Source organism: Daphnia pulicaria, chromosome 4 (genome assembly GCF_021234035.1).
Source record: "Daphnia pulicaria isolate SC F1-1A chromosome 4, SC_F0-13Bv2, whole genome shotgun sequence".
Lineage (NCBI taxonomy): Eukaryota > Metazoa > Arthropoda > Branchiopoda > Diplostraca > Daphniidae > Daphnia > Daphnia pulicaria.
The window spans coordinates 13,700,164-14,243,067 of record NC_060916.1 but is presented as its reverse complement, the minus strand read 5'-3'; the positions used below and the strand labels follow the sequence as shown (position 1 = coordinate 14,243,067).

Here is a 542,904-nt window from a genome sequence, read left to right as displayed (position 1 = left end):
CGCGGTGGTACTGTGCTGGCTGGCCCGCTGGCGGTTGGTTGGTGGTTGTCTAGCGTAACTTTTTGATTGTCTCGTCGGTTACGGAATGGGTTATAAATAACATTGTCGACCGCTAATTGAAATTCGTTGGGAGACGACGAGAGGGGCCAGTGCCAGTGTATAGACGGACCCGAGTTGTCGGTTGAGCTGCGCTGTCGCCACCGCGAAAGTTTTTCCCCGTCTATTCTTTCTCTCTATATACACAGCAGTACTACCACACACACACACACACGTCTATATGGATTGCATTTCCTTTTCTTATATATTCAAGTTCTGTATGCGTCTTTTTGGTTGTTTTAAAACACGCAAAATAGGAGAGACGACGACGCTGCGCCGAGTTAAATCTTTCAGCGCGACAATCATGTCACTCCATCCTTGCTGCCCTTTTTTTTTTCTTACCCTCCGATTTTGGGGAAATTATGAAATTTATGGCTCGGACTGGTGAGCTGTGGTGGTGGCCTTTTTATTTTATTATTTCCTTTTGGAAATGAAAGACTTTGAGGCTTTTGTCTTTTCGGGTTATTTTGCTGTTGTTGTTGTTGAGCAAAAAGGACGACCGTGGGCACATCTCTCCTGTCACTTTGCTATACCTTTTGGTGGGCCCTCCTGCCACTGGCAAGACCGAGGGCGTTACTGTAAAGTCTAAACAAGAATAAAGAAATGAACGAAACTGAGAGAAAAAGAAACAAAACCCAAAAAATTTAGAGAGAACCAGTATCTCCCCGCGCCCAATGTTGCTTTAGTCTTTTTGGGTCCTCTTGCTGGTCTCCACACACACACACACACACGGCTGCTGCTGGTTATTTATGTGCCTTCCGCGAGTGATGCCTTTTATATCCCGCCAAGTTCAAATTGTCGTTTTGGGCTCCAGCATTTTTATTCCCCGCTAGTAGTCTGGCGTGTTGTACCCCATTTTCAGCTTAGCTATGATGCTAGTCCCATTATTTTGCTATTTATTAGCGCCGCCTGGAAAAGTTACTTTTGACTTGCCATACTTTTCGGTGTGAATCCCTTTTCAGAAAAAAGAGTTCTAGGTATAAGCTATGCGGTATTATACCGGGCCGAAATCCAGCAGAGAGCAGCATAGTCATTTGCTTGTCAACAGCCCATATCTTCGTGGCGAGAAGACTGTGTCGATGACAAAACCTTTCGTTTCTCACGAAACGTTCCACTCTTTATTAGACAGTCAGGCTCTTCATTCTCTATTATATAATTCTATTTTCAATCGGGTTGATTCTCGTATTATATCTACTGTGTATAGTGTTAAAAAGAAACAAAACTTTCAAAACTGATTCAGCGGGGTCCTTTATCATCCCATTTCATTATTGTAATTTTTGTGATTTTCAATAAATCAGTGGAGCGCGGATCACTCGTAATCGGATTCTCTTGATTGGGGGGGCTATCGTTTCTGCATCTGGGCATTGTCGGGGCCACAGGGTGCGAACAGTCGGATCGAATTTCCTTTCTGTATTTTTATTTTTATTTTATTTCATCCAGACGAAAAGTATTTCATTTATTTTCTCGTTCCAGGATATCCAAGGTCGATGCGTGTCCAGTTGAAGAAGGAAAAAACAGACCAGTCGTTAAGAGCTGCTTCTTAAACTGTGTTGGCTGCTGGCCCTGTATTATGGACAAGGTCGTCGTGCGATTACCCGACTCGTACATCATGTGCTCATCGGAAGATGTGGCAACCAAATTCCTCCCAATCATAAAAAGAAAAGGAGAAAGAGAAGAAAAAGTTGTGATGGAAATTGTTCCAAAACAACGTCAAAAGAAGGAAAGCTATATAGGTTTTCTATGACGTCCTTAAAACGTCACCTCGGAAATGGACCATTGACAATATCCGTGCCCACTGTTGAAAGATGGCCTTTTTTTCTTCTTCTTTGGCTGGGAGGAGAAGAACAGGAGAAGCACCGGGCAGCAGCAGCAGTGCTCAGCTCTATAGAGATGCTGGCTGGGTAACAACAGAAGGAAATATTGTTTTATGGCACCTTGAACAACTGCGCTGGCTGAGACCCTTATGGCTGTTTTTTTTTCTCCGGAACCAAACCTATATACCCCCAAAAATCTGCTGCCGAAGATTTTGGTATGTGTTTTGTTGTGGAATATATAAGGGGGGAGATTTTTTCGGGCTTGACCAGCAGTGTTTGAGGATTGTCATAAGTCAAGTCAAATCTTCCGATGCAGCCCATCCGTCTTATTCTCCAACCATCGGCCGCTCTAAATGTGTAACAATGTGAAAAACACATTTGAACATTTTTCCTTTTTTGAGACTTTTTGAATTTCCCTCGCCATTCGTCTTACTCAGCTACGCGATGCTAAACGATCGGAAGTGATCGACATTTAGAGTTATAACATTAGAAAATAGCCGGGTGAGTCATGTATAGGGCAGACGCGCTGTTACCGGGCGACTACTGGCTGCTGTAATCATTTGAAATAGACACGGACAGCAGCAATCGTTATATATATATACCGATGCTGGACACACACGCATTGGACGCCATCGTCGATATGTTTGAACTTTCAACTTCTTAAACCATTAACAGATTTACGAACGGCAAGAGTCTAAAAGCCAACTGACGGGCTCCTCCCGTGGGTTCGATCGAATTGATGAGGCGATCACTCTCTAGAGGGTATGGCACGCAAGTCTATCTCTATCGACCTCCTACCCAACAACCCAAAAAATCCCACCCAAAAAAAATCTCCAACCCGAAATAAAAAAAAATAAAAATAAAAGCAATCATCGCTTGGACGAGCGCTCACGCTGGCCATGTATACTGATTGACGCGCCCGGCCATTTCGATGATGATGATGATGGTGGTAGTAGTACAAGAGTTTCTCTCGCTGCTACTGCTGCTGTCTGCTGGCAGACACATTTCCCACCACCCCTGCTCCCAGCAGACCCTCTTTTGTTGGGGGGCGTCCTTATGGCTTTGATTCAATGACCGTCATCATCCTGTTCAGGCCTTTCACTGGCCACACGCCGATCGATGGCGTTCGGTCATCAACCCACCCCCTGCTCCCAACGTGTACTGCAGTCGAGTAGGTGCTTCAATCAGCAGACACAGTTGCGCACGAGACCTCACAGTCTCTCACAGCAAACGAACAGTTATTAATGGAAAGAAGAGGATTGATGAGAGTGCTGGCGGGCTACTCAATATAGTCGCCAGCTCTTTCTTGATCATCTTTTTTTGGGGGGGTCTTGATGATGAGATCCCGTCGAATTTTATTCGATCGGCCCAAATGGCTCCACCATGCACTGCTGCTGCTCCTGTTTAATGCGTAGGACGGGGTTATTACTGCACTTGTATGTGTCTCAGTTGAAGACCATCAAGGTTGCGGCATCAGGATTTTTTATATTTTTTATTTTGAATTACGTGACCAGCCGCGGCCGGCGCGCTCTATTGTCCTCGCCCGTGCTAGCGTGTAGATGCACTGGGCGGCCAGCATCAGCCAGCCAGCCAGAGCGGCCCCTGCTGTATATACAGTCCACACAATGTATATTATAGACAGAAGGGAGAGAGAGAGAACATTGCTGGGCTCTGGCCAGCAGCAGCAGTGCGCTGTGCTGTGTGTATATACAGAGAACTATATGGTGTATATAAGCGCATTGCAGCAGAAAGGAGCGCGCAAAGGATCACGTTTGAACAATCATCTCTCTCTTCTTCTTCTTCTTATCCGTTCGATTTCCTCCTTCGACTTTGTATGTGCTGACCGTGCAGCAGGCCACTGCCGCCGCCCCGACTTTTCTATATACATGTCTATACCATTATACCTATTATTACACATAAAAGTAACTATATATATCTACCATTATATTCGCCTCCGTTTCTTGTGCTGTCGGATCCGTTAGATATAAGCACTGTGTGTGTGTGTGTGTGTGCACGGGTAAATCGAGTGAACAAGGCCGGCTCATTTGGGAAATAACTCCGGAGCTCTGCTATACCCTGCTGATGGCTAGTGAGGCTCATAATCAAACCCCCCCACACCAAATGATCTCTAGCTGCCAACATATAATCAGACTATTTCTGATGGCTAACTTCTGAACATCTAACCATCTAATAATCCCATTCAAAATGATATCGAACATTATTACATCCCTATTGCGCTGTTGGAAGTTTGAAAACACAGCCTGCAGCCTTCCGTTTCTTTTTAGTAGTTTCAAATATAACGATATAATCACTTTGAGAAAATCTTATCCTATGGTCGGTCGAGAGACATTTTACGTTACGACATGTTAGGGGTATTATGCAGACAGTGAAGTAGGTCGTTTCGTTACGGGGTCCGTTTTACTTTTTGTCTTTTCGTTTTGTTTTGTGGATGGCGCGTTCATTTTGAGACAGTATACTGGTGGCGCCCGTTTTCTGGGTGATAAATGGTCGTGAGATAAGTGACGGGAGCAAAGGAAACGAAGAAGGTGACACACAGCCTTCAGAAAACACTTTTTTTTTAAATATATAATGTCGAAAAAATAGTATAGTCGGTATAGAGTGCGCTATAAGCCGGGTTGTGTATAGTTACATCAAGAAAAGAGAAGGGATGAAGAGGGCCTGGTGTCGTGTCACAGTGACGCGGTCACGGTCCAGCAGAAATCCCCCCAAACAAAACAAAAATAGTCTATTCATTTTGGTTGTTGTCTGTTTTTTTATCATTATGATTTATTATAAATTCAGATTTTTTCAATTCTTTCTGTGGCCAAGTCGGATTGAAATCATTGTAATATTTGAATAGCGAAGGGAAATTGAAACTCTTGGGGTGTGACCGAAACTATATCGCATTGTACTAAATATATATCGTCGAATGGAAAATAACACCACCCACATCCATTAACGTTGTCATTATATCAAATGAAATATTTCTCCTTTCTCGCTTCGATGACAAACACGGCCTCCTAATCATTTTCGTTCCTGTTTAGCACAGATTGAAAAAAGTAAGGACATTTGAATAAAAACAACTCTCAATCAAAATTATGACTGTCTATACTATTATTTGTAGCCTTATTTCATTGACAAAACAAGTGTGATATAAAGGAAATGTCTGGCATTTCAATTTCTCTGAAAATGAAAAAAATAAATTGAAACAATTTTTCAATCGGAAAAATTCTTACAAGGCTCATTGTCTTGCTCCAGAGTCTATTACAACTTTGTGCACTTGCTGTAGTACCACCAATATTTTATATTACATCTATATAGCGTAAGTTCCACGTGCAACACAATCCCCCCAGTCGTAAAAATATTCAAAAAGAGAAATAACGCGCACTTTTGTGTATATGTACCATGTCTATTTTTATTATATTGTTGGACTAGTTGGTGTAATGTACTCGATGTCGTCTAACAACGTATTATAAACACGTTTATCATTTTCTTGGTACATGTATACTTGTGCCTGGCGGGCTTTTTAAAATGCGACGAAGGGCAGGAAGCTATTTTTTGAATTGGAAGAATGGAACCAGCCAGTATAGACTTTTTGGGGGTGGCAAAAGAGAGGGGGATATACATACTATATCTAAACCGTAGATATATATATATATATATGTGTGTGGATAAGAGACACACACTCTTACGCGGAGGTCTCCCATCTCTTTCGTTCGTCTCCTTTTTTTTTTAATGACACCAATAAAGCGATAAATTTTCAACCCCCAGTCAAAAAAAGAAGTGGCTTGACACAGTCAGACTATATAGGGCTACGCGACAGGTCTCAGGCCTCTCTTTCAGGGGGGAAAAAAAATAAAGGGGACCGGACCATCCAAAAAAAAAAAAAAAGCCAAAAAGGATGACATATAACCAAAAAACTCAATAGGACACGGAGGAAAAGGGAAGAATCTGAAAAAAAAAACATTCTCACATTTTGTCGGGTGGGGGGTTGCTGGTTTTTCAAGAATGAAAATTGTTTGAGAAGCTTTTTTTTTGGTATTTTCTGTGTGTTGACTGAAAAATATTTTTAATATGGACGTATAGAGAGGATATTGCCTCATTTCCCAATGATTGTTGTCCAGGAAGAAAAAAAACAGAGCAAAAAAAAAGGAGCTCCTTATTGCCTGTACACTTGCAGCTCCTTCCCAGCAGCAGCTAGCTGGGAATATAATATAATAAGAAGGAGAGAGAGGGTGTCGTATATCAGACTTTGGGAAAAGTGTTTCTAATCCCGTTGTCAGCGAGCCAACACAGCTCGTCTACATATACATTTATGCATGCCATCAGTCATAAATGGACGTGTGAACACTATACGAGCATAGAGAAGCACACAGAAAGAGTATAGGGGGGATTTGTTCATTCAAGATTTTTTTAGTAGCCCAAAAAAGGCCCTTTATTTATATGGAACAAACAAATTGGGACAACCTGCAGGCCCAATAACATGGAAATATACTCTGCTGCTCAGGTAGTATAATCATATAGACAAGGATAAATGCATAGAGAGTAAAAAAGTATGAAGTATATGTACAGACATCATAAAAAGAATGGATTGGGATCGGAATCCACATGTATAGTTCCATATCGTCACGCTTCAATGAATTGTGAACGTAACGTCTCAGAGTTTCTACAATTTCTTAGACCCTTTTCTTTTTCGTCTTCTTTTATTATTATTATGCAGCCATTGATTTTTAGTTTTTAGATTTTGCTGCCAAGCCTTTATCCGCTTCCGGAACGTAGGAAATTCTTCCGTCAATATTCTATAGTGACGTCAGCATTTGCATATCGAGAATGCGACGCGTCACAGGAACCTAATCGCGTTCAATCAACGTCAAATTTGATGGTGGGGGGTTAGAAAACACACAAAGTCCAGTCTCTCGAAGACAAGCGGAAACGGATGCGGACGCCAGTTGCTGACGTCATCCGCAGCATCACTCATCGGTTTGTATTGATTGGATTCCGTTCGAGCAGCTCGGCAGCAGCTCAGCAACCGAACCAGCTACATAGATAAGAGCCCAAGATAATAATATAAGAAACGAATATAATAATAATAATCGGAATATCATCAAAAGAATCGAATAAGGCGCGGCAAAGGGCGGAATGATTGAAAAGGGTTTTGTGTGTTTATATGTTTTTTCTTCTTTATCCAGCCGAAAATTTCTACACAAGAGAGAAATATATAAAAGGGATGTACACACACACACATATGACGAGGTGGGTGGCGATGGGTGGCGAGCCCTAAAAGGAAGATGGGGGGGAAAACAGGAGAGGGTGGGAGAAATATGGGGAGTTGATATGGTTGGTAGCCGGTGGGAGCGATGGCCAATCGGCGTTATCGGGAGGCGCGGCCTGAACGGGCGATGACGGCAGAAGAAGCCCAGAGAGCAGCGCCAGCGACTAAAGATGCGACGCCGCGTGTAATCATCCCCGCCGCCGACGTCCTCTCACACGTAAACAATCAGAAACCAACGTAAATTTTAAATTATTATAATCCAAATCAGAAATTATTATTAACTCAACGCAGTTTCCCGCGGGATTTTAAATTTAAAAAACGCGCTAATATCGCCCGGGGCGATCCGACCCGAAAAAAACCAACAATTGACGTCATTTTTTGGTTCGCCAGTTTCATTTGTTCTCTCTCCTTTCGTATATAGTTACAGAATTTGTTGTCACTTGACTCTGGGCATCTCTGGTGGCGCCTAGCAGCGGGCGGGCCTGTGTTATACACACGGAACGTTTTCTCCTTTTATTTTTTGTTCGATTCCGTGAGACTTCTCACGACAAAGACGCCCGCGGGCTCCTTCTTCGGCTCCTATCTTGTGCGGAGTAAAATAGAGAAAAAAGGGGGAAACTTTCAGCTCCTGCTCCTCCCTCTCTCTCTCTCTCTCTCTGGCTTGATGCCGCCTCCCATCTCGTCTCTCTTGTGTGTGTCCGTGTTCCGTCACACGGGCCAGCTTTCGACTGCTGTGGTACTACTAGCGCTACTACAAGAGAAGAGGAACTGTGGCTGCCAGGGGGGGAGGGAAGGGAGGGAGGAGACGGAGCACAGTAGAGGAGGAGAGGAGAAACTGAGAGAGAGAAAAAAGTTGTCCGAACGGCCACCCGTCAGCGCACAACTCGTCCGGCTTCCATGGGCAGCGCATCCAAAAATTTCCGGCGGGTGCGCGCTCTCAATGTGTTTTTCTCTGCCATCATTTTGACTGGACAAAACACAACCCTCATCGCCGTGCATTTATTTTGACTCATTTACGAGTGCGTGTTTTTTTTTTGAGTTTGTTTCTGATTCAACATCCAGCAGTTGTCGCGTTTTGTGCTTTCGTTCGTTCGTTCGTGTACCAGCAACGTGAAAATTTTAAGTGGTTAACTTTTTTTTCATTTCTGTGCGTGTGTGTGTGTGTTGTAGTTCGCCGAGTTTTATATTTGACAGCCGATCGTCGATGAAATTCGATCCCGACGTCAAGTGAAAGAGAATCGATTCACACGGAACGATGGAATACAGTTGATTGGAAGACAAAACCAAAATTTGAATAGCCAGAGACAAACTTTTGATGATTCAAAGTGTCGCATTTATTGGTTTTTGAATAAATTTCGAAACTTTAACGTGTGCGTGTTAACCTCCAAGTGCGTGAAATTAAACAAACAATTTCGATTGATTGGCTGGACATATCTATCCGTCGGCGGCCAATTTGTGTGTTTTGTTAGTTTTTTCGGGAATCCTATCGCCACCATTTCACATCAAAGCAGCAAAATGTCTCGCAGGAAACAAGCACGTCCCATACGACATTTGGATGACGAGGATGGCGGTGGTGGTGGTGGTGGACCGGACGGCGTTGCGTCGCTTCTCGACGGCCAAGAGGACGAAGCTTCAACCACCCACACCGGAGCCGGTAAGTTTCTATCCAACTTCCCATCGCGCAGTCTAAAATTGACGGTTCCCTCTGCTGATGGCTGATCGTTGTAGAGTTAAAACATATGGTTTTTAGTTACCCAGTTTTTAACAAGCAAAAGAAAAGAGTTGGGGCTCTTTTTTTTGTCTATTTGTCAGGGCACGTGGGGGCCTCGTAAGTCAATCGACGAACGCCGAGCTGCCGTCGCTCGAGCACACAGAGGGGACCCATTTAAGTTTTGCCTTAGCTATTCACCGAGTTGGCGATGACAAATGAATCATTCCCACGTCGCCAATCGAACCAACAGACAAAAAAGTGTCAAGTGTTTAATGGTCTCGGAGAAATCCAAAACTTTTGCGCGTCAATTCAAATGATTTGGCGGGAGGGAAAATACAACATCGAGTGGTGTGTATACATGTATACAGTAGCCCGAAACCGTTAGCGTGATATATACTGTATAAGTTTGTCGGCACACAAAAAAAAAAAAGGGTCGGGACTTCCCGCTGTGCGTGTTTTGCCTGGAACAAACTCTGCGGGATGGATGGAGCATCTGATCTCTCTCTCTGCGTCTGTTGTCTTTATAGTTGTCTGTTTGTTTTTCGGTATTTGCCATCTCCAGCACCGTCCTCCTATACATATGTGATAGCGTCTCTCTTTGACGTAACGACCGCTAGGAGCTAGCTAGCTGGAAGGAGGGAGAGGAGCCCGAGCGCTCCTTTTCGTGCTAGTCGACCGTATAATATCCCGCTGCGTTCTCTCGGTTGCGCGGATAACTGCCTTGCTTACCGGGCCATAAGCTTCTGTGCGCTCTCACTCGTCGTTCAATTTGTAAATAATTCCATTAGGTTTGTGATGTACGACCCTATTGAATGTGTTCGACTACGAGACGGCCAGCAGAGCGCCGGGCTATATATTATATAGGCCGTAGAATATCTTTAGACAAGAGAAAAATTGAAGCCCATGGTCGTGTCAGTGTGACTGTGCTGGACTCTGCTGGGCGACTTTTGATACAAACCGCCGTGTGTTGTGTAAAACGAGTGCGGAGGTGGTGGTCATATCAATGAACGTTTCGGAATTCCTTTTACCCGAGAGATGTGATGTCTAACACAAATGACACACACACACACACAATAACCGGTCCGTCGTTGTTTTTTCCTTCTTCGAACGATGGAGAGAAAAGACAAAACAAAAAGGCCGTGTCACTCGGCGAGATCGTCCGGCTGTGACGGAATGCGTCTCAAAAGAAAATGCCACCAAAGGCAAAACACACACACAATAGTAGTAGTAATAGTTATAGTTTTTACGTTCACCAATTTGGTATGCATCTCAGACGGACAAAGTTGAATTACCTTTTTTCTTTCTTTCTCTCAAAACTGTCGGGAGTTGTGAACAACTTCTGGCCAGTTTTGTGTTGCCAAATGATCAACGATTTGCCCCACCCATATTACTTGTCCACAAGTCTCTCTAGACTTGTCCAGATGGAGAGAACAAATTTTGTTTATAAAACGAAAAATATTCATTTACTATTTTATCCAGCAACGTTGAATCAAAAAGAAGAAATAAAAAAAGATGAAGTCAACTTTGGTCTATCTGGGGGCTGGAGGGACACACACACACACTGGCTGCAACTGGACAAATGAAATATTAAGCCAGCCCAAATGAGAATGAAAGAAGAAGAAGAAAACCAAAAGGGATAAAAGAAAATAGAGAGAAAATAAAAAGGGGCAGCAGCAATCATATATTATTCAAGAGTAGACGAGAGAGTCTGGAAACAAAGAAATCCAGTTCCTGTTGCTTGCTTGCTGGCTGCTGGCTGCTATATGCGCGACACGAATATGACATTGATGATTTTCCTGGGAGGTATTATCTGCATATACATATATGTAAGAGCTCTCCGGCCCTTATAAGAGAATAGCTCGTATATTAAACACAAAGGTGCTAGTTGACGGCTCGTTGAGGGGAACAAAAAATCAAAAAAGAAAAAAGAAAATGACATGGAAAACTGGATGACGCTACTACGCGGGTTGTGTGTGTATAGGCGATGTGTGTCTTCGCTTCAACCCATTCGTCAAAGTCGTCCGTGTGGAGCACTCTCTCCGATCTGGGCTGGCTTTTTCTCTCTAGCTGCTCTCTCTCATGTCGATTTCTTCCCTTTTTGTTTCACTATTTTTTAATTGACAGGTTTCAGTTTTATTTGTTTGGCTCCTCTTGGCTGTGCTGCTGGGCGGATGGATATATAGAGAGAGGGCGAATAATAATACATAGAACCTTTAAGGGCAACGGACCCAGCCAGGAGATGGGAGAAAACTATATGAACACCCGTCATAACTCCGCTGTCACCAGCAGCACAATTCTCCATATAAAAAAAAAAAAGTCTCTCCCAGCTTTTGTTTAAAATTTTCTTAAAAACTTGAATGAAAAATTATCGAGTCATAATGAGAATCGAAAAAAAAAGAAAAGAAATAGCCGGTTTTTTTCTTGTATGAATTTTCTATTTCGCCTTATCTATGAAATAGATATACGAACCATGTCCCCTCCCCCTTGAAAAATCAAACTCTCTCTTCGATAGTTGTTTGTGTGTGTATAGGCCTACCTAAAACCCCCCGAAAAACAACAACAACAACACCAACCGAAAATCTGTTCAAAAAATTTATAAAAGAAAAAAGATGCGACGACGACGACCTGTTTCCTATCATCATCGGACCCTGTCGATCCTTCTGGCTGGTGTAAATCTTCGAAAAACGACACCCCACCAAAAATATAAAAAAAGGCCAAAAGGCCGCTCGCCGATCACACATATATATATATATGCCCAGCACACAGCACACATCTCGATATGAGAAGAAGTGAAGAAGAAAACTTTATCGCTACAGCAGCTTCTTCTTGTGCCCAGCACTTTATAATGCCTATACACACATCGACCTTTTTTCTTTCCTGTTGTCCTTCGCCGGTCCCTTGTTGTCTTTTATCTCGAAGAGGATGAAGGAATAAAGAACATGTACGTGTGTGATACACACAAACGAGAAAGAAAAAAAAAAGAGTATAGTGTGTCTATATAGTATTAGAGAGAGAGAGAAGAAAGACTTAAAGGCCTATCTGGCCATCTAAGAAAAAAAAAGGAAAAATGAAAATTAATGTCTTACGTACCTGGAAGGTTTTTTGGGAAATGGAGAGAGAGAGAGAGAAGTCTCTCTTGAGGCGGTCATAGTCCATGTGTCACCAACTGGCTGTCGGCCATCATTATTATGATTTAGAACCTATTCAAAATGTCGTTTTTTCTCTCTCTCTCTATTGCATTGTGGTGCGTATGACTTTCAACTGGGTTTTTTCTACCTTTCTTTTGTCTTAGTGGCTGGATCAAAACTCTGCGACACTCGTCGGAGTTGGTACATAATTTATAATAAGGTTTTCTGGCTGCTGGAGCCCGGCCATATTGCAGACATCTCTCCCTGCGCCATTAGTGTCAGGCCAGCTGAGAGCGCGGCGGTTATGACTGTTGTACACATAGAAACTGTGGAGACTTAAAAAGGGACAGAAAACTTGAAGAAAAATGGGGAAACATTAGAGCGCGGCTTATCGCGATCAATCGAGATCGTCGCGCTCGTTAGCTTTTCTCTCAGCAGCAGCAGAGTCTCTTCTTTTTTTGACAAGTCCCGACAGCTTTTTATTTACCCAATATCGGCACACCACGCAGTTCCTTTTTCATCTCGAGAAAAATTTTGTCTTTTTTATTTTACGACTTGGCCTTTCTTGTATATATTCTCCGCGTGTGTTCATATCGTTGATCAAATTTCATCACGCTCCGCTCGCCGCTTGTCTCTCCTTCTTCCGCGAAAAGACAATGAAGACTAAAGGCAAATAAGTGTTACCATTTTATACTGTTGCGTATTATCGGCCAGGCGAGGAATGCGCAACTCGTAAAAAAACTCTAGAATATTTGTACAAGGATCGTAATCATAAGGAAAGCCATGAAAAACAAAAGGCCACGCAAAAATGTCGCCTTTTGTTTTTCGTTCAAGTTGATGACCATATCCCGCCCCACCGCGTGATTCAAGTCAAAAATGGCGCAGGCGTTACATTCAATAATGTTTGTGTGCTGTGCACTAAATAGTTAAACCGGGGGGGAAAAGATAGTAATAAGAAAAACCTGGCGGCCAATCTCATTTCGTGTCATAACTCACGTCGCTTAGCAACTGGGTGACACGATCGAGAGGCTCTCGACGACTTGCATACCTAATACACATCCACCCCCCTACGCGATGTTCTTTTGTTTGTTTTTTTTGAAAGAAGAAATAGATATACTAAATCTATAATACACAGTGTGGGTCGTCGTGATGATATTAATTTCGGTCGCGGGAGAGACGGGACGCATCCCTTACATGGTCGAAGGCAGACGACGACAAGGCGGCCAACGTAACGGCCGATGATCAACTGATCCTGTCCCCGCGCCCCCTTCTTCCATTTCTTTTTTCTCAAACAAGAAAAGAAGAAGAAGAAGAAAAAAAAAGCTCATCATTGATTTATCTATTTTTGGGGCGTTTGTCTTTTTCTTATTTTTCTTTTTTGGGGGGAAAATTTAAATTTTTTTTCCCCTACCCGTCAGACTAATATCCTTTTACCCCCCTATCTCTCAACTGGTCTCATTATATCGTCTAGTATATACCCGGTGTCACAAATCACCCAGAAAGAAGAAAAAAAATCCATCCATCCAGGTGAGTGGTGAAAAGGTTTCAATCAACTGGCGTTTCAAATAATTCGAGCGATATCTTGGACAATGTGCCAAAATTGTGAGAATTCAAACCAGTTTATACATCCGCCCGCCCTTTTTCTCTCTCTGGTGAAATGTTACAAGTTTACCAAAAAAAGAAAAAAAAAAGGTCGTCAATCCAGCAGAGATGTTGACGACATGCGTTGCGCAAGTTAGATACACAGACGCACGCGCGCAATCAACCAAGCGCAGCAGCCGAGCCCCATTTGAAAAACCATAGGCCTATTCTTATATATATTTGGCTTGTCCAGCGCAATATATATATATCGCAACAACACCCGCCCATCTTTCAAGGGGGAAAAAAAAGGGCTGGTGTGTGTGCCAACGGAAGAGATGGAACCACCGTTTTCATTCACCTCCAAAAATCCAGGCCCACCTTTTTTTTTTTCTCTTCCGCCACCCCGTCGAGCTCCTTCCAGCGGGGGAGCTATGATTATTATATAAGAGAAATGTCCCTTTTTCGGTGGTGGTGGTCACACAGTCCAGTTTTTATTCCTTTTGGCCATTCATTGACGATTTCTTCTATACTTTTGGCTGACCAGTTCTTATATAGTTCTTTTTTGGCTGTCCGAGATACATACATTTTGAGAAATATGCGTTTCTATTTGCGGACAAAAGGTGAGTGGTCGCCCCCCGCCTTTTGTATTTGGCGCGCGTGGGTGTGATGCAACTTCATCTGCCACACACAATAGTATTATCCATTGAATTGTGGATATATCTTTTTTTTTGGCACGGCCCGGAATAATGTAAGCAACGAGTTCATATCTTTCACATCAATCCCACATGTACGTAATTTATATTGTCGCACGGGGGTGTATATATACTATACATGGCAGACGCGCGCTCTTGTGTTCAAAACCCAACAATCTAAAACAGCGCGGGGTCAATATTCTACAATTTTTATTTTCAATAGAAACTTTTTGGCTTTTCCCTTTTTGATCAGCTTTACAGATATAATGCGCAATAACCAACAGCGGGCGCGACCTCCCACTGCGGGGGGGAGTTCTTTATATTGCTCCCAAAAAGAACCTCTCAGCTGTTTTTGTTACACACACTATATAAACGGGTTTTTCCTTGGTTGATTTTTATGGTTAACAGACTTGTATCTTTAATCCCATTGAACTCGAAACGAAATCAGAGTATATTATGTCCACCCATTCTTGCGTGTGTATTACGTCATTTGTAATTAAATATGAAACACAAAAAATGATCATATTTGGGCCCGTATAAATCTGTACTAAACTAGACACAGAGGCAACTACTTAGCGACACTATTTACTATAATAATGCTTGTCTCTTCTCGGGATCGTTGTGATCAATTGACCGTGAGTGATTGAATCAGGACGGCGCGGTATAGAAAGAAAAAAAAATAAAAACCCGGTCAATCAATCGATAAAAGCGGGTGCGCCGCTCCGAGTCTTGATTGAATCACACAATCGAGTGGAGCAAAGCAGCATAGCTCACCAATAAGTTGGGAGGTTTTTTTTTACTTTTTGTCCAATCTCATCATCCTGATGCAACTGTACTGCTGGTTACATTCACGAGGGTGTGCTGCGGGAGATATAGAAGGGAAAAAAAATCATTTGATGTTGAATCCATGAGGGATTGAGTCATTGATGAGGGCCGTAAGATGTCCGGATCCCGTTTATAATATATATTTATTTTCCCGAAGAAAATATATAAGAATCTATCCATTTTTGTGTGTGTTATATATGTGTGTATTGTACGGCTCCTGTAGGGTGTGTGATGTGTGTGGCTGCACACACTCTGCGCTGTGTGAGATATGGTCGAGTGGCGGCCACGGCGGATGAATAGAAAGGTCAACATTGTTGGCGGCACAGAGGAGCTGACCTTTTTGCACTGCACCATAGAGAACCGGGGGGAGTGGGAGGGGGGGGTCAATTGGCGTTACGACGCGTGCCATATCTCTAAATATATAGACGACGACGACGCTCGCCCCTCTTATTCATTTTTCTCCCCCTCTCACTCTCGACAGTTGAGCCGATTCAACAGCTGTGTCCACCACTTCAGAAAAAACCTTTTCCTAGTCCTATATATGTACATGTACGCCTTTTTCCAAACTGCATTCGATTTCTTTTTAATAGACTTGCGCTTCAGAAAATCTATTGGCGCGGGGTTCCTGTCCGCACGCCCTGTACTAAATTATAGACTCGATTGTTAAAGATCTGTTTTTATATATATTTTAAACCTATACAGCCTACTGGTGATACCATAGCTATAATGACGAGGGGGCTCGAAAGGAAACAATAATTTAATTTGTTTTAAATATGATGTATACCTAGTCATTTTCGTCAATAATATGCCGGAATAAATTATACATAGTATATATCCTGTAAGTGTAGGTTATTTGACACATTTACCGGGAGGGGGGTTTGTCAATATATAATATTATATACCGCGGTGGCGCTTCAAAGCTGATTGAATTTCCAGTTAATGAGCTTGTTTGAATCCGCTTGGGCTGCTGTAAGCGCGTTCGTGTGTAGTTTCGGTGGCAGCCAGGGGGGTGAAAAATAAGCGGACTGGGGTTGATGTTGTTGGTGTTTCCTGTCGAGCGAATGCTAATGAAGCAGAAGGCCATTCAATAAGTGCGACTGATGTAACCAAAGAACACGACAGAGTCTCTATGCTACTTCCGCCTATTGATCGAATTGACTCCGTCCACTTTGACGGCTAATACTAAAACAAACGCGCTGATTTCATTCTTATTCAGAGGTGCGGCCTATAAGGTTCTCCCGCTTGTTTCGGGTGTAATGCCCTGTTAAACTCAATCGAGTATTATATGGAAATATCGCTCTGAACTAAATGGCAAAAAAAGTAACCCCCCTTCGAGAAAAAACGAAATAAGATAAAATGGCGCCAGAGTCAAACCAACCGGGTTACATTAGGTACAGAGAAAATGAGGGTACTAGTATATATATTGTATATATATATGTAATAATTGGTATATATATAATATGGGTCGGTCTACAATCAGTTTTAATTTTTTCGCTATACTCAATAACCCTATGTAGCGGTAATTGAGGCTATATACTGGCGGGCGGCTTAGGGGGCTTGTTTTTTCGGATATTGCAGACACAAAAGATATCCGGCAGCAGCCCAAAAAAAAAGGTTTTTTTTTTTTCTTTTTGTATAGATTTTGTTTTACGACCCCCGAAGAGTGGGAGGAGTTTCAGACCATCCGTTTGTATGTCCGAAAGGGCTCAAGAATTATTCAAGTACTCGGTGGTGCAATCATTATACCAAGTGCATCAGTTAACATATGTTCATGCGCACACAATTCGAACTGGAACATGAAGAGAAACAGTTGGACAAGTAGGCCTAAATATAATATCTGGCGATGGAATCGGACTCGCTCAAATGCGCTGTTATAGAATGAGAGAGGGGGGAACATTGTCAAACAGAAACGCGACAGGGACTATAGATCCCAGGAGGAACGGTGTCCACCCAGACACGCTATTATAACACAGATCTACTATCTCTCTACTCTACTCTAGTATATATGCCAGCAGACTAGATTGTTGCGTGATCCATTCCCTTGTATACTTATGTTTGAGACACAAGTTTTTGGTCAAAGCGTTTCCGTGCCATCTATCACATCTGAGCGACACAAAAACAAAAAGATATCAGCTTTTTGTGTCCACAATCTATTGAATCAGATATATAATGCACCCCAGCGGGTTATCTCTTATATAATATATACACACCACCGCTCACCCCTTGAAAAAACGATCGCTTGTGTATAAATCCGCTCGTCCCCAAAAAGACAACAAGTTCCGATTGGCGCCAGAATCGACACTTTTCCACAGGGCCACCAGTCGATTTCAGATTTATTGGAGGCTATATATTATACCTACAATGAGGGTAACGCCTTTCTTTTTTCTTCTTATACCTTTTGGTGGGGGGCTGCTAAACCTTTTTTATTTTCTCCCCTTTTGTTTTTAATTTTGTAAATTTTTCTTTTGTCTCACCGATAACTCCGTAACACTCATCTACCGCCAGCGGCTTTTTATTTTTAGTTTCATTTTCGTATAGAGGAGTTAATTAAGGTCGATATTTTCTTACCTTCATTTTTGAATGTATACCTACACTTTAGTCTAGTCTAAATAATAAAGCTTCGAAATCTAAATACGTTTAACGAGATCGCCTTCGTGTCGCGACACAGACCGACCTCATTAACTGTATTACAGCGTCATTTCTCTGTACATGTTGGTAGGGCAAAAACAATCAGGAAATCGATCAGGTCGTAAACGGCACGTTTTCAAATTGGTGATTAGGCCGTTGAGGGGGGCCCGCACCAGCTGTGCATTGGGCCTATATACTACGCATAATAATGTTTGAATCTTTTATGCAGCACGCGCTATATGTATGTGTATACACTCCCATGCCCAGCTTCCTGTTTTTCTATTGTCGTCTCATTTGTTGTTTTTTTAAATTTCCCAATGTTAAATGAACACGAATTGATTCCTGGTCATTTGAATGTGAGTATCCGTCCGGTGGAAATTACACATACACACAACGCCCTCACAAATATATAGATCTAATTGCTATTATACGTTTACACAATGCAGGACTACTAGGATAATAGAGAGACGCCGCTTGCGTCATATTCTCCTAACGAGTCTGAGCGCGCAGAGTCCATTAGTGAACTGGAATCGAGTGCGCTATTATTATAATTCGCTCTCAGCATTTCGTGATTACATACAAAGTCACAAAAACTGGATATTTTAGATAACGCTAGACCAAAAACAAAAAAAAACTTGACTTTTGGATTTTTTAATCAATTATTATATAACGAAATACGAATGTTGCAAATGCCACCCATGGCGATGGGCTTTTTTTCGTGGTGTGTGTTTCTTCTCTACTCTCATTTTTGATTGCGTGCGGACATGAGTTTATCAATCGCATTAGGCCACTTTTCTTTCATTCCCGTTGTCTGACTCTCTTGTCGTCGTTGTCTTTTTCGTTGTTGTTGCTGTTGCTCGTCTCGACAGAAAATTCTATTTTTCTTTTATTTCCTTTTGGTTTGAGACTCTGGGATCGAATTGACATGCGCGACGCATGCGTGGATGGCTCATCCAGCCCACTTGCAACTGCCTCAACTGGTTTTTGACGAGTTGATTGGCAGGGCAGGGCAACGCTTGTCTACCCAAGTAGATGAGGCGCCAAAAATAATTCAAAATCCCAAAAATTGTATTTCTTTTTTTTTTCAAAAGTGGCGCGCAAGTCTCGTCTCATTTCTTTTGGTTTTTTCTTCGCTCGATTTGGGCCTTGCGCAAGAACAAACAACAAGAGGGGGAGGAAAAGAAAGAAGAAGATATTTTTAGCTCCTTCAAAATGCTTTGTGTGGCGTGAATGTGTCCTGTATGCGGTCGTCCCCCCCCCCCCCCACCGAAATAAAAACGGAAAGAACAAAAAGTCCGCACCGCGCTATGATGTTTGTCGATTTAGTTCGAACGCAGTTTGAACTTTACCAACTTTCAGAGTTTTTATTTTTTTGTGGCGCATAAAAACGACGGGCATAGATAGAGAGCGGCCACGCCCCGACACTCAAACTCTTAGTCGACAAAGCTGCTGCTGCTGGGCCGCTGGCTGGCCGCTGCTGCTGTGGCCAGCCAAAGGGGGCGGCAAAACTAATAAAGCGTTGGCCCGACAACGACGACGACGCGGTGCGCAATAATAAGAACCCAAAACCGGCGCTCAAACATCAACAATCAGCCCCGCACAAAAGGGTCAGGCGTCGCGTCCGTGCAGGTTACGATAACATCGCGGCTTCTATATATGCTCGCACATTTTAACATTCTCTCACCCGACATACTCTGCCATCACCAGTTGTGCCCCACATTTGTCCAAATATATCGGAGATATGGACGATAGACAGGCACATTTTTTTCCCAACCGGTAAAACCGTTCACTTAAAGTGCTGGTAGCATATTAAAATCCGATAGTATGGAAAAATAGCCCATTTTCTATTGGGTAGGGGGGTGAAAGTTGTTGTATAAGAATCTATCGAAAAGCTTCTTCTTCTTCTTGTTGTTTTGGGTCGCGCTGGACGACATTGACAAAATCAAAAGAAACGTCGACATGGTTCATCCGTAGGAGGCCTATTGATGAATGTGACGAGAAAAAGTGGACACACGGGGCAACGGACGTGGGTCGAATGGACATGAGTCGACTCGCGTCTCATCTCCGATGGACGGGAAAATTGGGGCTCTCCTGGGCTAGTCAGTCAGTCAGAGAGAGGGACCAGAAAGAACTATAAGAAGTCGAAGAATCTACGGAGGAGACGAAGTGGTCGTTGATGGATCGTCATCTGAATATAAATCAAGGCGCGCGGATGTATAGCTGGCAGCACATTTTGATATGGGGCTACCTTACAAGGCCAGTATCAACATGGAATAAGGGGGGGGAGGTGGGATGGTCAATATAAGAAGGAGGGAAATAGAAGAAGAAAACCCGAATATACATATAAACACTAGACTCTGCTTGCTGCTGCTGCTGAATGATGCGAGTCTGATTGTGTTATGCTGTGTGGATCCCAACTTGCCCGTTTTTTTTTTCTCTTTTCTAATGGACTTGTATAACCAAAGGAGAGATGAGGAATGCGAGACTCTTGTCGTGTTTGATAATGGAGCCCAGCGTGCCATCTCTCGTACACACATACACACCATTTTCTATTTTTCTTTTTCATTCTTTTTTTCATTCTTTTTTGGGTTTTCTTCTTCTTGTGTCCCGGGCGCTTGTATAAATATATAAAAGGTGATACAGGGGAATGTGGGCCTGTCAACGTGATTCATGCCACCAGAGGCGCAACTGTCATTGCTTAGACTGTCTCTCCAGTGTCTCACAAGCCCTTATTTATATATATACAGGATATAATTGATCGACCAATCAGACAGCAGAGAGGCTCTCCTATAGACTTTCTTTCCCTCCTTCTTTATGTGTGTAGATTTTTGTTGTGTTTTTTTTTGTCTTTTTTAACATTTTTTAGTCTATCCACCATTTTTGTCCGCCCGCTTTTAGAGTCGATGTTAGAGCCTGATGTGTTCGAGTGTCGCCCAGTCGATCCATCAATCGCATTAAATGTAATCCCAACGTACTCTCCGGTCCACTATATATATTTATATAGATAGTAGTAGCCCGGTATTATACATGTACAAAAGGGCAATAAAAAGGCGCAGCACAAGAGGCTAGAAAAAAGATAGAAAAAAGAGGATATCCGGACACGGGAAGATGAGATCCGTGTATATATATAGGATAGCTAGCTGCTGGGCTGGTATAGCTTGATTGAATGTTGAACATGAGGGGGAGGGGGCAAGGCCAGCATCATAGTGATGGTCAATAGGTTTTGAAACATGCCCAACAAACGTCTCAAGTACTACGCGCGGGCCATCCAGCCAAAGAAAAGATAAAGACGGACACAAAATAAAATATATAAAAAAGTCGATATAATAATGCCCAGGCTTTTTCGCGGCACACACGCCGACTGTGCTGCTGGACCGGACCTATTGATCACTGAGGAGGAGCCGAGAAAGAGTATAGTATAAATACATCTTGTATAGAAAGTCTAATGCATCGAGAGAAAAACTGGGAAGAAGAAGAAAAAGAATTGTTCGCAGTAGTATAGAGCCAAACCGGGGGTTTTCTTAACGGTTATGGCGCCGGCTTAATTGCTTTTTCCTTCTCTCAGACTCCATCCAGCATATACGAGCGGTTCATGAGGGTTCAAAACCCGGGGTAAAAGTGTGAGCGCGGGCAATATGTCCAGCCGTTCCGTTTTTACAGTAGTATAGTTCTGACTTCCCTGACACAATGGCTAATAATTCTCCTTGGCCTTTTAGCTAGCCTTCTACCGTGTGTTATTCCCTTTTTTATTCTTCTCCAAAACACAACTAGAAGAAGAAAAGGTGTACACATATAGTACACAAATAAATCAAATCAAAATAGCTAGAGAAAGTATCAACCATTGAAAGACTCAAAAATTGGTTGTCCATATGGCTCGGCCTAATGTGCTTGTTATTCGCTTGCCAAAACTATTGAGATAAACTGAACTATATCGCGTATCTAAACAACGTTTTTCTTTTCTTTTCTCAAAGCCCAGGTGAAGGCCTTTTTTTTACAGCACGTTAAACTAAATATAAGAAGAAGAAACGACATTTTGGAAAAATAACTTTTGCTATCCATCACATTTTATTGGCTTGTTGTTGCAATTAAAGTGAAATCCCCCCCATCGCTTACGGCATGCGGTAATGGCCAATATGGACACACTCACTTCCTGTGCTGTGCCAAACGATTTCTTCGTCTGAACATTTTTGAAAGAAAAAAGAAATCGGATGAAAAATCAAAATCAAATAAATGAAGGGGAAAGAATATTCAACTCTTTTACAGCAGTGCACGATCCCATTATGACGGATAGGTGCTTAATGAATTGTCCATGATTTGTAGGCCAATAAAATGACGCCGGGAAAAGAGAGACTCTCTGTGGGTGGGTCGGTTGGTGGCGGTGATGGGGTGAGGGTTGGAAATGACTCAATAGGGCACGTGGGCGATCATGTTTGATGATTTATACATATACAGGCGACGATGACAAGTTGGCGTGCATCGTGTCATATATAGTTTTGTCTCTTTATGTCTATGTACACGGCAATATGCTTTGAAAAATAAAAACGACCTAGAGAGTCGACTCAAATGTGTACCTCACTGGCGGACATGTATACAATATTCGTCAAACAGACAGGAAGCCATAACCTCATTAGTCCGGTTTTTTTTTCCCCAATTTTATGGGAGTGCTGCTGCTGCTGCTGTGTGTGCTCATCATCAAGCATGTGCTGCAATCATATCATAAAAAAAAGGCAGTTCCCTATCGCGCGATCACTCGCCCATGTATACATGTACATAGAAAGAGAGACAAATAACTCTCAGGGTCTCTCTCTGATGTTCGTTTCACCACCCAAATCTTATGATCCTTGATTTCTCTCCCTTGTTTATTCACAATTTCTATTATGAGCGCAGCGCACACAATAAATATCTCGTCGAAATGGGACGTGCATGGCGTGTGTGTGTGTGGCTTTGGGCCCGTTATTAGGGTCTCTTTTTCATTAACCGACAGGTATATTATAGATTGAGTTATAGGCACTATATAGTATAGTATATGTCTGCGGTGGTACAGTAGTTTCCATTTCCTGTCGCGCCAAATTTGAACGCATCAATTGGTGGAGGGGAAACCGCGCCGGATTCAATTTCTGTCATTTCATTTTATTTGATGGGATATTATGAAGTCTCATATTTGGCGTCGACTTTTATTATACACCACCTTGTAATAATAAAATATAGCGACGAGACTCTCTTATTCAATCATGACGGTTGCGTTGCTTTTCTTTTATCTCCCCCAATTATTTGTATGTGTGCTGGGAATAATAATAACGTGTGGGTTTGTGTGTGTGTGTGTCTATTTTGCCTTTTTGATTGGCAGCGGGAAAAAGATGGCGGACATTCGGTCGCCAGCAAATTGGGAAATTTCAATAGACTTTGAAAGGATAGAAAGGGGGGAGAAATAAAAAATATATCAATGACTATAGTCGTCGCCATCCAGGCGTCCACCAACCTGATTACATCGAACCCCCCCGCTATACTGCTGCAATCAAGTTTTTTTTTTTTTCTTTTTCTTGACAACTCTTTTAAAAAGTCTATTTTGTATAATATACTGCTGGGTCTTTGTTCAAATATTTTAAAGAAACGAGAAAAAATAAAATCGTGACACTTGATGGATTCATATTTGATTGCGTATCAAACACGGGCGAATATAATGCGACGGGGAAAAATGTCAAAAATCGTCTCTCTCTCGCCAACGGGTTCAGAGAAATCTAATGACGTCCATTTTATACATGTATAAAAAAAGTTACCAAAGCGACAAGGGTGGCCAACATCAGTTAACCGGTTTTTCGATCGGTTATTTCACATTTTGTAACATATCGACAAAATATAATACTTAAAAGCTTTTATTTTTCGAGCTTATAATTTTATTTTTAGCCAGAAATCGACCGAGTTTTCTTATTCGTTTTGGGCTTTTGTGAACTGGACCAATTGGGATCGACTGGATGGGCAGGCGCATTTATAATAATATACAAAAAAAAAAGACCCTGAAGCGCTCATCTCTCCAGCAGTAGCAGGCAGCCCTCCCCATTTAAGAATCTAAGAGAAAATCCAAAAGATGAGAGAATAAGAACCACGGGCGTCTGGTTTTTATTTCCTTGTGTGCGTGCTGTGTGTCGTTAGACTCGTTAGCTCCCGGAATCTGTTTGTCCTCAAAACTTGTGTATAAATGCAATGGACAGATGTTTTTGGCCTCTTGTAACATTTCTCTCTCTCTCGGCATCTACACAACAAAAACACAAAGATCCATCCAAAACTTTTAGGCCATAAAACTTGTCCGACGACAAATAATAACCACCACTACTGGCTGCTGGGAGATTTTGTATAGCCCGAAAAACGCGTAAGACTCTCCTAATCTCCGCTGGACGGACAACTATACCACCACCAATAGACACAGAGACTTATAGACATTCTTATATACATAGACAAACAGGAGCAGCAGCAAGAGAGGGTCTTATGCACGGTCTGCCGCGCTGAGACCCTCTCTTGACAGTCTCCCCTGAATGGTACATATCCCTCTCTACATCATATTTCACACCTGAACAGGCACAGGTATAGACTAGACCCAGCAGGGGATTCTCCTTATATATTTTTTGAGCCCATTTCAAATGGAGACTTGAGCGAGTCTATGGCTGTTCTATTTTTCACTTGACATGGAAACTGCTGCCCTCCTGCCGAGTTATAGTTCTAATTTGAAAAGGGAGAAAAAAAAAACTACCAGGTAATATCTATAAAATCGGCAGAATGGTTTAGTTGTGAGCTTCCTCAAAAGAGAATGGGGGCCGGAAATAGGCAGGACACATTCCGAATTCCGGCATATAATGTTAACTGGCGCAAAAAGATAAGAAGAAGAATATATCCAGCAGGACTTGTGGCATTGTAAAAACACGTGAAAAGGGTGTACACAATACAACACAACCCAATATCTGTGCGTCAAAGTCTAAAAAGACATAAAACTGTGCGCGGGGGTGACATACCAGCAGCAATGACTAGATTGGGAGGGAAAATTTGTAATAGGAAAAGTAGTGGCCATCAGCAAGCGATCAGAGGCCGTCCACAAGAGATGCGTCCAGCACAAACAATAACATGAGGGGTTGAGGGGGGAACGACCACACCCTCTTTGATAACATTTCTCATATATAGACACGTACACACATGTGTGTGTGTCTATGGCTTTAGGATTTGGGATGTGTACAGGCCAGCAGCAGCAGCAGCCGCATATCCCTGGCCCGCTAATATCGACAGCATTGACGATGACCAGTCGTCCAAGAACCCGCGCAGAGTACAATAGATATATAGGAAAAGCCCGGCCTTCGTTGCTGCTGCTGTTGTTGTGTGTGTAGGGTAGACGACGGGCCGTGGCGACGGACGCGCGTCGCTGCCTCAATTTGATTATAAGTCGCCCTTCCCCTTTTTTGTTCCACTTTGCCTTGAGCTTCTATCGCGGTATTTATTTATTTATTTATCGATATTAGTTCGGCACCCCCATATGCACATTCTCTTTGCTGCTGGACACACAGTATAATTTTCCCCCGTTTTATAATGCCGGCCAGGCCAGCACTGGCCATCACTCGAGATTTAAAAGGAGAGGATTTGGGGTGGTTGATGGGGAGGAAGTATGTATGTATATATGTCTAAACATATATACACAGCACAGGAGCTGTGCTGGACGTTGCTGGAGTCGTCCTGGAATATAAATGGTTGGCCGACACGCAATATGCCGACCCGCGACGGCCTCGGCATGTATATAGAATTAGGCACGCGACCCGCATTGATATTTACAAGTCGACGTCTACACCCACGCAAACAAGCGGTTGCGTATACGTATATACGCATTCCCAATTGGTTCTGGGAATTTTAGATTTATTTGTCTCGAATCTAAAAAAAACCCACGACGAATGGAATAAAGTTCATGTGTTTTTATATAATATTGAATTCCCCCTCCCCAGCTGTCAGCAATTGTTATTAGCGGTCTAACACGAATGGACAAGTATTTTTCCGGTGGTCAGCTATATTGCTGTGTAACCACCTTATATATAAATGGCTAGCGCGAGGGTCGAAAAGAAATCTGAGAACTTTAGATACACGGCAGCAGTTTATATAGTACATACCGTGCTGGCCAGCCATTGGCCAGAATATATTTGAGTAGACATTCAAACCAGAAAAAAAGTACTGCCGGGAAAATAAATATATAAATCAGAACTCGGGATCAATGCATCTATCTAGAGCCTTTGAGTTGAGCTGCGCTTGGAAGGAGCCCGCGTGATTATAGGCCTCTCATCCTCACGCGGGAGAATAATAATAATAATATATAAGAAGTGGGCTATTTTTTTTTTTTGCTTCACACACTCCCACAGCAGCAAGCACGTTGTATACTAGCCTGTGTATCTCTAATAGCCCCCCCCCCCCCCCCTGAGCTCTCCTCCTTCTTTCGGGACTTGCGTTGTTTACTCATCAATAAAAAGAAAACGCCGAGACGTGTGTGCTGTAATAAAGCTGGGTGAGGTACGGCCAAGAGCACAGGCCCTCCTAATATTTTTTAAATTTTACTCGTCGATGTGTTTCACTAATTCTCTCGAGTTATATCGAGTTTTGAGCCGTCAGGCCTTATTACATGTATAGTTGGCTGCCACCATCCATAACGATATAGCTGGCGCTCTTATATTTCCTTCTCGTGTTTTACATATTATATGCGAAGAATATTTAGACATGTCTCTACTTATATTTATATATACGTGGGCGAGAAAAATAGGCGAGAGCATTTGTTGGTGTTGATGGTGAGGAGGAGGATGAAGAAGCCTATAGCTGCTGCTGTCTTTTTGGGACTGTGTATAACGGCGATTGTTTATTTAGTCATCAAGCCCAGCAGCAGCAGCCAGAGAGAAGCCCAAAGGCGAACCAAAAGGGGGGGAGCAGGTCTTCCGTTTAATTACAGCCACTCGTGTGTGTGGGTCCAGAAGTTCCTCCTGGAGACAAAAACAAAACGAACGTAGATGGAAAAAATAAAAAAAGAAGAAGCCAACGCAAAAAGAATAAGAAAAAAAAGAGACAAGAACTGGCAGCTGTGCTGGACAGGTCCAGCATCACAGCAAAGACCTCCCCCCCTCGACAGTCGAAATGAACAATCAACTCTTTTGGGGCGAAGCGCTCGGCTGACCTTTAACTTCCGTTCGAGCCTCTCTTGTCGATCTTGCCCGGTTGTTTTCTCTTCTAGACTTTTTAATATATTTAGGAGGGTCTTTATTAGCCTTTTTCCTATCTCATCAGAGGCGCGTGGGATGTGGTTATATTATCCAAACATAGGGAAGAAATATATAAGAAAAAAAGAAACCCTATTGATATTGATACACACACACACACACAAGCAAAAGGCCACGAGCATATAGTACTAGTATATATTTAGCTTGTTCCAGCTGTCTGGGCTCGGCTTTTTCATTAATCACACGGGCGGGCGGCCCGTTCGCAATACAAGACATTTGCCTCAGTCTTGTGTAATTGCATACTTTGTCCACCCGGGAAAGGAACGGGAAATATTTCCGACCCGCGCGTCGTGTGCGTTTCTAATTGAATTCCCAGAAGATAAAAAACAAAATAATTTCGATTATCTTTTTTTTTTCTTTTTACCCCCCATTTCCTCTTCAGTTGGATGGGTGTGTCAAATAGACACGGATAAAACTTTTGTTCAATTTGATTCGAGAGGAAAAGGAAAATCTGTTTGTAAAAATGTAGTACAGATTGTTACATTGAAAATCCGATTCGGTTTTTATCTTTCTATATGTAGACTCATCACACAGGCAATGTAATAACAGTATGTACACAGAGCGATAGGAAAGAGTATTGATAATCGATCCGAGCCCTTGTGATTTTTGAGGGGAGTGGTGACACACTGAACAATAAGCAAACAGACACAATAACATCACAGCGAGACTAGATACACACACAGACGTATAGGGAAAATTGGTATGTCATTGGTTGAGTTATTGTTGAATAGAATTTGTATATGTACACGCCGGGATATATAATATAGTGGCTGGTGGCTGGTAATATAGTGATGCTCTTGTATTTTGATATAACAGACGCGCAGATTCTTCAGTGCTGGACAGCTGAATCTGTTTTGGGGGTATTATGCGAGGGACGGTGGTGAGTCGGACGACATGAGGATTCACAGATGGCTCATCGTCATTTAAAAACTCGATAGGGCCAGCAGCTAGGGAGAAAAAGAATATATCTTTCTGTGAAGGGGTTCAGCTGGACCGGCTGGAGGGTGGTGGCCAAAGTGGATAGACACAGTAGAGATGGGCAGAAATATAAAGGTTCCATCAAGCAACGGCACCAAACAAAAGAGCTACCACCATCACCCTCCTACCCCCGACCAAAAAGGATTAGTATTCGGATCTTTATAGACGGACACCCCTTTGATTTCCTCTCTCTCTCTCTATACGAGTGACTGTCCATACGGAGGAGAGAGTTATATATGTGTACACGCACGAAAGCCCATTGACTGGGTCTATATATTTATAGTCGCCGATGCTGTGGGGGTACCGGGGGATGAAGGGAGACAATGGCCTTTTTTGGCCGGCAACGAATATTGTGTCAGTTTGTCCAATAACAAATAAGGTGACACACTATACGGCCGGTCAAAAAGTACGTACGTACATACCTACTACTCTATACTGTACATGTGCCCTATATAAAGCTGAGATTCTAACAGATAGATAGATAGATATAAATAGAGCCCCGGCTTCTTTCTTAATTGGAAATTCCGTACCAGTCCGGGATTGGTTTTCTTTGTCCTGGACGTCATCCGATATATCTAGTAGTACTATAGAGAGCTGCCCAGCAGCTAGGCTACTACTATATAGCGGGCGGCCAATAATGAAACGGAAACGTTCTTGATAGATCTTTATTATTGCGCTCAACGTGGGTAGGAGGGAGGAGGAGCTGGACGAGTAGAAATGAGACTCTCTTCTCTCTTGTCTTTCCGGCTTTAGTCTCTCTTTTAGCCTATCCGGTGAGGAGCCGGGCGATTCCAATTCGTCATCACAAACAATCATTAGATATATATATCTAGCTATATATCTTAGACTTCGGGAAATAACAGCTGAGAGTGGCCCACACACTTTGCGGGGGTTTGTCATATATATATATATACGCACACGGAAAAGTGATCCGGAATTTTGTTACCAAATTCCTTGCCCGTCTCTCGATTGTTTTTCCTTTTTTTTTCACAACTGGAAACGGGCGGTGTCCTTTTTCTCTCTCTCGTTCTGGGTTGTGTGTGTGTGTCTCTCCTATCCGGGCGATGGTTCCAGCTGTCGAGAAGATCATTAGGATTATTAGTGCAAGGAGTATAGCCCAGCAACAGCAGCAGCTCTATAGCACAGCCGGGCGGGAGGCAAAAGATATGAGCGGGCGAAAAATCAGTGATTGAAAGAGACTAAAAACCTGGACTCTCACACATTTTTTTTTTCCAGCATTTCCCTGGGCCCACACAGCAGCAGCATAGCTCGTTACGGCTTAGCAAATGAGTGCAGCAGGCCGGAGAGAGATATGTATGTTCGCCCGTCCATTTCTCTCTTTTTTTTTCTGCCCAGCTATAGAGAGTAGAGCTAGACAGACGACTTGAATGTGTGTACATATGCTCGATCATTTCGAGAAACTATTTCGGTGTGTGGGACACACAAAATAGACGGGCGGCTGATGCCGCATGGCGCAACACAATTCATCAACTCAACTTGAGATTATTCCTTGCTGGATGGATGGATTTTTTTACTTCCTCCACTTTTGATATTTTTTCAACGGCCAATTGGCTCGCCGACTGACGGGCCCCCACCGTTTTTTTTTCTTCTCCCACTCCATCATTCTTAACGGATAGTCAGAGAAGAACTCAACTGCTGTCGCCCAGCTCAACCCGCGCCGCCTGTGTGTTTGGGGCTAAAAGCTGCCGGGCTAATCAGTTCATCATTATCGACGTGTCACGCCCGGCAGCCCACAGCAGCTAGTTTCAAATGATCCTCTTCCTCTCTCCTGGCCGGCATTTATTTTTAAAAAACAAAATTCAAAAACAAAACAAAAGCGCGCGCTGTTTTCCAGCAGACAACCGTGACGGCCAAAGAGTGCAGAAAGCGCATATGATGCATGGGCCGTTCCGCGTTCCATAACTCTCGTCTCCGACCCTTTTAATTCTCTCGGCCCAGCTGGAACAAAAAAATTAAAAATAAAAGAACAATCAGATTTGATGTGTTTAGAGTAAAAGACAATCGATGTGTGAAATTTAGTTATTTTTCGTTATTTATTTGGCTGCTGGTTGTTTGTTGTGTGGGTGACGACGTCGTAGGCGTTTAGATTATTCCGGACGGATGGAGAGAAATGAAATCGTTTGAGTCGAACCATATGCCACGTCAGACTCCCACACAGAGTCGTGGGTGCGTGTGCGTGTGCTGTGCTGGCACACGTCGTGTGTGCGCTCATCTCTCACTTTGTATCTTATCGGGCGTCGTGTAATTATGCTTATTTACTGACACACGCGCGCTCTCCCAGCAGCAGTCTAGCTCCCGTTAGACACATCTCTGCTCGCATCTATGGGGAGAGCTGTATACTATACGGTAGGCCTATATATACGCCCCCACCCCCAAAAGACACACATCTAGATAGGGGGATGATGATGCAAAATAGGCTATTATGAATGTATATATAAACACACACAAACATAGATATCTAGCGTCTATTTACGCATTCAAAATCCGTGACGATCTGTGGCCCGGCCAATATCGCTCAATTTCCCCCTCCACCCCAACCATTTTCCGGCCGGATTATTTTGACTTTTTAGACATTTTTTCCCGGGGTTTTTTTGTCTAGTGATGTCATTTGCGATTGCGTCAGTCAAGAGCCCACGCATATAAATTTTTCTATCTCAAGTCCAATCATCTGCAATTTTCTTCTTGATTTTTTGATTTATTTCGATGTATAAATCGAAGGATTTCGTTGGTCAGCCGGGACGACGGTTTTTTAAAGCGCCGAGAGTCGAAAAGTTCTAGAAAATGTCGGAAAGAAATAAATAGAAATCAGACAGTTGACGAGGAAGAAGGCAACTGGCGAAACATTCTTGTGAGCAATGCTATAGCTGTGCTGCTGCTGTGTATAGAGACACGGCCGACTAAATATAGAATGGGCCCTGGGTGTATAGGCCATCAAGGATGGATGAATGTCTGTGTCTTAAAAGGAACGCCGAGGATGTTAGGAAGAAGAAGAAGAAAAGAAAGACAATCTTTGACATCTCTCGGGGAAGAAAAACCGTTTGTTATGATTGGCTAGTCATGCGGAAAAGTGCCGGCGGATGCCTTTGACTTGCTGCTGCGCATCCCCCCCCCCCCCCAGCACATATATCCACATATGAAACATTTTGAACAGCAATCAAAACTATAAAAGACGCTTTTCAAAATATAATGCGCCACATTTAAACCATTAATAATGGGGGCGGCTTATATTATATAACAAGTCCAGCAGGCACTTATAATGGACAGCATCGAATGTCATCAATCCCACCCCCCAGCAGTGTCAAACGGTTTTTCCCTCCGCTGGACACACAACACAACCATTTGTTACATAACAATGTTCAATAAGAATTGTACAAATGATTGCACTTTGAAAAGGAAAGTTGAGATCGGAAGTTCCGTAAACCACACGGAATTCTAGACGGACAAATTTTTTGAAGGGAGGAGGGGGGGGGGTCAGTCCGCTTACATGTCTGCTGACGTTTGTGTGTACTATTGCTGGCCAGCGCGGTGCTGCGTTGTGTATACACAACACAACAGAAACACGGAAAATAACTGGCACATACACAGCAGCAGCAGCAGCGGCGTTATGAATGTTTACATATATAAATGTACATCTCTATAGAGAGAGATGTACGATAAACAGATTATGAACTAGCTCTCCTGCCCGGCTGTTTACACATACATACACACCAGCAGACCCGCTGGCGATGTGATATGGCCGTCTCCAAAGAAAGAAAGAAAAGTACAGAGAGACTAGATCTTAAAATAGAACCGAAATGATTTCTTCTCATTTTTATTTTGTGTCCGGTATACAATCCCATGTCCGTCTGTCCGTCTGGCCATAAATGTATAACTTGGAACGTTTTTAAAACCCCCCCCTAACAGGGAATGTGATATCTATTTATATGTACAGATGATATAAGGCAAACAATTTTCAAATGGAGCTGCTGGACATGACGGACATATTATCTAGGCCTAAGATATCTTTTTTCACCATCCCGGCCTTTTTCCGGTTGTTTTTTCCACCCTTCGTCTAAATTTCTATTGAGACGGACCCAACATTTCCGCCCACATATCCTGTTAGATTGGCCGTCTCAATCGATCGATCGTTGATTGTTACACAATCTCTATCAAAAGAAATAAATGTCCAAATTGAACCATCAGCATTTTATACGGTTGACATTTAATATATTTTGAAATTTGATTTGTTTTGCCCGGCAGACGATGGAGGAGCGGACGATCGGGTCAACAACAATAACGAAAAAAGAGGCAGACGGAGAAAGAGGGACGAAGATGAGGAGGAATTGATGGCCAGCGAAGACGGAGACGACCAGGAGGCCGGCAGTGACGTCGATGACGAAGAGGAAGATCAAGAGGATTTGCCGGCCCGGCTGAAGAAACAGGCTCGAGAGAGGGACGTCCTGCTGGCCACATCGGCTGCTCTCATGAACGAGGTGGCCATGACGGACAAAGCTTTGAGTCTACCCTTCGCAGTGGCCGGCCAAGGAGTGATGGCAGGCAGCGGTGGGTCGAGTGAAACGACGGCCGCCGCTGCTGGCCAGCTCCCGTTCCCTTATGCGGCCACACTGGCCAACGCCAATGTGACGCTGGACGCCCTGCAGAGCACCAAAATGGCCATCGCCCAGTTCGCCGCCACCGCCATGGCCAACAAAGATTCTCAGAGTCCAGCAGCCATCCAGGAGCTGGCCGTCCTCCAGTCAACTCTCTACGCTCTGCAGCAGCAGCAGATCATGCAGCTGCAACTGATCCAGCAGCTCCAGCAGCAATTGCAAATCAACAACCAAACGGACCAAGGAGCGGCCGTCGCAGTGCCGGGCGTGCCCAGCAGCGTCACCGGCCCAGTTGGCGCCATCATTAGCCAGCTGGCCGCTTCAGGTAGGGAAGGTGGAATGGCCAATTTGATGGGATTCGTGGCCAGTCACCAGCACGGCAGCAGCAGTGCCGGACTGCTGGAAACTCACGAAACGGAAATTCCAGCAACAACTATCAGAGCGTCCAGCAGCAGTGAAAACAGTTCGCGGACTTCGACTCCTGCCGCCCGACCTCTGGCGCCCAGTCAGTCGGAGCATCACAGCAGCCGGACGGCCGGCCCTCAGTCGCCGAGAGTCAAAGAAGCGCCTCGCCGGCCAAGACCAGACGACCACATGTCCGGCCTGGTGGCGGCCAAAGTCATGCCGACCCAGTCATCCTCCTCATCGGCCACCAATACGACGACGGCCACGCCAACAACAACAGCATCCGTGACGTCCAGCTGGTCCAGCTCGACTTACTCGCACAATTCATTCTCGACGGCCAGTCTCATGTCGCAGCTGCCGGGCGGCTCGCTGGCCGACACCATTCTGCAAACGTCCGAGCCGCCGACCAACCCGGAAGGGCCCAGCACGCTGGACCTACTCCAGCGGACGGCCCAGCAGGTTTTGAACAACGCCTCGCAGGGCTTGCTGGCCACCAACCTGGCCGACGAGCTGGGCTTCCGCAACGGAATGGGCGGATCCGGCGGTGGTGGCGGCCATTCGGGCAGCGGCTCGAGCGGCAACGGCGACTGCGGGACGGGCGGGTCCGGCTCTGGGAGCAAGAAAGATCAGCTGTTCAAGCACCGTTGCCGCTATTGCGGCAAAGTCTTTAGCAGCGACTCGGCCCTTCAGATCCACATCCGGTCGCACACGGGCGAGCGGCCGTTCAAGTGCAACATCTGCGGCAACCGGTTCACCACCAAGGGCAACCTCAAGGTCCATTTCCAGCGCCACGCCCAGCGCTTCCCGCACATCAAAATGAATCCGCACCCGGTGCCGGAGCACCTGGACAAGTTCCACCCGCCGCTGCTGGCCCAGATGGACATGGACGAGTCGAAAATGTCCCCACCGCCGCCACCACCTCCGCCGACGTCGACGGGCTCCGCCCATCACCATCACCACCACCACCACGGATTTCTTCCGCCGCCGCCGACGTCGTCGGCCGCCGGACACCACCACCACCACCATCCGCATCATCCGCATCCGGCCACGTCCAGCAGTCTTTTCCGCTCGGCTCCCGTCGTCCCAGTTTCCAGTTCGTTTCTGTTCCGGCCGCATTCGCTGGGCGATCTGATGCCGCCGGGCATCCGTCCCATGTTCCCACCTCTGATGGCCGTCCCGCCCATGCCCAGCAAGGAACTGACCTCAATGACAGTCACACCTCAAGAATCACCGGTCCAGAAATCTAATGCCGCCGGCCCGGAATCGACGGAGAAAACTGGGAAGAGTCAAGAGGAGACGGACAGCGGGGAGATGAAGGCGGACGCCGTTGTCAAAACGGAACGCCCAGACGAAGAAGAAGAAGAAGAGGAAAACGAAATGGACAATGAGATGGGCGAGCAGAGGGACGAGACGGACTCGCCCGTCGGAGAACGAGCGGCCAGCTCGGCCGGAACTCCGCAACCAACGGCTGAAGAGACGGGCAAAAGTGGAGAAGTGGCCGACGAAAGTGGCGGGCGAGATAGCCGGAACCACACGTACAATTCAGCCGACGATGTGTCGTCCAACCATTCGGCCAGCCAACCGGACGAAGTGATCCGCCCGTCGCTGGACGAGCGGACCAAATCGAAGCTCATCAGCCACAAGCCGTACGACGACCTGGACGACTTTGACGACAACCTGGACGAGGACGAGATGGACGACGAGCCCAGCACGGGCATCAACAAGGAGCAGTACAACAACCATTCGGACGGCCCGGAAAACCTGTCCGGCCGTCGCTCGGCTTCCCCTTTATCGGACGGAGTGGGTGGTACTCCTCCACCAGTGGGAAACGGATCGCTCCTTTTCCAGCCGCACTCGAGTAACAATTCAGAGCTGGGCGGCAGTCCAGCAGCCAATTCCGGATCGCTCCGCTTCGCTTCGTTTCCACCTCAACCGGCGCCCAACGGCGGCGGCGGCCAACCCGGACCGCCACCGGGTTTCATGATGATGCATCCGTCGGACGTCGACCCGGCCAAAGACCCGGCCATCTACACGAATTTGCTGCCCAGGCCGGGCTCGAACGACAACGCCTGGGAGAGTCTGATCGAAGTGACTCGGACGTCGGACACGGCCAAGCTCCAGCAGCTGGTGGACAACATCGAGAACAAGTTGGTGGACCCGAACCAGTGCGTCGTCTGCCACCGGGTCCTCTCGTGCAAGTCGGCCCTGCAGATGCACTACCGGACGCACACGGGCGAGCGGCCGTTCAAGTGCAAAATCTGCGGACGGGCCTTCACCACCAAAGGCAATCTCAAGACCCACATGGGCGTCCACCGGGCCAAACCTCCGGCCCGTCTCCTCCACATCTGTCCCGTTTGTCACAAGAAATTCACCAACGGGCTGGTCCTCCAGCAGCACATCCGGCTGCACACGGGCGAGCCCACCGATTTGACGCCGGAACAAATTTCGGCCGCCGAGCTGAGGGATCCGTTCCCCCATCCGGGATTTCCGTTCCTTCCGGCCGGATTTCATCCGTTTTTGCATCACCACCCCCAAGGGTCGCCGTTCCTTCACCATCACCACCACCACCCGGGCGCCGGATTCCCGGGTCTCCAACCCGGACCCGACGGCCTGCCCATCGGCTTTCCCTTCAGTGCCCGGACGCTGAGCGATGGTAAGGACGGAAATGGCGTCCTGCTGGGCGAGCACCGCGACCTGGGCGACAACGACGGCGACCTGGGCGGCGACGCCGAGATGGGCGGAAGTTCATCGGAGGCCCTTTCGCCGACTTCGTCGACGGCCTCGTCCAGTCAACAGCAGCACCACCACCACCCGGGTCTGCTGGGCCTCCACTTTCAGCACCAACTGCAGCAGAGGATGCAGGCGGCCGCGGCCGGCGGGCAAGTGTTGAGCGACGAGGAGCGCCATCAGCTGATCATGGCCCAGATCAGCCGGGCCAATGCGGAATTCTTCCGCAAATACCAACAGGATTTCGCCGATATGACCATGATGGACGATGAAGAGTTGGACGACGACGACGACGACGATGGAGATGACGAGGACGGAGAAGAGGACGGGGAAGAATCTTTGATGCACCAGGACGACGGGACGGGCGAACTGGACTCGGCCGGCCACCCGTCGCCCGGCACCGCCAAAATCATGCGCAATGAAATGATCAAAAATGAGAAAATGACGTCGCTGCTAAGCTCCGAAGAATCGCTGGCCGTCGAGCAGATGCGCCAGCAGCAGCTCCAGCGGTTGCGCCATTTTGAATTTTCGCCCAGTCGGGCCTCGACGCCCGGCGAAATCAATTCGACATCACGCCGGGAGCAGCAGCAGCAGCAGCCGGCCAAGAAAACAGCGGCCAGTCCGACGGTACTGACGTCTAGTAGGCCGTCGTCGGCCAACGTGTCGGTTCCGTTGCCTCCGCCGCCGCCGGCCACGGTCGCTAAACCCAATCTTCATCCGCCCATCTCGCCGCTGGACTTGACGGCCGCCCGCGGGGCACCCGCTTTGACTTCGACGCTCTTCAGCGGACCCCATCCGACGTCGACAACTTCCATCTCACCGGCCACTTTCGTTCCGGCCGCTTTCAGCATGTCGACGGGCGGTCCGGCCGCCACCGCCGTTTCCAACAGCGGCCACAACTCGATGACGTCGATTTCTTCGTCGATTTCTTCGATTTCTTCCGGCCCGGCCGCCGTCAGCACCACCAACAGTTCGCCGGCGTCGGCCCTGTCGTCGTTGACGTCGGCCGTCATGGCCTCACCTTCGTTCAATCCACTCAACCTGCCCATCAGCGCTCCAGGTAAATCCTAATAAATCCGCCGTAACTAACCAATAACAGACAAACACAAATTTTCCCACCGTTGACAAATTATTCAAAAATTGATTTTCCCCTTCATCACTCGATCGTATAATTATTTGATGCCATTTTCTAATTATTAGTTATTACACAATTTCTTGACGAGCCAAAAAATTACGTTTCACTTTATGTTATTTACCCGCACTCTCTTTCACACACGATTAGATTTAATATACAATTGGAGTAGACAAATGTCAGGGGATAATCAAAGTAGATAGTCGAGTTTGAATAGTCAATTGGCCGTTTGATTAGCAAATTTTTGTTGTTCTTGTTCGGATTGGGTTGGCGACCGTTTGCAGGGCGCGGCAACACGACGTGCAACATTTGCTTCAAGACGTTCGCCTGCCATTCGGCCCTCGAGATCCACTACCGCAGCCACACCAAAGAGCGGCCCTTCAAATGCGCCATCTGCGATCGCGGATTCTCCACAAAGGTAAAATCAATCAATTCCATCCAGGCCTATAAACGGTCCATTCAAATTCAAATTTGGCGCGGTTGTCTAACGTGAATCAATTCACGCAGGGCAATATGAAGCAGCACATGATGACGCACAAGAACCGCGACGGGACGCCCATCTCCGTTGAGCTGCTCAACAGCGTCAACGCCGATCGATCGCGCTCACGATCGTCGTCCTGTTCCGTCAAGGACTCATCCAACAAGAGCAACTCTTCCGACGATTTCAACCTTCTACACGGCCAGCAGCAGCAGCAGCACCACCTCCCTCCTCCGCCGCCGCCTCCCAGTGCCGGCCAGCTTAGCGAGGCCAGCCGACGGGCGTCGGCCAATAACCTGGCGGCCATGATGATGTTAAACAACCCAACGACGCCAGCCGCTCTCAAGGAGCACTGCCTCTCGCTGACCATCCAGCACAGTCACGACCGCAACGGAGCCGGCCCGCTCCAGCACCTCAACCACCACGACAGCCAGAACGGGCTGGCCCTCAAGGACGGACCCAACAATTCGGAGTTGCTGCTGGCCACGGCCCAGCAGCAGCAGCAACTGCTCCAGTTGCATCACCACCAGCGCTCGTCGTTATCCCATCGCGGACAAAATTCGTCGTCCGGCGTTCAGAGGAAACGCGACCCGTCGGCGACGTCCCAGCAGAGGCCGGCTGACGAGCAGAGACGACGCCGTCGTTCGTCCGGCAGCAGCGAGAGCGGCAGCAGCATCAGCCCGGCCAGTCAACTGGCCGTCGCCGTTGAGCAACGGGTTGCATCAGCTTTGGCGGCTGGAAACGCAGCGGCGGCCGCCGGATCGGCCGGATCGCAACACCAACAGCAATCCAGCCCGCCACCCTATCGCGTTCACGGCTCAGCCGCCCGTCGATCGGCTCTCCCCGTACCGCCGGGACCCCTACCTGAACGCTACTGATGACACTAATATGCAAATCAGGTATGTTTTGATTGTCTGTTTGATTTGATTTGATTGGGGTGTGACTTATTCGATTGATTTCTGACGAATTATTTGTGATTTGATTTGATTTGATTAGTCTGTTGGCCTTGGCCTTCGCCCCCTCCCTGCCGTGGATCTCATCGATGAACAAATGCGAGTTGATTGCGTCGTCTGCTGAAAATGGTTGATCAAAAGAAAATTCACATTTTTCTTGCTGGGACCCCCGCCGCCGCTAAAACGTTCTCCGTGGAATATTTCAAAAAAAAAACCTCTTAGGAAAAATCAAATGAAATGCATCAGTCTGCAGTATAAATATTATAAAAAAAAATAATCAAATGATGATCATCTTATCACCAATTTCACTTGACACTAACAAAAAGTAACAAGAAATCGTCACCCACCTCCCCATCACTCTCACAACACGACACATATCGCTGCGAACCCTTGAACTATATATTTCGCCCCAATTGAAATATTTGAATTAGAAATGTTTGTCTGTTTGTTTTTTTGGTTTTCGTGTCGATAATGTTCGTGTGTGTCTTTACTTTTCGTTTATTTTGACCTACAAACCAAAAAAGAAAAGAAGTGGAACGTCGATTTGAATATCCCCCCTCCAATTTCTCTCACTCTGCTTCACTCTGCTATATCGTCAATTAGTGTGTAATCTCTCTTTTTCTTTTTCTCCCTTTCTTCCTTTCTTCGACGAAAAGACAAAAAGAATATGTTCAAAAACTCTATCTATTTATATTCAGTAGAATTTTGTCGTTTTTCTTTTTTCAAAGATAAAAAACAAAAAGATAAAAAATATTGGAGCTGGGAAAAAGAACGACTGATGGTGTGTATGTGTGTGTGTGTCATTTGTTCATCTCTATATCGTATGTGTTTTTTAGTAAGTATATAAATATCATCTGGAGACACAGTATACTATGCTATTAAAGCTATGAGAGACCCCAGCCAGCCCCCCTATAAATATTAAATTATGTTCAGCAAGAAGAAAAAGTTGTTTCTTTTTTTTAATTTTCGGTCACTCTTATCACACAGGCCCCATTTTTGACGGTCGAAAATTTTCTTTTGTAATCAAATGATGTTGGAAGATCTTCATCAAAAGCCGCTATGTATAGAATTATTTTTTCGCTTTTTCACCTCTCGAATTTTCGTTTGAACTTTGAATTTCAAGGGCAACGCCCATAATGATTGGCCTAATATAAATTGGAAAAAAAATTATTAATTATAATTATAATTCACAGCCGAAAAAAAATGTGACACAACCAAAAGCGCCGGCACGTAGATTCAGCTCTTCCTTTTAATTCTCCACTAATTTATAATTTCCTTAAAAAAAAAAAATTTAAAAATTCACGAAAAAAAATGATAATAAAAAACCGCCGGTTGGAAAAACTATCTGATTGGATCTGTCGTATACATGTTCCTAACTAGATGCTAGTCGCCTCCCTCCGCCAGCCTATTTTATATACTACTCTAATTAATACAAAATCTCGCTTTCGTTTCCATTTTCTCTCTCCTCTGACGTTATATATAGTTGCGTATAAATGCTAATATGCCAGTGAAATTAAGATATTCCTGCTATAAATGTAGACACGCGACACTTTAATTTTTTTTTCGAGTGACCATTTTGATTTTCAACTTTTTGAATTTTGTCAAATACTTTCGTGAACATAAAAACCAACAAAAAAATCATCATCCAATGTGTAAATTGCGAGAATGTGCGTGTGTGTATGTCTCTGTCTCTGTTATACTATACAGCGTTTTAATTTCGCCCACCTGTTTGAAATTGTAATTTCCCTCCTTTTTTAATTTGTTTTTTAATTTAAATTTTTTTTCCCGTTTAATGTCCGTGTGTGCTGATGCGCGTTTGTTTTCACTGTCAACGTCTCTATACTTCTTTATACATTTAATTATGGTATACATATAAAACACTTGCCACCTCTCCACCCGATTCCCCTCTCCCCCTGCCCCCCTACTGTGCTCCACTATAATATACTTGTTCAGTTAATATTTGTTTTTTTTTATTGTTTTATTTTTCAATTTAAAATACCCACCGACTAGACATTTCGAAAGGGAATAAAATGTCATCACGATTGCGAATAAAAAGAAATCATACGAAAATTACCATTGACAATTGATGTCGGAATCGAATGCAATTGTGTCTACAGCAATGCGAATTAAGGGATGTTATATAAGGAGACCCCACGCACTTTCTAATCAGCGTAATATGTGTGTAGACACTCCAGACAGAAATATGTAGACTGGTGTACACATTGGCTGTTTATAATATCTATTTGAGGTATATATGTATACAAGCACAACATATAGAGACACGCTAAGTGATATGCTGGGTGGTTCCACGCCCCCGTTTCCATTAGCATCCGGTAGGTCATCATCGTTCGCCAAAATAAAGGGGGGGGGGTAATAAAAGGAAACAACGTGAATAGAAAATTGAATCACTGACTTTTAGATTATCGTGTGTGTAGTAGTAATACGCAATGGGAGAGACCACCAACAGTTGCAGAGCTCCTCCCCACAGTTTCCACATCCTTTGCACACATTTATTGCGGCACTATATAATTGATTTATGCGTGAAAAACTAATGGAGTTATTAAAACAACAGTCGAATCCAACCGATTAAAAATAATTAAAACAAAATGTGGAAATATACAGGACTGGTTTTCTGATATCGTCTGAAACTTACAAATAAAAAAGCTAAAATTAAGGGATATCCAATTCGATGGATCGAGGATGTTGCACCATAAAAACCATCACCTATTAAAAGGTTTATATAAATAGATCCAACAACCCCCCGAATGAATTAATTGTCGACGGCCACCGTGTGAATCCGATCTTCATTTCATTGATATATAGTTAATCTTCTACACAGCGTCTATTCTATCCTTTTCTTCTTACCAACCAGAAGGTTTTTTTTTTTAATTCAAATTTTTTTTACAAGAAAAAATTGAAAAGAACCGGTGAACTAATAGAATTTGACAAATAGAAAATGTTTTCTATTTTATTATTTTTTTATAAATGTATTATGTAATTTCTAGGAAAGAAGAAGGTTGTAGTGTAGAAAAGGAAGAATGACGACGAGAAGATATGTATACACAAGAAGAAGAAGAGAGAGTTTAGGTGGAGCTAGGGGGTTGATCGCTCGGTTGAACGCAGCTGAAACTCATTGGAGCGTCGCGACCCCACCAGAAGTTGAAGAAGAAGAAAAAGGGAAAAAATTTGAAAAAAAGAAAAAGTGTTTTATATGATTTAGTAACATAATAACGAGAGGAAAATCCGCGTGAAACCAGGTGATATATATTTGCCCATTCTATCTATTGAAAATCCGATACTATTTTAAAGACTATCGTTCCCTTTTTTTTTCTATGCCAGACAGAGTTTGAACTGCGTGTGTCAATCGAATCAAATTGAGATCGTCGCCATTTTCTCACGGGTATATTATACATAGAATTTAAAAAAAAGGGCAAAACAACAGGAGTTTGATGACTAAGGCGTTTTAGACCTGTCAAACGGCGTTAGGGTTCGTCTATTATATTTGATTAACCAGCACCAAAATGAAAAAAAAAACTATAAATGAAACGCTTTTGAATATTTTGAGTATTTTTGTTTTATTTTAAAATAAATTATAAACACACACCAGCACGCAACGCCTTTTATTCCTAATCAGTAATCTAGATTTCTAGTTTAGGGTCCGTTGGAAATATATAATCAAAAAGGGGGGAGAATTTGGGAAGGAAAAAAACAAAATCAAAGAAACCAAAATTGGTCATATAACAGAATGAGGAAATTTCGACAGAAAACAACTCAAAAACGGGAGCTGAAACACACAGGGCCATCAAGGGATCACGTCCCTCATTTGGTCATGTGTATACAATACATTTTATCGATTAGAAAAACCAGAGAGCTGCACTGCTGCTGCTGGCCAGCGCAGCTCATTCTATAATTTTAATAGAATTGACCAACAATTTGACTAATAAAGGGGGAGACGGACCGATCAATTTATTTTCATTTCTAATCAGCCCCTCAAAATAAAAAAAAATTGAAAACACCCCCAGCAAAGCTATAATTATAACGCATAAAATGCGAGAATAAGCACAATGTGTGTCCGGTAGCTGGCCAAAAAAAGGAAGGCGGGCGTCAAAGCTCCAAACAAGGGTAAAAACAATCGCCCTCATTTGGTCATCTATATCGATTGGAAAAAAATTTACTTTGTTGAAACTCGAGTCGGGTAACACGCTAACACGGGCAGGCAGGGCCAGCAGCACGAGCCACACGATATATAATTGAACAACTCTGGTCAAAAATATATTTATTTCTATATATAACGACCCCTGGCAAATAATCGTCTGTCCTTCCTAATGTTCCAGCTAGCTCTTTTTTTTATTTTATTTTTCCTGTTAATGTTTTTTTCTAATTTTTAATTCGCCATGTGTGGCGCCATCTGTATATTCCCCTCTCTCTCTCTCTCTATCCGATTCACGAATATATGTGATGTCATTTTCTAATTTGATATTCCCAACTGGTTTCAGCTAGGAGCGGACAGAAAAAAAAAACAGTTCTTTGTCTCCTGTCCCAACTGGACACGGATGATTGGTGATCTTACCCACCACCTTGTCCATTTGCTCGACTCCCCATCGCTCCATGTTTGAAAGAAAAGTCCCTTTTTGTGGTTGTTTCTTTTTGGAACACATTTTTGCATACACATAGAAGAAGAAGCCCAGCGAGAGACAAGTCCAGCGAAGGCATTTTTAATGGGGGGATTTAAAACAAAATAGCAAACGAAGGAAGCCGACAGGTATATATGAAAGCGACACCCAAAAGAAAAACAAAAAGGTGAATAATCTAAGGTCGTAGCGTTATATACTCTTTTGTCTAATCGACCGGACTTTTAGCGCTGCTGGCAACACTGCACACAGCTCAGTGGCTCTCCAATCCTATATAGCTGCAGCCTTCAGAAAATATCAGAATAATAAACCGATATTAGAGTGGAAATAAAGACTATAATATGAAGGACTCTGCTGTGGGGTTTTTGTTGGATATTCTCGTTGCCGGGGCACGTTCCAGCACGCGACGGACACACAAACACTTATCTGTCGCTCTCTTCTCTATAGAACCCACCACCACCACCACCACCATGTGCACCATGCACCCAGGAAACAAAAAAACCTTCCTCCTTCTTCTATAGACGAGAGAGTATATAAGGAAATATAACCGTAGGAATAACACGGAACTTTTTGTGAGGGAACGTGCCAAACATACGTAACCAAAACTTCTCCTCTATATGTTGCTAGCTGGCCTGATGTGATGTCTTCGCTCCCCTCTTCTCTTTATTTTTCGTTGTCTATTCTCTGAGCTGGGCCTGTCGCTTGATGTGTCCACTGCTGTCTTAGAGTCTCTCCTGCCCTTTTGTTTTATTTGTCAATTGATTTTTTGTTTCTTATTTCTTTCTTTTTTCTTGTGTTGATTCTTTATTATATAGTCGTCCTTCTCTCCATCCTTTTTTCTTTTTTTTTTGAAATCTAAAATTTTGTTGAATTTATTTTATTTGGTTTCGTCCCCCCTCTTTTATTTCGATATTTATACGACGACCCTGCGTGATAGCACGGGACTTGTCTCATATAGTACCCAAAGAGCCCGAGGCTGTGCATCTAGTGCCTTATGCCCGGCGCACACTCTAACCGACTGTTTGTTTGTCGCTGCTGCTGCCTTTTAACTCTTTTTTTAAGTTATTCCAAAGTCACTTCCAGCATCCTCCCCTGCTGGACTCGACTGACGTTGACTCGTTTCAATATTTCATCTTATAGCCCAAGTCCATTTTGTGACCAGGTGAAATAGACACGTCCGCCTGTCTCTCTGGAGCCCCACAAAGAAGAGAATAGAAAATAAAATAAACAATTGAAATTTCAACAAAAAAAGGGGGTCGAGTGAAATGTATTAAATGTTCATCTTTGAAAATGGCGCCTCTATATACTTTCCTCCCTATCCGATTGGCCAATAGAAGGGTTCCCCCCTGCAAAATAGACAAACAAAAAAAAAAAAATACCCAATGTTAAAATATTCAAAAAATGGGAAAAGGATAAAACGAAACTTCTACATGTCGTCGTCGTCGTCGTCTCCCTAGCTCCTGATGTACAACTGTGAGTGAAAGAGAGTGCTCGGTCAGCCAAGCTGATGCACGGAACGCACACAGCAAACACAAAAAAATATAAAATAGAAGGAAGAAGAATAAGTAGCGCGCGCGTGCAAAAGCTGCGCAATTATGAATTCCCTCCACGCGTGTGGCTCTTAAAAGAATCAAACAGATCGCCGCTCCACGAAACAACTTTTCGCCCCTTTTTTTATTTATTTTTTTTTTATTTTTTCTTCTTTTTGTCATTTCAAACGCCGCCGCCACCGCCGTCGCCGCCACACCGCCAACCGCTGTCGCCGCTCATTGGAGAATTTTTTGTTGTTTTTTTTTGCTTTGAAAGTTATTTGGCAATTCTCTCATTTTGGGCGTCATATATTTATTGGCTACTGCTGCGGCTGCAAACGTGTCCATTGGAAGGCTGCTGTATTCAAATGAGACCACTGTGTATGTACAAGGCGGAATCGAATTGGCCCGGGAGAAATTTCACGAACCACTTTTTTTGTCAAATAGATTCAGAATAAGAAAAGAATCAAAACGATAAATTGTTGAATCGAATTATTATATTACAAGGGCAGCGTAAGCTATATGTAACTATATACACCCTGTGCGCGATGTGGTCTATAAATGTCAGACGGACGCGAAGGTGACCACGAAAAGCCATTAGGCCTATAAAGTATTATAAAAAGGGCATTTCCATCTGTTTTGCCGATCAATCCATCTTATTATATAATTCTCTATCGCCGAGCGGTTTCTATCAAAGGTTTTTCTATTCTATATAACTACACAGATGAAGGAGTGCGGCGGCAGAACAGTCGGACATGATCCACTCGGCGCAAGTGTGATGGATCATCTGTATAGCACCCGGCACCCCAAACATCTTGACATCTAAATGTGGTTTTCCAATAGGCCTTATATATTTTTATTATAGCTTATAAGACGCCGGTGCCATACAAATGTGTATATCTCTATACACCAGGAGCCTATATATAGCCTCTCTCTATGCGGTTTGTATACACTATAGGCAATCTGCTGGCCTCCTGATATTATGATGATATTCCCCGCTCGTCGCTGTACCTCAATGGGAAAAATCTGTTCCAAAAAAATTGGAGAGGGGGAGCAAATATACACGGAGGGTGTGAGAGAAGAAAAGAAACATTAGACGCCGATTCGAATGTATAACAGAATCTAGGGGATATAATAATAATAATAATAATAGGGAGAGAGAAATAGAAAGAAAAGAGTATATTATATAGTGTGTGGTGCAAGTCTCTGCTGTGCTGCCATGACTGATAAGTCTCTGGTGGCTTGACGCAACACGCCATGTACATTTTCGATTTTCCTATTATACGAGGCCTCTTTCTATATTCTCCCGCCCCTCCCCTTAAAAAATAACATATCAATATGCTCGTATAATGCACACAGGGGGGAAGAAGGAAGGCAGGAAGGAAGAAGAATAAGAAGTGAAAAGAATAAATATAAAATCACTTTTCCCTTCAGGAAAATGGAGAGACGCATATATAAAACAGCACAGGTGACCTCAACTAAAAGCCATGGGCTGACCTCTTATATACGTCAACTCGATCCTGAGATGTTTATAAAGGCGCAGCACTGGGGGGTTTACATCACAATAAATTGAATCATTTCCATCACAAATTATTTCTGTGATTGAAATTCTTTCTCTCGTCTAGATTTATACGACTGGTGATATAGATTGGGACATGTCAAATCAGAGTTTCGGGATTACGGTGGCAGTTCACCCTAGAAATTACCAAATAAAAAGAGGGGGAATGTATAGAAGGAGATTTCGGTGGTCTAGAAAAACACAAGTTTACAACTGCGGCTGTCGTCGGACAGCGGATTTCAACCGGACAAACTGCGGACATTGACGACATCAAATATAGTCTAGCTGTACAAATAAATATATCTTGGGTTATATGTACACCATTCTACATATCTACATGACCAGCAACCAGCAAAACCAGCACATCTCGAGACCCTATATACATGTAGGAAAAAAACTCATTAACTCGACAACATAAAACAGAGATGAGAAACAGGGCCCGGCAGCATATAGCAGCAAATGTATATAACATCACGAAATGGACGGACGCTACTGCTGCTGCTACCGGCCCGGAATTACAGCCGTATCATAGTCAGATCCCTATATACAGCACACACATAAAGCTCTCTCTATTTCTACTCCTCTATATATATATATCCATAACGAAATAAAATACATATACACATATAATATCTAAAAATCCGGGAATGAAATTCCGCTGGGAATTGGCAGTTGAATCACTGCCGGAGCGCTCCCGCGGGATTCGCTCCTTGTACAACCCACACGCAGTAGTACTCTCTCTACTCTCCCCCTCTCTTCTTCTTCTTCTTCTCCTGGATGAAGTAACACAGATAGAGTACACACACACACATCTACATGCACTGATGCTAGTATATGGGGATAGGGCAGTTTTCGGCTGTCCAGCATCAGTAGCGTCGGGCCATTGAGTTTCTCCGTTCTGAAACACGGAGACCTGAAAGTTCCCCTCTTCTTTTTCCTTTTAACTTTTTGGTGTGTGTTTAGTATAGATTTTTTTCTTCTTCTGAGAGTGAGAGGGAGAAGAGTCTTCTGTGTGTTGAATTGCATACACATCACGTAGAGAGAGAGAGGGATATTTCCGAGCAGCACTGTCACACACACAAAAAGTCACAGGAGGTGAAGGGGATTGAATGATGACCGATCGCCTCAGACTGAACTTTGTGCAGCAGCAGACAACCCTGGATGAGAAAAAAGGGATAGATTATGTAGATGGATATATATGCACAGTTGGGAATTGCGTTATAATAGTTAGATAGTATGCCAATATGTCGGATTTATATGGAAAAAGAATTTTTCTGATATATCTAGCAGGATCTATATTTTTATACAGATAAGGATAGACTTTCCCAAGAGTCTTCTCCTGTAACTGATGCAAGGAGGTGTCATGGTCGTGTTGTACATCCAATGATATCTAGACGCGTTATATATATCCAGCAGCAGAGTCCATCAATTTATGAGGAAAAGTCGGCCGTGCTGGGCTGGAACAGCCGGACGTGTGTTTTTTTCCTTTTTCTTCCTTGATATGATTATTACTGGGCTGACTACTCTGTATGACTCTCCCGTGTTGGCCGGCCCATGAGTCTATATAGAAGACAAGACGAATTCCCAGAAGCTTAGATATGCTTCTACGCGTTCGCAGCAGAGTCGGGGATCTATGGACGGCCAGGGGAGTTGAAAAGAATATAAGAAGGGGAGAGAGGAAACATGGATTTCATCTATGACTCTCATCGGACGATGGCCATTTCATCGTTGCTCAACTACACCCGATAGACCGGCCCTCTCTTATATATATATATTTCCTCCTTGTGCTGCTGCTGGCTGGCTGGCCAGCTCTATTCTGTATATTTCCTTTCTGGTCCCGTGAACACTCGTCTGTGCACTCGCCTTTATTGCCCATTTCTCTCTTTCTCTCTCTAGGCCTATATACTCCAATCTAAACCGTGTGCCGGGTCCCGCTGACCATATGCGGCCCCTCTCATCATAGGCCAGTCAACGATGAATCAGCCCCGGCCAGCTAGCAACATTTTCCCATTTGTGCCAAACACTCTTCTTTTTCAGCTGTATATAGCCGAGTATTATATAAGATTTGATCTGCAAATGTATAATTATGTAATATCGACTGATTTGATTCATTCTGCCTTATACAACAACAACAAAAATGCTGGATATAAAAACAAAAGAGGATTACTGAGGATTAATCCTTTTCCACTGAAAGCTAAAAGTCTAATAGAAAAAATAAATTAAAAGAACAAAAAAAGGGGGGGAAAGAGAGGTGATGGAGCTTATTTGATGACTGTGGGAGTCGTAGGCTAATAACGCCGCTGGCGTTCTAATTTTATTCTGTGTTTGATATGTTACTGCTGCTGCTGCTGAGATGATCAGCTTTCCTGATGAGCGACCCAGCTCTCGCTCACTTCGTTCGACTCGAATATTCACATATAACTAAGACGCGAATAAGGCTCCCGATTTATTTGTCCCCCCAGACGCCTACCCCAGCACAGCAGTTCACTGCGTGTTTATTCAAGGGCTTAAAATAAGTATCAAACGAATGGATATTAGCTATAGCGACTTTTAATCGTCAAATGGCATGACTGACTCTTAAATCAAAAGAATTCAAACAAACTCTTCTACTTCGCTCTCATCTCAATAATTAAAAATTGCAAATGAGCGTCTACATAATGAACGGAAGGCTCATCAAGAGCAGCGCACGGCGAGAAAATTAAAAAAGGGATCATCATCATTATCATCATCGGGATGAGAGAACATTGGAAGGGAAACAATAGGGCGGTGGAGGAGCAGCAGCGATCTATATGGAGAGAAGAGAAACGATGAGTCGATGGATATATAGATGCTATAGTGTGTGTGTACTGTGCCGGCTGCTATTTTTCCCATCATTCCGGCCGACCTGGCTAATACATAAAGGTCCATTTGGAATAGACACACAGCAGCAGAGAATAAGCGAAGAGAGATACTATACTATGTATACATATATGTTGGGCGGCCTAATATAGTTTATATTATACACATGGCAGAGACTGGCAGAACACATATATAGACTCTCTATCTATATATGTGTGTGGGTGTTACACATACTATCATCAGCAGCCGTGCGTGTGCTGTGCTATATTCTCTGCGTGTGACTGGTGAGGCAGGGCGGGTTAATGAGCTCTCACCCTCTCCACCATCTTCTTCTTCTTCTTCTTCTACTTCTCCTGCTGGGGCTGTGATGCTCTTCTTTGTCTTACGGCTCCGCTCCGCTTAATGCGATTATCAACAGTAGAGTCGCCGCTCTCACATAAAGACTCTGACACAACAGACGGGAAAATAAATAAAAATAAGAGAAAAAGAAAAGAAGAAGAAGAACAAGTTAGGAGAGCTGCTTTCAAAGGTGCCTAGCCATCGGGACAGAGCACACAGGATAGCCGAGCCGTGGCTAATTGTAGAAAAGTAAAAAAGATCTACACACAAACACAGCATATAGGCAATGTATATAGAATCGAAGGTCTCTGCTGCTGCCGGAGACAGCACATAAGAGAATGAAGCGGAGGAGACTATAAGCTTAATAACATAAGAAAATAAAAGGGAAAAAAACAAACAAATGACACTGGTGTGCTCAGTCTGGCGTGAGCCGATGGTGTAAAATAAAATAAAAAAAGAAATTGTCTTTTTTTATTTTTATTTTTCTAAACAAGAAGAAAATATATAAAGTAGAGCGCGTTCGAATACATTAACGAAAAGCTCAGAGTCAACTGCTTTCAAAGTCTTCGGTATTAAAGCGCCCCCCCCCCTCCTTCACTACTACTATACTATATATATCTATCCCCCCCGTTTTAATGTATGCGAAACTGCCATATGGTCAGTCAGCCAAAGGGGGGACCTTCATCCGCGCCTATATTATGAAATGAAGTCATCAACGCCAAAAGAGTAGTCGTGTATATATATACGCGTTTCTAGCTGCTGCAAGCGCGCGGGATTGGCCTATATATATAAGCTTCTCCCTATATGCCCGTATACTACACACACTTATATAACAACGCAGGAGAGGAATATAATGACACGCTCCGCATCAGTTTCCGTTCACGCTTCACGGCTCTCCCTCTTCATCTCGTCTGTGTGTATAAACGTTAACGCGTCTAATACACAAACAGTTTCATTCTCTCTTCTCTCTCTCTTCTATGTATGCGTCGTCTCGCTTTTAATTTTTTTGAAATTCGCGCGCCTTTTCTCTGTTGGAAACGAGCGCGCGGGCAATTAGAAATTCAAACCGGGTGGGGGTGGGGTGTGGGGTGGGGGGAGGAGAATTTATAATCAACTCTCTTATCCCCCGTCATGATGGCGTCAAACAAACACACACACACACACACAGTGTCGCTTACATACATATAATAAGAAGCGATTTGAAAATTCTATTATATACAGCTCTCTTGTCAAAGTTGTTGTTACATAACACAATGCCATCGCGTGTTTGACAGCAGACGGGTCGAATTTTTTTTCGTATTTCAAATGTAATAATAAAAGGGACGTGTCACACCTCTCGTCGTCTCTTCGTGTCGCATTGAAACTTTGAAAATAAAATAAATAAGTCAATAAATAAATAAAAATTCGACACTGTGTCAACATTCAACAATCCGTATACAGGAGCCCATCAGCTATTATTATTGGTATAATTCACCCCTCTAGCGCTCTTTTGATATCCAACACCTACACACATATAATACAGGGATGAATGCGCGCTAGTTTATCCGCAAGTAATAACGTAGTCGGAGATCATGTGAATGTGCTGCTGTGAGATTTATTTGTAATGCGACACGAAAGTAAAAAAAAAAGAAAGAAAAAGAAGAAGAAGAGACTAGCTGTGACACCCCCAAAAGGTCAATAGAGCCATTTGAAATGCGCGCGGGCTGCTGCTGGTATAGCAAAAGCGTTCGTCGGCACAGTGCAGTTCATTATTGAATAGCGGAGAGAGAGAGGAGAAGGCCCATTCTTATGTGTCTGGTGGCACGTGCTATATACTGTCTAACCCCCCCGAAAAAAAAATGTATCTAACAAAAAAAGAAACCCCAAAAATGCGTTCAGTTGTGTGACGACAAACACAGGCCGAGAGCCGAGTATAGGAGAAGACAAAAAAGGATAGATAGTATATAAGATATACGCGTACATATTCCCGGACATCTTTTTGTTCTTCCCCCCCTCTCGCTCGTGCATTTCTTATAGACGCAGCGAAGACGGGCAGCAGCTAGCGGAGTGAGCGGAGAGAGAGAGAAAATGGAGGGCACTTATATATTTATAGTCGCGGTGCGAAAGGAAATAACCAAACGACCTAAAAACCAAGGGCCCCCCCCCCCAAACCAAACCCGAAAAAGTCTGAAGAATGACGACGCCCATCCGCGTCCCTCATCCGTTTTTGTGTTCCATCCTGTTGTTATTGTGGGGGGTAAAAAGAAGAAGAAGAAGAAGAAGACTATAGAGAGAGAATAGTTGGAAAAAGAGAAAAGAATCCAATGAGTCTTTGGGCGATATGCGACGGTCATTCACTTCCGCATGTATACGAGGAAAGAAGAAAATGGGGAAGAAGAAGAAAAGAAAAGAAAAAGGGGCGACTAATGAGCACATGCAACCAATTGTGTCCTCGTAAATTATGGATATTGGCAGGATTACTCTGGCAGCAGCAGCAGCTATAGGTCCTGGACCATTTGGAACGCATCTCCACAAGCAGAGAGAGCATATATACAGCTAGACAACGACAACAACAGAAATCCTTTAACTTAATATTATACAAAAGTATATAGAACAAATGTTTTGGCGCTTGGATTCATTTCTTTTGCATGTATAGTCCGGGGGCTTCATTGAATGACGTCCTACCTGCTTGTATAAAAATTAAGCCACTTCCCCCCCCCCCTTTTATTTAAATAATGAAACAGAAAAAAGTGCGTAATCCTGGGAAGGACACGGGAATATAACTTTTAAATTTGGCGGGCGCGCTTTTATTTTCAAAAAACTGCTGGAAAATATTTATTTCATCTGTTAGAGCTAGAAATGTAGTATATAAAACTTTGATGGTTTGACGAAAGGTGAAAGACAGTTTGTGACTTTGTGTCTCCCCCTCATCTTGGCAATTATTCAGCTGTTTTATAAGGGTGTACGTATAAGGTACATAGAAAGTGTTGCCTTTATTTCACTTGATATCTCGTCGCTGCTGTACATATTCGATCTATATTGTGTGTATACTGTATGGGGTCCCTGGGCGATTGATAGTTTGAATTAGCAAGTGGCTGATGAGCAAGTTTTACGGTTCCGTTATATGCATCACAGTCTCTTTTTGATCTGCTGGAGAAGAGACTCTGATTAGAGAAATGATTTATCACCTCCTCCCTCGCTCTTCGTTTGATTCGGCTAATTTAAAAGCTGTTGGAAATTTGTACATCACAGCAGAGAAAGAAATGAAGCCAATCGAGTGGATGGAAACTAATGTCATCGCTGGCCTAATATAATACTCTAGTCAAAATGTACAGATGGTTTTATAAGGGAATGACTGGCTCAAATCTCTGATCTACATAATCACATCCCTCCCTATTATTCACGTGACTCTCTTCTTTTTATTTATAAATACCTTCCGTATAGATTTTCTCTATCACTTCGTCATCTCCCCCCTTATTCAATCCGGATCCTCCCTCATCTCTTTCCTTTTTTATTTTTATCAACGAGACAAAATCGAATGGACATAACAGGGCGCACCGTCTATATAATAAAAAGTCGAATGCTTTTGATGGGGGGGGGGGGAGAGAGTTTGCTGCTGGAAATAAAAACTCGGAAGTGAATTTGATTAGCCATGTCATCGCGACTATTCCATTTCTATGGATGTGGGGGGGTGGCCGGGAAGACGGGCGCGTTTGGTGAGAGAGAGAGAGGGTGAGATGACGTATGGTGACATCACCGTCGATTTTATTATATCAAAACCCGGCGGATACTGTATAATATAAATACGACCTCTTCGCCGTATAGAGCGCGTCCGTATGTTTTTATGTGTACAATTCGATATTCTGTAATATGTTGTACTTTATGGAGAAAACACACCACCAAAAGTGGATTCCCTCCATCCACCCCTTCTATATATCCTCCGCCCCATCTGACTATATTATCTATACGTATAATAGAAAAGGACGGATATAAAATATGTGCAATCGCGACTATAACTTTGATAATCATTTCTATTGCGTAATTATATCCCCGAAACGTTGTTTGATGGCCGGATACATTTGCGCCAATCTTATCAAATTCCATTAGAATTAACGTATAAAATACAAAAGGAATTAAAGAAAAACTTTCTGTTATCGTGTGCGACAGAGATGAAAGGTTTAACTTTTGAAACACCATCAGATTCTGACTCTAATGACCAGCAAAACGAATAGGCCTATACTAAACAGCTCGAGGCTAAATATGCGCTTTTCCTGACTGATTTTGATACAAGATCTATAATAAAATATTTGACTCCGATTGTTCGATCGCCTTATTAGTTTTATTATATTATTATATAGACCCGAGGGTTGTATTATTGGCGGGAGTTGGCAACAGATGTAATCTCTCGCCAGGTGGAAAAATATCGAACGCCAAGCAATCGGGAAAACATCGCAAAGACAAGCGAAGCGAAACTATTGAAAGGCTGTCAATGAAAGAGAAAGAATCGAGAAATGTTTATCCTCTCGGAGAGAATCAGATTCCTTATAAGAAATAAAAGAAACTTAAAAAAAAGAACACACACGACAACAAACAACCCAAAAAACTAGACGTGCACAGCAGAGAGATATGTATGGCTATATATTTTTTTGGTTTCAGCTCTTTTGAAAAAAACATAAATAAATATATAAGAGGATCTCTCTGATGGCTGATGCTGCTGCTTGGTGCCATCACCATCAGCCAAAGACACGGCAGGTGATATGTGCTATGGCTATATGGCTTATATGATAATATATCCCGTGGTGCCATCACACCATCAGCAGCTCCTCTTCTTCTATTCTCTCGCTCCTTGTTTCAATTCTATCCCTTTTTCCTATATAAAGTTGTGCGCGTACGTAGAGCTCTTTTATAGATTGATTGCCATAAATTGTGTGGCTAGCCGATTGATTTTGGAGAGTTGCCGGGGCTTTATATATGCATAGACACCAAGAGTTCCCATCTAGGGAACTTCTTCTTTTTTTCTCGAATAAAAAAAGCGGCGTGATGCTGGGCTATATGCTGGCCCGTCAACATATCCAAAAGGTGCAGCAGCTCAGCCAGCAGGAGCAAAACCAAGCCAAAGGATTCGTATATGCACACAACCAATATATGTATATACAGTGTGTGTTGTTCGAGGATGGAAAAAAGAGTGATGAGTTTATGGACGGAGGGGACGACTCTCTGATATCGGATCAGATCAGATGGAAATCCTTTAAAAAAAAAAAAATAAATAAAAAAATAAAAACTTTTTTTTTTTTTAGTCCCTTCTCCATTCCTTTTGGGGTTTTCTCTCCATAGTTCGCCTTCATCAATATATCTATCCTTTTTTTTTCTTTTTAGGAAAAAAATATTTATTTGTATAAACACTCACACAACACTCCTTTAGCTATATATGCTCATCAATATCAAACTGAGAGAGAGCTGATGTTTGGATGCTGGTGGCGTTGGTGTCCTTATCAGCCGAATAATAATAATAAAAAAGAATGGTGGGGGGAATCAGGAAAAGAGAAGAAAAAAAAAACGATAGAAGCGGCTGCATAATTCGCCCATCAAAACGGCCATCCCTATTGAGGCATATTATATAAAGTCTCTTATCGGAAAAGATTTTTTCTTCTTCTTCTTCCTCCATACTTTTTTCTCATTCGTCGAGGGGAGTAAAAACCCTGTCCGTTCCGTTCCATTCATCATGAAATACAAAATGAAAAAAAAAGTGTATTATATAAAGAAAGGCGCAAATGGAATATATAAGAAAGGGGACGATGGCGAACCCACCCACTTGCGTTATATAATACACAACCCCGACCCAAAGAAAAAAAAAAGTTGGGGAATTGCATTAACATTACAATAGAGTCCAGCAGCACTCTCTCTCTTTGGCTGCACAGAGTACATTCATCGTCGATCGTAAATAGACTCAACTACCAGTTTTGAGCTACTGTGTACATCGGCCTATACAGCATTTATATTCCCTTTTGAAAGTGTCGAAAAATATCAGCGCCTCAACAGTCTCTCCATCAAAACTCGGACTCTTTTTTTCTTTTTCTTTAGAGTGTAGGTCCTATCTTACTATAAGGCCGGGCCGATTATCAATCAATCAGTCATCCCCTCCCTGATGTGTGCTATGCATAATGTCCTCCACGTCTATAAAAGTGTGTATATAAGCCTATGGTTCAAAAAACTATGTTTTTTCTTAGCTTCTTCTTAGGTTATTCTTCCTTTATTTTCTTCAAAGAGAGATTTATACTCGACGGGCAGAGGTGGCCGCCTAGAGGCGAAAATGTTTTAAGGAAGAAGAAAACAAAAAAACAAAACAAAAGAAGAAGGAGGAAGATGAGCCGGCGATTAGAAGATGAATTACCCGCTTTGGTATATTTTTTGGTTGTCTATTATAATATCCTGTGTGTGTGTGTGTGTTCCATAAATGGAGCTAGACGAATAAGAAAAAGTATTCGGTCGAGCACGCGAGCTGGACAACGGCTGCTGATGTTTCCACAGCCCCAGCTCCAGCCAAAGGATATAAGGTGATGGCTGGGCCAGCCAGCAGTCGAGAGCGGTGCCTTGTGTTAGAAAAGAGCCAGGACGAGAGAGTAGAGTAGAGGACAACTGGGTAAAAGATGTTTCAATGGGATAAAAGTCATAACCATTAGCCAAAATGAACCGCGCGCCGCCTTCTTCTTCTTCTTCTCTTCCTCCCCTTGTGTTGTTCCCAATGAGCGACGGTCACAATTCACCGGCCGATAAGTCGCCGTCCGTTGTCGGTCGTCTTCTTCTTCTTCTTCTTTTAAAATTTTTTATCCTTATCAGTTGGGCAACAGAAAAGGGGAGAAAAAGATTTCAAAAAAAGAAAATGTTTTCTTCTCTTTTTTCTTTCTCATTGCGGTAGAAGAGAAGAAGAGTTGCTGCCGTGACGTGAGCGTGCGCGCTGGCGGTATAATATGAAAACAGGAAAAAAAAGAAATAAAACAAAAACAAAACTAAACACACGCGACTCTTTTTTTTTGTAATATTAAAAGGGAAGGCGAATGGAATATATAAGATGGCGACCTGGACACAAATCTTTTGTAGCAGCCAGCCAACAATATCCTTGATATCGCAGCACTGGGGCCCGGCCCCCAAACGTGGAACACTATGCTGCTGCACACAAACAGCTGACCAAAGAAGAAGAGAGTTAGATCCATTAATTAAATCAACAACGATCGCAATTCAATCTGAACCCCATCAATGCCGATCGCGGCCCATCCGCGCTCTGTGCTCCCCCAACAGCCGAGCGTCACGTCGGCATCTGATCCAACGATCGGCTCGTAAATTGTTTCAAGTTCAAACATCGCGCCAGCATCCCATCAACCTCATCGTCTATATATCCTTTTTCTTTTTTTATCTTTCATCCCCTTTATTTTCTCAAATTGTCATTTTGGTTTTGTTGGAGTTTTTTTGTGGTCTGCTGTGCTGGGTCCGAATACTTTTGGTTTTCTAGAGATCTTTCCGTCTTATAAGAAGTTTCGATTGAAATTCTTATATTATTCTCGAGAGGAAAATTTAAATATTTATCTAAACATCACATATGCATATATTTATATATCCTACCGATTGGTTGTTTTACCAGCCGATATCGGACCTGATGGAAGGAACGGATAATACACAGTCAAAGTCCCTCGTCTGAAGAATTTAGGAGGGGGGAATATCTATAGTAATGTATACAATAAATTTATAGTCAAATATATAATGTTGCGACATTTTCATTCGTCCCGAATAACGGACCACCATAAGTTGCCTATAAATAAATACACTTCAATAGAAATTCAATTTAAAACAAAACAAACAAAAAATAAGGTCTGCTGACGCGCGGGAATTTTAAAAAGTAGAACAAAATCAATTATTTAAAAGAGCTCGGATGCAAACAAATAAAAAATAAAATTAATTAATAGCTGACTTTGCTTTTTACCCTGATGCTAATTTACACAAAACCACGCCCTTAAGCCAAACAGCTCGAATTATAATTCATTGCATAAGTACGCGCGCGGACCCAACAAGAAAATAAAACCATTTTCTGCGATTAAAACTCGGTGCTGCGGGGGAAATCGTTTTGCTTGCACAATTAATAATATATAATAGAGGACGAACGAAATTGCGACGCTCCCAAATTGATGCGGGGTTACAGAGTACAACCGGCAATAATATCTTGGTCGATACTATATACCAACAGCTGGGGGGAACAAAAAAGTTAAAAAACAACAACAGGGTGAAGCACATAGGCAGCCAAGGATAAATAAATAAAAAATAAAGAAGAAAAAGAAGAAGAAGCACGTTATTTGCTGGTCGTCTCGTTTAGTCGGCGACTGGTTTTGTCTCGTTGATTGGCTCCCGGGGAATAAAAACCAGCCGGCGCTCTTTGGTCTTTGCTGCTGGCCCATTATAGACGTCTATATAGCCCTATCTTTATATTTATATGTACTCTATTCTGTGTATATGTATGTATCCATACTATTTCTCAATGTTATTATATTTTTGTTTCACTCTCTCTCCCCCAGCGCATCAAACTAACGTTCGCATAGGACTTAAATACACAGCATACTGCTGTGCATAGTATATAGACGACAGTATAGCCGGGGCTATATTATTCTTTGTGTTGTGTATTTAATAGCACAGCATGGGTCCAACCGGACTCTCTCTCCACTCCCTCGGCCCTTTCCTATATTATTCCTATATCGTCTCGTTGCTAGCCCCTGTCAATAATAGCCGGACGAATATATATATATACATATAAACCCTGGGAGACGAGAGCGAGCGAGAATGTGATAATAGACTCGGCCCAGCTTGCAAGCAAATGTTCTTCTGTTCTATTTATATTTAGACACAAGGCCTACACACCACATACACTCTGCAGACAGTCATCACTCTAACCATCAAATGTTATTTGCTCAAAGTTTACAAGATATTTATACATGTATATAGCCTGCTGTATAATGTGTATAATGTAACCATTATACAATCAAAGCCTTGTGTATTAATCTTTGATGGAGTTTAACATAAATAGGCTGACTGTAATATCTGTAGTACATGGGCTCTATACATACGTAGTCAGCATTATAAATACATGTGTGATGGATGGTTTAGTTCCTATGCTTGCAGCGCTATATAGGATATATGCTATATAATAAGACACGGTTGACTGGCAGAGCTGGCGGCTCGCATGATGACATAATGATATAGCATTTGCTGGAGCCGCCCGGCGTGATGTGTGTGTGTGTGAGAGCCCAGCTATAGCAGCAGACCATCAGGGCGGCAGGAAAGGCCGACCGACCAGCACAGCGGAGAGATGAATGGCGCACTCAACTGCGAAATTATAATCGCCCTATCAAACGGTCTCGCGCATCGCAGAGCCTCATCGTCTATCCTATACTGCAGAGTATAAGAGGCAGCAGCATCAGCTCAGCAAAGGGGACACAGAGGGATTGGCTCCGATCCATTCTCTGGCCATTCAGATCCAATGCCGCGATATAAGGTATACACACACACAAATTTTTCAGCTTTTCTTTTCTTTTTTTTTTCCTTTTCTATATTATATTATAGACCATGATATTCCTTTATTGTGTATTATAGCATCACTTTATATTGTACATGTCGATGGGAGGGGTCGGTCGTCTCTCAAGCCCCTTTGGTTTTGCCATCGACAATACTCTATTACTGAACTGCGCTCTATGACGAAATAAAAAAATAAAAATAAAAACACACATAATAACATAGGAGCGATTCTTCTCTCTCTCTCTCCATTGCAACAACAAGGGGGAGGATGTTATAAGCATCAAATCCAATCCGGATTGAGAAAAAATGAAATGAAAAGGGACGACGTATAGACAAATATGGAACCCATACTACTGATGTGAATAGCATCTGCGCTATATAGAAAAACATGTCTTATCTGATGTCATACACATAGCACTTCATCGGCTGTGTGTAATGTATATACACCTCTCTCGTCAGTGTCGATGGGAATAGACCAAATAGAGGGAACCTGAACTGATGGGCGGTGAACTGGCGCTAATAAGAGGGTATAGACCGATCATCTTTTGTTATGTGCCTTATATATATTCTCCCCTTTTTTCTTTGATATATTTCCCATCTATACTTTAACGGGTGTATAACGATCGATGGCTCTGTAATCATACACGGCGCATGTCATAACAGAAAACGCGCATAACGGGTCTCTCATCTCCCGCCCGGCAGATGATATGCCGGACCCACTAGAAAAAGGGGAGAAAAAGATGAAAGGCCCACACGGAATAAATAGATGATAACCAAAAGGGGGGAAACCGGTGGTTGGCTGACACAGTCTCTCATACTCCCCTGGACTTGTTACATGTATGGTAGGCGTGGCCTTATGAATTTCATAGCGACCAATGTCGTGTGTGGCAAGAGAGGGGGAGAAGGCAAAGCGAGGGCGTCGCACATCATAACTTTCATAATATAAGGGGAGAAAAAAAGAGAAAAATATTCTTCTCTCCCCCATGTGGTGCTAGCAGCTATATAGCTGCGGTCGGGTGAAAAGACCCAACCCACCGGGTCGACCAATAGGAAGCCAAGCGCATATGAATCCATATTTCATTTCTCTTATACGCGCCGGGTCGGAGCGGTCGACCAATAGGATCAACGGTAAATATTATCAGCATATAGGAATAAAGAGACGAACTTTTGATTTGATTTTTCTCCAGCCCGTCGAATGAAATATGGAATATATATCCCCGGTGCATGCTGCATGCTGCTGACTCCTGAATAATCCATCGGGATTTTCTTTGTCATGCGACAGGATATAGAAGAAAAGCGGATCGATTTTTTTTTTTTTTTTTTTTCCTGGAAGAAAAAGGGGTCTATAGAGTATAGAGCCCAGTTGCTGGTTGTCGATGCAGCAGAAAAAGGAAATATATATTTATCTATAGGGGAATATATAAGGAAGAATACATAAGGGGGGAAAAAGTGTAGGCGGTATGGTGGATCAATAAAGTGACCGTTGGACGAAATATATAAGCGGAGAGCATACTATATGTATGCTGCTGCTTTCTATAGAGCTCTAGCTCTCCCAGCTGAATCGGCAGTTCACGTTCTGAGACATCACGAACATATAGCACAGCACACACAAATGCGCCAGGATCCATACAATATACAGATGACCTGCGCATAGCAATGACATTTCTTCTTCTTCTTTTTCCCCCATCGCTTCTTTCTTGATTCTTTCTGGATGCGACCGCCAGTAAATCGAATCAAGAGAGCCACCGCAGAAGTATAACAGTCCACTCTTTATATAAGGTATATAGGCCTTGGCCTTTTTGGACACACACACACACATAGGGACACCGTGATGTATGTACAGATGTAATAGCAAAGAATAATCTAAAGGAGAATATATAACAACAGGAAGAATAAGAAAATCAATCGCCAACTAACGAGACACTGATCAATCCCCATTGTTCAATACCAAACACCGCGCTATAAGGGCATAGTAGCAGCATAGCATTGATGGACCTGCGTCTTACGTGCTCGACCGGGCATAGCAGCAGCGGTTTCGGTCGTTACCGTTTACCAATGCAATCAATCATCTCATATTATATAGTAGACGGTCGTCGTCTCGACAAAGGCAAATAACAATGAGACAAATATCTGGACATGTTTAGGGTTTATATTTCTATCAAAAAGAAGTTTCATTCGAAAGAAATCTAATGACTATTATGTAACAAAATATCACAAAGAGAAATCAGCAGCTTATAAGCGCTCTATGGGTGCCAATAATATAACCGACTGGCTATATATAATATTGGATAACAGCAGCTGGGTCCGTCTCTATTATTTATGAAAGCCCGTTCATTGTTGCGCTTGTATACGGTGCTGTGCAGGAAGAGAATGCTGCCCATTTAGTCAAAAGAGAAAACGAGTTAAAAGAGCGAGCGAAGAAATAACTAAACGCCCATCAATCGCCGCAGAGCAACTTGATGGAAATGCGAGTTGAATAAGGTCGACACGTCTGCAGCAGCGCAGCATTCGCTCTTACGTCGATGAATTTACGCCGTCCGGTCTCCATGCCAGGTGTAGACAAAAGAAAAAAGGGGAAATATTTAAGCTGCTGCTGCTCCCTCCTTTGTCGTTTGACGCTCCTCTTTTTTTACTACTGTGCTCCAATATACATATGGATATATATCCTATACACATCGAGGAACAGCGGGGAGTTTGAAATGGTCCAACAGTGCATGGTCGGCGAAGAATGTCTATTACCAATGAAGTTAAATAGGCCATATATAGATTGGTATATGGCGTATAAATGTAGAAATAATATACGCGTCTCACATCATTTGAAAGGAGGCTGCCATGCCACACACACACATACATATGAGGAGCTGCTGGGAAACAAAATAACACAAAAGCTGCTGCCCGGCGAAAACAATAACAGAAAGGGACGCGGGCGACTGTGTTCCCATTCCGTCACGAGAAAAACGGGAGCATTATACGACGAAATCCATCTGAAAGCCGGAATAGGAAATGGTGGTGTATATATTCCTATAGCTAGCAGGAGCACAGCACATAGGGCGCGCATGAAAGGCAGCAAAGTTATATTGGAGGCTCTCTTTCTGATGGGTATATATAACAAATCTGCTCGTCTCAGTCTAAAGAAACACAGTGCCATTCTTCTCACTTCATTATTTTCCCTCCTAGGCGGCACAGGAGCGGGAGGAAGAAGGCCGAGCAGGAGCAGCTAGCAGCTAGCTAGCTCCTAGTGTTGGAAAAGACTCTCATTCCATCTAATCCTTCTCAATATCTCTATTTATTTCAGTCTTCCTTCTCCCGTCGTCTTCTTTGCAGCCCTCCCCCCCCCCCCCTTCTGTAGTATAGTTTGCTGGATGTTACAGACAAAGGAGAGCTGGAAATAAACCTGTCTTTCATTTCAAACTGCAATGTCGACTTCTTCTTCTTTTCTTATTTTCTTTCTTCTTCTTTTTCTCTCTTCTTCAAATGAAAATAAAACTTCAACGCCGTCGTAGTCGACAGCGTTGAATGAAAGAGCAGTAGACTCTCAGCTGCATAGATATATGTGCTGTGTGTAGCAGCAGGATCATATCATCCGCCTATTTTGCTGGGAAGGAGCGCAGAAGAGAGATGAAAAAGAAGAAGAAGCAAAAGAATGAATCTTTCACAGACTAATATCACAAATGGGAACTTGATTAGAGCAAATGGCCCGGATACCAGCTAGCAACATCGCTGCTGATGTTGGTCTATATAATAGACTCAAAAGGTGGATCCTGGTGGGCGGATCCTGCGCTTCTCTCCCTCCCACTGGATTGAAAAGGAAGAAAATGATGAGGAATTGAAAATAAAAGTCTCTACACAGCGACCTATAGCACAACCGGCATTGAATTCAGATGCGTATACATGATGTATGTACATATAAATATATAAGTCGGCTTATATGTTGAGCTCTCAAATAAGACAAATAGCCAAAAAATACGGCACACATGGGAGGCATTGCAGCACAAACATCCCCGGTGAACTCCCTATATATCCTTGCTGTGGCAAAAGAGCTTTTTTTTTCAATAGGTAGAGTACGGAATTGTTGTTCATCATCCAGCAGCGCGGAGAAGGATAAAGAAGCTATCCGGAATAAACTGTATGTATATGTATACACAAACTATTGGCGGGAGAAGGCGCAGGTCAAAGCGAAAAAGAACTATACGTGTATAATACATCTAAAAAGCTATATAATAGTATACATCAGCAGTAGTAGTGCGTTTGGGGTGAGTAAGTCCTACAACAGCAGCACATAGCGTTTGCGGCAGCTATTATTTTCTCTCTTAGAAGATAATGGAAAGGCAGCAGATGCATCGGCACGTTCCTTTATATACTTTTGCTGCTTCTGTAGAACGGCAGTTCTATATGCGCCCTCAAACAATATTCCAGGAAAAAGAAAAGTGTGCTGCTACACAACGCAGACACACTAACAGAAGAGCAGCAGCAGAGAGACCCAGCAAGAAGAAAAAAGAAGATATAAGAAACGTCGTCATGAGTTTGAGAGCTCCGGTCCGGCCCCCACCCCCCCTCACAGCACACGAACAGAGAGCTGCATGGCCCCGGCCTGTCATGATGGCAAACGATACGGCATCGCCCGTCACGACAGCACGCATCACGAATAGAGAGAGCGAGGGGAATATAACAGGAAAGAAAAAAAAGTTTTTTAAACTGAAAAAAGAGCTGATGCTGAAGAGTTTTTTCTTTTTTTTCACTTATATTTCCTTTCTTCTTTCCGTTTTTGTTTGTTTCCGACGGCGTATATGCGTGTGTGTCTGTCTGTCTGTCTGTCCTGCGTGCTGTATTTATTTTCAGAATCACACACAAGGAACGTGGGCGTCCCTTTTTTCTTTCCCTCTTGTGTTGCTCGTCGCTTTGCCGACTTTATGAGTCGAGGAATGCAAGCGCGTCTTCCAATCAACAATTTTCCCTTGGCCGCGCTGAAAAGCCTTAGCTGTCTATATAGCCGCTCCTGCTGTTTTTCTTGGACATCATGTACTATACGGGCAAGCGGCAAGCCGGAGTTAACGACTGGAACCGTTTTTGACCGCCGCCAAGTTGACTTGATTATACACAATTCTTTATACACTCTCTGAATTATTCGTTGAACTAGAGTTTGATTGGTTGATACCTAGACTTTCAATCTGTCATTGTGCACCACGAGGGAATTCGGAAGACTACACACATAATGGTTTTTTTAAAAAAAAGCTCGATAATTTTTACAGGATTTTTTCCACGGAAATCTTCCGTCATGCCATCTGGGAGCGATTTTTTGAACTACCTTAAAATTAATGGGTTGTCCGAAGTCCCTAGTTCACTTCATAGATGGTTTTCTCTCAGTTACTATTCAGAGAGGGTTGCACCAATTTTTTCTGTAAATTTCATTGATTGTAACAAAACAAATGGATAGTTTAGACTGTTTAGTTCGGCAGCACCTCTGCCGACCACCGCTCCGCACCGCTATCTCCAACAGTGCTAGCCGACCTCTCAATCCTTTTGGGTTGCGAGGTGTTCCCGTAGGAAATATGAAGGAAATATAAAGAAGAAAAATGAATTTTATGCCTTATGGTGAAATTTTATAAATTAGAGCGGTCATTCAACTAGATTCTAAAAAGGAAGATCTATGAATTCAAACTAGAAATCACAAAAACGTCTGTATTTAGATCCACGAATACATTGTAAAAAACAAATTTTCTGTATAAATGGTACGACTTTGGTGTGACGGAAGCTTCGCCTCGCCACCCCACGTCGCACATTGTTTTTACCTTAAAGTAATAGCAATATTAAATGTCAGAATAAAAAACCCTACAGGATCACTATGAGGAAATCTGTAGACGGTGGAATTATAGAAGAGTTAAAGATAAATCTCTTGAATGACGTTGAATGAATGTTCTTACAGTCAGTAGACCTACCACCGCTGGAAAAAGTGCTGACGACGATATCCACCAGCGGTCGATCTGCTTTCTCTATAGATTTCTAATTCTTTTAAGCGCGCAGTTCAAATTTTCTGCTTTCCAACGCCATCTATTGGGAAAACATCCAACAGAATAAAATAATTTAAGGCGCGCAGTTCAAATCTACTGCTTACGTTTTTCTCATACATCGTAATATTTCTCATGAATAATATGAAAAAAAAAAACCTGTAAAGAATCCCTACGGAATCCTACGAATCCTAGTCACATTTAAGAAAAAATTGTGTGGTACATTTGTTCATCCGCTGTACTACTCCCCATCTTTTTGCTGCAGTTATAGTTATAGTTATAGTTAAATCAAGTAATTAATTACACGCGTGGTAATAAGACCTTGGCGATAACAATTTGTTTATCCAACGTAATAATACTAATTAATTGCAACCTTAAAAAGTATACAATTTTGCACTAAACAACTGAATATGTGGTGTATTCTTAAACTATTCGTGCCCATTTTGTTTAGAATCAGCTTTATCAAGAAGCCAAAAAAATGTTTATTGTCATTTGTTACAGGATTCTAGGCCTATTTAAAGACGTCAACCAAGTTTTACATTGAAGAATGAACTACATACGACTACATACAAAAATGCAAACAAATACCGAATCACAAGGTTAATTCAAAAAATGAATTGAACAGTTTTGCCGTAGGCTTTATTAAGAATGCAAGTTTTCTTTTTTTTTTGTTCGGTCTCCACTTACGCTGCTGGGCAATGATTGAATCTCTCCGGTTCGACATCGGCAAAATCCCCAGCATCACCGGCGCACTTTCCATACAAGACATGCTTTAACAGATGTCTGTTGTCTCGGAGAAGCCAGGCGATATTGCAGTCACAGACAATCGGAGCTGGTAAAAATTCAAATATTTAATCACATAAATAGGCTACCTATCAATTTTCAAATACTAATAGCTTACTTTCTCCAAGCTCCAGACTGCCTTCACCAGCTATAACCATTCCTTCAAGCAGGGTTTGGAAGGCGTTGGAATCCAAGCGATTAAATTTGTTGAGGTTGAGACTGATCAATCCAAAAGTACCCAAGGTTCTTAGCGAACCAAACGCGCCTGGTCTTACGGATTTGATTTGATTTTTACCCAAACTGATGGAAATGGGACCTCTGAAGGCCAATGAGTTGGCAGACAGCGAGGTAATGGCGTTATTCTTCAAATGTAAGTCTGCAAGGTTTGGTATCGATAATAGAAAATCAGGGACTCGGGTCAGCTTGTTATCGTTCAATCTGAAGTCAGTCAAAGAGTTAACTGATGTTGTAGCCAAAGTTTTAATAAGCGCAGAAGCTTCACTATCAGTTAACTGATTATCATTGAGATACAAGGATTTCAATCCGGCTAATTCAACGGGAGTCGAATCTAGTGCAGCAAATCCACTGGATCCCGTAATGCTCAACATCTTAAAATTTGAATGAGAGGGCAGTCCTTTAAAACTTAAAAATTCACTTGATTGAAAAATAAAAAAGTCGCTCAGCTTTTTCATTTTGGACATGAATGCATAATTGAGCTTTTCTAAATTACAGCCTCTAATTGATACAGTAAGGATAGATTCCATGGATGCGCGAAATGCGTTTTCAGATACTTGTAAATAACTGTTTTCCGTACAAACTAAACTAACAGAACCATTAACGCGCGCGTAACCCAGAAAATCATCTGGAATCGGTTCTGTTTCAGTTGGCGATATCGTAATTTCGATTGAATTTAAATCGTGCCATGTCATAGTATTGAACATTCTTGCTATGTCGCAAACTGGTACTTGATTGCAATTAACGTTTTGTTCGGTACAACTACAGGGTGAGTAATCTTTCGAACAAATGCCGGCGGCTTTGGCCAAAGCCAGCCGCTTGCAAGGTGTATCTGCATCGACAGAAAAACCTGCAACAGACGTCACCAACAGCTAACAAAAAAAAAAAAAAAAAAAAAAAAAAACAATTGAAAATCAAGATTTTCCGAAACGAAATAATAATAATTAATGAAGAGACTTACCCATAGTCCGACAATGGAGAGCGGAATCAAATGTGCGCGGTTCATCTTATTAACGATTCTTCTGTTTTTACTCGCCCGTCAATCGTCTATTTATACGAAAATCTCCATGCGACTTAGTTTCAATAGTAAATTGCAGCGGCTTTTCACCTTGTTGTTAAGGGAATCATGTCGTGACGTGTACATTTCTGGTTTGCCATCATTGTCTGTGTCAATATTTGAAGGTTTTTCCCTGCGAGTTCCTTTTGGGAGGGGCTCTTGTATATAGAATAGCTGATTAGTAACTACCGCTTCATGTACATCAGCGCAGCAAGAGACAATTTAAGACAACAGTAAGATGGAATTTCCGCGATTAATTTGTACATTTTCTGCTTAAATTGGTTATCAATTTTCTATTGATTTCAATTTTTGTATTGGACTGCATTTCAGTGCCAATCTTTGCCGGCAGATGTTTGCCCTTGCTTCTTCTAAGGGAATCGCATTCAATTTTAAGCTTTGTCATCTACCCTTCGCTAATTAATGTATACCATATTGAAGGAGTAGTTTTCCTTGAGAGTTGCTTGGGAGTGGCCCTTGCGGAACAGCAGTTAGCAACCATCGATTCATCCACCACAAGAGCACACGTCTTGTGTGGAACGTCTTGTGTGGACTGTGCTCCGGGGGGGTTTCCCTACTCAGTGAATGCAAATGAGCGGCCAAAGATCCCTAAAATGGGGATCCTGGCCTTCGGCGATCGATCGCACTTTTTTATATTGTTACCTTGAGCCATTATATTGAACTACTACCGCAATTAATTTTATGAAAGTTCAAACATCGCATTAAAAAAATTAAACATAATAGTTATTTTTTTTAAAAGTAACTTTTATGTTTAGAAGTAATTTTTCTGAACCGTTTCATTCACTCCATACCAACATCACAATTATAGAGCTTATGGGGCTAAATGTTATACAACTATTTTCTTTGGTCCATCGTTAGTTTAAGTCGGTAGGTAACTATCTCATTTACCTAGCATCGTAGATTTAAACTGGTTTATACGTACTAAAAAAAAGACAGCGAACATCCATTTAGGACAAAAATTAACCTTGACAACACCCTTTTATTTTGTTTGTTTCATCCAAAATCAAGAACAGATTTTATTTTTTATTTTTTTTCGCGTGCAAATTACCTGTTTTGTCGGATCGTATACAGCATTTTTTTTCTTTTTCGCCGGCTGGATTCAAGTATATTAAATTTACATTTGATGTAGATCCGAATAAGGGCGTGTTCACGAGTAGTTAAATTTTTGAAAATTCTCAAATAATTCTCAATCATATACTGCATTTCAAAATATCTATAGTCGTTTCGGATAAAAGGGGAAAATGAAGCCCAGCACAGCCACACGCTAAAACATATAGAAAGAGTTGGCTACCCTCTCTGCTTGTCTAGGGCTAGGATCTAGGATGCCACACAGCAGTTTGTCAAATCTTGCAATCTAATCTTCCAATCTGTTTTGTTTTTTTTCCTGTATGGGATACCGTACCACGGCTACAATCGCTACAGCACATGTCTTAAATAAAGTTTAGAAAGTTACTCCCCTCTTACAACCCATAAAAAAACTATGTGGAAAACCTGGCTCTTTGATGCTTAGCTCTGGCGTGTGTGTTTTAGCTTCGCGGAAATACTTTAGCTACCTGCACAGGGTCTGTTTTAAACATATGCCAGAGTTGAAAAATAGTGAATTATTTAAAATAATTTGTTATTTGAAGATCGATTTTGATCGCCATTTAGAACTAAGAAAACACACTTTATTCTAAATTATGATTCTGAAAAGAATTCCTATGAGAGATAAATAGATACCGCTAGCAATTAAAATGTGTCAATAAACGACTTGTGTAAACCTCGCAACAGGGAACAAATGCAATAAATAAAGTTTCTATTACAAAACCAGTTCTTTCAAAGGAATGGATTTTATTTGATCTCATTTCAAACATTAAAAATAAAATAAAATATGACGAAGACGTACACACATTTGATTAAGAAAAATGAGTGATAATTTTCCTTCTGTATGAGAAGCGGTGCATGTTATACAGCAGGTGGCTTAGTGGCACCAGCAGGAAACAAATAGTATCGGGATCTCTACGTGAAGTTATAAATCCATAATTTCCGTTGTATTCGGCACCTTTTTTTATAGTTGCTGGAGGGATTTCTTAGAATTCCTCTTTCTGTGACCACGGGTGGGGCCTTTTCTAAACATATGAATTATTGAGAATTATCTCCTTAAATGATGTTACGCAAATTTAGTAAATTAGTATTACGAAGTACCCGAACTGGTAATTTATCCAGCATCCAGGATCAGCATGCCTACTATTCTGATGAACTTCCAAACCACGTTCTGTTTTGTATTCCTGATTTTTTTTTCATTTGGATTAAATTGTATGATTAATCGAAAATAGTAAATTTTCACTTTTTAGGTTATTACGAAAGTAATTGCTTGATTACCTTACGGCAAGTCCCGCATGTAAATACATTATTTTTGTCAGTTTTTTCTTTCCAGTCTAAAGTCTTATTAACTCCTATATTGCCTGCAACAGTTGGAAACAATTATTTTATAATCCGCATTCACTTCTAAAATTCTTTCTTGCATACCTCGATGATTTTCGGCAGCAATTAATTTCGTCCTCAAGTCTGTGATTTCTTTCCTCAGACAATTGATAGTGTTTACATTTTCAAGATTTTTTCTGTACCAGTAACAATCAACATCGGAAATAATTTCTTGATGGCTCCAGGTTCTCTCCTGCTTTACGGATCAATACATTAAAGTGAAATTATGACGTAATAGCGAGAATGATGGATGTGAATTTTTACCTTCAGCAGATCAACATGCTGGAACAATAAATCGGCAGGGATGTCTGCCACAGGAAAAAGTTGGTTTTCTGGAGGGTTTGGTCTTGTAGATTGGAAAAATTCCGATTTATTGATTTCCATTTGGGAATGCGTTGTAAACTGATTGGGATGTTTAAAATGGTAGTTGGACTGTTGTTGATGGTACTCGCCATTGCTTGAAGCATTTGTAGTCTTGAAACACTCGTGACTTGCACCATTAAAAAATTCGCCGAACTGCAATTCTACTCGATTAATAGGTTTACTCGCTGCAGAATTATTTGTTTCTCTGATGTAGCAGACGTTATTCGATCCGTTTATTGGAATTAGAGGAGGGGGGGACGATGATGCCATCTTCGTGTCTTGTTACAACAGACCTCACAGCTCACAGGGGAACCTAAAAAGGGTAGAAATGTTTTTTTTTCAAAGTGTCATGTTTTTCGAAGAGTCGTAAAAGGATAGACACATTTATGTGAGGGATGCAGGAAAAAAACCCTCCCACGTTATTTGTTATCTTAAACGTTTTAAGGTAAATTTTTTACGAATAGCATTTCTCCACCGTTTAACTTTCACATTGTGTAAGTTAAACATTAAGACAATAATTTTACAATTTATAAAAAAAATTAAGAAAATATATTTTCTCAATGAATAAAGCTTCAAATTTATTTAAACATTTTGGTTTAATTTATTTGTAAAATTATATTATCTAAAAGTAAATTTAGTCTACTTACAAATCCAGGCCTCAAGGATTTTTACAGGTTGTAACTGGTTGTACCGAGCGAATCACTAATCAATGAAAATAAATCACTGCTGGCTGATTTGATTTTGTTTTGTTTGTTTTCAATTGTTGCCGCTCAAAAGTGGCGCTGTTTTGACGTGGGAAATTCAAATGATGTGTTTGGCTGACTCCAGTTAAGAGCTTCCACTGTGATCTACGTAGCCCTACTGGAAACAGGAGCTGGAAAGTTGAGAGTCGATGACGCAAAAATAACAGTTCACAAGTTGACACTGAGATGCTGTTGAACCCGCTTTAGTATTGACACGCTAACCTTCGCGTCGTCCCTGCTTCTCTGACTACCAAAATGTGAGTGAACTTGACTCTTGGGGGGCTATAAGCTTAACCCAGACCGTACGGAATACGGGAATACTAAAAAAAAATAAAGGGCGTCAGGTTTCTCTCTCTCCCCTACTATTCGTCCGTTTTTACTACGCATATTTGAACCTCGGCAGTAGGACTGTGCTATAAAATAAATGGTTTAATATTTCAGCACAGAAATAGTTTTTAAGTTTTTTGGGAATATTTTTTTAAAACATTTTATTCGACAGTAGACGATACATTTTTCACTTCTTTTTTACGGTTTTCTTGATTTTGTAAACATATATTTGAAAACGACAAATGTTGCATTAGATCACTTAGAAATTTGCGCAGTTGAACGATTGGATTTGTTTTTCGGTGATGTCCTTTTTTCGGCAAGTTGAAGTCCGCTTACGATTAACTTTCTGCGTTTTAAAAATGTAAAATTTAATAAAAAATCCAAGTTATATTTATAGGAACAATAGAAAAGGACTGCTGTATAATTTACTTTCAAATTTGGTTGAAAATATTCAATCAAACGAATAATTGGATTAGGAGATTGACCAGATTCCGATTTATCACAACCGAGTGGAGCGATGAAACCGATGAGTTCCCAGCTGCGAAATACGAAATCATAGACTAATATTCCGTATCTTGATCTGTGGCTGAAGGTGAAAGATGAATTGAATAGTTCAATAACGACAGCCGGTGCCCTGTCCCAATCTGCCAATAGGGTTGAATAAGCGTCTCTGCTGCTGTTGACAAATGCTGCCACATTTTCTGGAGGTAGCACAAGAACCACTGGCCTTGACTTGGCGTCCACCACACGTAGATAGAGTCGATTAGCGTGATAGGAGAAAATGAGTCTTTGAAAATTGACGATTTGGTATCGCTCACTATGGGCAATGTCTTGATTAACTTGCAAATTTGGCGAACAAGTCAAGTCGAGGATTTCATTTAAAGGTTTACAATTTTCCTTGAAGGTGAGTTCTTGAATCTGCAAAGGATTATCGAATAAAAATTCCAATCGATCGGAGATGGACGGAATTTCCGCTGAGCGATAGGGATCGATCGTCCGCTCTTCTTCCATACTGGATCTCGTCTTTGAATCGAACTTGACGGAACGGAGGATTGTTTAGAAATGGGAAGACAACCTAGTATGGAGGTATACTTTAACAAGTGATACTGCCACATGCTGCCTTTTTCTGGGAGCGTCAAGTTCGGCGATGTGATTGGTGCTTTTTGAAGGCCTCTACCCTACCGCTTTATACCCGCTTGGTTTACAGGACTATATACTGTTAGCAATAATATTGTTTCCCTTGGGAACTGGTTTCGAAAAGGGTTTTCTCGGTTTTTCAGAGTTTTCAGTAATAAAAGCATGTGTTCATATGGTGAAGGCTATAAACTGTATGATGCTATCTGCATATGTTCTTTCATGAAACGGAAAATAAAACCTTAAGAGCTAGGGTTAAAAAGTAATACCGTAGCTTGTTTTTGGGACATATTTTTTTTAGGTTTATACATAATATTGGCAACAAATAGACACACTATTGAATCATTTTAAAATTATCGCATGAATTGGTTGGTATTTTAAAGGGCCATATGACCTAGCTCGACCCATCACGAGCCGTTAAAAAGAGCAAGGGAAAAGCATCGCGAAAAAAGAGCGAAAAAGACAAGAATTCAAACAGTGATGATTTCATTAAATAACAATAAGTCTTCCATTTGGTTTTCCCGGGTTTTCCCAAACGATGCGATGCACAGGAGGCGCGAAATCGGACGGTGTTTACACGAGAGTCAAAATCGTTTTGTCGTGGATTGAGATGACGAACTCGAAATAGGGCGGTCAACTTAAACTCAGCTTATATCATGCACACTCGCGTTCTTACAATTTATACGCAAATATATGCCCAATAAAATAATATAAATAAAGATTAAAGAGGAAAGTTTATTAGCACTACAGCTGCATATAGATAATAGTCGACAATAATTTACCCCCTCCTATGCCGTTATACCCAATAATTTTTGAATTACAACTTGATCCTTTTAAAAGTGAAATTTTATGGCTGGACGATAATTCATGGGTGATCCATGAAGTATTGTGTACTTATTCATTCACGATAATTTTGCCATTAAGTATAGGTATCGCCGGCTTCATGATTATTCTTCATTCTTTAAAAAATCCGATCAAATTTAATTTCAGGATAAAGACTAAAGACAGTTACAAACGGTTACAAAAGGAATGCACTAACATGCGAATGACGAGATTTCGATTGCCAGGTGTTGGGTTGCAGTTATGCTTATTAGCATATACATACTATACCAAAACCAAAACAAAATTCTTTATTAAAGCTTCTACAAACATGAAACCATCACATGTTATTAGACTGCAAACTGGTGGTGTAACTTAATACAGCTATTCACCGACACCACCTTCTCAGAAAAACAAAAATGGTCTACAACACTAAAACAACCGTCAGATGGGATTGACTGAACGATTTCACAAGTCAGTGAACACAAAAACGCAATAAAACGTTTACACGATGATTGCTTTTGTAGAGGCTACTTCGTTTTGCAAAGTTATTAGGAGGTTGACGCAACTTTGGAAATATGTCGGGTATTAGCCATTAGCCTGCACACTTGTGATAAGGACAGGGACGTGATACAATCGTTCCCCACAACAGCGATTCTATCAGTAGGATACGAAAATCGACGCAGATAAGTTAACCGAATCGCGCGGTGGTTGATCCGAATTTTTCAACAGCCAGTATTTCATTATAAGTGTGATGAACGTGCCATAGAGCTGTGGTGAAAAATCGTACGAAATCAAAAAGGTAAGAACAACTCGCACATCGTTTTAGTGACTTCATTTTAGTAATATTTGTAATAACGTCGTGAAGTGAAAGAGAGAGAGGGGGAATTCTAAACAAAAGCAGTTTTTTATCAAGAACACAAGTCACGGAATTGGTCAAGTATTGGAAAATATATAATGGCGCAGTCGGCAGTTCTCGCATTAACGATAAAAAAAGATAAATGTTAGAAATTTGAGTGTTGATAACCTTTTTTTTTGTTTGATCTTTCAAAGTCACCGGCTTTTCTTATCTGTTACATGAAAACGCAATATCGGTATACAATCAATCGTTCCATTTCCATATCACCCCAAACGATGATGTTGCTGATTTTATACAGAACAGTTGGGTGTTGTGTCATTAAAAAAAAAAAAAAAAAAAAATTCATGCTGTTAAATATGGTTAAATATGATTTTTAGTGAGAGTACCATGGAGAATCAATCAACGGGAAGAGGACGCGGCTCAACAGGAGCCAACCGTGTAGGAAGCGGACGTAGCTCGTCGAGACCTTACCAAGCAGGTAGTGGCCGGTTAGGTGCAATCCCAAAAACGGATGCTTGGTCATCAAGCCAGACTACATGGAGAGAACGCCCTTATTCATCTTCGGCCAACTCATTTCGAGGAATAAATCGCGGTCGATTCGGTCCCGGTCCAAACTTTTCACAACACCAAAGTCAGCCAAGGCAATCCAATTATATAAGGCAACTAGATTTTCAATATCTAGTGAGATTGACAAGTGAAGATGTAGAGCCATCTGAAGTGATCCGATGTCTGGAAGATGATGATTTAACGCAACATCTCAAGGAAAACTTGGGAAACGTCGAGTATTTGGAGCTCTTAATAGTTGCCCTTGGAGGATTCTGTAAGAAGAACGGAACCTCGCAGTTCAGAGAAAGCTTTGTCTCCATCGTGAAGATATTAGCGGCTCAGAATGTCTTCCCACACGTAACTTCAATCATAATCAACATTCCCATATCTCGTGCAGTCAATTTGCCCGGCAAGGAAGAGCGTTTGAAGCGGTTAACAGCTGCCGTCTTTTATCTGACAACAGAAATATTGGTGATGATGCCCAACTTGGGTTGTCAGTGTTTGGGACAAAATTTTTTCGTTGACATTATTTCTCTGAAAGATATGCCTTCCATTAAAAATTTGAATGCCAATGATGCTTTCGATATTTTTGAAGAAGGAATTATACAGTTGCAGGTAAGCATTAGCAACATAACGTTTATTTCTCCAATTAAGTTGGTTTGTAATAAGGTTTATTGATTTTAATAGACGGCATGGAGTCAACATATCCCCGTGGAAATAAAGAAAGACGATCGTCGTCTTCGTATGGAGGAATATAGAAACGATTTGGCTCTTCAAGATCCGCCAAATAATTTCCGGGAGCTGAATGTAATGCCTAACTGGGAGGACGTCTGTTTAGACGTGGAGCCTTTTCTTCGTCCAAATATCGTCAAGGGAGTGTATCCCGACGTAGCCACCTACCTAGACATTCAATTTCGTCTTCTTCGCGAAGATTTCTTTAATCCACTCCGTTGCGGCTTATTGGCGTACAAAATTGAATCGGATCGAAAACACTCAAGAATGCGAAATCCAGACAATATCCGGCTTTATTATGGAGTGCGAATTCTTGAATATGATATGCCCGGAGACTGTTACACCATGCAGTTCTCAAATGCGCATTTGAAAAAAATTAACTGGGAGACCAGCAAACGCTTTATGTTCGGTTCGCTCCTATGTTTATCGTCGGACAATTTTGCATCATTACATCTCTTCACTGTGGCTGATCGCAATCCTAAGCTTCTATATGACGGAAAAATTAAAGTCAAGTTTGAAGGAGGAATTTTATCAGCAGAACTAAAAAAGCAGACCTTCGTCATGGCGGAATCGACGGTGTTTTTCGAATCGTATCGTACAATTCTCACGGCATTACAGCGTATCAGCTTAACTGATTTCCCATTAGAGGAATACGTCTTAGGTCGGAAAATTTTACCAGAAATGCCCAGCTACTTGTTAGATAAAGAAATGGTAATGTTTTGGGGAAGTGTTTTTATTTTTTTATTACTTATGTTTTCTTTATTAGTTTATTACGTTGAAGCCTTATTAATAAAACTATTCATTTGAATATTCTAGCCCCTTTATGATTTGACATTCAGTTCTACTGATTGTCCAAGTGATGACGAAGAAGATGAAAACATGAGAATCGTAACTGAAATTAATAATTTTCTGGATACCGATGGTAAACTAATAAATCAAACTATTAATTTTTGTTGAAATGAATCGATAGGCAATTTTTTATCTAGGTGAAGCTGGCACACGAGTCCAGCAAGTTCCGATCTTGGAACCAAGAAGCCGTCTAGATGCAAAAGAGCTTGGGCTAGATCAGAGTCAGTGTGCTGCTCTGTACGCTGCTCTAACGCAAAAGATTACTGTGATTCAGGGTCCACCCGGGACTGGCAAAACTTATCTTGGCCTTCGTATCGTCCAAACTTTATTAAAAAACAAGCATATCTGGATCGACGGACGCGTGCGGTCATCGCCTATTCTCGTCATTTGCTACACCAATCACGCTTTGGACCAATTTTTGGAGGGAATTTCAAAATTCACTCAACAGATCGTACGGATTGGTGGCCAAAGCAAGTGTGCCGCACTAGAGCCATTTTCTTTAATGGCGTGGAAGAAGCGGCCAGGACATGGCGCCCAGCGGGATACCAGAAGATGGATTTTCGAAATTCACAATAAATTGCGTGAATACGAAAGGTTAAAATGACGAGATTTTAACATTAAAAATTTTTTGGATTCCTGTTTACAACTTTATAAACATTTGCAGAGAACGAGAAATCATCAGAGGTGTTACGATTGTTATTAGTTCCCGTGGTTTAATTCACGAAGATTCTCTACTGAACATGAAAATCATTCCACAATCGATGCACAATAAGTTTGGTGTTTTAATGAAGTCCCTTAGATATGGTGGTGATGTCCAATGGACAGCTATGGGACTTTGGTTACAAATTTACTGGAATGATGGACTAGGACAAATGGTTAGCCTTTTGGAACGAAATGATGTCACTAATAACAAGCATAACACTGTAAGATCCTCGAATGTAAGTGATACATTATTAGTGGAAGAAACGGCAGATGATGAATGGGATAAAGAACACATCGATGAAATTCAAGGTACAGATTATAAATTTAAAAAAAAAACTCGAACAGTTCTAACTTTCCTTAATTTTCATTTCTAGCCTTTCGTAAAGTGGAAGAAGAGGATTATTTAGCATCATTAAGAGCACAAAAGTTTTCCAGAAATAACGAATTTGAAAACGAAAACAATTTTCGTTTTCTTGTGAAATTTTGCAACAAATTCAGTGAAACCGAAACATTGATTAAGAAATTTCAATATTCATTAGACACCGTTGAAGGAGAAGATGCTGAATGGATGGCATTACAAATTCGAGAATTGCAAAATCAAATGTTTTTTCTGCGTCAGCTGCTCCAAGGCGTCCCTACACTCGACGAAAAACAGTTGAACGAGTTGTACCAATATGACCTAATGCAGATTCCGTTACTCCAGCGATGGATGATGTATAATTCTTGGAAAGTCAAAGCTCTTGAAATTCAAGAAGAGCGAGCTGCTCAACTTGAAAAGTTATACTTTGAAAATGCCAACCGGTTGAAAGACGTCCGAAATTTAGAATCGGCTGAGATATGCGAAAATGCTGATATTGTAGGATTAACTACCACGGGAGCAGCCAGACAAAGGGCTCTTTTGAATCACCTTAAACCTAAAATTGGTAAAATTTATTTTGCAACAATCAATTCAATACTTTATTCTTTATCACTCAAATTTTTATTCTCCCCCCCCCTTTATAGTTGTGGTCGAGGAAGCCGCAGAAGTGTTGGAGTCGCATGTAGTTTGCGCATTATCGACTTCATGTCAGCAACTGATTCTCATCGGTATGTCCATTTGCAAAAAAAACCATGGTAGGACTACAAATAATCTTATACACTTTTGAATCTGAACAGGAGACCATCAGCAACTGAGGCCACCTGTAACAGTATACCGATTAGCTAAAGACTACTTCCTTGACGTCTCTTTGTTCGAGAGGCTAATTAAGAATGGAATGGAGCCTTGCGTTTTGGGTGTGCAACATCGCATGCGTCCGGAAATAGCTCGACTGATTGTTCCCTCGATCTATCCGACATTGGAAAACCACTCGTCAGTTTTAGAATATCCTGGCGTACGAGGCATGGCGTCAAATGTGTTCTTCCTCACGCACACGGAACAAGAAGTCGAAGATAAAGAAGGAAAAAGTCATTTGAATCCGTATGAAGTGGATCTTTCCCTGGCCTTGGCCCGACAACTTATTATACAGGGATACAACCCAAATCAAATCACCATATTGACCACGTATTCCGGACAACTTCTCCATTTTTTTAAGATCCGCCGGAGTCATTCTGCTGTCCAGTCTGTCCGTATTTCCGTGGTTGATAATTTCCAAGGCGAAGAGAATGACATTATCATTCTGTCTCTTGTGCGGAGCAATGTTGACGAAAATATCGGATTTCTTCGCATCGAAAATCGAATCTGCGTCGCCCTGTCGAGAGCTAAACACGGTTTCTACATGATTGGGAATATGCAAAATCTCCAAGGAAAGAGTAAATTGTGGAAAGGGATAAGTCAGATTCTTGATTCCGATGGCCAACTAGGACCGGACTTCAGTTTGAAATGTGAAGTTCATGGCGTTGTTACTAAAGTAAGATACTAACACGGTCTTATTTATATATTTAAAACTAATTCCTATTGGGTTTTTTTTTCTAGGTTCGTCAAGTGACAGATTTCCCACCAGAAGGAGGGTGCATGAACAAGTGTTCCTTTAAAATGTCGTGCGGACATACATGTCCCAAGATTTGTCATGCGGATGATCGTGATCACGCCCTCGTCAAATGTAAAGAAAATTGCACTCGCTTTTGCTCTGTCGGACATCCTTGTCCAAAGAAGTGCTTTAAAGATTGCAACCCTTGTATGGAACGAGTGACTAAGATGCTTCCTTGTACACACGAGCAAATGGTGTTGTGTCACCAAGATCCGGCAAAAGTGTTTTGCCAGACGTCTGTTTGGAAGGTATTTCAAATATGATGAACCTACATACCAAATTTAATTAAAATATTATATCAAATTTGAAACAGATCCTGCCTGATTGCAGCCATGGCATGGATTTGCCCTGCGGTGCTTCTGTTTCTGAAGCTGTGTGTCCTGAAATGTGTGGCATGACTCTTGATTGTGGCCACATTTGCTCACTTCCTTGCCATAAAAGAAGTTCTCATGATGAAATACAGTGCCAACAGCCTTGCCAGCGTGTATGTTCTGATGAACATGGATGTGAGAAGAAATGCTTTGAAGACTGTGGCAATTGCCTCGCGAAAACGAAGAAACTTCTGCCGTGCGGCCATGAGGTAAAAAAACATATAGAAAATGTGTATTTCATCATTTGAATTCATTCACTATTTTCATTTACAGGGAGAAGTGGAGTGTAGCCAGAATTTAGCCGAAGTCAATTGTGCCATAAAGGTCATGAAAAATCTCACAAATTGTGAACATTTGGTTGAGATTGAATGCGGGAAATCAACGGATGGCTACAAATGTAAGAAGCCGTGCGAAAAGCTTTTGTGTGCCGATGGCCATATTTGCAAAAAACCCTGCTTTGAACCATGTGGAAATTGCACCGTCAGAATGAGTAGGGAACTCAATTGTGGGCACACAACGACATTTGAATGCTATGTGGATCTTTCGAACGTGAAATGTCGTGTCCCGAAGGAATGTGTCCTGCCCTTGTGTGGGCATTCAGCGACCATTCACTGTGGACAAGAGCCAACCGAAGCGAATTGTCCATTACCTTGCGATGTTCGACTTGAATGCGGCCACACTTGCACATTGAAATGCCACGTCAAAAAAGATCCTGATCATCAGGATTATCAGTGTAAGAAGGAATGCGGGAGGATGAAACAAGGCTGTAAAAAGGAGCACAGGTGTGGGAAGAAATGTTTCGAGGAATGTGTTCTTTGCACTGAAAAGTGGCAACGATCTTTGCCTTGTGGACACACCATTTTCACCGAGTGCCATCGCAACGACGACGAAATTTTTTGCTCGTAAGTATTATTATAAAATTTTTTTACTCGATTGTAGTCTCATTATTTTATTTTATTCTTTTAGGAAATCAATGACGAAGATAATTCCGGAATGCGGGCACGAAGTAGACTTACCTTGCTCCACTGAACCAATCCGAAATTTGTGCAAGAAAATGTGTGCTTCGGAGTTGCCTTGCGGCCATTTATGCAAGAAAAAATGCTGTGAACCTTGCAATCAGGCTGATTGTGAAGAACCCTTAACAACCACCAAAGTGAACATTTGCGGTCATCATGTCACTTTGAGTTGCAACGATTTTCACAAAGGTGAGTTCCCTGTATTGTCTACATTAAACAGTATTCATCATTAAACTAATTTAATTTTTCTATCGAGTAGTCGGTGGCGTCCCTACGGAGAAACAAATTCAATCCCATCTTACAACCTGCTTGAAACTGTGTAAAGCCACGCTTGATTGTGAACATCTTTGCAAAGGGACCTGTGGCGAATGTTTCAACGGACGAGTTCACCGTGCGTGTGATGAAAAGTGCGGCCGCTCTCTGGTTTGCGGTCACATTTGCAACGTCAACTGTGGCATTTCTTGCCCACCGTGTGTACTCAAGTGCCAGTATTCTTGCTCTCACAGTAAGTGTGGACACAAGTGCTGCGAACCGTGTACGCCATGCAAGGTAACTTAAATGATTTCTGCTTGTATATGTATACTGTATATGTATTTGATTTTTCATGTTATTGTAGGAGAAGTGTCCATGGAGCTGCGAGCACAAAACTTGTACGAAAAAATGTGGCGAGCCATGTAATCGTTCACGGTGCGATGAGCCGTGCAAGAAAACACTTCCGTGTTGCCACTCTTGTGCGGGACTGTGCGGTGAAATATGTCCACCTCTGTGCCGCATTTGCGACAAGGATAAACTGACGGAATTCACTTTGCTGGGAAATGAAGACGAGGAAGACGCCAAGTAAGTTCAATTGATCATCGGGGTTCATCTTTGAACGAAAATGTCTCAACGAATGTTTTTACACATGTAGGTTCGTTTTCTTGCCGGATTGTGGGCATTGCATTGAAGTGGAAGGAATGGACAAGTGGATGGATATAGACGGAGGCGGTCAAATCCAGCAAAAGTGCTGCCCCCGTTGCAAAACACCAATCAAGATCTGCATGCGATATGGTGACGTTATCAAGAACGTCTTCGACGATATAGCGAAAGCAAAAAAGAAAATCATCCAATCGAAAGGCAATCCGTTGGAATTTTTTACCCACTGTTCTGTCAAGTTGACAAGATGCAGAAACCTTGTAAGAAAATGTGAGGAGCTAGGGAGCTCGACAGTGGGAGAAATCGACAAGATTTTGGGCTTAATTGATCAGCAAGTAAAAACGAAGAAAAATGGCAAAGGGAAAAACGTCAATCCTTCACTGGGGTCGGATGTTCGTTTTCAAATTAAAGTAAATTTGGATGTTTTAGAGCGAGTTTTAGAAATGTTGGTAAAAATGACTACGCCAACTTCGCTCTCTCATCTGCTCACTCCATCTCCACCTGCTCAAAAAATGACTCCAGAATTTATGAACGAATTCTTCAACCTTGTTAAAAAACTGCTACGTTCAGTTGTGGAGAGAGTTCGAATTTCTACAAGAGAATACCAGGCAGCTTCTCGGGAATTGGATCGATTCGAATACGTTCGCGCGTATTTTGTTTTAAAGAGCACACCCAGTTTTCCTGTACTTGGCGCACCATCTCCTGAAAACGAATTGATTCAGCGTCTCTTGATGAAGAATATCCGCGTGCTTGAAGATGAACAAAAAGTTGAACTACGAGCTGCGATGGAAACCTTGGGAGTCAAGCTGAAAACAGGACTCGGAATAACCGACAGTGAGCGAAGAGAGATCGTTCAAGCATTGGGGATGAGACAAGGGCATTGGTTCAAATGCCCCAACGGCCACATCTACGTCATTGGGGATTGTGGAGGAGCCTCGGAGGAAAGTCGGTGTAACGAGTGTCATGCTCGTATTGGAGGAACTGGACATCGATTACTCGACGACAATAGGCTTGCGGGAGAGATGGACGGCGCAGTTGGTCCCGCTTGGCCTCAGTGAAATAGAGCCTTATTTTTAATTCGCACAGTTAAGCAAGCAACCCTATATTCCCCGCTTTTCCCTTACTTTTCTATCCTGTTTGATTACTGCTAAGACTATCAATTAAAACCTATTTTACCAATAGTTGAGTAAAATACATAATACCATGATATACTTTCCCATTCCACGTCTGTTCACAATAAAATTCAATTTCTACCCAAAAATTTCCCACAAAAAAAAATTATTTCGTTTTTATAATACTTTATTTGTCTTGATTAAATGCGACACTACTGGTGGTATTACTTCCGGTCTCGAATTTCGTGCTATCTACAGGTAATGGATTTTGTGGTAATTTCGAGGAACAATAACTGGAACTTTCTTGTTTTAACGATTCTGTCTCTGTTGTAGCTTTCGTGAAAAATCAAAACAAGTTAACATTCAGCTGAATCACGCTGAATCATCAGGGTTCATTCCGACTTGTCTAGGCCAGGGGATAGGCTTTGGACTCCGGGCGACTCATTTTGCGACGGACATTTTTTTAAAAAACCCGTGCACTGTACTGGTAGCTCAAAAGGTTTTTCCCCGCTCGTGAAGCTAGAAAGTACTTGACACTGACTAGTGACTAGTACGTCAGAGCTAGAAAAGAACCAGTTTTCCTCCACATTTGCATGGGTTGTAAGGAGAGCAACTTTCTAAACTTTAAGAGTATTAACATTATTTAGCGGTTGTAGCCGTATCCCATATAGAAAAAACGGAAAAGAAGATTATTAATAAACCGCTAGATTTGAGAACTGTTTTGTGTCGTCCTAAACCCGGGCAACAAACAATGTTGACCAATGTGAAACCTATGTTCATTTTGGATCGGTTTGCATTGGTTAATCTATATAAATAAATCGAAATTGGGCCATGGCTGGAAAAATATTAGAATTTCGTTTTCAAAAAGCCAAGTCAATATGAATATTGGGCCAAGTTTAGATAGTCAGTTTTAACCAATGTAAATACCCCGATCCCAATCCAATGTCTATGCAACTCTGAGTTTTCGATTTGTATACATCGCGTTTAACCAATATGCAACCAACATTTCATTTCTAATGAAAGAGTTCCAAGATTAGTACAAGTTTAAAAATTCAACACTTCAATTACAATTCTCTTAATGGTAAACCAACATTTCACTAACACTGATTTTCTCAGCTTAGCCCAAAACTAAAATCGAGAGGTTGGTACCGCATATGGTCAAGCTTGCCAATCCAATACGAAAAAACTAGTCGTTGCCAATATTCGGCCAACAATTTATTACTAAAAATTATGCAGTAGATTAATTCCAACATTTGTTTAGCATAGGGCGCAGCTTACGAATTCAATCGTAAAATATGATTCTTACATCGGTAAACCAACATTAGGTTAATACTGAATTTTCAACCGAAATTGATCAATCAAATGACGAGCTAAGTACAACATTGCGCTTAACTTTAAAATCCAACTGAGGAAATACAAGTGTACTATCGGGAAACCAACATTCTTCAAATATTGAATTTCTTTACGTTAATTCAATAGTTAAAAACGATCTGAAAACAGCATGGGGACAATATAGGAATTAGCCTGATGAAATCCAAGTTTCCATTCGGCCAACCGGCACTCTACCAACACCGAAATGTTATACGGATATCAATAAGTAATCACCAAGATTAAAACGATTTCAAATCACATCCCACAAAAACAAGACTACACATCCGATATGTAATAGCGATTACCATATAACCAACACACTTGAATCGGCTTTGAATTGTCAACCCAATAAACTGCCAATATTATTACATCCAGCAATGTCTGAATTCCAAATCCAGTGCAAAATAGGTAAAACGAGTTAATGCCAAATGATTGAGCCAGGATATTTCTAAACAACTTAAAATGTATTCAGTTGGAGCGATTTTGTGTGGAGTATCTAATGTTCAACCAGTCAAAGTTTGTTGAGATATTTTTACGAGAACGATATAATATTACATTGCCGACTACTGGGGACGAAAATATTTCAGAAGACAGGGTACTTTTTATACTATGGTCAATAAGGATAGCAAAAACTTGATAATTTGTATCAAGAAATGATCTAGTGGTTAGAGATTTCAGCTACGGTTTCACTGGTCAGTGGTTTTCTTTTTCAATTTAACCTTCTTAATTGGCTATTTAAAGGTGAATTTATGTCCGGTTGTAGGCATTTTATTATCCTTTTTTAGGCAGTTATTGTCCTAGAATTATTTTTTCCAAAAATATTTAAAATAATTTTCTCCAAATAACGGACACGTCATTGGAGTCCATGTGCAAGTTTCGGTTAAGTCAAAAATTTCTAGTGTATCGAAACTGCATTTTACCAATTCAAACGAAGACCAACTTAACCTTACAAATATAATTCATTACTCAAACCAAAATTTTTGCATTGGAACTGATTTGCAAGCTGAAGTGTCGATATGGCATCTCTTTATTGTGTCTGTAATGTAACATGAAGTGGCACAATGGTAAAGTGTTCATCTAGCAAGCGCATCCCAGGAAGGTTCATGGTTCAATTCCAGAATAAGGTAAAAAGGTAATAAATGGTTATAAATAAATATCTAAATCATCTTTCTTAAAAAATATTAAATTGGCTAACAGAATTAACGATTAACGCAACAAAGAATGGCATATATTCGAAAGCTACTCGATGTGTTGGATTTCCTACGATCATCAACAGTTAACCAGTTCTGGAATTCCGGTAGTCCCCGATACTTGGGAGAGAATCGGTACCTGCCACCTTTTTTTAACCCAGAATCATATGGTGGAGTATATTGGAATACCAGTACTGGCTAGATGTTGGTAACCTGTTACTGTGAATGTAATAGTGGACCAATGTTGTTTTCCTCCATTATTGGCTCCAGATCGGAGTCGCACATCGGCCCGGGCCTGTTCCAATATTTTAATTGTGTATACTGGTAGAACATTGGTACAATATTGGTGATCAATATTGTAATTATGAACTGGTAGAATATTGGTAGAATATTGCTGATCAATATTGGCTTCACTATTAAACCATGCCTGGTCCGCTGTGCGGCAACAATGTTGGACCAACCATTGCTTTTGGCTAGGCAGCAACATTGGACCAAGCGAAATTTTTTACCCGGGAAACAAGCAGAGGGTGATGTTTCCAATCCTACCAAGTCATCAACTTACTTTTCTCTATGTCATAGCATATGAATGGGTGTTTCATTTTCCGCGTTCATCCGGAATAACGACCAGATATTTTGAAACGTCAGTATAAAAATTGCGAATAATTTAAGAATCGGTATATGATATACCTACTTGTAAACACGCCCTTATTTGATACTTCAATAAATACATTCAGAAAAGAAAAATATGCTGAACGATTCGACAGAACAGGTAACTTAAGCGCTAAAATTATGTTCTTGATGATTTTGGATGAAACAAACAAAATAAATGGGTGTTGTCCTCATTCCTCAAATACGGTTGCCAAGTTTAGTTTTTTTCTAGGTGGATGATTGATGTCTTTTTTTTAGTGTATAAACAAGTTTCAATCTACAGTCCTGATGGTGTAAAAATTATGCGCAGAAGGGAAATTATTATCTACTGACTTAAACTGACGAAATATAGTTAGTTGTAACATTTAGACCTCATAAACTCTGTAATTGTGATGTTGGCATGGAGTGAATGCAACAGCCCATGCAGGAAAAAAATACAAATTATATTAACAACGGTAAAAAATTTGAATCAAGAAAACAATTTATTTAAACGTACGATCGATCGCCATGGCCAATAGATATTAAGGGATCTTTGACAGCATTTGCATTCACTGCTGCTTTGGGAAACCCCAGGACACGATCCACAAGTCCAAGGAACTAAACCAAGAAATTGCGCAAATTTCCGCAAATTTCATCCTGCTCTAAATTTTTCCTCGCAATGATGAACATGAACCGGTTGTGAGTAGTGGCTATTCTACAAGAGCCCCTCCAAAAGAGAAATCGCAGGGAAAAACCCGGAAAAACCCAAATATTGATACACACAATGGTAAAACCAAAAACAACAAACTTAAAACCCAGAGGCATGCACCCCAACGTGATTCCTTATAACAACAAAATGAAAAGCCGCTGCAATTTACTATTGAAACTAAGTCGCATGCAGATTTTCGTATAAATAGACGATTGACAGGCGAGTAAAAACAGAAGAATTGTTAACAACATGAACCGAGTACATTTGATTCCGCTCACAATTGTCGGACTATGGGTAAGTCTCCTCGTTAATTATAATTATTTCGTGTCGCAAAATTGTGATTTTCAATTGTTTTCTTGTTAGCTGTTGGTGACGTCTGTTGCAGGTTTGTCTGTTAATCTAGATAAACTTAGCAAGCGGGCTCTGGCCATCGGCACTTGTTCGAAAGATTACTCACCCTGTACTTGTACTGAACAAAACGTTAATTGCGATCAAGTACCAGTTCGCGATATAGCAAGAATGTTCAAGACTATGACACAGCACGATATAAAGTCAATCGAAATTACGACATCGCGAACCGAAAGGCAACCGATTCCAGATGATTTTCTGGGTAACGTGCGCGTTATCGGTTCTATCAATTTAGTTTGTACGGAAAACAATAATTTACAAGTCTCTAAAAACGCTTTCCGCGCATCCACGGAATCTAACCATGTTCTAACAATTAGTGGCTGCAATTTACATAAACTTAATTTTGCATTCATGTCCAACATGAAAGAGCTGAGCAACTTTTATATGGATAAATCAAGTGGATTTTCAAGTTTTCAAGGATTGCCTTCTCATTCAAATTTTAAGTTGATGAGCATTACGGAATCCAGTGGATTTTATTCCCTAGATGACACCCCCGTTAAATTAGCCGGATTAGACATCTTGTATCTCAATGACAATCAGCTAACTGATAGTGAAGCCGCTAAGCTCATTAAAGCCTTAGCTTCAACATCAGCTCACTCTTTGGTTGAATTCAGATTGTACAATAACAAGCTGACCCGAGTCCCTGATTTTCTATCATCACTACCAAACATTGCAGAATTGTCTTTGAACAATAATGCCATCACCTCGCTGTCTGCCAACTCATTGGCATTCAAGGGTCCCATTTCCATCACTTTGAATAACAATCAAATCAAAACTGTACAACCCGGTGCGTTTGGTTCGCTAAGAACCACGGGTAATTTTGTAATCATTATGCTCAACAGAAACAATTTTAATCAATTGGATTACAACGCCTTTCAAACCGTGCTTAAAGAAATGGCCCTAACTGGCCATGGCACTGTGGAGCTTGGCGAAGGTAAGCTATTAATCCCCTTTTGACATAAAATTGATAAAACATCGGTAAATTATTGTGATTAATTATTTGAAATTTTACCAGTTCCGATTATGTGTGATTGCAATCTCGCCTGGCTTCTTCGAGACAACAGACATCTGTTAGCACATGTCTCTTTTGGACAGTGCTCCGGTGAATCTGTAGATTTCGCCGATGTCGGCCCAGAGAGGTTCGATAGTTGCCCAGCAGCGTAAACTAAAACAGACGGAAACCGAAAAGGAAAAGAAGAAATTCTGCATTTTTAATGCGACGAAACAATTTATTTTATTTTAATGTATCTAATGATTTGATGTATGGTTACAATTGCAATGTGGTGCAATTTGAATAATGTTGGGTGACGTCTTACAATTATTATTCCCAATTAATGAACGAACCTACGTCAATAAAACTCAGCATTGTATTTCAAAAAGGCAGCAGAATATAACTCTAAACGCGTCTAAACGATATTTGCTCTAGGGTACAAGCTTTCTTGAACAAAGTCAAAAGAGGTCAATAGTTTAATTGTAATATGGCCCTCGGGTATTGATTAATAGACACGGATATTTGACATCATTAAAAAGGCGGAAGTTCACCAGAAATTTTGAATTAGAAAACAAAATCAACGATAATTGTTTGGTGAACTTTTGCTACCAATTCAGTGAAACGGAACTATTCCGGCGTAGTGAGGCATGTCATCTAATGTGTTTTTTCCTTAAAACAGGTTACTAAGACTCGTATACACACGAACAAATGGTATTATGTTACAAAAATCCAGCACGCGTGTTTTGCCAAACATATCTATGGAAGATACTTTTACTATTGTTACTGATTATGCGTTTAAAATTTTTTATCAAACGTACACTGCAAAAATATTTTAACAGACCCTTCCGGAGTGCGGCCATGGCATGGATTTGCCATGCGATTCTCTCCTTACTCGCTGTTATCGCCTGATGCTTATAATGCACCTATACAAGACCATCCATGACGCCAGTGAACCCGTTTTATTCTCCAACGAGTCCGTCATACAGTCGGCCAACTAGACCGAATTACACTCCGACCAGTTCGAGTTACCACCGACGTCACCAGGTTACAGTCCTAATTCTCCGACTCATCGCCGACTAGTCCCAGTTACTCGCTGACCAGTCCTACAGTTACCGCCGAGCTACAGCGTGAAATATCCGACTTATTTACCATCGAGTCCATCTTATAGTCCAAGCTCTATTCATCAACCAGTCCGGGCTATTCTCCAAAAAATCACAGTTACTCGCTGAGTTGGTGAGTTCTCTCAGCTAAATGCAGTAGGATCTATAAGCTAGTACAAGTTACTCGCCTAGTTCTTCATAATACACGCCACGCAGTTCGGCGTAGTCACCAAGCAGCCCGGAATATTTACTGGCATCGCCTTCTTATTTCCCCAAGTTCTCCACAATATGCGCCAGCGTCGCCCAAGGTTCGTCACCGACGTCACCAACTTATTCCCCAACTTCTCTAGTATATTCTTTTCAAGCAGTCCAAAGTATACTCACCCACGTCACCACGTTATATTCCGCCGGCCTCGCCCGGGAAGTATACTCGCCAACTTCACCGAGTTACAGTCCGGCCAGCCCACAGCATTGTTAATGTTTATGTTTAACCTGGATTTCTTGTTTCCATTGTAACTGGACATAAGGTGTTCCCATTGAGAAAATGAAAATTATTGGAACAACACTCAGTTGTTCGTATGAATGATAATTCTAAACTGAATAATAATTTATTTAATTTTATCATTAATATTACATTAACCGTATTACATAGCCTTTTATCATTAGATTTAGCTTTACTACGTCTGTTACCATTAGCTTCAGATTTACAGAGAAATGTGGCACGAACGGCTTGCCCTATTTGACTACAAACCTGATGGTGTAACTATGCTGTAACTTAACACAGCTATTAGCCTCGCTAATCACCAACACTGCCTTCTAAGAAACAAAATTGTCTTTTTGTCTTTTTCATCTACAAGACTACTCGATAAAATGGTTCATTTCGTATTACCCCAAACGAGGATAAAAGTATAAAATAATACTTGCTGGGGTTTCCATATTTAAAACCAATTGTTACTGCTATCAAATATTATTTTAGTGAGAGTATAGGCTACCACATGGAAAACAAATCAGCAGAATAAAGAGGGCATGCGGTTCGTCGGGAGCTTAGTTACCGAGCTGGGTAGTGGGCCATGGTCCATCAGTGGCTAAAGGCGGACGGGATTAAGATTTATTTTTAATATTTCATAGTGTAATGCAATAAAAAAAACCATTCCTACGAAAGGACCTGTTATGTGATTAAAAGTTTGCTGCATTTTTTCCCTGATGCGAAGTTTGCACATGTATTAACCCCTTTTTTATTTGTAGTATTTCTCACATGGGAATTTAATTAAGAATCATAATTTTAAAAAATATTTCTTCTGAGTTCTAACTGCCAATCAAAAATCGACCTTATTCTTATAAGAAATTATTTCCTCGTTAACCAATTTCTACCTTTTTCTATAGAAAAAAAACCCTGTGCACTGTACAGGTACGCTAAAAAGGTTTTTCCCCGCTCGCGAAGCTAGAAGGTGCCTGGTACCTGACACTGCTGAGTGCTGACTAGAGTAAGTCAGAGCTAGAAAAGAACCAGTTTTCCTCCAAATTTATTTGCATGGGGTGTAAGGAGGCCTTTCTATAAACTGTAAAAGAGTATTAACGTAATGTATAGCGGTTGTAGCCGTATCCCATATAGAAAAAACGGAAAAGGAAGATTAATAAACCGTTAGATTTGAGAAGTGCTATGTGGCATCATAGACAAGCAGAGAGGGTGATGTTTACATCCTACCTGGTCATCAACTTTTTTTCTCTATGTTATAGCATGTGAATGGGTGCTTCATTTTCCGCCTTCATTCGGAACGACCTGATATTTTGAAAAGTCAATGTAAAAATTGGGAATACTTTGAGAATCGGTATAATGATGTACCTACTTGTAAACACACCCTTATTTGATAATTCTATATGTATACATCGGGAAAAGAAAAATATGCTGAACGATGCGAGAGAAAAGGTAATTGCGCGCTAAAATTCAGTTCTTCATTTTGGATGAAAAATAAAATAAAAGGGTGTTGTCCTCAACGGTTGTCAAGGTAATTTTTTTTCCTACTTGCATGTTTGATGTCTTTTTTAGTGTATAAACCAGTTACAATCAACAATCCTGATGGCGTAAAAATTATGCGCATCAGAAGGAAAATTATTATCTACTGACTTATTAAGTGATTATGTCAGTTATTATGAACTGACGAAATATAGTTAGAACGTCTAACCTCATAATTGCTGCCTCTGTATAATTGCGATGTTGGTATAAGGAGTGAATTCTATTCAGGAAAAAAATTATATTAACAGCGGTAGTAGTTCAATGTAATATCTAAAGAACGCAATATAAAAAAGTGTGATTTTTTGGCTAAGATGCCGATTTAGCAAGTGATTTAGGGATCTTTGACAGCATTGGCATTCACTGCTTTGGGAAACCCTATATTAGGACACTCCCAAGTCCAAGAAACTCTCAAGAAAAACTACACATTTTTCTATGGAAAATTATATAACGCTTAAAAAACAAAGCTTAAAATTGTCAATGGAACACCGTTTTTTATAGAGAAATTGATGTAAAGAAAAAATTGATAGACCATTTGACATCAGAAACTGTAAAAATGAATCGCGCAAATTTCTTCGTGCTCTAGATTTTTACTCGCGCTAATGAACATGAACCGGTTGTGAGTAGCGGTTATTCTACAAGAGCTTCTCCAAAAGAGAAATCGCAGGGAAAAACCCGGAAAAAACCCAAATATTGATACACACAATGGTAAAACCAAAAACAACAAACTTAAAACCCAGAGGCATGCACGCGGCACGCTAAGTCCCCAACATGATTTATTTAACAACAAAATGAAAAGCCGCAGCAAGTTACTATTGAAACTAAGTCGCATGCAGATTTTCGTATAAATAGACGATTGATGGGCGAGTAAAAACAGAAGAATCGTTAATAGGATGAACCGAGTACATTTGATTCCGCTCTCAATTGTCTATGACTATGTTGACTATGGGATGGGTAAGTCTCTTTTTTAATTATAATTATTTTTTTTGTCGCAAAATTGTGATTTTCAATTGTTTTCTTGTTAGCTGTTGGTGACGTCTGTTGCAGGTTTGTCTGTTAATCTAGATAAACTTAGCAAGCGGGCTCTGGCCGTCGGAACTTGTTTGAAAGATTACTCACCCTGTACTTGTACCGAACAAAGAGTTGATTGCGATCAAGTACCAATTAGCAGTATAGCAACCATGTTCAAGACTATGACACAGCACGATATAAAGTCAATAAAAATTACGACATCGCAAGCCCGAGCAATACCTATTCCAGATGATTTTCTGGGTAACGTGCGCGTTACCGGTTCCATCAATTTAGCTTGCAATAAAAACTTTCCTTATTTACAAGTATCTGAAAACGCTTTCCGCGCATCCACGGAATCTAACCATGTTCTAACAATTAGTGGCTGCAATTTACATAAACTTAATTTTGCATTCATGTCCAACATGAAAGAGCTGAGCAACTTTTATATGGATAAATCAAGTGGATTTTCAAGTTTTCAAGGATTGCCTTCTCATTCAAATTTTAAGTTGATGAGCATTACGGAATCCAGTGGATTTTATTCCCTAGATGACACCCCCGTTAAATTAGCCGGATTAGACATCTTGTATCTCAATGACAATCAGCTAACTGATAGTGAAGCCGCTAAGCTCATTAAAGCCTTAGCTTCAACATCAGCTCACTCTTTGGTTGAATTCAGATTGTACAATAACAAGCTGACCCGAGTCCCTGATTTTCTATCATCACTACCAAACATTGCAGAATTGTCTTTGAACAATAATGCCATCACCTCGCTGTCTGCCAACTCATTGGCATTCAAGGGTCCCATTTCCATCACTTTGAATAACAATCAAATCAAAACTGTACAACCCGGTGCGTTTGGTTCGCTAAGAACCACGGGTAATTTTGTAATCATTATGCTCAACAGAAACAATTTTAATCAATTGGATTACAACGCCTTTCAAACCGTGCTTAAAGAAATGGCCCTAACTGGCCATGGCACTGTGGAGCTTGGCGAAGGTAAGCTATTAATCGGCTATTAATCCCGTTTTGACATAAAATTGATAAAACATCGGTAAATTATTGTGATTAATTATTTGAAATTTTACCAGTTCCGATTATGTGTGATTGCAATCTCGCCTGGCTTCTTCGAGACAATAGACATTTGTTAGCGCATGTCTCGTATGGACAGTGCTTTGGTGAATCTGTAGATTTCGCTGATGTCGGACCAGAGAGGTTCGATAGTTGCCCAGCAGCGTAAACGAAAACGTAAAGGAAAAGAAGAAGTTCTGCATTTTTATTAAGATGTTAATCTCATTTTAATGTATCTGATTATGATTCGATATTTGGTTGCAATTGTTATGTAGCTTAATTTGAATGTTGGGTGACGTCTTATTTAATACAATAATTATTCCCAGTTAGTGGACGTCAATAAAACTCAGCAGCATTGTATTTCAAAAACGCAGCAGAACTCTACACGATATTTGCTCTAGGCTACAAGTTTTCTTGACAAGGTCATAAAAGGTTAACGCAGTAATATGGCCCTAGGGTATTACGACACCCCGACATTTGGATGACGCAGAGACGGAGACGCCACGCAGTCATTGCTTGCACACACGAGTCAGATTCTCAGTAAGGAACAAAAGCTGGCACTGATCAGTTCGCCGAATCTCGGTAGTCGATGTGGTGAACGATTTCGTTCAACAGTTATTAAATTAAAAGTGTGATACAGTTGCGGTGAAAAACTTCGTAATTAATAAGGTAAGAATTCACAAATCGATTCAATGAATACTTGCAATAGTCATGAAGTAGAAAGGAAGAAAGCATAGAATTTTTGAACGAAGATAGCTAAGCATGCTTTTTATCGAGCAGAGAACAAGGTTTTTGGTAAATAGCCACTGGTTGCTCGACAGTTCTTGAAAGATGTAAAACGACAAAAGTTATCAATGTTTTAGCATTTTCATTGGCAGTATTAAAATTTGTGTCTTCTGTGTTTCCTTGTTCTAACGAAGAACTTTACCTTTTCCTCACACCATAAAAATTAATTTGTTGCATCTCTAATTTTAAAGTTGTTAGTCTTTAACATCTGCTACCTATAAGTACTCGATAAAATTATTCATTTCATATCACCCCAAACAAAGATATGGCTAATTCTATAAATTAATACATTTGGGGTGTCCGTGTTTGAAAACAATTGTTAATGCTTTCAAATATTATTTTAGGGAAAGTACCATGGATGACAATTTAACAATGCGTGAGGATGAGTTTGTGGCTGACGCCAATATTATATCCGTGTTGCAGCAGAGGTTGAAATGGTTGATATTCCTTCAATGCATTTTCTACCTTTTGTTGGCGGTGGTGGTGAAAGATATGATTTGGCCGTTCGCCAAGTATTGGTGGAATTTACTGAAGCTTAAATGTAAGTAGGCCTATCAGTCAAAGCAAGGTTTATTTAAATAAAATATATATATTTTGCTGTTTTTCTCAGGGAATGCTGCACCCCCTGTAGATTTGGAATCAGACCTTGGCAAGTGTGTAACCGATTTGGCCGACCTCATCCCCATTTTACGCCAAAGAGTAGATTTGGAATCAGACCTTGGCAAGTGTGTAACCGATTTGGCCGACCTCATCCCCAGTTTACGCCAAAGAGCCGGCCTTCCACCTCACACGCAGTTGGAGTTGTATGAGGAGGTAAAAGCAGTTGATTAACTTTGTTTGATTGGAACTTAGTTCGATTCTAAACCCGTAATATTAAATTTCTCTTTTGAAATACAGGTCAAACCCGGCATGATTGACACCATAGAACATATTGACAAACCACTGGAAACTAATTTGGAGGAACTTATGGATGGAGACATCATTTGTTACCAAAAGTATGATCCAGAAGTGATGGGTTCGCTGTTAGGCACGCTCAAGAAAAATTTCTATGACCTGCTTCACCGAATCGAAGTCACATTCTGTGACAAAACGAACCCGTTGGACGTGACAGGATTCACCCTCAGCATGTCGGAGGATTTGGGTTACGATCAAGTGGCTCGACTAGTCGGTGACAGAATCGGATACCCTCCTAACATGCTCCAGTTCTTCAAGAGTCAAGGGCAAGATTGTTGCATCTTAGAGCCCCATTGATTCTTATTGTACTAACTTTCCCTTGGAATATTCAGTTACAGAGAGGGCCCCGGTCCATCGATTCGCTATCACTGGGAAACATCACTGAAGGAGATGGTGACCTCGGCCAAAGTCAAGCAACCCAAAAAGCTATTTTACTTGAGGCTGACCATGCCCATCACCGAATTAGAGAGCAAGAGGCAATTCAAATGCACCTGGGTAAATTCCCGTCTCAAGGTAATTTGCTGCCATATTATGGAATCAAGTGTCATAAAATAAATTTGCTTTGCTTTTACGCTAGGATGAGAAAGAGTTGACATTGTATCCAGCAAAAACAGCAACAGTAGCGGAGTTGTTGGAAGAAGCCCGAAAGCACATGACTTTATCAGAAAATGGTTCTGGAAAACTTAGGTTAGTAAACCACTGTAATTCTATAAACTAAACGGAATAGGTTCTTAATTACCTTAAATCGTTCACAGATTATTGGAGATAGTGAGTTACAAGATTCAAAGTATTGTCTATGAGGAGATTCGACTCGATATGCTGAACACGAGCCCTCCACGATGGTTCCGAGTTGAGGAGATTCCAAAAGACGAGCTTGAAATAGGCGATGATGAACTCCTTATTCCAGTAGCTCATTTTTCCAAAGAAATCTATTCTGGATTTGGCATTCCCTTTCTCTTAAAAGTGAGGGAAGCTGAACCCTTTTCTCAAGTCAAAGGTATTGAACAATTTCGCGTCGAAGTGATTTACGTAGAGATAACTTTCTTAACGTTTCGCGAGTAGAGAGGATACAAAAAAGACTCGAGGTCCCGGATAAAGAGTTTGAAAAATATAAATTTGCTGTCGTAGTGATGACTCGCATTCGCAATCTAACGGAGACCCCTGAATTGACTCTCAACCTAGAAGATTTTAAGCCTCCACTCAATCAGCGTATGTTTCTTGCAACTTTTAATTTATTTATTCATCACAGGTCATTCAAGTTTATTAATTTGGATTTTCTGTTCAGAGCCTTTAGTGCAGATGCGACCTTGGTTAGGTATCGACCATGTGAACAAGGCACCTTAACGTACGCGCTACAGCTATTACGAAAAGGCCATCAAGATTTACAACTAACTCAAAAAGAAATAATGCAGTTTGATTCCTTAAATGGGGTATCTTAATTTCAATCGCTTAAAAAAGGAGGGAAGAAGTTGAAGGAGATGCGATTACAAGAAGCTCCCTGTAACAGGTTCAAATTGGATTCCCATTTTGTAAAGTCACTGAACCTCCATCCCCAATGTAACCCTCCACCAGCTCCTTTCAACTCGCTCATCTTGATATGACGGCTTTTCCAACACTTCGTCTCGATTGATGTCTTTCCTCTGTTCTGAAGCCATTAAATTATTTTTAAGTGAATGCTCCCCCCCCACCCCTATTTTCCACTCTTCACTTAATGATTTTTAATTTCTATTTTTCCCATTCGGAATTCTATCTTACTTGCTTCTTAAGGATTTCTGTAGGGGAAATCCTATGAAGATAAGGCGCAGACGAGGTCGAGATTGTTGGAAAGGTGACTGGATTCGTTTCTTTATTATTATTTTTTTTTTTTGAAACTTCAAAATGTTCTACCCCTCCTACTACCGCGGTTTGTGCCGCGAATGTTGATAATGTGCTAATAATTGAAGCTAGAGTGAGAAATTACAAATTTGAAAACACTGGTTTCTTTCTTGCGATTTTCTTGTTTTGGTTTTTCATATTTTCTTAACGGGTTTCGTTTTCTTTATAGGTTTCGTATCTTTTAGTTGTAGATTGTCTCACTAGATGGCCATCCAAGCGAAAACAATCCAAGAATTCTTTTTTTTAAATGATGTTACGTGATGTGTAAATGCGAACAGAACTACTTCGGTTCTGGAATGATCAATGGCAATTCAAATTCTTTGCGTCGTTGCTAATTGAAATTTTAATTTGACAGAATAGGTCGTCATAAAATAGTAGAAATGGATCCAAAAAAAGAACTCAAAAAGATAGGATGGTTGGTTAACAGTAGTTAGTTATTACGACTTCCATTTGATTCAAGAGTGCTATTTAATTACTTTGTCAATTTTTTTAAATGTTTCAGTCGAAATGTCATTCCCACTCAAGTGGTCAGACTGATGTGAGATCTATCTTCCTCTCTGTTAAATATACCCAGGAATCTTTCTTCACTAAAAACATGAACAGTTATTAAACAGTACATACAGAACTGGAAGACGGGCATACCAGCAGCAGCATAGTAGCGCATAGTAGCAGTACGGAGAGTTTGGGTATGTTCTACTTCTAAACATAGGCTTTGCAACAACACAATTTATATTATTGTAGCGTAAGTTACATTTTCATAAGAGACGATTTTTCTTTTCAACGCATTCGCATCAACGCATACAAAAATGTAATTAATTTAATCCCCTTTCCTCTTAAACTTTTAGAAATATCGTCGTATAGTATTTTGTTCATTTAAATTTCATAAAAAGAAATACACAAAAAATTTGTCTGAAAAAAGAACCCCGAAAACACCCAAAGCAAAAGTGCAAACGATTCAAAATAATGGAGCAGTTACACATCCTGCGTTGCCAGGTCTGGAAACAAATCAGCAGAATGAAGAGGACATGGACAATTGGACATGATGGTTCGTCGAGGGCTTAGTTACCGAGCTGGTAGTGAGTGGGCCATGGTCCATCAGGGGCTAAAGACGGACGGGATTAAGATTTATTTTTAATATTTCATAGTGTAATGCAATTAAAAAAAAAACATTCCTATAAAAGGACCTGTTATGTAATTTAAAGTTTGCTGCATTTTTTCCCTGTTGCGAGGTTTTTGCACATGTATTAACCCCTTTTTTCTTTGTGGTATTTCTCAAATGGGAATTTAATTAAGAATCATAATTTTAAAAAAATATTCCTTCTGAGTTCTTACTGCCAATCAAAAATCGACCTTATTCTTATAAGAAATTATTTCCTCGTTAACCAATTTCTACCTTGTTCTATAGAAAAAACCCTATGCACTGTACAGGTAGCTAAAAAGGTTTTTCCCCGCTCGCGAAGCTAGAAGGTACCTGGTACCTGACACTGCTGAGTGCTGACTAGAGTAAGTCAGAGCTATAAAAGAACCAGTGTTTTCTTCCAAATTTATTTGCATGGGGTGTAAGGAGGCCTTTCTATAAACTGTAAAAGAGTATTAACGTAATGTATAGCGGTTGTAGCCGTATCCCATATAGAAAAAACGGAAAAGGAAGATTAACAAACCGTTAGATTTGAGAAGTGCTATGTGGCACTGGCATCATAGACAAGCAGAGAGGGTGATGTTTGGCTGTGCTGTGTGGCATCCTAGATCCTAGCCCTAGACAAGCAGAGAGGGTAGCCAACTCTTTCGTATATGTTTTAGCGTGTGGCTGTGGGCTTCATTTTCCCCCTTTATCCGAATAACGACTAGAACGATATTTTGAAATGCAGAATATGATTGAGAATTATTTGAGAATTTTCAATAATTTAACTACTTGTGAACCCGCCCTTATTCGCATCTACATCAAATGTAAATTTAATATACTTGAATCCAGCCGGCGAAAAGAAAAAAAATGCTGTATACGATCCGACAAAACATGTAATTTGCACGCGAAAAAAAAAATAAAAATAAAATCTGTTCTTGATTTTGGATGAAACAAACAAAATAAAAGGGGTTGTCAAGGTTAATTTTTGTCCTAAATCGATGTTCGCTGTCTTTTTTTTTAGTGTATAAACCAGTTTCAATCTACGATGCTATAGGTAAATTATATACATTCCGACTTAAACTGACGATGGACAGCGATGGACCAAAGAAAATAGTTATATAACATTTAGCCCCATAAGCTCTACAATTGTGATGTTGTTATTGAGTGAATCAAACGGTCCAGAAAAAAACTTCTATAAAAATTACTTCTAAACATAGAAGTTACTTCTAAAAAAATTACTGTTATATTTAAATTTTTTTAATGCGATGTTTCAACTTTCATTAAATTAATTGCGGTATTAGTTCAATATAATTGCTAAAGGTCACAAAATAAAAAAGTGCGATCGATCGTTAAAGGCCAAGATCCCCAAATTTGCATTCACTGAGTAGGGAAACCCCCCTGGAGCACAGTCCACACAAGACGTTCGTGTGCTTTTTTGTGGTGGATGAATCGATGGTTGCTAACTGCTGTTTCGCAAGGGCCACTCCCAAGCAACTCTCAAGGAAAACTACTCCTTCAATATGGTATGCATTAATTAGCGAAGGGTAGATGACAAAGCTTACAACTGAATGCGATTCCCTGAGAAGGAGCAAGGGCAAAATCTGCCGGCAAAGATTAGCACTGAAATGCAGTCCTATACACGTATACAGATATTGAAATAAATAGAAAATTGATATCCAATTTAAGAAGAAAATGTACAAATTAATCGCAGAAATGATTCCATCTTACTGTTGTCTTAAATTGTCTCTTGCTGCGCTGATGTACATGAAGCGGTGTAGTTACTAATCAGCTATCATACAGGAGCCCCTCCCAAAAGGAACTCGCAGGGAAAAACCTTCAAATATTGACACAGACAATGATGGCAAACCAGAAGTGTATATACACGTCGACATGATTCCCTTAACAACAAGGTGAAAAGCCGCTGCAATTTACTATTGAAACTACGTCGCCTGCAGATTTTCGTATAAATAGACGATTGATGGGCGACTAAAAACAGAAGAATCGTTAACAAGATGAACCGCGCACATTTGATTCCGCTCTCCATTGTCGGACTATGGGTAAGTCTCTTCATTAATTATTATTATTTCGTTTCGGAAAATTGTGATTTTCAATCGTTTTTTTTTTTTGTTAGCTGTTGGTGACGTCTGTTGCAGGTTTTTCTGTCGATGCAGATACACCTTGCAAGCGGCTGGCTTTGGCCAAAGCCGCTGGCATTTGTTCGAAAGATTACTCACCCTGTAGTTGTACCGAACAAAACGTTAATTGCGATCAAGTACCAGTTAGCAGTATAGCAACCATGTTCAATACTATGACATGGCACGATTTAAATTCAATCGAAATTACGATATCGCCAACTGAAACAGAACCAATTCCAGATGATTTTCTGGGTTACGCGCGCGTTAATGGTTCTGTTAGTTTAGTTTGTACGGGAAATAGTTATTTTCAAGTATCTGAAAACGCTTTCCGCGCATCCATGGAATCTATCCTTAGTGTAACAATTAGAGGATGTAATTTAGAAAAACTCAATTATGCATTCATGTCCAAAATGAAAATGTTGAGCAACTTTTTTATTAGACAATCATGTGAATTTTCAAGTTTTAAAGGACTTCCTTCTCATTCAAATTTTAAGATGTTGAGCATTACGGAATCCAGTGGATTTTATTCCCTAGATGACACCCCCGTTAAATTAGCCGGATTAGACATCTTGTATCTCAATGACAATCAGCTAACTGATAGTGAAGCCGCTAAGCTCATTAAAGCCTTAGCTTCAACATCAGCTCACTCTTTGGTTGAATTCAGATTGTACAATAACAAGCTGACCCGAGTCCCTGATTTTCTATCATCACTACCAAACATTGCAGAATTGTCTTTGAACAATAATGCCATTACCTCGCTGTCTACCAACTCATTGGCATTCAAGGGTCCCATTTCCATCACTTTGAATAACAATCAAATCAAAACTGTTCAACCCGGTGCGTTTGGTTCGTCAAGAACCACGGGCAATTTTGTAATCATTCGTCTCAACAGAAACAATTTTAATCACTTGGATTACAACGCCTTTCAAACCGTGCTTAAAGAGATGGCTATAGCTGGTGAAGGCAGTCTGGAGCTTGGCGAAGGTAAGTTATTAATCCCGTTTTGACATAAAATTTATAAAACATCGGTAAATTATTGTGATTAATTATTTGAAATTTCACCAGTTCCGATTATGTGTGATTGCAATCTCGCCTGGCTTCTTCGAGACAACAGACATCTGTTAGCGCATGTCTCGTTTGGACAATGCTCCGGTGAATCTGTAGATTTTGCCGATGTCGGCCCAGAGAGGTTCGATAGTTGCCCTTGCTCAGCAGCGTAAACTAAAACAGGCGGAAACCGAAAAGGAAAAGAAGAAATTCTCAATTCTGCATTTTATTACGACGTTAATTTCATATTAATGTATCTTGTTATGATTCGATATTTGGTTCCAATTGTTATGTAGTTTAGTTTCAATGTTGGGTGACGTCTTACAATAATTATTCCCAGTTAGTGAACGTCAATAAAACTCAGCAGCATTGTATTTCAAAAACGCAGCAGAACTCTACACGATATTTGCTCTAGGCTACAAGTTTTCTTGACAAGGTCATAAAAGGTTAACGCAATTGTAATATGGCCCTAGGGTATTACGACACCGACATTTGGATGACGCAGAGACGGAGACGCCACGCAGTCATTGCTTGCACACACGAGTCAGATTCTCAGTAGGGAACAAAAGCTGGCACTGATCAGTTCGCCGAATCTCGGTAGTCGATGTGGTGAACGATTTTGTTCAACAGTTATTTTTAAAAGTGTGATACAGTTGCGGTGAAAAACTTCGTAATTATACTAATTAATAAGGTAAGAATTCACAAATCGATTCAATGAATACTTGCAATAGTCATGAAGTAGAAAGAAAGCATAGAATTTTTGAACGAAGATAGCTAAGCATGCTTTTTATCGAGCAGAAAACAATAGCTTTTGGAAAATAATGGCACTGGTTGCTCGACAGTTCTTGAAAGATGTAAAGTTATCAATGGTTTAGCATTTTCACTGGCAGTATTTACAATTTGTGTCTTCTGTGCTTCCTTGTTCTCGAAGAACTTTAAAATTTACTCACACCATATAAATGCATACACATTAATTTGTTGCATCTATTACTGTACGTATTTAAAAAGTTGTTAGTCTTTAACATCTGCTACCTATAAGTATTCGATAAAATTATTTGTTTCATACCACCCCAAACAAAAATGTTGCTAATTCTATAAATGATACATTTTGGGTTTCCGTGTTTGAAAACAATTATTAATTGTCAAATTTTATTTTAGTGACTATGGAAAACAAACCAACCGGTAGAGGGCGTGGCTCAACAGGAGCTAACCGGGCAGGACACAGAGGCAGTGGACGTGGCTGGGCCGGAGCTCAACGAGCTGGTAGCGGCTGTGGCCCATCAGGTGCCAACCCGGCAGGTAGCGGCCGACCCGGCCGTGGCTCATCGGGAGCCTACCGAGGAGACAGCAGTGGCCGGTTAGGTGCCATCCCCAAAACGTCTGCTTCATCAAGCCAGCCAACATCGAGAGAGCGCCCTTATTCATCTTCAGCAAACTCATTTCGAGGAATAAATCGGGGTCGCGGATTCGGTCCCGGTCCAAACTTTTCTCAACATCAAAGACAGCCAAGACAAGCCAATCATCGAAGACTTGATTTTCAATATCTAGTGAGATTAGCGAGTGAAAATGTCGAACCATCTGTAGTGATACGATGTCTCGGAGACCCCGAGAATGATTTAGCACAACATCTCAAAGAGAACGTCGGAAATTTCGATTACTTGGAGCTCGTAATAGTTGCTATTGGAGGATTCTGTAAGAATAATGGGACTTCCCAGTTCAGCGAAAGCTTTGTCTCCGTTGTGAAGATATTAGCTGCCCAAAACATCTTCAAGCACATTATTTCTATTATCGTCAACATTCCCATATCTCATGTAGCAAATTTGCCCATGAAGGAAGAGCGTTTAAAACGGCTAACAACTGCTATTTTCCATCTGGCGACAGAAATATTGGTGCTTATGCCCGCTTTTGGCTGCCAATGTTTGGGGCAGCATTTTTTTATCGACATAATTTCAATGAAAAATATGCCTTCCATTCAAAATTTGAATGTCGCTGATGCTTTCGATGTTTTTGAGGCTGGGATTCAACAGTTGCAGGTAAAGCTTATGCAATTCAAGATTTTCTAGTATAGTTGGTTGGTAAAATTTTATTGATTTAACAGAGGGCATGGAGTCAACATATTCCCGTGGAAATCAAGAAGGACGACCGTCGTCTTCGTATGGAGGAATATAGAAACGATTTGGCCCTTCAGGATCCGCCAGATGATTTCCGGACGCTGAATGTAATGCCTAACTGGGAGGATGTTTGTTTAGACGTGGAGCCTTTCCTTCGGCCAAGCATCGTCAAGGGAGAGTATCCTGACGTTACAACTTACTTGGATATTCAATTTCGTCTTCTTCGCGAGGATTTCTTTAATCCACTGCGTGTTGGCTTATTGGCGTACAAAATTCAATCGGATCGAAAACATTCAAGAATGCGAAATCCAGACAACATCCGGCTATACTATGGAGTGCAAATTCTGGAATACGATATGCACGGAGACTGTTACACCATTCAGTTCTCGAATGCGCATTTGAAAAAAATTAACTGGGAGAGCAGCAAACGTTTTCTCTTCGGTTCACTCCTTTGTTTATCGTCGGATAATTTTTCGTCATTTCATCTCTTCACGGTGGCGGATCGCAACCCGAGACTTTTATTGAACGGCAAAATCAAAGTCAAATTTGAAGGAGGAATGTTATCAACAGCTTTAAAAAAGCAGATCTTCGTCATGGCGGAATCGACTGTGTTTTTCGAATCGTATCGTACGATTCTCACAGCGTTACAGCGCATCAGCCCGGCTAATTTTCCATTAGAAGATTACATCTTAGGTCGTAAAAGTTCTACGGAAATGCCCGACTATCTGTTAAAGAAAGAAAAGGTAATAAGTGTTCAGCACAAACGCACTTATTTTTTTTTTAAAGCTGAGTAGGCCTAATTAATACTTACTACTTATTTTTTTATTCTTTTACACAGCCCATTTATGATATGACATGCAGTTCGGATTTGCCAAGTGATGACTATACTAGAAAAGATGAAGAACAGACTGATAGTTTTCTTAGGAAATTTCGGGATCCCGTTGGTAAATAAATAAACCAACTAATTTTGATTTAAATTCGACTTCCATTGATAATATAATTTTCGTCCACTTTTTTTGAGTAGGGGAGGTCGATGAACGATTACTAAGCATCCAGAAAGTTCCGATCCTCGACCCAAGTCGCCGTCCGGATGCAAAAGAGCTTGGGCTAGATCCTAGTCAGTGTGCTGCTCTGTACGCTGCTCTTACGCAAAAGATTTCCGTGATTCAGGGTCCACCCGGGACTGGCAAAACTTATCTGGGCCTTCGAATTGTCCAAACTCTATTAAAAAACAAGCATATCTGGATGGATGGAGGAGTGCGTCCATTGTCCAGTTATCGTCCATGTTACGGTGCCCAAACAAAAAACAAAAGTTACTGTATTGACAACCTGCAGTCATCGCCTATCCTCATCATTTGTTACACCAATCATGCTTTGGACCAGTTCCTTGAGGGGATTTCAAAATTCACTCAACAAATCGTACGGATTGGTAGCCAAAGCAAATGTGCCGCACTAGAGTCATTTTCCTTAATGGCGTGGAAGAAGCGGCCAGGACATGGCGCCCAGGGAGATACCAAAAGATGGATTTTCGAAATATACGATAAATTGCGTGAATATGATAAGTAAGCTTTTTTAAAAAACAATGCTTATATTTGTATGCTTACATATAAAAAAGTTGCTATATTACTTAAGCACTAATTACTAATGTCTTCCGTTTTACAACCAATTGCAGAGAGCGAGAGATCATCCGTGGTGTTATGATGGTTATTAATTCTCGTGGTTTAATTCACGAAGACTCTCTGCTGGACATGAAAATAATTCCAAAATCGATGCACAGGAAGTTTAGTGCCTTAAAGAATTCGTTCACGCATGTTGAATGGAAAGTTTTGGGATTTTGGCTACGAATTTACTGGAACGATGAACTTGGACAACTGGTTAGCTATAACAAACGAAATGTTACCACTAAGACTCAACAAACTGTGAGGTGTTCGAACGTAACTGATACATTAGGGAAGGAAACGATAGATGATGAATGGGATAAAGAACACATCGACGAAATTCAAGGTATTACAGACTCGTTCACGAGTACAGACACCTTATAAAAACTAGTACAGTTCTAACAATTTTTTATTTTCATTTCTAGCCTTTCGTAAAGTAGAAGTAGAGGATTATTTGGCGTCTTTAAAAGAACAACAGTTTTCCAGAAATTTAAAAGCAGAAAACGAAAACAGTAATCGCTTTTTTGTGAAGTTCTGCTACAAGTTCAGCGAAACCGATGCATCGATCAAGAAATGGAAAGATTCATTAGAAAGCGTTGAAGGAGAAGATGCTGAATGGATGAGATCAGAAATCCGTGGATTGCAAGACCGAATGTTTCTTCTGCGTCAGCTACTCCAGGGCGTTCCTACACTCGACGAAGAACAGTTAAACGAGTTGTACAACCGTGACCTAATGCAGATTCCGTTACACCAGCGATGGATGATGTATAATTCTTGGAAACTTAAAGCTCTTGAAATTGAAGAAGAGCGAGCTGCTCAACTTGAAAAGTTATACTTTGAAAATGCCAACAAGTTGAAAGACGTCCGGAATTTGGAATCTGCTGAGATATGCCAAAGAGCTGATATTGTAGGATTGACTACCACGGGAGCAGCCAGACAAAGGGCTCTTTTGAACCATCTAAAGCCGAAAATAGGTAATATTTTTTTTGCAACAATCAATTCAATACTTTATTCTTTATCACTAAAATTTCTATTCTCCCCCCTTTATAGTTGTGGTGGAGGAAGCCGCAGAGGTGTTGGAGTCCCATGTAGTTTGCGCATTATCGACTTCATGTCAGCAACTGATTCTCATCGGTATGTCCATTTGCAAAAAAACCATGGTACAAATAATCTTATACTCTTTTGAATCTGAACAGGAGACCATCAGCAACTGAGGCCACCTGTAACAGTATACAAATTAGCCAAAGATTACTTCCTTGACGTCTCTCTGTTCGAGAGGCTGATAAAAAATGGAATGGAGCCTTGCGTTTTGGGTGTGCAACATCGCATGCGTCCGGAAATAGCTCGACTGATTGTTCCCTCGATCTATCCTACATTGGAAAACCACTCGTCAGTTCTAGAGTATCCCGGCGTACGAGGAATGTCATCAAATGTTTTCTTCCTGGCGCACACGGAACAAGAAGTCGAAGATAACGAAGGAAAAAGTCACTTGAATCCTTATGAAGTGGATCTTTCCCTGGCCTTGGCGCGTCATTTGATCATGCAGGGATACACCCCAGAACAAATCACCATACTGACGACGTATTCCGGACAACTTCTTCATTTTTTCAAGATCCGCCGGAGTCATTCTGCTGTCCAGTCTGTCCGTATTTCCGTGGTGGACAATTTCCAAGGCGAAGAGAATGACATTATCATTCTGTCCCTTGTGAGGAGCAATGTTGATGAAAATATTGGATTTCTACGCATCGAGAATCGAATCTGTGTCGCTCTGTCGAGAGCTAAACACGGTTTCTACATGATTGGCAATATGCAAAATCTCCAAGGAAAGAGTAAATTGTGGAAAGGGATAAGTCAGATTCTTGATTCCAATGGCCAACTAGGAGCGGACTTTGGTTTGAGATGTGATATCCACGATGTTGTTACTCAAGTAAGTAGAGTTTGAAACTATGTCTTCCGTATATCTTTAAACTGAAATCTGTTGTACTGTTAGGCTCGTAAAGTGACAGATTTTCCACCGGAAGGAGGGTGCATGAATAAGTGTTCCTCTAAAATGCCGTGTGGGCATATTTGTCCCAAGATTTGTCATGCGGGTGATCGCGATCACGTCCTCTTCGAGTGCCAAGAAAATTGCATCCGCTTTTGCTCTGTCGGACATCCATGTCCAAAGAAGTGCTTTAAAGATTGCAACCCTTGTATGGAACGAGTGACTAAGATGCTTCCTTGTACACACGAGCAAATGGTGTTGTGTCACCAAGATCCTACCAAAGTGTTTTGCCAGACGTCTGTTTGGAAGGTATTTCAAATTAGTGATTGCATACCAAATTTTCTATTTAAAAAAAACAAAAAAAAACAAAAAAAAAAAAACAGATCCTTCCTGATTGCGGCCATGGCATGGATTCGTTATGCGGAGTATCTGTTTCTGACGCTGTGTGTCCTGAAATGTGTGGCATGACTCTTGATTGTGGCCATATTTGCCCACTTCTTTGCCATAAAAGAAGTTCTCATGATGAAATACAGTGCCAACAGCCTTGCCAGCGTGTATGTTCAGATCAACATGGATGTAAGAAGAAATGCTGTGAAGACTGTGGCGATTGCCTCACAAAAATGAAGAAACTTCTGCCCTGCGGCCATGAGGTGATAACCGTTGGAGACGTATTTTAACAGTTTTATTCATCTATGCTATTATTTTCAACTATAGGGAGAAGTGAAGTGTAGCCAGAATTTAGCCGAAGTCAATTGTGCCGTGAAAGTAATCAAAATCCTCACAAATTGTGGACACTCGGTTGAGATTGAATGTGGGAAAGCAACGGATGGCTACAAATGTGAAAACCCGTGCGAAAAGCTCTTGTGTGCCGATGGCCATATTTGCAAAAAAATCTGCTTTCTACCTTGTGGAAATTGCACCGTCAGAATGAGTAGAGAACTTAAATGTGGACACACCACGAAGATGGAATGTTTTGTGGATCCTTCGAACGTGAAATGTCGTGTCCCGAAAGAATCTGTCCTGCCCTTGTGTGGGCATTCAGCGACCATTCACTGCGGAGAAGAGCCAACCGAAGCGAATTGTCCATTACCTTGCGATGTTCGACTTGAATGCGGACACACTTGCACGTTGAAATGCCACGTCAAAAAAGATCCTGATCATCAGAATTATCAGTGTAAGAAGGAATGTGGAAGAATGAAGCAAGGCTGTAAAAAGGAGCACAGGTGCGGGAAGAAGTGTTTCGAGGAATGCGTTCTTTGCACTGAGAAATGGAAACGATCTTTGCCTTGTGGGCACACCATTTTTACCGAGTGCCATCGCAACGACGACGAAATCTTTTGCTCGTAAGTATTTTTTTTTTTCAAGTTGCAGGACTTCTTCTGATTTTTTAATTTCATTCTTTTAGGAAACGGACGAGGAAGATAGTTCCAGAATGTGGACACGAAGTAAACTTACCTTGCTCCACTGAACCAACCCGAGCCTTGTGTAAGAAAATGTGTGCTTCGGAGTTGCCTTGCGGCCATTTGTGCAAAAAAAAATGCTGTGAACCTTGCAATCAGGCTGATTGTGAAGAACCCTTAACAACCACCAAACTGAACATTTGTGGCCATCATGTCACTTTGAGTTGCAAAGATTTTCACAAAGGTGAGTTCCCTGTATTGTCTACATTAAACAGTATTCACCATTAAACTAATTTAATTTTTCTATCGAGTAGTCGGTGGCGTCCCTACGGAGAAACAAATTCAATCTCATCTCTCAACCTGCTTGAAACCATGTAAAGCCACGCTTAATTGTGGACATCTTTGCAAAGGGACCTGTGGCGAATGTTTCAACGGACGAGTTCACCGTGCGTGTGATGAAAAGTGCGGCCGCTCTCTGGTATGTGGTCACATATGCAACGTCAACTGTGGCATTTCTTGCCCACCGTGTGAACTAAAATGCCAATATTCCTGCTCGCACAGTAAGTGTGGGCGCAAGTGCTGCGAACCGTGTATGCCATGCAAGGTAACTTAATTGATTTTTGCTGGTATAAATTATATTTTTTAAATGACATTTTTTACGTTTGTAGGAGAATTGTCCGTGGAGCTGCGAGCACAAGACTTGCACGAAAAAATGTGGCGAGCCATGTAATCGTTCGCGGTGCGATGAGCCGTGCAAGAAAACACTTCCGTGTGGCCACTCCTGTGCGGGACTGTGCGGTGAAATATGTCCACCCCTGTGCCGCGTTTGCGATAAGGATAAATTGACGGAATTCACTTTGCTGGGAAATGAAGACGAGGAAGACGCCAAGTAAGTTCGATTGATGGTTCATCTTTGAATGAAAATGTCTCAACGGATACTTGTATACCTTGTAGGTTCGTTTTCTTGCCGGATTGTGGGCATTGTATTGAAGTGGAAGGAATGGATAAGTGGATGGATATAGATGGAGGCGGTCAAATCCAGCAAAAGTGCTGCCCCCGTTGCAAAACCCCAATTAAGATCTGCATGCGATATGGGGAAATTATTAAAAACACCTTCAATGATATAACAAAAGCAAAAGCGAAAATCTTCCAATTGAAAGGCAATCCGCTGGAATTTTTTAACCACTGTTCTGCCAAGTTGACAAGATGCAGAAACCTCGTCAGAAAATGTGAAGAACTAAGGAGTTTGACTTCGACAGTGGTAGTAATCGACAAGATTTTGGGCTCAATTGATCAACAAGTAAAATTGAAGAAAAATGGCAAAGGGAACAACGTCCATCCTCCTCTGGGTTCGGATGTTCGTTTTCAGATTGAAGTAAATTTGGATGTTTTGGAACGAGTTTTAGAAATGTTTGGAAAAATGACTTCGCCCAAGACTTCACTGACTTCACGCTCTCGTCTACTCACTCCACCGCCGCCACCTGCTCAAAAAATGACTCCAGAACTTATGAACGAATTCTTCAACCTTGTAAGAAAACTGCTACGTTCAGTTGTGGAGAGAGTTCGGATTTCTACAGGAGAATACCAGGCAGTCTCTCGAGAATTGGATCGATTCGAATACGTTCGGGCGTATTTTGTTTTACAGAGCACACCCAGTTTTCCTGTACTTGGCGCGTCATCTCCTGAAAATGTACTGATTCAGCGTCTCTTGATGAAGAACATCCGCGTGCTAGAAAATGAACAGAAAGTTGAACTACGAGCTGCCATGGAAAAATTGGGAGTCAAACTGAAAACGGGACTCGGAATAACTGACAACGAGCGGAAGGAGATCGTTCAAGCGATGGGAATGAGCAAAGGACATTGGTTCAAATGTCCCAACGGTCACATCTACGCCATTGGGGATTGTGGAGGAGCCTCGGTTGAAAGTCGGTGTAACGAGTGTCATGCTCGTATTGGAGGAACTGGACATCGATTACTCGGCGACAATAGGCTTGCGGGAGAGATGGACAGCGCAGTTGGTCCCGCTTGGCCTCAATGAAATGCAGCCTTTTTTTTTTAATTCGCACATTTAAGCAAGCAACCCTATATTCCCCGCTTTTCCCTTACTCCCGCTATCCTGTTTGATTGCTGCTAAGCTTATCAGTTGAAACCTAGTTTACCAATACGTGTTGTATAACACATATTACCATGATTATATACTCTCCCATTTAACTGTATGTTCGCAATAAAATTTGATTTCTACCAAGAGTAATACACAAAGAAAAGAAATTTATGTCGTTTTTGTATAATACCTTATTTGTCTTATAGGGTTTTACTCTACGTTTGTTCTGCTTTTCTTCCACAGACCACAGCGGCCTGTTATATCGCGCTATTAAAGTAAGTTGAATAATCCAAGAAAAATTCTTTTTCACGTTTATTTCTTATTAATTTATAACAGACAGTAATTAAAGTTAATTTTAAAACAAGGATTATGAAATGAAAAAACTTAAATGAAAACTGCGGTGTCAGAATGTAAGCTTAGGATTATTTTTTAAAATAATTGGTCAATCGGATGCCAGGACTTGAACTATTTCTTCTTGGATCAATACCGTTTCGGCCTGAGCAAAACTGATTCTTCGTTCAACACTATCAGGATTGTTTAGTGAATTCCTCGTCGACATTCTACTGGTTGGCGGCGAGTATGAGATTGAATCATTACTGAAAGTCTTAATTAAATGCGACACTCTACTGATGGTATTACTTCCGGTCTCCGATTTCACGCTGTCTGCGGGTAATTGATTTTGTGGTAATTCCGAGGAACAACTGGAATTTTCTTGCTTTAACGATTCCGTCTCTGTTGTAGCTATCGTGTCCTTTAAATCAAAACAAGGTAATTCAGCTGAATCTCCAGGGTTCACTCCGAATTGTATAGGACTAGGGATAGCAATTGGACTCGAACGAGGTATGTCATATCCGGGCGACGGACATTTTACTTTCGTTTTCATTGGCAACGATGGCCGGTGTTCCGCAACTTCCTTGTCTTCCTTGGTCATTACGTCAGAAATTTTTCTGGGCTTCTTATTAAGCATGGCATTTTCCAGCGAGGCTGTTGACAGGGTAGAATTCCGGGCTGATTTCGAGGACGAATCTGTACAGTCATTATCGCTTGATTGAGGGGGAACTTGATTTATTGCTTCCAGATTGGATGGGAGAGCGACCGGATCAGACGATTCGGGTTCCACAATCTCAATTATTTTCGCTTCATACTTGTAAGCATCTGTGGCAACAAAGGCCTCTTCTCTTACAGACTGGACACTCTCCGATATTTGAGAATCGGATCGGTGGAGAATTACAATCGAAGGAATTTCCAGAACTTGACTTTCTCTGGGAACCTGCTGTGTTGTTGTCTGCTTTTGTTCGAAAGTATTAAGGTCACGCTGAATATCCTGCTGTATGTCCGCTTCGACTATCAGCGACGTTCTGGCCGAATTCTTCTCTGACGTTACAACGCTGTCGTTATTGCTACTCGTCTTACGGCTGTGAGTATCATTCACCGAAAGTTTATCCTTGTCCGCTGCTTCGCCCTTTCGTTTCATTCCTATTTTGGCTGATTGGAAGAACTGTCTAATCATAGCCAAACCGGATTTACGGCGTGTAGAATCCTTAATTTTTTTCTTGTCTTTCTTCTTGTCGTCCGAAATCTCCGGGTCTCGCCCATCTTCGTCAGCGCAAGCAGAAGCTTCCTGCGGAGGAGATGTCATTTTGACGTCTGTTTCTTTCGATTCCGGTGATGGACAATCTGTTTGGTCCGGCATAACAGTTTTCTGACTTTCTTCCATTACGACGGGACTTTTGTAATTGACGCTGCTCGTATCGGAGGCTCTTTTGGAGAGGATGTCTTCACTTTTAGCGAAAAGGGCCGGTTGCTCTTCGGCGACTATCTCCACTTGAGAGCTGGATTTCTGTTGTTTGGTATCGGCAACAATCGCGACGTCCAGAAGACTAGTCATACTTTTACTATGTCGTCTAGATTTATTCGCCGGCCCAGGAGCAGTCGTTTGCAAGTTGGACAATAATTTCCCAACGCCAAAACTGGTTGGCAGTTTCGGAAGGTGGGATGAGACCTTCCTCTTCTTCTCAATTGTTCCAGCTTCGACCTCTACTTTTTTAGCAGGTTCTTTCTTAGTTTTAGTTGGTCCAGCTTCGACCTCCACTTTTTTAGCGGGTTCCTCCTTAGTTTCAGTCGTTCCAGCTTCGACCTCCATTGGTTTAACAGGTTCATCTTTGCTAGTTTCCGTCAAATTTTCAGAGCTTTGGCTGTTTAACAACAGGAAATTCGAGACGCTCTCACTGAGCGGACGGGGTCCCTTTACTGGTTTCTTTCTGAGTTTGGCGGCTGTGCCTGATAATGCGTTATCGTCACTCGGTTTGGGTTTTCCATCCCATTCTTCGTTCGGTGACTGTTCGACCCGAATCGAACGACTCCCGTCATACGTGCTGTATTTCTTCCCGTGTCCTGGTATGAAGCTGAGCGAAAAGCGTGAAAACGGATTGCCAATTTTCTTTTCGCTCGATTCAGTTTCATCGAAGGTGAGCCGTTGGTCGTTGATCGTCGATTTGGCTCTTTGATGTCGATTTGAAATCGGAGAGGTCTGCTCCGTGATTTGAGATGATCTCGTCGTTTTCGATTTCTTCAACGTCGATCCTTGTCGCCGTAACACGATCGATGCCTGCAGCGCTTCTAACCAAAGTTGAAACGATTTTTCGTCCGTGGTTCTCTACATTTTTAAAAATAACAATTCTAGACGTTAAAATACCGAGACTTAAAATTATAGAAGAAAATAGCTACCAGCCAATTGGGTCCGGTGTGTGTTGAGATTTGAATGCCGTTCTCAACGCCAAGAGCCGGTACTACATCGTAGACAAGACCCAAATCGATACGTTCGTGGAATTTTCCAAGGTTGAGGTAATCCGTTTCCGATCGGTAAAACAGAAGAATGCGACCGTTCAACACGCAATACCATCGGCGCCACATCGTTATAAGACGCTATATATATAATTCAGATAATGTTACTACCAATCACGTATTATTACCAACGAATAACAAAATGTGTTACCTTTTTCCCTTTGTGCTGTAGGTATCCGCATTGTTTAACGTTTGCTTCCTCGCCCGACATGACGAGATTTAAACGGAACGCAGCACGAATCGAATTGGGAACATGCAATGAAGTCTGAATTCCCTTGAAGAATGCTCTTTTATGATGAAAAATACCCGGGACTGGGGAAAAGAAATCTGAGAAATTGTCAAGTTCTTGTGGTTAACCGTTAACCCAACATGTTGCAAACGGACGTATACTTCCGGACGTTTTCATCTTGTAGGTTAAAAGATAAGGCGCTACAAATATGGACGTGCTTGCTGTGCTGTTGTGATGACGTATACGTTGCTATATAGGTTGATTGTGGTATTATTGCTGGTTTCACATTTTTACATCCTATTTTAATAATTCAAATATTAGGGCAAAAGGATTTCTAAGAATTACACAGATTTCAGTTTTGATTTGATTTCATGTATGAGCCTATTATACATGTTAGCTCATTCGTTTTAGGAAATGGCTAATATCCGGGATAAATTTATAACACAACCTGAAGGTTGTGTTTGAAAGGTTATCATTATTAAAAGGTTTGGTTTCTCGCGATTCTTCTTCACACGCGATATCTGTGCACGTTCAAACTCTGCATGACAGATTCTTCACAAGAGAAGAAATACAAGTTTCACATATGGATAGCTTAAAACATGCTGGGAGAAGGACTGTCGGCAGAGACAACCACCCGCAAGTGCGTTGGTCGTTAAGGGCAATTTTATGATGATTAAGCTAACTGGCTCAATTGATTACGATTGTGTTTAGTAAAACTGGATCTCGTGGCGCGGGCAAGACAACAAAAAAGGAAGTTTATGTCCAATGGGAATATTTGTTAGTGAAATTTAAAGTTCAATACTTTTAAATGAATATAACCTTATATTCTGTTTTGTAAATCTTAACCGTCTTGTTTCGAGATCTATATTTAACTTATAATAGAAATCTTATGTCTTTTTTGTTTTACTTCCGTACTGATAATGTTTCTAGGGTTCCCTTTATTGGCTTAAGGAATTCGGTAATGATGGAGGAAAAAAACTGGTACCAGAATTTTGATCCATCAGAACACAGTCGGATTTATGTGTATTTATACGGCCAATTTGTCTTCCAGTAAGTGCACCCTCTACGAAAACATAACTGTAGCGACAAATGGCGCGTGACGAATAGAAAGCCATTGTGTGTTACAATTTATATACATACAGCAGAGAGAGAGAGAGAGAGAGAGAAAGAGTAGTATGCACGTTGGATGGATGGATGAATGCGTTTTCAACGGAGATGAACGACGCCGACGACTCTACATATATGAAGTCGACTCGCTTCATGTTTCGTTTGGATCTTCGCCTCCTTTCTGTTTGTGTGTGTGTGTGTGCGCCAGAGTCTTTATGCCTTTTCTCTTTTTCTCTCATCTTCCGAAGCAGGCCGTCAGCGAGGGACGACAGAAAAGAAGATTGACAAGAGCCTAGAAACCGAAATTGAGACTTTGGGGGAAACTGATTGATCTGATGTTGGGTATTAATGCCTCCCCCCCCCCCTTTTGCTGTATATTGCGTCAACACATTGACACTGCGAAAAATATGTGGCAGCTATAGCAGCAGCAGCTTGTGACGTCACTAACCGCTTTACACCCAAATGCGCTGCGCTCGGCTTACAACCCACTGGCGTCGACTGGATAAACAACAAATAACACAGTTTTCGATTTCTCTCTCTCTCTTGTATTTATTTGATCGGGGAAATGTGAATGCCACGCATTAATATTAGCGTTGCAGGCAGCGGTGGACGTACGAGGGAACAAGTATTTTTTTTAAACCCGAAGAATCGGTGTAAACGATGTGGTGTGGTCGCGTCGTTTGATGCGATCGTCACGCCCCCCACTCAGACTCTCTTCCACATCTCTCTCTCGGTCAGTGGCCCTGCTGCTCTGCTCTCTCCTTTGACTTTGGTTGTTGTCAACCTTGGGACCCGCTGACCGCCATCAGTCTCCAATTGGCCGACGGTTAGACCGGTTTTGTCCAATCCTTTTCTGATTATTCAAAAGCGTCAAGTGCCGTGTTAACTCTGGTTTGACGACGATTGTTGTGCCAGTGCCGCAGCCGGAATCAGCCGCCTCTATCGATCAGGTGTTTATTATTGAGTCTCACTTTTATATTTTCAAATCAACTTGTCTGCCAATGTTATTGCATCGTTTTTTTGTTACTCGTTGGCCGACGTTGTGGTTGCTATACAACAACAACAACGTCCCGTGCCCGGTGTGTGTGTGTATGTGTCCCGCGATCCAACAGTTGGGTGTCGAGTGACTGTAACAAATCAGGAAAACCACAGGAACGAGACGGAGACTATTGTCTCTGATATTAGATCCTTTAGAACTTTTGTATTTTTTTTTTTGTTTTGTCCCGATATTGTCCACGCTCGTTCGGCTGGCACTTTTGAGGTTGTCGTTGTTGTGTGTTGGAACGTTTCATGACACTGCAAGCGGGAGCTCTATAGTGTACAGTCAGACAGGAAAGAATCAATAAATTCTATGGCAACGCCAGTCTCTCTCTCTCTCTCTCTCTATACATATGGATGTATAAGCGACGCACTTTTAGTCGAGGAATTGAAGCCGATCGAGCGTTCCGCCCCAGTTAATATCAAAGTGCGTTTTGTTTCCCATTTATCGAATGACGGCCACCCGTGAATGCGCAGAGTCCCAGTTGCGAAATCATATGCAACATGGCCGATAAGAGATGAACCACTCTCTTTAGTATTTAGCGTTGGGCAACGCTGCAGCTGGAATGTTGCCTCAACGACGCAGATACTTGAAGCGGTTGAAACAAAAACATAAATAAAACAACAGTGGGAAAAACACATCTCGAGATAGAGAATGGTGGCAGTGTCCATTTGCATACTTGTTTGGAATCGAAACCTTTAACCAGTTCCTTCTCTCTCTCTCATTGCTCATAAGGATCTCCCTGCGGATAATTTTGTATAGAGGCCTTGTTGATTGATGATTATGTTTCACGCTTTTATTGCTTGTTTTTGTTCAAAGGAAAAACAAATTTTTGTTTGGCTTTAGCGGGTCCATCGACCTCTTTCCTCACCCCCAGCGGCGTTTTGGCGACTGGCTCCCAACTAAAAATACCGGGCTCAGCAATCTGCATGGGGGAAGATGCAAACGTCATATTCCTCCCAAAACAGAAATAGGAAGGACTTTGCGTGAAATGGAAAGCGTCTCCAGTCAACGCAACCTCTCACTTGATGACACGAGCGTCTACACTACATTGTAGATATAATACTGAACAGCCCACAGCACTAGCGCCTATACTACAAACGACGAAATTGAAACTCGACGAAAAGAATAAAAATAGAAAAAAAAGCCGGCTTCTTTTTTTAATTTTGTCTATTTTTGAAAATATCTTTATGACATCACTGGATGAACCCATGTTCATTTTCATTTGACGAACGGTTGAGAAGATATAGAGGAGGAGGAGAGTCTAGATATATAGGCCACATCTATAACGAACTGTTGCTCAATTGGTGTCAATGATGTCGGTGCCCGCAAGAGGGAAGTGGATGCTTGGATGATCATTCCTTTCTCTCTCTCTCTTCTCTATGCGTTTATTTCTTTCTTTTATTTTCTCTTCTCGTGCGTTGTCCTTGATGATTCGTTTCTCTCCCGGAGTTCTTTCACTCTTCTTTCCATTCTTGTTCGCCTTGTGACGACGGCGGCAGGATATCACATGTACATCGCTCTTTCTCTGTCTCTCTCTATGTTCGTCGCAAAGGCAGCAGCAGCAGCAGCAGCATCCACAAACTATTTTTATAGCCTTTATATAGAGACGGGAGCTTTCCGTCGTTCCGCTTACAGTTGACGAATTGTGGGGCCATTAAAAATGCTCGTTGCTGCTGCTTCTCTTGTCCCTTCCCATTTCTTTTCTCTTCCTTTGGCTATCCGGCCTCCTCATTAATGGTAAACATCAACCAACGGGAGAGAGAAACGACTATTACGTAAATAGATGTTTGGTAAGGACAAAAAAAAAATACCCCCCAAAAAGGGAAAGAAAACTTAGGAAATTATTTTGTCATTTAATTCCTGGCCCGGCAGTGTGAATCTTTGATTGAATCAAATCATCGTTTCATTTTTCTTCTTTTAACTGCCTGATGATTTCCAAGTCGTTAAAAAAACCTTTTATTTAATGCGAGTATTACAATTAGACGCAGTGATGTATTTTGCGCAGTGTATTTTATGCGCGCTTTGAATGTCTTATATCATAGCCCACCCCTTTAGATTTACAATATCATCGGCTGCTCTCTCTCTCTCTCTCTCTCCATCCCTTATGGTCCCGAATCGTTGAATAATGGATTTTGACAAGCGAGAGAGAGAGAGACAGGTTCGTGATGGGTCTTTGTTGGTGGGGGAATTTTACCTTTTTTTTATTATTACTATTTCTTTCTTTATTCAATCTTATCTTTTATTTCCTGACGCGCGTTTTCTTTTTAAAAAAAAATTTGCTTTGAATAGAAAGAACTTTACCTTAAGGGGCGCGCTTCTAACCCATGTCGAAAGTATACACAAACAAGAACCACAACAACTGAATAATGGGGTAGCCAATCACGGGCATTGTCGGAAATACCGTGTATGTTTTTCTTTTTCATTCGCGTGACAGTGACTTTGTGGTTACTGAAAGGCAAGGCGTGTTGTCGGAAATAAATATCCGGTTTCCCGGTGAGAAAAGGTCGCCAAAATAGGTCCGATGTGTCTTTTATCGGATGGCGAAAAATCAATGCCCAAATAACAGTGTCTGTCATGTGTGAAAGAATTTCCTACGACGCAACAAAACGGTGAAATTGATTTCTCTTTTTTATCATTATTTGGAATTTTTGCAGGTCAGCCTAGTCGAAAGGTAGACGAGGTGAACAACGATCGCGATCCTCATCACCGGAGACGGGCGTCGGCTCCGGCACCAAAGGATCCAGCGCGACCAAAGGTCGTCCATTCGCCAAACCGATTTCGCGAGCACTCAACATGAGCGTGACGCAAAAAGTTCTCGGCTGCCTCAGGAGCAACGTCCTGACAATCCTCAACATCGCCGGCGTCTTCTCAGGCGTCGTCCTCGCCCTGGCACTCAGGTCGTCGCGCGAGGAGAAATGGACACAACGAGAAATTGTTTATGTTGGTTTTGTAGGTGAGTTACGACTTGGAACCTGTAATCACGGGGTAGAGATTCGTGTATTGAGCTCGGACATTTTCCAATCCAGTCTCATGTCTCTAGATGGCGCAAGGGTGAGCAAAATGAGAGCGAATGATCGGCTTACTCAGCCAGCATCAATTGGCTCTGGCAACCCGCTCTCATCAACGCCAACGAACCCGATGAAACCCAAAGCCTCTTATGTTTGTCTAGTGTCCTACACACCCATAAACTGCTTGTGCTTGTGTAGACAGACTGTGTGTGAGCGAAGCATTTCTTTTTTTTTTTTTGGTCAGGAAAAAAAAAAGAGTTGATGGGTCACGCTTGACGTTCAAATAAGAGCCGACTGCGTTCGCTAAAGCTGACAATTTCGCCAATTCTGAAACTCTTTCGAGCCTCCTCTTTCATAGGATGCATGTGTCGCTTCAGCGGAGATTCTCAGACTATAAGATTAAATGGCGACATTTCCATTTCAAAATTTGATTACAATTTTGAATTGATGCAACCGGATGCAACTCTGTTTTTTTGTTTTATGTTTGATTAGGTGATTTGTTTTTACGAATTCTTAAGTGTCTCATTCTGCCATTGATCGTCTCATCAATGACTTCAGCCATCGGCTCTCTGGACCTTTCCGTGTCGGGACGGATCGGTACGCGAGCCATCGTCTACTATATGACCACCACCGTCAGCGCTGTCATTCTGGGTATCATCCTCGTCCTGACTATCCATCCAGGCGAAGGATCCGATGAGGGAATCTTTCGCGGCGGTTCCGTCCGTCACGTCACCACGGCCGACATGCTCATGGATCTCATCAGGTAGATAAAACCGGCGTCGTTGGTATCGCTCACAGTATAACAATTCAAACTTGATTTCTTCCACATTTGGAGCGAGTGATGGATTTGCATTCAATAGTATTCCGTTATTCCTATTGTCCCCTTGGAAATTTTTTTGAAATATCCCCAGACACAAACAAGTCTTTTAAGAAAAAAATGTATTTACTTTTTCTGAAGGAAAGAATTGATTGAATTCGTTGATTTCTCATTCGTTTGCTTCTTTTTTGTTTCTTCTTTCCCTAGAAACCTGTTCCCACCGAATTTGGTCCAGGCTTGCATCGCTCAGGTTAGTAAAAACAAATCATTTTTGATTCGATTTAAATTCGTAACGGACCTGGAGGCTGCGCCAGCAATGAAATGGTACAAATAACGTTTATTACTATCACACTTTCATTGTTTGTTTTGTTTTTTTTTTGGGGGGGGGGGGTATTCGAGGGGTATTCGAACTAGTAGCGTTTTGACTTTTGCTACTTATAGTAGCGGAGGATATTCTATTAGTAGCATATCTGTTCTAGAATAGGGGTTCGAATATCCCCCGAATACCCCCTATTCCATGCCTATTTAGTTAATTTTTGTTAGCTAGTTTTAATTTTGACCGGAAACAAATTGCAACACGAATTTTTTTTATGAGCTTTGTTATTACTCTAATTTTATATTTGTTTTTAAAACCCTCCTCAGAAATAATAATTTTTACTATAAAAAAAAATAGAAAACAAAATATAAAAAATTAGAAAATGTATTAGAATTGTGATGAGAAATAAAAATAATTTTCTTTTGACAGCTAATTAATGTTCCCCGTCGTTTTATTGATCAGATTTCCAATTTTAAATGTTCTAGCTTTAACGATGTTTTAGTAATTAAATATACTGTGAGGGACTATGCCTCAAATTTTATGAAATCACCAAAAGGTGTTTACAAGGGACCTTATGGCGGATAGTTCCTCCGTAAACTCGTTATATCTAGTCATGTAGTGGTCCTAAAATTTTGATCTTTTGTAAAAAAATTAGTTAAGATATCAGTTTTCCTAAATTTAAAAGTCATTTCTAAAAATATTTAATAGCTCTTAAGTTATTCATTGTTAAAGTTCGCAGAAAACAATTTTTTTCCGCTCTGGTTCATAAAAATGCCGCCGCATACAGATGGCGTTTTTACGAAACGTGAAACGAAACGAAACGCCACCCGAGTCCTGACTGGTAGGGGATCTAATAGACTTGTAGTGTTTCTAATCTTATTTATTCATGCGCTGTCCGGAGTGTCCGCTGTAAAATATCGTTATCGCGTTTGTCAACTTTTTCCAGTAATAATATTACACATCCCAATAGGGTCTTATATGGGCTATTCTTTTATCTGTATTGTTAATTTTCTTTTTCTTTTATTTCTTTCTCTCGTTGAAACATGTTTTCAGTATAAGACTGTGTTGACACCACCTGCCGACTATTTGGAGTCTCTAGCCAATATGACCAACTCCAACGGAACCGACGCCGGTAACATGACCGCCGGAAAGCCAAGTATGAAAGAGGAAATGAGAAAAAAAAAAAATGAATTCGTTGCGTCGTCCAGCTCTGTGATTTATGTTTGCGTTTTGCTTCCCATCTTCCTTTTGCATAATTAATAATAATAACCAGAGAAAATCTACGACTGGAAGATGTCATCCGACTACGTGGACGCCACCAATATCCTCGGACTCATCGTCTTTTCCACCGTGTTGGGCATCACGCTCGGCCGGATGGGAGCCAAGGGCAAGCCGCTCCTCAACTTCTTCGTCTCCATGAGCGAAGCCGTCATGATGATCACCGGCTGGGTCGTTTGGTAATAGGATCTACCCGCCACTTTTTCTTTTTTAACACCGACCAAAAAAACATTTCAATTCACTAACGTAACTTACCTTTTTTACGGTATTATTAGGTTGTCACCGGTAGGTGTCATGTTTTTGGTGGCCTCCAAGATGTTGGAAATGGAGAGCTGGGAAGTCATGTTGGGACAACTTGGCATGTACTTTTTCACGGTGATGATTGGCCTCTTCATCCACGGTTTCGTCGTTCTCCAGCTAATCTACTTTATTGTGACGCGGAAATTGCCGTTCCGCTACGTCGGAAACCTCTCCGAAGCTCTGGCCACTGCTTTCGCCACTTCATCGAGGTCAGTTTATAATTCTTGGAATAAATCAGTTGAGAGTGAAAGAGAGAGAGGGAGAGAAAAGACTTTCTATTGGAATGGCGAAGATGACGGGGCAATGTGTTTCATATCTCTTTGACAGCTCGGCCACTCTACCCGTGGCGCTGAAATGCTTGGAGGAGAAAAACCAAGTGGATCCACGAGTGACCCGCTTCGTCATGCCAATTGGCGCCACCATTAACATGGACGGAACGGCCTTGTACGAAGCCGTCGCCGCCATCTTCATCTCGCAAGTGCGTGGTATTCATCTGACCATGGGCAACGTTGTGGCTGTCAGCATCACCGCCACAGCTGCTAGCATCGGCGCCCCTGGAATTCCTCAGGCCGGAATCGTCGCCATGGTGATGGTTCTCGCTACTCTTGGCCTGCCAGCCGAAGACGTCTCCCTCATCGTGGCTGTCGATTGGTTTTTGTAAGTCTGACTGGCAGCTTTCCTTGTTCGTATTTGTCTTATCTCTATTTCATCCGCTTTCTTATCGGCTAACCGCAACAGGGATCGCTTCCGGACGTTTACCAATGTGCTAGGAGATTCGTTGGGAGCCGGTATTGTGCACCATTTGAGCCGTCATGAGCTGGAAGAGATGCCGATCGAAACTGCCACTGGTCGAAGAGAGTCTGTTATTGAACTGGACGGCCCGCTAGCTGGTGTCGATCTAGAGAAGGGCGAGTCGAGCTACGGTGGCCCAAGCTCAGGAATCCCAATGTTACCTCCGGCGCCGTGGAAGTCGAATGGCAGTCGACGTCCATGTGAGTCTCGGCCCTGCCCTCGGAGACTTTGATCTAAACACCGCGCGCGCTGGCGACACAGCCGTTCTAGAGATGATGACGAGCTATCAATCGCCATTTCGCTTATTTCTTACGATTTCTTAGTTTAGACATTCACATTTTTTTTTGTTATTTAATTTTTAAATTTTATTCATTTTTTTTTTGTTTGTTTTTTTCAACGACCTTATTCTAGAAATTGATTTGTAATGAAACACTCCGGTGAATTTCATTCTCTGTATCCTTTTCCTAAATCATGCTTTTGGGCGCTTTTGGGTTTGGAACTTTTTGATACGTAGAGTTTAAGATCAACGTTGTACTGGTATCTATTGAAACGAAACTAAACTAAAAAAAGGAAAAAAAAGAGATAAAAACATTTTGTGCAACGGTACGCATTTGAAAAAAAAGTCCCTTCTTTTTTAAATGTACATCCAAAAACATATAATGACCCTTTTGCCCATGTGTTGCCTGCGTTTCTAAACGACTCTGTGAAGAGCGAAATTCCTTCTTCCTACATTATTATAACCTTAAATTTTTTCGTTCCGTTATATTTTATTCAATCATTACATTGAATAACACATCGTAGACAGGTGTTTGATATTAATTACAAATTTTAAGAGATTAAAGTAGCTACAATTTTCTAAGAAATGTTGATTAAAGAAGAGAGTAAAACGAAAATATCTCCAACAGCTAAGAGATGAGCAAACTTTTATTATTATTTTTTTTATCTGGAATTATTACAGCTATTATGTATCCGGGAATTTATTCGGACTGTCTATGTCTACTGTTTTTATACATACCGTGTATACACACATCCTAACGCGGGAATAAGTTAGTTTGGTAAGAAACAACATTATTTTGTTTTTGTTTGTTTTTATTTATTTTTTCAACAATTAACAATCGAAATAATTTCGTCAAAATTCTCTAATTCTCTTACCATTGTTTTATGCATGTGCACATAATAACAAAATGAATTTACAAGGCCAACCCAATAAAAAAAAGATTCGATTTGCGCGCAATAAGATAAAAGGTTAGACAAAAAAACGTTTATTTTTGTCGGAATTTTTTTGGAAATTACATTTTAAGTTCGTGGTCAACCGAAAGGGTGTGTCTTTTCAAACGCGAATACTGAGTCCAAAATTTAAGGGTTAAGCGTGATCTTTTTGTGACTTGTAAGCATCACAATACTAACGACCGTATCCTTTTCCCGCAGCTCCGCCGCCGTATCCTCCCATTGGCGCACTGTGACCGCCATAGCCTCCGCTAACGGGAGCTGCGTGACCGCCATAACCTCCGCTTACGGGAGCAGAGTGACCGCCATAACCGCCGCTTTCGGGAGCAGAGTGACCACCATGACCTCCGCTTACGGGAGCAGCGTGACCACCGTAACCTCCGCTTACGGGAGCTGCGTGACCGCCATAACCTCCGCTTACGGGAGCAGAGTGACCGCCATAACCGCCGCTTACGGGAGCAGAGTGACCACCATGACCTCCGCTTACGGGAGCAGAGTGACCTCCATAGCCTCCACTTATGGGAGCAGCGTGACCTCCATATCCGCTTACGGGAGCTGCGTGACCGCCATAACCTCCTTGCATCGGACCACCATATCCTCCTTTCTTAGGTTGCCGAGCTGCGGATCCACCATAACCTCCGCTTACGGGAGCAGCGTGACCGCCGTAGCCTCCGCCAACGGGAGCAGCGTGACCGACGCTATATCCGCTTACGGGAGCAGCGTGACCGCCATAGCCTTTTTGCATGGGTGCAGCGTGATTCCCGTATCCTCTTGCTGGTGAGGGATGACCACCTCCATAGCCCATTCTTTGTTGGCCACCTATTATTTTGGAATTTAATTCACTTGAATTGTGTTCTTAAATCCTTACAACAAATAATTGCGTTTTCGTTTTTAAAATGATTCAATTTCTACATAGATCGAGATATTACCATAGCCACCCCTTCCGCTGCCACCGCCTCTACCTGTATCAACAAGTAAATTAGATTACATTTACTGATTCATGAGCTTCTCTTAACTTTTCCAAAATTTTGAGATTTAAAAATGGTTTAATTTATTACCTTTTCTAGACGCGCTGGATGAGGTTGCAAGAGCGGCTGTTAGCACCACTGCCCACTGTACAAAAAGAAATAGTTTAAATTAAACAATTCGTTGGTTAACGTCGTTTAAAGATAAAATCTTGGATAAAATGAAACACACCAGAATCTTTGAGAATAGAAGCATTTTGAAAATTTACGCTTGAGACTCTTGTGTTTGCAATAACCGAACAGGTTTGCAAGTGAAGAGAAATAGATTTGCCATCGTCTTTTTATAGTAGGTGTGAGGGAAAAGACCTTCGGAAACGAGTGATTATTTTACCTGTTCGTGCAAGACTCCTCGTACTCGTCATCGTCTGGAATCGTTGGTAGAGTGCGCCTACTGCTTCTCTCGTGCCACCTTCAAGGAACGAACAATAGGACGTCATTATTAAAATGGAGACAAACATGTTCATGCGGAAAAAAAAAGATGTGAGTTCTTCACGGATATTTTTTTCGACCAACCTTCAGCCACTCTCTTTTTCGTATTTTCTTTTTTATTATTATTATTTATAGCATGGGATTTCCCAAGTAGGAATACCACACTGACCTTGAAAAGCTGCCACCAATATTCTCCGCTTTTGCGGCGCTGACCTCTCTTGTTTCGATTCTGTATACAGAACTTTTATATAATAGACAGCTACGGCATCAAAGTAACAAATAATGCCGTATTCTATATTTTTCATTAATCAAAATCTCCCGTAAAATCTATTGACAAATTTCGAAATGGGCAAAAATAAAAAATATTGCGCTAGTTTTTAAAATTAAATTTAATGGTTTAGATGACGTAACTTAAGCCTTCACACCAATGAATCTCACGACTCAGAAAACGGAAAGGGGCGATAGTAGCCTATATGCCATGCACGATTTCTTTTTGTATCCAATTTAATGTTATGAAAGAACAAGGCTCTGGAAAAATGGGCTTTTGACTCTGCTCAGTCCGGAGTTGAAATAAGGAGAGCGGTCAGGAGCTGATAAATATAACAAGAGTCAAATTATAGGCAACTCGCAGCTGACCTTAGTCTAAAAAAATGTTCGACATTTTACCGCATTATTAGTTTATGACGAAATATATGTCAACTACTACATGATCGCCGTCACCGTTTATACTTTTTATTTCTAGTGAAACGACAGCAATTTTCCGTCAAGTATTCTTATATTTATTTGGTCAGGATAAAAGCAAAAGGCTTTGTCCATTTTTCTGAAGTAATAGATGAACAATATTTTGAAAGTTATTCGTTTATTTTTATTCGTTTTTTGGTTTTTTTTTTTGAAAATTGCATTTTTAATTACGCCAACCGAAGGATATGTCTTCAAACGTGACACTCAATCAAAAATTCAAAATTGGGCAAGTCGAATAAGGCTTAAGCGTGATCTGTTGTGACTTATAAGCAACATACTAACGTCCGTATCCTTTTCCCGCAGCTGCGCCGCCATATCCTCCCATTGGCGCACTATGACCGCCATAGCCTCCGCTTACGGGAGCTGCGTGACCATAGCCTCCGTGCATCGGACTACCATTTCCTCCTTTCTTAGGTTGCCGAGCTGCAAATCCACCATAACCGCTGCTTACGGGAGCTGCGTGACCTCCATAACCGCCGCTTACGGGAGCAGAGTGACCTCCATAACCGCCGCTTACGGGAGCAGCGTGACCTCCATATCCGCTTACGGGAGCAGATTGACCGCCATAACCGCCGCTTACGGGAGCTGCGTGACCGCCATAACCGCCGCTTACGGGAGCAGCGTGACCTCCATATCCGCTTACGGGAGCAGATTGACCGCCATAACCGCCGCTTACGGGAGCAGCGTGACCTCCATATCCGTTTACGGGAGCAGCATGTCCCACGTAGCCTCCGCCAACGGGAGCAGCGTGACCTCCATATCCTCCTTTCTTAGGTTGCCGAGCTGCGTGACCCCCAGCATATCCGCTTACGGGAGCAGCGTGATTTCCGTATCCGCTTGCTTGTGCAGGGTGACCACCCCCATAGCCCATACTTTGTTGGCCTCCTAAATAATTTTGAAAATTCAGTAATGCGAATTGTGTTTGTTAATTCTTACGATAAAATCATTTTGTTTTCGTATTAATGATTAGATTCAGGATTTTTTTTACTTTAATGATTTTCAGATTTAAAAAAAATTATATTTGCTTTTACCTTTTCTAGAAGCGCTGGATGAGGATGCCAAAGCGGCAGTTAGCACCACTGCCCACTATGGCAAAAGAAAAAAAAATTTAGTTGACAACAATTCAGTTTTTAACGTCGTTTAAAGACAAAATGAAACACACCAGAATCTTTGAGAATAAAAGCATTTTGGAAATTTACGCTTGAGACTGTTGTGTTTGCAATAACCGAACAGGTTTGCAAGTGAAGAGCAATGAGTTCGCCATCGTCTTTTTATAGCAGGTGTGAAGGAAAAGACCTTCGGAAAACGAGAGTTAAAACGAAGATTGATTATTTTACCCACTCGTGCAAGACTCCTCGTACTATAGTCATCGTCTGGACTCGTGGTTTAGTGGCTTAGTGCGCCTATGTACTGCTTCCTCTCACGTCACCTTCAAGGAATGAACAATAGGACGTTATTATATATAATAAAAAGAAAACCCATTCATGCGGAAAAAAATAGATGTTAGTTCTTCATAAACATAATTATTTATTTAACATTCAATCGCTCCCTTTTTCGTATTTTCTTTTTTTTTATTATTTATAGCTCGGGAATTTCCGTGCAGGAATACCACAGTTACCACACTTACTTTGAAAAGCTGGCAACGATGTTCTCCGCTTTTGTGGCAATTACATCTCTTATTTAAATTTTGTATTATGCTTTTATAAAATGCTACGGCATCAAAGCAACAAATAATTATACCGTATTTTGTATTCTTCATAACTAAAATATTCAATTATTCATAAAGATCAAAAAAGAAAAAATATTTCGCTAGTTTTTTAATAAAATTTTATGGTCTGGGGATGACGTAACTTAAGCCTTCACACCAATGTATCTCAAGACTCGGATAAAACTTAAAGGGGGAGTATAATATGCCATGCCCGATTTCTTCCTGTATTCAATGTTAAGTTAAGAAGGCTCAGGATAAATGGCCTTGATTCTGCACAATCCGGAGTTGAAATAAGGACTGATGATTATCAGGATGGCCAAATTATGTTCGTCCTTAAAATACATTGAAAAGCGTCAAGAACGCCAAGAGCTGATAAATCTACAAATAGTCCGAATGGCTACTCGCTAGTGACGTAATCCCTAAACATTTTTCGACATTTAACCACATTATATGAGTTCACGACGAAATATATGTCAGCTAGTCTACAACATATGATCGCCGTCACCGTTTATACTTTTTATTTCTAGTGAAACGACAGCAATTTTTCCGTCAAGTATTCTTATATTTATTACGTCCCAATAAGGGCAGCAAAAATCTTTTTTCCATTTTTCTGAAGTAATTGATGAACAATATTTTAAAAGTTATTCATTTATTTTTATTCGTTTTTTGGTTTTTTTTTTGAAAATTGCATTTTTAATTACGCCAACCAAAGGATATGTCTTCAAACGTGACACTCAATCAAAAATTCCAAATTGGGAAAGTCGAATAAGGCTTATGTGTGATCTTGTTGGGGCTTGTAAGAATCAGAATACTAACGACCGTATCCTTTTCCCGCAGCTCCACCGCCGTATCCTCCCATTGGCGCACCATGACCACCATAATTTCCACTGCTTACGGGAGCAGCGTGACCACTATGACTGCTTACGGGAGCAGAGTGACCTCCATAGCCTCCGCTTACGGGAGCAGCTTGACCGCCATATCCTCCTTTCTTAGGTTGCCGAGCAGCGGGACTGCCGTGACCCCCATATCCGCTTACGGGTGCAGAGTAACCGCCATAACCGCCGCTTACGGGTGCAGAGTGTCCGCCATAGCCTCCGCTTACGGGAGCAGCGTGATTTCCGTATCCGCTTGCTGGTGCGGAATGACCACCCCCATATCCCATACTTTTTTGGCCCCCTAAATAATTTTGAAAATTCAGTAATGTGAATTGTGTTTGTAAATTCTTACGATAAAATCATTTCGTTTTCGTATTAACGTAATGATTAAATTTCCACATAGATCAAGATATTATTACCATAACCACTGCTTCTGCTGCCGCCACCTCTACCTGTATTAACAAGTATATTGATTAGATTCAGGAACTTCTCTTTACATAAATATGAATTTGGGAATTTAAAAAAAAAATCTGTTATTACCTTTTCTAGACGCGCTGGATGAGGATGCGAAAGCGGCTGTTAGCACCACTGCCCACTGTAACAAAAGAAGAACAAAATTAGTTTAAAACAAATAGCAGATAACGTCGTTTAAAGACAAAATTACACACCAGGATCTTTGAGAATAGAAGCATTTTGAAAATTTACGCTTGAGACTCTTGTGTTTGCAATAACCGAACAGGTTTGCAAGTGAAGAGAAATAGATTTGCCATCGTCTTTTTATAGTAGGTGTGAGGGAAAAGACCTTCGGAAACGAGTGATTATTTTACCTGTTCGTGCAAGACTCCTCGTACTCGTCATCGTCTGGAATCGTTGGTAGAGTGCGCCTACTGCTTCTCTCGTGCCACCTTCAAGGAACGAACAATAGGACGTCATTATTAAAATGGAGACAAACATGTTCATGCGGAAAAAAAAAGATGTGAGTTCTTCACGGATATTTTTTTCGACCAACCTTCAGCCACTCTCTTTTTCGTATTTTCTTTTTATTTTTGTAATTTATAGCATGGGATTTCCCGTGTAGGAATACCCCAAACTGACCTTGACAAGTTGCCACCAATATTCTCCGCTTTTGCGGCGCTGACCTCTTGTTTCGATTCTGTATATAGAACTTTTATATAATAGACAGCTACGGCATCAAAGTAACAAATAATGCCGTATTCTATATTTTTCATTATTTAAAATCAATTGACAAATTTCAAAATGGGCAAAAATAAAAAATATTGCGCTAGTTTTTTAAATTAATTTAATGGTCTAGATGACGTAACTTAAGCCTTCACACCCATGAATCTCACGACTCAGAAAACGGAAAGGGGCGATAGTATATGCCATGCACGATTTCTTCTTGTATCCAATTTAATGTTATGAAAGAACAAGGCTCTGGAAAAATGGGCTTTTGACTCTGTCTTGTCCGGAGTTGAAATAAGGACTGATAATTATCAGGATGGCCAATTTATGATTCTTACGTAAAATATATTTATGGAAAAGCGTATCAAGAGCGGTCAGGAGCTGATAAATATAATAATACTCAAATTATAGGCAACTCGCAGCTGAAAAAAATGTTCGACATTTTACCGCATTATTAGTTTATGACGAAATATATGTCAACTACAACATATGATCGCCGTCGCCGTTTAGACTTTTTATTTCTAGTGAAACGACAGCAATTTTCCGTCAAGTATTCTTATATTTATTTGGTCAGGATAAGAGCAAAAGGCTTTGTCCATTTTTCTGAAGTAATTGATGAACAATACATATTTATAGTTATATAGTTATTCGTTTATTTTTGTTCGTTTTTTTTGTTTTTTTTTTTTGAAAATTGCATTTTAAGTACGCCAACCGAAAGGGTATGTCTTCAAACGTGACACCCGATCAAAAATACAAAATTGGGCAAGTCAAATAAGGCTTAAGCGTGATCTTTTTGTGACTTATAAGCAGGATACTAACGACCGTATCCTTTTCCCGCAGCTCCGCCGCCGTGTCCTTGCATTGGCGCACTATGACCGCCATAGCCTCCGCTTACGGGAGCAGCGTGTCCTCCATATCCGCTTACGGGAGCTGCGTGACCGCCATAGCCTCCTTGCATCGGACCACCATATCCTCCTTTCTTAGGTTGCCGGGCTGCGGATCCACCATAACCACTGCTTACGGGAGCAGAGTGACCGCCATAACCGCCGCTTACGGGAGCTGCGTGACCACCGTAACCTCCGCTTACGGGAGCAGAGTGACCACCATATCCGTTTACGGGAGCAGCGTGACCTCCATATCCGCTTACGGGAGCAGCATGTCCACCGTAGCCTCCGCCAACGGGAGCAGCGTGACCTCCATATCCTCCTTTCTTAGGTTGCCGAGCTGCGTGACCCCCAGCATATCCGCTTACGGGAGCAGCGTGATTTCCGTATCCGCTTGCTTGTGCAGGGTGACCACCCCCATAGCCCATACTTTGTTGGCCTCCTAAATAATTTTGAAAATTCAGTAATGCGAATTGTGTTTGTTAATTCTTACGATAAAATCATTTTGTTTTCGTATTAATGATTAGATTCAGGATTTTTTTTACTTTAATGATTTTCAGATTTAAAAAAAATAATATTTGCTTTTACCTTTTCTAGAAGCGCTGGATGAGGAAGCCAAAGCGGCAGTTAGCACCACTGCCCACTGTAGCAAAAGAAAAAAACAAAAAACCAATTAGTTAACAACAATTCAGTGGTTAACGTCGTTTAAAGACAAAATGAAAAACACCAGAATCTTTGAGAATAGAAGCATTTTGGAAATTTACGCTTAAGACTGTGTGTTTGCAATAACCGAACAGGTTTGCAAGTGAAGAGCAATGAGTTCGCCATCGTCTTTTTATAGCAGGTGTGAAGGAAAAGACCTTCGGAGAACGAGAGTTAAAACGAAGATTGATTATTTTACCCACTCGTGCAAGACTCCTCGTACTAGTCATCGTCTGGACTCGTGGTTTAGTGGCTTAGTGCGCCTACGTCCTGTTTCCTCTCACGTCACCTTCAAGGAATGAACAATAGGACGTTATTACATAAAATAAAAAGAAAAACTATTCATGCGGAAAAAAATAGAATTTAGTTCTTCATAAATATAATTATTTATTTAACATTCAATCGCTGCTTTTTTCGTATTTTCTTTTTTATTATTATTTATAGCACCGGCAGAGCTCCGGAATTTCCGTACAGGAATACCACAGTTACCACACTGACTTTGAAAAGCTGGCAATGATGTTCTCCGCTTTTGTGGCAATTACACCCCTTTTTCAAATTCTGTATTATTATGCTTTTATAAAGTAGACATCTACGGCATTAAAGCTATGGCAATACTTTAGTGCCATTTTTCGGACATCATAAATTAAAACATTTTTCAAACATATTTTGTAAAGTAAAAACTAAAAGTAAAAACTTTTGTTAAATTTTTGTTAAATTTGTAAATGTAATTTTAAAAGAAAAAACTAAATGTAAAATCAAAAGTCTATTTTTAAAAGTTAATTTAAAAAGCAAAAGCTAAATGTTAAAGTAAAAATGAAATGTAAAAACCATTGGCTATTGTTAAAAGATAAATGTTAAACTAAAAACTAAACTTAAAAACTATCGAGTCCGCGAGCTATCCCGCCCCTCCAGTGCTGCCACCTAGCGACCGCTAGTGCAAACGCCCATACAGACCTAGAGATCGGCGTCTCTTGCTCCCCTCCCTATAGACCGTTGCGCCCTCTACATAAAGAGTGTGCGGATTCAAATTAAGATCTGATGCGTTATTTCAACTTTTTCCCCCATGTCATTTCAGATATTCATAATCAAGAAATACATAACTGTATCTTTTTTCAACAAGAAAAAAAGAAAGCAAATTAGAGCATTCCTTTGTATTCGGTTGTCTTTCATTAATAGATACATTGTTTTATACCACTTTAACTTAAATCCATGTTCAATTCGCTGGATACTCCTGCAGCATTTCCGTGATGTCCGGAGCTATCTTTCTGGATAGAGTCGAAAAGAATCTGAAAAATAATTGGTGTTAGCACATTCATTTCTAAGACGAAAAAATTGAAACAGTAGTTATTTTATTACCTGAAGATGAACGAATATGCAGAACGAACTCGTTAAGTTGTGGGTTGTTATCCGAATCAGGAATGACCAGCAATGCAGTCACAGCTCGAATGGATGAACGCTGTTCAAATCATTTTGTTGGAGACGCTAGTTTTTGATAATATAAAAATGATTCTAGGAAGCTGAACCCACATTCAGTTAATTTTGCATTTCATATTCTTGTTTAACAGCGTTCGCCTTGACTCTGGCGGTGCAAGTATTTCGTAGATGTTCGACAAATCGATCGAGTCGCTGAAGAACAGCCGTAGGACATAGATTGGCTAGACGGGCGACCGTTAAATACGTCAACATTTTAATATTGTTATGAGCTGCAAATAAATTTCAAAAGAACGTGAACATTGAGTTACGTTTTAAGTGCTTTTTGAAAGAAAACACAGCAAACCTTTCAATCCTAGTTCAACGTGATTCAAAAATTCGAAAACATCCAATCGATCAAGACACGAATCCAGAAGGTTGTACATGCATTCGAAAGCGGCCTTACCACGGTCTAGACCATCGTCAACCGTGTGCTTGAAGGGACCCATTTCAACTTCGCGGACTAACTCTTTCTGTGAATTAATTTTTTTTTGATTAATTAAGGATAATTCGATCGTCAAAAAAGACTCCAATCATTGAATACTTACTCTAACTTTAGTTTCATTATAAAGCTGAGGCAAAACGGAATCGAGCAAGTCTCTGACCAACGAAGGCTTGTTGTGTGCTGCCGAATTGAACGCAATGATTACCACTCGTCGCACATTCAAGTCGTCATCCTATTACAGATTCAATTTGACGTTCCGTTTATGTTAATCACGATGAAACCTTATTATTTACCTGTAAGGTTTGAAGAAAATTGCCGATGCATTGCTTCAGCAGAGGATCAATGGTTTGAACTTGATCGAAAATGCTGAATTTGGGTGCTGCTGTGACGATCGTACTTCTCATCAACGCAGAAGGGCAGTTCAGAGCAGCTCGAAGACGTGGAAGCAATCCCTCAGGATCTGTCAGCGTAAGCTTTCCCAAACACTCGGCTACAACATTGCATGTTCCTTCTTCATTACAATCGCAGTGACGGAAGAGAAGATCCCAAATTCGTGGGACAAATGGACGTAATTGTGCAATGGCCTCGATTCCAAGTGATAGCGAAGTAATCACTTCCTATAACGAGTGGAGCAGCAAATACTGGCGCCGCGATTGATTTTCAATCTGAGTAAGAATAAAGGGCAAGAAACCTGGAAGATTTCAAACTGTTACAGATCCGAGGGCGTGCGAAGTTGCAGATTTCACCTGTAGAAAACGGATATAGATTGATTCAGATAGTTGAGAAAGTAATAGACGTACTTCCTCATTTGGTGGGTCGAAAGAATCGCTGATTGCTTGTCCTAACCCTGGAACCTGGTTAAGATCAATTCGTTTGCCGATCTCTCCAATACAAAGGAGCGCAAAAATGTGTTGCCAATCAGAATGAGGTCTCTGAGCCTTCTGGAGGAAATTCTGCACCAATGTAAAAGCTTCAGAAACTGGTTGAGTTACAACCAATGAAGCAACAGTCTGAGCGACAGAATGATGAGCAGTATTGTGAAGACCAGGTTTCGACGCCAAATTCATCATAAACATCAACAGATCGCGGTAGCCAAGACAAGATCCTGGGTGGTAAATATTTGTTGCCATCAAAGGATTTCAGTTTAAACTAATGAAAAAGCATCACTAACCAGGTGCATTAAACTCGACCAATGCCTGTAGAAAATCGAGAAGGGAGCCCAAAGCCACACCTTGAAACAGAGGTGAACGCAAGATATTGAAAATTTCAGACAAAATGCCTCAAAATGTCTGTAAATGGCTCCGTGGATGATGAATGAGTAGCTGTAGGAATTCTCTCATCTGTAGCAAAAAAATTTGAAAAGCATTAGCCTGAAGGATTCTCCAGTTTATGGAGACAGAACTAAATGATATGTTTACCTAGATATTGTTTCACTTTCTTTACGTCCACATCTAATTTCTTTCTCCTTTGTACTTCAGAAACAGACCGCTCATTTAGAATTATGCTAGTGGGAAAATGAGTTTAGGATGTGAATTTATTCAATATATTATTATGATGTAAATTACCAATTGGACACATGGTTTTCCAATAGGGACAATTCTACTGAACATCCACATGTTAAGACAGTCCTCAAAAATGATGTCTCGAGACATAATGAGATAGAGATATTATGACAATGAAATGACAAACTCTATGGAATAAATAGAGCAAACTTTTGGTTGAAGAAGCCGTGAAATGTCAAGCAATTGAGTATGAAGTATTTGGACTTTTTGACATACGTGACTACGCCATCACAGACTGCGAGTTTGGCTAAACAGCACTATTCCGCACACTCTTTATGTAGAGGGCGCAACGGTCTATAGGGAGGGGAGCAAGAGACGCCGATCTCTAGGTCTGTATGGGCGTTTGCACTAGCGGTCGCTAGATGGCAGAACAGGAGGGGCGGGATAGCTCGCGGACTCGATAGTTTTTAAGTTTAGTTTTTAGTTTAACATTTATCTTTTAACAATAGCCAATGGTTTTTACATTTCATTTTTACTTTAACATTTAGCTTTTGCTTTTTAAATTAACTTTTAAAAATAGACTTTTGATTTTACATTTAGTTTTTTCTTTTAAAATTACATTTACAAATTTAAAAAAAATTTAACAAAAGTTTTTACTTTTAGTTTTTACTTTACAAAATATGTTTGAAAAATTGTTTAATTTATGATGTTCGAAAAATATGGGGTGCCGTTGTACCTTTTTACCAACAAAGAAATATTAAACAATAAATGAAACATTATAATAACTTAAATCAATCGTGACATTTTATTATAACAAAAAATCTAACATTCATTAAATAATTTAAACATTCATTTAACATTCATTAAATTTTAACATTCATTTAACATACATTAAACACTTAAAACGCCAAAGTAACACTTTGGTAATTCAAATAAAACATAAAAAATTAAATGTAAAATTAATCAAACGGCCTATCGACTAACATTCGAAAAAACAATCAATCTTTCGGGTAAGCTATTATTAAATAAACCATGTCTTGGCAAACTTAACATTATATCTAACATCATTCGCTATCTAACAGATTAATTAATCGCGAGAAATTAATAAATCATGTTATCAAACATTTTATTTAAAGAAAAATGTAAAGAAAACGGCTATAGTAAACATATACGTATAAAATGTATAATGAAATCAATATACATGCCGTATTAAAAGAACCAATACGGCAAAACCCAATGATGTCCATCACTATAATCCTATAAACTATGGAACGCAAAATGACCCCCTAAAATTGTAGCACTCGACTAGTGCTATTTATTTTTGAAATCACGGCAGAACGAATGGCTATATATCGATTGTTTGCATTTGCAATGCGTTGATATCGATTCATGATCTTTTCCACGAAAAATAGTGGAAAGTATTGCTGTGGAAAGACGAGAGAGGCGGCAGTGGCCGCTACCTTTCGCTATGACCGATCCATTTCATTCCGCCTCGTCCAGCCGGACCAACACCAGCGACTGGAAAAGTCAGCGGACGCTGTCACCCAGCCCGGAGTGTTCCGAAGACAAACGTACTCACAGAAATTCAGCTTTACGGCGCTGGCGACGCGAAAAATAATATTTTCAAATGCTTTGCGGTAGATCTATAGCGCTATCGAAGCGATCTAGTTTAAGTGATCGTAGCGCAATTTACTTCATTGCATTATTTACGAAACGCGCAAGCGCTTCGTTAATTTAAATAAAATGTTGCGAAAGGGAAAACGATTTCGGCGATTGGACGAGTAGCTCGCGCCCGTACATGATATTAGCGCTTGTCACGGGTCCGTTCGCTATCTTAGCGCTAATCGTCGCCCGTTAACTGTTTAGACGGCTCGCTGAGCCCGGCTGAGCCAAAAATGTCAAATTTTTCGCGCTGGATCTAGCGCTATCTAAAGCGCGCATTGCGCTAATAATTAATTTAAGATAACTTTCGCGCAATGCGGTAAATTTAGCCCAATTAAATTCATCACATATTAATTTACAAACGCGCACTGATGCTTGCTAAAATAAATATTTAGCGCTAGATCTAGCGCTTTGTAATCGCGTATGGCGCTAGTGATTTAGAATATGAATTTATAACACGCGGTGTTGCACGCAAACACGGTCGGACTTCATCCAAACGGATCACGAATTTAGGCGTCTAGCTCGACGTCGTTCAAGATGCTCATCGTCTCAATATAAACTTGCCAAATTCGAGTGCAACACCGATTATTCTAAAATCTATTCTTATTTATTATATATTATGAGAAGAACGCGAACATGAACTCTTACGCCTTAATTTAAATTTTATGTAATGCGCATTAAGTAGCGCTAAACATTAAATATTTTAGCGCTTGCGCGTTTCGTAAATTATGTTATAAAAGGAATTGCGCTAAATTAAGCGCAGGTAGTTTATCACAAGTAAATCACTAGCGCCATACGCGCTTGCAAAGCGCTAGATATATAGCGCAAAATATTTATTTTAGCAAGTTATTTGCGTTTGTAAATTATTTAATATAAACAGTGGAGGGGCGCGATGATTAGCGCTTACATAGCGCACGGACTCGCGACAAGCGTTAATATTATGAACGGATGAGCGCTACTCGTCCAGTCGCCACAATCGTTTTCCCTGTCGCATCAACCGTTTATTTAAATTAACGGAGCGCTTGCGCGTTTCTTAAATAATGCGAAGAATAAAGAAATGTGCTAAATAGGCCTATAGCGCATCGCGCGCAAGTTTATCGCAAACACATCGCTAGCGCCACGCGAGCTTAGATAGCGCTAGATCTAGCGCAAAACATTTGAATGAATTATATTTCGCGTATAATGAGCCGCCGAAACAGCGGACGGGCGACAGCTCTAAAATAGCGGACGGTCCAGCGATAAGCGCTGAAAAAACGGGCGGGCTCATCATGTTACTCGTCTGACCCAGTCGCCGCAGTCAGTCGCAGTCGTTTCCCTTCGCATTAAATAAATAAAAAATATTTTTGAGCGACGCGCATTCAGTAACATTATTTAAGCGCTTGTTAGTTTTTTAATTATGTGATTATAAATAAAACGGAATAAAACGCTCAAACATGCGCTTATCGTGTAAGAATCTCCCGTTTGTAGTAGGCTACTGGATACAAACTGGCTATAAAGGGGGTGAAGGTGAAGCATGCAGTTAGATTTTTTTACCGCCGGCTGCATTTTAAACAAATTTCCAGTTTTATATCATGAAGCTTACAGAAATAATTACAAATTAATCGACATTTCTGGCCGCCAGATGGATCTTAACAAATGGGGGAGGGGGCAAAAAAAATAGAACTTGGAATGGTTGCAATTTTTTTTTAAATTCAAATAATGAATGACAGATAGATGAAAAGTTTAACAACGAACACACTTTAAATTTAACATTTCATTTAATGTCACATTCGGTCACATTTTATTGTAGATTAAAATCGTCATTGATCTAATATCGGTGTTAGATGCTAAGTTACACCCGGTTACACCGTTACAGCACTCTTGATCATTTTTTTTATTTGTGTTTCATCTATTACTGTTTATTAGATGGAAGATTCATTTTAGATGACAGGTTTGATTGAAGATTCATGTTAGATTATAGGTTTGATTGAAGATTCATGTTAGATTATAGGTTTGTTGGTAAAAAGGTACAACGGCACCCCATAGAAAAATGGCACTAAAGTATTGCCATATAAAGCAACAAATAATATCGTATTCTGTATTCTTCATAACTAAAATGTTCAATTATTCATAAACATCAAAATAGGCAAAAATAAAAAATATTGCGCTAGTTTTTTAAATTAAATTAAATGGTCTAGATGACGTAACTTAAGCCTTCGCACCAATGTATCTCAAGACTCAGATAAAACTGAAAGGGGGAGTATAATATGCCATGCACGATTTCTTCCTGTATTCAATGTTAAGTTAAGAAGGCTCAGGATAAATGGCCTTGATTCTGCACAATCCGGAGTTGAAATAAGGACTGATGATTATCAGCTAGGATGGCCAAATTATGGTCGTCCCTAAAATACATTTATTGAAAAGCGTCAAGAACGCCAAGAGCTGATAAATCTAAAAATCGTCCAAATGGCTACTCGCTAGTGACGTAATCCCTAAAAAAATTTCGACAATAACCACATTATGTGTTCATGACGAAATATATGTCAGCTCGGCTACAACATATGATCGTTTATACTTTTTATTTCTTTTGAAACGACGCGACAGCAATTTTTCCGTCACTTATTCCTATATTTATTACGTCCCAATAAGGGCAGCAAAAATCTTTTTTCCATTTTTCTGAAGTAATTGATGAACAATATTTTGAAAGTTATTCGTTTATTTTTATTTGTTTTTTTTTTGTTTTTTTTTGAAAATTGCATTTTAAGTACGCCAACCGAAAGGGTATGTCTTCAAACGTGACACTCAATCAAAAATACAAAATTGGGCAAGTCGAATAAGGCTTAAGCATGAACTGTTGTGAATTGTCTAAGCAGAATACTAACGACCGTATCCTTTTCCCGCAGCTCCGCCGCCGTATCCTTGCATTGGCGCACTGTGTCCGCCATAGCCTCCGCTTACGGAAGCAGAGTGACCTCCATATCCGCTTACGGGAGCTGCGTGACCGCCATAGCCTCCTTGCATCGGACCTCCATATCCTCCCATTGGCGCACTGTGTCCGCCATAGCCTCCGCTTACGGGACTAGAGTGACCACCATAACCGCTGCTTATGGGAGCAGCGTGACCTCCATATCCGCTTACGGGAGCTGCGTGACCTCCATAGCCTCCTTGCATCGGACCTCCATATCCTCCTTTCTTAGGTTGCCGAGCTGCGTGACCCCCATATCCGCTTACGGGAGCAGAGTGACCGCCATAGCCTCTTTGCATGGGTGCAGCGTGATTCCCGTATCCTCTTGCTGGTGAGGGATGACCACCTCCATAGCCCATTCTTTGTTGGCCACCTATTATTTTGGAAGTTAATTAACTTGCATTGTATTCTTAACTTCTTACAACAAATAATTGCGTTTTCGTTTTTAAAATGTTTCAATTTCTACATAGATCGAAATATTATTACCATAACCGCCCATTCCGCTGCCACCGCCTTTACCTGTATCAACAAGTAAATTAGATTAGATTTACTGATTCAGGAGCTTCTCTTAACTTTTCCAAAATTTTGAGGATCAAAAATGGTTTTATTTATTACCTTTTCTAGACGCGCTGGATGAGGTTGCAAGAGCGGCTGTTAGAACCACTGCCCACTGTAGAAAAATAAATAGTTTAAATTTAAACAATTCGTTGGATAACGTCGGTTAAAGATAAAATGAAACACACCAGAATCTTTGAGAATAGAAGCATTTTGGAAAATTACGCTTAAGACTGTTGTGTTTGCAATAACCGAACAGGTTTGCAAGTGAAGAGAAATAGATTTGACGCCGTCTTTTTATAGCAGGTGTGAAGGAAAAGACCTTCGGAAATGACTACTAGATAAAAAGAAGATTGATTATATAAACTGCTCGTGCACGATGTACATCTCATCGTCTGGTCTTGTGGTTTAGTCACTTTAGTTTTGCGCCTACTGCCTCTTCTCGTGTCACCTTCAAGGTAACGAAGAATAGGTCGACGTTTGAAAAGGAGACAAACTATTCATGCGGGAAAAAAAGATGTTAGTTCTTCATGGACATTTTTGTGACTGACCTTCAGCCATTCTCTTTTCCATATTTACCCATTTTTCAGTATTAATGATAGCTCGGGAATTCCCTTACACACCACACTGGACACTGGCAATATCCATACCGCTCTTGCGGCTGACCTCTCTTGTTTCGATTCTTTATATTCAGAGTAGACTATGTATAGTATTAATATAACACCGCAAACGGCATAGGATATTCTTATCTAACAATTTTTAAAAAAGTTTGTCTGGAAAATAGCATAGTCCAGAGTTGAAATAAGGACTGATGATTATTAGGATTACCAGTACATTTTTATTTCTGTACCGACTGGCGAGAGCTGATAACCATACATAGTGTCCAAATTTGATGATGATCGTATCCGCATTTTGACGAACTGCATGTCAAAAATACAACATGATTGTCATCACCGTTTATAAATAGTACACTGATTTATTTCTAGCGAAACCTGAAACGACAGCATTTTCTTTATTTATGATGTTAGGACACGAACGAACAGTTTTTGGCCTTGAAGGAAGTCTTTTTACATTTTTGTGCTGATCCGCCACTCATGAAAGCAGGAGCAGGTGTGCGAACAACGAAGGAATAAAATTGATGAAACTCATTGCCAACCTTGTAATAACACAGAAAACTCGGAAAAACCACACGCTAATATAAATGTCCCCGAAAAACGCCGTCAATGACCGCAAAAATGTGTAGAAATTTGATATCATGGCCTAACATGATAGTTATAGCTATACTGATATCACACGACATGAAGGTAAAAATTATAATCGCATCTTTGAATTACTTCATATTTTGGGTCGTCGAATTGTTTCCTGGCAAATTTTTACGCAAAAGATGAAATATATTTGCCCTCTAAAATCGTATAAAGATGCTTAGTGGTTGCACGAATATGCGTTTTGAATAATCGCGCGCCCATGAGCCAACTTGCTTTGGAAATGTTACCCTGATTTAAGAACGAAGCCGGGGATAAAGTCTCATTTCTTTTGTAGTAAATAAAAATATAAACAAGCATATAGGCTAGTTAAAGGTTGACTTCAGTATATTATGTATTATGAAATATTGATGGATTTACCCCAGCAAAGCCTATGGTCGAGGCCGAATTGGGAATTACATAATGAAGGTATTTGGCAAGTCGGAGACGTAAAAAAAAAAATAAGTAAAAACAATTAGAATTAAAAAGCAATAAAACAGGGATTTTTTTCAATGTACCAGCATACACAAAGTAAATGAGTAATTAAACTTCGATTAGATTTTTGTTGGCCACTTGAAAGATAGTGGATTCCACTCTGCGTTTTATCTAGACAGCTATATATTTGTAGCGGGCTATCGGCAGTTGGTAAATCTCCTTTAATACCACGTATGCAACAAAAAAGAATAAAAGTATGCAACAAATTAATCGGGGTTGAATATTTTGGGATACGACTGGCGACATGAATTAATACCACCAGCGGTATTCAGGATCATCTTTGCAATAGTTATAAACGATAAAGCCATCCGTGTTTCCGACACCCAAGCAGTATCCATCATCGCTAGCGATTTGCCGTTTCTCGTTATAAGTCCACGTTTTAGCGCTGGCAGTATCCATGCAATCCACTTGGTTGACGTACCATCCCTTGCCTGTCAAACACTTGCCATTGCCGTTCCTCAATTGGCCATTGACAAACTCCCAATTCTGTCCCGGCTGATTGCTCCACGGTTCGTGCTTGGCCCACGATTCGTCCTTGTAGCCACTTAAATAGCTCTTGGAAAATTCGTTGCGTAGAGCTCGGCTCTCGTTGGCAGCAGCTGACAGAGTGATTATTGCTTCCCAGCAAACCGAGTCCCAATCGTACCACAAGAACGGCGGAGTGGAATCGCAAAGATCCTGAACAACATACATCAACTTCCCGTCTTTTTTACCCTCGTAAGATAAGCACATGTTGAAGCCGTTGACGATTTGGAAACCGTGGCGATACCATTTCTGCCCTGCCCAGTCAGAATGGCAATCGTATTGGTAAAGGTACCACGACTGTTCCTTCCAGGCCGTCAAGCATTTGCCGAAATCATTTTTCAATTGGTTGTCCACAAATCGCCATCTCTGCCCGGTGGAATTTTTCCATTCCGATTCCAAAATAATTGACGCGGCTTCTAGACTGGAGTCACCTTGCACCGACAGAAAGGCTTGACCGAACTCGTTCCGCAGAAGATTGCTCCGATTGTCGTCGGAGTCCGTTTCATTTAAATTGCACTGCCAGTCCAACCGTTCGGATGACGGCGAATCGGATATCGCTGCGGATGTGAGAGCATTTGTGATTATTAAGGTTGGTCTCAATGCAGGTACGACCAAAACCATGTGGTTAATGCAAGTGCCGTTATTAGTGAACTGCATATTTTCCGTGCTGTTGGAGGCCACTATGCTGACAAAATCTTTAATCTTTTCCATCGACGGTGTGCACGGGGTCTCGACGACTAGCGATTCGATGATGAGTTGACTGTTGGTTCTCAGCGGAGCCAAATGCCGGATGAGATGTTTGTGGACATCGTGAGCTTCTTTCTTCGGTCTCAGAGAATACCCTAGTTTAATGGGAAACCGATTCATGTTGCTAAACGTTTCCATCGGAAATTCAAAATTTTTCAAATGGGCGTCGATTTGGGTTGACATTTCGGGCGATAAGGTCTGCTCTAAAGATATGGCGGCCGCAAAGGTGCCATTAGCTGAAGCCGTGTGAAATCCGCCAGATTGAGCGGAATAAATTTGGTTTTTGCTTCCGGTTTGTGGTAGGATAACGACAATCCACTTTCGGGTGTCGTATTTGTCGACGAGAAAATCGAACAAAGTTTCGGCAACTTCTTTCCGATTGCTGGCCGACTTTGACTCGATGACGCGACGCATTTCTTCTTTAATGTTTCGTTCGTTTGTCCGACATTTGTGAACCTCACCTTGGAGTCTGTTGGATAACTTGTTGAACGATTCGCTTATTGATTTCTTGAACGAAGAACTGCGGGTAAGAAAATTTAAAATAATTTGTTTTATTAAGTCATTTAAAATTTTAGATGGTTACAGTTTTACCGCGATAAGTCGGAGATGTTCCTCATCTGATTGTATTTGACGTACACCCAAAGACCGGTTTGAACGATTCCCATCATTGAATTCATTTTCTGATTTAATTTCCGGCCGTGACACTGTAAAAAATTTGACACCAATAAACAAGCAGTCAGAATTAATTAATTACCGTTTATTTTTTTTAAAACTTACTTGAATAGCATCTCGCAAGGCGACCATAATGTCAACATTGAAGGCATTTTGACCCAACAGACCGTCGATTAATGCTTCAAGGTGTTTAGGAAGTGTGACGGCTTGTTTATAGAAAACATCTCGTGTGTGTTCATCGTCCGGATGTTCCAAATATTGGCGAAAAGTCGACAGACAGTATTTGATTTCGACTTCATGGACAGAATAACCGGCAGTCACGCCAAGTGTTTTGATTTCTCTGTGGATGGATTCAATGTCGTCTTTAAGTCCATCCAGCTGGCGTTCGATTCGCTCAAAATGGGCAATGAGTTCTTCACGGTCGTTATTGGTTTCCACGAAAATTTGGTTGACATTATCAGTGAAATCGAGAATACTGAGATTAGCTTTTTTGATCACTGACGAAGAATTAACAGTAGGAAATTCGGCGAGTCTTTTAGTTCTGTGATTTCTAATCAATTTTTCTGCTGTTAAAAAATGTAATACACTTATGAGGATAAACACTAGACGAAGAAATTGATTCATTCTTTCACCAAATCAGCATCCAACTCTGCGATCCATAAGACGTATACTGTTCTCGATTCTTTGAGAGATAACTATTCAATGTTTTTTGTTATGTTATTCACAGTAGAAATCACACCCACTGTGCTGCAGGCTATACGGAGTCGACTTCAAGATAACCCGGATGAAGTCTCAGAGTCCACCCAAATTACTCGAACCAGCAACATGTCCTGCGAATCGACTCCAGCAACTCGAATTCAAAAGAAAAAGAATAATGATGATTAACGAAGCAGCGTAACCATAGTCAGAATCTGTGTATTTGAGAGATATAAGTTTGGCAATTTTAATTGGAAAAATCTTCCGATCATGAAAAAGTATGCAAAAAATTAATCGGGGTTGAATAATTTGGGATACTACTGGCGACATGAATTAGTACCACCAACGATATTCAGGTTCATCTTTGCAATTATTGTTGAGTACATAACCATTTTTGTCGCCAACGCTCAAGCAGTAACCACTGGCACTAACGATTTGTCGTTTTTCGTTTAAGGTCCATTTTTTAGCGCTGGAAGGGCTGCTAGCATCGTCGCAATCGACTTGGTGAACATACCAACCTTTCCCTACCAAACATTTGTTACGTTCGTTTCTTAGTTGACCATCGATGAATTTCCACTTTTGTCCCGGCTGGTTACTCCACGGCTTGTGGAAAACATAAACGTCGTCTTCATAGACGCTCAAATATTCTCTGGAAAATTCATTGCGAAGTGGCCGGCGTTCGACGGAAGACGAGGGAATAACAATTGCGTCTTCGCAGGCCGTGTCCCAATTGTACCACAAGAAAGGCGGAGTTGAATCGCAAAGATCTTGAACGACGTACATCAGTCCACTTTTTGAACTCTTATAAGATAAGCACATGTTAAAGCCGTTGACGATTTGGAAACCGTGGCGATACCATTTCTGTCCAGCCCAGTCAGAATGGCAATCGTATTGATAAAGGTACAATGACCACGACTGTATATCCCAGGCCGTCAAGCATTTGCCAAAATCGTTCTTCAATTGGTTGTCCACAAATCGCCATCTCTGTCCTGTGGTATTTTGCCATTCCGATTTCAAAAAAATTGACGCGGCTTCTAGACTGGAGTCTCCCAGCACCGACAGATAGGCTTGACCGAACTCGTTCCGTAGAAGCCCGGTTTGATTGCTGGCGTTAAAGTCAACTTGGTTAACACAATCCTGATGGACGGATGGCTCAGCAATTAAGCTTGAATTAATATGGCTTGAATTCACTGGAACAATAAGAATGAAGTGACCAATACAGCCTCCGTGGTCATTAATAATTTGCGAGTTTTCTGTTCCATTTGAAGTTGCTACAGTAACGATTTTCTTCATTTCTTCTTCTGACGATTGACAAGGTGTTTGAATAACCAATGACTCGATGATAAATTGATTTCGTAGTGGTTTCAAATATAGACTCAGGTATTCGTGAACGTCACGGGCGGCTCTCTTTGGTTTCAAAGAAAATCCAATACCCGGAGGATTTTGAAAAATATTGTTCACTGTTTCGATCGGCAAACGGAATTCTTTCAAAGGAACCCAGTCCAAAATTAATGCTCGATCAACGGAGATGGCGATCGCAGACATGCCCTTTTCACTCACTGAGTGGAATCCTCCCGAAGTAGCAGAAAAAACATTGCTTTGAGATCCAGTTTCTGGAAGAACTATAACGATCCACTTCTTGGTTTCATACTTGTCTTCGAGAAATTGAAGCAGTGCGTCAGTCACAACTTCTCGCCCTTGAGTCCAATATTCTTTGATTACGTCACGCATTTCGTTGGGCACGTTGTCCTCATCCGGATGACAATTGAGCATTTCGGTCTCTAGTCTTTCAAGCAACAGACTGGAGGAATTGTGGATGGATTCTTTGAATGACGAACTATATTACGGCAATAAATGATTAAAATGAGTATAATTTTTTCGCTATCATCTAGATATGTATTTAGAAGAGTGGAAAATTTACCTGGTGCTCGACATCTTTTCATATTCGGCGCTTAACCATACTCCTGTCATTACAAGGCCCATTATGGCATTGATTTTAGTTTTCAAACGCATGCCGCACTAATAATATAAAGGAGACAAAAATTGTAAAGTAAAGGTAATTCAATTAATTATTACGCTCACACTTACTCCGGTAGCGTCACGCACGGTGGCAAAAATGTCTCCAGATGGACAGAACACATTAGTATTGCCTAGTAGACCGTCCATTAAGTGTTCAATATTTGTGTAAAGGTCGCTGGCTTCTTTGAAAAACAGTTGCAAATTTTCTTCGGTTGAATTTGCAAGAAATCCCTTGAAGAGTTTTTGGGTTTTTCCTATTTTTATTTCGTCAGGATAATAGCAAAGAGCTATGCCCATCTTCTCAAGTAATTTAATTATAGTTTGAAGTTCTTCCTTCAAATCACTCAACTGTTCTTCGACACTGGAAAAATGGCTTATGATTTCCACTTGATTGTTTTCGGCTTCCACTGCCTCGTAAATGTTGATGATGCTTTCGACAGTAAATTGAAGGATGTTGATAATGGGCAGTCCTATCAAAAGGTCATGATGAACGACATTAAGATTTTTCCATGATCCAATGTTTTTGTCCAGAGGTACAAAAACTCTGAACTTCATTCCCTTATTATTCAAAGTTGTTGACGACGATATTAACACAGTCAGTACTAAAACTAGACTGATATCCAAGTTGCTGTGTCTTTTTTTCATTTTTTGAATTCACTTATATTCCAGATGAGATGACTCTTGATGCACAGTTAATTTGTGTTGTATTAAATCAAGGTAGTTTTAAAATTTACCTGAATCATGCAAAATTAAAAAAATGCATAAGGTGAAGGCAGTTCTATTTCTAAAAAATTTGTATCACAATAGTTCCTTGAAAAATTGTGCAATAGATAAGGATAGGGTCTACTGTGTATAATTGCTATTGATATTGCAATACTGATAAATAGCGTATCAATTAAAAAGCCCACAAAAAATAATGGCGCTTAAAGATATCAGACTAAAAGATCAAGTCGTCATGAAGCATTATAAGATTAAGAATGCTACATTCTATACCTTGCAAACAGACAATGACGTTTGCTAAATACGTTTTTCTAATTACTTATCCGATTAAAGGTTTTTGAAAAATAAGTAATAAGAATAAGTAAAATCTGCATAAACAGACGTAAACTGGATAATAAAGTGGCACAATGGATAAAAGAACACTCACTCAGTCACAAATTTCCGCTGAAACAGACGACGTAAGCGTGCTGTGTGGTCAACTTGCAAAATGTCTTCCGCCCATCCTCTCCAAACTCCAAGATCAAAATGCACAATTACCCCATCTAGTGAAAAAATAATGTTTCCCACTCTCGCTTCCTGCTTGAGAAGTCTCCCGACCGATAAGAAAGTACAGATTTAAAAAAAAGGGTGGTTTGATGATAACTACCTCTTCAAATTAATAATGAACGAGCGGATGAATTTAAGTGCGTGTGCATACTTTGGAAACAAAGCTCTGGAAGAAAAGTTAAACGTTAAGTTATGTTTTCAATTCTTTGAGAGATAAATATTCAATGTTTTTTGTTATGTTATTCACAGTAGAAATCACACGCACTGCGCTGCAGGCTATACGGAGTCGACTTCAAGATAACCCGGATGAAGTCTCAGAGTCCACCCAAATTACTCGAACCAGCAACATGTCCTGCGAATCGACTCCAGCAACTCGAATTCAAAAGAAAAAGAATAATGATGATTAACGAAGCAGCGTAACCATAGTCAGAATCTGTGTATTTGAGAGATATAAGTTTGGCAATTTTAATTGGAAAAATCTTCCGATCATGAAAAAGTATGCAAAAAATTAATCGGGGTTGAATAATTTGGGATACTACTGGCGACATGAATTAGTACCACCAACGATATTCAGGTTCATCTTTGCAATTATTGTTGAGTACATAACCATTTTTGTCGCCAACGCTCAAGCAGTAACCACTGGCACTAACGATTTGTCGTTTTTCGTTTAAGGTCCATTTTTTAGCGCTGGAAGGGCTGCTAGCATCGTCGCAATCGACTTGGTGAACATACCAACCTTTCCCTACCAAACATTTGTTACGTTCGTTTCTTAGTTGACCATCGATGAATTTCCACTTTTGTCCCGGCTGGTTACTCCACGGCTTGTGGAAAACATAAACGTCGTCTTCATAGACGCTCAAATATTCTCTGGAAAATTCATTGCGAAGTGGCCGGCGTTCGACGGAAGACGAGGGAATAACAATTGCGTCTTCGCAGGCCGTGTCCCAATTGTACCACAAGAAAGGCGGAGTTGAATCGCAAAGATCTTGAACGACGTACATCAGTCCACTTTTTGAACTCTCGTAAGATAAGCACATGTTGAAGCCGTTGACGATTTGGAAACCGTGGCGATACCATTTCTGCCCAGCCCAGTCAGAATGGCAATCGTATTGGTAAAGATACCACGACTGTATTTTCCAGGCCGTCAAGCATTTGCCAAGTTCGTTTTTCAATTGGTTATCCACAAATCGCCATCTCTGTCCTGTGTAATTTTTCCATTCCGATTCCAAAATAATTGACGCGGCTTCTTGGCTGGAGTCTCCCTGCACCGACAGATAGGCTTGACCGAACTCGTTGCGTAGAAGCTCGGTTTGATTGGCGTTGGAGTCAACTTGGTTATCACAATCCTGATGAACGGATGGCTCAGCAATGGCAATTTGGCTGGAATTGCTTGGGCTTGAATTCACTGGAACAATAAGAATGAAGTGGCCAATACAGCTACCGTGATCATTAATAATTTGCGAATATTCTGTTCCATTGGAAATTACTACAGTAACGATTTTCTTCATTTCTTCCTCTGACGATTGACAAGGTGTTTGAATAACCAACGACTCGATGATAAATTGATTTCGTAGTGGTTTCAAATATAGACTCAGGTATTCGTGAACGTCACGGGCGGCTCTCTTTGGTTTCAAAGAAAATCCAATGCCCGGAGGAATTTGGTCAATATTGTTCACTGTTTCGATCGGCATCCGGAATTCTTTCAAAGGAACCCAGTCCAAAATTAATGCTCGATCAACGGAGATGGCGATCGCAGCCATGCCCTTTTCACTCACTGAGTGGAATCCTCCCGAAATAGCAGAATAAACATTGCTTTGAGATCCAGTTTCTGGAAAAACTATAACGATCCACTTCTTGGTTTCATACTTGTCTTCGAGAAATTGAAGCAGTGCGTCAGTCACAACTTCTCGCCCTTGAGTCCAATATTCTTTGATTACGTCACGCATTTCGTTGGGCACGTTGTCCTCATCCCGATGACAATTGAGCATTTCGGTCTCTAGTCTTCCAAGCAAAAGACTAGAGGAATTGCGGATGGATTCTTTGAATGACGAACTATATTACGGCAATAAATGATTAAAATGAGTATAATTTTTTCGCTATCATCTAGATATGTATTTAGAAGAGTGGAAAATTTACCTGGTGCTCGACATCTTTTCATATTCGGCGCTTAACCATACTCCTGTCATTACAAGGCCCATTATGGCATTGATTTTAGTTTTCAATCGCATGCCACACTAATAATATAAAAGATGAAAAAAAGTGGTAAAGAAAAAGTGATTCAATTAATTATTACGCTCACACTTACTCCGGTAGCGTCTCGCACGGTGGCAAAAATGTCTCCGAATGGACATAAACCTTTATAATTGCCTTGAAGCCCGTCCATTAAGTGTTCCGTGTATGTGTAAAGGTCGCTGGCTTCTTTGAAAAACAGTTGCAAATTTTTTTCGGTTGAATTGTCAAGATATTCCTTGAAGATTTTTTGGGTTTTCACTATTTTTGCTTCGTCGGGATAATAGCAAAGAGCTATGCCCATCTTCTCAAGTAATTTAATTATAGTTTGAAGTTCTTCCTTCAAATCGCTCAACTGTTCTTCGATACTGGAAAAATGGCTGATGATTTCCACTTGATTGTTTTCGGCTTCCACTGCCTCGTAAATGTTGATGATGCTTTCGACAGTAAATTGAAGGATGTCGATAATGGGCAGTTCTATCAAAAGGTCATGACGGACGACATCAAGATTTTTCCATGATCCAATGCTGTTGTCCAGAGGTACAAAAACTCTGTACTTCATTCCCTTATTGTGATTCAAAGTTGTCGACGTCGATATTAACACAGTCAGTACTAAAACTAGACTGATATCCAAGTTGCTGTGTCTTTTTTTTCATTTTTTGAATTCACTTAGTATTCCAGATGAGATGACTCTTGATGCACAGTTAATTTGTGTGGTATTAAATCAAGGTAGTTTAAAATTTATCTGAATCATGCAAAACAAAAAAAATGCATTAGTTGTTGAAGGCAGACTAAAAATTTTGTATCATAAAAAATTGTGGAATAGATAAAGATAAGGGACTGTTATTGATATTGGAATACTGATAAAAAGCATATCGATTAAAAGGCCCCCCTCCAAAAAAAAAATAAATAATAATAATGGCGCTGGGGCCAATATCAGACTATAAAAGATCGAGTCGTCTTATTGAAGCATTAAGATCAAGAATGTATATATTTACATTCTATACCCTGCAAGCAGCCAATGACGTTTGCTAAATACGAATTTCTAATTATGTATAAGGTAAAAGGTTTTTGACGAATACGTAATAAGCATACCGGTATGTGAAATCTGCATGTACAGATGTAAACTAGATAAAGTGGCACAATGGATAAAAGAACACTCATCACTCAGCTACAAATTTCCGGTCGCGTGCTGTGTGGTCAACTTTGACAAAATCTCCTTCCCCCATCCCCTCCGAAATCCAAAATCAAGTAAAAAATGCACAATTACCCCATCTAGTGAAAATAATGTTTCCCACTCTCGCTTTCTGCTCAAAAAGTAATTTTTTTTTTTGTTCGCTGCTACTAGTATGCGTAATCACACACCCGGCACAAGTGGTATATCGCCACCGCACTGGCACAACACAAAAAAACGAGGGAATAATAAGAACCAAACAATGAAAAAACTCTGAAATTGGGGTGGATCTGAATAATCTGGGTGAAGAAGGTCAACAACCAAACCCACGTTTGTGTAGTTTGGCAGGAGCTAACACCAAAGTGGATTCATGGAAAGACCTTGAACAAGTTACAAAGAAATATACACACACAAATACAAGGAATTTTTTGAACTATCTAAGAAAACACAAGGAAATCAAATCCGCGTTTTCTCATTTCCAACTGACATCTGTATATTTTTAATCAGACAATTCAATTCCAACTCTACAGACCGTTGTTAACCCAATTAATCTATTTTGTGAATTTCTTTATGATGTCCACAGCAAACAGAGGTTTCTGCTTATGTTACCCGAACAGACAATCGTCCCGCTTACAAGCCAAGCATGTGCTGCATAGCCCGACTAGCGACTTGTTACCCCAACGATGTCACAAATGGGCCCAAAATTAAAGCGCCAAAAATGTTCCCCTATTTTTTACATATTGCAATTTCCCAGTGACAACACTCGCAAAAACTTGTAGGCACGGGAAGGAGGAAATGAGGCAGTATGGAAAATTTGTTTTTTCCCTATTTTTCTTTCATGGAACGAGGGCAACATTTACAAAATTTGAACTGAAGTTTTTCTTTGTGGATTGGGACTATTGGGAGAGGGTAGAGACGGTGCCAAAAGAAAAACAGCAACATCCCGGTTGAGAAAGAAGAAGAAAAAAAAATTCAATGAGAATTTAAGTGCGTGTGCATACTTCGGAAAGAAAGCTCTGGAAGAAAAGTTTAACAACTGAAAGCGAAAAAAAAAACAAACAAAAAAAAACCAAAAAAAAAACAGAAAAAAGATTTTTTATATATAATATATAATCTGTTGGTTGCTTCCTTTTTGTAATATTTTTTATTTTTGTTTTAATCATTGTTTTTAGATTATGTATTTGCCCAACCTAATTATGTCCTTCTGTGTCGACCATTCCGGCTACTGTTGGTACTGGCAGCAGCAAAATCTAAAGCTGCAGACGCTGCTCCTGCTGGCACAGCCAAGCGGGCCTTAATGCGGAAGAGTTCTATATTGAGCGCTCCGCATATTTCCAGGCAGACGCGATGGCAGTAACGGTACAAGTCAATGGCTGCCCACAGCTGTTGAAAGAACGGTACAAAATAAGATTTACAGTAGCGTTCAGAAAATAACGAAATAATTGTTTACCAAACACAGCCACAGAACGTAATACTCCTGTATAAAGTTGTTGAAGTATTGGTTCAGGAAGAGAAGCGCTGGACCAATTAGCACTGAATCAAGGTAGTCCATCTCACTACGGGTCATGTGTGCAACCTTTACTTACGCACATCCACAAAAGCAAGGAAATTAGAAATTAATCATCTCACAGTCGGAAGGAAAAGTAATTACCACAAGTCGATTGGTGACTTTGGCAACGACCAATCCAAAGGCAATAATGTACAATGAAGGATGCTCCTCGAATATGTGTTCCTCGCTCTTGCAGGCAATAATGTAAGCCGGGACGATAACCAGACCTAGTGGAATGGCAGGAGATAGAACGCTAGTTCCCTGCTCGATCGAAGAAAGAATAATGAATGTCAACAAACAGCTCAATCAAACAAAAATGGCTAAAGCAAGTTAAAAGAACGGGAATCTAAGCGAGGGAAAACTTTGAAAACAAGACGTTATAAAAAGCACAAAGACGGAAGGAGGAAAAACATACAGCCACAGTGGATCCGTTTTTGCCAGCTCCTCCACGTAGGATGACTCTCATTGATGAAATTCCAATGATGGCGTAGATAGTTAGAGTCAGGGTTCCAGGTAACAGGACGCAAGAGCAATTCAACCAGCTCAACTACTCCAGTCACAGGGAACGTCACAGCACAAAGACACAAGCAAGACATGTGCGAACCAGCCACCAACAGACAAGTTTGGATTTTTGTCGCCATCCATAGTGGAAAAGGGAAAAAATGTCAAGGCTGACATTAGTTCAGACAGACAGTGCAGAAACTAGAATGATTAGTTAATAATCGCATTGAAAATGAACGAGGTGTATCGCGTCCATCACCAAAGAAACGTGAGGGTTGAGCAATGCCTTCAAGGAAAGCGCGCAGAGAATGAGCGTGGGCGTAGGCCAGATTTTGCAGGTCTACTTACGGCAATTGTCGATCCATTTTTCCCTGTTCCGCCACTCAAAATGCAGCCCAAGTACTCGGTGAAGAATGTGTACGACTGGGCAAGAAACACCGACACTACCACGGCGATATTCCACCCGAACCCCATCATTGGTAACTTATTTGAGAAATATGTTGATTGGGAATATATATACATGGAGGGACGGTATAGAACACAGTTGAAATCTAACCTAACCTCCCACAGCTAACGAATCCCATTACACTCTAAAATCGCTATACTAAAAAAAAACTATAACCAAAAATAAAAAATAAAATAAATGATATCAAAATATACTTACATTCTGTTGCCACATGTTACTGCCGAAGATAAAGGTCAATAAGTGCAATCCCATGATCCCATACTGGGCTTCGGTCACGTCAATTTTCCCGAATCTTAATGTACCTGTAGGGATTAATAATTTGATCGTTACATTTGTGACGATAAAACTCTGTCCAACCACCTCGATCCCATCCTTTATCATTCCGAAATTATGGATGAGGAATAAGTACTGACCTGAGACGTACGTCTGCCAGTGTGCGCAGTAAAAGAGGGCAAAGCCAGTGAAGCACTGAAAGAACATCCACCATGGATGCGTGCCTAGTCCAACAGTGACACATGCAGCCAAGGCAACAAAAACTATGGTAAAAGAATATGTTCATTAATAATTTGTAATTAAAATATTATATTTTAATGAAATTACCGGTGGACAACGAATCACATCCATGATCAAACAGTTCGCCCAAAGGCGAGGAAGAATTGGTCCGGCGAGCTTGTTTTCCATCTATCGCATCTAGAGTTTGGTAAATGAAAATTCCAGCAGCGCACATGAGAGCCGCCCATCTTGGGGACTGGTAATAAGAAAATCTTAATGAACTCTTTGCATCAGGAAATGAGCAAGACTCGCCATGCATAGCTAATCTAATCAATATGATTTATTTATTTTATTTGTACAAACAAATGACCTAAAATCTTTATAATGGATGAATGGAAAACATGTTTTCTTTGAGCTTTAAAACAAATACTAGGATAAGTAATCTAAAATGCAAAAAAATAAAATACATAAACTACTTGACATTACAAGGCAAATATGATTAAGCTGCTAAATACATTTGCAATCAGAGTAAGTACAGTACTATGTCTACAAACTAACTGATTCAATGGTAAACTTATTTGGCAATCCCATACCTCCCCTTAAAATTCAAATGGTCTTCTATCATGATAAATGTAGATTCAAAATTGTAATATATCATGTAGTCTAGTTGTACCTCTTCTTTCCCATCAGGATTATAGTAGACAAGCACCAGTGAAGTCAAAATGTTTACAAAGAGCCCTGTAATGGTAATTAAGTTGGGGGCTAGCCATAAAGGCAAACACTGCACTACCCAATTCCACCATGGCTGAAGAAATGGTTCAAGAATGCTCGAGCTGGTGCAACTGTATTTGTGTTCACTCAGGCGCTTCAGTTGTGTGTCGTCCAACACTGGTTTAAATTTCATTTTTGCAGTTATTCTGCAAAAAAAAGTGTGGATGAAAACAATGCCTTAATCAAGAAACGTGGTGGTTGCTCTTAATAAGAACGTAAGGGATTTACACTTACCAAACAATAAATAGCAAGTTATGTCACTAAGCATTATAAATCCCTCCCTCACTTGATTATGCAACAGTGTTTAACACTGCACAATAACAAGCTGCACAAGAAAATAAGATATGCTGTTGACGGAGCGTAGCGTGAGTAAAAAAAATTCGCAAAATATCTTGTTCAAGCCAGAAATAGAACTAAATTCTGCTGTACAGCTGTACACTGTACCGTCCCCCTTTTTTCCCTTCTTACGTGTTGCAATCCGCGCAGCGTAGACAACCACTTATGCGACTCCGCCGGACTCGAAGAAAACTTTTCGAACCATTTAAACAAAAATAAACTCTTTCAATACTTATCGAAAAATTAATTTGTAAATATAAATATAAAAAATTTACGTCGTAATCACGATATTTCGGCAATCCGTGATTCCGTGTCAATCAAATAATGTCCAACTGGGACAACTTGCATTTTTATTTGGAAGAGGCGTAAATTATAAATTATGCTGCAAAAATTTGTTCTTTTTTTAGATTAAGTGAGTTAATTATCAAATACTCACATTTACTACTTTTTAAATAGAAATTATGTTTTATTACATTTTAAACAACTAAGGTAAGTTAGGTAACTAAGGTTGTTTACTATTTGACCAATAGATGCCTAGCTATAGACTCAGTGAATAACCGGCAGAGGGCTATTGAGCGAGCCTACACTTGTCACCCCGGTTCATGATCTTCTGTGGTGTCTACGATTAATGGCGTCGGCTAAGATCTTTTAGTTAATGCACATGTGATTAAAAGAACAACGTAAGAGGATATAATCACGTGTGCTATAAGTACGGTGTCGTTTTTTACAGTTTGTTTGTGATTCTATAGGCTTTGAGGTATGTCATTGTCTCCGACGTCTTTCATCCATCACCAGAGAGCTCCAGTGTGAACACCAGCCGCAGACATTGGGCGCATCGCGAGTAAACACGCCAAAAATCGAGCGAAGTGTGCTGATTCACACACTGTTAAAGTTTTCGGACTGAATCAGCCATCAACAATGGCTACAGTCCAAGAGCCTCAGGGGGATGCCATCAGGACTGAAATGCAGGATCAAGAGATGGAGAGTCTGGATCCTAAAGAGGCTGACATAATGGAGGAGAGTCGGGATGATAGAGACTCCATTCAAGAAGAAATGATTACAGATTCACAGATCAGAGATGACACTTCAAAAGACGATTCAGGCTTGGAGGATGATGATTCTAGACCTGAAGCTACTTTTAGATATGAAGTTTCTCACATTAGTAAACTGAAGGAGACTGTGTTATCTCCCCCTTGCTACATTCGCAATTTGCCTTGGAAAATTATGGTAAAAGTTATTTGTTAATTGCAACTAAGTTGTAAACACTAATTTTTGTTTTTATTTTTCAGGTGATGCCACGAAACACCTCACCCCAGCAAGACAGGGCACCACAAAAGTTTCTCGGCTTCTTTCTCCAATGTAATGGGGAATCAGAATCCTCTTCGTGGTCATGTAATGCTGTTGCAGATCTGCGCTTGCTGTCCCAAAAAGAGGGAGTTGAGGATTTCTCAAGAAAGATCCAGCATCTGTTTTTTAGCAAAGAAAATGACTGGGGCTTCAGCCACTTTATGAATTGGACTGAAGTCCTTGATCCAGAAAGAGGTTATTGTAAGGACGACACAATAACGCTTGAAGTGCACGTCAATGCTGAAGCTCCGCATGGGGTTAGCTGGGATTCCAAGAAGCACACCGGTTTCGTCGGACTGAAAAACCAAGGAGCCACCTGCTACATGAATTCGTTGCTCCAGACACTCTTTTTTACCAATCAAGTAAGTTTACTTATTTATTCAGAAAATACTGTTGCTAATTATGATTATTTTCGAAATTCAGTTACGGAAGGCGGTTTATAAAATGCCCACAGAGAGTGATGACACCCAACGAAGCGTTGCCTTGGCGTTGCAGCGAGTCTTTTATGAACTTCAGTTTAGCGATCGCCCTGTCGGAACGAAGAAACTGACAAAGAGTTTTGGTTGGGAAACGCTTGATTCCTTCATGCAGCACGACGTCCAGGTAACTAAGCTCCAAAATCTTTCTTATCGTATCGGTCAGCTTTCTAACTGTGCTTGCAACGTGTAGGAATTCTTAAGAGTTCTGTTGGATAAGCTGGAAAGCAAAATGAAGGGAACGTGTGTTGAAGGCACAGTTCCTAGGCTTTTTGCGGGTAAAATGGTTTCGTTCATCAAATGTAAACACGTAGACTACACTTCATCACGAGCTGAAACATTCTACGATATTCAGTTGAGTGTCAAAGGGAAACGAAACATCTTGGAATCGTTCAAAGTAAGTGTTCTGTTTCTTTCTGCCTTAAGTATGTTAACTAATGTTTCGTCTTCTTTAGGATTACGTTGCCACCGAGACATTGGACGGAGATAACAAATACGACGCAGGAGAACATGGACATCAAGAGGCTGAGAAAGGTGTGATCTTCGCCAGCTTCCCTCCCGTACTTCATCTTCATCTAATGAGATTTCAATACGATCCGGTTACAGATTGTTCGATCAAATTCAACGACAGGTATTTATTTTAACTCAGTTGATCAAATCTTAATCTAAAATTTCTCGTGTGTTGTAGATTCGAATTTTACGACAAGCTGGATTTGAATCCGTATCTACAGGCGCCCGAGTCTTCTTCAGCCACTTATACTCTCCACGCCGTCTTGGTTCACAGTGGGGATAACCACGGTGGCCACTACGTTGTGTTTATTAATCCAAAAGGCGACGGAAGATGGTGCAAGTTTGATGATGATGTTGTTTCCCGCTGCACCAAGCAAGAGGCAATCGATTACAATTTTGGAGGAGCTGATGAAGAAGGTTAGTTATAATGCAACATTGTAGAATTGGAAGTAGTAAGGCTCAACTTTATTTTATTTCCTGTGCTAGGTTCACTCAACATTAAGCAGTGCACCAACGCTTACATGTTAGTGTATATCAGAGACTCGACACTACGATCGGTTCTGCAGGACACTACCGAACGCGATATTCCTCGCGAACTCGTAGCTAGACTCTCAGAAGAGCGTAGACTTGAGGCTCTCAAACGGAAGGAGCGCAACGAAGCTCATCTTTTCATGACAGTCCAGTTAGTGACAGAAGATAACTTCCAAGGTATGTATTAAAATAGACAAGTCCGTTGATTGCATCTTGTTGACCGATATCCAATTGATCAATGTTCTTAATTTAGGTCATCAAGGGTTTGATTTATATGACCCAGAACAGGGTGTATCGATAAACTTGAGAATTAGGAAACTAGCCACCTATCAAGAGCTAACGGAATTGATTGCCTCTACCACGCGTTACAATGTCGATCAGTTCCGAATTTGGCCAATGGCTGGGCGAACCAATAACACAATGCGTCCCAAAGCACTAGATTGGGAATCGGACCTTGGCAAGTGTGTAACCGATGTGGCTGACAACTGCAATCCTTGGACTTGTTTCCTGGAATTATTGCCGCCGGATTCGGGGCTCTCGGCCTTGCCTCCATTCCAACAGGATCGAATGGTCTTATTGTTTTTCAAGTACTACGATCCAACAACCCGCCAGATTCACTATGCTGGACATCATTATGCCTTGATCAAGCGGCCATTGGCCGACCTCGTCCCCATTTTACTCCAAAGAGCCGGCCTTCCACCTCACACACAGTTGGAGTTGTACGAGGAGGTAAAAGCAGTTGATTAACTTTGTTTGTTTGTTACCTAGTTCGATTCTAAACCAGTAATATTAAATTTCTCTTTTGAAATACAGGTCAAACCCGGCATGATTGACACCATAGAACATATTGACAAACCACTGGAAACTATTTTGGAGGAACTTATGGATGGAGACATCATTTGTTACCAAAAGTATGATCCAGAAGTGATGGGTTCGCAGTTAGGCACGGTCAAGAAATATTTCTATGACCTGCTTCACCGAATCGAAGTCACATTCTGTGACAAAACGAACCCGTTGGACGTGACAGGATTCACCCTCAGCATGTCGGAGGATTTGGGTTACGATCAAGTGGCTCGACTAGTCGGTGACAGAATCGGATACCCTCCTAACATGCTCCAGTTCTTCAAGAGTCAAGGGCAAGATTGTTGCATCTTAGAACCCCATTGATTTTTATTGTACTAACTTTCCCTTGGAATATTCAGTTACAGAGAGGGCCCCGGTCCATCGATTCGCTATCACTGGGAAACATCACTGAAGGAGATGGTGACCTCGGCCAAAGTCAAGCAACCCAAAAAGCTATTTTACTTGAGGCTGACCATGCCCATCACCGAATTAGAGAGCAAGAGGCAATTCAAATGCACCTGGGTAGATTCCCGTCTCAAGGTAATTTGCTGCCATATTATGGAATTAAGTGTCATAAAATAAATTTGCTTTGCTTTTACGCTAGGATGAGAAAGAGTTGACATTGTATCCAGCAAAAACAGCAACAGTAGCGGAGTTGTTGGAAGAAGCCCGAAAGCACATGACTTTATCAGAAAATGGTTCTGGAAAACTTAGGTTAGTAAACAACTGTAATTTTATAAACTAAACGGAATAGGTTCTTAATTACCTTAAATCGTCCCCAGATTATTGGAGATAGTGAGTTACAAGATTCAAAGTATTGTCTATGAGGAGATTCGACTCGATATGCTGAACACGAGCCCTCCACGATGGTTCCGAGTTGAGGAGATTCCAAAAGACGAGCTTGAAATAGGCGATGATGAACTCCTTATTCCAGTAGCTCATTTTTCCAAAGAAATCTATTCTGGGTTTGGCATTCCCTTTCTCTTAAAAGTGAGGGAAGCTGAACCCTTTTCTCAAGTCAAAGGTATTGAACAATTTCGCGTTGAAGTGATTTACGTAGATATAACTTTCTTAACGTTTCGCGAGTAGAGAGGATACAAAAAAGACTCGAGGTCCCGGATAAAGAGTTTGAAAAATATAAATTTGCTGTCGTAGTGATGACTCGCATTCGCAATCTAACGGAGACCCCTGAATTGACTCTCAACCTGGAAGATTTTAAGCCTCCACTCAATCAGCGTATGTTTCTTGCAACTTTTGATTGATTTATTCATCACAGGTCATTCTAGTTTATTAATTTGGATTTTCTGTTCAGAGCCTTTAGTGCAGATGCGACCTTGGTTAGGTATCGACCATGTGAACAAGGCACCTAAACGTACGCGCTACAGCTATTACGAAAAGGCCATCAAGATTTACAACTAACTCAAAAAGAAATAATGCAGTTTGATTCCTAAAATGGGGTATCTTAATTTCAATCGCTTAAAAAAGGAGGGAAGAAGTTGAAGGAGATGCGATTACAAGAAGCTCCCTGTAACAGGTTCAAATTGGATTCCCATTTTGTAAAGTCACTGAACCTCCATCCCCAATGTAACCCTCCACCAGCTCCTTTCAACTCGCTCATCTTGATATGACGGCTTTTCCAACACTTCGTCTCGATTGATGTCTTTCCTCTGTTCTGAAGCCATTAAATTATTTTTAAGTGAATGCTCCCCCCCCCCCTATTTTCCACTCTTCACTTAATGATTTTTAATTTCTATTTTTCCCATTCGGAATTCTTTCTTACTTCTTAAGGATTTTTGTAGGGGAAATCCTATGAAGATAAGGCGCAGACGAGGTCGAGATTGTTGGAAAGGTGACTGGATTCGTTTCTTTATTATTATTTTTTTTTTTCGAAACTTCAAAATGTTCTACCCCTCCTACTACCGCGGTTTGTGCCGCGAATGTTGATAATGTGCTAATAATTGAAGCTAGAGTGAGAAATTAAAAATTTGAAAACACTGGTTATTTCTTGCGATTTTCTTGTTTTGGTTTTTATATTTTCTGAACGGGTTTCGTTTTCTTTATAGGTTTCGTATCTTTTAGTTGTAGATTGTCTCACTAGATGGCCATCAAAGCGAAAACAACAAGAATTTTTTTTTTTTTTAAATGCTGTTACGTGACGTGTAAATGCGAACAGAACTACTTCGGTTCTGGAATGATCATTGGCAATTCAAATTCTTTGCGTCGTTGCTAGTTCAAATTTTAATTTGACAGAATAGGTCGTCATAAAATAGTAGAAATGGAATTTGATTCAAGAGTGCTACATTTAATTACTTTGTCAATTTTTTTTAATGTTTCAGTCGAAATGTCATTCCCACTCAAGTGGTCAGACTGATGTGAGATCTTCCTTTCTGTTAAATATACCCAGGAATCTTTCTTCACTAAAAACATGAACAGTTAACAGTACATACAGAACTGGAAGACGGGCATACCAGCAGCAGCATAGTAGCGCATAGTAGCAGTACGGAGAGTTTGGGTATGTTCTACTTCTAAACATAGGCTTTGCAACAACATACAATTTATATTATAAATTGCAACGTAAGTTACATTTTCATAAGAGGCGATCTTTCTTTTCAACGCATGTTATAATAGGAAAATGTAATTAATTAAATCCCCTTTACTCTTAAACTTTTATAAATATCGTCGCATAGTATTTTGTTCATTTAAATTTCATAAAAAGAAATACACAAAAAATTTGTCTGAAAAAAGAACCCCGAAAACAGCCAAAGCAAAAGTGCAAACGATTCAAAATAATAATTTAAAAAAAATACTTCCGGTTTCTAATTGGACTTTATCTTACCGTACCTCATTTTCCACTATCATAGTCATTTCCCGATATTCGCTGCAACTTCGCAAGTACTACAGTATCTTTGATCTATGGAAAGCCAAATTAGAAGCTTTTTATTTCGAAAAATAAATAGGAGCGATATCTAGAAGTAGCAAAAATGCTGTTAATTTTGACCCGCATTCGTTTAAATTTAGCCGTCCGTCCTAGTTTATGAAAAAATGTAATACATCAATGAATAATAGAGAAAAACTATTAAGTACGTATACGAAGAAGATTGAGGAACACTGACGAGCTTAGTTGTTTCCGGGAACGAAACTCTTTAATTAAAAATGGTTACATTATGTGCTTTACTACTAGTCTATCAGAAAGTTAAACAATCCCCGTTTCCTTGTTCGAAAGCGGACTTATTCTCCTTATCCTCACAGCAAACTAACTTTTGTCATTCACTTTTTTATGAAAGAAGAATAATAAATACATGATATTTTATTCTACGTGCATGTTCGATATCAAAATCCAAAGTTTGAGACAGTGACAAACTGAATAAAAGGGAACTTGTGTGGATTTTGTTCATTTGACAGTCCGAACCTTACATTAAGAAAAAAGAGCTTCATATTTCTTTTATATAACGCCAGATAATGTTGAAAGAAATTTATGAAATGCGTGACTGTCCAAGTATCACACACTCGTTTCACGGAAGATCAGAACTTTTATTGAAAGCGCAACCAATAAATTATTTTCAAACTAGAGTAACGCTCAAGCTCAACATGAGTTTTTAACATAGAAGTGGCCAAGTGGGTTCATACTGTACGAACCTACATGGCCACTTCGTACTTCGTACCAAAAAATATATTTTAATTCGTTTTTTTTTTAAATTCAAATTAAGTATTGTAACTTAGATGCAAAGAGAAGTGAGCAACTATAGCGGGAAGTGTTTAAATGGAAATTGTGGTAAAATTTTTGTATTTAAATTGAAGCACGGAAATGGAACAAAATAAACATATTATTAGCGCCACCCTGGATTTCAGATGGGGAAGTGAACAGTAGTGATGTGTTGATGAGCCATCAGATAGTCTTCTGCTCGTCTAACGAAAACATTACACATTGACAAGAAAATGGCTACGCCTTTAAAAGAAAATGGTGCATTTGAAGTGGCCCCATTAAGAAGTTTAGATGATTTTTTATTAGAATCAGCGAGATTTCAAGTGCCAAATTTCCGTGATATGGAAAAATGGGGGAAAAGAGTGTACAGCAACCTTATTTATTACCAATCAAACTACTTTCTACTGGCTCTAGCTCTCTTTGCTCTTGTTGGGTAACATTATTAAAATTTAAATGTTTAAATGTTATTAATAGTTAATATTCTTACAGGCTTATTCATCCCTTCAAGATGGTTTTGGGATTATTTGCTATTGGGTTGGCATGTGGACTCTTCGCTGCAGCTAGTAATGGTGGTCCTCAAGTTGCAAAATTCAAGCAGGAACACCCTGTAGTCAGCATAATTACCATTCTTCTTGGAGCTTATTTGATTATTTATCTTCTTGATGGAATTTTTGTATTTCTTTTGGGAATTTTGCTCCCATTTTCTGGTAAGTCTTCATGCCTATTGACAATTATTAAAATCAATTCAAAATTATGCTAAAACTCTTTGTTTGTTAGCCACATTTATACATTCGTCTCTGCGCCTTCGTAGTCTACGTAATAAAGTGACCAACAAAATGGAGCAGATAGGACTGAAGAAGTCCACACCCATGGGGATGCTTCTGGATGCATTGGGTTTTGAAGCTGGAATTGTTGATTGACTGAATTCTATTGCAAGCAAACTTGGCATTCGCTAGTCACCACAAGTTAGAATCATGTGTGATATAATTTCAGTTCAACTTGTGTTGAGTAGCTATTAATCTGGGGTTGTGTTCCTTTCTAATAATAATGCTTAGCCAAAGTGAGCACTCTATGACAAACCAACAATCTGGAATGTCATGTGAATAGGCAGTCACAGAATTCATTCAAGTAATTACCAAATTGATAATTGATTTTAAAATATTTCTTCACTTCAACAACTACCGTACAATTTCTCGGAATAGTTGGTTATATTTGTCAAATAGGCTTCTTGGTTTCTTTTCTTTTTTTTTTTGAATCTCTTAAGCATTAATGTGGACATTAAAAATAAATATCACTTTAATTGGAATAAAAACACTGGTCTGCTATACTTTGTTATTTTCCGATTCAAACTTTATTGCGCTTGCTTTAAAAATTGACATCAGGATTTATCGACTAATGGTAGTAGTTATAATATCACTCATAAAACCTCGAGGAAGTGCTCGCTTTAAAGTTCTTTGAAGTACTTCCGATTGTGCAGCGGTGCACAGAAAGGGCCTTCCGCATTCTCCAAAAGTACTCCATGTGGAGCACATAACCTTAGACAAAAAAAAATAAATAAATAATCTCACAAAATGTTTTATCACACAAGTCCTACTACCATGGATCGTAAGTAGATTTTTGCCACTGAAACAGCTTTTCCTTCAGTTCGAAGAACTTCTCCTAAATCAAGTCAAAGATTTCAAAAGTCGATTGAATAGCGAGAGGCTCTTTTATTCCTCCGACTTTGCATGTACCTCTTTTGTAACGTACCTTGTATTTCTTTTTGCGATGTACATTTACGCATTCTTTCGGGTCCGTTTTGAGATCAAACATTTCCCATTCCTCGCGAAAATAGTAATCTTTCAGTTCTTTGATCCAGCGTAGAGGGCGCCCATTCAGTGTTCGATTTAGCATGTCCTGAAAGAGTTTCTCGTTACTGAATAGTCAAATGTGGAAAAAGCTTTTTTGCACTACGCATTGACATTGTATACTACCAGGAAGGTTGGCGATAAGTAAAAATCCTGGTCGATGGGAAACGGAGTACCGGGCGCATTTAAATTGTGAATTAATTTGTAGCGCTCTTCTTGGATGATGGTTCTCATTGGGTAATTCATTGTTATCTCGTGCGTTACGTGACTGCCGTAGAATGTGTCGCTCTTTATACCGTTTTCGCCGCTCAAAAGTGGCAAAAGCGACTTTCCAGTAAGGCGGATCGGTTGATTTGGTTTCAGAATATGATATTTGGGATAATCGATGTCAAACCAGTTCAAAACGGTGGGTACTATATCCAGTAAATTGGCTTGGATGTCCGTCATTTCACCTCGTCTTGACTCGTCGTCTGGAGACTTGATGAACATTGGAACGGCCAATCCTAGAAAATGGAAATAAACGATGTCCTGAAGTAAAATAAAATCCATTTGACTTGAATTTATATACCCGGTTCATACATGTTAGTCCTGCCATTGGGAAATGAGATACCGTTATCCGACGAAAAGATGATCAAAGTGTCGTCAGCCTTGCCGGCTTTTCGGAGCTCTTCAAGCACCAGGCCGACACCTGTAAATATTAATGTCATCTCGTCGCTTCATTCATTTATACTTCTTCATTCATTAAAACCTTGATCAAGTCTCGAAATTGTGGTGTACTGCGACGCTATGTCCTAATTATTTTGTAATAAAATCAATTTAGCCTAATATTGAAACAAACTGAAGTCGATTAATTGAATTTCAGAATAATTAATCAACCTCTCGAGCCGCCGCAGTGTTAGGAACGAAATACGGCAGTAAGACATCTTCCGGTTTGTATCGAATCGGCTTCCAGTCTGCAATGTGACCGTAGCCAGGCTCTCCATTGCCAAACTTGTCGCAGAAATGGCCGTAAAATGGATTCTCGTGATCACACCTGTGAGGATCGTGGAAGGCCACATAGAGGAGGAAAGGCCTGCGCAGTAGAAAATGGCGTTAATAAATTACCAGATAAAACTTGAAGACTTGTAATAGGATCAGTCAGTTTGAATCAACCAATTAGAGCGAAGATTAAAACGAGAAGGGACAGATCGCGACTCACTGGGTCTCATTTTGCTGCTCGAGGAATTCCCTGACGAGCAACTTAATTCGGGTTATATTCCGTCCAACCTGCATGATGGAATTATTCTCTTCCGTCTGCTCGTAATCGAAAGTGTAGGCTGATCCGGGACCGACATGCTTCTTCCCTATAATGCCTGAATAATGTAGCGCAGCAGTTGAGTTGTCATGCAAACCCATAAAAGAAGATAAGACTTTTATTTTTCTTTCTAGCGGAATCTTTTCTTTGAAAAATTATGTTGTGTAGTGCTATGCAGTGGTATTAGTTATAGGATATACCAGTACGAACTCCGTTCTCCCGAAGGATTGTCGGAAGTGACCGAACATTCTCGAAAGAGTTGTAATGATGGACGTCGTGGTGCAGTCCGTATAATCCATTTTCATGACTCGGAAGTCCAGTCAACAAAGCAGCCCGACTGTTTCGCCCATTTTAGGTGTGTGTGTTGTTGTTGTGTAGATGGGATGTGGTGGAGTATATATACGAACGTTATTTTTATATGGGCGAAGAAAAGTCAGAAAAGTACTTTTTATAGATAACACACAGCACTGACCTGGGAGAGCAACTACTCACCGAAGTCCGTGCTCGGGAGAACACCAAACTTTGGGCGGCCAGCGCATCCAAATGGGGCGTTTGGCACCGGTTATTTCCATAAACGCCCATTTCAAATCCGCCATCATCAGCTTTTGGTTTTTCCACCCCACATTTTTTTTTTCAATATGGCGGATACAACAGAGATTAAGTACTGCTAAAGAAACAGTTACAAAGTCTCTTTTATTGTTATCAGTTACAACCCCACTCTTCATTTTCTATCCCCCACAAAAAACTTGACGAACCAAGGACGTGTAACAAGAACAAAGTTTGTTTTAGCGCTATAGATAATAACGAACACTTTCCTTGGTTCCTTGCAACCCGCCCCCCTTGAGAGATTATAGTTTGGAAGAAAAAGACCATTTCTACCGAATAGAAATGCTCTATGCGAGAAACCAGCAAGTTGTTTTTGTTGTAATTTTTACAAATAATGTGGGAAAAAGAATACACAAAATGTGCCAACACTTACCGATGATCAAAAGCACGTTACGCGCCTGCGATAAAGCAGCGGAGGCTCCAAGCTGACAGCTTAGCAGGGAAATAATTAGAAGTAACAACATCCAAGAAAAATAGAAGAAGCGATTAATTCCAGGCCAGTAGCAGAGACTGCCATCCATCATCATCATAAGACGGGCGGTTGGGATCTAACGTGCTTGGGCGCCAGACTTTTTGCCAACTGGTTTGACACTAATTCTAGTCGTCGGAGTCTAGGCTACATTTTTGAAATAGGGGGAGCGCTTGTCGCCACATCAATCCCGCCGACCCAAAGTAGAAAACAACCGACAACTCAGCGTGTACAAAATGAATATTCCATCGCGGCCTTGTATTTGATCCTATTTGCCGCGGGAAGTTTCAGCGATCAACACCAAGTGAAACTCATTCATTTCAATCACCCCCGATGATTTATTTATTGCACCCGGCGACACGTTCGTCGTCCACACAAACCAGACACCCCTAAGTCGTATAAGTTTAACTCTAACATTTTTGTTTTCGTCTCCTTCGAGCAGCAGCTATAGCTATATAGCCCAGTCGTCGCCATAAAAGCCTCTCGGGGTAATGTAATATAGCAATTCACATTCATTACACCCCGTGAGTCGGCGAGAGAAGTGGAGAGCGGCGGTTATTTTACCGCGTCCCAGCAGTTTGGTGGACTTTTCCCACTTACTTCCCACCCAAAAATAAAGTTTGGGTGTATTGCGGTCATTACGTGCCTTATATTTTATATTTCCCTTTTTTTTTGAGAAATCGATATTTGGTTCGTTAATTGTTTTTATTTTTGTTTTGTTTTCAACTGATTCTCCCGGTATTTTTGAACGCCATCTTGCGGTGACAACTTGAAGCCCATTCATTTGGGGTTGCAGCTGTCACTTTTTGGGGAAAAAATTGAACTGTCAGAAATTGTGTGTGTTTTGTTTGCCTGCTGGTATTATTTTTGGGTGGAGAACGTCAAGACATTGGCGTTCATTTATTGCATTTAATTGGATTTGGTGTGACTTACGCTAATTTGCAGAGAAATATGGCACTCTTAGAGTTTTTCGGCTGTGCGTTTCTCGCATTTGGCCCGCCACTAGCCATGTTCCTTCTAACGATTGCTAAGGACCCTATTCGAATCATCATTCTCATAGCCAGGTAAGGTTTATTATCAAACTTACAATAATGGTATGATGAAATTCTGATCAAATTGATGTTTTTCACCAGTGCATTCTTCTGGCTTCTGTCGCTGTTGACATCCTCGCTGCTATGGTTAGTGGCAGTCACGCTGCACAGTCCAATTGTTGTGGGTGTTATCTTCTCTGTTCTGTTTCAAGAACTCTTCCGGTATCTAATATACTTGCTGTTGCGCAAAGCTGAGGTTGGTTTGAAGAAACTCACAGAATCCGATACTGCCATCATAACCAACAAAAACATCTTAGCCTATGGTACTTGACTCAGAAGAGATTGACACAGATGTAGAAGTTGTTCTAATCTTCTTCTTTTTTAAATATTTTAGTTTCAGGTTTAGGCTTTGGCATCATCAGCGGAACTTTCTCCCTAGTCAATGTTCTGGCTGATGCCACTGGCCCTGGAACAGTCGGTCTGCATGGTGATTCCAACCTGTTTTTCCTCACTTCAGCCCTCCTAACGCTGTGCTTCATCCTCCTACACACAGCATGGGGAGTGTTATTCTTCCACGCATTAGACAAGAAAAAGTACTTGGCGTTGGTGTGGGTGGTGATGTCTCATCTACTCGTCTCACTCCTGGTAATTCATTATTTCTCGCTAGTCGATGTCAAAGTAAAGTCTCTCCCAAACAATGTTTCTAATTGCACCAAACTGATTTGTTTGAATCAACTAGTTTTGAGCGCTGTCAAAAAGTTTGGCTTGTCCCTTTTGTCACTGCTGCATTGCTCATTTTACGTTTTTGCTTTTCAGACTCTGATGAACTCGTCGCAGTTATACTTGGCCACGATCCTGCCCGCCTACGCAGTCCTGGTTGTCACGGGTCTGTGGGCTGCAGGAGCGGCGGGCGCCTCTTTCACTTCGCTCAAAAAGTGTTTAACTAGTCCGCCAACGACGGTCCAGGTACGCATCGAGGACTAAAATGGAAAAAAAAGCCGCCGGCATCTACCATTCCCCACACGTAAACTTTCATCAATACAAAAGCATCCGTGCGGATCTTTTCCGTAATAATCTCTGGCTAAACTTTTGTTTTTAACAAAAACTCGGAGCAGCGAGTCGACGTCCGCCCCGTTCTTAATTAATTAATGTAACCATAAATACACTTTGAATGATGACGACCAAAACTAGTGCGGTTTTTCCTATTTTTCTTTTTTTTTTTCTAACAATCTACTCTGAAGACGGTACGTTCAAAAGCCCCCCGGGTCTAACCTCCCTCACCCACATTTTTAATAGAATAGTTGCTGGCAGTTGAAAGTTTCGGGCCTTTAGAGAGTTGAAAACATAACACTCTGTTCTCTCTCTGTACGAGTAAATATGTCGAAAGTTGGTTTAGATTATTAACGCTCTCGTTCACCTGTGCACTTGCCGACAACTCTTATATATAGCAGTGGTATCTCTGTTGTCGGCAGATGAAATAATAAACGAAAAAATTACAAATAAAACACTTGGAAATCTTGTGCGTAGACTGGCAATGGCGATCAATAGCTCGCGAAAGCAAATCGTGGGGACGAAATACCGGTACCTAGTTTATATATGCAAGAGGCAACCAAGTCCACACGCTCCCATCGACTCGTTACGTACGAGCTAATGAGCCCTGAAAGTTCAATGGCATTTCAAGAAAGACTTGATTGACCCCCGTTACGTTGTCCCCCCTAGAAATAAAAAGACCTAGCCATTTTAGACATAGGAAACTAGTCAAGCGATCGTCATATTGTTCATGCGAATAGATAGAAACTAGCCCAGTGAAAAAAAGGACAAACAACAAGATGGTGTGTGTTAGATTGACTTGTTTTCCCCCCTTTCGCTTTCATCTCGTGTGCTGGCCTACGTGTTCAATCGACATTCATCTCGGGTCGACTTTTGGGCTTCTCACTGCACTTTGATGTCACTCGACTGTCCTTTCAACTTTCGGCATTTTTTTTCAACTATATTCACATCAGACGCGCCTTTCATTAGATGACGTCGTCACCTACAAGCCGTGTCGATCAATTCGATCACGTATTATTAAGTGGGGCGCTATACCTCTGCAGCTACAGAGTACACACCTTTTTTTGTCTTAAAATGTAATTTATCGCTTTTTTTATTCTCTTATTCGGTTGTTTTATTTTTAATTTTCTTACAGAGACAATTTATAAGCCACTTGATGTTGCGGACGTCTTGATGGATGCTTTTCTGTCTCTTTCGTCTCGATCGACCGGCGTGAGTTTATTTCTTTTCTCTCTTTCACAGCCGTGTGGGGCCAAAAATGCGGGAGTCACCCGTCTTCTCCTTCTGCGGGATACATATAATCTGCCCAAAGTGCACACGATGTGCCGGTTGCCGCGGAACGCCTCGCGTGTACAGGTGAAAAGACCTCTCTCGTTCATTAAATATTTAAGGTGGAAACAGTCGACTTACGATATGACGTTAACATTTTCCACTATATAACATCCACAGCATAGCACAGCACACACACACACCCCCACGCAATAATCGAATGGTTTCTACCGACCCGTCGAGTTTGCAGATATACAAGGAGATGATGACAGCAACCTGCGAGTATACGTCCGCATAATACATCTTTAACTATCTCAATTTTTATTTGGTTTCACGACCGAGTCACATGCGAGACCCAGACATGTCGCGGGGGTTAAAAACTATGTACTACCAGTTCAACGGGGGGAAAAAGGAATAAGTCAAGATGCTCTTAAAGTCTGAAACGCTAACCAAGTGGGAGGAGGATACATAAGTGAGACATCATTAAGCGGGGTCGAAAAAGAAATAAACTCGGCGAAAACTTTGACATTGTAATCTTGTTATACAGTCCCAACTATACATATGATACTAACTGTATATCTAACTATAGTATACGGTACTATCCATTTTATTATTTCCGTTGGTTGCTGCTGTCGACTTGCGCTGGCCTCTTTAGACCATCTGCAACTTGCGTTGTTTGGCTAACGAGAGAGTCCCGACGTGATACAATGACGTCCATCAGCGGCGCCCATCAAGTTTCTCCCCCCCTCCATCTGCAGGTATATGTATACATGTGTGTACAGTCTTCTTTTGTGTCTGTGTGTGTGTGCCGGGAGTATATCCCGCGTAGTCGGGTGGGGAGCTACACGGAAAAGTTTTCCAGCCAGCTTTTTTTCTCTCTAATTCGTTACGCAATCGATCCCTATCTCCCGTTGGAAAATGAGGATCTCTTAAGTTCATCATCAAAATGAAACCCCCCTTCCTTTTTGGCTGGCGCTCTCTCTCTCTCTCAATAGGCGTTGGGATCCCGAAGGATCTGGTCGCTACTGCGCTTGCCCCGACCATCCCCAATTTTCTCTGCTGGGCTACTAGTATGTAGGAATGGAGAAAGAAGCTGGCCCGCCGTCATAAAAAAAGTCGTCGGTATCCCCCGCACACAACACAACACACAACCAAACTGTTTCTGTCGATGTGTGTGTGTGTTGTACGCCCGTCTCTGCAGCCCCTCAGCCCGGCACTGGGATAGTCGTCGCCTCGTGCCGCCACCGCTTCTATATAAGAACCGTGGCAAGGAGCCCGAATGCTCTCAGTTGTGGACGGCCAGCGCGATTGGTAACAAAACGTCCATCCTCCTGTCCGGGTTTTATTTTCTCCCATTTTCTTCCTATCCGTCGGGCGTGTGTGCTGGGCAAAACATTCGGCCAAAAGAAAAAAGGAAACGGGCTGTCCCCTACTACTACTACTCCTACTCTATACTGATCCTCTTTACTGATCGTTTTTGTGGCTTTATGCCGGCCTGACTCTCAAAGTTTTATTGGTAGAACGTGATATCGTGACTCCCGAACTTTGCTTTCTTCTGACTATTTTTTGTTTTGTTTCGCTTTTTGCGTCCAGCTGGAGAGGAGGAGGAGGAGGTTCTCTCTCTCCGATGAGTGTGTGGTGTGTGTGTGTGCTGTGCTGTGTAGTCGTGTGATGGTGTGCTGTGCCTGTGTGCGTGTGCATAGTGCATAAGTGTGAGTGTGCCTCCTTTGGCTCTGTGGCCGCCACCGCCCCCACCAAAACCGGCGTCGTTATTCGCAACCCAGCTCGAATTGTTCACCGGTTATTATCAATTCCCTTCGCCCCAGCCCGGCCCTGGCCGGCACCTCTCTCTCTCTCTCGTCGTAGATGACTTCGTTTTGAAACGAACGAGCGGATCTCACACCCGCGCCGGATATCACCGACATTTTGATTGTACCGCTCGTTTCTTATATAAGATATTCGTGGGTTATCATCAGTGAGGTACCAGAGTGAGCAATATACTTGGCAGTCAGCTCATTATTAACCACACATCACATCCGAGCCAGGTATATATTATACTACTATATCTATACCGCTGTATCTCTGCATTTATATAACTATGACTTCCAAATGGTGAATCGTCTAATTAAAAAAAGGCTGGCAGCTTTTTGAAGGATAGCCTCGAGGGGTCAGCAGCAGTACGCGGGCTTATTAGCGAGATTTGGCCGGAACGAGCCAAACGAGCGTTGCATTGGGGTAGTAGAGAAAAGAGAAACGGACAGACGGACCGGGTGAAACACAGGACGTGCATGCTGGAATCGAATTTCAGGTTCGGTTGGCTTTCTCTCTCTCGTCGCTTCATTATAGCCACAGACGTACAATATGCATGTACATTTATACGTACACTCTTGTGGTTGCTGCTGGTGCTGCTGGAGTGTTTTGTTTGTTTGCTATAGTCTATAGATCCACACGACTTACACAAACAGAACTGGGCCAATAATAACAGCGGTGTGTGTTTGACCGAGCCTTTGCGGCGGCCCACCACCACTGGCAAACAAGTAAATAACAGCACACACACAAATCCGCGGTGTGCCTGCTGCTGCTATGGGCCAAACAGCACCTAAACTCATTCCTTTTCCACTCACGCACTTTTGGGGTATCTCTGTGTCAATTTTCCAATTTGCCCAGGGAAAAGAAAAAAGGAAAAAGGATTGGGGTTACTTTTATCTATCGACTTTGTGTCCGGTTCCGGTGATTAGCCAAGAGTCTGTGGTCAATCGGGATCAATGGACAGGCCCCTGGAAAACAATGTAGAGAACGACGGCCACATATAGGAAGAAAAACAAAAACAAAACCTATTAAAGCGCTTTGGGGATAGACTGAGGGATATTATAAGAAGACGCGGAAGGACTGGCCGGGCAGATTCATTTGTTGCGCTGCTATATCCTCGGCTCTGTCTTTCCCAGGGGGTCTACGGTCGGTCGCAAATTCCGCCCTTGCGGCTCTTGCTGAGGAGGAGACGGCCGGGCAAAAACTGGAAGCAGAGAAAGATCAAGAACAAAAAGGAGCGGGAATTATTTTTGACCTGCAGCACAGCACAGCACAGCAGTGAGGCGAGGCTCTGTGCCAAAAAAGGATAAAGAGGAAGGAGAACTCTTTCGCTATTTGGCCCGTCTAGCCGGCAGCCGCCCCAGCGAAAAATAATCACAAGAAAAAGAAATAAAAGATTTTTCTTATATAAAATCATTTTCTCTCTCTCATTCGTGTGTCTTGATGGAAACTAAAAAAAAATAAAATTCTTCTTCTTTTATAATGCCCACTTTCTTATTCTCTGATTTTCCTTTTTATTTTTTTTTATTTTTGAGAGACGCCGGCCCGTGATAGTTGTGGGGAGTTGCCTTTAGCTTTTTTTATTTGGGTTGTTTTATTCGTTTTTCCTTTTTTTCCTAGACGTTTGTGATGTGCCAGCGAGAGAGAGAGAAAGAAAAAGAAATAAAAGAGCATCGAGATTGAAATCACTTCGATCGATTGACATGATGGCGGATGCACCGTCGGAGAAAGCCTATATAGCCGAGCTTCTTTTTCTTTTTCTTTTTTTTTTCTCTATTGGTTGCATTCGCTCTATATATATATAGGGAGAGAGATCCTTATAACATGGCAAAGAAAATAGAGACTGGCTTTTTCTTGGGAGATGATATTTATTAGCGAATAAGAGGAGACAGAGAAAGAATGTTAGATAGGCAAAAAAGGAATAGAAGACATCAGTCATTAGGGTCAAGAAGTCATATATACTATACGTATAGGAGCCCGTGAGGCACAGGCGTAGGAGGCAGGAGAGCCAAAGTGCTCCGGACACTCGATCCAGCTTGATGTATATAATGCCATGATTCTTTTTATTTCTCTTATTCTATATCCTAAACGAAAATAATAATGTAAGTGATAGAAAATACTCCCACCACTGCGCAATCCTGCATCGGGCTCTTTTTCTTTATATGTGTGCTCTCCTTTATCCCTCGTTGCTCAAGTACCCGGCGGCTATGTGTGTGTAGACACAGCGAGTCTCAAATAAATTGAGATATGAGTGTGTGTGCGTAATGGTGGTAATACTAGGGGCGATTCGGAGAGATGATCAAACGATCCAGCGGACACACAGAGTGTTGATGTTCGCTGACGAATTGAATGGAATATAGATCTAGAAAGGAGGCCAGGGATTACAGACACTAGACTATATCTCTTAGAGATATATATATACAGGACGACGGCCTCGGTTCTATATTATGTTGTAGCTATATAGGTGAAAATGTACAACTCGGGTAGTATAAGAATGGCCTTTCTAACAAGATGACGCCGGACTCTCCGGCGTGTTTCCTTTTTCTTTCCTTCGGGACAAATGAATCACCATTCTTTTGATGCCTCGCAACACCACCACCAGCTCAACACCAGTGCACCACCCTTATATATAGATAGACTCTCTCAACCCACTCACGCCATTTTTTTTTGTATTTCCTCTTTTCGAGACTTTTTATTTATTTTTTTGTACACAGACAACATTTTGATTTGGCACAAAAAATAAACTGATTGGATTGAGTTCCTTGTTAAAATTAAATTAAAAATACAAAATAAGAAAACCTGCGCAATAAAAAAAAATGAGAGAGAAAATCTAACAAGTTTTTATTTAGTTTGATTTCTTTTCGCGCAGGTTATTTCAAAATCAATATTTATGATTAAAGGGCTCGGCAGGCTTCATCCCTCTTTTTTTTTGAACATTCTTCTGGCGTCTCACTTTGAATGGCTCGGTACATTCAATCTTTCATCGCTCTTGATGGTTAAACTATATCAATCATATACTATCCAGCGCAGAGAATCTCTCTCTCTTTTGGGGGGGGGGGGGGGTGGTGGGTTGGTGGGCGTGTACCCACACGCCCCGTGTACCGAGTTCAACCACCGTGCGGGATTCGGTCCCGCTACTTTTCTTTTTGATGTGCGCCAGCAGCACATTCAAATCAAATATTTTTTTTCTTCACTCTCTCTGTCGGTTAAATTCAGCTAATACATTATTTATTACGTCTCTCCCTCCGTGCGTGGCAACTATTCAACCGTGATCTAATAACGAGATATAATTGGCGGGAGGGAAAAAATATTCAAATTTTCGTAAAAGACCAAGAGATTCGACGTCTTTTTAGGTCGTGATGTTTCATCCATTATTTTGTCACGATCCAGGAAGCGCAAGAAAATGATTACGCAAGAGCCTTCAACTTTCAATGTCGGAATCTAAACGAAAAGGAACATTTCGAGAGCATCCGCGCGGTTGAATAGAAAATAAAAGAGGCCGGATAGAAACATTTTCAAAAGATGCCATTTTTCTTCTTTTCTTTTCTTTTTGACAATTTGTTTGAGTTAACCGAATCGTTACGTGTTTCCGATATATATAACGAATAATGCTGAAGAATTTATTGTGTAACCGACTTTCGAGTGCGGGATGGAGACGGCGGATGAATGCGGAGAAAACAAAACAACAAAAAAGTTGTTCTCTTTTATGACTATATTTCTTTTCAAAAAAGTTGAAACTCTTTGGCAACTTGAGACGTCGTCGCTTTTAGCCCCGAAATTTTTTTTCCGAAAAAAAGAAAAAAGGGAGAACGAGACATCAAAACAAGAGGGCGTTTCCCGTGGCAACCGAACAGCAGAGACTCTCGCTCTTGTTGTGTTGGCCTCGCTCGTGACATATCTGGCCCACTTGTACACAATTCTTCATAACTTCTTCTTCTTCTTTGGATTAGATTCTTTTTTGTTTTTCTACAAAAAGAGAAAGTCCTCAGGTGTGGATAAGATATAGTTGGTCGTCGTCTTTATATTCTTTCAAGTATAGTTCTTTAAACAAAACAGAAAAACAAGTCCTTCCGCGCTGATATTTCCACCCTGGAACGTGAGCGCCGTTGGGTTTGTTTCGCATAGCATCTCAACATATTTCATTTTTGCGCCGGGCATTACATTTATGTCACGCACCGATCCTCCGACTTTTATATCAAATAAAAAAAAAAACAAAAATCAAATAAAAAATAAGAACCTCTATAATTAACGTCGAATTTTTTGACATGTCAAGAGTATAAAGTACACGGCTCCTCCTACTCGTGTCACACATGTATATTCCGCAAGGTGCTGGGTCGCTCCCCGTGCCCCGCCCACCTCCCTTCCCATTGCACACACACACACACTAAGTCAACTAGACCCCAAGAAAGCGCGCTGTTGTGTATTATATCTAAATATATAATAATATCGGTTCGAAATGTCTATATAGCACCGCGGTATTTAGATGTATAGTAGTAATACATGGCATGTATATACGTAGTATAAGCGCGCGTGATGTCGCGTATGGAAGTCGCACACACACACTGTGTGTGTACTGTACACTGTAAACAGCGGAGCACACGGGTAGAAAGTTGTATCGATTCTCCGTGACTCGCTTGCGTTCATCATCAATGGAGGAGGGATGGAGAAGGAAGGGGGGGAGGAGGTTGTTCTGGTATATAAAGAAAAGAGGAAGAAACGGGTTTTATATTTATGTGGTACCTTCACAACTGACCGTCTAAACTGCTTGACGTGCTGGCCGGGTATAGACGTCGACTATATGTCCAGAGTGCGCGGTTTACCCGTTTGCATTATGGTACGTATATAACTATATATAAACCCCCCGCAGTTGCATACACGGTTTCGTGCTGTGAGACCCGCCGCTCTATGACGTCTAGACCCCCTCGTCTTTCCTGTGCAGTCTGTACCCAATAATTCTAGCTGCTGTTGCTTCATTATGAATGTTATTTATTCCGGACCAGCGCTGTATACTCGTGTACGTACGTCTAATCTTCGATCCATTAAATATCTCAGACTGCTGCGCGGATGTGTACATGTCAGATTTTCGTATGGATGCCGGGTTTTTTTTTAAAAGTCGTTTGAATAATGCATCGCAGGTGCATGCCGAAAAGACACGTCGGGGGAAATGAAATGCATAAAATGTTTTAGTTAATCACGTTGGGCGAAAATAAAATTCCATCCGGATGAAAATGTCATTTATTATAAATCAAAATCACGTTTCGTGATGATCTGATTGGATGAATTCATCGGATGGCATTTCCCACGAATCAGAAGGGGGGCAACCTATAGATGAATTGGCAACTTTTGAAAATGTCATCAATAATCAAGAAATAAATTTTAAAAATTGGAAAAAAATAAAATCCTGGGATCGACAAGGATGAGGATTCGCTCCGCCTATTCTGGCCGTCCTTCCGTCATCCTTCGCATCTATGGAGAGCAGAGAGTCTCTCCCCTTGTGCCTCTTTTTGATTTTTTGATTTATCCCGCATGGAACAACAACAACAGAAGAGAGCGGACGAGACAGTAGACAGTACACGACGACGTCAAACCATAAAAGAGAGCGACCTCGAGTAGACGAGCGCTCCGCATCTAATCTTGATTTCGCTTCTAGCTTCAATTCGATCAGCGGGAGGATGTGCGCGGGAGCCCAGCAGCGGCAGCAAAGTTTTTTTGGCCGCGTGTTCCGCTCCAGCTCAGCAGCTCTCGTACGTCCCTCTACCGCCACACCACCGTCCGACGACGGATATCTCTCATATATTTATACATGTAGTTTGCTGCTGCAGTATACTATATAACTACGTACAGTGTACAGTTTGTGTCTACACGCCATCTTTATTTTCTAAGTTTATTTTTTATTTTCTTTCTTTTATGTAACGGCAGACGCTCCCGGGGTTGTCCTTGGTCAGGCGGCGTGCGCGTTCCGGGACTTTTTTGAATAATTTAAAGCGACAACATGGGAGAAATATAGGAGGCGGGGAGGAACGGGGAGGAGACGGAACCATGTAACAATCATCGGGGACGAATAGGCCTATCTATAAAGATCTTGCGGCCGCGACTCTCGTGTGCGACTCACTGAACTTTTAGATTTTTCCATTTCACATTTTTTCCCTTTTCTTTTTTTGGCCCAGCCACTTTTCAAAAGGCAAAGGAAAAAGGAACAACATTCACTCGCTCACTTCTACACATTTTGCCGCCACGTCGGAATTTCCTTTTTACTTTTTTTTTTCTCCTGCCCGACAGGAGCCGCATGTTAAATAAATTGTTCCGTCGAGCGCCCAGGGAGGACCCAAAAAGAATCCCGAAACAAAAAAGAATAAATGATGATCGCATAGATGTAGAATTTAATATTGATCAAATTTGCCCACTTATATCAGCAACCGCAGTCTATATAAATAGACACACTTGATTAGATTATTACCGACATGGAATTATTTGAATAGATGATCAATCTGATGCGGGACTGGAGATTTATAGATGGCGGATGCGGATAGTTAGGGGAGGGGGGACTCAATGATGCGATCAGGCGAATCTTTTCAAAGTGAGCGCGCTCGCTCGCCGATCAACTGCAGCAGCCAATAAAAGGGAGGAAAATCACTGATAGTTTTTGCGGGGGGTCTCTGATCATGCGAGAAAGTAAGTAGCGCGCTATAAGACTATCCACACTCTGAGGGCTCAGCCGCGCGGACCATCTCCCAATGTATACACATCAAGAGAGCTCGGGAATCGTCGGATAGATCATAAATCCCGTGATCGAGAAGTCGACGACGTCCATCGTCCGAAAAAAAAAGAAAAATCGGTTTGTTTTGGTTATAGCGGGAAAGATGACAGCCATAAATTGGCTTTTTCGTCATTCTTCTTTTTTTTTCCTATTTTCTTTTATTCTTCCTATCTATATGCTCACGCAATCACTTAATCATTCAAAACGCTGCATTGCTGTGTGACCGGGACCGCCCCAGTCCCCCTTTACGAATGGAAAGAAACAACAGAAAAAGAATATAAGAGGAAAGGCACAAAATAGTATACTCACAATTTTCCGGATATCAATTTCCTTATTTTTTTGATCAGCAGACGACGGGAGAAGAAGAAAAAAAGATAAGAACAAAAAAGCACAAAGCGCAAATGTCACCGGGGGTTAGATTGTATCCTATACTATCTCTACACATGCTCTTTTATTCATGAATTCTATCTGATATCTCTCCGCCGTCTGCCGAGTTTTTCTCTTTTTGTGTGTGTATGTGTGTGTGTCTGTCTTCGTATGAATATTGCCGGACCGGGGTACTACTCTCTCGATCCATTCTGGATTTTTATTCATAAAAATATTACAAGTTATACGCAGTCGCAATGTCTTTCAATAAAAACTTTTTGCGATTTTTATTTTTCTTTTTTTCTTTATGCTGGGCGGGGATTATTTATTTGCGCCTGACTTGTTTCTCCTAGTATATACGCGGATGGATCCATCTTGATATATAAATCCAGGCGAATAATAAATAGACCGAGGGTGCGCAGCTTATAAAAGTGTCTATGGCGAGAAAGAATCTATAAGCAGCAGCAGAAGAGGGTGTATATACAACAGAGCGACGGATCCATCTTCATCCATGTCTAATGACTCGGTTGTCTTTTGAATGTTGTCGCAAAGGGACAACGAGCCATTGTTTAGTTGATATGCAGGCCCTGACGCCCCGCTATACATTTTTCTATTCCAGGATTTTTGTTTTTTTTATTATTTCCCTGACTTATTTGTATTGATTGAATTTTCCGCTTTTATATTTTCATTTTGTTTCAAAATTATTTATTTGATTCCAGGAACTGGTCGATACAATTAACGGCGACGAATTAACTTGACCGCCGACCGTAAAGGACCGACAGATGGGGCTGATTAGACGAGGCGTGGTCGAAATAAAGACTTGACTTATTGTGTGCCGTGGATGGATGGATTGAGAAAATCAAATCAAATAAAAAAATAAAAGGAAAAAAACCGTTCCCACTCCAGCGAGATCCTTCAAATATTGAACGAAACGCGCCAAGAAAAATCACCGCGAAAAATAAAAAGTGGGTCTGATTTTGAACACTTGATCGTCTCCGCTGGGCTGCTTCTCTCCTTCTCCAGCAGCATCAGCACCACATCCGGGCCGGAACTTTCCTTAATATATTTCGCATCTGGCCCTACTGGCTGCTGCTGTTATTCAAGAGTCAGCACACGCGTTCAAACGCCATGCATCAGCGACCGGGAGGACCTATCGCTCTAGTCCTCTACGCCGTCGCCATTGTCGGTGAGTCGTGAATAATTTTTAATTATTTTAGCTTCGCTCCGAGTAGTGTATAGTACATCAATTCCTTTCAGTTTTATTTCAATTAATTTTTCAATCGAGAGAAAGTAAAAATAACTTGGCGGCTTCAATTATTTCCCCTATATTTATATTTTATATTCCCACCGGAATTGCTGTGTGCGTGTGGAAAAACATTCTAGAAAAAAGAGTTAAATTGAAAAAGAGTTCTAATTGGTTCTGCGTCATTGTGCACGGTCGTCTGTTCAAAAAAGAAAACCACACTCGTCGCGTCGTCTTTATCTTTTTTCCAGGGGGCTAATAGTCCTTTTATGTCGACCTGATTATATTGATGCCAAAAAAAAGTCTTTCTGCCGTTGCCATGGCGATGCCCAATCCCGGCATTCGGCGGTAGATTTAATTGCGCAAAGGAACCGAGACCGACAGTTTATTTTTGTCGTTTCCAACGAATTGATTCAAACATTTGGGATGTGTGTATAAAGATGGTCGCAGAAGCGTTTTAATATAATAAACACGGCAGTTATACGGGGATAGAGCTTGTTTGAAACAAGTCGCAGGTCTTAGATATTAACGTAATCTCCTGCGCGTGTTCGCCATTCGACCTGTGTACACACAGCAGAAGCGCCGCAATGTGCCGATTGAGAATAAATCATCGACGTAAATGTATATAACCGCTTAAATAGGCTCTAGTGCCTCTAATACATTCTAATTCGACTTTGGCCCTTTTTAGAACGTATTATAAGGCGGGACTTTCGATCGTCACGTGGAGGGCTGAATAAAACATTGCCCAATACACACACACACACGCATAGCTTATGGAAATAGAGGAGGGGACTCCAATGTTTAAACAGGATCGAAGATTAAAGCGATGGGAGGGGGGATTTATGCACCGGCGTGCTGGATCGAGTCATCGAATTCGTGGAAGAGAATTTCTATCCACTAATAATATGCCGAGACGACGACGGCTTTGAATGTTGTGTATATCCATACTTTGCTGGGTAATTTGATGCTGAAGTATATTCAACGCCCCTCCACTCTCTCTATATATCTATGCGTTGGTTAAGGTCAGTTTTATGGTGTTAGACCGGACTTTGTGTCTATAGCAGCATCAAATTGGATTTGTATAATCATAAAAACACCCGGCTGTTTTGATATACACACAACACAAGAAAAAAAACCAAATATTTGACCTACTTTGTTTTTTCGAAGCTGTTTTGGAAGGAAATCAAATCACGACACATGCAGAGGACAGAAAATGGGATTCCAATCTTCAAGGGTTATTGGTTGGCATCGTCTATAGGGAGACTGCGTCTCTATTTTTCCTATCGTGTCGTATTCAGCTGCAAAAAGAAATAAAACTCAAAAAACCAAATAAAAGAATTTAATCCGACCGGTACATGTTTGAGACACACAAAATCCACAGTCGATCATGCACTTTTTTTTTTGTTTACTTTTGCCGTCAGTTTTATATGCGTCTATATACACTCTTCATTCTCTCAATATCTTTTTTGTTTTGTTTGAACCGAAATAAAAGCGCAACGACGTTTGTCATGTCACGCGTCTTTTTCTTTTTCTTTTTCCTCTATATTGTCTTTTTCCCGTCTCTCTCTCTTTTATGTAGGCGATAGACTTTATTTTTTCTTTGAGATATATATCTATCCTTTTTATTCCCCTTCTTTATATATAAGTCTACAATATTTGTAGTTGTTGGGTTTTCTTGTTGCCGGTTATTCGGTCGGCCGTCTTCTTCTTCTTCTTTTTTGGCAATGGATGCCGTCTATAGACCGACGGCCATCATGTTCAGCGTAGATTGTACAGTTGTGGGGGGTCATTGACGATGTATACATCTTCGGCGGTATATAGTATACATATAATCTAGTCAAGAGGACCAAAGGGAAGCGCCGGACAAAAGGGCGGAGGAATCAAACGAGAGACAAACACGGAAAATGATGGCAGCAGCAGCAGAGGGGCCGGGTGAAAAGAGTTGATGGTCTCTCTTTTTATATTCCTTTTTCTATTTCTTTCTTTCTCCTCCGCAAACAATCGCTTGTGTGTTGTTGTGCCGGAGAAAAGAGGAGCAAAACGACGTCGTCAATTGGCTGTTGTAAGGAGTTTGGTTTGGTTGTTGCCTTTGTCTCTCTTTTATTATTTTATTCTAGACGCAGGATGTATGTAATATAAAAGAAAAGGAAGAAGAAGAAGAAGAAGAAGAAGCTAGACTATATGCGCATTGACTTTCTTTAAAAGAGTTATATAGAGGACCGGTGCTGCTGCTGGGCTATATATGGGGCTGCTGTCGGGCTATATAGTCCCAGAAGAGATCCGCCGTATAGATCAGAGCCGATTCATTCGCTCGAGTGAAGCCTCTCCTGGCACAGCTCCGTCAGCCCTTTGCTCCGCATGACGGCAGACGATGGCCATTAGCTTACATCTCGTTTCCAACATGTATAGCCCGGAAAGTGGGTAGGATATATCCAAGTTTGTTTTTTGTTGTTGTCTCTTCCAGGGCGAAGAAGAAGAAAAAAAAAGAGATAAGATAGCGCGGGGAAATTGAATTTTCCCGCTCTTTTTTTTAAATTTCAAAATCTGATTTCTTCTTATATATATGTATAATCTCCATGTTGTATTGGATTGAGTCGCCGGCTACCAACAACGTACTATATACAAGTTCCCTTGTATTTGTCATTCAAATGAGATTGGTGCGCACAGTTGATCCGGTTGATGTATTCATCAGGGAGATCAAGATATATACAAGTCCTCCGCCCAGAAGTCTATATTTAAAAGAATGCCACTATGTCAAACTGTGTGTCTTCTGCTGTGTGTTGGTCTATTGAGGGCGCAAGTTCACGGGACAGCAGAGGGAGGAAAAGAAAAAAAAAGGAAGAAGAACTTTGACTCTTTTCTTTTTTTATTATAACGTTGTAGATATTTATAGCGGCGTCATCTCTATATATCCTTCCTCCATGTGCACACTGCAATGCGGATGGCGTGATAAATATGCTGCCGCTGTGTGGAGAGAGAACACTGTGCCAGAGTCTCAACTATATATCCGGATGTGTATAATATACTATATCTTTGAGCTGTGTATAAAATAAGCCTTTTTTTTTAAAACTGGGTTATACTTGCATAAGCAGCGCATAATGTGTTATACATAACTAGACATTATATTATACACAACGGGAGGGAGTGGGAAGATCAAGAATAATCAACGCGGATGACCGGCCCAGTTTTTGAATGGATCAAAGAAACATATCCTATACTCAACATGCTGTTGGTTTTATTAAAACAACAAATATGCGTGTGTTTTTAATTCATTAATTTCTGCGGCGGGAAAAATGACGTTTTCAAATTTACCGCAAAATCTTCATCGAGAACCCAACCATTTTCAAACACTTGTCGTCGCTCTTTATCTCATCTGGCGCTATCATTTTAAAAAAAAAGACAAATTCTTTCAATTCCTCCCACGGCACTGAACACGCGCCCGGTATGTTGTATTTACTTTTTAAAATTTTTCTATAAAAAAAAAGGAAATATTAAATAAGCCTATAGATGTAAACGACTATCGATTTGTCACGGCTCCTTTATCAAAGAAGATATGGAGAGATAGAGCAACTTCCAACTAGCACGGCCGTGTCGCTATTAACCCGGAGCGGAACCCCTCCGGTTTGACACAGACTGAGTGTCGTCGTCGTTGGGTTCGTCGCCGGGAATGTCTGATGATCCTAGCGTCGAGTTTGATGGATGGTGGGCGTCGTGCCTATAAAGAAAAAAAAGGGGCAGAAAAGGGGCCAATGACTATATCTTATAAATATCATGAAATCGAGTGCCCGCGTCCGCCTAATAAATAATAAAAGAAAACCACGACCTATTGTTATATTACATATACAGTTTCTAGCTCCGCAGCACTCCAGCGGCTCGAATTCCTCTGGACAAGAGTCGAAAGAGTTGCTCATCCATGCCGGGGCGACGTCATTGATGGATGATGCACTTTGACGTCGACAATAGTCATATATAGCTTTTATATTGCCAGGACATATCAGACAAAAAAGAAAGAAAGAAAGAAAGAAAGAAAGAGGAGAGAGCTATAGAGAGTGAAGAGTCCTGGTTCATTAATCAGGAGGCACTGCTGATAGTTCATTTCCCCGGGCGTCGCTTGATGCCTCGGCCAAACCCCCTTCCGCATTCCCAAAAAGTTATGAAACAAACATAAAAGCTGAGAGCATATTATACAGAAGAGTCTTATAGATTGTGGCAGTTATTTATTATATAAAGGCCTAGACTTTCTGCGTGAAAAGGCTTTCGCGAATTTTTTTTCTTTCTTTCTGTATATACAACCGCACCTTCTTCCGGAATAACAACAGAAAAAAATATATAATCCGCCAGCAGATCGATGGAGAAAAGAGAGACTCTGATTTCCTTCCGGTATACCCTGACGCCGGTTTCTTGCGAGAGCGCAACGGGGGGAAAATCTTGAAATCTTGTTACATTTTGATTGAATAGTAATATTATATTGCAACGTAATAATCATAATAATAGAACTATAGTCCTTTTTTTTTACACGCGCGTTTCCCATCTAAATTATACTGGGCCGCGTCATCTCGCGGGAGAAAATTTCTTCTTTATTTATTTTATTATATAGAACATTTCGTATGGCTTATAATAATAACACAGCAGCAGCAGCAGCCGGTAAGGGTTTGTATTATTATATAGGCTGCTGCGTGTTCAATCCGCCGAGAAAACGAATATGATGCTGTGCTGTGTATATACTCCGGGGAGACTTGCTGGCATATCCACTTGCCAATGTGCTCTCAGCAGCTGCTATAATATAGCTCGGTCTCGATAGAAAACTATATCTCCCTCTCTCCTGACTATATAACAGTGTCTGTGTCTGTATTACTGGATCTAATAGGAACAAAGAAAATGGATCTATCAAATGAGGTTAGATATCGTAACGTAGGTATAGTAGACGGATGCCTAACGGTGAGCTTTATAGAGGGCGTCGGCGGCCTGCCATATAATACGATATTATTATTATGTGCCCCCGCCGTGTTCTCTCTCTCTCTCTCATCCACCTATCATGGCTGGTGGGCTGCTTATTGATACACTTTGGGAAAGATGATTCCGTTGGGGGCCCGCATCACCGCTGTGGCACACCGCAAGTCTCTTATATTCTTGATTGGAATACTCTGATTGGATTTGGTTTCCAGTTTCTTGCTGCGCCGCATATCATCCACAAACTCGACACGGACTTTGATATCAAGACGACACGGCGCTAAATCAAAAGACTATTACATCTCTGCTCTCTCTCTATATATACACACAAAGTGGAGAGAAGAATAGAGAGACGAGTTATATAATTCGTATCTATACGGTGCTGCTGGTTAGATTTGAGTAATAGAAGCAGCAGCAGCAGCCAGAAAATCGAGATTTATTGTTGGCCCCCCGCCGCCAGCATCGTCTCGTCGCACTGTGTTTTATTTATAGAGGAAGTTGATCTCCTTTTGATATATATTTTTGTTTGAAATTTTCCTGGTTTTCCTTGTTTTTATTATCCATTCTTTTGTTTTTTGTTTTTTTTTTTTCAGTTCAGACTCCTTGTTTGATGATTGCATTTTGTGTTGTTCAACCAAGGAATACAAGGCGCAAGCGCCATTATTCTCCTTTTCTTTTCTTGGCCGGCTTTCAACATTTCCAAAACACCCAAACAGCAGCACACCGTTCTTTCGGTTCTTTCTACACTTATTAAAATTTCCGCTTATTTTATAGGCCAACATCCAGAAAAAAGGGGGGTAGGGTGGTATGGCTATAAGCAGCTGAGGTAACAAAAACCTCGGGGTAAAAAAAAAAAGAAATAAATGAAAGAAGCCAAAAAGAGAGTCAATGTTTGTTTTGGCTTGGTTCAACGGCTACTGGGCGTCCCAGTGTAGTATGTGTGTCTGGCTGCGTCTTTCTCCTTTTATACTTATAATCATTTTTTCCTCTTTTTTTTTAAAATTTATTTATTACTTTTTTTTTCTTTTGTTTATTGACCAAAACCTGTTGGTAGCTGCCACCTAGTGGCGACTCCCACAGGCAATAGCAGGCGGGAGTGATTTTTTTTTCAAAAAAGTAGCGTGATTGGTAATTCCCGACGCTAGATGGCCACCGCTGGCGTCTAGGCTTCGTGATAACAAAATCATTCTTTTCCTATACATCTTACATGCCCCGTGGAAATGTAATATTTCAAAAGATTTTATTTTTTACGGCGACGAAAATAAAAATTCATTTTTCGTGTTACAGCGTCTGATAAAAAATAAATTCCACTTCTGCGGTCATGGCAAACGCCAGTTTTTTCTTTTTTTACTTTTTAAAAAAAATTCACCGGGTCGTTGAGCCGAACCATAATGTTTTCTTATCATTTTATTTTTTTTCTGTGACCAAAAAGTCCCCAACGACGTCCGGCTCTTGTACATATATACATTTATAGAAGACCGCACAGGTTACAACACACACATATAAACGTAAACACAAAATATTAAGGATCTATAAAAGATCAGCCGCACCTATTCTATGCATTCGACCTTCTACTCTATACCGGCCAATGGCAATTCAAATATTGTTACAGGCCTCCGCGTATTACGAAAGGGGGGCGCCAGCAGTCGTATAATGTCGCTATAGACTATATCGTCGCGGTTCCTCAATTTGTTAGTTCGGTTATGAAATATTCAAGACTTTCTGTCTCGAGCTGCGTCCGCGAAGCGAGGACCTACTGCTGACGTTCCCAAGGACCCGAAGTAGGGGCCCTTTTTTTTAATTGTATCAAACGTAAATGCGCAGAGTGATGTACGGTGCAATGAGACGGTGAAGAAGTGTGTATGTATAATACGCGACGGTTGAATGTTGTTGATGTCGTCAAACTGCGCGGCGGTCGGTTTTCTTTTTTTAAATTGGTAAAGAGTTACTACGAAATTCCCGCCTGTCAAAATGAATATTCAGCCAACGTACATACATACATGCATAACATAACATATACATAACTCTCTCTCCCGTAGCCTCAACCCTTTTCATTCGACTAGGGTCTAAAAAAAGGAGCGAGAGAACGAGCGCACTTGTCCGTGTTTTCCTGCAGGTTCGCAAGCGCTCGCGTCATGTAATACATCAGACGTGCTAAAAAAGAGTAAATAAAAGACAAGACTTGATCGATATTATGCAGCCATATATGTATGTCTAAGCTCTCCAAGAACGAAAAGTTTTCACCAAAAAACAACCGGTGGAATTTTTGTCACATGATGTTTTATCGAGAGTTCTTATTTATGTAGGATCTTGATTAGACTTTCTGCTCTCTTTGGTATCATTGATACCAAATCAATAAGAGTTTGTTATTATGTAATCTTGTGTTTTGGTTACGTTATATTTGATGTGAAAACAAGTTAGACGTCTGGAAGTAGCTTTGCCAACGAATTCGGTTCGAAATTGGCTGGCGTTGTTATAATTTTGGAAATATTGTAATTTTAGGTTTGAACTTAGCTGAGGGGGGCTTCGTGAGCAGTACTAGTCTCGCGTAGAGCAATCATTTTAATGTTATAAGCTTTCCAACCTGATCTCTGAGTGAATAAATTTGGCAAGAAATGTGCTACAGTTTCGCCATTAAGGGCTACATCCTCTCCATGGTTATCTAGGAAATTTATATTGCATAGAATTACGGTAATTCAGATCAAGTGTCTATCAATTAAAAGAATAGTTCCACCCAGCAAATCGTATGATATAAGGCCAGATTATCTTTGATTGAGATTGCTTATCAGAATTTTTCCTACTTAAACTAAACGAAAAGAAATCTAGTATTATGATGTAAAGATCATTTTAAAGTGGGTCGGTGAATCTGTGTCTCATTACTCTAATAAGGTTATTGAATAAGTTACAATACATGTCGACTCTTTCATTCAGCTTATTGCAACATTGCAGAATAATAGAGTTCGTTAACAACCCGAAGGTAAATCAAATTGCTAACCTAGATAACAGTGAATCTGTGTAGAATTAGATAAGAAATTTCACTCTGAGGCATACTCTGCCGTCGTCTGCCTCTCTATGACAATCGTAGAATTCTTTTAAACCTAAAATCTAGTTTTTTTTATAAATGATTAAACCACGACAATTGGACTGGCGTGAAAGTGTTAAATTTCAGTTCGCTAGCGCTCGCGCCATGCAATACACTAATACATCAGACGTGCTAAAAAAGAGTAAATAAAAGACGAGACCGAACGAGACGTGATCGATATTATGCAGTCATATGTAGGCCTACATGTAAGCTCACCATGTAAAGATTTCACCAAAAACAGCCGACGCAGGATTTTTGTCAAATTTTTTTCGAGAGTTCTTATTTATGTAGGATCTTGTTTAGACTTTTATGCTTTCATTCGTTTTAATAAGGGATTATTATTATGTAATCTTGTATTTTGGTTATGATGTGTCTGTTGTGAAAACCAGTTAGACGATTGGGAGTAGCTTTGCCAACGAATTCGGTTCGAAATATGCTGCGATGTTAGTTGGAGGTGTGTTTTTGTTTTAAATTGCAATAAGATTTGAAATTAGTTCTTCGTGAGCAATGCTAGTCTCACGTAGATCGACGATTTGATTGTTACAAAAATATTAACATGACATCTGGATATTTATTCATAGCAAGAATAGTGATATCAACTTCACTAATCAATGTTATTTCTTCCCCATGCTTATATTTATTAATTTTATTAAACCAGATTAACGAAATGTTCTGAATAAAAAACAGTATTCAATCATCAACAAAATATCAATATTAACACATCTTTATTGATAAGTATTGAGAAATGATGTTGAATGATGAATCATGTTGATGATATCAAACATTCCCATATTTTAAATAAAACAATAGTGTTTATATTCTCAGATCGTTCGTAAACTTGATGAGTAATTCTATATCTCACAACTTCAATGTGATTATTGAATAAATTGCAATGCATGTCGACTCATTCAATCACCTTGTAGTAAGATTACAATATAAAAAAGTTCATTTACAACCCGAAAGGAAATCGAATTGCTAACCTATATTAATAATAGAAAATCGGTGTAGAAATTCAATTAGGAATTTCACTACCGTTCGCCGTCGTCTGTCTCCATGGCAATGGCAGCAAATGTAGTTTTTTTTATAAATAATTAACGACACGAAGAATGGACGGACGTGAAAGTGTTTAATTAATTAATACTAAATTAGAGTGGGAATAACACTATGTACACAACCTCTTTACCCGCAACCCTGTCGTGAACTTAATAGCTGAGCTAAATTAAAGAAACCGTGTGTGACTTAAGGATAGACTTTTAAGTGTTCCTTTCGTAGTCTTTATTGGTTCTACGTCTGTTGTGAAAACAAGTTAGAAAATTGGAAGTAGCTTTGCCAACGAATTAGGTTCAAAATTGGCTGGCGTTGTTATAATTTTGGAAATATTGTAATTTTAGGTTTGAACTTAGCTGAGGGGGGCTTCGTGAGCAGTACTAGTCTCGCGTAGAGCAATCATTTTAATGTTGTATTTTCTCTAACAAGATATCTTAATGAATAAATTTGGCAAGAAGTGTGCTTTCAGTTTCGCTATTAGGGGCTACAACCTCTCCATGTATATAACGGTGATTTTTATTAAATTTAATTATGGTAAATTCTGATCAAGGTCCTGTCTCTCCACTAATTGAAAGAGCAAAATACGTAAAGCTTTCCAGATTGCTCTAAACGTTTGATTGACAAGTTCTTGTCAGAATTTATCCTTCCTGAATGTTAAGAAATTAAATCTTGTATTATGATGTTAAGATCATTTTAAAGTGGGTCGGTGAATCTGTGTCTCATTACTCTAATAGGGTTATTGAATAAGTTACAAAGCATGTCGACTCTTTCAATCAGCTTGTTGTAACATTGTAGAATAATAGAGTTCGTTAACCCGAAGGTAAATCGAATTGCTAACCTAGATAACAGTAAATCTGTGTAGAATTAGATAAGAAATTTCACTCCGAGACATACGGCTGCCGTCGTCTGCCTCTATATGACAATAGTAGAATTCTTTTTTAAAAACCTAAAATCTTATTTTTTATAAATGATTAAACCACGACAATTGGACGGGCGTGAAAGTGTTAAATTTTTGAGTAAATCAGAGTGGAAGTAACACTATGTACACATAGCCTCTTTTACCCGCAACGATTTCGTGAACTTTAGGCCCGACTTTAGGTGAGCTAGATTTAAAGAAACCATGGGTGAGCTAAGGATAATTGTCCCCGATCGTCGACTCTCGGTCTCGGAGTCTTGGTTCTATATTTATTTACTACACCTTTGTTTTTTCGCTCTACTAAGTGTTTCTTTAAAAAAAATAATTAAGTACGTATATAAAATAAATAAGGGGACAAACAACTAGAACGAATCTCGGTAGAAATAGAGATTCCCATAGCGGGACATGCGCTTCGTTCTCATTAAGAGTTCCGTGATTCGGTGGCAATTGCGGGCGTCGTCTCCTACCGCTCTATCCGGCCGTCTGAGCCGATGTGGAGGGTAGTGTCTCTGTACCCCGAACGAGCCACTTGGCCAACCAGTATAAAAGCCGCTTAATCAATTTCACTAAGCGATTTCTGTTGTTTTATGTTTCCCACCTCCTGTAAGGGCAGGACGACTTAGTAGATTTGATTTACTTGAAAACGAACTTAGTCATTTAACTGAACGCCAAGTTAACACAATTGGTTCCGCCGTATAACTATCGAGTTGACTTCGTAATTTATTTCATTTCTTTCTAGTAGATTCGCGAATCCTATTGCACAGCTACCGTGGGTTTAAAACAGAGTTTTTATTACTAAAATCATTATAAGGAGAGGTGCACAATAAAGACAGGTCTGATATCTGTAAGGATTCACAACTATTTGTATTGGAATAATGAATTGTTATAACCCCGGGTATATAGTTGGAAACTTATCGGAAATCTTTCATGGATTCTTTTTTTAAAGAAAAAAACCTGCAATTATTCCCTACTAACTGATCGAATATAGAATGAGGTATTTGAAAATTACTCAACGAAGTAATATCATTGGTAAACATTACAACGATGTAGCTCGTCGTATTTAATATTTCCTTTCTTCGAAAAAAAAGTGGATAAATAAAATCGACAGTTTGCTGACCAGGGTGTGATGCTCTTTTATCAGAAATTAATTATTACGTTGCCAAACAGAGATCGAATAAATCCACAATTTTCATCTAGTGTAGGCTATAACTGAAAGGCCTTTTAAACAGGTTAGCCTCAGGGATATTTCTGTGGTGGGATCGCATATTTACCCTTCCCTGCACATGGTTGGCATCTTAAAAGCAAAGATACATAATAAAAAACGTCTTTTATTCTTAGTTAAACAGTTAGTTCTTAGTAGGTTTGTTTTACTTGATAACGAACTTAGTCATTTAACAGGACATCAAGTTAGTGCGTTTTGTTTCATCGTAATACCATCAAGTAGACTCTATTTCATTCTATTTCTTAACATAAATTTCGCCAATTTGTGTTTCAACCAACTGGCTTATAAAATGACAGGTTTAAATTTAATTATAATTTTTTATAAACTCACGGTGGAAACCAACGGGCCCGTGAAGAAAAAATAATTGAGTTCGACAATTTATTCCTCAGCTCTAGCTTCAGCTCCGATCTACAGATGTGATTGAAAATCACATTATTTCCGGTTGCTAGAAGGTTGCCCGTGACCATAAATTTTAAATAGAAATGACGATATTTGAAGTGTATTCAACGAAGAAAATAGAATCACAATTATGATTCCAATGAAGCTCGTCGCGACCATTGTTTCTATTATTCGAAAGAACACTAGATCAATAAAATCAAGGGTTCTGAGACCAATATGTGATGCTCATTAATCAGAATTTAATATTAAACAGTCGTCTGAACTGTGCGAACGAATCAAATCGCTAATTCCCATCCAGTGTCATAATAAATCGAGCGGCTTTTTTAACAGCAAGCCAGCTGTTTAGCAGATTGCCTCGGGCAAATATCTTCTGTCCGCCCGCCTTTTCCGAATGCGTTTGGCGTCTTAAAGGAAATAACCATAATAAAATAAGAATTCTTCAAAATTAAAAGCACCACCAACAGTGGATAATTCAATGACATTTAACCATGCAATTGCCGACGTCTCCTACCGCTCATTCGGCCGTCAGAGACGGCCGGGGAAAGCGTCCTGCGTCCTATACGGTCCTATTCTCCTATACCCCAAACGCGCCACTTTTGGCCACCCAGTAAAAGCCGCTTAATCAATTTTACTAAACGATAGCTGTTGTTTTATTTTCCTCCATCCAGTAAGAGGCAGAGAGCCAGACGACTTGGTAGATTTTTTTTATTTGATAACGAACATTGTCTATTAACTGGACACCAAGTCAGTGCTGTACGTTTCATTGCCCATACATCAAATTAATTCGATGTTACATTCAATTTCTTGACAGTTAATTTGTCATTCCAATTGTAGCAACCGACTTGTCCTTAAATGATAGTTTTACAATTATTATTTTCAAAGAACTATAAGAGTTACAAGCTTTGTCAGATAGGTGAACACATCGTCTAAATATGATCTGATCGCTCACCCTGAATTATCCATGGAGGAACCTTTAGTGAAGGGACTTTTGGTCTACTTAGGCGTGTTCGCAACAGTATCTTTGGACGATTAGAGAATCTCTTCTAACATCGTGTAACTCTTACTGATTGATGAAATAGAACTTGAAGGTAATTGAATATATCCGACGAAGAAATTATGTATGTAAACATTATATCGATGGAACCCTTCGCATTCATGACTTCGATTGCTCAAATGAAAATTTGATCATTAAAATAGATAGTTCTCTGACCAAAGTAAGATGCTCTTTTACCAATATTTAATATAACCTAGGCGTCTGAACCATCCTAACGAATTAAATCCACAATTCTCATCATTCTAGTGTGGGTGTATTGGGCGGCTTTTTAAACAGCAAGTAGAGCCTCAGGCAAATATCTTTTGTCCGCCGCCCTTTTCCGAATGCGTTTGGCGTCTTAAAGAAAAGAAACATAATAAAATAAGACGTCTTTAAAAAATAAAAGCGCCACCAACAGTGGGGGCTGCTAGCGGCTGAAATAACACTCCACGGCCGTCCCCGTATCAAAAGAAATAGGGCGGGCAAACACTCAATTCGAGTTTATTAGACTGGCGTGCGCCAGGTGTAGGTTTACAATATTGCCCAGATCCCCGCCAAGCGCATTTATATGCGTCAAAGAGAACCTCTGCTGTTTCTCTCAGTGAATAGACTGAAAGGAATGAAAGCGTTTCGATTTTTCATCCTATACAACTGCTGTATAGATACACCACACATGTAGTCGGCCGGCCTGTGGATATATAAGGTGTAGTGTATGTTGTATATGCGGATGTGCAGCTGTACGAGAAAAGAAAAAGTCGGTGCGGCTTCCAAGGAATAGACTCTACTACACCGGCGAGGGGCGAAACATTGTTGGGTGTCGACGGGTCTGTTTTCACAAGGATCTAGTAGATGGATGGTGTGTACACACACACACACACACACAGGACAGCGAATGAAAATATCCGCCGATTTTTTTTTTTTTCATTTTCTCTTTTCCGTCAGCCCGCCCTATTCCCAAAATGAAGTTGATGTTGGTGTGTAGTAGTAGTAGTACTACTATACTACTCTCTTTGCTCAATCCCACATAATCTGCCAGTATACAGGTCTATAAACCACACGGTATACACTGAAAAAAGTTCATTTTCGCCCTTCTTTTTTTTTACGTTGTAATATCAGTTTACGCACACAGACGAGGATCTCCATCATCTGTCCTACGGCTGCTGCTGCTGTGCCTTTGGGTGTATATAAAAAAGATATATCGATCGATGAAAATCTCTGCTCGAAAAATCTCTCACGTCTAAACGTTTAAAAAAAATCTGTTCTGCTTTGCCATTATGCAGGGCTCAAAAATAAAATGTTAGATTTATTCTTTTCCCCTCTATACACTTGGTTCTTTCTTTCAAGAAGACTTTTGAGCGTGAGCGAATCAACGGCAGGTTGCATACTACTCTCCTGCGCCGCTGTGTATTACCGGCCTAAGCGCTCCCCCGTGAGCCACGGCTGTCGTTCCAGCTCGTTTATACGCCGGGAGTCGTCGAGTATATAGTCACTTCAACTCAGATTGGTTCCACTTGGCTACATACTTACAGATATAGTCGCCTTCGCCTTTTTTTTACACACACACACGACGGCCATATCGCGCAGTAGTTTGGGACGTGCATTTATGCCCGCTCCGGTTCAATCATCGACCGAAGAATTTTTTCTCTGAGCAATTAAAAAAATAAAGAATAACGCCGGGCGATCCAACTTTATTCGCTCGGCAGTTGAAAAGAGCGCGAAATTTGAATGAAGGGGGAAAAAAAACCCGATTGAACTTTTTCTGGGAATTTTTTGTTTCGGGTAATAATCAGCGGAAAGGTCTTTGAACACGTACCGAATTTATTTCTTCCCGAGTTAACAGATTAGGCAGATATGAAGATAGTGTGTGTATGAAGATTTCGTCCTATCTATCTAGAAAATTCATAGCATATGCAAAAGGTTGCCAAGAGGACACGGGCACCTTATTTTCTTTTGATTTCTATTCAGGCAGGGAGGGGCGGCTGTCGCTTTAGCTGACGACGACCCCAAACGTCGATGAATAATGATTAACCCTCCCGCGGCCTTTATGGGCTGGCTTTCACATCAGTTTTCTATAAATATCAATGATTCTGCACACTATATAGTAGCTATATCTCTCTCTTGAGCCTCTTTACGAAAGTTCGATCGGCAGCTGTTTGATTTGGAACAGTTGCTGCTGGTATTATATAAATGTGTATTCGTGCAGTTTCAATTTGTGCACGCTCCGGTGTGTATATACTAGGCCTGTATGGATTTGGCGATAAATAGCCTAGATGCACCTGGATGCACCTGGGTATAGTACATTGATGGCCATCAATTACTCATCGTTTCATTGGAAATGAACTTGCAGCTCACGGTGCACAATTCTCATCTCGTTCTCCCATTTTTGCAATTTCATTTTTGAGGGAAAGAAAATTATCTCTTTTTTGAAGCAATCGATTTAATGGCCTGTATACATTATTGAAGGCAAATGGTCCCAACACTTTGACTGTTGATTATATACAGCAAAGAAAGTTACAACGCGGCAACAGTCTAAACTATTAATCAGGAAAGAAAGCGATTTGGGATTAGCTTCTAAGTTTACTTTTAGAATAAATAAGAATTTAGTATCTGTCACCGGGATACATTATTGCATCATACACAAAGCAGTGCGCCTGTATATTATTAATAGATCAACTTGATGAAAAAGATGAAACAGGTGGTCAACTGCCGTTCCGGTCACTAACAATGACCGAGCTGTCGCCAGAGTCATCATCATTCCGGTCTGCTTTGATAATAATGTACGCCTACTTGGCACCCGTGTCAACTCTATATATCCTACACACACACACACACATATATACGCTCCTGCAACACATCATTTCCAGCAGCAGCCACACAGCAGCAGGCATCGGCAGCATCATTCCTTTATTTATATATTAGATTATTCCTTTGATGATTTATAATACTGTTGTGGTGGAGAAGAAAGAAAAAAGGAAAAGAAAAGAATAATAATAACAACGACCATCTTTTTTTTTCTCATTATGATGTCGCTAAATAAATAACGAGCCCTGTGGTGGGGTGGGTGTTGGCGGGATGTTTCGGTGCGTGGGATATTACGTGTGAGAGATGAAAAAAAAAATATTGACACGACATCCGTGGTGCGGCCTTTTTCTTAGATTTAAAATTATTTTTAAAAAAGTGAAAAAATAAAAGAAAGTTAAAGCAGCTGAGAGATCAAATAGCTCGACGGATCGATGGGAAACTCGGAATAATTAAAACTATATAGCCTCTCCTGTATTAAATACGTAAAGATATATACCTACACATATACACGCCGCGAGAGATAGACGCGTGACGTGACGTGAAAGGTGAACTATATTAGTCGAACCGGAGAGAGCTAGAGAAAGAAATAACGAGGAAGAACTATATACAAGGATTACTTCTTTTTTCTTTCTTCATTCTGCGTAGGAAATTGAGAGGCTAGCATTATGCAAAGATTTCTCCTTTTTCTTTTTTTTATTTGAGATGAGACGTAAGAGCAGATATCCTAACGAGAAGAATTATAAAGAGGAAAACTACTTCTTCTTTTTCTTTTTCGAATTGGGTGGGGATTCCGGGTAAAAATGCGCAAAAGGCTTACCCAAATATCTAAGATCAACGAAAAGAATAATTCAATTAATGTAATTGAACCGTCGAAGCTCTCTCTTTTTTATTTAACAATAAGCTACAACACGGTGCGCAGTAATAACATATAATATTCTCTCCCGAAGCCTCGAAATCCGTCGAAATCATATATCATTCGGCGTGAGGATAAAGAGAAATCAAGAAAAGATGAACCTTCTTCTTCTTTTTCATTTTGAAATGATTTGCTTTATCAGTTCATGCTACATATAGGTAATATGTACAGTACACAGCATCATACAGCAGTACACCAAACAAACTGCGTGATATGTGTGGCGTAATATGCCTCGACTTTATTCGGGGGGAGGTTCGACGAGTCACAATATTATTCGATCCGTTTGCATACACACAGCGAAACTGTATATACGAGAGCAACAACACAAACCTGCACACACACACACACACACATATCGACTTGCACAAATATTATAACCATATCTTTTTTTCGCCGCCCCTCGGGGACCCTTTTCCATTTCCAGCTCTGTACTCTGTACGTACACCTATTTACATGTGTTTGTACCTATAGAACCATAAGCTTGTGTGCATAGGAGCTACTTGCTACTAGCTGTGCTCTCTAGCCTTATTTCGTGCCAGCTGGAGACGAGAGAGAAGAAAATAAAAAAGGGAAATTGTGGCTGGGCACAAGCGCAGTCTTCTCTCTGCTGTGTTCACTATAGTATATGTTGTATACGGACCGCCTATATAGGAAGCGGGACCACACAGCACAGCACACACGCTCGATCGTGATATATAACGTGTCGTGACGACTCGGGAAATCACCTCAGTCCGACTGCGACTCCAGTCCCGACCGGCAGCAGCAGCCAGCAGTGCGTCAAATCCTGTGTGTCGTCCTCGCGCTCCTATTATTATTTGTGTGTCGTGTCGTGTCTGATATTATATTTTCCCTTTCGGTTGGGAAATACGAAAGATAAAACTTGTGTGTTTCCGCGTCTCTCTCTCTCGTAGCGCAGCAGCGCACAGCTGTCGCCCGCTATTTTCCATTTTGGTGTTGTCCAGAACTGCTGCGCTGGGTTGTAGCATCTCCACCGACTTTCACGTCTGCCTGAGTGCCAGCCAGAGTGTGTCGAACAGGCCCCGTGTGACTCTCTTCTCTTCTCTTCTCTGCTGCCTGTTTGTTTGCCAATAGGACGACGAAACAAGAAAGGCCAAAAGATAAAAAGGATTTTTTGTTTCACCGGGCTGTTTGATTTTTGTTTTAAATTTCAAATCTGGCGCTCTTTTGGGATTTGCCTTTTCAATCTATAAGGCTCTCATCATCGCGAGAGAGAACTCGAAAGGGTTCAAGTAGATAGTTTTGCCTTCATCAGAAGGAATCTCGACATTCCAAAAGGAATTTTTTCCGGGTTTTTCTTTTTGTATGTGGACGCTCCCTGGTGGCAGTTGTGGCACCCTGTGGCTTTTTGGACCCAAGCGGATCGTGACATCTTACACAACTCTCCATCCTCGTTCCTTCGGTCTCTCCCGCGCTAGCAGTTGCGCCGATCCCCCGACCCTCGTTGAGTGGCCCCTTTTTCCCTTTTTATATGTTCGAAATGTTTTCTTCTTTCATCTCGTAGAGGGAATTCTTCTTAACGTTGACACGGCTGAGGTTAGGTCGACGAGTTTGCCAGCAGACGAAGGGGGGAGAAAAAAAAAGACAGTTATACATATTACATCATCAATCGTCCAATTTTCGTCTGCTGCTCTTGACCGAACGCAATATTAACTAGAACGACCTTCCCCAAGCAAAAATTCCCACCAAAAAAAAACAGAAATCGATTGGAAACGAAAAATAAGTTTTTTAACATTTTCTTTTTCCTCCTCTATCCTATACACGGGGTAGAACATAATTCTGGGCGGATCATTTGAGGTCGTCTATATTTTAACGAGTCGGCAGGCATTTCACCGCCCGACGACGTCGACTCTCTGCTCTGCTCTCTCCTCACTCGACTCGACGAGCGACGATCGATCAATCTGGAAAGCTCCAACATCCAAAACCCAAGTTGGCGTGTTTCTTTCTCTCCCTTCTCTCTCGGCGTGTTGTTTTTTTTTTTGCTTTCGTGAGAGCGTGCGAGATATATAACAGACAGCAGCAGCAGCACACGTGAGCGCTAGCTATATTATATGAAAAGAGCACCACACCAGCGCCAAAAGCCCAAAAGGTAAACTCGGCTGTGTGTATCATAACGACTTGCACTGTCTACCAGATATAATAACCTAACAAGAAAGAGAGAGAGAGAGAATCAAAAGTAAAAGAAAAGTCGTCGAAACACAGCAACTGGAAACTTTATTCATCGCTATAGATGAACATCTTTGATCTAGATCGCACACAAAAGCCAAGTTTTCAAGGGAACCGCCACAGAGTTTTCAGTTTATTCGGCCCCCCTCACCCAGCAATCTCTCACGCACCAAAAAATAATCTAACAACTGCAGCAGATATATTATACACACACGCATAACAAATGGATATGACTAAATACTCCCTCAGCCTATTATTACTCTGACAAAGAGAGAAGAAGAGGCTTCTTTTGTCTCGCGTATAATAGACGGAAAGTGATTGGATGTTATAACAATCGACAAAAGGAGAGGCTAGCTAGCTAGTGTCTATAGAGAGAAAGGATGACAGCGGCAGCTTTCTCCACCCAAAGGCTAATAGGCCTAAGACTGCTGGCCGGCCGAGCCCCTGCCACTTATTGGCCGTCGCTGGTTTTACCGCTGCTGGCCGTTTTGGTCCTGCTGCTGTGCTGGAAGCCGGCCGGCGCCAGTGAGTTCCCCGAGCGGGAATGCTGCGATGACTTGATCTTACTGCCGCCGGCCGTCGATGCCGGACCCGACATCCGGAAGACTGTGCCATTGGGCGGTAATGGCGGCGTCGGCGGGACGACGTCGTCCTCATTCTCGACGGAAGTGCCGCCACACTCGTCGTCCGAGCATCCGGACACGAGCAACTTCCTCTACCCGGAATTCATCCCCGAATTGAGCCTGGACTTGGGATACCCTCTGCCGCCTCCTCCGCTCCACCCCCATCATCAGCATCCGCATCCAGGAGCCCCGGATGGAAGCAATTACGTGCCGACGACGACCGGGACAGGTATTATGTAGAGTATTGATCCACATCACGTCTGTGCTGTCCAACCGCGTCAAACAGGTGAAAAGATCGAAGAAGAAGAAAGAAACTCGACAAATAAAACAAAAACCATCGGACGAGAGAGAAAAAGAGAAAAGTAAATGACGTCCCGCGTGATTGGAAATGCGTGTCGGACTTGTTTGTGCAGCAGTCGATTCCGCGTGAGCTATATAGTACACCTATATGGCTACCTTACGCGGGATTTTATGGGCTCGGCGCCGGACCATCAATATAAAAAGGTCCGGTCGGACTATGCATGTAAAAGATCGATAGGAGATCGTAAATAGTTAAATAGCATAGCAGCTATATCCCCCCTCCTCCCCCATCCCCTTTTCGTATATATATGTATATGTATATACCTGTATTTCCCGACTGTGCGCGTTTCGATCTTTGAATAAAAGAATAGACAGTTCCCAGTAAACTTGCACCTCGTCCTGGAGTTGGTCCCCCGCTCGCACAGCAGAGGATCCACACCGGACCATCCCCCTGCTGTCCCCTTGGCCAGCAGAGCCAATCTATGTGTGTGTGGCGGTAGCTATTATATTTGAGCTCCGCAATCTTTAATGGCGTTGTCTAAACCCATCGCTTGATGGTTGGTTCGTTCGTGGGTTCGTTGGTTCGTGAGACGATCAAACATATTCTTTGTGTCACTTTTCGTTCAACCTCCTCGAAACGCTATACGACCCTTCATGTATAAACCATCGGGTACTATGGGAATATAGGTACTATGTATACATTAGACTGTTGTATGATTACTTTTTCACGTTCCTCTGGAAACACTTGTGTATAGCAGTATATCTTAAGCCCCGGATATACATCAGAGATAAATCTAATTAGAGGATGATGGGGAGAATATGAGGCCGCTTGCTCCAACGCCGAGGATCCATTAATGATTTGTTTGGGTGATTGACACCGATGTTACGTCTATATAACCTCCGAAAACCGTGCAACGGCAATAACAAATTGATAAGGTGTACCGTAGCCTATATCATTTTAAAAAGGTCTGTATTATTCTTTACATAGCTGGTAGAATAACTTTAGAATTAAACCTACTATAGACCTATGTATAGACTGTACGGTGTACGCAAGATTTTGTATTTCTTCTTTATCTTTACACAAACAGCAGTCGTTCTGCACAGAGTGGGGAATTGGTTATATGCGTACGGCGTACTAGATTGAAAGCTTTTCGACTTTTGAACGTCTATTCCTCCCCGCTGTGGGCTGACGTTGGCTTAACACAAACACCCATGCAGCGCACCCACACCCGCCACCGTGATTGAATTCTTTTTTGCTTTCTATTTGATTTTTCCTTTTCCATATAAATCCTTTACCTTTTTTTTTATTTTTCTTAAAGCGATCGATACTTATTATTGACTCTACGAGAGTCCGTATGTGTCTGTGGGGAACCTCTTGATCATTTGATTTTTTGAAAACAGAGAAAATGGCGCCATGTATAAGAGAATAAGAGATATATAGGCCTGATAAATCAGAGTGGAATTGCTGTGGAATTCTTAAGTGGTGTAGTAGTAGTAGTATTGAACCAGTCATTTCAAGTTGCTAGTCTTTCCGGGAGACTCAAGTTTTTCATTATCTCCATCTTCTTTTGAGACATTCATGTCGCACGGTATAAGTGTGTGTGTGTATATCGCAAGGAAAAAAGGAAGAAGAGGAGCAGGAGAACGCAAGAGGAGAGAGAAAGGAGGGAGACACACATACCACTGCGGCTGTTGAGTGCTGCTAGACTGCGTCTTTCCCTTGAGGGAATATCCAAATGTCGTGCAGTGTAGGGGAACGTGATATTCCCGATGACAGCCGAGCCGAACAAAAAAAACTAACAAAAAAGTATAGGAAAATAGGTTTCGTAACAACAAAATAGGCACCTAATATACCGGCCGGGCGAGAAATATATTATAGGTGATATACGATGCCAGTCACAAAAAATAAAAAAATTGACATTTTCGTTATATGTGTATTGATTTTTATTTTTTTGTGGGGCAATAAAATAAGATAGAAGACGACGACTCTTTTCAGTACGCACACACACATATATATATAGGAAACTCTGGAAGGAATTATATTATCATACGAAAGTTGCGATTCCAAGAGAAACCACACAGAGACTCTGCCATATTATAGCGGTTGGACACACCGCTAGCAGTGCAAGAGGGAATTATATCTGTCAAAACAACCGCGACTCTCTATACACACACAGACAGAGAGAGAGAGAACAGGAGCATCATCAATGAATTAGTCGAAGTTTGTCGAGAAAGGCTGGCTGGCCTGGGTCGACCAGATTTCCGCTTTTGTCCGTGTGCTGTGCTGGCGGCCGCCCGCGCTCCTGTGTGTGTTGAAACTACGCGGGATGGCAACTCTTGATATTATTGAACGCCGGCAATATAATTTGATGCTCTTTATTTCTTCTCCTTACCGAAATAGTTAAGAGAGAACAAAAAAAAAAATAAAATAGACCAGGGATCAAGTGGTTGTGTGGAGGAAATTTAAGGAGAGCAATAATAGAAACGAGTATCAGAAGAAGGGGGGAGCAGCTATTATGTAGAGTGGCATTCGCTCTGATTTTCAAAGCTCTCCTTTCCAACATTAACTGTATATACACGGGAGAGAGAGAGTCTTTCTCGCAACTTGCTCGATGATTTCTTTGATTGTTCTCTCATCTCTACCGGGGCGCTTTTATAATACCTATAGAGAAAATGATGAGGAAATAGACCCTTGATGGAGCGAGCAGTCCAATCGCGCGTATATACAAGCCCAGCGAAAGCTCTCGATGTTTTATCAAACGAAAAAACACACACACCAATAAGTTCGGCGGTTTTTTTGTTTTTTTTTTATTATTATACACCAGTGGGGGAATCGCTGAAACGGAAAATGGGAAATAATCAACTGAAAAGCGCGGGAGAGAGAAACTAGATAGATGCTCTTATATGTTCCTCATTTCTTTTGTTCGACATGTCCGAATAATAGTCTCTCTTTCCCGATGAACAGTTATGTTATCAAGACAAAAGAAACTCTCTGCTGCTTGCAGAGTGGATGTCTAATATTTATTATCTGTGTATAGTGTATGTCGTCAGTCTGATGCTGTGCTGTACAGAGAAAGAGAATTTCAAGAAAAATGGAACAAAAGCCGATCACCCAATTTGACTTTTAAATTTTTCTTTTCTTTTGGGCCCCTCTGCTGTCGCGATTGAACGAGAGAGCCGAGGATTGGATAGGAAAATGAGAAACAACGTGGTGCTGGTATATATCTATGCATTTTACGTAAAAGAAAAAAGAAAAGAATAATGGGGGGGAAAAAACATATTCTTTCTTTTTTGGGGGTGTTTAAGTTCCCATCTAAAACAAAAGCAAAACCCCCCAAAAAAAGAGCCCCGCATGCGAACACACAACTGTGGCTGTTTGCTGGCAGCAGCAGCAGAGAAAGAGACATATTCTCTTCTTCTTCTTGCTTGTGTCTATCGATTTCTTCGCGCTCTACTAACCAAGGGGCAAAATGGAGAGAGCCAACGCCATATCCTATACTTGATGTTGTTGACGACGTGTTGCAGAGTCAAATGAGCCGCAACTTGTACACACACACACACGAATTTCTAAACAACGAATGTCTTTTTTTTCTTTTGGTTTGCTCCCAGGTTTACATCAAGGCCAACCAGCCAGCGCCATACTCAACTGTCTACTAGCCCATCAACTATGCGCCGAGGACCCGTCGTGCAAGTCCATCGAAACGGTGATTCAGCACATATGCGGCCCGGAAACAGGTACACATGTTTAAACAGCACACATCACAGCCACAATATAAAATGGCGAATTCGAGTAGTACTACTACACACTTTAAGAGTTTCTTTTATTTGTTGTAGTAGTCCCGTATGTAATGGGGGCAGAGCCAAGGAAAGAAAAGGAATAATATGTTTTCTTGGGGGGTTCTATTAGAAGAAGAACAGTCGGCTTTTTTCTCACGACCCACCAAATGTTTGTTTTAGTCTTTACTCAACCAGCAAAAGAAAAGAGCTACTGCTCCTACTGGGCGTCGTCAATAATTGATTTTCTTTTTATTTCCTTCCGGTTTTTTTGCGTTGTGGATAGTGTACAACCCCTTTGTCTCCCCAGTGTCCTCCAATTTTTCCTTGTTCCGGGTATGGGACCCCTTTTTTTTTAGCCGCTTAGCGCCGGCCCTTTAAGGCACGTCTCGTAATAGGTCGGCAGACGACAGGGGACCAGGCGCCAGCGTCACGTCACTCTCGGGCGTCTGTAAATTCCAGCTAAATCATGTGATGCAACTTGATGGGATCTAGTCTCTATATATTAAACTCGACACGCAAATAAAGTGGAGAGAGCCAGCTCCAGATTCGGACGTGATTATTTCATTAGAAAATATCTGAAGAGCAATGGTGAAGTGGCGCGGATAATTCGAGGGGCCGTGCTGGCCCCGCGTAGTGCAGAGTTTAGATCCTCCCTCGTGCTGTATAATATTCAGACATGGTCTTGTTATCAATGTAATAGTCAAGTGGGAGTATGCGTATATACACACACAAAGCGGGACGCTGGAGTGGGAAATATTTCATGAAAATGCCGAGTTTCCCTTTAGATGAGAATCTTGTCGAAGCGGAAAACCAAGTTCGGACTCGACAGGAAAGTTTATTTGGACAGATATCTCTTCTATTTACTTATTCCATTTTTTGTTTGGTCCACCCTCTGCTCTGCTCTCTCTCTACCGGACTAAATAAACTTCCGCCCGGCAGCTGGCTGAGATGCGGACGGCCGCGGAATTGTGCCGTCACTAGCACTCGGTCCGCAGCATCAAATGCAGCTGGGTTGTCGTCTATGATATTACAATCGAATCTAATTCAAATAATCCGTTTCTACACCCGCCAATATGTCATATCACGAAAAGTGAAATTTAAATTTCCCGCCGTCGAATTCAAATCTATGATACCAAATCCAGAAAATGGTTTTCATTTATAACCTCCGGGCGTCCGGGCCGTTTATATTGATGTCGATGCAAATTGAAAAATAAAAAAGATAAGAAAACAATATACCGACACGCCATGTTGTCCGTCGGAACATCTAGAATGTCGTCAGAGCGCCAAGTTTGATTCAAGTTCTCAAAGGTATATTCCATCATCAAAAAGGGAAGAAAATAGTCACGCTAACCGGTGTATATATCGATTATTGATTATCGCCCGCGTATATAAACAGCACCGCCGGTCTGTGCTGTATGTTTGTTTCTTATGGCCGTTCGTCGCGCTCCAGCAGCATATACACACATCCATTTCTCATTGGCTTTTGTGTGTGTGTTTTGTCTTTTCTTGTTTGCTGCTTTGCCAACGTCGCAATTGATCGACGACACGATCGACCTATACTACCGTCCTATACCCGCCTCGTCCGAATGTCCATATACTCTGTGATGGGCCGCCCTTTCTGAAACATTCAGTGGCGTGCTCGACGACGACGGTGACTAAATGTCAGGCCGGACTCAGGACCCTGCAAGCCTTTCCGGTCTTCCATCCGACCTGCCTCTGCCGAGAGCCGTCCGTCGACCCGGATTGCAACGCTTTTCGCGACTCCCTCTTCGACCACCCGTGCATGGTGGCCACCCAGAAAGGTAGGCTATATAATCTCTTCTTTTTGAACCCTCTATTATTATTATATACTGTAGAAATAAGAAATAAAATAAAATGGCGCAAGTCATATTTGTCCGTGCAGATCATCTTATTCCGTGTTGCACGTCGTCTATCAAACCCCACCCAGCAAAAAAAAAAAAAATTGACGATCGGAAAACAATGTCTAGACATATTATAGGTTTGCGCTCTAATATCTAAACTATATAGTTATATATTCGTGTGTGGGGAGGAATAAGCTACATTCTTTATAGATGTATACATGTGTGTGTTTCTTTCACTCGTGAATTATTGATTATGTAATAGTGTGTCTGCGCGAGCTGTACGGCTTATATATTATAATCTATCTTTATAGACCATCTTTTTTTCTTTTTGATTTTCTTTTTTATTTTGGCGGGCGTTTCGATTTGTCTTCCCAGCGGAGTTGCTGGCCTCCCCTACACACACACACTGTGCATACGGATGAACGTGACTTCCGTACGCCAGTCAACTAATTCAAAGGCTTTTTTTTTCTTCTTTTTCCCCATCCGCACGTTCACTGAAATGTTGGCAGAGAGACTGAAAATGCCAAAATGGACGGGGGGCGAGATGGGGGGGCTATAGGGACAACTTTTTTTGGAGGGGGGGAATAAGGAAGCCCGTAGGATTGGCTCAGTTCGGGAAACGTTTCACCAAGACTAAATAGAAAAGACAAGATAGAATATAACCAGCAGAGCTGCAATGGGGTTATTCGGCCTTTGAGCTCCACACTTGCGCAAGCTAATTAGATGAATGCCAAAGAAGAGAGACGAGAGGTCATGCTGGCGTCGTCTCAGACTTTCTTCTTTTCTCTTGATGAATTGTATACGAGATAGATACTACACACACAAGCCCGGCGCGCATATAGTTCACCATCTCTTGTACAACTGGCAGTCGCTCTTTTGTCAAGGAATAGAAGAGAGAGAAACGAACACGCTCACGATCTCTGCTGGAGATGATGGAATTGTTTCGCTGGATATAACGGAGAATAAGACGAGAGAGGCTATGCTGCTGTGTGCTCCTGTGTGTGTTATACACAATGAGGCAGCCAGCAGCCATCCAGCAGCTTCCAGTGTTTTTCTTTTTTTTCTCTTTTTCTGTTTTGTGGCTTGGTCAGCTCTCGTTCGGCTCCGTCGGGGTGGGTGCAGTCACGCTTCATCCGCCCCAGAAAATTCGATTACCCATGAAGTACATCAAGAAAAGAAAAGAAAAGAAAGAAAGAAGAAGAAGAAGAAGTGCAAGGTGATTGGATGTAACCCGCGTATATCAAAAGAGATAAGAAAAGGGCCGGCCAATTCAAGTGGAATATTAGAAATCAAAACAAACAAAAACATGACTTTGGTGCTGCTGTACTATAGTAGAAAAGAACCGGCCGCCGGCGGATAAGGTTTGTCTTCCATTTCTGTGTACCCTGCTGGATGCTGGCTCCTGCTGTTAAGGTCCGGCGTCCATCGTCCGCCGAAGAAGAATGAAAAAAAAAGATGATGGAAGGGCAAACAAAATGGAAACACTAGAGCGCGTCTCAGAGTCTCAAAAGGAGAAAGATAGACGATATATGTAGACGTCTAGGTCTTGTGTGTCTATTGTGTACACAGAGCACTCTGACTGGAGTGACTCAATACACACAAAAGACATCGATCCGCACCGGAGAGCAGCACACACACACATACACAGTCCTCTTCTATCCGCTTTTATTTTGTTTTGTTTTTTTGGCATCCGGTGACAGCACAGGCCGTCGCGATGCTATCACGGACACTTTTGACATTGCGGGCGTCTCTACTCTATACGTACACATGTGGACGACACAATCAAACAAGAAGATGACGATGATAAGACACGTAGAAATATCTCTAATAGTAGTCGAGGACTTTCTATATGATAGAAAATTGAGTTTTTGGCGTAGATTATTATTTCTTTCTTCATTTGATTTGACACACTTTACACACACACATATACAGAGCGGGACCTGTACCCGATCCACGCCCTGCCGACGTGCACTCACGCTCTCGACGTCTGCCAAAAGGATCTGTCGTGCACGAGACTCTACAACGACTTCCGCGAGCACTGCAAACTGCGCTCGGGCGTCTGCCGCGATAAGTAAATCATCATTTATATTCCTTACAGCTTATATATACGAAAAAACAATTACCATTTTCTTTTTTTTTTATATCGACTCTCATCCATCGCAATTCCCGTTGTCTTGCGCCTTTTTTATGTAATCTAGATCATTTGTTACACTACGATCGTTGATGATTATTTTTTTTGCGCAGGGAAACGTGTTACAATGCTTGGCGGGGATTGCGGATGACTCCGCTGTTCGGCTGCTTCTGTCCAGGAAACGACCAGAAGAAATGCGAGCGCATCTACTCGTTTATTTACAACAATACGTGCGTCGGTAAGTCGATTATTTTTATTTTTATTTGATCTTAGATTTGAGACATTTTTTGGGTTTGTTTTATTTCACTATATACTTTTTCACGGCAAGTTTCGATTGTTGGATTGTTTATTGTAGCTGTTGAGTGTCTCTATTCGTTTGATTGCCGGCTCTCACTATGTATATACACACTACGATTCGCTCTCACACTATCGTTCGAAATAAAACCAACAAACAATTGCTGGGTTGTTTGTTGGGCCGCAAGGGGAAAAAAAAAAGGGTGCGCACTTTCAAATCATTCTCTCACACTCTCTTGTCACGAATGATGCAACACTCTATCTTTTTACATTCACACTCTATATCTCTATTACGTGTTATACTACTACACACTCTATATCTATTATCTATCGGCACATTCGTGTTGAATGTCTTCATTTTTCGACTTTGGATTATTTGTTTTCAAAATTCGAATATATCGACGAGTCGAAATGATTTGGTATATAATTTTAATTCGAAGAGCTCATGCATTAGGTGAAAATTCAGTCCGAATTATACAAATCTGCACGTTTCTCATTATTTTATCAAAATTGCCACCGATTGAGTTTGTTATCATTGATTTCTTTATTTTTGATTGAGTTATTTTATTTTTATTCTTTTAATTATTTTTTTCCCCTCCCCCCCCCCCCCTATTTTTTCGGTTGGTTGATTGCATCCCGCCATGATTTTCTAGGTTACCCAACCCCAAGTGGGCATGTTATTCGTAATAGATCCGAGTCGTCGGTCACGGCGACTCCTTTGAGCGACTCGACGACGACGTCGAGGGTCTATGCTAGTCGTCGTATGCGTCGATATCTTGTTAGATATCTGCCCCATCACTTGACCCCGCCACCCGCCATCACCACCACCACCACCCACCTCCATAACCAATCCGCCCCGCAATCTTCTTCTTCTTCTCCTTCGTCAACTTCTTCCGTTGATGACGAAGATGATAACGAGCTAGCACTTGATACTACTACCAGCACTACTAACAGCCTCATCACTACTACTGATCCGCCCTCACTCCTCCCGACCTCGACCGATGTAATTAGCACGAGCACTCCCCCCATCACTACCACCACGCACGAGCACCACCTTGTCGGCACTACTTCTACCACCACCAGCACCACCGTAACTCCAGTACCTACCGCTCATCATCTTCTTCTGCGTGAAACGACATCATCGCTTGATCGTGCCGACGACGTTGCAGCCAGCTGGCACGACTCGCTGAATCGCCAGAGGGAGACGGACGGCAGGCAGATCGAGAGCCGGCTGATGGACAGTGTCCACCATCACCACCATCACGGGACGGCGGCCGAGGCCGGCTCCATTGACGTCGCCCGATTCAGCCATTTTCTGCAGAGCGCTTTGACCAGGACCAGGATCGGCTACCACTCGTCGTCGTCGTCCGTGTCGTCGATCCACGCCGCTTCGGCCGCCGCCGCCGCTTCCGGATCGGTTGCGGCCGGAGCCATCGGCAACGGCTCCGCCTCTTATTACAGCACCTCGTCGTCCTCCTCTTTCAACACCTCGGTCACGTCATCCAACCACAGTAGGTTTTGACTAAAAACCTAAACAAAACAATCACCGCACACACATGTATTATTCTCATCGCCACTATAATCAAAGGATCGTCGCCAAAAATCCTTTTCATACCCGCCCACTTCTTTATTTTGAAAAAAAATAAAATAAAATACCTTTGTCATAATAACAAATGAGAGAAAGAAAATCTTTCGACAAAAACCCACCTATATATTACTACTACACACCGTTATTCACATGAATATGTGCTGCTGCTGCTCCGATCCTGCGCTCTCCTCTTTCATCCTCTTCATCTAGTCGTTTCGCTTTCATATTATTCCTTTTTTATTATTATTATTATTATTTTGTGACTTCCTTTCTCTCTCATATATATATAAATAGGAACCCGAATTCTGGTTCGGATCATTTTTTTTTTTTCGATTCCCCGATGGTTTCCATTTTGATTATTATTATTATTATTTCCTTTTTTCTTTGTTTCGTTCCTAGTATATATTATATACTTTTTAGACTGCAATCTTCTATTTTATACGGTAATCGGTGCGGGGACGACCTACATGTTATTCGATTGTCGTATCCCATCCAAAAAGTGAAGAGGGGGCTTATGTTCGATTTTGATTCCTTCGGCAACATTGCCCAGCAGCACCCTATAGCCTATACCGCTGGGCTGAAATGTGTAGGGCCTCTTTTCCGTACCGCTCTACACACAACACACATGTCAAGGGGATATATCTGTTTTTGATAGCTGTACTACTACTATCCAAGATCCTTGACGTCAGGAAACTTTTTTGATTCTTCCGTCCGGAGGGGCTGCACTTTCTGACGGACTCTGGGCTGTTTGGTGGTGTGTGTGTGTGTTCTCCGGAATACATAAGAAGAAAATCGTGGTAGATATACCCTGGGCACACACAGCCAAAGCTATATATATATAGAGGGAGAATAGATCCTGCGTGCCACTAACTTATCGTTCCGTGATCATTCGATAGCGTGCCGAGATGACAAGACCTTTATACGTCTAGTCGTTATCGGTCGTTATAGACGTCGAATCGGGGAAAAAGGGAATGATCCGGGGCCGATCTTTTTTCCTTTTGTTTCAAACGACAAATAAGGAAAACGAAACGAAAATCGAATGTTGCATTTATATGTTCCCAAACTTCTTTCGATATGTCCGTCGTTGGTTCGACCGATTCAGCCCCTGCTGGAGATGACACACGCTATAAAAAGCCACTTGGCTATTATTACACGTATTATCTTTGATAGCAGTGGACCAAGGGGGGGAAATGCAATTGGATGTTGAAGGAAAGAAATGAAAGGAGAATATAAGAGTGTTCCGGGCCGAATATCACAATACAAAGAGCTTTTTATAGGGGGAGAGACCTTATATAACCCCGATGATGATTGGGCTATAGTGCTGCACCCGTGTGTGTGTGGGGGGTTCAATTCGCCAGCAGGGAGAGAGCCTTTTAGATCGGTCCAGTCGGCTGGATTGACTTGGAATTTTATTTAAAATAATAATAAAAAAAATATTCCGACCATTTTTAGACCGATCGGTAATGGCCGTCTTCCGGAGTTAGACAGGAGGCAACCTCATGCGTGAGAAGGACTTTGATTCCACACACACACACACCATTTTTGTTAGATTTTTTCTTTCTTCCTTCATTGTCGAGGATTATTGATGGCCGGACGCCATCCATCACAAAAACTCACGCCGACCCCTTTTTCACCCAACCGCCCATCATCACGGCTTTTTATTGTATTTTTATTTTTTATTTTTTTCTCTCCAATTGATTTGTAATTTCACTTTTATTCGGTGCTGGGCCAGCGCAATTTTTTTTTCTTTTTGGTTTTTTTCCTTTTGGTTTTATTTTATTTTATTTTTCTTGTTACCCATCAGCTGGCGGGGATGAAGTAATGGACGGAGGTGCCGGCCGAGTGGTGTCCATCTATCAGAGCACGTGCCACCGAGCGCTGACTCACTGCCAATCGGACCTCCAGTGCCGCAAGCACTTGGATCCGTTCCTGCGCTACTGCAATGGCGGCGGAGGCGTCAGCGGGATGGCCGGCGGGGCCGACACCTGCCACCGTGACCTCTGCATGCAGGCCCTCCAAGGATTCTACAAGGACGCGCCCCTCCAGTGGAGTCTAGAAGTGGCATTCTGCGTTTGCAAGTATGATTTTCATGATGATTATCTCTATACGCCACTGTGTGTGTGTCAATTAGACTTTTGTGTGTGTAATAATTATCAAGGATATAATCCTAGATAGGATATAGGCTTTGTTATAGTCGATGCTAAATGGGAATGATGATAACAGCAGAACAATAGAGACACACAAACTGCTGGACTGTGCTGGGGTATATATGTAGGTCAAGTTGGCCGTTTCTATCATCATCATAGACATCACACAAAAGCTGCCCGTGTTTCTTTTGTTGTTCCGGTCACTTGCTCAAATTCTGCTCAACTTCGCTAATGATTTTCTACGCATAATAATTCGCAACTCCGCACACCCGTCTAATTATATTATTATTTCACAATCCCTTTTGTGTTTCCCGGGACGGACTTTCTCATCTCGCCATCACTGTGAGAAACTCTACGGCTGTGCTGCTGCTGCTGCTGTGATCATTTCTCTACTAGATTTAGAACTGGCGAAGAAGAATAGAGAAATAAAGACAATAGGAAAAATAGATATAGACCACAGTCAACAAAGATGGCCGCTCGCGAGGGGGTATATCATCTTTCGCGAGTTATACCCACCGAGCACCCCATCACGGATGAGAGAGATGAGAGAGAGAGTCCCTCTCGCTCCTGTTTGTTGCCTTGTTAGATATTGTGTCGGATGCTCTGTGTCAAAGTCATCCATAAAATGAGACGAAGAAAATGAGGGACGGACAGGAGCCAGGAGGATAAAAGCCAGGGCATATCATCGACACATAAATATTGATGACAACAAAAAATAGGGGGGGGGGGGCGGCCAGGGCTCACAGCAAAAACCTTTCACGGAGAACAATGTCAGTGTATAGACGTCCGTCTCTTCTAGTTTTTTGTTTCGCTCCTATTGTCAATATAGGCAAAGAGAGCCTTAAGGCTCCCGTTTTTTTTCGATATAAGCATCGATCATCCGCCCACCGTTGATACTACCTTCAAGGGTTAAAAAATAAAGAAGAAAACAAGCTATATACGCGCCGGATACAAGATATAGTTGGCTGTGTGTGTGTGTATATTCCGGCGGTGCGTGCTGGAAGACTATCATGGCTGCGGCGAATCGATCCTTCATGAACTGGGACACATGAACCGGACCACCACCACCACTGTATATATAGCAACGCTGTAGATGTGTACGTATATACTACACAGCACTGTATGCTGGCCAGGATTACGTCTCACAGTCAATTAGCGCCCCGCCGCTCGATATTATTATTATTATAGAGAGATCCTTTTCTTTTTGTCTTTTTTCTTTTGTTATCATAATATTCCCGGCTATATACACACAGCTGCGTGCTCCATTTGATAGTGTATAGAGTAGACGTTGCTGGCAACCCAAGTGCTTCCTAACTGTCAAATCCCCCAACAACAACAGGAAAAGGCAATGTTGTTGTTGTTGTTGTTGCTATTAAACGCTGTCAAGATGATGGTGAACTTGAGACCTGGACAAATTGGACTCGGGCACGTCTTATAAGAGGACATTGCTGGGCGATGTAATGGTGTCGTCCTCTCTACTCGTACACCAATCTTCTGTCAGTTCTTTTCTTTTTTTAAAAAGACCCGCCAGAGTGTCGATCCGTGATCCAATCCAAAGATGTTGACAACCGACGACGACGATGAGAGAGAGTCTGCCCGTCTTGACATTTTGATGTTTCCCTTATTTCTCCATCGTCACGTTTTCCTTTTTGATTTATTTTTTCTGATTTCCTTTTTGGGTTTTTGTTTTTTGGTTTCTCGGTGCTGATGGGCGAAATTTTGTCGACAGGAAAAGCCAAAGCAGAAACGACGAGTGTCTAGTAGCGCAGGAGAGGCTCCATCCAGATTGCGCTAGACGGCCGGAACGCTACCACTTGCCACCGCCGCCGCTACCACCAGCGTCGTCCGGCGGAGGTGGCGGAGCGACGGCCATGGGCGGCAGTATGGCGTCATCGTCTCCGGCACTTGGGACTAACGAAGCCAGTCCACCTCATCACACGCCAGCCTGTCACCACTTGGCCGAGGAATGCAAAGCCCATCCGGATTGCAAGTAAAGATTTCAATCAATTGACAGTTTCAAACTTTGAACAAAAAATAAAAAAAAAGTCCTGACGCTATGCAAAGCCTATTTTGAATTTCCCGCCAGTTGTATACATATAACTGGCGGCCGTCAATCGTTGGAAAAAACACATAAACTATACACTAGTCTAGAGCACATCAGCCAAGAACAAAACAAAAAAGAATCTAAAAGAAAAGGAGTTATATGTTTCTTGCAAGTTATTTGATCAATAAGAAGTGCCGGCCCAGTTTGGGTCCGATGGGGCCTGTGCATGGGGGCAACTACTTTGACATGGACAGGGAGGGTGGGGGATAGAATAAGAAAACAAATCGACTTGGATATTTCTCTCACTCTCCCTGGCCGAAAAAAAATTCCCGAATAAAAGTTAAAACAATTCGTGTTTTTCTTTCATTTTTCATTTGTTTAGGCCGCGATTGGAATTTTACGTTCAAGCGTGCGCTGTCGACATCGTGACGAAAGGCTGCGCCGGTCCGCCGTCCATCTGTCGGCGAGCGGTTCTCGACATCCTGGGAACGGATTTGCGAACGACGTGCACCTGCCGGACGGCCCAGCATTTGGGCGACATGGCCGCCATGTACGACTGCACCGAATGGCAGCGACTCCTCTGGCTCAATCCCTGCGTCGGTAGGTGGTCGATACAATTGAATTGAATAAGGAAATAAAAAGAAATAGAAAAAAGAAAAAACAAGTTGGACAGTTAGAAATGTTCTATACTATTGTACATCATCATTCACGTCCGACTCGTTGAACTTCAATCGAGTTGAGAGCATTTCGCCAGTTCGATGATCCGAGCCGCACAAAAGACCCAACGCCGTCGCCGCCGTTGCCGTCTGCTGGTTCCTTTTATATATTTCTCATTTGTGTCCCGACTTGCTGCTGCTGGCCTGTCTCTCTAACAATTTCCTGGGCTCCAGCGCGTTTTCTTTTATTTGATCGACAGAGCAGCGCAGCGAATAATAGAAAAGCCTGGCCACTTTCATAATTGATTAAATTGCTTTCTCTTCTCTGTGTGTGTGTCTGGGTCGGTCCCATTTGATTTTCCTATTGCAGTGGAAGCGCAGAGAGACTTTCATAAAATCCAGGGCAACCTGAAAGTGGTCACCGTCCCGACGCCGACGCTGGCGCCCAGCACTGCTGGAGTCGACGGGAGCAGCGCCACCGTCAGAGGGAGGCAGACGTCGAGCGTCGAGGACGATCCGTTGCATCACCTTTTCACGATCGTTCCCAGGCGGACGCTGAGGCCTCAGGAAACGCAGCAGAGCCCCGGCGAAGGCGGCGGCCAACGATTTCCAATGACGTCGTCGACAGATGTGACCAGCGGCAGCAGCAGCACCGTCACTTGGACCACATTGACAGGGACCCGGTTCAGCACGGGCAGCAGCACAGCCTCCGGCGGACCCACCACAACCGAGATGATTACCCGGCCCACCATTCCAGCTAGTAAGGAATATGAAATGAACCTTTTTATCATGTTAATGTCCCCGCCCACTTTTCATCTATATTCTAAAGAAGAAAAAGAAGATGATTTATCACACGCACGACTAGTTCAATTTGAATGGCTCCCGATGCGCTGGTTAACGATTCCATATTGTGTGTTGGACATTTTTTTCTTCTAATTTTTTATTGATTTATATTTTTACCTTTTTTCAATCGATAGAATATTGCACGCTGGAACGGTCCAATGAGCGCGTCGTTCACTTCCCGGAAGGCACCATCAAACGAGTATGGCGCCAATTTAATTCAAATTCAAATTTTTTAAAATCACGCTCTTCTTTTTCTATAATATTAAATTTGAATTTGATTCATTCCCTCCCCCTCCACCTAATAATAAAAAGTTGTACGACGACGACGACCCGGACTGCTCGGAATTGTGCCGCTGCGGAGCCGGCCAAGTGGTGACCTGTTCCATCTCCGACTGCGCCGATCGGATCCCCTGCCAGACGTCGTCGGCCGTTTACGCTCACGCCGCCACGGCTTTCCAAGCCTACCGGGGCGAATGCCTCTGCTTCTCCGGAACATTAGTCTGCGCCAGACCCGATCCAGGTATCTATAATTAATTCTACTACCATCAAATAATAATAATAATTAAAAAAAGAAATCTAATGTCGGTCTCCGGACACCATGTCATTGATCTATAGATATTGTAGAGCATCCCGCTGATGCTTATTGCCCAGCACATATAGATGCAGTCGTGAATGTTGATCCAGCCAGGGTCAAAAAGAAATAAAAAAGATCGATAGAGTATAAATGTCACGGTTGTAGCAGATAACTTAGATATATATCAACTAAGACTCTTCAACTATATGCTACTATATCTTTTTTCTGCGGGTATAGAGAGCGAAACTGAATGATTCACTTTCTAATCTTTTATACCACGAGCCGGAGCTGGACTTGTATTAATATCTGTAGTGCTGGTTGACCATACCGAGTTTGCGGTCCGCCATCCGTCGAGCTGTTCCTGAATAATAAATGAGGAATCTTGTGAGTGAGACCGCATCGTAGATCACATGTCAATATCTTCGACTGTACCATCCCAACGACGACCTCATATAATGGACCGCAAAAACTTTCGGCTGCTCGTGGCAGTACCTCAGTTCAACGTCCCGAGTCCACCGTGATATGATCAAAGATTCATTCTATCGTTTGCGGCCGATTGCTCTGGTCGATCTCAACTTTACTTGTTCTATAATTCCATCAATTATTCGTCGAACTTGGACTTGTACATAGCGGAATTTCAACTTGTGCGCTGTATTCTATTCTATTATATATACCTAATACGACGACGTCCGTCTGGCATTTTTCCAACCCAACAGGTCAATATTCTTTGCCGCTGGGCGTTTTTCTCTTCGTCGGCTACTCGCGGGCCGACGAAAAGGCCATCTACCAGTTCACGCATACCAACGTGTCAAGGTCTTTGGTCACCGGACTCGACCGACTCATGTACATTTCACTGCCCGAAATGGTGAGTAATTTACGATGACGGCACGCCATCGTCCATTATATACGACACAGACAGCACACAGCACAGTATCTCGCTTCCGTTTTTTCATAATTTATTCGTTGGCTGGCTGTTTCGTTTTTCGTTTTTATGTGTATGCAAACGTGACGCTAATTTATGCGCTTTTTGTTTTATTTTCGATGCTAAAAAGGCGGAGAACGAATGCCGGATGTCCATACACGACGACAAACTGGAAGAGAATCTCATCTTCCAGATCCGATTGTCCAGTCTCGATGAGCAGAGAGTCAACAATTCCGTCACGCTCGAGATGCTCACTCACGAAAAGGTGATTTGATGTTTAAATGAATTTTTAAATAATAGTAATGTATAATTATTCTTTTTTTAAATAACAGAGCCAGTGTTTACCGGTGGCCAATCGACTGCGCCACATGATCAGCAAGAGATTGCCGGACATAAGGGAAGATGAAGCCTTGTCCATCATCAAAGTGGCAGACACGGCGACGGTTCTGCCAGAGCCCCGGCGATCAGCATCTGCCAATCGCCACCAAATGTGCTGGACGATCCTAGCGGCCGTCTGGTCGTCGTCCTTAATCTTGACTAACCGATTTTACAGTTAGAAGAATGAATATGACTATGACTAACAAAAACCAAAACAAATGAAGAGAGATGGATTATTTTGCTAATTCATTCGATTGAATTTTTCGACGTGTTTTTTTTCTATACAAACAAGCAAGAAAACCCAAATTGATAATTATAATTCATTTTGATAATATATATTTTCATCTCTAATAAATCTGCACTGACGGACCTCTCCCAGCAATAGACACCAATTTGTGTGAGCGTGTGTGTGTGTGTGTGAACAGATGTATATTTAAATTCCCTCCGCCCAATGACGTTTGAGTTCGCACTGCACAAAACCAAAAAAAAAAAAAAAATAACAAAAGCCGAAAAATCTATCCGCCATCACGTCTGTGTTACCTTCTCCTTTTTACTATACCACGCCCGAATGATTCTCTTATTTTCAACCCAAAAAAAAGCTAGAGAAGGAGATGAAACAACGGGAAACAATGTCCTTTTATTTTACTGTTCAAGAGGATTGATACAACAACAACAACAAAAAAATGAAACTTTTTCGTCAAATGAAATTTTTATAAAACAAAAGGAAAAAAAACCAAAAAACACAACTCGACAAAAGAAAATAAACGAAGCGCATCCCACACACACGAAGAAATATCAGCACAAAAATTGAAACCCAGAAATATATATATATATATATTTAACAAGGAATTCCAAATGGCAGAATAAAGAGGGGCGGCTACTGCTGTTGCTGGAAGCCGGCCAGCAGGATCTGATCCGGTTTTCCCACACAGTTGTGAAGAAGAACGTTAAACGTGTCTATCTATCTATATATATATACTCTCCCTCGCCGTGCTATACTATATGAAGAGAGAAACGAAAAGAGCCGAACGAATATCATCCAATAGCCATTGCTGTTGTTCTTTTGAAGGGGACACTGTGTGCCTTTCTTTCTTTTTTCTTTTACCCGTTAATATTATATCTAAGATTTCAGACTCTATACGATTGTCCATGTCTCTATCTGCTGCTGCTGTAGCCCCCGTCGATATATATCTGTGAGTGAGAGTGTGTGGGCTGCTGTGTTGTCTGTCGGGTGGGCGGGATTTTCAAAAATACATAAAGAATGACGAAATAATGGCGGCCCGATATATACGATGTGCAATTCGGGAAATGTTATGGCGAACAAAAAGTCGTAGAGACACACACAAAAGCGGTGCGGTGCTGAATGTTTGCTATTTTACAGCCCCATTGATGTGTATATATATATCCGTGTCATAACTACTGTACATGATTTTTTATTATTATTATTATTATTCAAATTTTTTAAAAGAAAAATGTTTTTTTTTCTCTCTCTCGTGGAAATACAATTTCAACATTTTGCACCATTTAAATCTTACAGCGCATATGGAATAATAAATAATCGTGTCGTCCGAATCATTAATAGGATGAATATTATGACGCATAGCGGCTTTAATTCGAAACGTTCGTGAAAGGCGTAGATGAGCGCAACGCCTTTTAAAGTCAAAAAGTTATCGGCGCCAACACGCTGGGAACAAAAAAATAAAAATAAAAATAAATAGAAATTATTTTCAAAAGGGGATGAGCTCCGAGAAGAAGAAAAGGAGGAACCCAAGCGAGCCGCAGAGGTCACGACAGTAGTGGTTGAACTGCGGGCTAACTGCGCGCGGGGCCCATTTATTGACATCCGACTTGGAACGAGATTAGATAAAAAAAGGAAAAAATAAAAAAACCACACGAAAGTAAATAACAAAATTCAAACTGGAGAGGTTGTGGAGCGGCCGAGGGAGAGGCAAAGAAGAAATGCCTCCGGTAATATTCCATATCCGTCGAAAGAATTACTGGCTGCGGCCCGTCACGTGCCAAATAAGGTGCGTATCGAAGTTTATTTTTCCGGGAGAAAAAAGAAAATCACGTTACTTGAAGGACACTCGGGTTAGGAGCTCGCAACTTGTCTTGGACGAACTTTTATTTTTTTCGAGTTTGATTTTTTGTTGACACGCGCGAACTTTGTGTTGGGTTTATTTATTTTATTTTATTACACATAGCAACGTCGCATAGGCTGTACACTCGACAAAAAAAAAAAGAAAACAACAAATTTGGCGCCACTCGCAAGATGGCGTTGGAAACTAATGGCGCAACATTTCCGTATTTTTATATTTGAATATTCTTATCAATGAAAAAACCAAGGAATCGTTAGAAAAACTGGTGAATCAAGTTGTTTTTTTTCTTCATTTCTGGTTTCTCTCCTGGTGTAATAATCCGGTTACGAGGTCAAATTGGATTTTTCTTTTTGTTGTTTCTGACTTTTTTTCGATTCTCGTTCGACGTTGCCAAGTCGTCTCTGCCACTTGGAATCGACTCCATCCAAATCGGTTGGTATTGTAATTTTTGAAGTTGCTGCGCAAGTCTCTCGTTAAAAAGTCCAACGGAAAAATTCTCTCACACGAAACACTGTCAGTCGAGAAGATCAGTTGGCAAATGTGCCAATTTACCAGAGTTGTTGCTAAATCTAGTCATTCTGATCATCCCTGGCAGCGAGAGAAACGATTGAAATATCTTTGAAACGTCAAATAATCACCACTCCCTTTTTTGGTTGTGAGTTGTCTGCGGGAGTTTCTTTCTTTTTTTGTACTGTTGCCCGTGTCTGTGTGTGTGTGTGTGTGTGTCTGTGTGTACGTGTGGGCACCTTGCATCTCTTGTTGACAAGCCCTGTTGGTCTATACACCTCTCTGCCAGGGGTTTGAGCCTCAGTTGGGTCTTTCATTTCTCATTGTGTTTACGTGTCTGGTTCGCGGTTCGCGCCAGCCGATGATGTGCAAACTGTTCAGTGATTATCAACCGAAAATCATTACCTGACTCTCCTGCCTTTGTGTGTCCATCATCTTAACTGTCATTTGAAATTTGATCCCATAACTTTTATCCTGTAAAATGAATACCGTACTTGACAAAGAAGACATTCTGGTGCACGCTGCAGAGTTTATCAAAGGTGGGTTAAAAATGATCCCTTTGACGATGAATTGAGTTTCAGCATCATCAGCTTTTTTTTTCTTCTTTGCAGATCAACTCTATTTCGCTACTCTGAAGGTGTCCATCAGACCAAAGTCCACGCCAGACACCCACTATTTCTGCATAGATGACCAGCTCGTGTACAGAAATTTTTATTCAGACTTTGGTCCACTGAACTTGGCTATGCTGTATCGCTACTGTCACAAACTCAATCGGAAACTCAAGGTAAAGAGGTCCACCCTTTTGTGCCACATCCCTGCGACTCAATCTCAATTGTAAATGATGCCCCTTTATTGCAACATGTGTTGTTGCGAAAATATCTTGGTTGTCATGAAGAGAATCTGAATGAAGGTGGAGGGCAGTGTGGATTGTGTACATGATTCAGCTGTTGTCGCTCCGTAATATGCATATTCATCTCTGATCCCCCGAGGGCTCCATTTAAATACCGTTTCGTTGCGCACGTCAATTGGACATGATTTTCGATTAGATTTTATGCCCTCAGCGTAGGGAGTCAAGGGCAGACGGAGGTGAAAACATCCGCGTCTCCGGCTACACAATAACAAGCCAGTTATTACAATGTATACCAGGCAGCAGGAGCAGCAGCAGCCAACCAGAGATTGCACGAGACCTGGCAAGCCATTCAAGGTTTTCCTCTTCTCGCCTGCTGGCACTTTGCAGATTGCTCATACGCATCTTCTTCTTCTTTTCCTTCTTCTTTTCATCAAAAGTTAAAAGAAAAAGGCAAAAGAGAAACGAGAGAAAAGGGCCCAAATTTACCGGATGGCCCTTTTCTTTTTTGTACTTTGCGCTACTCCTCCTCCTGCTGCTGCTGATGATGGGCTCTTCTTTTGTCTATATTCACAATTTCGGCTTTTTCCCGTTCCTCCCGAAAACTGCGTCGTTTCGTTTGTCTCGCGTATCGAACGCCCCCCGAGCGCTGGCGAATGAATGAACGGGAAGTCCTATTTAGTTGGCGGCAACGGTTGTACCTCCCATTTCACCTCTGCGCGCAATTATTTACGTTGGAACGATTGAGCTGACGGCCACGGGAAAGCAATAAAAAAGGCGCCAATTAAATGAAATAAAAAGGTTCGACATTAAAAAATAGAAAAGAAATATTCTCGTGTGCTCGTTTTCTCTTTCCTGTCGGAAACATTTCCCCTCGTTATCCAATCACTCTCGTTTGGTGTTTAACGCTCGAAAAGTCAACTCAAGACTGATGATGTTAATTTTTGTTTTCTTCTGAATTTCACATAGGCACCGAATCTGGCCAAGAAGTGCATCGTTCATTATACGACCGAAGACCAACACAAGAGGGCCAATGCGGCCATGCTAATCGGCTCCTACGCTGTAAGTCTGATGACGGGGGGTTCTTATAACATTTTTCTTATACGTGTATTTCTTTTTGTTTTTGTTTGCCCCGTCTATACTCTTCCGCATCAACGCTCCTTAAAGTAAACACTTTCTGGTGCGATGGTACGGTTCTCCGCCCTCTCTCTCTCTTAACACTCCCGCGTCCGCACGTTGAATGAACAATGTTGTCAGCCCCCAGGCCAAACGAGGCATGCACGCTTAATTCGGGAGATTTTCCTTTTTTGTTTTTGTTTTTCTCTTCGTTTCGTCTTCTTTTCCTTAATCTTATTTCTTCGGTTGTGTTTTTCTTTCTAGTTCGCAGTCTGACGTTTAGAAATTTACATTTCCATGTTCTCTCTCTTTCTCTCCCACGCAGGTGATTTATTTAAACAAGAGCCCAGAAGAGGCTTTTAGGTTACTGACGAGTGGAAACAGTCCAACATTTTTACCGTTTAGGTGAGTAACGAAATTTGTTTAATGAGTCTCTTCTCTCTTTCTCCGAAATGATCGAACAGTTCCGACTTAATTTATTCATCAATTCAACAGAGATGCTTCTTACGGCTGGGCCGAATATAGCATTTCCATCCTGGACTGCCTGCATGCCATCGAGAAGGCTATCAAGTTCAATTTTTTCGATTTTTCAGACTTTGACGTTGACGAGTACGAACATTATGAGGTGAGAATAATAACGAAACGTGGGACAAATTACGGACGCGTGAGCCTCCTGCCAACGGTTTTATGATTCGAAACTTTGTTTTTTTCTCACAGCGTGTGGAGAATGGCGACTTCAACTGGATCATCCCCGGCAAGTTTATTGCCTTTTGCGGGCCGCATTCGACCAAGAATGAGGAAGAAGGTGCGTTACTCTTGACACGTCCGCGTGACAATTCAAAACAAGACTCTGGAGTTGCACATTAACGACGCTGTGTTCTGCTCTTCTTTTTTTCTCCGTACCAGGCCAGCACACCCCCGAGTCTTATTTCAACTATTTCCGCGAGTACGACGTGACGACCATTGTTCGCCTGAATAAGCGCATCTACGACGCGGCCCGTTTCACTCGAGGGGGATTCCAACATCGAGATCTTTTCTTCACCGACGGCAGCACGCCAAGCGATCTGATCATGGAACGCTTCTTGAACATATGTGAAGCCACCAGCGGCGCTGTGGCAGTTCATTGTAAAGGTAACCACTCCCAGATGGACCGAATATCTTCTCTCTACTATAACGATAGCCGTTAAACACGTTCTCTAACCTTCAACTTATTTCACTTGTAGCTGGACTGGGGCGGACTGGCACGCTTATCGCCTGCTACATGATGAAGCACTACCGCATGACTGCACACGAATCTATTGCCTGGCTGAGAATCTGCCGGCCCGGCTGCGTCATTGGACACCAGCAAACCTGGGTCGAAAGGTTGGTTGGCAAATATTACATGGGAAATTCCAATATAATAGAGAGTGTGACAGTCTTGAGTAACGAGTTCTTTTGTCCCCCCTTTTTTCTTTTGTCCAGCAAACAATTGCAAATGTGGCTGCAGAAGGACGAGTACGACAATGCGCACAACGGCCAGTCTTTGGGGATCGTCTGCCCTTTCCCCGTTCACAGTTTGAAGCAGCGCAAGCACTTCGAGTCCAATTCAAACGCCAACTACAGCAGTCGTCACGTCGGAAAGGCAGCTGTGTACCTATCGGAGATCTGCGTCACGGGCAGCAGCTTGAACTCGGTGAAATGTCCCAAAGTGACGGACAATGGCAATCGAATCAACGACAATGCCGGTGCCAATTCCCTGGGTGAATCCAATTGCCGGTCGGTGATCTGCGTCAACAGCACGGCCGAAAAGGCCGAGCCGGACAGCGGAAGTGTTCGCAGTATCCTCAACATCCTGGACAGTTTTAAATTGGAAGACATGAAGGATGACAAGAACTCATCCGCCTCGGTCACCGCCGTCGTCAACAAACCCGGAATCTCGGTGGCAGACAGCGCATTGCTGGACGGCCCAGTCGACCCCAACGCCAACACCAAACCGGAGCCGCTCAAGGAGAAGAAAGGCAGCGTTTTCAACGAGGAGTGCCTCGTCAACGGCATGTCGCAGGGCGATCGCCTCCAGCAAATCAAATCTCTTCGGCGGCACGCCAGGGCAACTACAACCGGAGCTCTAAAGTAATTTTAATTTAAAACAAATTCCAATTTGCATATGAAAATTAACCCAATGATAAATTGTGTCGACGCAGGAACTGTGATGATATTGTCCTCCATAGGAGTAACAAGGCGACCACCAAAAGCTCTGATCTAAGGTGAATTCATTAGTTGAAATATTTCCTTCTTCGTTGTTTAATCATTCACGTTTGATTCCCCAAGATCGACTGACGAGGCCACACGCAACCGCAGCCGTACATCTCAGCGCTTACAGACAATCGGTCAGGGCGGAGTCCTTCTGCCATCTCCACTCAAATCGAACCGAGTGAGTTCGGCCCTGACTGTCAATGCGGCATCAGCTCTCAACTCGTCCCAGGGAAGCAACAGCAGCGGCGGAGGTGGTGGTGGCAGCAGCAGCAGATCGCCCAAAACTATCGACGACGGTAAAGTGAATGGCGAAAGCTCTTCGTCAGGCTACAAACGTGTTACCAGGTCGACGACGACGACTAAAAGGTGACTTTGAGATTTCCTCTGATATCGCTTTAATCCAAACACACACACACAATCACTGCAGATTGCCTTTTCTCGCTAGCTTTTGGGGTTGGTTGTTCCGTCATTCATTAACCGAGAGTGCTAACACATCAAACCGTGCTAGAGGCCAAATTAATCATGGGATATCACACCTGTCCAAATTTTATGTGTGTGTTTTTTTTAACTTCATCAAAGTGTGCCTTAAATTCCCCTTGAGACTAATTTCAATTTGACTACACTTCTGATACGAATCTTGGGAGGAAGTGCGTGAGGCTTTTTAATAAGAAAGGGGGAGGGAGTAGTGGGTGTAAATGTCGTGATTATTCGATATTCAATTCTCGATTTGAGTTGACATTTTTTCATCAACAAAAACCAATTTTTTTTTCTCTCTTTTTTATTTTTTATTTTATTTTTCTCTCGCCAGACACGCTTGGCTGCTGAGCTCGGGTTGTGGTGTTTATCATGGCCACGCAGGTTCCTCCTCTTCTCGTCTTTTACGATTGTCGCTGGGTGCGAGTAAGCGGGCGGCGGCGACGACGTCGTCGTCGACGACGTCGTCGTCGACGACGGGGGGACTACTGGGGCGCCCTACCCATCACCTGACATCCCCCCATTCCGCTTCAGTGGAAGTCCCTCCCGCTTCCTCCTCTCCCGCTTCTGCTAGCTTTTGCGACTTGAAGACCAAGAGGAAGATCAGAGACAAAGCCATAAAAACTAGCCGGTCAACTCCGTCCTCTGGCCCTTGCCCCGTCATGCCACGCGATCCCATGACGGACGGGCCGATCGGGAAGAATTCACGTACAATCTCTTCACGTCGGCCGTTGACTCGATCCGTCCTACGCGCTTCTCTCTCGCCGTTGGGGTCCGGCCCGGGAACTCCTTCCGGCAGCGGAGCAAGTAAAAAAGTCCTGGCCCACCACGGCTCGCCGTCGATTAAAGCATCGGGTATTGCTCACCCGCGTCGCCTTCTGGCCACTCACGCCCTCCTGCCAAAATAAAGAGAAATGAAAAGGAAAAATACAAAGAAAATGTGTACACACACCCCATCCCATCTCGTAAAGAATCGCTAATGACCGGTTCCGTCGTTCCCTGCTGCACTCTGTCGTCAATTTTGACCATTTTTACTATCTCATCCTTTTTACAATCAAGACTATTTTTCCCTTCCCTTTTTTAAAGTAATTAATGTGTTTCTTTTTATTTTCTTTGATGTCCTGAGTTCATTCGAATCCTTCCACGTATTGCCGAGCTCCTCTGTCGTCGGTTGTCGTGAGTTTGTGAGCTCTCCCTAAAGAAACAAAGAGAGAAAGTTTTTGACAAACGATCGATTTATCCGGGGTTCTTTTACTCCTGGCTCTGTATCGATCTCGTTTCCTGCCCTCCTTCATTTCTGTTTTATCGTCTCTCATTTGAACACCGAACACAGAAAGCTACTCGTCCTACCAAACCTGGGTGTTTATTGTCTCTGCTATAAAAACACGAAACGAAACTAAAAACGAGACAGTTTCGTGTCGTCATTGTCTTGTGTGGCTTTTTAATTGGTTTCGGTTGCAATAATTATTTTATTTTCTTAAAATATTTCCCCCATTTCTTTGTGTAGTTGTGTCAATATCCCCTTTTTCTAATTTAATGTTTGCTTTTAACACGCTTGCTTTAGTCGCTCTTTCTGTCAATCTTTTTAATTTTTTTTTCCTAAACATTTTTCGGTTGTATCCTATTTTTGTATCATCGATTCTTCTGTTTTGATATTTTTTTTTTAGCATAAAGACTTCGCTGCGGACCGTAAATCGACGATGAACGGATCGATGTATTTTTTTTCCCGAGCCAGTGCTCATCTCACTTGTCAGACTATGCCCTTACTGTAATTGCTTTGGGCGTTTTTAACTTTTGTACTTTTGTTTAATTTTTTTTTCTTTTAATATGGTGACCTGGTAGTGATGATTTTGACATTCTTTATGTTTCACACTCCCATTCTAAAATTTTCTTCGTTAGAAGCATAGCAACAGATGCCATTCTTAAATTGAAATGCCGCCTTTTTTTCTCTTCCGGGCTTTTTACTTGTGCCATTGTACGATTTCATTTTTCTATTTTTTTTCAAACAAAACAACAATACTGCTGCCATTTTACGCACGCTTTCCCTGTTTAATCCCCAAACACATTACCAACGCAGCGAGTCTATGCTTCGCCGACATTTTTTTAACACATAGATTTTGGTACTTAAGTGGTGAAACGGATTCTCTACTTTATTTCCCAACTCCTGCGACAATGTGACGCAATACGAGAAGAATAGTCTGGCCGGACGAAAATTGCAAGATCGTGCGAGGGAAGTTTAAAAATAAAAAAGACACTCATATTGTTCAAGTGTCGTGCGATTTTCTTTCGGGTTTCGTGTTCCTCATTCTCACAATATATGCCGTTTATGAAAACTGAGCACACATGAAAGAACGAAATATATCTTTATTAGTAATTGGAAATTCAAAAAATGTATGGTTTTACTTATTTAGTTATTTACTTATTTGTTTAAGTGGGATTTATGACATAAAAGAAATTGCCAGTTTACGTATTATCTCTTTTCGGAGACTCATAAAATTCGATAAAAGGTTCGCATTTGACCTATCTTATCAGAACTTTAAAAAAAATGAGACAAAAACACAAAAATCAAAAACAGTTTGCTAACGCAGGTATTACTAACAACGGTAAGCATTTTGAAGTTAAAATTCTTATCGCCAGATGGCGCTGAGCATCAAAACATCATATTGACCCAGGATCGGTTGAACGAATCTAAAAAAAAAAATGCGGATTCAATCTTGGAGTAAACTTTTAAAAAGAAAACCGCTTGCTGGAATTGTTGTGGTGTTTGTTATAATATCAGCAATTGTAACCGTGTTTCGTCTATCTTCTAGAACTAGAGATGAAATCATCTACTCGTCTTCATCACAAATGAGATCCACGTCACCAGTCGAACTAAGTTGGCCACTACCTCTTTCACAGAGTAAAGAATCTATAGCAATCGACACCTCTTTTAAAAGAGCTCCTGTTGGAGAGGAACAAATTAAGAAACTTAAGATGATTTATCCATTGTATGAACAAAGCTTATGCCTGAATCTTTAACAACATATCAATGATGATTTTTTAATTTTTAATTACAGGCTTGACACAAATGGTGATTCATATGTTAGCATAGATGAACTGCGTAATTGGATCATATCAAAAGTTAAAGAGCATTTGCAAGGAGCTCTCAGAGAAAATATTTTTCTTTTTACCGCTATTGATATGAATCCAAGAAATGGCCATGTTTCATGGCTGGAATATCACACTTGGTTTCTTAAAAAAAATGGGAATAACAATACTAAAACAGGAGATCATGATGAAATGCATCCTGAGTTGGAACGATCTATCAAAGGTATTCTTGTACATATTTAACCTACTTATTTTTATATATACTCCTATTTACAATGCCTTGATAGATTCTTTCTAAAAATAATCTGTGATAATTAATTTACTAGAAAAAATTGCCTGGGACAAGGCTGCTTGGTCAGAAGCTGCAAAAACCGACCCAGATTTCCTGAATCTCGGTATATAAAAGATTTGCCTTTCTATATTCATCTTCTTAATTTTTTTGTTTAAATCAATCAAACATTCTTGAAAATACAGATGAATTTCTAAGTTTTCGTCATCCGGAATCTAGCCACACTACTTTGCTTAGCAAAGCCGATGAGCTACTTGGCGAATATGGTGAGTTTTCGCTCCCAAACCCTTAAAAAAATACAACTTTTAATTAACTATTATAAAATGCATAAACAGATAAAGACGCCGATGAAACTCTAACGTGGGAGGAATACTCCTTAATACCGTCTGAAAGTTTACTTGTGCGATATAGTGAGAACAAAAGACAAGAAGAATTTAACAATTTTATTGATCGCAACAGAGACGGTAAACTTGATAAACGCGAAATATTGGTAAGTTTTATTAACAATCTATAACAAATTTATTCGGAAAAATGTCAATTAGTAATCACCGTCGTTTTATCAGTCATATTTAGATCCTCGAAATCCTCGCCATGCTCATTTGGAAGCCGTTTCTCTTATCCAGATATCCGATACAAATAAAGATCAGCAGCTATCTATGAAAGAAATACTTGCTTCAGCCGACATTTTTCTGGCTAGCAAAGTCATCGACACCGAAACTAATTTCCACGATGAATTCTAGAGAAAATTCCATTATTGCTAATGTTCATTTTCATTCCACGCCAAGAATAACAAATACTTCCATTTAAAAGTCTCAAAGCTGTATGCAAAACATTATACAAGATTTGTTGCCAATTTTGTAAGTCAATTGATATTATTCAGCATATCTTGGTATTTAATTAATCATATGATTTGTTAAAATACTCCAAAACTAAACTTTTTAATGTTTTCATTTCCTTGCGATATTTGTATTACCTTTTATTTGTGTAAACTGTAGGACCAGTTAAGTTCCATTATTTATTTCTGATTTTGTATTTTTTATGTGTTGAAAATGCATTTTACAAAGAAAAAGAACCATTTTGATTACTGAAATTATTTCTCAATTAAGTGGTTAGAGGAAAACGTTTTATCAATTCTAAGACAAGGTAAAAAAGATTATCTTTTTTGTTTTGCAGGTTAAAAACCAAGTAACAGATAAATTTCAATTTGGCGCGATCCAAAGGAGATAATTAGAGGAGAACCGATCGAGACCATATACGCTTTGACCGAAAACTCGCTAGGTGGCGTAGACGACGTAGTTTTGACGTTTGGTCCAAAAGCGTCTGGTAGGCCTTATTTTAATTACGGTAGAATTATTTGGTTTGGGATCCAGCTTGCATGTTTCTTGAGACAGTGTAAACGTGATGCAACATTAGTGTGAATATTACCGTGCCTTTTTTCAAATTTCTGAAGAGACAGCTTTAAAAAACAATGCAGCCTTAAACGTTGTAGTCTCCGAAAACATAAAAGAGGTTTTACGGTGCGGGTTTGATTTTGGTTCGTCCATCGGGAATGCCACCAGTGAGTCCACGGAAAATGCGATCTGTTTTCCTTGAAGAGGGTAAATTAGGTAATCCCCCTACAGCCGCTGGTAAATTACACAAAACAGATCATTTACAAATTCACCGAGAATTCTACATTGATGGCGGGGTACTTGTCTTTGCTTTATAAATAAATTTAAAAAAAAATTCTTATCAGTATTGCCTTTCAGACGGAAGTCCCTGTCATTAGTCAAGACAGTGTTTTAGTTCAGGTGAAGGCATGTGGCCTCACTAGACCAGCTTATAATGCCTTTCGGGAAGTTTCTCCTAGTTCAGACACCATGAAGACCAGGCTGCCTGTTGGGTGTGAGGTTTCAGGGATCATTCAGAGTTGTGGTACAGAAGTTACTACTCTTAGGCCAGGAGATACAGTTGTTGGAATAATCCCAATGGATTATGGTCAATCTGGTTGCTCAGAATATGTTGTTTTGAATGAATATGATGTTGGTATGTTTCATATCACTATTACTTGGAATAGTTCATCTATTTAACCTAGCATAATTTGTAGTAAAAAAACCAACAAGTGTTAGCTATGTGGAAGCAGCAGGATGTATTGGAGATGCTGTCAAGGCATACACTGCTCTTCACTATTTAGGTCGTATGTGTTCAGGAGAAACAGGTATGTTATATGTTTAACATTTGTTTGTTATGTGTAAATAATTTCTTTTGTCATTTTATTATAGTGTTAGTATTGAATGGTGCCTCTCCAGCTGGTAGTGTTGCAATCCAGCTTGCTATGATGGGTGGTGTTAAAGTCCTCACTACAGCTGCCTCAACTGAGGAGCTTCTATATCTCCAGAGTTTTCAACCAAGTATTGGTATGTACCAATACCTACTAATACTTCATGTATTCTTTTCAAAACATAACAAGTTTACTTTTTCAATGACAGGTCATATAATTGATATGACGACACGTAGCAGTGCCTTAAGGGCTTCCTGCTTGGAGGAAACAGCTGGCCATGGAGTTGATTTGATACTTGATCTTGGGTGCAGTCAATACCCAGTAGTAAGTTTTATCTTCTCAACAAATAAAAATTAAGTGCATGATATGTATAACTCTTGTTCATAGGATGGATACGTGGAAAATGATAGAATCCTACCCCCAAAGTATGACGTAATATCATGTTTGGCTGTCGGCGGTCGCTGGATCACATCACAGCCTGATTTACATGTAATTTTTGTAAAAATTTGATCGTCGGTTTCATAATTGATTTCCATATCCGTGTGTAGTTGGATCCGAACAACTCACGTCTTTTGTGGCTCAAGTGCGGCAGTGTTGGATACTTGAATGAACATTCCTGGGTTCTCTCTCCTGCTCAGGCTGGTCGCTACCAGCACATTCTTTTGGACATCATGGAAAAGTTGGCGGATAGATCATTAAGGTATTTAGCACGATAGTTTAATAGAAGTGACCGAATTGATTTCTTTTTGAATAATAGGCCAAATATTCATCACACCGTTATGCTGGACGGTGTGCCCGATGCAATGAAAACTCTGGATACCGTACGGGTTGGCAAAGTTGTCATGGCCTCATGAGCAATTTGAATAAACACATTCTGGTCTCGTTCATGCTGCCTTCTCCATTCTGCTAGAGGATCTGTTATTTATAGATTTTTCTTCTAATATTCAGAGGTAAACTAAAGTCGTCGTTGAGAGTACACAAAACAGATTTAGGATATATTTTTACGAAGGCTGTATTATTTTCATTTACTGTAAAATTTAATTCAAGGGAAAGGGGGAATAAATGAGGCACAAATACGCAGCTTTTTTTCTTATCAAATTTTGCGAGTTAGTGTGGATAAAACATCTTTAGCGGGACAACATACACGAATCCCGCCATATTCGCATGCAAACGAATCTTTTTCTAAAAAAATCGTAGTAGAGAAAATGGGAGGGGGGGGGGGGGTAAAGAATAGGATAGAACGAAAAACAACAAAGCCAAAGACGAAAAATGCTGACGATCTGGAAAATACAGATAAAGTATCATAAATGGTAGATGAAAAATGTAAGATTGAAAAAAAGGCAAATGATATAAAAACCGTTTTCTATCAAGACCGGAAAAAGATTTTTGACGACAACGGTATGCAAAGTGCCGGCGTGAAGGCGAGTGTTGTTAGGATGGAGACAAAGGCGTGTGATCATGATGATGGGTTCACCAAAAGAAAATGTGATATCTACTTTGTCCTGTGGCGATTCGACAATCTACCGATTCTTAGACTTCTTGTTTTTCTTCTTCTTCTGGCGTCCGTTGTTTGTTGATGTGGCCACGTTATCTGTTCCACCGAGACCGGCCTGATCGAGGTTATCGACATCCGCTTCGTCATCTTCATCTTCTTCTTCAATACCATCCTGAACGTTGTTTTCAGGATCCATCTTATCGATTAAAGGAAAATTAGTTTGAGCTGGCGGAACAAGCACCTTGCCATGTGAATCAATATCCCACCTGGTTATTATTCGTGTAATCCGGAATTGATCGATTATTGTTGCCGTTGTCATCACTGCCATCGAGCGGATTGGTTGCGTTACGTAACGATGCCGACAAAGATCCAGAGCTCGAATCAGCCGATTGGTTATATTCGCTCATTCTCTTAATGACCATCTCAGCCTGCATGGCGTCTTGCTCCAGTGATTTCAAACGAGCCTCCCTCCATGCCGCTCGTTTCTTAGCCTATATCAAACGTGCACAATTCCATCTCATTATTCACTGTATTAGTAGGTGTTAATTTACAATGCATACCTGTAAAGCTCTTTGCTCAGTTGGCGATAACATTTTCTCCTCTTCACTGAGTTCTAAACCCTGCGACAAATCAACGAGACGTTAAATTGGCTTAAACTAAATAAAATAATTCGGAAACTTACCTCGCGTGTTAGTTTATCCTTAAGACGTTTTTCTGCTTTGGCGGTACGAACGATGGAAGGATGCTGGGCTGTCGGGACGGTTGTGACCTGATAGTATCAAGTTGTTTTTAACATAAGTTGGTGTTTAGATCAGATGCTAAAAGTTTGCTAAATTACCGTGACGGCTACAGCGACGGGCTCAACATGGGGTTCATTTGCTTCATCTATTTCATCTTCATCCTCTTCATCAACGTCGTCTAAACGGCTCATGTTGAGCAGTTGCTCGCTAGTAAGATTGGCAATTTTCCTTTCTGAATATTCAAAATTATCAATTGAAATTAGTTGTATTTCGAAGACATTTTACTATGTAAAACTTGCCTTCTTCTTGTTTCAATTTGTTGACTTCATCCTCACTCAAAAAGCTGAATCTCTTTTCTGTAAGAATGCAACTGTTAGTCACTACTAATAACAAGTACACGTACATTTACGAATTTACCAGGTTTAGCTGCGGGTGTAATTGTCTCTTCAATCTCCTTCTCAAAGAATCGCTTCTTGGCACTAAAAGTCATCTTATCCGGGCTGGGACCAGTCAAACCAACTCCCTGCGGTGCCGTTTTCGGTACGGCGGGAGTGGCGGGAGGAGGCATGGCATCCTAACGGACAACAACGAGAAACGCGGAAGAGACAAACTCAAAAACAGTTAGTATAACTGATACAAAGAAACGAAATAAAACCAAAAAGTGAAAGAACGAGAGGGAAATTTTTGGCAACGATGAAAAGAATTGGCAGTGGCACAAAAGCGTCAAGACGTGTCATCGTATCGATTAGATCACCTGGATTATGGGAGGAATAGGGCTATTGCCACAGCTACTGCTGCTGCGATCCGATGGATGATCCGAACCGGCATGTCGCAAAGCCGTCGGAGTTAATCGCCCCGGAAGCGGGGAGGGTGCCGGCGAAATAGCATCGCCACCTTCTTCAGCAAGACCCGCCTCACCCAAATTAGCGCGAGGAGCTATGGGCTGTGGCAGGGTTATAAATTACCGTTCGGTTCACCGAACCAAAACACACGCACACATTCACACGCACACATAAAAAGCAAAACAAAAAATTAGTAACAAAAAGACGCAAGAACTGAAAAAAAAAAAAAACGAAGAGAGTGAAATAGAAAATGTGAAGGACTGATTCATCGATAGTGAATAATTGAAAGCAAGAAAATGTGAGAGAGCATGATTAGTTGCTGACTGTCCACGTTGGAAATCGAGTTCGATCGATTCAAATCATTCTGTCACTGTCACTTCTTTCGGCATCGCCCTTGTACACAACTTTTCCTCATTGGATTTTTGAAAATGGTTAGACGGGAAATTGTGAAAATGAAAGTGTATAATCAATCATTCTCTTTTCATATTTTTGTAGATTTTTCCTTGGTTGCGGTTAACATCACATATAGAAAAGTAAATTCATTTGGCGCCTCATACGCTCAATTTTGTCGGAGACCATAAAAATCGTCTTGGCGGGGGGGGAGAAGAGAAGGAAGAGTCAATGATAATGAGCGAGGGAATAATGGGAACACCTTTCGAATGTTTGGTATCCATCAAGGGCCACTTCGGTTTGTTTGTTTGTTTGTTTTAAATAGAAGGAAAGAAAAGGGAGGTAATAAGGGGGAGAGGAAATAACGGAGTCGAATCGGGTAATAATCCAAAACGTCAATAATTGATAACAACTTTGTGCGGATGAAAGAGGCGGTCCCGATCCATATTTTCCATAAATCGACGCATATAAAACTTTATTCTCAACACACAATTGGACCGCCGTTTCTCAGCAGCGTGGGGGAACACTTGATGTTGATGATCCGTCATCAATTGTTAAGTTTAGCAATCGACAGAATTCCTGCTATAAATCCGTCGGATTCTGCTCGTTAAAAAAAAGAAAAATGGAAAAAAATTGCTGTCATTTTATTGATCATGTTGAAGCGGGGGAGGCTTTTGGGAACTGCAGGACACGGGGCGAGCGGGTGGGCACTCGGAGCCTTTTGATCTCCTTGCCGGAGAGGTTGGACATCATGCTCTCTCCCATTCTCCTCATGCAGGGTGTTTCAGATGCCAGAACAACAATCTTTCTTGCATAACTATCATGCGCTCTGGCAACGACCAGAAATTTAAAAAAAAATTAAAAAAAAAAGAAAAACGAAGATTTGTTTTTCTATTAAAAACACGAGTCGGGTAAAAATTAACACTAACAAATTCCTTGCGGGCGGGGAATTCGGACAGCATTCTCGAAAAAGTTAGTATTTATAGCTTAAAACTACCCGTTGGTGATAGTTGGTTTAGAGGAGAAAAACACAATCATGCTGGAGTTATGTAGTGGTCTCGCAACAGCACACACTGAAAGTCAATACTTCAGTTGGATGTTAACAGTCAGAAGCGAGCGACAAGACAGGAAAGAGCCAGAGTGTGAGGACAGGATGAACAAATATAAATACCACTTACCGTGCTTGTTTGCGGAGCTAGTGTATGTTTTGACATGACAATCGTCGTCGTTTTCATGTCAACTCGATTTGGACCAGGCGATTTAGGCACCATGTTAGACACGAGCATTTCAGCGGCTCGCACAGCGTCCAACACCTGAAAACAAACACAAAGTAATCAAATAAAATCAAACAAAGCTCAATTAAATAAATGAATTGATTTACCTTCTCTGAAGTTTTGTCTCGATCACCCAACATCGGACTGACCGGCAAAGAAGAACCAGTGGTCTTGGCAATTTCTTCGGATTCTTCACGATCACAGCAACCGTCGTCTTGAGCCTCGTCTCCCTAAAAATGAGTACACGCGGTTATCGAAGAAAATTCCAGCAAATCAAAATATGAATTACCTTGATCATGTCGTGATTAGGCTCCTCGCCAATTCTATCAAGACTCGAAACACTTTCGGATGTTGATTTTGCTTCGCGAGTTAGTACGCCCTCTGATTGGAGTCGTTCTACTTCAGCAGCATCGTATCCATCGCAGATGAGCAAATGGATGACATCACCGGAAGTCCTTAAAGAGTTCACAGACTCCTGATGAGAGGCTCCCAGCAAGCTAATACCGTTCACCTCAAGCAAACGCATACCGACCTATTAGAGCGTTTCAAAACAAACAAGTCAAAATTTGTTCCCGGAAATAAATTGGAGAAAACAATAAATAATACCTTCAAACGGCCGTCTCGTCTAGCTGCACCGCCGTGATTGATTTTGGAGATGAAAACACCTTCGTCGTGTTTGTCGAGAGGATTACCCGGATGTCCACGCAAACCACCTTTAATGTTCATGCCGAGTTTCTCGCCTTCGTTCCTGTAAATTGTGAAATCCTGCAACCCTTTTGGTGGCGGATCGTGTTGAACGGTTAAGATGAGCTCCGCTGTGGGTTCCAACAGTGCTTGGACAGCATCCTGGTGGCTTGCCTTGGAAACATCCCTGCCGTTAACCTTGAGGATCCGATCACCGATCCGTAGTCGCATCGTTTTAGCAGCCACACCTTCCGGAATGACCTAAAAACACGTACAAAAGAGAGTGAGTACACAATTTTGTCGTCACCACCCCAAAATGAAATTAAATGCTCAAATACTTTCGATATGAAGACTCCCGGGTCGTCGGCACCAAATGGTACACACGAATGATCGTTCCCACCGACAATGCTAAGACCCAACGGACCGGCACCTTTCTGCAGAATCACATCCTGGCGTGAGATAAACAACAAAAAAGATTGTTAATGTCGGGTTCGTTGAAAATCATGAACACCGACAGATTCACCGTAAAATCGTCGAATATTTTTATTTTATTTTGTCAAAACTTTTCATATACCTCAATAATGATAGGAAGTGCACCGAGTTTATTGTTGGTGACGCGGGTGACGATGGTTTCCGTCAGTGTACTTTTTGTGATGGTTTCCGTGACTTTGCCCAACTGGGTGGGCACGGCAGGGAACTGAAATTCGCTCAGCGCCCCACCAACAGGATCTGGTTGCTTGACATTGATGACGATACTAGAACCGGGCTGCTGAGGCTCAGGTTGAACGAAATGAGCTGGTATCATGGCCTGGAATTGTTCATTGGTAACGTGCTTCGGCACTTCCTCTCCGGACGGCAAGGCCAAGGCGTTTTTCGCTGTCGGAAGCGGCGACGGCTCTACATTTCCGCTCTTTCTTTCAGGAGACGCGGCAAGGAATTGCTGCCGGGCTGATTGGTTGACGCTCGGTGAACTATTGACGCGACATTATTACATGGATGAAGGTCATGAAAGAAGGATGATCAACTTTCTACTACCTTGTAGTCAAAGGTGATGACATGGAACCAATCAAGGGCGACGTCGGCATGCTTGAAAGGCCAGCATAATTAGGCCGGTTGGCCATATAACTATTGGGGCTGTATAGGCTGGTGTAAGGTCGTGGAGTACCAAACATCTTTGGTGATTTTAAATGGCTAGGAGGAAGCCATGATTCACGCTCCACAACCAACCGGACGAAACGTTCCAAACCAGTCAGCATGGCAACAACTTGATCGTGCCGAGCACCTTCCACATCGACGCCATTGATCTGAAATTTAAAAAGGCAAAGGGTAATTTAAGCGGAAGTAAACAATAAAATGCAAATTTTGACTCACGGAAATGACGTGATCTCCGATTTTCAGTTTGCCGTCTTTTTCGGCAGGCCCTCCTTCCATAATGCGGGATACGTAGACGGACTGTAAACAAATAATCACAAACGTTTTAGTATTAAGAAAGAAAACAAGTGGCTTTTTAAGACTTACATCTGATCCATCTTTGTAAGGATTGCCTCCTTTGCCTCCTGAGATGCTGAAACCCAAACCTGTATGGTCTCGTAACAGCGTAATATACACACGCTCCTTTCTTAGCTCCAGACCATTTGGTTGTTTAGCACCCATTTCTGCGGGCATGGATTGCGACTGAGTCGGCGGTGGAGGAGGTTGCGAAGCCGGGCGAATAATTTGCGATGATAGGCTACTAGGGAAAGAAGTGAGCACCGGGGCAACAGACGTTGGGGCAACTGGAGAAACAGCGGATTTGTTGGGCACCACTGAACTAGGAGGTGGTGAATATGGGCGCTGATCCACAATAGCCGTCTCGGAATGGACTTGATTGGCTACCGCTGCTGCTGCTTGAGACTGGGTGAAACTAAGTCGGGGAGCAGGGTTTGGCACACCGTTGCTGATCGGCTTGTCCATCTCTCTAACAGCCTGTAGACTGGAACTCGAGCCGATAGACATTCTGGGAGCCGGTTTAGGTGCTGCAGGTACTGCAGAGGGCTCTGATATCAACGGCGAGGCGGGCTTTTCTGATTCTGGCTGTTCTTGTTGTCGCATCTGCTGCTCCTCCTCTTCGCCTGCAGGCGGAACAAGTCGGGTCACCTCTCTGATGAAGTGCACCACCAGACTAGGGCCGGCAGCTTTTAGAATGTCCACCGCTTCATAGTGATCAACGTCAATGCACGACATCCCATTGACGGCCACCAGTTTGTCACCCACTCGCAATCCTGCCATTTCGGCCGGCCCACCTTCGGTCACTCTAGATATGAAGATACCTTCGTCGTCACCACGATAAGGAGTGGACCCTTTCCCGCCGGCGATACTCAGTCCCAAGCCACTTGTTGTCCTTTCGATGTGAATCTCGTATTGAATCTCCAAGACTTCCACCTGCTGTTCGTTATCGACAGACTCATCCTGAAAATCAAATTATAAGGCTTAATCATTTGTTTTCAAAACTGCATAGTGATGATGGCTTACATCAGGAAGCGGAGGTGGCGTAGGAAGGCGATCTTCCTCATCTTCAGACTGGTTCGATGACGTAGACGGCTGCTGTGGCTGTTGCTGGGTCATCTCCTGTTTCTTGAGAGCGCTTGTAATCAATGCCATAGCCTTTTCCTTGTCCATTGGTTCGTGAATTCGTTTGTTTTTCAAATAGTGAGGTGTATCACGTCTTGACAGCTTAGACTTTTCATGAGGAACTCGTTCGTCTCCTCCATCGAAATCCTGACAATACCCCCCAAAAAAAATCGATAAGATTCCGGACAACTGTATAGGTAAAAAGGTAACAAAAGAAAAACAAACTAAATACCTCTTCATTTTCATCGGCTTCTTCTATGCTTCTATGTTCGTATTGGTCGACAAAGGCAACAGCTTTTTCATGAATCTCTGGTACAGGAGACGGCGAAGATGTTTGCCTCTGGTCTTCGTATTGCTGCTCTTTGGGATATATTGGTCCACTTCGGCCCGTGAATTCGTCATCTCTTCGGTCAGGCAAATCAATCAGTTGAAGTGGAGGCAAAGGAGACGATCGCCGATAAGGCAATTCTTGTGCAGTACGATCTGGTTTGAAAGCTTCGCCTTCTTTAAGTCCATCCTGTTCGTCATGATGGACGACTTTGCCATCGATTTTCTTGCCTTTGAAATGTTTCTGAGCCTTGGCTTTCAGGTCCTTGGGATGTGGCGTGTTGTGACGCACAAAAGGCGTCTCCTTGTCGTCATCTCCATCAGAATCCTCGGCAAATTTGACGAAAGAGGTCCGGTTGGGGTCAGCGGTGTCACTGTCTGCATCCGTCTGCGACATCATGGGCGGCGAAGACACTGAGGCCACTAAATGGTCAGAATCGGAGCCATCATCCAGCTGCTCTTGTTGTAGGTGCTGGTGAAGCTGCTCGCTCGAGAATCGTGTGCCAGACCGATAAAGACGGCCTTCGACCAACGAGTCTGATGAGCCAGGACCAGAACCAGGACGTGGGGTGCGGGTGCGGAATTAGAATGCACACAAATACAGACAAAACAAAAAGAAAACAACGTACACACAGCCCCCAAAGGTGGTGCGCAGGATCGGTGAGTGAGGGTTGGGATTCAGGTAGTGGGTTGGACGTAAGGACCAAGGGTAGGAGGTGCCGGTGCAGCTTGTTTTAATTAAAGCGTTCGCCATTTGCAGAGCACAACTATCACAACATCCACAAATAACATCCACCACCACCACCATCATTCCTCCCACTCCCACAACATAAGGAATTCCTGGAATCCCGCTTCAAGTTCTAATCGGATTAGTAGGGTTACCCAAAAATGTCTATAGCATGTTATGAGGAGGAATTTTCCAACATCACGCGAAGGTGATGGATTAGTGCAACTTTGGCCTGCGAAGAGGTTAAGCTAACGTGCAAAATGTACGATGCGAATAGGAAATGATCGTGTGTTCACGGTACCGAAGGTAACGTCATCTATGGAGAAACTAGAACCGAACAAAGGCGTATGGAACCAAGGAGAAACATTTGCCCGCCACCCGATAGGTCCATTGCCACCCCAGCGTCTTAGCAACGCAGGTGCTCCTTCCGTCACGACAACACCAAGGAGAAGAAAACAAAAAAGTACAGCCCACAGAAATAACAAATGAAACGTAGTAAATAAAAATAAGATGAAAGCAACAAGAAACGGCAGAGGACAATAAGGAAATACAAGGTGATAGACCCCCTTCAAAAGAAAAAGAAAAGAAAACCGGATGCCTTCATACCTTGTTGTTCGTTTTGGTACTCGAGTTGGGGAAGCAAAAAGCACGTGAGTACTTGTTCGCCAGTGTGCTCATCGATATCCGTCTGGAAAGTTAGCATGGGTTGGGCTTGATTTTCTGAAAGCCAAATAGCCTTCAGGTTTAAACCGGTCAGCGATAAGGGCAGGTATTGCAGTCTGAATAAAACAAATGAATATTAGTAGAGGGAACCAACAAATGGGCCACAACTTGGTTGAATCGTTTACCGGTTGCCGGACACGTCGAGTACGTGGAGTTCACTGCAGTCACCCAATTCATTGGGTAGGAAATGAAGTTTATTCTCACGCAGCGACAAAACGTTCAGGCAGACCAAATGGCCAACTTCGACCGGTAACTCGTGAAGGCGATTACGATCCACATTCAGATTAGTCAGCTTGGTCATATTTCCTATAGAAGTTGGCAACTCCGTCAGGAAGTTTTCCGTGAGGATAAGCTCTTGCAGGGCGACGCATCTAGTAAGTAAAGATCGGGGTGGTCATGAGGCGGGATCCTTAAAGCTTATTTATAACGATGGAAACTCACTTTCCGATGGCATAGTTGAGTGTCGTGAGCCGATTCTGGTCCACTTTTAAAATGGTTAGCTTAGAGAGGGCACCAATTCCGTCTGGAAGCGATTCGAGGAAGTTCTGTGAAAGATGCAGGTCCGTTAGAGAAATCAAGCCACCAATTTCTTCCGGCATGCTGTCTAAATGATTCTCGGAGACGTCCAAACAAGCCAGATTGGTCAACTGGCACAGCTCTTTGGGTAACTGGCCTAACTGATTGTGATCGAGCCAAAGTTCCGTCAAGGCGGGCAAACTTCCAATATGTGCGGGCTAATGCGCATTAAAAGAGAGATGTAAATTATCCGAATTCAACGGCATATGATCAAAGAAAGCTACGTATATGAAACAAAAACAATGAAGAAATGTGGTGGCATCTTACCAAGATTTCAATGTCATTGTCACCGAGGTCCAGCCTCTCGAGTTTGGTCAGTTGAGACATGGACTCGGGTAAAGTCCGCAACAAATTCTCTCGCAGCTCCACGCTTTGTAGATTACTCAGACTATGTCAAGCAGAGACAAAAAAAAAAGAGTGGCGTCATCAAATGAATACAAAATAAGGGATATCTGCTATTGACATTCATAGCGGCATCTTTGACAGTGACTCAAATAATTGAAAATGGAGAAGGACCGGACATGATAATATACAAGAGAACAAGTTATGCACGGTGCGTCAGTCTCAATATCAGATAAAATAGCTTCTTCCTGGCAAGAGTCAACTTTCCTTTTTGATTTCAAATAGGACAACCCGACAACCTACCTTCCAAAATCGAGTGGAAGTGAACTCAGGGACATATCATTCAATCCAAGGACGGTAAGGTTCTTCAACTGAACGAATCCGGCGGGTAATCTTGGTATAGGGTTGCTGCTGAAATCAGCCACTTGCAGAGCCTTGACATGTTTGATCGTTTCCGGAATGTCAGAGATATCTGCAGCGGAAAAAATAAATTGTTTAAAAATATATTTACACCCCACATATTTTTTAGTAACAGCCTCCCTCTACAGTTGTCAATAATGATGAGAGTCAGAGACACCGAGCTTTAAAAGATGTGGCTGATAACAAGTCATAAGACTGATAACAAGTCAAACAAAGCAAAAGCTCTCCCCCTCAGTTACAACGACAATAAAAGATGTTACGTAGCATGTAGAGTTTTAACTGATATGATGTATAGAAGATGTCTACAAAAGGTGAAAAGTCTCACCCTATGAAAAGCAAGCATCCAATTGGTAAAATGAAACAACCTATTTTTAATTCTTTGGATGTGCAACAAACAACACAGAGAGACAAATAAACAGAAAGCCATTGGCCATAGGCCATTGACACGACCACAGCCATGTTTCTGTTTATCAACAGAGTAACCATGATCATTTTAAAACTTCAAAACACAAAATGAAACCTTACCATTTCTAGAAACATCTAGCTCCACTAAGTTTTCAAAGTTTTGGATGTCTTGTGGAATCCTTTGAATCTCATTGTCACTGAGACTAAGCTTTCGCAACTTTGCCAGCCTGAAGAAATTCTGCAGAAAAAGAGAAAGGTTGATTAGTGCCACTATTCTTGCTCAAGATTTTCGCAAAGTTTTTCAACATGGTCAGGAATCTGCCAGCGTTGACCAACAGATAAACAGGATGTTTAAAAAGCTTACCTTGGGCAAGTCTCTAATATGATTGGCATCAAGCAGTAGCTCTTCTAGACTTCTTGAATAACGCCAGAGATCTTCGGGGACGCTAGGTAACGAACAGTGACGCTTATCCACATACTCAACCTGACGATTGCATCCTTTGAATATTTTGAACATTTTTGTCAGTTTCGGTGAGTCGTTCGGTGGTCAACGGCCTTGGGGGAAAAGTGAAGACCCCAGTCAAAGTTCCATCAGTTCGCAGAGGCACACAGTACTCGGATGAAAAATTGAACAGGCCGAATAAGATTCCCCCGTAGAGAGTAGAAAAAAATAACCCACACAAACTGTCTTTTAAAGTCGAGTTACGAGCAGAATTCGTTTTAAACGTCAAATATGGCCTAGCCAGATTTGTGTATGTGAAGTGTGCGTGCTAGACTGCTAGCGGGCTAGCGGCTAAAAGGTATACCCACCCAACAGAAGACCAAGTTGATCCGATAACCGCAAGTTGGCGCTTGCAGCGGTTGGGATGGGGAAAGGGATGGGCCGGACAGCGCAGTGTTTGAAAACCGCTAGAGGCGGTCTCTTCTCTATCTCCTTTTTTTCTTTTCTTTCTTTTTTTAACTTTTTATCACACTACAGACAAAAGATATGCAAGCGTGAAACGAACGGTCTTCTTCGTGAGCTGTTCCCGGCACCGGGACAACAATATATCGGGGTTTTTTTTTTTCACCCGCCAATCTATCATAAACTGAAGAAATCCGTTGGTCGTCAATCTGTTCGTGTGATACACGATGGCGGAAGCATGGCGGAAGTGCAGTTATTCGGATTGTTATTAATTGTTATGAGATGCCACCAAGGCAGCAGACGATTGATGTTCTCGGCTATTGAACTCGGCCAACTATTTTTCCGGTTCATCTGTTTTCCTCGGAGAACTGCTGCTGACAGAAAAATTCCAGTTATCTGCGAATATGGTCCGATAATATTCACGGGAACTTGTTATTTTCGCTCCGTGTTCTGTTGATGTCAATCTCTGCTTTCAAGAGACCGAAAGGTTGCTTTCATTCCCTTTTGGCACTAATTGCTCGTGAAGATGTTAACAAGTTCTAGGAACGGCGAGACATCATTAACGCGTAAAGTGTTTAATTCAATTACACTTGAGCGTTCCATGTGTGATGCCTCTATTTCATGCTTATTTGATGTCTTACATACATTGTGTTTCCAATGACGCACCACCTACTGAGCTTTGATTAAACTACGCGACGGAAATTAATGACAAGCGTTTCATTTTATGTCACTTCCGCTTTATATTGAAAAAAAGGTTTTTTTAAATTTATATTAAATTGAAATACGCAATCCACGTCATTTTTCTCTATTGCTACCACATTATAACCTGAAATCCCAGATTCCCCTAGCATAGTCTTTCGAATAAGATTGCATGAATGATGAATGAGCAGTCTTTATGCTCTATGGGGGTATTATTTCTGATCTAATGAAAATTCATACAACAGTTCTGAAACGTGAACATTTTCCGTTTAGAGCGTTCAAATCCTTTGTTCATCAAGAACACAAATGTTATAATTATGCTGAATATAATGAACGAGTTTCTTTCTCATTTGCGTGGTCATTAAATTGCGTTACATACTAGTGCAATCGTTCAAATGAGACTTTTGGAGAGAATCTTAAGCGTATCTCGCAGCACAAATAAATTTAGGGGGGAAATAGTAAAAATTCGATGATTGCTTCGAAAATTGATGAGACAGATGATTTATCAAAGGCTTCACTGCACTTTATTCGTAAATACACAAGGCAATTTGATAGAAGATGGATAAAGTTTTTCATGCGAAAATGTTGGTAAATGGAGTAGCTAGTGAATCCTATCTGTCACGCACCAATTACTTTCCTATGATGAAAGGGAAATGGCTGGGAAATGGCTGAACGTCATCCGCTAATGGTTCAGTCCCAGCTCTTCATACGTGGGACTTAAAAATAGTCAAATAAATCACCATAGAAGAATTATAAAATTAAATCATAATTTCAGCAAAGTATTCCGTGATGCGGAAATCAATCCGTCAAAGTGCCTATTGAGGACTCGAATCAAACTAATCCCAAACTGCTGCGGTATTATAATAACAGTAGAGGTGGAATATGCTGAAAGTGAATAGCGGTTCTGATTGGTGGAAGTCAAGTACTTGCAGTAAACGTCCGCTTTTGAAATCGACGACCGAAATACCCATCGGCTTCCCTTTTTAGCTCCCGAGGCCACTTATTCCAGTGACTGTGTTCAAATTCCAAATAGCATTGAAAAGGCGAAAGAAAGAATAAGAGCTTCTCGAACAAACCAGAAGCTCACGGGTTATTCACGCAAATAGACTACTTCTTCAACTTCGATTACCTACCGATTACGTCATTCCCTTTGCTCTGGCATGTTCAGGTTCAGCTGATACGATTACTCAAACTAGAGTGTCAAAGCTTACGGGATTGTCCATAAATTGGATGAAACGAATTATAAATTCCGGACTCTACAGTAGAGGCAACGAATTCAAATTGAAAAGTTCATTCACGAAAGCTCACGAAAATGAGTATCGAGGTGAAGACTTTCAATCGTCAGTTTGTCGTGTTGTGTGGTACCGAAGAAACGGCCAGCCTTGCGGTGTGATGGGATTAATCGGCTGCTGCTTCTTGGAGGACTTCAATCGAAAAGTAAAATTAGTTTTAAGGAAAAGCGGAGTAGATATAATCATACCTTGTATCAAGCAGAAAAATGGTTTATCCATGCCGGCAGCGCAGATGCGAAAAAGACAGCTCTGAGAAACCATAAATGTCAAGAAAGAAGATCAAAACGCTTTTCACCTTCAACTAACGATCAGAAGAGGACGTCACGGAGCCCAAAATGTCAAGGGGTCTGCAGTCGTAATCTCGAGATCAAGATGAATGGAACAGAAAATCACATGATGTTGTGGGATTCGCCATGCTCAATTACCGTTTTGCGTTTTGCTGTGGGTGGAAAATGTTTTTCTCCCAGATGATATAGCCCACCTATCATTCAAAATGAAATAAATAAAAACCAAATTGCATTTCACTATTTCAGTTATATATAAAAAAAAAAGTAAATTGAAGTAAATTTAATTCAATTGTAAATATTCGAGTAAATATTTAAATAACTGTTAGAAAAACCGATTGCCCATTTCAACTTAGCCTGCTATAGAATAAGTGTTTCACGTATAAATGTAGATTAGCCGGTAGAGCGAATTATATGAGTTCAATGTTGGTATAAGAACAAATGAACAATTCTCATCAATTATTACACCGTCTTAACTATTAATTAAAATAAGATTTTGTTTAAAAACTGATACACAGTAATTCGTAACAGCATATGATTATCACCAAGAAGAACTTCATATGGTAACTTCATATAATTTTCGTTAAAATTTTGTATTATTATCACTTTTCGATCTTACAGCCATTGAACCAATCGAAATGTAATTGTATATACTGATGCTTGAACAGGAATACTATTACTAATTCGCATTGGCCCTTATTCATTAAATTCAATGGCTCAAGATTACCTTAATAGACTGAAAATACCCAGAATAATAAATACTCTTTATCAATTAAATTAGCTATTGTGACTGTTCTCTTCTTCGACCATATGAATATCATCCATCATTAGATTTTTTTCAGTAATATTATTTGCCTCCAATAGCACACACACTGATAAATAATGTTCATAATTAAACCAATTCGTATTTAATAACCCAAACTAACCATAGTCATGAGTTCACGGCATTGCGAATTTCATGTCACGGATCGATGTGACACACTGGTTCGCATAGGCCCAAACTAGCCCGTAGTGCTCCTAGTACACGATCAAATAAATATATAAAATACACTCCCAGAATGAAAAAAATACGAAGCGACGATATTGTGTGTTGTGGTCGCGAGAAACATTGCCCATTTTAGCTTAAAAGAACTAGTGTCCGGAGCTTCGATGTCATCATTTCTTCAAAACGAAAAAAAAAATTCTATTATTCTACTAAATTTCATTTTAATTTGTTGAAATCGAGAATGTGAAAAATGAGCAACTTTTAACAATGCCTTTACTTCGACGAGTTAAAATTCATATTGTGTATTTACAAGTTGATAATTCAAGCAGATCGACATAAATAGTATATACTCCTCATTGAAAACTTAGGTGAATGAACATTTAAATAGACGCAATTAACGTTAATTTATAATATTTTATTTGACTTTTATTCCGTTAACAGCTGCGATCAGAAAAAGTTACATTCTCCACTTAATTAAATATAGACTGCGAAGTCCTTAATAATCAACGTTGAGCTGTGATAATTTTCTGCTCCTGCTGAAGTGATTGGAATCCTACACCGCAATTTATCTGAGTAATCAGAAATATTAAGTAAAAAATCAAACAACAGTTACACTGGTGAAGTGAGCGAACTTATAACTTTTGGAATTCTATGATAAATTCAACAACATCAGAAGGGAATTTTCACCAGCAACTCGGCTTAGTAATGAATACAGCTCATTAATGAAAAACTTGCAATATCAATATTTGATGATCCAAATATTGACTAAATTAACATTAGTCATGCTAACGCTGCCAACCATTTCGTGTCGGATAGTTTATGGCAAACGGGGCTGGTGCATTGGGCTCGTAAGTCGCATTGCCAAGATACTGTTATTCTATTCAATTGTGTTTAAATTTGTTGATATCGAGAATTTGAAAGAATGAGCATTATTCAACAATGCCCTTACTTCAACAATTTTAATACGTTATTGGGTACTTACAATTTCCTAATTCAAGCGAATTGACTTAAGAAGTCGATCATCCCCATAGATAATTGAGTTGAAACGTCATTTATAGTACTAGTACTTAAACTTCATTGATACCGTGCACCATCCCGCAATGATGGTGACTAATCTCCATTTGGTGAGCAGACATTAACACTCCGAATGTTCCCTTTATTGTCAAGAGCCTCGATATTAGAGAGCCTCTACAGCTCCGATGTTGGAGAGACGATAAACAACCAGAAGAATCTGGAATATAAAGTAATAGAATGAGAGAAAAACTACGCTGCTATAATTACCAAACTTAAATCGAATGGAACTTATTATAACAAATTTTTATAATTATAAAAAGCGGATTTCTCCTAGATACTCGGCACAATAATGAATAAGGCTCATTATTTAAAAACCTATGAAAATATTCGATAATCTAAATATTGTCTAAATAAACATTAGTCATGCTAACGCAGCCAACCATTTCGTGTCGGATAGTTTATGGCAAACGGGGCTGGTGCATTGGGCTCGTAAGTCGCATTGCCAAGATACTGTTATTCTATTCAAATGTGTTTAAATCTGTTGATAACGAGAATTTGAAAGAATGAGCATCATTGAACATTGCCCTTACTTCGACAATTTTAAATTTTTATTGGGAACTTACAAGTTTCTAATTCAAGAGAATTGAACCAAGTAGTCGATCGTCCTCATAGAGAACTGAGTTGAAATAACATTTATATTACCGATTTGTTTTATTTGTAGTTGTGCAATGCAACATCCCGCAATGATGTGCATCACGTCCTGCAAGCGACGAAACAGACCAATCCAACTTTCGATTAGTCTCTGATTCGGATGTCAGGAGTTGCGATAACTAACCAGAAGAATCTGGAAAACTAAATAATAGAATGATAGAATAACTACGTTGATATAAATACCAAACGTAAAACCAATGGAACTCTATGATATGTTGTAATGTTATGAAAAGCAGATATCTCTTAGATACTCGGCACAATAATGAATAAGGCTCATTATTTAACAATTTATGAAAATATTCGATAATCTAAATATTGTCTAAATAAACATTAGTCATGCTAACGCAGCCAACCATTTCGTGTCGGATAGTTTATGGCAAATCGCCAGCACTTGTCAACACTCATCAAAAATTTACACAGTTCGTGTTACACTCCTGCGATGAAAAAATTCCAAATACGCAATCCCATCGCAATTTAATAGTCGCCTTTATTACGGTACTTCAATTTGAATTTCAAATTCCATTCTCGTGTGATTTTCGGCCTTCCATTGTATTGTTATTTGTTTCCCTTTATTCTTTGGCCCGGAATGCCGTCATATATACCTGGCTGTGAAGAGATTCTCTTCAATAAGTTCCGTCATGCAAAAAATCTATTAGCTCTATCGGAGAGATATGTACAGAAATACAAAGGGGGCGGCTCGTCTCAATATAAAGAAGGACTGCATTTACGTTTCCAGGAGAAACCCGTATTGATTAAAGGTAAGCAGAGAAGAATTACAAGACCTAGAAAGTCCATCTGACATATTTCTCAGACTCAGTGGCCATGACGGAGAGTGGAATATACTAGAACGGCATCTCACCTTTCAGTCCGGCACTAGACACCCCGTTCCAGCCATCTATAGAGCTGAAATCACAACTGGTTGGTTCACACATAATACAAGTAGTACAACAAATTTCGACGCAAAAGAAAATACCTGCGGTTAAGAAAGAAAATAACTCTTTTTGATGAGACGAGTGTGTTCGTGACGCTCGCACTTTCTTCTAAGGCCATGCTCAATGGCCGCCATAAAATAGAGTAGCCTATATATATTCTCTTAGTCGTGTGACCGTGGAGAAAATTTCTAGTACAATCAACATTTTTTTTTTTAAATGGGAAAAGAAAAAAAACTGGCAGTCACCTTTATAGATTCGAATCAAAGTCATGTGCAACATCTCCAATCTTTTTGGCTTGATGTTTTGTCGTGACTGGTCCGTGGCAACCGTCTGGAAACTCTACGAAAGTGATGATTCCACACGACGAGCCACTCCCCAACATCCCAGTCTATTGCGTAACGTATCACATAGTACGTGGGAGTGTAAAAAGGTGAAATGTTGTTCTTATTCCTAGCGCTCCTTTTCCGACCGCGCGTCCCACCAACACCCTGGTGCTCTTGTACCGCGCGCGGCAGTGTAAACAACTGGAAGCCCGTTGTATATAACACCCTCCATTGAAGTGTATATGTATACAGCATCAAAGTACCACTGCAGTATAAAGGCTAACCTACACATATATATATATATATACGTTTTGATATGTATATGTATATATTTATATCTAAAAGCGAGGAGCAGCCGAGCTGCAACTTGATTTCCATCCTTCGTGAGAAATGGGAATTACACAGCCCAGCCAGTTTTCTTATTTTTTTTTTTCTCCAGGCTTCTAAAAGTCGAAAATAAAATCAATTTGGATGTATAGAAACTGTCGAACACGCGATTCCATTGAAAAACTTTTATTTCTTTTTTTCAATCTCGACCGGCGCAAAAGTTTAGAGACAACAAAAACCCCGTCCCGCAGAATCATTTTCTTCTCTGAAAGAAAAAGAATTGTTTGTCGACTAGGGGATTGTTGATATCGTTCATTTCCATCGACACTCGCGAAGGCTGTGAGAAACGCTGCCAAAAAATGTTCGTCTTCCGTCTGCCGCGGCGCGGCGCAATAAAAATCCTGCGATTGAGACTGCAGGTCGTTGGGGAGACAAGATCATTGTTTATACGCGATCCACACAAGAGAGAGAATGAAAGAACCTGCACTTTTGTTATGACGCATTTTGCGGGGAGACACAAAAGGACGAAAAACAGGGACGTTGTCGCCATCGACGAAAAAATCACCGAAAAACAAGATGAAAATTCAAGGCAAAACAAAATGACCGTACACACACAGCGATCGACATTCCATAAGAAATTGGAAGAAGCCCATCATTCCGGTTGGCGGAACTTTTCCCACCCTGGCCGCGAGCATCACCACTCCGCCAAAGGAAAACAAATGTGGGTCATTGGCGCGCGGCTTTCAAAAGTTTTCTCTTTTTTTGAACGAAAAACCGCCAATGTCGTATAGCTCCCTGGGAGGGAAAAACAAAATCATTTTCATTACTTCTTTAACGAAGTAGACGCAAACATCGTAAATTAGCCCGACAATGGATGTGGTGCGCGGTCAGGCCTGCCGTGAAAGAGAAATAAATAAGTGCGTCTCAGACGACCGATAGTACACCCAGGTTGTATACGTGTATACCGATTGATACAATTCCGCGCTGTAAAAATTCTACACATAATGATCATCCACGGGGGCTGTCATTTTATTTTCTATTCGTCCTGCTCCAAGTGCTCGGCGTGCGATTTCATCATAACTTTGTTCGTGAAATCGCCTTGGTGTAGGCGTAGTAGTATATGGCATTATGGCCGTTGCGTTTACTTTTCTTGTGAAAGGCCAGCAGAAAGAAGAAGAATCAACGAGGGGGAACAAACAAAAGTGTGTTAAAAAACGTAATAAGGATCGTCTTTGGTCATGCGTTCTTGGGTCCGGCGGAACGCTCACTCGGCGTTTCGGGTTTGTTAGTGTCTCCCTCCTTTCCTTTCCAATTCCGGCCCCCCGGACAGAGATGTTGTATACACAACGGGCACTCAACTCGAGTCCAGTAGCCGTTTGACCAGTCGGCCAGTTGCATCGTTCCAGAAAACGTTCCAAAATCCCATTTTTTGAAAACCAAGCGCATCTCAACTTGGGGACTTGCTGGGCATCGGATTCGATCCATCGACTTTCTGCCATGGATTTGAAAGGTGGAGGCGGAGGCGGCGGCATCAGGTCGGACAAGAAACGCGGACCGGTGACGGCTCTCTTGTCCAGGCAGAATTCCAAAACGGGCAGAGGATCGACTCCGCCGGTGAGCAATTCCGATCAGGATTCGCCGCCAGTTGTGCCAGACACAATCGACAGCCCGCTGCTGGGCAGAGCCAACAACAATGGCGCGGCTAATAGCATCAGCCGGACGTCTTCCATCCGGAGTAAACAGGGGGAGCCATCGGCGGATCGCAACACAAGTCCAATGCCGAAAAGCCGAGACCAGACACCGGAATCGGGAGATTCGATCCAGTCGACTGGCGATTCTTCCAGCCTCGGCAACAAAGTGGCCGGCAAGCGGATGATTGATTCAGCCAAGAAGAAGATTCTCTGGTTGGCGTCTAAAAACGAATGGGGCGGACTGGAACAAGCCATGAAAACGCTGGAACAAACAGTTGCGGCCAACAAAAATTCACCCGAATTACTTTCACCACTGGCCGACATCCAGGACGAGGTACTAAAAAATTCACCTCCTCCCCCCAAACTACCTGGATCCATTAAAAATATTATTTGATGATATAGTTCACTGGTTACACGCCGCTGATGTACGCCGTTAAGGACAACCGAATTTCTCTAATGGAACGGATGATGGAGCTCGGCTGCGACTTGACCACCGTTAACAAAGTACCTAAACTTGATTCATTTTTCTTTCTTTTTTTCCTGGGTTATTTTTTTGTTTCTGTCAAATTTGACGGTCTACACATCGGCGTGCTCTGTCTGCACGCCCGCAGTAGCACTCTTATTAACGATTCACGTCAACAGGTGATGATCATTTTTTATGGCGGTGGCTCTGACCTGTCATCTCTGAGCATATTATCGATCAAACAACCCAAGAAAATAAAGAGAGAAACTGCGTATACGAGAGCGCAAATCGGGTCAGCAAGTATAACAAAATATAACAAAAGGGCAAACACACGGAGAAGAAGTTGAGGAACGTGTAAACTGTTTACAGATAAATATAGTGATACATATATGCTAGTGTAAATATAACCCCTTGGGTTGGCATACATCTCTCGTTGGGAGAGCCACGACTTTTCATTTTAAATACATAAACCGTGCGGACGCGTGACACAATACAGTCATCTATTATCCCGAGCTTATACGCGGTGCTGACGGGAGTCCGCCACCGAAATAAAAAGACGCACGCGATCCTCAACACCCCCTAGCAGTCTGGTTCTTTATTCGCAGTTAGGGAAACTTTTTCCTTTTCTTTTTAGTGGGAATAGTGCGCGACTCTTCTCTCTCTCTAACCCCGGAATTTAACAATTTTGATGGATATGTGTACACAGGATAATTATAACACGTTCCACTTGGCCGTGTTGTATTCGAGAGAGGATGTCATCAAGAACTTGCTGGCACGGAAGGCTGACATTACCATTCTGGCCGGGGTAAATAATAAAAAGATGCGCACCAAGTAAACGGAGGATCTTTAACCTAATCATCGCCATTAATTCATTTTATTTTGTTTTTTCTGTTTGGAATATTTTTTTACTAAAAACGTTGGGGGATATTTAAAAAACAGCCTCGACTACAAAATGTCCTCCATTTAGTGGCGTCGAGAACGGGCGGATCGGGTGCTTCCGTCGCCAAATTGCTACTTGCTTCCGGAGCTAAAGACTTCCGCTTGGCCAGAGATCAGGTCTTATTCGACATTGCGTGACTCGGGTCTTGACTTAATAGTATCATTTCATTGTTTTCAATTGTGATTGATTATTAGGAGGGATATCTACCGCTGCACGTCGCCGTGGAAATAGGCAACATGCACGTGACTAAAGAGTTGCTCAATATGAACGGCGATGTCCAGGTGAAAGCCACTTTCGGACCCAAAATGGAGATCGCCTTTCACGCGGCCACCAGACGTCGGGACATTGAACTTTTGAGGATTTTGAACGACCAAGGAAGTCCCGTCGACGCCACCAACGTAACAAAAACAAAAATTATTTTCACTAATTAGCGTTGACGGTCAAATAACCGTTGGATCCATTTCAGGCCGAGGGGCAAACTGCTTTGCATATTGCGGCTGCCGACGGCGACGAGAACATTGTCAAATATCTTCACATGCTCCACGCCAATCCCAACATATCCGATAACGAAGGTAATAATCGATAAAAATTAATCAAGAAATTGATCTGACCTTATCTCACGTCCGAAAAATTCGTTGCAGATCGAACGCCGGTACTGCTGGCAGCTGAAAGAGGTCGGACGGCCGTCGTCGAGATCCTGACGGAAAAGTTCCGGGCATCCTGTTTGGAGCGCACCAAAGATGGCAGTACTTTGTTGCACGTCGCTTCACTCCACGGACACCCGGAGACGGCCCTGATGCTGCTCAAAAAGGGAGTCCCACTTCACATGCCTAACAAGGTAACACACAAATCTTTTGAAAGTTATAATCAATAGTGAGAATCCAATTCCCAATCGACTAACAACGTTGGGCTTGTTGAAATTGTAGAGTGGAGCCAGGAGTATTCACATCGCGGCACGAAAAGGCCACGTCGGAGTCATCCAGACTCTTTTGTTGAAGGGCGAACAAGTGGATGCCACTACAAATGTAGGAATGAACATAATCAACAGCAGATTAGGTTTTAAAAATCTCAATTTTAATTTGTTGGTTTTGTTTCGATAGGATAATTACACGGCACTTCATGTGGCTGTCCAGGCCGGAAAAGCTAATGTTGTAGAGACCCTGTTGGGATACGGAGCTCAAGTTCACATCCGAGGTATACATGGATTATTTTAAATTGATAAATGATTTAATTTAATTGATTTTAAATTTTCCTACATGGACAGCTGGACCCTTGCAAGAAACGCCTTTGCATATAGCGGCCAGGGTGACGGAAGGAGGTGAGAAATGTGTGCAAATGCTACTGAAATCCGGATGCGATGCCAACATCAATCGAGCCGATGGAGTTCGACCACTTCACGTGGCGGCCAGTGAGGGGCATTTCGGTGTAGTTCGACTCCTTCTTGCCGATGGAGCTGATCCTTTACTGGTGAACATCAACGGTGAAACGCCTCTCCAGGTGGCTTGCGGAACGTCACATCCAGGCACGCTTTCCGTCGTCCAGCTGTTACTGGAACACGTCCAAGCCGGATCGGGTTCAGCCGCTACCTACGTCAATACCCGCAACTCTATCGGTGAAACATCTTTACACGCGGCCAGCAACCAACCCCGAATTACCACAACCGTCAAAGGAAAATATCCCGATCGTGACATTGCCCAGTCTTTGCTCCAGGCCGGCGGAGATGTTAGTCTCGACACCTATCAAGTAAACAGTCTAATTTTAACTCCTGAAAAGATTAAAAATGTAATTACATTTCAATCATATTTTGGTTCAAGACGAAAGAGAATCCACTGCACTACTGCGCCTCCCAGGGTAACGTTCCTGTTCTGGTGGCCCTGCTGGCCAGCATTCGACCGACGGAATTACAGCGGGTGGTCAACAAACAGAATTTATTGGGTCGATCACCTTTGCAAGTGGCGGCTAAGAACGGCCATCTTCAGTGCGCTCTACTTTTACTTCAAAATCAGGTATTAAATAATTACCAAGGCCTATTTATAATGTTTTATTACGTAATTACTTTGCCTCCAGGCTCGAGTCGACGTCTTCGATAACGACGGAATGTCGGCCTTACATTTGGCGTCTGAATCGGGACACGGGGCCGTTAGCGACGCTCTTTTGGCTCACAACGCTTTTGTCAACAGCAAATCGCGTGTCGGACTGACTCCTATCCACTTGGCGGCCCTTAAAGGCTATACTGAACTGGTTCGGTCATTGGTGACTGTCCACGGAGCCACGATTGACGCACTAACTTTGGTAAAAAACAAAAAAAAAAACTTAAATGTTTTAAAGTTGAACGACCAATTGAATTTACCCTTTGATTTATTTCTAGCGGAAGGAAACGGCACTTCAATTGGCAGCCGGAGCCGGCCAGCTGGATGTGTGCAGTCTTTTAGTTGAGTTAGGAGCCGAAACGAGTGCAGCGGACGAGTTGGGTCGTAAAGCGATTCATTTGGCCGCCCAGCAGAACCACTCAGAAGTGGTGCGTTTGTTTCTGAAACACCAGCCGGCCCTTGTGTTGGCAGCCAATAAGGTATTATAAAGCCCTAGAAAGAAAAAAGAAACATTTCTTAATAAAAAGTGATTCATGGGATACGACAATGCCATCGGACAGGACGGTAATACCTGCGCCCATATTGCTGCGATGCAAGGATCGGTGGACGTGCTCCAGCAGTTGATGAAATTCGACCTATCGATCGTGACGGCCTCTCGCAACCGGACGAGCGAATCGACTCCTCTCCACCTAGCGGCTGAAGGTGGACATGCGGATGTGGTGAAAATGTTGCTGGAAGCCGGAGCACTTCCGCAGGATGAGAATAAAGTAATGTAGTCTGCTCACTTTTGTACATCACAGGAATTTGTGTTGTGTAAAAATTGGATTTGCTACCGTGACAGGCCGGATTCACAGCCATTCAATTGGCAGCCAAAAACGGGCACAATGTAGTCATCGACGTCTTACGCGACGCCAGTCCCGACACGCTCAGCTATGCGAGTCGTCGAACCGGATTGAATTCTTTACACGTCGCTGCTTGCTACGGCCAATCGGGTGAGAATTCCACCAGTTCCGTTGTACATTTGGAATGTCTTCCTTAATTGCCTGTCAATCAGAAATTGTTCGAGAAATGTTGGCTCACGTTCCGGCCGGTGTGCGATCAGAAGCGCCGACAAGTTTATCAGGAACGGGAGTTCTTCGTGAGTTGGACGGCGAGGCTGGGCTGACGCCATTACATTTAGCTGCATATTCTGGCGATGAGAATGTTGTCCGGCTCCTTCTCAACTCGGCCGGCGTCACGGTGGACCAGCCATCTGCCCAAAATGTACCGCACCGCATCTATTATAGATCGAACGTGATTAGAAATCATTTTTAAATCTGTTTGACTAGGGTTTTACCGCATTGCACTTGGCATGCCGAGGAGGCCACGGACCAGTGGCTGGCCTCTTACTTAGCCGCTCGACTGGACTCTTGACCACTCCAGACGGACACGGGCGATCACCACTTCATGTTGCCGCCGCTCACGGGCACGGACGATTAGTGGAGCTCCTTCTCGGTCAAGGAGCCGACATCAATGCTGCAGACAAAGTAGATTTTTGGCGGATTTATTTTTAAGTCGCCTCTATTTCATAGCTGGATTCTTCTTTTCAGGCTGGATGGACGGCCCTTCATCTAGCCGCTCGAGCCGGTCATCTGGCAATGGTCCAGTTATTGCTGGACAGTGGAGCCACGCCTCGCAGTTTCAACGATAATGGACGAATTCCGTTATGGTACGCAGCTTCAGAAGGTCACACTTCCGTCTTGACTTTACTTTTGAAACGGGAACATGATGCCTACGGTTTGATGGAAGATCGCAAAGTAAGATTTAATTCATGAATTAACACGAAGGAGTTTAGTAAATAAATTATCGCATCAACTAGTTTGTCTACAACCTGATGGTTTGTGGCAAAAATCACAACAACTTGCCACTGTGCGAATTCATTTTGGAATCGCCAGCGCCTGTGGACGTGGCCGCCAAATTATCGCACATCCTAGCCACTTTGTCCGTCAAGGTAAATTGATTTTCATGAAATTCATATTAAAATTACCTGATGTCATCCGTATTGCAGGAAAAAGAGAGGTCAAAGGATCTGCTGGAAGCTGCCAAACACTGCGAGTCGATGGCTACTGAATTGTTGGCCTTGGCTTCATCTTTGGAAGGAGCTGCCCGTCTTCTGACGGCCCAAGATCGGAGGCAGATGCCACTGTTAGACATCCTTGTGGAACAGGAACAGAAGGAAGTCATTTCCCATCCAGCTGTCCAGCGCTACCTTCAAGTCAGCTCAAAAGAAGGTTCATTTTGGTCGTTCCAGTCAATCAATAATTTTCTTTCTTCTTTCCAACACAATCAGGAAGTCTGGCTAGGAGGATTGCAATGGGCGCCGTGGAAACTTCTTTTACTGTTCCTGTGCTGCGTCGTATTGCCGCCCGTTTGGCTCTGCTTGTGTCTTCCACTCGGACATCGTTACGACAAAATCCCCGTCATTAGGTAAATTTTTTAAAGATGAATTACAGATAATCAGTACTATAAGGTAAAACGATACATTACAGGTTCATGGCTTACTTGACGTCTCACATCTATTTAATGACGCTCCTGATTTTGACGAGTACTTTGCCCATTTGTCCCGTTTTGCGGACGTCGTTGCTTCCTTGGTAATCTGCAATACGAGTTGTCATTAGTACAATTTGTTAATTCATCTCCTTTAAATTGAATTTTTTAGTTGGTACGAATGGTTGCTACTTATTTGGCTATCGGGCGTTTTACTGGCTGAACTTGCCACACCAAGAGACAGAGGCGGATTGGGTTGGCTCAGGATCGCTATCCTCTTCATCAGCGCGATTGCCATTTTGATCCACGCCGTAGCATTCCTCTTGAAACCGGAGCATTGGACCGTGGCTCTATTCTTCCGTAATCAACTGCTGGCCGTCGTCGTCCTACTGTGTTGCATGCTCCTCCTCGATTTCCTGTCCTTCCATTACCTGTTTGGTCCATGGGCAATAATAATCGGTTAGTTGTCTCAATCAAGTTTCAATGTTTCTTTTAATATCTAAATGAAATGTTTCAAGGGAACCTGATGGTCGACGCTTGCCGTTTCCTCATCATTTTGGCCATCTTCATGTTCGGATTTACGATGGTTGGTTTTGATTGATAAGCAAATTTCTCGTTGGGTTGTTCTAATGAAGGACATTTTGTCTGGTTACAGCATGTGGCTGCACTCAACCAACCGTTTTGGGCAAGGGATATCACACCCATCACGGCTAAAACCATAACAGGTGGTTTGAATTCAGGAGGTGATGCATTTAAATGTTTAAGATAATCTACCGTAAATGATTCATCACAGTGTGGTTGATCCTTTCACAGTTGTGGTGACACCGTTGGACACATTCCAATTGCTCTTCTTCGCGCTGTTTGGTCTGACGCAACCGGCCGATTTGCGAATGGAGACAGCTCAGCCCGAATGGACACTCTTTTTCTACAAAATAGTCTTCGGGTTCTACATGCTGGTGACCACCGTCGTGCTCATCAACATGCTTATTGCCATGATGAGTGACACCTACCAGAGAATACAGGTAAAATCATGTGTTATTATAAAGATTGAATTATTTGGATTCACACTGCAGTTTTGAAGGCTCAATCAGATGTGGAATGGAAGTTTGGACTGGCCAAATTGGTTCGGGCTATGCATCGTACGGCGGCCACTCCATCTCCACTCAATCTGTTTACTTCGTGGATTAGTTACCTGTGGCAACTATCTAGGAAACAAGGTAACATTCTTTTAAAAAACATCTTTTGTGTGAAGAAGCATGTCCAGTATGCTCGTATGCCACTAATGTATCTAACGCTTATTCATTACTACCTCAACCCTCAGTTGTCCATGAGAATGCGGATGATCATGCACGACTGGTTAGACAATGTGCCCCATCGGCAAGTGAGAACAACAAAGGATGGATGAGAAAGTTCCAGCACAAAACCAAAGTCGGTCATCGAGGTATTTGTCCTGCTAAACAAAACTAAATTTAAAGAATTTCCAACGGGTGTACAAATAATATAATACTAAACCTCAACAATTTTTTGGGGGTTGCAGAGTCCAATGCATTGGGGGTTGTCCGTCCGGCACCTCTTAGTTCACAAATGTCCATTATCGGCGATCGCAACAGCTTGGAACATGTCACTGATTGGCGCGTAGTCGTCAAGCAGTACATCAGCAACAACTTGTCGCAGTGCAATTAAATAGAAAAAAATTATGAATTATTTAATTATTAACATTTTTTGGATATTGAATTATAAATGATATGCAATGCTAACAGAACAGAATATAAAGTTGTTTTGACAAGTCATGTATTAAATCTAGCAGCACACTTTTAGGATTTTTTTTTGTACAAAAATTGAAACTTATGACAGTGATATGATTCACAGGATGAGGGAAAATTCGTAGCCATGACTACGATATGTTTTCTTATTTTTTTTTCAAATGTTTTTTGGTTTAAATTTTCACGACTTTTCGAAAAATAAAAAAATGTTAAAACGAGACAAATCGGAATGGCAGAAAGGGAAACAATCGAGATATCGATGTTATGTACAACGTCCTTTGTGGGAAATAGGGGAAAGAACACGTAAATTTCATATTATAAATATTCTTAGAAGGTCAGTGATTACTATCCATCGCTAAAACTGCGCCAATTCTAACGTAGAGATGGGCGGTGGAGTCGTCAGAGAAACAGCATGCCATCTAGAAATAAAAACGAACGTTACAAAATTGGTCACTAAATATTGCTAGGCAATAAAAACTTACTTTTCGGCCTTGTACTTCTCGCGGATAGCTTGTTGAGGGCTTGATGGGGCCTGAACCCACGTGGCGTGGAGATCCTTGATGCAAGGCATCAACTGCTCAAGGGAGTAACCGGATGATACCTGCACGTGTGACGGCCAGATTTCGTTTCCACAGGCGAGTCTTGCTAGTGCAACGGAAGAGGCGGCTACAACCGAGGACAGATGATGCAGGTATGGCTCAGTCTCCATCAATGTCAATTCACACAAATACTATTGAGGGCAAGGACAGCATTATCAAGCTATCAACACTTAAGTCACACAATCATAAAACATACCGATGCCAAGTGCAGACACGTCTCACTTGAACGAGACGTCTGGATGTAGCGTTGGAGAAAGTAATTCGTTGTTGGCACAGCCAATTCGAAAGCTAAAACTTTGAGGATTAAATGCTCCATGCGCAAGACTTGCTTCTTGGTGTATGTGTCGTCGGTGATGTAGACGAACTCGCCAACCTCAGGTGGGTAGATCTCTTCATATTTACTGAGGAATCAAAATCGAAATAAGTTTCTAACGAATAAAGACAATGAGACAAAGCTGGACTTACGCGGCAATGAACATGGCGGCAGTTCCAACCAATTGTAACTTTCCACGCAAAACAGACATGTGCGAAAGAAAGCGGTCAATAAAAGAAACGGCGAGGAATAATGTTTCGTTGTGGATTTTGTACTCTTCGGCAACTTCAACGAGCCAATCAATCAAAATGGCGCGCATGCCGTGAGTAATGTCAGATTGCTTACGCATGTAATGGGGCTTAGGTCTATGGCGTTCCTACAACACAATAATGCAATTTAGTTTACAGGTCTAAAAGGAAGAAGCACAAATCAACTTACTTCGCATTCCCTAAGGTACTTGTAAATGTCCTTGAGGTAAACTTCAGGTAAAGCAGATTCTAGATGGCGATTTAACTCAGCAAAGGTAGCACATGGCTTGCTTTCTTCAAGGCCTAATTCATCAATTACCATAGGGCTGAGATGATCCTACAAATGAATCACATTAGCCTACAGTTTTCGATCTAGTCAAACAGCAACTTACTTGAATCTTGAAGGATTCACGAGATTCCTCTTCTTTGTGCTGGAGAACATAGTCTAGTTGATGTAAACTTGTGTTCATGGACATAAAGCTGCAAGCTGAATCTTCAAGGCTCTGAGAAATTGGAGCCAAAGCTTGTCTGTGGGACTTGGATGCAACTTCATCTCTGTAGACAGCAAACCCCTGCTTCGGTTCAGCAAACGACTGTTGCTTCACATTGATGGGTGGGATTGGGTTCCAGTAATTCTGTCCCTTGTTGACTTTATCAGTGTTATCAGTAGCATTCTCATCAAACACTGCAAAGGCAGGAGCCTGAGCACAACCAAACAACATTTTCATTACAAGACACAGTACACACTCAAAACTAGAAAGGTTGCAATCATTACCTTCTTGCTCTGAAGCTGAGATGCCTTCTTTGAATTAGCAGCATTGGAGTTGACGATTGAAAGCCCCAATTTCGGTTGGCCGGCTTCTTTCCTCAAACCAAAGCGTGAAGAAGCAGCTTGCGTCGAAGGAAGTTGATTCTCTTGGTCGAAGTGAGAAGCCATGACGTCGTAGGTTTTACAAGACAATTCAATTCAAAACGTCCCTGGAATAAAAGTGAACAAAACGTGGCGGGACTAACAGGGAATGAAAGACCTCGTTGGAAGTCCGTTATTAAATCAGATGAATCTGTTCTTCATAAGAATCTTCCTCTCGACTCATCTAACCAAGACTGAATGTGCAGTAAGCAACGTTCTCGATTTTCGAAATTGTGACGGTTAGGGGGAGGAGGAGCCTCATTCGAACATCTCAAGATCGGCATTGCCAGATCGCTATGTACTGGAAGCTACATCAGGTTGTTGAATGGAATGCGGTACAAAATAGTCGTTTTCAATACACTATGAAATAGAATAGAATATTTAAAAGGTAAAAAATACTTTAAATTCAATAATTGGTTGAAATTCATTATTAAATTGTTGAGAAGAAGAAAGCACGAGCAGCCACCTGATGTCGTTTCATGTCGATCAACAATCACATCAACTAGCGCCAAACATCGAATTTGGCTATCATAAAAAAAATCTATAAATAATTTCGAAAACGGCTTTCATGGTTAAATCTAGCAACAAAAGAATGCGGCAAAATAAATAAATAAAGGGTTTTTGTTAGAAGGGTTTTATATGGTTTTACTGCTCTCAGAGCTGCAAATGATGGAATGGACTTCTTGTCGATATTTTTCAATGAATTGTTGATTATGACTGTTATATTGTGACAATTTTTTTGTTTCTAACCAATTTTCTTTCAAAAAATGACAGTTTTTGTCAACGGACGCCTCTTATCTTCAACAGTGAACCTTGTCTTTGGGAGGTTTACCTGACGCTTTTTCCCGCTTTCTCCCTGTTCCATCCCCCCCTGCGTGCTTTTGACGGTTATTTTTTTCCGTCTCCACAAGCTTTCTTCTCTTCACCATATCCTGTCCCGAATACCCTCTGCTGTGGCCGGTTTCCGGTTACTACAAGACTCTTGAGGATATTTCAAACCGTTGGTAAATGATAAAACATAGCAGAATAAATGCGTGTATTTTTATTTGAAAACTGCTTAAAACCTTGGCATTTTTTGACATCCCAAATCATTGGAGCGAAGCATTGTTCGATTTGATTTGCATAAGCATCGTCACAGCTGCAGTGGAGATGCCTATTGATCAATGGCCCCCCTCCCTTTTTGAGTGTGTCAATCAATTCGATGGCGTTGCCCATTCTCACACGAGAACACGCCCCATTTTTATTCGTGGAAATGTTCGATAATCGCGTAGTTAAAAATGATTCATCAAGTTAACCAACCCCAATAAAGGATTAAAAATAGAATTTCCTTGAGGTGAGATGACAGGTGTGTAACAACTGTTATACTACGTTTACGGTTAGGCATCAGTCAATCCTCATCTTGTATACAATGTGAAAGGAGTAAATGGCGCGAATGAAGGCCACACACAACAATCGATCATGAAACTTTATCCAAACTTTGCAGGTAGAGAGACCACAAGATGCACAAGGTTGAAGGCGGGTCAAGGACGCACCTCTCCTCAACCCACTCACCTTCCTTAAAATTCCAGACTACCTTGTATTAGTAGTACACCCCCGCATCAGGTATATACATAAGCCCTTTTGTATAAATCAACTCGAGCCTATTGAAAGATGGCAGACGACCGGTGGCGATCTAAAGGTAAAAAATAAGATATCGATCGGCGCTGGCTGGTGTCCCAAATACAATTATTGATCTGCGTCTCATGAATTTCATTTTTCCAAGAATTTGTCTTCTGTTATGTATTTGTTTTGAGAATGTATTTTTGTTTTTCCATGTGTCACACTATATGTTCCAATGAGATAGAAATGGCTATTCACATAAGATAATAGGTGTATTTTGTAACTATACGCTACGACAAGGGTGCGCCATATTCTTTCCTCATCATCATCCGCTGACTACATATGTCGTCCCTTGTGGTATCCGGAATCCGCACCAAATTTCTTCTTCATAAACGATTAGAAAGAGGTTTGAGTGAGGAGAGAGGAAAGGAGGAAAAGAAACAATTTTGTTTTTCGCGGACATAACCGATACCTGGCATACTCTAGTATATCGTACGTACACAAAGGACAGCATTCATACACGACATCATCAGAACGTGGAATTTCACTTTAATCATTAATCAAAAAAACGGTTCCGTAACGTCTTTACTTCGAATTTCGAGGGATTCAGGGTGAGGGGGAATTCGGGCAACTAGGTTATTGTGTAAGAAGATTCAAAAAAGGTGATAACAAGAGCAATCAAGTTTGAAGTCTTCAAAAGAAAAAGAAAAATGAATGGAAAACAAGATTAAACGAGGGGGGAAACATATTCCCCTAATTTTTGGAGGGGCACAAAAAATTACAAATTAAATCCTACATCGACATGTCGGCCACGATAACAGTGGGCGACGTAAGATGACGAGAATCATCACCGTTGGCCTGTTCCTTGTTGTCCCTGGAGGGAAAGAGCTTGACCACCGTCTTCTTCAAGTCGTCGTTGTTATCGGCGGCCGGGGAAACTCGTTGACCAGGTGACTGATGTCCGCCAGTTGCCGGACTTGTTGTTGTTGTTGATGGCGCCTGCACTGCAACAGGGACTTTCTGGACGACCACTTTCATATCTTTATACTGCTTGTTATTCTGAAAACACTCCTTCAAATTCTTGACCGTCAGAAACGTACCAGCAGTGGAAGGATTTTGTGAATTGGAAAGAGGTGGGCACGTCTTCAACAGTGATATGGGTCTCTTGATGGCGGCCGACTGATTAGTGCCGTGATTCTTATCGGCAAAAGGAACGATGACAAAGTTGGATACTCCTCCGGCTAGACATGGAACCTTGGGGGCGATGGGGACAAATTTGCCGACCTGTGAATTCATAGGAGCCGATGACGGTGGAGTTAAATTCTTCAATCCTTGATTTCCCATCGTTAACTTGGGCATGGCAGGCAGCGAAGTTGTGGCTGTTGAGGGAGACGACGCGTTATTAGGAGCGATGGCCAACTTGGGAGTCGTGATAGGAGACGAGAGTTTAGGTGCTGGAGCTATAACAACTGGCTTAGGAGGTACGACTGTCGTCACTGTTGAATTTGCGGATCCTGACCAATTGGATGATGCCACAGTCGCGTTCACAGACGGAAACGTGCGATAGAATTTGAAATGTGGAGCTCCCATCCAGCTGCCGCACTTCTCAATGCATCGACCCATCTCTTCTTTGTTGCCACTTTCGTCCGCTTTAGTTGCCGCTGGATTGGGCATCGTTTCTGCGTTTGACGGTCCTGCCTTGATAGGTGTTGTAGACGGACTGAAACCCTGGTGCGATAAACGAGGTCTCTTGATGGGTTTCGACGACGGTTTAATCTTCCTCTCTGGCGTAATACGAGGGCTGCTACCATTCTCCGTAGAAGTTTGAGACTGTATGATTTCGATATCACTTTCTACGATGGAAGCGCGAGGTGAAGAAAAAGACGGTGATCCATTAACAGCCGCCTTAGGGACACCGCCAGCTGCTGGGCTAGTTATGGAGTCTTTGGACGAAGGGAAAAATACTTTGAAATGAGGCACACCATCAACAACCGTGTAGGTGACGCAGGGTTCTAGAGCTCGACTTCCATTTTTGCTATTGGAATCCACAGTCTCTGATTTATTCGACGGACTCGAGGTGGACGTTGCAGTTTTACTTGACGGACTTGATTTGTTTTGTTGATTATTGTTATTGTTGTTAGTCTTGCTAGGTGTTGGAGGCGGCGCTTTCTTGGCTTTGGCACGAGACTTGGTACTTCTTAAGTGTTTGGTGTTTGAGCCGGAAGTGTAACTATCTTTGCCGTTGTGACTATCCGTCTGAGAGAAAATGGGAGATGAGGCTCGGGAAGAAGCCCGAGATGATCCTCGCGAGTCGTGATGACGAGTTTTAACTCCGCTGAATTCCATAGAATTTGTCGCCAAAACTGATCGTTTGGGATCTTTCTGCCTAATGGTTACGTGCAGGCCAGTTAAGTAGTTGCATCTCCGGTTAGAAACCTGGAATTTAAACAAATAAATCATGTTTTAATTCATTGAACAATGTTTTCTTCTTATAAAGAAGGGTTAATCAAATAGATGTTTACCTTGGTTGGAATATCAATGATTTGCCAAGGGCCAGTTGTAATAACTTTTTTACCCTGAACAGCCTTTGCTTTTCTCTGGTTCAATAGTTCCTCTGATTTCTTGTACTGACTTACATGGACCAATTCTAAAAGAAAAGAAAGATGAGCCAACTTCAATTCCAGTAAGTTACAAGTTAATAAATGAACTCACCAACAGCAGACATAAAGTCACGTTGAAGAACTTTTGACCCTACTTTCTCTACTTTCTGCAGCAGTCTGTCAGACTCTGACCATTGTTCTCTGGTCAAATCTTCCCAATCCATTGGTGTTTCTTCCAACGGTTGTTCAAGTTCTTCCTCAATCTCTTCAACAACAGCCATTTCATTAGGTTCTTTGAAGTTGTCAGCTGAAGCCAACGATGAGACAGGACTTGATGAAATGTCTTGACCAGTGTTTGTTAGTTCCTGAGGAGATGATGGGAATTCATCTTCGGTTTCGCTAAATTCCCCGGTTTGAGCAGGTAGTCCAGGTTCGCTCAATGTCTCAGAACGGAACAAATCATTCTGAATTTCTTGAGAGATGCATTTCAACTCGGCTTCTCTTACAAGGTTGAGCTCTTCGCGCTGAGACTTGTCGAGGATGGCTATTTCTTGTAATAATTCTTCAAGAATCGCTTCATCTTTATCTGGCCTTTCGTTCAATTCCTGTTTAACAAAACCAAATAAAAGAAAATTTTATTAAATTAGATCAAATTTTAAAAAATAAAACTATCTCGAGCGGAAGTCTTGGCCACCTGGCGGAAAAGCGCTAAAGCTGCAGCGAAAGTTTTATCTGACACTCAAGGAAACCGAACATTTGACGACTTTTCTCGCTTAATTTCATTTAATAGGATGCAAAAACCCAAAGAAAAGATGTTGAATAATGTCGAGCATGAATTGCGGTAGACGAAAACAACAACTTTTAGGGATGCGTTCGACTTTTAAGCAATGATAGATGAAGAAATACAGAGGTTTGATAGCGTGGGTTCCTGCTGGTTGAGGGTGGCAGCAACGATGACGAAAACAATCTTTCGCAGTTGTATCATCTTGTTTTCTATCCAGCCATTAGTTTCCACTGAGAAAACCGAGCCGAAATGACAGATCATGAATTGTGAAATACATTCAACAATATATCAGTCAAGTCTGGATGCTCATTGTTGTTCTTTAGACCTAATCTAGTTAGTTTTGCAATCTACCTCAAACACACACACCTTGGGGTGTTTTCGGATTCTTAGGTATACGTGTCCGTATACCCGGCGACTCTCAGTTTAACAATTGACACTTTAATATCGTATAATATAAGCAATCGACTGTGTGCTAGGTGATAAATAGCTGATATCTCTGAGAAATGTAAAGTAAATCTTCAAGGCTGAACTCACTATGAGTCAGTGAAAAATGTTGGGCAGAGCGCGGACGCTGTTTATTGTCATTTCAAGAAGCTCACATTGGTAAACAGTTGTTTACCGTGTTCATTCTTAATATGACTGTATAACGTCGATGAGAAATATAAGGAAAATAATGTGCTTGAGCACTGTTAAACATGACTAAACCAAAAGAGCAGATGTACACATAGGGAGAGAGGAGGGGAAAGAAAATACGTCGGACGGCCGAGTTGCACACACACACACGGCCACCCAACATAGTACATACATGCAGACCTGAGCACCGAAAGTAATTGAAATAAAAACAAATCAAAGATAAACTAACCTGATATCGCTGTACAGCTTCGACAAACTGTTTTTGCAAGCGAATAACTTTGGCGGTGTTAGGCGGGATTCTACGCAAGTTTTTCAAAACGATCGGTTGTCCCGAGAAAGACATTTTTTACCGTGCGGCCAACAGCCACGGAATAGCAGAAAGCGAGCCAGCCAGCGCAGAACACTGCACGCCTCCTAGCGGGTAGTATAGGTAACCATTCTTTTCTCTATGGCTCGTGCCTCCGGCTATGTATTCTCTCTCTTTCACTGGAAAAATACCGCCCTAATCATGTCGCCGGAACTCGTTTACCCAAAAAACTTATCGTTTGCTACGGTCTGCAAATTAACAGCCAATAGATGAAAAAAAATAATTTACAAAATATTACAAAGCTATTTGGAATGGGGGCTATTCGACAACTATTTCGTGGCAATCTCTAATCGGAAGTGAGGATTTTATCGAGCCGGGCGGAGGCTCCCATCAGAAAATCAAGGCTGAATAAGGCAACACTGCAATTCCCTCTGTTGCTCTCTTAACTGTATTTTCTCTTTTGATTTCATCAGTAATAAATATGAAGCAAAATTTATTACGTACAAGGTCACTTACGGCCAGCAAAAATTACCGTCATTCGACTTGTTAATCAATAGTTTTCTGTCATGTCAAAGTAAGGCATTCTCCAGTGGGATCAACAGCGCGCCGCGTCTTACTCGCCCTAGGTATAATAAACGAAGTTGAACGCACTAGCCATAGATAGCGTTGCCTCTTTCCCGTGCTTCATTATGATTAGAGAAGAACGTGAAATAATTCATTGCTGATCATAACAGTGATTTAAAAATTCATCAACTCGTTACTCAATATTTTCAATCGACACACTTATGGCCCGTGATGCTATTCTTATATTTATATGTCGTACTAACGTCTTGAAAAAGTAATGCAAGAATATGCGCAGTGTGCGGTGTCGTCGATACAAGCATACGACGCACAAACGTGTTTGATAATCCGGCATCTAATCGATACTTTCATGGAAGTACTGTACGTACTTGAAAGAATTAATAGACGGGAAATAAAATACTGCATTGAGAATTGAAATATCAAAATTTGATGATAGAATTTAGGAAATCTAATTTACGTTTGAACTAGAAAAGATGCGAAGCAAAATTTTTAAGTTGAATCAATAAATATCAATAATAAAATCCAAAATTCTTATAGATTCCATTTCAGATAGATAACATACAACGAATTAACCTATTTCAATTTTCCCCTTTAATCCATTTCACATTTCGTTTGGTGAGTATCGACCTGTGAAGTTCGGTAAATATTGATACAAAGCATAAAAACATTTGAGTGAATTCTAAGTATTTTATTGTTTCATAAATTGTTCTCAGAAGTTTGAATTACAAAAAAAAACCTATGGAATAGAAAAAAAAAGCAATAACTGAAGCTAAAAGCAAATTGCCACTATTCAAATTTAAGCCTAGAGAAACGATTAGTTGAAAATATTCAGCACGTTTAAAAATTAACTTGATAAGCACCGGTTTCCCCGCTATTTTTAGGTCCTGAATTGTCTTATTCACCACTACACTCTTTGATACTAGCTAGGAAAAAAGTTAGTTTCTAAAACAATTTGGGCTCTGCCGCTCTGGGAATATGTGCGGAAACTTTGCGTGCACTCAATAAAAACAAACATAAAGAAAAAGTTCTTATAGTTTGTGATAAGATTATGAAAATTAATTCCTTCAACAGGTAACCTAATAGATAGACTGTTTGAGGTTTCTGAACTGTCTCCAATAAAATTATTAGCTTGCAAGATACCTGGATTGGCTGGATAGAAACATTCCAAGTCTTTGGATCCTATATAATTTCATGCTGTCACTAATTTAAAAAAAAATCAGACTGAAATCTTCAAGATACCTGTTGACACTGAATTGGATAAAATTTTTGATTAAATTGGATTAAAAGAAACACAATTTCAGTTGACTAAACCACTTACGGAAGTGAATAAACAGAACCTTTAACAGATGTTTAGGCCTATTTCCTAATGTTTCAAGTGGGTAATGAGCCACTGCCATGAAGTTTTCATGACAACTCAAATCAAGTACCAAGTGAAGATAAGACATCTACCAACAATTTGATGGATAACTAGAAAATAAATAATCCAAAGACATATTTCAAAATGGTAAAAGGTGTACACCACAAAATTGGCCTTGTTCCTGTCAAATGGTCCTCATTAATCTGCAGTATGCTAATACAACAATTATCCTATTTTTGTTTTAATGTGGCCACAATGTACACATATACATGTATGAATTGCTTAAAAGGACACATTTACACATTATAAGCAATCTAGGTAGATGACTGATTGAGTCTAAAATTTTCCCATTTCGATGTGAATGATGCAACCAACATTAGAATGATTAAGATGATTAAACTGATAATAATAACAACAAATTTTATATTTCTATTTTTCAATTGATGAAAAATGACAGGACAACTTGTGAACCTGAGACAAGGTTACGACGAAAAAGATTGTCTGCTTTCTATCAGGAAATTTCATGCAGTGAAAACATAACGATAAAGAATTTGTGATAGCCTAGTTCCTATTTTGAGTATTAAAATATATTTATTTAATTAAATTAAATTGTAACCTATTAATTTCAATTAAAAAGAATTTCAATAATTTAAATTCAAATGAGAACCTAACAAGGCACCGGTGGAGTTACAGTCGACATTAAAACGGCAACATAGCAAGATCCACACACTGGCTCGAATCGTGTGAAAATCGTGTGAAACCGGAAATTGTAATTTACTTTCAGTTTTAAATTGTAAGACTCCGTTCAGTTGACTTATTAACCCTACAGGTAACTTCAAATGGCTAAGCGTACGGCGACTCGAGAATTAAATCACGACAACTGGAATGACGAAGAAGAGGAGGAGGAGGCGGGAAGCTTCCAACAGGCTTCGGACGAGGCATTAAAGGGCCGTGTGATTAGACAAGCAAAAAGAAGGATTGCAGGAAATGATGGAGAGGTAATTTTTTTGTGCTAAGTAACAATCTAGTCAATTGGTTAACTAGTATTTAAGTGTGTCAGTTGTTTTTCACTTATTTCTCAGGCTTTTTTGTAACCAGGTTTGAATGAATGACAGAACTACAATTGTGTTCCCAATTCCAGAATATTTGTTAACAGCGTGTTTTATTTGATTCCTTTACAGGCGAAGAAGGGTTTTTCTGGGTTTGCTGGTTTTGGAGTTCGCACAGGTTCTGAACCCAGTAAAGCATTCTCCAACTTTGCTATCAAAGTACCAACTACTGTAGAAACAGGCAAGACAGAAAATGGAGAAAAGACACCAACTGATAATGGGGCTAATGAAAAAGAGTACCTTGCCAACCTAAAGTCTCTGAATGAGACTGTTACAACATGGATTACAGACCATGTAAAAAAGAACCCATGCTGTGTACTCACTCCCATCTTTCGAGATTATGAAAAACATTTGAAAGATCTAGAATCCAAACGAGCTTCACCATCTTCAAAAGAAAACATGACTACTGAACCTGGCAAGATTGACAGTGAGAAGCCTGAAGACAAGAAATTTCAATTTGGTTCTGCATCAGCAGAAGCTCCAAAACCCTCTTTCAGTTTCTTCGGCAATGGGTCGACAGTTTCCACACCGGCCAAACCACCTTCAACGTTTTCATTCGCTAGCTCAACGCCGACAACAGCACCATCGATTTCAACTTTTTCCTTTGGCGCCCCTGCTAAAAGTGATCAAGAATCAAAGACTTCGTTATCGACATTTTCGTTCAAGGCATCCAGCACTAGTTCAACCACTAGTCCACCTTCTACCGGCGGGTTGTTTGCCTTTTCCGGCACTAAACCTGCTGCTACTACTACTACCGCACCAGCCTTTTCATTCGGGTTTTCTAGGTAGTAATCCAACAAATCAATTTTTCATATTAATGTCTACAATTCGTATTATTATCTTTGTGTTTCTAGTACTAAGCCGGCAACAGAAGTGAAAAAGGAAGAAGCGGAAGGTGATAAAGACGGCGAGGAAGGAGGAGATGAAGACGCTCCACCTAAAGTGGAAGTTAAAGAAGTCAAAGAGGAAGACGCCTTTTATTCTATTAGGTACAAATTTTACTTTTATTGGTTAATTTTTTGTGTTTTAACGTTATCATTTTTCCCGCTCAGATGTAAACTGTTTTACAAAAAGGATGCCAATTACACGGAAAAAGGTGTTGGCACAATGCATCTAAAGAAAGTCAAGGACGATAAAACGCAACTGGTGATCCGTGCCGATACCTCGTTGGGCAACATTCTTCTAAACATCATTTTAAACCCACAAATAACGACCCAGCGAATCGGCAAGAATAATGTCATGCTGGTTTGCATTCCCAACCCGCCTATTGATCCAAAAACGCCGCCTGTCCCGACACCCATGCTCCTTCGTGTGAAGACGGACACTGAAGCCGATGAACTCTTGGCCAAATTGAACGAAGCAAAAAAATGATCTACTTGGGTCAGTCATGCATAGTTTAAGTTCTTTTTGTTTCTTCCATTTTCTTGTGATCCTCCATTTCACTATTTTATTCATTCAATTATTTTTTTACGATTTGTACAATAACAATCCCCCGTTTGAGACGACGCGTGATTTCACGACAGGCAAATTTCAAATCAAATTCAATACAAGTAAGAACCTATATGTAGTTTCTTTTCTTTTTATTGGACGGTTGATTCAAAAGAGTGTGGAGTATGCCGTCATCACGAATCACGATGGAATGTCGTTTTTATTCCGGACTGACTGGATGGTAACATTCTTGGATGTGAGCCGTGAGCCGACCGAGATTTAATATGTGATCTGGTTTCAGCATTTAGAACTCGAAAGGAGATGACAGACGAGCTCTGCGGAATGGGAAACCATCACGTATTGAGTTATCATAATTTTTTCGTATCAATATTTTCCTGTCCAGGATGTCACTCATCGATCATTTCCAACTTTAGGAGGAAAAAATAGTCAAACCGACTACGCTACGGTTAAGCCCCTTTCACTTGGTATTTTTTTTATTTCTCAAGATTTTTTATGGCTTTACGTCATGGCGTATCAGCGTTCAACTACATGTCTTTATAATCGATTAGTCCCACGAGGGAGAAATAGTATCCCAACTGTTTTTGATGTCGTGTTAAGTAAGTCAGTGATGAAGCCACACATCACGGTAGAATCGGGTTGTAACCGTAGAGGTTAGTAAGCAAACATTGTTATAATCGGTTGATGACTTCTGAATTAATTGCTGATTGTTTTTATTTTGCATTTCTTATAAGAAACAGTATTATCAATCGGTTAAAAAAATAGCCTGGCTGCACTCGTTCCAAAGATTAGTGGTGTCTTACTCGTCGGTCTCTTTTAGACAACCGAACTTTTCTGATAAAAAATTTTTATGTTACATATCTGACGGTGTTGTTGCATACTAAACCTTTCTAAACCCCCAATAGTTCTTTTATCTCTTTTGAATATAAAGTACCGACGATACCGACTGCAATATTCTTGATTGGGAAATTGGATATTCCTGTATGCAAAAGCAATTATTGATAAGATTCATCTACCCTAAGACATCATGGCGCTGGTTTCTCGAATAAATTTGATAAAAATGCTTAGGGCGGACTTTTTGGTAACGTGATCGGCAAAAGTCTTTTGAATGAAAACAAAAATATGGAAAAGTGAACCGATAGGCGTAATTGACATAATGACGCACAACGGACTCGAAATGTCTATATTCACAAAAGAAAAAGTGGTAGAGCGAACGGGGCTTTATACTATTCAACTCGCGGATGAAAATGTCGGACCGTTATCTTTCTGACTCACTGCAAAGATGAAACATGAAAAGTCGTGATAGCTACAAGGAACTTTTTCCAGTTTCCTAAAACTTATTTCTCGAGAAAATTGGCGCAAATCAATTCGTTCGGAGCGAGTGAAGAAAAAATTCCCGCACTAAGTTAAGGTTTTTTTTTTGTATGTTACTTAAAGTCGGTCAAGAAAAGAAAAAATAATGATTTGGTCTAGTGCATATTTCAATTTAATCCGTCGCTCCCGCTGTTTACTCGAACGGAATCATGCATGAAAGACTGCGGAATACTTGTATACAAGATAATCATTAACCGCAGTGTACAAGGACACATTTTCTTGTAGAAACAGCGATGACTAGTTGGAGTCGGTTGTAGTATACGCAGTGACGAATCCAGCAGCTAGAGACAAAGATGTTACCTAATACGGTTTGTGTGTTGTGCTGTAGTTGTTATCTAGGTAATAAATTACCGGGCACTCGTCGTCGTTCTATTCATGAAGTCAAAAATATAAGCCCCAGAGAAATTTCAAGGCATTATAATAATCGTCTCGTTATGATATCTGCTCTTAGACGTCTCATCTCCAATTATCTCCAATACGATGCTGCAAATTTGATTTACTTGTTAACGAACTTGGTAATTTAACCGAACATCTAGTTAGCGCACTTGGTTTTACCGTAAATTTATCGAGTTGAATTAATAATTTATTTCATTTCTTATTAGTTGGTTCGCGAATCTGATTTCATTACTGCCGTATGTTAAAATAGTCTCTTATTTTCAATTTTAGTGCAAGGGTATATGAATAGCGGTTTCATCTACGTTGATCAATGACATACAACAGTATGTATGGTGAGGTATCGGAGAAAGTTTTTCCATGATTTCCTATCCTACCTTCATTGATCAGTGGTATATGAACTATTCATTCAATATGGTAAATGAAAATTAAGGTCTTTAAATATTAACTCAGCGAAGTAATCACACTCGTAAATGGTAAAACGATGTAGTTAGTTGCGTTTAATATCTCCATTGTTCGAAAGAAAAGGTGTTGAATAAAATCGACAGTTAACTGACCAAAGTATGATGCTCTTTGATCAGAATTTAATTATTACGTTGCCCTCCAAACTGAAATCGGGAAATCCACAATTTGCATCCAGTTTATATATAACTAAACGGCCCTGAGGCCACATGTTAGCCTCAGGGGAATATCTGTTGTATGCTCGCATATTTTCGAATTTTCCCTTGCCTGCTTTTACGTATGGTTGGCGTGCCCATACCATGCTTCATGTTTAGGGGCTTCAGCAGCGCACAAAGTTGCCCGTAGTCGCAACTTCCCCTCCCTCCAATGGGCATGAAGAATATTCACGAGCGACCAAGCGTCAGTCCAAACAAGTCGTCCGAGTAGTGCGGGCAAGTTTTTCTTTCCCTGTGCACCTCAGTGGATATATAACAAGTCCCTTCGACAGTATGGTGTGACTCTGTCGTCTCTCAACACACACACACAGCCAGCCCACCAGTTTATACAATAGCCATTTTCTTTACCGTGAGTACTACAAGGTTTCATATCCTTTACACCTGTTGACAGTTGTTTTCTTGTTGTGTCGTGAACCGTCACATGCTTTTTGTGCTGTTTAGCACACAGGTACCAAGTCTGAATGACACAGGTTCATGTGACGGGTTTTGTCATAAGTTTGAGTGTGTGTGCGATATCTTGAGTTGACTGGGGAGACGAGTAATAATTATGGCAGAGGGGGGAAAGTCACGCTCTGTTAGATGGAAGATGGTCTATGCCGTAGGCCTTTCCGCCCACCTGCCACACCACTCAGACTCGGTCAAGGGAGAAATAATTTGAGTTAAAAAAACAAGTAACAGGCAGAGAGAGAAGGGAGGAAGTGTAAGCCTACTATATATTGTCCAGGTATAATTAGTTATCCCCCGGTTTTGTTGTTGGTTACCATTTCCTGTGGAACCGCCAGTTGACAGAACATGAAAGCAGTTCTATGCTCGGTTAATTTTTACGCTGGCTACATGTATACCGTAATCCAGGCTGCTGGGATTACCAAAGTTTTTACGAGGAGGAAAATGTTGAAGTTGGAAGATTTCTCTTTGTTTGCATCCATTTCTTAATCTCAGAATAATGCCGAAACCAAAGTAATGCTGATCCAATTTGTCCAGAGTTAAGAGGGCGTAACTTTTCCTCCCGATAGGTATATTATACGCAACAAACAACATTTTGAGATCAGTCTCACAGCTTTAAAAAGTTGTTTACGAAAAGCTTAAAGTTAAAAGAACGAGCATATAAAAATATACGAAGCTCCAAAAAGATGACTATACTACTCTCACTCTCTTCTCTTCCCTTTCGGCTATTTCCAGTTTGGGAGTCACGCGGTACTCCCCGAGAAAAAAACAGTTAGACGAACGAACGAGCGGTTTATTTTGTTTTCACTTTCACTTCGCCTTTCGGTCTATTTGGTTTTAACTTCAACAGAAAAATATGAACACAACAAAAAAACGACATGAAATAGAACCAAAACTATACACAAGATTTGAAGAATGGGACTTTTCCATTTTTGTGTGTATGCCTTTCATTTTGTTGTCCATTAGTTAGGTTAACAATAGACAATCCATGTTGCAGTTGCTGCACAGCAGGTGAAAACACATACCCCGTTTTTTTTTTAAAGCCCCTCTCCAAATTTTTGTTCGAGCCATAGTTAAAAAGATAAAAATGAGCATCCACACAAGAGGGAGTTTTTTTTTTTCTCTTCTTTGTCGCTGTTTATCTTGTCTAAATTTAGTTCGAGTTATAGATAATAACCAACCAATGGAAACGCATCCATATGCCCTTTCATGGTTGTTTTTCAATGAACTGCTATGGGGACGAGAGAAGTGTAAGGGACTAATTTGTATGGATGAGATTGAGGAGAGAGAAAGAAACAGTTGGTCAAGTGGCGGGAATATTTCTGTTATCTTGATTTTTTGTTCCGTTTTCTCTTTTTTCCTATTTTAGGATTCACAGCAGGAGACATCGAAAAAACCAGAAAAAAGTCGTCTGCATTTGCATATTAGAGATATGGATGGAAACGACGACCGAGGAGCTGGTGAAGCCATGCTTAAAGGATCATCATCCAGGCGAGTCTCTAGCTCGTCTTCCGGATGGAGGAAGATGCTGATGTGTTGCTTGAAACCAGAAGAAGACGACGTTCAAGTCTTGGATTATGAGCATTCGAGCTTGAGCGATGTTCCAGCTGAAGTATTCAACCACGAAAGGACGTTGGAGATCCTTCGACTCGACTGCAATCAAATCGCTGATTTGCCCCGGCCACTTTTTCATTGCCATGGCCTCAAAGAGCTCTGGCTATCTGATAATGAGATTGCCCTTTTACCCCCCGCGTTGGCGTCTCTCATCCATTTACAGGTACGTAATTTTTTTAAATTTTCTATTCTCAAGGAAGAAAATCGGCCTAGCTAAACGAAAAAACGTTTTCTCTTTCTCAGGTGTTGGATATCTCGAAAAACTCCTTGACCGAAGTGCCCGACGCCATTAGCGGACTGAAAGCGCTGATTATTCTGGACCTCAGCGTCAATCCGCTCGGTATATACGTCAACTCGTTTACACAATGCCCCACTTTCCCTTTAGTCAATTGAGTTGGACTTGTCGTTGTTATACGTATATATATATGTGTGGTTCTATAACCTTATTTGGACAACAGGTAAACTGCCCGAAGGCGCAACTAAATTACTCTCCCTCGAGTCGCTCAACCTCTCCGACACGTTCCTCGAATTCCTCCCGGCCAACTTTGGTCGGCTGACCAAATTGCGACTCCTCGAACTGAGAGAAAATCAACTGGCCGCTCTTCCCAAATCCATGGCTCGTTTGACGGCATTGAAGCGACTCGACATGGGCCAAAACGACTTGTGTGACCTGCCCGAAGTCGTCGGAAGCATTCCGTCGCTCACTGAGCTCTGGGTCGATGGCAACAAGTTGGACGTGCTTCCTGAATTTGTGGGTCATTTGCAGGTGGGTTTTCAACTTGCTTTCTTGACCGCGCTTTCTTTTCCATCATGTCACATCATGCGTTAATATAATGATCTGAATATTTTTCTTGTTGACAGAATCTGGTTCATCTGGATGCATCGAGAAATTGTCTTCACGGAATAGCGCCAACTATCGGGTTGTGCAAGTAAGAAATGAAAACAAGGATTTCCCGATTTCTCTTGATTTTATTAACAACCTGTTTTATTTTAAATATTTAGATCGCTCACTGATTTGTCTTTGACGTCCAATAATTTGGCCAATTTACCGGAAGAAATTGGCGATTTGACTCTGTTGACTGTACTCCGCGTCGATGACAACCGTTTGACTTGCCTGCCGGACTCGGTTGGCCGTCTCTCCAATTTGGAAGAATTGCAAGCCGGTCAGAATCGATTGTCGAAACTTCCGGCCTCGATTGGATTACTTCGCAAACTGGAAACGCTGATGCTGAACGAGAATCTGCTGGAAGAATTACCGGTCGAGCTCGGCTCGTGCCAACGTCTGACCGTTTTGTCGCTGCGAAAGAATCGACTGGAACATCTTCCACCGGAGATGGGCCATCTTTCACGACTTCGTGTCGTCAATCTGAGCTGCAATCGCCTACTTCATTTGCCCGTCTCGTTTCTCAAGTTGCCTTCGTTATCGGCACTTTGGCTCTCCGAGGCTCAGACAAAACCGGTTGTGCCGCTGCAGACGGATGTCGATTCCGCCACTGGCCACAAAGTCCTGACTTGCTTCCTATTGCCACAGTCAACCGATCCGGAGCCTGAGGAGGAACAGACACCGACAGATAAGGGCAGCCCCAACGTCGTGACGGCCCGTTCGCCCACTCATATCAAATTTGCCTTTGACGGTGAAACCGATCCAAAGGCTGGAAAACTCATGAGGAATCCAACTCCTTATCCGAAAGAGTTGAAAGCCTTGGCCAAACACGCCCAACACATCCAGCAGCATCACCCGGTTTCTCCCACATCTCGCAACAGTGTGGAAGCAACCACTATTGCGGCTTCTTCGGCTACCACCCCAACAACAACAACAACACCTGCTGTCACTACTAGCAGCTCCCCGCCATCCAGCGAAATTAAGAAACAACCGGAACCCTCTCCAGTGGTTGTCGTGTCTACTCCGCTGGCGGCTCCCGTTCATATTCACGTTGAGCCGTTAGTGTCTGTCGTTACAAAATCTCCGAATGAATCCAGCAGCCCACCCACCCAGACTGAACCGAGAGCCGAGAGCATCAGCGTCTCGGTGCGTCCCAAATCGGAAATAATGTCGGAACCTCCGCAACTCCTTGCCACGCTCTCGAGCGAATCTCAGCCTCCTCAAGTTCCGCCATTATTGCCTCCGGCTGCTCATTCTGCCTCCCCATTGCCGCTCAAACGCAACGCCTCCACCGAAATTCTAGCCAATCCGGAAGCGGATCCGCCCAAGCAGAACGGCATTCCACCGGAGCTTTCGCCCAGATCGGCCGAAATCGAAATTAAAGAAGCCAGAGTGCTTCGACCCTTGATGTCTGCAACAGATGGAGCCCTGGACAAGGTGAAGAACCCCAACGCCGTTGATGTTGTTGACCACCGGTCCAGCCAACTGGATTTGACTGAGACAAAGCAACAGCAACAGCAGCAGCAGCAGCAACAACCTCCGCCTTATCACGTTGCGGCCGCTTACTCGAAACGGGCAGCCGAATTCAATCACGCGACTAGTCTACCGCGGACCCAGTCGACTGACAGTGGATTCACGGTTGACGGGACATCCGGCGAGAGGAGGGATAGCAGTCCGAGTCGTGACAGCGGGCGTGGGCCATCCATCGAACCTCTTGAAGACAATGGCCAACCATCTGGAAGCAGCCCCGTTCAGCCTGTCGTGGCGGCAGCCAAACGTCCAATCGATTTGCCCTTGAGTGGCAATCTTTTGGAAAAAGACAAGATGACACCGCTGGCCCTCAAGAGAGCCACTTACATTGTCGAAAACAGCAGTTTAAGTCCTGCCAACGATGCGGAAGAAGCGGAAGGAGACCTCCAATCAGTGGCAGCATTGAGACAAGCGGCACGCGAAGTCTTTCTGTCCGCGTCGCCCAGGGAAAGTCCTCTGCCGACTCACAAACCCACCTCTTGGGATGTTCCACTTTCCGTCCACACTTCAAATGGGCCATCAAGTAGTAGTCCTTTAAGCGCGGCTCATGTTGTCGGACTCCCGCCGCCTGCTGGCAACGCCGAGAATGGTGGCGGCCAGCAACAACAGGCGAGCAAAATTCAAGGCCGTCTTCCTCCGCCCAAATATCACGTCGCCAGCAATAATACTAACGGATTCCGTGATACGCCAACCGAGTTGAAATCGCCTCCGCCGGCCAATGCTTCCTCTCGCATTCCCCTGTCATCGCACAACCGCCTGCCCAGCGGACTTCCGCGTCAACTCTCCAACTTGTCCGTCAACGGGTCACAACTGGACGGGCCGATTGTAAATAAACCTGCGCCTCTCTTGCCACCCAAACAGCGGGACACTCCACCGACCCTTCAGCCGAAATTGTCCAGCTCTCGGATTCCTCCTCCTCAAGTTCACACGCCCGTCGTGGCCAGCACTCCGCTGGCACCTCTGACTCTCAAGACCAACTTCTCACCTTTGCCAGTTCACAGTGCCAGGATGGTCACGCCAACAACAACAACGCCAACGACCAACAACAACGACTTTGAAGCTAATCAGACCAATAAAAGCTCTTCCGGCCAGTCTTTGAGCACGCGCATTCCTCTGCCCAAATACTCTGTGACTGATTTGAAGAATGCCGGAATTTCACCTGGATCTCGAATTCCGACGCGGATGCCTACACCCACTTTGGCGGCTACATCCATTTCCAAGAGCAAGCTATCGGTGGAATTGTCGGCCAGCCCTTCGCTGGCAGCTTACACGCCACGCATCCAGTGAGCCGTTTGACGACGAGCAACTATAGAAATGAGTCAGTGAGTGAAGGAAATAATCGTTTAAAAGATAAGAGGTTGTAAACATATATATTTTTATTTTTTTTTGTTTTTTTCCAAACACAATTTGCTGCAATAGTTTATGTACAGTCGATATTCAAATCAAGTTGTGTATCCAAATTTATGCTGGAGTTTTTTTATTATTATTTGGATTTTTATCCCCCCCTCTCTTACAATATGTGCCCTTATATACATTCGTGTTGATGATATTCTCCGACCGATAGAACTTGAAAATTAATCGTATTGACTATATCAGAAGTAAAAAAAAAAAAACAACGAAAGTTTCGTGCTGGATCATTCATCAAGTGACCTGCCAAAATTTGCCTTTTCGTGTATTTCAGACAGAGAATCTTTTTTTATGTAAAAGGTCAACTTCATTTTGTTAACACAAAAAAAAGAAGAGTTTTAGTTTTATCATTTTCGAACCACCGATCTTATAATTCCGCTGTAATCTGATCTAAGAATTTTGACGAAATTATTTTTTTTTTTTTTGCTTCATATTGTCTCCCCTTTGAATTAGAAGAAGTAAGCTGTATAAATTTGCTATATAACGTTTACGGACTTTCTTGGGTTCTTTTCATATTTTTATGCAAGTGACAATAATACGTGTATAAAGGGAAGCGTGTGTTTTTTTTTTTTTTAGTTTACCATGAAACGAAAAATAGACCCGAATACACTGTTCTAAAAATCGAAAGTTTCGAATTTCAATATCGTTTTTGGGCGTGTTACTTTCAGTAATGAATGTAATTTATGTTTTATAAGAAAAAAAACACCGGGATTTATAGAGCGTGAGAAAAGCACTCCACCCAATTTCTTACTGCGTGCGGTCATTCGCGTGACGGTATAGATTTTCAGCCCAAACTCCCTTGAACAGTATTCTTGGTTAGAACTAAAGCTATGGAATGATCTCTTTGTTATGGAAATTTGATTTTTATGTTAGGTAGAACATTTAATGTTGCTTTGCTTTCTTATTTTTTTTACATCATTTTTATGGGGTTGCGATTACTTAGTGATTGCTTCGTAAAATAACGCAACAGCGGGTTATTTAAAGATCGTTTCAAGTCTATAGAAGTGGTAGACCCTGTATAGACTAAGTGGTCTAACGGAATTATTCACTGTTGTGTGATGTATTCAAATTATTATAGATTTGGTGTTGCTTAATATTCCTTGAAACGTCGTTCACTATTTGGACGAGGAACTTCCCGTCCCGAAATACATGCAGCGGAATTCAACATGGGTTAGTGTCTTGTGTCAAATATCCTTGAAAAATGTTTCTGCTTTTATCTCGTGTCTACGTTATCTGTTACGCTGAAGTATACTGTTGCTGCGGGAGTTACTAAATTTCATTCAACTCTATACAGCAGGGGTATTCGATTGCAACTCTATACAGCAGTGTCGAATAGACCATTATATTTCTATCCAGCTTGGGTGGTTCTCAATCAACGTTCAGATCAGATAACAATTTTTTTAAGTTTATCGAATTTGGATGTTGATTCACTGATAAACGATACACCGTGACCGGAAATTACGATTTTTTTTTCTTACTAATTTTACGTTTTTAATTTTACGTTTTTAAGAAAATGCGTTGTCCGAGCAATCATGCGTACGAAGCAAAAAATTAGATTTTGAACAAGAGATGGCACCAAAAAGTCGGTTTGCATTCTCTAACCTTTTTAGATTATATACAGGCTATAGATTAACGCTCCGGGAATTTCCGCAAAACCTCATAACTTTTGGGTTCGCTTCGGACTTGGTGCTCAGCTTTGCGAGCGTGAAAATGTCATAAATTCCAATTAAGATTTTTGTTATCGCTAACGGCTAAATACCGAAGGGCAAAAAACGAATTATTGAAGCGACTACTATATACAATCACAATGAAAAATATTTTTAAAAATACGATGACCGGTAATCCAGATATTAAATGTGATCCGCCCGTGCCCTTATTGGTTTGGTTAAAAACATACTCTAACATATGTCTCATGGGCCTACTAATTTTTATAAGACTCCTGACGCGACTCCTGAAATCATACGAGTGAGCACTTTGATGAGCAGCTTTTTACTTGGTCTATTATTAGACAGTTGGCATTGTATATAGACCTAATGGTCAGCAGAAGCCTGTTAAATGAAACCATACATCAGCAGTTTGACGAAAAGTTCACGTCAAACTGTAGCTTCATTGTCACCTTATACATTGTCACACTGTCTACATCTTTTTTTAGCTTTTGATTGAAGCGAACCAAATTCGTGTCGACGGCTGAATAAGGTTTCGCGTGATTTCTAGAATAACTGCCATTTAACTTCGCCGAACAAAAATCTGGCGTTACCAGCCAATGTTACATAACCTTCACGTTTCATTTCATTTGCTTCAATTTAGTCTGTCCCTGGGGAGGGAAAAAAATAAATAATTCGAAACAATTTCAACACTGCGATGGTTTCGCAGTTCCACTTGCAAAAATCTCAGCACAGCTGAATAATTCGTGTCACGGACCCTGCATTTAAAAAAATGCCAATTTTAGTTGGAAAGTCAAATGTAAAATAATATCATTTTTACCGGTGCAACAGTCCATAGAGCATTTGTAATCAACGAATGACCCTTAGATGAGAAAACTAAAAAAAAAAAGACGAGATAACTACCATGAGATAACAGCCATGGTTATAACGGGGATTACCAAACGAACCTAAATGAAATCGGAATAAAGTATCAGATTAACATGAAACCGACACATAAAATAATTTGCGCTAAAGAATGTGTCACACGAAAAAGGTCCATTAGCATTGGGTCTGGTATTGCGCAATATTCAACCAATAGCATAGCCAGAACGATGTATAAATATCCACACGGTGAAACTGATGAAATCGATTAATGTGGTCACATCATTTATTCATCATGATCACTATATGAAGGACATTATACACCCTAGATATGGCAAAAGAGCAATTGATTTATTCATTTATAATTATTAGTTTCAGTTGATTAAGTCAGACCGTGAATAGTGTAGTGCTGGAAACGGTGTTCTCCCACCGATGCAAAACATAACCTAGATTAAATTCGATTTTTAATTATAGGACGATGGTTTCCATTATATTTTTTAATGCCAGTGAAAAACCGGCCAACGCTCTTTGGTACTAGACACGCCCAGTTAGGTTACACGTTGACGGACAGGTAAACAACACGTCACTAATGAGAGACCCAAAATAATTGCTCTCGGCAAATTGACGTGAGTATCTTTCAACTCTTCATTGGTGTCAATCCTGCTGTGCTAAAGTTATCATTCTTGAGCCACAATCCACCGCGACGGAACTGAAATTCGTCGTGGAATCGGCAAATCCTTCGTCTAAATTACTCGTGGAAAGTTGAAATATTCCGCAGCCCATCATCAACACGATGGCTGTCAAGTCATTGTGAGCTCGAACGGTCCAGTCGACGCTAAAACAATTGAGGACTACTACGATTGCAAACCTGTAATTTAAATAACGGATGCGTTTTTAAATTAGCTGTTGGCGTTGTATAAGATCTAGAGACTCTGTGTATATAATTAAAGCCGTCACGTAGCCTAGCCAAGGTAAAAAGCAGAGCGGTTAATTTCAGCAGAATTTTCATTGCCGTTTGGGCAAAGGCCAAACGATTCCAAAATTGGGTAGATGGTGTTGTAACCGGAACAACTCAAACAACCGACGGCGATATGCTCGCCGAGTTCATCAAAAGGACACTGACCCACGATGAGTAAAAATGGAAGGCCGGCATCAATGGACCCCAGAACCGGTGTAAGGCATCGTCCCGGTCCGTCTAAAAGAAATATATAAGAATATATATTCACCACCCGATTTCGGTGTATGTGGGCTCCGAGTTTGGCGGACGATAATGCACCTGGACACAATAATTAGCCTACAATTGTTACAGAAATAATCACATATTCTGGGCTGGCAATTCGGGGGAGGTTTTTGTGCGACGGACCGAAAATGGAGAGGAGACCGCACGCGGCCCACATAATAATAAGTGCCGATCCCACTGAACCAGATCTCTGTTTAAAAACGCCACCGGGATTGATGAAGATACAGCTGATCCTCCACACCCAAATGAGATTTTTTTGATTAGAACACATATTATGCACGCACATTATAATTATTTACAAGGATGTAGGTTGAATAGCTGGAAGCGCACTTACCGAACCTAAGGCCAATTCTTTTGGCTTCAGTTTCAAGCTTAAGTGAATTTTCTTGGAAATCTATTGGAGTATATATTTAAAAATATGTAATTTATTTTCTAGGAATTTCTTTATCCATCATCTTGTTCCTCTGGTGCACTACCGTATGATTCCATAGACACGGAATGTTTCTTTGTGTTCTGTATTGCCTAGTCACGATTTTCAAGTGAACTAAACAGCACGCAACACAAATGCATCCGGCCCATTGTCTTTTTTTTAAATTATTGTTTTAAAAAAAAGACGAACACGCACTGCGCATCTCGATCGTGAATATAGAGTCTTGAAAATCTTACAATAACCAACTATTTATTGTTGATCGAGAGTGATTAGAATTTTCACGCCTTTTATTCATTTTGACATACAACGTAAATATCTCACAGTTTGGTTACAAAAATCGGTGTGAAACATTTTCGGGGGTTTTTCAGTTTCCATTTCCTTCTTAGATTAGTTTTTTTAAAAACTCAGATAATCCAACCAGCGTAAACAAAAACAAAAAACAAAATGTTGAAGTCATCAAATACGGTTTTTCAAAAAACACCAGACACTCGGAACCACAGGTAAACAAAGAGAGACGATGAGAGATATAACGGCCATGTATATAAATGTGGAGCAATGCGCGCGCTACCGTATCTTTGGATATTATAAAACCCAGCTGATTTTTTTGCGAGATAATGTAATATAAAAACACACTGATGACGAGGTTGACAGAGTGAGGTTTTCGTTTGATTATGTCATGAATTTCGGTCGTTTTTTCTTTGTATCCAGGTAATCATAATTATTTGCTACTATTATTTGTGAATCTAGATCGGGAACAAATGTACACCAGACAGTATATGTATATAACGGGTGTGGTTGATCGGCACGACGATAGCAATTGGACTGGAAAGCTAAATAAGCACCTGTTGCCATTGTCGCTGACCTTCGACATATGGTCCAAGCGTCTAAAATTAATCCGCGGAATATGTCACGCAAAAATGCGGAATGAGTAGAGTAAAAAAACAAACAAAAAAGATTTGTTCGTGAACAATTCATTATGTATATGGACAAAATCTCCTGTCAGTTTAATTCTTCAATTTACCTTTTTTTATCCAATAAGAATTTTCTAAACTGGAGAGGCAATTTGGAAAAAAAGGGAAATGAACAAATCACGCGAAAATGGGCGGGAGCAAATAATAATAATTCAAAAAAATTGTTGATGAGAAATGGAGCCTGGGGGGGGGGGAATGTTGTTCACGCTTCTGTTTCTTGATCCTCGTATTCGGCTGCCATTTGTTCGGGAGTGCGCAAATCGATGGCGATGCGTTTGTGCTTGGTCTTTTGGTTCTTGACCGTCTTGCTGAATTCCTGGAAGGCCGTGGCCAGGGCGATGGTCAACGTTCTGGCACTCTGGCGGCTGTCGCAGACGTAAGCGTAACACTCGAACGGAGCCGTCGAGTCGCCCATCAGGGCCGACGGAGTGATGGTCGTGTCACGAACGACAATCATCGAAAACACCCGCGTGTAGACGACATCCTGAGCGATTACAAATGATTATAAATTTGTTATGACAAAAAGGTTAAACAAATAATGATGGGCCAGCGTTATCTGATTTCGAAAACGATTTGTCTATTTTATTATAAGGACCTGAACGCCGTAGGAGATGATATCGACGGGATAGAAACCCGTTTCGAAATTGCGTGAGCGGTTGTCGGGCATTTCGCTGATTGTGACGCCCGTCGAGTCGACTTTGAAGTGAAGGTGAGGCAGCGAAGTGCCCGGTTTGAGGTTTTTAGCCAGGGCCACCATCTCGTCGACGGGTTTGCGGGTGTACTTGATGCCCCAAAGACCCCGAGCTTCCCGCTTGCCCAGGAACTTGACGCCGAAAGTGGCCGGAAGTCGAACCGTCTCTTGACCGCCTTCAATCGACATGGAGGTGGGCGAAGATCCTTCGTCGCCGATCTTGTTGGTATCTTCGTTCAACTATATTTGAAATTTAATTGCAATTAGTAACATAGTTAAAATTTCAAGGGAAAAATCTTTCGACTCCATTTAGAAAACCAAAAGGATTTCCGTTCAAATAAGTTCCGGGACATTAATTTTTTATGACCTATCGTTTCACACGGCAACTAAAAATACACAAAACTATCGGATAAATTTTTTCTCAACTTTCGTTTTATGTTACGCCAATATCGAAAGAAGAAGAAAAAGTAATAGTTTTGTTTATGGAATTGTTACTAGTGAATCAATTGATTAAAGCTTTTTGTATCCGATCGTTACCATTTATGTGGGTAGAAATTTTTTCTTGTTCAGGGAAAAATAATGATTATTCCCACGGCCAAAAAAGTCCCTGATATACACACTCCAACGTATGTACAAACGCCGGGGTCTGTTACACACTCACGCAGAGCGAAACGGGCAAACAAAATAAAAAGGAGAGACGGTCCCCGAAGCGGAACGGTACTGCTGGGGCAGATGGTAGAGCGCCGGAAGGGGCTATACACACACGGCACAGAAACACACACACGGGCGTCTATATTTATTGGTGGAAATGCAGAGACACGTCCAGCAAAACGGACGCACCTGAAACGCAGTAGATTCTCCGTCGACTAACAGACTCGTTCGTTTCTTTTTTCCAAAAGTCTTAAAGTCACGATAAAGAATTAGTAACTAGGAAGGAGGAGTTGACCGAGCTGTTATAAAACCAGGTACACACGCGCGTTCCTATCGGGCAAAACGAGTTAGATAATTTCGACAATCTCATTTTTCAAACTGTTTGTAACGTCATCACTTTAGACACACACACACACACACACCGGAGAGATAACGAATGAGTGTTGGAAACTGGGCCACCAAAACCAACTAACAAAAGCGGCTACGATAATAAGGAAAATAAAGAAATGTATGAGATTTAATAATACCTTTAAATTTAAATCGTTGTGAGGTAGCGTTAGAGGATCGTTGTTGATCCGTCCCTTGACGGGGGCTTTGTGTTGAACCGTGGACGCATCGAGCGACGTCGTTTCGTCACGTTTCCGGTCGTTGTTATCCATTTCGCTCAGTTGCTGATGATGCTCTTGCTGCCGCATTTTCTCTATCTGCGTCCCATCAAACAATTCCACCCCACTACTTCCGCACCCACTCCCCTGTCGTTATTATAGACCGACGAATGACCTTTGTTCACCAACACGTTGCCGGAAACGCGCACTGACTAGTAGAGAAAGCAGGTGTGACCTTTATTTTTTGTTTAGTCAAATTGTCAATCGATAGAAATCGAAGAGCCCAAAACACTGATGGAAAAAGTCAAACCGAAATAACCGACAGGTGAGAGAGAGAACGTCCAAACTCGACGGCAACCGACAACCGACTGGCCACAGTCAAAGAAGACGCTAAAGAACATATATAGGGAAACACTGGCTACTGCCAGATGTCACACATGGCTAGTAATAACACACAGTACACGCTATGTGTGTGCCCTGTAACTTCTTCCAGTTTACGGACACACACAAACGCCATTCATTTTTTTTTAAATCTTTTCTTAATGAAAAATTGATGATTTCATTCAACTTGAAGGGACTTGGAGAGTTCGTTTATTCTATTTGTCCTTTTACAGCAGACGCCAAGTCCATTAAAATTCTCAAAAGTTTTTATTATTGAGTGTATTCAATAGATGTATGTCAAACAGATGTTCTTCTAGCAAAGGAGTATGATACCCCAGAAGAATTCATATATCTATCTATCTATATATGTGTGTATGAGTCAGGTAGGTTTCGGTTGGAACAACTAACTGATCGAGGTTATTTATTTTTTTTTTTCATTTGATTTTCCTTGCGAAACGAGGCTGGTTGCTTGTGTACTGAATTAGTGTACCGTTACGCAAGGAAAATTGTTGGCCAAACCCAGCAGGTATAGGTTATTGCTCACACTATGTCTCGTCCCCCCCCCCCCTCCGGGAATTTGAGTGCTACAGGAAAAGTGAGTTGCGTTACACTTTCAAGTTCTAAATTATTTTCCCTAAGTCTATCTGTAATATAAACTGGATGCGCTCCAAATATCGATTATAATTTCTATAAGCCGCCCCTGCGTATCTGGTTACGTCAATTAGCAAGCTGCGTTTTATGAAAAGACGTCAAGGGGGGAGTGTGCAATGACCCCGCCCAGGGAGGGGTGGAAGTCGAAGAAAAGGAAATCCGTTTATTGAATTGAGGTAAGTATAATATAATAAATGTAGACCGAATTAGTTTGCGAGGGACGACAGAATAAAAATCAAAGAAAAAGGCTTAACTGGATTATTTCACGTGATATTTCCCCCCAGCTTTTTGCAGTGCTTCCTTACAAGTGAAAGGTTGGCTCTCCTAACAGAACAACGTCACGAAACGTGTTCCCCCCTCTTGCGTGTAGGGGAATTTCACGCGACGTTTTGCTGCTCATTCAAACACATTCGAAATTTCTTTTGTAGAAAAGGGGAAACACAAAATTCTATCGTCGACTATTTTTGTTTTTAAATAGGCTTTTGTAACAGGCGATCGGTAAGAAATATAAACACGGGATTTCTCTGTATAATTGGCTCGTTGACGCCAAAAAGCCCGCCCCCTATAACTATATATTCCGGCGTAAGAGGATTTAAAAACAAAAATAATGGTTCGCTGAATAGGAAAAGAAATAAATATTTTGTTTGGCGTCTTATTTATTTTTTTTTGTTTTTCATGACGATCAAATCCATCGGCAGTGTCGTTCCTCGTGCGGTTTCGCGTGTCTCAGAACATCAAAAACTCCTGAGAAGACGTAGACATTTTAGTCAGCAATCTCAGCATGTAGCACTATAGACAGACGAATAAACGAGTAGACGGATATAATCCAATAGTTTCAATCTGCCATCGGCTTCAGCGTTGGACCCACGTTCAATGCTATCTGAATAGACCTGGTAATGGGCCCTGTTCAAACCACAGAAACACGATCGATTATTTTTCTGAGTAAAAAATCGATTGAATTAATTACCCATGAAACCCAATGAGCATTTGTAAAAAACAAAGGGAATGTAAAATAGAACACCGATGAACAAGGCGCCCAAGACGTAAAGGTATTCAATGGCAGGGTCAGTCACGATCGGCGCCACCACAAGGTACGATCCAATAATGATCGTCAGAATCGGGACGAACAACGGAACCTATTAAATAAAAGATAAATTTAATTACTCTTTGAAATGATTAGCATTTCGAATTTTTGACTTTGTAGGGTCTGCGGGCATCGGGTCTTGTCTTGCGTAAAATGAGCAGGACGATCATAGTTAGGACGTAAAAGATCCAGACGGCGAACGTGAAAAAATCAATTAAACTGCTAACATTTTTAGAGATCACCAGAACGAGAGCGATAATTGCCTGTTGGTTAAAATTCAGTGAATTTCAGTTCAACATTTAAAATCAATTGAAATAGAATTTACAGTAAAAATGAGAGCTGGTGATGGAATCCGACTATCTACGTGAATATAAGACAATACGTCTACCATATGACCTTCTCTAGCTGTTGCGAAACACAACCTGCAAAATAAAATATTTGTAAAACGGAATTTTTAACGAGAGATGCAGATAAAAGATTAACCTTCCGGTGGCAAAGGCGCCGGATAACACTCCTCCGAAAGTGGACATGGCCACGGCTAAAGGTATGGTGAAGGCCAAAGGACCCAGGAGATAATTACCAATATCCTAGACAGAATATTAGATACCTAGGTCGAAGGATAAATGAATTAATTTAATGGCATACGAACCACAGCCACAGCATCGGAATTGATTAAGGCCTGGGGACTTAGCACGGTTAGGTAGGCAACGTTAACGGCCAGGTAGCAGACGGTCACCAAGGGGATGCCAATCATGATAGCTCGCGGTAGGTTGACGTAAGGATTTTTGATCTCCTCGGTGATGAAGTTGAGATTGTTCCTATTTTAGGAAGCGATTCATTCTCCGAAGACACGTGTCTATTTAAAGCGCCTCGATCTTGATACCATCCATCGTAAGACCACAATCCTCCGTAAAAGGCCGTAGCTATGGTTCCAAATTCCGTCGTCGATCCCTTGAATCCTTGAGCTAAATATTTGGTTTCTCCTATAATTGATAAAAAATTTTATTCTTATTCTTAATTTGAAAATAATGACACAATTCCGACTCACCATTAGACAGTTGATAGATCCCGCAACCGACCAGCACAGCGATGGCTGCAAGTTTGGCTACCGTGAAAAAATTCTGCACTCGAATCGTCCAATCAACGCTGTAGACGTTTAGCGCAGAAATCAAACCTGATTGGTAGAAAAATCAGATTATCTAAAAACTTCATTTCAAGTTTGATTCCCCTACCGATGTATAAGACGGCTGTCAATTTGATGAGCAATTCTTCTGTCTCAGTTTCCAGACATAAACCCATTGATGCCAGAATGGGGTAAACGGTGTAGCTGGCGCAACTCAAACAGCCTAAAATGCCCAGGCTTTAAATAAGCTTACATGGCGTGTTAACTTATTAAGCTATAGGGCGTATTATACCGACGGCGAACGTAGTAGGTCTAAGTAACAAGACACTAATCCATGAATAGAGGAAGGCCGGCAGTGGGCCCCAAAACGGATGTAAAGGCGTTAACCCGTCGAGGAGGTAGGAATATTCTCCACCCGATTTGGGGATTAAAGTGCCCAACTCCGCGTACGATAACGAACCTATTTTCGACCGATTACCATTTGAAATTGACTTTGACAAACGAGTTTAACACATTTTGTATTACCTAAGATGGCCAAAAGGCCGCAAGCCGCCCACATAACTAAAGACAATCCGACGGAACCAGAACGCTCCAACACTCCGCCGGGACTTATGAAGATTCCCGATCCTTATTCAAAAATATAAAATGGATTTTTATTCTAGAATTTGTATGATCTTATTTTTCTATTAATACCTATCATGTTGCCAACTATAAGTGCCACTCCACTGAACAGTCCTACTTTACGTTTCAATTCTAAACCTTCCTGCCCTTCCGGATTGGGCTTTCCTTCCACTGACAACTCGCCTACACACAATATAATTTTTAATCGGTATGAAAATCAATTGATAATTCCTAAATTGGATTTTCTAATATTGGTTTACCTTTACTATTAACCTCGCCAGCACAAGAATCGAACGCAGCATTTTCCATCTCAACTGAAAGCTACCCAGAACGTTTAGATTTCGGAAACCTACTGAATGCTTTTTCTCCATGGCTCGCTTTTCCTCTGTGGCTGTATATAGAACAAATTGATGTATTCCCGTCTGACCCTTGTGTTAACATTGAATTTTGATTATGATCCGTCACGGTTCATTTCTATAACGAATGCATGGACCATTGTATTTATTGAGTTCAAATTGTTTCCTGGATTTAGTTTGTCCTAAACAATTTTTGATAGAAAAACCTAGGCGTGATGACGGTAAGCACAGGTAATTGCAGTCGAGAATGTGCGTGCTGTATTGAAAGCTCTACAATTTTCCATGACACGGATAAAATCAAACAATGACCGAAAGGTCTTGACAATACTGTTGTGCTGCTTGTTACGATACGATACTGATTATTTATAGATTAACCACATTGATTGAGAAAGAAGTTGCGTAGCTTGCTTGGATAGTCAGTCATAATTCCATTGACTCCGGCATCAAGAGCCAATTGGAACTCACTTTCCGTGTTTAGCACCCAAGCGTAAGTCTATTTATAAGACAAAAACGTGACTTTCATTGGAAACCCATATAAAAGACAAAAGGATGAATTTAGATTACCGGAATTCCTCGCTTGTTCAGATGCCGAAAAAGTGCAGGTCGGATTATTAGGAACTTTGCAAGCCGCAGAATTAATTGTTGACGCCGAGACAAGTGACTAGTTTCTTTGGACGTGTAGAGAGGAATTTCAAGATGCGTTTCTTTCAGTGAAATAAATGGAAGAAGACCCGTAAAGAAGTACAAATAAAGTTTGAGAACTCCCGTCAACGAAAAATAGCGCCCGACTTCCGGATTCTGCGTCAAATTTGTTGCGTTATTAAACGTAAATGATGAAATTCACACCATTATTACGAAAACTTGCCTGATAGTAGCACTTTAGGCTAGATTCTTCTTTGAAGCTTCCCCATATGGTTGACTTTTCTCTGTTGTGCGCAGTAATGAGCTTGTCAATTTCTTCTATCAACTCATCACCGCCTTGTTTAACATCAATGTTCACTACCACACCGGGGAATGACTCAAAAACATGTTTCAAAAGCGGAATTTTGCGATGGGTTTCATCCTCTTCTCCAGTAAAATATTTGCCTGCAATAAGTGAAATCCTATGTTATGAATATTACCATTAAAAAACAAAGTTTGAATAAATAATTACCAGGTTCAAAATCAATATTCAGGCTTGTTTTAATGAGCGGAAGTTGATGATAATTAAGATCTTCAATAAGTGCATCAATTCCAGCAATTCTCAACAATGATGGATCATGAGCTACAACAACTTGCTTATCCTTTGTTATGTGGCAATCAAGTTCTAGCATGTCCGTTCCAAGTTTAACAGCACTGAAATGAAACATACACTGTCACAAAAGTATTTATTAAATGCAAATATAAAAGTTAATAAGTTACTGAGCAAAAGCGGTCAAGGTGTTCTCATAGTTTTCACCTGCACCCCCTCGGTGACTAATGTGTTTGATTTTTCTGGACGTTTTGGGCTTGTGAAGAAGTTGGGGGTAGTGAAGCAATACTAAAGACGTAATGGCGTAGGAACTAAAACTCGCAAGTAAAACGGAGAGAAACGCCATTATATGGGAATAACTTAAACAGGGGAATGATCCTTAGTTGGGGGACAGAATGCAAAGAACCATGCAAAGGTTGGACTTTGATATTTAATTTCCCATATCAAGAATGATACGACAAAATCGAGTATGCGCTATGAGAGCTGAAACATAGTAAAAAGATTTGCTGCAGTGTTATTTACCGCAAAATTCTAAACAAATCAATGCTGCAGTCTGCTGCACCAGAGGGTTGTCATTATACTTTAAAACATTTTCACATACAAAATATAATTATTAATCTATTTTCAAAAAACGAACTCATTAAATTCTAGTTGAAATTATACAACAATATGTGGTATTAAAATATAAAATTTTAATCAACTCCGAAGTTGCAGCTCAGCATTACAACCATGAACTGAAGCGCCCTCTCGTTTACTTAGGCTCTTTTTTACCAAACTACACTATCACCTATCTTCATTACAGCGGATAGCACGTTTCGTGTCTTCAAGACTTGTGAGTATTTTACGTCTTTAAGTAATGTTAGTGTTAAGTTCTAGTTATTTAGTTTTAAAAATTCTGTCAACAGTCACTAGAATAACGTAAAAATTTCGACATTTTGTGCATTTCCATTCAACTTCTGGCACACTGTCAATGAGTGAAAGGCGGCAAATGCCGGACTTGGGTAACTCATGAGTAGAGCTTTCATCTGTAAAAATCTCAAACATCCTAAAATATTAGACTTTGCGAACTGAAGCTAGTTGTTCTTTGCTTTCAAGTAATTCAAATTAGTTGTGCAGTCAACTCGTGACGATGATGAGAAAAAGTATTTCATCTGATTTTGATGATGAAAGACACGGATCCAATTCCTGAGTCACACTTTTGTACTGTATATGCTGTAGATTCTTGTTTAAGTTAGTAATAAGTAGTTGTTAAGATATTTCTTGTGTTAATTCATTTGTTTAATGATGATAGTATATGACTTGAGGATTACGATCCGGTGGAAGTTCATGTATTCGTACTGTCTGATGTGTCATTTAAGATTTAAGACATAGTTTTTGTTTTTACAGACTTGAATTTAATTGAGTTTATTTTCATACAGAAAATGCGTTACGTCGCCGCTTACCTACTTGCTGCTTTGGGAGGCAATGAAAACCCAAATGCTGAGAACATCGAGAAGATCTTGAGCTCTGTTGGTATCGAAGCTGAGTCCGACAAGCTCAGCAAAGTTATCGCCGAGCTCAAGGGCAAGAGCCTCCAGACTTTGATCGCTGAAGGTAATCACTACTAACACTTATGTCATATTTCACTGACTTAACATGTTTCTTGATTAGGACAAGCCAAACTTGCCTCCATGCCTGCTGGTGGTGGTGCTGCCCCTGTTGCTGCCGCTGCTGCTCCAGCTGGTGGAGCTGCCCCAGCCAAGGGTAAGGTTAAATTTTTCATATTTGATTAACAATTTTAACCATTTTGTAAATTATACAGCTGAGGAAAAGAAAAAGGAGGAGAAGAAGGAAGAATCCGAAGAGGAGGATGATGACATGGGTTTCGGTCTCTTTGACTAAACCCTTCATTTCAGTATTTCTGACTGTTGACAGCTGTGGGAAATACATTTTGAAATGTCAAATTGAATCTTATTTGTTGTTACTAGTTAGGTTTACTTTGAAGCTTAATGATTTTTAGGTCCGGTATGAGCAGACCTTGCCCTGGTGAAGAACACAGGTATGTCATGTTTTAATTTGCTTCTTTGATATTGTAATGATGAATCACTATTCACCATCTTTCGACTGAAACTTTGTGATGGTATATTTTTTTACCTGATGCATAATTTCAGTAAGAAAAATAGCGCCGCATAATTCGCTTCTCTAAGGATTACAACTTTTGTTTAGGTTTTCGGTCGCTGCGGTCATCGACTAGAAATGCTGTGCAATGCAGGTAACAATCAATTCATTTTTTACATGCTTTTTTTCACAATGATGAAACATTTTTCACCATCTTTCGACTGAGACTTTGTGATGCATTCCTTTTGCCTGATAAATAAAATTTTGGTTAAAATGCGATGTTATCTTCTTTCTTTAACGACTGTTCTTTCTGATAGGTTTTCCCGTTCGACGAGGTCAATGGGGAAGAAAGCTGTGAATTACAGGTAATTATTAAATAAATTTTATTTTACAGTTATTCAATGATGAAACATTTTTCACCATCTTTCGACTGATAGTAATGATCGATTATATTTTTACTGAAGTAAATTTACATCGCGTAGTCGATTATACAATGAATGTTACTAATTCTAAAATTTATTTTCAGGTATGCAAAAGTAGGAAAACACCGGGGACGTCATTTTCGTTTCAATTCTTACTACGAAGATATTGTTCATAAATTTTAGAAATTTGATGTGATGACAATAAATATGTTTTTTCATTTCAGTTCTTACTATGAAGATATTGTTCATTAAGTTTAGAAATTTGATGTGATAATAAATATGTTTTGAAAAAAAATCTCTACACATCTTTTAATTTTTTTTTAAATTAATAAAATGCTCCATCAATAATTTTTATTGCTAATTAAATCAAATTTTATCAATTATTCAACATTAGTGAAGCAAATTAATTTAATAAATTTGAATTAAAAAAAAATTAATACATAATTGAATGGTAATGTGTAATAAACACCAAATATCCAACAAGTTTCATTCCCAAACGCTCTGTACAAAGCACAGCACGAGAAAGGACTAGCATTGAAAGCGATAAAACAAATAGGTGCAATCAACTTGAGTCCATTTCCTCCTCGCTGTCATTTGCTGAATTTCGCTTCGCGTGCGTCTTGTGGACGGGTGCTGGGGAAGACTTTGTCAATGGAGGTCTTACATTATCAATCCACCGGCTATTTTGGTTCCGCTGAATATAGAACAAAACATAGGCAGCTTTCGTCTACAAAGAATAAAATATTTAACCCCGGCTGATAAATCATGGTATCAAAATATTGACTTACGCAGACGGAATCCTCGCTAGATTCAGAGACACTACTATCATCAAAGTAGTACCAACTTCCATCATCTTTGTTCTTAGCGTACGCAGTATCTGAAAAAAAGTTTAAAGGTGACATTCGTTGTTTGAATTAAAAACGTAATAATTCAAGAGGTTTCAACTTACAGTGACCGCCGCCCAGTCCTCCATAATGGTTACAGACTCCGATTAGATCGTAAACGGCATCCGTCGGGTTCGGATCGATAATATAAGGGGCCATATTCAATCCGCGAGTTGGAAATTCTACCAACGTATCCAATTTATCTCGCAGGGATCGCGTGTACGAAAAGCGTTTTAAATGAATGACAAGGACTTCGGGTAAAGACCACAAGTCAAATTTCTTAGTCGCTCGCACATGCTTTTTACAGGAAGGACAGTACCTATTGTTATGGGAAGATGAACAGATTTAGATCATTTACACATTTTAGGTTAAACGTACGAAGACATACCATGCATCATCAGCCCCAAGACGTTCAATAGAAGTAAAAACTTCAAGGCACTCCTTAAGCTGAAGGACTTGCTTTTTAACATTTACTCTTTGTTGTGAAGATGCATCTTCATTATAGTCTTCGGCAGATTCGGCGTCATAACTAGCTTCCTTAACAGCTGGTTCCCATTCGCAGGTTAAGAAGTTTTTGGCTGCAAAAATATCATTTGCTTTAATATTATTCAAGCAATATAAATTTAATTTAGCCAACTTACCAGCAAGAGAAATGGGTTTTCCATTTTGCTTCAGTTTGCCAAGGCTCGTATTCCCGCTTAAGTTGACCAAATCCATAGTGAAGATTCGCTTGGGTTGGGACTGATTTGCAACAGGCTCTATTCCATTGGTTTCCATGGGATGCGCTTCATTGCCGTTTTCGAGGGATAAGTCGGCTTCTTCAGTGTCCATCTCACTCTCACAAGAGTTCGGGATACTAGACGGCACATTCGTGACCGCATCAGCTGATGTTGGAGCTGCTGGATCTTCATCTACTGTTTTTAAGTAACGTTTCATCCGAGTAATTATCAGCCGGTACAGCTTATCGTAGTCCATTCCCTCACGAGGCACTTGAAGAATAAAGGGAACACCGAACATGCTGCCGTATCCGTAATTGTTCCTTGTTTTCACTTCTTTTAAATAGACACTCAGACAGCAAGTGCCAGGTGTACCCAGTTTTTCCGGCAATTCATACCTGTCAAAACATGCGCCAATGAGGCAATGATTAATCGATTATTCATTTAGTTATAAGAAGATTGACTAAAGCTTACGCATAGATGACATCACGCTCACTGATTTGAGAAATACTGCTTTCGTTTGTAAAGATCTGGTGGAATTTATGCTGATGGACATCAGCTACAATCATGTGATCAGCGGGAATTCCACAGAGCTTGGATAAGGCTTCAGTCAAATCTAATATTGTGCCCATTTTCGGCACAATCACTCGATAGCGCATAGCCTTCACCTCAGGGTCTAAGCGTGCCAAATATAATTCGACTGGTCTTTCCTTTTTCACTGGCATTGGTAAAGATAAATAACAAGTTGGGTCAAAGGTAACCGAGACTTTGTTGCACTCCGGGCAGACCAATGTTGATTTCAACAATCCATGGAAGAGGTCAACTATCACGGAATCGTTACGTTTTCGGTAGTTTTCCCAACCTTCACGAGCCACTTCCTAAAATAGAAATTCAAAAACATTCAAGATAACGAATAACATCGCAAGTGAAACAATAAACTACCTCGTCTGAACGCCCGTCAGCGTCCTTGAGTTCAATGTAAGGCTTCTTCAAAATCCGATTCAAATCTTCGTGTAAGCCATCCAGGAGAAAGGTTAGTAATTCCTGTGAGTCATGTTGCTGATACCCTGAAAACTGCGGAGCAAATCTACCGACTTGCAACTAATCCAATTAGAAGTTTATATTTAGATACCGGTTATGAAAGAAAAATTTTTTTAAACAAGTTTACAGAAATCATAATACCTTGAATGCTCTAGGTGGAAAGGAATGGTGTTGACCAGACCACATTGCTTTTAAAAGATCGGCAAATGCTTTCGCAATTTCGCCTTGATTGCCCAGAGGATTCTCCTTGTTTAATTCAGCCCAATGACGCTCCTCTAGAAAATAGCGTTGAATTGGCGGAGTGTTTGACATACACTAAAAAATTTGCCAATTATTAATACACTGAAATGATTCAAATAATACAATTTTTAAAATCTGATTCCTACTTGTAACACAGAATTCATAAAACAAGTGTTTCCCAGATTATTTAGCCCACAACGACCCGGTTGTACGGAACGGGAACTCGATGAATCTCCATCGCTGTAGCGACTAAAAAAATTTTAAGGGTAGAAAAGTTATAAATAAGCTGGAGAATTAGCTCACATGAGGCCTTACTTGGATGAATAAGCTACAACGGCGGTTGATCTGTAAAACGAAAGTATACAAATAACTTATCGAAATCTGCTTTTAAATTTAAAAGACCCATTTAAAGATTGAAACTTACCTTTTAGAATAAGAAGACTTTCGCGGCCAAGATCCATCCTCATTTTGCACTTCAGCCACTAAGGTTTGATTGCTCATTAGGCTTAGTTCTTGGATTGATTGCTTTTTCATGGGTAGTTCTTCATAAGTCTGATTGCTGGATTTTGTCCATAGATGAATATTTGTATTTTCAGGGATCTGGAATACCTCCCTAAGGACTTTTTCAACATTTTCTAAAAGAAAAATTATTGTGGTTAAATTTTGTGCTGCACCAATGAGTGTGAAAGTTAAATATTTGTACCAAGTGTGTCTCTTTTGCTGAATTTCTGTAGGTGTGTCTTCTCTACTTCAGGATATTTAGCTAATTTAAGCTCAGTTAAGTAGATTTCAACTCTCAAGTAACTTGTTAACATTCCATGATCTACCACCTAAAGAAATTAATTTTTAAACTAATTTTCAGTCAATTTTGTGGCACTATAATGTACCTTTCGTGCTATGGGTTCCTGCCCAGGAGCAAGCTGGTACCACTGAAAAAGCAACTTCCAAACTGGTTCAGGGACCAAAGCAAAATCAATATCTTCTGTTAAATGTTCTTTCAATTCCTTGGAGTTTTCTATAGAAAAATCATAAATACTTCAAATTTCAGCAGAACTTGTAAAAGAAAATAGATTATTTGTCGTTACCTTTCATGAGAACTGAATTATCAATATTTCCAGGATGGTTAGTAAGATCTCCAACATTGCTGGAATCCCACTTATCCCACCCGGCATATTTCTTCCACAAATTGAACCAATGAAGGTCAATCAGATACCTATAATGTAAGCATATGTGATATAACTGATGTAAAACACAACTTCCTACTTCTGTTGTTTTTTTTACCAAGTGTCACCATCACTTAAGGGTTGATCCATCAGATCTTTGACCTGACTGCATTCACTAGTAGTCTCGGACATTCCTGAAGCAGTAGTTCCTTCAGCCATGTCTGTTATGAAAGCAAAAATGAGCTTTAAAAATTGCAGAATCTATTTTAATCTAATCAATTTTAAAAATTCAGATGTCATCTACTCTTGGGCACCATGTGTAACATATCGTGTACAAATCCAATTTCGTGAACACGAGCACATTGAAATGTTAACAACAAAATACAGTAGCGACTACTTAATGACGGGCTCAATGCATTTCGGGACCGATTCTTCCGAGGCACTGATTTCCACACGTAATCTCTATGTGCCTAGTTACCTACCAACCAATTTCGTTGAGTAACACAGCTGAACGCTGAACGGTATCCAATCACAACCTTATAACAGATAACGCGATGTCAGAAACGTTGTTTCTTATGTGAATATAAGACTGTGTTAATTGACAAACTAACCACTAACCGGCGTTTAACCTTATTCTCGCCAGAAAAGAAATCCGTTATCACAGGCATAGTCATCGCCATCTATCAGGTTGTTCATTAAGTAGTTCGTACTCATCCAGTAGATGGCACCAACGGCAGAAGTTCCGTCTTTGATTTACAACGTGAAATTTTCTTTTCAAGCAAGAATTAAAAAAATCTTATATTAATCTTATAAATACCGTATGATATACGGTATTTGAATTTTAGTTTCTGTGTCTTTTTTTTAAATAGTGTTACCTTGTGCTTATCAATATTAAATTAGTAATATTTTTATTTCGGCAGCAACGAAACTATTTTTAAAAAATCTTTAATTTGGCGTAACTAACGAAGCAACTAAATGCGGAATAATTCAGGACAGTTTTTGTTTTATTGCCCAATCTCCCGAACTTTCACTAACTTACAAGAACTTGAAATACATAATACAAAAACTAACAAATGTGGAACGTCGTTCAACCTAGAAATTGTTTAGAATCCATTCCGAAAGACTATATTCATAATTTCCGTCGCCCCTTCGCCCTTCTCCATTCACTTTCACAAGAAGAAAATCCCCACCGAGCAGTGCGGCTCCACCCGATTCGCCCATGAATTTACACATGTCTGGCCTAGTCGACAGGAACGCTAGAGATTTTGGTATAAAACGCTTGAACGGCCAACAGAAATGCATCAGTTCTCTAGCTGCCTCAACCACCTCCTCACATCTCCAACATGAAGGTAAGAAAACAAAAAATGTTATTCAATCATCTTTAATAATTTTAATAGAAAAATTAATGTATACCTTTGTATTCTATTAGTTCTTCGTTCTCGCTGCCCTTTTCGCTGTTGCTGCCGCCAGCTCTTACAAGGCTGCCGAATACGCACCTAAATACGAAGCTAAATACGAGGAAGTCACTTATGTGAGTCTGCTGATGATCCAAAATAATTATCACATAAACTAAATCTTCAATTGGATTACGACATTTTCAGGCCCCTCAGCCCTACAGCTTCGAATACGACGTCCAGGATAAGGAATCTTACAACGACTTTGTCCACTCTGAGAAATCCGACTACAACGTCGTCACCGGATCTTACCGTGTTGCTCTTCCCGATGGCCGCACCCAGATCGTCACCTACAAGGCTGACGCTTCCGGATACAACGCCGATGTGAAATACGAAGGCGAAGCCCAGTACCCCGAAGAGCCCAAATACAAGGCTGCTTCCTACCCCGCCCCAGCCTACTCTGCCCCGGCCTACAAAGCCCCAGCTTACCCCGCTCCCACCTACAAGGCTCCCGAATACAAAGCCCCCGCCCCTGCCTACAAGGCTCCTGCTTACTCCGCTCCCGCATACAAAGCTCCCGTTTACACCGCTCCCGCCTACAAAGCCCCAGCCTACAAGCCCGCTCCTGCCTACCCTAAATACTAGGTTCACTTTATTCCTTCGAACAAATGTCAACATGATTAATTTAATGTAAAATTGGGAGTCAAAGATATATGAGGGCAACTATAGGTAATCTATAGAAGTCCAAATTATTTATCAAATAAAATTTTACAATAAAAAAATCATTCTTATTCTTGTTTTAATATACTAGTCTATTACTTCAACACATCAAAAAGCCCCCTAAATACTAGGTTCTCTTAATTCTCTCAAACATTTTCCAACATGAATAATTTAAATGCGGAACAATTCAGAACAATTTTTGTTTTATTGTGCATGAACCAATATTGATATTGAAATGAGAGAAAATACAATTGTTATTTTATACAGTTCAATTGGTTGCATTATCGCGATGGATCGAATGTGTCGGGTTGACGGAGAAATAGTTTTAAAGAAATCAATTGAAGAGAAACCAAATTCATTAAAATTTAATTGCCAAGTTAATGAAAAAAAATCCGAAATGTATATTTCAATTCACAGAAACTGCAAAATATGGGTTTTATTTTGACAGTGAGTTAGATTTCCATTTTTAGCAACTTGGAGATAACTTCTGAAACGAAATTTCTACTTTTCTCGGAAATTTCGTAGACAAACATGCTGTTATCAAAAAAAGATTTCATCTCCGAAGAGTTCATTGGGAACTGCTTCAATACACCGATAGCGTGTCGAATGGTATCTTTCGATTCCCAAGGTGGCGGGCTGTGGAAAACTAAATACTCAATCAAACAAGTCTTGATAGCGTAAGAAGACGGGCAAATCTTTCGCGGAATATCTAACTTTCTGTCTTGCTTGGTCTTATGGGCTTGAAGCGAAAATAAAAGCTTAAGGAGCTGATAGACCCTGGCCACACATTCTCCAGCGCTTAGTAACAAATCCCTCTCCACGGTTGGATAAGTTATCTGCCAATGGCTGCCTGCAGTGCGACGGTAAGGAACGAGAAAGGCGGGCACGTGACGAGGGATTGAGCACCATTTGGGAAATATGGCCGTTACATTATTGGATTGCTCTTTGCAGAAGTCGACGTCCACGGTGATATCGACGCTGGCTTTCATGGCTGGTGGATATCGACCTCTGTACAGAAAATGGATCGTCACGCAAGTTTCACCGTACCCGACTATTGGACCAAAGACGTGGACACTGGACACACTATCTTTAGCCGTGTCCACTAATTGGGTAAAGTGGCGAAGTAAACTACTGGAATTAATCGGTTCGTCAGCCTCTAGTGATGAATCCGCTTCACGACACGTTCCAGCGTAGACGACCTGTTTACAATTCGGGGCTGACTGGCGGAAATGTTTAAGAACGACAATTCAATTCACAATTCACAAGGCAGAAAGACGTCCGTCTTTTCAGAAGAACTTCCGCACATGTAGTACCGTTCGGTCTCGAAAAGTGGGTCAATTTCTTTAATTTTATGCAGGAGCCTAATCAGATAAGCGTCAACATCTCGGCTTACTTGACACCATTTACAAAAGTAATGGTTGTCGTAGCTCGGGTGAGAATGTTTGTCCAAGTAGTCGTTGATTTTCTTCATCGAGATGGTGTTGCTGTCGTGCCAAGCAGACAAGAGACTGAGCCACTTTTGGTAAGACGGAACCCAAATGTGCCTGGGTCGACTTTCGTACCGATAAGTGCAAATGTCGTTATAAGTGACTTTATTGTAAAAAATCTCTTTCTTCTTATGTGGCGATTGGACGAAAAACCGAGGCGCAAATTCTAACATGTCTCGAAGTTCGATTATACAATCTTGATTAAGATCCTCGTCGTCTTGGCAGCACTCTTTACATAGACTGAACGATTGGGTAGCTACTTCTTCCAGGTAATCCAATGGGGTTTTATAATTAACGTCAATGGGAACAGCTGGCAAATAGAGCATCAACTTTTTGACGGAATGAGGACAACCTAACAACGATGCATTCAGAATTATTCGTCCCATCGACTGCATGTCTAAACGTAAGCTGATACCGGCCGAGAGCTCGCCCAATAAAGAGTGGAGCCTCCCGCTCCAGTTTCGTGAAAATGCTTCCAACGTCGTAATTCCGCTTTTGGTTCTCCAGCCGATAATCTTTGCAGGGGAAGGAACGGCCGAGAGACAGCGAACGATTTCGATCACGTTTTCTCTGCAATAGTTTCTGCAGATGAATTGCAGGGCGTTCCAGCCCCCGCTGTCTGCACAATTGACGTCCGCTCCGTTCTCGATCAAGAGCCGGACGCAGTCGATGAGGTCTTGCGACCCACGAAAGCGGCACAGGATAATCAAGGGGGTGCGCATGTCGTTGTTTTTCGAATTGATATTGATTCCGTGGGAAATGAGCAAGCGGATAACGTCTGCTTCTCGTGACTGTAATAGCGGACCAATAAACTCAGAGAGTTGCTCCCGAAATCGGTCCGGCAGTTGACATCGAAATTGATACTATGCTGGAACAACAAGCTCAAGATTTCAAGTAAATTTTCGTTGTTGTAGTAGCGACTCACCCGGGCAACAAACAATGTTGACCAATGTGAAACCTATGTTCATTTTGGGTCGGTTTGCATTGGTTAATCTATATAAATAAATTGAAATTGGGCCACGGCTGGAAAAATAATGGAATTTCATTTTCAAAAAGCCAAGTCAATATGAATTTTGGGCCAAGTTTAGATAGTCAGTTTTAACCAATGTAAATACCCCGATCCCAATCCAATGTCTATGCAACTCTGAGTTTTCGATTTGTATGCATCGCGTTTAACCAATATGCAACCAACATTTCATTTCTAATGAAAGAGTTTCAAGATTAGTTAAGCATAGGGACAAGTTTAGAAATTCAACAGTTCAATTACAATTCTCTTAATGGGAAACCAACATTTCACTAACACTGATTTTCTCAGCTTAGCCCAAAACTAAAATGGAGAGGTTGGTACCGCATATGGTCAAGCTTGCCAATCCAATACGAAAAAACTAGTCGTTGCCAATATTCGACCAACAATTTATTACTAAAAATTATGCAGTAGATGAATTCCAACATTTGTTTAGCATAGGGCGCAGCTTACAAATTCAATCGTAAAATATGAGTCTTACATCGGTAAACCAACATTACGTTAATAATGAATTTTCAATCGAAATTTTTCAATCAAATGACGAGCTAAGTACAACATTGCGCTAAACTTAAAAATCCAACTGAGGAAATACAAGTGTACTATCGGGAAACCAACATTCTTCAAATATTGAATTTCTTTACGTTAATTCAATAGTTAAAGAACGATCTGAAAACAGCATGGGGACAAGGTTATGTAGGAATTAGCCTGATGAAATCCAAGTTTCCATTCGGCCAACCGGCACTCTACCAACACCGAAATGTTATACGGATATCAATAAGTAATCGCCAAGATTAAAACGGTTTCAAATCACATCCCACAAAAACAAGAAAACACACCCGATATGTAATAGCGATTACCATGTAACCAACACACTTGAATCGGCTTTGAATTGTCAACCCAATAAACTGCCAATATTATTAGCCTACATCCAGCAATGTCTGAATTCCAAATCTAGTGCAAAATAGGTAAAACAAGTTAATGCCAAATAATTGAGCCAGGATATTTCTAAACAACTGAAAATGTATTCGTTGGAGTGATTTTGTGTGGAGTATCTAATGTTCAACCACAGTCAAAGTTTGTTGAGATATTTTTACAGACGTGAGAACAATATAATATTACATTTCCGACTACTGGGGACGAAAAAATTTCAGAAGACAGGGTACTTTTTATACTAAGATTCAATGAAGATAGCAAAAACTTGATAATTTGTATCAAGAAATGGTCTAGTGGTTAGAGATTTCAGCTACAGTTTCACTGGTCAGTGGTTTTCTTTTTCAATTTAACCTTCTTAATTGCCTATCTAAAGGTGAATTTATGTCCGGTTGTAGGCATTTTATTATCCTTTTTTAGGCAGTTATTGTCCTAAAATTATTTTTTCCAAAAATATTTAAAATAATTTTCTCCAAATAACGGACACGTCATTGGAGTCCATGTGGAAGTTTCGGTTAAGTCAAAAATTTATAGTGTATCGAAACTGCATTTTATACCAATTCAAACGAAGACCAACTTCACCTTACAAATATAATTCATGACTCGAACCAAAATTTTTGCATTGGAACTGATATGCTAGCTGAAATGTCGATATGGAATCTCTTTATTGAATTATGTGTGACATCATTTGGCACAATGGTAAGGTGTTCATCTAGTGAGCGGATCTCAGGATGGTTCATGGTTCAATTCCAGAATTAGGTAAAAAGGTAATAAATGGTTATAAATAAATTTCTAAATCATCTTTCTTAAAAATTATTAAATAGGCAAACATAATTAACGATTAACGCAACAAAGAATGGCATATATTCGAAAGCTACTCGATATGTTGGATATCCTACGATCATCAACAGTTAACCAGTTCTGGAATTCCGGTAGTCCCCGATACTTGGGAGAGAATCGGTACCTGCCACCTTTTTTAAACCCAGAATCATATGGTGGAGTATATTGGAATACCAGTACTGGCTAGATGTTGGTAACCTGTTACTGTGAATGTAATAGTGGACCAATGTTGTTTTCCTCCATTATTGGCTCCAGATCGGAGTCGCACATCGGCCCGGGCCTGTTCCAATATTTTAATTGTGTATACTGGTAGAACATTGGTACAATATTGGTGATCAATATTGTAATTATGAACTGGTAGAATATTGGTAGAATATTGATGATCAATATTGGCTTCAATATTAAACCATGCCTGGTCCGCTGTGCGGCAACAATGTTGGACCAACCATTGCTTTTGGCTCGGCAGCAACATTGGACCAAGCGAAATTTTTTACCCGGGTCAGAAGCAACAAGGCATTGCATCCGTCGTCGTTCTTGGCATTTAAATCTATTCCGTGCTGAATCAACAAGCGGAATAGGTCAACAAGATTCTCGTCTGCGTGATAGCGACAGAGTAGCAAGAGAGCGTTCCATCCCTTCAGATTTCGATGGTTAATGTTGATTTGTCGTTGACACAATAATAGCAGAGACTGAATGCAAGGGAAAAGATCGCTGCATCGATTCGTCCGACATAGCAGGAGTAACGGATTGTTTCCATCGACGTCGACGCAGTTAATGTCGACGTCGAGGTCCTGGACAAGGTGAATCAGTCGCTCTATTCTGCCTTTGGTGGCTACTGGGTTGGCGCATAATGCCAATAGTTCTTCTTTTTTCTGAAAAATTTTATAATTACGCATCAGAGATCAGATATAAATACCAGTGAGAATGTTAGGTTAGAATTAGTGCTAAACTGTGATAACTTTAGCTACTATACCTTATTTTTAAAATATGGAAGCAGATGCACCGAGTTGGTGGTGATGCTTGGAAAAGCTACGAAGCTTATTTCCATGTTGGGTAACTTAGATTTTAACTTTTGTCCTGGGGAAGTGGATGAGTGTCGTTAACGTAGCCATTGTGTCAGAAACGCAGGAAACGAACTGCGCCAACCTAATTACCAACAATGTAATATATATCATACTAAAAATATTATCTTTTGGCGTGGGACCTTGATCACACCTTTATCACAATGAAGCCGTAGCATACAAGTTTAATATAAAAAAAAAAAAAAAAAAAAAAAAAAAACGCAGATAAAACCAGAACTTGCTACACATTTAAAATATTTCATGATTGATTTTCGTATTAGTCAGGTACGTGATGACGATTGAAGCTGACCAAAGATGAGATAATGATTTTTAAGTCAATTGTTGTCACAGATGATAACAAAAAATACCCCGGGGAAATTTATTAATTTGAAGAAAGAATGTTGAGTGAACCTATCAGCACGAGTTACGTGCGCACTCTCATTTCACAATTCAGCGTACAGGATAAAAGTTTGAAATTCTAAATCTAGTATTTATTTTTTTTTTTTTTTTAACATCTGTGCTCTTCTTAATCTGCTCTCTGCATTCTTCGATTTGAAGTCTAATGCTATATGTCGAGAGCAGTTTTCCCGTCAACGTCCATTTCATTGACGACATCAATAAATTTGTCAATAATAAAATCAAACAAATCGACTGGAATTTCTGGCCAAGAAGCGGCAATGAGGAGTTGTGTCTGGTTGCTTCTATTCCGGATGCGTACGTCAACAAAATCGTCACTCTCCTTTAGCAACTTTTTGGTTGCTATCTTTGATTTTGAATTCAGCGCACAGAATAGAGCAGTGCGATTGTGCTCATTGTCGCGTGATGTCTTATCTAGAATCAGATTGAATAGATCAACTGGTATATTTCCATTCGAGTCTTTTTGATTCAGGTTTGCACTCTTTTCCAAATACATTTTGATTTTAAATTTCGACGGTGATCTTTCGGATAGTGCCCAGTGTAAAGGAGTTGAACCGCACACATCCATAGATCAACTTCAATTTCTGAGTTTGCCTTACTTAGAAGTTTGTCAAATAGTTGATTTCGACATTTAAGTTTAGTAGCTAAATGAAGTGGGGTCTCACCAAGAGAATTGGTGGTATTGATGTCACCATCCCATTCATCTAGAATCTTTTCAACGACTGCCCATTTTTCTCCGTACAAAGCCAAATGCAGAACCGTGCCGTTCGTGTGATTCACCACACCGCCGCCATTACTTGTTCCACTAAAATCAAATTCTTCGTATGAATTTAGATACTGTAAAATTATGTAGAGAACATTATTCTGATCCGATGAATTATTACTGGTGGCATTTTTCTCCTCCGTCCATATCTTTTCTAGAAAAAGCTTGTACCCATTCCAGGAGGGTATAGCCTTGAGAGTCGGCACTGTTAATGTCTGTTGTAAATTTCTCCACTAGACGTGTAAATTCCGCGAAATCATTATCGATGATCGCTTTATAACAATCCATTTGATCACAATTTAGAATGTGACTGTAACTTGATTGCATCTGGGTCGAAGGCGGAGCCAGCAGCAGCTTTCTGGATGGTGTGTTGAAATCTATCAACTAGACCGCTTGTTACAGTCGATCACATTTTCCCTTCGCCATTAGCCCTTTCGAATACGAACGATGCGAAATTTTGACAGTTTGTAGTAAGGAGATTGTACGCTGTGCTCACTTGACTCGTATCCCATAGAGCCGCCAATAAAGTGGAGAGCGCTGCGTGATTGCCTACAGCACTTGCCAAGGCTTTCGTCGGCTCGAGTCTTAGCATGGGACCACATGAGACTTTTCTTTTGCACGTTGTAGGCTACCCATATTTAATCACTTCAGATCCTTCAGAGTCGGTAAATTTATTCAAAACATTCGATTCAGTCGGTTGTTTGGGCGACGATTGACGCAGAATAATGTAAATGCCGGTAAATGCCATTTTTTCGAGAGACCACCACGTACGCGGCTACCGTCAGTCGAGTTTTCCGTTCTGAAAATGACGAAAGCATGAATGAAGACGTTGTTTGATTGCACACTAGATGTAAGAGGATTGGAGTAGACCCAAACCCATCTAACAATGTCTTGCAACAAAGGTTTCAGAATTTGCACATTCGACTTTGAACTCTTTAAATACTGGGCAAAATTCAAATCATACACTTTTCTGTCGTCATCTTGGTGACCAAAATATTGAAGAAATAATTCCGGTATTTCACTGACGGTGTCGACTTCCGTACTCACATCCTGTACGTAGAGAAGTTTATTAATGAACTTTTTTCCTACGGCAAGGTCGGCTGAAGCAGAAGACATATTTTATTTCTTTGATTATTCTTATTGGTCGCTTTTCGATGTGATTTCATCAAATTGTGCGTTCGACGGAATGTGAGCCGCCCAACGGGGAAAACAATCTGATTTAGGAAATAATATGATTATTAGAATATGAAAGAAAAACACTTTTTGGGTCTCATTACCATTAGACATATTAAAGGACTAAATTGAAGACGCGCATAGATTGGTTATTATTGGGTATGCTATTTTTGCTATGCATATCTTACGCTTCTCAGAGATTAAGAGGGGTTGCTGAAAATATATAGAGCTATATCTGATTGCATCGTTTGATAAAGTATATGTGACAAGAAGCCAAAGTCGAAGTGAGTAAATCAATATGGGTATCAAGTACGATAGTTCCTCCGTCCAGTATAAGAAAAACCTTGAAAGCCTTCGGTTTGTACTTTTCCCTTAACGCTGTCCATTTTGATTTCCCGACACCATACAGAATGTCTCTCGATGAAGTAAGTAGCCTATTTTCCTGCGCATCAACATTTTCGAAAAGTAAACTGTTTTTAGTGCCGAGAATTTTACTTTTCTTCATTACAGAAATTCAACAAAGCTGCCGAGGATATTAAGTCTTTGAAAGCAACGCCAACGACCGACGAATTTAAAGAAATCTATGCCTTGTTTAAACAAGCCACTGTTGGAGATGTGAATGTCGGTTAGTAATACTATCATAATTTTTGAAACCTTCAGTTGTTAATTTCACAGACTTTATACCTATATGTGCAATCTCGATATTTGTTTTACAGCTCGTCCCGGCATGTTGGATTTAAAAGGTAAAGCTAAATGGGATTCTTGGGAATCGAAGAAAGGCATGTCCAGTGAAGCTGCCAAGGACGCCTATGTTGCTAAGGCTGCAGAGTTGGTGGCAAAGTATGGTGCATGATGAGAGGACAAGGACGTATGCTCTGTGCTATTCTGTAATTGGATCATATTACACGGTCGTGAACTCATGATATCTGTTTTTGGAGAAAAATGTAACGGAGGGGAAAATGGAGTTAAGCTCTTCTTCCACTTGCCCAATCTCCCGAACTTTCACTCTGTTCCATGTTGGGTGGTAACAAATAAATACAAGTTATAAGCCCCTGCTATGAAAGAAATTTGCGTCAAACCCACATTCAAAAGGTGAAGAAGACTGACATCACTTTTGAAAATTTATTTTGATTCTACATTATAAGAGCTTCCCCCTATCTTAATCCTTTCGTACTAAAAATAGGGGCTTAAAATTCAAAAGAGGTAGCTGATTAATATGAGATATGTTAAATATATAGAAAATCAAAATTAAACAAAGAAGAGTCGTTAGGTAAATAAAAAAATCCTATCTTTTTGAAGTCTTATAAAGTTGCTTTATTTCTGATTTACAAGACTAAATCACATGAACTTGAAATACATATAAAATACAAAAACTAAAAAAATGTGGAACAAGTCGTTCAACCTAGAAATTATTTAGGGTCCATTCCGAAAGACTATATTCGTAATAATATCCGTCGCCCCTTCGCCCTTCTCCATTCACTTTCACAAGAAGAAAATCCCCACCGAGCAGTGCGGCTCCACCCGATTCGCCCATGAATTTACACATGTCTGGCCTAGTCGACAGGAACGCTAGAGATTTTGGTATAAAACGCTTGAACGGCCAACAGAAATGCATCAGTTCTCTAGCTGCCTCAACCACCTCCTCACATCTCCAACATGAAGGTAAGAAAACAAAGAATGTTATTCAATCATCTTTAATAATTTTAATAGAAAAATAAATGTATACCTTTGTATTTTATTAGTTCTTCGTTCTCGCTGCCCTTTTCGCTGTTGCTGCCGCCAGCTCTTACAAGGCTGCCGAATACGCACCTAAATACGAAGCTAAATACGAGGAAGTCACTTATGTGAGTCTGCTGATGATGCAAGATAATTATAACATAAACTAAATCTTCAATTGGATTACGACATTTTCAGGCCCCCCAGCCCTACAGCTTCGAATACGACGTTCAGGATAAGGAATCTTACAACGACTTTGTCCACTCTGAGAAATCCGACTACAACGTCGTCACCGGATCTTACCGTGTTGCTCTTCCCGATGGCCGCACCCAAATCGTCTCCTACAAGGCTGACGCTTCCGGATACAACGCCGATGTGAAATACGAAGGCGAAGCCCAGTACCCCGAAGAGCCCAAATACAAGGCTGCTTCCTACCCCGCCCCAGCCTACTCTGCCCCGGCCTACAAAGCCCCAGCGTATCCTGCTGCCCCAGCTTACCCCGCCCCAGCTTACAAAGCCCCAGCCTACCCCGCTCCCGCCTACAAGGCTCCCGAATACAAAGCCCCCGCCCCTGCCTACAAGGCTCCCACTTACTCCGCTCCCGCATACAAAGCTCCTGTTTACTCCGCTTTCGCTTACAAAGCCCCCGCCTACAAGCCCGCTCCTGCCTACCCTAAATACTAGGTCCCCTTTATTCATTCAAACAATTGTCAACACGAATTTAATTTAATGTAAAATTGGGAGTCAAAGATATATGAGGGCAATTGTAGGTGATCTATAGAAGTCCAAATTATTTATCAAATAAAATTTTACAATAAAAAAATCATTCTTATTCTTGTTTTAATATACTAGTCCATTACTTCAACACATCAAAAAGCCCCCTAAATACTAGGTTCTCTTAATTCTCTCAAACATTTTCCAACATGAATAATTTAAATGCGGAACAATTCAGAACAATTTTTGTTTTATTGTGCATGAACCAATATTGATATTGAAATGAGAGAAAATACAATTGTTATTTTATACAGTTCAATTGGTTGCATCATCGCGATGGATCGCCTTGCGTCGGGTCGACGGAGAAATAGTTTTAAAGAAATCAATTGAAGAGAAACCAAATTCATTAAAATTTAATTGCCAAGTTAATGAAAAAAAATCCGAAATGTATATTTCAATTCACAGAAACTGCAAAATATGGGTTTTATTTTGACAGTGAGTTAAATTTCCATTTTTAGCAACTTGGAGATAACTTCCGAAACGAAATTTCTACTTTTCTCGGAAATTTCGTAGACAAACATGCTGTTATCAAAAAAAGATTTCATCTCCGAAGAGTTCATTGGGAACTGCTTCAATACACCGATAGCGTGTCGAATGGTATCTTTCGATTCCCAAGGTGGCGGGCTGTGGAAAACTAAATACTCAATCAAACAAGTCTTGATAGCGTAAGAAGACGGGCAAATCTTTCGCGGAATATCTAACTTTCTGTCTTGCTTGGTCTTATGGGCTTGAAGCGAAAATAAAAGCTTAAGGAGCTGATAGACCCTGGCCACACATTCTCCAGCGCTTAGTAACAAATCCCTCTCCACGGTTGGATAAGTTATCTGCCAATGGCTGCCTGCAGTGCGACGGTAAGGAACGAGAAAGGCGGGCACGTGACGAGGGATTGAGCACCATTTGGGAAATATGGCCGTTACAGTATTGGATTGCTCTTTGCAGAAGTCGACGGCCACGGTGATATCGACGCTGGCTTTCATGGCTGGTGGATATCGACCTCTGTACAGAAAATGGATAGTCACGCAGGTTTCACCGTACCCGACTATTGGACCAAAGACGTGGACACTGGACACACTATCTTTAGCCGTGTCCACTAATTGGGTAAAGTGGAGAAGTAAACTACTAGAATTAATCGATTCGTCAGCCTCTAGTAGTGATGAATCCGCTTCACGGCACGTCCCAGCGTAGATGACCTGTTTACAATTCGATGCCGACTGGCGGAAATGTTTAAGAACGACAACCTTATCAAATTCACAAGGCAGAAAGACGTCTGTCTTTTCAGAGGAACTTCCGTACAGGTTATACCGTTCAATCTCGAAAAGTGGGTCAATTTCTTTAATTTTATGCAGGAGCCGAATCAGATAGGCCTCAACATCTCGGCTTACTTGACACCATTTACAAAAGTAATGGTTGTCGTAGCTCGGGTGAGAATGTTTGTCCAGGTAGTCGTTGATTTTCTTCATCGAGATGGTGTTGCTGTCGTGCCAAGCAGACAAGAGACTGAGCCACTGTTGGAAAGACGGAACCAAAACGTGCCTGTCTCGACTGTCGTTCCGATAAGTGCAAATGTCGTTATAAGTGACTTTATTGTAAAAAATCTCTTTCTTCTTATGTGGCGATTGGACGGAAAACTGAGGCGCAAATTCAAATTGTTCTCGAAGTTCATCTACACTATCGTGGTTAAGATCCCGGTCATCTTGAGAGCACTCTTTGCATAGACTGAACGATTGAGTAGCTACTTCTTCCAGGTAATGCAATGGGGTTTTATAATTAACGTCAATGGGAACAGCTGGCAAATAGAGCATCAACTTTTTGACGGAATGAGGACAACCTAACAACGATGCATTCAGAATTATTCGTCCCATCGACTGCATGTCTAAACGTAAACGTATACCGGCTGAGAGCTCGCCTAGTAACGAGTGGAGTCTTCCACTCCAGTTTCTAGAAAATGCTTCTAATGCGGTAATTCCGTTTTTGGTTCTCCAGCCGATAATCTTTGCAGGAGAAGGAACGGCCGAGAGACAGCGAACGATTTCGATCACGTTTGCTCTGCAATAGTTTCTGCAGATGAATTGCAGGGCGTTCCAGCCCCCGCTGTCTGCACAATTGACGTCCGCTCCGTTCTCGATCAAGAGCCGGACGCAGTCGATGACGTCTTGCGACCCACGAAAGCGGCACAGGATAATCAAGGGGGTGCGCATGTCGTTGTTTTTCGAATTGATATTGATTCCGTGGGAAATTATTAAGCGCATAACGTCTGGTAGATTCTCGCGACTGTAATAGCGGACCAATAAACTCAGAGAGTTGCTTCCGAAAGCGGTCCGGCAGTTGACATCGAAATTGATACTATGCTGGAACAACAAGCTCAAGATTTCAAGTAAATTCTCGTTGTTGTAGTAGCGACTCAGAAGCAACAAGGCATTGCATCCGTCGTCGTTCTTGACACTCAAATCTATTCCGTGCTGAATCAACAAGCGGAATAGGTCAACAAGATTCTCGTCGGCGTGATAGCGACAGAGTAGCAAGAGAGCGTTCCATCCCTTCAGATTTCGGTGGTTAATGTTGATTTGTCGTTGACACAATAATAGCAGAGACTGAATGCAAGGGAAAAGATCGCTGCATCGATTCGTCCGACATAGCAGGAGTAACGGATTGTTTCCATCGACGTCGACGCAGTTAATGTCGACGTCGAGGTCCTGGACAAGGTGAATCAGTCGCTCTATTCTGCCTCTGGTGGCTACTGGGTTGGCGCATAATGCCAATAGTTCTTCTTCTTTCTGAAATTTTATTACGTTTCAGATATGTGAGAATGTATAGGTTAGAATTAAAGCGATATTGTGAACTTTAGCTAAAGCACTATACCTTATTTTTAAAATATGATAGATGCACTGAGTTGGTGGTGATGCTTGCAAACATGTTGGGTATAACTTATATTTGACTTTTGTTTTGGGGAAGTGGATGAGTGTCGTTAACGTAGCAATGCTTTGCGTCAGAAAATCAGTAAACGAACTGACGCCAACCTTTTTACCAACAATGTGATATGTTATATTAAAAATATTATCTTTCGGCGTGGGACCTTGATCACTCCTTTATCGCAATGAAGCCTCGAATGGAGCCAACAAGTTTAATATTTAAACAAAAAAAAAGCAGATAAAACCAGAACTTGCTACATACCTTTTAAAATATTTTATGATTGATTTTCGTATTAGTCGGGATGGTAGGTACAGTGCTGGTCCACTTATCAGACCGCCTGCCCATACGACCAATCCAGGTATACGACCACCCTTTTGCTTGCACCACTTTCTGGCGCGAGATTCCCCTAGTTCAAATTTTTCTGTCGATAAACATGCCGCGACTTGAATTATTGTAATCCACTTCAAGGTATTTTGTTTTTAAATCATCTTTGACCTTCATTATTGAAAAAGGGTTGGACTTTTTCGAACAAAGATGAATTTCGTCAGTCGTAACAATTTGTTTTCCTTAAGCAAAGTGTTACTAAGATTCAGTCATCACCTTCTACATACTACTAATTCATTTGGTCGGTTATGCGACCATCCAATTATACGACCGCTGCACAAAGTGGTCGCATAAGTGGACCGGCACTGTACGTGATGACGATTGAAGGACCAAAGATGAGATAATGATTTTTAAATCAATTGTTGTCACAGATGATAACAGAAAATACCCGTCGGGCTAATTTATTAATTTGAAGAAAGAATGTTGAGTGAACCTATCAGCACGAGTTACGTGCGCACTCTCATTTCACAATTCAGCGTACAGGATAAAAGTTTGAAATTCTAAATCTAGTATTTATTTTTTTTTTTTTAACATCTGTGCTCTTCTTAATCTGCTCTCTGCATTCTTCGATTTGAAGTCTAATGCTATATGTCGAGAGCAGTTTTCCCGTCAACGTCCATTTCATTGACGACATCAATAAATTTGTCAATAATAAAATCAAACAAATCGATTGGAATTTCTGGCCAAGAAGCAGTTGTCTCTAATTGCTTCTATTCCGGATGCGCGTACGTCAACAAAATCGTCACTCTCCTTTATAGCCCTTTAGCAACTTTTTGGTTGCTATCTTTGATTTTGAATTCAGCGCACAGAATAGAGCAGTGCGATTGTCCTCATTGTCGCGTGATGTCTTATCTATAGAATCAGATTGAATAGATCAACTGGTATATTTCCATTCGAGTCTTTTTGATTCAGGTTTGCACTCTTTTCCAAATACATTTTGATTTTAAATTTCGACGGTGATCTTTCGGATAGTGCCCAGTGTAAAGGAGTTGAACCGCACACATCCATAGATCAACTTCAATTTCTGAGTTTGCCTTACTTAGAAGTTTGTCAAATAGTTGATTTCGACATTTAAGTTTAGTAGCTAAATGAAGTGGGGTCTCACCAAGAGAATTGGTGGTATTGATGTCACCATCCCATTCATCTAGAATCTTTTCAACGACTGCCCATTTTTCTCCGTACAAAGCCAAATGCAGAACCGTGCCGTTCGTGTGATTCACCACACCGCCGCCATTACTTGTTCCACTAAAATCAAATTCTTCGTATGAATTTAGATACTGTAAAATTATGTAGAGAACATTATTCTGATCCGATGAATTATTACTGGTGGCATTTTTCTCCTCCGTCCATATCTTTTCTAGAAAAAGCTTGTACCCATTCCAGGAGGGTATAGCCTTGAGAGTCGGCACTGTTAATGTCTGTTGTAAATTTCTCCACTAGACGTGTAAATTCCGCGAAATCATTATCGATGATCGCTTTATAACAATCCATTTGATCGCAATTTAGAATGTGACTGTTACTTGATTGCATCTGGGTCGAATGCGGAGCCAGCTGCAGCTTTCTGGATGGTGTGTTGAAATCTATCAACTAGACCGCTTGTTACAGTCGATCACATTTTCCCTTCGCCATTAGCCCTTTCGAATACGAACGATGCAAAATTTTGACAGATTGCAGTAAGGAGATTGTACGCTGTGCTCACTTGACTCGTATCCCATAGAGCCGCCAATAAAGTGGAGAGAGCGCTGCGTGATTGCCTACAGCACTTGCCAAGGCTTTCGTCGGCTCGAGTCTTAGCATGGGACCACATGAGACTTTTCTTTTGCACGTTGTAGGCTACCCATATTTAATCACTTCAGAGTCGGTAAATTTATTCAAAATATTCGATTCAGTCGGTTGTTTGGGCGACGATTGACGCAGAATAATGTAAATGCCGGTAAATGCCATTTTTTTCGAGAGACCACCACGTACGCGGCTACCGTCAGTCGAGTTTTCCGTTCTGAAAATGACGAAAGCATGAATGAAGACGTTGTTTGATTGCACACTAGATGTAAGAGGATTGGAGTAGACCCAAATCCATCTAACAATGTCTTGCAACAAAGGTTTCAGAATTTGCACATTCGACTTTGAACTCTTTAAATACTGGGCAAAATTCAAATCATACAATTTTCTGTCGTCATCTTGGTGACCAAAATATTGAAGAAATAATTCCGGTATTTCACTGACGGTGTCGACTTCCGTACTCACATCCTGTACGTAGAGAAGTTTTTTAATGAGCTTTTTTCCTATGGCAAGGTCGGCTGAAGAAGAAGACATTTTTATTTCTTTGATTATTCTTATTGGTCGCTTTTCGATGTGATTTCATCAAATTGTGCGTTCGACGGAATGTGAGCCGCCCAACGGGGAAAACAATCTGATTTAGGAAATAATATGATTAATTAGAATATGAAAGAAAAACACTTTTTGGGTCTCATCAGGAAAAAAACAAACAAACAGATTTGCATTTCGCAACCAGCACCTAACATGCTGATCGCATTATATTTAGTAAAAAAAAGTCAAGAATTTTCAAATGCGCTTATAGACGAGTCAATACTGAAATAATTAAGAAAGGAATGTTAAAAATTAGGCAGAAAAGTCAAGTAATATCATACAGACCAGATATATACCGTAGTGCAGAAAATGTACTTTTCACTCACCATGCAATTATTTGCTTGGCAATTTTTGTTTCAAAGTCAGAATTTTTAAAGAGGCGGATTCCGCGGATAAATGTGAAAATCTTTAGCTGCGCTTCGAACGGGAGTTGACCATGTACGGATACAACGTCGGTTTGTATGTACTAGGTGGGGTATGTCTTGGGCGAAATTGCCTGGGCTCGTCTTTTTTGGTAGGCTTCGCAATCACTTTTGGTTTTGAACGATGTTTTTTGATTGCCCGTCGATCCGGTTGATCCTTATTTAGCTTAGTGGATGGAGGTTTGTAGGTACTGACAGGTGCCGGTTTGGCCCGGAATGGTTTGGGCGCACAATCACCAGATGATTTGACGGCAGCCGCGACAGCTGGAGCAGCAGGTTTCATTCCCGCCGAAGGGATTACCTGGAGTTCTTCGGGCCTTTTACTGGTCTCTGTTCGGTGCCTGGCCATCTTAGGTTTTCTGATTTGGATTTTCGATTTTAACTCCAATTTCGGGAGATTATCGCCAGCGTCTTTGTCATCGCTAGTAGCCGATAAATCGTTCGTAGAAATAACGTTGACTATTTCAAAAGGAGCTATGGGAGGGTCTGGTATGGTCGAATTTAAAGTTTCCTTAGTCACCTCGTTTACAGTGTCCTGAGGTTCGAGAGAAATTACGTTACTCTTCGGTTGAATATGCGGTTCTACCGGTAGCACTGCTTCCGTGTTGAGTGTTTTCTTTGTCTTCAGCGGGGTCTTTAGGTTTTTTCTGTAATCGTTCAGCCGATTCCAAATGCGCTTTATGAATCCAACCAAGCCGAAGGAGTAATCGTTTCGGACGTAAAGTTTGGACAGTTTGACTTTCAAACTTCGTCGCTTGATAGTTTCGTCGTCGGTTTCGTAGCCTACATCAGAGTCGCCTTCATGAGTCGTTTTCCTTGATTGTGCGGGTCCCTTGAACCAAGATAACAACAGCTGTTCTTGTGCCGAGGATAATTGCCCACAGTCGTAATAAGGTTCATTGTCCAGTATCGCTTGTAGCAACTTCTCGACGGATTCTTTGTCGCCGCTCTGGAGATGTTGCGTTAACAGGCTGCGGGCAGTGTTCCTTTTCTTTTCGGCGCCAGAATTCTCTCTCTTTAACAAGACCTCCAGCAATTTGATGTTATTGCTAGATCGTCTCCTGTCCTCACGACTCACATTTTCCGGAAGCGGCCGACAAAATTCTTCGACGGAGAGCTCCAATATCAGGTTAGCGATATTATCTTGGAATTCCTTTTGCTTTTTAGACAGACCACGACACCTCCACAGTTTGTTGTACATGTGGGAGACTCCGGGGTCTTGCAGAGCTCTGGTAAAAAATGCAAATGCGAAAGTCTGGTAGTTGCTGCTTCGTTCGTTCCCATTCGACTGATGATTGAGCTGGTAATGATCAAAAAGGGTTTCAACTCCAATGGAGCGACGAACGGCGAACCAATAAAATAAGAGTTCAAATAAGAATTCCACTAGTAGAGGCGGGAATTCATTGATTACGTAGAGTTGCAGCATGGTAATCATAAACAGGTTGTTTCTTGTCAAGGGATCGATTACTAGCGCTGATAGTGTCCAGAGCGAGCAAATCTTGAAGTATCGTTTTATCTTCATCCACATTTCCTCGATTGGATCTTTCTCCCAGACAATTGGATCTATGGGATTTTCTCCAACGATACGGAAATAAATTTCGCGAAAAACAAGGAAAATTACAAAGGGAGGAAGCAGTCCCAAAGTTGTTAAGAATTGGAATGCTTCTACGAAGAAATTCATTTTGTAAATCAAATGAAATATCACGTCGAAAGTTCAGAAAATTAACTCAATAACGTTCTGTATGCAATACAATGAAGGAATGATGCCTCCATATATGCATTCCGTTTCGGTGTGAGGTACTGCAACATGCGTATCGCGCACATTCTATCCCTAATATTACAATTTCTATTAACGTGACGGTAACAGAGTTTACAAATTTGGAAAGACGAATATATTTCACAGATTATTCAAATTAACACGAAATTGATCATTAAAAATAGATTGGAGATATCAACCGGTTAATTAAAAAGTCGTCAAAGGTGTTGTGGCTGATTGCTCAATCACTTTGATCGCCTAGCGGTATAAAACGCAACTACATTGCGTAACTGACGGCAGTTTAATATTAGGGCGGATAAAACCGCTCAAAGATCAATGTCTGAATCAACTATGTCTGGTCGCGAACTTGACGGTAAAAGATTTCGACATGACATTTATTTTAAAACATGAGTCGGCCATCGTTATTTATAATGGTGATGCATCAAATTATTTTTTTTAGTATAAATTCTTCCCAGTTTGATTCAAGGGACTATATAGTCATATAGATTCCTTCAGATTCTAGGAATATCCGTAATTAAAACCAGGTACGATTTCTTCCTTATAACAAGATAGCTTTCTTGTTGTCTGTATCTGTTTACGCAATGTCGTTATACTCTCTAAGAAACGCTGTGTTGAAAAAGGGAAACATGACCATGCTTTGAAAATATTCTAAATTCTATGTTTTCAAAACGGAAACACAAAGTTTAAAAAATGGAGTAAATTTCTTTTTCTCATTTTTACCTTCGCGCCACTTTTGACATTAAACTTAATAAACGCCCCTCATTAAACGACACATGATTTAACTAAACATTGCGTTAAGAAAAGGTAAAAATGTTAACTTTTTGCATCTCTTTGGCGGGATGTAAAAAACAAACATTTTGAAACATCAACAAATGAAATAAGTATAAATCGCGTGAATTGGTTTGATAATCAAGTTTATTGCAAACCTTATCTTTATTTGTATACATCCTAGCGATCCTAGCAGAAAATTATCAACGGCTTGTTTCGTCCAAATTTCACACAGCGGCGGTAGAATAATTATTCAACATACTTAATAAAAGGCCCGTGCCACTTATTTTTCTAGAGTACTTAAGTTGTGTTCCTACTTATCTGTAAAACTGTGATTTACAGATGAGTATGTTAACATACTTATTCATGAAATAAAAAATATGACTGCGATGGGTATTGAACTCGGGACTCCCGAGTGGCAGTTCGATGCTGATCCACTGTGCCATTCTAGATATAACATGAATCTTTCACAATCATGTCATATTAGACGATGGGCGTTGGGACCTTTGAAAATTTTTCCGAATATCCAAACATCACTTCCAATTCGAATCGTAGCACCCATCACACACACCACACAAATGAAATAAAAAACATTATGTGAGCCATTTGGCGACACACTCGATGCATAGATATGCTTAGTCAACTATATCGACGGATCAACTAGATGTATAGGCCATTTCACGCACCGTGCCTATGCACGTTACGTATGTTTAGGCAATACGCATACATATACCATACGAAAGAAACAGCAGTTAATGAAAAGCTTTTTTTACACTAATTGTGTAAAAGTATGTTGACTGATAGTACTTTTGGGACTTTAAGTACTTAATCTCTTCAATCGTAGTTATTTGATAAAGTTGTTTATGGCTTTCTTGAAACTATGTTTGGAATTGTCCCCTCAATGTTTTTTTTTTCTAATAAAATGAATATGTAGAGGATGCAGAAGATTAGATTTTTACCAAATCAGGTATAAATGCATTAGCTGCAAATTAAGGTATTCAACTTTAAAGTTAATTCATTTATTTATGTAAATAAAATTTTTTAAGAATTTCGAGAAATATGCAAATAAGGGGAGGGATAACAAGGCCATGGCTTCCAGCATAGCCTGGGGTTCTTTCGGGGCGGTTAGGTTAAAAACAAAAAGAAAACAAATGTGTTTGGTTGGGGGGAATCATTTTTGTTTCGAAAAAAATTTCTAAACATCGTGTGTCGGAGGAGGTGACAAACAAGTCATGTTTAGATATAGCAAAACATTAGTTTCCTTTTAGAACACAGCGTTTCTTAGAGAGTATCTTCAATACGACCAAAATGATTCATTGCAGTTTTATCTACCGTTATACATAACACAAAATTAAAAACGGTGATGTCCAAAATCTGACAAATCTTCTGTCTACAAATATAAAATGGCGTTTGTCAAATTTAATGAAAAATTGATTTGTCAGAAGTGGGATTTGAACCCACGCCTTCTATCGAAGACCAGAATTCTATTCAACCGGGCGTCCCGGCAAGCTGTTAGCTTGAGTCTGGCGCCTTAGACCGCTCGGCCATCCTGACATATCTGCATCGAATCCAGAAAAATCCCAATGCTACTTAACAACGGGATTATCATGCCATTCCCGTTTTTAACCGTGATGATTGGTGCTTGCAGATGATTGGTTTTGATAGATATTACTTGCAAACGACAAGTTTAATGGTTTTATTGGTATATAGTTTCAATAATCCCAGCCGAATTAATGATTAGACGTTAGTAATTTGTTTAGTCTGATAAACATATTAAAATCTATCTTATTAATATTCTGATGATTAACAGTCAGTCAAGATGGTTGCTTGCCCAAGTTTTCGGTTTGGAGATTTTGTCCATCATCAAGTTTTTTTTCAGAAAAAGGACTGAATTAAAGACGCGCATAGTTTGGTTATTATTGGGTATGCTATTTTTGCTATGCATAATTTACGCTTCTCAGAGATTGAGAGGGGTTGCTGAGAATATAGAGCTATAAATCTGATTGCCTCGTTTGATAAAGTATGTGACAAGAAGGCCAAAGTCGAAGAGAGTAAATCAATATGGGTATCAAGTACGATAGTTCCTCCGTCCAGTATACGAAAAACCTTGAAAGCCTTCGGTTTGTACTTTTCCCTTAACGCTATCCATTTTGATTTCCCGACACCATACAGAATGTCTCTCGATGAAGTAAGTAGCCTATTTTCCTGCGCATCAACATTTTCGAAAAGTAAACTGTTTTTAGTGCCGAGAATTTTACTTTTCTTCATTACAGAAATTTAACAAAGCTGCCGAGGATATTAAGTCTTTGAAAGCAACGCCAACGACCGACGAATTCAAAGAAATCTATGCCTTGTTTAAACAAGCTACTGTTGGAGATGTGAATGTCGGTTAGTAATACTATCATAATTTTTGAAACCTTCAGTTGTTAATTTCACAGACTTTAAACCTATATGTGCAATCTCGATATTTGTTTTACAGCTCGCCCCGGCATGTTGGATTTAAAAGGTAAAGCTAAATGGGATTCTTGGGAATCGAAGAAAGGCATGTCCAGTGAAGCTGCCAAGGACGCCTATGTTGCTAAGGCTGCAGAGTTGGTGGCAAAGTATGGTGCATGATGAGAGGACAAGGACGTATGCTCTGTGCTATTCTGTAATTGGATCATATTACGCGGTCGTGAACTCATGATATCTGTTTTTGGAGTAAATGTAACGGAGGGGAAAATGGAGAATAGCTCTTCTTCCACTTGCTTAATCTCCCGAACTTTCACTAAATCGCATGAACTTGAAATACATAAAATACAAAAACTAAAAAAATGTGGAACAAGTCGTTCAACCTAGAAATTGTTTAGAGTCCATTCCGAAAGACTATATTCGTAATATCCGTCGCCCCTTCGCCCTTCTCCCTTCTCCATTCACTTTCACAAGAAGAAAATCCTCACCGAGCAGTGCGAAGCTCCACCCGATTCGCCCACGAATTTACACATGTCTGGCCTAGTCGACAGGAACGCTAGAGATTTTGGTATAAAACGCTTGAACGGCCAACAGAAATGCATCAGTTCTCTAGCTGCCTCAACCACCTCCTCACATCTCCAACATGAAGGTAAGAAAACAAAAAATGTTATTCAATCATCTTTAATAATTTTAATAGAAAAATAAATGTATACCTTTGTATTCTATTAGTTCTTCGTTCTCGCTGCCCTTTTCGCTGTTGCTGCCGCCAGCTCTTACAAGGCTGCCGAATACGCACCTAAATACGAAGCTAAATACGAGGAAGTCACTTATGTGAGTCTGCTGATGATGCAAAATAATTATCACATATAAACAAAATCTTCAATTGGATTACGACATTTTCAGGCCCCCCAGCCCTACAGCTTCGAATACGACGTTCAGGATAAGGAATCTTACAACGACTTTGTCCACTCCGAGAAATCCGACTACAACGTCGTCACCGGATCTTACCGTGTTGCTCTTCCCGATGGCCGCACCCAAATCGTCTCCTACAAGGCTGACGCTTCCGGATACAACGCCGATGTGAAATACGAAGGCGAAGCCCAGTACCCCGAAGAGCCCAAATACAAGGCTGCTTCCTACCCCGCCCCAGCCTACTCTGCCCCGGCCTACAAAGCCCCAGCTTACCCTGCTGCCCCAGCTTACCCCGCCCCAGCTTACAAAGCCCCAGCCTACCCCGCTCCCGCCTACAAGGCTCCCGAATACAAAGCCCCCGCCCCTGCCTACAAAGCTCCCACTTACTCCGCTCCCGCCTACAAAGCCCCAGCCTACAAGCCCGCTTCTGCCTACCCTAAATACTAGGTTCACTTTATTCATTCAAACAATTGTCAACACGAATTTAATTTAATGTAAAATTGGGAGTCAAAGATATATGAGGGCAACTATAGGTGATCTATAGAAGTCCAAATTATTTATCAAATAAAATTTTACAATAAAAAATCATTCTTATTCTTGTGTTAATATAGTCTCTTACTTCAACACATCAACAAGTGTAGCATTTGCAATTGCCCAAACCTAACTTCTCAATAATTCGACGAAATCTCTGCTTACAGTTACATATAGTGTCATTGTAAACCTTCCTGGTCCGATAAAGCTGTATCGTCGCTTGTATTGATGTTATTAGCTAATTTCTTTAATCTCCCTTTTAAAGTTTACAGTTTGTCTATGTGCCGTAGTCGAGGATAGTATAGGGCCTATGGACGTCTTTTGACATGATACGCCCAAATTGGCGTCTTCGAAAAGACCTAGCTCAATTTCAAGCACACCAAACAATTGAGTTGTCAACTTTTCCACTGTTCACAGCTATGGGCCTTATATTTGCCATCACTTTAATTTAGATGGTGTATACAAGACAATTGTCGCTTTCCGTCAACGTAATCTATAAAGGATATATTTATCCTTTTAATAACGGTCGATGAAGGCTGTGTGCTGTGCTGTATTGGTCGTTTGTAAATGTTAACGATTAGCTTCAGATGATGAGCGTTCATTTATTTATAGATGTATAAGAATTTGGATCATGTGTAGTACTGCATCATTCTGTATAGTCTAGAAATAATCAAGAAGAAAATTTATGATGAGGTCATTCTTAAGTGAATATCTTCATAGAATTCAAGAACTGTTGTTTTCAGACTGCTGCATGTAGATGTGATTATAATCTATGAAACCCTGACCCAGTTCAAGGAAATTGCACCTTCTCCATGGAGGAGCTGCCAACTTGCCAATCCCTTCGTATAATGGTTGCATTAGCTCACATATGCGAGATCCGGCGAGATCTATAATTGCTCTTAGACGATAGTGATACGCATTTATGTTAAACCACTATACACTCATAGAGCTATAGAATTAAGGCGTTTGATCGCTTAACTTCTTAGTCACATATAGGTATGCGATGTGAGAATGTAGCTAATGTGGGGAAAGTAGTTCAAAGTCTTTACGAGTGAGACGATCATCCATCAAGATAAAAGGTTGGAACATTTTTTTTTTTTTCGTATCCACCGAAACAATTCTTTGTGAGTTAACAGAACGCTACGAGGAATAAAGAATAGAAAATTCAATTTTACTATCACTTGGGAAGCTTAATATATTTTTGATAATAGTTATATGGGACTGTAATAAACATTAAATACTACTCGCCCAGGTACAACAGAAAACAAATACAATTTGAATAATTATTTATGAGACATGTGCTAGAAATGTGGCAAAAATGTTTGGGGGCGAATAAAACCTCAAACGGTTTTCGCTCTCGTTGACCGACATATTGGCCTGGAGAGATAATCGGGTTGTGCCGTGTTTTGCACGTTCTCTTCTTTATGGCAAGGGGTCTCCCGAACCTTCACTATATCGCAAGGACTTGGACTACATAATACAGAAACTTCCAAATGTGGAACAATTCCTCTTTCAACCTAGAAATTGTTAGAGTCTACTTAGAGAGGCTATTCATAATTTCCGTCGCCCTTCTCCATTCACTTTCACAAGAAGAAATCTCGAAATCTCCATCGAGCAGCGAAGCTCCACCCGATTCGCCCACGAATTTACACATGTCTAGCCTAGTCGACAGGAACGCTAGAGATTTTGGTATAAAACGCTTGAACGGCAAACAGAAATGCATCAGTTCTCTAGCTGCCTCAACCACCTCCTCACATCTCCAAAATGAAGGTAAGAAAACAAAGAATGTTATTCAATCATCTTTAATAATTTTAATAGAAAAATAAATGTATACCTTTGTATTTTATTAGTTCTTCGTTCTCGCTGCCGTTTTCGCCGTTGCTGCCGCCAGCTCTTACAAGGCTGCCGAATACGCACCTAAATACGAAGCTAAATACGAGGAAGTCACTTATGTGAGTCTGCTGATGATGCAAAATAATTATCACATAAACTAAATCTTCAATTGGATTACGACATTTTCAGGCCCCCCAGCCCTACAGCTTCGAATACGACGTCCAGGATAAGGAATCTTACAACGACTTTGTCCACTCTGAGAAATCCGACTACAACGTCGTCACCGGATCTTACCGTGTTGCTCTTCCCGATGGCCGCACCCAAATCGTCTCCTACAAGGCTGACGCTTCCGGATACAACGCCGATGTGAAATACGAAGGCGAAGCCCAGTACCCCGAAGAGCCCAAATACAAGGCTGCTTCCTACCCCGCCCCAGCCTACTCTGCCCCGGCCTACAAAGCCCCAGCGTACCCTGCTGCCCCAGCTTACCCCGCCCCAGCTTACAAAGCCCCAGCCTACCCCGCTCCTGCCTACAAGGCTCCCGAATACAAAGCCCCAGCTCCCGCCTACAAGGCTCCCACTTACTCCGCTCCCGCATACAAAGCTCCTACTTACTCCGCTCCTGCCTACAAAGCCCCAGCCTACAAGCCCGCTCCTGCCTACCCTAAATACTAGGTTCTCTTTATTCTCTCAAACATTTTCCAACATGAATAATTTTAATTCAAAATCGTGAGTCAAAGATAGATGAAGGCTGCTATAGGTAATCTATTGAAGTCCGAAATTATTTATCAAAAAATACAATTTTACAATTAAAGATCATTATTTTTCTTTGATATCTACTACTGTATATACTTAACATGGGATGGCCCTTTTTTCAGAGCAGAAAATGTGTTGGCCGCCCCCAAAAACTCGAATTCGTCGAAAGCTTTTGCTTTTTTCCGGGTTTTATCCTTTTTTCAGCTGGGTTTGGTTTTACTATTATAATTGTGCTAGTACAACTGCAGTATCTTCTCGCAGTCGTTTCCAAAATGTCAGCGGTCTGTCTGCTCTCAACGTGTTTATAACGTGTTTACATTCAAACGTGAACCTCAAACCTGCCACTCTAAAGTGAAGTCATAATTTATATTACCTTTACTTTTTTGTTCTTAGTTTTACCGATATTCATCATGGATTCTCAAGGAATGAAGAATGCAAAAAAAATACTGGAGAAACTTGGTTGGGCAGAAGGTATTATTTTCTTTGAAAATTGTATCATGGTTCTGCATTGTTTCATACTAAATTTCTGCAATATTGTTTAAGGCAGTGGACTGGGTTTGAATAAAGATGGTATTACAGAAGCCATCAAACCATCTAAAAAATTTGACTTGTCAGGCATTGGTCACAAAAATTTCAACGACTTTCAATGGTGGGATCACGCGTTTAACAAAGCTGCTCAAGCTTTTGACATCAAAGTAACAGATGATCAAGGAGTTGTTGTTGAAAAGACAGAGACAATTGGAAAAATCAAAACAAAAAAAGGCACCTCAAATTTAGACCAGAATAACTTAGCTTATGGGGTCTTTCACAAGACTGGAACCTTACACAATGGTATAGTCGAATCCACAGAAAGTACATTCAAACTCAAAGAAGAAACTGATTACTCCTTAAAGCTGAGTGATGAAGAACTCTTTAAACTCTGCAATGGATTAACAGCCCACAAGTAACATTTAAATTTTTATTCAATCAATATTTACTTACTAATAAAATTGTGTGTCCTTGTAGAGGAGCTAGACACGGACTCACAGCTAGTGGAAAACTAGCGCGAATCGCCAAACAAGAAGCTGCGATGCTGGCGAGCATGAATGTCGATTCCACTACAATTTCAGTTAAATCAGAAGAAAGAAAGAAAAAGAAGAAAAAGTCTGTTGAAGTTAACAGTAATGAGAAAATTGAACAGACCACCTGCATAGCTAATGAAATTGTTTCTGTGCCTCATTCTGATGACATGATAACTTCGAATGAGAGATCAACCAAATCCAAGAAAAAGAAGAAGTCAAGAAAAGAAATAGATTGTGCAACTGATGAGATGAACAGTCATGCAGATATCCAGGATGCCCCTGAAACCAGCTGTCTCATCAGCAAAAAAGATGAGAAAAGGAAAAAGAAGAAAGAAGCTAAAAATAGTGAAATCCAAACTGAGCTTTTGGTGCCAGAGCCAGTTGAAGAACCCATTGAAGAACCTCGCAAGAAAAGGAAGAAAGTGAAAACTATTGAAAATGAGACTGAACAACCTTTGTTAGAGGAATCCATCCAACAAACTTGTGAAGAACCTAAAAAGAAGAAGAAAAAGAAAAATCGCGATAAATTTGACTGTTGATGACATTTATTAGGATCTTGAAAAAGACTATTCAACATACAATTTCTACAACCTTTGCCTACAACTTGTTTTAAGTGGCATTCGTTAATACTGTGAGTTTCTTGTAACGAATATACCCGTTTGCGTTTTAACGCTCCACGCATATTGAAGATCGATTGTTTTATGTTTTTCATTTTATTTTTCATTATTAAACTTTGCATAGTTTCTTTTTTATAATGCCTTAAGCCAGAACTCTAGGTAGAACCTGTAGAATAAAATTATGTAACAGCATTTCAACAATAATTTACTTAAGAATAAAATTTAGATTATTTTTAGTTAACACTATATAGTACATGTTAACACTAAAGGTTTCAAGGGATTTTTAATTAATGAACTCTTAAAACCTAGCCTAGTTTTTACTTGCTTTTTAAAACAGTTTACATGCTAAAGTTGAAGCTTATAATGTTCTTATAAATAGGAATGCTGCTTCAGATTCAAATTTAATAAATGTCTCTTCATTGACCGAAATCGCCGAAATAATGATCGGATGAGGTTAATGTAGCGCTCAGCCACTCACACTTGGTTGGCGTGGCGCTCATAAACAAAACAATTTAGTTTCCAAAATCTAGTTTAATTTATAATTCTGAATCATACGTACGACAAGTACACATCATATGGTAAACAAATTTTACATTGCATAATAAGATATCTGAGTTAACGAAACTTTCAATTATAGTTGAGACAGTTTCTAGTTAGACGTGTTCACCTCAAATATTTCAATCCTCTTTATCTTAGATGACATTCTGTGGCTTGGTATCACATTTAACGATAAACAAAAAATTACACTGAATTAATGAAATGTTTCACCATCTGTTGGTGTTGCAATAATTTGGTATAGGTGTTCCCATCCTTTTTTTTAGGAGATATCAACTTTCCGGTCAACACGTTCGTCTGAGTAATTTCCTTCATCAGCATGGTGAGCGACCATTATTCGTTTTCCAAAAATGGCGTCCGGATGTTCAATGGCAGTCCGGAATGGAATAGGAGTCACCTTGCGCATAGGAGAAGTTTCTTGCCACCTCGAATGTGCTTGCGGATATTCAGGCTGTAGTGCAGGTGTTTCCAGAGTTTGTGGCCGTACTGGAGGTGTTTCAGGGGTTCGAGGGCGCTCAGGTGAACGACGAGCAGCATGCTCACGCGCTCGTTGGATTCTTCTTTCCACCGCCGAATTCAACACAATTTTAGCTTTCGGATGCCTACTTCGAGCTTCAGCTACGATTGCTTTAGGTCCCAGTCGACCCATTCGGGGATCACCGGCTATAATTTCCCACTCACGTATTATTGCCGCTCGTCTCTGTTCCATGATTTCGGTATCGTGGTTGTGTTCACCGGTTTGCACGTATATGCCGTCACGCATTGCGATTGTACATGGGCAGCCCAGTTTACGTTTATAACACTCTAATCTGAGGACATTCCCTCTGAAACATGTAAGTAAATAATTGGTTAACATAACGCGTGTGTGTTACTGTTTTATTTAAAACTAACCTTTGTTCCTTTTTATAGAATATGTAGCCACATGCGGTGTTGTAACGAAGACTATTAACCCGGGTGCCACGAACCACCGTGACTTCGACCACTCGGCGTTTTTCGTTTGCTTCCGCCATCTTCACTCAAGACATCAAAAATGTTCACCACGAGGAGACAACTGCTCAGTATGAAATGCATGGACTGACTGAATAGGGTCCGGCAGAAATTATGTGTCGTCCAATGGGAATGGGATCATTACCTTACCCCTTGTCTAACCCCCTCCACCGTCCACCCCTTCAAAGATCTGCTGACCTTCACCAGAGCCAAGCAGTCGCTTATACATTTTCTCATTCTGACTCATCATCGCGTCGTCCACGTGTTTGACATTTATAACATTGTGTAAATTTGTATTATTTGGAAACATTAAACACTGATCTCACAAAACACCCTAAAAAAACATTTTCAACAATTTTTAATAAAAAAAAGTGAATTCATAAAAATAAAAAAAAAAAATATTACAAAAAATCAGCGGTGTTGCCCTATTTACGAAGCTCAATTAACCCCTTCCTGCTCAGCCGTCCCGAATAATTCCCGATCCCCGGAAGGGTTTCCGACTTTGACCGTTGCGGTTTTTAGTTTTGCTTTATTTCACACTAGATGGCTCGACTGTAGAAAATGAGCGAAAAAATAAAAAATAGAAGGGATTGTTACAGACTTAGTCAACAAGAAAATGGTTTTATAACAACGAATGATTAAAACGTTATGAGTATTCAGTGAAAAGATTTCAGTTCAAACTAAGAGTTTCTAAAAGCAATAGTGATAATTGATATAAGATTATTTATTTAATGCTTCTAGTTGGGAATGATTTGAACGTCATGCTATTTTGATTTTTTAAAATTATAATCACAAATCACAAACAGCCCTTGCTGCCTTTGCTAGCGCAGGTAGTTGACATCCGATCGAGATCCGACAGGCGGGTGATTTTTGTTATTAAAATTCTTTTTTTAAATGCGGCAATAAATTACAATAATAAATCTGGAAGCAATTTTTTTTGGCAACGGTAAACGATCTTAAGTTATTAGTTACACACTTACACACTTAATTTTCTTGTACACAATTCAATTTGAAATAAAATGAAAGAAAAAGATTTTGAAGTAGACTTGTATTAATCTTTCCCCTACTGTAACACAAAATAATCAAGAGAACACAATCTAAAGCTTAAACAGACATATTTCGAATTTTAAGAGAAAAAGTAAACTGAAAGAAAAATCGAGTGGGTAGTTGGACTCATTCTTTGAATTTCCGCTCTCTGTTGAATTATCCAATCCCGTTTAGTTTGCTTATATCGACGAAGGTGAAATCAAGCCCGGTTTGCTTCGTGAATTGATCCCCCGTAGGTTTCCAAAACTATTGGGATTTGACCTTATATAAGCTGGCCAGCTTTCGATAAGAGGAGGTTGAAAAGTCTCTGTCTGGCAGCCGGATTGTTCTCTAGTGAACTAATCAGCTTTAGAATGCTTATAATTTCGAATTGGGCGTCAGTAACACGGTACTGTGAAAGAGCCTCGGACAAAAGGTTTTCCAGCGTTTCGTCATTGCTGATCGTAATGAGTGTTCCTTCCTGGATAACGGGCATTGTTAATCCAGCTAATTCGACGACTACATTTTTCATGAAGGGGAAATTCACGGGAAACTCATTCGAATTTTTGGTCTGGGAGTTGTTTCCATTTGCAGTCTCTCCCAATTCCGAGTCTGGCGTTGGTTCATCTGATGTGTCGACAGCATCTACCTAAATATCTGTAATCTTCTTCGTCGGGATCATGGGTTCATGGCTGACGTCGTCGGCAGGATACGACACCCGTTCGGTAGGAGCGCGCTGGAAGACATCAGCAAGTAATTTATCCGGCGAATCAATTTCAACTATCTTTATCGGTCTTGTTGACTGTTCAAGAACCACACGAGGGGGAGTTATATCATTCGTAGGGGAATTAGGGTTCAGAATGCATGTGGTCGGAATTGGGTTGCAGGACATTTCCCGGCTGGTTTTGGGGACACACAACTTCAGGTGGGCACGAAAAATTGTTGCATATGGTGGCCATCACTACCAGACTTATCAAACACCCAAAAGCAATTACCGAGATTACTAACGCAAAGCACTTTGCAGGGTCTAGAGTTCTTGAGATCTCCATTTTTGTCTCTTTGTTGGTTATTCAAGACTATTCAAGTTTTGCACTGCTGTAGAACGATACCGACATATGCGTTTCCTACTGCAGACGGCCACCCACAACCTCCGATCACTCATGATTTTTAGTTTCTTTTCAAATATTTGTAAAAATAATATAGCCTAATTTATGTTTCTTTAATTCAACAGAGCCTAAATTTTTGCGTATTATTCATTACAAATTAATATTTTCCTCTGCTTTTATTTCTCACAGCAGTGGGCCAGTGCTGGTAATATTTGGTGTATGCGCTCAATGTTAAGGTTCATTCACACCGGGGACGCACAGACCCTCCGCTATGGGGTGCCGTTGTACCTTTTTAACAACAAACCTATCATTTAACATCAATCTATAATTAAACAAACAACATTATATAAAACACTTATCTAAACAAACATCAAAGGGTAACATAGCGTCAAACCTGGGATATTAGATTTATCAAATCTAACTTGCAATCAAACATAACCTTAAAATCAAATGTAAAATAATAGCTCCGTAAACCTGCATCAAACCTATTATCTATTATTCAATCGGGCAAATTAAAAAATAAAACAAAAATTCAGATATAATGTTGCCTATACTTACCCCGAAGCATTAACAACTCAAATGGGATATGGCAAATTGTTTTGCCTCCATTTTTTTCTCCCCGCCCCTTTTTAAACTTTGTCATCTAGCGGTCAGAATCACGCAACACAAAACACCAATTATGATGCTGTTGCACTTCTAATTTTGTAATTTAATTTCTGTACTTGATTTTAATTATATTTCATGCCATTTCGTTATATCTAGAATGGCGATCTACCATCATCCCCATTCGCCCCCATCATTTTTACGAAAAATTATTTCAGATCGTAAACATGTAGGGCCTACCAGAAATAAGGAATCGGGAAATTGACTGGCTTCACGCAGAGATCAGGGACAACTTTTAAAGTAGCAAACAAGGTGCGTCAGTCATCAAACAAATTTTTTTTATTTTTGAAAATGCACTGGTGGAACGTGTCCCGGGATTTGCGCGTGTTGCTTCACATTCGTTTCAATATGAAAATTATTTTTTGATAACGAATAAAAATTTTAAATCCACGTTCCCAAATATATTTTGTATCAGAAAATGAGCGTGATATAAAAACGAATAAATGCAACCAATATGCGCAACTTTGATGGGACAATTTCTCCAGATTTCCGGTGATAGCTTTCGATATCGGCACGGCAAAAATGCATGAATTCATTTTCCTACAATTTTGTGGAACTATCTAGAAATCCTGCCATGTTCGTTCGTTTTTTTTTTGTTGGAGTCCTCTCGCTGAGTTTCCACGTTTATTTTAATTCGCCCTATATATGAGCGGGACAAATTTTGCTTGTTGCGGACGGTTGCGTATATATAATATGAGTAGGCTACTACGTGCGTATGAGTACTTCTGCGGACTTCTGTTATTTTATGATGCCTCTAGTGGCCTGACAGAGAAGTATTCCATAAAGCCAATGAGTCTATTACCCAACAAATAAATGCTTTGCTGATTCCTTAATTGTTTTTCAAACTTCAATTACATTACAATTTTAATGATTCTTTATTTCTAATTTTTAGCTTAGCCTCTACACTTCATTTGTTAATTGATTGATTCAAGGAATATAATGAAATATTCATTTTCAAAATTTTAACCATATCTATTTCCTTTAAATTGTTATTAAAATAAACTGTTTGATTACATGATTGATTAATTTATCGCAATCAATTTATCTGTTAGATTGCGAATGATGTTTGATTTAATGTTAGGTTTGCCAATACATGGTTTATTAAATAATAGCTTACCCGAAAGATTGATTGTTTTCTCCAATGTTAATCGATAGATGGTTTGATTAATTTTACATTTCATTTTGTATGTTTTATTTGAATTAAAAGAGTGTTACCTCGGCGTTATTGGTATTTAATTAATGTTAAATGAATGTTAGAATTGTGTAATGAATGTTAGATTTCTGTTAGAATACAAGATCACGATTAATTTAAGTTATTGTAATGTTTAATTTATTGCTTAATATTTCTTTGTTGGTAAAAAGGTACAACGGCACCCCATACTCCGCCGCCCTCCGCCTTGTGGTGGATTTAAATTTTACTCTGTTTAGATCAGAATACTTTGTAATCTAAGTAATGATGAATATTGAGGGAACCAGAAATCCCAGAAATGGGAGAAATAATCTAAACAAAATCTAATAAGCGAATTTAAGCTTTTGGATGAACAAGAGTCGAAACATAGGGACCATTTTATATGGGGTTTCATTTATAGCATCTGAAATACAAACAAACACCTCCCGTTTTTTAAATAGTGAAAATAGAAAAAATCTCGAAAAAAAAATAATACATAATTAGTAGTGAGATAGATCATGATCACGAGTAAGCATAAATTTAGTGAAAGGAGATATGAATGGGAAATCCTGAATAAAGAAAGCTGTGACACGAAAAATGCGCATTCCGTTATAAAACCAGTTATAAAGGCTAATCATATGTTGCATTATTATCGACTAGGTGGTGTAAATCATTAAGAAATTCTTGCAACCTTGCTCAAAATTCACGACAGTGAAACTCGAATCAAAATTTTATACGAAATCTCAATACAGTCGGCAACAAACGACTTAAAAAGAAAAAACGAAAATAATTCCAGCTATAGATCTGTAAGAATTGTTGAATTTTCGTTCAATTCGTCAAATCATTTTGAATTTATTATGAGTTTGAACCTTTCAAGCTAAATTTTTTTTGCTCAACAGGATATTCTAATTCGAAATACGTCGAACTTTCCAGACAAAACCGTCGATCTTTCTCCGCTTCTCAATATTTCATCATCATTACGAAGTTTTAAATGTTGCGTTGTTTGTGTTGCCTCATGAGCTCGCATAGAAAGTATTCAAAACGAGTAGGAGGAGCTCAGTTGCGTTTAGCAGTTCGACATACTCCGGTGTATATACCGGTTTGACTTGTCAACGAGACATGGTCAATGCCATGTCGAACCGCGAGAAAGTGAATTCGAATCATACGATAGTCTAGTTACTTTCATCCGCGACTGCACAAAAGAACGTTACATATGAACTAAATAAACTAATTCAGGTTAAACCACCAACCGCCACTATATAACGAATTAGTATACACATACAGAACTCGTTTTCTTAAATGGAGAAATGGATCAAGCCAAGAAAGCGCAAATTTGCATGCATTATTTAGTCCTTTTCGTCACGCTTGCTCCGCAGCGCCAGATCACATTGTGACATTGCATATGTGCTGTATTTATAATTAGGTTATATATATACGTCACTTAATAGTCGTAGTTCCGTTATTTGGTAAACACAACCCGAAATAACGAGATACGGCGGTTTCAAATTCTATACGTGATGCAAGGCGGAAAAAACCCAGATGAACACATGCACCCATAGTTTTATTCATACACGACTGCGCCTTAAATAGACGCTACAGGATATAACTCTCATCACTCGTATACGACACGTTATTTGTTTGTTGTCGTAAAAAATAATGAGGAATTCTCACCTATATTTCTACAAGGATTCCGAAAGAATTTTCTTTTTCCTTTTTTTGGCTCCATCTAATATCCAGACCATCTAATATCCCCAACTCTTCTGGTTTTTAGTCGACTCTAATTTTTCGAAAATGGAAAGCGAGTCAGAAAAAAAAACCTGTGCCGAGTAGGAAAAAAAAGATGGAGAGGAATATAACGAAAGGGAAAGGAACACTGGACTTGAAAGCCGGTCAAGGCGATAGAAAGAACTTTTTTTTTTGTTCTTTTACTTTGCTTCTTGCATAAACCAACATCTAATATTGTCACTTGTAGCTTAGCTGCTAACCAAGTGTATTGTTAGCTCTCTTATACGTATCTCGCTGCTTCTTGTCTAGAAGCTGTGCAACAAAGTTCGTCTCTCCGCCGCTTCCTTTCTGTATTAGCATTTGTTGTCTATTCATTGGAATCATCCGGAATCGTCTCCGACACAAAGATTTCAAGTGTTTGTTTTACGTCGCATCAACTCGGCTGTGAAATGAACGACGCAAGTGCTGGAGATGGCGTTGAATACGGAGTTCTCGTCCGCAACGCCATCAAAACCTATGGCGTTGGAAGTCGTAAATCCATCATCCTCGAAAATCTGAACATGACCGTCAAAAAAGGATCAATGTAAGCCATTTCTTTTTGTTTTAAAAAAATAATACAAACACATTTTCCTACAATTATTATCTGACGGATTTTACTTCAAACTCTGTCAGTGATTTGATTTGCAGCAAAACATTTTTTTTAGAAAATTGAATCAAACCAAATATGTTAATGTGGAACATCGTGTGTGTCTGTAGATACGGATTATTGGGAGCCAGTGGTTGCGGCAAGACGACTCTGTTAAGCTGTCTTGTCGGCCGTCGTAGCTTGAACAGCGGAGACGTACAGGTCTTGGGTCACGAGCCCGGCTCTCCGGAGAGCGGAATTCCGGGCCCACGGATCGGATACATGCCGCAAGAACTGGCCCTGTACGGTCATTTCACCATCAGGGAAACTCTTATCTACTTTGGGCGAATCTACAATCTGAGGACAGAGTTTGTCCACTCTCAAGTGGAATTTTTGTCCAAGTTGTTGGATCTGCCAGCCAGCGATCGTTACGTCGGCACACTCAGCGGAGGTCAGCAAAGACGCATGTCTTTTGCTGTCGCTCTCTTCCACGAACCTGAATTGTTGATCTTGGACGAACCCACCGTTGGCGTTGACCCAGTGCTCAGACACAGGTAAAGTTCGACATTTTAGATCAATCGCTTGAAATCTTGTTTCTTGTGCATATCGGGAACAAAAGTGAAATCTTGAACTAAAATGCCATGTCATGCACATTTGAGCATATTTTATTCAATAGTCAATTTTTTGTTTGACCTTTTAACTGTGTTATCTCGCCATGATGCAAGACATTTCAAGAATTTGTTTGTCAATTTTCAAAACTAATTTTATTTTTGTAGCTATAATACAAATTCTTTATCATCCACAGCATTTGGGAACATTTGATTCGGCAGAGTGTCGAACACGGAAGAACGGTTATTGTCACCACTCATTACATCGAAGAAGCCCGACAGGCCAACACGGTATTATAAATAATTTAAGATTTTTGTGTGTACAAACCGACATTTTAACGATATTTTATTCGACCTTTCCTAGATTGGAATGATGCGATCTGGACGTTTGCTAACGGAAGAATCGCCCGAAAATCTGTTGAGAGATTACAATTTACCTTCACTGGAGAATGTCTTCCTCAAACTTTGCATGAAGGATGAAGGTAAAAACGGAATCCAGCAACAACCACCAGCGCTAGGCCACGACAACATGGCCTTTGACCAGAGTGCAAGTCAATCGGACGTCTCTGAAGTGGGCATCGATGGTCTCTACACCAGGAATGACCAGCGATCTCCCACATCGCCGGCTGATTTCTCCGTGGTAAAATATTGTTGTATAGTTGTTTTATTTCATTATCTAGCATCACATTTTTTGTTTGAGCAGATCACACAATTCGATTCCGCGATGAATAACAATAACGAAACACCGGCCAAAGTGTCCAGCAGTCCTGCGATCAATTTCGTGGCTAGCAAGCGATCCCGTAATCCCTTTAGAATGACCTTGCCATCTCGACATCGCCTCTCTGCTCTTATTCTAAAGAATTACTTGTTGATTTTTAGAAATCTTGGGTAAATTAATAGTTTTATGCTGATAATTAATTGTCTTAAAATTCAAGCCGGTTATTTAAATTTCTTTATTTTTATTGATCGGCAAAGGATTTTAGGGTTCCTCTACTTCCTCCCTGCTTTCCAGGCGGCCGTTTTTAATGTGACACTCGGACACGAACCGTTTGGACTGAGGATGGGCATTGTTAACGACGAGCTGAATCCTAGCGAGGGCCGTGTTTGCAATTACACAACAGAGTGCACCTATTCCATGCTCAGCTGTCGCTACCTTCGATTCTTGAAAGACAACATCATTCAGGTGAAATATCAAATTGAATTTTCAGATATTTGGAGATCGTTTTATTAAAATTTGAATTTTCTTAAATTTGTGATTGCAGATTCCATTTGATAATTATTCAGAAGCTCTCGAAGCAGGAAAAAGAAATGATGTTTGGGGAGTGATACACTTTGGACATAATTTTACAGAAGAATTTGAAATTCGGCGGGAGAGCGGAGATTCGGCAACTTATGACACTATTCTTCGCAGTCAAATTAATGTCAGGATGGATTCCACCAGTAGGCTGAAATAGAATTTTTAAAAACATTTGAATTTGTTAATCATATTGTGTGTTGTGTTAGATCAACAAATTGATGTTTTCATTGAAAAGTGGCTCATCGAAGGCTTTGGAGACTTTTTCAGAGATTTAATGAAATCTTGTGGACACGAACCAGATGCTAGTAATTTTCCTTTAGAGGTAAGGCATTACCCTACATTTAAAGATTATTTATAACCTATATTTTTATTATAATTCAAATAATTACAAAACAAATTTGACGTTTAGTTTATGGATCCTGTCTATGGTCAAAAAGATACGCCGTACACTGAATTCATGGCGCCTGGCCTCATTATCTCGCAAGTTTTTACTAATCGTTTACAAATTACATTTAGAATTTACTGACACTCATTTCTTTATTCTATAAGAATTATTTATTTCATGGCCGTCTCACTAACTGCTGGAGCCTTTGTCGCTGAAAGGAAACAAGGTCTTCTAGATCGCAGTTTAGTGGCAGGTAATTAGCATAGTAATTAGTAGCAATCAATTTTTGATCTTTAACTGATTAATCTTTTACACAGGCGTGCAAATGATTGAAATTCTAATGGGGTATCTGGTCAACCAGCTGTCCGTTATGGTTGGCCAGATAGCGCTGGTTTTCATAATCATGTTATGGTTCTTCGCCGTCCCTTGCCACGGCAGTATGGTTTTAGCTATATTAATTACATTTCTTCAAGGTCTTGTCGGAATGTGTTTCGGTAATCATTTAAAATAATTGATTTGATTTGATTTCCTACTTTTATTCGTTGCGGAATTAAACTTGATTGCACTGTTAACAAACTTTAGGTCTGCTGATTGCCACAGTCTGCGAAAATGAAATCAGCGCTCTGTCACTTTCCATGGCCAGTTTTCTCCCGTTGGTCGTTACCAGTGGCATTGCTTGGCCAATTGAAGGTGAATTTTTCATTCATTTAATTTAGCAAAATATTTGAATTCGGTAACTTGACTTTAATTTGATTTTTTTTTAGGGATGTCTTTTTATCTCCGAGCAATTTCTTATAGCATGCCGATGACGTACTCCGTCGAATCATTGCGATGCATTTTTTCAAAAGGATGGGGCCTCAGTGAAGTCGATGTTTATGCAGGATTTGCAATCAGCATTATCTGGATTTTGGGCTTGTTGATTGGTTGTCTAATTGTCGTACGTTTTCGCAAGTATTCCAGTTAAGGGAAATTCTGAACTGTTTAGAAGAAAAAAAAATGATTCTGATTTGGAATCGATTAGATTGTATACCGCCATTCACAGAGTTTTAAGAATGTTCGTATTAGTATAGCAGTAGCATGTACGAGTTGATTGATCTTTTATTTTCCATGACTTTCTACATTTATCATCGCTGAATATGTGCCATTGTTTTTGTTGAGTTCATACTAAATTCTAATTTTCTACAATATGCATGACAATTCTGGATATATATGCCCCTGGAGTCTGAACCGTGTCTATGTGTTTGCGCAATCATTCATTCCAGATAGTCTATCAAACAGAAATGTGGAGCTGTCATGTCCCCCCCCTTAAAAATATCAAATTATTTAACTCTTTCTTGAACCTTTTCCAAGACATCGCTACGATAATTTTCCGCAGGGATTTTTCTACAGGTTTTTTTTTAAATTACTTGCGTAATATATAACTCTTAAGAAGAGTCTGAGTTTGTTCCAATCGAGAGTTTGTAAATTGGCGCACCGACGGCGATGGATAGTGGTGCAGCCAGACGGCCGTGACTCTCTCTCTCTCTCTCTCTAGAAATATCGCTGTCAAGGCCACTAGGTGATGCATCAAACCTGCCGTTTAATATTACATAGCAAAATAAGAAAGAAATGAACAACACCATAGCTGAAAGGAGGTGGAAAAGAAAGAAAAAAAGAAATCAAAACCGGTTGGGATAGGCACTGCCTAGATGACTAAGCAGCAGCAGCAGCAGACGTGATTATGTAATGCCGCTCCTTCTTTTTCAATCGCAATTCTATTTTACATAAACCATATTGGTTGTCCCTAGATTGGGAAATATTTTCGCCAGGTCAATGTCACAGTCTATAGTGTCCCAGATTTTTGTTTCACTCTAATATAACGATTGCGCTTTATGAACGGATATGCTTTATTGGATAATAGACAGAAATTCCTTCCGTCTGATGTCACTTTTATGGCAAACTCACCACTCACGACTGTGAGCGCACCTAAGAAGAAGAAATTAAATTACATTTTATATGATTTCTCGTAGCTTGAACGAGAGTATTTGTACTATGTTCATTTTTTCAAGGGAAATAATATTAGTCAAATGGAATTTAATCATTTTTCAATGGATGAAAGAAAAGGTTACTTTTCTCTCTACCAACCCGAAGGTATGTACCCAAGAACCTTGTTGAGATGCTATCGGATAAATCCTTAATCAGCTGTTCAAAGTCAATTAAATATTACACGACGCCATAGTTTTATGCTTGAATGAAATGTTGGCCGAATTAGTTTAGTTCGTTGGGTGCGCATTGTTAATCGATCAATTAATTTCACAAAAAATCCAATAGGTGACATATACGTATAGCGTGCGACAGATGTCACGTAAACAAGCTGTTATGCCTCCAGTTAAGACAATTTTTTTAAAGTTTTTAAACCTGTTAACCCCAGTTAAGAAAACAAAAACAAAAAACTAATGAAAATCTTTAGCTGCGCTTCGAACGGGAGTTACCCAGGTACGGATACAACGTCGGTTTGTACGTACTGGAAGGGACAGGTCTTGCGCGAAATTGCCTGGGCTCGTCTTTTTCGGTAGGTTTCGCTTTCACTTTTGGTTTTGAAAGATGCTTTTTCATTGCCCGTCGATCCGGTCGATCCTTATTTAGCATAGTCGATGGAGGTTTGTAGGTACTGGTGGGAGCAGGTTTGGCCCGGAATGGTTTGGGAGTAAGATCTGCTCCAGGTGATTTGAAGGCAGCCGCGACAGGAGGTTTCATTCCCGCCGAAGGGCTTACCTGGAGTTTTTCGGGCATATTTCTTGTCACTGTTCGGTTTTTGACCATTTCAGTTTTTCTGATTGGGATTGGGATTTTCGACTCCAATTTCGGGAGATTCTCGCCAGTGTCTATGTCATCGCCAGTAGCGGATAAATCGTCCGTATAAATAACGTTTACCATTTCAAAAGGAGCTATAGGAGGGTCTGGTATGGTCGAATTTAAAGTCTCTTTAGTCACCTCATTTACAGTGTCCTGAGGCTCGGTAGAAGATACGTCACTTTTGGGTCGAGTACGCGGTTCGGGTTTAATAGCAGATTTCGCGAGTGGTTTTATGCTGGTCGTCATTCGGTTACGATTTGGTCTTTTGTAGCCGGTAAGCCGATTCCAAATGCGCTTTAAGAATCCAATCAAGCCGAAGGAGTAATCAGTTCGACCTTTAAGCTTGGGCACGGGCTGTTTCACTTTCTTTCGTCTGAGCTTTCGATTTTGCTTATTATTAACGGTTTCGTGTTCGGTTTCGTGGTCCGCATCGTAGTTGGCTTCACAGTTCCAACTGGATTGTATTGGATTCTTGAACCAAATCAGTAAAAGTTGTTGTTGTTCCATCGACAATTGCCCACAGTCGTAATAAGGTTCATTGTCAAGTAAACCTTGGAAGTGTTCATCGACTGATTCTACGTCATCAGTGTGGAATCGCTGGTAGAGGCTGTTGAAAGTAATCTTCTTATTCTTGGCACCAGAAACTTCTCTCTTTATCAAGACGTCCAGCAGTTTTTTATTGTTTAAAGATCGTCTCATTTCATCACGGCTGACATTTTCCGGAAGCGGCCGGTGAAATTCTTCAATGGAGAGCTCCAATATCTGAGCAGCGATTTCATCTTGGAATTCCTTCTGTTTTTTAGACAAACCACGATTCAACCAGAGTTTGTGGTACAGATGGGAGATCCCCGGGTCTTTCAAAGCTCTGACGAAAAACGAGTATGCAAATATCTGGTGGTTATTGTTCGTTTCGTTCCTGTCAGAGTGAAAGAGCTGGCAATGATGGTAAAGAATTTCGATTCCATTTGGGCGATAAATGATGACCCGTCGAATGAGGCTCGGTAAAACATGCGTTAATAGATTGGGCAATTCTGTATACACGTACACCCATAGCATGTTGGTCATAGCCAAGTGGTCTCTGGTGTAAAGATCGACCAAAAGCGCTGCTAATAGGGCCCAGCACAAGAAAACTTTGCCATATCTCATCTTTTTCCAAATCTCATTGAAAGGATCTCTTTCCCAGTCAATTGGATTGACGAGATCTTCTCCAACGATAAGAAAATAAACTGTGTGAACAATGAAGAAGAGTAAGTATAGGGGAAGTGGCACTCCCACAAGTTTTGAAAACTCGAATACTTTCAAGATGAATTGCATGTTGGCATTGAATCACTTGGAAAGTTCAGAATATTAAGTTGGTAATAATGTTCTGCTGATACTAGGGTGGTTCGGTGAGCCTCTATATATGCATTCCGTCTCGGAGTGAAGTACCGGCAACATGCGGATCGCACCTTCTATCCTTGAATTTCAAATTGTTTTTTAACGTGACGGTAACAGAGTTTACAAATTGGGATAGGCAAATATATTTCGCATATTATTCAAATTAGCACGAAATTATTAAATAGAAATAGATTGGAGATATTCGGAATACAATCCGGTTAATGAGTAAGTCGTCAAAGCATAATCGTCTAGCGGAGAAAAAACGCAACTAGCTATATTATATTACGCAACTATATTACGCAATATAGTCTGCTAGCAGCTGCCAGCAGTTTGACCCTACCGCTGGAAGGTCAATCCAACGAGCAAGATTGGAATTTCCAAACGCTCAAGACGTGAGCAGAAGGTCCTGAGAAGGTCCAGCTCCGGCCACCGTGACTCCAGTGCCGCGAAGAGGTCTTATTTCTCATCATAATTAATCGTGCGTGCGCCAGGACTGTAGCGGGACTTCGATTGGCGCTAACAAGATCTGGTATAAACACGTCTGTATAGTGAGATGAAAGACATTTAGTGAAATTTGTCAAACGGAATAGTGTTAGGGCATTTTGAGAAATATTCTTTCCATTTTCCATCTCAGGAGTTAATTCATTAATTAATCGATTTCAATTGATCAAGGGAAAGGTTAACTTCTTTCTCTACCAACCCGAAGGCGTGTACCCAAGGGCCTTGTTGATGTTGAGAAGATGCCTATCGGTTGTCATTAGATCGTTAATCAGCTGTTAAAAATAAATGTAATTAAACATAACACAACGGTAAAGTAGTTTTATATTTTAAAGAAATGTTGTTGAAAATTTAGTATAGTTTTTAGTACATCCATGAATATATTTTTTTAAATAATCGATTAATTAATTGCCCAAAACATGCAACAGGTGACATAAATGTAGAATGCGACAGACGTCACGTATAATCAGCTGTTACCATCTACAACAACAAAACACCCCCGAATTGGCGAGTTCCCAACAAACTCTGAAAGAAAAACAAAAGAAAACACATTTGACGTCCAGAAATTAAAGACCCAGCATGCCTAGTCTCAATTGGTTTAATTTAAATCGCGTGGATGGTGGGCCATCGTACTTTGGCAGTTCAAACCGGCTTTCGGCCTCGTTATACTGGAACGATTGGCTATTCGGCGTGGTCATTACAGCAGCTGCTTTCGTCACAGTTTTGCTTCTGCTCTCACCCATCTACAAGCACCAGTGGAGAACTGTCTCACTCGTAAGTTGAACATTCCACTTGTTTTTGCTGTGCAACAATTCTTACGACAAACAATCAAAACATTTTGACAGGTAACTACAAGCATTCTCATGGGAGGTGCTTTCCTCCTGGGTTTAGTGATGCCTTGGTGGCAGTGTGGTGGGCCGGTCTCCGTTCGAGCTCCGATTCGAGTTCAAGATGCAGAGGCCATGAATCTCACGATCGAAGTTCACGTCGGACTCGATTACGTCAACATCACACTGGCACTGGATCCCAGTCAAAATGCACCAGCCCAACAGAAAACGGAGAATGTGGTTCTACCTCGATTACTGCCACGAGATTCCATCCAGCTGATCACTGGATCCTACGAGAAAGCGAGCGATCTAAGTGTCATCAAATTCAACGAGCGGATCGAACTGAAAACGGCCGAAGACATGCGAGTGCAGTTCAGGGAAGCCCTGGAACGCGGATTGCCTGTGCCCATCTTGACCGTCATCAACTATTTTAGTCACCAGGAAGAAGGTTTCCGATGGTCTGTCGATTACCGAAGGGCTGGATTCTTTTGCCAGTTCTTCCTGACGTTGACGCTCATCAGCTGGGCGTGGATGAACATTTTCTTCCTCGTCATTCCGCAGCATGGAGCCGTTGCCATGATAACCACCGGTTTGCTGGGCCTGATGGCCGTCTTTCTCTACTGGATATTGTTGCCAGCCTTGGACCTAGTCATCGTCATCAATGGAAGCCTACTCAAATTCAAACTGGACGGCTGTTACTGGACTGTGCTCGTCACTGGTCTGGTGGCTTTATTGACCGGAAGCGCCATGCTGATTATCGAATTGCGTCATCCAGGCAGTTTGGCATTTGATCTGGAAGTCGACTCTGACATCAAAGAAAAATTGATCAACAAAGTAGTCGAGAGACGTTCGGTCAAGCAGCAGCCATCTTTGCAGTCGCTTAATCCGCACAAACCCAGTTTGAAGTCGAAAGTGTCGGTCGTCGACGCTACAGCAACTGCTTACGTCGAAAAGAGCGAGATGACGTCAGACACGAAACTCGATTCCGGATTCGGAGTCTCGACGGAATCGAGCAACATCTCCGGACTCCTTTCCCACCAGATGGATTCGGTCACCGATCTGGAGCAGATTGCCACTATGGATGGATCCTACTTGAAGTCGACCGTCACGAATGTACGGTAAGACATTGTCTTATTACATTAGGCAATTTGGCCGTTAATCGCTTCTCAATCCAGTTGATTCAAGCGGAGAAGGCTCCAAAAATTTACAGCTACACGTTCCGGCAGGGAAGAGAATTGCCCAGCTTTCACGAGAGCACTATTTCGTTGCACAGTGAGATGGTGCCTCGTTTCTTGGACAGCATTGTCGAAGAGGATGTTGTCGTCCATCGGTCGGCTCATTCGCCTCCGCCGGCGGTTTCGGTGGGACCGCGACGCGTTTCCCAATCGTCGTCGGACACGGAAAAGGAAGAATGGCAGGATCCGATTGAAATGAGCGAACCAGAACGTCAGCACCACAGTCACCACACTGATTCCGATGGACACAATGATACTTTCTGTTCTACTTACAGTTCGTCCACCAATCCTTCTCCTAGACGTCGTTCTCAACGCGCAATGTCAATTGGGTATTTTCTTTCTATTTGATTTTTTAATTTGGATTTTTCTACATTTATTTGTTTGGTAGGTCACACCGAGACATATTTGGACACATACCCAAGGACGCAAATTTATAGCGCTACATACGATATTTTGTTGATGTCAGAGTTTTTCCTTATTCAGTGCGTTGCAAGAATTTATTAAGTAACAGAAATAAAAAACGAATCATTCATTAGAAATGTAAAAAAAACCCGTTAGTCTCTAGACTCGTTCATTTGTCATGTATCGCAATACTTTACAATCGATTGAAATATAGGAAGTAAGACGACGTCGTCTGCTTCTGTCCAAGGAAATTATAGGAATGGGCGTAATACAAATGAAGTGAATTATTCCTGGATTACAAGCTTTTAAAAGTTGTTACACAGATTTGGAGTAACATTGGTTAGATTTGTGATTTTTCCTGATATCAATAATCCTAGTAGTATCAACTCTGTGAGTGAAATGGCGACCAGCACACACACCGAAGATAACGAGAGCAGAATTCGAGAAGGATTTATTTGTCCTATTTGCATGGAAGATTTGGCTACAGATGACCAGTTACTTCTTCATTTCGAAGAAGCTCATGATACAGAAGAGGATAAGGATGTATTACAGGCTTTCAAAGGTAATAACCAATTCATTTGTTTCATTAGTATGCATTGATTACTACGTACAACATGCTATCATATTCAGCACAGTATAGGAAGTTTTATGTATGTAAACACTATTATTTTAACGGAAACTTTTTTTTATCATGTTTTGGTTTTAGACTTTCTTGGCAAGGCTAAGAAGATTTTGAAGTCAGACAATCCTTTTGATATTCTGGAGAAAACTAGTTCAAAATCCAGTAGTCAGCAAAAGCAGTATCATGTTGAATGGGATCCTCAAGATTTTGGTAAGAAATTTTCAAAAAGTTAACACTCTGTTCATTATATCTAATTGAAATACATTGTAGGTGTAATACATAGTCACTGGTCGGATTTCCGTAAGTTCCGGAGTAACCGAATGGACTTTTACGCTGCCGAAACAAACAAATTAATCATTCGACTAGATAAAATTGTATCTTGCTTACCCAGTGAAGCTGCGAAAAGACGGGAGCATGAACAAAACATAGTTACTTGGGTTAACGACGAGGACGTTCAGCTATGCCCGCAATGTGCTAAATCATTTAACATACTTAGACGGAAACATCACTGCCGTGTCTGTGGTACCGTACAATGCCACCAATGCAGTCAATTTCTCTTGCTTTCATTTGCAAGTAAGCATTATTGTTTTACAAATGTCTTATTTTTTAAAGATGTTTTGTGTTTCAGTTTCTCATTATTCCCCATTTACTTTTTGCAAGGGAAACTGACAAATCCCAGCTATATTCCAACCTTAGATGACAACAAGGAGAAACCAAGTCCTCCTAAGAGATTAACTCACGCTGCCTTCCATGCTCTTAAAAGGACTGGATCTACCACTAGTTTGACGTCACTGACTTCTCTAATTGATACCGATACGGGAGAAGGTCACATCAGAGTTTGTTATTATTGTAAACAGGTTCGCAAACATAATATTTTAGTTTAAGAATTTAAAAACCATAACAAACGTTTTCCAGCTTCTTGAACGACGCGAACAGCAAATGGACAGCCGAAGTCAAAACGCTGTCATCGCCGAACTCTATAATGAAATGCGGAAGTACATGGAAAAAGGTGCCGAACTCATGCCGGTTTTCTTGAAAATGCTCGAATCTTTTAGGTTTGTCATCATTTCTTAAGGAACAAATCAATTTTTCACAAATGATAACTTTCCATTTAATTGACAAGTCAAGGTGAATCTACTTACAATTTGAAAGATGCTCAAGAATGTCGTCTGAAACTATTGAAAATTGCCGAATACGTTGACGGCTACAGGTATCCAATTTTCTCTTAATTTTCTTATTGGCGCTATTAGTAAATTTATTAATACATTTTTTTATTTGTTTAGTAAAAAAATCCAGTCTCTCGGAATTGATGATGAGAAAAATCCCACGTCTGGCACTGCCCTGTCATTACAACTCAAAATTCGTCTTTCTGCAGTAAACTTCTTGAAAGAAAATCTACTTGGATTGCCGAACTTGCCCACTGAAGAACAACTTATAGTGCTGCAAGCTGAGAGGCGGTAAGGCAGACCAATACAATTTTAGTTATAAATTCATTTTACCGGTCGATTTCCCTTCAGTCAAGCAATCGAAAAACGCATAGCTCAAGAGAAAAAAGCTGTTTTTGAAAAGCGGGAAACAGAAACTAGACGTCAACACATGGATAATCAGAAAGATTTTGAAGCAGTAAGTTTTTTTTCCATCCTGCACAGTGTCCGGTTAATTAAAAAAATACTGCGTTGCATTATGTAATTAATTTATTTGTAGGTGTCCGTAGATAGAGGTTGGGGAGTAGAAACCTCAAACATAAGAAACGTAAATGAGTCGGACGATCCGATGCTACAGCAAATGCAAATAATGCGGAATTACATTCAACAAGCTAGGTACTGTACATATACAAATTATTTAATAGGGAATTTCTAGGTTATGCTTTGAAATCCTGTCTTCAAAATAAAAAAAAAATTCCTCATTCATTTTGTTTCATTTTCTAATCTACTAGGCGTGCAAATCGTTACGACGATGTTGTTATCCTGGAGGCAAACTTACGTGATCTTCAGATTGAACACGAGAGAATGCAGTCTCAGTCATAAGATTTCGATCGACATTCCATCAATTGATCAAATATAGAATGGTCAAATAACATGTTTATTCGCCCCCAACAATGTGATATTCGTTATTTTGAATGCGATATATAATAATGAATGCAACTTCCGTTTTTTGTTCAAAAATGCATATAATAACTTCCTAGTTAAAAAAAAATATATGCAATTCCCTGAATACCGAAGGAATGAACTTTAGAAAATACATAAAAATTTCAGGCCTGTTGGAGGTGTAGAAGCAGCATTTGCGAAAATTGTGTGGCATTAATTAGGCAGTTTAAACTCTCAAATCTTACACTAAATAAATAAATAATTAAGTAGCATTTGAATTTTATAACTGAAGAGTGAAGTTATAAAAGTTAACGACTAAAGCTAAACTTCAAAATCCAACTCTGTCAGACTCTGTCTAAAAAAATAAGAATTTCGCGCCGCTCCGCTAGGGGTCGGCTGCAGACGATTCTTCTTTTTACGTTTTTAGCTTTTTACTTTTTAGCCAAGTAACAAACTAATAATATACGGATCATGTCCATCAAATATCCCTTTTTCGATTAAAAGAAACATTCCTTAGAAGTTTCGCCATTCCGTGTTCGTTTTCCAGCATGAATTTTTAAAATTTTCAAGAACCTGTAAGATTTGTTAGTGCAAATTGTTTTATCGAGGGAAGTACAGTACGTTTCAGCCATATCGGATAAAAATGTACGATTCGCCAAAGAGCTTGCAGAACGTCTGCGCAAATTACATAGGTGTAAATATTGAAGCGTTTTGTGGGGTATGTAGCTTTTCATTATATCAAATTGTTCTTTAATTTTTACTGTTGGAATGTATAATTTTTTTTGCAGGCCCAAGGTGATGAAGAACCGATGACACTTACATTCAAAAAAGGGCATATCTATTTGCATACCAGTTTGTCTGAACAGTTGTTAAACATTTTGGGCCAAAATGGGAAGATTAATGATGAAACATTGCCCATATTCAATAGTAGCAATACCAGATTGGAAAAGGTTATCATTCATAATGCTACAAATCTTAGTTGCAAAGGCTTGAGAACACTTAAACAGCATCACATAGTGGATTTAGAAGCTACACAGTTGAAAGTTACCATCAGTGAACTGATCAGCTCCCTCAGTGATTGGACGATAGAAAATTTAAGAAGTTTGGTTGTCAGCGACTGTACATTTGTAGATAGTTCTAAAGTGGCTGTTATGGTCTCCTTATCCAGATTAAAGAATTTAAGGACTTTAAATGTGAGTTATACTGAATTTAACAATCACGGCCTCGAAATCATAGTTGAAGACCTACGTCATTTGGAGTGTCTGGATCTGAGTGAAACTAGAGTTTCGGAAATAACGCCGTTGCGAAAGTGCCGTACTCGGTTGAGAGCTCTTGTTCTGCACAATCTAAAGATATCCGATGCCGCCATCCCTGTTATTATCGACTTACCTCGCTTGAGACACCTAGATGTATCGAGGAATTCGAACTTTTCCTCGCGTTTCCAGCAACAAGTCTATGTCCTCCTCGACCACATTACGCCTCCTTTGTCCCTGTCTATCAGTGAACTCCTTCTTGAACAGGGAGCACTTCCCGAATTGGAGCACTTAGATATATCCGGATGCGACCGCGTTGACATTGACGCCTTAGCCCAATTCATCCATTGTCATCGATCATTGACATTTCTCGGTCTATTGGATTGCGAAGCATGCTACGATAGTATGTTTGTTGAAAAAATTAGTTCTCATACTACTTCTTTGATGGTAAGTTGAATATGAATCAACATAAATTAATACGATCAATAACTAATTCGGATATTAACAATAGATCACCGGATCGGCCAATGAAGAACAAATTTTAGAATCTCTGGTTCGCTATCCAAAGCGCATCCGGTGCACTCAAAAGTCCTTGTATGAGCTATTTTCTCTGACCCAGCAATTCGACGAGCCTAGAGCAGATGTCATTCAGGTAAATTGAGCTAATAAAAATAATCCCAAATGTATTATTTAATTATTTGGACTCTCTTTATAAGTTGGTTTTGCGAGCAATGCGTCTTCATCCTGAAGAATTCCACATTCAAATGGCAGCTACCGCTTGCGTGTACAATCTAACCAAAGGTGACGTCGGCCAGAAAATTCACCCTCATATTCTCAAAGAAGTAGTTCATTATACGTTGGCTGCCATGGAAAATTTCCCCAACCATTTGCAGGTAGATAAAGTTTTTTAACAACAAAAAAAAGATAATAACTATATTCGTTTTTTTTTTTGTTTTGTTTTTTTAAGCTGCAAAAAAACACTTTATTGACGTTGTGCAGCGATAGGATATTACAAGATGTAACGTTCGATCGTTACCGCTGTGCCAGATTAGTACTTGATTGCCTGTGCATCTTTGAAGACTCGTCAATGGGCCGAATGAGTGTAGCCATATGCTCTATTCTGGCAGCAAAAATTTCGACATCAGAAACTACCGTTCTAGGCTCGACACCAAAATACATGCGTAAGCTGCTAGCAATGGTGCGAACCAAGATGGAATCGAATCAGGTTGATATTACTCTGAAATTCACCCTCTCAGCCTTGTGGAATCTTACTGGTAAGTTTTTGCAGTTGTCTTTTTTCAAACGCCATTTATTCAAACTTATTTGAATATTAGATGAATCACCAGAAACATGTTCAATATTTCTGAGAGAGGGAGGCTTGGATCTTTTCCTTCAAGTGCTCGAAGCCTTTCCAGGTGAATCTACTGTCGAAACCAAGGTAAGTTCACAAAGGCTGCTTGATTTATCATTTGAAATTGTTCTTAATCTAACGCAAACAAATTTCAAATAAAATAAAAACTAGATCCTCGGATTGATTAATAATATCGCTGAAGTCAAGACTTTGAGGCACCGTCTGATTGTTGACCCATTCCTAATGGCTCTTCATAGACTTTTGCGTTCTCCCCTGATTGATGTCGCTTATTTCGCAGCCGGTATTATTGCTCATTTGGCTTCAGGTGGCGTTGAGTTCTGGACTTCGAGAACTGTTCCACGACATGTTATGCTTGAGGAACTGGTGAGTGAAACTGAATACTCAAAAATTTTTCTTTATTTTTAATTAATTTTTCTTTATCATTGGTGCATAAAATTAGGGCGTAGTAGTAATGGAATGGAATAGTCCAGAGAGTGAAATGGTGGCTTATCGATCATTTTCACCGTTCTTTCATTTGATCCTATGTTACGAAGCTCCACAGGTTCAACTGTGGGCCCTTTGGGCTATTCTACATGTCTGTAGTAAAAATGGTGAGAATTTATGCATTTATTTTTACCACTTTTTGTCTGACAGTGCAATGCTTTTCTCCCACTAATAGGCAAACGTTATTGTTTGATGTTGTATGAAGAAGAAGGAGATGAAATATTGAGCACCATAGCTGCAAATTCTAATGCATCGAAAGAAGTACGTCAGTTTTGCGTCTCAATAATGGAACTTTTGAAAATGGAAGGGTTAATTCGAAATGAAAAAATTACTCTAATACCATCTGTTGATGAGCCAAATAGTAAAATGTTTGAAAATGATATTCATTTCTAAAACATAAAACAATTAGGAGAAATAATTTTTAAAGAACAATGACTTATATGCTTAAGGGACTGGAGTGTGTAGTATAGATCAAGTGAATTCCCATGACCTATATTATTACGGAAAAGTTTCAAATCTCCTTTTATTTTGGCTAGTCAACTGTGATTTCGAGTACATATAATAGAATTTCCCAATGCTTCTGTGATTTTTTTTTAATATTCTAAATGGCATACACATTTTATCAGGAAAGAAATACTTCAATGACACAAAAATCGTATTAAAAAACAAGAAATCATGTACGACAGGGTATGGTCTATGGACCATTTTTTATTTAATTCTCATTAGCTTTTTTTATCTGCTCATCCGGGTCAGACCTATAGAATTAGAGAAAGAGAGAATTCTTTATTTCCATATAGAATTCTATAGCTTTGGCTCTGTCCGGGCGCTCCGGTTTCCGGCTGCGGGCTCTGTGTACTCAGTTCGATATTTTTACCTTTTTCAGATCATGCAATGCAGCAAATTGTTAATTCGTCTGCAAACTTACCGTTGTATATTTGTAAAAATGTAAACATTGAGAAAAACTTTCTGTCAGTGGATTTATCGGAAATCCTTGTAGAAATAAACAAATCTATTTCATTGCTTACAATCAGTTCTTCTCATACAGCGCAATAATGGCGAATTGCTACAAAAAATGGTCCCCGTATGCAGGACATTACAATCCTATAGGTATAGCATATTACAGTAAACAAATTGTTTTATTGAATGAAATTAATAATGTGACAACTATTCAATATTATCTATCAGAGGTAGGAAGTAAAGATGGAAAAGATATTGAACCACACGATAATGCAATTGTTAGAGCTTGCAATGCCTTGTACCATCCAAATCACCTTCTAACTAACAACCCACAAACAACATTATTTATTGGAAGACTAGATAAGAACGTAACCGAAAAAGATTTAGAAGATGTAAGTTGTATTACATTGCACCTAGTTTATGATCACAGTATGACAAACCATTACACATTTTCAGGTGTTCATCAAGTATGGCAAATTAAAAAATGTAACTGTTGTACGAGATGTTGTTACTGGATACTCCAAAAGATATGGTTTTGTTGAATTCAAAAACAAACATGATTGCCACGAAGCAAGAAGTGAACTGCATCAAACAGTTTTAAAAGGGAAAAAAATATTAGTCGAATTTGAGTGTCAACAAACTCTTCCTGGATGGATTCCTAGAAGGCTTGGTATAGCAAAATTTTATGTTTTCTACAATGAATTTACCTATTGTGTTAATTAATTTTTAGGTGGTGGCTTTGGTGGGAAGAAAGAATCTGGACAGTTGAGGTTTGGTTGTCTTGATAGACCCTGGAAGAGGCCAGTCCAAGTTGAGTTGAATTGTAGTAAAACACCAACCTGTGACACACATAAGCATGCCAATAAGTATAGAACGGAATCCGAAAGACTACCTCGGAACCTGCATGAAACTAAAGATGGAAGACGAGACAAGTCCCGGTCATATTTGAACAGAAATCAGGCCAAGAGATATGGTAGCGAAGATTCTTCAGAAAATCCGAAACGTCGAAAAACTTAATTTAAATGATTTAATGTTGAACTTTAACATCGGCGCGGTTGAAGTAAACAATTTTTTTTTCTGATTTCATTTTATTTTATTTTTTTAACTTTTGTTAGAAAAACTTTTGATGGCAAAAGTCTATTATTGGCGACTAGTAAAACTAGATAGGGAATGAAGGAATAAATTTTATGAATGAACAGTAAAATGTAATGTACGGAACTTTTATAGTAAAGAAAGAACTAAGATAGAAGTTATTGAGGTAGTAGTTCGAGATCACGCATATCCCCAGAAATTACATATCCGCCAAAATTTCTTGGTAAATCGAAATGAGATTTTTAGCCGCACTCTTCCTCACTCCAGGAATTGTAGAGGAATAGCAATCAGTTTGATACACTGGGATAAGAGGGAAACGTTTCAAAATCTTTTCAGGTAAACCATTTGCCAATCCAAAACTGTCCAATGGTGAGAACAGTTCTCGACAGACAGCAAAGAAATTATGGTCGTTATGAAGCCGATTGCACATATCTTGCTCGCTGTAGCTCATACAATGTGGATCGGAAGGCAGATGTTCACAACCGGCATTATCACTCGCATAAGGTACATCAAAATTTTCGGGTCGGTCTGTCATTGAAGGAAAATTTTAAATAAAAGTTATCATGTTTTATGCTACGGAATTACCTTTTCGAATTTTTTCTAAATCAACCATCACAATATTTTCACCGTCTACGATCTTCAGAGTTCCATCAGAGCCCACAGCAGTATTAAATAGGCTAAGGTCTGTGAGATACAGTCTAAAATCAGCAGCTCCATTAGTGAATTTATCAGCGATGATAAGCAGTTGCAAAGCAGCATTAATTCGTTCTTTCCAGGAGGCCTGGGGAAGCCACTGTGCTAGGTTTGGCCCGACATATTCTTCTACTACTACTCGACCGCACGCCCCATAGTAGATAGGAAAAGGCCATCCTTCCTTGGCCGGAAACGTCTAAGAACGACATTATTTGCCAAGTTAAATCAACAACAAATCATTGAATAAAGCAAACAAATAAAATGTGTTGAATGCTTACTTGAAAAATTAACGGCTCCGAATTAAGTAATAATAATGTCATTAAGTTATACAGACATGTTAGTCTGTAAAGCCCAAAATTATTCTTAACGAATTCATTTTCGATATAATTCAGTTTACGTTGAGATGGGCACATGAGCATGTCACTTCCTCTAAAACGACCAACAGAACTCTGTAAATCATTACTACTAATATCTTGGGACGAAGGATCAAAAACTCGTAAACGGTGAACAAGAGTGCTGCCATTCCCTTCCAAATCCTTAACACAATCAAGCCACACATTTTGCTGGGTGTAGGGGCGTACAGCTGCTGACACACTGACTTGTTGAATAGGATTATTTAGAAGTCCTACAGATTGTTTTAGTATATGGTGATCAAGCTGTTCAAGCTGAGGATCATGTCCAAGCTTTTTCAGAACAACCTGCACAATCAATAAAAACACCAATATCACTTTCCCTTCATTTACCCTCAAGTTTTGCCACTGACAAAAATGGTTTCTTCTTTTGCAAAACATTAGAAATTAAAAAAATTCACAAATTTTTGAATAATTTAAAGTGAAAAAGCCTTTTATAACTTACATGTTTATCCTTGAAGGTAGCAAAATAAACATTCTTTGTATTAAGCAATTGAGCTGCTTTAAATCTAGACCAAGTTTCTGGCACAATATCACCCATCAAGAAAGCGGGACATAACATAACTCCATAGCAAGCAGGACATTTTTTTAATTCAAGAAACTTTTCATCTGCTACATTCAAATATATTGGAATGGCTGATCTAAGAAGAGCAGTTGAGAAAACACCCAGAGTAACTATCCACACTAATAACGGTTTCATTCTCGAGCGAGATTTTATGTTTGGATATTTCAATATGCCCTCTTCACTATCTAATAGTTGTTGTTTTCCAACAATTTCGAAACTAAACTTTTCTTTAAATAACTGGGATTTTAAACGCATATTCAACGTTGAGCTAAAATTCTCAGAATCTAAATCACTTCGTCTTCTTCTCATGTCCATGTCCATGTCTTGTTTTGATATTGTTGATAAATTTCTAAAACCTATTGCCAGTTTGGGAAAATATTTACACCTGGTTGCCGCTGACTGAGTGTGATCTCAAAAAATGTTTAAATTTTTCGTTAAAATTAAGGAGTATTTTTATCTTTAAATTTAAATTTAAATTCATTAATTTTCACTCCATAAAATGGTTGATTATCTGATTTTAAAGAAATGTCAACTTACTATTAGTATGCATTTTGGGCCGACAGATAGCACTTGTGTATCACCCATGATGATGGCGATGGATTTTGTGTGTTGAAAGTTTTGTCTTGGGTTTTATTATACATCATAACTCGTTATAAAATCTTTTGGAAGTGGGTGTGGAACTATTTTCAAGTTTTGTGTACTGAATCAAGTCATGGCGTCACACGATAATAATGCGAAAGGACGTTTGCAGACTTACAAGAATCAGGGCAAAGACGTGGAGGTAAGGCCGATGACACAATTAAGTTTCTTTTAGGTCTTGTGTTTGTATCGTCGAATATGGCTCTGTTATCGAGGCTCAACTTATGTGTAATTAAATGATGCTTTTATATTTACAGGAGATGAGAAGAAGAAGGAATGAAGTTACAGTAGAACTGAGGAAAAACAAGAGGGAGGAAACTCTTCTCAAGAAACGAAATGTGCCTAACACTGACTCTACAGGTACACTTTAGCATTGTTTGTGAGAATATTTATATTGATTTAGAGACAAAATCTTTTTTGTTATGGGAAAGCTGATGTTGACTTTTCACTCGTTTACTTTTGTAGTGTTTACACGACTCATCTGTTTTTTCGAGTTTAATGTTCTTTGCTTGTTTTTAATAAAATTGCTAGATGAATTTAGACAATTTACACTTACAACTAGATCTAAAAAATTGACATTATTGAAATTAAATACAAGGGAAATTAGTGTTGTAACTGAATTTAACTATTTTACATCATGTCTAATTCATTCATTCAAAATTACATAATCATGTATCTCAAATCCATTAGATGAGGATGAAGCAGAAAGAGGCCTTTCGTTAGCGGGCTTAGAACAGATTGTTGCTAATGCATCAAGTCCTGATCCTGATATCCAATTAGCAGCCGTGCAAGCTGCTCGAAAGCTTCTGTCTTCGGATCGTAATCCACCCATTGATGCGCTCATTCAAAGCGGAGTTCTACCAGTATTTGTTAAATGCTTAGAACGCCAAGACAAGTATGACATCGCAAAACGAACATATTTCCGAAAGAATTGTCTCTAAAGTATTATTGTAATATTTTATTTTTTTAGTGCCGCTCTCCAGTTTGAAGCAGCTTGGGCTTTAACCAATATTGCTTCTGGAACATCTGCCCAGACTCAAGTATGTGACATAAAAATCCAGTACGTCAGTTAGAAACTTAAAAAAAAAATTACACTTATTTTTAATGAATAGGCGGTTGTGGAGGCGAACGCAGTTCCCCTGTTTCTGATGCTTCTCCACTCACCTCATCCAAATGTGTGCGAACAGGCCGTTTGGGCACTGGGAAACATAATAGGCGACGGCCCACATTTGCGAGACTATGTTATAAGTCTGGGTGTCGTACCAATCTTACTGGGTTTCGTGACAGACACAATACCCATTAGCTTCCTTCGTAATGTGGCATGGGTTATCGTGAACCTCTGTCGCAATAAAGATCCCCCTCCTCATGTTGACACTATTCGTGAACTGCTGCCGGCTCTTAATACCCTGATCCATCATACCGACACCAATGTAAGATCAAATAATCAGTGGAATTCCGTAACTGGCCAATTCAAATCTTTAATTTCTATACGCAGATTTTGGTCGACACAGTTTGGGCACTTAGTTACTTGACCGACGGAGGGAACGAGCAAATTCAGATGGTTATTGATAATGGTGTGGTGCCAAGCTTGGTGCCTCTTCTTTCTCATAAAGATGTCAAGGTAATTGCTACTTTACGCCTAGTCTGGCATTCGATTTTATTTTCTTCGATGGTATAATTGTAATTTTAAAATTCTAGGTTCAAACAGCTGCATTGAGAGCTGTGGGCAACATAGTCACAGGTACCGATGCACAAACTCAATGTGTCCTGAATTGCGACGCGCTGGCTCATTTTCAGACTCTATTGAATCACCATAAAGAGAAAATTAACAAGGTAGATTTTATTTTGTACTTTATTTTTCCAATACTTTTACCATTTTGTGATTTTTCTCTACTAGGAAGCTTTGTGGTTCCTTTCGAACGTAACAGCAGGAAATCAACAACAAGTTCAAGCTGTTATTGATGCTGGGCTAGTTCCACTGATAGTCCAACATTTGTCAAGGGTAAACTTATTTCACTCAAGTTATTATTTTTGTTATTGGTGATCATTTGTTCGTTTTTTTTTTAATGTCGTATTTTCAGGGAGAATTTCAAACACAAAAGGAAGCTGCATGGGCTGTAACTAATCTGACGATCAGTGGACGAAAACAGCAAGTGGCTTATCTAGTTCAGTGTGGTGTTATTTCTCCTTTCTGTCATCTCTTATCATGTAAAGATCCCCAGGTAAAACTTGATTTTTAAATTTTATATGTATCAATACCAACCGGTATTTTAATGCATTTCAGGTTATTCAAGTTGTTTTGGACGGCATTTCGAACGTTCTGCGCATGGCTGCACCGGGTCAGGAAAGAGATTCCGTTGCGACTTTGATAGAAGAGTGCGGAGGTATTGTCCAGATACATAAATATCACTATACATAATTGGCATATTTACATATAAGATGATAAAATATTCTCCTATAATTTTAGGGCTAGATAAGATCGAGACTTTGCAAAATCACGAAAACGTTGACATTTATAAACTTGCTTATGATATCATTGAGCAGTACTTCTCCGAAGAGGTATGAAAACTTTAAATATCTTGATTTGGTGTAGGTCATGTAACAATATACCTTATTTGTAGGTGGCGGAGGATCCGAATCTTGTTCCAGAAGCTAGTGAGGACGGGTTTCAATTTGATGCTAATCCCGGTGTCCCTAAAGAAGGATTCCAATTCTAAATCAATGGTAGTGGAGTATCTAAACAAGAATGGAGTAAAATTTCGGAAAACGATCGAAGGAATTATGGGAGAACTGTTCTTTTGCCAATTTAGAATGGACACCTGTTGTGTTTTCCTCAATAATCTTATTTTTGGTTCTATTCTTTCCAAGTCACTTAACTTCAACAGCTTCCCCAACAGTTAACTAGTTCTCTTAGATTCAATCATGCCAAGTGACAATTTTTTTTTTTTTTTCAATCAATCCTGGTTTATACCGCATCTTGCGCCTCTTTCGGACAACTCCTCTGTCTGCATTACTGCAATACACTAAGTTGTTGCTGTACAGAATTTTGGTGGAGAAAAATGTTTTGTGATTTAGGTTTTCATTTCATCTAATAAACATTTCATTCAAAGCTAATGCAGGATGCTCTAATCATTTTTCTTATTTACGATCGTGAGTACTCAGATATTTGTTGAATTTGTAGTCTTCGACGCTGTGGTAAATTTAAAGATTTAGTCAGCTTTGTTTCGGTTGTCGCTTTATTGATTTATTAATTTAATAAAGAAATGGCCATTTTCGACTTTCGTTTACAATACTACTGCTAGACTTAGCGAGCGATTCAGAAAGCAGTAAAAGTATTCAAATAAATAAATATGTTAGAAGGGACAGGTTAAACAAGTTCTACATTTTGGTGGCTGAAGTTACAAAACCAGTTATTTTTGAATATTATCGACAATCGTATCAAAGCTGATATATGAGGAGAAACGAGAGAAAGCAAATAGTTTTCACTTGAATGTAAAGCTGCTATTCCTGATGATGATTTAAGGAGCTAGACCAACATTTAAATTGTTAATTGTTAAAATACAAGCATTTATTTTATTTTTTTTAAAATTGAAGATTGTTTCTTTATATATTCATGTGTTCATACCATCTGGTGGTGGTGGGTTTAATGTTGAGTTTAATTAACCCTAGGTGGCTTTCTGTAACACTAATGACATTGTTTAGCCTTTTTTTATGTAACCTAACTAACCTTGCTTTTGTCCTGGTGGATGTGTAGTGATTAGTGAACCCTGTCCGACCTAGTTTGGCATTTAACCATGTTTTCCTTGATGCAGTGCTGTGGGTGCTGTTGTGGAAAATAAAACCCTAGCTAGTCACCGACACTGACAATTCATCGTTTCGTGCGTGATTCTTGTGTAAAAGGAGTCAGCTGAGTGAGTGATTTTTCTGGTGTGACCTCGCTTCAAGTGATTTTGGCTAGAAGAACTAATAACCCACTCGTAACAAAATGGAGTACTGGTGTTGCAGAGTTCTGAATCCCGATTGAAGGTAGGCAAATACATAAGTTAAGATTACTGCGTCGGAACTTTATAGCTTCCAAATCTCTAACTTCAACAACCAGTTTTACAAAGAAGATTTGTTTGTTTATTGAAATTGGCTATTTGGCTTCATTCGTTCCATACATGGGTAAGAAAGAAAGCCATCGAAAACTGGTGTTCCGATAGTAAAAAAGTGAAGATCGCAATTCAAGAAAAAATTGGCATTTGAACAATTCCAACGCTTTCTTCTCGTGATTATGATGACTGAACTGCTGTAATTACAGTTGACATTTTTTTACGGCCAAGTTGTGACGAAATTTGCTTTCGCGCCAGCAATAATAAGCTTATTTTTATGAAAAAGCACTCTCTCGAATCTCTGTGTACCTATACGAACAAAAAAATTTCAAAACTTTCACTGAAAGAAAGAAGAACTTTTTCTTGGGACATCGCGGAATCCTGTTCGTTCGTGCGCATCTCAATAACACACGACTATGGCGTAGGTACCGGTATTCTGTGTCGTACCCAAAGTAGGATAGACGTAAAAATTAGGTTTAACCACTTGTCCTTAATGAGTTCATTTTTGCGAATGTGGTTAACATTTAACTTTGCATTCTGTTGTTACATTCTAATATCCACCGTTCCGTTCTAATTCTAGAAAAGTTGAAAACTGTGAAAACAAATAACAAATCTGTAGGATGAAGTTGCGTTTAACTTAAACTGGAGAAATTTGATTGAGAAAAGGAAAAAGTAAAAGGATTTTAAAGAAAAGGTGCCTTATTTTACGAATGGAATTTGTATTTTCTCAGCGGAGGCGTGATACATAAATGCGCAATTTACGGCAAATTACGACGCGGTGAACACTCGGCGGTGGCTTATTGTTAAATTAGGTCCCGGATTCCTGCAAACTAAGGCGTCGCTAGGAGAAAGTACTATTTGTTGAGTCGAATAGAAGCAATAATCGAACCAAAGTTTTCTCGCCAAAACACCGTCAAAAGCTTAAGTGTACCTGACCAATTGTTTGGTTATTTTCGGTAAATTTATGGTATTCTCATCAAAAAGGATTGCCTGTATGTCATACCGTTTACTGGTTTATAAATTGCTAAAATGCAGTTGTATATTTTCAGTTTACAACGTCCAACAATCGTAAATATCTAGTACAAATGCTCATACAGTAGTTTATTTGAAAGCATTCGTTATTCATTTTCTGCCACCTTTTCCGATTCATTTTAAAAGTAGTGCGCTTATTTTTGGTCAAAATCAAGGCATGATTCAAAAATAATAACTTGAGCTACTCACCTTAATAGTTGTCTCGATAGGAAAAGTAGGCCTAGAAAAAATGTAAGCAGGAGATAGTTTAGACTCAACGTCCGACCGTTAAAATACCCGCGAGCGAGAAAGTGGTATATTTTCAATTCAGTTTTCTCTTCCACTCTCTCTTTTTCGTAGATTCTTTCACACCGAGCGCCCGAAAAGTTCCAGGTTTGCTGTTGACCTGAATGTTGGATCGCCTACAGTAGTAGTAGTAGTATACGTAGTCTAGCTCAGTTTTCTTTGTCTGTCTTGCGCCTTCCGTTCTCTCTTTTCTCCAGCGACCATCCACGAAATGTTGGACGGCACGCACAAGCGATCCGACAGCTGAAAGAGATACACGTCGCTTTCATCGGAGTGCGGTCCCAAGCTGATTGGCGTGTTTGCTCTGCTACAAGTGTTTAAATTCAACCCACGTGAACTATAATCGGATCCCATATCATTTGTTTGTTTGTTTTTAAGTGTCGAAAGGAAAATGATGGCGGAATCGTCACCTACAGTTGACGAGAGTGTCGTTCATCCAATAGAATCCGGTGGTGAAACGGCCGTTTATGTTCGCAATGCTTGCAAAAGCTTTGGCGTCGGCAAGCGTCGCGCGACAGTTTTGCGGAACCTGGATATGAATGTCAAGAAAGGAACTATGTAAAAATCACAACTCTTGTACTTATTTAACTTTCTATTTTTCATGCAAAATTGATTTTTAATAACTTGTCATCAGTGATTATCATTTGTCCATCGAATAATTCATGTGGTTGATTGAACGGTGTATACGATCCATCAACTTACATTTGTGATTATTCGCGTGTCTAATCTTTTAGTCTGTGTGGAAAGTAAAATTCCGCGAATGAAACAGCATGGATTTTTTTTAGAAAAGGGAATGTTGAAATAAGAAAACGAGCCGCATGAAATCTGCTATATACCTTCACGCCCGGAAGGGCCTTTGTAAACGTGATACGTCTTCTTGTCTAGGGCGATTTTTATTTAGAAACCGCAATGGGCACGCCATTAAGATAAGAGCCTGTTCTCAATCGGGTTTTTCCCCGTCAAGTAGCTAGCCTTAACCAAAATCAAAGAAGCACAAACTTTAATCCAATTTTATTCTGCGTTTGATTATAGATACGGATTGCTGGGAGCCAGCGGTTGCGGTAAGACGACTCTACTCAGCTGCATCGTTGGCCGGCGCAGTTTGGACTGCGGAGACGTGCTGGTCCTTGGCGGTGAGCCGGGCTCGCCCGACAGCGGAATTCCCGGTCCACGGGTCGGTTACATGCCACAAGAATTAGCTCTGTACGGCGATTTTACCATCAAAGAAACGCTAGAATATTTTGGCCGCATTTACAATCTGACTCCTGAATTCGTCAAATCTCAAATGGAGTTTATCTTTAAATTACTGGATTTACCCCCTGGCCATCGTTATGTCAAGACCCTGAGTGGTGGCCAGCAACGACGTGTTTCATTCGCCGTGGCTTTGTTCCACGAACCGGAATTGCTCATCCTGGATGAACCGACGGTCGGTGTTGATCCTATGCTCAGAAAAAGGTCAGTCCAACACTTGAGTATCTCTCACAAGGAAGAAACTTTCTCTTCGAACCCTATTGGCCTCCGGCAGTGATGGAAAAAGTTGCCGTACGCGATTAGGTTGTTCTGTTCTGTTTCTCGTTACCATCGTATGACTAACCCCCCTTCAAAAAACAAAAAAACACTTTCTTGTTTTTGCCAACTATTTGCAGCATTTGGAACCATTTAGTTCGGTTGAGTACCGACCACGGCAGAACGGTCATCATCACTACACACTACATTGAAGAAGCACGACAAGCTGGCACGGTATGACAGTCAAATAAGTCAAGGGAAAATGTCAACTTTCCATTTCATAGCTTGTACTACTTTTTCCCTTTCTTTCAGATTGGTCTCATGAGATCCGGTCATCTACTAGCCGAAGAATCACCGCAAAATCTACTGGCTAATCACGGACTCCGCACGCTGGAAGAAGTGTTTCTCAAATTAAGCAGAACCGAGCGGGCGAAGAAACACGGTGCTCTGACAGCCTCCGGCCGCGCTGTTCGTCCGGCAGATCCGTCACAACCAGAAGATCGGGGTCATGATAATCCAGCCTTCATTTGTACGGCAGACAATCCAGATGCCACGAGTACGGCTACCCCAAATAACAGGATCAACATTTCCGTCGTGAGTTGAGGATAAATTGAGGATATCAGGGCAATCATCAAAGTTCGTTTGAAAACATTTTGCAAATCATGTTTTCAGACTAGTATCTAAAAAAGAATGTGGCCTAGATAATGACAGCTTCATTTTTCTTCTCGCGCTCTAGTCCGCCCCGAGTAACCAATATTGGAAGAATTCCAAGTCCGTTATTCCGCGAGCCAATGAGGATGGCATCGTCGGTTTAACATTCAGCCCGTCGCGTGAAAACCTGGAAGAGACGACGAGGAACAGACATGCAGTTCGAAGATTCAACGACTCAAATGTCAACTCACCGACAGAAAATTCCGGCGCTGCTCCGTTCGATTCCGGAGAAGTTATAAGTAGAGATAATGGATTGATGAAAACTGGTGACAGGTCAACTCCCAGCTGTAGTAGCGCCAGTAGCAGTTGCGGTAGCAGTACAGAGGTCAGCAGCCGGCCCAAAAAGAAGCGCGGAAGCCGAACTTTTACTTTATCGATGCCCTCAGCTCATCGAACAGCGGCTCTCATCCGCAAAAATTTCTTGATCACCCTACGCAATATTGGGTAATAAAAGCTATAATTCCATCTTGTGCCATTTTGAATGGAGGTTTTAATTGAAATTATTTGTGCAGGATGTTTGCCTTTGTATTCCTCATGCCTGGGTTACAGTCCACACTTTTCTGTTTGGCGATTGGTCGTGATCCGACTGGCCTTAAAATGGCCGTCGTCAATGAAGAACTAGACCCGAGTGTAGGCCGGGTCTGTAATTACACTACTGATTGCACCTATTCCATGTTTAGTTGTCGGTATCTAAGATTTTTAGATAATACAACAATCGTACAGGTAAATTTGTTTAGGTTGACCATAAATCCAAATCGTGATTGTTTTAATATAAAAAAGCTTTGTTTGTTGCATTTTTCAGATCCCGTATCAAAGTCTGTCGGATGCACTGGATGCAACGTTACAAGGGACAGTGTGGGGAGTTATTCATTTCGGTCACAATTTCACCGAGGAGCTGCTGGAACGGCAAATTGACGGCAATGCCGTCGATAAAGAAACTATTCAGGCTAGCCGAATTGGCATAACTCTTGATTGGTCGAGTAAGTAACTTTATATTTTTCATCTTCCAAATTGATTGTGATTAAACTTAACGGTTCTTATCATAATAAATAGATGAACAAATTGCCTTGACTCTGCAACATCGTCTCGTTGGTGGTTTCAACGATTTTAACCGCAATCTAGTGACAGCTTGTGACTATCAGCCAGTCATTCCCAGCATTCCTGTAGAGGTACGTAATTAATCTTGATTAGATTTGAAATAAATCCATCTGTAATTTTGCCAATTTTGTTTTTTTAGTTTATGGACCCCGTCTATGGGAAAAAGAACCCTTCCTTTACGGATTTTATGGCGCCAGGCATTATTCTGACGTAAGAAATTCATCTTAAAAGAATTTACGATTATGACTTAAACCTTTTTGAAAATTACAGCATTGCCTATACTCAAGCAGTGTCCTTAACGGCGGCTGTGTTTATTAATGAACGAAAACAAGGTCTTCTAGATCGCAGTTTAGTAGCTGGTAAATACGATGAAATCATTTTGTATCCGTGCATTCAATTTAAATGACCAATTTCGCTTCCATAGGCGTCCGCACTTCCGAAATTTTACTGGCTCACCTGGTTACTCAATTTACTGTACTAGTGTTCCAGTCGTCAGTCGTTCTTATGGTTATGTTGCTGGTCTTTAAAATTACTTGCCAAGGTAGTTTAGCACTTGCAATGTTCATCGTTCTACTGCAAGGGCTATGCGGCATGTTTTACGGTAAATTCATTCGTTTTGCTTACGCACTTGATTTAATATTGTCATTAATGAAACGATTGAATCATTCAGGTTTCGTAGTTTCGAGTCTCTGTGACCAACAAACTAGCGCCTTACAGCTATCACTCGGAAGTTTCTTCCCAAACATGTTGCTAAGTGGTGTCCTATGGCCTATGGAGGGCATGTCTATCTACTTGCGCTACCTTTCCTACTTTATTCCTCTTACTCACGCGATTGAAGCACTCAGGTGCATTTTTGCACGCGGATGGGGCATCGACAAGCCAGAGGTCTATTATGGCATTGTGGTGAATTTCGGTTGGATTGTGGTTCTCCTTTTGGTGTGCCTAACTGTCATTCGCGTGCGAAAGTACACGGGCTAATTGACGGCGGACAACTGCCGATGAGGTTCCTTCAATTCGTCTGTGTTTCTTCCCATATAATAATAAGTGGCACTGGGTTTTACGAGACTTGTTGTTTGTAACATTCCCCTTGCCGGCCCTAAAAATTGATGCTGGATGCTCTCGCAATCTGTTATACATACTGCTGGGTATAGCGATAATTAATATTATGCTCAAAACCATCGATCAATCACGGAAACGGTATTTTGACTATTTTCCCCATTGTTCAGTTATTAATCTAATGCCAATCTTTTTTAAGAAATAAAGTTTTATCAAGAAATACAATAGACTGTGTAACATTGTTTGCAAAATCCATTAAAACAACCAATCCATTAAAAAATCTGCCGATTGACTGAAATTTAAAAACAATTTGTTAATAGGCCTCGCTGGCCTCGTCGATAAGGAGAGCAACTTAATCCACCGCACGACTTTTATCAAGAACAATCGTAATCCGCAGTGGCCAAAGTTAACTATTCCAATGCGATCGTTATGCGAGAAAAATGGCCAAGATGCGAAACTTTTACTTCATTCCTGGAACCACAACAAGACTGGGAAGCACAAACTATTGGGCGAGGTCCACGTTACAAGACAGCACATTTGTAATGCTCCTCAAACGTTCAGCCTCAACAAAAAGGTGAAACCTAAAACATAGGTTACTAATACTCTTATAAGTTTGGCCGTTCTGACGATTTTTCTTTCTAGGGAAAAGTCTGTGGAAAAATTCATGTAAATGAATCGATCGTCAAACGAACATACACTTTCCTTGATTACATAATGGGGGGGTACTAAATTGAATTGTACAATTGCTATTGATTTTACAGGTACTAAACGACACTTGGATTATTTGTATTCTTACCCCATTCATTTCATTCTAAACAACTCAAATGTTTTTGCAGCTTCAAATGGTAGCCCAAATACTTTAGGATCTCTTCATTACATGGGACCTTCTCCTACCCTCTATGAGCAAGCGTTGCAGTCCGTCGTTTCAATCATTCAAGATTACGACAGTGACAAACAGTTTCCTGTTTTAGGTTTCGGAGCAAAATTACCGCCCAACGGTATTCTTTCCCACGAATTTTTCGTCAACTTGACTCCTAGCCCATTTTGTGCTGGAGTAGAAGGTTAGCAATTTTTATAGAATAATAAATCAAATTTAAACAATTCTTTTTAATGATTATGCGTAGGTGTGATTGAAGCATACCGGAAATGTTTACCGGCTATTCAGTTCCATGGCCCAACAAATTTTGCTCCTGTCATTAATCACGTCGCACGTTTTTCTGCTAGTTACGCTAACGGTGATCAGTATTTCATACTGCTTATTTTGACCGACGGAGCTATATCGGATATGCACGACACCGAAGAGGTAGAAAACCAAATTAGTTAGTTTAGTTTTACAACTTTTAGTAATTAGTAATAACGATTTGATTCAACAACATTTCAGGCCATTATAGCTGCAAGTCATCTGCCAGTTTCTATTATAATAGTCGGAATAGGAAATGCAGATTTTTCTTCCATGAATGAGCTTGACAGTGATAATGGAAAATTGTCCTTAAATGGGAAATTTGCCAGTCGTGACATCTTCCAGTTTGTTCCATTTCGCGATTTTTTAAATCGATCTGATTCTCAAAATGCGTCACAGGAATTAGCTAAGGCTCTTCTCGCCGAAGTACCCGCACAACTTTTAGGTTTCATGAAATCTAAAAGTTTTACACCGAAAGGCGGAAGTAGTAATTTAATTTAATAACTATCCGTTTCTTTGATGAATGTTTCGATTCATTCAGAAAAGTTCATTATTTTGATGAACATTTCTCAAATTTTGAATTTTTTATTTTATTAAATTTTTTGTCCGCCCTTTCTGAGTTTATTTTTCCTCCAAAATATATTTATTATGTAATTCGCGTAGATACTAGATAAGTACTGTTTTCCGCATGCCGTTCTCTGCTTCCTTTCAACGCTATTTACTTGTATTTGTTGCGATTGTATTTGTTCGAGACAAAGTTGCCTACCAGCAATGCTGCTTTATTCTTCTTCCAAACATTTTCGAGGAATCAATAAAGATCGCCCAAAAGTTTTATTTAAAAAGCTTTGCCAGTGAGAAGGAATTTTACTTTTACTAACTGTCTTATTCTCAGCTATATATGTTATTCACAGTCTCTACAAATAAGTTTTTGAAGGGTCGCGCCATAAAAAATGTTGGATGAGCTTGAAATGTTGGCCACCAGGTGGCTGGTTTTGTTTACTTGGTCCTGTCGTCTGTGTTCTTGCATGGTTTCTGTTTTTAAAAATTGTTATTCTTATCTGTTTCTAGGAATATGGAAACAAATAGTAAGGGATTTGGAATGTGGTTGTGAATTTGAATAAAAGTGTTGGGATTGAAAAATAAGTGCTGAGGACCGCAAGGATAAACCGAGACTGCCAGATTTTGACTTGTTTGCAAACCAGGTTGGTTCAAAGTTTTCAGTTTCCCATGATACTAATTTGTAGTCTATACTGTTTACATGGTTTGGGCTTTACTTATTTGGGTGCAGTTCTAAAATAGGGCATGATTCAATATCTTTCCTTGTTTACCAAAATTTAGCAGTTTTCCATTGCACATTGAAACCATCGAAAAGGTTATGCTTGTGAAATTCTGGCATTTAGAAAGAAACCGTGGTTAGTGATGAGTAGAGTATTCTTTATTTTAGGCCAATGCCATCAATCTTTGACGGTAAGAAAGATTTACAAGAATATTGAAATGAAAACAATGGTTGATTGGTAATCTTTTTCTTTAGTAAATGGTGGCCCTGAAAAGGGCCGATTGGTAAGTCAAAAGGGATTTTAAAAGTCGCTTAGGCACGTTCACCACGAATACGGCGAGCGAGCTGGATGTCTTTTGGCATGATGGTGACTCGCTTGGCGTGGATGGCGCACAAGTTGGTGTCTTCGAAAAGACCCACCAAGTAAGCCTCGCTGGCCTCCTGCAGGGCCATGACGGCTGAGCTCTGGAAACGCAAGTCGGTCTTGAAATCCTGGGCGATTTCTCTGACCAAGCGCTGGAATGGCAACTTGCGGATCAGAAGCTCGGTCGACTTTTGGTAGCGACGGATCTCACGAAGGGCGACGGTGCCGGGACGATAACGATGGGGTTTCTTGACTCCTCCAGTGGCCGGGGCACTTTTGCGAGCTGCTTTGGTGGCCAACTGTTTGCGGGGCGCCTTGCCACCGGTGGATTTACGAGCGGTCTGCTTGGTACGGGCCATGTCGAACGACTGAAAGTTGAGAATAGGATATAGAAGAGGGATGATGGGTTTATATAGGGCTGAGGGGAGACGTTGAGGAATGTATGGGATCTCTTTTTCAGCAATTGGTTGTTGGGTAAAGTGGGAGGGAAGTTGAGGAATACAAAGCTTGGGCTTTGTTGACCTGAGTTGGGGTGGCTGTTGTTAAGCTCAACCAATGCGGATGGATTTCCCACCGGATCGATTGGTATATAAAGGGGCCCTGGTGCAAACATTCGACATTCAGTTTGTTGTCAAACTTGTTCTGAAACCCATTTGAAAATGACTGGTCGCGGCAAAGGAGGAAAAGGACTCGGCAAGGGAGGCGCCAAACGTCATCGCAAAGTTTTGCGTGACAACATCCAGGGAATTACCAAGCCGGCCATCCGTCGTCTTGCCCGTCGTGGTGGTGTCAAGCGAATCTCTGGTCTCATCTACGAGGAGACCCGTGGTGTGTTGAAGGTGTTCCTTGAGAACGTGATTCGTGACGCCGTCACCTACACTGAACACGCCAAGAGGAAGACGGTGACGGCCATGGACGTCGTCTACGCATTGAAACGCCAGGGCCGCACTCTGTACGGTTTCGGCGGTTAAATCTGACTTTAGTAGTCAAACTCTGATCTTTCAATCCAATCGGCCCTTTTCAGGGCCACCATTTACTTAAAGAAAAAGATTTCTCAACCACTTAAACCATATTCTTAAAGTTGACTTTCTATTAACAAGAATAACAAAAACAATCCGATTTGATACAGGTCTTTGGAGCAATACGTACTAACTATTAAAGTATTAAGTAAGTGTTCGTGCATCATAGAAAATATTTTTCTAGATATTAAAGCTGGTATGAAACGCATTTCACTGTTTTCAGCCGAATAACATGAATCGGAAAATATCCAGATGCTTCTCAGATTTTACGGAGTATAATTTTTTGATACATCCTACTTTAATTTTCGTCAATTTCTGGAGTTGTGCTACTGCAAAATTATTTTGTCACTATCGGTCGATCTTCATCTGAATCACCATTTGAATGAAATGAAAACGCTGTGGCATAGATCAAAACTGTTTTGATATGTTGATTTTTTAACGCTTTCTTTCAACTTCTACTTTTAAATGAAAAAAAACTGTGAATCCGAAATATTTAATAACTTTTCGTCGTATCTAACGATTTGCTTAATGTAAAAGTTACTCTATTGCTACGGAGACGAATTTCGTGATCGATTTTTCTCTCTATTCAACGCATTGTTCCGAAATACCTTAGAAGAGCGTACTATGTCTAGATACAAAGCGTTAAGTTCCGTCATAAAAATTGGGTCGAGTTTTGGACTGATTAGAAAAATGCCAAAAGCAGTTAATTGTTTTCATTTCTTGAATATTTTGGTGGCCCTGAAAAGGGCCGTTTGGTTTGTAGAGAGACCAAGAGGAACAATCTACTTGGTGCTGGTGTACTTGGTGACTGCCTTGGTGCCTTCAGACACGGCGTGCTTGGCCAACTCACCGGGCAATAGCAGACGGACGGCCGTCTGGATTTCCCGGCTAGTGATGGTCGAACGCTTGTTGTAGTGGGCAAGACGGGACGACTCTCCAGCGATGCGCTCGAAAATGTCGTTGACGAAGCTGTTCATGATGGTCATGGCTTTGGAGGAGATGCCAGTGTCTGGGTGGACCTGCTTCAAGACTTTGTAGATGTAAATGGCGTAGCTCTCCTTCCTCTTGCGCTTCTTCTTCTTGTCGCCCTTGGCGATGTTCTTCTGGGCCTTGCCGGCCTTCTTCGCTGCTTTACCGCTAACCTTGGGGGGCATTCTGAGACTTGGAGTAAATCTGAGATTACTAGGCAAATACCAGTGACGGTTGTTAGTCTGGCGAGGGTATTTATTTCATATCTTGTTCACCCTCTTTACCTGACAGAAGCAAATTCTTCCGACCCGAGGACCAATAGGGTAGCCCCAGCAGTGGGACCCAGCAGTGGGACAGATGTTCCGTGTTCCAGCGCAGAAGGAGGAGGAGCTTCTGGTAGTTAACACAATCTTCCTTGTGTTACACGAAATAATGGCGGGAATATGTTTTACAGCTGCTCTTCCGATTGGTTTAAAATGGTCTCACTGTGTTCACCATCAATCCGATCCTGGTGAGTATATAAGCCTCAACATCTTTTTCAAACTTTATCATTTCGTTCCTTGATTTTAGGAACCGCGTTCACTTACTCTACATCTCAACATGTCTGGCCGTGGCAAAGGAGGCAAAGTCAAGGGAAAGTCAAAGACCCGTTCCAGCAGGGCCGGACTTCAATTCCCCGTCGGTCGTATCCACCGAATGCTCCGCAAAGGATCGTATGCTGAGCGCGTCGGTGCCGGTGCCCCCGTCTACTTGGCTGCCGTCATGGAGTACTTGGCCGCTGAGGTCCTCGAGTTAGCCGGTAACGCCGCCCGTGACAACAAGAAGACCCGCATCATCCCTCGTCACTTGCAATTGGCCATCCGCAACGACGAAGAGTTGAACAAACTTCTCTCCGGTGTCACCATCGCTCAGGGTGGTGTCTTGCCCAACATCCAGGCCGTTCTCTTGCCCAAGAAGACCGACAAACCCGCCAAGGCTTAAACTTCTCCCGTCCTTAAATAAACGGCCCTTTTCAGGGCCACCAATTTATTTTGAAAAAAGAATTTGCTTAGTGCTACATTTCGTACATATCAATTAGGTTTTGGCAATGATTACTTGCGCAAATTTTCTGATTTATCGCAAGGTGGCACCATAGATAAAGAAGACTTCTTTATCTATGGTGGCACTCTTGAATTGTTTTGATTCAACCTAAATTGTCTGCTGGTATTTCGTTTGTCCATTCCAACCGTCCAACTGTGAGAGAAAAACATTTCCTATGTGACATTTCGGTTATATGGGTGTATTTTAAATTTTACATGTAATTTTTGAATAGATTTATTTGTTTCCTTTCTGTTTTTTGTAAGTATTCTCTTTTTTCTGATCCACCTTGTTCAAATGAAATTCATGCAACCTTGCCCACTCCCCTCAATTCCAGTCCAAATTATTCAAAATGGTCGCCGTTTACCGTTTAGCGTGTTGGTGCCTCGGTTGTGCGTGCCACAGCGTGATTTGGTAATCTGTTAAATTTTTCAAGGAAATTAGCACTACTAAAATACCCGTCTATCTGGTATTGCATTATTACCACGACACCTTTCGTCCAACTGGAAAAAGAACTTGAATGGCTGTAAAGAAGAGTTAACTTCACAGTTCACATGATATATTTTCGATCTTCGTTCCTTATTAGGTTGGGTTGGATAAACTTTACATGGTTTGATAGTTAACACACTATTTAGACCCTTTTTTCATTCTTGACTCAATATTTTCAGATAATATCTTCTGCTGAAGGTTTTGTGTGACTTGGGACGCTGGGTACTTGTGAAAATAGGTATTAAGTGGTCCAGATGTCTTCCGCTCGTCCCATAACATTTATTTATGCCATCATGCTCAATAGAGTAACAGCTCAAAGAGAGCTAGAATGAAGGATTGTTTCCCAGCTTCTCATCACATACATAGATGGTAATAACCTTTGTATTTTTTGTCTAAATTTCTTTACTTGCACAACAGTTTTATGAATGCTGTGCAATTTTAGAACAGACCCAATGCTTTAGATCCTTCCTTAAGAGGAACTGATCACTTTGACCAAGAAATATCACTTGGAATTTCATATCTTGTGCAAGAGAGAAGTTTCTCAAAGTGGTCTGCAAGAACCTTAGTTTACATGTGGATATGGACTGCAAATTCGAGGCTGGCGTGATAGCTGTGTATGGGAAAGTCACCTAATTTATGTAAGTATTTGTATGTCAGTGTATAATTTTGTCTATGTGCAAAGTATTTGTCTCTTTTGCTATTTAAATTTAAATTTTTATTTTATTGCAGGATTATTACCAACTGCTCAATCTGAAAGGCATTGCAGTCTAAAGTTTTAACTACAAGCTTGCTGGTATCCTGATTTCTGTCAAGTCGAGAGGCAAATTTCTGGGGTAATCCTTTTTTCGGTAGGTAAACCGGAAAAGAACATTCCAATTTATTTAACTACTCATTCTATTTTCACCTTCGATTTCTCTTATTTTTTTAAAAATCCACCGGAAATTAAGCAAATTATCGTGGGGTAAATGGACTGGTGGTTTTGTTGTTATTTCGTCCAAGTGGCACCAGGCGAGAGGTTTCGAATCTTTGTGTGAATGTCACTAGCGTCGTGCTGATTTGCGAAATAGGTAGACGTCCATTCACTCCATTGTTACGCCGTTGTTACTAGCCATAAATTTCAAAGTCGAATATTTTCCTCAATTGAAACAGCTTATCTGTAAAGCTCCTGCTACTGGTTGAGAAATTAAAACGTATTTGTTATGTTTGTTGAGCTAACTCAATGATGGTCAAGATCATGATGGTCTAAGATGTGGTTCCCACTTACCACATCGGCACATCCTTTTAAAAATTTGGAAAGTAGACTCCCTTTTTCATTATAATAGTCTAAATTCCGTAATGTACTGTGTTAAGGAAATGAAACGGTGAACGAACTGGAATTTTCACTTCGCCTTCTTGTTTTGTCCGTTTCAATTTTATCAAGGGCTCAAAAAACTAGAATTTTATTTGAACTTACTTACCAGTAGGATAGTATTTGAGGGCGAAATGGAATAATAGAAGTAGTATAATAAGTAGATTTTTTGGCTTTTCAATTGTTTTTCTGGAAAGTGTAAGATCCTGTACTTCTTTTCCGGTTTTGGTCGTTGTTTACTTTTCAAGGTAATTCACAAATGAATTATTTTCAGTTAGAAACAACAGTTTGTCGTATCCTATCCCGTTTACTTATTTATCGTTTTTTAAGGAAGCAATTTTCCTCCTGTTAAGTTTTTCATTCGGGAAAGAAATTCCGTTTGTTTCCCTGTCAATGACACTAAGGTGAACATTCGTATTATTTTTCTATTTTTAACTGCCTAGTTTTCAATCTATACTACAATGATAATTTCACTTGATCGCTAAACGGATAAAACATGATTCCTTTTTAATTTTATAAATATTCCATTCATTTCTCGTTTACTCCTGTTTGATTCACGAATAAATGTTTTTGTTGTGCTTTCTGAAAGCAATCCACCCGTTCAGTCGTTCGTTGACACAAAGGAATCCATCGGAGGCCGTTAATTTGCTAAAACTGTGACCACCAGAAGGCCGAATGTCCATTCGTGAGGACATGTGTTACTTTTTGAATGGCTATCAATGACATTTTAGTAATGAAAATGGTAATTCTAATTTGTCCTTAAGTTTATTTAATGTAAAATATTTATGTTTGAATTTACAGGTTATCTAGCCTACAATTTCAACTTGGCTAAAATAATCTGATCACATGGCCCGAAATTGCTGTTCATTTTTGCTTAACTGCTAGTGAATCCCTACGAAGAATAAACTCCAGTAACTGTTAAGCAACATCAATTGACAGTTGTTGAAATAATGGTGATTGATGTTCTTGGTGAGCAAGATATCTGCAAAGTACACCAATAGGAAAAAGAGACGATTTTCCGTACACAGTAACTGTTCGTCTGTTCAAGAACGTACCTATACGTTCGTAATTATGGGGTACTTTTTTTCCGACATTATTCTTCTTAAAAATGGTAATTTCTGTTTGTATTCTTTAGGGTTATTAAATTAAAATTTTTTGTGTGGTGAATTTTACAGATAACATAGCCTACAATTTATATGTGGCAATTCCATCTAATCATATGATCTGATCAGATTTCAGGCCACATATGTGGCCTAAAACTGCTGTACGTTTCCTCAAAATGTCGTCTCTTGCTGCACGTACCGGCTGTACGTTTCGTCACCTGCAGTTATACTTCAGAACAGTAAAAGTGATTATGTTGGTCAACTTGTGAACCCTAAGGTTACACATTTAGGTATTTTATGACCTTGTTTCTGACAGTAATTGAGTTTTTATTTTTTTCATATTAACAGGATGGTGAAATCTGAGCTTTTTAATTGCAGTCCAATGTGCACATGGATTTGTTGCAGCCAGCTGGTGAAAGGTGTTCCTCTTGCAGGCTTGTTACCTGTACCAGTTGTAGCTTTCGTCACATGTAGCAACACTTCAGAACAATTTAAAGTAATTAAGCTGATAAACTACTTTGTACAGTAAGGCTGCTACACATTTACTTTGTTGATTACTAGCTATTTTGTTTTAAGTCTATTTTACAAATCTACTTCAATTTTGTGACAGCATGGCGGAGGGGATCTTGCCTTTTTCAACGTACAGGCTGTCGTGTCAACAAGACGCCTCTTTGATGAGGTCTCTACTTTATTGCAAGATGAAAACCGGAAATCTGAAATGGTAATTATGTGTTCGTAAGATGAATCAAGTGGGTTAACATTTTGCTGCAAATTTTTAGTCTACGTATATGGGCTACCTATGTATTCTTTGTTTAGAATTTACTTAAGTTAAACATTCAATTCTTGATTTAGACAATTAACATTTCCTCCCTCTCGATTTTGGTGTTTTACCTTCCGGCCGATTCCGGCGAGAAGGTGGCCCTGTGCATTTCCATCCTCCTCTCGCAGACCATGTTCTTCTTGCTCATTTCGGAGATCATCCCGTCCACGTCGCTGGCCGTCCCCTTGCTCGGCAAATACTTGCTCTTCACCATGTTCCTGGTCGGCCTCTCTGTCCTCATCACCATCGTCATCCTCAACATGCACTACCGCAAGCCTTCCACCCACAAAATGGCGCCGTGGGTCCGGCGAATCTTCATCCACCGGCTGCCAAAGATCCTCCTGATGCGGGTCCCCAAACGGGTCAACGAGGAAGTCGAGGAACGCATGAAGGTCAGCTCCAAAATCCAATTGTTTTTTTCTCTCTCTCTTTTAGTCCCGTTATTTTTTGAACACAAATATCTGTCGAATGTCGTCGACCGAATTCGCATACATCTTTTTTCGCCTTTCCTTTTTTTTACTTCTTCCGGGTAACATAAAACCCACTCTAAGCACTTGGCCAGTTGTCCAATGGTGGTGGGGTGGGGTGGTATAGGTTTTCTAGGGCACGTTGACGACCGCCCGGCGACGTGACATGAATAAATCAGCCGCCCTATGTAGTAGTATGCAGTCAAGCGAAGCAAACCGAATATAGTGTGTGTGTGTGTCGCTTTTCGAACGAAAGGAAAAAAAATAGCCACTCTTTTTTTTCCTCCGTGCATGTCTGGCTCGTCTCTATATTTTTTTTATCCGTTCGGTATCTCGAAGAGAAATGATGTGGGCCGACAATAAGAGCGAAAGGCGTCGCTAAATTATTCGGTCGTGGATGGATGGAGTCGATGGTGGGCTATATATGTGCGGAGGGACCGCGACGATGACTAGCAGCAGGAATCGCAATATATGCGCATCAAATGAAGCGCGAAATGACAAGCAATATCTTTCTCTTGCATGGGCTTTTGGCGGTGTGTATATATCGTCATTCATCCGAATTGGGGCTCGCGCTCCTTTTTTTTAATTATTTTCTTTTTTTAGTTTTTTACCCTCCGTCGCCCTTTTTCCCTCCCGGTCCGACTTATATTGTTCTTATATCTATTTATATAGAGAAGAGATGCAGTAGAGATAGACGTCAGTCGATGCGCCAGGATAGACGCGAGGATCGGTATATATATTGGCCTCCTTTTTGATAGAGAGAACGGTCTCTTCCGCCTATCACATCCATCGGCTGTTGTTGAGAAAAAACCTGGGAGAAAGCTCGGAGGATATTTAGATGTAATATAGAAAAGGAAAGCCGAGAGAAAAAGATGTCGTGTAGGCAAAGAAGGATGAAAAAGACTGCGGGAGGGATTGCTTTCCTGCTGTGTAAAGGTTCTCCGATGTTGTTGTTGTTGTTGTTTGGGGAAATTGTTGGGGCGAGAAGTGATCGCCGATATAAGAGGGGGGGGGGAGAAGATGGAGGAAGTCTTTTTCCATGAAACTCCTCCGGGAGTTATCCAGTTGAAAGTATAGGATCCTATTGAGATTTATCTATGTGTGTGTGTGGCGGATGTATATCTGTTGGGCGGGGCTACACGGATGTAGAATTCTTTATGGGTAGCCTAAGTATATTTTTTTAAGGGGGGGGGGGGGTGTGCATGGACGAATGGCGTGTCTTGTGGCAGTGCAAATCGTCTTAATTGATTTTTTTAATTCATGAGCTTGATAGGAGAGGAAAAGTTTTATCAGTGTCGTTGATTGAACTCAGGTTAACACTTGTATCCGATCGATGCCACGTATGTTGGAATGCGAACTTAAGCTTATCACCTTCGAGACGGTTACTCATTTAATACCCAGTGATATTTTCTTTAAATGAAACCCAAGATCATTAATTGTTTTTCGGTCTCCAGATTAATCCACACATTTTTTTCTTGGAGGCGGAAATCTAGTTGACCAATATCCTCAAAATGTCTTGGGAACTCTAAGCAATTGATTAATAAAATTTTAATTACTTAAGCGTGTTTTCGTAGCTAGGTGGACATGTGAAGTGTTGTAAATTAACTCGTCGCGTTAGTCATTCTCTTGCACATATCCATTAACTCTTTTGATTTAAACTGATAGTTGCGCTAGTAAAGAACCGTGTTCATTCATCAGAATTGAAATCGAACTACATTTACAGTTTGATTGGAAGTCATTCAAGTTATAGGCTTACGATCATCTGAAGTTTTTCCTCAGGAGAGTCGTATAACAAAAAACAAGGCCTCTCGTAAGCGGCATTCACTTATATTAACGATTGCAAAAAAAAATTTAACTTTCAAAATTTTTGTTTAAATAAGTACAAACAAATTGCTTTGTATAACTATTTTGTTCTTTTTACAACTTTCGTGCAGTCATTGCAAGACGCCTAAAATGCCGTAGGCACTGTAGACAAGGTTTGCGGTACCACGTGAAATTATGTATTGAAAATGTCGTTTTTGGGCTATTGAATCATAACGCGTGACTAACGGTAATTTTTTGTTCGTGAACCTGACCAGTACGGTGATATTTTAATTGGTTTCGTTAATTTGGTAAATTCTAACCGTAGAGTTTAATCGACACTGCGCGTTGATTTCCACAACATTGATGAACTTGGGTTACATGTCGTTGGGGTGTTATAAACCCCGAATTTATCGTTATTTGTTTATTATTACCGAACCTAATGTTGATATTGCTTCAGTAACGTCACAACATTTACCCTTGATTTAAATGCAAGAAAAATTGTGTGAGTTATGGAAGCCTTATCTACCATCTTCAGGACTTCAACTAATTTATTCAAACAGAATTCTTAACCTTCTCTTCTCTCCTAATTGGACTGGTGAATTACAATAACTGCACTCGCTACGTTACAATCACTTCTTATTTTCTAGTCCTTTGATGCCACATACAATAAATAGTTGCGCTGTTAACGAATCGTGCTCACAGTTCACAGTGAAATCAAACTACATCTGTGGTTTGATTGGAAGCAATTGAAGAAATTTGCATCATCCGATATTTTTCTTTGGGAAAATTGTAAAAGAAACACAAGGCTCATGAGTGGCATTTACTTGGCAATTGAAAACAAAAATTCACTTTCAAAATTTTATCTAAAAAAGTACCCTCTGTAACAAGTTAATTCTTTTACAAATTTTGTGCGGACATTGCAAGACACCTATAATGCTGTAGGCGTTATTGCGTTGGTTTGCGGCACCACGTGAAAATACGTAAATTGAAATCGTCGATTTCGGGCTATTCAATAATAACGCCTGACAAATGGCAATTTTTTTTTATTCGTGAACCTGACAAGTAAGGCAATAGCTTTATTGGCTTTGTTAGTTTTGTAAATTCTAATTGATGAGTTCAATCGACATTGTTCGTTTGTTTCCACGACATTATTGAGCTTTGGTTACATGTTGAAAGTGTCTTATAAACCCCGAATTTATTGTTATTTGTTAATTGCTCAAAACCTGGTGTTGTTTGCTCATCTATTTCGTCACAATTTCCTCTTTTTGACTTAAGTGTATGGCGCCTCAAGTGGGGAAGTGGTCAAGGGACGTCATACCTAATCCTATTCGGCTATTCCACCAGGTTTAAAATTTGAACTTCTGCAATTCAGTTCTTAAAATTTACATACCAAACTGAATACTTAACCTTCTCTTTTCTCCTAATTGGACAGATGAATTACATAACTCCACTCGGTACGCTAACCAATCACCACTTATTTTCCAGTCTTTTGGTTATCACTTTCCTGACAGTTGCGCTGTTAAAGAATCGTGTTCATTTCTCAGAAATGAAATCGAACTACTGGTGAGGTTTGATTGCAAGTCATTAAAGAAATTTGCAACATCAGATATTTTTCCTTGCGAAAGTTGTAAAAGAAACACAAGGCTCGTGATTGGCATTCACTTGGAAATTGCAAAACTAAATTTCGCTTTCAAAATTTATCTCTCAAAGTACCCTTTGTAACTTGTTCATTCTCTTACAAGTTTCGTGCGGGCATTGCAAGACGCCTAAAAAGCCTTAGGGTATATTGCGCTGGTTTGCGGCACCACGTGAAATTGCGTAAATTGAAATCTGTCGATTTCGGGCTATTGAATCATACCGCATGAATAATGGCCATTTTTATTTGTGAACGTGACAAGTACGACAATAGTTAAGTTAGCTTCGTAAATTGTTTAGATTTTAACTGATGAGTTCAATCGACACTGTCAGTCTGTGAACTCGAAATTTGTGAACTTAGTTAACATGTTGAGCGGTGTTTAAAAGGCCTCGAATTTTTCTTTATTTGCTACTGGTCTAAAACCTGGATCTGAAACTGACATAATTTATGATCAGTCTCATCACTTATTAAAGCAGGAAGATAAACTGCCAATGTTTCTTCCAGGTCTCGCATTTAAAATTGAATTTTTTTTAAATGTAGCTTATTACTTCACATTATCTTGTCGCCTAATCTGACAGATGAATTGCAGTAACTGCAGTCGCTACATTAATCAATCTTCTCTTAATTTCCATTCTTTTAATAGTCACGCCTGAAAGTTTTACTGTTGGCAAACATTGTTCATTTGTCAAAATTGTAATAGAAGTACATTTGAGGTTGAATGAGAATTTATTCGAATAAACTGGAAATAATTTTAGTTTCTCCTCGAGACAGCCGTGAAAAGGTGCAGTCGCTTTTGAGTGGCATTTACTTAAAAATTGAAAAACAAAATTTCAAATGTTTGGATTTTTTCGAATATTAGAAACAGATCGCTTTGTGACTTAAAAATCTATTATTTTATATTACCCATAAAAAAGTTTACACTGGCGTTGCAAGACGATTAAATTGCCGTAGGCGATATTGCGCTTATTTTGTGATACTCCTTGACATAACGTAATTGAAATCGTCATTTTCGGGTTGTTGAATCATACCGCATGAATAATGGCAATTTTTTATTCGTGAACCTGACAAGTACGGCGATAGTTTAGTTGGTTTCGCTAATTTGGTAAATACGAACTCATGAGTTCAGTCGACATTGTAGTCTGTGTCATCGACATTAGTGAACTTGGTTACACGTTGACGGTGTTTCATAAACCACGAATTTAGCCCTTATTAATGGTGTTTCATATCTTGGTTTGGATTTACGGCATAATGCTTTTCCCTCTTGACATCAGTGCTCGACTACTTGTGTTTTGAAGAATCAGCTTACCGGGCAATCCCCATCCCATTCTTCCAAGTTGTGGACTTGAACATAGGATAGAAATCTTAAACTCTCCAAATCAAACTGAATATATTTAACCTTCTCTTCGAATTTGAATTACAGTAATTTCCCTCGCTACGTTAGCCAATCACTAATATTCCAGTCTTTCGATCACCATTTACCCAACAGTTTTGCTATTGATGAACCGTGTTCATTTATCAGAATTCGAATCGAAAGTTCATTTGAGGTACGTTTGGAATTTGCTTGTGGAATTTGAAGATCAGAGGTTTCTTCTTCGGGCCGTCTTTCAAGATTTTAACGGGACTCGGGATCAGGAGAGATCGTAAGTTGAATTCATTTAACGATTGCTTCACAAAGTTTTAAAATTTTCGACTAGCGAATGGCGTGTCTTGTGGAAATGTAAATTGTTTTAATTAATTTGTTCAAAATTCATGAGCTTGATAGGAGAGAGAAAGTTTTATTAGTGTCGTTGATTGGTTTTAGGTTAACACATGTATCCGATCCGTGTCACGCATTAAATAATGCAAATTTTAGCTTAACAAATAACACCTCCGAGATGGCTAACCATTTAAATACTTTTACTATATCTTAAATATGTACCTAAGATCTTTATTAAGGAATTTTGTCTCTTTCACCGTCTGAGTGTTGTCGGCTAATTTCCTGGCAGATGTTGAGAAACTTAATGTTCTTCCACATCAATAAATATCTTAGACAATTTTGTGTAATTGACCAGTAGAAATGTAAATACTTAACCGTCGTGTCTTAGCTGGGTGGACATGAGAAGCGTTGAATTTGAACTCGTTGTATTAGTTAGTTCCATGCATATTTCCAATCACTCTTTTGTATTAACGTGATCGTTGCTCTGTTGAAGAATCGTGTTCATTCGTCAGAAGTGAAATCGAATAACATTTAAAGTTTAACTGGTAGTCATTGAAGAAATTTCCAACATCAGATGTTTCTCTTCTATGAAACTCCTCCAGGAGTTATCCAGTTGAAAGTGTAGGGTCTTATTGATATCTATAGATGTGTATGTGCGTGGCGGGACGAACGATAGGTGTGTCTTGTGGCAGTGTAAATTGTCTTAATTGATTTTTTCAAATTCATGAGCTTGATAGGGGAGCGTAAGTTTTGTTAGTCCCATTGATTGAGCTTAAGTTAACACATCTATCCGATCGGTGACACGTATGTTGGAATGCGAACTTAAGCTTACCAATTCGAGATGGCTACCCAATTTAAAACCTTCACTATTTTAGGTTTAATGTAACCAAGATGTACAGTTGAATAACATTCCGTCAGAATAGATTCTTCCAATCTTGGATTGGAGTGACACTATTCTGTGCAATGGCAACTAACATTTTGGACCCTCACTATTGATTTATCAGAAATGTAAATACTTAAGCGTCTTGTCTTAGCTAGGTAGGCATGCGAAACGCTAAAGTTCAATTCTTCGCATTATTTTATTTCGTGCACATTCCAATCACTCTTTTGATTTATATTGATAGTTGCGTTGTTGAAGAAACGTGTTCATTCATCAGAAATGATCGAACTACTTTTAAACTTTGATTGCGATTCATTCAAGATATACGTTCACTAGAAGGTTTTAATTGGGAAAATTGTTAAAGGAACACAAGGCTCGCGTGTGGCACTTGGCAATTTCAAAATAAAATTTCACTTTCAAATTATATCTAAATCAGTAAAAACAAATCGCTTTGTAATCTGTTTATTCTTTGACAATTCTTTGCGGGCATTGCAAGACGCCTCAAATGCCGTTGGCTATTTAGCGCTAATTTTGCTGCACCACATGAAATTACGTAAATGAGTCCATTTCGGGTTTTTGAGTCATAACGCGTGGCTAACGGCACTTTTTTATTCGTGAACTTGGTAAGCAAGGGGATAGCTTTTTTGGCTCCGTTAATTTTGTAAATTCTACCTGGTGAGTTCCATTTGTGAGTTCGTTTATTTCCACGACATTAGTGAACTTGGTTTATATGTTGAAGGTGATACGTAATGACCTTTTTTATCATTAGCTGTGTGTGTCCCACAACCCAGAGGATGTGTTGCTCGCTTCGTCGTGCTCAGTTCTCTTGGCAATGGTTTGAGTCCACCTGATTGTCCAAGTCGACGAGAGGCTATCATAGAGCATCCATACTGCTGAGTTGAGGAACTTGCCCATACTAATTAAGTAAAATATATTTAATCTTATCTCCTCTCTCAATTAGACATATGAACTACAGTAACTGCACTCGCTACGTTAGCCAATCACTTCTCATTTTCCAGACTATTGATAACCATTTACCTGACAGTATTAATCTTGGTGAACCGTGTTCATTTATCAGAATTCAAATGGAACGTCATTTGAGACTTGTTTTGAAGTCATTTGTTGAATTTCAAGTTCGAAAGTTTCTCCTTCGGGTATTCGTTCAAGATATTAAAGGGACGTGGGATGAGGAGATAGAATGAGTGGCATTCACTAAAAAATTGTTAAAAACAAATTTCCCTTTCAAAATTTTATCTATATCAACACAAACAAATCGCTTTGTATAACTTGTTGGTTCTTTTTACAACTTTCGTGCAGGCATTGCATGACGCCTAAAATGCAGTAGGCCCTATAGCAAAGGTTTGCGGTACCACGTGAAATTACGTTAATTGAAATTGTGGTTTTCGGGCTATTGAATCATTACGCATGACTAATGGCAATTTTTTATTCGTGAACCTGACAAGTGCGGCAGTTGTTTAGTTGGATTCGTTAATTTTATAAAGTCTAACTTTATTTTTACAACCGAAACTGTTTGTTTCTTTCCAAGACGTTAGTACACTTCAAGTGTATGTTGATATGGTATTAGATATTTCTCATTAATTTTACAGCGTTACTTAACCTGGATATGAGTTGTTCCCACTTAATCTATTTTGGCTCTCTTAACACCGATCCCAACAAAAACGGGAAAAATCGAGCTGTTGAAACACATTAATATCTCCAGGTTAAGGATTTGAACTGTCCGATTCAGTTCATAAAATGTTCAAATGAAACTGAATATTTAACCCTCTATTCACTCCTAATTAGACAGTTAAATTGTAGTAACTGCACTCGCTTCATTAGCCTATCACCCCTTTGTTTCTAGTCTTTTGATTATCACACACCTGGCAGTTTTGCTCTTGACGAACAGTGTTCATTTATCAAAATTTTAATAGAAGTACATTAGAGGTTGGATAAGAATTTATTCGAGGAACTGGAACTAATTTTAGTTTCTCCTTTCTCTCGAGACATTAATGAAAAGGTTCACTTAAGTTGCCGTAGGCGATATTGCTCTGATTTTGCGACAACTCCTTTGAAATCGTCATTTTCGGGCTGTTGAATCATACTGCATGAATAATGGCAATTTTTTATTCGTGAACCTGACAAGTACGGTGATATTTTAATTAGCTTCGTTCATTTTGTTAATACGAACTGTTGAGTTCCATCGAAATTGTTTGTCTGTGTCCTCAATATTAGTGAACTTAGCTTGCATGATGATGGTGATACATTAAATCCGGATTTCGTGATTCTAAAAAAAGAATTAAACATTAGTTCTGCAACGTCAGGCCAAGCTTTAACATCCATGGTTGTGGGCCGCTGATGACATTGAGTGGCTTGATAAAGCGTTAAACTTTTAAATTGTAGTTTCTGAATTACTTTTGTACCATTGATATTCAAGAATCGTCAATATGAAGTTGTGACTGTGTCACAAGCTTTACAAAGGTCTTCGTTTCAGTTTATAACTATTTAAGAAATATTAAAATAAGTTGAAGTACTTTTCTCGCCTAATTGGACGGAGGAATTACGGCAACTGCATTCGCTAGGTTAGCAAATCACGTCTTTACGTCCGGTATTTTCGTTACCATGTACCTGAGGCTGTGTTGTAGAGACTCCGTGTTCATTTATCGGAATTCAAATCTAATTGCATTTGAGGTTTGACGGGACATCCGTTCGAGGAGTCGCGAGGAGTTGAAAGAAGTTTTAGTTTCTCCTCGGGACAGCCTTGAAAAGGGATAAGGGGGGCTCGTGAGTCGCGTCCAATTGAAAATTGCAAAACAAAATTTCAAAATTGAATTTCGGAATAATGGAAACAGATGGCCCTGTGACTTAAAAACCTTTAAATTTTTTTCTTTCTTTTCAAACGTTTTCACTGGCGTTGCAAGACCGCTAAAATGCTGTAGGCGATATTGCGCTGGTTTGCTGTATCACATGAAATTATTTAAATTGAAATCGTTGTTTGGGGGCAATTGAATCATAACGCGTGATTAAATGCAAATTTTTATTCGTGAACTTGTCAAGGATAGCAACATTTGTATGAGCCCCGTTGAATTTGTTCATTTTAACTGGTGAGTACAATTTACATTGGTCACCTGAATTATCAATATTAGTTCATTTCATTTATGAAGAATGGTATTTAAATACCATGGAATTCTCTTTGTCTAAATTGGTTCTAAGTCTGGATTCAGAAGATAATCAAGAATTCATACGAAAACGCAAAATGTCGTATTGTTGTGTCTGTTTTTTCATTCTGCAATTCAGTTAATAATTATCCAAATCAAGCTGTTTATTTAACCTTCGTTTTTCTTCTAATTGGATAGATGAATTTCAGTAACTGCACTCGCTACATTACTCGATCGCCTCTTTTTTTAAGTGTTGATTATCACATACCTGATAGTTTCGCTGATCACGAACCGTGTTCATTTATCAGAATTCAAATGGAAGTTCATTTGAGGTATATTTTTAAGTCGTTTGGGGAATTGGAAGATCAGCGTTTTCTCCTTCGAACAGTTTTTCAAGATTAAAAGGGACGTGGGATGAGGAGAGATCGTGAGCGACATTTACTAAACGATTGCTAAACAAAATTCGCTCAATTTAAAAAAAGCATACAGTCAAAAAACGCTTTTTGATTTGAAAACGTTCGATTTTTCTCACTGGAATTGAAAGTCGACTGGATTGACGTAAGCAATTTTAATTCAGCTTGCGGTACAGTATCCGATTTAATTACGCAATGGAAATCGTAATTTTTGGGGATATTGAATCGTAACACAAGACTGATTGTAATATTTTACTCGTGAACTTAAAAGTGCGGGTGATAGTTTTATTAGCATCCGCCAATGTTTTTAAGTTTTACTGATGAACTCAATCTAGGTCGTTTGTCGGTGTGATTGGCATTGGTAAGCTTGGTTTACGTTTTGGATGGTGTCTTAATAACCATACTGTTATCATTTTAATTAAAAGTTTGGTTGATGATGTAAATAATGGTCATTCCTTCAATCCCTTATGAAACAATGTCTTTCGAAATTATGAGCTTCCTTGATTAAGAAAATCATATATGAAAGAGATGGGATCATAAGATTGCTAATGGAATGCTGCCCTAGGAACATCTCAATAGATAATAGCATTTCTAAATAAGACTAACTATTTTATCTGCTCTTCCCGCCTAAATGGAAGCAGGAAATTCGGCCACTGCATTCGCTACGTTATCTAATCACTTCTTAGTGTCCGGATTTATCGCTATCATACACCTAAAAATGCGCTGCTGCCTAAACGTGTTCATTTATGGGAATTCAAATCGAATTGCAATTAGAGGTTTGACGGAAAGTCATTTGAGGAACTAAAAGTAGTTTTCAGTTTCTCCTCGGGACAGCCATGAAAAGGGATAAGGAGAGCTCGTGAGTGTGCCGCATTCACTTAACTGCTGCAAAATTTTTTTTCAAAATTGAGTTTTGAAATAATAGAAACAGATTACCCTCGTGCCTTTAAAGAACTATTAATTTATTCTACGTTTTATGTTCTCACTGCTTCACTGGCGTTCCAAGATGATTAAATTGCCGTAGGCCATTTGCGCTAATGTTGCGGCTACTCCATGAAATAACGCAATTGAAATCGTCCTTTTCGGGCTACTGAATCATAACACATGACTAATGGCAACTTTAATTCGTGAACCTGACACGTACGACAACGGTTTTACTAGTTTTATTAGTTTGGTGAAGTTTAATTGATCAGTGCGCACGGCTTAGCTCCTCCTGCGTTATCGAGATTTGCGAAATGTGTTACAAGACGAACGGTGTATACAAGCTATAATTATATTAATATTTCAAATATCTACCATCATCTTGAACTTGAGTTAACATCTTGGGGTTCCAGTTGTAGATTGTTCCACCTCGGTATAAAAATGGGTAAGACATTTTTATTGCGAAGCAGTGGTTGTGGAGTGCCCAGAGATGTGTGTAGAATGAATAAATTTTCATAAGAAATCAAAGTATTATATCTCCCTTTCCTTACAAAAATGGGCACCTGTATTGCAATATCTTTAATCGCAACGTTAGCTGTTACTTCTCATTATCAAGTCATTCATTATTATATACCCGAATTGCCACCTTTTTCAGGAAGCGTGTTCATTAATCAGACTTGTAATAGGATCGTGATTGAAAGAACTTAATCGGGAAAAATGATATTTATTTGATTAAGGGCGGGGTTTTCATCCAGGTAGTTTTAAAATTGTTCTCTGCCTTCGTTTATCATTTCAACATTTTATTTCGCATTTGAAATTGGAAAAATCTCCGCATAATTCGAATTTTAATTTTGAAATGGAGTTTACGGGTTTTTACGAACCTATGGGAATGGCAAATTGCTCGAGGCGAATTCTTCACTATTCCGTCGTTGGTTAATTAAGTTCTGCCGACAAGTTGGAATTGTTAAACTATTCGCACGGAAGGGGATGTTGAGTTACGTTTTTGAATCGTGAACATAACTACCCACCAATATAAAAGCGCGTTTTAATTATAAATCTCCCTATAATTCATACCAACAACCTACGCTAGCGATTCCAAATGCAAGATATTTACTAATCCAGTTTTGCTGAGGAAATGGGTTAAATGTGACGGAATATTTCATTTTACGATTAACTAATGGTCAATGAAGCTCTTTGCTGTTAGACTCAAATCTAGTATAGACACCGCCCCAGCTGTCTGGGTTCAATTCCAAGGGGCGGTAAGAAGTTAATAGCATTCTGCTAAAAGCATTCGGCAGCTCAAATGACTATTAAACAGATAAACTTAAAGTCAAGTATCTTGTAGTCTCGCATCCATCTCTGATAGACTTGTGAAATGCTGAGAATGCCCTAGTCGCAATAGGTCTCAAGGTTTCATTTTGTTTAATGACTATCAACTTAATTCTTGTGCTGTGTTTCTCGTACACAATGTTCGTTAATAATAACTTTTAAATACCCGTATTTTCTATCTTTGATTCGAACAAATTACCTGTGCCGATTCAAATTTATGTCGATCAGCGCAAAATGTGCCTCGGGAATTTCAACTTGGGACGGATGAGACAATTTTTCCGTTGTAAAGATGATGGAATTTTCAAGGTTTTTCCTTTTCAAGCTAAATTCTTGAGTTTATTTAACCATTCAAAGCGTTATTTCCCTAAATTTTAACCCGTTTCAGTTAAGCGCAACCAACAGGCATAGTATTAGTAAAGTTTAAAAAAAAAGGAATTGCGCATTTAATTTAAAAAAACGTAAAAAAAAACAAAAAGCGCATTTTCTCTTGGCATTTAATTTGATGTCGACAGACAACTGCCATTTGCCAAGAATTACAATACATTCTTTCTAACCCAAACTCGTCGTCGTCGTCTTTAACAGCTGCGTGACACAAATTTGAATAATTCAGATGTCGGAATTGCGACATTGCGCCGAGTCGCATATACGTCTCCTTCGCTAAGTCTTGCGAATCTCCGACTTTGGAGACAGAAGAAGGAAATTCCCTGATATTATACATGTCCATTCTTGTCTGATTGGACTTGCTGGGGCATTTTCTCTCTTGGATTAGTTAATGCGATTAAATGCGACAACCTGATTATGCAAATAGTCGAATCAATTGGGCCGCATTTCGTTTCTTTGACTAGTCTAAACTGGATATTTAAATCTTAATTCATCTAACAGTCCGCCTCTGTTGTAGTCGTGTAATGATTTCTTAAAAAATTATTTCAGTAAATCGAAATCATTTTTCTCTTCTCATAAATAATATCATCTCTAATATTTATTGCGTTTCAATCGGGGAAAAAGCTAAACAAAAAAATGGATAATGGATCTGTAACCCCCCTCCACCCGCAAATGGAAAGCGGAAGCGAAATTTATGTCCTCCTCGTCCCGGAATAGCCGGGGAAATGTTGAGGGCGAGTCCAGAGTAATATCGACGACCAATAGAGAGCCCCTCCCCTCCATCGCTGCCCATTTGAAGTCGAGAGAGGATCCATCGATGTGTATACAGTTCGTTACGTCGTCTTGATGCTTTGATAATAGAGCGCACGAGGGGCTTTCGGGCCTGCTGGCCGACCTGATTTACAACAAAGTAGATTGCCCTTCTGTCCTCTCGCCTATCCTATAGGCGACTTCTCCGCCATGGCCCACCAAGAACGCTATAGCTATAGGTTATTGACGATTCACGAGTTGTCATCGTTTGGGTGTAGTAGTAAATATATATGCCTCCTATAAGTGTACAGAAGGAAAAGCAGATGGAACCCTTTATACCAACAAACACGCCCTTATTCTTCTCTCTCCACTGTAGAGAGAGAGAGAGAGAGTGGCTATACCATTATTTATCTTTGGATGGCCTTTTTTTTCCGTCTAGCAATTTTCCAAAACTCCCGATCGATAAATCCTATTCAAAAGTGATGGCATTGACCGAAACTTTTATTTTTTTTCCAAGAAACTTTTGTCCTCCCGTCTGTCTGGGTAGAAATTGTCGAGTTAACCAGAATTTATACTTTTCGCGATTGATGTGGCGTGAAAAATGACCAAAGTTAAAACGGACGATTTGATTCGACTCTCGGCAGTACATCGCCAACAGGCGGCTGAATTCCAAGGACGGACGGAGATGGTCGAGACGAGTCAACTACGGATCTCAATTGCTCTGCGAGATAATCAATTTTAACAATCTTCCGCCGCCGCCGTCGCCGCCCCCGCCGCCTCCGCCGCCGCCCCCCGTACCGGCCAACTTGCGCGACATGGGCCAACTGGGTCGCCGCAAGCGCTACCCGCTCGAACTGCAAAAGGCCATCCGAGACGTCCAGTTTATCCGTAATCACATGAAGCGCCGGGACGAATACGACGCGGTAAATGAAATAATAATTTCCTCCTATTTTTATTTTTATCTTGAAAAAACAAAACAAATGACACACACAAAAGCTCCAATGTTGTGTCTTTCTTTTGTTTCTATATTTCATTTAATACGTTTGTGGCTGGGCCGGAAGCTACTGCTGCTGCTGGGCCCGTCACACACACACACACACAAAGACCCCCTTTTTTTCTCGTTAAAAGATAGCCGGAAAAAGCGGAATCGGGGCTTGACGTTATTATCTCATTTTCTTCCGTCATTGGCCCCTCACGGTCGGGTTGATTAAATTATTAATTCAAAATTAATTGCAGAAATCAAATGGGAATTAAGTTAGTGCATCAAGTACTGCAATTAATTTTGAGAGCAAAATTTGCATTAGGAATGATGGCAATTCTTAAGGAGTCTGACTGGTATCTAGGAATACAGTCGATTGAAATATCATTTAATATTCAGGACAAGGAATACATGTTTCGAAACCCGGTATGCAAACATTTTTTGTAGAACAGGTTGCTGCCAAAATTGTTGGCTGTTGCAATTTTTAAAATAATGTTTTTTGGGGAACAGCAGTTCTTTATGCCTAAAAATTTAAGCTGCAGGGCTTTGTCAAAGAAGATTCACTTTCAAGGAAAGAAAATGCCAAACATATGATTTGTGTTGAAGGTTTCAAAGTTAAGAAGTGTATCGCTGAGAAGAAACAATGTAAATCTACTTCTGCAAACGTAAAAGATATTTTTAAAGATTAACAGTTTTATGCACTATCTACAACAAAAAAGAACAAACGCCGAACGATCCACAAAGAATAAATGATGTGTATTTAAACTTCTGCCGAAAAGTGAAAAACATTTGTTATTCTTTTCTCACTATGCTGTCGCCAGTCGTACGCCAGATGTAGCGAGTTCAGTTGTTTTGATTTTGAATCTAAAACCGTGTGAATGCCATGAAGTACACGAAAGAGTACTCCCAAGGGATGGGATTTCCCAACTAGCCCCGCCCCTTCTTGAGATGACACGTGTCCATCCAAATCCTTGAAGCGACATCCCGGAAAACCCACCAAGGTGAGTAAGTAACGAAATAACGAACCGACGGGACTTTTTCTTCATTTTGACATATATGTTTGATTTTATTAGCATAGTAATTGCTATCTTCAGTTTTTGTGGTTTTAAATTATTACCTGAAACTTAATTTACTAAGAATGTCTATCTAACCTTGTCTTCTGCTCTTTAATTAAAATATCATCATGCCACTCATTTGGTATAATAATAAGAATAACGTTTTGGCTATTTAACATTTATTTGCCTTAACCACCATGACAACTTCCGCTATTAACAAAAATATTTGTACATTGCATTAACTTTTTCTCTGGAATCAGTCGTTCGTTATCGCCAAAATTCGGGTCCGTTACGTTTGTTTTCTCTTTTAAGGTAGTACCTGGGCGCTACGACCGGGGATGAAACCGCAAATGTGTCCAGTATTTTTTCGATTCTTGCCAGTTTTCGGTGTTTCTCTTCGTGTAACAGACTCTACCCACGTGACTAAAGTGTGTGCATTTAGGGTTGGCCATGCAGATGCCTCCGCATTGTTCGCCCAGGCTGTACATGGTGCCGGTTACATGGCCAACAAAATGACAGTTGCGGTCCCAGCCGGTCCCAGCGAGATAAACCGTTGTCGCCTTCCTGTCAGATTCGAGCGGACGCGGTTGACATCGACACGGCCGTCGTGAGCAGGAAAATCGACCAGACCTTCGTCCTATCAAAGGTTTAAAACAATTTTTTTCTTTAACTGTACAACCAACTTGAATGCCGGTTAAAATTCTTACATTTTATATTGCAGAATTTACGAAGGTGGAACGCAAATGAGTTTCCCGGTTTGACATCTGGAGTCGAAATGATTTCTTTTATACGGAGACAGCCACACTAGCTGCTTAGCACATGTATAGCTCCGAAGGTATAATTTTTCGACATCGCAAATTGTCTAGTATACCTTGTTTTGGCAAAGACGAATGGTTCTTACGATTTTTTCCCGGGGTTTTTCCTCGGTGAATTCGACCGGGAATTCACCACTTCTATCAATGTGTCCTTATGAAAATCGGTCCTTATGAAAATCGGTCCTTATTTGCTCTTAAATTGCTAATGCGCCAAACTGGATTTATTCGCGATTGTAGCCTTTCACTCCGCGTTCCCTATACTTGGTGCGGTTTGGTGGAACACCTCGTTTTGTCAGTTTCACCTTTTCTGTCTATAGCAGGTTCATGTGGGTTGGTTCATGGTAGTTTAAATTCATCTAAAAGAATATCGATCGATTACAGTAGTCGTATATAACAGCTTTATTGGTGATAAGTGACGAATCGCCAACTTACAATTGAAACAGGTTGTCCCAATAAGTTCTGAATCAATAAAAAGGTACTGAGCTAAATGGGGTCTACTCTCAGATATTATATTTCAAAGCTCTTATCCTTCAAATCTCTCTAATACCCATACCAATTTGTTTTCGTTTGCTTCCCTTCGTAAAAGCGGAGAGAGCAATCCACACTCCACAGTCTCTACAAATAGGTTTTTGAAGGGTCGCGCCATAAAAAATGTTGGATGAGCTTGAAATGTTGGCCACCAGGTGGCTGGTTTTGTTTACTTGGTCCTGTCGTCTGTGTTCTTGCATGGTTTCTGTTTTTAAAAATTGTTATTCTTATCTGTTTCTAGGAATATGGAAACAATTAGTAAGGGATTTGGAATGTGGTTGTGAATTTGAATAAAAGTGTTGGGATTGAAAAATAAGTGCTGAGGACCGCAAGGATAAACCGAGACTGCCAGATTTTGACTTGTTTGCAAACCAGGTTGGTTCAAAGTTTTCAGTTTCCCATGATACTAATTTGTAGTCTATACTGTTTACATGGTTTGGGCTTTACTTATTTGGGTGCAGTTCTAAAATAGGGCATGATTCAATATCTTTCCTTGTTTACCAAAATTTAGCAGTTTTCCATTGCACATTGAAACCATCGAAAAGGTTATGCTTGTGAAATTCTGGCATTTAGAAAGAAACCGTGGTTAGTGATGAGTAGAGTATTCTTTATTTTAGGCCATTGCCATCAATCTTTGACGGTAAGAAAGATTTACAAGAATATTGAAATGAAAACAATGGTTGATTGGTAATTTTTTTCTTTAGTAAATGGTGGCCCTGAAAAGGGCCGATTGGTAAGTCAAAAGGGATTTTAAAAGTCGCTTAGGCACGTTCACCACGAATACGGCGAGCGAGCTGGATGTCTTTTGGCATGATGGTGACTCGCTTGGCGTGGATGGCGCACAAGTTGGTGTCTTCGAAAAGACCCACCAAGTAAGCCTCGCTGGCCTCCTGCAGGGCCATGACGGCTGAGCTCTGGAAACGCAAGTCGGTCTTGAAATCCTGGGCGATTTCTCTGACCAAGCGCTGGAATGGCAACTTGCGGATCAGAAGCTCGGTCGACTTTTGGTAGCGACGGATCTCACGAAGGGCGACGGTGCCGGGACGATAACGATGGGGTTTCTTGACTCCTCCAGTGGCCGGGGCACTTTTGCGAGCTGCTTTGGTGGCCAACTGTTTGCGGGGCGCCTTGCCACCGGTGGATTTACGAGCGGTCTGCTTGGTACGGGCCATGTCGAACGACTGAAAGTTGAGATAAGGAAACAGTGGAGGGATGATGGGTTTATATAGGGCTGAGGGGAGACGTTGAGGAATGTATGGGATCTCTTTTTCAGCAATTGGTTGTTGGGTAAAGTGGGAGGGAAGTTGAGGAATACAAAGCTTGGGCTTTGTTGACCTGAGTTGGGGTGGCTGTTGTTAAGCTCAACCAATGCGGATGGATTTCCCACCGGATCGATTGGTATATAAAGGGGCCCTGGTGCAAACATTCGACATTCAGTTTGTTGTCAAACTCGTTCTGAAACTCATTCGAAAATGACTGGTCGCGGCAAAGGAGGAAAAGGACTCGGCAAGGGAGGCGCCAAACGTCATCGCAAAGTTTTGCGTGACAACATCCAGGGAATTACCAAGCCGGCCATCCGTCGTCTTGCCCGTCGTGGTGGTGTCAAGCGAATCTCTGGTCTCATCTACGAGGAGACCCGTGGTGTGTTGAAGGTGTTCCTTGAGAACGTGATTCGTGACGCCGTCACCTACACTGAACACGCCAAGAGGAAGACGGTGACGGCCATGGACGTCGTCTACGCATTGAAACGCCAGGGCCGCACTCTGTACGGTTTCGGCGGTTAAATCTGACTTTAGTAGTCAAACTCTGATCTTTCAATCCAATCGGCCCTTTTCAGGGCCACCATTTACTTAAAGAAAAAGATTTCTCAACCACTTAAACCATATTCTTAAAGTTGACTTTCTATTAACAAGAATAACAAAAACAATCCGATTTGATACAGGTCGTTGGAGCAATACGTACTAACTATTAAGTAAGTGTTCGTGCATCATAGAAACTATTTTTCTAGATATTAAAGCTGGTATGAAACGTATTTCACTGTTTTCAGCCGAATAACATGAATCGGAAAATATCCAGATGCTTCTCAGATTTTACGGAGTATAATTTTTCGATACATCCTACTTTAATTTTCGTCAATTTCTGGAGTTGTTCTTAGCTACTGCAAAATTATTTCGTCACTATCGGTCGATCTTCATCTGAATCACCATTTGAATGAAATGAAAACGTTATGGCATAGATCAAAACTGTTATGATATGTTGATTTTTTAACGCTTTCTTTCAACTTCTACTTTTTTAAAAATGAATAAAAACTGTGAATCCAAAATATTTCGTCGTATCTAACAATTTGCTTAATGTAAAAGTTACTCTATTGCTACGGAGACGAATTTCGTGATCGATTTTTCTCTATTCAACGCATTGTTCCGAAATACCTTAGAAGAGCGTACTATGTCTAGATACAAAGCGTTAAGTTCCGTCATAAAAATTGGGTCGAGTTTTGGACTGGATTAGAAAAATGCCAAAAGCAGTTAATTGTTTTCATTTCTTGAATATTTTGGTGGCCCTGAAAAGGGCCGTTTGGTTTGTAGAGAGACCAAGAGGAACAATCTACTTGGTGCTGGTGTACTTGGTGACTGCCTTGGTGCCTTCAGACACGGCGTGCTTGGCCAACTCACCGGGCAAGAGCAGACGGACGGCCGTCTGGATTTCCCGGCTGGTGATGGTCGAACGCTTGTTGTAGTGGGCAAGACGGGACGATTCTCCAGCGATGCGCTCGAAAATGTCGTTGACGAAGCTGTTCATGATGGTCATGGCTTTGGAGGAGATGCCAGTGTCGGGGTGGACCTGCTTCAAGACTTTGTAGATGTAAATGGCGTAGCTCTCCTTCCTCTTGCGCTTCTTCTTCTTGTCGCCCTTGGCGATGTTCTTCTGGGCCTTGCCGGCCTTCTTCGCAGCTTTTCCGCTAACCTTGGGGGGCATTCTGAGACTTGGAGTAAATCTGAGATTACTAGGCAAATACCAGTGACGGTTGTTAGTCTGACGAGGGTATTTATTCCATATCTTGTTCACCCTCTTTACCTGACAGAAGCAAATTCTTCCGACCCGAGGACCAATCGGGTAGCCCCAGTTTGACAGATGTTCCAATTGTTCCGTGTTCCAACGCAGAAGGAGGAGGAGCTTCTGGTAGTAAACACAATCTTCCTTGTGTTATACGAAATAATGGCGGGAATATGTTTTACATCTGCCCTTCCGATTGGTTTAAAATGGTCTCACTGTGTTCACCATCAATCCGATCCTGGTGAGTATATAAGTCTCAACATCTTTTTCAAACGTTACCATTTCGTTCCTTGATTTTAGGAACCGCGTTCACTTACTCTACATCTCAACATGTCTGGCCGTGGCAAAGGAGGCAAAGTCAAGGGAAAGTCAAAGACCCGTTCCAGCAGGGCCGGACTTCAATTCCCCGTCGGTCGTATCCACCGAATGCTCCGCAAAGGATCGTACGCTGAACGCGTCGGTGCCGGTGCGCCCGTCTACTTGGCTGCCGTCATGGAGTACTTGGCCGCTGAGGTCCTCGAGTTGGCCGGTAACGCCGCCCGTGACAACAAGAAGACCCGCATCATCCCTCGTCACTTGCAATTGGCCATCCGCAACGACGAAGAGTTGAACAAACTTCTCTCCGGGGTCACCATCGCTCAGGGTGGTGTCTTGCCCAACATCCAGGCCGTTCTCTTGCCCAAGAAGACCGACAAACCCGCCAAGGCTTAAACTTCTCCCGTCCTTAAATAAACGGCCCTTTTCAGGGCCACCAATTTATTTTGAAAAAAGAATTTGCTTAGTGCTACATTTCGTACATTTCAATTAGGTTTTGGCAATGATTACTTGCGCAAATTTTCTGATTTATCGCAAGGTGGCACTCTTGAATTGTTTTGATTCAACTTAATTCGTCTGCTGGTATTTCGTTTGTCCAACTGTGAGAGAAAAACATTTCTTATGATATTTCGATGAAATGGATGTATTTTACATGTTATTTTCGTATAAATTCATTTTTTTCTTTTCTGCAATTCTGTTCTTTTTAACTCTTCTCTTTTTTTCTGATCCACCTTGTTCAAATTCATGCAACCTTGCCCACTCCCCCTCAACTCCAGTCCAAAATATTCAAAATGGTCGCCGCCTGGATTGCTGGTGGAAGCGATTCTCATGATAATTCTTATCTCAGTGATTTGGTAATTGTTACATTTTTCGTGGATTGTTCTATGATAAGACTATTAGAGTATCTGTCTGTCTGGTATTTCATTTTTACCATAACACTTTGCGACCAACTTGAAAAAGAAATTGGATGGCTGTAAAGTGTAAAGAAGAGTTTACTTCATATGAGATATTTTTGGTCTTTATTCTTAAGGTTGGGTTAGTTAAACTTTAAATTTTTTAATAGATGACACACTTTTTAGATTCTCATTTCATTCTTGACTCAATATTTTCAGGTAATATCTTCAACTTAAGGTTTCGTGTGTCATGGGTGCTTGTGACAATAAAGATGAAATTGTCCAATTCAAGCTGTGTCTTACAAAACTAAGGAAATTCTATTTGCAAGGTAGTTGTTTTTTATTAACATTTATTTTTATTAGTGTGATATTTAAGATGGTAATGCATAATTAGGTAGAAAACCTTTCTGACAAAACATGGTTTTCCAGTTGTTGCTGGATGGATTGTTTTCGGGTTAGTTCCCATGTCTAAAGACAAATCCTAGCCCACAACTCACCAAGAGGATCCTTTCGACATATTTATGTCGATCCTTTGTATGCAGAGGTACTGTGCAATGTTTATTAATTATTTTTCAATTTCCATTGTAGAGTTCAACCTACAGACGGGACGGCCAGTTTGCATGTCCTTCACGCTTGAAGGGAACATATCGTGTAAAACTGTCTATGCGGTGTTGTAGAGGTTGGGTGAGAATGAAACGTGTTGCATCATTATCAAGCAGGTATTCTATAGCCGCGCGGCTCAGCCATTTGGTATTCATTTTGATATTGGTTTTTGTAGACCCATCCCCAACAACGTCAACCTGCAGTTAAGGAAAGGCCAGTTTGTATGTCGTTCACTTTCAAAGGTCACGGAGATCATTACGTAAAACTGTCAATGCGGTGGTGTAGAGGTTGGGTGAGAACGGGAAGTGTTTGCTTCATTTTCAAGCAGGTAAAATAGCCGCAAGGCTTAAGAGAGGGGTCAGGGTGAGAAAAAGTAGTATAAAAGGAGAGAGAAAAGGCCAAAAAAATCAGTTGAGTGAGCATCTCTGACACTGCAACAACTGATGTATATTATTTGTCACGAACTGCATTCTCCAACGTAATACCAGTTCGCAACCAAATGGTAAATTTTATTTTGTTTTTACATAGAGTTTTGTATCAGTTTTCACTTTATTATTTTTTCTGTTTGTTAATTTGTCGGTTATTATTGAAAATTAATGTTCAAATTATGTACCGTCTAGTCAACTATGGCGTCGTGCTGCTGTTGGTTGTTGTATCCTTGATGGTTGGGTCGACCACTGGTGTACCGATGTTTCGTGGGTATGGTTGATACCAAACCGCAACGCCGCCGTCTAACACAACAACAACGTGCGCAACAACCGGATACTACACTACCAAGGCCGCTGAGTATTACACCACAACCTGTGATGTTCCGAACTACTACACCGAAGCCTAAAAGTATAATTCTGTCATGAGTTACACCACCAAGGCAGCGGAGTACTACACCACCAAGGCAGCGGAGTACTACACCACCAAGGCAGCGGAGTACTACACCACAAACTACGATTCCGCAATTTTCTACATGGAAATTTCTAAATACTAGAATGTCAGGTTATTTATATTTGTCGGTTATTTCATGGTCATTGGTCACTGGGAATTAATTATTGATCTTAAAAGAGAAAATTAAAGTTTTAATACGGGTAATTCTTTTGTAATAATTAAGTTAGTTACTGTTTGTCAACTTTACGTCAGTTGTCTATTGGTGTTGGATTTCTTCAAGACTGGTATGCTGAATTGTGAATTGTTTATTTTATGTTTTAGAGGTGTCTACTGTCTTATTCATACGGACATGTTCTTGTGGTTCGACGATGATATTTCAAGGATTAGTTACGAAAGACACTTGTAACTGTAGATTTTATCAAATCTTATAAGTAATAGGAAAGTGGCTGACTTTTGTAAAAATGAAAGACTTTGAAATTGAGAGAAATATATTGATACAATCATCAACAAAACTTGGTATAAATTAGAAACAATGAACAAAAAACTTATAAAAAGAATTATGTTATATTGTCCCACCTCCTCCCATAATTCCTCCACATTTTACAATCAAATACATACATACACTTAAGTTAACCCATTAACTGCCACGCCATACAACCCGTAGGTTGCTCTCTACTAATCTACGCGCCACGTCCGAAAGATCCATGACCAAGTGGGACTTGCCATTGCTGACAAGTCCGTGCTGAAAAGGGGGAACTATAGTGCATTGCCTGAAACAGGCGCCTTGCGGCAAATTTTGGGCTTGGCGACTCTCCGCCCCGCGGCTTGTAAACCACGAGACCGAACAGCGCGGCCCGTGCTAAGGAGCTAGGGGAAAACAAAGGCGTGGCAGACAACGGGTTAACTAACACTAACACAAACATATTACCAACAACAAATGATGATCCACGCTGACATTTTGGAGATACCGGCGACGTTTTAGTGTCCATCTTCTCGACGTTTCCTCTCATTACCTGAATAGAATAAAGAGAAAACAATTCTTATTGAGTGACATGCCAATTAAAGTAACATAATAGTCACATAATACATATAGGCTCATTGTTCTGGTTTTTTTGCTCAAAACTTTAAAGGCGCGCTTTAAATTGCTTAAAATCTACCTAACAATATTGAGAACTGTTCACAGAACAAAGCTCACATGCTAGTCTTAAAAAAAAAAATCCGGAAGTAGACCGGAAGTAACCACAGCGCCTCAACCATTGAGCTGTCGTCAAATTAAACCACATATTCGTGATCTCCATGAAATTTGGGGTCGATTTGATGTGATTTAAACGAAATCCAAAATTTGGCCAAAATCGAGAATTTTCCTGAACTATATTCAGGAAAATTTTCGAAACCGGAAGTACGCGTACGTAAAAAATATAACATGAACTTTACCACAAATTTGACGAGGATCACGAATATGTGGTTCTTTTGCTTCTCGAATGAATATTTACTGAACTACTGACTGAAATGAGCAAACCGGAAGTAGAAAAAAAAGAGCAATTATCGAAAATTTTACAAGTGAGCTTTGTTGCAGGAATAGTAATCGTCAGTTATTACTAAATATTTCAACAAAATAACTGCCAATAAATGTTTAAATAGACGTGCAAAGTAACTGAAAATGACTGTTATGACAGCTGCAAATGATCAAAAAGCCATCTAGCGTTAGAAAAAAGAAACGTCCAAGTAAAACTTCGTTGGCGCGTAAGAAGGGTCTGATTTTGAAAACTATTACACAGACAGAGTCTAACGCAACTAGACTATTAGTAGATAACCTACGGAAATCAGTCAATTGTTGGGTACCTGGGCATAATCCCTTGGTGAGTGACTACAGGTGCGTAACAGCGGACGGAAGCGATCACTGAAATGGTCCAGAAACTCGCCAGTGAAGTAAAACAAATTGTGTTTAGAAGCAGTGAAGTTAGATGAGCGTGAGTCGCGAAGATAAGGATGGAGAAGAACGTTGATGGAAGTCCCTCTTCCGTCATGGACAAAGGTCAGCATTGGCACAAGAATCTCCGTGCCAGGACCACACGATTCCATAAAGAAACTGTGTGCTCTGTAAAATAAAATGTTTTACATTAATAAAAATACAACAAAGAATAAAGCATATCAATCTTTACCTTTTCTAAGAAGCACACTTCAATTTTCATGATGAAAAAAAAGTAAAAATGGAAATCACAGGAACATACAGTCTTATTCCTCATGTATAGATAAATTTCCTGATGCTAAAGAAAGTATCATAATGTGTTCCAGTAGCATGGTGATAGGTGTTTCACTTCACACTCTTCATGTCACTGAAACTCTAAGTAGCAATGGGACAAGGATATTCTCTACTTTATTTACAAATTTACCAGTGAAAAATAAAACTCTACCTATCTCTCAGCTGGGATGCTACAGAAGTAGAAACAGCCATCACAGCAAACTTTATGTTGCAGGTTACACCACCAAAATTGCGAGATTCAGAAAAGTCCTATGGTTCATGAACAAGAATACCTGTTACATGAAAATCTGAATTGTAATGGACTGTTAGTAGTAATGGGAAAATACCTTAACTCGGCAGATTTGTATTCCACTATATGTGAGCATGAAACATGAGTTTTAGGTTTTGACAGCATTATGGGTCTATTGGATGGAAATTGACTGAGCGCTAAGTCAACTTGTTGGAATGACTGACAGTACGTACTACTGATTTTTTTGGCCTTTTCTCTCTCCTTTTATACTACTTTTTCTCACCCTGACCCCTCTCTTAAGCCTTGCGGCTATTTTACCTGCTTGAAAATGAAGCAAACACTTCCCGTTCTCACCCAACCTCTACACCACCGCATTGACAGTTTTACGTAATGATCTCCGTGACCTTTGAAAGTGAACGACATACAAACTGGCCTTTCCTTAACTGCAGGTTGACGTTGTTGGGGATGGGTCTACAAAAACCAATATCAAAATGAATACCAAATGGCTGAGCCGCGCGGCTATAGAATACCTGCTTGATAATGATGCAACACGTTTCATTCTCACCCAACCTCTACAACACCGCATAGACAGTTTTACACGATATGTTCCCTTCAAGCGTGAAGGACATGCAAACTGGCCGTCCCGTCTGTAGGTTGAACTCTACAATGGAAATTGAAAAATAATTAATAAACATTGCACAGTACCTCTGCATACAAAGGATCGACATAAATATGTCGAAAGGATCCTCTTGGTGAGTTGTGGGCTAGGATTTGTCTTTAGACATGGGAACTAACCCGAAAACAATCCATCCAGCAACAACTGGAAAACCATGTTTTGTCAGAAAGGTTTTCTACCTAATTATGCATTACCATCTTAAATATCACACTAATAAAAATAAATGTTAATAAAAAACAACTACCTTGCAAATAGAATTTCCTTAGTTTTGTAAGACACAGCTTGAATTGGACAATTTCATCTTTATTGTCACAAGCACCCATGACACACGAAACCTTAAGTTGAAGATATTACCTGAAAATATTGAGTCAAGAATGAAATGAGAATCTAAAAAGTGTGTCATCTATTAAAAAATTTAAAGTTTAACTAACCCAACCTTAAGAATAAAGACCAAAAATATCTCATATGAAGTAAACTCTTCTTTACACTTTACAGCCATCCAATTTCTTTTTCAAGTTGGTCGCAAAGTGTTATGGTAAAAATGAAATACCAGACAGACAGATACTCTAATAGTCTTATCATAGAACAATCCACGAAAAATGTAACAATTACCAAATCACTGAGATAAGAATTATCATGAGAATCGCTTCCACCAGCAATCCAGGCGGCGACCATTTTGAATATTTTGGACTGGAGTTGAGGGGGAGTGGGCAAGGTTGCATGAATTTGAACAAGGTGGATCAGAAAAAAAGAGAAGAGTTAAAAAGAACAGAATTGCAGAAAAGAAAAAAATGAATTTATACGAAAATAACATGTAAAATACATCCATTTCATCGAAATATCATAAGAAATGTTTTTCTCTCACAGTTGGACAAACGAAATACCAGCAGACGAATTAAGTTGAATCAAAACAATTCAAGAGTGCCACCTTGCGATAAATCAGAAAATTTGCGCAAGTAATCATTGCCAAAACCTAATTGAAATGTACGAAATGTAGCACTAAGCAAATTCTTTTTTCAAAATAAATTGGTGGCCCTGAAAAGGGCCGTTTATTTAAGGACGGGAGAAGTTTAAGCCTTGGCGGGTTTGTCGGTCTTCTTGGGCAAGAGAACGGCCTGGATGTTGGGCAAGACACCACCCTGAGCGATGGTGACCCCGGAGAGAAGTTTGTTCAACTCTTCGTCGTTGCGGATGGCCAATTGCAAGTGACGAGGGATGATGCGGGTCTTCTTGTTGTCACGGGCGGCGTTACCGGCCAACTCGAGGACCTCAGCGGCCAAGTACTCCATGACGGCAGCCAAGTAGACGGGCGCACCGGCACCGACGCGTTCAGCGTACGATCCTTTGCGGAGCATTCGGTGGATACGACCGACGGGGAATTGAAGTCCGGCCCTGCTGGAACGGGTCTTTGACTTTCCCTTGACTTTGCCTCCTTTGCCACGGCCAGACATGTTGAGATGTAGAGTAAGTGAACGCGGTTCCTAAAATCAAGGAACGAAATGGTAACGTTTGAAAAAGATGTTGAGACTTATATACTCACCAGGATCGGATTGATGGTGAACACAGTGAGACCATTTTAAACCAATCGGAAGGGCAGATGTAAAACATATTCCCGCCATTATTTCGTATAACACAAGGAAGATTGTGTTTACTACCAGAAGCTCCTCCTCCTTCTGCGTTGGAACACGGAACAATTGGAACATCTGTCAAACTGGGGCTACCCGATTGGTCCTCGGGTCGGAAGAATTTGCTTCTGTCAGGTAAAGAGGGTGAACAAGATATGGAATAAATACCCTCGTCAGACTAACAACCGTCACTGGTATTTGCCTAGTAATCTCAGATTTACTCCAAGTCTCAGAATGCCCCCCAAGGTTAGCGGAAAAGCTGCGAAGAAGGCCGGCAAGGCCCAGAAGAACATCGCCAAGGGCGACAAGAAGAAGAAGCGCAAGAGGAAGGAGAGCTACGCCATTTACATCTACAAAGTCTTGAAGCAGGTCCACCCCGACACTGGCATCTCCTCCAAAGCCATGACCATCATGAACAGCTTCGTCAACGACATTTTCGAGCGCATCGCTGGAGAATCGTCCCGTCTTGCCCACTACAACAAGCGTTCGACCATCACCAGCCGGGAAATCCAGACGGCCGTCCGTCTGCTCTTGCCCGGTGAGTTGGCCAAGCACGCCGTGTCTGAAGGCACCAAGGCAGTCACCAAGTACACCAGCACCAAGTAGATTGTTCCTCTTGGTCTCTCTACAAACCAAACGGCCCTTTTCAGGGCCACCAAAATATTCAAGAAATGAAAACAAATTAACTGCTTTTGGCATTTTTCTAATCCAGTCCAAAACTCGACCCAATTTTTATGACGGAACTTAACGCTTTGTATCTAGACATAGTACGCTCTTCTAAGGTATTTCGGAACAATGCGTTGAATAGAGAAAAATCGATCACGAAATTCGTCTCCGTAGCAATAGAGTAACTTTTACATTAAGCAAATCGTTAGATACGACGAAAAGTTATTAAATATTTCGGATTCACAGTTGTTATTTATTTAAAAGTAGAAGTTGAAAGAAAGCGTTAAAAAATCAACATATCAAAACAGTTTTGATCTATGCCACAGCGTTTTCATTTCATTCAAATGGTGATTCAGATGAAGATCGACCGATAGTGACAAAATAATTTTGCAGTAGCACAACTCCAGAAATTGACGAAAATTAAAGTAGGATGTATCAAAAAATTATACTCCGTAAAATCTGAGAAGCATCTGGATATTTTCCGATTCATGTTATTCGGCTGAAAACAGTGAAATGCGTTTCATACCAGCTTTAATATCTAGAAAAATATTTTCTATGATGCACGAACACTTACTTAATACTTTAATAGTTAGTACGTATTGCTCCAAAGACCTGTATCAAATCGGATTGTTTTTGTTATTCATGTTAATGGAAAGTCGACTTTAAGAATATTGTTTAAGTGGTTGAGAAATCTTTTTCTTTAAGTAAATGGTGGCCCTGAAAAGGGCCGATTGGATTGAAAGATCAGAGTTTGACTACTAAAGTCAGATTTAACCGCCGAAACCGTACAGAGTGCGGCCCTGGCGTTTCAATGCGTAGACGACGTCCATGGCCGTCACCGTCTTCCTCTTGGCGTGTTCAGTGTAGGTGACGGCGTCACGAATCACGTTCTCAAGGAACACCTTCAACACACCACGGGTCTCCTCGTAGATGAGACCAGAGATTCGCTTGACACCACCACGACGGGCAAGACGACGGATGGCCGGCTTGGTGATTCCCTGGATGTTGTCACGCAAAACTTTGCGATGACGTTTGGCGCCTCCCTTGCCGAGTCCTTTTCCTCCTTTGCCGCGACCAGTCATTTTCGAATGAGTTTCAGAACGAGTTTGACAACAAACTGAATGTCGAATGTTTGCACCAGGGCCCCTTTATATACCAATCGATCCGGTGGGAAATCCATCCGCATTGGTTGAGCTTAACAACAGCCACCCCAACTCAGGTCAACAAAGCCCAAGCTTTGTATTCCTCAACTTCCCTCCCACTTTACCCAACAACCAATTGCTGAAAAAGAGATCCCATACATTCCTCAACGTCTCCCCTCAGCCCTATATAAACCCATCATCCCTCCACTGTTTCCTTATCTCAACTTTCAGTCGTTCGACATGGCCCGTACCAAGCAGACCGCTCGTAAATCCACCGGTGGCAAGGCGCCCCGCAAACAGTTGGCCACCAAAGCAGCTCGCAAAAGTGCCCCGGCCACTGGAGGAGTCAAGAAACCCCATCGTTATCGTCCCGGCACCGTCGCCCTTCGTGAGATCCGTCGCTACCAAAAGTCGACCGAGCTTCTGATCCGCAAGTTGCCATTCCAGCGCTTGGTCAGAGAAATCGCCCAGGATTTCAAGACCGACTTGCGTTTCCAGAGCTCAGCCGTCATGGCCCTGCAGGAGGCCAGCGAGGCTTACTTGGTGGGTCTTTTCGAAGACACCAACTTGTGCGCCATCCACGCCAAGCGAGTCACCATCATGCCAAAAGACATCCAGCTCGCTCGCCGTATTCGTGGTGAACGTGCCTAAGCGACTTTTAAAATCCCTTTTGACTTACCAATCGGCCCTTTTCAGGGCCACCATTTACTAAAGAAAAAGATTACCAATCAACCATTGTTTTCATTTCAATATTCTTGTAAATCTTTCTTACCGTCAAAGATTGATGGCATTGGCCTAAAATAAAGAATACTCTACTCATCACTAACCATGGTTTCTTTCTAAATGCCAGAATTTCACAAGCATAACCTTTTCGATGGTTTCAATGTGCAATGGAAAACTGCTAAATTTTGGTAAACAAGGAAAGATATTGAATCATGCCCTATTTTAGAACTGCACCCAAATAAGTAAAGCCCAAACCATGTAAACAGTATAGACTACAAATTAGTATCATGGGAAACTGAAAACTTTGAACCAACCTGGTTTGCAAACAAGTCAAAATCTGGCAGTCTCGGTTTATCCTTGCGGTCCTCAGCACTTATTTTTCAATCCCAACACTTTTATTCAAATTCACAACCACATTCCAAATCCCTTACTATTTGTTTCCATATTCCTAGAAACAGATAAGAATAACAATTTTTAAAAACAGAAACCATGCAAGAACACAGACGACAGGACCAAGTAAACAAAACCAGCCACCTGGTGGCCAACATTTCAAGCTCATCCAACATTTTTTATGGCGCGACCCTTCAAAAACTTATTTGTAGAGACTGTGAATAACATATATAGCTGAGAATAAGACAGTTAGTAAAAGTAAAATTCCTTCTCACTGGCAAAGCTTTTTAAATAAAACTTTTGGGCGATCTTTATTGATTCCTCGAAAATGTTTGGAAGAAGAATAAAGCAGCATTGCTGGTAGGCAACTTTGTCTCGAACAAATACAATCGCAACAAATACAAGTAAATAGCGTTGAAAGGAAGCAGAGAACGGCATGCGGAAAATAGTACTTATCTAGTAACTACGCGAATTACATAATAAATATTTTGGAGGAAAAATAAACTCAGAAAGGGCGGACAACAAATTTAATAAAATAAAAAATTTAAAATCTGAGAAATGTTCATCAAAATAATGAACTTTTCTGAATGAATCGAAACATTCACCAAAGAAACGCATAGTTATTAAATTAAATTACTACTTCCGCCTTTCGGTGTAAAACTTTTAGATTTCATGAAACCTAAAAGTTGTGCGGGTACTTCGGCGAGAAGAGCCTTAGCTAATTCCTGTGACGCATTTTGAGAATCTGATCGATTTAAAAAATCGCGAAATGGAACAAACTGGACGATGTCACGACTGGCAAATTTCCCATTTAAGGACAATTTTCCATTATCACTGTCAAGCTCATTCATGGAAGAAAAATCTGCATTTCCTATTCCGACTATTATAATAGAAACTGGCAGATGACTTGCAGCTATAATGGCCTGAAATGTTGTTGAATCAAATCGTTATTACTAATTACTAAAAGTGGTAAAACTAAACTAACTAATTTGGTTTTCTACCTCTTTGGTGTCGTGCATATCCGATATAGCTCCGTCGGTCAAAATAAGCAGTATGAAATACTGATCACCGTTAGCGTAACTAGCAGAAAAACGTGCGACGTGATTAATGACTGGAGCAAAATTTGTTGGGCCATGGAACTGAATAGCCGGTAAACATTTCCGGTATGCTTCAATCACACCTACGCATAATCATTAAAAAGAATTGTTTAAATTTGATTTATTATTCTATAAAAATTGCTAACCTTCTACTCCAGCACAAAATGGGCTAGGAGTCAAGTTGACGAAAAATTCGTGGGAAAGAATACCGTTGGGCGGTAATTTTGCTCCGAAACCTAAAACAGGAAACTGTTTGTCACTGTCGTAATCTTGAATGATTGAAACGACGGACTGCAACGCTTGCTCATAGAGGGTAGGAGAAGGTCCCATGTAATGAAGAGATCCTAAAGTATTTGGGCTACCATTTGAAGCTGCAAAAACATTTGAGTTGTTTAGAATGAAATGAATGGGGTAAGAATACAAATAATCCAAGTGTCGTTTAGTACCTGTAAAATCAATAGCAATTGTACAATTCAATTTAGTACCCCCCATTATGTAGTCAAGGAAAGTGTATGTTCGTTTGACGACCGATTCATTTACATGAATTTTTCCAGAGACTTTTCCCTAGAAAGAAAAATCGTCAGAACGGCCAAACTTATAAGAGTATTAGTAACCTATGGTTTAGGTTTTAGGTTTCACCTTTTTGTTAAGGCTGAACGTTTGAGGAGCATTACAAATGTGCTGTCTTGTAACGTTGACCTCGCCCAATAGTTTGTGTTTCCCAGTCTTGTTATGGTTCCAGGACTGAAGTAAAAGTTTCGCATCTTGGCCATTTTTCTCGCATAACGATCGCATTGGAATAGTTAACTTTGGCCACTGCGGATTACGATTGTTCTTGATAAAAGTCGTGCGGTGGATTAAGTTGCTCTCCTTATAGACGACTAAAAATGGGTCAGGTTTGCTAAAGAAGCCACATTTCAGATCCTGGGCACTGAACTGGAATTCAACCTCTTCTTTAGGTGAACCACTAATTTCTTCAGCTTGAATGCACAATTGTCCTTTTCCTTTAAAATTGGGATGGTGAAGTTCTGTCACAAATTTTCCAGACGAAACAATCTGGCCAAGGGAACATTCAGTATCTCCTAAAAAATCGTGATTATCCAAGATAGCACTGGTGCCATCAATATCATAGATCTTAAATTTTAGCTTCTGGAATTCTTCGAAGCGGTAACCGATGAGAAATTTAGTAGCAAATTCGGGGTTCAAGGTGTTTTTGATGACTTCGGTTCTCCCGTGTTCTTGCCAAGTTTGGCTATTTGAAAGCTGAGTGTAAATCACACACATAGGATCAGACTTTGACAGTACATCTTTGTTTAACAAACACCTAGACAAAATTATATTTGTAGTTGTTTACTTGCTAACGAAAAATTTGAATTTTTATTACCTAGCTGATAGGGTCAATTCAACTTCGACGACAAGATCTTGTAACAAGACTTCATATACGGCTTTGGAGTTCGACATATTTATTTTCGCGACATAAAGCTTTGCAGTTGTTGCTATGGGTGGTGGCTAGAGCAGTTATCTATTTCACAGTATCTCAGCACGGAAATGTTAATTTTTCAATCTTGCATTTCACACGTAAACATGTGACAATGTCATGTTAGAATGACAAAAGAAACAAATTTTTAAAAACCTACACCAACTGGACGCGATGACTAACTTCGAACTGACAACAAAGCGTAATGCACATTGCAGAGACTCTATAGTACAGCTGGCCCACTTTCACGAAAGCCGTCTGGCAATTTGTCTCCTATAAAATAAAACCGCAGTCTATTTCTGTAGGCAAGCTGATTATTTGTAGTGTTTTCGGTTTTTCTTTCCATGGGGTTATTTGTTTTCGGAATGAGTAATTAATTTTCATTCTAGGTTAACTAATTATTTGAGATTCCTGCTTTTATTAAATCAAATGAGAGTATTTACGCCGCTCAAAACTTGTGGAGCAAAATTTTCATAGAATTGGTGTTAAATAAATGGAATAGGTTGTTTATGATAATGCTAAACGTACGTGCTGATAGAATTGCTTTGCTTAAATAAGAAAAAAATTAGCTTTAAAATATAATATCTGAGACTAGACCCCATTTAGCTTAATAACCTTCTATTGATTCAGAACTTATTGGTACAACCTGTTTCAATTGTAAGTTGGTGATTCGTCACTTACTACCAACACAGCTGTTATATATGACGAAGTGTGTCATATATAAATATAACCCTGAAACTACTGAAATCGATATTCTGTTACATGGATTTAAACTAGTCGTATAGCAAAACAAAAAATAATAAATCGATATTTTACCCTTTCAAAAATACACTGGTACCACTATGTAACCGCTCTTATTGTACCTGCACCGGGTATTTTATTCAAATGATAAAATTGGAATGGTTAACGTAGATTAATTTAGATTAATATCTGTAAATCGAATTTTGAAAGAAAACAGAAATGAAGGATCTTATAGAAAGTTAGGAACACTTAGTCGCGGATAAGCTACGGTGATACAGTAAGCGTGGAAATAATCAGTTTGGGCTTACATTAATGTGGATGTTTAGGTGTCAAATTTTTGGATTTCATGAAAGCCACTAGCTGGTTGGGAATCTCCATTAGCAAAGCACTGGCTAAATTTACGGCTGCGCGGTATGGATCTGGCTGATTCAAGAAATCACGAAAAGGAACAAATTGCACGATGTCGCGTGCGGCAGTACGGCCGTTAGCAGATAAATGCCCATTATCGCTGTCCAGTTCCTTCATTGATGAAAAGTCGGCATGGCCAATTCCAACGATTATGATTGACATCGGGAGATGGGATGCAGCAATAATTGCCTAGACAATACATGAAATTCATGGATACACAAATGAGTAATTATTTCAAAATTGACTCGTCTTACAAAATAATTTCGGAGTAAAAAAGCATTGGTAATCTTCAAAATTAATTCACCTGCTTTGTCTCCAGCATATCAGTAATCTCCCCATCGGTAAGAATAAGGAGGATGAAATAATTGTCTCCGTTACAGTGGGATGCGGCGAAGCGTGACACATGATTAATTACTGGGGAGAAATTGGTAGGTCCGTAAAGCTGAATGCAAGGTAAACATTTCCGGTATGCTTCAATTACCCCTATTTTTTTTTAAATAATTTAGATGAATAAAATGATATGATTGTTGATGGAAAAATGTTACCATTAACTCCAAAGCAGTGTGGATTGGGAGTCAGGTTGACGAAAAATTCGTGGGAAAGAATACCGTTAGGCGGAACTTTCGCTCCGAATCCAAGAACGGGGAAATGTTTATCACTATCGTAGTCTTGAATAATTGTGACGACAGACAGCAGTGCTTGCTCGTAGAGAGTAGGCGTAGGTCCCATATAATGTAGGGAATTAGGGTTATTGGGAGCTCCGTTGGAACCTAACACAGTAAAAAGTTAAAAGTGACGACCTAATTAAATGATTTATCAACGTCTACCAGTGAAATCTATGGCAATTGTGCAGTTAATCTGAGTGCCGCTCGTGATATAATCCAAGAAAGAAAAGGTTTTAATTACTTTGGCTTCATGTAAACACAACTTTCCCACGCTTTTTCCTGTTTTCTACATTACCAGCAATAAATTCATTAGCAAAAAAAATATACAACCTTTCAACAAATCAGGATAAATCGAACCTTATCATCCAACGAGAAAGTTTTGGGAGTTTGTAGAATTCCTTGTGTGGTAGTGTGTACCTCGCCCATTAGTTTGTGGCTTCCATCTCCGTTCCAATTCCAGCACTGCAGTGATAATGCTACATCTTTTTGATCTTTTGTGCGTATCAATCGCATAGGGATAGTGAATTTTGGCCACCTTGGATTACAGTTGTCTTTTATGAACGTTGTGCGATGAACTAGAGTGTTTTCTTTATAAATGGCTAAAAACGGATCCGGTTTGCTGAGGATCCCGCTCTTTTTGAAACCCTCGGCGCTAAACAGGAATTCGACATCTTCCTTAAGTGCCCCTATTTCTTCAGCTACTATGCACAATTCTCCTTTGTTTTTGCTCTTAGGGTGATGAAGTGGGATAACAATCTTGCCAGAAGAAACTATTTGCCCAAGAGAGCAATCAGCCTCTCCCAAGAAATCATGTTTATCCAAGGCAGTACTCTTACTGTCAATATCATAGATTTTAAATTTTAACTTTTGCAGTTCTTCAAAGCGGTAGCCAATAACAATTTTTTTGGAAAACTCTGGGTTTAACGAGTTGACAATTTGCTCAGTTCTGCCATGTTCTACCCAAGATTGGCCCTGTTGAATGTAGACCACACATATAGGATCAGACTTGGAAACAAGATCTTTATTTGACAAGTTCCTGTTAAATTGTAATGAAATTTGCTGTAGAACTGAATAGTAGTGCTATATTTATTATTTGTACAATACTTACTTTGCCGAAATAGTAAGCTCCACTTCATTATTGGGATCTTGACTAGCAGTTCCAGGAACAAAGTTTTGTTGTGCCATCATGCATAAAGAGAATACTATAAAGTAAGAACATCAGATTTGAAACCAGGCAAACTGATAAAAAATTCTTATCTCTAACATGTCAAGCCCCTATCAGTAACGGCAGAAGTGTACACAACACAATCTACCATGAATGTATCATCCATTGACCCACATCCTTGTTTCTCCCCACATCCCACACATATTCACATTTTTAAACTAGGTTGGAAATCAGTTCTAATCTTACTTGGCATGTCATTTATACAACTACCTCTTGAGTTTTGATTTTGTGGGACACGTTTTAAAACTATTTTGAAATTGTGTAGAAATTATATTTCATCAAGGAAGAAGTTTGGGAAACTGCATTATTTTATAATATGGTGTTTGTGTTGTTCAAATTGGTTACCTAATTGAACCAATTCGTTGTCTGTGACTGTGGTTGAATGAACCCACCTTTATTTGAAACACCATGCGAATTTATTTTTTCACCGATTTATTTCGTCAGTTTAAAATCTCAGCGCTAGATGGCTAGTTGACACTTTCTCAGCGATGCCAATAGCACAAATTTCACATTTTTATATTAGAACTTCAAGTTTTAGGTCAGATTTGTAGGTTGCTAAACATAATTTAATATTTCAGTCATTTAAAAACAATAATTCACAGTTTTTTTTAATTGAATTAAAACTACCAGCGACAAAGTGACAGCCTCCTCCTAGCTTGGAGGCACAGCTGTTTTGGTCTGGTAACAACGGGACGTTGTGTAGGACGGGTTATTAGGTGCTGAGTTGAGTGGCTTTCTAAGAAAAAAAATTGTGGAAAACTAGTGGTAAAATGGCGACGAGAAGGTCTACCTCCTCGATAAATACCGCCATAGATCTACTTGCGACCAGTCCGTGTGATCCTCTTCGTGAATTGTTCGAAGCTTGTCGGAACGGAGAGGTTTCTAAAGTCAAAAAGTTGGTAACTACACAAAATGTTAACGCCCGTGATACAGCTGGAAGAAAGTCGTCTCCACTCCACTTCGCCGCAGGTAAATAACTGTGGCAAAATAACTTTCAACTCTCTATCATTCAAGCTTTCATTTTTCACAACCTGATCTCTTCCTAAAAATGTTTGGTTTCATTCAATGAAGTTATTAGTTCCTTTAAGGTTACCCTGGTTTTCTACTCCACCAATATCACTTCCTTTTCTCTTTTCAAGTGAAATGCATCAGCATAACTAGCCTGTCGTGAAACAGAGCATGAGAGAGTGAGATCTTTACAAGTTTATGTTTATGTTTAATTTTTAAATTTGTAGGTTTTGGTAGAAGAGATGTGGTGGAGCATTTGATTGCCACTGGAGCCAATGTTCATGCCAGAGATGATGGTGGTTTGATTCCTCTTCACAATGCCTGTTCTTTCGGTCATGCCGAAGTTGTTCAACTTCTGCTAAGTGCTGGTGCAGACCCAAATGCAAGGGACAATTGGAGTTACACACCCCTGCACGAGGCTGCAATCAAGGGTAAAATTGATGTGTGTATAGTTCTTCTACAGCATGGAGCTGATCATAATGTTCGCAATGCTGAAGGTAATTTACATCATTCAAATAAATGTTTTTGCTCTTGTTTTAATGTTAATTTTATTTTTAGGAAAAATTCCTCTCGATGTAGCTGACGCCACAACACGACCCGTGTTAACTGGTGATTATCGTAAAGAGGAACTTTTAGAGGCAGCTCGGAGTGGAAACGAAGACAAAATTCTTTCCCTCTTGACGCCGTTGAATGTAAACTGCCATGCCAGTGACGGCCGCAAGTCCACTCCATTGCATTTGGCTGCTGGTTATAACCGAACACAGATCGTCCAGAGATTGCTGCAACACGGTGCCGACGTCCAGGCCAAAGACAAGGGTGGTTTAGTTCCATTGCATAACGCCTGTTCCTACGGGCATCACGAAGTGACGGAGCTGCTCGTTCGCGCCGGTGCCAACGTGAACGCCACGGATTTGTGGCAGTTCACACCGCTGCACGAAGCGGCTTCCAAAGGCCGCCGTGAAGTTTGTTCCCTTTTATTAGCCCACGGGGCCGATCCGACATTGTTGAACTGCCACGCCAAATCCGCCCTGGATGTTGCCCCTTCGCGGGAACTCCAGGACCTTCTATCGTATGAATTCAAAGGACATAGTTTACTGGAAGCGGCTCGGCAAGCGGATCCAACTCGTCTCAAGAAATTCCTCTCTGTGGACGTCATTGGATTCAAGCACCCGTACACGGGAGACACTGCCCTTCATTGTGCCGTCGCCTCCACCGGAGTCAAACGGAAGCACGTCGTCGAAATCCTTTTGAAGAAAGGGGCCGCGCCTAACGAGAAGAACAAAGAGCTTCACGCGCCGCTACACATTGCCGCCGACAAGGAGCACCTGGACGTTTTGGAGGCTCTCCTGCGTCACGGTGCCAAAGTCAATGTGTTGGACGGCCTTGGTCAAACGGCCCTGCACCGAAGCAGTCAAAAAGGACAAGTGCCAGTGTGTCGACTGCTTCTTCCATACGGCGCCGATCCGACGGTCGTCTCTCTTCAGGGTTACACGGCCGCCCAAGTGGCTACCGAATCTGTGCAGAAGCTTTTCGCCGAGCAGCCGGCCTTCAATGCCACCCCTCCGCCAGTCGATCTCGAATACCAGTTGCTAGAAGCGGCCAAAGCCGGGGATTTGGATAATGTCCGTCGTATTTTGGGCGTCAATCCCTCGCCGCAGCTAGTCAACTGCCGCGACCTAGATGGGCGACATTCCACACCGCTTCACTTTGCGGCCGGTTATAACCGCCTTGCGGTCGTCGAGTTTCTCCTCCAACACGGAGGCGATGTCCAGGTGAGAGCGAGCCTCGATGCCATACAAATGTGAGGGACGTGTATTAAATTTTACTCATCTGTTTGTTTGTTTTGTTTTGTTTTTATGTGTTATTCCAGGCCAAGGATAAAGGCGGTCTAGTTCCGCTTCACAATGCTTGCTCCTACGGACACTACGAAGTGACAGAGTTGTTGGTACGTGCCGGAGCCAGCGTCAACGTTTCTGACTTGTGGAAATTCACTCCGCTGCACGAAGCGGCCGCCAAGGGAAAGTACGACATCGTCAAGTTGTTGTTGAAGCACGGCGCCGATCCCAGTAAGAAGAATCGAGACGGTCACACGCCTTTGGACCTTGTACGTGACGGCGATCAAGACATTGCCGACCTTCTGCGCGGCGACGCCGCACTGCTGGACGCCGCCAAGAAAGGTCATCTAGCTCGTGTCCACAAGCTCGTGACGAGTCAGAACATCAACTGTCGTGACTCGCTGGGCCGTAACTCTACGCCTCTCCATCTGGCGTCCGGCTACAACAATTTGGACGTGGCCGAGTACTTGCTCGAGCATGGAGCCGACGTCAACGCCCAAGATAAAGGCGGACTCATCCCTTTGCATAATGCTTCGTCGTACGGACACCTGGACGTTGCCGCCCTGCTAATTCGTTTCAACACGGAAGTGAACGCGACGGATCGCTGGGGCTTCACGCCACTTCACGAAGCGGCCCAGAAAGGTCGCACTCAGCTTTGTGCCTTGCTCTTGGCCCACGGGGCCGATCCCCACATGAAGAACCAGGAAGGACAAACTCCGTTGGATTTGTCGACCGCTGAGGATGTCAAATGTTTACTGCAGGACGCCATGACCCAACACCTTCCTCCGACAGCCAGTTCGTCACCCGTCTCGCCCGTCTTTAATCCTTCACCACGAGGATCGTCTATTGTCATTGGCTGCTCGTCTGGAAGCAGCGGCAACACTGCCGGCGCCTCTGCCAACCCATCGACCAGTTCAGATACCTTAGTCCTGCCTTCCGGAAATGCGGTCGTCATAGCGCCTCCCTGTCCGTCGCCCGGCTTAGCTCCTTTACCTCTCCTGATGCTCGGCCCGGATTCCCCCGGCTTGGCTGCTGCTTCCAATACCTCGGTGCCTGTATCTTCTAGTGGAGCTCAGATTGGCGACGGCTGCTCGGACAATGACGTTCCGGAGCAGATCCAAACCACTGCGACTACAACGACCGCCTCTACGATTGTCTCGTTCCTTTCCAGCCTGGGACTGGAACACTTGCGCGAGATTTTCGATCGTGAGCAAGTGACTATCGACATCTTATTGGAGATGGGCCACGAAGAGTTGAAACAAATTGGAGTTCACGCTTACGGTCACCGGCATCGACTCCTCAAAGGTATAATGTTTAATCATTGATTGGTTAAACAATGGATTAACAAAGATATTTGATGGTTCCATCTGTGTAGGTGTAGAAAAATTCTACAGCCAATTGGCCGTTTCAGCCTCGAATCCCGGAAGCGGTTGGAATTCGGCTGGCTTGGGACCATCTGGTAGCTCGTCTTCGTCGTCGAACCAGACGACGGGCACGATGCTGATTGATTTGAGCACCGAAGATCAGGAATATCTCACGGTGGAGGAGGAGCTTCAGAGTACGATCCGCGAACACAAGGACAACGGTCACGCTGGCGGCATTTTCTCTCGCTACAACGTTCTTAAGGTAGACCAGTTTTCTTTTTATTTCCAGTTCCATTATACTAACGTCCTTTTTTTTATTGGGTTCCATCAGATCCAAAAAGTACGCAATCGACGATTGTGGGAACGATATTGTCACCGACGTCGGGAAGTAGCCGATGAGAACGGCGGACAGAGCAATGAACGACTCCTCTTCCACGGTTCCCCATTCGTTCATGCTATCGTTCAAAAAGGATTTGACGAGCGACATGCCTATATTGGAGGAATGTTCGGAGCTGGTAAAATAATACTTTGTGTTGGCTGGACGTTTGTTGCAGGCATTCAATGTCACATTTATTTATTTTTTTATTGTTTGTCAGGGATCTATTTTGCGGAGAATTCCTCGAAAAGCAATCAGTACGTCTACGGCATCGGCGGCGGAACTGGTTGCCCCTCACACAAAGATCGATCCTGCTATTCTTGTCATCGCCAGCTGCTTCTCTGTCGTGTAACGATTGGCAAATCTTTCCTGCAGTTTAGTGCCATGCGTATGGCCCACGCTCCTCCAGGTCATCACTCGATTGTCGGCCGACCCAGCACCGGAGGTCTAACCTACCCGGAATATGTCGTTTATCGAGGCGAACAGGTAACATTGATTTCGATTGACATTTCTTTCATGTAAAGTTAATATTTGAATGTCTTTTCTTCTCGTTTTATAGGCCTATCCGGAATACTTGATATCATACCAGATTGTCCGTCCTCCGGAAGAGCTCACTGACAAGAACTAACAAATCGAAATAGCTTTTTTGCTGATGAATTGACATTTTTTTGATTATCATTATTAATTTTTTTTTTTTTTGTAATTTCCCCTCACCCTTAATTCTTCCTGCATTTTTTTCCTGAAAAAAAGTTTCTATATCGACCAATATTCTTCAATGTATATTTATCCTTTTATTAAAAATGGGTTGAAAGAAAAAAAAAGAAAAACAACTTTTGCTGTGATATTGTGTAACAATGGCGTCTCCAATCTCTCTTTTTCTGCCGTTTTGCTTGTTTGTTTAAAAAGTGGGAGGGTTCTCTCTTAAAATACCTCCTTTTGTCTCGTTACACCCAATCTGTTAATTCACTCCACATTGTGAACAGCAACCACACAAACAACAGAATTGAAAAAAAAAATAATAATCTTAACGTTTAACCAAACAAAAAAAAGATGTGTTGAATGATGCGTGGAGTTGAGCAGCAAAGAAAAACTGAGTTAAAATAACCGAATTTCAAAAGGAAAAAATTTTTTCTGCTGCTGTTGTATTTGTGACTGTGTGTGTTTTCGATTGGATTTTTCGGGCGTGGTGTCGGGTGATTATATGTCGAACTTTATTTTATCGCGTCTTTTTTTTTCAATTTTTTCCGCATTTGATTTCGTGGCCTTTTTGCCTCTTTTTCTCTTATTTTTCTCCCTCCGCTCGATTCTTAATATTTTTCTCGATTTTTCTTCATTTTGCCGCTTGTTCGTGTGCATGAAAGAGGTTCATCTTGATTCATATTATTCGGTTGTGTCTCTGGTACGGATCGATCAATAAACCCATGTGGATTCCTCTACATAGGAGTTGTCTTTGCCGATGCGCTATTTTCCTTATTGGATCCTGGGAAAAGAAATGAAACTAGCAAAAAAAAAGCAGGATCGTTAGCCCAACAAGAAGTCGGGGGCTGCAGTGGGAAGAGACACCAACCACCCGTAGCGAATCCGAAGGGAACTTGTCTTTTATTGATTTAATGTCTTTCGTCTTTGGCAGGATCTGGGCACAGGAGGAGCGATTGGATAGTGCTGCTCTCTGGGCGAATGACGGTCACTAAGAGAACCAAGATCATGTTCCTCCATCGACTTGATGCAGCAACGCAGACTCCGACGTCCAGCTGGGAGACTCAGTCGACCCAAGTCTCGCGTAGTATCAGCTTCCATTAAAAATATCCTGATTTGGGTTGGTTTATTAATTGTATACGACTTTAGGTGATTCATTTTATCGTGATCAAAGTCAATTGAAGGTGTTTAGAAAGTTTGCTATCATTTATTCGAAGAAAGAAGATGCAATTCCATCGCCTTTTGCTCCACTTTCTCGTCTGTTTCGCTTCGTTCCAACTCTCAGGTATGACAAGTCAATCAATTTGATTAATAATTTCGATTGCTAATAAGTTTTTTTCAATTTTGAACGTGTTGATTTAAAGTGGGAACGCTCGGGTTTGCCAACATGTACGCCAAACGGCTCTATGACGATTTGCTCAGTAATTACAACCGACTCATTAGACCAGTTAACAATAGCACGGACAAGCTAACAGTCTGGCTGAACCTCAAACTCTCTCAGCTCATCGAAGTGGTAAAAATAACATCCGATTAATTATCATTACGTTATTTTTAATTAATTTTTTTTTTGTCTCAATGCAGAGTCTGAGAAACCAGGTTATGACCACATCCATGTGGCTCGAACAGGTACTGTACATATTGACATCTGAATAATGAATTGAATAACTAAGTTTCATCTGAAAAAAAAATGATTTATTGCGCAATGCGCATTCAGAAATGGACAGACTATCGTCTGGTGTGGGATCCTGCCGACTACGAGGATGTCGAGATGCTTTACGTACCGGCTGAAAACATTTGGTTGCCCGACATTGTCCTCTACAACAAGTCAGAATCTTTTATGGGGTTGTGTTTATTTTGGCAGATGTTAAATATTTTGATTGACAATTCTAAATTTAGTGCTGACGGCAATTACGAGGTGACTTTATTGACCAAGGCTACAGTCCATCACACGGGTTTAGTCAACTGGAATCCACCTGCCATCTACAAGTCCAGTTGCGAGATGGACGTCGAATGGTTCCCGTTTGACAAGCAAAGTTGCCTCATGAAATTCGGTTCCTGGACTTATGACGGCCACGAAGTAAATACAATTAAAACGCCATTTAAGAAAAGTGTTGAATTTAAATTCAATTGTCATTTTTTTGCAGGTCGATCTGATGCACATGATGCAGGAAACGGACAGCGGGATCGATGTCGTCTCCGCCAACATTGTCACCGGCATCAATTTGACGGAATTCTACCCGTCGGTCGAGTGGGACATTCTGGATGTTCCGGCCAGAAAGAACGAAGAGCGATATCCTTGCTGCGAAGAACCCTATCCAGGTAACTAAATGGATCCTGAATAATTCACGTTGAGATTTTTAAATATGCAAATGTTAAACTATGTATTGACGTGTGCAGATATCACTTTCAACGTGACGATGCGTCGCAAGACCCTGTTCTACACGGTCAACCTGATCATTCCGTGCGTGGGCATCACGTTTCTGACGATCCTGGTCTTTTACCTCCCTTCCGATTCCGGTGAAAAGGTCACCCTGTGCATTTCAATCCTCGTCTCGCTCACTGTCTTCTTCCTCCTGCTGGCCGAGATTATTCCGCCGACCTCGCTGGCCGTCCCATTACTAGGCAAATATCTTCTCTTCACCATGATCCTGGTGACAGTTTCCATTATCGTCACTGTCTGCGTTCTCAACGTTCATTTCCGGTAAGTATAGCGAGCGGGTTTTTCTTGAAAAATTTGAAAAAGAAAAGAAATCCTGGACAGCTCGGACTGGGCTGCTGCTGGAGCTGCTCTATTGATTTTCCTGTTTTCCTTGCTTTTGAAAAAGATCCCCGGCAACGCATCACATGTCTCCCTGGGTCAAGAAAGTCTTTACGGTCATCATGCCACGACTTTTGCTCATGAGTCGACCCATCTATCTGTGTCAGGGCAGCTGCGGCGACGAGCGGAAGAATAAGAAGAACCAGTTCTACAACGGCATCGATTTTGGCGGGTTTGTTCGTTTTTTTGAATTTTAAATTTTATTATTTTTGAATTTCCCGGTTGATTCAAATGTAATATTATTTTTTAACACGCGCGGCTTGGAATTGGCAACAGCAGGAACGATTCGACTCCGTACATTTATGCTCACACCTACCGGAAGAATCCTTCTTGCCCGTCAGAGATCCCCGGAGAAACGGTTCCGGCCAACGATATCACGGCCACGTTTGAATTGCGCTCATCCACTTACGGCAGCTACGCTTCCAGCAACCAGCCCAGGCAGCCGATTTATCACAGTATGTGTCGATATCGGACTGCTGATTATTGTATTCGCCGGATTGAACATGTTTCGTTTTTTTTTTTTTGTTTTGTTTTAGATTTCGGGCCGTTAACTTACGGAGATGACGATCTACTGCCGCCGGATGTCAGCTGCGCACTGAGGAGCATCCAGTTCATTGCCAAGCACACGAAAGACACGGACAGAGAGATCGAAGTGATTGAAGACTGGAAATTCGTGGCCATGGTGCTGGATCGCTTCTTTCTCTGGATCTTCATCGTGGCCTGCTTCGTCGGCACGGCCGCCATCATCCTGGAGGCGCCCTCCCTCTACGACGAGACGATTCCGCTGGATCAGCTGTCTCATGCTTACTTTCCGACGGCCACCAAATTGTCCATGTGAAAAAGCAAAACAAACCTAACCTCCTCCTCCCGCCGACCGCATCATCTTATTTTCGTCCGTCTCCTCCGCACACACACACACAGCAGCAGGGATCCTGAACTCCGTTGATCCAGCATTTCCTGTGTTATACACACATCTATTATATATATATCAGCCGTTTTTCTTTCTTATTTCTTCTTTCTTCTTCTCCGTGTCTCATTCAACCGGAATGGAATTCTTTTGTCCTTCAACTCCGGGCCGGCGGATAGGGTACGACTTTTATATCTATTTTTCTTTCCTCCGATCCTCAGTTTCAGTTCGGCCCTTTTTTTTTTTATATATAACAAATCCAATCTGCCCGCTCTTCCGCCTCGATTCCTCTTTTAGGACATCTTCTTTTCCTTTCTTTTTCCTACTCGATCCCTTTTGTTTCCACATTTTTTTATTTTTATTCCTTCTCTTGTGCTCTCCTTCCTTGTTGTTCAATCGTTTTTCGCCTCGGAGAATAATAAACTCGACTGCCAGAGAGTCAAGACTCAAAGAGTCGCAAAAAACAAACAAAAAGAACTAAAAATCGTCTATCTATCTCTCCTTGACGAGCATCATCTTTTACGACTTATACATCCAGCATGGAAAAAGGAAAGGAAAGAAAAAATATAAAATAAAATAGAGAGTCCTAGGAGTCGGCGGTGAACTGACTATTTTTATACATCGGGGCATCAAAGGACGTTATCTTCCTTCATGCATAAAATATTACCCAACTCTGCGAAAAAGAAGAGAACCACTAGGAAGAAAAAATAAGAATAACAAAAATCGAAGGAGCGGTTTATTTTGCTGAGCCGGTTTGGGTCGTCGAGAGAAAATTTGACTATGTATATTATACGTCTTCTTAAATAAGGCTCCTTGATGTATAAATACGGGAGGAGGTCAGTCTTCCTGATTATTATATTCCATCCGCTCCGGAATAAATGCAACCCGGATATACCAAAAAAGGAAAAAAAAAAGATGTTACGTCGAAAATTAACCCCGGAACAGAGTCACGATCCGTTCCAGTATAAATGCAATTAGTTCTTTTCGATTAAGAATTTTAGAAAAAGTAGCACGTCCGATTCCAGGGGAAATGAACAGTACACTCAACAAAAAGCGGAAGTATAAGAGAGCGCGGAGTGCCAAAGGTCGGCTATAGTACTACTTCCAAACAGAATCAAAAAAGGGGGGGAAAAAACAAACAAACAAACAAAAAAACGGGATTCATCCATTATGGATAAGATCTGGTGCTGAGTCAGTTGGCGTTACTTTGCTGCTCCGTGTTAGCCCTTTTGTGTTGATGGCGTCGAAGAGTGAAGTATTAAGAAGAGCGAGCACAAGTGCAGAGTACTTTTCGATGTTCACAGATCTCCCCCAGCAGCTCGCGTGTGTGTTTTTTCCTCCGGCTTTTTTTTTCTCTTACTTCCATCCGGCGCAGCTGTTTTTTCCATCGTTTCATTTAGGGGGTTTCACTGTGCTGGGTGTAGAAAGATACACAATCTCCATTATACGCTCTATTGCCCCTTGCAGGTCTTTGATGCAACACTCTCTCTCCAAAAGTCCCCGAATCAAATATGCTGGGCGCAATTGAAATGGGTTAGCTGATGTTTCATAACTATTGGCCCGTGCGTTTCAAAATGTATTGACGAATGATGATACAAAAAAAACAACACAAAAATGGGGGATTCGATCAATTAATTTTTGGCGGTTTTTTTGTTTTCTTTAAAGAGGCTATACAAATGTAATTGAGTAAATATAATATAGAACTATAGAACAGTATATCAAAGTAATTATGGTATAGCTCCTATTTTTACACACAGATGGGAAAGAACCTTTGTTTTAAATAGACACGATATAAATTTGTTTTAATTGAGAGAGGACTATAGAATTGTTTGTCTTGATTATCGAAGTTGAAAACATTGAGAATTTTTCTTTGGATTGAACGATATTTCCGATAGTGAAATTAAAAATTGGGAAATAAAATTAAAGTGCTGGCGCGTTTTTTTTTGAGGAATTTACAACAAATGATTATTCAAATTGTTATCGCATTGGAAATTCGGAACAAAATTTTATATAGGAACCCTAGACGACAGAAAGACGATTAGAAAATCACGACGTCACAAAAGTTATTTGGCCTGTTGTTGCAAAGACAAAAAACAAGATGGGAGGGAAGACAACATCCGCAAAAAGGAATTGGCAACACAAAATGGCATCAAGCGGAAAATGTCCATAAGAGAAGAAAAAAAACAAAAGTTGTTTGTTGGGCGGTGTCATAAACGGGTAGACGCTGTGTGGATCATACACACAATGTGTACGCGTCGCTATATAGTATTATATATATATTATATCGAGGCAGAGAGAGAGAGAGAGAGAGAGAGAGAGAGTCTATATATACCAAATAAATTATATTGAGAGTGGGAGAGATTGGTTTCGACTTTGATTGCTGAGACTGTGCCGTCGTTTCCAAATAAATATACGACATCGTCTGTGCGGGACGTGATGCTGCTGCTGCTGCCTTTTTATTTTTAAGCCGAGCGCAATGAAAGTAGTTGGTTGCTGTGTGCTGTATGTCTCTCTCTCTTTGTACTACTACAAGTCAGAGAGGCCATTCAAAAATCCGGGATGCCGTAAAGTTGCTGGGCGACGAGCGAGTACTTGATGGCCATGTCACTCGAGTCATCGTAAAGGGCCGGAGCGGTGAGCAAGATGACGAATGAGCCGATCACCGAGGCGATGGTGTACAGCCAGAGGAAGAGCCTATCCAGCACCATGGCGATAAATCCCCAGTCTTTGTCCTCCTGTTATTAAAAAAGAAAAAGAAAAAAGGAAAAATCAAGTTAAAACAAAAAGAAAATAGGAGAAAAAGGGCGGCGCATCAACCCGACCGTGAGGGGCCAATGACGAAAGAAAATGAGATAATAACGTCAAGCCCCGATTCCGCTTTTTCCGGCTATCTTTTAACGAGAAAAAAAGGGGGTCTTTGTGTGTGTGTGTGTGTGACGGGCCCAGTAGCAGTATAGCTTCCGGCCCAGCCACAAACGTATTAAATGAAATATAGAAACAAAAGAAAGACACCACATTGGAGCTTTTGTGTGTGTCATTTGTTTTGTTTTTTTCAAGATAAAAATAAAAATAGAATGAAATTATTATCTCATTTACCGCGTCGTATTCGTCCCGGCGCTTCATGTGATTGCGGATAAACTGGACGTCTCGGATGGCCTTTTGCAGTTCGAGCGGGTAGCGCTTGCGGCGACCCAGTTGGCCCATGTCGCGCAAGTTGGCCGGCACGGGGGGCGGCGGCGGAGGTGGCGGGGGCGGCGACGGCGGCGGCGGAAGATTGTTAAAGTTGATTATCTCGCAGAGCAATTGAGATCCGTAGTTGACTCGTCTCGACCATCTCCGTCCGTCCTTGGAATTCAGCCGCCTGTTGGCGATGTACTGCCGAGAGTCAAATCAAATCGTCCGTTTTAACTTTGGTCATTTTTCACGCCACATCAATCGCGAAAAGTATAAATTCTGGATAACTCGACAATTTCTACCCAGACAGACGGGAGGACAAAAGTTTCTTGGAAAAAAAATAAAAGTTTCGGCCAATGCCATCACTTTTGAATAGGATTTATCGATCAGGAATTTTGGAAAATTGCTAGACGGAAAAAAAAAGTTTGGAAAAAAAAGTGGCCATCCAAAGATAAATAATGGTATAGCCACTCTCTTTAGAGAGAAGAATAAGGGCGTGTTTGTTGGTATAAAGGGTTCCATCTGCTTTTCCTTCTGTACACTTATAGGAGGCATATATATTTACTACTACACCCAAACGATGACAACTCGTGAATCGTCAATAACCTATAGCTATAGCGTTCTTGGTGGGCCATGGCGGAGAAGTCGCCTATAGGATGGGCGAGAGGACAGAAGGGCAATCTACTTTGTTGTAAATCAGGTCGGCCAGCAGGCCCGAAAGCCCCTCGTGCGCTCTATTATCAAAGCATCAAGACGACGTAACGAACTGTATACACATCGATGGATCCTCTCTCGACTTCAAATGGGCAGCGATGGAGGGGAGGGGCTCTCTATTGGTCGTCGATATTACTCTGGACTCGCCCTCAACGTTTCCCCGGCTATTCCGGGACGAGGAGGACATAAATTTCGCTTCCGCTTTCCATTTGCGGGTGGAGGGGGGGGGGGGGTTACAGATCCATTATCTATTTTATTTTAGCTTTTGCCCCGATTGAAACGCAATAAATATTAGAGGAGATTTTATTTATGACGAGAGAAAAATGACTTCGATTTACTGAAATGATTTTTTAAGAAATTATTACACGACTACGACAGAGGCGGACTGTTAGATGAATTAAGATTTAAATATCCAGTTTAGTCGAGGCAAAGAAACGAAATGCGGCCCAATTAGATTCGACTATTTGCATAATCAGGTTGTCGCATTTAATCGCATTAACTAATCCAAGAGAGAAAATGCCCCAGCAAGTCCAATCAGCCAAGAATGGACATGTATAATATCAGGGAATTTCCTTCTTCTGTTTCCATAGTCAGAGATTCGCAAGACTTAGCGAAGGAGACGTATGCGACTCGGCGCAATGTCGCAATTCCGACATCTGAATTATTCAAATTTGTGTCACGCAGCTGGTACAGACGACGACGACGAGTTAGGGTTAGAAAGAATGTATTGTAATTCTTGGCAAATGGCAGTTGTCTGTCGACATCAAATTAAATGCCAAGAGAAAATGCGCTTTTTGTTTTTTAACGTTTTTTAAATTAAATGCGCAATTCCATTTTTTTTTTACTTTACTAATACTATGCCTGTTGGTTGCGCTTAACTGAAACGGGTTAAAATTTAGGGAAATAACGTTTTGAATGGATAATTGTACCCACAAATTTAGTTTGAAAAGAAATTCAATTATCGTTACAACGGCAAAATTATCTCTCAAGTTGGCATCCGTTCTAAAAATTATCAAAGTTCATCCGTCCCAAGCGAATGCCCCGAAGCACATTTTGCGCTGATCGACACAAATTTGAATTCGCACAGGCAATTTGTTAGAATTAAAGATAATTATTATGGTAACTTTATAGTTCTGATTTACGAACATTGTGTCCGAGAAACACAACTCAAGAATTAAGTTGGTAGTTGTTAACTAAATGAATACGTATGACCTTTTGGGCCTTAAGTAGTTGCAGCATTTCACAAGTCTATCAGCGATGGATGCGAGACTACGAGATACTTGATTCTAGGTTTTTACATTAAGTAGTCTAATATGTTGCTGAATATCTAATCAATCACTTCCTTACCGTCCAGTGGATTTGAACCGATCAACTGGGGCGCAATGTACGGAAAAGGTAATGAAGAGATTGATATCAACAAGTTACATTGACACCTGTCACAATTTTAAATGAAATATTCCGTCATATTTATCTCATTTCCTCAGCAAAACTGGATTAGTAAATATCTTGCATTTGGAATCGCTGGCGTAGGTTATTGGTATGAATAATAGGGGAAGTTTATAATTAAAACGCGTTGTTATGTTGGTGGGTAGTTATGTTCACGATTCAAAAACCTAACTCAACATCCGCTTCCGTGCAGAATAGTTCAACAATTCCAACTTGTCGGCAGAACTTAATTAACCAACGACGGAATAGTGAAGAATTCGCCTCGAGCAATTTGCCATTCCCATAGGTTCGTAAAAACCCGTAAACTCCATTTCAAATTAAAATTCGAATTATGCGGAGATTTTTCCAATTTCAAATGCGAAATGAAATGTTGAAATGATAAACGAAAGCAGAGAACAATTTTAAAAAGCTCCCCTTATCCCTTTTCACGGCTGTCCCGAGGAGAAACTGAAAACCGCTGAAAACTACAGTTAGTTCCTCAAATGTCTTCCCGTCAAACCTCTAATTGCAATTCAATTTGAATTCCCAAAAATGAACACGGTTAGGCAGCAGCGCAACCTTAAGTGTATGATAACGATAAATCCGGGCACTAAGAAGTGATTGACTGACCAAGACTGACGACGAGTTTCGCCGAATTTCCTGCGTCCATTTAGGCGGGAAGAGCAGGTTAAGTAGTTAGACTTATTTCTTAAGCTTGTAAACTAATAAAAGTGATCTCATGTTAAAGCTCAATTAGCAATCTTATGATCACATATCTTCCAAGTCTGATTTTCTTTAGACAAGGAATCAATGATTTCGAAAGAAATTGTGTCATAATGAATCGAGTTCGATCTGATAGTTCATTTCTGATGAATGAACACGTTTCTTCAACAACGCAACTATCAGTATAAATCAAAAGAGTGATTGGAAATGTGCATGAAATAAAAAAATGCGAAGAATTGAACTTTAGCGCTTCGCATGCCTACCTAGCTAAGACAAGACGCTTAAGTATTTACATTTCTGTTGAATTAATTGTGAGTTCCAAAATGTAAGTTGGCATTGCACTTAAAATGTCACTCCAACCCAAGCTTGGAGGAATCTATTCTGACGGAATTTATTCAACTATACATCTTGGTTACATTATAACAAAAATAGTGAAGGTTTTAAATTGGGTAGCCATCTCGAATCATTGGTAAGGTTGTTCGCATTCTCTAATACGTGTCACCGATCGGATAGATGTGCTAACCTAAGTTCAATCAATGGGAATAACAAAACTTACGCTCCCCTATCAAGCTCATGAATTTGAAAAAATCAATTTAGACAATATGCACTCGCACTGCCACATAACAAACCTTTCGTTCGTCCCCCCACCCTAAGAAATATCACAAAGATTGCTACATCCTTGTAGCCCCGCCCAGCATATATACATCCGCCACACACACGCCATACACATCTAGATCTTAATAGGACCCTAAACTTTCAACTGGATAACTCCCGGAGGAGTTTCATAGAAGAGAAACATCTGATGTTGGAAATTTCTTCAATGACTACCAATTAAACTTTAAATGTTATTCGATTTCACTTCTGACGAATGAACACGATTCTTCAACAGAGCAACGATCACGTTAATTCAAAAGAGTGATTGGAAATATGCATGGAACTTACTAATATAACGAGTTCAATTTTAACGCTTCTCATGTCCACCCAGCTAAGACACGACGGTTAAGTATTTACATTTCTACCTGTCAATTACACATAATTGTCTAAGATAGTTATTGATGTGGAAGAACATTAAGTTTCTCAACATCTGCCAGGAAGTTAGCCGACAACACTCAGACGGTGAAAAGGCAAAATTCCTTAATAAAGACCTTAAGTACAGATAAGATATAGTAAAGGTATTTAAATGGTTAGCCATCTCGGAGGTGTTAAGCTAAAATTTGCATTATTTAATGCGTGACACGGATCGGATCCATGTGTTAACCTAAGGCCAATCAACGGCACTAATAAAACTTATCCTCTCCTATCAAGCTCATGAATTTAAACAAATGAATTAAAACAATTTGCACTTCCAAAAGACACGCCATTCGCTCGTCAAAAATTTTAAAATTTTGTGAAGCAATCGTTAATGAATGCCTCTCACGATCTCTCCTGATCCCAAGTCCCTTTAAAATCTTGAAAGACGGCCCGAAGAAGAAACCTCTGATCTTCAAATTCCACAAACAACTTCCAAACATACCTGAAATAAAACTCCTTTTTAATTCAGATAAATGAACACGGATCATCAACAGCAAAACTGTTGGGTAAATGGTGATCGAAAGACTGGAAAACGATAAGTGATGGCTAACGTAGCGAGGGCAGTTACTGTAATTCAAATGTTCAATTGGGAGAGAATAGAAGGTTAAATTAATTCATTTTGATTAGGATAGTTTATGAGTTCTATCCATCAAGTCCACAACTAGGAAGAACGTGTTTGCCTGGTAAGCCGAAACTTCAAAACATGAGTAGTCGAGCACTGATGTCAAAAAAGCAAAGCACAATACAGTGTCTGCAATGCCTGGTCCAGGATATGATATGCCATTAAAAAACGTTATATTCGTGGATTATGAAACAACGTCAACATGAAATCAAGTTCACTAATGTCGGTGACACAGACGTACAATGTCGAGTGAACTCATCAGTTGGTATTAACCAAATTAGCGGAGCCAACAGAACTATCGCCGTACTTGTCAGGTTCGCGAATAAAAAATTACCATTATTCATGCGGTATGATTCAACAACCCGAAAATGACGATTTCAATTACGTTATGCAAGGAGTATCGCTAAATAAGCGCAATATCACCTATGGCAATTTAATCGAATTGCAATGCCAGTGAAAACTCTTTAAAGGGTAATATAAAATAATAGCTTTTTAAGTCACAAAGCGATCTGTTTCTAATAATCGAAAAATCCAAACATTTGAAATTTTTTTTTACAGTTTTTAAGTAAATGCCACTCACAAGCGACTGCACCTTTTCACGGCTGTCTCGAGGAGAAACTAAAATTATTTCCAGTTCCTCGAATAAATTCTCATCCAACCTCAAATGCACTTCTATTAAAATTTTGACAAATGAACAATGTTCGTCAACAGTAAAACTTTCAGGCGTGTGACAATCAAAAGACTGGAAATTAAGAGATGATTAGTTAATGTAGCGACTTCAGTTACTGCAATTCATCTGTCCAATTAGGCGACAAGATAAGGTGAAGTAATGAGCTACATTAAAGAATAAATTTAATTTCAAATGCGAGACCTGAAAGAAACTTGTTTTATTAAGCGGTGGAGCTGATTATTAATTATGTCAGTTTCAGATCCAGGTTTCTAGACCAGTAGCAAATGAAGACAAATTCGTGGCCTTTTAAACACCGCTCAACATGTTAACTATGTTCACTAATATTGAGGTCACAGACTAACAGCGTCGATTGAACTCATCAGCTAAAATCTAAAAAATTTACGAAGCTAACTTAACTATTGTCGTGCTTGTCAGGTTCACAAATAAAAATGGCCATTAGTCATGCGGTATGATTCAATAGCCCGAAATCGACAGATTTCAATTTATATATTTTCACGTGGTGCCGCAAACCAGCGCAATAACGCCTACAGCATTTTAGGCGTCTTGCAATGCCCGCACGAAATTTGTAAAAGAATGAACAAGTTAAAGAGGGTACTTTTTTAGATAAAATTTTGAAAGTGAATTTTTGTTTTCAATTGCCAAGTAAATGCCACTCATGAGCCTTGTGTTTCTTTTACAATTTTCCCAAAGAAAAATGTCGGATGTTGCTAATTTCTTCAATGGCTTCCAATCAAACCACATATGTAGTTTGATTTCACTGTGAACTGTGAACACGATTCGTTAACAGCGCAACTATTTATTGTATGTTGCATTAAAGGACTAGATACTAAGAAGTGATTGTAACGTAGCGAGTGCAGTTACTGGAATTCACCAGTCCAATTAGGAGAGAAGAGAAGGTTAAGAATTCTGTTTGAATAAAATAGCTGAAGTCCTGAACCTGATAGATAAGGCTCCCTCCATAACTCACACCATTTACCTTGCATTTAAATCAAGGGAACATGTTGTGACGTTACTGAAGCAATATCAACACTGAGTTTTGCAATACTAAACAAAAAACGATAAATTCGGGGTTTATAACACCCCTTCGACATGTAACCCAAGTTCATCAATGTTGTGGAAATCAACGCACAGTGTCGACTAAACTCTACAGTTAGTATTTACCAATTTAACGAAACTAATTAATATACCGCCGTACTTGTCAAGTTCACGATTAAAAAATTACCGTTAGTCACGCGTTATGATTCAATAGCCCGAAAACCAAAATTTCAATACGTAATTTCACGTGGTACCGCAAACCTTTGCTACAGTGCCTACGGCATTTTAGGCGTCTTGCAATGACTGCACGAAAGTTGTAAAAAGAACAAAAAAGTTATACAAAGCAATTCGTTTGTACGTATTTTAAAATAAAATTTTGAAAGCTAAATTTTGTTTTGCAATCGTTAAGTGAATGCCGCTTACGAGAGGCCTCGTTCCTGTTTTACGACTCTCCCAAGGAAAAACTTCTGATAACCGTAGGCCTATAACTTGAATGACTTCCAATCAAACTTTAAATGTAGTTCGATTTTAATTCTGATGAATGAACACGGTTCTTTACTAGCGCAACTATCAGTTTCAGTCAAAAGAGTTAATGGATATGTGCAAGAAATTGACCAATGCGACGAGTTAACTCACAACGCTTCACATGTCAACCTAGCTACGAAAGCACGGTTAAGTAATTAAATTTCTATTAGTTAAATACTGAGTGTATCCATAACATTTTGAGTATATTGGTCATTCTAAATTTCCCCCTTCCACCTATTAAGGAAAAAGGACGAAAATTTATGTTGAGACCGAAATACAACAAATGAACTTGGGTTACCTTGGAAAGAAAATATTAATGGGTATTAAATGAGTAGCCGTCTCGAAGGTGATAAGCTTAAGTTCACATTCCAACATACGTGGCATCGATCGGATACAAGTGTTAACCTGAGTTCAATCAACGACACTGATAAAACTTTTCCTCTTCTATCAAGCTCATGAATTTAAAAAATCAATTAAGACGATTTCACTGCCACAAGACACGCCATTCGTTCATACACCCCCCTAAAAAAAATATATATTTTACCCATAAAGAATTCTACATCTGTGTAGCCCCGCCCAACAGATATATATCCGCCACACAGACACACACACATCAATAGATCTCAATAGGACCCTACACTTTCAACTGGATAACTCCCGGAGGAGTTTCATGGAATAAGACTTCCTCCATCTTCTTTCCCCCCCTTCTTATATCGGCGATCACTTCTCGCCCCAACAATTTCCCCAAACAACAACAACAACATCGGAGAACCTTTACACAGTAGGAAAGCAATCCCTCCCGCAGTCCTTTTCATCCTTCTTTGCCTACACGACATCTTTTTCCTTCGGCTTTCCTCTTCTATATTACATCTAAATATCCTCCGGGCTTTCTCTCAGGTTTTTCCTCAACAACAGCCGATGGATGTGATAAGCGGAAGGGACCGTTCTCTCTATCAAAAAGGAGGCCAATATATATACCGATCCTCGTCTATCCTGCCGCATCGACTGACGTCTATCTCTACTGCATCTCTTCTCTATATAAATAAATATAAGAACAATATAAGTCGGCCCGGGAGGGAAAAAAGGCGATGGAGAGTTAAAAAAAAGAAAATAATAAAAAAAAAAGGAGCGCGAGCCCCAATTCGGATGAATGACGATATATACACACCGCCAAAAGCCCATGCAAGAGAAAGATATTGCTTGTCATTTCGCGCTTCATTTGATGCGCATATATTGCGATTCCTGCTGCTAGTCATCGTCCCCCTCCCTCCCCGCACATATATATAGCCCACCATCGACTCCATCCATCCACGACCGAATAATTTAGCGACGCCTTTCGCTCTTATTGTCGGCCCACATCATTTCTCTTCGAGATACCGAACGGATAAAAAAAATATAGAGACGAGCCAGACATGCACGGGAGTAAAAAAAAAGAGTCGTGCAATTTTTTTCCTTTCGTTCGAAAGGCGACACAGCACACACATACTATATTCGGTTTGCTTCGCTTGACTGCATACTACTACATAGGGCGGCTGATTTATTCATGTCACGTCGCCGGGCGGTCGTCAACGTGCCCTAGAAAACCTATACCCCACCCCACCCCACCACCATTGGACAACTGGCCAAGTGCTTAGAGTGGGTTTTATGTTACCCGGAAGAAGTAAAAAAAGGAAAGGCGAAAAAAGATGTATGCGAATTCGGTCGACGACATTCGACAGATATTTGTGTTCAAAATATAACGGGACTAAAAGAGAGAGAGAGAAAAACAATTGGATTTGGGAGCTGACCTTCATGCGTTCCTCGACTTCCTCGTTGACCCGTTTGGGGACCCGCATCAGGAGGATCTTTGGCAGCCGGTGGATGAAGATTCGCCGGACCCACGGCGCCATTTTGTGGGTGGAAGGCTTGCGGTAGTGCATGTTGAGGATGACGATGGTGATGAGGACAGAGAGGCCGACCAGGAACATGGTGAAGAGCAAGTATTTGCCGAGCAAGGGGACGGCCAGCGACGTGGACGGGATGATCTCCGAAATGAGCAAGAAGAACATGGTCTGCGAGAGGAGGATGGAAATGCACAGGGCCACCTTCTCGCCGGAATCGGCCGGAAGGTAAAACACCAAAATCGAGAGGCAGGAAATGCCCACGCAGGGGATGATCAGGTTGACCGTGTAGAACAGAGTTTTCCGTCGCAGGGTCATGTTGAAAAAGATGTCTGCAACAAAAACAACCAAATAATAAAATATTTAATTCACCACACAGTATATATAGAAAAACCATGGCCGGAAGGATCCCAAACAAAATAAAGAGTCCCAGTCTCATTCGTCAACTGTCAAAGACAGTGAAGCACTCAAAGTTGATGGGGATCAGGAGCGTTTAAAAAAGAGACACGAACGCCATACCCCCGGCCCACCCGAGAAAAAAAGCGGATGGACATGAAAAACACACACACGCACGCTCGTGTGATCTTGACGGATCGTTTCTATACGAGTACACACGTACAGACAGCATCCTCTCCATCCGGATATTTCTTTTCTTCTCTCCTCTCTCCCGATTTTTTTCCACGTTTATTTCCTTTTATTTTTTTATTTTTCGGCTTTTGTTTCATTTTTCCAGTGCTGGTAAGGAGGGCGCGCTAGAATATCATAGGAAAAGGAGAGCTGAAAAGAAGAAACTCACCAGGGTAGAACTCGTTGGGGCAGCACTCGTAAAACTTCTCATGGCGTTCGGCCGGCACGCTGATTATGTCCCATTCAACGCTTGGGTAATAGTCCTTCAAGTTGATGCCAATCTCGACCAGATTGTCCGATGAGTTGATGTGTCTCAAATCCATCTGAGATGTATATTATATAGGAGGAGGCCAGCACAGCCATTGGCCACACCCCAGAAAAGAAAAGAGAAAAGAATAAGAAAATGTTAAAACTCGTTAGTTGCCATCATTTTTAGTCTTGTTTCGGCATCCGCCCACCTCTCCGCAGTATACAGCAGACAACTAAAAAAGTAACTCTTAGTTTTCCTCTTATTATTAAAAGAAATCAAAACAAAAGGCGACCAAGGTTGCACAGTGAGTGGGTTTTGCCATGTTGTTATTATCGGGCCGGCAGCCAAGTCGGATCCATCAGAACTGACAGCCATGTAAAAGAAGAGAGTCGGCATCCAGCAGCAAAATAAAAGGATAAAAAGGAAACAAGGACATAACATTGGAAGGAGGGAGGGGGCAGATGAATCAAAGGAATCTTTTCATTCTTGAATAATACGTAGGGATAAAAAAAGGAAAAGAAGAGAGAGATGTGCGCTGGTAATAAGATGAAGACGGAATGGATGGAGGAAAGGCAAAAGCGGAAGTGTAGATTTGCCAAAAGAAAAGGGCAAGCGGCGGCGGCGGCTATACATGGCGGGCAACTTGGTATTAAAAAAAAAAAAAAAAGAACCGTCATCCCTTGTATAGTAGTACTAGTTCTTCTTCGACTACTACTACTAGCCTAGCACACAGTAGATTAGAATGAGATAGATGAGATAGAGAGGCCTAGACGGGCGAAGGAACGCCATTTCCCTTCGGGTAATAGAGAACTTCCCAGAGCTCGGCGCTAGACTGGAAATGTTGCAAAAGGCTCTTTTTTTTCTTCTTTTCTTTTCTCTCTGTGTAACGATCATTTCCCTGGTGGCAGCCGGCCCATTAGCTGCTCTATTCAACACACCGCCCCCTTTCTCCCTCCTCTTCCCATGTTGGGAAAACTAACTCCTTTCATTTCCCTCTTCCGACCTTCCAGACGTCGACCCCGCAATGTCTAACACATCCAACATCTTTCTCCGACTCGCAGAATAAACAAAAAATTGGGGCGTCGCACGTCCGCAATGAAAGGCTAACAATTAACCAGAGCATTTGACGTGACTCCCCCACCGTGTCCCAAAAAAGTTGTGAAGGTTCTAAACTTCGTTTGAATTGACGCGCGGTTATTTCCCCCCAAAAAAACAATTGAATTGTAGTTTCTTAAAAAAGTTTCCCTTTGTTATTTTTTGGTAAATTTACCTGAAGGCCATTGTGAGACCACGGACCAAACTTCAAGAAGCACGTCTGCGTGTCGAAGGGGAACCACTCGACGTCGATTTCGCAATACGATTTGAAAATGGCCGGGGGATTCCTGCGTAGGAAGAAAAGGGGGAGAATTAAGTTAATTTAGGCAATTCAAATCTCCCGTTCGAGAGTTATCAAATAAGTTTTTGCTGGTACCATTTGACGTGGCCGTCGTAGTGCAGGATGGCTTTGGTCATTGTAGTCACGACGTACTCCCCATCGGCGCTATAATCAATCGAATCAAACGGAAGGAGAAAAAAAATTGACGGGATTAATGGCATGTCGCTTACTACTCCTAAACACGTTATTTTTCAATGACTGGTATGTGGTGTCAAATGTTAAGAGCTATAGCGTCGTAAACAATGTGTCAAATTCTTCTTTGTCATTTACTTGTTGTAGAGGAGAATGTCTGGCAGCCAGAGGAGCTCCGAGGGGACGATGAGCTGCTCCACGCCGCCGTACTCGTCCGGTTCCCAATTCAGTTTCGAATCCATCCAATCCTTTTCCAAGTGAAAATAATAAATCAATTGAAATGAACAAAAAAAAAACACATAAAATTTCGAGTTGAATATCAATCACATTTCCCCCCTCCTTTTATACATTTCTAAGGCTGTCCGAGTCGTATAACAGTCGGCCGGAGCTGACGGGATCCATCCGTTATAGCCCCCCCAAAAAATATTTGATCTCGAAATAAAAAATGTTCTCCATTTTTCTAAGGGAAACACATAAACAAAGTGCGGGGTGAATCTCTCGCGATGCCTAGACACAAAACACGCACACATATGAAAACGCGCGCGTGTGTGTGGGTGGGTGTTTTATGCACAAATAAAAACAAACTGGCGGCCCCAATAGAAATTTTCTTTTCTTCAGCACGGCGGCAGCACTCTGCCATTATTGATCCCAATTGGATCCTGCCGGGCTGCCTTCTGGGTAAGAGACTAAAGCAGCAGCTGCTGCTGCTGCAGCTACACAACTGTACAGACGTACTATAGGCAACGAGCTCTTTTAATACATATTGACTGTATTACTCCTATACGCCGAGAGAGAGAGATGAAAATGTAACGGCACTCGGTCCTGCTGCTGCCACCACCGCTCCTGGTGTTGCGTATTATATTAAGAAACAAGGAGCAAGTCTAGGAGCCTAGCTTCCCCCCGTTTTTCGCCATTCAGTTCCTACCAAGTCCAAGACGAGAAACGTTGAAATTTGTATCGATCCGCCTGAATATTCTTTCTCGGTTGGTGATGACGAGACCTATGCTGGCAGCCTCTCATAACTTAATCAAGTACGACGTTAACTAGGCTATTTAGAAAAGGCGAGAGACCGGGAAAATTAAAAATGGAACTCCCACCAACTCGACGGGGCGTAATCTAATCAAAACAAGAACTCTATACTCTCTCGCTAGACCAGCAGCCGCTGCCTACGCACTCACGCTTCCAGCCATTTTCTCTCTCTCTCGTCGATGATGACGTAGGACTGAACATCTCTAATAAAGCTCTTTCAGAGGGGGGAAAACTTTTGGAGATTATACAGAGCAAACAAAACAAGCTAGAGAGAGAGAGAGAGAGGCCAGACCGCAACGTTTGTTTACAAATTGATATGGCAAATATCGTTTCCGAATAAGTTTCGTTTTGGCTAGCTCCACATTTCTTTTCTTTCTTTTGTGCGTGTTGACTTGACATCATTATTCTTTTTTTTTCTCTCCGTATCTGGTTCGTTTTTCCATCGGGAATTTACTTCATCCGGATCGTCTTGATTTATCAATGCCCTCTGGTTCTGAATATATATCTACAAGCTTGGATGTACTGTGTGTGTATAGAGTGACTGGCTGTTGTGTGCATGTTTTGTTTTATCGTCTAAAAGGGGGGAGAGAGAGAGGAGATATAAAGACGTAGGCTGTATTTATATTTCGCGTTTTGTATAATACGTTTCTCTCTCTTGGATTGTTCCACCGCTTGACAACAACAGTCTACGTCTCATTTTTATTTCTGGGAAATAACAAGGGCCGTGGCTTGGGATGGGCAAACGAATATAAAAATGTAAGAAGGGATGGAAGGAGAAAATATACATGCAAGGAGATGGAGGAAACGGACGCATTTTTCTATCTCTTTCCCCCGCTTTCCCCGAGTTATAATAACATATCCCCGCCTTCTTTACTCCATTTTTTTTCTCCTACCCATTTTCTGTTCTTTCTCCTCTACATAAACTGGTCCTCTACGCTTATACATTTAGACTTGCCTTGAATATTTCACCAAGAAACGGACACTGGAGCCTGGGCAATCTCATTGCTGGGTTGTAGAGTATGTATATATACACACACTTGGCTAAAGTCTGTTTTCCTATACTATTTCTACCCTTTATCTGGATGTGTATACCTTTCTGTTTTGATGCCAGTTGCTGCGCAGACTGTACTGCATCACACATTCAGATGCAACCGACAACAATAAAACCATCTCCCACTCCTTGCCTACGTTGCAACAACAGAAAACGGTATCCACCCTTCCCAGCAGATGAAATGGAAACACGATATCAGATAGGGCAGCCCATATCAGATAGGGATGTCCAGAGTGGAATAAGAATGTAGAAAATGCATTTTATACTCACATGTTCCACCCAAACGTTGGTAGTGAGAATCTGGTTTTTCAGGTCCTGGTATTCACACATACACACAAAGAGAAAAAAAACAGAATAAAAAGATTAGATTCACGAAAAGAAAAAAAAAGTGCACATGAGAGAGTGAAACATATTGAATCAGATCTTTTGTCAAAAGTAGTAGTATAGCTCGAGATTTTTTGGAAATGGAACATAATACAACCTGTTATATGCATCTCAAATAGTCTTTCTTCAAACACATTTCCAGACTCTTAACAGCAAAAAGCATGGTCGGACAACTTCTGTCGTCTGCATGTCGCCATTGCTGTGAAAAACGAATCAAATGGGCTTTCGAAGCAGCTCTTTCACATTCGAACTGACGGGCTCAAAAATTCAATTCACGACGGAAATTAAACCTATCACAAATCCCCTGCTATACGTATATAAAACTTAAACATATTTTTAACCTCAAAATTTTGTTTAATAAATTACACGAGATTCATCAATTCGACACTAGGGTGCTGACCAAAATCGTCAAGCGGAAAGTGATTGAATGTTTTGTGTGTGACACGCGTTTTGGCTCTGACCTTAAACACTTAAGCAACGTACCCAGTGGCCCCCTTTTCTGGGAGGATTACATCATCAGCAGTCCCGCGTTTTTCGCATGGTAACAAATGTTTCCAACGATAGAAAGTCTATAGGAAACTATCTTGCATGGAAGACATTACGCGATCTAGAGATGCAGGCCACGAACTCTTGTTGGCTGGCTGCCGCTCCCTATAGCTTTATTGCATTCGCCCGAACGCTGCCGGAATATCTCTTCCTATCTGTAGATGTAATAGCACATAATAAACGGGCAGAGCAGCAGCACAGCAGGGTTTTATTTTTATATTTTTCGGGCCAGAAAAGGGAGTGGATTCAGTTCACGCTATAGACATACATCGGGTGAAACGAAATTGTTAAAACGGTTGACACAAAATGACGTGCTGCTGCTGCTGAACCGATTCTAATTAATTTCGGGGCGCGCGAAATATGTTATTTGACGTGACGCCTATAGCTTCATCACGCTCCGAGGAATAAGGCTGAAACGATGTGCGCTGTTGCAGCCATCATCAACGACCCTCGTTAATTAAATTCAGGCTCAATCTATAACGAGTTTCACTGTGGATTATTATTATTGCACCGTACGTTCCTTGCGTCTTATAAAAAAATAATTAAATTAAAATAATAATTAACTATTCATTCCCCCAAATTATTTAAATTTTCCCAACGTTGATTATATAATAACTGAGGAATTGAGTGCCAGCATCAAACTGAATTTCATTCGACTCGCCTCGGGGGATGTATACAAGCGCAGTTGTATTTCATCAGGCGGCCGAAACTCTCTCATTTTCGTGAGTTGCGCGTGTATCCTTTGTTTGCCGCTGGGCTCTACGTGATATAGTCTAAATAAATGATTCATTCGCAAGCCCAACATCTAAAGAGCAAAGAGAAAGAGGAAGAGGGGGGGGGGCATCGTCATGATAAGTGTCTGACAGCTGGAGTGGCGTATAATAATTCCCTCCGAAATATAAGAGTGCGTCTCTCCATTTTGTTTTTTTGAAAATTTTGGTTATTTTTTTTTGGCGGGGAATTTGAAATAATAACAATTTTTGTTGCGAACGTGACTGGAAAGGATATACATACATATAAAAGCGGTTTCAAGTGTCTCCATCACTTGTCTAATTGCAAATATAAGCTGTATTTGATTTGCAACACGTTCCAAGGGAAGTTATATGCAACTCTTCTCTCATCTCTAGCTCCTTTCTCTTTTTCCGCTAATTATACGCCCAGTTATATTATGCCGCATCAGCTCAAAACTCATCGCTTTTCATCTTCTTCTTCTTCTTCGCGCTCATTAGTGAAAACTTTGAGCGTTTGTAGTTTTGCCACACAGCAGAAAACCTTCCGGGCCTGAGTTTGATAGAGTATGATAGGCGCTGGAAATAGGAAAAAGAAAAAGTTATATGCGCCTCTATATAACTCTCTCTCTCTCTCTCTGATTTGATCAACTTTTCCTCGGCTATAGCTGCTGGCTGGCTGCTGCTGCTGCCTATCTTAGGACTATAATACGGACTATAGTATATACAGACGCGAGTGGGATATATCGAGCTAGATCCTACTTTACCATGCAGGCTGCATAGACATCATAATCGCATCACGGATGTATCAATTTCTTTTATCTTCTTTTTCGCTTTCACGATTCGAGCGAATGTGAGAACTTTGATCAAACAGCAGTTTTTCTTTTTCTTTTTCTTTTGTACATATAGAGATCGAAAAATGTTATAATTCAACAGGTTCGTTTGACTATATATTCAGCTACTGAGCGCGCAGTGTGTATAGGGCGTTGTTATATCAAGTTGAAGACCTACGACTGATGGAGAAAATGGCTGTTATAGTGTAGGCCTTTATACAATCATTTCTTTTTCTATAAATGTTAACTTTGAAGTTGGCTATTGCATTTTTTCGTGGAAACTTCTATATAGCCTATATACGGCTGCTGATGAATAGAGAGCTGATTCTGAATGGGCATCAGGATTTTCTTATACAGTATTTTCTTGATTTTCTTCGTTTTTTTATATATATCAAAGCTGACTATCAAATGAGGGTGAGCCGCCCTTTTCATCGCACCAGACTCGACCTCCAGCACAAGCGCGCACACATGCACCAGGGACTTGAAACTATTTGAGATTTCTTTGAGCTACTCTCCGCCCGCGCCCTTTCAATCTCCATGGAAATCTATAAAAGCCATATATATATATATATGCACACCTAACATTTAAAGTCTCGACAGAATTCTCTCTATCAAAGTTTACTTTCGCTGTATATAATATTCCCCTCTGCTGTATATATTTTTTATATTTGAGAAACCTTCTGTGGTGATAAAATAAACCGCACCACATGAAAGGGAATAATTTATCAAACAAACCGCGGCGCGCAGAAAATGCATATTTGAATATCAAATCTATTCTACTATATATTAAACATTAAAAAAAGGAGAGGCCATATGACGACAGACCTTTGGCGGACCAAACGGAATAAATAAATAATAAGAATATATATAGGAGATGAATGGGGCGTTGACCCGAAATACATGCATGATTAAATCTTTAAAAAAAAAAAGAAAAAAGGAATTGATATCAATTTCTCACAAGATCATTATTGTCCACTTTGGGGATGTTATATAAATATGGCGGCGGAGCTATAAGCGCAGCAATGACGCCACAGCATCGTCAGTCCGCATCCATGCACACAAGTTCTCTCTGTGTGTGTGTGAGAGCTATATAATACAATTACATCAAGTGTGTTTGCCTCCCCCGGGCTCTGTTGCTGTTGCAGAAATATATATATATATATATATAACCTGTCGCGGAGATATATACACACACAAAAGGGCAGCAGCAAAGAAGAAAAAGGATGTATAGAGCTTTTGTAAAGGAGATATATATGTTCTTAGCGCTCTTTTTTCTTCTTTTTTTTCCTATTATATCCTATACCAGGGCAGAGATATAATAAAACCTGGGATTTTATGACATGGTAAATTGCCGCCGTCCCTCCCGCTCTCTCCAGTCCTTTTGCTGGGCGCCTCAACAACACAAACAACATTTAGCGGATATAGTCGCCGTCGTTCACTCTTTCTCGCTGTATATAGCGCAAAATGTCACAGCCGAGCGCTTAAATCTTTTGGCGGTTATTTTATATCAATTTCATAGGCGCGGGCGACATCACGCACCGCAAAAGCGTTTGCAGCCGGACACTCTTTTTTGGCGGCTTTTCTTATATAATATAATAATAATATATGAGTGATGAATTATTATTATATTTGTTGATGGCGGGCCGTGGAAAAGGTCCAAAGTGGTCGGAGCCTGTGGGCTCTCTTTTTTTTATTGTTATGGCCTATCAGTCGTGTCTGGATGTTATTATGGGGTCATCTTGTATTATTATATAGGCCAGCGCACATCACATATATATAGAGCGTGCCGGCCGCTCATCGCGTCTGCTGCTGCTGCTGTGTACATATTTATGTTATGAGACGGCCTGCTGGGCACCGCTTTTGCACCAGCATCAGAGTTATGCCTGTACACTTTTGTACAGAGGCTCGTCCATCACGACAGCACACGACTGCAACAGAAGCGCCAATCCAATTCAATTTCCCCCGTCGTCACGGGGGTGGTCCTGTGTTTGCTGGACTCGCCCAGCTCTTCAAAATATATAACCCGTCGAGCTATTACATATAGAAGAGATCTTCTTCTATTAAATATAGAGAAACGATAATACAGCTTTATATTAATAGAGTTAATGTAATTTATATCACTTATTCTATCCCTCTCAGTGTCGTCTTTTCTAAACGATTGAATGGCCATCGGACATTATAAGAATATGGCCCACTTGCACACGATAGATATTTCTGCGTATGTATTTATTTAGACAGGGGAAAGCACTCGGCTTTGATTGCGTTCAAAAGAGCCGAGCTATAAGTGCTCGATAGAAAAACAAGTCAAATCTTCTATATACTTATATAAAACCCACAGCACATATTAAATTGCGTTAGATGCAAACCAAAAAATATAGAAGTGCGGAGTCGGCACGCAATTCTCCGCTCCAGCCTGTATAGAAATAAGTAATCCATCGTCACCTTTTTCTCTCTTATTCGGCCATTGATTGTGTCATCCATCAAATAATCCAATGCCCGCCGCTGCTGCAGAGAAGAAAAAGTGTCTGACGGTGTTGTTATGCTATTATAGACCTTGGGTGCTGTGGTTGGCGATCCACCGAAATGTTTCTCCCGCTCCTGGTTGGCCAGCGTTGAATATAGCATATACTAGCGTCTTATGGTATTATATCTCGAGTCAGTTTAGACAGAAGCAGAGTCTATAACGCAGCAGACTGGAATGTTATTACATAAAAGGACGCGGGCCAGTGCTGCTGCTGCTGTGCACTCTGCGCACTTGCGACTGTATCAATGTTGATCCAGCGTGTCCCCTCCCCTTCAAACCCCGATGATTGTCGGTATAATATAAAGACATTGTATTATAATATCCACACATATAACGTATATAGGTATATAGAGGAGCAGCAGAGAGCAGCTCCTTTTGTTTCCATCTGATGATGTTGACCCTCGGCAAACAAAATATCGAATACGACCAGACCGACTGTCTTTGTCCTTCGATTTCTTGTTATATGACTTGATGGTTGGGAAAAAAAGAGATACAAAAATCGGTAGCCGTCGGTAGCCTACATGGTCTAACTACAATTTCGATGGCCATCGCGTAACATCTATATTACTTTCTATGTATCTAAAAGCCATTTGGGAATTCCTCTTTTTTCCCCTCCCGACTTTGATAGGATTTAATCCCGACCATTTGATTTAGGCCATACTTGGTTTATTGATTAATTTGGGTTTAATTATACGTAGTAGATAAGATCCATTTACTCCAGAACACCCTACAGCCCATCTCCACCCGGCACCCACCCGTTTTTTTAAATCTTTTTTTATTAGAGCTGTCGATCGGAATGATAATGAATCGAACGTCGGAGTTGATTTCGATTAAATGAACATGATTTATAGGGAATTTTGCTAGAATTTGTTACTGCCCTACAGCAGGGATTAAAACTGGTTGAAAGCCATTTATACAATAAAACAAGATTGAATAAGTTATCGAATATTAGATTAGACAATTGACTCAAATAATAGGGCTTTTTCTTGTTTTAAATAACGAATCAGTTCACATTTATAACTGGAGGATGACAGGTTTAGCGCTGAGTTATGTGCAGTCATAATCATCAGTGCAGATTCCAGTTATCAGACCCCACAAACCAACCTCGAATAATTGTGATTGATTCCCAGTTGAAATTCAAAAATTGAAATGTCAAAATATATGGACATCTTCCATCGAAATAGATGACACAATACATGCTTAATGTATCACGACGATTTACCTTTAGTTTCGAGCGTTGCACAACAAGTTAATGAAAAACAGGGTCTCCTCACCAGTTACTTGAGTGTTCATTTACACGAGAAATAAAATCTGCGTTCATCACGAACGGTGTCGTCGTTTGACCGGATTTCGATTCACAATAGATCCCGCCACAACAGAATTTTGAAGGCCTCTGCGCCTGCGAGTGCGCCTGTGACTACGGTTGGGTAATCAGGTTTTGAATCCAATTGATTTATTACGAATAATAATTGTCGGGGTTCCATCAATAGAATTCCACGTCGATCAACTTTGAGTTCATGAAGGTGTTTTACGCACGAAGTGAATTCGTCTTTTTTTTCCTGCTAGTAGTCAGAATAGCTTTGCAGTTGCGCCGTTCGCCTTGGGTGTTGTGTAAGAAGTTGTGTCAACTCCTTTCTTAATGAGGGATCTTTACAAGAATGATAATAAATCGAGCGTCGTAATTGATATCAAGCAAATGAACTTAATTTTGGGGGGCTTTTGCTAGATTTTTTTGCTGCTCTTGGGTAGGGATTTATTTAGAGCGATGCGACTTGATAAAATTCCATAGGACGGAATATGTTAATCAATTTAGGCATTGCCCGTCAATTTATATGTAGGTTAATATTTGATTAAATCTAGCGACTATTTCACAGATGGAATCAGATGCAGTGTTCGATATGAAGTATCATCAGATGGTTCAAAGTCTACAGGTTTTGGAATCAGGGGACGTCAGTGGTTAGGCTATCGACGGCGCCTCCAGATACTCCACACCCGAAACACTCTGATCCTCTTTTTAATTTCTCGAACTCTGTGAAATAATTAGGATGTACATTAAATTAAAATTGTGTCTAACTTTGAGCAGTTGTCTTCACCGATATAAATTATGCTATCACCTCAATAAATCATGAAGTCTTATACTTTAATTGCTGGCGTTGCACAACAAACTTTTGAAAATCAGATTGATTTGATAAGTTTCTTTAATGTTCATTAAACGCGAAAAATAAAATGTGCGTTCATTCCGAGTGGTGTCGTCGCTTGACCGGATTTCAATTGAAAATAATAGATCTTGCCATAGCAGATTTTTGAAAGACTCTGCGCCTGTGACTACGGTAGGGTACGGTAGGTTTTGAATCCAATTTATTTGTTACGAATATAATTGTCGGGGTTCCATCAATAGAAATCCATGTAGATCAACTTTGAATTCATGAACGTGTTTACACGAAGTGTATTCGTCTTTTATTTCCAACCAGTTGGCAGAATATGTAGTTGCGCCGTTCGCCTTGGGTGTTGTGTAAGAAATTGCGCCAACTCCTTTCGTAATGAGGGATCTTTACATGAATGCATCCGACTGTCCCTTTACTAATCAATCGAGCGTCGGAATTGATAGCAAGAAAATGAACTTGATTTCGGGGGAAAATTGCTGGAATTATTTGCTACTCTTAGGCAGAGATTTGATTAAAGCAATACGAATTAATAGATTCCAATAGGATGGAATATGTTAATCAATTATGGTATTTACCGTCAATATATAGAAAGCTTCTTTTTGTGTTCTTTGACAGAAGTTGTCATAGAGTAAATTCGTTGTGCACCTTTTCTCCATGGTGAGGCTATTCAGTCAGTTTTCAAGGAAATCAACGAAAAATACTGAAATTTAAAGAATTTTCATCAGACGTTGATTAGCCTACGAATTCTTTGAGACATAATTCTTCTAATAATTAAATGTAAATGTTCAATGTAAAGTAAAATTTTCCACCGATGTAAGTGATGTCTTACAACTCGATAAATCACGAATTTCATGCTTTATTTCCTGGTGTTGCACAACAAATTTTTGAAAAATAGATTGATTTCATAAGTTTCTTTAGTGTTCATTAACGCGAGATATAATTAGAGTAATAATTCCGAGTCAGTCGTCGCTTGACCGATTTCGATTCGCACAAAAGATCCAGCCTATCAGCCGAATTTTGAAAGACTCTGCGACTGTGACTACGGTTAGGTTATCAAGTTTTTAATCCAATTCATTTATTACGAATAATTGTCGGGGTTCCATCAATAGAATTCCACGTTAATCAACTTTGAGTTCATGAACGTGTTTTCACGAAATTTATTCGTTTTTTATTTCCCACCAGTTGGTAGAATATGTAGTTGCGCCGTTCGCCTTGAGTGTTGTGTAAGAAATTGAGTCAACTCCTTTCATAATGAGGGATCTTTACAAGGATGATAATGAATCGAACGTCGGAATTGATATCAAGAATTGATCTCAATATTGCAACAGCATCTGCATAGTAAAATGGGTGTCTAATGAAATGAAAATGTTTCGAATTATGAAGAGTCTTATAAATACCAATGTAGGTGATACCAAACATCGCAATAAATCACGAATGTTATGCTTTATTTGATGGCGTTGCACAACCAATTTTTGAAAACAGATTGATGTCATCAGTTTCTTTAGTGTTCATTAACGCGAGTAATCAAATATGCGTTCATTTCGAGTGGTGCCGTCGCTTGACCGCATTTCGATCCGCATAATAGAGTCCACCACATCAACAGAATTTTGAAAGACTAAATGGGCCTGTGGCTACGGTATCAGGACTTGAATCAAATTTATTTATTACGATAATGGTCGGAGTTCCATCAATCATCATCGTTATATTACTTGATAGTTGACAAAAGAGATACAAGAAATCGGTAGCCTATAATCTAACTGCAATTTCGATGGCCATCGGGTGTATATATTTTACTCAATATACATCAAAAAGCCATTTGGGAATTCCCTCCCGACTTTGATAGGATATGTAGCTATTTTCTTTGAGTTTTTTTTTTGTCCCCGGCTCTCCGTTGGCGTTCTTGACGTCTTGGCCCATTGTATATATAAAAGCGCAGGCATTCTAAAGGCTCTCCTTCCCCCAGCAGACCAGAAGAAGAAGAAGAAGAAAACGGGACACATCATATAAGCCCAGCCGACAAAAAAAAAAAGGAAGAAGAAGAAAAGAGCGTCAAGAGAAGAGAGAGAAAAGACATTGTCAAATTGGCAATTCTGGTGTATTATTTTCCCCCCTTTTTTTTCTATTGATTTTTCTTTTCCCTATATAGCTCCTCTTGGCTCGGCGGGAGACTTCCTTAGTTCCTTCTCGTGTCGTGAGCTTCTAAAAGTTATTAAAAGGAGAGCGCAACGTTGCCGCTATGTGCTGAGAACGTCTCGTTCCGCGAACATTTTCGCCTTTTGATCAATTGATGTAAAAAGAATAAAAATCAAATCAAGTTGATTCGTTTATATTTATGTACAATCGAGCGCGCGCTTCCGCGGGAAATTAATGATTTTTTCAATCGAATTAATTGGAAAACGTTCTTCAATCTTCAAAGAAAAAGCGCCCAGCGTCCATCAGCTCTCGTCTGTAAAATATATTTAAATAGTTTCCCTTTTTCTGGATTTGATTTCCAGCGAATTTAACTTTTGGCGGGTTGTTCAAGTGATTTCGCGATATATAGATATTGGCTCTTCTATACGCTCTTCTATTTCGACAGATGTGCTCTTCATGTTTGTCTGAATCGCTGGCTGAATGTCTTTTTCTTCTTCTTCTTTCTTCCAGGGAAGAAGGAGAAAGATGACACGGAGCCGCCATTTTGTGTATGCCAGTCAAAGGATAGGAAAATGTGTGTAACCAAGTCAAGCGAAATCCTTCCATAGAAAAAGGAACATCCAGCGTATATAGCAAGGAGCTGCATCATCAGCTCGCCCCGGATCGATGTTATAGACGGTTATAGATATATATATTCCCCCCCTCTTTTTTCTTTTAAAGCTATCGTAGAAGTCTTTTTCTATATACGAGGTCTCCATTTCGTTTAGACATTTATATTCCCGGTATATCAAATAAAATAAAAATCAAATAAAACAAGTCGAAATTCTAAAGGGCGGATGAAGAAAAACTCACCAAATCGATCAGCTGTGACAGATGGAGACCGAGACGGACGGTAACTACTTCGCTGTTGTTGCTAACGGGGCGAATTAGACGGTTGTAATGACTCAGCAGATCGTCGTAGAGACGCTTGGCGTCCGGGTTGGCCCCAGCTGGGCAAAAGTTAACGACCAGAGTCACAGCAAGGATCAAAGAAGAACAAACAGTCGACAAGTAATAATGGGAGGAGGCGGTCCGGCAACTGTGTCGGCCCCACAACATGATGACCGTGTGCTGCTGCTCCTAGCTAACTTTTTCGGTTGTTTTTGTTGTTGCTTGTTGTTCAACAGGCCGTTGCCTTGTTCTTTTGCCTTGATCCTCTATAAAAGGTCAACAAAGGTGCTGCCCACAGTGCCCAGCAACGTGCTGGGTCGCCGCTCAAAGCAGCGAGAGGGGAGGAGCCGGGACTTTAGGGACCGCGAGGATATCTAAAGGAGCCAAAGAGAATAATAATGGCGGCCAGCAGCAGCAGGGCGCTGGTTGTTTGGCTTCTGGATGGCGGACGCTCTTACACCAGCACTAAAAAAGATCCGGGAACGGCACGGCAACCACAGCAGCAGCACACACCCGCTCCTCCTTTAGATATGCATAGACACACAGCGAGGGACGAGCAGGAGCAACCGCCCAAACCTTGTGAATAGTCAAAAAGATTTCGGTCCGTCTCTCTTCTCTTCTGTGGAATTCGATGCTGCTGCCGGACCCCGAAGAGCAGTTCACGTCCCCAGGAAACTTTGCTCCTCTTATTCCTTTTCTCAATCTGCCCAGCACTTTTTTTTGGTTGTTGTGTTCACTGTGTGTTCTCTCTTCTTTTTCTTTTTCTCTTTCCGGACGGGCCGGTTTGAGGTTCTTTTGTGAGCACGGGATGGAAAAACGAGAATTGAACGAGTTAAAGAAACAGCGATGCTGGAAAATAGCGGCCGGCCAATGGTGGACACACGTCAGGTGGCATCAGTACGGAACGGATGAAACAGCCGCCATGGACGTCGTCGCCATGGCAAGACGAAGCGCACGCACACACACAGACAAACTCAGCACGTTCTCTCTATAGGCAGCAGCACAGAACAGCACACACAGCACAGCAGGCCGAACTATGAGGCGGCACCTACACACACTCACACACGAGCGGTGGGTGGGTATGTGTGTACATGGGGGGTATAGGAAAAGCGTTCCGGCAATAGATCAGGGCGGGTGTGTAGTGTATATAGGAGCTGCAGTGATGGTCAGGGACGAGCAAGGGATCCCAGCAGCCGGTGAGGCTGGAGAGGCGCTGGAATCAGTCGATGGTGGCGCTCTAATCGGTCCCTCACCGCGTTTCGCGACTTGCGCAATCGAGGGGTTTTCTATCTCCCCCCCTCCTCTCCTCTCTATGGTCTATAATGCTCTTTTCGATGTACACGGACGAGCTGGAACGACACGTTTGAGGGCGGCCAAACTTTTTAATGTCAATTTCTCTATCGGCCCGAAAAAAAAACAAAATAAACAGTCGTTCGTTCGTTTGGCTGCTGCTCTCTGCTTATTCCCGTCGTCGGCGGACCAATTGATTTAACTCGTTTGATTGATTAACTTGGGTTTAATTACGTAGATGAGATTTTTATCGATCTGCTCCAACCAACCCACCCGCGCTCCTCTTCCCTCCGCCCGTTTTTTTCTTCTTCTTTTATTGGAGCGGCGGATATGATTGGTCGAAATGATAATGAATCGAACGTCGGAGTTGATTTTCAGTAAATGAACTTGATTTTGGGGGGAATTTGCTGGAATTATTTAATGCCTTTCGGCAGGGATTTAACTGGTGGGATGGGATTTGATAGAACGCAACACGGTTGAATATGTTAGTCAATATTGAAGATGTCCGATCATTTATTACACGGATTTTCTTTAATTATTAAATCAGACGTTATTCTCTCACTGATGGTAGGTTGTGGAAATCGTGACGTAATGAAGTGTTTCACACATTTAAAATCGTAAAACATTTTCACTAGTCCCATCAGCAGTCGAGAATAGAACGTTGGTACAATAATTTAAATTAAATTAATGTCCTTATTTAAAAAGATCCTCCACCGAAATACATGAAGCATTGTATTCCAAATGTATCAAAATTATTTATTCTTTAGTTATGAGCGTTGCTCAACAACTTATTGAGAAACAGGTAGTCCTCTTTAGTTTCTTTGGTGTTCATTTACGCGAGCAATTAAATCTGCGTTCATTCCGAGTGTGTTGTCGCATGACCGAATTTTTTCACGCAAAAGACCCCACCATAGCAGAATTTTGAAAGACTGTGGGCCTGTGGTGGGTTATCAGGTACAGAATCAAATTAATTTATTACGATAACTTGTCGGAGTTCCAATAGAATTCCACGTCGACCCAACTTTTGATGAACGTGTTTTCACGAAGTGAATTCGTCTTTTAATTCTTATCTGTTACTGTTGGTAGAAAATGCAGTTGCGCGGTTCGACTTCATGTTGTGTAAGAAATTGAGTCAACTATTTTCAATATAAGGGAACTTTACATGAATAAAATGAAACGAACGTTGCAGTTGTTTTCGAGTAAATGAACTTTATTTAGTGGGGAATTCGCTGGAATCTTTTGCTAGCCACTGGCAGGGAAAATGACTGGTTAATATAATTTGACGGATATATACTAAATAGTATATGCTAACCAATTTTGGTATTATCCGTCCTATAAATAAGCGAATTAATTTCTTGTAATTTACGAAAATTTCACAGAATAATATGTTTTCGGGCATTCAATAAGTGGAATATATCCTGTACTGGATTATAACCATCTCCTTGAAATTCCCAATAACCGTATTATTACTAAGTGAACTGCTTTAAATGAGTAAAGTCACAAATGAAATGGGTAAATATTAAAAAATATCGCAACTGATGTTGTACGCAATACTACCCAATGGATCACAACGTTTCATTCTCCATTATCGAGCGTTGCACAACAACGCTTAGATAAACAAATAGATTTCATAAATTACTATGATGTTCATTTACACGGGAAATTAAATTTGCGTTCGTTCCGACGGTGTCGGCGATCGACCGAATTTCTATTCAAAATACGTCCTGCCACAATAGAATTTTGAAAGATTGTGGACCTGTGAATACGGTTGGGCGTTGGGCTATCTTGTCTTAAATCGAATTTATTTAATAGCCTAAGATTAAATGTCGGGAGTTCCAAGTCGACCAACTTTGAGTTAGTCAACGTGTTTTCACGAAGCGAATTCGTCTTTTTATTCCTTAGGCCTACCTGTTGGCAGAAAATGCAGTTGGGCCGTTCGCCTGTATGCTGTGCTAGGAATGGTGTCAACTCCTTTCGTAATAAGGTATCTTTAAATGAATGAATGAATCAAACGTCGGAGTTTAATTCGAGTACATGAACTTGATTTTGGGGGAAATTTGCTGGAATTATTAACTGCCCATTGACAGGGATTTAACTGGTGGGACGCATTTTATTGGAATTAGACAGGATGGAAAATGCTTAACGATATTGATAATGATCTTCCTTTTATAGTAGGGCCAATATAATACCAAACTTTAAATATTAGGAAACGGACGACCTCATTTTAAACTGGCCGGAGGTCGGTCACCAACATCTCATGAAAGAGATGCAACCTCTTCATGGCCAAGTTTAATAAGTTCGATAATGTGTTAACAATGGCCTGCTTCAATCTGAAAAACAAACGTCCAAATCTTACGACTAATTCCGATGATAAACGTATAGCAATTCAACCCGATTGGACGACGACGGTTTATTATTAGGTGGCGAGCGTATATCACAACAGCTAATTGAAAAACATAATCTCCTCATCAGTTACTTGAATGCTCACTAAGGTGAGAAATAAAATCTACGTTCATTCCGAATGGAATGAAAGCGGTGTCGTCTTTGGACCGAAAGTCTTGGCTCTTGGGTGATCAGCTAGTCTTGAATGATAGGCTTTATAATAGGCAAACAAGCGAGAAAAGGCTTTTCGCCTACAGCGGATTTTCGGGTGGAATTTTGAAGTGTATGACGGTTACGCGAGTTCAACTCAGATATACTCCGAGAATTTACCAGATAATTTCGATTTCAATTACAATCGCGTCACGAAAGACGTTATGTAACAACGAACTTAATTTTAAGGTTTTTTACAGAAATTATTAAATGCCCGTTTGGAGGTTTGTAATTAACTAGATACGAGCCCATCGAATTTAACACGATGAAATGCGTCAGCTAACTTTTAACTTACCCTTCACCATAAATTTAGTACAATTTTATATTTAACGTACATTGTTATACTCGCTCTGATTAAACCACTTGTCAAGAGATTCAATTCTACAGCATGGGTATGCTTCAAGACGAACCTTTGTAACGACCTTTTCACCACGGTTGTTAAAGAGATAAAAATTCACTGAAACAGGACTTTCTCACTGTGCCGCTTCAGATTACGTCTAACTAATCCTAGAAGAGAGCGTTACTCAATAATCTATTGAAGAAAGGTAAAATTATCAGTTCCTATATTTGCTCATTAACGTAAAAAATAAAATCAGCGTTCATTACCGAGTAGGCCTATGTCATCGACTAATCGTTGGAAGATAAATTTTCTGTAGACTGGCTATGCTGAGGTTACCAGGACTTACATCAAATAGATTTTTTGGAGATTCTAGTTGTCGAGGTTTTCTCAATTAATATCAGTGTCACTAACGACTTTGAATAAATGAACATGTTAGACAAAGAGAATTGGATTTTAAGTTCCAACCTATCGGCAAAGAAAATCGCCTGCCCTTGCATGTTTCACTGAATATGTTAACATCAAGAGTGTGTATAGATATTAAATTCCCAATCAATATAATACATCGTTTTTTTCCTTACTTGTTCTATTCGTTTGATCCTGTTGAATACAATCCAATTCGGAATTGTTCGTCTGATGACTGTTTTAAGATATAGTTAGTCTGACTTAATCAGAACTATCATTATCATATTTTGAGTCAATCATACGTCAAATAAAAACCCGAGTAATCAGTAGGAACGGTGCTCACAAACAGCTAATATCAAATAGTATTTATGCCTATGAGATTGTCTTAAAACGGTGCAAATACATATAAAGGTTCGGGTGATGCAAACCGACTAAAACTTGCTTGACTTTTAACAGCTAATGACAATTTGTCATTTTGTATCTGTACCTTTAGTGTTCATTAATAAAACAAATGTATATTATGTTATATTTTGCCGTGTCGTGTGAATTGATTCCGTAAACCAAAAGAAAGAAACATATTTTGGAGTATTCGCCTTCGGTGATCTTTTCAACGTACGAAAGAAGTTCCCGCGGAAAAGTTTGGACGAGTTATTTGCTTCCGGCTGTCATGCCAACGGGTGGCGTCATTGCGAGTTGACTGAAGCGCAAGATATTTTAACATAGATTTCGAAGTTAACAGCTGATCAGGCAACCACAAACGTCATCTAAGATAAATGAACTCAATATTTCTTATTCGAGTAAATGAACTTGATTTGGGGGAGAATTTGCTGGAATTGTTTAATGCCCTTCGGCAGGGATTTAATTGGTGGGATGCGATTTGATAGGATAACACATGATTCAATTAGATAGCCAATATTGGAGTTGTTCGTTTACTTATTACAGATCTTAGTTTTTAATACAAAAAAGAATTTATCCCTTCGATCCGTGGTCATAGGTCGATATTGGAGAATATGGTGAACCTACTTGTCCCCATTACTAACTTGAAAGGAAGATTCCATACAACAATCGTTTCGATCATGGTCAAGGATAATATATTCCTGAAATGTTCAACATTAATGTCAACATATATAAAACTCCTCCACCAATGAAGCTGACACATCATAACTCATTTGAATCACGAAAATTAATTCCTAATGTGCTAGCATTGCACCAACCTGTTGAAAAACAGATTGTCCTAGTCAGTTTCTATGATGTTCATTTACGCGAGTAAACAAATATGCGTTCATTCTGAGCGTGTCGTCGATTTACCGAATTTCGATTCGCAATTAGATCCCACCGTGCAGCGGCAGAAAAATTAGGAAAGACCGGGAAAGACTCTGGACCTGTGGCTATGGGTGATCACTGATCAGCTATAGTCTTCCATCCAATTGATTTATGACATTAATTGTCAAAGTTCCATCACGAAGTCTCTGTCTTCTGTCACGAAGTAATTCTTTTTTTCCTAACTGTTGGCAGAAAATGCAGAACTTTGCGCCGTTCAATTTGATGTTGTGTAAGGGATGGTGTCAACTCCTTTCACAATCAGGGATCTTTACTGACTTTACATAATGAATCGAACGTCGGAGTTGATTTCCAGTAATTGAACTTGATTTTGGGGGGAATTTGCTGGAATTATTTAATGCCTTTCGGCAGGGATTTAACTTGTGGGATGGGAATTGATAGAACGCAACAGGGTTGAATATGTTTGTCAATATTGAAGTTGTCCGATAATTTAATTCACGTATTTTTCCATTGTTTAGGTACAGACGTTTTATTCTTACTGACAGGGTAGAGACGGTGTCGTAATGAAGAGTTTCACAACATTATGCTTCCTTTGAAGATTGGATGGAGCAGCAGAAGAGGAACCTTCAGCAGTGGAGAATGTAAAACGTGGGTTTCAAATATTAAATAAATTAATGTCCTTGATATAAAGATCCTCCACCGAAATAGATGAAGCATTATATTCCAAATGTATCAAAATGATTTATTCTTTATTATCGAGTGTTGCTCAACAACTTATTGAGAAACAGGTAGTCCTCTTTAGTTTCTTTTGTGTTCATTTACGCGAGCAATTAAATCTGCGTTCATTCCGAGTGTGTTGTCGCATGACCGAATTTTTTCACGCAAAAGACCCCACCATAGCAGAATTTTGAAAGACTGTGGGCCTGTGGTGGGTTATCAGGTACTGAATCAAATTTATTTATTACGATAACTTGTCGGAGTTCCAATAGAATTCCACGTCGACCCAACTTTTGATGAACGTGTTTTCACGAAGTGAATTCGTCTTTTAATTCTTATCTGCTACTGTTGGTAGAAAATGCAGTTGCGCGGTTCGACTTCATGTTGTGTAAGAAATTGAGTCAACTATTTTCAATATAAGGGATCTTTACATGAATAAAATGAAACGAACGTCGCAGTTGATTTCGAGTAAATGAACTTTATTTAGTGGGGAATTCGCTGGAATATTTTGCTGGCCACTGGCAGGGAAATTGACTGGTGCATATAATTTGACGGATATTTACTAAATATTACATGATAACCAATTTTGGGATAGTCCGTCCTTTAAATAAGCGAATTAATTTCTTGTCGTTTACGAAAGGTTCACACAATAATTCGTTTTAGGGAATGTGGGAAGTGGAATACATCCTGCACTGGATTATAACCATCTCCCTGTAGTTCCCTATCTTATTATTACTAAGTGAATTGTTGTAATTAAGTGGAGACACAAAAGTAATGGGTAAATATAACAAAGTATCGCAGCTAATGTTGTACGCAATACAACCTAATGGATCACAACGTTTCATTCTCCATTATCGAGCCTTGCACAACAAGCTTATGAAAAACAGATTGATTTCATAAGTTACTATGATGTTCATTTACACGGGTAATTAAATTTGCGTTCATTCCGAGGGTGTCGTCGATCGACCGAGTTTCTATTCACAATAGGTCCTGCCACAATAGAATTTTGAAAGATTGTGGACCTGTGACTACGGTTGGGCTATCTTGTCTTAAATCGAATTTATTTAATAGCCTAAGATTAAATGTCGGGAGTTCCGAGTCGATCAACTTTGAGTTAATCAACGTGTTTTCACGAAGCGAATTCGTCTCTTTAATTCCTTACCTGTTGGCAGAAAATGCAGTTGGACCGTTCGCCTGTATGCTAGCTGTGCTAGGAATCGTGTCAACTCCTTTCGTAATAAGGTATATCTTTGAATGAATGAATGAATCAAACGTCGGAGTTTATTTCGAGTACATGAACTTGATTTTGGGGGAAATTTGCTGGAATTATTAACTGCCCATTGACAGGGATTTAACTGGTGGGACGCATTTTATTGGAATTAGACAGGATGGAATATGCTTAACGATATTGATAATGATCTTCCTTTTGTAGTAGGGCCAATGTATATTTTGAATAATTATTGCCTAACTTTAAATATTAGAAGACGTACGACCTCATTCTTAGCTGGCCGGAGGTCTGTCACCAACATCTCATGAAAGAGATGCAACCTCTTCATGACTAAGTTTAATAAGTTCAATAATGTGTTAACAATGGCCTGCTTCAATCTGAAAAACAAACGTCCAAATCTTATGACTATTTCCGATGATGAACGTATTGCAATTCAACCCGATTAGACGACGACGGTTTATTATTAGGTGGCGAGCGTATATCACAACAGCTAACTGAAAAACCAAATCTCCTCATCAGTTACTTGAATGCTCATTAAGGTGATAAATAAAATCTATACGTTCATTCCGAATGGAATGAAAGCAGTGTCGTCTTTGGACGGAATTTCCATCGGCCTCCGAATATTCCGGCACGGCTGAATTCTTGAAAAATGGTTGAGTCTTTAGCATTGACATGCGTCAAGACGAACGGCCTTTCCATCACGGTTGTTAAAGAGATTAAAATTCACTGAAACAGGACTTTCTCACTGTGCTGCTTCAGATTACGTCAAACTATTCCTAGAAGAGAGCGTTACTCAATATTCTATTGAAAAGAGGTCAAATTATCAGTCCCTATAGTTGCTCATTAACGTGAAAAATAAAATCAGCGTTCACTACCGAGTAGGCCTATGTCATCGACTCATCGTTGGAAGATAAATTTTCTGAAGACTGGCTATGCTGAGGTTACCAGGACTTACATCAAATAGACTTTTTGGAGATTTTAGTTGTCGAGGTTTTCTCAATTAATATCAGTGTCACTAACGACTTTGAATATAATGAACATGTTAGACAAAGAGAATTGGATTTTAAGTTCTCGGCAAAGAAAATCGCCTGCCCTTGCATGTTTCACTGAATATGTTAACATCAAGTGTGTGTGTAGATATTAGATTCCCAATCAATATAATACATCGTTTTTTTCCTTACTTCTACTATTCGTTTAATCCTCTTGATTACAATCCATTTCTGAATTTTTCGTCTGATGACTGTTTGAACATATAGTTAGTCTGACCTAAACAGAACTATCATTATCATTTCTTAAGTCAATCATACGTCAGATGCAAACCCGAGTAATCAGAAGGAACGGTGCGCACAATCAGTTAATATCAAATAGTATTTAGCCCTATGAGATTGTCTTAAAACGGTGCAAATACATAAAAAGGTTCGTGTGATGCAAACCGACTAAATATTGCTTGACTTTTAACAGCTATTGACAATTTGTTATTTTGTATCTGTACCTTTAGTGTTCATTAATAAAACAAATGTATATTATGTTGTATTTTGCCGTGTCGTGTGAATTGATTCCGTAAACCAAAAGAAAGAAACATATTTTGGAGTATTCGCCTTCGGTGATCTTTTCAACGTACGAAAGAAGTTCCCGCGGAAAAGTTTGGACGAGTTATTTGCTTCTGGCTGTCATTCCAACGGGTGGCGTCATTGCGAGTTGACTGAAGCGCAAGATATTTTAACATAGATTTCGAAGTTAACAGCTGATCAGGAAACCACAGATGTCATTTAAGATAAATGAAATCAATATTTCTTATTCGAGTAAATGAACTTGATTTGGGGGAGAATTTGCTGGAATTGTTTAATGCCCTTCGGCAGGGATTTAATTGGTGGGATGCGATTTGATAACATAACACATGATTCAATATGATAGTCAATATTGGAGTTATTCGTTTACTTATTACAGATCTTAGTTCTTAATACAATAAAGAATTTATCCCTTCGATCCATGGTCATAGATTAAAATTGGAGTATATGGTGAACCTACTTGTCCCCAATACTAACTTGGAAGGAAGATTCCATACAATAATCATTACGACCATGGTCAAGGGTAAAATTTTCCTGAAATTTTCAATATTAATGTCAACATATATCAAACTCCTCCACCGATGAAGCTGACACATCATAACTCATTTGAATCACGAAAATTAATTCCTAATGTGCTAGCATTGCACACCAACCTGTTGAAAAACAGATTTTCCTAGTCAGTTTCTATGATGTTCATTTACGCGAGTAAACAAATATGCGTTCATTCTGAGCGTGTCGTCGATTGACCGACTTTCGATTGGCAATTAGATCCCACCATGCAGCGGCAGAAAAATTAGGAAAGACCGGGAAAGACTCTGGACCTGTGGCTACTGTTGGGGTATCACTGATCAGCTATAGTCTTCCATCCAATTGATTTATGACATTAATTGTCAAAGTTCCATCACGAAGTCTCTGTCTTCTGTCACGAAGTAATTCTTTATTGCCTAACTGTTGGCAGAAAATGCAGAACTTTGCGCCGTTCAATTTGATGTTGTGTAAGGGATGGTGTCAACTCCTTTCATAATCAGGGATCTTTACTGACTTTACATAATGAATCGAACGTCGGAGTTGATTTGAGTAAATGAACTTGATTTTGGGGGAAATTTGCTGGAATTATTGACTGCACTTCGAAAGGGATTCAACTGGTGGAAGGCGATTTGATGAAATTCTTTAGGATGGAATTTGTTCATCAATATTGAAGTTGTCTGATTTGTTATAAAACATTTTTTTTGGTCTAAAGTTTAAGATTTCTCCACAGTTGACAACAGTTGCTCAGTAAGTCAATGCCTACCGGACATGCTAACAAAAATCCAGAAAACTAGATTTGACGAACACCGCATCCGCATGTGAGAATCTATTCGTGTGATAAACTCTTAAAATAGATATGAATAGTTAAGAACTTCTTCCACCGACGTCTAAATGACACTCACTACCCTAATAGTATCACGACGTTTATTGTTCTTATTACGAGCGTTGCATAACAACATATTGAAAAACAGGTAGTCCTCCTTAGTTTCCATGGTGTTCATTTACGTAAGAATTCCAATGTGCGTTCATTCCGAGTGTGACGTCGCTTGACCGAATTACCATTCGCAATAGATCCCGCGACAGCAGAATTTGTGGGACTATGGTGGGTTATCAGCTCGGTTATCAGGTCCTGAATCCAAATTGAAATAATGCAAACATCAGCGAGATTTTATTGATCAGAAAGTTTTACGTACCGTTTTACTTTTAAGCCAGGAATCATAGAACAGTTTACATGTATGTATTTGTGTATCTCTCCACCTTGGATGTCGAGATTAGTTTACGTATAATGCGTCTCCTGTAACCCTCGATAGATTTTAACCGTGCAGGTGTGTTCCAGTTGCCATCTGGCATAAGGTGTTACCTAGTTTTGGCGTTTTTTCATTTCAATTATTTAAACGAGCGACTTATTAGAATAAAATGTAACACCGAAACAATAAGGACTCATCCGGGTGGGCGAGATGGTAATATTCTTAACTTACAACGTCGGAACTTTAAAATATTAAATTAGAAGCTGATAGTACAATAGCAACATCACTGTGTTCACGAATTAGAATTAGAAAACATCTAAGTCGTCTAGTTCCTTGTATACCTAGAAACTTGACGCCTGCCGTTCACCATATTCCACAATTTGGGTTAGGTAATCCCCCTCAGGGGAGGGGCTACCGAGCTAGCCGTCAATCGAGGATATGTATTCGACTAGAGCGGCATTTTACTTTACAGTTTGATGCAATTCAGTTAAATATTGACGATGTAATCGATTTTGATCAAGTGAACTATTATCTCCTATGGCGACTGTAGTGGCCAATTAGGTGTCTCGTTCGAAAAAAATTTTAAATTACGTTAATTGTGCTGATGGTATTACCACGATAGACTCAACACAAATCTTAATTTAACTGGTTCTTATACTGTATTATGTTTATTTTATTAAACTAGACATCTATTATCATGTGGGTCGAAGATGGGAAGTTTAATCCACACCATGGCACGAATGGGAAAAATGATTAACATGATGCGTGTTAGCCTATGATTAAAAACCCTATCCCTCAACCTAGTCAGATAGATGTACGAAGGTACAGTTAATAAAAATTAATTAGCCTATATAGTCATGATGACATGTAACAGGTGTGAGATAGACCGTTGTTCAGAATCAATCGTTGATAATGGAAAATGCCAAGTTTCATCACAGTTGATTAATGGGATGTACTGTCTAGCGCTGCTACTTTGCTGCTCATCAATTTATAGGCCCAAATCACCGCCGTATGTTGTCTGAAATTTGATTTGAACTTTTAATTTGGCATTCATGAAAAATGGAAGGAAAGCGAGTCCGCATAAAAATTCGCTTCCTGGTATAGCATTTTGGTGTGTGTAGTCCAAGCGAGTTAAATTTACACGAGATAAGGGAGGGGAGGCAATTAATTTCGAATACAACTATTATCCACGTCACAAGAGACGTTATAAAATAAATGAACTTTATTTAACTGTAAAGGTTGAGGTATTGTCCAGACGGATGATCCAATATAAGTTGCCTGATATCGTATAATCATATTCCAATTACAAATAACGTACCAACATCTTAATCTGGTATAGATAGTTCTATATATTGTTGATTTATTTAAGAACTTGTTAAAGAAACATCGCTAAACATGTTTCATCATCTGTGTGAATTTATTCACATGGACCATAGCTGGATTGTGTAACATCCGACATAATCAATAAGATGATTAAATGACAGTACGGAAATTGATTGTTATTAAGACGAATGATGAATCTGAGGCAACACGAATCATTTAAGGGATTATTATAATTAAAAGGTGTGTGCATTAGTGTTATGTGAAATTAGGTGTCCTCAGATGAATTAATTATTGGTGCACAGATTTAATGTATTGTAATAACTATCCATTCTTGGCACCACAAAGTTCATTATGTAAAAATTCCTTTGATCCATTGAATAAAGAAATTATAGTGGTTCACGAAATTTATCTTGTATCGCACGATGCAGACCTATCTGATGAATAACAATTAACGTGAATAACAATTGCGATAAATCGGTACTTTTGAATGAAAAGTGAGATTTAACTATTTTCACTCTGCGAGAGGCGTACTAGTTAAATGAACTTGATAATCTGTTGCAGTGCCAAGGAGAATTGCAATGTGTCAGCAAGAAATGGATAATGCCAGGATTAGGGAAGTAATTTAACGGAATATCTTCCTTAATTCATCAATTCTCTGGTGATTGATATGAAATACTGTAGTTTTTCATCATTGAGAGATAGTATGACCATACATTTATCTATCTTAAATAAAAATATCCAGCAACTATAATATATAAGGGTTACGACTGTTAGAGTTGAGTGTGTAGTTGTTAAGAGATAATGTATGAAGTCCTGGACGAAATTACACATGTTGAAAAATATTTGGGTGATACACATACAGCGATTAAGCCGCTTTATAATGTTCATTAACTTAAAACTCCCAAACTTAAATCAATCAGGAAATATGTTCACCAAATTGAAACAAAATTTGAGATTTACTTTAAGCGCCTTCGATCCGAAGTGTGGTGACAGCATAATAACTGTCATGAAATTGACGTTCGCTATATGTTTCACATTTCGGATGATGCAATTCGCCGCATTAATTAGAAGCGCGGAAATTCCCCCTAGAGGCAAACATTCTTTTCTCCTATGCATCTCGTCTGCTTCTCTCACATATCCTTGTGCAGGCCCACTATTAATCCTGAAGGCTATACGTATGAGGATATAGCAATATATAGCACGGAGATGGATTTGCGTGGCGGCTGACTCCCGATAATATCAGAACTATACATGCGCGCATCCCGACGAGTTTCTGTATCAATCAATCAATGGAGGAATTTTGCATAATCAATTTCGTGCTATGCCTATATCGCTACACAGCGATCGTCCTCTTTCAACCCAATTAAAATATACACGCCGGAAAATACATATTATATTACATCCACGAAATTGCTTTAGTTCTTGGTATAGGCTCTGATTAAATGGCCGCAACCAAATTTCTGAAATATCCGACGAATTAATTCATTTCAAATTATCAATAATTTTTGGCGGGTTAATTTTATAAGGCTGTATTATACATAGTTATATATACAACTTCATGGATGATTGATATTATTCTTGATGTGAACGATTGTTTGGCTGACACACCCTGGCGGAAAGCGCGTCTCTAAAATCAATCAAAGGCGGTGCCGACATAAGAGCGCAGTTTTGCTTGATTGCCTGTTGGCACATCTCATATCCGATCATGCGATCCTATATATAATATCCTTCATATGTATTAGTCTACATATTAGATTGGAAGGGAAGGGCGCGTATAGCTCTCAATAACGCACCGCCGAGAGGCGAAGCAATAATAATAATAATAAGGCTCCTTTTGCCATCAATATCCAATAATAGTAAATAATTTAATACCCACTCGCCCTTGTAATTAAATTCGCTAAATAAACCGCCATACGTAAAATCAAAGATATATTTTCCAATTATAATAGGAATCTATAGCTACTGCTATAGCGTCGCTATTGATTCAGATTTAATTCCCATGTGATGTAATTATTTTTTATCGATCGATACAAACTTCTATATTTACGTAAATCTAATTACCTATTAATTAAAACGACGAAGTAAAAGAACCATGCATAATATAATGGTGGACGATTGCCAGCAGACGATTATTAGTCGCTGCTTCAATAAAAATCGGAGTAGTTTCGATATCTAAATTCCCTTTTTTTCCCCTTCGTTATATAACACTAGAAACTCCAGCCAAGTGTTGTCAACATTCGAAACGTTGGCGCGGGTGCATGCGGAGAAGCTCTCGGCATCTGCTGATGGCGCGAATAATTGGATGCTGTCAAACAATAAATATAACCTCAGCAGCAGCAGCAGCAGCTATAGCAGCAGAAAACCAGGGCGCGCGCCATTAATTTATTCGTAGATTCGTAGATTTCACCGCGCACACATCACCCGCCCGTTATTTCCCTTACATAATTTCCCACCATCTCTTTTGCATGCATCTTATCTACATCCCACCATGCATGCATCTCTCTAATATTGGCAGGATCTCTCGTCGACGTCTTGTATAAATAACGAACGCCATCGACCGCGCGCGCCAAAGCTCTAATTGGTTGCCCCCCTCACATTATACATACCCTACACATAGCCAGCAGGAAATGGGTGGGTTTGGACGCCAGCCTATATACAGTTCCTATTGTTTCCTGTCGAGGTACACACAAGAGTTCAATGCTAATATCAATCATGGCTGCTGCTGCTGCCCTTATAGATCCGTGTATAGATATGTCTGTCCTGTAGATCGTAAAAATTTATAAGTTGCCACCACACTTTGGATAGGCCTATACTCATCGAAGGCTCTAACATAAATCTTTAATTGTTTTTTTCTCAATTTCGTGAATATATTTCCTTATTGAATTAAGTTTGAGTGTTTTTAGTTAATGAACTTTATGAACCGGCTTAATCGCCGTCTTTGTATCACCCAACTGCGTACAACATTTTTGATTCGTCCAGCTTCTCACACTTCTATTCCTAACAAATAACCATACCTGATTCTGATGAACGACGCCTTATTAAAATTGTTGACTTAATTTGAATTACAATGGAGAATATGTGTGTATTTATATAATCATACTATCGTAATGAAAATAACGGCAACGATACAGATCACTCGACAGATTAAGCAATAGACAGCAGTTAGAATGTTACTAATTCTCATCCGTGTGAATAGTCTAAAATGCTGATTTTTTTTTCAAATTGAGTTAATATTATTTATTTTTTAAATAAATTTGCTACTATATATCGACATATGTACATTGTCTTTAATCATGATCATATAAAATAAAATATGTCATCCTTTTTCTGGCCGACATTTAGCAATTCACGTTAGCACTGTCAACTAATAATCACGCTCATTTAACTAAAACCGACTAAAACACTTCTTGCAACGGGATAGTCGTGAAAATCTCTCTTTTCATTCAAAAGTAACGATGCAACGCAATTATTTTTCACGTCGTCACCACTCTTTGGATAAACCTTTACTCGTCGAAGGCGCTAAAGTAAATCACGAACTTTGTTTCAATTTTGTGAACATATTTCCTTATTAAATTAAATTTGGGTGTTTTTAGTTAATGAACTTCATGAACCGAGTTAATCACTGTCTGTGTAACACCCGACTGTTGTATGACAATTGTAGTTACGTCCAAAACCACACACTTTTATTTTTAACAATCTACCATAGCTAAATCTGAGATGCGAATATTTATAACTTAACATTTTTTAATATTTTATAGCATGATCTATGATTACAAACACTGTATGATTCAGATAACAGGGACATATAGTAAGGTTGGGTGATGTCGAAGAAATTCTTCACATCCACAACCGTCCTTTAGTTTTACTGTTAGTCACTTATCATAGCAGGTTTGTATTGAAAGAGATCCAACTTATATACTTGAAATAATATGAATTTTTTTTATATAATTGCTACTGAGAAATGGCACTCATGCATTGTTTTTATTATGATCTAATAAATTGTGCAATGGCTTCCTTTTACTGTCAGACAGATTGCAATTTAAGTTGGCACTAGCAACGAATTATAACGCTCACTAGTACTCTTGTGCCAGGTGTAAGCTAACAGAACGGAAACACGTGGATTCGTGTTTTTAGTAAGCAATTTGGACTTTTACTATTCCCGTCGTTCGACAATACTTCGAAAATAATCCTATAACTTATCCTAACCTAACAAACTAATTTTCACTGCTTCGCCGTGCTGATCCCGAAATTGATTTTCACGGCTTCGCCGTGATAATATCGAATGGGAATTGGTTAGGTTAGGTTATGGTTGGGTTAGGCTAGGTTAGGTTGGATTAGGTAAGGTTAGGTTAGGCAGTTATTTTTTCATTTGCAGAGTGGTTGATCTTACAATTTTTGGAGTTGCTAATTTTGTATTCAGAGTGATTGAAATATTTTTTAAACTTGAGCTTCATCTCATTCTCTATGAATCAGAAATAGGGGAGAGGAGGGCTAGTTGGCAGGGTCACTTTTTGTGAATTTATTTGAATTTTTTGACCAAACATTTTGCAAATTGAATGAATGATTCAGATTTCAATTCTCTATGAATTGATCGTATTTGTTTACAATGTTCATTTACACGAAATTGTGAAATTGAGAAAAACTGAAAAAAAAATTCTGCCAACTTGCCCCAACTACGTGGTTAGTTGGCGTTGTTGTAAGCTAACGTAACGGAAACATAAGAATTTGGTGCGTAAATGATTTTCCAAGGCAACGTGGATTCGTGTTTTTCGTAAGCGATTTGGACTTTTACTTTTCCCGTCGTTTACTTCGAAAATATACCCATAACTTATACTAACCTAACCTTTTACCGATTTTCACGGCTCCGCCGTGCTGATTGCGAATTTGAATTTCACGGTTCCACCGTGATGATCCCGAATAAGAATTTCACGGCTTCGCCGTGATGATACAGAATGTGAATTTCCCGGCTTCACCGTGATGATCCTAAATTTTCTGTTCACGGCTTCGCCGTGATTGTTGTTCCGGAGCTACTACACTTGGTAACCTAACCTAACCTAACCTAATCTAACCTAACCTAACAATAGCATTACCTAACCTTACCTATCCTAACCAAAGTTAGTGGCAGTTATTTGTTTTTATTTATGGGTTGGTCAATGTTGCAACTTTAGGCGCGGGCTCCACTCTTTAGCCGCGAGGATCTCCAGCGTGACTCGAGCCCGCGGGGGTGGGGGCCTCGGAGGGGCACCCCCGCGGCCGCGAGAGAGGCTCGCGACATCCGTTCCGCTTCCGCTTGTATCGGCAAAGTTAGTGGCAGTTAGTTTTTTTTTACAGAGTCGTCGCTGTTGTAATTTTGGAATTGCTGAATATTTTTTATTTTGAATCAAAGTGATTGAATTATTGCCCCCCCCCCCCCATTTTACATCTTGCCCGTAAATCTTATCCGACTTATCGTCTCCTTGTCATTCTCCTTTTGCCAGGTAAATTTCTTTTTACTATAGACAGTCCTATAGAACCATACGAAACAGAACTAATTTTATAAGCATTCAAAGGGGCCCTATTTCTCAGTCAAATAAGCGTATTACAATAGAAATAGAGCGGTTCAATTATTTATATCATCGTGACCCTTTATATACTTTGCCTAGCTCAAATCAACATGAGTGAATTTCACACATTGCCGTTTAGTTAATTATAAGTTAGATGGCCGATTCCCGTATTTATTATTTCATGAACATATTCCTCTTGGTTTTAACCATGAAGTTCATTTTTTACAAATGTCGTTTTCACTTCATAGCTGTCGTAAATTTAAAAAATTAACAAATTTCCGTGCTTGCTTGGCCATTTTTTTTATATTTTTCTCCCCTGTTGACATCTTGCCAGTCAATTTCATTGTTGCCTTGTTAGTTTTCTTCTTGCTAGACCCTTTTCGTTTTTTGGTCACCTTTTTCATTTATTCATTTTAAGTTGCGAAGATTTTTTAGTTACAATTGATTTTATTGATGTTTTATTTTGATTCAGTGATTTAAATTTTTTCCCCCTGTTGACATCTTGCCTGTCAAACTCATTGTCACCTTGTTGCCACTTGCCAGTTAATTTTCTTCTTGATAGGCCATTTCCGTTTTTTGATCACTTTTATTCGTTTTAAGTTGTACAGACTTTTTTATTAGCAATTTATTTGAATTGCGTGATATCTTGATTAGCCTGTTCATTTCTTGTCCGTAGTTTATTTATTACCCAATATTCGTTGCCTGCCCGTCGATTCGTCGCCTGATATTCTGTCTGCCCCTTAATATTAGTGTTAGAGGTATTCGTCTTTTCCCCGAAATTTTGGTCTGTGTTAGTCTCGGATGCATAATCAAACAGTTTAATTTAAGACTGGTAGCTATTGTTGTCTTTTGATTAGTTACCCGTCACTCACGTTTTTCCAAGTAGCAATTGATTCAACTGCATTGTGTTTGACCATCAAATTCGTTTTCTTCTGTCTTTTTTTTCTTATACTTTAATTCTCCGGTTTTATTCATTTTAAGACTGGTATTGAATTGTTACTCGTCACTCACGTTTTTCCGAGTGGCAATTGAGTCAATTGCATTGTGTTTGATGACCGTGAATCAAATTCGTTTTCTTCTGTCTTTTATTTTTATTATTTTTTTTAATTCCCCGGTTTTATAATTAACTATCGGAAACAATATTTTTCGCGATGAATTAGATGTAGTAGCCATAGTATTAGACTCGACAAAGAAGACCCGCTTTTAGAAAATTTAAGCGATTTTCTTTCTCCTTGAAAATGGGCCAGCAGGCCTATTCTCCTTTTTAATTCTAAGTTCCAGAAGAAACTTTGAATTAAATGCTGATTTAATTTCAACTTTTTGCTTGTGAGAAAAGCAATTTCAAATTATTATATTTCTGCCACCCTTTACATACTTTGCCGTAGCTCCAACCGTGGTGAGTGAAATTCACATACTGCCGTCTCGTTATTTATATTTTAGTAAGCCGATTTTAGTCTTTATTATTTCTTAAACACATTTCCCTTAGCGTCAAATATGAAGTTCATTTTTTACAAACGTCATTTTCGCTTAACAACTATCGTAAGTAAAAAAACGAACGAATTTCCATGTTCAACTTCGCTACATTTTCTTCCCTAGCTCGATCCCCCCTTCAGCGACTCGGCCTCCCCTGCTGCAACTCGAGGATTTTCCCTTGAGGGTAAAGAACCCAAAACAGGTAGAAACTCTGGGAGCCAATCAGCGCGTGACGACATACTATTTTAGCCCCGCCCAAGAGGCTTATTCTTTTATAGTATAGGATTTAACTAAAACCGACTAAAACACCTCTTGCGGCGGGATAGTCGTGAAAATCTCCCTTTTCATTCAAAGTAACGATGCAACGCAATTATTTTTCACGTCAGTTGTTGTATCATTCTTCGGATAGGACTGTTTAACGTAGGCTCCGAGAAATAATTTTTCGTGAATGTTGCGTTTACACACTTTAAAACGGATGATAACCTGTTATTGTAGGTGCATTTTTATAACTGCTTTTTTTTACAGAAAACGGCACGCGTGCCATTAATATTTTACCGCTCACATAACACCACAGCCAGCAGGAAATGGGTGGGTTTGGACGCCAGCCTATATTGTTTCCTGTTGAGGTACACACAAGAGTTCAATGCAAATATCAATCATGGCTGCTGTGCTGCTCCCCTTATAGATCCGTGCTGTATAGAGATGTATATGTCCTATAGATCCTAAAAATTGGAAGTTGTCACCACACTTCAGATAGACTTATACTCATCGAAGGCGCTAATAAATCACGACTTTGTTTCAGTTTCGTGAATATATTTTCTTATTGAATTGAGTTTGGGTGTTTTTAGTTAATGAACTTTATGAACCGGCTTAATCACTGTCTGTGTATCACCCAACTGTTGTACAACAGTTTAGATTTCGTCCAGGTTCATCATACTTTAAATCCTACTAATGACCACACCTGATTCTGTTGGTCTATGCCTTAAGTGACATCGTTAATTTCATAGTTAAGTATGACAGACGAGAACGCTAGATTGCTGTCGTTTCTAATGTATCAGCTCTATCATGAACATCTTGACAGATTGGAAAAGGTCCCAAGCGGAATCTAAAGTTCACGACAGTCCTCATCTCCACATTTAGTAAAGAGTTATTTATTGCTGATCATTAACTGAAATGGTTAAAATAATTTAAATATATATATATTAATGCTGGTGTAAATCGTCACTCGTGTATTGTTTTTAATCACAAACAAATAAATTAAGGTATGACATCTTATTTCTGGCCGACAGATAGCAATTCACGTTAGCACTGGCGACGGATAATCACGTTCATTTAACTAAAACCGAATAAAACACCTCTTGCGGTAGAATTGTCGTGAAAATCTCTCTTTTCATTCAAAAGTAAGGATTCAACGCAATTATTTTTCACGTCATCACCACACTTTGGATAAACCTATACTCATCGAAGGCGCTAAAGTAAATCACGAATTTTGTTTCAATTTCGTGAACACATTTCCTTATTAAATTAAGTTTGGGCGTTTTTAGTTAATGAACATTGTGAACCGGCTTAATCACTGTCTGTGTTTCACCCGATTATTGTCCAACACTTGCAACTACGTTCAATACAACACACCTTTATTATAAACACTTAACCACACCCGATATTGGTATTCAAAGGCCTTAAATATTGTCATTTCTTTTACTGTCATTGCGATAACCGTGCTTGGCATACGATTTATCATAAGAGCAATACTAGCATTTGATAGACTCATGAATAGGTCATGGGATCGTCCATCCCAACACTCTATAAGAAGTCTTTCACTGCTGTAAATTTGCCTTAAGATATAAACAAAAAATAAATCTTAAATTCTGCTGCTAGTGAAAAAGTGCGTCGATACATTGTTTTTCATTCTAATCTAATAGATAGTGACATGACATCCCATTTCTGGCCGACAGAATGCAATTCACGTTGGCACTACCAACGAATTATCACGTTCACTTAACTAAAACACCTATTGCAGCAGGATAGTCGTTAAAATCTCCCTTTTCATTCAAAAGTAACGATGCAACGCAATTGTTTTCACGTCAGTTGTTGCATCATTCATGGGATGGGATTGTGTAGCGTATTACACTCAGAGAAATTATTTTTCGAGAATTACATTTGTTATCGAATAGATTTTGTGAATCTTTAGTTTGTGAACGTTATGATAACAACTATATTTACTTTCTATTCGTCGTGTATAAAAATATATTTGCAACTGAAGTTGCGTATACTTTAAAACAGATGTTCACCTGTTATTGTTGGTAAATTTTTATAATAGCGTTTTGTAGTGTTGTTTGTTTGCCGATACCACATACTGTTAACAGAAATAAAATATCCGAAAGGGAATTCTTTTAAGGACTATTTTTCATGAATGGCAAATGAATACCGGGTCCGGTATATTTGGCACAGACAGAAAATCTACTGCTGGAAAAGTATAGAGCCGAATCAGAGAAAGCAGCAGTAGCAACAAAAAGTGCAATCGAATAATAATAGGAAACGGTCTATAAGAACTGAAACAGCGTCTTTTTTTGCGGCAATAATAAAGTAGAGTGGGGGATGTCTGCGTTATATTTTCGCACACTTGATAGGACACAACAGGCCTGCTGTGCTGTGAGCAACAAAAGAGACTTATGGGTAGAGCGAACCACGCGCACAGGAGAGAATAGGAAAAGCTATTTGTCAACGACCTTTTTAAAGGTTTTCTATGCCCCCCCCCCCTGCTGCTGCTCTGCTCTTTTGGGATCTTTATAGATGTGTGTGTCCCGCGTTAAAGACCAGCCAGCACGTCCTTTATACACAGATTGCCATAAGTCTGATTGTTTCTCTATATAGTTTTTTTCGTTTCTTTTGTATGTAGCCATTAATATATATTGCCAAACGGGGGGAGAGAGAACCAGAGAACTCCCATTCGAGATTATTTAGGTCTAATAGATATTTATGGGCTGAAATCCCCGCGTAGGCTGTAAACAGTAGTCCAATCCACTGACAGTTTATAGTATATATCTTTCCAATTGTATAGCCCACAGTAAATCTATCTATAGAAACGATTGTCTATTAAAACAGTTGAGAGGTTTGGTGAACTGGAACGCAGCCCTATCATTTTCTCTCACATTGGAGAGTAGTATTGAGTTGGTGGTTTTCAATTCGCCGAAATGATCGCTGCCTTCGAGTTGTGTGTGCTGCTGTGCTGTATGTAGCCTATATCTGTATAGCTGCTGCTGCTGCACACAGCAGCCAACGAGCCATATCTTTGTCTTTGCTGGCGTTGTTAAGGGCAACTTCTCATTATATGATTGTCTTCTCGCGGGATAGAAAATGGTGCCGCCACCGAAATAAAGCGACTGTGCACAAGTATATATACAGCGTAATGGCATGGAACAACATTTCCACATAGAGAAGAGGAGCGGAGGATTTTCATTGTGACAAAAACTCGATGAGTATAGCACACACACAAGTCTATATCTACGAGAAAGAGCCATGATATATATAATAACAGCGCTATAGCTATGCTGCTATGCTGGGTTTTCTCCGCTATTTCCGCCACCAGCATATAGCAGAGGCAAAATAGAAAAAAAATACGAGAGTTCAGGGGGCCAGCAATCCACTCAAGGCGCGTGCCATCATTAAAGCGAGATGCTTTATAGCTCTGTGAGTGTTTTCAAGTATATATAGTCGACGCGCTCCCGTCCTAATTATATATGGAGAAAGCCGGAGGGGATGCTGCTGCATGCCTGTGCAGCAGGGCTCCTATATATGTAGGAGACACAGCGAGACAGGAGCTATAGCAGCAGCTAGAAGCACAAGTAATAGGAGAAAAGAAGGACTGGATGGATGGATGGGAAACGTGTCGTATAACTATACACATATCCATCATCCGTATACATATATATTTGTACATCACAGCAACCTGCGAAGTTGTCGCACTGTTGCCAGTGTCAGCAAATAACCAAGAGACCCCTGTGTGTATATATGTCTACGTCCCTGATGTGTTTGTGTATTGATTTTCATGTATATAATGTCACATGTATACAGCAGCGGAAACTAGATATAACATCAGCAGACTCGGTTAAAAATATATAGAAGAGCGCGGGAGGATGGCAATGTTGGCCTCTATGGTATTAAAGGCCATTGCTGCTGGATTGTGTCAATTGCATTTGCCGTAGTTCCATTTCGCTGATGCAGCATCCTCGACTGCTGTATGGGCCACGTATAGGCTATATAGTGTGTTCCACACGTGTGTAAGGTCAAAGGTCATTCAAAATGCACACGAAGGAATATTTAAGGAGCTACAGAGCGCGCGCCTATAGCCTACCATTATTATATATATTGTACATATAAATAATAAATATAAGGTCGAGATAAAATTCTTTATTTTGATAATAGCCCAAAAGGAATTGCTTGCTGCGGTCCTCCGCAAATAACAATATGTTATCACACAACACACAGCCCCCTGGATATCTCATGCTGAAAAGATATATATAAGAAAATAGCCAGAGGCGCGCGGGATAAATAATAATATAGCCTATATAGGATCTCCAGGAGGAGGAGAGAAAAAAAGCTCAAGTGTGATTTTGTTTCCTTTCCTTTTTAGATTTCTTTTTTGTTATGTGTGTGTTATATTTGCTGCTGCTGCTGCTGGCGCAATGTACAGACTATAACGCACACAAGATGTTGTGATGTAGCCTATGCGCGCGATCTTATCAAGTTTGATCACGTATATGAAAGAGAGAGAGAGAACGCCGGCACACATCGATGTTGTGCCGGCCAAAAAGGACAGCACACAGCACACACACACACACAAAATCTTCGGCCTGTATTCTTCATCAAGAATTCCGTTCACGTTTTTACAGCACCGCGGTCCAGCAGCAGCAGCTCTTGTTTCGACGATGGGGAAAAAAAGTTCATATAGAAGAAACGCATTTTGTCCAAACACCTTTTATACTTTCAAATTTCCCGCGCTTCAATTTAAAATGAAAACCTTCCAGAACTATTATAGTATAGGCAACTTAAATAGACGAATGTGTAGTAGTAATCGGTAGTAATATAAATATCGTGAGCATTTTTATAAAAATGCGACAGCAGATCACGCTTTGACACATCCATGGAGACACATCTATAAAGAAGGCGCGAGAGGGTCTATATAGCTCTCTATATATAATATTATTAGATAGATATATAAGAGAGAGAGAGAAGAGTCTTTGGGCCATATATATCAGTATGTGGCTATATACTTATCGATTGATCACGCAGGGTGGTGGCGGCGGCGCCTTGGCTGCTGTGCGCTGCTTTTGCTCTGTGTATTAGGCCTATATATTTTCGCGTGTGCACACACAGTGTGCTGGGCTGTAGCCTATAGTCAGCCATAGATTTCTTCGACTTCGGGCATGCATCAGAATATATTGGATAGTAGGCCTATAGCCTATATCGAAGGGAAAACGCGTGAAATATATATAGCCTACAATATATTATTTAAGTAGAAGAAAAAAAAAAGATCGATCGTGCAACACGCTGGCAATGCGGCTAGTTTTGTTGGTTTGTGGAGATGAAAATACCCGACAGGGTGCGGCTGTTTTCTTACACACAAGAGGATGAAGAAGGTGCTGCTGCTGCTGGAGGAGAGATGTGCTGGAGAGAGAATAAGACGTGTCTGCTGTACACTGCGGAATCAGTCAAGGAGAAACTTTTTCTTGTGTGCTGCTGCGTCTTGTATATCAGCAGGAGCAGACTTGACTCAGCATCGGGCGACGTCAGCAGACATCAAGGACAAACGACGGCGACGCCTTTTTTTATATAGCCTATATTAAAGATATATTATATATATATTTACGTCCGCGCGCTCTTATTGCAGCAGTGTAGCGTGGCGATTAGATATGGGCCAAGAGAGAGCGAAAATTGTGAAAAAGCTGATTTCCTGTCGATTATTATTGGCCCGTCAAAGTCTTCGGCGAATAGACCGCCAATTATACGTTATAACCGCGTGCAGCATTGGAAAGGGAGCGTTCATTAGCGAGGCTAAAAGCATATAGCCTATATATTCTCAATAAAAATTTGATTTTGCCTTTTATATTAAAAATGTTTGATAGAGGCCAATTTAGAATTCTTTGGAAATTTAAAAAAGCTGCTGGCTATAATTTACATTTGAATTCCCTCTATATAATATAGCCTTATATATAAATTTATATACAGATATAGCCTGCATGATAACATATAGGCTCTTTGAAGTCGTCTAACGAACATGTTATAATAATAACCCGGCTGAGTGCTTTCACCAAGGAGAAAGCGGGAGAAAGAAGGAGAAATTATATTAATGTCACTGCTGCTGCCTATATGATGGGTTTATATATATAATATCAGATATAATTTCATCAAACGCGGATTATAAATCTACCGAATTTCCATGTCAAATTCAGTTGTCGTTGCTATGCGACGACTCTGATGACGACCGTTTATATACCAGCAAAGCTGTTGCTCTCTCCACGAAAAAAATAAGGAAGATATGATGGAGAAATATTCATTTTTGATGCATGGAAAAATACGCTTCTTCTCTTATTACGTAAGAACAGCTCCTCTCATTATACGGATATAGACATTCATATGCAAATGAATGTCAAACATGTCGTGAAAACGACGAATAGGTTTTTAATTGATATAGCCTGCGCCTGATTATTATTCCATATCTATACGAGAGAGAAAGAGAAAAGGAGGGGCGAATAATATGATATCTAAAAGAGATGAAAAAAACGAAAGAATTTTTTCTTTTTAAAAAGAAAAAGCCGAAATGAGAAAGAAGGGGAGGACGCCCACAGCAGCACACTCGGGTGATGTTGGACGAAACTATATCGTCGTTCTCTTCAGCTCCAATGTTGTGCCAGTCATGCGGAAGGTGAGTGGGATGAACGACACACACTCTCCTGGCGTCATATATCTACTAATGATCGCAGCCCTCCCATTTTCTCTATTCCGATGACAATAGATTTTTATATCCCCATAAAATGTCAATAGATTTCCTCTATATGTATGTAGTTATAGCAGGCCTGGATGCTGTACACAAGAGATGATTGATCATGAGGTCAGGTGTATAGCAGCTACATATATAAATTAGAATCGTCTTTTATTATTGCAAAAGGAAATAGGGCTTAATGCAGCTAATATAATAATACTAACAAGCTGCCGACGATTCTTGTTATAGCTGCCATACATACAGTGCGATCAATAATACAGATACATATGGAGGCTCGTCCTATACATAGCTAGACTTCCTGTAGTCCATCAAGTCAGATAAATATCCCCAGTTGATGTTCCTGTTTTCCTGTAGATAGTGTTGATGATCGTGTTGATACTGCTGGACTCTGACAATCAAAAATCGAACCAAAATCGGAACTGACGGGAAAGTGCTGTTGTTTACCAGGGTCTATATATATCTTTCGTGTGTATATTATATGCACAAAGAATCTACAAGAAAATAGAATGCTCTTATGTCGACGTACTATTGATACCATCATATATCTCTCTATATAGCCTATACATGTTGGTAGGCCTACTGCAAGAGATATCCCATCTATATAAGGGATATCTATCGGGCGTGAAAGTCAATCCGACAATATCCTGCACTCTCTATCATAGCATCTGTATTTATATATATATATATATATATTTCTTCCCTTTTATATTAAAGAAATCTACACATATATAGATGTAGGCTATATACAACTATATATAGGCTTCAATGCTGATGTCTATATACGTTCATTGCTATGTATGTGTTACATAAGAAGATTGAAAGGGCGGCCAAGATATCTTTGATGGACCATTGAATACATTTCATCAGAAACGTCTGAAACACTCTGCTGGATTTGTATACAGCGTAGCAATAATATTAGTTTTCCATACGTTTTCTTTGATATCAGGATTATAATATGAGAGCTGCATTAGCTTATATTACAATACGATGTATAAATCTATATGAAAAAGAGTTTAGTAATTGTTTGTAAAATACCATATATATAGCCTATCTACTATGCTCATCTATAAATAAATCCAAGAACATAATTGATTGACTCTCCATCTTTATCTGACAAGAGCACTGAGCTGTATCAATGCTATTATTTTTCCCAAAAAACATCAAACAATCTTATTTATACATCCATCAGATATGTAGGCTACTACAGTACTATACACAGAGCCATAGAGCCCCTCGAGCTATATATTGCGAAATCTGGACCAGAAGTATATAACGGGGCACATCACACTGATGAAATCAGATCCATCTCCTTTCCCTATATATCTCTTTCTTGTGTGTGTGTCTGTGTGTTATACATATCTCTTATTTCCTGCTGTACAGCAGCACAGCACAGAGAGAAACAAAACGGGGCGCAGCATATCTCTATATACTTTTCTTGTATAATATTTTCCCCTTCTCTTCTCTTTCTCTTGCGCGTTGAACTGAGCTGATGCCTTCAGAGTCTCGGGGATTTATAGAGTCTAACGTCTTCCCATTGTATACATGTATACCGGTTCTCGGGGATGTGCTATGCTGCTGCTGTGCAGTATATATAGGCACTGCGGCTCCTGGCTCCTAGTTTCAGTCGTCTGCCAGTTGCCAAAGGAGACGGACGCGTTTGCGTGCACGACTCTCCTTTTTATTTTGTTTTCCGTTTCCCTTTTCCCATTTCTTTTGTATAGACATTGACAAACAGCAAAGCTATACAAAAAAATAAAGATTCTTCTCCTATACTTTTTAATTGTCTCTATAGTTTTAGCCAATCGAAACGAATTTCAATGGCGTTTGTGGTTATTGTTCGATCCGGATAACAACTGTGCGGTTATATATTCTTCCATCAAAAACTTGTTGTTGACACATCATCCAACGAAACAAAATCAATCGTCATATCCTCTGCTGCTACTGTGCCGGTTGGTTTCTCGGTATTATCCATTTGTGCAGCTCCTAGTTTGCGCTCCTTCAAATGATTGGTGATTGGTGCTTCTGTTGTGCTCCGTCGTGCCGCCATTAAACAATTTCTACACACGAGAATATATATCCTACATATACAAGAGCAAAAGATATATACGATCTTCATCGTATCCTCCCCACCACAAACGTGCCGGGTTTGTTGTGTGTTTGTTTGTGCTGATGTGTGCCAGTGTCTAGTGTGTTTCAATCAGGAGCTGCTGCCGAAAACGCCGTCGTCAGGAGCTCAGTGCGGGATTATAATAAACAGAAACCCGACGCGCGCCCCTATATCGACGAGTTTCCGACAGGAGTTTTTTGATCTGATTTGTATATACATATACAAGAATAAAGGAAGAAATCCTCCCCGTCACTAATAACACACACGAACATTTCGGTTCGAAGAGAGAGTGGGGGAAGAGCGTTGGGGTAAGTCTATCATCAGAGCGGGCTCCTAATATATATATAACGCCCAAAGTTTTCGTCTGCTCCTATACATCCTCTATATTGTGTAATATACATAGGGAAAAGGCGTCCATTGATTGTCGTTTGAAAATTTTCGCGGTCATTAGCGATCACGCTCCTATATAAGGGCGACAAAAGAAATCCCATGATGAAGGAGGAGAACAATGGGTCGGCCAACGAGCTCCTCTTTTTGCCTTGAGACTCCTTGTATAAATGATGAAAGCCAAAGAGCGTAGCTATAGCTATATCACACAAGGCGCGAGATAGTTTCCATGCATAAAAGAAGAGCTTGAAGGAGGTCACTAATGTCGACTGCGATAGATCCAATAGAGTTCATAAGAGCCCAACAGGTAGGTCAACCGTCACAGCCATTGAATAAAGGCCACCACCAACTGACGTAACCTGCCCCCACTCAAACATCAGCGCAAAAGTAGCTATAGATCTGAAAATAGAAGTTGACCTTTTGAGCGAAAGAAGTCAAAGTATTGAAGAGAAAACGGAAGCAATAAGGAGCCCAACAGTGTCGGATTATCTTCCCAGCAAATTCCTGACGTTTCCAGTTGCTGCAGTGATGCTCCTGGCTAATATTATCTAAAGATATATATAGGAGAAGAGAGAGACATCGCCGGTTTCCTATATGCTGCTGCTGCTTGTGCTGCTGGCATAGCTCTCATCCAATCGACCCTGTCAGCAATCTCATTTGCTTTGCTCTTTCCGCCTCAATAGTATACGATCCGCCGGAGCGCTCCTCTTCCGCCCCGATGTTGACACTCTCACATCGTGTGTCTAACCCCTTTACACTCGTTGTCATATACATAGATATAGTCTGCTCCCTCTATAGCTGCTGGCTGCGCTGTATGTTGCTCGGCTCTAACAGCACACACTTTATAGCCCCCCACCCCATAGATATATCTCGGTCGCATTCGTCTGTAGCTACTCTGCGGTGTCAATTTGTGACATGCCGACAGCAGTTATAGACCGACTAATGAGATTTCTTCCCTCGAGCGTCGCTCTCAGAGTCCCCTCCGTCGTGACGTCTCCACGTCGCATTTTGTCTGCGGCCGAGAGAGAAATCAGAGCGAGAGGCCCAACATCGGGTTATTGGCAGTGACTTATGAGTCAACATTACAGCTATTATGGAAAGAATAAATAGAATAGACCAAGACCAAGACGAGACTCTTATCTTTTTCAAGCTCGCCAGCAGCCCTTTTCTTTATATGCGGCTCCTTATTGTTACATACGTTGTATATATCCTAATATAACATAAAGCAGTGATTATAGAATTGTGTGGCAAACAAAAGATGCCCGCAGTATTATATAGGCTATGTAGCTATAATATCTCTCTCTTCGCTGCTGCTGCTGAGAATAATCTAAGGCGCTATACAATTTTTCAATTGGTTCACCCCTTTACATGGCGTCTCTACCCGTGTATAAACAATGTGTATATTAACATCAAAGTTGCTGTGCTTTACAGTGCCACAGGTTCTCCTTTTTACAAGGATAAAGAGAATGCTATATACTACTATATATACTACTATAGACCTCGAGAGATGTATAGCTGTATGAACCTATTCACAGAGCACAGCAGCAGCAGCCGCACAAGCAGAGAGAGAGAGAATTTCTCGTCAAGTCGCTCTTATCGATCCGAAACAGTCGCCAGTCGTCCCTATATTCTCCCCGCATGTCTATAGGGGACTCTCATATAAGATATATCTGTGTAGCCTAGGAGCTAAAATACAACACCCACCACCACCACCAGCACTGCTGCGCGCGTGGAGAGCTGTATAAGGACAAGTAACGATGACGAACAAAGTCCTTTCTGGTTACAATATACTATCTAGACGACGAGAGAGTTGCTATACATCCAGCAGCATAGCAGCGCAGCAGTGGCTATAGATAAATGAGACACATTCCGTTGTTGGTAATGAATAAATGCCATTGAGCGTCTTCACAGACAAGTTTCTCGCCGATGCTGCTGTGCAATAGGGCGGAAAGGTCAACAGTTTCAACCCAGCAATAACTGGATTTAACTATTATGTGAATGACTGATCAAAGTTGGAATGAAATAACATTTTCGCCTATTATTATTTCACACGTAGCAGACGACAGGAGCCTGATGTTCACATCTTTATTTGTATATTATATGAAGATAGATTCCGGGAATTGATCCTGCCATGACAGAGAAGCGCTGTTGGTTAGGAGAAACAGCAGCGGCAGCTGACAACGGACAGCAGCAGCAACTCACCCCGGACAAGAAGAGAAAGCAGGAGCCAACAAGAGGATCGCCCTGCTGCCGGACCAAGGAGACAATCACAGAAGGAGCATCGGGACGAGAAGAACCAGCAGCAGTAGCACAGGATGTTATTCAGTCGGTATTCAACGTGCGTACAAGGCCGTCGGCGGCGGCGGCTGCTGGATCCTGCTGCCGGACTAGCAGCAGATGAATCGATCGGTCAGGAGCCAGCACAGCACAATAAGGAGCCGAGTGAGAATATTTCTCATTAACTGTGTTTTGTTTCTTTTTCCTGTCGCACAAATAAGAAGGAGGAGAAGATCCTTTCATGCATTATAAGATCCAACCAAACCCACACATCTATAGCCTATAGGCATGTCGAATAATAGGCAATGCTGTGGGTTTATTCAAACAGGATTGGCCCAACCTTCGCATATAGTATAGAAAATCCATCGTCTCTGCTCAAATAGAAGATATATAGGACCACCTAGATACAGCAGGAGCATCGATAAATGCATATGTAGGCTGTTTAGAGGCTTTGCTAACCAACAACAGAAGAGAGGTGGAGGCGGCCCAGCATATACGCACAATTAAGCTTCCATTAACAGGCATTGACTTTTGGGACGGGCTAGACTCTCCGCCTCCGTCTCACCCCTCTGCGCTCCTTGATAATACATTCCCTATGCTCCTGAGGGGGGCTCCCATATGTAATTGCCGTTCCTTCTATCTTGTATAGCTCCTTGTTTGTATCTCCTGGACTCGGGAGTTGAATTTCCGCCCCCTTATTTTTTTTTTTGAAAATGGAATTAAACAGGAGGAAATGTAAATATAACCCAAAACATTACGTAATAACACAAACAAGAGTGGATTGAGTACAGCTCTCTCCTATATGGGGTCTTATATGTATCTAATACGCCGGACACACGGTGTATAATCTAAATCTATTTATCTTCTATCGTCTTTCTATTTATCTTCTATCGTCTTCTATAATATCAAAAAGCTCTCGAATTCCCCCCGTTCATGTATAGACACAATGTTATATAGATCCCATAGCTCTTCTTGACCATCATCGTCATACGGCTCCTTAGGTTCCTAGTAGGATAGCAGACGAAAAAAAGTATATAGATTCCGCCGATTCCGCGGTTCTGTGTATTGGATCTCTGACAAAAAAAAATCACCCACTATATAAATATAAACCCCCTCAAAATGGAAGGATATATGTGAATGAAAAATAAAATAAAAAATAAAATGGAAAAAAGGATCGAGGCACAAATGACATGTCACATACAACAGCCGGGGAGAAGATGACGGAATGGTTTAGGCCTATTATATGCTGTGTGCTGTGTGGGGTTGTCGAGTCTATAGAGAGAAATCGCCTGTATACATGTATGCTGCTGCTGCACTGCCGAAAACTCTCCAGGGTCTCTCAAAGCTCTCTCTGCGCTCCTTGCTCTCTCTCTACTATGCGTCTCTCAGCAGTGGCGGATCAATAAAAGACGGCCGAGATCCCTTTTTTTTTCCTCTTTCCTTTTCTATAGATATATATATATATATATATCGTATCTTTAACTCGCTCCGACAGCCTTCTCTACGTGGTATCCACATCAGAGAGGCGATATTTATATTTATCGTAATATATTTCGAACAAGATATTATCTCTTCTCCATGTTATATGTGCTGCATCGTTTATATTCCTTTATCGTACAAAGTTTTACGCCCGCAGAAACCGACATTACATTTACAGCAAACAACACCATAATAAGAATGTGTCTTGTTGATTGTGATTGATGAAGAAACATTATATACATCAGCTAGACACAAAATCCGCACTGGAAATCTTTAGACTTATCAACTTTATAGATCGAATAGGCTGTATATAAAGAATGCTATATAGAGTTGATAGCTTATATACAAGTTGATGTATACACAGCTATTCCTCTACTTTATACAGAGTTCAAAGAGCCCATGTTATCAAAAGTACACAGAACCACAGCAGAGAACAAGTGGACAATGTTTTACATTTATTCTTTTTTCCGGCTAAAACTTTTTTTTCGCTTTTTTTCCTTTTTTCGTCGGTTTGGAATTCAATGGGAAAGAAAGTTTTTGGCCTATTGCATATATATAGATGCATACATACCAGGCCGACATCAAAAAGGGGGTCTGCCGATTATATATTGGCTTGAATAGATCAATAAGAAGCCAACCGTAGGCTACTGCTGTATAGTGATGCACCAGTATTATAGTATATGACCCTCTCATAATAAATCGGACGAAAACAAAATCAAATGTCCTATGCGTTATGCTGGGAAGTTTTTCTTGATTCTTTTTGGCAACAGGATAAATGTAAAAGAATTAAACTTTGTTTGTGTTTGTTTGTTGTATCTATAGCCTATATCCTATTTAGACTGGTTATATGTGTTATATTATATGTGTGATGTGCTGTGTGTGCTGTATATATTTGTCGTTGTATCATCGGCAACGGAGCGGCTAGTTGCTGGTCCCAGCGATGTGCAAGTGACGGCCGTGATGATGGACGACTTTGGCTTATTTTGGCTCCTGATTATTAGGTGGTGCTGAGGCTGCTGGCATCAACTGCTGGCCAGCCAGCAAAGAAAGAAGAAGGCCGCCGTCAGCGGAGAATAACGAAAGCTTATCATTAGCCGGCCCTGCTGCTGCTGCTGTTGTATTAGGACTACAACCTCATTCTCCTATTCCTATTCCTCCTCCTTCTTCTTCTTCTTCTTCCAGCAGTGGCGGTTCGTCTTTCTTGTTCCGGTGGACGGGATTTGCCCAACTGATTCTGCCGCCACTGCTCATCCTCCTCTCCATCGGTTGTCCGGCTTCGGCCGATCAGGACGCCAAGCGGCTTTACGAGGATCTACTGACCGACTACAATCGTCTCATCCGGCCCGTCGGCAACAATTCCGACCGGCTGACCGTCAAACTCGGACTCAAACTCTCTCAGCTCATTGACGTCGTGAGTTTTAGATTTCCGTCATCCGAGCGCTGGTGGCTGGGCCGCTGGCCGGCCGGCCGGCCGGCGCTCAAAATCAATTTCATTCTTTGCTAATTTCTCATTTCCTTAGAATTTAAAGAACCAGATTATGACCACCAACATGTGGGTAGAACAGGTAACAATCTATTTTTAAGAAAAAGATGTTTAATTCATTTCAAATTCGGTTGTATTTCTCTAATTATAGGAATGGTTCGACTACAAGCTGAAATGGGACCCGGAGGATTACGGCGGTGTCAAGACACTTCACGTCCCGTCCGAGAACATCTGGCTTCCGGACATTGTCCTCTACAACAAGTCAGTTTTATCAAAATCTATAGGCCTATATTTGTTGATTGATTTAAAATTAATTAATTAAATTATTTTTTAAAATTATTATTATTATTATTACTTTTATTATTTTATTTTTATTTTTATTTATTGATTATAATTTTTTTCAAATTTATTCCTGATGACTGATTGGATGGCGGTTTCGGTTCAAATTTATTCCAGCGCCGACGGCAACTACGAGGTGACCATCATGACGAAGGCGATCCTACGACACGACGGGACAGTCACGTGGAAGCCGCCGGCCATCTACAAGTCCTTTTGCGAGATCGACGTCGAGTATTTCCCGTTCGACGAGCAGACCTGCTACATGAAATTCGGCTCCTGGACGTCCGACGGCAATACGGTAAATACAAATCCAATAATAATAATATTGAATTGAATTGAATTCATTCAAGATTTATGAAGAAAAGATCGATCCTTATTCTTGTGTGTATATAGCGCACATGTCTAGTCTAACTCTCTCACGCCCTTAATCGATACTTAAGGCCGGCGTTCCGCCATTCGTCCCTTTTATTTATTTTTTTTCTTCTCCCTCTCCCTTCCCTGTCCGCCCAGCAGAGTGTAAGTGTGTAGTTTTTGCCCGCTGCCGGCCCGCTATATACCCAACCAATCTCTTTCTTATCAACCGGCATCCATGCGAGAGTATATATAGAACGACACGCCTGGCAGACTTTGATTTCCAGTTGCTTTTACCCTCACAAAAGAATATAACAGTTCTATACATGGCCGTCAGGCCCGTCTCTATAGAATCAAAAGTTTCCAGCTCTTTAAAACAAAAAATGTAATTGAATTGAATTCAATGTTAAATGATTTTCTTCAGGTTGACTTGCAGCATTTGCACCAGACGCCCGACTCGAATTTGATCCAGGTGGGCATCGATTTGCGCGAGTACTACTTGAGCGTCGAGTGGGACATCATGAAAGTGCCGGCCCAGCGCAACGAAAAGTACTACAGCTGCTGCGGCGACACGCCCTTCCCGGACATCTTCTTCAACATCACCCTGAGACGGAAAACGCTCTTCTACACCGTCAATTTGATCATCCCCTGCGTCGGCATTTCCTGCCTCTCCGTTCTCGTCTTCTACCTGCCGGCCGATTCCGGCGAGAAGATGTCGCTCTGCGTCTCCATCCTCCTCTCGCTGACCGTCTTCTTCCTCCTGCTGGCCGAGATTATTCCGCCGACGTCGCTGACGGTGCCCCTCCTGGGCAAGTACCTCCTCTTCACCATGATCCTGGTGACGCTGTCCGTCCTGGTGACCATCATTGTGCTCAACGTCAACTTCCGATCGCCGTCCACCCACCGGATGGCCCCGTGGGTCAAGCGGGTCTTCATCGGATTCCTGCCCAAATTGCTGTGCATCACCCGGCCGCCCAGGAACCAGCAGCTCAGCGAGTGGGAGATGAACGCCCTGCCCACTCGAGGCACGGAGATCTCCATCATTCCCGTCGGCCAGCAGCAGCATCACCTGCCGTCGGGCGGATGCTCAGAGTCGTGGCCGCTCAATTCTTCCTCTTCCGCCGGACCCAATAACAGCACGGCCGCCATCGACATGGAGATGCCATACAGGCAGACGACGTCCGGTGGTGGTAGTGGCAAGGGGTCGCAGGCCGCTTGCGGAGGAGGCCCTTCCGCTTCACGAAACGGCCGGTCCAGTCAGTTGTCCGGGCCGCCACCGCCACTGGCGGCGGCCGTGGCGGCTGCCGAGAACAACGGCGGTGGCTGCCAGCAGCACGGCGGATGCAGCCGCACCAACAGCGGAGTCAAGCAGCGGGCGGCCATCCATCAGCAGGCCCAGCTGCCCGTCGAGATGGAACACTCGATCGAAGACGTCCGTTTCATCGCTCAACACATGAGGAACAAGGACCGATTCGACAGTGTAAGTCCGTCACTCTTATAAAAATATTCCTTCCGTCCGGATCAGCTTCTCCCGGCGACAGTAGTCTGTAGATCTCAAAAGGGCCGGGCCGGGCTGGGCGAACGGGCGGAATATTGATTTTGTTACACGGTCCAAAGGATTAAGACAATGGCATTAAGCTCCTGCTGCTGCTGCTGCTGGATGCTGTTGACGTTTGTGTCTGCCCGTCCATCCAGCAATTCTTGGGGTTGGCTGCTGGGCAGCAGTGTGGTGTGCGCCCGGTTATGTGTACATAAGCCCGTCCAAGTGGTTCGACGTAAATCTGATTCGATTGGCGGAGCTGCTACTCAAAAATGGTCGCCCGGAATTATTTTCTCCTCTCCTTTCATATCCTTCCTCCTTCCTCTCCTTACCCGTCCTTACCCCCCGCATGTTCTAAAGTGACTCGGACGGGCGAGAGTCAATGTTGATCCAGCTATATACAAGTCCAGATAGAAAGAGAGAGAGACGGCCAAAAGGGAAGAAAATAAAAGAAAGAGGGAGGCACTTGAAGGATAGCAGCGCTGAAATTCGATTAAATTTCTTGGACCAACAGCAGTAGCAACTTGACTTTTTTCTATTGATACAAGGACGCGGGTGGTACATACGGACGGACATTTTATCGATTCCCAAGTTCAAATGAAATGAAAATGTTTATCTTTTTTCTTTGTTTGTTTGTTTGGATTGGGGGGAATTTTTGTTTTTTTCTTTCTTCTATTTATTTTAGGTGATCGAAGACTGGAAGTTTGTGGCCATGGTCTTGGATCGCTTCTTCCTGTGGCTGTTCTTCGTGGCCTGCGTGGCCGGCATGGCCATCATCATCCTGCAAGCGCCAGCCCTCTACGACACCACCCAACCCATCGACATCAAATACTCCAAAATCGCCCAGAAGAAGCTCAAACTCAAGAACATGGATCACGATTTTGCGTTCACCTAATCGATTTAACGACGACGACGACAGCGACACTTCAAAAAACAAAAACATTTGATAAGCTCAGTGGCTCCCTAAAGCTGGACAAAATAAAAAGAAAAAAAAAAAAAGAAATTAAATTAAATTAAAAAGAAATTTGTTAATGAATGAAAAAAAAATTAAAAACTATTGTAAACTATTTAACAAAACACAAAAAAATTATGACATTTTTCATGTGATGGAATGATCTTTCGATTCTTCTTTCTCTTTCTCTCCATCTCCTCTATAACTTTCTCTTCTCTTGTTCAAAATTGGGCGGTTATTTCAAATGAACCGCGCGCGCTATCACACTATGATATGTAAATTGTCTTACCATTTTCGTTTTGTTTTGGGTTTGACACTACTAACAAATGAGTGGAGTCTAAAAAAACAATTCAATTATTTGTTTCTTGGTCTAATTTTGTTTTGTTTTTTTGTGGTGGATGAAAACGGTCGAAACCACAAAATTTGTTTCTGATTTTGTTTTTCTCTGTGCTTACAAGATGAGCCGAGTGTTACATACTAAATATCTAATGTTGTTTCGATTATCTTTCCTCGTTGTGTACACACTATCATGTTTTTCCGGTTCTTCGAAAACAAAAACTAAAAAACCAGATACAATTTACCAAAACTATATGCCTGGTGTGACTGACTATATACTATATGTGTAGATCTGGGCGTGGTCTACGAAAACAATCAATTTCCCAGGGAGAATGAATAGCTAAACATGCACGGGGGGGTTGTGGGCTTGGCAGCTGGATGGATGGAATAATTGAAGGCAAACCTGATAGCTCGTTGGCGCATAAGGTCGAATCCCGCTCGCCGACGTGAAGGCAAAAGAGCCGATTTTTCTGTGGATCCCTCAGGAAATAAGCTGGTGTCCGCTCCTGTCCGGCATTGACTGATGATGTTTCCCCCCCACCAACCAACCAAACAAACAAAAAAAAAAGACAAAAATTACAAGAGAAAGTCTTTTATTTCTTTTAAAATGTCATTGATATGTACCTTCGTTGTTGGTGAACTTGTCAACGATGACGTGCAGCGGTCGCCGCAGGTGGACGCAACTGTCGCAATAAAGCGATAGGATCTGACTGGCCACACTGACTGCCGGAGACCGTGATTTCTGTTTTTCAAAAAAATTTCAGGATCGAAAGAAAAAAGTTTTTGATCCTTTGATCCTTTTACCAAATTAAAATTTGACTCAAAAATTCCTTTTTTTTTTACCGATGACAAATAGACGAATTCGCCCTCGTGGGGTAAAACATTGTCCTGCAGGATCTTCCAGACGTTGGCCGGCAATTTGAGCCAGGATCGGCAGCAATCGCCGCTGAAAAAGACCAGGGCCTGACCCGTTCCGTCTTCCACCGTGCACCTTTTTTTGTTGTGCATCCATCCGTCCGTCCATCCGTCCGTTATTATGTTTTTATATTGTTGTGTGTGTGCGGGGGAGGAGGAGGAGGCGTGGTCAGCAATGGATGTGTATCCATCCGCGATGATTCAATAATAGACGGCGGGGTGGGGGGTGGGATGGTGGCCAGGAAATGAATACCCGATGGGATACATCACCCCAAAGTAGTCCGGTAGTAGTTGTAGTAGTAGTAGTAGTCGTCGTCGTCGTCGTAGTGCAACATAGATAGATAGAGAAAACAAGATCGAAATGAGAGAGTTAGACGTTGTGCAGTGAGAGTGAGAGATCCGTCTGTGCTGTGTGTGTGCCGGAGGCGGAAATCAATAGCGCGCCGCGTTGAGGCTTAGACGGGGAGGGGACCCCACCCACCGCCACACCACCCCAGTGGACGTCATAGGGAGAGAGAGAGAGAGAAAAGAGTAGTCGTAGTATACCAGGCTTTCAGATCGACTTTGCAGCTTGGCTGGTTCCAGTGGCAGCCAACGTAAGTACAAGTTCCCCTCGTGACAGCATTGCCGCAGCCGGAGCAGAGGCAGTTGATGGAGATTTTATGGATGTAGCGCACTGTCACGAGGCAGCTGAAGACATCCTTGGGCCGGATGGACTCCAATTGGCACAAGTAGCGCCGCCCGATACACGACTCCTTCATCAACTCGAGTCGCGGCTTGCTCGACCTGTGCAATTGACAGCCAATCAAAGTAGACCCCTCCGTCGATTATTTCCCCATTTGATTATTATTGGGGTGGGGGAGGGATTTGAATTTGATTATTACCCGAAATTCCGGCCGATTTTCAGGAGGCGGATGCACGTCAACAAAGTCGACGTGCAGTAGAGACGGCCCGTCTTGTGCGTCTTGCGCAAGCACAGCCACGTCAGTTCCACTTCGGTGCCGACAAAGAGACCCAGCGGGTAGACCTGGCCCTCGCGCAGATTGAAATACACGTCGATCCGGCTGCCGAAGCTGCACTCGCGGTCGTCGCCCATTTTCAGGATCAATTTCTTGTTGCCTATTGACGAGAGAGAGTAAAAGAAAATAAATAAAAATGGAGGGGAATTCCCCTTCGGGTGCAAGCTGACGCCCATTCGGGAGAAAATAATAATCAATTCAACTAGCGCCACCGCCAAATTCTCTGCAGCATCGATTCCAGTCTATAGAGCTGGCCCGGGTGTGTGTGTGTGTGTGTGTGCGTGTCACAGAAAATGGTATTGATGAAGACAAGTGTTATCCTTTTCCAGCTCTCCTAGCTGGCCGTCTAATCACGACCCGATTGACTGCACCTGAGCCCAGCTCTTTTTCTAGTCCAGGAGGATAACTAACTAATATCGATATTTTCGTTGGAATTCCGTTCGAATTATACCGGGAATGCCCAGCCAAGTTGTTCCTCGATGAGTGGTGTAAGTTTGGCCGACTCGCTCGCTGGAAAAACGGGGATCCATATGCATCCGGTCGACGATCCTTCCCCGCAGCGAAACCGTCTGCCCGATCTCGTCCAGGGCCAGGCACTCCTCCGCCCTGGATGGAATATACATACATGCCAGAGAAAATAAAAAAAAAGAATAAAAAAGAGAGAAACGGATCTATAATGCAGAGCGACGCAGTGTAGAGCGCCGCCGGCAAGCCGAGGTCAGGAGCTGCTATGTGTTGTGTGTATATGCGTCTGTGTTTATATCGATCCTTTTTCGTTCCTAGCTCTCTCTCTCCAAGGTTTTCCCTATTAAATATTTACCTCAGTACGTCGCGGCGCATGTACGACTCCCTCCTAGGGAGGTGGTAGGCCACCGGGTAGATTGCCACCACGTCCGGAACCAGATAGACGTGATTCTTCAGAGCGTACTGCGGCACTTCTTTCAGGGCCGAGAGGTAAATCCTGAATGATTCAACGATCCACCCAAATGAAATCAAAAAAAGGAGAAGAGAAAATCAGATCAAAATAAAAAGATAATAAGAAGATTACGGAATTTTTTTGGTTACGGGTTGCTCAGTAGTTTCCGGCGAGCCAGACGGATTTCGTAGACTCGGCCTTCCACCAGGGCCGGATAGCTCAGAGTCGGGTGATCCTGGCTGACCAGCAGGATGCAGTTGGCTGGACCTCCTTCGGCGGAAGACGGCCACTGGCTGGACTCGACGACCGACTCGTCCTTTTTGCGGCGTTTGGGATCGTCGCCCAGCCGATCGGCTTCCGACTGGCCGTGGAGGGAGGCCACGATCAGGAAGCCGAAGACGTGGCGGATGGCCGTATCGCTGGAGTAAACCATTTGCGGAAGGCTCTTGTTCAACGCCAGGAATCGGACGCTCTCCGTCGACGGATTCGTCTCGTCGACGACGTCCGGCTTGGCCAGCGGCAGGCTGGCCGCGTGGAATTCCTCGATGCTGACGTAGACCCTCTGCTGCTGCTGGTGGCGATCCTCTTCCACTGTGAAGCATTCCCGGTGGACGGAAAACTTGGAGGCGAAAACGCATCGGTCCCGGAACTGGTGACAGTCGCGATCCACGGCCACGACCTCCACCGAAGCGTGGCCGTCCCTGAGCTCCCAACGCCCGTTAAGGAACGAAAGGATTCCCAGGAGGATCGAGAGGCGGTCGGAGCGCGAATCGATCGGGGCCACATCGTGTTTCCAATAGAGTGGTGACGCCGTTTTCGGATTGTTCTCCGAAATTTTATTTTTCACGTCCGCACCGCCGGGGCCGGTGGTGGTCACCCACAACTCGCGGTCGTTGCAGCGCCTCTCCACGGCGTCGGGATCCAGAGGCCAAACGTCAATGTTCCAACAAGTTTCCTAAAGTCGTGTCACAGTCGTTAATATTCATTGTGACAGCTAGTAGACATTGTCCGCACACATTTGTTGCGTGATACCTTAGTGCAGGGGGCGCATCCGCCGCCGTGCTCCAGGAATTCCCGCGACAGGGATCGTCTTTTGGTTTCGACGGGCACCGTGGACGCGATGTGATCCACAAGTGAGGCCAGAACTCCTTTTTGATTGACGCTGGCGAGTTTCCTTGTTGGGATAAAAATTTGGTTTTTGTCAGGAAATGGATGGCACGTGTTGAACGGGAGTGTGCCCACCTGGTGACGTTTTCACGCGGTAGAATGCCCGTCAGTTTATCGCAAAGCGTTTGACAGAGTTCATAGAGACTAAACATCAGCCCGATGCCGTGGTTGTTCTCCAGTGCCAGGTGCTGGATAAAGTCCTGGCTGTCTTCCCTGGCGGATTTCGGGAACAATCCTTCATTCTCCTTGTGAACAGTCCTATATTCAATCGACAAAACATAATGATATGGTGGGGAATTTCATCAAGCCATAGAAATGGTGTGTGTATACTGGTTGACTAGGTTTCCTCTGCCACAAATCAGTACAAGGAATTGATCCCTAACACGCAGCCTGTGTGCACCATGCACAACAACAGTGTCCCCTTTCTTTATAATTGGTATGCTGGTGACCAATTTCATGTACGTAAGGCACAGGGTTAGGCTGTAGTCAAGTTGATAAAAGCCTGAAGACCCAAAAGCGTCATCTGTGACTTTACCCTGCAGAAAATAATGATTTCACCAAGGTGGAATGAGAGCACATATTTCGTATTGAATTACCTCATAATTGATCAAGTTGGATGACAAGGAATTTTTCACTATAGCCTTTTCAATTCTGGTTAATTGGGAGGTTTTGGTGGTTTCCAAAACAGATATCGGCTTGCTGTTGGCGTGCTACATGGATAAAATAATGGCATTGATTTTTAGGGGGTGAATAGTCGACTGTAATATCTGCAATTAATACTCACTCCAGAAATGGTTACTCTCTTTAGCTCATCTAATTTAATCCACTGTCTCATTACTAAAATTTCTTTCCAATTGGTCAGGTGATTTCTGTCAGTCACCATGATATTCCATCTCTGATTTTCCAATGACACTTCAAAAAACAGACTTTTGGGATTGATGCTAAGTTTTAAAAAAAATAACTGTTACAAAACCATAAATCATGTCATCATCTTTTACTTACTAAATAATATGGCTTATAGCAGTTATTTTCCCTTCAATTGTCTCCATTACGTTTACTAAATTAGTCCTTCCGGAGTTCCGGTAAAACACGAATCGTGAGATGGTTCAAAATATTGTAAACATAAACAAGACTCGTTTGTCGTATCGATACAGACGATACAGACGACGACAGCCGTTGCCCCGGAGTGAAATTGCTACTCGAATCTCTACGCTGATTTATTTTCATCAATATGGGATAGCAATTTTATTTCTCTTATTAGGATTGTTAATGAACTGTATTATTTCGCAATGTTACTACAAGCTGAATGAAAGAGTCGAAATGCATTGCAACTCATTCAATTGCTATTCTGAAGTAACGAGTTACAAATTCATTCACCCGCTTTCGAATGATGTTAACTTCATAAGACTATTTATTTTATTGAAAGTTTAGGCTAGTTTTATTCTGACTTACCCAACCCATCCAAATCAAAATAGCTATTATCTATGAAGATAAATGCTGAAGATGAAAGACAAAGAGTGAGGAAAAGTTCAGAATTCAAACTGATAACTTAAGTAACTTAAATTGATCATTATAATCATGGAAATGACATAATCCTTATTAGCGAAACTGAAATCACATTTCTTGTCAAGTATTATTTCAGCGATCCAGATAGGATATCTAACATCAATCAAACTGTTGCTCTACGCAGGACTTGTATTGCTCACAAAGCCCCCCCTAAACTAATTTCAAATCTAATTTACATAGTCCCCAAAAAGGACTTCACCAGCCAATTTTCATTCGAATTCGTCGGCAAAGTTCGTCTAACTTGTTTTCACAAAAGACAAGTCTTCCCGCCCAAGGTTACAAAGAAACAGCTGACTGGTGTTCAAATTTTGTAGGTGTTTTAGCTCCTCCCGTTTAGTACGCAGATTTGCCCGGTAGTCGACACTCGTGTTTTGGTTTTTATAGAAAAGGAGGAGTGGAGTATCGCAAGTCAACGACCCAGGACCCATTCTTAACTTTATCCCGTTGATAATTATGTCGTGTTAATAATCTGAGGGAATATATTATTCGTCGTTGTGAATATAATATTCAAAATTTAGATAGGTTGATGCACAAGTTACGTACAATAATTTGGGTAGTGCACCATTCACGTCGTTGTTAGTTACGTAAAGAGAAAAAGTCGGTTTCTGTTCCCTGCCAGTTTTTCCAGACTATTCCGTCATTCCGGCCTTGGCTTATTTCCTCTTTGGAACCGCACAGAAATGCAACTAGAAGATACATCTGATTCAAAGAAAGAAGATTCCTTTATTTGTGGTGTTGTAGAAGGTATGTCATTCAAGAAAATGTGTGACACAGCATCTTTTATCTCACCTTATCTTTCCAAGGCTTTTATGGGCGGCCATGGACTCTGGACCAGCGCAAAGATCTGTTTGTCAAATTGCAAGAATGGGGAATGAACTCTTATTTGTATGCTCCCAAAGATGACTACAAACATGTAAATCTCTTCTATTAATAATTTGTAAATAACTGACATTCAGCGATTCTGTCAACCCTTCAATCTGATCTTGTTTATACTTTGTTCTTAAAAGAGGGCTTATTGGCGAGAGCTGTACTCTGTGGAGGAGGCAGAGCATCTAACCACACTCATTAGTGCTTCCAAAGAATGCAACATTACTTTCATTTACGCACTCTCCCCCGGTCTGGATATTACATATTCTTCCCCCAAGGAAATGGTGATCTTAAAGAGAAAACTTGACCAGGTTGCTCAGTTTGGCTGCACGGCATTTGCTTTGCTCTTTGACGATATCGAAGCAGAAATGACTGAATCGGATAAGGAAGCATTCCAGTCATTTGCCCAGGCACAAGTAACTATCTCCCTATACTATTAAACAACCTCGTATGATCTTGTCAATGTCATTCACTCGTTTACGCCATTCATAGGTGTCCGTAACCAATGAGATTTACGAGTATTTAAATCAGCCCAAGGAATTTCTTTTCTGTCCGACCCAGTATTGCGCATCAAGAGCAGGTAATAAGAAATACAGCTTAACTTATCAATAAGCCAATGTCAACTGTCGTTATTTCTCTTAAGTGCCCGATGTCCCCAACTCAGAATACCTCAATACTGTCGGATCGAAGCTAGCTCCTGGAATTGACGTGATGTGGACCGGCCCCAAAGTGATATCGAGACTGATCACACCGGCATCCATCGACGAGTTAGCAGAAGTTCTTCGCCGCAAACCAGTGATATGGGACAACCTCCATGCCAACGATTACGATCAAAAGCGTTTGTTCCTCGGCCCTTATTCCGGCCGACCCTCCACCTTGCTGACGAAACTGAAGGGAGTCCTGACCAACCCCAATTGCGAGTACGGTGCCAATTTCATCGCAATCCACACGGTTGCCCAGTGGAGTAAGTGCAGCATCGAGAATCTGGACGAAAACCAGGGCAACGATACCGTCAGCGCCGTTTCTGCCGACATCAAACTGGAACAGGAAAGCCGAAGTGGTCGGAGCGACGACGAGGATCCCTCCCTACCCATGCTCCTATACCACCCGCGATTGGCGCTCAAGAAATCTTTACAATTGTGGCTCCCCGAGTTCAAGCGAACCAAGTCCATGTGGGGACCCATCAGCAAGCCTCACGTCAGTAATGTACCGCCCGTCACATTCAGCTCATCCGGTCAATCCGCAGTTGCCTGTAGCAGCACCAGTAGCCTCGAAGAAGGTGGCACGTCTCCAGGTTCAGCCCCCATGCCCACAGCCGATCACAGCAGTTCGGAGGTAAACTGCCGATTTTTTTATTATTCATCATTTGTGCGGCACATTTTATTCCTTTCGGTTGTTTATTTACAGGATGCCAATGAACTCGCTAGTGATGCCACTCTGACGCCCTGCCTCGTGGATGGCACGGAGAGCGCCGAAAGTGCCAGTATGGTCAGTTTGGACCGAGTAGCCGAATGCCTGGAGCCCATGGAAACAGTCGAAAGCGCGTCAAGTGCCTCATCCCAAGCCAAGAATCTGGATGTGGAGGACGTGGACGATAATGACATCAAAGAGTCGCCGTTGAAAGAGGAAATGCCCGGCGCTCCCGATCACGAAGAAGGCGACATTGTCATGGAGAGCGAGAGGAAGGAAGAGGAGGAGGACTACCAACTCGGCGTCGACGACCTCTGCCTCCTCTGTGATTTATTTTACCTGCCGTTCGAGCACGGGCCGCAGGGAATGCAGCTGCTCCAAGAGTTCAACTGGTTGAAATTGAACGCACACTTGGTCGCCAGCAATCCGTCCAAACCGACTGCAGCCGGCTCCCCCGAGGTCAAGGAGTGGCACCACCGCGCCGAGAAGTTCGACGCCATGTCACGTGCCCTGAACAGATTGTTTACACGTCTGACGTACATCAATAACCGAGAGTTGCTGTACGAGCTCTACCCGTACGTCTGGGACATGCGAGGAGTCGTGGCTTTGTTGAATTCGTACGTCAAATGGCTGGGTGAGTTGTGATTTTCCATAATTACTTCACAGAGTTGATCAAATTGTTTATTGCGTTACAGCGTTCAATCAAGGATCGAAACAGGGATTTCTAACTGGAGAACAAGAACCGTGGGTCTTTCGTGGAGGCTTGGCTGCAGATTTACAGGTAACTCGGATTGCGCTGTACTTTTGAATTCCGGTTAATCAGACATGTTTGCATTTCTAGCGCCTTTTGCCACTGGAATCCGTCAATGATTTATTCCTCTACAAAAGTCCAGAGACGCCCACTCGACAGGTCTACACCATCAGACCGTATTTGGCTTCTGACGAGCGCAGTGTTTACGAACTGTCTCGTCGTCTGTACATCGCCCGACTCGGGGCTGCCTATTGTGATATGGAAAAGACGTTGCATTCCTATCCTAACCTTCTTGGGGACATGTAAATTTGTGTTGCATTTCTCAGTCAAATGTGCGTCCTAATTTCAATTGTCTCTCGTGATTAGAAACTTTGGGGCCTTTCTGACATTGTCGCCCGAATTTTGCTTCGTCGTAGAAGATGATCACTCTGTTGTTGGATTTGTCGCTGCCGCGGCGAATGCGAAGGAATTACAACGCCAAGTGCGCGTAGCTTGGATTCCGGAAATGCAAACTAAATATGCCGAGCTCTTTCAAAGCAACTCTAGCGAGGATGCCAACATTCCGGGCCCTCTTAAAGTAAAATATTCAGCTGTGTGTTTTTCCATTTCACTTGTGTGTTGCTAAGTCTTTTACTTTATTCAGGATTTGGCTGCCAAGCTACGAAAGTTGCATACGGAGGATTTGCCAGATGCTCTACTCACCTACCACCCATCCCAGCTGAAAATGTGGCTCTCCGACACTGTTATTGATCACTCTGTTTCCAAACGTTTGCTCACTTGCGCTGTAGCTGCTTTACGAGCCCATGGTATTAAGCTATTTTCAAATTATTGATTGATTGTTGTGCCTGTTTTAAAATTAAAATGTTTATTTCTTCATCAAAGGCTCTTCGGGCTGTCATGTCTATGACGTTGACGTCTTTTCCATGGAATTCTACTGCCGATTGGGATTTGTGGAGCTTAAAAATGTTACGCACGTTGAAGATGTTATGTATTTCGGTCGAATATTCTAAAATAAGTGAATGAATACATATCAGCCAAATGAACAAAGTGAATTGCCATCATTTTTTTTATTGGTGCTATTATGTCTTTGTAAAACATTGACGTAATGTCAATTAATGGAATGGAATAGTAAAAAGATTAAGAAATTATTCGAACTTTTTTAAAGATCTAAGAAATTCTGAAAAATACCAACAACAACCTCCAATCCAGTTCGTAATGTAATAACGTAATGTTTCCGATACTCCATAAAAGCACAAACTATTTAATTATTCCAAATTATTCCAAATCTTTATTCGAAATAATTTTCTTATTTAAACTCGCGCGCGCAAAACCGGCTCTATCAAACCGAAACCGATTTCTTATATCCGACAACGCCTTATGGTGTGTCATTGCTCATTGGATTCTTTGCACCTGTAACAACAAGGCGATCTAGATTCACGTTCACGGACTATTGTAAACATTTTATACATTTTATTATTCCGTCATCCACTACACTATTGTATTGATCAACCGTGAATCAAGCCTGATCAACCATGTCCGAATCAACACCTTCCAAGTTGATGGAAAAACCACTCAAAGTCGGTCAAAGGGTGGATGTTGTAAAGGATGCTCAAAATAAATTAAGAGGTACTGTTGCCTATGTTGGAACTACCCTTTTCAGTCCTGGAAAATGGATTGGAGTCATCTTGGATGACCCCAAAGGAAAAAACAATGGAACTGTTATGGGGAAGACCTACTTTTCGGTAACTTATCTTTTGTCTTTACCATTGGAATCCTTCTGACTTTCTACTCGTATGCCTTCATTTACAGTGTAAAGAGAGCCATGGCATGTTTGTGAGACAAAACTGCTGTATTCCGTTAGATGAAGGGCCAGACGATAATGTGCCAGCCTCTAGATCAGTGTCACCACCAGTTCCTGAATCCCCAGCTGTATCAGAAGACAAGTTAAAAGTGAAGAGCAGGTACACATTAAAACATTTTCTGCATGTTTCTTTAGGTGATTTTCTTAGAATTTTTATTGTTTCTTAATGTGTAATAAGCATTTTTCAACTTGATACTGAAAGAATGGTTCACTTTGTGGTTCTTTGCATCTACAACAACATTGATTAATTCTTTGCATAACTTTGACTCTTTCATTTTCTTGCATCAAGGACAAAACTCTCATCAACCAGGTAAAATGGATCAAGTTTTAGCATAGATGGCTTTCCCTAACTCTTTCATTACATATAAATCATCGCCAAAAAAAACTAATACTGGGATCAATGCACCCTTCATTTGTGCAATAGTAGTTCCGTTCCTTCAAAACTGACAAAGATTCCATTAGCCAGAATCAAGAGTCCACCTCAAGTCAAGAGTCCAACGCAAAAGCGTGTTCCCCCAGGGAAGCTCAAGTAGGGGTTTTACTATCTGTGCATGGTTGTGTGAAGCACGTCACCATTTTCATTTATTGGGGTTTGATTTTGAATTTTTATTGGGTTTTGGGTGTGATTTTTTACATACTTTGGTTTGCTTGCTCATTCACAATGCTTAGATGTTGATCGTATATTTTGATGCAACAGTCTGATTCTCAGCTATTATTTTTCAGGCTACCCATACTGGCTACCCCCAAAACACCTTCATTACAACTTAGTTCGCTTCAGCAGCAAACCGCTACCCCACTTTCTTCACGCACGGAACCTCCGCCCAAAAATGCCGAGGATTCCGTGCCTGCTACTCCTAAGGGAGATTTGGCCGGAAAGCGGGGAATTCCGAGTGGACAGTTTGTCGAAGTAAATTGTAGACATTGAAATAGTTTCCCTTAATATTTACCCTTTTTATTTTTTGCTTCATTAGACCGGTTTTGTTGAGACCTTAAAAACTCAGTTTACTCCTGGACAGGCTCTCTCACCTTCTCTCTCAATGGCTATTGAGGAACGAGTGTCGGGAATGCAATTGTCGCAAGAAAACGAGAATCTCAAAGCCGAGATCCGCGATCTCAATGAAAAACTGGAAACATTGAAAAGTAAAAAATTTTATTTTTACAATCCAGAACAAATCTTTTATTATTATTTCGATTTTCTAGTTAGGCGAAATCAAGACAAGGAAAAGCTCAAAGAGGCTGATAAGATGCGACTGCAATTGGATCAGCTTCTCGAATTCAAACGAGCAATCCTGGAATCTCAGTCACAACTGCAGAAGGAGCTGCAGAGAGTCAAGCAAGAAGCCAAAGATGCTCTAATTGATCAGCAGTCTAAAAATCACGACAACGACGAGTACCAGGAAATGTTGGAAATGGCGACGTTGGATAAGGAGATGGCGGAAGAAAAGGTATCTTTCGATATAATTAACATCAAGTTACACATCTATCTAACAGTATTTTTAATTTCTAGGCTGAAAGTCTCCAATTGGAGCTTGAACAAGCTAAGCAAAAGATTGAAGAATTGACTTTGGACTTCGAACTACTAAAGGCTGAAATGAGCGAAAAAGGTGTTGAGGGTGCTGGCTCTAGTCTCGAAATGAAACAGTTGGAACAGCAAAACGTCCGGATGAAGGAAACTTTAGTCAAGTATGTTATTTTCTTTTATTACCATGAACCTCTACTAAAAATGTATTGAAATATTTACTTCCTACAGAATGAGAGATTTGGCTGCTCATGAGAAGCATCAACACCAGCGCGTGTTGAAAGAGATGGAAGACAAACTGAGCGAGCTGAACGATCTGAAAAAAGCCAAACAGTCTCTCAGTGCTCAAGTTGAGGAGCAGCGAGCTATGGTGACGGAATTGCAGGAGCAAGTCGATGCGGCGTTGGGTGCCGAAGAAATGGTAGAGCAGTTAACGGACCGCAACTTGGCTCTCGAAGAGAAAATTGGCGAGCTCCAGGACGCAGTGGCCGATTTGGAACAGCTACACGACATGAATGAAGAACTTCAGGAGACTGCTCGAGAAACTGAACTCGAACTTCGAGAGGAACTGGATTTGTCGCGAACAAAGATCCAAGAGATGATCAAAGAGCGCGATGCTATCCACGAAATGGTGGCGGACCGGAACGGAACCATTGAAAAATTCCGGGAAGTGGTACAGAAGATGCAAGAGTCTAATTATCAACTCAGAGAAGCGCTGCAGCGGGAGACCAACAAGCCGGTGGGGGCACCTCCCGAGGTCATTGATTACCAAAAGATGTTTACCGAAACCAAAACTTTCACAAAGACGATCGATCTGGAGCTGCGCAAGCTCGACGTTCAGCAGGCTTTACAACACGTGTCTTATCTCTGCACGTACATGCCAGACTCATTCATGGCCCGTGGAGGTAATTTCGTGATTTATCGCGACGTTTTCAATGCCTTACATTTTCCTTCTGTTCCCAGGGGACTATCACAGCGTGCAGCAACTTCTCTTGATGTCTAGACTGCTCTTCAAATGCGACATGCTTGCCGCTCAAGTGAAAGAGAAGTTTCCCGGCTCGGCTGGGGATTTGTCAAACACTCTCAAATCCCCTGCGGCTGACCAGTGCATCTTTGGAGCCAGGATGCTTCATTGGCTCTTTTCACTCCAGGTCTTATCCTTTCACTTTAAATGACACATCAATTCGCATTATTGACACTGTCTCTCTTCATATGCTCGATAGGGAGTCGTTCGCCAGTTCTCGTACGCGCTGAACAGCTGTTCCCCGCAGCAGTTTCTCGAGATGGGCACGCTTCATCAGGAGATGCTGCAACAAGAGAAAGCCATCGATTTTTACGTGGAACTCTTGCGTAAAGATCAGCTGGATGAAAATGTCCAGTTGGATGCATTGGAGAAGGTGGTCAATTATTTCAACAGCATCTACGCCGTCCAGTTCAGCTCGGTCGTTAACGGTGCCGCTTTACTGACCGACCATGGCAAAGTCCTACTCGCCTCCTGCTGCGGATTGACAGCTCTGGGCACCCGCGTTCAGGCAATGATGCAGGTTGGGTCTATTGTTTTATTTGTTTACATGAAATTCCGGTGACCAAAAATATTTGTTTGAATTGCAGAGTGGACATGAAGGCAGCGACGTGGCGAAATCCATCAAGGAAGTTCTTAGTCAAGCAAACCAATGGCAGCAATACGCCCGTACGATTAAGCGACGGTTGCCTGCTGATGGGTCCACCGGTCCTATCAATCTTCCTGTGGAAACCTCGCCCAAGCTGATTCAATGTACCGGTCATTTGACCAGATTGCTCAAAACTATGTTGGCGTGGTGCCGCATGGTCTCTCAACAACTTTCCGTCAGCAGCGAGCCGGATGCTGGCGTGGCCATTGCCAAAATGCGAGAACTGGCTCACGCAGCTGCTGACCAAGTTTACATAGACGATTACACCAGTGATAATGGATTTTTCGACAGCCTCCACGGGTCCCTGTCGTTTGTCAACACTACATTTTCCAATGTTTCTACTTCTTTGGTGGATGGCCATTATGATTTTGATGGAACTCCTCAAGTCGAGGTAATAACGCGCGTTCCTTTTAGTTTTTCATATTCCTACATATGTCGATCTATTTATTTAGGCTCCGAAGGCTCCGGTGGGCCTGCGAGCTCAAACCCTGAAGGCCGAGATCCGAGACTTGGAAAATTTGCGACACAAGTTGGAAGAACGTGAATCATTGATCAAGGTGAGTAACAGAAACATGTCTGAATTTCTGGCTCAACTTAATTTGTTTTCTATTGCTCTTTCGTAGGATATAAATGTAATGTTGAGAAACAAGCAAGAAGAGCTGAGCGAGATGAACGTGCGTAAAGAGATGGCGGAAAAGAAACTTTCTAATCTCGCTCGAGACAATGACGTTGCATCAGAGAAGTTGACGGTAAGCCTACATAACAAAGATGCGTTTTCCCAGGAATTTGGGTTCTAAAAACTTTTTTGTTTCTTTTTGTTTCCCCCAGCGCAAATTGGAAGACAACATACTGTTGCTGAAGCGCAAGGAGAAAGAATTTAATGAAACTCTCGAACACTTGCAACAAGACGTAGAGACGCTGGAGAAAGAAAAGGCCGATTTGAAAGAAAAGTTGATGCATAGCTCCAAAAAGGTTTTGCTTGAAGGCTTGACAAAATCGGCGGCTGGGCCGGCTCCTTTTGCCTTTGCCATGCACGCACCGGCGCACGCTGCTCCTGTGGTAACTGAAACACCGTCTTCCGCCTCCTCGACTGTCCACGATTCACCGCTCCTGCTAAAGAAAATCACTCACCTGCGTGAAGCGCTACGCCAGTCCGAAATGGAAAAGGCCCGTTTAATCGGTGACGATTTGCGTAAGAAATTCGAAGCCATGCCTCCTCTGCGGCTACCCAAGAAGAACATTCCCGTTTCAGATGATACGGTGGATTTAAATCGTTTAATCAAACAAGCTGCAGAGCTTAAAATGGTAACCATTTATTATTTAAACGTGGCATTTGACTTGACATAGTAACAATTAAATCGTTTTTAATTTTTTCAGAACATTTTGAGAACTCATACTCAATGCAAATTTATTGATCCCACGGTTGCTAAATTCCACCAGCAATCCAACAACGTTTCTACGCAATTAGCTATGCAGCGAATGCAAATGGAACGTGATGTCATTAAACTTCAGGTAAAATAAAAACTGAAGCAAATTTTTTCTTTGTACACTGTGCTAAAAATGATATCTTATTTTAGGCTGCCGTTACCCGTTTGGCAGCGTCTCGTAAACCTGGAGCTGAGATCCGAACGACCACTACCACCTTCCCTATTCCTGAGCTGAGCAAAGTAAATTTTTCAAATTCATCAGACAGGATATTGTTAACTTTGCCATTATCCATTTGACAGGCTATGAATGAATCGGCTCCAGTAACGTTGGGGCAACTGTCGTTACCCTTGAAGAAGAATGCGGGAGAAAACCATCCTTTACCTCTCGTGCTGGACTTGAAAGAAATGCGTCACTTGCACCAGATGGTTTTGACGATGGTGTAAAAAAAAACGAGGCCTTTTGTTTTCTCCTTCCCGCTTGTACCCTGAAAACTCTTTTGTCGCACGCTTCCTAACTTTTCGAATTTTAGGGCTTTTTCTCGTCACTCCCGTGGTTCAGCTTTACTTTTTCTTTTACAGAATGCTATCAAGTATTTATCGTATATTCATCATGATTGTAATCATCAAAAGCTGTATTTTCAATCTGTGTTGAAGGTTGAATGAAGTTTATCTATTAGAAACGGTTGACTATTTTTCTTGGTAAATGCTGTAAGTGTTGTGGCAGCGTGAAAAATTGGACATAGTTTAGATGTCGGAAGGTGATACAGGTTTTATTGTGACAATTGCTTGTTCTCTATAATGACGGTTTCCTTCTCTCTCCTCGTTAAGTCCCAATTAGGAATTGTACGCAGAAAACCTCCCGCTGCGCAGTGATTTGCCTGACTGATGATCAACAATTCAATAGCCAATCCATCAATAGCCGTAAGTCATTTCCCCCTTTTTTTTCGTCAATAAGACCTTCAATGTCGTGCAATGATTTGCAAAAAAAAATGTTGATTCGTTAATGACTTGTCAACTACCACTGTCAGTTTCACGTGCCTCTACAATCTCATCGTAAACCCCATTACGTTGCAAAGAATTCCTGATCACAGATCGGGTCGTTTCAATGATTTTAAATTAATTCCTACTCTTGATGACCAACTACTAATTATTTTACTCTATTTAAGCATTGTTTTTTTTTTTTTTTTCTTAATTTAGCGGTCATTTTTCTTTTGTTGGAATAAATAGAAAATCTTTTGTTCCGGGGGCGTATCCAACTCAACCATTTTTCTCCCGACATATTCAGTCTCACCACTACAAAAAAAAAACCGGGGTGAATTGAAAAGAGTTGTTTTAGTTACAAGTGAAGTAAGACGCCCTTCCGCCTTCGATGTTTCCAGATTTCCAGCAAAGACGCCCTTCCGTTAAGAAACTACTGTATCTGTAGTCGTCTTGTCTCTCTACTCGTCACATCTTTGGGGTTAGTTTAGCTCCCGTCTTGGCCGTGTGAAGAAAAGTGTCGAATGGCCACCACCGTTATGCCGGTGCTGGACGTGCCTAGTGGCTCCTGGAGGATGTCTTCATCGGCCGACTTGAAGAACAACGACGGTAAAACTGTTCCCTTTTTTCTCTCTTTGTGCGCATTCTTTATTCCGTAACACGAAACCAATGTTGCTCCCCTTGTTAAGAGCCAGGTTGATCCGAAACTCTCCCCTCAACATTTTTATTTCGGTTTTTCCCACCGCTCTTGTTTTGATTCTACCCAGAATTTCTCCCGGGGTTAATTTTCTCTCGCCAGTTTCTTATCAGATCACGTCCGTCTCCCGCCGAATTCAGTTAGTCAAAACTCTTGGCTCTTCTCTCCTCAAGCGAAATGTAAGTCATCATCTTGATTGTTCAAATTTTTACGATTTCAACTAATAGCAAGAGTGTCAAGGTCTCCAACGAGCAGAAAAGCGCTGCGTGTTTGATGCTCACCAAAGCGTTCAAAATAGGTTATGGCCATACCGCTGGGATGATGGAATATGTACTATACATAAGCCTCGGTGTATAGTATATTAGGGCGCAAGGTTCAAACCATGGCTAGGTGTTGTTCGTGATTCTGCGTCGAAAATCTCGATAGACGGACGTCTCTCTCACACTCGACAGAGCAGCGACAAAGTGGGGCGTGAATGCCGCCATTGTATTATCCGCCAGAGTGAGTGGTTATACGATCCCAACATCCGGAGTTGCGTTTGTTATAGTATATTCAACCTACAGCTAACGTCGAGCTTGTAGTTTTACCATCATGCGATACTACCTTTCCAGCACTTGGGTGGGATATGGGAAACGAGTGGCCGGACCGCTCGCACCACCACCAAAAATGGCAATCGTGTCGAAACGACCCAAATGGAGTCGCCGATTTTTTATTTGTTCACTTTTTTAGTAGTTTTTCTGTTTTTATTTGTTTGTGTATTATTATTTTTTGGTTCTTTTGGCCTTTTGTTGTCCTCATTGGTTTCCGACTGTCAGAGAGTGTTTACAGCACGCGTTATCATCCTCGCCAAAATCTCACATACGACACAGCCCGTCCGGTCGCAACGACATTCCAATCATCGGGCAGCTGATGGGAACGAACGACGAAACATTTTGATGAGTTTTATTTTTCTAACCGATTTATACATTTTGATTAGTTTCAGACTATAGGGTGAAATTGCATCAAGAGTTTCACTTCTTTTTGCGGAGCATGCTGCAAGTCTGCCCGGCTATGGATTGCGAGGTCAGTCACTACAATCAGCAGCGCATCCTAGGGGAGCGGCCAGCAGGATCGGCATTGCATCGAAGCCCGCCATCATTGCAGGAAGCCGAAGATTTGAATAGTGTCGTCGTTGATGTGGGCCAGGTGGACGAACAAGTGGCCACATTGTGGTGGGCGTTGGCCCAGCAAACAGCTCGCGTTGCCCGCCGATGTACGGACAAGAGCAACACAACCCCGTTGCCTGTTGTTGTTGATGCAATTCGATCCCATCCAGGCGGCTGGAATGCGTGGGCTCCGGTGACGTCGCTTTCATCACGTCCCGGCACCGAACCAACCGACTCCATCCCCGGCTGCATCGCCTCAAAGGCCGCAGTCGTCGATCTGACGCTGTCGGGCTGGAACAGCAGCAGCAGCAGCTCAGGTAGCTCATCCCAGATTCTCAGTGAGACCATGTCGACGACGCCGATGAGTTCACCGCGCTTGGTGCGCGAAATTTGCGAAAAGTATCCGCCGACTGGCGCCGGCCAGCGTCCGTCCTCGGCCACTCCACAACTGCAGTCGTACGTCTACGAGACGTCGCCGTCAGATTCGAAAGGCGTCCAGTTATTGCGTTACGTTCGCGTCTCACAGAGCGCCAGCGTCGACCCGTTACCCAGTGAGGGCCAGTTACGAGGTTCCATGCGCCGACCGAAATCGGAAGTCGCCATCCGCAAATTTTCCGACAGTTCGGGTCAACAGCAAAATGACGATGCTTCCAGCTCGGTGGATTGTGTCCAGTACGAGAGCCAAGATCTCGGCCGAGATTATGAAGAACCAGCACTTGGCTACTCACCCATCGTCGTCGTGGTAAGTTTTATTTGAATTAAAACATTTAATTCTTCTTCGTATTTTTTAAAATGATTTGTTGAACAATGTGCCTCAGGCCATAGATTTTGGTACCACATATTCGGGCTATGCGTTCAGCTTTATTCACGACCCGGAAGAAATTCATATGATGCGCAAATGGGAAGGTACTGATAATTGATTGGCATTTATTAAAATTCAGCTGATTATTTGTTGCTACGAGTTAAGGTGGCGACCCAGGGATTCCCAATGCCAAAACACCAACGGTGCTTCTACTGAAACCGACTGGACAATTCCATTCGTTCGGTTACACGGCCCGTGATTATTATCACGACCTGGCTGCCCGCGATACTCGCCAATGGCTCTATTTTGACAAATTCAAGATGACCCTACACCACCAAAAGCAGCTGGGCAGGAGCACTCTGATTCAAGCCGCCAATAAAGTCGACTCGTTGCCCGCCGTCACCGTGTTCGCCCACGCTTTGCGCTTTTTCAAAGAACATGCGCTTCGTGAGCTTTCCGATCAGACGGCCATCCCCATCCACAGTATAATTCATTATTATTGCCATTGTTCAAGTGAGTAATTACCCATTGTCGTGGGTGCAGATGAGGATATCCGCTGGGTTATCACCGTTCCGGCCATCTGGCGTTCAGCGGCTAAGCAACTGATGCGTGAGGCAGCCTATGAGGCCGGCCTAGGTTCTGATCGTTTACCTCAGCAAGTGCTGATTTCACTGGAACCCGAAGCCGCCTCGCTTTTCTGTCGCCAATTGAAACGACATCAACTGAAAACCGAGAGACCGGCCGACCTTCATTTAACTCCGGCCAATTCCGTCAAACCGGGACCTGTGAAACCATGGAACCGAAATATGCAAAGAGATTCTATGTACGTCGACGCTGTTCTTGACGTTTGCCCAGGTCAACGCTACATGGTTGTCGATTGCGGTGGAGGCACAGTCGATATAACCGTCCATCAGGTCATGGATTTGGATGGCCAACACCTCAAAGAACTTCATCGGGCCACTGGTGGCCCTTACGGATCTATAGGTAACACTAAAAACAAAATTAAAACAAATTTCATTTGAAAACGGAATTATTGTCTAGGTGTGGATTTGGCATTTGAACAACTGCTGGATAATATTTTTGGTTCTGATTTCATGAACCATTTCAAAACGCGTCTTCCAGCGTCGTACGTCGACCTGGTAACCCCATTTATTTTTATTATGGGTCATTAAGTCGATTCATTTTTCTTTTGCATGTTTGCAGATGGTTTCTTTTGAAGCTCGCAAGCGTCACGCCAGCCCCTATCGCTGCAATCCACTCAACATTGCGTTACCTTTCTCACTGATTGACTGTTTCCGCAAATATCGTGGGCGTGAAGTGGAATTCGCCATCCGCAAACACGGAGATCAGCACGTCCGCTGGTCCACCCAAGGTGACTAAAACACTCAAATCTGTTGCTCTAGAACGCATAGTGAATTTCTTTTTTTTTCCACGTTCAGGAATGCTTCGCCTTGATCAGGAAGCCATGAAGTCTCTTTTCCAACCCACTCTACGTGCTATCATCGAGGTATATCGATCGTTTCCATTATAAATGATGCCACATCTAATTTTGATTTGACGATTTAGCACATTGAGGATGTTTTAATCCATCCGGATTTGATTGGAATCGATTATCTCTTCTTGGTTGGAGGTTTTGCCGAATCACCTCTTCTGCAACAAGCTGTCCGGACACATTTCGGAGAACACGTCACCGTTATTATCCCCCAGGTTCGAAATATTTTTCAAGTTAATTATTTTGTGAATAGTCGCTAATTTTAAAATTTATTTCCCCAGGATGTGAGTCTTGCCATCCTGAAAGGAGCCGTCCAATACGGAGTGAACCCACACGCCATCACAGTACGCCGTTCGCGCTTGACCTATGGTGTGGCCGTCCTCAACCGGTTCATCCAGGGCCGTCATCCGATTGATAAACGCGTCATCAAAGACGGCATCGCCTACTGCAAGGACATATTCGATAAATTCGTCATGGCCGATCAAAGTGTTAGCATGGGCGAGCGTGTCATACGCAGTTACAGCCCGGCTAGACGCCATCAGCGGCGCATCGTTCTCAACGTGTTCAGCGCCGATAATGACGACGTCCAGGTAATAAATCCTTTTTAAAATTTCAATTTTTCCCAGTTCAGTTTGAAACAACAAAAATCCCTCCTCGATAAAAAACAAAATTCAAACGAAAGTCGGAACCATTCGGATGGTTCTTGGTTACTAACCAAGTAACGACTTATGCAGTTTGTTACGGATCCTGGTGTTCGTTTGTTTGCTACCCTCTCACTCGACCTGGGCTTCACCTACGCGGTCAAAACACGTCGTGAAATCCGCGTCACGATGGAATTCGGTGACACGGAGATACGCGCCTCGGCCGTCGACGTTTTTAGCGGCAACACCATCAAGGCTTCCTTCGACTTTCTCGACGACAAGCCGCAATAGACACGGAGCACTACCGACGGCCACTGCAAACAAGACCTCACAACAACAAACTGTAGCAGTATTCTAATCCTGTTTGATCCTTTCCTAGCCAAAATGTTATAACTTTCCACGGCACTTTTTGACATCTACAACAGCTTCTTTTGCTCGGAAATTTTTTTTTTAAAAGATCACGATCCTCAAACATAATTGGAGTTTCTCTTTGATTCGACACTTTTTACAAACCATCATCACGCGGAATTGTTAAGAAGAGAATACATATTATTCTAATGCTTGGCAATTCTGTTAGAAAAACAGTGTAATTGAAGCTCTTGGATGAATTATGGCACACTAATGAGATGTTAGTTACAGCCGGGCTGGCCCAACATAATCCACTTTTGTCTTGCCAATGCTGCCTCACGCCGGACCAATCGCTTTTTGTCGGACAGGCAAGGGACGAGACGGAGGATGACCTATTAAAATTTATTATACAATACGAAGCTGTGGTTCAAAATTATGGAAAAGCCAAAATTTACCTCCGACCGAAGTGGGAGTAAAACAATCGATTGGGCCTTCCTGAGCTCGGAGAGACATTGAAGGGCAAGTCGACGGACGTCCTGGAGATTATGATGAAAATGTAAGTATACAATTTACAAGCGTGAAGGAACAAAGGTAGATCTTACCATGTTAATGCCGTCTTTGGCAAGGGTGAGTAATCTGGGCACGAGGCTGCTGATGTATTCTTCGATAGCGCTGACATTGTCGGACATGAGACCCATGAACGCGTTGATGGTAGAAATAATTAGCTGAGCGGGTTGGTCTGTGCTCAGACACTGGATCAGCAGTGGGATAAGTGTGGTTATGTGGGCAATTAAAACACCCTCCGGAATGAAGGCTAGTTGATTGGCGATGGCGGCGAAGCAAGCAGCTTTGTTGCACGACTCGGACTCTCGATACAGTTTCAACAGGCGAGGTACAACTTCTTGAAAAAACCTCTGTCGGTACATTAGCCTAAGAATTTAATCAATAAGGAAATATTCGTACAACTAAATAGAAAACGTTAAAAAACCTGATGTTGGCATGACAATTGAAATTCAGGCATTCCTCGGTTTCACACAAAATCGTTTTAAATCCTTCTGCCACTAGGTACCCGTGCGTGGGATCGTTCAGCGAATCAACTAACTGCAAAGAAAAAGGTAATTCGTTAATACAGATCATGGCGCATGCTGTTATGCCTGTAATCCAATCGCATACTTCTTGAATATACTGATTAAGCTTGGAATAAGATCTCATCAGCAGAGCTTTAGTTATCCAAACAAACAGGCACACAGAATTGCATCGGTCTGTAGATGGATCCTGCCATTTGCGCCGCAACGAATCAAGTATAGCTTCCAGTTCTTGACCTTAAACATAGCAGGTAATGGTTAACGTGATGGTTTTGACTTTATAATAGATCCTAATTTTACCTTCAGGAAGTTTGTTGACCAGAGCGGCCATAAGCCGACAGGCAGACAGTCTGACATCGGCTTTTGGATGGCAAACAGTAAGGGGTTCAAGTGTGTTAACTAGTCGTTCAAGACTGTGTCCGCTAGGTGTGGCATCCAATGATCCCAATGTGGCTTCCATTATGGACAACGTCCACGGAGAGCGGGCAAGATGTTGACCAACGTATTGTTCGGTTTGCTCGTTGATGAATTCCGTGGCTTTCCTGTACAATGCCGAGAAGATTACAAAAACATTTCTTCCAACATTTTGATCTAATAGAATTACGCGGAAGACAAACTGGAAGCCAGATTTCTCAATAAGACACAAGTGGCTTGGAGTGACGCCGGAGGATCTCCATCTTCCAATGTTTTCAATCCCCAGCGGTGCAATTGCTGGAATATTTCTAGTTCGTCCCTTTGTGCGAAATGAGTCAAAACTTTGAGTACTTCCAGTCGTAATTCCAGTTCGGGTTGTTCGAGCACAACCATTAGACGGGATACCACCTGCGCACGAATCTGGGGCAACGTCGGTAGAGTTGACAGCACAAGAAAAACCGCATTGGCTTTGCCTAAACAACCAACAGATAACCTCTTTCCGTATTTTAATTGGTAAAATTCGAATTACCTGAGACCGCTATATCTAACAGCTTAACCAAGACTTGCTCATGGAACAAGTTTTCATTCTTCTCTGCGCTTTTGCAAAAGAAATGACCAATCTCTGCAATAACGCTATCGGTGGCTGTTGATTTCTGGAGTAAATCTAAAAGTGTTCCATTGACCTTTTCCAAGTCTTGGTGATTCAAACAGGTGCCAATTAAATGACTCAATCCTTGCAGACTTAGATTGCGAAGAACTGCGTCATCCTCTTTTAAGACCTCAAGGTACAACTCTAACAATTTTGGTATCAGAGAAGCTACACCACTTTGAGCAACTGTAAAATATAACCAAAGATATGAAAATGTTTCTGATTTTAATAATTTGTAAAATTTGGTACCGTTTTCTTCAGTGAATCCATAGAGACCAGCATGCACCATTTTGTTCAAACTATTAAGGATGAACTGACGTGGATTTGACTGTGGCCTGATCCTGTACTGGTCCATCAAAAGGGGAATGACCTATTTAGAGAAATGGGTTTCTGTTAAGTAGATTTTGAAAATATTTGTAGTTCCATAAGAGAACAAGAATAATACCTGGCTAACAATTAATGCACACGCGGGCGCACTTCCCGAGCATATCGCTAGCAAAATGTAGCTGCTCGGAGTCATTAATCGCCGTTCCGGTTCACACAAGTGCCCCTGACATTCTATTGTAATAGACAATCTACAGTTAAATATGCTCTTAAACGAATATTTACTACACATTTACCGGTCAGCACATTTTTTAGTAATTTGGTAAAAGCTGGACTATTAAATTCTCCGTCCGTTGTAAAAGCTCGGGATAAAGCAGCAAGAGCATCAAGTGAGGCATGTTCAAGATCGTCGGTATTGACATTGATCAAGACTTCTCTGCGGATACTCGTCCAGAAAGAGTCCACCCATTTTTCAAGTTGGCCTGGTTGATACGTCTGACAGCAGAGTTCCTACAAACAGTCGAAAATTACAATAGAATTGAAGCACAAAGACTAAGTATGGAGGGGGAAAATTACCAAGGTTTTTAAGGCTTCTACTTTAGCTGAAACCAAGTCAGATTCCAATTTCTCTTGCAGTAACGGCAAAAAATACTCTGCGAAATGAGGGCTACCGGCAAGGCACTGTCGTAATCCATCACAGAGCTGTTCTTTAGTTACTGCATAAGGATCATTAGCTGGCTATTCAAAATAAGAGTATTAGGATTTACTGACATGTAGCAATAAACTGAAAATTTCAAGAGACTTACAGGGGTGAAATCGATAGGGAAGTAGCAACTAAAAACTTCAAAAAACTCTTCTGTAAACGGCTCGAATCTGAAGTAACGAGCAACTACAGGGAAAATACTGAAGAGAATCAACAAGTTACGTGGGTCTCTTTCTTGATCAGCTAACTGGATGAGACCAAAAACAAAATCTTGGCCTAGGTCTTGTAATTCTGTAAGTTAAAAAATAAAGTTTAGAAAATACTTACACAATATTCATATTTAGAAATTTATAATTTAGACCTTTTAGATGAAAAGCCAGGAGGTTTTTCAGTGTTTTGTAAATTGCTCTTCTGTCATTCTGCAATTGTGACTGACAATGAACATCTTGGAAAATGCTCTGGGATATCAATCTGGCCAATCCAGGGGAAAGCTTAGGTGCTGTGCTCTATGACAAGGTATTAAATTTTACACTTTTGTATTGGAATTTTTTTTTTCCCATACCAATGCATGGAGGCCTTGCAGTGCGGCAGGAAGTATTGAATGATGATCTTTTAGCTTGCTACAAAAGAACTCTGTTACAAGTTCTACTTCCTTATCATTTAGTCCCTTCAATTCAGGTCCCAGCTGTTCCAAGATTGTGCCAATAGTTGACACTGCTTTGCATCGGTGAGTATTTTGTTGATTAAGTAAATCTGGTTGCAAATCTTCAACTAGCTTGAGAATTGTTAATTCTTTCGATGCAATTGCTGAAAATTAAACAAAATCATCGATGTTAACTTGTTAAGATTATTAATCATCTTCTATACAAATATGTTTTAAATCTGGCGCGCTCATAATGGACACGTGTTTTTCCTTCTTTTTTTCTAATTTCGAACACTTGAGCGGAGTACGAAAAAATGTTACAGATATATGATTATAAAAACTTACATTGACTAATACAGCGAATAGATTCATTCGCGGATTCTTCTGAATTAAACGAATCCCTGAGTTTGTGAATCGCAGTCGAGATCGCCATGTTTACTGTTTACCTCTGCTCTGTCTGATTATGTAAACGTCATCTGCTTTTAAATGACACATGGTTGCCTACCTCTCACATTCTTCTTTTCATGAACTGATTATTCATCGAATATATAATTTTGTCACAGATTATGTAATTGTAAACAAGCAACAGACTTTTGTAATAAATTTCGTAATTAAATATTGAATAACCGCATTCCAACATGTTTTGAAATAGCTTCCGTTGCTTCCGTGAACGGGTGAAAATGTATTTTCTAGATTTTTCATTACGCATTGAAAAAAAAACAGATGGGTGGAGACTTCCAAAGTAAACTTTTATGTGATTCCGATAAATCGTGCTGGTAAGCATGGGAGGACTAGAAAAAGATAATTAATCGCTTCAAGGTCGCACGCGCAACGCATAGAACCAATAGACAGACGTATTTTTGAAGTCAGTTGTAGCCTGAACGTCCCATTATAAACGAGAGTCCCAAAACGTCTGTCGTAGCAGTCTTTTAGTAGACTACGTTACGCGAATTCCACTCACGCACAACAACTCAAATCGGCATTTCTCTTGTCAACCTTGAAATCTCTCTCTTCCACCACTTCCTTTAACGTGGTCCCGACATCTGTTGCCTTGGTGTTCGACAACGACAGCAACTTCTTGAACTGGAGCTCCCACCAACAATATTACAATGGGGCTCGAAAATTTAATTCTTTTGCTAGTACTTAGTATAATTTTTATGCCTGTTATCTTGGTAATTGGTTGCTTGGTGCTAGTGATGACATGCAACTGGTCAAGGAATTTCCGATCAGGATATGTTAAACTACTATTGAAGGTCTTTCAGGTAATATGTCTTATTCTTAGTATTTGAGTTTTCGTAATGCTCATAATCTTTTTTTAACTAGTATGGCACTGGTAGGATAGAAATTGCTGAGCAGCAGAAGAAACTAGAGACCAATAAAGGAAAGAATGGCTATGCAAATGGGAATGTTGTGGAAGCAGTGGAACAAGCTGAAGATAAATTATCAACTGGACATGCCATTATAAAATCTTCAGCAATGTCCAAGGAAGATCTAGTACTTTTACCTAATGGAAACTCATCTCCAAAGACACCCTCCATCCCCAAAAACAGATCATTTAACAGTTTGAATAATGATTTTATTCTATCTGACTGCCTTGACTTTGTTCATGCGGGGGTGGAAGCAATCATTGAGGACGAAGTTACAGGAAGATTTGTAGCTGAAGAACTGAAGGTACTCAAATCTCACCTATCAATTTGGTTTACAGTATCTAACATTAAATTTGTACTTCCCAGTCTTGGAATCTTCTTACTCGCACAAACCGCCACTATGAGTTCATCAGTGTTCGCCTTACTATTACTTGGATTTTGGGTTTCTTTGTACGCTACTTCATTCTTCTACCAAGCAGAGTTACAATTTGCTTTTTAGCTGTAAGTATACTTCAAAATGTGTTCTTTGTCAATTATTTTGTTAGTATTATTTTAACTATATTATTGCAATTGTAATGAAATTATTATTCATTTCTCTTTGATTGATGTGATTTTCTATAGGTTATTTGGTTAACTTTGTGCACAGGACTGGTTGGCTTCCTAAATGAAGGTCCCATGAAAAGAGCCATTTATGAGAAGGTATAAACTCCAAATTCTCTTTTTACCCCGTTCAGTTATCGAATTTGACCTCGTGTAGATAACTGTAGAACTCCCGATGGTTCGAATAGGACAAAGTTCGAATCAACATTTGCTCCGTTTATTCATATCTTTTCTTTAAGAGTTTGCATTACAATACTTTCTTGTTTTGATATCTTATTGGTTTTGTTTTGGTTTTGAAGGTTTCAACATGGTGCTTCAATTTTCTATCATGCGCGTTATCAGCCGTCGTCACTTTTCACAATAGAGAGAATATACCTAAATGTGGTATTTGTGTGGCGAACCACACGACTCCGGTGGACGTAATGGTTCTCCACTGCGACAATGCGTATGCGCTGGTATGTTGGATTAACAAATTTTAAAAATCTATATATTTATTTACTTTTCATTATTTTTTTTAAAGATTGGCCAGCGTCACGGTGGATTCTTGGGCATTATTCAGCGAGCTTTGGCTCGCGCTTCGGCTCACATTTGGTTTGAACGCTCCGAAGTCAAAGATCGTGAAACTGTTGCTAAAAGGTAATATCGATTGCCGCATACAGGATTTATAGATCGAGTTCCTATTCGAAAATCCTGACTTTTGATTATATTTTCAGACTAAAAGAGCACGTTGACGATCCTGATAAGTTGCCTATTCTAATTTTTCCCGAGGGAACCTGCATCAACAACACTTCTGTGATGCAGTTCAAAAAGGGCAGTTTTGAAGTTGGCAGTATTGTTTATCCTGTCGCAATTAAAGTAATTTGCTTCGTTACGAGATTACCATTGATATTTCCACTAACAATTTTATTTGTGATTTAGTACGACGCAAGGTTTACCGACGCATTTTGGAATTCTAGTCGTCACTCGATGATTCAATATCTCTACATGATGATGTCCTCTTGGGCTTTGGTCTGCGACGTTTGGTACCTACCACCCATGCACCGTCGACCAGAAGAAAGTGCAATTGATTTCGCCAATCGAGTCAAAGCAGTGATTGCCAAACAGGGCGGCCTAGTAGATCTAGCTTGGTAAGTTGGTCTTCGTAGACTTCACGTTGGAAAAATCGCCGATGTTAACGATTTTTGAATTCCAATTTGATAGGGATGGAGCACTAAAACGTATGAACGCCAAGAAAGAATGGAAACAGAAACAACAGGAAGAATTCAGCAAACGATTGAAAGTTGAGTGATTCTCATCTGTCGGCCTGGTGAACGTTGAGAGGAAAGAAATTTGTTTTACGTTTTGTTTACTTTTTTTTTTTAAATAACAATTTTGTGTAACGATGGAAATTTGATGCATCAAGTACCGAATGTTAGTGGTGTAGCGCCAGTGGTTTTTTTTAGGTCGTAGCCGGGCCACTCTTCCAAAAAAAAAGTGATGCGTTAAAATGGAGATAGCGCATTCGTTGTATTTGTGTTTGTCCATCTTTCTCTCATTGTTTTTTTTTTTCTCTCTTTCAACGTTCTCGCAAAAGAAAATAAGCAAATAATTTCTGGTTGATAACGACCGAGCATACATATAGGCCTATCGATATTTCTCAGACGAGATTTGCTCTGCTCATTTCTGAATCGAATCACTGTTGTGAATGCGTGTTTCCTAGAAGTAATGGTCCCTATATCCTTACAAATTCCCTCTTGGTTGATGAATGGTGGCCCTGGTGATCTAAGTCATTGATGTGGTTAAAAGCTTGTGGGGAGGGTTGACATCATTTTTCCATGTGTTTTCTGTTCGATTTACTTGATGTTCTGTTGTTCTTTGGTTTTTTCGTCGACTTCAATGTTCTCCTGATGAACACTGGGTATATATACACACATATATGTGCGACATATGCTTTTTTTTTCTAAGCTAAGAATCGTAAACTGTTTGTGTTTTACTTTCTCGATACATCGGATTTTCGGATTTCATATGTTATGTTTCATTTGGTAATGAAAGAATGAACGCTAATTATGGTTTCAAACATTGAAAGAATTAAAGTTAAAATGATGGGTTAAAGGCGAAATATAATTTCGCCCCTCAGAGGAATTAAAATAATCTTTGTTTTCCTTATTTCTTCTTTTTATGTCGGCATTACGAATTTACGATTAACTGTCACGAGTCACGGCCATTTTCAAGGGCGCAAGTAAGAGTTGCTGGAACCACTTCTCTTCCTTTTTTTAAAATGTTACCAGGGCGACACGATTTATTCGCCTTTTGTTTTGTTTTTGAAGACCGTCTGCTTCAGTTTTATTTGTGTGCATTTTTTCTGGCACGAAAGAGCCCACGTGGTCTTAAAGAAATACAAAATTAGTGAATAGTTCGGATGACTTAGATCTGTTTCTGGGTTTTGTGGACTTGACAACAATAAACACTCATTCCTGGTAAGATACCACTCTGTTTCTTAAGTAGTTCCTCTCCTGTAATCTCATACCATTTAAGGAAATAGATATATGTCATCACTTCATTCTTTTGGCCTTTCTGAGTATTGGCAATAAGACATCCACGTTGAATATTTCCAAAATGCATGCACTTTTCTTTTTTAATTTCACGATCCTTGATGAAAATAATGAATCTGTTAACCAGTTAACCTCTCACATAAATCATCTGCCATTATTATCAAAGAAAAAATCTCCATGTATGGTAAGCCATCAACTTGAAAAATGTGTAGTTAAAAAGTGATAATACGAAAGGAATGCAAAATTGCCAAAGACTGAAATCAAGTCGGTGAAGAATAAGCCACAGCTGCTGCCAGCCCACAGTGAATGCTGTCTTTTTGTAGCCCAGCAGCAACTGCGGTCCGTTTATAAAGAAAGAAGAATAATCGTGGAATGGAAAGTATAGATATACACAAGTATATAAGTGCGACATACAATATACGAAAATAAATCATTCGCTGAATGAAACACCGTGGGGTTTTCGTTTGTTCGTCCGTCGCAGAAGGAGAAATCAGATAATTGTAGATACATAATACCAGTTCTCGAAAGATGTGAATATAACTGAAATGGTGTTTGTTCAAACTCTTTTCTTTCCATCGGCGATCTAGTTGGGTTTTCTCCTTGTATACATTTTGGCGCTATTCGTCGTCTAGCTCGTTGAGAATTCATCGTAACATTTTTCTTTTCTTTTAGAGCATTTCAGTTGGGCCGTCCTCCAGCGTGTGTAGCCAATTGAAGATCATCATATTCCTCATGTATTTCGACAGTGGCCGGCCTTGATCACGTTCGACGTCGTTAAGAGTGAGGGCGCTTTTGATCCATGTGGCATCCAGCGGAGATGAATTACCGCCAGATCCGGCTTTGGCACTCAACGACTCCTCACCGCTTCCGAAAGGCTGAGACTGACACTGTGACTGCTCCGACTGCATCGTCAGATCCACCTGGCCACCGGCCGCCTCGGCAACGGCGGCAATCTGATCGAGATTAAATTGGCTCTGCGAGAGACGCTCCAGCGCCTTGTAAGTTGTCAGGAGCCGGCGCCGTATATAACACTGCCTCACGCGTTTGTTCAAATTGAGGATGAGATCAGCCGGCGTGAATGTGACCCCACCGCCGCCTCCTCCTCCGCCGCAAAAAGCCGCCGCATCTGTTGACATGGTAGGAACATCGAAAATCGTTAATACTTTGATTTGTCTTGCCTTACAACAATTTATTTGTTTCTTCAGATCTATTAGGCTATTAGCGCAAGTAGACATCATAGATATCAACCTTACCGGCTTTGCTGGAATCGACATGGACAGAAGTGGGCCGCCCTTGGGGTGAGGGCAGCTGCGATGAGATCTGGATGGCCGCTCCATCTCCCACGGCCACCCACGTCGACAGTGAGCGGGAGCCCATTCCGAAAACCGGGTGCATCCGCTCGTATTGTTGTTGGATTCCGCCCATGGCGACTTCCGACACGCACGCCCTCAAAGCTCCACCTAGTTATTGGATTGGATATGGCCAACATTGTAGCTACAACTTTTATTTGTTCACGTAAGTTTTGTTCCCCTTTCAATCATTTCGAGCCGAAAGTTTGAACTCATCTCGCAAAATTAGACGAGGGTAAAACAAAAATTCACGTCGGCCAATTTCGAACGGAGATGAAAAGAAACTTTTTAGCGATGGGAGTGGCCAATAAGAATTATACACATCACGTAATAGTGCGTGTATTTTTTTGCATCTAGAAATTGATGGAAGTAAAAATGTAATAGAAAAAAAGAGTTATATGCGCGATCCATGTCCGAGCTTATATTGAAATTTCTCTCCGTACCCAGCCAGCCGCACTAAATCAATATTGCGCCGGCTACAACTGTCTTATTCACAATGCCGGCTGCCTCAAATGAAAGTGGGCGAATAAAGGAGAGAGAGAGAGAGAAGGAGGTCGGAAGTAGGTGGGGGAGAGAGACTATTGGGTGCATCGCCATGCAAAGCCAAAGAGCTATATAGAGACAAAAAACTTTTGCCGCATTTTGCATATGAAAATGCCGCAACTTCTTTTCTTCTTCTTCTTCTTCTTTTCAAGTCGCTTTTCATCTTTCTGTTTCTTACCACTTTTTTCTACACTGGAGATTTCCGATTCCTCAAAAGCGGGACCTTTAAAACGGATTTATTTTCCCGTTGCACCGCCAGACCGACCATTTTTCTTTCACTAAACAGACGGCCATTGAACATCGGGATAATCTTATTGACCGAAAAGCCTCAGCGCGGAGCCGCTTACAGATATGTGCGGACAGCCCACAAGGCTATGTCCGTCCTTATTTGTCCGAATGTTTGCCAGTATTTCTAATCGGTACAGTAAATTTCTCGTGAAAACGACTATAAAAAAGGGAATTAATCTGTTTCTTTTTTGTTTGTCTTTTGTTAATGTTATCGGGGTCTCGACCGACGGCCTGGCCCTTTTGGCCTCAACAAAAGCGTCGGAAGAAACGACGACCCTACTGACAGGATCCGGGCGCCAACATGTCAAGTGCGCACTGACGTCGTCGTCGTCGTCGTCGTCGGGTGGGAAGGGGGGGGGGGTTTCTGATGACAAAAGGAAGTTTTCGGGATGACACTTTGCCCTCTATATAATAAGGAGGCGGAAGCCCAAATAGCCCGCCAACCCCGCTCCCACCCAAAAGAAAATAACTTGCTATTATTCTGCCTAGGTGATGAGAGACAGCCGAGCGCGGACGCAACTGGAATGACAATTATTCGACCGTTTCGATCGATAAAGCTCCTCCTTGGCTCCTCTGCTGCAGTCTCTCTCAGCTCCTAAACAACGTGTATATACATATACATAGAACCAGCCAGGGTTTGTGTTTGTGTGTGCTGCAGCTCACCAGCAAGGCTCCTATAGTACTTGCTCCTACATGGCAACACAATGTCGACCGGCGTTTTCCTTGTACCCAGGAGCTTTAGACATATAAAAGACGCCAATATTTTTTCTTTAATTTACAAAGACTTTTTTTCTTTTCCCCCCGTGTGTGTGTGTGTGTAAAGAAAGAAACGGATAATGTGTACCATTGTTGTGAAGAGGCGATCCGGACTCATCCAGCGAGACGATATCGCCGGTGCTGAAACTCTTTTGCAGTCCCAGGGCTTTGGAGAGAGTCGAGAAGTTCTTGATGACGCTGAGATCAGTTTCCTCTTCCCACCAGCCGCCGTCGACGGATCGACCGCCAACGCCCACGGAAGAAGCGCCGGGAACTCTGAGGAAGCGCCCGCCGCCGCTTCCACCCGGAATCGGACTCGGCCCTCGGTTCGGCGTCAGATACGCCGACAGCTGCTGATTCTCTGGCACGGCTTTCAGGAAGCTGAGATGGGCCGGCAGTTTGTTACTGTTCCAGCCGCACTCGGACAGGTAGCTGCTGGACACGGACATTTCGGTGGCCACCGATTCGCGGCTCGGCGAGCGCGGCGGCATTTTCAAATTGGTCGGCAGGCTCACTTGAATCCGTGGGCTGTTCATCCCGTTATTGGCCGACCCAGCACTATTGACGCCCATCAAATTTAATCCGTCCGAAGCCATCGGGTATCGTATATCACTTTGAAACGCGTCCCAGTCGATCCTGCGTACACGATCAAAATGGTCACAAGTTTAATCAGTTTAGCCATGTTTGGGGGGGTTATTGTTATATATTCAAATATCCGACGCCAGAAGATTTGCGGTTAAGCAGGAAATATCGTTCGGACGCATCTAGCACGTACCAACGGAGAGTGACGACAAGTTGTCTGATCCTGATGTCAACCTTCCCCCCCTTCAACTAGTAATAACGTGCTATATCTATGTCGGGCAAAAAGTGGTAGAATGGGGGGGAGTCTATTAGACGCGCGGTATTCCAAATAAGATGCCAACATCATCAGGAATTCCATACAGCACTAGATGGATGTGTACACTACACATTCAGCTGCAACAGCTCTGCGCACGCACCAATCGGATAAACACGATTTTGTCCCTTCAACTTGTGGGTTTCATCTCCGCCGATGGACGGATCTATAGATCCCCTCCACTCTGTGCACTTTTTCATTCCTGGATTTTTTCTTTTTCCAACATAAATACTCGATGTGGGTAGAGTGGAGAGAACGTTATTTTTCCCATTTCTTTCTTTATTATCATATTTTTGTTTGCTCCGGTGTTATTTTGCTCTTTTCCTCTCCCCCCCCTCTAGCCGTTCGGTCGTTAGGTCCCGCGCACGGTATTGATTTTTTCCTCTCTCTTTACAGCTTCTCTTCTTGCTCCTCCTCCTGCCTCGTGCTGTACGATTCTCCAGGAATCGGTTGCTCTTCGCCACTTGGTGCTGCAAGATACAGTACACACACACACACACACACTTGACTATACACACATATAGGCTTTAGCTTGAGTCTCATGTTTCCCGAATATAGTATATCGCCCACTGCATAATAGATCTTATTTATCGACTCGACCGTTTGCCATCCAGCACTCCCCCCGGAAGGCCTAGACTCTACACTGACGATTGTGATTAACCTCACGTATATACACACACACAGACACAGGAGGTATCAAGGGGGGACGATTGGACTCGGCGGGGCGGAAAGAACAGAAAATAAAGGGCGCACGACCTATTCTTTTTGCCATCCAGCGTGACCCCCTCTCGTGCCACATCTAACAAGTTCCGAGTTGTTCATTCGCCCATTCCGTTTTTTCTCAATCGATAGATAAAACGAAATCATCACAAAGTGGGAGAGAGCTCGGGGGGGGGGGGGGTCGATATGCTTGTCTTAACTTGTGTGTGTGTGTTTGTATTGTACAACTACTACCTTGATTTTCCTAAGGAGTTCAGTTCAATCGGTTTTTTGGCCGCGCTTGATCGTGTCGTGAATTGACCGCCCTCCTCCCACGCACTCCTGTGTCCGTTCTCTGCTGCACTTGACAGAAAAATCGACGTGAAGGACACGCAACGTCGATCCTATGACGTATAGACTTGCAAGGGCACTCACTCTGATTAGAATGGCTTTCCAAGAGACTGGACTTTTATTAATGGCCATGCGTTCCGGCCATCTCGGCGGGACCACCTCTCTCCCTAGCTGATGCCGCATAATGTCGGAAGATTGAAAGTCTCCGCATTCAACGATCCAGTCGGATGCTCTCGCCAAGGCCGTCTGCTATTTTGTTTTTTGGCTGTTGCTTCCTGTCATTTTTTTGTTGTCTTCTCCCGAGTTCTTAATTAGGTAACGTCGCTCGTCAACACAGTGGTATACGTGCCCCCCTCCAGCCTTTTCTACGCTTCCTGGCAAATAGACGGACTAATTGATGAGCGTCGGTTGATTTGTTAGAATCAGTAAAAAAGAGGCGAGAGAGAGAGAGAGAAAAAGAAACGAAAATTTTGGACGGAATCCGGGCAAGTTTACCATATAAACTTACCTCTCAACTGGCCAATTGACGACGAAGTCGGTGATTCATGACGTAAATGTGTTGGTAATAATTTTGTTTTCGAGTTCAATCAATGGGAAGAGGTAACACAAGGAAAACTGGAGGCGTGTTTCTCGTTGTCGGTACTGTGCAACATGAGTGTACCGACTGTGGAGATGTTACACTATTCACTGCTCCGCCGGAGTTTTCCGTCCAGGAAAAAAACCGGCGAGTTCTATAGCGATTGCGCTGTTCATAGTCCCCGCCTCGGCCTCAACGTAGTTTGGAACTTTTGGTTGTAAAACAAACGGAACCAACATCCCCTGGTGGCTTGTAGATATATTCGCAGTACATAACAACGGATATCTGTTCTACTAATTATTATTCCCTGCAATAACTAACATGATTACTCGTTTCCCATTAAGACAATCAAACAAAACTACTAGGAATGAGCATTCTAGAAGAAAGCTTCACGCCAACTTGACGTCTAATAATAGAAGTCAGCCTAGCAAGAAGAGGCATCTGTTATTATTACCCGACTGTTTTGATCCTTCGAAAGTGCTGGAATTGACTGGAAAAACGTGTTGATTGAGTTCTCCCGCAGTGTCGGGTGTCGTTTTTTTTTTTAGTTGACATTATGGAGTCGTGTGAAGAGGACGACGAAAAGGAGAGAGCATTGCAGATGAGTAGCCCTGCGAACGATTTGACGATTGATATTTATCGCCCACTTCTTAGCAAAGATTCTGAACATGAAAACGAAGGAAAGAGAATCAAATCATTTGCTTTTGATTTGCATTCAACAGTCAGTATTCCTCCACGATTATCTTTATTACAGAGCAACACCGACTTGAACACACCACCAGCTAATTGGTTGCTAAGTCATCCTAAGAAGATAGTTGGGCCAGCTGTTTCCAGGAATCCAAAGTCAACAGATTTTGCCAGTTTTCACATGGCTTCATCTTTTTTAGATTCTATGGGTGAAGTTGATGTTGTCAGCGATGCAGAAAACATCAAGAAGCTTCTGAAGATACCGTACAGCAAAAGTGCTGTCAGTATGATGGTTCATCGTGTTGGAAACACACTGCTGCTTGATGAATTTGACATTCACACTCACCTTCTGAGAGCAGCTGAAAACGAATGGGGTTGGCTGAAGAAGTTTTATTTGGAACACATATTTGCCTCCTGTCGTGCTAAGCAAAAAGCCTCAGAAAAGAAATCCAGCCGGCACAGTCGCGATTACCTGCAGCAACAAAACCTCATCTCAAAATTTCTCTATCACAGTATAGCCCTTAATGAGTCTGAAAATACAGACACCCAAGTTCAGGACAGGAATCATCAAGTTCAGGTAAATTTGTGTACTATTTAAAGTGCTTAGAATTTGAATTCTTAGTAACACAAGTCTTTTCTAGCCTGTAATTGATCCTCTTGGTGATCCTGTTCCAGAAGAGAGTCATGTTCACGATGATGCTCTTCCTCAGTTTTCTAAAAATATCATTTGGACATTTGAAGATTTGCGGATGTTAATTGGTACAGATATGCCTATTTTTGGCGGTGGTACTCACCCGTGTCTTTCGCTTCGCTTAAGGTAAGCTCTTAAGTCAAGCGTGATAGCTAAAATGAGTAATTCTTTTATTTTGTCCATTGATCAGAGATATGTCGAAGCCAATTAATGTGCTAACAGGACTGGACTACTGGCTTGACAACTTGATGTGTATGTCATATATTACCTGCTATTTCTTTGTTTTACAATTTGTAACTTAATGATTAATTTTGTAGGCAATGTTCCTGAAGTTGTGATGTGCTATCATTTGGGTAAATAGCGTCGTGCTACGTGAAAAACTAGAAAAAAGCGTTGTTAAATCCTTTGAATGGTTACAGGTGGTCTGGTCCAAAAATACGAGCTTATTAAGACGGACGATTTACCACGCTTACCGGGCTCACAGTTTAAGCCGGGCATTATTAAAGATGTCGCACAAAACATTCTCTCTTTCCTAAAATCTAAAGCCACCAAAGCAGGCCACACTTATTGGCTGTTTAAAGGTAAAATAATTTTTACTTTGGCGATCAAGGAAATTAATGTCTTACATTTACTTTTCGTGTCTTCTTCGTGAAACAGCAAAAGACGATGATATTGTTAAGCTTTACGATCTTACTTCGTTGTGCAATGATTTGAATGAAGACATCAACCAGAATCCATTTACGACACCAGTTGCCATGCTACTTTTCAAGTAAATTTGTTTGCCAATGCGAATTTTAAATTGTTTAATGAATGCGTATGTGTTTTTTTTAGAGTGGCGCGAAATTTGAAAATGTCCAGCGACTGGAAGCGACACCAAGGCACTGTCTTAGCTCTTCTAAAGAACTGCCTTTCCCTTCTTGATGCAACCAAATATCCACAGGTAGCAATATTTAGTGATAATATTTCTTGTTTTTTTTTTTTACATGTCAGGTTCAATACGTATTTTTTAGGTCGCCACGTCTGCTTTGTACTATTTATCTGACGTCTATTTACCAACATCACTCAAAGTTCCAGAAGCCGAAGATACTTCTGAAGAGGTCGAAGAGGAATGGTCTGACGAATGGGAGGAACCCTCAACGGAAGATCACTTCTCGTAATTTTATTGTGTCGTAACAAACAGTTGGAACATTATAAATAATTCGCCTCTTAAAATTTGCGTTACAGTGCATCTGTCGACGTGGCGGCACTTTCGACTCCGCAACAGGTCCAGGCAGAGGAAGAGAACGTTCGTAGAAATGCGCGACCCACCGTCGGAGATAATTGGGAACAGCGCTGCACTTTTGCACTCCAGCACGCAGTCGAAGCCCTTGAATTCCTCAGCAACAAGTGAGTTAAACCAAATATATGAATTGGGAATGACATTATATTTGTTTTCCATAAATAGGGGGAAAACTACAAAGCCATCTGAAGAAGAACCCTCTTTGGCCACACCATTGAAACCCATTCCGATGCCATATCAGACATTATCACAACCTCCTCTCGAGTAATTAATTTAATTGATCTTCAAGTAGTTTGTCCTCACATGTCTGACTAATAATTATCTTTGTGATCTAGTGGTGTCACTGGCTCATTGATGTTCAAGGAACCACAGAACGAGTGGAAGCAACAGTATTGGCGACTATTGATGGAGAAATGCCGTTTGGCTTACGTAACTCTAGCCGATGAAGCACGAAAAACCAGCCCTTCAAACCCTGAGAAGAGTTTGAGTCACCTTCGAATGGCCGCGTTGCTCTGGGCTTATTTGGAGCCTCCTGGTTTACCTTTGCCGGGACCACCTCAATCAACTTCACCTCAGAATTTGACTAACTCAACATCCCTGCAAAGTCATGCCCTGGGTTTAGCTGGAGATGTTTATTTCTCTATGGTGCAACATTGGAATGAAGTAACTTCTCAGCCACAGCCGGTGGAACGGAATTTGATTGACGATCAACTCCTACAGTTGCTCAGAAATTTGCAACTTGGAAACGTGTTGGACGAGAGTTATTTCCCATATCCAACGTCACTTCACGAAGCATTGCAGTTTAGCTTGGAGCAATATCGTCTGGCCCTTGCCTCCTTCGTCCCACTAGAATCTGGAGGTGCATCTGACGTTCTCAGCCTTGCCAAACGCCTGGGGAATGTTGCCAACGAAATGGGCGTCTTCTTCATGAGTAAAGCATCCGGTAATTCATTTGTCTTTATCGTAGTTTACTACAAGTAATAGGAAACACTTTACATTTCAATACTCAAATGTTTTAGCTGTGATGGAGGAAGGAGGAGCGGAATGGAAGCGCAAATTCGTGGAACTTTTTCAAGTCAGTCAGCAACATCTTGAAGAGGGCACTTTTGTCTTCCGCAAAATCAAGGATAACGTCAATGTCGCCCTGCTCTCGTGCAATTTGGCCAAGCTACATCGACTTCAAGCGCGTGCGCTGGCACCCACCGAGAAAAAAGAAGCTAGTCTAGCCGAGTGGAAATGCTACTCAAAAGTATGCAAGACGATAATTCGTGTCACTTTATGCATAGCTTTAATTATCTTTTTTTTTTTCCCTTAAAGGCATTACAATGCTACAAACAAGCGTTGGACATCTTGGAGCGCCGAGAACTGAACACTGGAATTTGGGACGCTATTGTTTGGGACTACACAAGCGTTCTCTTCACTCTCGCCTCTTTGTTACAAGACTTTGCACCGCTTAGCATTAAAGTAACCAGTTAAAACGTCAGCTTATTCCAATTGATTATTTGAATTCACATTTTACTATGTAGTCAAGGGAAGAAGTAGAAGCAGAGATAATTCAGCTTTTAGAGAATTGCATCACTCTAAGTAAAAGTGAAACTTCAGAATCGCGTCTTCCGTTACTCCAATATCGTGCTGCTACTTGCCACTACCGCTTGGCTTCACTATACCACGACACTTACCGGTAATTAAAATTTGATTTAGTGAACGTTTTGTGTTTACGAACTCAACGAGTTCATTATTGCAAGTAGAAATGGCGACGGCGAATCGATCATTAATGGCAGGAATGTCCGAATGGTTGCCGAGCAACACTACGCTGATGCACACACTTTGTTTAACCAATTAGAACATTGGGACGAAGTCATAAGATTGCAGCTTGAGAAAGCAGGCGTTTACGAGTTCCAGTTGAAACGTATGTATCATATTTTGTTCACCATTATTTCAAATAGCTTATTTATTCTAAAATTTTTTCAGGTTTGACTGGCGTCGTGTCTAAGATGCGTATACTTCAATCCATCCTGGATTGCTATCGTTCGACAAAAGAAGCTTTGTCCGCACTAGCTCAACCTACTAGCGGTGGTGATGTTCCTAAACTTGAGCCTAAAACTTCTGAATGTTTGACATTAATGTGCTCAAGGATACAATCAACATTACTTCAGCTGACCAAGTTGTCGAAGAGCGTTAAAAAACCGTAAGCTAATTTATCAATTTCAGAATGAACAATTCCTATTCAGTCAAAATATTTTTTGAAATTTACTTTCAACAGCAACTGGGATGCAGATATTTTTCGAAACATGTATTCTGTGTCACTCAAGGTTAGTTCTAAACAGCCAATCAGCCCCGATTGGCATGTACATCTTGCTCGAGTGGTAACCGAATTAGGCGAGTTTCAGCCCTCTGTTAATTGAGACATTTTGAGGTACAAAAAAATAATACATAAACATTTGCCGCATTAAAATTCATTACGGAGATGTATAAAAAAAATGTTTTAGAATTCCGCTCTTAATGCGTTGTATAGTCGCTGCTTTAACTCCTTTTTGCCGGTAATGTTGCGTTTCACATCTGTGTGACCTAAGAAAACGATAGCTTCAACAGCGTTAAACGTTGGGTAGAAATCTCTTGGGCTTTCTTCAATGCTTTCACAGATAAGTTGGAGCAACCAGAGAAACGATGAAGGCAACGAGGCGGAGAACAAGTTCCAGTCGACGAAAGCCACCAATTTCAGACGGAGTGCGCTTATCCAGTAACCGTAAGATGGGTCATGTAAAAGCAGACTAGGTCGCGATTGACTATCGTAAAATTCATCAAGCTCGTCGTCGTCGTCGTCAGAAGAGTTAGAAACAGGTAGTACTTCCGACTTTACTGTTACTATTTTCCAGGCATAACGATCCATTTGACTTGAAGATTTCGAAATCCCACAACGTGAAGTGATCAAAGGCATGACGAATTTTCTATCCTTTAATGCTGGGCCCTTGTGAATATTTAAGAGATGCGGTGGATTCGCCTTCTTTAGAGCAGCTGCCAACAGTTTGGGTTTTCTAGCAAATACTAAAGACGAAGTGGAAAATTCTTGCTTAAGTTGTCCATATTCCGAGGGGTCGAATTCCAAAAGCTGATCAGCCAAGCCCTGAAGGCCGAAAAGAGAGGAACGAAATCTTGGTATTCTTTTTGGAGGCCCGGACGGGGAAGGAAATCTCTTCGAAGCTTTTTCAAAAACTTCTAAGATGGACCTATCGATTTCTGACAATTCAGTTGTAGGGCGGTTATAATGATAAAATCCTTCAGTTTGAGCAAATTGATACACATAAGCGGGATCCATTTTCTTCACAATTGCTTTTCGGATCGCTGTTGGAACGTGAGTGCGATCGATGACGTTGCGGCGGTATTCAATAAATCGAACCCACTCTTTCCACACAAACAGAGTTTTTGTGCCCTGAGATGTTTCTTGGTTATTTTCATTTTCAACTCCTTGCTGTTTGCTAGCGAAGCTTGACGAAGGTTTTAGTTTTAACAGATTGTTAACTTTCGTGGCAAAATCTGAAATTTGAAATTCTGTCGTTCCGTCTAATCCAAGTACCAATTTCATGGCAACCAGGATCTTAAAAGAATAACCAAGAATTTAGTGTTTGTTTATTTCAATGTTCAATTAAAAACTATTACCAGGGATCCAGCGTACGCAGCATCACTTGGAATCCTGTTACCAAAGAAAACGGTTTTCCATTCAGCGTCGTTATCATCCTGATTAATAATTCTATCCAAGGTTCTGACATACACTTCAAGTTCATCTGTCAATAAGGATTATGGTAAATGTCAACGTTTAAATAATTAAACAATATTTTTTTTTCTTAGATTGACTCACTTGGCAACTGAAGATCACAGATGATTTTAGACGCCAACAGAAAGGCAGGTGGCTTGGGTAGCTTTTCGATATTTAGCATTGTAAGGAGACGACCAGTGTTTTGACGAAAAATTCGAGAACAGGGAGCTCCATTAGTACGGAGTGCACCCAAAGTATGAGCCTCCGATCCACTGATAGGCATACTTTTTGGTAAAAGTAGATGAGCGCCGTAGAGAGGGATGAAACCTTCCCGAGCCCACCTGAAAGAGTTTAACAAGGATTCTAAAATATGCAGGTCTTGGCGCTTTTAATGGCAAAAATTCTAGTATACCTTGTCAAATCACCATAAGATATTAATTGACCTTTCAAGAGTAGTGCAGCATGAAGGAATGACAATAGTTTATGCACCGTCATGTATTCTGGGTCGCTGCATGTTGACCTGGGTGCCGTATAATCCTCTGTTTTGTTTTTTCTCTTAAGTATGGAAACTAGTTCTCCTTCAGGAAAGCATTCAGGAACAGCATACTTCATGGTAGACAAACGACTTCTTTTTTGGCTAATGAGAAAGAAAACCAAGAACTTTAAACTAAAATCATCTAAAAATGAACAGAATACCAACTTACGCGTCTTCAACTGTACTTTGAGTTTCTGCTGATGAACCAATTGACTCCGCCATCGAAACATCAGTGTCTGCTCCACTAAGGGCCAGTTTCATATAGTTACTCTGAAAAATTTCAGTGGAATAATCAACTTGCAATTCGATAAAAAGATTATTAACAGTAAAATACATACCTTAAGTTTTCGGCCTTTCTTGCGTCTGTCAGCAAACGATAATTCGGCATCAGCGGTTTCAAGTAAAATATCCATTTCGCCCAGGCCCTTCTTGTAGTACTTTCTTTTCGCCCTAAATAAGATAATTATAGTTAGTGGGTTATTTTTATAATATTCTGAACGGAAATTGGTCATACACTTTTGGGGCAGAAAAAAGTGTAGTTCTTTTTGGTTTGATTTTAGGGGGTTGATCATCACTTTCTGCTTGAGAATCTAGCTCATTATTTTGAGAAAACCAAGATGGGACTATTGAAGATTGTTCCGCTACTTCTTCCATCTCTGTCTCCCTGGTTCTAAATTCATCAGGTAAAGGTGATGTAGGAGGTGGTGCTTCACAATATGCAACTTCCATTTTTGAAAGATAGGAAGCCCATAACCTGTGTACACAGGGTTTGATTTTGGGATCAGCACCACACTTGATCAGTGCATCTGTCATTTTGACCAGAATAAAATTGAATCCATCATATATATTCCAATCTTGTATCCTCTCTACAGTTGACAAAAAATGTAAATAATAGTGTTTTGAAATTTAAATTATAAATTTTTTCCATACTATTCCGTTCTTCTTCCTCTAAATTTTTCCTATCCTTTTTCTCGCCAAGTGCCTTATATTTTCGACCTTGAGTTTGTCCCTCAAATTCATCACAAACAACTTCAACATGATCCTAGAAGTAAACAATCAGAGAACAAATTTTTTAAGATTATGAATTGGAAAATGGAAAATATATTTAGTTTACAGTAGCATAGGTGTCGCATTCGACACACACATATTGTCCATTGACATTATAAAAGTTAGTTTTCTTGCACTCTACACATCTTCGTTTTGGCTTGTCCATTCTTTTAGTCAATATTTATCAAAATCAAGATTTGGGAATTTCAAACACACGTAAAAGCACATGTATGAGCACAAATCCACGTGAAATCCACGTGAAATCGTGAATGACAGAATGAACAATGAAGCAGACGACACATGAAAAGGGATTCCATAAAGTAGTAGGAAATTTCTCTACCAGGTGACTCTGAAAGAGAAAAATAATTATGCGGCCTTTTTCAAAAGTGGAGAGTAGTTTTAGCAGTTCATATGGTATAGTTCACATGGTGGGTTTTGAAACAAAAATATGTGCAGCATTTTTATCCGGATGACGCAGTTAAATACTTATAAATATATCGGCATTTTCAAAAGCAGGCACACCAGTTAATGTGATTTATTTTCAACAAATATTTATGACACATTACAGAAAATCTGGTTTTAAATTTTAAGTAAAGCCCTCCAGCTGGCCAATGGCCACACAGGTAGTCTTCACATAAAAAAACAAAAAACAAAAAACATGGGCAGCATGGTTCTCATGTCGACACGTCAGAAACGCCAATTCAAAAATTGAACGTGAATCTTTGGTGAAATCGCCAAACAACTCCGTTGAAAGTCGTTGAAAGCCTTTCTCAGGGCTCTCCGTCCTCGCGAGTCGCGTAACATAATACTATGATTGTCAAATTCAATTGCTGCTGAATTTGAATTGTCATCGAACTGTCAAGCGTGCTAATAGCGTCCAATCTGATGGTTTTGGTCGTACGTTGTTATCTACGCGGGTTTCTTGTCACACTGAATTTGGATGATATATGAAAATTTTAAGATAGATCGACCGCATAATCCTATCGAGTCCACACATTTTACTGATTGTTCGTTGACCATTGCATTTACAACTGCTACCGCAGCCTGACCAACTTTCAATAACTTTCATTTCTTGAGGTATGAAGATTTTATTGTGGCCAACCACATCTGGCTGGTTATTTCAGTTTACGTGCCAGCAGAGGATACAATTTTTCCTGAAAATTAAGTATGGATTATTATTGCAGCGACTAATGGTCGAAAAATGTCCATTGAAGTAAACTGAATTACATTTTTTTAATCTAGAGAATACAATACACTATGCTTCAAATATTCTTGATTGAGATTTTCATCGTTAGATGGCGGTCAGGTGAAGTTAGGTAAGAAAAAAGAAAAAAAACAAAACAATTTGATTACTTCGGACTGGATGGGAAAATTTATAAAATGTTGAGGCGTTTTGATGACTTTCGATGAGAAAGTCATTAAAAATATTTCTGTTTTGCGCACGACACGCTTCTTTAGTTTAAAATTGTAAACCGTGCGCAACTACGCACACAGAAAATATCCCGTTTAAATTATTATGTTTATCTTAAATTATTGGGTGATTTCTGGGAAAAATTCACACAACACGTTACGAAAACTTACGAACGATTCGTGACATTTCGCAGTCACATACCCAACTACACGCATATTTTGGTTTCATTCGATAAAGCTAGCCTTGGCATGATACCATGAAAAGATTAAACGTTTCTCAATTCAGCTTTACCAAACGAAATACCACGAAAATTGATTGCACGATTATTTGACGACGAAAATCATTTCCAACTGATAAGTTATATCATTACCATTTTGTTGACTTTTGTAGAAAAGAATATCCGAAGTTTTCACGATGTACCGGTAGGTGGTTCTAGTGCGTTGAAACTCCCGCTGGAAAAATTTCCCGATAGGGATTTATCGGCAAACGACCCTGTCCTCCTCCCACCCACCACCCCACCCGACCCCACTCCACCCACCTCCCACTCCGACTGTGCGACGACGTCTCTTTCTTCTACGGCTCGATGGCTGTTTTCGGGGTTTTTCACTCGATTTCTCTCTGGGAGGTGGCGCTGTTCCTCTCGGAGAGATAGGGAAACGATTTTCGTCTGGGGGGTTCCATTAATGTTTTATACGATTTGCGGGGTTTTTCGTGACGGTATGCAAATCGCGACCGTCTTGTAGAGGAGATGTTATTACAAGGAGCCGTCGTGGTCCCGCTTGGATTAAAGGATAGGGGTCGGCGTGAGATAAATCGAAGAAAGAATGACTTTTTTTTAGTTATTTTTTCTTCCGTCAGGTGGTTCTGACGCCAATCCATAATTCAAGGCCGACGAACTTCAACGCGGCCTTGGATTGGAATTCAAAAACAAAACAAGGCTGGCTGCTATTCAAAAACAAAACAAGGCTGGCTGCTAATCAATCAACTGAATCAAGGCAAGTTTAAAGAAAAATGTATGTAGTCAAATTTTAAATAATGTATAGGTAGTATTATCCTTTGATTGTAAATTGTTTTCCCTACTACGTAAAGCTGGTACAATAGCCGTACGGTTTTTTATATACCGAAAAGCATTCATTCATCATGGAGTCCAGGTATAATTAAATTCTGTTGGTCTCTTATTGAAATAAATTGTCCTTACTTAACGAAATTCAAATTTGGAAATATCAAAGGATGATTTACGATGTGATGGTAGAACAATGCTGGATTATCACCCTTTAATTCTTGAAACTACATTAGTTTCCAATGCCAGTGGATCGGCAAGGCTGAGACTTGCAAACTCATCAACATCTGGAAAATGAAATTTGCAAATTCCTACAAAGATCCTATGCTTCAGGTGATACAATTAATTTATCTCAACTTTCTTTATTGACACGACAGCAACATTGGGTCTTGTATGTTGACATATTGATATAGCTGATGTAGTGATGTGATATTTCCACCAATCAAGAATTTATCATGAAATATTTTAATGGCATTAAAATAGATTCTTGAATGTGGAGGGAACCCTTATGATGCAGTGTCATTGGCTGAGAAATCGGCTCTTTATACAACCCAAATTCCATTAAAATAGCAACCATGGACGGATATCAACCAGATCTGGAGCTCTCAGATGATCCTTATGTTACCAAGAGACTAAACACAGAGAACATTCCTTGTGGACTGACTTTGATGAAGGTTTGTAAGTTAAAATTTGAAATAAATAGTCTAATACTAAGTTTTCAGGAGGTGGTGTCCTGGTGGCACGTTGCGAACATGACGCTATCACCGTTGGATCGGCTGGTGATAACCAATTTATCAACATCAAAGCTCTTAATGAATGGGACTCAAGGGTATGCATATTTACTGTTCGTAATGAAACTGTGTCTTTAAAATGATTTTGTACTTCAAGTTGTCTGGTGAAGTCGAATGGCGCCAGAAACTGGACACTCAGCGAGGTGCTGTTCAGGCCAACGAGCTGAAGAATAATGCATGCAAGCTAGCAAAATGGACTGTGCAAGCTCTGCTCGCCAACTCTGATTGGATTAAATTCGGGTATGTGAAGGCTCCTGTTGTCCTTCGAACATTATTGTAACTAATATTGATTGCTTCAGATATGTTTCCCGTATGCACATTCGAGATACATCGCGTCGTGTAATCCTTGGAACACAGCAGTTCCACCCGTCAGATTTCGCATCGCAAATCAACCTTAACATCGACAATGCTTGGGGCATTCTCCGTTGTATTATTGATTTGTGTATGAAGGAAGAGGATGGCAAATATTTGTTGGTGAAGGATCCTAACAAGCCCGTCATTCGCCTTTACAAGGTGCCCGATATTACGTTTGAGAGCGACGATGAAGCATTTTTCGGAGAAGGAGAAGGTTTGAAACCAATCAATATCGTAACGTGCGTGTGTAACTGCTGGCTTGCTTTTTTTGCTTGGGTGTTGGCCTCTCTTTTTTTTTACTATCAAAGATTAAATAAACACGTCCAAGCAGTTAATCAAATTTCCCTACATTTGTACGCCGTGTTACGTTTTGCTTGAATTCGAAGCTCGAGCTTTGTATTTATGTATAATATCTAACCACTAGTGGAAGTGCTTGGCTTCTTGGGGGAAAAAAACCTAATTAGATATGCGACATGACTTAAGGTAGTTTTAAAAAAGGCGCTATAAAACGCATGATTTCATAACGACAACTACGAAATGGTAAATAACAATGTATTCATTTTTTACACATGAATAGAAGACGAGTAACGGCTGATACAAACAAAAGAACAGCTCTTCCACTAATTCCCCAATCTACAACAGTACTACGTTTGTAATGATCGTTACATGGAATAAAGCACTTATGAAGCTTCCAGTTTACTTATATACAGCGTTACTTTGATTGATTTCATCAAAAACATACCCTTATTTGTCTTGAGCGAGATTGATGTCTTCAGGTGGGTTACTGCAGTGAACAACAATTATGATGTTCGTTTCAGTCATCGGGTAAGCAAGCCAACGAATATCTTGACCGATCCCGTCAACTTCCTTTTCAGTAGATTCAGCAAATCTTTTCACAATTGAATTAGGGGTAGCACCTGATATGGGCTCGACTTTTAGCATAACCATATTCGTCTCTACGGTATATCGATCAACTTCCACAACGCTTTTTCCAACCTCTTGCGCAGTAACAGCCAATTGACCAATTGTTTGGTGAAAATATGATCTTGAGCTACCCTGGTAGGTCCCTTTGAAAGTGACAAAATTCCGGCTGCGGCCAAAATACCCGCCTGCCGCATTCCTCCTCCAAGTGCTTTTCGACAACGATGAGCCTGAGTATGAGTGTTATTGAATACCTCCAGTTCATGTTGATATCCATCCATGGTTGATATTTTAATAGATGGAATTTATGTTGCATAAAGGGCCGATTTCACAGCAAATGACACTGCATCATAAGGGTTCTCTCCACATTCATGATCTATTTTAATGCCATTAAAATGATTCATGAGAAATTGTTGATTGGTGGAAAAATGAGAAATTGATGATTGGTGGAAATATTGACAAATTCCCCCCAAAAAACCTAAACCCCGTGAAAAAAACACCCTATCGGGAAACTCGCGCGCGAAGCAAGGGATCGGCATATATAAAAAGGACGCAGTAAAAAAAAAAAGAATAAATAAATATCAGTAGTCTATGAGGCGTAAATTGTGTCGTTTAAATTACCATATTGAACTAGCGGGATTTCAAAAAGAAATACGCAGCCAACAGGACCTTCGTTCACCTGGCAACGACATGTAACCAATTCAGGTGTTGTGTCGCAGGATGTGTCAATTTGGTGGATTTTTTATTTGTCTGAATCGAAAGAAAAAAAACATGTTGAAATCAAACGACACAGTTTTTTTTGTCTTTCTCCTTCACAGTCTGCTTTTTTATCACGCTCCGCCAGACATCGAAAATAAAATAAAAAAACTTGCGAGACTCGGACATGGTCTGTTGTCTCGTTCAGTCATTCTGCTGTTCTCTCTCTCTCAGTCGAACTGGATCCAACCGGCTTCTTATTCAAATGAGTTTGCACTTTTCCGCGCCACAGACCGGTTCGAGGCATTGGTGAAGAAAACATTCCAGAGATCGTATATAGTTTTATATATATATATATAAATACATATGTATAAAAGATAACGAAAAAACAAAATGTCGTAAGCCCTAGGGGAAAACCGGAAATCAGCTGTGTGAATCGAGCCGATGCAAAAGATACACCCCCCCCCCAAAAAAAAAATAATAACAAAATAAAAAAAAATGCAACTTTAAATACAATGATCCGGAACGTGTTGCGTCAGTCTGGGTTCAATAAAACAAACAAACAAGAGAGTGGAAAGAAAAAAAAAATCACAATCCCAATGTTATACAACCGAAGGAGAAAAAAAAAGTAATACTTACATAACGTAACTTTGTTCCAGTCTCCCGATTTTTGTGTGTGTGTACACATTTCCCGTCCTTTTTTTTTTCCCCCGAATAAATAAAAGTTGATTGCTCCCGCCGTCACAATGAACCCGTGCGATCGTCGCACGACGGGAAAGACCAGACTAAAGTCCGCGCCATCATCAATTCAGTGCGCGCATTTTTATTTTACTTCTTTTTAGTGAAAAGGAACAAGTTGGAAATGTATTCATGGCGCAGAAATCTGTACAGACATTTCCCAATCGCTTATTGATGGTTGAACACACACAGTTATTTAGCAACGCCAGCGTGATATCATATGTAGAAAATAAAAATAACATGAGGCGCAGTAGTAATTTTTTTTTTATACAGACACACACACACACACACACACAATGATGTTTGATGGGAACGCACATTTGGAATTATTATTATTTTTTTTCATTACTTTTTCTTATGTTTTAATTCATTTGGTCCGCAAGTGCCGGATGTCGCACTTTTTCGATGCGAATTTTGCAGATAAAAGAAATGGGAGAAAATAAGGAAGGAGAAAAAAAAAATACACATAATCATTAAAAAAATATTATACGCAAGAGATAATCGCCGAATCATAATTTGGGAATCGAATGATTCAACGGTGGAGACAATGAGATCGGCGGGCTCTACAAACTTTAGACATCCTGAGGCAATTTTTCTTTTCTATGTTTTGAAGGAAAAATAAAAGGCTGTGAAGCTTTTTTTTTTAAATTCAATTTCTATCGTCACTGGATCGTCCGTTTTCAAAATCATCGATTTGGAAAAAATAAAATAAATCAAATATGTTTTTAAAAAAAGAGGAATTTTCTGATTGGTTAATTTTTTAAAAAATCATGGTATTTTATTTTTGTGGAATGACTGGGTTTCATTAAGGGTACGAATATTATTTTTTCTTTAGGGAAAAAAAAGAAATTCGAATTTGGGGAAAGCCATAAATTCCGGATAATTAAAAAAAAATTTTGATAATGAAAATAACTATGAAATTGGCCACTTTGATCCGGAAGACTCGAGAAATGGCGAAACCTCTCGCCATACTTGGAATTCGATTCAATAAAATTCAATTCGATAAATATTTCACAAAAAAAAACAATAAAACAAAAGAACAAACACCATTGTTGTTTTGTTTTTGTGTCACCCTGGATTTCCGACAGGTCATTAATTTTTCCGTCCCAAACTCTTGTGTGAACATTTTATATGTGAAATTCAATTATTTCACTTGGCTCGACTCTTAAGTTTTGATCCATTCTTCTTGGCGGCGGCGGCGGATGCAAAGGCGGAACCCGACGGCATGGATTTTTTGACGAGTTTCATTCGCTGGCTCTCCTGGACTTTGAGTCTCAACTTGCTCAAGACAACCGGGCTGGCACCCGTGCCCAGTTTGACGTGTTTACCCGTCAGAGCTCGCGGTGATCGCTTCTTACCGTGAGAGAACTCGCCAGCCTCCATATCCTCCTCTTCCATTTCACCTTCGCCATCCGATCCGCTGATGGATACTGCACCAACAGCCGGCGAGCTTGGCCCACCCGAAATCTGCGCCATTTTTTTAGGAGAAGACTCGGTAAGTTACAACTCATAAATCTCTGCTGCCCCTCCATCTTCAAAAATAAAAACGAAAGAAAAGAAAAAACGAGTTGATAACATACCTGTCCGGAACCGGTTGCCGGATCGGCGGCAATCTGTTGCTGCTGAGATGCTTGAAGGAGCTGCGTGTATCCGTAGCCGTAAATGCCTAGGAGCCAATTGGGTGCCGATGACAGGTAGGATGACGAAGACGAACTACTGGAACCACTGCCTGGATCGCTTCCATCCTGCTGCGACGGCTGGGCGAATAAATGCTGAAGCATCAGCTGTTGCCGCATGAATATCTCAAGGGCCGCCGATCCGGCTATTTCTCCCGACCTGCAACAACAACAACAACATCAAAAAAAGAAACATTATTATTAGATACCGTATTATAGTCATCATAATCAGAAAAAGAAAACCAAACCGGTTATTCACGCACGATACTCCGACTCGTTAAATTTCTCTATTCTTTTTCTTAAAAATTTTTAATTGGAGACTTTCTCCTCCGTAATGATGACGGCCGGAGAAATTAAAATTAAAATTAAAAGAATTTTTAATATCTCACCTAGACGGTAGGACAGATTCAGAGTTGGTGCGTCGCAAAAGGAACTCGAGTTGGCTGTTGTCGGTGGCCGCCCGGAGAAGATCCGAGCTGCTGGTCGTCCCCAAATTCCGACTCCTTCCGCCGGAAGTGCTGTTTCCATGGAAGATTGTCGTCGGATGGAAAGCGGCGTTGCCGGGGCCGGCCAATCGCGATTCGCTCATGCAACGAAATTTCAACGTTTCAGCGGCGGATAAAGCGGCGGCTGCGGTCGAGAACTCGGCGACCGGAGCTGCGGATGCGGATGTTTGGGACGGGATCCTAGAGGAAGAGGATTCAGTCACTTCAGCCGACAGCCACGGTGTCCTGTATCCGGCAATATCGGCGTGAGACATGGATCGATATTTCAACGAATCGGCGGCTGTCATGGTGTGGTCGGCCATCAGCGGAGCAGGTGGCGGAAGCGGATCCTTGAATCCGTGGATCCGTCTCTTCTTGGCCGCAACGGCCGCAGTGGGCGCCAAACAGCTCTCGGAGACGGAGCGGTTCGTCAGGTCGACGCTGCGGCATCTCGACGACAGTTGGCTCAAATCAATCGGCGAATCCGGCGTCACTTGGGCGCATTCCGACATGGACACGCGATTTTCTTTCTTCTCGAAATCCATCATTGAAAATTGTCTCTTTTCTTTATTTTTTTAATGAACCGTTTCTCATCAAATGTCTGCAATTTTCTCGCTTGCCAGTAAGGGAGGAATGTTGGAATATTAATATTCAAAATTCACTGGAACATCCAAATCGCCGAGTAGGTCCGCCGGCGGATCGCATCGTCACTGTATTCGCATGATATAATAATTGGTTGTTTTTTTCTGTTGTTTCCTTTTTTTTCTGAAATAATAAAAACAAAAAAATTCATTTTTTGAAGGGCGTTTTTCATGATAAAAAAAAATGAAATAAAATTTTCAAGTAACGAACGCGGCGGTTTTAATGGTGAGAGTTTTTATACACACGTAATATTTTTTTTTCTTTCTCTCTCTAGTTCATTTCTAGACAATAAAAACAAAAAGAAAATGGCTCCGCGGTCTAGTGGAGAAGGGGCCGCCGTATTTTTCTTTCTTTTTTTGATGGATGATGTAATAATGGGATCACGCGATAATACCATCAGCAAGGGCGGAGAAATACGAGAGCCCCCCTTCTCTTCGATATGAGTTGAAAAGAAGACCCCCTCTCTCTATATATATATATCTCCCTACCACCTTCTGGGTAATAATAATAATCATCATCATGGCGCGTAGTTATATGCGGTGGTGGAAACACAACACGATCCATCTGTCATCTGCGGTCGATTTTTTTACTTTATTTTTTCTTGTTTGAGTATTAAAAAGACGTCTAAGAGAATTAGTTTTGAATCTTAAATATTTTCTATCCGGTTTTCCATGTGTTTTTTTTTTCTCGAATTCCCCCCCAAAAAAAGGCCATCGGGGGAAATAACAAAACAGATGCGGGGGGGTCGATTGATTGCACCCGGGAATGATACAATCAACTTTCGCCTACCTTGGGCGAATAATTTCAATTTAATTTCAGCGTAGAATTTTGTTTCTCTTTTCTAAATTTAGTACAACCACCATAACCACCACCACCACCACCACCATCACCTTTCAGTCCTTTCTCTATGACGCCAATATTCTAAGGCTTGCCCTTGCCGAAACCTTTTTTCAGGTGCAACACACCAGGTGCGGTGTGAACTGGCGATTGACGTCACACACACACGGGTCGACTCTTATCTTATTTGACGTCATTTTAGGAGTTGGAGGGAAAATAACTTACAGGAGAGAAAAGAGTTGAAAAACTTGGCGTTGAGTTGCCGAAACAGTTAGATAATATCGCCAGAAATGTAATAATTGTCCCTGACATTTTCCTCTATTTTAACAGTGTCTCTCTCTTTCTTTTTCTTTTCTTTTGTGTCTTGTAACAATCGAAACAACAACAACAAAAAAACCAATAAATAAAACCAGTTGAATTAGTTTTAGTTTCTCCCGTCTTGGAAACAATTCCCCCCCCCCCATGTGACAGGTGGTCTCTGTCGGAATATTAGTTGTAAAAAAATAAAATAAAATAGACACTGGCCACTGGATTGAACCCCGCAATAACCGGTTTCCAATGCGCCACCATCATTATCTGTGTATAATAAGCGGGAGGAGGAGGAGGATGAAGACCTATAGTAGAGAGAGAGTAGTCACGCGGGATCACGAAGCGGGGCTGGATTGTAATAACAAACGTGTACACAGATTTTTTTGTTTCTTCTTTTTTTTTCAATTTGGAAACTTTTTTCGAGAATCAAAACCGACGAGACAAAATGGTGCCGACGACCTGTAAACAGGCCGCGCGGAACCGACAGAGTGTCGGGGGAAAATATTTTTAATTGAAAAATGTCGTGACATTTTTTTTTTCACGGAGCTCTCCTTAATATAAAATCTCCGATTTTCCCGCTAATCGAATGTTGATCAAAATGCCGTTTTTGACCGAGACCAAAAATTGTAATATCCTTTTTCTTTAAAAATGCGTCTAGTCGTAGTGAGTGTGCGTATAGACTGTTGCAGAGTTTGTTGTTATTTCTTCGCGAGAATTGACGCACACAAACAACTTTTGGACGGAGGGGGGGAAATGGTCAAGGTTACAAAACATGGCGGATCGTTAAGTCACCACCGAAAAAGGGGTTTTTTCGCCACACACAACATCCACCGTTGTAAAAAAGAAACGAACAAGAAAAGGAGAAAAGGAACTTTTTTTGGCAAACATGTTTACGTCGCAGACACAAGAAGAACCGACCGAGGCAGGTAAACCGGTTTTTTCGGTCGGAGAGGGTGCATTTATAATGGGAGTGGAATGGGGGGAGGGGGAAGTGTTAAAGGAGAAGAAGAAGAGAAGGAAATTTTTCTTCCAAGGGTTCGTCTATTGTCCAAGTTATTCGCGTGACGGATTGTTATAGACGGACAGCACTTCTAATACTTTTGAACCTGCTGCTGCTGCTTCCCCCTTTTTCTCCTCCACCCCAACACACAAGGGGCGCAAAAAGGGTTTTTTGGCAGAAAAGAAATCGCGCAAAAAAATTTTTTCACACGCGCAGATAAGAAAGAAAAACGGTCGAAAAACAACCCCGTAAAAGTTCAACGCACTCTTACACCAGGGCGTCTATACGAAAAGGAAAAATAATATCGGTCAACGAACCGTTTTTTTTTTCCAGTGCCATCGAGCCAGCGCATGTTTGTTTCCTTTTCAATTGGTCATTATCTATCTACGCGCAAACGAGTGTGTGTGTGTGTGTACATATAGCAATAGCAGCCAACAAGAAAATAACCGAAAAAACTGGTATTACATTACTCTCTTTCGGGTTTATCGTGGTAAAAAAAAAAGAAAGAAAAACAAGAAATCTACTTCAATTCTGACCTCTTTCTCTTTAAATTTTTCGTCGAATTTAATTTAAAAAAAAGGCGAAATTTAGAAAAATAAGAAAAAATGATTCAACAATCAAAATGGCCGTTTGCTATCGTTACAAAGTTCGAAGTCGATAACACACGCCTGCCACCCAAAAATGAAAGAAAATCAAAAACTTTTCTACTGCGACATTTCTGATGTTATCGATTGACAATCCCCACCCACACACACATATAGTGCCAGTTAGTAACCAAATTTGGCTTTGTGTGTATACATTTTCTTAGTTCACAAACAGCGACGACTGTATATGCGTGTGTACACAAACGGCCAGCAGAGAGTTGACCGGGTACCTTCCCTGATTCCCTTTTTTTGACGGCCAAACGGAAGATAACAATTGAAACAGTGCCACACGTTATCTTAACCACGTAGTTCACGAACCGCGCAGATCATTGGGTTTGTAATAGATAATAAATCAATCTATTAATATTTAAAGCTTTACAGTATTCACGTAATAGTCGATCTCTCAGCTCGTTTCTAAAACGAACAGTTAACAAATACGGACTTTCATCACCTCGTTTTTACACAATCTGTTCCCACTTGCCCTTTTAAAAATAAGAACCCAAAAATAAGATGATTAGGTTAGGTTCTGTTTTTCTCGTCAACCGAGAACCAGAAAAATATAAATCAACAAGTGTGTGTTGGGGACCGCGAGTCTATGAGGAAAAAATTGGGTATAGACACAATTTTTCTTCTCGGGGGAGGAGGATATAATGACGTGACGGTTACAAATGACGGAAGCCGCGTATAATTTAACGAGCGCAGCTGTGTGTGTGTCTTTTTTGGGTTGAAAAAAATAAATAAAAAATAAGTAGATGGTGGGGGGGAGAGACTAATGAAGTCACGGTAGTACGAAAAAGTTGCACACGCGAAAAACAATTTTCAGCGAGTTTAAAATTTCTCGTGGAATTCTAATCAACAACATGAATAATGAATCGAAAGTTAAGAATCGAAATCGCTGTTTAACGATCGCATGCTGAGTTGTTGCTGACGAATGAATGTGTGACTCCGCCATCTGGTAGATCGATCGCGCCGGATGTTAATAATAAGCGAAAAAATGACACGATAGGAAAAAAACAAAAAAACAAAATCACGACACACACACACACCATATTAAATAATAATGATCCTACCGAGAAAAAAAAAAAGAATTAAAAACAAACAAGAAATACAAAAATCTAATCGTTTGATGTGGGTCAGGGATGGTTAAGCCCGGCAGACAATTCGTCAATGTCTGAGCCGTGACCGTCTTTTAGGTTTTGTTTTGTTTTTATTTTATTGTATAATAATAAAAATTTGTGTCTTTTCGGTGTGTGTGTGTGTGTGTGTGTTTTATTTTCTTCTTCTTATTTGGCTTCTCGGAAGACTTAACTCGCGCACCCAAAAATTCCTTGCGACGATAGTAGCGTCGTCTGCTGTTAAAAAACATCGGACGACAGGATGGAGAAGGAGGAAAAAACCGCCGGCTAATGGCAAAGTCGTGTCTTTTTTTTCACGCATACTTGGCGGAAGATCGAGAGCGAACTTTCGTTTGTCTAGGGGATGTTGTTTAATCGCCGGTAGCAACAGGATCCTCCTCCCAAACCCAACGGTTGTCACACACACACACAAACCAAAACTTCGGGAGAAACAAAGCGGCCATCTTGAAAGTCAAAAACTACACTTCTCACACGCATAATTCAATCCAGTTCCCCCCCTCCACACTTCCTCACTGCAATTAAACTTGTTACAGGACGGGGCGACTATTTTTAAGTTGCATCAAGTGGAGGGTGTGTGACACGTGTTCGCCCCCCCCCCCCAGTGGGTAGGCCCAGCAGTAACACACACTCACTAGTCGTGATTCACGAAGAACCAACAGTGCCTCGGTGACGCCAGGGCTGTTTTCAAACAGCAGACAAACGTTGTTATGACTTTGTTGCTAAGAATGAAACGGAAACTGGACTGGTGGCGTTGCGGCCATAGTTGTTGGCAAGAATCGAACCATTCGCCCGCAATCTAGCTGTTCGTTTCTCGTTTCAACTTGATCTCGTTATCCTTCGAAACGAATATAAGATTACACCATTTTTTGTTTCTTCTTCGTTTTTTCTTTGGAACAAATCTCTCTGTGTGTGTGTGTGAACTTTGTTGACCATGGGCGAGCTTAAAGTTCACGGACTCGGGAACATATCCGACACTAGTTTGTGTAACGCAAAACGATCAGCTCGTTAAAAATGTGGAAGAAACAAAAAAATAAAGTTTTACCGTTTTCTTTTTCAATTTTTCACCCAAAACAGGGGACCCACTGGCTGTTATTTATGTGCAGTAGTATAATTCCCTCAAAGCGGCGAAATATAAATAAAAAGTCCACACAACAATTTTTCGTTCGAGACTTGGAACAACAACAAAAAATAGAAGAACGACGAGACTTTTTATCAAGATGACGTCACGCACCACAGACAACAAAAACAAATGAGTCCTCCGTCTCCCATCAGGCGAGACACACACACACACCACCGACAAGAAGTTGAGAGAGAAAAAAGGCGAAATCAACGCGGGTTTTTGTTGTGTGTCCCCATTTCTCAATCGTGAAACAGAACCCGCCGCCATTAATTTCGTAATAATTATTTTTCCAGAGAAAGAACACCCAAAAAAAAAAACAAGGGGGGGGGGGGGGTTCGGTATTTTTTTTTCCTGACCAAATTCGTGACGAAATAGAAAGAAAAAAAAGTGATTACTCACGGGTTAGAAGCGCGCCGAGTGGTGAAACAGAAAACGTGTTGAATTCGGTTGGAAAAAGGTTTTTTTGTTTTTCTTTTTCCTGAAATTCGATACGAATTTTCAAGTGGAAATGTTGTGGAATTACACACAGAAAAAATATAATGAAATATTGGGGAACGTTCTCGTTCGTGACTGGACTGTGCGCTGAATGCGCCGAGAGTGTGCGACGAAATGAAGAAAAGAAATCGTATGCGGACGACCACCGAGGCGGTTGGAGCACGACTGACGCGACACCTGCCTGAGTTACCAGCAAAAAGAACTCGGTGGGCGGAACAGCAGCGCCACTGCGGCGGAATGAGCGAAACTCTAGTAGAGCCACTTGGGCCGAAAGAGTTTGGGCTTCTTTTATTTTGACATTGTCACGCACGTGGAACACCTGTTTCCTCACCCCACCTCCTTTTTCTTTTTGTATTATTTCATTTTATTTTTGATAATCGGCGAAATAAAAACACTGTAAAAAAAAACCCCGAAAAATAAAAAAAATAAAATTATTGTAACGTTTAGTCCCGCGTGTCGCCACCATCTTTTTTTTGTTGCTGTTTGTTAACCCGAAATGATCCGCTTCGGAAAGTTTTAGACTTTTTCGGATTGACGTCAGCAATTTGAAATTGTTTTCTTGCCAACAATAGAATTTCCCCGGATAAAATTTTTTCTTTTTTTTTTTTTAGATGCGCAACTTTATTCTTTCCCCTTTATTATCCACAAGTTTACACTCTACCTTATTTTTTTTTATTCCGTTTTTAATCTACGCCCACAACATTTTTTTTATTTTTAAATTTTTTTTGTTCAGGGAAAAGAAAAAATTGCTCATTGACGTCATTGGAATCACGACGCCGCCAATGTTTTCCAGTTGCGTCTCCTGGCCGTGTCCGCTTAGCTGGAAAATCTCGTTAGAAACGAACGGACCGAAAGTTTGGTCTTTTTTTTTCTTTTTTTTCTTTTTTGTCCTACCCAAAATGAAATAACATAACGTTTCTCTGAATTACTTGACAGCAATACTCCACCCACACCGTATACAAGTCGGTCGTATAAAACCTAAATTGTCGCTACTTTCGTATCGTTTCACGCTCGTCATTTCCACACACACACAAAAATTGACAGCGGGCGGGGACGTCAAATTCTCAGGATTCGTTCCGCCGGGGATATAGAGGAGGGTCCTCTCTTTAGAACTGTGGGTTTCGACCGCAGTATATGTACACATACATATATATAGTTTATATTTAGCCTAGACTGGCCACTGCATATACATCTATTCAAAATTGTGTGTGACCTTCACCATGGGCCTGGACCAATGGCGGGTCGAGTTATCATCATCAGTCGCGTGCTCCTCCGTTTCCCTCAGTCGTTATTGAAAAGCTAAACAAACTTGTGTAAAGCGAAACTCTTATTAAAAACAGTCTCTCTCTACTTTTCCGAAGGAAACAAAACAAGCGAAAAATGTATAGCTATATCTGGCTGTTGACGTTTTCAACCCCTCTCCCTTCTTCTCCTGAGCTGAAAACCCAATGGTTGTCCAGATAAGATAACCCACATTGCACTGGGAGGCGGAATATATCATCTCTCGTGCACAGCACACAGTGGAGAGAAAAAATAAAAGTTATTTTGGGAAAAAATCTTTTTATTTATTCCCCCCCGCCCGTGATCTTTGATATAAGGTGGCGGTGGTTTTGGTGGTTGGTTGGTTCATATTTTTACAACTCATTATCATTCAGTGTGGTATCCGCATAGACACACACACACACACACACAAGAGCTATAAAGCGAGGCCGGAAAATTCTTTTTTTAATAAAAAACCCGAAAAAAGCGATGATGCAATACTTGTTTTGTGCACCTTTTCTGTTTTCTATGTGTGTGTGGCTGGTCTTGTACACATTTTTTTTTAAAAGATAAAATACCAGAAAGAGGTCGACAGTCTGGTCAAAAACGATAACGACTCTATTTAAGTGTTTGTAATCTGTGAATGTGTGCTGTATATAATATATCTTTTGATTGTACTCCGGCCTGGTGAAACACACACACACAACACCCAGTTCAGTATCTAATTTTTGCCTTCGTTTCGGTGTGGGCATAAAGGACGTACACAATGAACTGCGGGGCCCAAACAGCAGCGTGAGATGACGATAATCCCCCGAAACCCCAAGGACTATATAGCAATAGCTCCATCATCCTTATATACCTAGATACGGGAATAGAGAAGAACCAGAATAGAAATGCCATAAAATTTTATGATGATGATCTGTAATAATAAAAAAAAAAAAAATACAAAGTTCGGGGTACGTTTTGTATAGACATATATTATTATTACGAAACAGTGTTTTTCGACTACGTTAATATTACACACAAATCTAGACCCGGAAAATATTTTAACAGGGACTGATCACGCTCACGGCGAGAGAAAGAAAAAAGAAAAAAAAAATGTTTTATGCGTTGGTATATATACATGTATATATGAGAAAAGGATCTACTGCTGAAAAGGGTCGATCGATACTTTGGAACGGTCGCCTCTCCGCCCGCTCAGAGTTCTAAATTTAGCCCAACACAGCCGGCAGGTATACTCTGCGTGTAAGTATACACATACACAAGCCAGAGAGAGAGAGAGAAAAAAGAGAGAGACTTGTGTGTGTGTGTATACTATTCTCTGCTGGCGAATCATCCAATCAATAAAGCACAATATGGTTATTTCTTTTCTTACTTTCGTCCGTTTTTATTCATGATTTCAATTTGGCTATTTATTTTTTTAAAAGAAGAAGTATATAACCTTCGAAGGTCAAAAGTAAAAAACGAGCTTGACTCCTCCTACTTTGGCTTTTTCTGCGTTTCTATTGTTCAGAAATAAGAAGAAAATATTTCAAATTGATCAAATGATGGTTATATTCTTGGGGTAAATAATATAAGAGGCAAGCCCTCCTCCTAGCCCCCCCCCCTCTCCTCACACAGGTAGTATACGTACTATAATAGTAAGTTAAGTAGTACGTGATGTATCTTTTTTTCTTCTCTGCTTTCAGGTTAACATGTAATTTCATCAAAACAAAAAAATTTTGTTTTTTTCCCCAAACAAGGGAGGGTTTAATTTAAATACTTTCGAAAAAAATTTTTATTATTGTTATGTTTTTTCTTGTAGCTGAAATAATACATACGTACACATTCGTGAAATGTCGACTTGATTGGTGAGTTGTGTCAATTCCAAAATTTTCGTGTTGTTCCACCGGTTATTCCTTTCCAAATTAAAAAGAACAAGAAAGAGTATTTGCTATTGAGAATTAACAAGAGAATGAAAAAGAATCCAAGGGAACCGTCGTGTCGAGCAAAACGATTTAGCTGTCCGTCATGTACATATAGAGAATCAGAGGGGGTTAGTGATTGAAGAGCGAAGGGAGCAGAGAGAGAGAGAGAGAACCTCTTGTGGAATTTTGGCCATTTATCTTTCCGCGTGTATAGACCAGCAGACTGCTATATTTATACACATTATATACCTGGCTGGAAGCTAT

General features: G+C 40.9%; 78 protein-coding genes, 8 long non-coding RNA genes, 2 other non-coding genes and 2 pseudogenes across 188 annotated transcripts; 55 read left to right on the top strand and 35 right to left on the bottom strand.

Annotated features, from left to right (window-relative positions):
* Nucleotides 1–8,030: 8,030 nt before the first annotated feature.
* On the top strand, nt 8,031–40,276 carry LOC124338115 (sal-like protein 3). Of its 2 annotated transcripts, none has more exons than XM_046792187.1 (5): nt 8,031–8,836; nt 32,273–36,814; nt 37,171–37,304; nt 37,394–38,263; nt 38,361–40,276. In XM_046792187.1, exons 1-4 carry the CDS (start codon nt 8,698–8,700, stop codon nt 38,240–38,242), a joined length of 5,664 nt encoding a protein of 1,887 aa, XP_046648143.1. In that variant the 5' UTR covers nt 8,031–8,697; the 3' UTR covers nt 38,243–38,263; nt 38,361–40,276. The 2 variants fall into 2 exon arrangements, with proteins under 2 accessions (XP_046648143.1, XP_046648142.1); XM_046792186.1 differs by having other exon boundaries at nt 37,394–38,273.
* Nucleotides 40,277–65,215: 24,939 nt separating this feature from the next.
* On the bottom strand, nt 65,216–66,831 carry LOC124335978 (slit homolog 2 protein-like). The gene is made up of 3 exons (XM_046789481.1): nt 66,730–66,831; nt 65,653–66,640; nt 65,216–65,583 (listed from the first exon to the last, which is right to left on the bottom strand). The coding sequence occupies exons 1-3, from the start codon at nt 66,772–66,774 to the stop codon at nt 65,435–65,437; spliced, it is 1,182 nt and encodes a 393-aa protein (XP_046645437.1). The 5' UTR covers nt 66,775–66,831; the 3' UTR covers nt 65,216–65,434.
* A 1,822-nt stretch (nt 66,832–68,653) lies between these two features.
* On the bottom strand, nt 68,654–70,654 carry LOC124338186. 5 transcript variants are annotated; one of them, XM_046792260.1, is made up of 6 exons: nt 70,317–70,654; nt 69,571–69,982; nt 69,352–69,502; nt 69,205–69,287; nt 69,021–69,110; nt 68,654–68,951 (listed from the first exon to the last, which is right to left on the bottom strand). In XM_046792260.1, exons 2-6 carry the CDS (start codon nt 69,937–69,939, stop codon nt 68,913–68,915), a joined length of 732 nt encoding a protein of 243 aa, XP_046648216.1. In that variant the 5' UTR covers nt 69,940–69,982; nt 70,317–70,654; the 3' UTR covers nt 68,654–68,912. The 5 variants fall into 5 exon arrangements, with proteins under 5 accessions (XP_046648216.1, XP_046648213.1, XP_046648215.1 ...); XM_046792257.1 differs by having other exon boundaries at nt 68,654–68,946; XM_046792259.1 differs by having other exon boundaries at nt 69,028–69,110.
* Nucleotides 70,655–70,910: 256 nt separating this feature from the next.
* LOC124335819 lies at nt 70,911–71,982 on the bottom strand. Its single transcript, XM_046789297.1, has 2 exons — nt 71,169–71,982; nt 70,911–71,085 (listed from the first exon to the last, which is right to left on the bottom strand). The coding sequence occupies exons 1-2, from the start codon at nt 71,748–71,750 to the stop codon at nt 70,999–71,001; spliced, it is 669 nt and encodes a 222-aa protein (XP_046645253.1). The 5' UTR covers nt 71,751–71,982; the 3' UTR covers nt 70,911–70,998.
* A 1,353-nt stretch (nt 71,983–73,335) lies between these two features.
* LOC124338615 (NFX1-type zinc finger-containing protein 1-like) lies at nt 73,336–81,951 on the top strand. Its single transcript, XM_046792698.1, has 16 exons — nt 73,336–73,494; nt 73,929–74,712; nt 74,785–75,540; nt 75,646–75,751; nt 75,816–76,272; nt 76,343–76,689; nt 76,755–77,303; nt 77,383–77,466; nt 77,536–78,266; nt 78,332–78,634; nt 78,700–78,966; nt 79,031–79,659; nt 79,724–79,962; nt 80,033–80,322; nt 80,390–80,610; nt 80,681–81,951. The coding sequence occupies exons 2-16, from the start codon at nt 73,939–73,941 to the stop codon at nt 81,741–81,743; spliced, it is 6,816 nt and encodes a 2,271-aa protein (XP_046648654.1). The 5' UTR covers nt 73,336–73,494; nt 73,929–73,938; the 3' UTR covers nt 81,744–81,951.
* Nucleotides 81,952–85,917: 3,966 nt separating this feature from the next.
* On the top strand, nt 85,918–100,874 carry LOC124338625 (slit homolog 1 protein-like). Of its 4 annotated transcripts, none has more exons than XM_046792762.1 (4): nt 85,918–85,988; nt 86,058–86,405; nt 91,581–92,211; nt 100,222–100,874. In XM_046792762.1, the coding sequence occupies exons 1-4, from the start codon at nt 85,944–85,946 to the stop codon at nt 100,374–100,376; spliced, it is 1,179 nt and encodes a 392-aa protein (XP_046648718.1). In that variant the 5' UTR covers nt 85,918–85,943; the 3' UTR covers nt 100,377–100,874. The 4 variants fall into 4 exon arrangements, with proteins under 4 accessions (XP_046648718.1, XP_046648720.1, XP_046648719.1 ...); XM_046792764.1 differs by lacking the exon at nt 100,222–100,874 and adding an exon at nt 92,304–92,587; XM_046792763.1 differs by lacking the exons at nt 91,581–92,211; nt 100,222–100,874 and adding an exon at nt 87,118–87,481 and having other exon boundaries at nt 86,058–87,036.
* Nucleotides 92,781–95,999, top strand: LOC124338622 (ubiquitin carboxyl-terminal hydrolase 7-like). Of its 5 annotated transcripts, none has more exons than XM_046792757.1 (9): nt 92,784–92,952; nt 93,414–93,610; nt 93,680–93,718; nt 93,770–93,882; nt 93,967–94,289; nt 94,356–94,536; nt 94,601–94,710; nt 94,779–95,020; nt 95,086–95,999. In XM_046792757.1, exons 2-9 carry the CDS (start codon nt 93,424–93,426, stop codon nt 95,460–95,462), a joined length of 1,572 nt encoding a protein of 523 aa, XP_046648713.1. In that variant the 5' UTR covers nt 92,784–92,952; nt 93,414–93,423; the 3' UTR covers nt 95,463–95,999. The 5 variants fall into 5 exon arrangements, with proteins under 5 accessions (XP_046648712.1, XP_046648713.1, XP_046648714.1 ...); XM_046792758.1 differs by having other exon boundaries at nt 93,680–93,755; nt 93,828–93,882; XM_046792759.1 differs by having other exon boundaries at nt 92,786–92,952; nt 93,680–93,882; nt 95,086–95,232; nt 95,309–95,999.
* Nucleotides 100,875–101,366: 492 nt separating the features above from the next.
* LOC124337758 (NFX1-type zinc finger-containing protein 1-like) lies at nt 101,367–103,880 on the top strand. The gene is made up of 4 exons (XM_046791783.1): nt 101,367–102,236; nt 102,302–103,057; nt 103,153–103,258; nt 103,339–103,880. Exons 1-4 carry the CDS (start codon nt 101,367–101,369, stop codon nt 103,878–103,880), a joined length of 2,274 nt encoding a protein of 757 aa, XP_046647739.1.
* An 827-nt stretch (nt 103,881–104,707) lies between these two features.
* LOC124338616 (NFX1-type zinc finger-containing protein 1-like) lies at nt 104,708–109,615 on the top strand. The gene is made up of 10 exons (XM_046792700.1): nt 104,708–104,946; nt 105,023–105,106; nt 105,169–105,899; nt 105,963–106,265; nt 106,340–106,606; nt 106,671–107,299; nt 107,362–107,600; nt 107,671–107,960; nt 108,025–108,245; nt 108,311–109,615. The coding sequence occupies exons 1-10, from the start codon at nt 104,733–104,735 to the stop codon at nt 109,392–109,394; spliced, it is 4,062 nt and encodes a 1,353-aa protein (XP_046648656.1). The 5' UTR covers nt 104,708–104,732; the 3' UTR covers nt 109,395–109,615.
* Nucleotides 109,616–109,756: 141 nt separating this feature from the next.
* On the bottom strand, nt 109,757–112,577 carry LOC124338617. Its single transcript, XM_046792701.1, has 3 exons — nt 112,453–112,577; nt 112,185–112,382; nt 109,757–112,113 (listed from the first exon to the last, which is right to left on the bottom strand). The coding sequence occupies exons 1-3, from the start codon at nt 112,510–112,512 to the stop codon at nt 109,900–109,902; spliced, it is 2,472 nt and encodes an 823-aa protein (XP_046648657.1). The 5' UTR covers nt 112,513–112,577; the 3' UTR covers nt 109,757–109,899.
* A 1,784-nt stretch (nt 112,578–114,361) lies between these two features.
* Nucleotides 114,362–121,990, top strand: LOC124338624 (excitatory amino acid transporter 3-like). Its single transcript, XM_046792760.1, has 9 exons — nt 114,362–114,587; nt 117,334–117,632; nt 118,180–118,450; nt 118,712–118,754; nt 119,874–119,976; nt 120,094–120,277; nt 120,374–120,607; nt 120,726–121,055; nt 121,137–121,990. The coding sequence occupies exons 2-9, from the start codon at nt 117,473–117,475 to the stop codon at nt 121,420–121,422; spliced, it is 1,611 nt and encodes a 536-aa protein (XP_046648716.1). The 5' UTR covers nt 114,362–114,587; nt 117,334–117,472; the 3' UTR covers nt 121,423–121,990.
* Nucleotides 121,991–122,436: 446 nt separating this feature from the next.
* On the bottom strand, nt 122,437–138,809 carry LOC124338618 (glycine-rich cell wall structural protein-like). 50 transcript variants are annotated; one of them, XM_046792748.1, is made up of 10 exons: nt 138,730–138,809; nt 138,602–138,656; nt 138,473–138,505; nt 137,994–138,359; nt 129,248–129,508; nt 127,194–127,286; nt 125,054–125,302; nt 122,952–123,152; nt 122,896–122,918; nt 122,437–122,661 (listed from the first exon to the last, which is right to left on the bottom strand). In XM_046792748.1, the coding sequence occupies exons 1-10, from the start codon at nt 138,751–138,753 to the stop codon at nt 122,593–122,595; spliced, it is 1,374 nt and encodes a 457-aa protein (XP_046648704.1). In that variant the 5' UTR covers nt 138,754–138,809; the 3' UTR covers nt 122,437–122,592. The 50 variants fall into 50 exon arrangements, with proteins under 50 accessions (XP_046648704.1, XP_046648709.1, XP_046648681.1 ...); XM_046792753.1 differs by lacking the exon at nt 122,896–122,918 and having other exon boundaries at nt 122,437–122,663; nt 122,928–122,990; nt 123,054–123,152; XM_046792725.1 differs by having other exon boundaries at nt 122,437–122,918; nt 122,952–122,990; nt 123,054–123,152.
* Nucleotides 131,129–133,499, bottom strand: LOC124338627 (annotated as a pseudogene).
* A 1,303-nt stretch (nt 138,810–140,112) lies between the features above and the next one.
* On the bottom strand, nt 140,113–142,966 carry LOC124337467. The gene is made up of 3 exons (XM_046791462.1): nt 142,327–142,966; nt 142,141–142,253; nt 140,113–142,069 (listed from the first exon to the last, which is right to left on the bottom strand). Exons 1-3 carry the CDS (start codon nt 142,843–142,845, stop codon nt 140,527–140,529), a joined length of 2,175 nt encoding a protein of 724 aa, XP_046647418.1. The 5' UTR covers nt 142,846–142,966; the 3' UTR covers nt 140,113–140,526.
* Nucleotides 142,967–143,120: 154 nt separating this feature from the next.
* On the bottom strand, nt 143,121–149,837 carry LOC124337466. 4 transcript variants are annotated; one of them, XM_046791459.1, is made up of 4 exons: nt 149,527–149,755; nt 145,006–145,670; nt 144,839–144,936; nt 143,121–144,754 (listed from the first exon to the last, which is right to left on the bottom strand). In XM_046791459.1, the coding sequence occupies exons 2-4, from the start codon at nt 145,579–145,581 to the stop codon at nt 143,251–143,253; spliced, it is 2,178 nt and encodes a 725-aa protein (XP_046647415.1). In that variant the 5' UTR covers nt 145,582–145,670; nt 149,527–149,755; the 3' UTR covers nt 143,121–143,250. The 4 variants fall into 4 exon arrangements, with proteins under 4 accessions (XP_046647415.1, XP_046647414.1, XP_046647416.1 ...); XM_046791458.1 differs by lacking the exon at nt 149,527–149,755 and adding an exon at nt 146,084–146,441; XM_046791460.1 differs by lacking the exon at nt 149,527–149,755 and adding an exon at nt 145,930–146,047.
* Nucleotides 149,838–150,072: 235 nt separating this feature from the next.
* On the bottom strand, nt 150,073–153,860 carry LOC124337468 (cholinephosphotransferase 1-like). Of its 3 annotated transcripts, none has more exons than XM_046791463.1 (10): nt 153,619–153,860; nt 153,287–153,530; nt 152,722–152,869; nt 152,535–152,657; nt 152,320–152,423; nt 152,004–152,138; nt 151,257–151,415; nt 151,056–151,181; nt 150,796–150,988; nt 150,073–150,658 (listed from the first exon to the last, which is right to left on the bottom strand). In XM_046791463.1, the coding sequence occupies exons 2-9, from the start codon at nt 153,515–153,517 to the stop codon at nt 150,800–150,802; spliced, it is 1,215 nt and encodes a 404-aa protein (XP_046647419.1). In that variant the 5' UTR covers nt 153,518–153,530; nt 153,619–153,860; the 3' UTR covers nt 150,073–150,658; nt 150,796–150,799. The 3 variants fall into 3 exon arrangements, with proteins under 3 accessions (XP_046647419.1, XP_046647420.1, XP_046647421.1); XM_046791464.1 differs by having other exon boundaries at nt 150,073–150,641; XM_046791465.1 differs by lacking the exon at nt 152,004–152,138 and adding an exon at nt 151,570–151,701 and having other exon boundaries at nt 153,619–153,859.
* A 426-nt stretch (nt 153,861–154,286) lies between these two features.
* On the top strand, nt 154,287–159,424 carry LOC124338457 (ubiquitin carboxyl-terminal hydrolase 7-like). Of its 2 annotated transcripts, none has more exons than XM_046792534.1 (15): nt 154,287–154,400; nt 154,470–154,947; nt 155,010–155,429; nt 155,491–155,670; nt 155,737–155,940; nt 155,999–156,174; nt 156,232–156,470; nt 156,540–156,761; nt 156,838–157,313; nt 157,398–157,720; nt 157,793–157,967; nt 158,032–158,141; nt 158,210–158,451; nt 158,517–158,663; nt 158,740–159,424. In XM_046792534.1, the coding sequence occupies exons 2-15, from the start codon at nt 154,639–154,641 to the stop codon at nt 158,844–158,846; spliced, it is 3,330 nt and encodes a 1,109-aa protein (XP_046648490.1). In that variant the 5' UTR covers nt 154,287–154,400; nt 154,470–154,638; the 3' UTR covers nt 158,847–159,424. The 2 variants fall into 2 exon arrangements, with proteins under 2 accessions (XP_046648490.1, XP_046648489.1); XM_046792533.1 differs by having other exon boundaries at nt 157,787–157,967.
* Nucleotides 159,425–161,296: 1,872 nt separating this feature from the next.
* Nucleotides 161,297–162,457, top strand: LOC124338651 (PRA1 family protein 3-like). The gene is made up of 3 exons (XM_046792796.1): nt 161,297–161,563; nt 161,620–161,837; nt 161,908–162,457. The coding sequence occupies exons 1-3, from the start codon at nt 161,364–161,366 to the stop codon at nt 162,048–162,050; spliced, it is 561 nt and encodes a 186-aa protein (XP_046648752.1). The 5' UTR covers nt 161,297–161,363; the 3' UTR covers nt 162,051–162,457.
* LOC124338648 (N-sulphoglucosamine sulphohydrolase-like) lies at nt 162,296–165,973 on the bottom strand. Of its 2 annotated transcripts, none has more exons than XM_046792793.1 (11): nt 165,251–165,973; nt 164,744–164,873; nt 164,472–164,608; nt 164,176–164,329; nt 163,854–164,049; nt 163,726–163,768; nt 163,546–163,665; nt 163,104–163,480; nt 162,880–163,026; nt 162,728–162,789; nt 162,296–162,665 (listed from the first exon to the last, which is right to left on the bottom strand). In XM_046792793.1, exons 1-11 carry the CDS (start codon nt 165,405–165,407, stop codon nt 162,575–162,577), a joined length of 1,614 nt encoding a protein of 537 aa, XP_046648749.1. In that variant the 5' UTR covers nt 165,408–165,973; the 3' UTR covers nt 162,296–162,574. The 2 variants fall into 2 exon arrangements, with proteins under 2 accessions (XP_046648749.1, XP_046648750.1); XM_046792794.1 differs by having other exon boundaries at nt 164,764–164,873.
* A 176-nt stretch (nt 165,974–166,149) lies between these two features.
* Nucleotides 166,150–167,882, top strand: LOC124338649 (gamma-secretase subunit Aph-1-like). Its single transcript, XM_046792795.1, has 4 exons — nt 166,150–166,410; nt 166,480–166,700; nt 166,772–167,022; nt 167,194–167,882. Exons 1-4 carry the CDS (start codon nt 166,298–166,300, stop codon nt 167,359–167,361), a joined length of 753 nt encoding a protein of 250 aa, XP_046648751.1. The 5' UTR covers nt 166,150–166,297; the 3' UTR covers nt 167,362–167,882.
* Nucleotides 167,883–169,971: 2,089 nt separating this feature from the next.
* On the top strand, nt 169,972–216,074 carry LOC124337507. Of its 4 annotated transcripts, XM_046791519.1 has the most exons (16): nt 169,972–170,741; nt 178,348–178,814; nt 201,952–202,077; nt 203,751–203,921; nt 205,914–206,052; nt 206,226–206,350; nt 207,060–207,917; nt 209,799–210,072; nt 211,871–212,131; nt 212,568–212,785; nt 213,212–213,601; nt 213,819–213,883; nt 213,997–214,204; nt 214,975–215,123; nt 215,311–215,445; nt 215,513–216,074. In XM_046791519.1, the coding sequence occupies exons 2-16, from the start codon at nt 178,757–178,759 to the stop codon at nt 215,735–215,737; spliced, it is 3,402 nt and encodes a 1,133-aa protein (XP_046647475.1). In that variant the 5' UTR covers nt 169,972–170,741; nt 178,348–178,756; the 3' UTR covers nt 215,738–216,074. The 4 variants fall into 4 exon arrangements, with proteins under 4 accessions (XP_046647475.1, XP_046647474.1, XP_046647476.1 ...); XM_046791518.1 differs by lacking the exons at nt 169,972–170,741; nt 178,348–178,814 and adding an exon at nt 195,959–198,271; XM_046791520.1 differs by lacking the exons at nt 169,972–170,741; nt 178,348–178,814 and adding an exon at nt 195,960–198,271 and having other exon boundaries at nt 207,576–207,917.
* A 2,065-nt stretch (nt 216,075–218,139) lies between these two features.
* On the top strand, nt 218,140–225,071 carry LOC124337508 (mucin-19-like). 2 transcript variants are annotated; one of them, XM_046791523.1, is made up of 12 exons: nt 218,140–218,703; nt 218,776–218,948; nt 219,981–220,073; nt 220,453–220,532; nt 220,623–220,752; nt 220,845–220,932; nt 221,034–221,258; nt 221,351–221,489; nt 221,589–222,236; nt 222,308–222,370; nt 222,435–222,725; nt 223,168–225,071. In XM_046791523.1, exons 1-12 carry the CDS (start codon nt 218,646–218,648, stop codon nt 223,739–223,741), a joined length of 2,562 nt encoding a protein of 853 aa, XP_046647479.1. In that variant the 5' UTR covers nt 218,140–218,645; the 3' UTR covers nt 223,742–225,071. The 2 variants fall into 2 exon arrangements, with proteins under 2 accessions (XP_046647479.1, XP_046647480.1); XM_046791524.1 differs by having other exon boundaries at nt 218,145–218,703; nt 224,501–225,071.
* Nucleotides 225,072–225,480: 409 nt separating this feature from the next.
* On the top strand, nt 225,481–227,281 carry LOC124338135 (45 kDa calcium-binding protein-like). Its single transcript, XM_046792209.1, has 6 exons — nt 225,481–225,820; nt 225,890–226,143; nt 226,247–226,315; nt 226,395–226,475; nt 226,545–226,699; nt 226,773–227,281. The coding sequence occupies exons 1-6, from the start codon at nt 225,534–225,536 to the stop codon at nt 226,947–226,949; spliced, it is 1,023 nt and encodes a 340-aa protein (XP_046648165.1). The 5' UTR covers nt 225,481–225,533; the 3' UTR covers nt 226,950–227,281.
* A 240-nt stretch (nt 227,282–227,521) lies between these two features.
* Nucleotides 227,522–229,354, top strand: LOC124337519 (quinone oxidoreductase-like protein 1). The gene is made up of 8 exons (XM_046791543.1): nt 227,522–227,896; nt 227,958–228,234; nt 228,296–228,406; nt 228,471–228,605; nt 228,678–228,793; nt 228,857–228,958; nt 229,018–229,169; nt 229,227–229,354. The coding sequence occupies exons 1-8, from the start codon at nt 227,759–227,761 to the stop codon at nt 229,321–229,323; spliced, it is 1,128 nt and encodes a 375-aa protein (XP_046647499.1). The 5' UTR covers nt 227,522–227,758; the 3' UTR covers nt 229,324–229,354.
* A 111-nt stretch (nt 229,355–229,465) lies between these two features.
* Nucleotides 229,466–240,838, bottom strand: LOC124337517 (protein lap4-like). 5 transcript variants are annotated; one of them, XM_046791537.1, is made up of 27 exons: nt 240,389–240,836; nt 240,145–240,262; nt 239,503–239,671; nt 239,125–239,245; nt 238,723–239,015; nt 238,407–238,652; nt 238,165–238,337; nt 237,860–237,982; nt 236,737–237,254; nt 236,406–236,651; nt 235,413–236,342; nt 235,266–235,346; nt 234,930–235,198; nt 234,469–234,865; nt 234,233–234,343; nt 233,817–234,155; nt 233,500–233,742; nt 233,318–233,440; nt 233,115–233,249; nt 231,459–231,647; nt 231,122–231,278; nt 231,004–231,060; nt 230,803–230,936; nt 230,647–230,733; nt 230,525–230,584; nt 230,231–230,455; nt 229,466–230,160 (listed from the first exon to the last, which is right to left on the bottom strand). In XM_046791537.1, exons 1-27 carry the CDS (start codon nt 240,539–240,541, stop codon nt 229,990–229,992), a joined length of 5,868 nt encoding a protein of 1,955 aa, XP_046647493.1. In that variant the 5' UTR covers nt 240,542–240,836; the 3' UTR covers nt 229,466–229,989. The 5 variants fall into 5 exon arrangements, with proteins under 5 accessions (XP_046647493.1, XP_046647496.1, XP_046647494.1 ...); XM_046791540.1 differs by lacking the exon at nt 231,459–231,647; XM_046791538.1 differs by lacking the exon at nt 237,860–237,982 and having other exon boundaries at nt 236,737–237,368.
* Nucleotides 240,839–242,982: 2,144 nt separating this feature from the next.
* On the top strand, nt 242,983–243,155 carry LOC124338133. The gene is made up of 2 exons (XR_006917669.1): nt 242,983–243,064; nt 243,122–243,155. It is a non-coding gene; the product is annotated as an uncharacterized LOC124338133 (long non-coding RNA).
* Nucleotides 243,156–248,663: 5,508 nt separating this feature from the next.
* LOC124338131 (serine/threonine-protein phosphatase 6 regulatory ankyrin repeat subunit C-like) lies at nt 248,664–257,115 on the top strand. 2 transcript variants are annotated; one of them, XM_046792205.1, is made up of 29 exons: nt 248,666–249,520; nt 249,589–249,690; nt 250,356–250,454; nt 250,589–250,705; nt 250,784–250,987; nt 251,056–251,161; nt 251,231–251,427; nt 251,516–251,614; nt 251,690–251,783; nt 251,854–252,332; nt 252,404–252,595; nt 252,657–252,881; nt 252,958–253,158; nt 253,240–253,446; nt 253,521–253,671; nt 253,734–253,942; nt 254,008–254,205; nt 254,269–254,475; nt 254,538–254,669; nt 254,727–254,933; nt 255,009–255,145; nt 255,208–255,309; nt 255,378–255,664; nt 255,724–255,791; nt 255,861–255,948; nt 256,019–256,227; nt 256,287–256,422; nt 256,527–256,646; nt 256,743–257,115. In XM_046792205.1, the coding sequence occupies exons 1-29, from the start codon at nt 248,993–248,995 to the stop codon at nt 256,886–256,888; spliced, it is 5,247 nt and encodes a 1,748-aa protein (XP_046648161.1). In that variant the 5' UTR covers nt 248,666–248,992; the 3' UTR covers nt 256,889–257,115. The 2 variants fall into 2 exon arrangements, with proteins under 2 accessions (XP_046648162.1, XP_046648161.1); XM_046792206.1 differs by lacking the exon at nt 256,527–256,646 and having other exon boundaries at nt 248,664–249,520.
* On the bottom strand, nt 256,980–259,252 carry LOC124338132 (G2/mitotic-specific cyclin-A-like). Its single transcript, XM_046792207.1, has 7 exons — nt 258,904–259,252; nt 258,521–258,829; nt 258,319–258,465; nt 258,033–258,256; nt 257,764–257,968; nt 257,451–257,698; nt 256,980–257,387 (listed from the first exon to the last, which is right to left on the bottom strand). The coding sequence occupies exons 1-7, from the start codon at nt 259,063–259,065 to the stop codon at nt 257,324–257,326; spliced, it is 1,359 nt and encodes a 452-aa protein (XP_046648163.1). The 5' UTR covers nt 259,066–259,252; the 3' UTR covers nt 256,980–257,323.
* A 757-nt stretch (nt 259,253–260,009) lies between these two features.
* Nucleotides 260,010–260,785, top strand: LOC124335739. Its single transcript, XR_006916885.1, has 2 exons — nt 260,010–260,413; nt 260,522–260,785. It is a non-coding gene; the product is annotated as an uncharacterized LOC124335739 (long non-coding RNA).
* A 105-nt stretch (nt 260,786–260,890) lies between these two features.
* LOC124335738 (flocculation protein FLO11-like) lies at nt 260,891–265,292 on the bottom strand. The gene is made up of 4 exons (XM_046789168.1): nt 264,884–265,292; nt 263,350–263,842; nt 263,160–263,284; nt 260,891–263,073 (listed from the first exon to the last, which is right to left on the bottom strand). Exons 1-4 carry the CDS (start codon nt 264,995–264,997, stop codon nt 261,430–261,432), a joined length of 2,376 nt encoding a protein of 791 aa, XP_046645124.1. The 5' UTR covers nt 264,998–265,292; the 3' UTR covers nt 260,891–261,429.
* Nucleotides 265,293–267,563: 2,271 nt separating this feature from the next.
* On the top strand, nt 267,564–269,570 carry LOC124335808 (nuclear pore complex protein Nup50-like). 2 transcript variants are annotated; one of them, XM_046789278.1, is made up of 5 exons: nt 267,564–267,669; nt 267,730–267,898; nt 268,082–268,794; nt 268,864–268,998; nt 269,062–269,570. In XM_046789278.1, the coding sequence occupies exons 2-5, from the start codon at nt 267,740–267,742 to the stop codon at nt 269,378–269,380; spliced, it is 1,326 nt and encodes a 441-aa protein (XP_046645234.1). In that variant the 5' UTR covers nt 267,564–267,669; nt 267,730–267,739; the 3' UTR covers nt 269,381–269,570. The 2 variants fall into 2 exon arrangements, with proteins under 2 accessions (XP_046645234.1, XP_046645235.1); XM_046789279.1 differs by lacking the exon at nt 267,564–267,669 and having other exon boundaries at nt 267,676–267,898.
* A 2,511-nt stretch (nt 269,571–272,081) lies between these two features.
* Nucleotides 272,082–277,919, top strand: LOC124338573 (protein lap1-like). Its single transcript, XM_046792668.1, has 6 exons — nt 272,082–272,248; nt 273,713–274,120; nt 274,201–274,297; nt 274,416–274,723; nt 274,819–274,886; nt 274,960–277,919. Exons 2-6 carry the CDS (start codon nt 273,776–273,778, stop codon nt 277,655–277,657), a joined length of 3,516 nt encoding a protein of 1,171 aa, XP_046648624.1. The 5' UTR covers nt 272,082–272,248; nt 273,713–273,775; the 3' UTR covers nt 277,658–277,919.
* A 4,322-nt stretch (nt 277,920–282,241) lies between these two features.
* LOC124335812 lies at nt 282,242–285,270 on the bottom strand. The gene is made up of 3 exons (XM_046789284.1): nt 284,813–285,270; nt 283,539–283,874; nt 282,242–283,427 (listed from the first exon to the last, which is right to left on the bottom strand). Exons 1-3 carry the CDS (start codon nt 284,978–284,980, stop codon nt 283,146–283,148), a joined length of 786 nt encoding a protein of 261 aa, XP_046645240.1. The 5' UTR covers nt 284,981–285,270; the 3' UTR covers nt 282,242–283,145.
* A 1,290-nt stretch (nt 285,271–286,560) lies between these two features.
* LOC124335811 (b(0,+)-type amino acid transporter 1-like) lies at nt 286,561–289,107 on the bottom strand. The gene is made up of 13 exons (XM_046789282.1): nt 289,011–289,107; nt 288,823–288,933; nt 288,655–288,756; nt 288,422–288,589; nt 288,239–288,352; nt 288,055–288,180; nt 287,890–287,989; nt 287,656–287,824; nt 287,490–287,593; nt 287,332–287,428; nt 287,120–287,269; nt 286,890–287,058; nt 286,561–286,825 (listed from the first exon to the last, which is right to left on the bottom strand). The coding sequence occupies exons 1-13, from the start codon at nt 289,057–289,059 to the stop codon at nt 286,758–286,760; spliced, it is 1,527 nt and encodes a 508-aa protein (XP_046645238.1). The 5' UTR covers nt 289,060–289,107; the 3' UTR covers nt 286,561–286,757.
* A 234-nt stretch (nt 289,108–289,341) lies between these two features.
* Nucleotides 289,342–290,884, bottom strand: LOC124338073 (lysophospholipase D GDPD1-like). Its single transcript, XM_046792124.1, has 5 exons — nt 290,508–290,884; nt 290,260–290,441; nt 289,972–290,192; nt 289,671–289,904; nt 289,342–289,599 (listed from the first exon to the last, which is right to left on the bottom strand). The coding sequence occupies exons 1-5, from the start codon at nt 290,681–290,683 to the stop codon at nt 289,477–289,479; spliced, it is 936 nt and encodes a 311-aa protein (XP_046648080.1). The 5' UTR covers nt 290,684–290,884; the 3' UTR covers nt 289,342–289,476.
* Nucleotides 290,885–291,050: 166 nt separating this feature from the next.
* Nucleotides 291,051–292,285, top strand: LOC124335943 (60S acidic ribosomal protein P2-like). The gene is made up of 4 exons (XM_046789451.1): nt 291,051–291,169; nt 291,756–291,930; nt 291,988–292,080; nt 292,139–292,285. Exons 2-4 carry the CDS (start codon nt 291,759–291,761, stop codon nt 292,216–292,218), a joined length of 345 nt encoding a protein of 114 aa, XP_046645407.1. The 5' UTR covers nt 291,051–291,169; nt 291,756–291,758; the 3' UTR covers nt 292,219–292,285.
* A 96-nt stretch (nt 292,286–292,381) lies between these two features.
* LOC124335944 lies at nt 292,382–293,070 on the top strand. The gene is made up of 3 exons (XR_006916963.1): nt 292,382–292,588; nt 292,752–292,799; nt 292,961–293,070. It is a non-coding gene; the product is annotated as an uncharacterized LOC124335944 (long non-coding RNA).
* LOC124338724 lies at nt 292,407–292,482 on the top strand. The gene has a single exon (XR_006917965.1). It is a non-coding gene; the product is annotated as a small nucleolar RNA Me28S-Am982 (small nucleolar RNA).
* Nucleotides 293,071–293,300: 230 nt separating the features above from the next.
* On the bottom strand, nt 293,301–297,550 carry LOC124335764 (ubiquitin carboxyl-terminal hydrolase 15-like). Of its 5 annotated transcripts, none has more exons than XM_046789208.1 (17): nt 297,519–297,550; nt 297,383–297,436; nt 297,019–297,121; nt 296,823–296,950; nt 296,625–296,752; nt 296,441–296,567; nt 296,162–296,372; nt 296,053–296,082; nt 295,884–295,986; nt 295,639–295,812; nt 295,399–295,557; nt 294,931–295,334; nt 294,382–294,854; nt 294,129–294,318; nt 293,806–294,059; nt 293,645–293,733; nt 293,301–293,583 (listed from the first exon to the last, which is right to left on the bottom strand). In XM_046789208.1, the coding sequence occupies exons 3-17, from the start codon at nt 297,117–297,119 to the stop codon at nt 293,419–293,421; spliced, it is 2,736 nt and encodes a 911-aa protein (XP_046645164.1). In that variant the 5' UTR covers nt 297,120–297,121; nt 297,383–297,436; nt 297,519–297,550; the 3' UTR covers nt 293,301–293,418. The 5 variants fall into 5 exon arrangements, with proteins under 5 accessions (XP_046645164.1, XP_046645163.1, XP_046645165.1 ...); XM_046789207.1 differs by having other exon boundaries at nt 297,512–297,542; XM_046789209.1 differs by lacking the exons at nt 297,383–297,436; nt 297,519–297,550 and adding an exon at nt 297,298–297,368.
* A 559-nt stretch (nt 297,551–298,109) lies between these two features.
* LOC124337184 (adhesive plaque matrix protein-like) lies at nt 298,110–309,458 on the top strand. 4 transcript variants are annotated; one of them, XM_046791280.1, is made up of 4 exons: nt 298,110–298,249; nt 298,330–298,431; nt 298,502–298,939; nt 309,318–309,458. In XM_046791280.1, the coding sequence occupies exons 1-3, from the start codon at nt 298,244–298,246 to the stop codon at nt 298,937–298,939; spliced, it is 546 nt and encodes a 181-aa protein (XP_046647236.1). In that variant the 5' UTR covers nt 298,110–298,243; the 3' UTR covers nt 309,318–309,458. The 4 variants fall into 4 exon arrangements, with proteins under 4 accessions (XP_046647236.1, XP_046647237.1, XP_046647235.1 ...); XM_046791281.1 differs by lacking the exon at nt 309,318–309,458 and adding an exon at nt 309,110–309,139; XM_046791279.1 differs by lacking the exon at nt 309,318–309,458 and adding an exon at nt 299,146–299,286.
* LOC124337317 (acyl-CoA-binding protein homolog) lies at nt 307,028–307,632 on the top strand. The gene is made up of 3 exons (XM_046791423.1): nt 307,028–307,134; nt 307,220–307,334; nt 307,426–307,632. The coding sequence occupies exons 1-3, from the start codon at nt 307,120–307,122 to the stop codon at nt 307,560–307,562; spliced, it is 267 nt and encodes an 88-aa protein (XP_046647379.1). The 5' UTR covers nt 307,028–307,119; the 3' UTR covers nt 307,563–307,632.
* LOC124337757 (adhesive plaque matrix protein-like) lies at nt 308,231–309,109 on the top strand. Its single transcript, XM_046791782.1, has 3 exons — nt 308,231–308,371; nt 308,452–308,553; nt 308,624–309,109. The coding sequence occupies exons 1-3, from the start codon at nt 308,366–308,368 to the stop codon at nt 309,107–309,109; spliced, it is 594 nt and encodes a 197-aa protein (XP_046647738.1). The 5' UTR covers nt 308,231–308,365.
* A 108-nt stretch (nt 309,459–309,566) lies between the features above and the next one.
* On the bottom strand, nt 309,567–312,112 carry LOC124337756. The gene is made up of 2 exons (XM_046791781.1): nt 312,059–312,112; nt 309,567–311,973 (listed from the first exon to the last, which is right to left on the bottom strand). The coding sequence occupies exons 1-2, from the start codon at nt 312,110–312,112 to the stop codon at nt 309,640–309,642; spliced, it is 2,388 nt and encodes a 795-aa protein (XP_046647737.1). The 3' UTR covers nt 309,567–309,639.
* Nucleotides 312,113–319,263: 7,151 nt separating this feature from the next.
* Trnal-caa lies at nt 319,264–319,381 on the bottom strand. The gene is made up of 2 exons: nt 319,344–319,381; nt 319,264–319,309 (listed from the first exon to the last, which is right to left on the bottom strand). It is a non-coding gene; the product is annotated as a tRNA-Leu (tRNA).
* Nucleotides 319,382–319,901: 520 nt separating this feature from the next.
* Nucleotides 319,902–320,648, top strand: LOC124337315 (acyl-CoA-binding protein homolog). Its single transcript, XM_046791421.1, has 3 exons — nt 319,902–320,015; nt 320,101–320,215; nt 320,307–320,648. The coding sequence occupies exons 1-3, from the start codon at nt 320,001–320,003 to the stop codon at nt 320,441–320,443; spliced, it is 267 nt and encodes an 88-aa protein (XP_046647377.1). The 5' UTR covers nt 319,902–320,000; the 3' UTR covers nt 320,444–320,648.
* A 141-nt stretch (nt 320,649–320,789) lies between these two features.
* LOC124337170 (adhesive plaque matrix protein-like) lies at nt 320,790–324,368 on the top strand. 4 transcript variants are annotated; one of them, XM_046791257.1, is made up of 4 exons: nt 323,388–323,491; nt 323,572–323,673; nt 323,744–324,031; nt 324,062–324,368. In XM_046791257.1, the coding sequence occupies exons 1-4, from the start codon at nt 323,486–323,488 to the stop codon at nt 324,227–324,229; spliced, it is 564 nt and encodes a 187-aa protein (XP_046647213.1). In that variant the 5' UTR covers nt 323,388–323,485; the 3' UTR covers nt 324,230–324,368. The 4 variants fall into 4 exon arrangements, with proteins under 4 accessions (XP_046647214.1, XP_046647212.1, XP_046647213.1 ...); XM_046791258.1 differs by lacking the exons at nt 323,388–323,491; nt 323,572–323,673; nt 323,744–324,031; nt 324,062–324,368 and adding exons at nt 320,790–320,927; nt 321,008–321,109; nt 321,182–321,784; XM_046791256.1 differs by lacking the exon at nt 323,388–323,491 and adding an exon at nt 320,850–320,927 and having other exon boundaries at nt 323,744–324,368.
* Nucleotides 324,369–324,556: 188 nt separating this feature from the next.
* Nucleotides 324,557–326,052, top strand: LOC124337078 (G patch domain-containing protein 4-like). Its single transcript, XM_046791109.1, has 3 exons — nt 324,557–324,781; nt 324,854–325,253; nt 325,316–326,052. The coding sequence occupies exons 1-3, from the start codon at nt 324,721–324,723 to the stop codon at nt 325,908–325,910; spliced, it is 1,056 nt and encodes a 351-aa protein (XP_046647065.1). The 5' UTR covers nt 324,557–324,720; the 3' UTR covers nt 325,911–326,052.
* Nucleotides 326,053–326,482: 430 nt separating this feature from the next.
* LOC124337153 lies at nt 326,483–327,594 on the bottom strand. The gene is made up of 2 exons (XM_046791234.1): nt 327,435–327,594; nt 326,483–327,367 (listed from the first exon to the last, which is right to left on the bottom strand). Exons 1-2 carry the CDS (start codon nt 327,551–327,553, stop codon nt 326,806–326,808), a joined length of 681 nt encoding a protein of 226 aa, XP_046647190.1. The 5' UTR covers nt 327,554–327,594; the 3' UTR covers nt 326,483–326,805.
* A 5,857-nt stretch (nt 327,595–333,451) lies between these two features.
* On the top strand, nt 333,452–337,360 carry LOC124336925 (ABC transporter G family member 20-like). The gene is made up of 13 exons (XM_046790857.1): nt 333,452–333,801; nt 333,975–334,397; nt 334,649–334,742; nt 334,816–335,091; nt 335,155–335,339; nt 335,427–335,634; nt 335,714–335,891; nt 335,955–336,070; nt 336,158–336,228; nt 336,298–336,386; nt 336,451–336,627; nt 336,716–336,823; nt 336,898–337,360. Exons 1-13 carry the CDS (start codon nt 333,668–333,670, stop codon nt 337,095–337,097), a joined length of 2,259 nt encoding a protein of 752 aa, XP_046646813.1. The 5' UTR covers nt 333,452–333,667; the 3' UTR covers nt 337,098–337,360.
* A 3,911-nt stretch (nt 337,361–341,271) lies between these two features.
* Nucleotides 341,272–343,553, top strand: LOC124336979. Its single transcript, XM_046790966.1, has 4 exons — nt 341,272–341,617; nt 341,689–342,783; nt 342,846–343,234; nt 343,294–343,553. The coding sequence occupies exons 1-4, from the start codon at nt 341,423–341,425 to the stop codon at nt 343,340–343,342; spliced, it is 1,728 nt and encodes a 575-aa protein (XP_046646922.1). The 5' UTR covers nt 341,272–341,422; the 3' UTR covers nt 343,343–343,553.
* A 12-nt stretch (nt 343,554–343,565) lies between these two features.
* Nucleotides 343,566–346,104, top strand: LOC124337017 (rabenosyn-5-like). Its single transcript, XM_046791022.1, has 10 exons — nt 343,566–343,869; nt 344,014–344,139; nt 344,200–344,502; nt 344,590–344,786; nt 344,845–344,984; nt 345,053–345,139; nt 345,213–345,386; nt 345,447–345,552; nt 345,634–345,749; nt 345,866–346,104. Exons 1-10 carry the CDS (start codon nt 343,707–343,709, stop codon nt 345,954–345,956), a joined length of 1,503 nt encoding a protein of 500 aa, XP_046646978.1. The 5' UTR covers nt 343,566–343,706; the 3' UTR covers nt 345,957–346,104.
* Nucleotides 346,105–346,428: 324 nt separating this feature from the next.
* LOC124336923 (protein zyg-11 homolog B-like) lies at nt 346,429–349,710 on the top strand. The gene is made up of 9 exons (XM_046790853.1): nt 346,429–346,734; nt 346,805–347,716; nt 347,781–347,921; nt 347,986–348,162; nt 348,237–348,543; nt 348,604–348,707; nt 348,792–349,004; nt 349,081–349,231; nt 349,300–349,710. The coding sequence occupies exons 1-9, from the start codon at nt 346,660–346,662 to the stop codon at nt 349,515–349,517; spliced, it is 2,298 nt and encodes a 765-aa protein (XP_046646809.1). The 5' UTR covers nt 346,429–346,659; the 3' UTR covers nt 349,518–349,710.
* A 148-nt stretch (nt 349,711–349,858) lies between these two features.
* LOC124337149 (U11/U12 small nuclear ribonucleoprotein 35 kDa protein-like) lies at nt 349,859–351,162 on the top strand. The gene is made up of 4 exons (XM_046791220.1): nt 349,859–350,231; nt 350,310–350,473; nt 350,538–350,751; nt 350,812–351,162. Exons 1-4 carry the CDS (start codon nt 350,177–350,179, stop codon nt 351,096–351,098), a joined length of 720 nt encoding a protein of 239 aa, XP_046647176.1. The 5' UTR covers nt 349,859–350,176; the 3' UTR covers nt 351,099–351,162.
* Nucleotides 351,163–351,179: 17 nt separating this feature from the next.
* LOC124337020 (divergent protein kinase domain 2A-like) lies at nt 351,180–353,182 on the bottom strand. Its single transcript, XM_046791027.1, has 4 exons — nt 352,722–353,182; nt 352,145–352,564; nt 351,759–352,062; nt 351,180–351,701 (listed from the first exon to the last, which is right to left on the bottom strand). The coding sequence occupies exons 1-4, from the start codon at nt 353,160–353,162 to the stop codon at nt 351,373–351,375; spliced, it is 1,494 nt and encodes a 497-aa protein (XP_046646983.1). The 5' UTR covers nt 353,163–353,182; the 3' UTR covers nt 351,180–351,372.
* A 224-nt stretch (nt 353,183–353,406) lies between these two features.
* On the top strand, nt 353,407–356,524 carry LOC124336999 (importin subunit alpha-3-like). Its single transcript, XM_046790995.1, has 12 exons — nt 353,407–353,622; nt 353,738–353,840; nt 354,171–354,375; nt 354,451–354,520; nt 354,593–354,910; nt 354,976–355,101; nt 355,179–355,313; nt 355,378–355,482; nt 355,562–355,702; nt 355,765–355,864; nt 355,948–356,039; nt 356,102–356,524. Exons 1-12 carry the CDS (start codon nt 353,554–353,556, stop codon nt 356,195–356,197), a joined length of 1,560 nt encoding a protein of 519 aa, XP_046646951.1. The 5' UTR covers nt 353,407–353,553; the 3' UTR covers nt 356,198–356,524.
* Nucleotides 356,525–357,248: 724 nt separating this feature from the next.
* On the top strand, nt 357,249–363,500 carry LOC124336911 (ABC transporter G family member 20-like). Of its 2 annotated transcripts, none has more exons than XM_046790828.1 (12): nt 357,249–357,506; nt 359,921–360,343; nt 360,535–360,628; nt 360,707–360,988; nt 361,131–361,549; nt 361,618–361,828; nt 361,908–362,085; nt 362,159–362,274; nt 362,343–362,413; nt 362,474–362,562; nt 362,628–362,804; nt 362,874–363,500. In XM_046790828.1, the coding sequence occupies exons 2-12, from the start codon at nt 360,072–360,074 to the stop codon at nt 363,179–363,181; spliced, it is 2,217 nt and encodes a 738-aa protein (XP_046646784.1). In that variant the 5' UTR covers nt 357,249–357,506; nt 359,921–360,071; the 3' UTR covers nt 363,182–363,500. The 2 variants fall into 2 exon arrangements, with proteins under 2 accessions (XP_046646784.1, XP_046646783.1); XM_046790827.1 differs by lacking the exon at nt 357,249–357,506 and adding an exon at nt 359,022–359,446.
* Nucleotides 363,501–363,677: 177 nt separating this feature from the next.
* LOC124337755 lies at nt 363,678–365,312 on the top strand (annotated as a pseudogene).
* A 598-nt stretch (nt 365,313–365,910) lies between these two features.
* LOC124337222 (histone H3) lies at nt 365,911–366,454 on the bottom strand. Its single transcript, XM_046791325.1, has one exon. The coding sequence runs from the start codon at nt 366,436–366,438 to the stop codon at nt 366,028–366,030; it is 411 nt and encodes a 136-aa protein (XP_046647281.1). The 5' UTR covers nt 366,439–366,454; the 3' UTR covers nt 365,911–366,027.
* Nucleotides 366,455–366,738: 284 nt separating this feature from the next.
* LOC124337310 (histone H4) lies at nt 366,739–367,389 on the top strand. Its single transcript, XM_046791417.1, has one exon. It carries the CDS (start codon nt 366,739–366,741, stop codon nt 367,048–367,050), a length of 312 nt encoding a protein of 103 aa, XP_046647373.1. The 3' UTR covers nt 367,051–367,389.
* Nucleotides 367,390–367,787: 398 nt separating this feature from the next.
* Nucleotides 367,788–368,289, bottom strand: LOC124337277 (histone H2B.3). The gene has a single exon (XM_046791382.1). The coding sequence runs from the start codon at nt 368,250–368,252 to the stop codon at nt 367,881–367,883; it is 372 nt and encodes a 123-aa protein (XP_046647338.1). The 5' UTR covers nt 368,253–368,289; the 3' UTR covers nt 367,788–367,880.
* LOC124337235 (histone H2A) lies at nt 368,213–369,083 on the top strand. The gene is made up of 2 exons (XM_046791340.1): nt 368,213–368,578; nt 368,638–369,083. Exon 2 carries the CDS (start codon nt 368,668–368,670, stop codon nt 369,046–369,048), a length of 381 nt encoding a protein of 126 aa, XP_046647296.1. The 5' UTR covers nt 368,213–368,578; nt 368,638–368,667; the 3' UTR covers nt 369,049–369,083.
* A 434-nt stretch (nt 369,084–369,517) lies between these two features.
* On the top strand, nt 369,518–370,753 carry LOC124337449. Its single transcript, XR_006917377.1, has 4 exons — nt 369,518–369,730; nt 369,813–370,002; nt 370,076–370,271; nt 370,363–370,753. It is a non-coding gene; the product is annotated as an uncharacterized LOC124337449 (long non-coding RNA).
* A 426-nt stretch (nt 370,754–371,179) lies between these two features.
* LOC124337459 lies at nt 371,180–371,569 on the top strand. The gene is made up of 2 exons (XR_006917387.1): nt 371,180–371,229; nt 371,312–371,569. It is a non-coding gene; the product is annotated as an uncharacterized LOC124337459 (long non-coding RNA).
* Nucleotides 371,570–372,087: 518 nt separating this feature from the next.
* Nucleotides 372,088–389,021, top strand: LOC124337754 (acetylcholine receptor subunit alpha-like 2). Its single transcript, XM_046791780.1, has 6 exons — nt 372,088–372,092; nt 372,433–372,580; nt 372,695–372,805; nt 373,000–373,296; nt 386,980–387,258; nt 388,812–389,021. Exons 2-6 carry the CDS (start codon nt 372,434–372,436, stop codon nt 389,019–389,021), a joined length of 1,044 nt encoding a protein of 347 aa, XP_046647736.1. The 5' UTR covers nt 372,088–372,092; nt 372,433.
* Nucleotides 389,022–389,796: 775 nt separating this feature from the next.
* Nucleotides 389,797–393,770, top strand: LOC124337232 (histone H2A). Its single transcript, XM_046791337.1, has 3 exons — nt 389,797–390,087; nt 392,795–393,007; nt 393,067–393,770. Exon 3 carries the CDS (start codon nt 393,097–393,099, stop codon nt 393,475–393,477), a length of 381 nt encoding a protein of 126 aa, XP_046647293.1. The 5' UTR covers nt 389,797–390,087; nt 392,795–393,007; nt 393,067–393,096; the 3' UTR covers nt 393,478–393,770.
* On the bottom strand, nt 390,368–390,956 carry LOC124337223 (histone H3). The gene has a single exon (XM_046791327.1). It carries the CDS (start codon nt 390,882–390,884, stop codon nt 390,474–390,476), a length of 411 nt encoding a protein of 136 aa, XP_046647283.1. The 5' UTR covers nt 390,885–390,956; the 3' UTR covers nt 390,368–390,473.
* LOC124337309 (histone H4) lies at nt 391,185–391,931 on the top strand. Its single transcript, XM_046791416.1, has one exon. It carries the CDS (start codon nt 391,185–391,187, stop codon nt 391,494–391,496), a length of 312 nt encoding a protein of 103 aa, XP_046647372.1. The 3' UTR covers nt 391,497–391,931.
* Nucleotides 392,238–392,800, bottom strand: LOC124337262 (histone H2B.3). The gene has a single exon (XM_046791368.1). It carries the CDS (start codon nt 392,686–392,688, stop codon nt 392,317–392,319), a length of 372 nt encoding a protein of 123 aa, XP_046647324.1. The 5' UTR covers nt 392,689–392,800; the 3' UTR covers nt 392,238–392,316.
* A 3,295-nt stretch (nt 393,771–397,065) lies between the features above and the next one.
* On the bottom strand, nt 397,066–399,683 carry LOC124337358. Its single transcript, XR_006917254.1, has 9 exons — nt 399,237–399,683; nt 399,061–399,130; nt 398,869–398,978; nt 398,654–398,803; nt 398,479–398,609; nt 398,046–398,419; nt 397,871–397,968; nt 397,619–397,800; nt 397,066–397,554 (listed from the first exon to the last, which is right to left on the bottom strand). It is a non-coding gene; the product is annotated as an uncharacterized LOC124337358 (long non-coding RNA).
* A 488-nt stretch (nt 399,684–400,171) lies between these two features.
* Nucleotides 400,172–400,917, top strand: LOC124337263 (histone H2B.3). Its single transcript, XM_046791369.1, has one exon. The coding sequence runs from the start codon at nt 400,484–400,486 to the stop codon at nt 400,853–400,855; it is 372 nt and encodes a 123-aa protein (XP_046647325.1). The 5' UTR covers nt 400,172–400,483; the 3' UTR covers nt 400,856–400,917.
* A 734-nt stretch (nt 400,918–401,651) lies between these two features.
* LOC124337299 (histone H4) lies at nt 401,652–402,016 on the bottom strand. Its single transcript, XM_046791405.1, has one exon. It carries the CDS (start codon nt 401,995–401,997, stop codon nt 401,686–401,688), a length of 312 nt encoding a protein of 103 aa, XP_046647361.1. The 5' UTR covers nt 401,998–402,016; the 3' UTR covers nt 401,652–401,685.
* A 240-nt stretch (nt 402,017–402,256) lies between these two features.
* On the top strand, nt 402,257–402,829 carry LOC124337212 (histone H3). Its single transcript, XM_046791314.1, has one exon. The coding sequence runs from the start codon at nt 402,298–402,300 to the stop codon at nt 402,706–402,708; it is 411 nt and encodes a 136-aa protein (XP_046647270.1). The 5' UTR covers nt 402,257–402,297; the 3' UTR covers nt 402,709–402,829.
* Nucleotides 402,830–403,423: 594 nt separating this feature from the next.
* On the bottom strand, nt 403,424–405,921 carry LOC124336996 (copine-8-like). The gene is made up of 6 exons (XM_046790991.1): nt 405,652–405,921; nt 404,907–405,591; nt 404,714–404,831; nt 404,414–404,638; nt 404,172–404,350; nt 403,424–404,093 (listed from the first exon to the last, which is right to left on the bottom strand). The coding sequence occupies exons 1-6, from the start codon at nt 405,726–405,728 to the stop codon at nt 403,794–403,796; spliced, it is 1,584 nt and encodes a 527-aa protein (XP_046646947.1). The 5' UTR covers nt 405,729–405,921; the 3' UTR covers nt 403,424–403,793.
* Nucleotides 405,922–406,075: 154 nt separating this feature from the next.
* LOC124336998 (copine-8-like) lies at nt 406,076–409,165 on the bottom strand. Its single transcript, XM_046790994.1, has 7 exons — nt 408,994–409,165; nt 408,667–408,760; nt 407,916–408,594; nt 407,721–407,844; nt 407,439–407,663; nt 407,198–407,376; nt 406,076–407,082 (listed from the first exon to the last, which is right to left on the bottom strand). Exons 2-7 carry the CDS (start codon nt 408,744–408,746, stop codon nt 406,795–406,797), a joined length of 1,575 nt encoding a protein of 524 aa, XP_046646950.1. The 5' UTR covers nt 408,747–408,760; nt 408,994–409,165; the 3' UTR covers nt 406,076–406,794.
* A 288-nt stretch (nt 409,166–409,453) lies between these two features.
* Nucleotides 409,454–414,802, top strand: LOC124336874 (poly [ADP-ribose] polymerase tankyrase-like). The gene is made up of 8 exons (XM_046790759.1): nt 409,454–409,752; nt 410,019–410,288; nt 410,350–411,563; nt 411,662–412,931; nt 413,002–413,252; nt 413,322–413,505; nt 413,587–413,852; nt 413,926–414,802. Exons 1-8 carry the CDS (start codon nt 409,554–409,556, stop codon nt 413,992–413,994), a joined length of 3,723 nt encoding a protein of 1,240 aa, XP_046646715.1. The 5' UTR covers nt 409,454–409,553; the 3' UTR covers nt 413,995–414,802.
* A 303-nt stretch (nt 414,803–415,105) lies between these two features.
* On the top strand, nt 415,106–418,364 carry LOC124336986 (acetylcholine receptor subunit beta-like 2). The gene is made up of 10 exons (XM_046790974.1): nt 415,106–415,347; nt 415,427–415,575; nt 415,644–415,688; nt 415,777–415,886; nt 415,959–416,139; nt 416,207–416,381; nt 416,460–416,763; nt 416,888–417,052; nt 417,157–417,335; nt 417,417–418,364. Exons 1-10 carry the CDS (start codon nt 415,287–415,289, stop codon nt 417,716–417,718), a joined length of 1,671 nt encoding a protein of 556 aa, XP_046646930.1. The 5' UTR covers nt 415,106–415,286; the 3' UTR covers nt 417,719–418,364.
* Nucleotides 418,365–419,357: 993 nt separating this feature from the next.
* Nucleotides 419,358–445,563, bottom strand: LOC124336991 (acetylcholine receptor subunit alpha-L1-like). 2 transcript variants are annotated; one of them, XM_046790984.1, is made up of 9 exons: nt 444,337–445,563; nt 434,442–434,486; nt 432,230–432,339; nt 431,996–432,064; nt 431,795–431,906; nt 430,444–430,597; nt 429,555–429,979; nt 420,884–421,162; nt 419,358–420,522 (listed from the first exon to the last, which is right to left on the bottom strand). In XM_046790984.1, the coding sequence occupies exons 1-9, from the start codon at nt 444,580–444,582 to the stop codon at nt 420,334–420,336; spliced, it is 1,629 nt and encodes a 542-aa protein (XP_046646940.1). In that variant the 5' UTR covers nt 444,583–445,563; the 3' UTR covers nt 419,358–420,333. The 2 variants fall into 2 exon arrangements, with proteins under 2 accessions (XP_046646940.1, XP_046646941.1); XM_046790985.1 differs by lacking the exon at nt 444,337–445,563 and adding an exon at nt 434,653–434,695.
* Nucleotides 445,564–472,585: 27,022 nt separating this feature from the next.
* LOC124336933 (acetylcholine receptor subunit alpha-like 1) lies at nt 472,586–481,925 on the top strand. 3 transcript variants are annotated; one of them, XM_046790866.1, is made up of 8 exons: nt 472,586–473,364; nt 475,554–475,885; nt 478,201–478,610; nt 478,720–478,764; nt 478,834–478,943; nt 479,139–479,319; nt 479,797–480,852; nt 481,598–481,925. In XM_046790866.1, exons 2-8 carry the CDS (start codon nt 475,759–475,761, stop codon nt 481,805–481,807), a joined length of 2,139 nt encoding a protein of 712 aa, XP_046646822.1. In that variant the 5' UTR covers nt 472,586–473,364; nt 475,554–475,758; the 3' UTR covers nt 481,808–481,925. The 3 variants fall into 3 exon arrangements, with proteins under 3 accessions (XP_046646822.1, XP_046646823.1, XP_046646821.1); XM_046790867.1 differs by having other exon boundaries at nt 475,550–475,885; nt 478,729–478,764; XM_046790865.1 differs by having other exon boundaries at nt 475,550–475,885.
* LOC124336900 lies at nt 481,430–487,606 on the bottom strand. Of its 2 annotated transcripts, none has more exons than XM_046790814.1 (15): nt 487,220–487,606; nt 487,002–487,143; nt 486,814–486,927; nt 486,548–486,753; nt 486,293–486,475; nt 486,083–486,224; nt 485,200–486,005; nt 484,955–485,095; nt 484,586–484,740; nt 484,000–484,234; nt 483,662–483,901; nt 483,044–483,191; nt 482,825–482,942; nt 482,604–482,720; nt 481,430–481,881 (listed from the first exon to the last, which is right to left on the bottom strand). In XM_046790814.1, the coding sequence occupies exons 1-15, from the start codon at nt 487,264–487,266 to the stop codon at nt 481,865–481,867; spliced, it is 2,811 nt and encodes a 936-aa protein (XP_046646770.1). In that variant the 5' UTR covers nt 487,267–487,606; the 3' UTR covers nt 481,430–481,864. The 2 variants fall into 2 exon arrangements, with proteins under 2 accessions (XP_046646770.1, XP_046646769.1); XM_046790813.1 differs by having other exon boundaries at nt 487,002–487,158; nt 487,220–487,605.
* Nucleotides 487,607–488,105: 499 nt separating this feature from the next.
* On the top strand, nt 488,106–497,968 carry LOC124337336 (dynactin subunit 1-like). The gene is made up of 22 exons (XM_046791444.1): nt 488,106–488,527; nt 488,587–488,696; nt 488,791–489,066; nt 489,143–489,230; nt 489,294–489,985; nt 490,058–490,694; nt 490,756–490,841; nt 492,621–492,772; nt 493,396–493,579; nt 493,644–493,812; nt 493,873–494,117; nt 494,180–494,355; nt 494,423–495,096; nt 495,155–495,342; nt 495,415–495,735; nt 495,803–496,252; nt 496,314–496,418; nt 496,485–496,610; nt 496,690–497,166; nt 497,239–497,373; nt 497,439–497,528; nt 497,589–497,968. Exons 1-22 carry the CDS (start codon nt 488,464–488,466, stop codon nt 497,730–497,732), a joined length of 5,589 nt encoding a protein of 1,862 aa, XP_046647400.1. The 5' UTR covers nt 488,106–488,463; the 3' UTR covers nt 497,733–497,968.
* A 470-nt stretch (nt 497,969–498,438) lies between these two features.
* On the top strand, nt 498,439–503,607 carry LOC124336899 (heat shock 70 kDa protein 12A-like). 4 transcript variants are annotated; one of them, XM_046790811.1, is made up of 11 exons: nt 498,439–498,875; nt 499,940–500,850; nt 500,927–501,014; nt 501,076–501,393; nt 501,454–501,894; nt 501,952–502,049; nt 502,114–502,282; nt 502,350–502,417; nt 502,477–502,617; nt 502,684–502,992; nt 503,085–503,607. In XM_046790811.1, exons 1-11 carry the CDS (start codon nt 498,791–498,793, stop codon nt 503,217–503,219), a joined length of 2,763 nt encoding a protein of 920 aa, XP_046646767.1. In that variant the 5' UTR covers nt 498,439–498,790; the 3' UTR covers nt 503,220–503,607. The 4 variants fall into 4 exon arrangements, with proteins under 4 accessions (XP_046646767.1, XP_046646766.1, XP_046646765.1 ...); XM_046790810.1 differs by having other exon boundaries at nt 498,452–498,875; nt 499,946–500,850; nt 503,137–503,607; XM_046790809.1 differs by having other exon boundaries at nt 498,452–498,875; nt 503,137–503,607.
* A 4-nt stretch (nt 503,608–503,611) lies between these two features.
* On the bottom strand, nt 503,612–507,679 carry LOC124336894 (MMS19 nucleotide excision repair protein homolog). The gene is made up of 16 exons (XM_046790804.1): nt 507,555–507,679; nt 507,129–507,373; nt 506,928–507,072; nt 506,670–506,857; nt 506,440–506,601; nt 506,160–506,373; nt 505,985–506,097; nt 505,789–505,909; nt 505,420–505,725; nt 505,081–505,363; nt 504,777–505,018; nt 504,565–504,713; nt 504,380–504,492; nt 503,994–504,321; nt 503,847–503,927; nt 503,612–503,783 (listed from the first exon to the last, which is right to left on the bottom strand). The coding sequence occupies exons 1-16, from the start codon at nt 507,640–507,642 to the stop codon at nt 503,673–503,675; spliced, it is 2,889 nt and encodes a 962-aa protein (XP_046646760.1). The 5' UTR covers nt 507,643–507,679; the 3' UTR covers nt 503,612–503,672.
* Nucleotides 507,680–508,078: 399 nt separating this feature from the next.
* Nucleotides 508,079–511,099, top strand: LOC124337029 (glycerol-3-phosphate acyltransferase 3-like). Its single transcript, XM_046791041.1, has 9 exons — nt 508,079–508,471; nt 508,533–508,880; nt 508,943–509,077; nt 509,198–509,275; nt 509,476–509,631; nt 509,697–509,812; nt 509,890–510,031; nt 510,095–510,303; nt 510,377–511,099. The coding sequence occupies exons 1-9, from the start codon at nt 508,319–508,321 to the stop codon at nt 510,462–510,464; spliced, it is 1,425 nt and encodes a 474-aa protein (XP_046646997.1). The 5' UTR covers nt 508,079–508,318; the 3' UTR covers nt 510,465–511,099.
* An 873-nt stretch (nt 511,100–511,972) lies between these two features.
* Nucleotides 511,973–517,234, bottom strand: LOC124337057. 3 transcript variants are annotated; one of them, XM_046791080.1, is made up of 4 exons: nt 517,097–517,234; nt 514,732–515,279; nt 512,961–513,167; nt 511,973–512,833 (listed from the first exon to the last, which is right to left on the bottom strand). In XM_046791080.1, exons 2-4 carry the CDS (start codon nt 515,237–515,239, stop codon nt 512,376–512,378), a joined length of 1,173 nt encoding a protein of 390 aa, XP_046647036.1. In that variant the 5' UTR covers nt 515,240–515,279; nt 517,097–517,234; the 3' UTR covers nt 511,973–512,375. The 3 variants fall into 3 exon arrangements, with proteins under 3 accessions (XP_046647036.1, XP_046647037.1, XP_046647038.1); XM_046791081.1 differs by lacking the exon at nt 517,097–517,234 and adding an exon at nt 516,673–516,926; XM_046791082.1 differs by lacking the exon at nt 517,097–517,234 and adding an exon at nt 515,419–515,640.
* A 427-nt stretch (nt 517,235–517,661) lies between these two features.
* LOC124336880 (erythroid differentiation-related factor 1-like) lies at nt 517,662–522,303 on the top strand. The gene is made up of 17 exons (XM_046790772.1): nt 517,662–518,429; nt 518,494–518,669; nt 518,734–518,795; nt 518,861–518,896; nt 518,963–519,124; nt 519,201–519,312; nt 519,375–519,483; nt 519,554–519,696; nt 519,768–519,929; nt 519,988–520,086; nt 520,158–520,765; nt 520,842–521,071; nt 521,140–521,286; nt 521,349–521,503; nt 521,571–521,731; nt 521,794–522,010; nt 522,086–522,303. The coding sequence occupies exons 1-17, from the start codon at nt 517,722–517,724 to the stop codon at nt 522,225–522,227; spliced, it is 3,429 nt and encodes a 1,142-aa protein (XP_046646728.1). The 5' UTR covers nt 517,662–517,721; the 3' UTR covers nt 522,228–522,303.
* On the bottom strand, nt 522,101–531,147 carry LOC124336916. 2 transcript variants are annotated; one of them, XM_046790839.1, is made up of 11 exons: nt 531,031–531,147; nt 530,317–530,445; nt 525,226–527,021; nt 525,042–525,153; nt 524,626–524,977; nt 524,450–524,561; nt 524,281–524,381; nt 523,989–524,213; nt 523,679–523,917; nt 523,480–523,604; nt 522,101–523,417 (listed from the first exon to the last, which is right to left on the bottom strand). In XM_046790839.1, exons 3-11 carry the CDS (start codon nt 525,322–525,324, stop codon nt 522,308–522,310), a joined length of 2,475 nt encoding a protein of 824 aa, XP_046646795.1. In that variant the 5' UTR covers nt 525,325–527,021; nt 530,317–530,445; nt 531,031–531,147; the 3' UTR covers nt 522,101–522,307. The 2 variants fall into 2 exon arrangements, with proteins under 2 accessions (XP_046646795.1, XP_046646796.1); XM_046790840.1 differs by lacking the exon at nt 531,031–531,147 and having other exon boundaries at nt 525,226–526,312; nt 526,940–527,021; nt 530,317–530,467.
* On the top strand, nt 527,653–528,287 carry LOC124337370. The gene is made up of 3 exons (XR_006917272.1): nt 527,653–527,720; nt 527,799–527,962; nt 528,113–528,287. It is a non-coding gene; the product is annotated as an uncharacterized LOC124337370 (long non-coding RNA).
* Nucleotides 528,727–529,473, top strand: LOC124337318 (eukaryotic translation initiation factor 3 subunit D-like). Its single transcript, XM_046791425.1, has 2 exons — nt 528,727–528,988; nt 529,352–529,473. The coding sequence occupies exons 1-2, from the start codon at nt 528,733–528,735 to the stop codon at nt 529,360–529,362; spliced, it is 267 nt and encodes an 88-aa protein (XP_046647381.1). The 5' UTR covers nt 528,727–528,732; the 3' UTR covers nt 529,363–529,473.
* A 257-nt stretch (nt 531,148–531,404) lies between the features above and the next one.
* LOC124337052 lies at nt 531,405–539,647 on the bottom strand. Of its 2 annotated transcripts, none has more exons than XM_046791072.1 (4): nt 539,374–539,647; nt 533,195–534,055; nt 532,710–532,965; nt 531,405–532,596 (listed from the first exon to the last, which is right to left on the bottom strand). In XM_046791072.1, exons 2-4 carry the CDS (start codon nt 533,836–533,838, stop codon nt 532,279–532,281), a joined length of 1,218 nt encoding a protein of 405 aa, XP_046647028.1. In that variant the 5' UTR covers nt 533,839–534,055; nt 539,374–539,647; the 3' UTR covers nt 531,405–532,278. The 2 variants fall into 2 exon arrangements, with proteins under 2 accessions (XP_046647028.1, XP_046647027.1); XM_046791071.1 differs by having other exon boundaries at nt 539,378–539,647.
* Nucleotides 539,648–542,029: 2,382 nt separating this feature from the next.
* On the top strand, nt 542,030–542,539 carry LOC124337458. Its single transcript, XR_006917386.1, has 3 exons — nt 542,030–542,091; nt 542,161–542,353; nt 542,422–542,539. It is a non-coding gene; the product is annotated as an uncharacterized LOC124337458 (long non-coding RNA).
* Nucleotides 542,540–542,904: the final 365 nt, after the last annotated feature.

Excerpts from the sequence above, each read along its gene's own strand:
- LOC124338115 (XM_046792187.1), top strand. The coding sequence starts at position 8,698 with ATGTCTCGCAGGAAACAAGCACGTCCCATACGACATTTGGATGACGAG. Across the intron at positions 8,837-32,272 it reads AACCACCCACACCGGAGCCG|ACGATGGAGGAGCGGACGAT; the intron begins GTAAGTTTCTAT and ends TTTGCCCGGCAG. Across the intron at positions 37,305-37,393 it reads ATCGCGGATTCTCCACAAAG|GGCAATATGAAGCAGCACAT; the intron begins GTAAAATCAATC and ends CAATTCACGCAG.
- LOC124335978 (XM_046789481.1), bottom strand. The coding sequence starts at position 66,774 with ATGAACCGCGCACATTTGATTCCGCTCTCCATTGTCGGACTATGG. Across the intron at positions 66,641-66,729 it reads TCTCCATTGTCGGACTATGG|CTGTTGGTGACGTCTGTTGC; the intron begins GTAAGTCTCTTC and ends TTTTTTTGTTAG. Across the intron at positions 65,584-65,652 it reads CAGTCTGGAGCTTGGAGAAA|CTCCGATTGTCTGTGACTGC; the intron begins GTAAGCTATTAG and ends AATTTTTACCAG.
- LOC124338186 (XM_046792257.1), bottom strand. The coding sequence starts at position 69,939 with ATGGCATCATCGTCCCCCCCTCCTCTAATTCCAATAAACGGATCGAAT. Across the intron at positions 69,111-69,204 it reads CATGCGGGACTTGCCGTAAG|GAATACAAAACAGAACGTGG; the intron begins GTAATCAAGCAA and ends AAAAAAAATCAG. Across the intron at positions 68,947-69,020 it reads ATTACCAGTTCGGGTACTTC|GCCCCACCCGTGGTCACAGA; the intron begins GTAATACTAATT and ends TGTTTAGAAAAG.
- LOC124335819 (XM_046789297.1), bottom strand. The coding sequence starts at position 71,750 with ATGGAAGAAGAGCGGACGATCGATCCCTATCGCTCAGCGGAAATTCCG. Across the intron at positions 71,086-71,168 it reads ATTTTCAACCAAATTTGAAA|AAAGTTAATCGTAAGCGGAC; the intron begins GTAAATTATACA and ends TTTAAAACGCAG.
- LOC124338615 (XM_046792698.1), top strand. The coding sequence starts at position 73,939 with ATGGAGAATCAATCAACGGGAAGAGGACGCGGCTCAACAGGAGCCAAC. Across the intron at positions 76,690-76,754 it reads ACACATCGATGAAATTCAAG|CCTTTCGTAAAGTGGAAGAA; the intron begins GTACAGATTATA and ends TTTCATTTCTAG. Across the intron at positions 78,967-79,030 it reads TTCTGCCGTGCGGCCATGAG|GGAGAAGTGGAGTGTAGCCA; the intron begins GTAAAAAAACAT and ends TTTCATTTACAG.
- LOC124338622 (XM_046792755.1), top strand. The coding sequence starts at position 93,424 with ATGGATGACAATTTAACAATGCGTGAGGATGAGTTTGTGGCTGACGCC. Across the intron at positions 93,611-93,679 it reads GAATTTACTGAAGCTTAAAT|GGAATGCTGCACCCCCTGTA; the intron begins GTAAGTAGGCCT and ends TGTTTTTCTCAG. Across the intron at positions 94,711-94,778 it reads AATGGTTCTGGAAAACTTAG|ATTATTGGAGATAGTGAGTT; the intron begins GTTAGTAAACCA and ends AATCGTTCACAG.
- LOC124338625 (XM_046792761.1), top strand. The coding sequence starts at position 99,034 with ATGAACCGCGCACATTTGATTCCGCTCTCCATTGTCGGACTATGG. Across the intron at positions 99,079-99,152 it reads TCTCCATTGTCGGACTATGG|CTGTTGGTGACGTCTGTTGC; the intron begins GTAAGTCTCTTC and ends TTTTTTTGTTAG. Across the intron at positions 100,141-100,221 it reads CAGTCTGGAGCTTGGCGAAG|TTCCGATTATGTGTGATTGC; the intron begins GTAAGTTATTAA and ends AAATTTCACCAG.
- LOC124337758 (XM_046791783.1), top strand. The coding sequence starts at position 101,367 with ATGGAAAACAAACCAACCGGTAGAGGGCGTGGCTCAACAGGAGCTAAC. Across the intron at positions 103,058-103,152 it reads ATCTGTTAAAGAAAGAAAAG|CCCATTTATGATATGACATG; the intron begins GTAATAAGTGTT and ends TCTTTTACACAG. Across the intron at positions 103,259-103,338 it reads GAAATTTCGGGATCCCGTTG|GGGAGGTCGATGAACGATTA; the intron begins GTAAATAAATAA and ends TTTTTTGAGTAG.
- LOC124338616 (XM_046792700.1), top strand. The coding sequence starts at position 104,733 with ATGATGTATAATTCTTGGAAACTTAAAGCTCTTGAAATTGAAGAAGAG. Across the intron at positions 105,900-105,962 it reads TCCACGATGTTGTTACTCAA|GCTCGTAAAGTGACAGATTT; the intron begins GTAAGTAGAGTT and ends TTGTACTGTTAG. Across the intron at positions 107,601-107,670 it reads TTGCAAAGATTTTCACAAAG|TCGGTGGCGTCCCTACGGAG; the intron begins GTGAGTTCCCTG and ends TCTATCGAGTAG.
- LOC124338617 (XM_046792701.1), bottom strand. The coding sequence starts at position 112,512 with ATGTCGGGCGAGGAAGCAAACGTTAAACAATGCGGATACCTACAGCAC. Across the intron at positions 112,383-112,452 it reads TACAGCACAAAGGGAAAAAG|CGTCTTATAACGATGTGGCG; the intron begins GTAACACATTTT and ends TTATATATATAG. Across the intron at positions 112,114-112,184 it reads ACACCGGACCCAATTGGCTG|AGAACCACGGACGAAAAATC; the intron begins GTAGCTATTTTC and ends TTAAAAATGTAG.
- LOC124338624 (XM_046792760.1), top strand. The coding sequence starts at position 117,473 with ATGAGCGTGACGCAAAAAGTTCTCGGCTGCCTCAGGAGCAACGTCCTG. Across the intron at positions 118,451-118,711 it reads ATGCTCATGGATCTCATCAG|AAACCTGTTCCCACCGAATT; the intron begins GTAGATAAAACC and ends TTCTTTCCCTAG. Across the intron at positions 120,278-120,373 it reads ATCACCGGCTGGGTCGTTTG|GTTGTCACCGGTAGGTGTCA; the intron begins GTAATAGGATCT and ends CGGTATTATTAG.
- LOC124338618 (XM_046792702.1), bottom strand. The coding sequence starts at position 138,753 with ATGCTTCTATTCTCAAAGATTCTG. Across the intron at positions 138,360-138,472 it reads CAGCGGAATGGGCGGTTATG|GTGGCCAACAAAGAATGGGC; the intron begins GTAATAATATTT and ends CCAAAATAATAG. Across the intron at positions 129,509-137,993 it reads TCCCGTAAGCGGATATGGAG|GTCACGCTGCTCCCGTAAAC; the intron begins GTCACTCTGCTT and ends GCGGATATGGAG.
- LOC124337467 (XM_046791462.1), bottom strand. The coding sequence starts at position 142,845 with ATGAATCAATTTCTTCGTCTAGTGTTTATCCTCATAAGTGTATTACAT. Across the intron at positions 142,254-142,326 it reads CCTTGCGAGATGCTATTCAA|TGTCACGGCCGGAAATTAAA; the intron begins GTAAGTTTTAAA and ends AATTTTTTACAG. Across the intron at positions 142,070-142,140 it reads AACATCTCCGACTTATCGCG|TTCTTCGTTCAAGAAATCAA; the intron begins GTAAAACTGTAA and ends TCTTACCCGCAG.
- LOC124337466 (XM_046791459.1), bottom strand. The coding sequence starts at position 145,581 with ATGAAAAAAAGACACAGCAACTTGGATATCAGTCTAGTTTTAGTACTG. Across the intron at positions 144,937-145,005 it reads CCGTGCGTGACGCTACCGGA|TGCGGCATGCGTTTGAAAAC; the intron begins GTAAGTGTGAGC and ends TTATATTATTAG. Across the intron at positions 144,755-144,838 it reads GAAAAGATGTCGAGCACCAG|TTCGTCATTCAAAGAATCCA; the intron begins GTAAATTTTCCA and ends GCCGTAATATAG.
- LOC124337468 (XM_046791463.1), bottom strand. The coding sequence starts at position 153,517 with ATGAAATTTAAACCAGTGTTGGACGACACACAACTGAAGCGCCTGAGT. Across the intron at positions 152,424-152,534 it reads CTGGCAGACGTACGTCTCAG|GTACATTAAGATTCGGGAAA; the intron begins GTCAGTACTTAT and ends TAATCCCTACAG. Across the intron at positions 151,182-151,256 it reads AAGTCACCAATCGACTTGTG|GTTGCACACATGACCCGTAG; the intron begins GTAATTACTTTT and ends GCGTAAGTAAAG.
- LOC124338457 (XM_046792533.1), top strand. The coding sequence starts at position 154,639 with ATGGCTACAGTCCAAGAGCCTCAGGGGGATGCCATCAGGACTGAAATG. Across the intron at positions 156,175-156,231 it reads TCGATCAAATTCAACGACAG|ATTCGAATTTTACGACAAGC; the intron begins GTATTTATTTTA and ends CGTGTGTTGTAG. Across the intron at positions 156,471-156,539 it reads TGGAGGAGCTGATGAAGAAG|GTTCACTCAACATTAAGCAG; the intron begins GTTAGTTATAAT and ends TTCCTGTGCTAG.
- LOC124338651 (XM_046792796.1), top strand. The coding sequence starts at position 161,364 with ATGGCTACGCCTTTAAAAGAAAATGGTGCATTTGAAGTGGCCCCATTA. Across the intron at positions 161,564-161,619 it reads GCTCTCTTTGCTCTTGTTGG|GCTTATTCATCCCTTCAAGA; the intron begins GTAACATTATTA and ends ATATTCTTACAG. Across the intron at positions 161,838-161,907 it reads AATTTTGCTCCCATTTTCTG|CCACATTTATACATTCGTCT; the intron begins GTAAGTCTTCAT and ends TTTGTTTGTTAG.
- LOC124338648 (XM_046792793.1), bottom strand. The coding sequence starts at position 165,407 with ATGATGATGATGGATGGCAGTCTCTGCTACTGGCCTGGAATTAATCGC. Across the intron at positions 162,790-162,879 it reads ATCGCAAAAAGAAATACAAG|GAGAAGTTCTTCGAACTGAA; the intron begins GTACGTTACAAA and ends GACTTGATTTAG. Across the intron at positions 162,666-162,727 it reads AAATCTACTTACGATCCATG|GTTATGTGCTCCACATGGAG; the intron begins GTAGTAGGACTT and ends TTTTTGTCTAAG.
- LOC124338649 (XM_046792795.1), top strand. The coding sequence starts at position 166,298 with ATGGCACTCTTAGAGTTTTTCGGCTGTGCGTTTCTCGCATTTGGCCCG. Across the intron at positions 166,411-166,479 it reads ATCATCATTCTCATAGCCAG|TGCATTCTTCTGGCTTCTGT; the intron begins GTAAGGTTTATT and ends GTTTTTCACCAG. Across the intron at positions 166,701-166,771 it reads CAAAAACATCTTAGCCTATG|TTTCAGGTTTAGGCTTTGGC; the intron begins GTACTTGACTCA and ends TAAATATTTTAG.
- LOC124337507 (XM_046791518.1), top strand. The coding sequence starts at position 197,800 with ATGACAGCGGCAGCTTTCTCCACCCAAAGGCTAATAGGCCTAAGACTG. Across the intron at positions 210,073-211,870 it reads GTGGCATTCTGCGTTTGCAA|GAAAAGCCAAAGCAGAAACG; the intron begins GTATGATTTTCA and ends TTTTGTCGACAG. Across the intron at positions 215,446-215,512 it reads AGATGCTCACTCACGAAAAG|AGCCAGTGTTTACCGGTGGC; the intron begins GTGATTTGATGT and ends TTTAAATAACAG.
- LOC124337508 (XM_046791523.1), top strand. The coding sequence starts at position 218,646 with ATGAATACCGTACTTGACAAAGAAGACATTCTGGTGCACGCTGCAGAG. Across the intron at positions 220,933-221,033 it reads GACCAAGAATGAGGAAGAAG|GCCAGCACACCCCCGAGTCT; the intron begins GTGCGTTACTCT and ends TCTCCGTACCAG. Across the intron at positions 221,490-221,588 it reads CAGCAAACCTGGGTCGAAAG|CAAACAATTGCAAATGTGGC; the intron begins GTTGGTTGGCAA and ends TCTTTTGTCCAG.
- LOC124338135 (XM_046792209.1), top strand. The coding sequence starts at position 225,534 with ATGCGGATTCAATCTTGGAGTAAACTTTTAAAAAGAAAACCGCTTGCT. Across the intron at positions 225,821-225,889 it reads CTTAAGATGATTTATCCATT|GCTTGACACAAATGGTGATT; the intron begins GTATGAACAAAG and ends TTTTAATTACAG. Across the intron at positions 226,316-226,394 it reads CCCAGATTTCCTGAATCTCG|ATGAATTTCTAAGTTTTCGT; the intron begins GTATATAAAAGA and ends TTGAAAATACAG.
- LOC124337519 (XM_046791543.1), top strand. The coding sequence starts at position 227,759 with ATGCCACCAGTGAGTCCACGGAAAATGCGATCTGTTTTCCTTGAAGAG. Across the intron at positions 227,897-227,957 it reads AATTCTACATTGATGGCGGG|ACGGAAGTCCCTGTCATTAG; the intron begins GTACTTGTCTTT and ends ATTGCCTTTCAG. Across the intron at positions 228,407-228,470 it reads TATGTGTTCAGGAGAAACAG|TGTTAGTATTGAATGGTGCC; the intron begins GTATGTTATATG and ends ATTTTATTATAG.
- LOC124337517 (XM_046791537.1), bottom strand. The coding sequence starts at position 240,541 with ATGTTCAAAATATTCAAAGGATGCAATCGTCAGGTTGAGTATGTGGAT. Across the intron at positions 237,255-237,859 it reads CATAGATGACGTTACCTTCG|TGGCCTCAGTGTCTTCGCCG; the intron begins GTACCGTGAACA and ends CTGACCATTTAG. Across the intron at positions 230,585-230,646 it reads AGGATAAACTAACACGCGAG|GGTTTAGAACTCAGTGAAGA; the intron begins GTAAGTTTCCGA and ends GATTTGTCGCAG.
- LOC124338131 (XM_046792205.1), top strand. The coding sequence starts at position 248,993 with ATGGATTTGAAAGGTGGAGGCGGAGGCGGCGGCATCAGGTCGGACAAG. Across the intron at positions 253,159-253,239 it reads TTGTGTTGGCAGCCAATAAG|GACGGTAATACCTGCGCCCA; the intron begins GTATTATAAAGC and ends GCCATCGGACAG. Across the intron at positions 255,310-255,377 it reads CGGACGTCGTTGCTTCCTTG|TTGGTACGAATGGTTGCTAC; the intron begins GTAATCTGCAAT and ends TGAATTTTTTAG.
- LOC124338132 (XM_046792207.1), bottom strand. The coding sequence starts at position 259,065 with ATGGCTTCTCACTTCGACCAAGAGAATCAACTTCCTTCGACGCAAGCT. Across the intron at positions 258,830-258,903 it reads CTCAGCTTCAGAGCAAGAAG|GCTCCTGCCTTTGCAGTGTT; the intron begins GTAATGATTGCA and ends GGTTGTGCTCAG. Across the intron at positions 257,969-258,032 it reads GCCGCCATGTTCATTGCCGC|TAAATATGAAGAGATCTACC; the intron begins GTAAGTCCAGCT and ends TTGATTCCTCAG.
- LOC124335738 (XM_046789168.1), bottom strand. The coding sequence starts at position 264,997 with ATGTCTTTCTCGGGACAACCGATCGTTTTGAAAAACTTGCGTAGAATC. Across the intron at positions 263,843-264,883 it reads AAGCTGTACAGCGATATCAG|GAATTGAACGAAAGGCCAGA; the intron begins GTTAGTTTATCT and ends TTTGTTAAACAG. Across the intron at positions 263,285-263,349 it reads TGACTTTATGTCTGCTGTTG|AATTGGTCCATGTAAGTCAG; the intron begins GTGAGTTCATTT and ends CTTTTCTTTTAG.
- LOC124335808 (XM_046789278.1), top strand. The coding sequence starts at position 267,740 with ATGGCTAAGCGTACGGCGACTCGAGAATTAAATCACGACAACTGGAAT. Across the intron at positions 268,795-268,863 it reads TTTTCATTCGGGTTTTCTAG|TACTAAGCCGGCAACAGAAG; the intron begins GTAGTAATCCAA and ends TTGTGTTTCTAG. Across the intron at positions 268,999-269,061 it reads GACGCCTTTTATTCTATTAG|ATGTAAACTGTTTTACAAAA; the intron begins GTACAAATTTTA and ends TTTCCCGCTCAG.
- LOC124338573 (XM_046792668.1), top strand. The coding sequence starts at position 273,776 with ATGGATGGAAACGACGACCGAGGAGCTGGTGAAGCCATGCTTAAAGGA. Across the intron at positions 274,298-274,415 it reads CCTCAGCGTCAATCCGCTCG|GTAAACTGCCCGAAGGCGCA; the intron begins GTATATACGTCA and ends TTTGGACAACAG. Across the intron at positions 274,887-274,959 it reads CCAACTATCGGGTTGTGCAA|ATCGCTCACTGATTTGTCTT; the intron begins GTAAGAAATGAA and ends TTAAATATTTAG.
- LOC124335812 (XM_046789284.1), bottom strand. The coding sequence starts at position 284,980 with ATGCGGCAGCAAGAGCATCATCAGCAACTGAGCGAAATGGATAACAAC. Across the intron at positions 283,875-284,812 it reads ACAACGATTTAAATTTAAAG|TTGAACGAAGATACCAACAA; the intron begins GTATTATTAAAT and ends TTTCAAATATAG. Across the intron at positions 283,428-283,538 it reads TCATCTCCTACGGCGTTCAG|GATGTCGTCTACACGCGGGT; the intron begins GTCCTTATAATA and ends GTAATCGCTCAG.
- LOC124335811 (XM_046789282.1), bottom strand. The coding sequence starts at position 289,059 with ATGGAAAATGCTGCGTTCGATTCTTGTGCTGGCGAGGTTAATAGTAAA. Across the intron at positions 288,934-289,010 it reads TGGCGAGGTTAATAGTAAAG|GCGAGTTGTCAGTGGAAGGA; the intron begins GTAAACCAATAT and ends TATTGTGTGTAG. Across the intron at positions 287,825-287,889 it reads TTGTGGTCTTACGATGGATG|GAACAATCTCAACTTCATCA; the intron begins GTATCAAGATCG and ends TTCCTAAAATAG.
- LOC124338073 (XM_046792124.1), bottom strand. The coding sequence starts at position 290,683 with ATGGCGTTTCTCTCCGTTTTACTTGCGAGTTTTAGTTCCTACGCCATT. Across the intron at positions 290,442-290,507 it reads ACCTTGACCGCTTTTGCTCA|TGCTGTTAAACTTGGAACGG; the intron begins GTAACTTATTAA and ends GTTTCATTTCAG. Across the intron at positions 289,600-289,670 it reads TGAACAAGCGAGGAATTCCG|ACTTACGCTTGGGTGCTAAA; the intron begins GTAATCTAAATT and ends TCTTATAAATAG.
- LOC124335943 (XM_046789451.1), top strand. The coding sequence starts at position 291,759 with ATGCGTTACGTCGCCGCTTACCTACTTGCTGCTTTGGGAGGCAATGAA. Across the intron at positions 291,931-291,987 it reads CCAGACTTTGATCGCTGAAG|GACAAGCCAAACTTGCCTCC; the intron begins GTAATCACTACT and ends TTTCTTGATTAG. Across the intron at positions 292,081-292,138 it reads TGGAGCTGCCCCAGCCAAGG|CTGAGGAAAAGAAAAAGGAG; the intron begins GTAAGGTTAAAT and ends TAAATTATACAG.
- LOC124335764 (XM_046789205.1), bottom strand. The coding sequence starts at position 297,263 with ATGTGCTCGTGTTCACGAAATTGGATTTGTACACGATATGTTACACAT. Across the intron at positions 295,335-295,398 it reads CTGACGGGCGTTCAGACGAG|GAAGTGGCTCGTGAAGGTTG; the intron begins GTAGTTTATTGT and ends TTTCTATTTTAG. Across the intron at positions 294,060-294,128 it reads CTTGGGGCTGATGATGCATG|GTACTGTCCTTCCTGTAAAA; the intron begins GTATGTCTTCGT and ends CCATAACAATAG.
- LOC124337184 (XM_046791280.1), top strand. Across the intron at positions 298,432-298,501 it reads AATACGAGGAAGTCACTTAT|GCCCCTCAGCCCTACAGCTT; the intron begins GTGAGTCTGCTG and ends CGACATTTTCAG.
- LOC124337317 (XM_046791423.1), top strand. Across the intron at positions 307,335-307,425 it reads TGTTGGAGATGTGAATGTCG|CTCGTCCCGGCATGTTGGAT; the intron begins GTTAGTAATACT and ends TTTGTTTTACAG.
- LOC124337757 (XM_046791782.1), top strand. Across the intron at positions 308,554-308,623 it reads AATACGAGGAAGTCACTTAT|GCCCCCCAGCCCTACAGCTT; the intron begins GTGAGTCTGCTG and ends CGACATTTTCAG.
- LOC124337756 (XM_046791781.1), bottom strand. The coding sequence starts at position 312,112 with ATGTTTGCAAGCATCACCACCAACTCAGTGCATCTATCATATTTTAAA. Across the intron at positions 311,974-312,058 it reads TATCATATTTTAAAAATAAG|AAAGAAGAAGAACTATTGGC; the intron begins GTATAGTGCTTT and ends ATAAAATTTCAG.
- LOC124337315 (XM_046791421.1), top strand. Across the intron at positions 320,216-320,306 it reads TGTTGGAGATGTGAATGTCG|CTCGCCCCGGCATGTTGGAT; the intron begins GTTAGTAATACT and ends TTTGTTTTACAG.
- LOC124337170 (XM_046791256.1), top strand. Across the intron at positions 323,674-323,743 it reads AATACGAGGAAGTCACTTAT|GCCCCCCAGCCCTACAGCTT; the intron begins GTGAGTCTGCTG and ends CGACATTTTCAG.
- LOC124337078 (XM_046791109.1), top strand. The coding sequence starts at position 324,721 with ATGGATTCTCAAGGAATGAAGAATGCAAAAAAAATACTGGAGAAACTT. Across the intron at positions 324,782-324,853 it reads GAAACTTGGTTGGGCAGAAG|GCAGTGGACTGGGTTTGAAT; the intron begins GTATTATTTTCT and ends ATATTGTTTAAG. Across the intron at positions 325,254-325,315 it reads AATGGATTAACAGCCCACAA|AGGAGCTAGACACGGACTCA; the intron begins GTAACATTTAAA and ends GTGTCCTTGTAG.
- LOC124337153 (XM_046791234.1), bottom strand. The coding sequence starts at position 327,553 with ATGGCGGAAGCAAACGAAAAACGCCGAGTGGTCGAAGTCACGGTGGTT. Across the intron at positions 327,368-327,434 it reads TTCTATAAAAAGGAACAAAG|AGGGAATGTCCTCAGATTAG; the intron begins GTTAGTTTTAAA and ends TACATGTTTCAG.
- LOC124336925 (XM_046790857.1), top strand. The coding sequence starts at position 333,668 with ATGAACGACGCAAGTGCTGGAGATGGCGTTGAATACGGAGTTCTCGTC. Across the intron at positions 333,802-333,974 it reads ACCGTCAAAAAAGGATCAAT|ATACGGATTATTGGGAGCCA; the intron begins GTAAGCCATTTC and ends GTGTGTCTGTAG. Across the intron at positions 336,229-336,297 it reads GCGCCTGGCCTCATTATCTC|AATTATTTATTTCATGGCCG; the intron begins GCAAGTTTTTAC and ends TTATTCTATAAG.
- LOC124336979 (XM_046790966.1), top strand. The coding sequence starts at position 341,423 with ATGCCTAGTCTCAATTGGTTTAATTTAAATCGCGTGGATGGTGGGCCA. Across the intron at positions 341,618-341,688 it reads AGTGGAGAACTGTCTCACTC|GTAACTACAAGCATTCTCAT; the intron begins GTAAGTTGAACA and ends ACATTTTGACAG. Across the intron at positions 343,235-343,293 it reads CAACGCGCAATGTCAATTGG|GTCACACCGAGACATATTTG; the intron begins GTATTTTCTTTC and ends TTTGTTTGGTAG.
- LOC124337017 (XM_046791022.1), top strand. The coding sequence starts at position 343,707 with ATGGCGACCAGCACACACACCGAAGATAACGAGAGCAGAATTCGAGAA. Across the intron at positions 344,140-344,199 it reads ATGGGATCCTCAAGATTTTG|GTGTAATACATAGTCACTGG; the intron begins GTAAGAAATTTT and ends AATACATTGTAG. Across the intron at positions 344,787-344,844 it reads TTTGTTATTATTGTAAACAG|CTTCTTGAACGACGCGAACA; the intron begins GTTCGCAAACAT and ends AACGTTTTCCAG.
- LOC124336923 (XM_046790853.1), top strand. The coding sequence starts at position 346,660 with ATGTACGATTCGCCAAAGAGCTTGCAGAACGTCTGCGCAAATTACATA. Across the intron at positions 347,717-347,780 it reads CTCATACTACTTCTTTGATG|ATCACCGGATCGGCCAATGA; the intron begins GTAAGTTGAATA and ends TATTAACAATAG. Across the intron at positions 349,232-349,299 it reads ACATGTCTGTAGTAAAAATG|GCAAACGTTATTGTTTGATG; the intron begins GTGAGAATTTAT and ends TCCCACTAATAG.
- LOC124337149 (XM_046791220.1), top strand. The coding sequence starts at position 350,177 with ATGGCGAATTGCTACAAAAAATGGTCCCCGTATGCAGGACATTACAAT. Across the intron at positions 350,232-350,309 it reads AGGACATTACAATCCTATAG|AGGTAGGAAGTAAAGATGGA; the intron begins GTATAGCATATT and ends ATTATCTATCAG. Across the intron at positions 350,474-350,537 it reads CCGAAAAAGATTTAGAAGAT|GTGTTCATCAAGTATGGCAA; the intron begins GTAAGTTGTATT and ends ACACATTTTCAG.
- LOC124337020 (XM_046791027.1), bottom strand. The coding sequence starts at position 353,162 with ATGGACATGGACATGAGAAGAAGACGAAGTGATTTAGATTCTGAGAAT. Across the intron at positions 352,565-352,721 it reads CTACCTTCAAGGATAAACAT|GTTGTTCTGAAAAAGCTTGG; the intron begins GTAAGTTATAAA and ends TTGATTGTGCAG. Across the intron at positions 352,063-352,144 it reads CGGAGCCGTTAATTTTTCAA|ACGTTTCCGGCCAAGGAAGG; the intron begins GTAAGCATTCAA and ends TGTCGTTCTTAG.
- LOC124336999 (XM_046790995.1), top strand. The coding sequence starts at position 353,554 with ATGGCGTCACACGATAATAATGCGAAAGGACGTTTGCAGACTTACAAG. Across the intron at positions 353,841-354,170 it reads GCCTAACACTGACTCTACAG|ATGAGGATGAAGCAGAAAGA; the intron begins GTACACTTTAGC and ends CAAATCCATTAG. Across the intron at positions 355,483-355,561 it reads TAGTCCAACATTTGTCAAGG|GGAGAATTTCAAACACAAAA; the intron begins GTAAACTTATTT and ends TCGTATTTTCAG.
- LOC124336911 (XM_046790827.1), top strand. The coding sequence starts at position 359,280 with ATGATGGCGGAATCGTCACCTACAGTTGACGAGAGTGTCGTTCATCCA. Across the intron at positions 359,447-359,920 it reads AATGTCAAGAAAGGAACTAT|ATACGGATTGCTGGGAGCCA; the intron begins GTAAAAATCACA and ends GTTTGATTATAG. Across the intron at positions 360,989-361,130 it reads ACAGGATCAACATTTCCGTC|TCCGCCCCGAGTAACCAATA; the intron begins GTGAGTTGAGGA and ends CTCGCGCTCTAG.
- LOC124337222 (XM_046791325.1), bottom strand. The coding sequence starts at position 366,438 with ATGGCCCGTACCAAGCAGACCGCTCGTAAATCCACCGGTGGCAAGGCG.
- LOC124337310 (XM_046791417.1), top strand. The coding sequence starts at position 366,739 with ATGACTGGTCGCGGCAAAGGAGGAAAAGGACTCGGCAAGGGAGGCGCC.
- LOC124337277 (XM_046791382.1), bottom strand. The coding sequence starts at position 368,252 with ATGCCCCCCAAGGTTAGCGGTAAAGCAGCGAAGAAGGCCGGCAAGGCC.
- LOC124337235 (XM_046791340.1), top strand. The coding sequence starts at position 368,668 with ATGTCTGGCCGTGGCAAAGGAGGCAAAGTCAAGGGAAAGTCAAAGACC.
- LOC124337754 (XM_046791780.1), top strand. The coding sequence starts at position 372,434 with ATGGTGAAATCTGAGCTTTTTAATTGCAGTCCAATGTGCACATGGATT. Across the intron at positions 372,581-372,694 it reads ACACTTCAGAACAATTTAAA|CATGGCGGAGGGGATCTTGC; the intron begins GTAATTAAGCTG and ends ATTTTGTGACAG. Across the intron at positions 387,259-388,811 it reads GCCGGGACGAATACGACGCG|GGTTGGCCATGCAGATGCCT; the intron begins GTAAATGAAATA and ends GTGTGCATTTAG.
- LOC124337223 (XM_046791327.1), bottom strand. The coding sequence starts at position 390,884 with ATGGCCCGTACCAAGCAGACCGCTCGTAAATCCACCGGTGGCAAGGCG.
- LOC124337309 (XM_046791416.1), top strand. The coding sequence starts at position 391,185 with ATGACTGGTCGCGGCAAAGGAGGAAAAGGACTCGGCAAGGGAGGCGCC.
- LOC124337262 (XM_046791368.1), bottom strand. The coding sequence starts at position 392,688 with ATGCCCCCCAAGGTTAGCGGAAAAGCTGCGAAGAAGGCCGGCAAGGCC.
- LOC124337232 (XM_046791337.1), top strand. The coding sequence starts at position 393,097 with ATGTCTGGCCGTGGCAAAGGAGGCAAAGTCAAGGGAAAGTCAAAGACC.
- LOC124337263 (XM_046791369.1), top strand. The coding sequence starts at position 400,484 with ATGCCCCCCAAGGTTAGCGGAAAAGCTGCGAAGAAGGCCGGCAAGGCC.
- LOC124337299 (XM_046791405.1), bottom strand. The coding sequence starts at position 401,997 with ATGACTGGTCGCGGCAAAGGAGGAAAAGGACTCGGCAAGGGAGGCGCC.
- LOC124337212 (XM_046791314.1), top strand. The coding sequence starts at position 402,298 with ATGGCCCGTACCAAGCAGACCGCTCGTAAATCCACCGGTGGCAAGGCG.
- LOC124336996 (XM_046790991.1), bottom strand. The coding sequence starts at position 405,728 with ATGTCGAACTCCAAAGCCGTATATGAAGTCTTGTTACAAGATCTTGTC. Across the intron at positions 404,832-404,906 it reads CGTTCAGCCTTAACAAAAAG|GGAAAAGTCTCTGGAAAAAT; the intron begins GTGAAACCTAAA and ends TTTTCTTTCTAG. Across the intron at positions 404,639-404,713 it reads AATTGCTATTGATTTTACAG|CTTCAAATGGTAGCCCAAAT; the intron begins GTACTAAACGAC and ends ATGTTTTTGCAG.
- LOC124336998 (XM_046790994.1), bottom strand. The coding sequence starts at position 408,746 with ATGATGGCACAACAAAACTTTGTTCCTGGAACTGCTAGTCAAGATCCC. Across the intron at positions 408,595-408,666 it reads GAGCTTACTATTTCGGCAAA|GAACTTGTCAAATAAAGATC; the intron begins GTAAGTATTGTA and ends ACAATTTAACAG. Across the intron at positions 407,377-407,438 it reads ACACTGCTTTGGAGTTAATG|GGGTAATTGAAGCATACCGG; the intron begins GTAACATTTTTC and ends AAAAAAAAATAG.
- LOC124336874 (XM_046790759.1), top strand. The coding sequence starts at position 409,554 with ATGGCGACGAGAAGGTCTACCTCCTCGATAAATACCGCCATAGATCTA. Across the intron at positions 411,564-411,661 it reads AACACGGAGGCGATGTCCAG|GCCAAGGATAAAGGCGGTCT; the intron begins GTGAGAGCGAGC and ends GTGTTATTCCAG. Across the intron at positions 413,506-413,586 it reads TGGAGGAATGTTCGGAGCTG|GGATCTATTTTGCGGAGAAT; the intron begins GTAAAATAATAC and ends ATTGTTTGTCAG.
- LOC124336986 (XM_046790974.1), top strand. The coding sequence starts at position 415,287 with ATGCAATTCCATCGCCTTTTGCTCCACTTTCTCGTCTGTTTCGCTTCG. Across the intron at positions 415,576-415,643 it reads TCTCTCAGCTCATCGAAGTG|AGTCTGAGAAACCAGGTTAT; the intron begins GTAAAAATAACA and ends GTCTCAATGCAG. Across the intron at positions 416,764-416,887 it reads GTTCTCAACGTTCATTTCCG|ATCCCCGGCAACGCATCACA; the intron begins GTAAGTATAGCG and ends CTTTTGAAAAAG.
- LOC124336991 (XM_046790984.1), bottom strand. The coding sequence starts at position 444,582 with ATGTTGTGGGGCCGACACAGTTGCCGGACCGCCTCCTCCCATTATTAC. Across the intron at positions 432,340-434,441 it reads CCAACGTTTGGGTGGAACAT|GATTGGATGGATTCGAAACT; the intron begins GTGAGTATAAAA and ends CACTTGGAAAAG. Across the intron at positions 421,163-429,554 it reads AAGTCGAGGAACGCATGAAG|TACATCGCCAACAGGCGGCT; the intron begins GTCAGCTCCCAA and ends GACTCTCGGCAG.
- LOC124336933 (XM_046790866.1), top strand. The coding sequence starts at position 475,759 with ATGTTATTCAGTCGGTATTCAACGTGCGTACAAGGCCGTCGGCGGCGG. Across the intron at positions 475,886-478,200 it reads ACAGCACAATAAGGAGCCGA|GTGGTGCTGAGGCTGCTGGC; the intron begins GTGAGAATATTT and ends CCTGATTATTAG. Across the intron at positions 480,853-481,597 it reads ACAAGGACCGATTCGACAGT|GTGATCGAAGACTGGAAGTT; the intron begins GTAAGTCCGTCA and ends TATTTATTTTAG.
- LOC124336900 (XM_046790813.1), bottom strand. The coding sequence starts at position 487,266 with ATGGAGACAATTGAAGGGAAAATAACTGCTATAAGCCATATTATTTA. Across the intron at positions 484,235-484,585 it reads AACTTGGCTGGGCATTCCCG|GCAACAAGAAATTGATCCTG; the intron begins GTATAATTCGAA and ends TCTCGTCAATAG. Across the intron at positions 483,902-483,999 it reads AAAATCGGCCGGAATTTCGG|GTCGAGCAAGCCGCGACTCG; the intron begins GTAATAATCAAA and ends TCAATTGCACAG.
- LOC124337336 (XM_046791444.1), top strand. The coding sequence starts at position 488,464 with ATGCAACTAGAAGATACATCTGATTCAAAGAAAGAAGATTCCTTTATT. Across the intron at positions 492,773-493,395 it reads AAGTTAAAAGTGAAGAGCAG|GCTACCCATACTGGCTACCC; the intron begins GTACACATTAAA and ends ATTATTTTTCAG. Across the intron at positions 493,813-493,872 it reads AAAACTGGAAACATTGAAAA|TTAGGCGAAATCAAGACAAG; the intron begins GTAAAAAATTTT and ends TCGATTTTCTAG.
- LOC124336899 (XM_046790809.1), top strand. The coding sequence starts at position 498,791 with ATGGCCACCACCGTTATGCCGGTGCTGGACGTGCCTAGTGGCTCCTGG. Across the intron at positions 502,283-502,349 it reads CGTCCGCTGGTCCACCCAAG|GAATGCTTCGCCTTGATCAG; the intron begins GTGACTAAAACA and ends TTCCACGTTCAG. Across the intron at positions 502,418-502,476 it reads CTCTACGTGCTATCATCGAG|CACATTGAGGATGTTTTAAT; the intron begins GTATATCGATCG and ends TTGACGATTTAG.
- LOC124336894 (XM_046790804.1), bottom strand. The coding sequence starts at position 507,642 with ATGGCGATCTCGACTGCGATTCACAAACTCAGGGATTCGTTTAATTCA. Across the intron at positions 507,374-507,554 it reads TATTCGCTGTATTAGTCAAT|CAATTGCATCGAAAGAATTA; the intron begins GTAAGTTTTTAT and ends TTTAATTTTCAG. Across the intron at positions 505,364-505,419 it reads GTTAGATATAGCGGTCTCAG|GCAAAGCCAATGCGGTTTTT; the intron begins GTAATTCGAATT and ends TTGGTTGTTTAG.
- LOC124337029 (XM_046791041.1), top strand. The coding sequence starts at position 508,319 with ATGGGGCTCGAAAATTTAATTCTTTTGCTAGTACTTAGTATAATTTTT. Across the intron at positions 509,813-509,889 it reads CGTGAAACTGTTGCTAAAAG|ACTAAAAGAGCACGTTGACG; the intron begins GTAATATCGATT and ends TTATATTTTCAG. Across the intron at positions 510,304-510,376 it reads GGCCTAGTAGATCTAGCTTG|GGATGGAGCACTAAAACGTA; the intron begins GTAAGTTGGTCT and ends CCAATTTGATAG.
- LOC124337057 (XM_046791080.1), bottom strand. The coding sequence starts at position 515,239 with ATGGCTTCGGACGGATTAAATTTGATGGGCGTCAATAGTGCTGGGTCG. Across the intron at positions 513,168-514,731 it reads ATCGCCTCTTCACAACAATG|GTGGAGCTTTGAGGGCGTGC; the intron begins GTACACATTATC and ends TCCAATAACTAG. Across the intron at positions 512,834-512,960 it reads TGTCGATTCCAGCAAAGCCG|ATGCGGCGGCTTTTTGCGGC; the intron begins GTAAGGTTGATA and ends CCATGTCAACAG.
- LOC124336880 (XM_046790772.1), top strand. The coding sequence starts at position 517,722 with ATGGAGTCGTGTGAAGAGGACGACGAAAAGGAGAGAGCATTGCAGATG. Across the intron at positions 521,072-521,139 it reads AGTGGAAATGCTACTCAAAA|GCATTACAATGCTACAAACA; the intron begins GTATGCAAGACG and ends TTTCCCTTAAAG. Across the intron at positions 521,732-521,793 it reads TTACGAGTTCCAGTTGAAAC|GTTTGACTGGCGTCGTGTCT; the intron begins GTATGTATCATA and ends AAATTTTTTCAG.
- LOC124336916 (XM_046790839.1), bottom strand. The coding sequence starts at position 525,324 with ATGGACAAGCCAAAACGAAGATGTGTAGAGTGCAAGAAAACTAACTTT. Across the intron at positions 523,918-523,988 it reads TCTTATGGTGATTTGACAAG|GTGGGCTCGGGAAGGTTTCA; the intron begins GTATACTAGAAT and ends AAACTCTTTCAG. Across the intron at positions 523,605-523,678 it reads CTGTGATCTTCAGTTGCCAA|ATGAACTTGAAGTGTATGTC; the intron begins GTGAGTCAATCT and ends CCTTATTGACAG.
- LOC124337318 (XM_046791425.1), top strand. The coding sequence starts at position 528,733 with ATGCACATTCGAGATACATCGCGTCGTGTAATCCTTGGAACACAGCAG.
- LOC124337052 (XM_046791072.1), bottom strand. The coding sequence starts at position 533,838 with ATGATGGATTTCGAGAAGAAAGAAAATCGCGTGTCCATGTCGGAATGC. Across the intron at positions 532,966-533,194 it reads GAATCTGTCCTACCGTCTAG|GTCGGGAGAAATAGCCGGAT; the intron begins GTGAGATATTAA and ends TTGTTGTTGCAG. Across the intron at positions 532,597-532,709 it reads CGGCAACCGGTTCCGGACAG|ATTTCGGGTGGGCCAAGCTC; the intron begins GTATGTTATCAA and ends AAAATGGCGCAG.